Below are 576,716 nucleotides of genomic sequence, written 5' to 3' on the forward strand. Positions count from 1 at the left end.
TTAAGAGGGCTTTTACTGTGTTTTAACTTATTGAAGGTCATTGGTTGCAGTATGATTTGGTTTTATTACATATTTATTATTTGACTGATCAGCTGATTTGTGCACGTTTGTGTTTTTCTCAGACTGTTTTGCAGAAGTTTGAATTAATCTAGCAATAAAATGTACTTACTTACTGGTAATTTTGACAACTAATTTTGCTAATCATTTTTGAAGTATTGAGAAAGGTACAGAATTAAGCAGCAATATCCTGATTTATGCAGAGCTAGATGCAAGGATGGTTCGGTGGCTCTTGCCAGTTGGTGCAACAATGGCAATGGTGAAGCAGAGAATATGGCCGTTGAATGAATGAGACCCTTGGAGGTTCTGGATGAGATCTAGGGAGTGGATTCTTTGATGGGATTAATATACTCAGGGCTAAGGTGGAGGTGGTTGGCCACAATCCAGTCATACATGTTTGTAAGGCAGTCTGTGAACATTTTGGATTAACAACTAATTCATCACTTTGGTTTAGGAAAGCTAATAGTGGAATTCTTTATATAAAATATATTTCATTGTTTAGGGTTTATTAAAAAGATGTACATCACATTCTATTACAAAATCTGTCCTTAAATGGGATCATATTACGTCTCTTCATTCTATATAAAAATTACCGAGGTCTCTGATAAGAAAATGTCACCAGAAAGTTGTTTTTGCTATTTGTGCAAGGAATACAATCAAGGTTGACCAACAGTCTACATTTCTTTGAACCCCAAGGCAAACAATAGGCCATGATAAAAGGCTGCAATAGAAAGACTAAGCATGACCTCATAAAATAATAACACCCTGCCCTCCCTTTCAGTATGGGAGGTACATGCTGTGGTAACCGGCGAAAGTGTTCATATTGGAGTACAGAGGCAATAAAACTGTTAAATAAATAAAAAATAAAATAATTATGGAAAGAAGCTTTTTTTCTAATTTCCATTCAAAATATCGGATAATGGATGTAAAACTTTAGAAACCCCCCAAAAAACTTGGAAAAGCTATACAACAACTGAAGAAAAATAACAGCCATGAATACTTTGTGCTTCGGCCACTTAGGTAATACAACCTACACGGTCCAAAAAGTCCAGAACCAATATTTCTAAAACAGGTAAATACAAGCAAGGATGCGGAGAGGAAGGAATGCTAAATATTACACTGAGCACAATTGTTAGACAGCAAATGAAAATAAACCGTGAACACATGAACTATAAGTCAAAACCACACAAAATATAATAACACTGCAAATAATTTGGCCAAAAATAAAGGTCAGATTGAGATCTAGTGTCTAGGCAAATACTTTTGGAGAAGTACATGAAAGGTAAGCTCGCATCCACTTGAAACCTGGCAAGGAATGGACTGAAGAAAGACAGATACATTAATATTAAAATGGCATTTGGGGAAAACTTACAAATATTTGCACCCAATGTTTGAGAGACACATACTGAACTATTGATAGTACAGTAACATCATTACATAGTATTTTCGAATCTGTAGATACTAGTCTGATGTAATTTAGGTGCAAGAGGAAAGTGCTATTTTATCTACATTTAATATCTGATGGGATTTGCTTAACAGTAGAAACTAGTCTGAAGCGTGTTGGGTGTTCGATGAAGGTTGTATTTTATTTGCTATCTGATGCTTTCAGTTTGCAGTGATCACAGTATTTTGTATTGTTTCCCATCATTGGTTAAAGAGAACTGGTAATGAGTGCAGATCAGCTTTAGTTTTCTCTCATTTCTTTGGAAACAGCTAGCATGGGAGGGCTGCTACGGTGTTTATACAGGGCACTGGAATTTAGCAAACAAAGATTGCAGTCTAATGACTATCTTCAAATTTTTCAGACATCTTCCTTGTGAAGCCGGGGAGCTTTGGAAAAAACAGGTTGGAAGGAAAGAAAAGATTGTGGGGCAGAAGACAAATTACTTTCTAACAATCTTCTTATCTCAGAGGACTGCATGCTGCAAAACATGAAGCACCCCATAAGGTGCTCTTCTACACATCCAAAACCAAATGTTAACCTTTTCCTGAATGAAAACGTAGATGAAATCCTTAAAAACGAAAATGCTTCAGAAAGTAGATGTCTTCAAGACTGTAGAACTGAAATCAACTTGAAACGCTTAAAGATTACATAGAGTTCATCAGTGACTTTTGCTGGGGACTTGTGAAACTTTTACAATTGTTTTGTAACATAGGAATGAATCAAAACGAGGAGCTGGCAAAATACAAATCACTTCTGGTTATGGTAAACTCTCCCACACATTAATTTGTATACTATGTAGATAGAAGATAAAATAATTTGAGCAAATAGACACATGAAAGAGATAAAACATTTTCTTAAACTGAAAACCCTTTGATTATATAAATAGAACAGCAATAGTACTTTTGAGAATAAACTGATAGCCAAGCAGAACAGAAGAGAATGTTGCAGATTTGTTGGAACGCTCTTTCAATATAATAACATGTGTTACAATTGCAGTCATTACAGTTACTTTGAGGCACCCTGAAAAACAGGTGCGTACTGAAATGGGTCATGTCGTGAAACAGCACTTCTTCCAGTATTTTAACAAGGCATATCCCATGGCTACCCACAAAGAAATAGCAGCATCACTTTTAAATATAAATATATACAAATATAAAACACAATTTGTGGTTAAGCCAACATCTTATAATGCACAATTGTTCGCACATATGTATATGTGTGGGAGACAGACAAAAGAAATGCTGGCAGCACAGTTACAAAAACACATTCTTAGAAGCACTGTGGAGGACATTTATTGATAAAAGTAATAAAATATGGATGTGATTTATTGCATTTTTCACAGATCCTCTGTTTGAATATTAGAATTCCTTCCTACAGAAGGCAACACTAATTATCATATTAAATTTATGAGAACATTATTTTCATACCTTTTCGCACAGGGTTACTCAGCAACCTCAGCATAACCATTTACATTCTAAGTGTGCAAGCATGTTCCAAGCAGGTCTTCAGTGGTGGCCAATTATTCCAGCAGAGGAGTATCTTCATCAACACAATGGAACATAAAGGGATCTTAACCTCTGGCCCCAACATTCAAGAACAACCTTGAAATGATCAGAGGTTGCCAACTCTTTCTGATGCTGCAAACAACTTTTTCCTTCTAACCTTTTGGATGATTGCTGAAACAGATTCAGGCATTTCAATACAGTCTTTTATTATGTGGGTATACATATTTGGAAAATAAATCATTACTTTATTTGGTGCAAAGTGAAACTAGCCTTTTAAAACCTATATTCTTTACCAGTTGTCAGAAAGTTTTCAGTTGTACACCTTGTAAGACTAAAATCATTTGCTGCACCGGGCTAGGGATTTTTCCATTAGGTAGATTACGCACCATCTGAAATATTAAGTCCAGATTTTGACTAAGCAATAAAATAAAAAATACAAAATAAAATAAAAATGAATAAAAGCCGGGACAATGTTGATCTCTTCGAATAAATCATTAATGGGTACCCTATCCTCTGAGACATCCCGCACATCAAGAATCTAGTCTTGATGAAAATTTGTGTTCAAGCCACCTATGAAATAATTGCATTCTAGTGTTGTATTGATTTGCAACCGTTAATGCATTTTTATTTTCAAGCAAAACATTTTCATTTCTTTCTGAATTAAAATGTCTTTTCCAAAGCTTTGTCTTGTTGCAATCTGTTTAAAAAATGCAACCAATTCTCCAAAAGAAAAAACAACAAATACTCAAAAGCAATCTTAGTTTCTGGCCCCTGTTAATTTTTACCAAATTAAGTCAGGTTTATTCAAACGTGTTGGAGTACAAAAAGCAACCAGGATAGCAGCAGCAAATGTTATAGGTACAACTCTGCTTAGGAAGGGACAATTGAGGTTCTTCTGAATCTAATGAATGGTTCAAATAAACGTGAAAATAATACACAGGAACTTTGAGAGTGAAAATGGGCTAGGTGTGTGGAGAGAATTTCCCCCATTTTAAATAGATATTCTTTTCTCCTCTTTTTTTCATTAAACTATGTAAGGCAAACAAGATGACATGAGTCAAGAAACTAATTTACAAAACCAATGGGGTGAATTAAAAGTCAATGATTGCTTCAATGAGACATTATTTGGCAAAAATGAAATGGAAAAACAACCTCCTCTGAAATATATCTTCCAAAAAAACACAGACAATAAATCGAGAAACATTATAGAATTTAAAATCCCTGGTCCCACAATGATTAACTGTTTTATCTTCTGCCATACAGGGCAATGCAGCATAATCTTCGTAGAATGTATTACCAGTGGACACACAATTCCAAAAGTAACTGAAACAAAGTTTGGAAACCAAAGACATCAACCGCTGGGTACACATAATCTGGTACACAAAGCTAAGAGATAAGAAAAGTAGTAAGATTTGCAATAAATTATTAAAACACAATGTTAAGAACGACCAAAATAAAACCTTATCAGAAAAGGAATGTTACATTGTGGGGCCACCTGTTTCAGAAAAGCTGAACAAGGCACCTCCTCGTTCACAGCATCTGGAATAATGCACAAAAAATCATGCACAGGGAGCTCTGGAGGAAGGCGCACTAGGTGGTCACGCCGAACCATAAGTAGTCTGCCATGGCTGCATTGACATCTGGAGAAACCCAAATGAGATCATGGAAAGCCTTTTAACAGACAGTTGCAGGAGTTCAGTTTTAGGAACTGCAAGTGAGCTATCATACAAGCCTGTAACACCACATTCCTGAAGAGTGGCATGACGTTAGAAGCAGCCAGAGATGAATTCCACACCACATTGCTCCCTAATTCATTTCCCCTTTCCACCGATTAAAAAGTGAGTAGAGGGACCTAAACTAATTTTCTTGGTGATAGGGGAGCGAGTGGATTGGAAATAATGGCAGCAATTCGATCACAGAAGCAGCACTTTTGTTTTGTAATAGATTTAGGTTATCTTGCAGATTTCCAGAATCCAACTAAACCTCGGCTTTCCAAACCCCAAACATGGGATCTCTATCCAGAAAAAATGCAGCGTTAATATAAAAGTATTCCAGTGACGTAATCTGATTAGAACAGCTATTACTGACCTAACTGCTTTCATATACATTAACCTGTGGAAGAAATCCTGAATGGTCATCTTACTGACAAGTCTTTACATTTTGATGTGTTTGATATATTTCTTTGATTAAGTGCAAATAAATATTGTATTTTTCTCACCCTACTGGTTACTGAAGCCCAGAAGGCTAAACATCCATCCGTACCCAGGCAACTTTACACTAATTCAGAAGTGTCTAAGATTTGTTCCTCTGATATGCAATTAAAACCATCCGGCTCCACCTGGCTGATGTCTTCTGTATCATCGGCTTCCTCAGCTATGCTACTTGTGTCCTCTGCATATTTAGTATTTTTTCTGGACTGCTGGTCAACTGATGCACTCTCCAATGACTCCAAGTCCTCGATTCCGGCCTTATAATGGATCATGAGAAGTGTTAATGCCTGAAGCCTTTCACCAGACTTACTTAATGCAGCAGCTAAAAGGGACTTCTTCCTTGCATCAGTGGTCTCTTTTTCTTCCCGTACCAACGAGTTGTTGTGCTCTAGCTCTTGATCTATTTCATTCTGTAGTTTATCCAACATAAACTCAAGCTTTTGGAACCGTTCATCAGTAGGTAGCCCTCTGTACAGGTCCCGGCCAATCTCCTTCACTGCGATAAACACGCTATCATCCAGCCCACCTTCCTTCCTTGCCAATTTTGCTCCAGCAGCCCGTTTTGAGGGACTACTGGAACTACCAGTCTCTGTGTCACTGCTTTCATTATCAGAAGTGTTTGGAGTGTGCTTTGGTGAGGGCTCAACCAGATCGCTTCCTTGTTCTGCTGGACGGGTTTTGGAGACTTGCCGGAGATTCAATACACGGTAGCTGGTGTTGATGATATGCCTGGTTATACCAGTGGTTCTGTTCACAGACAACTTTGTTTCAGAATCAACCCTCCTTTCCACAGCAATGCAAAATGGGTTTTCAGCCAAACACTTTTCCTGGCATTTTTTATGGCAAACATACGCACAGATCAAGCACTGAGAGGCTGCTTTAGTCCACACTTTCTTTTTGCAGTGCTCACACCATGTAGGGTTCTGGAATTGAGTGTCTTGGAAATTATGTCTGCTTTCAGTGAAATTCTGGCTTAGGGTGGGCTCCTCCTTTAGGTATGTAGAAACTTCTTCCGGAGAACTGCATTCCCTTTCTCTTTCCGTGAGGACACTGGATGTTTCAGATTCACCCTCCATGAAGTATCTAAAGTTTAAAGTAACATCGCCATAGCAAAACTTCTCATTAAATCCTTTATGAACACTGAGACTTCGGAGGGCAGTTCTACTCACAGTAGCTTTGGGCTCAGGTGCATTTAGCCTGAAGGTAGTAAAGTACTCTAAAGACGACATGGCCAGGCACTCCAGGGCTATGTCTTCCAACTTGATACTGCAATGTCCTAGACAAATTAGCCCCCCTGTTTTGAATGCATCTCTACACCACACAGCCACATTCAAGTATTTATGAGAACTTTCAACTTCAAATACACAGGAAGCTCTTGACCATCGACCTAGTCGGTTTCGATAATATGCCTCAGATGACTCCCATATGTGATGGTCATCTGTGCTTTCTTTTGTGCTACAGGAGCTCTCTGAAATCTTGTCTTTTGATACATCTTGCTTCACAATGGTTGGCTTTGGTGCAAGGAGGTCGTCGCCTTGATCAGTACTTTTTGCTGGTTTATCTAGAGGTTTCTCACCATTACTAAATGGGGGAGGCGGCCTATCTGGCTTTTCATGGACAGGTTCCATTGTTTCTAATAAACAATGAGTTTCAGAAGAAGGCAATGTAAGTTTGATTTGAGGTCTAGGTGGTACTGGGGGCTTAACTGTAGGTCCTTGGGCTGGCCGGGCAGGCAGCTGCGATAGATCAGAAGTCTCAGTAGTTTTTGGTGCTAACTGTTTAACTCCCTCTTTCGGCTGTGACTTCAAAGTTGCTGGCAGATTCAATTTACGGTTTAGAATAGGAGAAATAGACCCCATGGGTTTAGAAGCCAATGTTACTACTGTGCGTTTGGGACTCTGATTTGAAGGTGGAATCAGTTCCTCTTTCAGGTCGCTGACTGGCTTGATCTCGCCTGCCAAATCTTCAAATTCAGAATCCAACTCCTTGTTATCACACTCTGCCAAAATAGCAGAGGGGTCTTCCTCATAACTGAGTGGGCATGATGGAGGAAGAAAAGCAGAATCTTCCAGCTGTCCAAAGTTTTCCTGCAGTGTTGCAGCTGGTTGATTCTGGCCCACAGGCCGTTCATAGAAGAGCTGCACTTTATCACCAGCCTGTTTGAAGAGCTTCGAAATTTGCACGGATGAAGTAACCTTGACTCCTATTGACAAAACAGGTACAAAGTTAGTATGAGAATGTGTTACTTCAGCAAAATAAAATTTGTAGTCAGTTACTTACATTTCGTCTATATCGAGACTTCCTTCACCATTGTATACATTTATTGGTGAATTGGTTCACCCATTATGTACATAAGTCACTTTTTAGATCTCTAGTTCAGAAGTAATCACGACTAAATATTAGCTAATCACATGGTGCCTTAGAGTTATCTGCATGAACCTTTTTTAAGCTAGAAGAACTCTTGATTTCTGTATAAAATGATTGAGGTTTTATCCAACTGTTAAGCATTTGTACACATGAAAATTATAATACATACATGTATACAAAGAGCAGAGACTGAAACATAGTAAGATTTTTTTTTGCACAGGCGTAAATTTGTTTCCTTACACTGTAGGCTGCTTCACCATGCAAGTTTGTTGAGATTCACCATACTAAGTAAAAGTACTGAAGAAGTCTGTAAGGAGGCTTGAAGCCCCTTCAATGTTTGTTCAAGGCTTGTGCAGCCCTCTCAATGTCTGTTTTCTGCAAGACTCTCTCAGTTTTGAGCATTTGAGCAAGCTGGGTGAAAATAATTTGATTTGCGTACTGGTAAAAAGAAAGAGAAAGGATATGGAGCTCCTGTTGAAAGTATGTCTTTTACAAACCTCTACCCACCTTATTCACATTCCTAACGTTTTGGAAATATGTTATAAAGTAGAAGAAAAGATATCCTCTGTATGCTACGCAGTCCCAAATCATATTCCAAAGTAGGTTAGCTAAGAGTTGCATGGACATATTTGTCATCTAGAATTAAATGTTTACAGATCTCTCTAACCCGGCAGTGACACAAAATAGGAGCTGGAAATTTTTTACAGTAGAAACCTTTCAGCAACATTTCGCCTATTCCCATTCAGTAAAAACTAACATCAACGAAGAAATAGACTATCTCCAGAACCATATTACGAATGCACTGGAACATTGTTCAATGCTTCGCTCCAATATCAAACCCAGGCGGACCACGTCAGAAAATTGGTATGAGCCAGAACTAAAGGCATTAAGAAGGAAATGCACATCGCTTGAACACAAATGGAGACTAATAAGAACTCAAGACGCCAGACTGGCATATAAGAAAGAACTCATACTATACAGCAAAGCCATCAGGAAAGCAAAGAAGGAATACTTTTCTTGCAGAATAACAGAAAATAAAAACTCTTCTAAAGAACTTTTCAAAATTGTTAGAGAACTATGCAGTCCCACCAGCCTCTCATCTAATTTGACCCCATCACAAGCAGGCTGTGATAAAATGAATGACTTTTTTCTGTGAGAAAATAAACACAATTTACTCGTCATTTTCCAACTCTAAACCGGATGGTTTAGAGGCCCATGAGTTATCCATCCCTCAGATCACTTGCTCCAGCTTTGGCCCATGATCGGAAGAAGTGGGTAAAGTTATGCTAGAAAGTAATTCAGGCTCCCCATTGGACCCATGTCCCCACCATATTTTGTCGCAAATCGCCCCTATAATCTGCCCAGCGGTAGCCCAAGTGCTGAACCACTCGCTAGAAGCTGCGGAATTCCCAACTAGTTGGAAAAACCCCATAGTCACCCCTCTTCTAAAAAAAGCAGGTTTAGATATTAATAATCCTGCCAATTACAGACCCATATCTCAGCTACCCTATCTATCTAAAGTTCTAGAAAAACTGGTTAACAGGCAATTATCCAGTTTTCTCGAAACCAATAACTTATTAGATATCTCACAAACGGGTTTAAGGGGTAACAATAGCACAGAGACTACACTCTTGTCCGTGCTGGATAATATCAGAATGCAGGTAGATCAGGGGAAAACAGTTGCCTTGATACTACTGGATCTCTCGGCGGCGTTTGATACCGTTCCACACAATCTGCTATTAAGAACCTTGGCAGCAAAAGGCATCCGAGACAGGGCACTTGGGTGGCTGCAATCATTCATGTCGGATAGAACGCAATCAGTGCGCATGGGCAACTTTTCATCCCCGCACCGAAACATCAAATATGGGGTCCCACAGGGGGCCTCATTGAGCCCAACGTTGTTTAACGCTATTGTGTCTTCCCTAGCAGCAATAGGAAGAAAGTGGGGTGTCGAAATCTATTCCTACGCAGACGACACCCAACTAACCGTAATCCTGGATGAGAAGAATGACCCTAAGGACAGGCTGATAAATTGTCTCACCGAACTGTCTCACTGGATGCACAGCCATTGCCTAAAACTGAACGCAGACAAATCAGAGATATTACTGTTCGGTAGACACACAACTGTGGAACAACAGCTGGTGGCCAGTATCCCTGGGTACCCCCCCAATTCCGACACTAACAGCAAGGAATTTGGGAGTAATGATTGACACCACACTATCTATGAAATCTCACGTAGCTACAATATGCGGCAAAGGTTTTGCCATGTTAAAGATGCTTAGAAGAGTCCTTCCCTGGATTCCCATGGAGTGTAGAAGGATCCTGGTTCAGTCCTTATTGATGAGCAGGCTGGACTACGGAAACTCCCTGTTTGTAGGCATGGCAGAATATCTCTTCACCAAATTACAATTAGTGCAGAACGCGGCGGCCAAGGCCATATGCAAGAAAAGAAAGTTTGACTCAGCCAAGAGCTGCCTACGAGAGCTTCACTGGCTGCCAATGAGGCAGAGAGCAACGTTCAAAATGATGTGTATAACACACAGAGCACTACACAACACAGGCCCACTTATCCTTAGAAATAGGATTCAGTTCTATGCACCAACTAGAAATCTCCGCTCTCAATTCACGGCCAGAGCAGAAACCACTCGAGTGAAGAGAGCCAGGATGGGAGAGCGAGCCTTCTCCCACATAGCTGCAACCAAATGGAACGAATTGCCCGTGGCTCTTAGACTTATGGACTGCCACCTGGCGTTCAGGAAACATCTGAAAACCTACCTGTTCCCTAAACCAGACTAAAATGACACTGCCCATGATAAACCATCACTCATTATAGCTGCTACAGCGCCGTGATATCCTACTCAGGATGATTGTTAGCGCTTTACAAGAAAACAATAACATAACATAACATCAACATGAGTTGTTTTTGTATGCTTTGTGAACTCAACAGTTGCTACTTTGGTACTTCTAGAATGTGCTCCAATTTGATGAAGGGTAGTCCAGTTACACAACAGCAATAATATAACCCAATGGCCAATATTTAGGATAGCTTGATGGTAGGTCTTACACAAACAAAAAGAGCTTGGAAGGTGGAAACTGAGGGCTATCTTTACATTGATTGGTAGCGCATCAGTGCCACACAATAGCTGCTTTTAAAAACGATCAATACAACAAGATGAACCAACTCTCATACTTATAGCGACAGGAAAAACTTCAGGATATATAAACATAAGATTTAATAGAGGCAGGCTAATCATGACCCCTGGAGAAATGGAAAAATAATGTTTCATACATCATTTCCAAGAGAGCACATATGCGAAGGATAAATCTAATGCAAATGGCCAATTAGCTGCTCTACTATTTCCGGCAGAGTAGTACTTTCAGATTTTGCTTGAAAGATCCAAACTTTTCTCGACTCCTGCGATCTGCTGGTAGGCCACTATGCCTAGAAAATTTACTGGGAGGGATTCACTAGTGATTGGATAAGTGATTATTATGATCCCACTGTAGATGGTGTTTAACAGAGTATAGAAGGTTATCTTGTCTAGTCTTCCAGAAGACTCAATTAAAGATACAGAGAATTTTGAAGGCAATTCTGTGTTTAACAGACAGCTAACAGAGAACTTACTGAAGAGAATGTGTTTCTAAATTGCAGATATCTAGAGGACTCTGGCGATCTGGTTAAGCACCAGCTATTGCCTGTGCATGTATTTTGGAACCAAAAGGATTACTAGTTTATTCTCGGTAGTGTGATGATGCCGGTTATGCTAAACAGCCTCGCTAAAAAGGGTCTGGTGATACAAAGTGAATTTATTTGTTTCAGATGAAAATTAAACTACGATGGGGGAGTTCCCCCATTATCCAGATGAAAGATTGTGCATTGATCTAAGGAGGGCATATACAACGCTTTCTAGGAAATTATCCTGGTTTATATTAAGCCAAAAGTTTGGAAAAACATTTCTTTCAGAACAGCGAGAAAAAAAAAGAAGAAAAGAAATCGGCAACCTAATAGGTCTGATTTTTGTGTAGTAAAAATGTTTTCCTCACACTTCCCTAGTACACGCAGAAAACGTACAGCATGGGCAGTCACAGTGCAAGTGTCTGCAGGAGCATTTCAGACTTTCAACACCAAACAGGAACAACACTGACAGCAGTGCAGAGTAATGAAGATACCTCATAAGGAGAACCATAAAGAAGAATGGTTGCAGCAAAACCTTCCTTTCCCTTTCAGGATAGGAGCACCACATGAAACAATGCAATATTTCTTGGTAGTGATTTGAAAGGAACCTAAAATATACATACACATACATACATATGCATATACAATACACATACATACATATATATATATATATATACACACACATATATATATATATATATATATATATACACACACACATATATATATATATATATATATATATATATATATATATATATATATATATATATATATTACCACAGACTCTTCCAATAAAGAAAAGTATGAAGCCTCTTGAGGGGAGTTCCATGAAAACCTTTATTTGACAAAATTGATCATGATGCATTTCGGCTAAAAAGCCTTCGTCGGATGCCGCTATACATCAGGATGCTGCTCCACCTACTCCTTTGTAAGTCCTGCTCCACTCCGATTGGTCGGAGTGCACCTTGCCCCCGATCACATAACCGTGTGCTGTCTGCAGAGCGATGTAGACTACAGTTCCCAGAAGGCATCTTATACGGGTAAGTACTGCGTGTGGGGAAGCAGGAATGATGTTACAGTCAAAGGTGCAAAGTGGCCGGTTTAAAAGCGCCTGGGATGTCCAAAGGCTCCCCTGGGCCCCGTATGACGTTCAAGCCCCACATGCAGGTGTCCACCGGGCTGAGAGCCACTGTGCAATGAGAGTGGCTCCATGTGAAGTCACGAGCTGCGCCTGGCTTGGCTAATATATATATTACCTACTGGCGGTCGCCAGTAGGTGTATATATAGTTAGGACCTAGTTTCCATAGGAAATCCGCAATATTCTATTGGGAATAACTTTGGCGCCGGTTGTTGAATGCTCCGCTTCTTCCCTGAAAGTCTCGGGTAGATTCGTCAAGCGGGGGCCGAGAAAAAAGGGGGGTCCCAAAACGTGTTTTCCCCATGTTAATTTCCATAGGACCTTTAGACACGGCTACAGCCCGAACCGCTGAACGGAATTACACCAAACTTGGCAAAATGGTAGAGTCTGGTATGCAGATCACGCTTTTGGTTAAATAGTGTAAATCCCTCCAGTAGTTCCTGAGAAAATTAAAAGAGAAAACATTTATATATCTATAAGCGCGCACCGTGCGAGCACCCCGCGATTTTTCGAAAAAAAATATTTTTGGCGGGGGCCTTGGGGGTCCTTGTGGGACCCCCTGAGCAGGCCTAGAGGGTCAGGGTGCTTCTACCCTGCCCCCTTTTTGAGTTCTACACGTTTGTTTTTCTGCTTTCCTGTGCCTCAGTCTACTGAGGCACAAGATGGCTGCGAACAATTTCTGTTTTGGAGTGTTGACAGACAGTGGCAGTCAATCAGCATGCCTTCCCGAGAAAGCTGCATGCTCATTGGCTGTCAACACTACAAACCAGGAAGTGTTGGCATCCATCTAGTGCTCGTTAGACCGAGGCACAAGAAAGCAGAAAAACAAACGTGTAGAACACAAAAAGGGGGCAGGGTAGACACACCCTGACCCCCTGGGCCTGCCCAGGTGGTCCCACAAGGACCCCCAAGACACAATTTTTTTTAAAATTTTTAAACCTGGTCTGTTTTTTTTCAAATTACCCCCCGGGGGGACTAAATCGCGGGGGCATAGTGATAAAGAAGTGTGGGGGGTCCCCAATTCCCCCCACACTACCCCGGGGACTGCCGCCCCCCGGGGCAAAGCAACGCAGCCCCCTGGCGCATACTAGAGGCTCCTGGTGGGCTAGTTGGCCCTCAGGGACCCCCAGTATGCAAGGGGAGCTGCATGCTGATTGGCTGCCACTGTCTGTCAACAATCCAAAACAGAAATTGATGGCAGCCATCTTGTGCCTTGGTAGACGGAGGCACAAGAAAGCAGAAACAAACGTGTAGAACTCAAAAAGGGGGCAGGGACGAGCACCCTGACCCCCTAGGCCTGCTCAGGGGGTCCCACAGGGACCCCCAAGGCAAATTCTATTTTTATTTTTTCAAAAATCCCGGGGTACGCGCACCCTGCTATTTTACAAAAAAACTAAAATTGGGGGCCTTGGGGGTCCTTGTGGGACCCCCTGAGCAGGCCTAGGGGGAAAGGGTGCTTCTACCCTGCCCCCTTTTTGAGTTCTAAAACTTTCCGAGCAGGAGCTGCATGCTCATTTGCTTTCAACACTTCAAACCAGGAAGTGTTGGCAGCCATGTTGTGCTCGGAAGACCGAGGCACAAGAAAGCAGAAAAACAAACGTGTAGAACAAAAAAAGGGGGCAGGGTAGAAACACCCTGACCCCCTAGGCCTGCCCAGGTGGTCCCACAAGGACCCCCAAGGCCCAACATTTTTTTTAAACCCGTTTTTTTTTCAAATTACCCCCCGTGGGGACAAAATCGCGGGGCATAGTGATAAAGAAGTGTGGGGGTGCCCCAATCCCCACCTACACTGCCCCGGGGACCGCCCCCCCCGGGGAAAAGCTACGCAGCCCCCTGGCGCATAATGGAGGCTCATGGTGGGCTAGTTGGCCCCCAGGGACCCCCAGTATGCAAGGGAACTTAATCCCCCAATTTAGAACACTCTACAGGGCGCGTTTGCACAGTTTAAGTTGGGGAATTAATTCCTGTTCATTCCAGAGGTCCCCTAGAGGGAACTAGTCCAACAGGTATCTCCAGTAAGCGCCATGGAGCTGCGCTGCAGAGTGTTGTAAAAAGGGGGCGTGCCCTCTGAGCACCTGCCTGCAAAAATGTAGTAAATCAGTATAAATAAAAATAACAATTAATATATTTAAAAATTGTCATTTAAAAAACCTTCGAAATTTAATGAAAAAACCATAGGTTTCAGGCCTGATATAGTTAGGAATTAGCATTTAAAAAATCTTGCAAATTCACTGAAAAAAAACATAGGTTTCAGGCCTTATATAGTTGGGAATTAGCATTTAAAAAACCTTTGAAATTCACTGAAAAAACCATAGGTTTCAGGCCTTATATAGTTAGGAATTAGAATTTAAAAAAACTTTAAAATTCACTCAAAAAACTATAAGTTTTAGGGGTGTTATAGTTAGCTGGACATTTCACTCATACAAAACCATTGAAATTGCTCCTATATAGTTAGTTGTACTAACTATATTTCGCGCACCCGCAATCCACTGCTGATGATGTCACATATTACATCATTCATGACATGGTCAGTGACATCACTGATGACATCTCAAATTACATCAATGATGACATCACTGATGACATCATCCACGTGACAGTCACATACACCTTTTCATACACTAGTAAAATCTTTCATCACTCTTTGTAAAATACAGAGTATCATATTTGAATCCATTGACACAGCAATACAAGTATCTAAAAACCCACTCATTGATTCCTAGATGTATACACACATCTAATGACATACCTGTAGATTCACTCATACATGCTGTCAATGAACAATAGAACACTATCAAAAATACTTATACACCTATATCGACATTACACACCAGCACACAACCTATTCACTGATGAAGTCATCCTACTCACCTATGCAAACAATGGATCATACTTATATACTTACTTAGCTACACACTTATACAAACACAACTTCATCTATTCATTTAGATAGTAAGTCACACTTAGTGTATTATAAAATCATTATTACAAGTTTACAGTTATCCATAGTCACTCACACAATCATTGAGTCTTATGTATACTTATTTATATACAACAACTGACATACACTGCCTTTTATTTTTCTAGTTTGTTGGACATGTACCATTGAGAAATATATTTGCTCATCGCCACACCCATAAAGATATTCACTCACCCAAACAACTGTTAGAACATATAGTTTTTACTTCATATATCTACTGACTCGACTATTCACACATCTTTGGGCAGTCACACACCCTCCACCGAACCACACACACATTCACTCTCCCAAACAAATACTCAGTTAACTAATCAATAACTAATATAGACTTTCACCTAGCTAGTAACCAACTGGAGAACCAGTTTACACAACAACTGACAAAGTGATACAGATATTCACACAGTTTAGTCACTATCCACTATTTTTAGTGAGACACTATAAATTGTTAAAGTCCTCCTTTCCAAATATTTATTTTTATATATCCACTCATACTTCAATGCAAATTGCTATATATATAATGCATATTTAAATAACGAAGCAAACCACATTCACTAGATGATGTCATCAGTGATGTCATCATTGATGTAATTTGAGATGTCATCAGTGATGTCACTGACCATGTCATGAATGATGTAATATGTGACATCATCGGCAGTGGATTGCGGGTGCGCGAAATATAGTTAGTACAACTAACTATCTAGGAGCAATTTCAATGGTTTTGTATGAGTGAAATGTCCAGCTAACTATAACACCCCTAAAACTTAGAGTTTATTGAGTGAATTTTAAAAAAAATTTAAATGCTAATTCCTAACTATATAAGGCCTGAAACCTATGTTTTTTTCAGTGAATATATATATATATATATATATATATATATATATATATATATATATATATATATATATATATATATATATATCACAAGTGTCTCCCACACCAGCTCCCAGGAATTCTCCAAATCACAATCCGATGGGGAAAGCTGGAACAACTGCACAGACTGGTACGTTATCAAGATGAATTTATTGTTTCTATATTTTCAGTTCCAAGTGCATAAATAAGGTGCAGGACAATAAACAAAGAAAAACATATTCGTTTCGGCCGAAGCTTTCAACTGGGCCATTATGTATGTGTGTATATATATTTTCAATTTACCAAGACAAGTCCTACATTTCGAATGGGTTTGTTAATTATTTTTTAAAAAGCTTGGCAAACGGAGTTATCAGCTGGGGAAGGAAAATAACTTCTAATGATACCAGAAACCACCACACCACAAACTGGCACCTTGGAGACAAGCTTCAACGATGGGTTAAATAGTCAAATTTGACAGAGATGAGTTCAGTCTGCATTATATTTGTTCAGAAGGACGCCTGACAGCATAATATGGAGTAAAGAATAGTGAGTAAGAGGAACAGGGCCATGATGGAAAATGGTAAAAGGTTCATAAAAAGAGAAAGAACATGCAACTTAAGATCAAAGCTACCAATAACACCGTGTAACTGGTTCAAAAGGAATATGAGCCAAAACAGATAAAACCAAATAAAGAATGTTATATTAGGTGAAGTCTGCACAAGGGGAAAAAAGGTTTGACAGACTGAAATACAGACTGAACAACAGTGTTCTTCAGAAAATGAAATGTGAAGTACAAATTTCAAGGCGGACTGTCCCTGTTCTATCTAGGAGGGAAATTAAAGGTGAAACGTCATTGAATAAGGAAAGATGAGACATTTTTAGAAAAGCCCAATGGCACAGTCTCCACAATTAAATATCACACTGGGTCCATGTAGATAACAACTACTTGATCTCAATACATAATTTGGCAGCCAGGTATTCCTGGCTGCCAAATGATGTCTTGAGAGCAGGTAGTTTTGTACAAGGCCCTTAGGGCCCAGGACCGTAAGACAAGATTTGAGGACAGGCATTAAGAGCAAGCCCTTCCACAGGTCTCTCAGGGCTGGTTGCAACAAAACGGCTGACACCAGAGTTAGAATTCTGAAAAGTGAAACGGATTCTCTCAGGAAACCATCCGTATTAATGAGCATTCAGAAGATCTTTTCAGCTCTAAGAGTACCTTCAATAGCTGGGAGATGGAAACTTGATAGATTAACCACCTTCTTAGTATATGTACTCATGGTCTTCAATAAACATCAATGGGGGTTTTGTTTACATCACAGAATCCAATTGTTCCCCAATTACACCTGATCCATATCATGATTTTAGAATACATGTGCATTCTATGCCACCAATCAGAATTTATTTTGCTATGTGAAAATCAAATTTGAACCTTACATTTTTAACCCTTTCGGTGCTCCTGTGCTCATGACGGAACCATTCTGTCATGAGTACAGGGGCACTAAATCCCTCTGCTGCAGACAGCAGAGGGATTTTCTTTTTTCTTCAACTACCAGACGCCATTTTTTTTTATATTTCCAATGCAATGACCATCGCGCATATAGCAAGGTATTGCATTGAAAATGAAACTGAAACTTAGTTTCAGTTTGATTGTTTCAGTGCTTGAGGGGATCTCATCCCCCTGAGCACCGAAATACTTGGGAGCGGTATCGTAGGAAAGGATTTTTATGGCCAAGAAATTTCACACTCATTTCAATGGTTACAACAGAAGCATACTATTCCAGCAACTGATCTTCTTAAATATTTTCAGGTGTTTACAAGTATTCACAACTGTATCCCCAGAATCAAACTAGATAGTATCTATTTTTTTTCAATTATTGGGAAGCGCTCCACTAGCATCGGTAATTTATATCAGATGTTGATGGAAAAAACTATGGATGACTTAGAGCGGGTTGAGAAAGTTTGGGTTGCAAGGTTAGGTAATCCAAATATCGATATCGACCTCTCCCTGGCCCTCTCATCAAAACTGTTCATTGCCTCTAAACTTAAAGCCCAATACTACAGAGTCATATACAACTTGTACTATACACCCGCAAAGCTCTTCTCTTGGGGTTTACGGGCTGATGACAACTGCCCAAGATGTACACAACCTCAAGCGAACTTAATTCACATGTTCGCCGAATGCCCCAAGTTGGACTTATTAAAGGCAATGATTAGGGGATTTTGGACTATAATATTTGGGAAAAATATACGAGATTCAGAAACCCTCTATTTGATGGGCCATGACGAATCCCTCGGTCATAGTATTGACGAACAAAGAACCATCTTTATAGGTACCGCAATTTTCCGTATTATTCTAGCTGCCCGTTGGAAGGACTCTGAGCCTCCTACATTTCAGATGTGGCTTAGTCGATTTCTAGCTACCTATAAACAAGAGATCTCAATTTACGGTACTAGAGGCAAAAAGCTAGGCTATTTGGAACACAGATCTGGGCCCCAATTTCTAGTTGGTATGATAATGTGAGGCCTGCTGGTATCCATCCCCCGACTTGATTGGCTTAAACCCAACCAACATCGGTTATATTTAGTTATTTTTTTTTCCTTTTTATGTTCTTTCTAGTATTTTATAGCATTTTCTTCTAGACTGTATACTCAGGAATATGTATGCCATTTGTTCCTTTCTGTTTTATTGTTATTGTAATATCTTCTTTTCTTTTCTGTACATCCAATGAACTTGTATTGTCGAATCTTTTTTTTTTTTTTTAATTTTGCTCAATAAAAAAAAAAAAGGAAAGGGGTGAATCTACCCTTTCCAATGGTACCCTTCCCTAGTGGATCCCTGCTTGGGGATCGCCCCAGGAGGGCGTTCCCAAAGCAGGCAGGGATCCACCATCTAGCCACCAGGGAGGGGGGAGCAGCTCCATAGGCAAGGGCCTTTGCTCCCCCCATTAAATATTGCTACAGACAGTCTTTCTGCCCCTCTGCCCCTCTGGGGGGCAGATGGGGACAGTAGCCCACAATCTGCCCCCATGGGGGTAGAAAGCACCCTAGACGCCAGAGATTCTTTTTTTATAGGCCAGGGATGCGGACTGCCCAGAAGAGGCATGCCAGTACCCCCACCCTACCTCCCCACAAAGAAGGCAAAATACTTTCTGCCCGCCCAGGGAGGCAGATGGGGCCCTGATTTGCCCGTAAGGAAAATGTGATTTGTCTTAGCAAAAATTTGAGATTTGCAGGGGACTCTGGGTAGGAAAACATTTGGCGATCCACGCAAACCATACCTTCTTGAACTCCTCCGAGTGTCTAGTTTTCAGAAATGTCTGGGGTTGGTAGGCATTCCCTGCCACGGGTACTTGGCCCGCCCACACAAGTAAGGTATCATTTTTATCGGGAGATGTGGGGGGAACCCTCGGTGGTAGGAAATTTGTCAGCCTAGTGATCCCACAACTTTCCCACACAGAAATGTGAGAAAAATGTGTCTTTTTCAGTTAAATTTGAGGTTTGCAGGGGATTCTGGGTAGGAAAACGTTTGGGGATCAATGATAGCCACACCTCCCTGAACTCCACTGGGTGTCTAGTTTTCAGAAATGTGTGGGTTTGGTAGGTTTCCCCAGAATGCCGTTGAGCACGGGACGAAAGATGCAAGTGCCCCCTTGCAAAGATGCAAGTGCCCCCTTGCAAAACCAGGTTGTTTTCTGATAGATAGGGGGCATCTGCGTTTTTGGTCCCGGGGCCTAAGTGCGAACTACCCCAAATAGCCAAAAAAAGGCTTAGCACCAGGCGGAAAAGGGGTTAACTTTTGATATGAAAGGTCTATCAGAATCAAATTTTCTGTGCAAAGTGTTCTTCGGTTAAAAAGATCAATGGTAAAATTACAATTTGCCTGAAACCCTGCGGCAGCTCCTACGTTATGGCAGAGAAGTGTCTCCCTTCCCCTTGCTGAAAAAATTGAAAAATAAAATGATAATAAAACCAATTTATTATCACTTTATTTTTATTTCCCCACTAGAGCCAGCCAAGTCTGGGCGGGCTGTGTTGCATAGAAACAGCGCAGACTCCCAGGCACTGTCTGAGCGGCAAACCGAGCCACTCAGGCTAATGCTGGCGCTACTCTCATGCTATTCAGAGAAGCGCTGCGATTGGGTGGGAGCCTGTGCTGGGGGTCCCAGAGAATGCGGTGACACAATCAGGAGAGAAGAGGAGCACTAAGGTGGATGGCAGCATCAGAGGCAGATCGAGTGGTTTTTTTTCTTCTCTTATTCTTATTAATTCCCTAATGCCCCGTCTCTTCCCCTTTCTCCTCAGCCTCTCCCATTTGAGTTTTGCCGCGGCCCCCCACTGCAAAACCCTTATACAACTATGGAATTATGAAATATATGATGCCTAAGCTTAGAAAGGTGTCTTCAAAAGGCATACATATATCGGTCTAGTTCTAGCATCACATTTACTGACAAGCCAAGTCTGACATCGGTTACTTTCTAAGACTGACCACACAGTGGCCCGGTATGGAAAATCCCACATGACTGCGAATTGGAGCATCTCAGGAGTAATTTTCCTTTCAGAACAGGGCTCCCTAGCCTCACGGGAACAAGGCACTATAGAATCCTTTGCTGAGTGGTAGCTCTAAGAAGTAAATTTTGTTCAAAGCTTAGCAGGCTAACAGGACATGTCTAACAAATTGGTTAAGGAGTCAGCACAAAGCTCCACTCAAACTAGGGCTTAGCCATTTTTACTTTCTAGTGCATGGAACGACAACATATAGTTTTATTGCCAAACAGCAAGTTCCTAAGAAAGAAAATGAATGATGCTGCTCAAAATCTGGAGGCGTGAAGTATGGGAATGTTACTAGGATTCGATAGGTTTCATTACAAATAGTTGATTGTTTTACCCTTTAAAGTAACCCTTTTAAGGACTCCAGAGATGTTTTATCCCTGGCATTGAGGAGAATGGATGAAAAGTAACCTGGAAAATACCAGGGAGTGAATAAAAAGTACTAGTATAGAGTAGATTTTATATATGTTGCAGAGGAAGGAGAAAATGTGAATTTTTCGTGATTTGTTGTAGAATGAGTGGGAAAATGAGACGTCTGAGTAAAATGTCACTCCCAATTTTTTGCTATTATAACATTAGGAGGTTCCAGTTCTGGTGGTCACTAAAAGAGAGTTCAGAATGATTTTTATTATTAAAGTTAGAACTTCTGTTTTGTCAATCAATCTTTATTCGAACCAAGCATTGCTTTATAAAAGATACAAAAGCAAGTTTAAGATAAAGCATGCTACATTAAAAACAATCATTACAATTTAAAAACATATCAAGATAAAAACGTTATAATACAGTTATGGTTTCTGAGGAGGAGAAGAAAAACTAAAAGTTCAATATGTGGATGGTCTTCCTTAGCCTCACCACTGAAGTTAAAAACTGTGCCGCAGTTATACTTATAAAGTACTTATGTAATTGCTGTAGGTATAAAAAAACAAGAGCTGGTCTGCACTGAACAAGATCCACAGTAAAACATACTTCTATCTTGGGTCATGATAAAAACTACAAAAAAGACAAGATGTTATTTGGAGGAGTGGTCACAGGTAGAAGGTTAAAGATAAAACAAATCCCGTCCCTCATCCCAAAAAGCAACATACATATGTATTGTGTTTGGTTGAAAACTGGTTAACAGAAAACGGTGAAACCTATTACCCACCCAGCTCAGATATGGATGAATACCAGTTTGAAACGATAAAATTACATATGCACGAACAGGTTATTTGCTAATATTAGTAGTGTGCTCATTATCTCTAAATTTCAGCATGGAGAGCCTCAGGTCTTTCCTACTTATCCTACTAAATCCTTGTGGAGTTCTAAAAAAAGTTGCCCAACTTCATTTAAGGCGAACAAACATGCTGAAACCAGGTAATTCTTTTAAACCCATCCAGAGATATGCAGTCTCTGAACAAGTTCCTAGTTAGCTTAGATTAAGGTTTTGCCCAGACTGCATGCAATAATAAAAGAGGGCAATTGGGATTGAATCCTAAATAAACAACATTCCTAGCTCCTTGTGACAGATATAGTTTGGACAATTAGGCGGGGCAGCTAAAAGCTCTTTAAATATTTATTTTCCAAAATCTGAAGCAGAGCTGTACATGCGTGACCCATAACAAACACCTGAAACTGCATTACTTTTAAAAAGTTGACATTTCCTCAACCGGGTTCCTTCCTAGTCTTGCAGCAAATCTATCCACAGCATTTAATGTTCTCTCAAAGTACAATTTTTTTTTAGTCACATGCCTAGACCAGGAATTAGAGGAACTAAAAGTGATACCCCAAATAGGAAAACATTTTTGTCACCGTAATTATTTCCCCCTGGGAAAAAAAGGTCTTGCATTTTTTTTTCCCAATGCCACTATCAAGACATACGATTTGCTTTAATTAACTTTTAGACCTTGACCCTCCATAAAAGACACAAAAATATACAAGACACTGTAATGCATTACCAGTGCTGGCCATTTTTACAGTGTTGTTCGCATATAATAGGGGTTGAGCTTGAACCAATACAAGGCCCAACTATTGCTTTAGCAGACAATGCCATTGATGTATAATGTAAAAAGAAAAGGCACTAATATGCATCCTAGTCTTACACCCCAACACACACTAAAATAATTAGTAGATTCGCTGTTATGAACATACAGTACCTCTCCTGTAGTATCAGTATAAACCTGACAAATAAAATTAATATTGCATGTGTCAACCCCCGGATCAGAAAAAAGGTCCCATTACAAAGAGTGGTTAACTAGTTCGAAAGTGGATGCGAGATCCATAAATGAAAGGTACAGAATCTCCTGTTTGGCAACTGTATATTTATCATAAAGGGTATCGGTACAACCAAACAATGCCTCAATTTGAGGCATTGTTTGGTTGTACCGATACCCTTTCTGAAACCATATTGAATAGCTGACATAGCTTTATGGCCCTGTAGTTTATTCAAAAGTATCCTCCCTGCCACCTTTATCTAGGAATCAAACAGCGGAATGCATATGTGGCAGTCTGAATCAGGATTATTACCCTTCTTGAAGATCAGGCCTAGAACAGATTTCCTTAATGAGAGAGGAGACCCTTCCTTGACTATAGCATTCAGGACTTTAAGCAAATCATCTTGCTGCTCAACTTGATAGCAATGGCCACCTTCTCCGAAGACTGGAAACCCTCAGAGATAAAACCGCTACTCAAAGGGCTGTCTGCTGACCCCATACACTCTACTACTGCTGTTCACCTCCAAATCCAAGTAAATTCTTTGGGGTGTCCCTCAGGACTCATCCCCCAGCCCCACCCTTTTCAACTCCTACATGACACTCCTGGCCAACATCATCATATCATACACAGATGATACTCAACTCATCCTCTCCCTTTCCAAGGACCCCCACCAGCGTGACTAGCATTGCCAACTGGATGAGAAACTTCCTGAAGCTCAAACACTGATAAAACAGGAGTACTAATCTTTGGCAACAGCAACAATCACTGGAACGCTTCCTGTTGGCTTGTGAAACTAGGACCAGCACTCTCGCGTTGCACCATATCAGAAAACTCAGCATCATAGTTGGTAGCAAGCTCATCATGACATCCCAGATCAACGCAGTCTCCTCTGTCTGCTTCTTCACTCTGCACATGCTACAAAAGATCTTCAAGTGGCTCCCCCAGATCAATACATGCACTATCACACAAGTCCACATCATCAGCAGACTGGAGTAGGGCAACACTATCTACTCAGGGGTCGCTGCACACCTCCAGAGACTACAGACCATTCAGAATGCCGCAGCCAGACTTGTCCTCAACCTTCACAGACTGACCACCATCACCCCTCATCTCAAGGAACTCCACTGTCACCCTGTACAAAAGATATGCCAGTTCAAGCTGATGCCCGATGCATACAAGGCCCTACACAACCTATGACTGACCTTAATTAACCACCTCCTCTACTTCCACTAACGATACAGACAGCTAGGTTCCGGTTCCCTTTCACTCACCTACTCTCCCAGCATCAACAGAAGCTCGAGTGGAGGATGCTCTTTCTCCTTGCAGCTACGAACCGCCTCTTCTCTAAGGAAATTTTCGAAAAGTGCTCAAGACCTGGCTATTCGATTGAGTCCCTTGCACCCAGCAAGTCTCTAGATGCCCTCCTGGGCGATTAGCAGTACTATATAAATCAACCAATTGATTAAATGGAGCTCACAACTCAATACACCCTATAAATAAATCCAATGGGACGTCGTCTGTACCTGGGGCCTTGCCCTCGCGATGTCATTTTAGCGTCGGTGTCATGTTAACACCAAAAACCAAGCCCTCCAGTTGTACTGGCACAATGTCCCTTATTGAGGTTAAAATAATCCTCTAGACATGGACGTGCCTACCCTAGGCACAGAGCTGAGAAATATGAAGTCCAATCATCTGGAGAGATATTAGACAATAAAATAAGTCCTTTGTCCTCCCAAAAATACTAATTGTTAATTATCACCTTGCCTATGTGCTGCCATAAGATCCTCCCATGCTTCCTTCTTAAGCTTTTGCTTTCATCCCGTTGGACAGTCTTTAGGCCCGACATCAGGCTCTTATGTGCCTTTCTACATTCATGATCAAACCAGCTCTGTTTTTAGGCCTCGCATAGCGTTGCAGAGCAACACGCTGCACGCTCTGCGAGACCTCTTGTGATCAAGGAGATTTCAGAAGGGGACTTGAAGCCCCGCCCATCATTTTTATTGGGTCGCGTCAGCGTTTATGCTAAACGCACCCTGGCTTCCCATTAAAAAGGATGCTTCTTAGTTACCGCCCTGTCTCCCTTTTGGACGGCCCATCCAGACTGGGTCGTCAGCTTCAGCATTTCAGGTATTTATCTGAAGGAGACGTGTTATAACAAATCATGTTTCCTCGTCGTTTGACTTACATCGAGGTTCAGGCAGAGTTCACGAAGCTCAGCGCTATCAGCGCCGTGCACTGAACCTTCGGAGCCCAGCTCTCGTATATGAAGAGGTTTTGTTTACTTTAGAGTGGGGAGAGGATTTAACCGCAATTTGCTGGTGGAAGTTAAAGTTGGCACATAAAAGGAGAATTTGATTTATTTCTCCATTTTTTTTATCACTTTGAGCACAAGCGATTTGGAGGAGGCGGCGAGGAGACTGGCAGCGTTTCTTTACACACAGGGTGGGTGGTTTCGGAAATACAGGCGACGCTGCGAAAGTCAGCAACAAAGGCTCATAGTGTAAACCAATTGAGCGATGGGGACACATTTTTGGAAAAGAAGTTTAAACAGGGGCACAGCCGCTCTTTAGACTGTGCGGCAAGGGCGATGGTTTTCGCGTCCTGGATGTAGCCTGTGGACGCGGCCAGCCAAGACCACAGTAATTTCTGCCTGGTGGTTTCCATCTAGGATAAACATTCCCCATGCTACGCAAATGAGTACCTTCCGCCCGGGGCGTAGCGTCGACAGCCATCCCATACAGGAATAATAAAGAACATGAGGAATAAAAATGTTCCTTCTTTCAGTGAGCACGAAACTTGCATAGTGCCTTAGCCAGACATCTTGGCGTTGTAGAGGATTTAATCGCAATTTGTTGGTGGAAGTTAAAGTTGGCACATCAAAATGGAAATTTGCTTTATTTCTCTATTTTTTTATTACTTTGAGCACAAGCGATTTGGAGGAGGAGGCAGGGTTTCTTTACACACAGGGTGGGTGGTTCCGTAAATACAGGCGACACTGCCAAAGTCAGCAGCAAAGGATCATAGTGTAAATCAATTTAAGAGGGAGTGGGACACATTTTTGGAAAAGAAGTTTAAACAGGGGCAGAGCCGCTCTTTAGACTATTTGGCGAGGGCGATGATTTTCACGTCCCAATTGTACCCTGTGGACGCTGCCAGCTGAGACTACAGCACTTTGTGTCTGGTGGTTTCCATCGAGGACAAAACTTCCCCACGCCACGCAAATGAGTGCCTTCCGCCGAGGGCATAGCATCGGCTGCCGTTCCCTACAGGAATAATAAAGAACATGAGGAATAAAATCGTTCCTTCTTTCAGTCAGAGCGAAACGTGCATAGTGCCTTAGGCAGAAATCTTGGCGCTGTACTCTCCAACAGTCTACTTGCCTGAATTGGTGCGTAATGCAGGGTGGTCCGTTCCATAGGGTGACCAGACGTCACAGATTTCAGAGGACTGTCCCGGCTGGGGGGTAGACAAAGCCATCTTGAGCAAGGGATCAAGATGGCTCTGTCTACCGCATTTTGACGCTCCTCATTCAAGGACCTTCCTGCCTGTTCTTGTTTTTGTCCCGTTTCTGGACCATGACTTCTCTACTACTGCTGACCATAGGGAACCATGTTTTCATTCGTCTTTTAGCACTCCGAGGGAGTCGATTGCTATTCTTTGCTCTCTGCCCCATATGCTCACTGCCCTATTGTCCCTGGTTCCCGTTCACACGTTGCCTTTTTTTAAACTTTTTTTTAAAGCTCACAATTGTTTCACAATTACTTTGCCAAGCAGCCAGCAGCTGCCCACTGTAACTAGGCTGCTTGGCGTCCAGTTCATCCTTTGGTCCCCTGTCCCTACCATTGCCCCACATCTATTAACATTATAAATGACAATACCTTTTATTTATGTTTGAAAAAACAAAACATAAATAAAATACATTGTCATTTACAATGCCAACAGGTCAAACTTGCATAAATGTGAGACCTATAGCATTGCAAATACTTGCATATCTGTGCATCTGGGATGGTTAGTCCCACACTGAATATCAGGGTCGAAATATTCGCCTGAAAGAAACTTCATTTTCACTTGATTTGAAAATGCGCGTGCCCAGCTAGAGTTTTTGGTTCCAGAAAATCATCACCGACTAAACTCACAACAGCAAGGGGAGCTAGAAACCGTGGTGCTACTTTTCTTCTGTCTGGTGCTCCAGTATGGGGAGTACCTCTGTTGTGTAATTGCGGTGCACATCTGTCCTAATGAGTGAGAAAATTTATGGCAGCTCCGGGCATTGTGAAATTGATCATAGGTGCAGTGTCACGTTCTATGCCAATTCCGGGCAGGAAACCTTAACTAACGCTCAGGAATCCGAAGGGCGATCATTTGAAGCACGCATCGCGCAGCTTGTCGTCACCTGGCTAGCGAATGCTGCGAGGGTATGATCAAACCTCACGGGAGTGGGAGCTTATTCCTCCCATAAAGTCACGCGGTGCAGAATAAAATACATTAATTAATCCTCAAGGATGAGTCACATGACGTGGGCTCGTTTTAGACATTTCTGGATTTAGGAGGAAGGTGTGGCAGTCCCGGTCGGGTATTCGTTGCAACTGTTAACCCCTTCCATGCGTTCGCCAGCCAACGGCAGTCGCGAGCACAACCTCCATAGTGCAGCACACGGCTGTTGGCCGACGCGGCTCCGCCCACTTCGCTAAACCGCTGCACCGGTTAAAAGTCTGATGCTCGTGTTTATTTGTGTTTTTTGGGTGTAAACACCATACTCTCATTTTAGAATGTATTTTTAGTTGTGCTACCTTATCTCCCCAGTCATTTTCGCAGACGAGACGTTTCAGACTAAATATGAAAGTGAAAGTGTCCGGTTGGAATTATTAGGAGGATAGAAAAAGAACAAGCATTTCCAATGCAATAGGTCTCGCATTTTCGAAACTTTGACCTATTGGTATTTTAAATGACAATGCCTTTTATAATTGCAGGTTTTTAAACATATACAACAGGCATTGTCATTTACAATGCCAATGGATCAAAATCTTGTAACAGCGAGATCTATTGCATTGCAAATGCTTGTTTAGATACTCTCGGAGAGTGTTAACTGGGATTTAAAATGCTAGGACAAACAGGCATATATTTTTACTATTACTTTCCTCTGGGTAGGTACATTTAAGCACAGCTCTATTTGTGCATTTGTTTTGTCAGTGTTCTGCAAGATGAAATTATTATTCATCAGGAATCTGGTGTCAAGAATCTGATGTCCCCTGCAGTTACACTGGCTTCCTGTCAAAAAGAGATCTGTTTTTAAGGTATGCTGCCTTGCCTTTAAAGCATTCAGAGGTGGGGGACCTGCATACCTCCATAACAAACTTTTTAAACAAGTACATGAACGAAACCTAAGATCCAATGACCTAGCCCTCCTGAAGACTCCACGGATTAGGCTAACCCGTACTGGTGGTAGAGCCTTTTCCTACATTGCCCCCAAATATTGGATTTCTTTACCGATCGCTTTACGGCAATCTAACACCTACATGATCTTCAGGAAACAATTAAAAACATTCTTATTTTAACCAGGCCATGGTATAATTCGTTCTGTTCTTGTTTGCCGGATTTCTATTGGTAAGCGCTGAGATGCCCCTGGGTGAGTCATGCGCTATAAAAGAGCCCAATAACATAACATAACATAACACAAGTCCAGTAGTTGAGGGGTCAGACCTGTCTTTATGAAGGTCTACTAAGACCTGGGTGTCGTTAGCATACATTTGGGCAGCTCTTCTGTGCATCTCTGCATGTTTTGCCATTGGGATCTATCTTATCAACCCAAAAAGACAAGCTGTTGCTGCTTTCAAACTGTTCTCACCATGTCACACAACTGCCTTCCATACTGTGACCAATTTTTTGCTGTCTCTGTCATGAGACAACGTTTTTGTAGGAGATGCATGTCTTTTCCTCAGTCATACTGGAGGAAGGCAGCATCTGGAATGTGATTTTTCTTTTTTTTAGCAGCATGGGAACTGCAACTGCTGTGGAGACTCTAGTCAAAGAGTTCAGCTGTGAGCTTAGAAAGAACAGGTTAAAATGAAGACCGCTCAGAGGGTAAATAGAGACAAAAATTTAGCAAAGGAAGATTCAAACCACTAAAATATTATAAAGTATAGAATGTTGAAATACCACAAGTGCATAAGGAGTAGGAGAACCAAACACTGAGTAATTCTAGAACTAATGGATATGAAAATAACTGGAGAGGCTTAGTTTTAATATAGAACTTCTTTGATAATGTAATAAATGCACAGAATGGTCTGCCAAAATGTGTTACCAAAGGAATATTAAGGATTGATGGATTTGGCAGTCGTCACTTGCCATCAACTTCATGTTTTACACATGTTATGCCATGTATGTTTGCAAAGTTCACTATCACCTGAGAGGGCATTTTGGTGTTAAGCAGGTGTGTGTGCCTAGTCCTGCCTATGGAAGGTTGGTGAATTGAAAAGCCAGTTCTTCGGCTTCTTACGGAATTTAAGAAGAGAAGAGGATGCTCTGATGTGGAGAGGGAGGTTGTTCCACACTTTAGTAACGTGGAAAGAATGCGTGTCTAATTCTGTGTATGAATGGGGTATGGGCGAGTAAGAGTCCTGTGGGGCACAGGTGAATAGGTGGTTGGTGGAAGGAGATGCGACTGTTAAGGTAGGTGGGGCCTATGTTGTGTAGTGTATTGAATGTGCGTATAGTTTGAAATGAGCACATTTATGTATCGGGCATCAGTGGAGGACCTTGAGGTGTGGTGTGATGAGAGTTCTGTGTGGAAGGCTGATGATGAGTCTGGCAGCCAAGCTCTGAATGGTTTGTAATTTCCAGCGCGTTGCTTTGTGATAGGAGGCGTCGCGATAGGCCAACTTGCTGGTAACTTCGGTATTAGTGATGGTTTTGTTGCTTGGGAGCCATCTGAAGATCTTTCTCAGCATCTTGAGGGTGTGGAAGTAGGAGGCAGTGACAGTGTTAATGTTGATTGTGTGCGGATGATGTTGGCCAAGGGGACCATGAATGTGTTGGGAGAGGGTGGAGCTAATCGATGAACCTTGAGACACTCCACAGATGAGTTTGTGGGCTTCCGAGTTAGGTGCCAGGCTGACAGCTTGTGTTCTATTCCTTAAGAAGGAGCAGATGCTGCAGACAGCGGGCCCTTGCATGCTAATCTAATGCAGGCGCCTGATGAGGATGGGGTGTGAAATTGTGTCATATGCTACAAAGAGGTCCAGGAGAATGACGGCTGGCATGCCTCCTCCTCTAAGATGATGCGGATGTCATCCTTGGCAGTGTTAAGCGCTGTTTCTGTGCGGTGGTTGTGCCTGAATCCAGACTGTGTGCTGTCGAGGAGATGATGGTTACTGAGGTGGTTGGTGAGACATCAGTTGATTAGTTTCTTGAATACTTTTGCTGGGTATAGTAGAAGGGAGATGGTTCTATAGTTGGAAAGAGTGTGGTTGCTTGAGCAGGCACGTTACTGAGGCATGTTCCCAGATGCCTGGGAATGTGGCTGAGTCAATGGGGGTGTGAAGGATGAGTGTTAGTGCTTTGCTGATCCTTAGGAGTCCTTTGGTTAAGGCATAAGTGGACAAGGGTCAAAGGGCCCCCTTTCACAACCCCTACACCAGTGGATGTTCATGGCAGCAACAGTTCTGACAAGGTCACGATTCATTCTTCAGCTGTAATGGGAAGTTCAGTTGTGATTGTGACATGGTCCGGTTGAATGTCAAAGTTGCAGTATATGAGGTGATCTTGGTACAAACTACTTTGTCTTGTCAGTCTAATTGCTGCACTAATAAAACCAGCATAGTGAATAGGAGGAGGCTGTATGTTGGTTCCTTGAGCTGCGTAGCTTGAGCTTGTAATTCGATGTTATTGTACCCAAAATTCAGCAATCCAAATTCTTTCAGAACCATTTCACCTGTACGTTTCTATGTCACTCTTGCATGAAAAGGTAACAAACAGTACAATTTACCATACCAAACATGCACATTAGACAACATGTACAGCTTACCTCCAATAGCGATCAGTCGATCTCCTCTTTGAAGATCTGTTGAGGCAGCCAGAGAATTTGGTGCTACAGTTTCAATACACACATGGCCAGCATCCCCCTCACTGGCTTGAACTTGCCGAAAAGTGAGCCCTATGCTCTGTGAGTTTCCTTTGATTAGCTCGGCCTGAGAAGACAAACCAACAGAAATGTTTTCAACAAGCTTATTATTTGGGTTAATTGTTTTTATCAATCAAATCTGCTAAGTAGAAGAATTAAGAACCTAATGGACAATACTCTTGAAATACTAACAATGAGACTGCATTTTCCTCAACTAACTTAAACTTGGTTTTGAGTTTACGTGACTGATTTCAACGCCAGCTTCAAAGACTCTAAAGTTTTCTCTTGTCTTATTGGAGTTGCGACTTGTAGGTTGCATAATGTGCAGATATATGTTTTTAAGTTATAAGCAAGAATTGGAATAGTTTAGGCTAATCAGGAGTTTGTGATGTGGTGTTAGGTGTTGAATTGTGTTAATCTGTTTTGTATGGATTATGGAATGTTATGAGTCAAGGTAACATTGGTTGTGGCCACATATGCTGTGGTATGTCTCATAACTACAAAGATACAAACAAGCCCTTCAAGTATAGGGATGATCCCGCAGAGGCAGCACGGATGAGAGTATTTTTGGTGACTGCTAAGATTGACAGGTCAGCACCAGAAATGATAGCCAGGTGCACGCCTTTTCATTGGCGATCAGTGTATGTAAGGCTCTACAATTAGGGCCTGTGAAAACGGTAGTGATACTGGAATGCCGGTTTCCCCATCATGAACATTTTTTGTAAACATTGGTTTCTTTTAGTCAGACAAGTTAATTCTTTTGCTGGCTAATGTCTTTCCAATAGTGAAACAGCATCTAGTTCAAGAGACATTACAATATAATAATAAGAATGGCTACTCGCTTTCATTCCTTTTTAGTGTATTATTGTAGACTTGTTAATAAATAGTGTTTGCAATGCTACACATAAAGAATCCTCTTTATTGGAAAGGTAAATCACACTTGTGATCTCACCTGTACTCTTGGTACCTCTTCACTGCTGCATATTAGTCAACTCCACACCACATGGCAGCGGAAGAAATCCGGATGGGAATGGATGAGGGAGGCAGGGTCACATTGATTTTATTGGATCTAACGGCGGCCTTTGACACTGTAAACCATGAGGTACTTATCCAACGGCTGCAGGATATCGGTGTCGAGAGACTAGCGTTAGATCTCCTCTCCTCCTTTCTGACGGACAGGGAGCAAGTTGTCTCCTGGAATGGCCATCAGTCAGACAACTTTACCCTACCGGGAGGAGTTCCTCAGGGCTCTGCGTCATCTCCTACCTTGTTTAATATTTATGTCTCCCCTCTGGCCAAGATAATAAAGAACCTGGGCTTTAAGCTGGTGTCATACGCTGATGACACTCAGCTGATGGTCTCCATGTCCCACTCTGTAGACGTCAAGCCCGCTGATTTCCACGGCTGTCATGCAGTGGATGAACTCTAATTTTTTTTAACTGAATTCAGAGAAGACAGAAGTCCTAGAATTTGGACAGAAAGCATCCATCTGGAACTACAACGGGTGGCCTACGACGGCGGGAGCCTGTCCGGTACCAGTGGTGAAAGCAAGGAACCTTGGGTTCATTTTTGACAAAGATCTGGCTTGGAAGTCCCAGGTGAACCAGGTAGTGTCTGTATGTTTCTTTGTGCTTAAAGGGCTGAGAAAGATCTTGCCGTTTATCCCTTACCATCTAAGGAAAACGGTTTTAATCGCCACTATCTCTTAAAGAATAGATTATGGCAATGCCCTTTATTTGGGAGCAGGGTGTGCACAACTGGCCAAATTGCAGTCTATTCAGAACGCCTCTGCCAGATTACTACTCAGTTTGCCCAAATACCATTCCACTTCACAGGCCATCAGGCAGCTACACTGGCTCCCAGTCAAGAGTAGGATTGACTTCAAAGCGCTGTGCCTAGTGCACAAAGCACTGGCGGCAGGGGGGCCTCCGATCTCCAACATCTATTTTCAAGGTACACGCCAACCCGTCCGCTGAGGTCTGCCTCTCACGGGCTGGTTTTGGTGTCTAAGATTAACAGACAACGTTGGGGAGGGAAGAGCTTCTCACATCTGGCCTCGAAGCTTTGGAATGCATTATCTCAACAGCTAAGGAAAATCCCCAATCATCTGCGGTTCAGGAAGGAAATTAAAACATGGCTCTTCACTAGATAAGAGAGTGGCAAGTACTTCAGCATGTTACCCTACACAGCGCCAAGACGCCTCGGCATTAGTGCGCTTTACAAATACCAGCACTCACTCACTCACATCATCCACACCACATCAGTTGACAAAGCCCTTACTTTACAAATATGTGTAACTTATTGCCGACATTAATGCAGGCTAACCAAAGGCATGGTCAATTGTTTTCACATCGGCCCAAAGGACTGCTGGAAAAGGATACCTCATTCTGATATAGTGGCTGTTTTCTCCACCTATTTTCAAGAAAAGCTAATCCTGTATGCGCATATGATAAACACTATTACTTTCACAAATGGGGCAATGTGGCAATGATCAAACAAGTTACTGACCAGATCTACAAATCTAATGTTTTTCCTTTTTTGAGTAAACTCAGAACTACTGGATAAAGAAGAACTGGAATACTTATTGATAAGTGAGAACGTGCTCTGTATCCATGGCAAGTGACATATTATTAACACCCATTCAAGAATTTTGATACTGAATGTCTGATATAAGGAACTTTGATGAAACAAGGTCAGCCTACCTTCAAATACAACTTTGTCAAAAGAAATGAACACTTCACAGTCAATGTTTGACTTTGCATTCCTTTTTTTCATTGCGCTTCTAACCAAGGATATAACAAGACCGGGATTAAGTATTTTCTAGTTATGATGGCCATGAGGTACATTCTGTAGTCCATATTGATAACCTAAAAGCTGATGTCCGCACATCATACAACAACCACAACACTGATGCAATACAAGACAAGCTGCCTCGACACAAAACATACTCCATATGTGATTCAACACTAAAAACACCAGGATGAGGTCTGGAAAATAGAATTTTAATCTTGTTTATGCTGGGCCCAACACCAAATACGATTCAGAAAAGGGGGTGGTGATGAACAGAGTGCCTGAATTAAGCAGACCACTCTTACCCAGTCCAAAGATCAGGGCTTGATCCATCACCGTTTTTTAGCTCACTGCACCATCCCAGCTCAGAACTTGGCTATATGCAAATTAGTCTGTTCCTGTCCCAGTGCATGATGGGAACAGGGCAAACCAAACTACCAAGCCAATTCTTATACTGGGAAGGAAACAAGCTTCCGGGGACCGGTTTCTGCCATTTTAGGCGTCGTCGGCCCGGTTTGCTTGAATCCTGATGGTGCAGTGAGCAAGGGACTCACATCTGAGTATACCCTTCCACGCTTATGGTGGACAAAATGATTCAGAAAAGGGGGTGGTGATGAACAGAGTGCCTGAATTAGGCAGACCACTCTTACCCAGTCCAAAGATCAGGGCTTGATCCAACACCAAATACAGCATAATCTGACAGACACGATTACTGCAAAGTGTCAAAAGCCAGCCTTTATTCAATTAATAAGGAATTCATAAAAACAGACAGATATTAACACACAAAAAGCATGAATCTGACAGGAAATTAAATCTGAAAGGAAAAATCAGTTGCTATTGTGTAGGAGCCATTGTTAATATATTGAATAATACTCATTGAAGACTGATGCCCATAACTTGGGTATTACGAAATACTGAAAACTGCCGAATGACTTTGTTGCATACAAGAAATATAGTTCAACAATAATGCACTTGTATGTCCAAAATTAATTTTGCAAGCCATTCCAGTTACAAAAAAAAAATAAAAAAATAAAAAATAAAAAAAACATTGACTGGTTATACACACCGGCTTGTCCATGTTACTGTTTAAAAACGTTTGGGTGCATCACGGTACTTACAGAAATCAACACCAGAAAAAAAGCCACTGAATTTATTAACAACATCTATAACTAGCGACATGCCGGACCCTAAACAAGTGTGAAGAAGGAAGTTGGATATAATTTTCTGGATAACTACCGCATGTTCATACAAAGCGCCTTGCAAAACTTCCACCTGCCATTTTTTATGTTAAAGCGTCATATTCGTAGCTGTCTATCCTCCCAAAGTAAGCCTCAGGAGTATGAAAAGTAGTAACAAATTCAAGCCCTCCCTCTTTAAATCCTGAGGAGCAGGACAAAACGTCCTATGCAATAACTGCATTATCACAACGAATCGTCATATATGTCAAACCAGTCTAAATTATGTTAATTCGAAAACGTAACTATTTTTGATTGATCATTTTGACATTACCGGGGCTCTGTAAATCAACGCTCTTCTCATTAAGATATTCAACATAACAGCAGCATAACAGGTATTGTGCAGGTTGTTTTGGGTCAAGGATAATGTCGGGGCTGATCTCACAGTTAGCACAATTCATTATATTTAACAACCTTTCAGATTTCCACAGCATTTTAGAGGTGTACATTTTGGTTGTCTATTCTTTTAAATTGTTTAAAAACTGAAGTGTAAAAGAATACACAAAAAAAGGGCCCATGTCCCTCCCATAGAAACATTCCTGACTGGTGTATAAAGGTAACAGCCGAAAAGAGAAATTGCAGAGGTATATAAAAGTTTTTAAAAAAAGAAAGGATGAGATCTGAAAGCTAAATCCTGTATTGGCCCTAAAAATCTGAGGTAATTGAAAATCGCATGGCTGATCGAGATTTGGCTGCAAGCACAAAAAAGTGGAGCATGAGTAAAGATTGTTTGAGGTGAGGATATCATAGGTGCAGTGACAGAGACTCACTACACCCAATTATGTTTCTACTTAACTATCTAACCAGGTAAAGAGAGCTCATTTACTTGCATGCATTAGGGCCCATGGCACCCGTATCTGCCACTGTGCTGGAAACAGTGAAGGCAGTCATTGGGGCATTCTCTGTGTAGCTAGGGATCAGACGGAATCCTTGCAGCCAGAGGATAAAGGTAGAAGAAAAACTGCCTTAGGTGCGAAATACAATAGAATCCCACCATGAAACGTACAATGGTTATGATAAGGCATGTGAATTAAATGCAACACACCATCTTTCAGCTAATTATAAAGACCTCTCCAACGAACACATAACTTTTTTGGGGTAACACTCTTTCTGGTGGATTCTCTGTCTGGCAGCAGATTCCTAACCTTAGAATACTCCACAGATGCCAGACTGGACCCAGAAACCTTTCTCCAGCAATGATCATGTGTACTACTGGGTGGCACTGTGCAGCTCCGCAATAGCTCCATAACGCCACGTTAGTGGAGGAGAGGAGCTGCATATAAACGCCGCCCCTGCACACTGTCAGTTCCCATCTCTATGTGTTTTCCGACACGGATCTGGAGTTCTGCTCCCAACAGTCGTTCATTCGACAACTTCCAAAATAAATCTATTGTTCTAGGGAACTATGTCGACTCCCAAAACAACAGGTTTCAAAACTATGCTGTGACTGTTGAAAGCAGATGTCAGTTATAGGCATCTCTGTTATTTGGTCTTGGGACACAACTCCAAGTTGTGTGATAAATGCACCCTCATGCACCCCAAGGTGATCGGGACCAAGATGCACAGCTGTGTGTTGCTATAACCCTAATGGTTCAGTAAGGATGTTTAGTAAGACAATCATGGCCACCAGGAACCTTGCTGTGATGCCTTGCCACCTGCCTATTCAGTGGTGGGCAGGAACAAGACTTTAACCACATGCCCATCAAGGATTCGGTAGGAATTTTGGTAAAGGGAAACATGGGCTCAGACGTGGCTGGTGCAGACTGCAGAATTTCCAGGAGGACGTTCGTTTTGGTCTCACCTGAAGGCAGCTGCAAATCCAGGACCGCAGCTGCAAATCCAGGACCTAAGCTGCCCTTCAGACCACTACTGAAATGATGCGCTCTCTTCAGGTGGTGGCCCAAGTGACAAGTCAAACCCGGTTTCAAGTGAAGTATAGAGCCCCCCAGCCTCTTGCACACCCAAAAGTTCTCATCTGTATAATGAGGGTGGAGGAATCCATCCTCCTTCCATCATCATCTCCATCTTGGGGTGTGCCTTGTTCAAAGTCAGGGCAAACAGATAATAGGGCCTCTGCTTGTGCCCCTGCTAGCGCATCCTCCCTTGTAGAAGCATTTGTTCAGAGGAATGCTAAATAAGGATTGGTGGGGTTTTATAATCTCAGAGTGTGACATCAGTTGAGATAGGGCTGAAGTCTGTTCCATGCCAAACATCAGAATCAGTACCTTCTGTTGCTGGTGGCTTTGGTACCAGCATCAATGTGGACAGGCCAGGCGCAGGTCTTGGACCAGAATGAAAGTCTTCTCCAAAGTCGGTATGGGGCCTGGAGAGTGTTTCAACAGGTCCAACAGTGATGAGGATATATCTGCCAATGGCAACCCGACTGGTGGTCCCTGCTGTTCTTTGGGGGCCAAAGGTGTGCCAGAGTAACCCGGAAGTACACCATAAATGTGCAGTATGTCCTCCTCGAAGGCTTAAATCTGCTGTGGCATTGCCGATGGCCCAGGAAATTCAAAGCACACCAGGATCAGTTGGGAAATCGGCTCCGGGACTGCAGACCTACAGGGAAACAGACTTGCATCATGGCATCCTCCGAGCCATCTCTTTGGAAAGAGAGTAGCGGTAAGCGGTCGAGTACTGCTTTTGTGTGTGTTTGCTGTAGGACTTTAATGTGACCTTATTGAAGGACTTAAACTGTGACGTTCCTCTTGCGGGAACAGCCTCAAGAACAGGATAGAGTGAGAGCCCACAAATTGGAGCGGAGGAAGAACTTGCGCAAGGGTCTTGACTTCTTCATATGTTCAGCGACACAGATACAGCTTCGCTTTTCAGTTCTGTATCGTCTTCAGATACATGAGGGCGCATTCATTTCACAACTTCAAATCATATACCCAGTCCAGCCACCAGAGACCCACCTAGTACAGGTCTGTCACAGACATCAGTTTTTTACCATCACACCATGGTATGAAAGCGGTTGTTTTGGGAGGGGACATTGTTCACCTTCAAAATGGTTCTTATTTGCTGCTGCTTGCGCTATTAAATCTGGAGTGGGAAAGAGCCAGCATGGAGCAATAGTGTCCACCTAGTGGCGAACTAGAGGATTGCTGGAGAAATGTTTCTGGATCCAGTCTGGCGTTTGGGGAGAATTTTAAGGGGCGGAATCTGCGTTTGGAGGTATCCATCAGAACAATCCTGCATAAGAGGTACCTAACCTTTGCAAACCTATCTCTTTAGTGGGCAAGTGTGTGGTTAAAACGAGCACCACTTTTATAAGCACTTGGACATGCACTCACGTGAATAAGAGCACTTGTGAGCCTTGCCTTAATGCTCATGGCCAAATGATGATTTCCCGGTTACTCTTGATTTAGTCATGGTGAGCCACTGAGAACATTGGTTTAATCTTCATTGATGCACACATTTTTTCACGAATATGTTAAACACCCTTCTTATTGACAAATGTCTAAAGCATTGCAAGTACTCACTTTTCATTCAAAGCGTTACTCAATTGGTCACTACTGATTTATAACGCTTTGAACTCTCTCATTGCTTCGCCAAGAAGCCTCTACAGATTCATCACCCCCTGCAATACGTTCATGTCCTATTGCAATGAAACCATAGCTCTGGGACTGTTGGTTACATTATGGTTTCGGACACATATCTGAAAATATCTTTTTTTACTTTGAATTCCTTTCCATTCTCAAACGTTTGCTGTATTTTCCTTGTAACCACCCTCAGGTGCAACGTACCCCACCACCCTGTGAAAAGGAGACGCTCACTGGAGCAAAGTGCACGCTCAACCACACTATAATAACAAAACAATACACATTAATCACAAACGCTGCCAACCACGACACAGGATGAAGATAGATTTCTAGGTAAGAGTAAATGTTGTTCATCTAAAGGCTTTCTTTTGCTTGATGACTAAGGTGCCTAATGACCTATTTAGCGCTCTGATTTTCCTACCATAGCTGGCACGTCCTTGTTGTTTAACAGAAACTGTTGCCTACAGCATGCATACACAATACAGTCACTAAAACATTAATGACACTTTGAAGTGAAAATCTCTCTTCTGGATCCTCCCAATTTAACATTTTAAAAGGACACCTGCTCAACATTTGCTGCTGAACAAAACAAGGATATAAAAGGACAACAGAAATCTGATGAGCGACAGGCACGTCTAAATTTCACCCACATGCTATGATCATTTAGAGGTGTTGTATGATGCGGAGCACCAGGAGTAAAACAGAGCGAGCAATGCAAGATCTGCATTCAACTCAAATAATACTGACATGACAATTTAAATCCACACGTCCTGCTTCTGCGGATCAGAGGAGTCAGTAGTAATTATGAGCAGCTTCTAGGCCACAACCTCAGTAACAGCTGGCAGGAAATGAGGATGGAGGGGCGGAAGGGTACAAAATAAAATAAATACCACTTATCTGCTCTGCCGGCTGTGTTTCTCCTCTACTTTTTGAGTCCCAGAACCAGGATGCACCCAAGCTCCCCATAGCCAATCACAACGCTGCAATGCAGTGTTGTGATTGGCTCCCCTAAGCCAATCACAAAGCTGCAATGCAACATTGTGATTGGTCTGAGCACCATGGATCGGTGCTCATATGGGGACTGGTAGCGTAGGCATGTTCCCACCAGGCTGTGTAATGGAGCCTGGTAGGGAACATGCAAAGTGTGCATGACTGTTTGGCTAGGCCAAGATGGCTGGCCAAGCAGTCATAGGCACTAGAAGTGTGCAAACTACTCCTTCCCCCTGTGCCTCCAGCCCCAACCTATCCCAACCCCGAACCTGAAAAAAATAAAATTATAATAACTATGTTATTATCATTTTATTTTTCCTGCTCAAAGAATAGTGGGGCGACGCTGAGGAGTCGCCGCTGCACAAAATGAAAGGCAATGCATTTCCCTACCAAACCATCAGTTTACGTATGAAGAAATGCTTGCTTACGAAATAAGATCTTTGTGTTTCGCAAAAAAAGGAGGAATGCAGGGTCCAATCATTGACCAAGGGGATTCAGCTGAGCTTTTTTTCTTTTAATATTGCTTTACAAAGGAGTAAGGGAACATACATCCAAAATATTGTACATCAGGGATGTCCAATGTTTGTCAAACGTTGTGTCATTTGCTGGACAGTAAACGATTATCTAACAGCAACACCTTTGAAAAAACATCTAACAATAGAGGCTATATAGCTGGCATAACTGTACTAGTCATAGTGCTTGCCTTTGTCCCTCCATACACAAATCAATTCTAGCGTCGACCCTTTTCCATGGACAATGAGTGTCCTAGCTCAAAAAACACAAACGACAAAAGCTTTTCCTCGGCGTAACAAAATATTACATTTTAAAATGTTTTGTATGCCTTCCTCTCCTCCAAAACAAAGAAATAAAAAGACAGAATTAACTGTTTGCATATTCAAAAAGTTCTGCCAGTTACATCAAAAGTCTTGGTCAGGAGAAGAATCCACTTCAGCGAGGGTCCCTGTTACGGTCCTATCCACATCTTAACTTGCACCTTTTTTATTATTATTATTTTTACACACTACACAAGGAGGACAGTATAAATCTCAATACAAATAAAAAGCAAATAATTCATAGAACAGTAATTAAGGGGTATCGGATTGGTACATTCATAAGAAAAATTCACAAACCGCTGTCAGATAATTCATTGAACGTACCAAACAAAATACATGCCTTGAGCTAACGTAAACAAGATACAAAGAAGTAGCAAGAACTAAGAAATGAATTTATTTCACAGAATATGGAACAAATGTAACTTATCGTAATGAATTAATAAAATTATACCAGTAACATTCCTGGGGTTATAACAATTTAACCTAATATAGAGTTAATTCTCAATCCATTACTAACACATTTATAAATAAAAACAATTTAATCCATGTCTACAAGGATCCATATAGTGTATGATCTGGAATCAGTAAAAAATGCAATGCGAAATGGAAATGCATTTTGACGTGCACTGATGGTGTCTAGATTGCAGATCATCGGAGCCATGAACAGCCACTAAAAAACAGAACATGTGTTAGAATGCAAATCTAAGGGTATAAACTATCTATGTAGTAAGCAGTTCGCTCCAAATGTTTGTGTGTCGCCAGCTTGCTTTGCATACTCCTCTTTTTGTTGCCGCACTCTGATAATGTTTTTGTATAATTCTGTGGAAGTAGGAATTGTAGTAGTTTTCTAAAATTAAAGAGCGTGCATTTACCATCGTGATATAAATACATTTTTGAAATCCCTGAGCTCGGTCTTGTAACAAAGTTACCAATCAAGAGACTTCTTGGTTTACGTTCGATTTGTATATCATACGATTTCTCATGATATTAAAAAATTTAGTCCCAGAAGATATTCAATTTATTGCAAGTCCAGATTACACAAGACCAATTTGCTTTGCTCGAATTGCAGCATCCAGAACACGTGGCTGAGTTGCTTTGGACCATTCTATATAGTAAATGGTAGAATTGCATCTTATGATAGTTTGCCCCTTTATGCATAGAGAAATTCAGCTTAACTTTTCTCCAGATGTTCGCCAAAATATTTATTTCCTCTTCTTTCAGCCATCAATCTGGGATGTTGACAAATATGTTAGAGGTTTGAGCGCCCATCAACAAGCTCTTTAACATATGACAGGTTTTGAAAATAATTATAAACTAAATCCTCTTGTATACCAAATAAGTGTGGAACATAGATCCCATTGTAGGACCACTGCATGATTTTTTTTAAATAAATGCTGGCTAGTTCATCCTATGATTTCCATGCATTATTATATTAAATATCCGAAAGCTCATGGTACACATTGATATTCAATCTGATTACTATTGCCTGATTTAACAGATTTAGTGTAGCCAAATCTGAGTCTAGTTGAAGCATTCAGCTGTGGTCTCCCAAGATTTTTAAAGAATTGCATTTGTCTATTTATAAACCATTTTAGCACTGTATATCGCACCTTTTTAGGTGATTTAATCAAATAAAGCCTGCCTTTATTATTATTCTTCCTTAATCATAATATATAATATTCACCAAATCAATAATGAATTGAGGTCCTTTTTTAAATCCATTAGCAAACTGAGAAAAAAAGGTAAAATAAAATATTTTAAAATTCCCCTTCATTAGAGCCATACACGAAGTGTCACTCTAGGAGTCAAGTCTTGTCACAGAAAGGAAGAGAGGATTAATCCAAACTTTTCAAAGAAGTATGTATATCGAACACAAGAGGCAGCTGAAAAATAAACGTTTAATATTGGCAAGATGGTCATTTTTATGAGAGTCAAAAGAACAATTGATGGACAGAATGCAGAACAATGTCATACAAGTTCCCCAGTACAGAGATCTGGGCCTAAATCCATCGTTTTTTGCTCACCATGCCACACCAGTTTTGACCCAGCCATATGCAAATCAGTCTTGACCCTGCCCCCAATAGGAACAGTCCAGCCCTAACTGTCAGGCCAGGTTCTCCCTGGACTGGAAACAAGCATCCTAGGACCGGTTTCGGGGTTTCAGTCCTCATCAGCCAGGATAGCTTGACTCCAGTGGCATGGAGAGCATGGGACTCGCGTCTGAGCATACCTGTCCCACTCGGGGTGACAAATGCTAAAAGAACCTTTTGGTTTTGCTTTGTTCGCCCTAAGTTGGCAAGGTATGCCCAGACGTGGGTCCCTTGCTCACTTTGCCACTGGATTCAAGCTAGCCTGGCTGATAACGACTGGTTAGCCAGAAACCGGTCCCAGGATGCTTGTTTCCGGTCCAGGGAAGACATGGCTTGGCAGTTCGGGCTGGACTGTTCCCATGAGGCACAGGGTCAGACTGATTTGCATATGGCCATGTCTGAACTGGGCTGGTGGAGTGAGCTAAAGAATGATGATGGATTAAACCCAGATCAGTTGACTGGGGGTGAGTGCTTGCAATGTTCCACACTCTGTCCATCATCCCCTTTGGTTTTGCTTTGTTCACCCTAAGTTGGCACGGTATGCCCAGACGTGGGTCTCTTGCTCACTTTGCCACTGGATTCAAGCTAGCCTGGCTGATGGCGGCTGATTAGTCAGATACCAGTCCCAGGATGCTTGTTTCCGGTCCAGGGAAGACATGGCTTGGCAGTTCGGGCTGGACTGTTCCCATGAGGCACAGGGTCAGACTGATTTGCATATGGCCATGTCTGAACTGGGGTGGTGGAGTGAGCTAAAGAATGATGATGGATTAAACCCAGATCAGTTGACTGGGGGTGAGTGCTTGCAATGTTCAACACTCCGTCCATCATCCCCTTTGGTTTTTCATTTTTATCAGAGCGAGTCGTCTGAGAATCGTAAGCAAAAGTGATTCCCATTTCCCATAACAGCACTCAACTGTACCCAAAATGTTGTTGAATCCACAAGATCATTAGGCATAATTCTGGACAACTACTTGAATATGCAAGATCACATCAGTGCAACCATCAGAGGAGTCAAATACCATTTTAACGCTCTAAGGAAAACCAAACAGTTCCTGCCTCCAGACAACTTATACAGTTAGCAGTCCAATCCCTATGTATCTCCCGTCTAGATTGTCGGAGTGTGATCCTGGCAGTGTTACCCAAAGCTAGGCAGGTCCTTTTAAGGGCACACTGAACTCAGCTGCACAACTCATCACGGGATCAAGAAACCATGATTACATCACACCAGATTTAATGCAACTCAATTGGTTCTCTCTCGCAGCAAGGATTCAGTGCAAAATAACCTGCTTGGCACACAAAGCTCTTCATCATAACACTCCTGTTTACCTGGCAACAAATCTGGAATTATCCTGTATGTCTTTGTCCCCAAGAAGTTATACTCTACTGCTGAATCCACAGAAATACAAAAATAAGAGAACCTATACCCGCTTGTTTTCCGGTCTTGGCCCTGGAATATGGAGTGCACTTCCTCCTGAAACCAGATCTAACCCATTGACCCACTCATTCAAAACAGAAGTAAAACGGTTGCTCCTTAATAAATAACTTCTACAATAGACCTGAAGCCACTCAAATTGAGTATTATTTCTTGTATACATCTCTGGAAGCCTATACCACTAAGCAATTTTGTTGTTCTATCACTCATTTTGTATATTTAACCTGTTGTGATATGTGCAGTATTTACTATTTTCATGTCTATTTGTTTAACTTGTCTGCTTTTTGTAGAGCGCTCTGATACCGTGACGGGTCATGCTCACACTATATAAAACTTTACAAATAAAAAATAAATTAATACATACATTTGACTAGCTTAGTCTTGTTCTTTGTTAATAATGGTTTATAACTCAGATCATAAAAGTCTTCAATTTTATTAGAAAATCTAACACCCAGATGTGTTTTAGGGCGATCATTTAGACAATACTGAAGATCTTGCAACAAATCGTCTGGGTATATTGCATTGAAGTATTTCTCTTTTAGATTTATTAAATCTATATCCCCCAAATGTTTGGAATAGTGAAAACATTTTAAAAATCCTAATTTAACAATCTTTAACTGGTTTAAGAATAACAATGTTGTCTGCATAGAGCTTTTTTTGGGCCATTTGTGGTATAGGAGGATGAATCCTGTCCAGATCGCTGTATGTAGCGGTTCTATAAAGTTGGAAATTAGAAGTGGGGAGATCCCTGGCCCACCCCTCTACATACTTTAAAACCTCCAGCTTCTAGAGAATTAACGATCAATGTGGCCATTGTTCTTTCATAAACTTGGATAATGACTTTTAGAATTGACACAAGAATCCGAATTTGCCTATAACAATAAAAAGGGTTCCCATGCCATTAAATCGAAAGCCTTTTCAAAGTTGAGTAAAAAATATTGCAGCTGGAATCTTTTGTGTGTTAAAAAGTTTAATGCTTCAGTAAGATAAATTGTATTTATAAGTAGCTGAAGCCCCAGAATAGATCTGTTATGTATGAATGAGCTTAGTAAATAAGATAGTAAATCTAGTCACAATTAATTTCTTTTTTTTTTCTCTTTTTTATTTTTTTTTATTTTCACCTGGTATAAGATTTACAAAGCATTCGACAAAGTTGCCATTCAACCAATAAATACAAAATTAAACATGAATTGATCAATCTTTTCACTTTGTCAGAAGTAACTTAACATAAGATCAAAACCATAAATGAACATATAATATAATTATCTTAAGTACATCAGTTCATTTCTAGGTTCCCCCATATTTTCTCAAATTTTTTGAGCGATCCGACACCCCTGAGTTCTGCCAGTGTACATTCCATAATTTTTATTTCATTAACCAGGTACCACCATTCCAAAGCGTTGGGTGGGTTGGGGTTGATCCAGGCCCTGGCTAAAGTTAATTTGGCACAGGAAAATAAAATTGATAGTAGTATATAGTGTGGTTGACTTGTCAGATATGGGCCTAATATTACCATGGATGCAGTTATTGGTGAGCTAAGAATTTTTTTTGTGGTTAGAATCTTTCCCACTTCTTCCCAGAATTTCCCTAATTTCGGACATGAAAACAGCATATGGACAAGATCTGCCGCATACTCGTCACATTTCGGGCATTTAGTTTTTTCTCTCGTGATGCTGTTCGAGGGCCATTTAGAAAATCTTTCTGGGGTATAATATAGCATATATATAGTTCTATATTGTTGTAGTCGTAAGCTGGATGATCTTACATAGTCATAAATGTTAGTGTAAGATGTACTTATTTGTTTTCCAGTTAAATTAGTTCCGAGTTTTAAATTCCATTTATTTGCTAATGTATCATTATCGTCGGAGCTTAGGCCTATAAAGAATTTATATGCCGAGCTAATTATTGATTTCTCTTTTTTAGAGTTTAATAGGTCCCATATACCCCCACTCGACAAAGTGTTGATTCTGTTCTTCCGTATTAAGAAGTCGTATATTTGCATATATTTAAATCTATGTGTATCAGATAGACCATATAATTGCTTTAAAGTTAGAAAATTCTGTATAGCTCGAGAGTTATATAGATCGCCCAAAACCCTAATTCCTTTCCGTTGCCATTCACGAGATATCCTGTCGCTAAATATACTAGGCAATCCGGGATTATCCCATAAGATTAATTGTGAGTGAAATATAGTGGTTTCACAATGTATAGATATGTCCTTCCATATCCTTACTATATCTCGTATAGTCTTAAATTTAACCCTTTTGTAAAAGTTTGGGTCTGTAATACGAAGAAAAAATTGTTTAGCATCTCCCTTTAATGATAAGTAATGATAGAAAAGTAGGTCCTCTTCATTTAGTAGTGATCGAATACGTCTTATAAAAGAAGCCCAGAAGTATAATCTCACGTCAGGAAAGTTAAGACCACCAAATCCTATTTGATTTTTCAGCATTTTTAACGATCTCCTAGCCTTCTTATACCCCCAGATAAAGTTGCAGAAGATCCTATCTAGTTGTTTAAAGAAAAGTCTATTCTGTGCCAAAGGAATTGATCTGAATAAATATAAGTATTTTGGTACTATTTTCATTTTTATCAGATTTATTCTACCGATTAAATTTAATGGAAGTCGGTGCCATTTTTTTAAATTTGAAGTGGTAGTTTTCATTAAATTTTTATAATTGATGTTATTAAGTTCTTTAATGTTTGAAGTAATTTTAATTCCGAGATATGTCGCGGTCTTGCATATTTCAGGTATTGGTTGAGGGGGAGCAAAGTTAGCTATTATTTGAGTTTTGTGAGCATTTAATTTATAACCTGATACATTGCCAAATTTTGATGCTTCAAGTTTGATAGCTTTTAGAGATTCAGTTGTTTCGATAGAGTATATAGCAATGTCGTCCGCATACGCAGTAATTTTTAAGTTTTGACTGCCAGTCTTGAAGGGTATTATTCCTGCCTGAGTATCCAAAGCCTTTAAAAACGGTTCTAATGAAAGGGCAAACAATAAAGGTGATAAGGGACACCCTTGACGTGTGCCCCTCTTGATTGGAAAGCATTGTGAAGTAAGACCGCCATAACTAGTATATGCTATTGGATTGTCATAGAGTTCCCGAATCCCATTTAAAAACTTTCCACCAAACCCCATTGATCCCATTACGTGCCATAGATAGTCCCACCCCACCCGATCGAACGCCTTTTCGGCATCAAGCATTATCATGGCCAGGGGGGTAGCCTCTATTTCTGCTATATCGAACGCAGTTATTGCTGTATTGACATGGGCTGATGTATCTCTCCCTGTTATGAACCCATGTTGTTGCGTGTTTACAATTTTAGGCATTAGTGGTACTAATCTTCTTGCCAAACATTTTGCAAAAATCTTTGCATCAACGTTGATCAGGGAAATTGGCCTATATGAGCCCATCTCCTCTTTAGGTTTACCCTTTTTATGAAAAAAGATGATTTTTGCTTTATTCCAAGAGCGGGGAGCTGACCCAGTTCTACCGATAGAAGTAATTACTTCTAAAAGAAAAGGTGTTAACTCGTCCAAACATGATTTGTAAATTTCTAAAGGGATGGTGTCCTCACCAGCAGATTTTCCTAATGGCAATGATTTTATGGCCTCTTTTAATTCTTCATTAGTTATTTCTGAGATCAATTCCTCTGTCTCGTTTCTTGTTAACTTATTTGTTAAATTTTCTTTTAAATAGTTTTCAATTATTTTATCGTTAGGCATATTCTCTGGTGTATATAAGGTTTCGTAATATTTGGCAAATTGTTGAATTATATCATTTGGCTGATTATATCTCTTGTTATCAACCCCCGTAATTTGGGAAATCATAGATTGTGCTCTATCCTCTGCTACTTTAAATGCTAAAATTTTTCCAATTTTATCGCCGCCTTCATATTGTGAAAATTTATATTTATGAACTTGTGCGCTTCTTTTTTTTTAAAAGAGTTTCTTTGGTTTTACATTTTAGCTGGCTAAGATTTGAACTAATATCCAGGGTTGGGAGATTATCTCTTAAAGCTTTTACAAGTTTTATCTCCTCAGCTACAATATCGGAGGTCAAAGTTAATTTATGATTACGTCTTTCATAATTTTGTTTTAAGACAAAGGTTTGTGTAAACCCACGAATGCTGGCTTTACACGTATCCCACACTGTTAAACATGAAGCTGTGTTTCTGTTGAAAGTCAAGAATTCTGTAATGTGTTGTTTTAATTGTGAGATAAAATTCGTATCTGATACTAAATTCCTGGGAAAGGTGAAAGCTCTTGGAGGTTTATGTTTCAGAGACAGAGCAAATTCAATCATAATAGGATTGTGGTCAGATGTAATACGTGGATATATTACCATATTTGTGGATCTCATCAGAGTGTCTGATATAAAGGCCATATCTAAGCGTGAGCATAGCCTGTGGGGAGCTGAGTAAAATGTATAGCCTGGAGAGTTTGGGTATAGTGAACTCCATACATCTTTAACATTATGTAATTTACATAGATCTAAAATGGATGCTCTATTTTTAGGCATTCGTTTATAATTGCCCGGGCGTGTTGTATCCGTCTGAAAGTTCAGAATACAATTAAAATCACCCATAATTATTACTTCTCCTTCCCAATCTAATAGCGCTATGCTTAGTTGTTCAAATATTCTAGGATCTTCTTTGTTCGGTCCATATATAACACATGCTACTAACTTCATATTATCGAAACAAAGTTGGACGATTGCCCATCTCCCCCATTTGTCACCCTGTGTTTTAATTATTTCTGCCTTGAACCTTTTGTCTTTTAATATAGCTACCCCTCTAATAGAGGACGTAGCTGCAGAGCTAGTTATCATCTCAAAACCCAATTGACTTAGCAGCTTCTTATCTTTGTCTATGATGTGAGTTTCTGACAGAAATACTAAATGAGGATTATATAGCTTTAATTCTTCAGCCACTAACTGTCTCTTGCGTTTGTTGTTCAGCCCTGAAACATTCCAAGCCAAACATCTAATGTTATGCATCTCTAATAAAAAAGATATTGTCAATATTCAGCATTATTATATGTAGTTCAAAATAAAGAATACATTTTAGTAACAAAAGACTCATCAAGCTTTTCTACCAGGTTGAAAATATTTTTTTTCTTTTCTTCCCCAACCCTCCCTCCACCTTCCCCCATCTCCCACACCCCCACCCACCCCAACCTGCGAAGACCCACCCGCTCCTCCCCCCACCCTACCTACTGCTGCCGCTAACAAGGCAGCGCCTGCGGCCGGAACCATGAACCCCCCCCCCCACACCTCCACCAGAGTGCCAGCTAATGTTATTGTTATGCTTCATCAAGATTGGTGACTAAATGTGTTATCAAAATAAAGAGCAAAAGTTAAGTATTTTAGTGCTAGAAATGTCCGTGTCCGTGCCCCAACCTATACCCCAGCCTATATCTTATAACCTATAACCTATATCTTAATATTCGATTGCTGTCTATAAAAGGTTTCTGAATCTCTTTGTATGAGGACAACTGAAGACAACTGAAGACGGCTGAGGTGTTCCTTGCTTCTTTTCAGTCTTGAACTCTTGTTAATTCTTATTGAGACTGGCCAAGTATTCCTGCGCCTCACAGACTTCGCTGAAAAAGTTTGTGCGCCCTTTCATGATTACTTTAAGTCGGGCAGGTTCTTGTAAATATGCTGAGCCTCCCAATTTATTGATTGGGTCTATCAGTTTGCGCATTTCCCATCTTTTGTCCATCGTGGTTTTACTGAGATCTGACCGAGCAAAGATGGTAAGATTATCAATAATTATTGGGGAATTAGGCTTAGCTTTTTGACAGACCGCTTGTCGGAGCAGGAAGTTACCGAAATACATCAAGATTGAGCGTGGGAATTTATTGCTCTGGCGCTTTTGAACAAGTGGAAGTCTATGTGCTCGCTGCACTTGGGAGTCCCAATCCCAGTCTGAGAGATCCGGGAATGCTCGAGGTAGTAATTTCACTAGAAAGGCCCTCGGGTCGGATCCCTCCAGTCCTTCCGGGATTCCATAAAGTTTGAGGTTGGATCTTCTTTGACGATTCTCCAGGTCGTCAACTTTCACCTGAAGTCGAGTTAGCTCAGCATCATGACGTTCCACAGTGGTATCTAGTCGTTGTGTTCCTTCTTCCACTAAGACTGTACGTTGCTGGAGCTCTATTATCTCCTGTGTGATACCCTTTAGTATAGAGGCTATATCAGTTATTGAGTTTTGCAGTCTTATATTATCATTTTTCAGCTGTTGATAGTGTAGCTCCGATTCTGCCCTTTGATTTATCAGGAGTTTTAGTATAGTGTCTAATTGGGAGTGATCAGTACCTCCTAACTTAGTAGCTTCAGTTGAGTTTGCCTTCATCCTTTCAACTGATAGTTTGTCTAGTTCAATGTCTGTATCCACGGATACCGGTAGAGGAGATAGAGCAGATGTCGTTACCTTTGCCGCTGATAGAAAATCTTTTTCTTCTTTTGTAGACTCTTCAATAAGAGCATGGCTACGAATTTGCAGTACCTCGTTATCTACAGGACTGTCTGTAGGACTCCCCCCAGAAAGCCTTAAAGTCATAGTCTTAACTAGCCCTTTGGCCTCAATCCATTTCCTTAGCGGACTTTTTTCACTGGCCATTCTTTTTGAGTTCAAAGAAGCTGTTCCTGTAGCCAGGCTAGACAGGGCTTTACCTTTCTTCTTGTAGGTTGTCTTAGCTTTACCTCTACGTCTCTTCGGGGGTAACTTACTCAGAGTCTTGTCCATGGCCTTATCCTGTTCCTCTTCTGTATCATAGTCACAGTCTTCAGAGGAGAAATGTTCATCAGCTAGCTCTACAGTATGGTCTGAGCCATGATTGTTCACTGAGTTTGTAGCGTGACCATCGCATGCTTCTAGAGTCTCCTTATCTTTAGCTTTATCAATTAAATCCTCCGTCCTCGAAAATATAACCAAGTCTGAGACTGAATTAAATGAATTTAATGATTGAGACCCCCCTTCTGTTGCCTCATTTGACTCCCTTTTCTCTACTGTTATCTCAGTGCATATTAGTGTCTCCCGAGTCTCACAATTTTCATTGGAAGTAGGAGGTACTGCCTGGTGAATAAATAGATCTGAGTCATCTTCATGATTTGTATTGGTCAAATCTGTGTTGTTCTCATAACTTATTACAGTTCCATGCTCCTCCAGAAGAGCCTTATCTTTGACAGTTTCATTAGCAATTTCATTAGTGTTTGCGCCTGTTTGTGTACATTTTTTTGAAACAGTTCCACAGTTAAATTGAGGAGGGCGCAGAATTGTCTTACCTCAAGTCAAGTCAAATGATCATTATTCGGATTGTCAATACATCCATAAAAGTACATAAAAATGCATTAAGAACAGTTTAAAACATATATAAATAAACAGATTTATCAAGATAGCATTTAAGCAGCATATATCATAAAGTGCGGTAAGCATAGTATAAAGTGCAAAGAAGATAATAAAGGGAGAAACATTATACTACTAGCAACATACACATAAAATTCAAGTTATGTACTCCCAAAAAATGATCCTTTACAACAGAATACATATACAACTAAATCAACGGGCAATTAAAATAAATAATTAGGTGCAAGAAGTGCAACAATACCATAGTGCTATTAGCAATTATCCAAACTCCATGCATGACCTCGATTTGACACAACTTTTTATAAAGCAGTTTACAGTGTATATAACTTCATCAGTATGTAGCATTTGGAGAAATTTTAAAGCAAGATTAAAATCTCTGAGGTTATATTTACAAAGGGTCGGCCTTAAGTATTGACAGGTATATAATTTATAGAAGCCGCAGAAGAAGAAATAGTGCAATAGACTTTGTTTCCCGCCCTGAGAACAGGGGCAGTCCAATTCTTCCAGTTTTTTGTTGTAGCCAAGAGGGAAGCTGAGCAAATTTACTATGCTTCCATCCCGAAACCTGAACAAAAGGCTCCTATTCCACTTTTCTATGGGTATTGACAAGTATCTATAAAAAATTTCCAAATTAATCAAATTATCACAACTTAGGTCAATAATGAGCTGATATCTAATGACACCAGATTTAATAGACTCAGACCTCAAGCGATCCTCTTTGTATAGGTCAAGTAAAGCCCGTTTAATACTGTGCTTATGGGCGGGGACAATAGAGTTCGGGGAACTAAACAAAGAACCCTGACCCACGCTCTGCAGGCTATCCTTGACTGCATTAAACCAAGGTATGTGATGAAAACTATCACTTAACAGTCAGATATTATACTGCGCGTTAAGGACGCTGCTGGATTTAACCATACCTTGATCCAAAAGAGAGCAGGCCTAGACCTAATGAAGTCATCAATATAGGACAATCTCAGTTCGTTATGACAGATAAGTGTAGAGGCGCAAGGGACTCCTCCCAGCACCCTCCTACAGAATCTATTTTCCTCTGACTGAAGACCCGTGCTTTTGCAGTATCCCCACACTTCAGCTCCATATGTCCCAGTTGGTCGACATTGGGTGCGGTATATATTAAGTAGGGGTGTTACCACATCTGCCAGTTTTGGTTGTCGGAGGGATAAGATTGATTTAATTGACTTGCCAATTTTATTTCTCGCATAAGCGGCATGCGGATGCCAAGAGCCAGAGTTGGAAAAAAGTAACCCTAAATAGGGAAAAGTGCTAGTGCATTTTAAAATATTGTTGCCGGATTTAATTGATGTAATATTGTACTTTTTAGGTCCGCAGTTCATGATAAAGGATTTTTTAAAATTGGTATTTAAACCAAGATCAGACATAAACGCAACAAACCCCGAAATTAAGATGCGTAGAGCATTCGGGGTTCGCCCCATTAGTACTGCGTCATCCGCATAAAGTAGAGTAGTAATGGGGACGCCATTTATAATTGGAACGTCCTTAGTAATTTTATTTAAACTGCTGCTCAACCCATTGATATATAAAATAAAAAGCAGGGGGGCGAGTACGCAGCCCTGTCTAACTCCTCTGCTAATAAGAACATCATTGGACAGATCGCCATCATTATTTATCCGTACTCTTGCTTTTAAGTCCCTATGTAACTCAGACAAAAAATACACCAGAGAGTCATCCAAACCATAATCAAGCAAAAGAGACCACAACCTAGAACGATTAACAAAATCGAATGCGGAACTCAGATCCATGAAACCTAAATAAAGGGGGGATTTTTTAACAATAATGTATTTAGCCATAATCAGGTTTAAATTTAGACACTGTTCAACTGTGCCTACGTGGCTTCTAAATCCCAGTTGACTACAATGAAGAACATTGTTGTCCTCAGCCCAGTTCCTTATCCGTTTAAAGATTACCCTACCAAGGACCTTTAACGTATTGTCGATCAGTGAGATCGGACGGTAGCAGGCAGGATCCGACCTGTCACCTTTTTTGAAGATTGGTACGATAACACTGTTCGACCAGGATTCAGGAATTGAGTTTTCGCACAGGTTATTAAATAGGTTGCATAGGAGAGGGGCCCAGAAATTAATTTCTGATTTAATCTGATCGATAGAGAGACCATCGGGGCCAGGTGCTTTGTTACTTGCACTATAAATTATAGCTTCCTCGACCTCTATTAATGAAAAGGTCAAAGGTTCAGCGCTATTGGATAGGGGGGCAATAACTAGAGAGGTGGCTGATATGGCATAAATTTGAGAAAAGTGCTCAACCCAAGCCTCACCGGTTATGTTGCAGTTAATTGGGTTGAGACTAGAGCCAAAGGATCTTAGGGACTTCACTTCTCTCCAGAAGCCGGCTGTATCCTTTAGCATGGCAGTGCGTGTGAGAGATTCCCAATGGTTAATTACCAGAGCCTCAGATCTGGTGTGTAGGGCAATTTTATATTTTGATCTTAAATCTCGTACCAATGGCACATCCCTAGGGTTAGTTTTTAGGGCAGCCCTCAATTCCCTATTGGCCTTGGAGCAGGCAGAGTCAAACCAGCGTGGACCTTGAGCTATATTCTGCCTAGCTGGTTTAGAAGATTCTTTTTTAATGGCTCTGCATAAATTGCCAAAGGCCTCAACCACAACAACACAGGGGCTCGAGTATGATAAGCAAGTCTCTACTACCACAAGATGTTTTCTAATTACTCTAGCTAAAATGTCTTTATTGTCTACCCCTTTCCACACTAGTCTTAATCTATCGGTCGATAAAGACAGATTTTTTGGCAATTTCATTAGTGTTTGCGCCTGTTTGTGTAAATTTTTTTGAAACAGTTCCACAGTTAAATTGAGGAGGGCGCAGAATTGTCTTACCTGCTGCCTTCCTGTCGCTCCCTTTTAAAGTAACTGCCGGAGCCGGTGCTGCCAATGTTGCTGTCTCAGTGCTCACTGTCCTATTCTCCGCCTCCCCCGTCTTTGTATCTTCCGTAGCTGCTATAGCCATTACGAGAATAGCGGAAGTTGGAGCGGGGGTTAGGGCTGAGACTGAGGCTGGAACGAGGGATATAGTTTCTGTATTACATTTATGTGCCGCAGCCGCTGCTGCAGCCGCAGATGCAGCGGTTTTAGTATTCCGTGTTGTGCGAGGAGGATGTTTAGGTGACATGGTCTCAGGAGCGAAAAAAGCGAACCTCGCCTTGGCCAGACCCAGACCCAGCAAATCGCTGCCAGATCGGGTGAGCCTGTTCTCCAGCCAGCCCCGCACTGCACGCCAGATACCTGAGGAAAGCCACAGCATCGACCAAAATATCCGTTAGGAGCAGTCAGAGAAAATGTGATGCTGCATATAAAGCAAAAGCGTCGCAGAGCTTAACCAGGTGAGCAAATCAGGAACGGATGCTGCTACTGCGCTTCCAGCTTCTCCGTTTGCTTGTTTGTTTCCGTTAGCCCAAGCCGTCTTTTTTTTTTCCCCTCACCAGCTCCACACTGAGTCGCGGCTCTCAGCCTGCCGCATTAGCAGTTTAGAAAATCACGGCACATTTCCTTACAGCTCCTGCAATCCTCATAAGGTGCCTGTGATTGCTGTCGGCATCGGAGTGGAGGGAGAGAGCTCTCGGTCCTGCCGCCAGCAGAGTCCTCACTCCGCCATCTTGGACTCCGCCTCCTAGTCACAATTAATTTCATAAGAATTTTGTAATCAATATTTAAAAGGGTAATTAACCCATACATATTAGGTTTCACTAAGTTTTTAATCCTTCTTTAAGTAGACAACAAATATGCCCTCATTAAAAAATAAAAGAGGGATCGCATTGCCCATAAGAATGACATTGGCTAATAATCAAAGATGTGGGCTTAATTCCTTAATAAAGATTTGAGTAAAGTCTGCAGGGTATCCATCTAGGCCACACGCCTTCACATTAGCTAAACTCTTTATAGTGTCCATTAATTATGCAAGGGTGAATGGTCTGACTATCCAGATTGTATCCTTTTTTTAAAAAAATGTGGAATGGGAAGGGTATATATTAATTTAAATATTTTATTCAGGTCCATCGTTTGTACATAACTGTAAATTTAAAATACTCTAGAAATATGCTGTTGATTGTTTCAGCGGAGGAGCAGCATTCTATGGTACTGGGGAATCTCACAGTATTTTTAGCATTGTTGGCCGTTTCTTCCCATGCCAGCCAAACCATTAACCGCCCTGAATAATTACTTTCTTTGTAAAGTTTCTATGAAGCGCACGATATAAATCTCCTGAGTGTTGTATAGGAGCAAGGAGTCATACGCCTTTCTGATTTGCTTTTCGAAACAGAGCCTTTCTACACTATAGTTCTTGTTCCGAGACATGTGTTTCGAAATTAAAACTGATTCAAATGTACACCTAAAAGCAGCCTAGATCAAGTGACATGATGCAGAGTTTGGGTTTATCTCGAAAAACTTTAAAATGTCTCCTTGTTTCTTCTCTACCCACCCTGGAGATTCCAGATATGGTTTGTTGAAAAGCCATCTTCTAGGAATATTGAAACTCCTGTATTGAGCGTACTAACGCCGCATGATCGGAGAAACCAGTAGGAAGAAACAAAGAATTAAATTTAATAGATTTAAATGTTAAACAATATCTATACAGGTGTCTGACTTCAACCTGGCAGAGAAACATGTATATTGTCTTGTACTAGGTAAGTGTTCTCTCAATGGATCAATAAGCATGAAATCTTTCTTGTATTGAGCTAAAACATTAAAAGTCTGACGCTTGGTTTGCTTTTTATGTGGGGGTGGGGAGGAGGTGTATGAATGGGCTTTGAAAAAATTTGAAATCCCCTCTTATTATTACTTGCCCTGGAACTTCGATTAGCAATTGGAATAGATAAGATTAAAGACTGGGGATTGCCCTCAACTGAAGCATAATAACTAGCCAGAGTGATCAGTGTGGAGGCAATAGTACTACTGACCCAGCACCAACGCCCTCCTTTATCGTTCTGCCAATCATGAAACTGTGGCGATACATTTTTGGCAATGAAAATAGCAGCACCCCTATGTACAGCTTCTGAGGATTGAAAACATTTAAAATCCATCCAGCTTTTCAAGATCCGGAAGTTATTAAGTTTAGTAACGAAGATATAGGTCTCTTGGAGAACAATCACGCTACACGTATATATTGTGACCCAATCTTCAATGGCCTTACTTTTTTCCTATTTTACCCACTGACAATTAGGGATAGAATTTTCACTTTACTCATCCAGTATATCCAAAAAATTATTGGGGTCCCTGACACAAATGAGAGCAAAAGTCGGACTACATGGTTTATAGAGTCACTGATTAGAACTCATGTTTTCCTCGACCACTCCTAGGATTTGTCTTTTGTACGGTTGCATCAGATTCCACAAACTTTCCAGCTTAATCTAAATATCCTCGGACAATTCTAGTTTATTTTTGTTGGGTTACAGAATTAAGGAACTACCCCTTCCCAAAGTTTTACAACAAAGGGAATTCTCTGATCAGAATTATTTCCCATTCAGGATCTACTCAGATATGAATATCGAAAGTGCATGCTCATTATTACAGGATCTTAAAGTGAGTCATTTGTAGGTGCCAGCTCTACACCATTGAAAATGTTTGTTAGCGCAATTAGATCACAAATTTGCTCATAGTTGGTTAAGTCTATTCGAAATTGATTTCATTTAAGATATTGGATTGAGAATGGTTTGATTGTGGAGTTTGTAGAATCATGAGATTGTTGATAGGCATTGAAAAACAAGCATTTACAATGCAATGGTCTCGGCATTTGTAAAGTTAGAGCTATTGGCATTGCTCATGACATTTTTTATTTATGTTTTTCTTTAAAAACATAAATAAATGGCATTGTCATTTACAATGCCAATAGCAGGGCAGGAGAGCAAGCACAAGCAACGAGGGGGCAGGACAGCAAGCACAAGCAACGAGGAGGGGGGGGGGGAGGACAGCAAGCACGAGCAACGGGGGGCAGGGGAGCAAGCACAAGCAACGGCAGGACAGCAAGGGGGCAGGACAGCGAGCACAAGCAACGGGGGGCAGGGGAGCAAGCACAAGCACTGAGGGGGAGGACAGCAAGCACGAACAACGGGGGGCAGGGGAGCAAGCACAAGCAACGGCAGGACAGCAAGGTGGGCAGGACAGCGAGCACAAGCAACGGGGGGGCAGGGGAGCAAGCACAAGCAACGAGGGAGGAGGACAGCAAGGGGGGCAGGACAGCGAGCACAAGCAACAGGGGGCAGGACAGCAAGCACAAGCAACGGGGGCAGGACAGCAAGCACAAGCAACGGGGGGCAGGACAGCAAGCACAAGCAACGGGGGGCAGGACAGCAAGCACAAGCAACGGGGGGCAGGGGAGCAAGCACAAGCAACGAGTGCACAAAATAATAATAAAATAGGAAACAGGACATAAAAATACAACCCAGCAGACTCCCTTTGTTAGATGTTTTCGTTCTGCTGGAATTTGACTTATCCAAAAGAGTCAATCCTAGACTTTCCACAAATTAAAAACGGCGATAAACATCCATTACTGGAATGACTCCTGCCGGGACCCGTGGCCTGAAATTAGAAGCCGGAGGAGCCTGGCAACAATATCCAGCATTAATCCCACAATGGACGGGCCATGACGTCAGCGCCTCCGCCTGATGCTCAAGCGCGAGGCACATCTGGAAAGAAGAATCTCAGGCCATCTGCAGCTCTAATGGAACATTTGGACCATGAATCTCCACTTAGCATTATGTACCCCAGACTGCTGCACGCGTGCTTCGAAATCACACACACCTTGCTCTGTCTGCTCATCTGCTCGCTTACAGATTTTAGTTTTTAATCATGACGTTCGTAGGGGTATTGAAGCAAACAGAATGGTGCACTATAGGCCACCCAGATCTTGTAAAGTGGATACTTACGTCTAAATGTAAGGAACAGTGGTACACATAACAGGGCCCTGTGATGATGGCGCAGAATGACCAACGAGGCCAGGGAGGGCAGCCCTGGTGAATAAGGACACAGAGGGGCCTAGGCAAGGTGCAGCGCCTGGTGAAAAAGGACACAAGGTCGGTGTGGCGGGGGGGAGGAAGGTGGAACCCACGGCAAGGGGGGGGCAGCGCCTGGTGAAAAGGGGCAAAAGGTGGGGACGGGAGCAGGGAAGGAAGGAGAAACGCAAGGGAGGGGCAGCCACTGGTGAAAAGGACAGAAGGTCGGGGGGAGATGGGGGGGGGGAGATGGTGAGACCCAAGGCAAGGGAGGGCAGCGCCTGGTAAAAAAGGATACAAGCTCGGGGGAGGGGGAAAGAAGGTGGAACCCAAGGCAAGGGGGGCAGCACCTGGTGAAAAAGGATACAAGCTCGGGGGTAGGGGGAAAGAAGGTGGAACCCAAGGCAAGGGGGGGCAGCGCCTGGTGAAAAGGGCACAAGGTGTGGGCGGGGAGGGCAGGGAAAGAAGGTGGGACCCACGGTGCATTGGGGCACAAGTGGGGGGAGCAGAGAAGAAAGGTGGAAGGCAGCGCTTGGTGAAAAGGGGCACACGGGATGGGAGGGGGGACATCAGCCAAGGATTTAACCTAAAGAAATGGGGAATCCGGAGGCAGGGATTGCTGAGGGGGTGAAAAGAAAGAAATAGAGGGTGAATCGCCGAGGCAAGTAGAATACTTGACGCAGTGCTCTTTGTAGAAGGTCCAAGGGGATGGGCTGTAATAATGCTGAAGGCTCAGTGCTTACCTCTCTGCGTAGGTGCTGCTGTGTGACAGTGAGTGTCTCACCTTCTGGCTGGCCTACAGGTACCCAGTTTCTTTGAAAACTACTGTTCCTACTACATTCGCAGCCTAGGCTTTCTGCCTTTTTTTAAAAAAAATAAACGCATGTCACGGGAGGTAAGCGGCTCCATAGAAGTTAACAAACAGCTCTGAGCTCTTGCTGCTGAGTGTCACTTTTCTCTTAACATGGTTGCTACCTCCTACATTTTGCTTGCTGTCACACTTGCACCAGACAGTGCCACCATTGCCTACGACGTAACGTTACGTTTGTTATTGTGTTTGAGTGGCTGCCATTTATTGCACTATTATAGGCTCTAGTGTACTTGTTACTAACTTTGCACGCTTTTATAACTTACTTGCACGCGTCGCATCATCATGCCACTTTCCTGTAATGCAGCGTTTGTGCTATCTCTTGTTTGCTCATGATTGTCACTTATGCCTCATGTAACACGTTTGCTTAAGCTTTTTGTGTAATTAATTTGCCTCATAACTAGTTTCTCCTCAGTACTACAGAGTTGTTGTCTCTGTCTGTTGTTGAATCGCTCTCTGACACCCGGGGTAAGTTGTCCGCGTGACGCAGTGCTGCAAAGTGTATAACATAAAAAATAAATAAAACAGTGACAGTCAGTGACTGATACACTTACTAAGTGACTTGCTCAGCTGCTGCTGTGCCCACCCAGCCACGATGTGGTTCAACACTGGCCACTCTGACGAGTCCTGCTGCCAGCTGTGCCTGCTGCTTCATCCCGACGGACACTGTCACTCCTCGGCCACCGCCGGGCCGCGGCCCCCGTCACCCCCGAGCTCGGGCCACGCTCCGCAGTCCTCCGACCTCGGGCCTGGGCGCAGCTTGGCCAGAGCAGCAGTGAGTGTCGCCGGGGCGCTCTGCTGACCTGAGGAGCTCAGCTGCCAGAGGTGGGCCTGGGGCAAGGTGCGAGCTGCAGTGTCAAAGCGCGCGGCCATGATGGCGCTCAGAGAGACATGAGTTTCTCGTGCCGTGCAGCCTGCTAATCCCCCGCCGGCCGGGCCGGCACATCCGGATGAATCTATCCCGGCCCCCTGGTGCGGTGATTGACAGCTGAGTATTACGACTCAGAGGGCAGCCCGGCCCCCCTGCAGCAGACTAGGACAGAGTCTGAGTAGCCGAGCTGGCGCCGCCTACACCATTTGTTTGCGCATGATGTTTACAGTTTCCGGGCAACAGGAACTTAGTCGGACAGCACAGGCAGCTGCTGGTACGCCAGACCCCCCCTCCCCCGAAAATGACGGGCATTTCTCTGAGCCATTTGTGAATGATCTCGGAGAAACATGGTTGTGTGGAGCGCTCCTCTCTTGTCTTGCTATTGGTAGTGGCGGTCTCTTTGATTTGAATGCATGGAGTGATTTTTCAATTTTTCTTGTTTAGCAGATATATAATCTCCCTTTCAACCATGGCAATTAGCTCGTATGTGTTAATAACCTTGTCCTCACAAATGGAAAATCCTTTGTGTAATCTATTCCAATCGATATAGTGGACACCTGAGATTTATTCCTTGAGGTGTTCTTTTAATAGTGAACTGCTGCCAACAGCAAGGTTTAGGTTTCCCCATTGTATAGTATTGTCTGCAGAGGGATCTGAAAACAATTGATCTTTTTGTACAGTCTCTGCGGAGGCAGGTGCCCTGACAGAGCGTTACACTGAAAGACAACTGTCTTATTGGATACTTTTGAATGGAATATTGATCTCGAAATTCTTTTGAATGGAATATTGATCTCAAGATCTTTAGCTCCTACTAGTTGTGAAACAGTGGGGACTGAACACAAGTCTTCCTCAGTTTGTGACTTAGGCCTTTATCGGAATATATAACATATTTTGCAGAGGAGCAGAAGCATTCTAAATTATAGAAATGGTAGAAGAGCATAGGCTGCACTAAGGTCCAATGAAACATTCTGGTTAACGACTGGGGGTGCTGGCTCTATTACATCTCAAATAGTTCATAATAGCTCAGCTGATCCAACCCTGCCTTCCATCCCTGTATCAAGAAGTGAAGTTGTTTCTTTTGATTTTTGAGATAGCTCTAGTGAATTTTGGGTGCTCATACTCTGAGTAGCTGTCTGAACTTGTTGTCTCTTCATTTTGGCCACCTGCTTAGGCAACATTCTTTGTATGTTGCATGTGGCAACGAGTCGTGAGAGCACCTCAAATAACTTTTGGTGAAGGTACTACAGTGGTCAACTAGCAACCCCACAATTATCACAGTTCCATGCATCACATTCTTTTAGGGAAGGGGGTTTTCTGAGGATTTTCTCTTCAGCCTAACTTCCACTTTGAGTGAATTAAACATAGAACTTTGCAAACAAGCTTTCCCCTCTGAACATCAGCCCCACTGTAGCTTCCAGGCCTGTATCACCATCAATTTGATCGCTTACAAAATCAAGTCAGCTCCTGTATCTTGTGTTGCTTTTATATTGGTACTTGCCTTTTTGCCTCTTCAGTTCCTTGTCCTGCGAGGCAAAGTTACACCTGGACAAATCTCGCACAGTAGGTGTCCGGTTATGGCTGATCACTTCTCAGCTAGAGCTTGCAGACTTTATCCCTCTCTCAGCTACTGCTGGGGCCACTTAATACGGCCAAATCATATCACAGAGTTTAGCTTGTTCGAGGGGGAGGATGGGTGCCGGGGGTGAGGGGAGGTTCAACGTCTAAGCCATCACAGGAAAAAAAAACTGTTTGTTACGTTTTCAAAGCTTAGCCTTGGCGTACAGCATTTTGTGTATCCACTTCTCACCACTGAGCTGGGGTAGAGCCTGGTGCAAGAGGCCAGAAACCCGAATGACGTTACCCCAAGCAGCATCCCCTATGACAACTTTCAGCTCTTTTGTGATCTATCCAGTTCAATAAGAATATCACTTCTCATGATTCCGAGGGTAATCTTTCTTCACCGGGCACAATGAAAACCATGTTGGGAAAGTCACTGAAGAAAGCAATAGAGATGGAGGATGAATTAAGAGTGAGATATGAAACTAAACTGATGATGTTCAGTAGGTCTTCCCACCACACTAGTAATGACAATAGATTAAAATATGAGCGTAGGTACCTACAGATTTGCCATACTTTTCTAACAGTTTGTTTCCAATATGCAATAAGCAAACCTTAAGCTGAGATGGTTTCCTGTCCATGTTGAGAAAGTTGTTCAGAATATCAGACAATCAACTACTTGTCCTTAGCAAGATTTTTAACCATATCTCACATCTCTAGGCATGATATTTTTCAAAGACTCTTGGGTCAGGTGTGAATATTTAGCTCAGGCTGAAGGCTCTTCATTCGCACTGGATTGATCAGTACTATGTTCCTTTCGCAGGTGCAGAAGTTCACTTACTCAGCTTTTTATCCTAAAACAAATCCTTATACTAATCTTCATAAGTGTAGATGGTTCCAAGTGTTCACCTAATTATCTTCATTAGCAACATCTAAGAGATCTGAGTTACTGACAAGCAAGAAATAAAGGATTAACATCCAACACCATACCTTGAGCCGTACGCTTTGAAAGGGCACCCCAAGAAACCTATTCAAATGATAGTGCGATATGGCCTGTCAAAAGTAAGAATCATACAAATTCAATGCCATGGTTCAACTAAGCCCTCCTAACTCTAGTGACTTCCCACTATGGTAATCGAGCAAATTATGATAAATAGATGAACCTCATCTATTTAGAGTACATTTAAGGAAGGAGGTTATCTTTTCTTAGTACAGTCTTTAGTTTGCTTGTGTCTTGTGAACACAAGGCTTTCCAACACACACATCAAGTTTCAGTTACAAGAGAATCTTTTAAGCACACACTCTAGTGTACATGCACTTAAACATGTTGGGAATCTCAAAAGCAATTAAGCTAGTGGTGCCATAAAGTTTGGAAAGAGGGTGTGCCTTGCTTTAAGGAAGATGAGGCTTTCATGGTTTTTAATCACCTAACTCACTTTAGAGATGTGCAGACAGCAGTTCTTGCAGATAAATTGTTGCTTTAATCACCCCACAGTAACAACTGAATTAGATTTTCAATATAGTTTCAAGGTCAACAAAATACTGAAAGTTACATTTTGTATGTAACTGGGGTGGGTTACTACCAACTGAAGGAATAATGACAACCCTTGACACGGCGAACCCTCAAAGTCACTAAATTAACCTGAGCTTAACCTGGTAGCTATGTCACAGCACACAGGCTTAACTTAGAGTAATGTATAAAATATTTGTACAGTACGAAAACAATACCAAGGTCAAAATGCAAAACAATAAACATCCCAAACTGAATCAGAAAAAGAAAGTAAAATGTAATGAACAAAATGACACACTAAATAGCAAAAATCCAATAAGGGGAACCTTATCAGGTTTGAATACACCAACCAGGTTTGTCCTGGTCAGGTCAAAAATATTACCTTGCAGTTTAGTCTTTTAAGTCCCAATTAACCATAGGAGGACACTAAGCCCCCAGGGCTTCGAGTGAGGCACATAGACACTCACAGGGTGACAAGCACATGCCAAACAGCAGGATGCAGTCCATATCTAGTTGCCACCGGTCTGCTCGGTACTTCCACAAAAAGGCCTGTTGAAGCTTATTGTCTCCTAGTAGCCACACAGAAGGTCAGCCAACTCACTCTTGGATTTGGTTTCTTTGTCCTGGTTACAAGAGTTGAAGTGGGTCCAGTCCTTCAGTAATCCTCTCAGGTTACAAACGGCAGGTCCAGTCCTCCTCATCTTCCCCAGGTCCAGAAAGTGTTCTGAAGAGGGTGCCTTGGATGCCACATTTATGCCTGGAAATATCTACTGGGTGGGGGTGACTTTGGGGCCCTCCCTAACCAATGGGGATGGGGTAAAAGTTCAAAGGCGCAGATCTACCTACTTTTGCAGGAGCACCCGTTTGCCTTACTGTAAGCAGGCCCAAAATGCAATGTGTCAGGGCAAATCCAAAATGGCGAAGGTCATCAGCCACACTAGACTTGCCCTCCAAGGCGAGGTGAGGTTGGGGAGTGGCAGTGGGGTGAGTGGAAAGTGTATGGTAATCCCTGTACCCTCTCTTATCTAACAACAAAATCCAGTTTGAAGCAGGCACTGTACCCACAACAAACCTAGAGACTTAAGTGCATATTCTATGGAGATCAGAGTAGTCATCTCTGCCCGTCCAGTTCTATTGTTTATTCTTGGGAAGCATTTCACACATTTTCAAGCTAAACACTTGCCGGGCTACTGCTGAAGAGCTAATGCATATTAACCTCAAGGAGCTTCAGGCAAGGAAAACGTAACTTTATAAAAGTTAGTTTTGCCGAATTTATTAAAAATCCAAATTCACGAATGAATTGGCTTTTTAATAACTGTTACGCATAGCTATTTAATTATTTTTCTAGTTGGTCCCTTTCCAGCATTAATATTTTAATCTGCACTCTGGTTTGCTCCATTGGACAGCTAGGCTTGCAACAGTGCAAATAGCTTTTTGGGCATTGTCACTGTAGAGGCATGGTAATATTAATTTTCTACATGTCTCACTTTTATATACTATGAACCCCACCTTGTGGGCTATAAGGTTTACATAGGGATGACTTACCAATATTCAAAAGTGAGAATTTTAGCTCTCAAAAAGGATAATTTTAACCAGTTGCACTGCAGGGTTACTACTGCTGCAGTCAGGTTACATAGCTACGCCTGAAGCCATGTTTGCTTTGCCACCGTTGTGGATGGCACAATAGGGGACGTTGTTCACTAATGGCACTTAACTTCAAGGCCCTTGGTATATTTTGTATACTATATATTAGAGACGGTTGTATGACTTTACAAAGCATGTTTTTACCATGAATGCCTTTACCCACACATTTTTTACTATGCATGCAGTTACCACACATATGCCTTTACCAAGCAGCATTTAGCCTCGGTGTACAGCACTTTGTGTATCCACTCCTCGCCAATGAGCCTGGGGCAGAGTCTGGCACAAGAGGACAGAAACCAGCGATGACACTACCCCAGGAGCATTCGCAGCATCCCCTGTGATGCTTTGGTAAGTATAACTAAGGGAAGTGAAATAAATGTCTATGTAGCTATGAATCTATCTATCCACCCAGTTATGCATCTATCAAATTTTTAATTTTGTACCGCCCCATCCCCTCTTTATTAATTATCCTTACCGCCCTAGGCACCTACCTGCCCATAAACCTTAAAAATACCTTTACCACCCTATGCCCCTTACAACCCAAAACCCTTACCTACACCATAACCCTAAAACAACCATTATCACCAAATGCCCGTACCCACTCCTAAACTCTATAAACAACCTTACAACCCAATACACTTATCCTCCCCTAAACCCAAAAAATACCTTTACCGCCCTATACCCTTACCCACCCCTAAAACCTAACACAATCTTACAACTCAATACTCTTACCTAACCCAAAACCCTAAAAGAACCTTCATCACCCAATACTGATACCCACCCCTAAACATACACACACACACACATATACTTACTTTAACTATACTTATCATGTCCATGTGTAGTAAAGACTTGCGTTGTAAAGACTGTGTGGTAAAGGCACTTAGTGGTTAAACATCGTTGTAAATGATGCTACCCATTAGAGACATATAAGCACAGGCACTTTACTACCGGTTAGCAGGTGTTCTAAAGCCAGCAAAACTGATCGGGCACAAATCTGGGGGACATCACAAAAAAGATGGTAATTTCCTAAATATTTGGTCAATTTTCATCTTTACACAACTCAGTTTCGAAGCTGAAGTTTAGAGGTTTCCACACGGGGATGATCCCAGACATGAACAATGTCAGCAAAGTTTTAAGACTCCCAGCATTTCCTCCAACTGTCTGCGTATATTAATCCACAAATGTTTACACTCTGATATGCTGTGAAGAGAGCTACAGTTGATGGTAATTTATTTGCATGCTTAGTTGATTTCCATACAGCATTTTACAAAGTAAATTAGTATTGCCTGTGGTGGAAGCTTCATACAATGGGGATATCACCAAATCTCTTGTCCCTGATCAGAAGCTTCCATCATTATAGGGGGACCCAGGAGCGCATTGGCAGCAACTGTCAATAAAGTAGTAAGAATTCCAGTTTTAATAGCTTGAAGCAAAGATGCAATTTAGCACCCCCGGTGTTCTCCTTATACATTGTTGACCTTGACAAACTAGAAGCAGAAGTATAAAGTGGCAGGTGGCTCAGGACTATAGGATCCTTGCCATACTCCACAAAAACCACCACAAGGAACTGACAATATCATTGACAATGGCTAGATTGAACTACTGTAAGGTGGAATAAACTAGCCCTCCCAAAATATTGATAGATAGTCAGCAATATTTTGAGATCAGGCAGCAAGGCTGTGCCTGAATCTCTTTGAGAAATAAAGTTTAAGGGGTTTGTGAGGAGCACTCCTGTTTAAACAAAATATTCTATCTAGTCAAGCGGTGCTGCAACTAATCAGGTGTGTCACGCCTGTAATGAAAAATACTGGTTGTGATGGGATGAATCTCATCAAGTTGCGCACAGTTCACCTGGTGTAATCCTACACCTTAAGCATTTAGCAGTATCAACTCAAAAATATCGTAGTCAATCAGTTATTTAATTTCATATGCTGATTTTCTTTTGATCAAAATTAAAGCATTCCATAATTTGATACAATCATCATTTAACAACTTTAACAAATAATGAGAGATCAGCCCCTGATGAAGGCACTATTTGGTGCCGAAATGCATTGGGCATGAATGCATAAAAAAGTGAAATGCTATGAATCATGAATGGCTATAAAATGACAATCAAATGTTGATTTAGAACATATTGTATAGAAAAATAATGAGATAAGTTGTTAAATGAGGATTGTATCACATTATGGAATGCTTTAATTTTGATCAAAAGAGAATCAGCATATGAAATTAAATAACTGATTGACTACGATATTTTTGAGTTGATACTGCTAAATGCTTAAGGTGTAGGATTACACCAGGTGAACTGTGCGCAACTTGATGAGATTCATCCCATCACAACCTGAATCTCTTTGAGGCATGAGCCTGTAAAGTCAGATGAAGAACTTCTCAACTAGCTGAGCTTTTAGCAGTCAGAGATTTGCCTCTGTGTTTTAATCTATTAAAGGTTAATTGGTTAAAAGATGCAGTGAACCTTAAACTGAATGTGTGCTTAACGCAGTAGCTAGTGGAATGATTTTGCCTTCGAGTGATCATGCTTCCGGGGGTCCAGGCACAGTCAATTTTTGGGTACCACAACTGTTACGGACCAAACTCATTATTTTATTGCGCTTAGATGTGCGAGTATCCCTAATACATCTTTTCTTTTCACCCAAGTGCAATTATTGTTATATTAATCACAATAGATACAACTCCATTAAGAGCGTATGGAGCTCCAAAAGAGAGGGTACACACGCACATGCCCTTCATTAAGAGTGATGCATGTGCTTTAATCCATGAACAGCGTCCACCAGCGCTGTTCAAATCGACTAAACGTAAGTACGTCTGGTATCCAAACTCAGATTATCTTCAAAATCTATCATTTAAACGAAGGAACAACAAACAAAAAAGTATACTCAAAAAGCGTGGTGTGTGTTATCTAAGCAATGTATTTAGAACATCAAGCAGCATAAAATCATTTTCCATTTTTTTAGATGGGGTGAACATATAAACTTTACAGCCTAGTGTATGCTAGAACAGTATTATCCATACGAGGCATACACGTACAGAGATTCAGTGCTACAGAAAGGTGCAGAAAGATACTAAATTGTAATTGCCAGCGAGATGAATTCACTAAAGGGCTGCTGAAGCCGGCCCAATCACAGGAAGCAATAACCATCGTCTGCCCTGAAGAGCGCACACAGACGCACACACACATACCAAGAGGCAATCATGGCTTTCATTTTAAAATTAGGCCTTAACAAGCAGTTGTTGCTGAAGCATTCGATACGACAGGCGACGAGAGGCACAATGATGGTGCTATTGTATACAGGATTTTCCATTTCCTTTTATGCTCTACGGATACAGAGGGCTGGGCTAGGTGGTCTGTACTGTAAAAAACCCAAACAGGAACTCGACATCTTAGTCATCATTTTTCACTATTTTTTATGTTATTGAATCCATCTACCGATTAAATTACTGTAGTTCTAGGTGGCACTCGGGTAAAGGTAAAACAAAGTAAAACGAGACAATAGATGTTTACATTTACTGTGACCGAAGGGGTGTGGTTTCTGCACAGATCTTTGGCATAATTCTTCAGACAACCAGCCAGTGAGGCTGAAGTGATGCCTATCTTTCATCTAAAAGAAACTATGGTCAAAACGGCCCGAGTAAAACAAAAAAAAAACACATTAGTTGCCCCTGGCGCAAAACTCCTCCAGAAAAATACAATCGATGCCACTCTCTTTTTGTACGTTGCTGAAAGTTCGGTAAGTGGGGCGTTTGTCAGTTATTCACCACACCTCAACGTTAATCAGCAACTGTCAGCGAGCTGGATGCATGCAAACCGAAGTTCACTCTCAGACGTCAGGGAAACTTCGTGGGTGATACAAAGTGTTTTATAAGTACAGTATGATTTATTGATGGTGAAATTGTCCCTTCCTTTCAAATGTTGGAATTCGTCATTTGAGTGCACCGGCAGCATTTTCCTTTTGTCTTTATTCACCCATCTTGATGTGGGGCTGAGTAATGCGGCCAGACCCTTGCTAATTGTTACACTTCTATTTTCTCCATTAAAAGTGCCTTCTTTCCAAGAAGCTCATCACGTATTTCAGGTAACTGTCTGCACTCAACATTTTGGGAAACAAAACACTTTGAGGCTATCATATGAACACATCACTTGGATTATAAATGCTACTTAGGGCTTTGTGTACTGCCAAGCATCACACTTTAAAGAATTTGGGTATATTTCCACTTCATAGGCACACAACCATAATTTGGATTGCGTATTGGACTAAAGAACGTCAATTGCCCCCTCACCGAGAATGGAGAAGTTGAAGTCATTGGAGAGGAGTAGTAGCAGCATGTGCAAATGTATTTCAGCTATTTGGGTAAGACATCCTTTAGTTATCCCTCGCAAAGACTTTTATTAGGTCATATTTAGATTAGGGCAAGCATGAGCCATGCTAGACTAGAGAACAAGCGCCTCGCAACTCCTTGCCAGCAGATCTGCCTTGACACAAGTGTATATGTTCTTGGGATTTCATGCTTGTCATTCCTCTCACACCAAGTCTAGTCTACCCCTGGCCTTCTCTGTTGCCCTCCACTGGAAGCGTATGGAGACCTCCGGATCCTGTTCAGAATGGCTACATGGTCTTGCTTTGAATGGAAATTACTTCGACCAACTAATGCATGCTCCTGACTCACCTTCGATTAGAAAGCGTGTTTAGATATGACTTGCTCTCTGGGCTTATGTCATTACTTTCTTATGAAGTACGTGGAAGCCAAAAGGTCTGTCCTTACCTTGACAGCTGAATCAATGGCCGGGAAGCCTGCAGAGCCAAACAAATCGCTCACAACCCTATAACATTGACATGAATCCGCTTTTCCTGGGTTGACCAGTGCAAATTGACTTGGCCTGGAGTCTGGAATTAAAGACTGAGCGAGATATTGCTATCTATCAACCAGAAGAGTGCAGATTTGAGTCCTGGTGTAACATTAACTTTGTCGCCAAAATCTCTCTTGACCTGTTTCTTCTGATCATCGAGTTGTTGCCAGCCTGGCTTCATCTGCAGATAGACAGCAGGATTCAACAAAACACGTGAAGGCATGGATCCTAATTATGTCCTATACTGTGAGGCCATATACAATGGTCTCTTACTAATAGAAGACTCCAGAGGATGACTTTGTGCCCCATATCTGGATGGGAATACTTTTCTTTTGCTTGTGTTGAAACATTCTTCTTGAAACACTCAGTCCTTGGTGGATGTCAAAGTGGATTTTGCCTTGTTAAAGCAGATGCATAATTATTGCATCAGTTCAGAGTCAAATGTTACCATGGGTGCCTCCGGAACTGATTGGCCTTTTAAAAGCCGTTTGACAGGAGGGTAAATATATTAAAGCAAATCACCATTTTGAACAACTGCTTCAAAGAAATGTGAGAAGCTGATGCGAAACCAAGACGTGTCAACATCCTTTCGGACTTAGTAACTAGAAATGACTGGAGGAAAAGCCCTTGCCTCCTTGGTATTCTGGTATCTTACCCTACAAGTCACAAACAAGCCTTCTTTCATGCAACAGAGTTAGAATAAGGCATATGGCGCAGTCAGGAGTGTGTGTCTCTCATAAGTGCAAGTGTGCAACAGATACATAAGGGTCATTACATAAATGTTGAAGCCACTTCGCGCATTTGACCTGACAGTGCCTCATCTGAAGTAGTTGTAAAGATTTCCTCTTGTCCAAGGCCATCGTAATAGTCTTTCAGAAAGAGTCCCAGATGTGTAATTAGGTTTACAATAAGGCCCCCAAGAGGAGGAAAGAGGAGCAGAAATATAAGATGTAAGAGCTGACCTTCGAAAAATGGACTCTCGTGTGAAAGAGGTGGAAGGGATCACAGCAGACCTAAACAGGGACACCACCGTGCTGAAACAGCAAGTCACTCAACTGATGGACCAACAGGTCAAAATGGAGAAACAACGAGACGAGTACAAAGGTAAGGCACGCAGAAATAACATACAAATTCTTGGCAGCCCAGAGTGCATGGAAGGACCTGCTGTTGACTTGTTCACTGAAGTCTTGATTCTGAAGAAGCTGCAACCCAAGAGACTCTCAAACTCCTTTTCTATCGGACACGCCCACCGCGTTCCCAGAGGGAGGCCCAAACCCGGGGCCCCTCCGAGACCTATCATAGCTCGAGTCTTCAACTTTCGGGACCGAGGCATCATACTTCAAACCGCACGTGCCACCCCACCACTTAAGCTGGAAGACAGTGCAATCACTTTCTTCCCAGACTTCACCGCTAAAGTCCAGGACCAGCATCGCAGTTTCTTAGCAGTCAAATGGACGCTCAGAGACACGGAGGTGAAATATGCTATGTTCTTTCCTGTAAAACTCCGTGTGGAATCTGATGGTAAAGCCAGGCTTTTCTCCTCTCCTAGTGAGGTACGAGACTGTCTGGAGGGCCTGGCATCGCGTCGAGAAGCTTAACAGAAACTGCAGTGGAGGCCCTCCGACTGCCAGAACTGAACTTCGTGCTGAACAACGTGGAGACATCAACAGGCAAGAGAAAGACTCAGACTGAATGTCATGCTACTAGGTGGCAGGTTCCTTCAGATCTGGCATGGGCGTGTTTGCTGTACCTGTGGGTTTTCGGGGTGGGGGGGTGGGGTGGGAGTGAAATAAACAACCGAAGGGGAGCCTTTTCCCGGCACAGGGTTTCCTTATAAGGTACTCTACACAAATGCATGGGATTGTGAAGTTGATCCTGCAGTGGTCCTCGGTTGGTGGCAGTGAGAATTGGGGCCGGGGTTCACTTACTAAATGGTGATGTACTATGCTCTTTTCCTTACAACGTAGTGGGGGTGGGACGGCTGCAACCCTAGCACCTACCAATAGGGGGTGGGGCAATTGGCACTCTCCCTGGTTGGGGAGAGGGTAGTTTCAAATCCACTGGGAGTTTTGTAGTATGGTTTTGGTTTGGTTTCTATTTTCCAATCACACTCAGAGGACAGTTGCATCTATTGTGGGATTCTCCCACTTCGCACCTGAGGTACACAGTCAGGGTGCTTCTTGACCGCCTGCTGCCAATCGACATTCATCGACGCTCGCACTCAGTGAACAGAATACACAACACTGCATCTCCCATACCCATTAAATGGCGGGTGGCACAATAGAAACTTCACTGTCAGTTCTCACGTGGAACGTCCGTGGTCTTGGGGACAAAATTAAGCGATGTGCGATACTACAATATCTCAAGACACATGCCCCGGATTTAGTGGGTCCGAAGAGTCAGACCCCTACATGTGGGGCTACAAACTCCTGGTCCATGCTGGATTTACTTCTGGTTCCAGAGGTACCGGTATCTTCGTTCGGAGGAGCCTTGCACTCACTCTAACCCGTAAGGTGGGCAGACCCCCAGGGAGATTCGCAGTCCTACACGCTTGCTGGGAGGGGAAGCCACTCAATGTGATCTCTGCGCATCTACCACTGAATCTGAGTAAGGAGACGCTTGTAGACTTGGGAAAATCATTGTAGATCTACCGGTCGGGACTCTAATTCTGGGAGGGAATTTTAACATGACAATGGATGAACAACGAGACAGGTACCCTCGACGCCCTCCTACCAGTCACACAACGCAAATTATGGATTTCACCCAAGCCATGGGCCTGGCAGATGTGTGGCGCTCTCTACAACCAGACATGACTCACTTTACGTTCTATTCCAATGCACATAAGAGTATGTCCTGTAAAGATTACTTTCTCACTAACCTGGCAGATATTGTGCACTTCAGGCACCGCCGAGCCTTACTAAGGGGCATTTCCGACCACTCTCCAGTGTGGGTGGAGCTTACCTATTTTCAGTATAGACACCGTAATGCCATATCTATCCATGGTTGCTTAAGATCCCGGATACTAGACAGAGCCTGACTACCCAGACAGCTCACTATTTCACTGGAAACGTCGGCTCAGTAGAGTCGGCACAGATTTTGTGATAAGTATATAAAACAGTGGTGAAGGAGAAAGCGTTAGCATTGAAGGTGGGCTATATTCGCAAACAGAACCAACAACTGCTCGACCTAGAGACAGAGCTTCGACAGCTGGAAGACCAAAACGTGCGCTCACCTGGTGAAGCCACCACCCACCAATTAGTCATTAAACAGTTGGAATACAGATCTCTGCCAGGGAGAAAACTCAGGCCAAATTGTTACACACCCAACACATGATTTATGAGATGGGGGACAGGGTGGGAGAGATGCCGGCATGGCTTGAGAGACGGGAATGGGGAGAGCGCTGGGTACCCAAGCTGACCCTGCTTGCGATGGGGCCAGTTATGGATCCACAGGCCATTGCGGTAGCCTTTGCTGATCACTTGGAGAGGGTTTATACCTCCTCCACTACAAATACGATAGAAGATTCACGTCAACTGCTAGCTGACATGACATTACCTACCTTATCTGTTGCTGATAGGGAGAGGCTGGAGGAGGACTTCAACGAGGACGAAATTTGCAGAGCCATAAACCATATACAATCCAGGAAAGCAATGGGGCCCAATGGCGTTCTGATTGAATTCCTTAAGACTGTGACCACAAGGGTCGCCCGACCTTAAAAACATGTTTACTGAAAGCTTCGATAAGGGTATCCTTCCACACGATCAACGGGTTGCTTCGATTGTGGTCATCCGGAAGCCTGGGAAACCGGCAGATAGCTGCGGTTCCTATCGACCGATCTCTTTAATCAATGTCGAAGCCAAAGTCCTGGCCAAGCTCCTGGCTAACCGTCTTATCCCACTTCTTTAATCCCTAGTTCACGCCGATCAGCCTGGCTTCATGTCAGGGCGTAACACAGCTCTGAATACTCGCCATCTCTACAATGTTTTGGGTCGACAGCGATACATACAGGAAGATGCAGTGGTGCTCTCTTTGGATGTCTCTATGGCATTTGATTCCATAGAATGGTCCTACCTTTTTCAGGTGCTGGAGCGTTGGATTAAATTGCTATATACGGACCTGCGAGCCCAGGTCAACGTTAATAACCGACTATCTTGAATGTTTACACTGGGCAGAGGTACCCGACAGGGCTGCCCGCTATCTCCTCTGATCTTTTCTTTGATCCTGGAACGTTGGCCTCCTGGGTGCAAAGAGACGTGTCCCTTAGAAGACTGAAATGGAGTGAAGTTCATTAAGATAGAATATCGTTGTATGTCAATGATATACTGGTGTACCTGGCATCTCCCTGCGCATCCGTAAACAGCCTCCTGCATATTTTTACCAACTTCGGCAAGTACTCAGGCTACGCCATTATTTGGATGAAATCAGTAATATACGTTCTCTATTCCCAGACCCGTTGTTTCCCCCGGGTTGAGACCTGGAGGAGGCCGTTGGCGGCTTTCGTTATTTAGGGATTTTGATTACCCCCGACCCTCGCCTCTCCTATGACAAGAACTTAGCTGCCCCTTTAGACAGACTCAGAAAAGACGTTGCCCACTAGAAAACTTGACCTCTGTCCCTACTGGGCCGAGCAGCCCTCTTTAAGATGTTGGCCCTCCCCCAGTTTTTATACGTCCTTCAGAACTTCCCGTACACAATCTCTGATTCATATTTCAAAAGTATTGATAGTGAGTTGAGATCACTGTTATGGAGTGGAGGGACGCAGCGTATTGCATTACACAAATTATCTAAGGGGTGGTACGACAGAGGGATTGCCCTCCTGGACAGGCGACTATTATTGGGCATCGCAACTAGTCGTAGTAAACCACTGGTTGTACTGTGGAAGAGGTGTGGCGCAGCGGCCAGGGCGACTGACGCTGGATGCTGGAGATCATGGTTCGATCCCAGGCTCCGGCGGTAGGGGTCTGCCCAGCACCATGTGACTCTGGGCAATAGCTCGCTTAATCTTCCCGACGGCCCCAAGCGCCTTGACACCTTCGGGTAATTGTTCGCGCTTTACAAATACTGGACATTTACATTACTGCTCTCCGCTGGACCCCGGGTACATGCTAGACCGGTACGAAATGAGGCGGGAAGGGTATTTAGGTGCCCTATACACGAAGGTCTAGAAAGGGAGGTTTGTGGGTCCCATGGCATGCACGGTGCAAATCTGGCACCAGGCGACCAAACGCTTGGGCTGGACTGATGTACTGACGCAGTCTACTCCGTTGTGGTACACACAGAAGTTGGGACTCTTGTGCCATCACCAAGGGTTCAACAAATGGGACGCGATTGGACTCTCCAATATTGGTCACCTCGTGAAAAAGGGATGAGTCCTATTGTTCCCGTAACTGCAGGAGAAACACGAAATGGCCCAGGGGGAGGCGTTTCGATAACTACAGATTCTTCATGCCCTAACGACCGCTCTCCCAGACATGGGTAACCTCCCGGAATAGTCTCCTCTTGAGGATCGATTACTCTCTGAATCACTCCCTGACAAGGCCATTTCCCTAACGTACCGCAAGCTGTGTAAGAACCTACCCGACCCTTTCCTAGGTCTCCGCAGCTGGTGGCAAGCCGGCATTGGTGACATTGACGACGACGATTGGAAAACTGCATTAATGTCACAGAGAGAGGCAGCTATTTCACTTCGCTTCCGGCGGATTCAATTAAAAGTTCTGCATATAACTTACCTCACCGGGGTTAAACTAGCTAAAATTGGGACGCGACAGGACGCATCTTGTCTGCGGGGGTGTCACCAGGATGCAACCTACAATCATACTATCTGGGATTGTCCATCCCTGCGTTCCCTATGGGAAGGGGCTACCACATACCTGCAAGACACACTAGACAAACTGATTAACCTCACTCAATCATTGGGGCTCCTTAACAGTTGGGAACAGTCCGACCGTACTGAAGTGGAACAACAACTGGTTACCTTGGGTTATGTGTTGGTGAAGAGAGCCATTGCAATGAAGTGGAGGGTGGTGGGACAGCCTTCAATCAACGCATGGGCGGCTCTGCTAGACATATGTATAATGGCGGAAAAAGAAGTATTCAACATCAGAGGATGCCCCAAGAAATGGGACAGGAAGTGGAGTGGGTGGAATGCTTATCGTGGAAACCTATGCGTATCTTCGACTGTAGAATTGGAAATGGCTAAGAGGACGCATCTTACACTTGACACGATAGAATGAATGTATAATTATGCTCAGTAATCTGTAACTGATGTCCCAAGATCGGACTGTCTGCGATTTACACCTGTGACAATTGGAATTTTCTTATTAATAAAAAAAACAGATTTATAAAAAAAGAAATATAAGATGTATGAACAACAGCACTGCACAGAAAGTTCTCCCTTCAAACAGTGGTACTTTCCTATTGTGCTCTGAATCCGGATAGCTACTTATAACATTTGATAAATAATTCTTTAAAAAAAATGTTCTGGTCAGAAACAGTTGATTAGAGTGGAGTTCTTCACAGGTACTCCCTTACACATGGTGTAGCCTCTGGTGGAAGTGACGTTAAGAGCACTTGGTCTAGAATACACCCAAAGCAATTAGGTGGATGTGCTTCTTACAGTACTACATGAAATGATATGTTAGAACCACAATTTCATAATATATAAATCCAGATATGGAAGTGAGCATACACCAAGCTCCATGAAACAAACAAGAGTTCACATGTCCATTAAAAAGTTGTCCTTTATTTTATCAAATATTTGAGAATTTAAGAATAAGCAGCCAATGCGTTTCATTACTTGAAATAATGGAAGTTCTTCAGGGCAAAATCTTTGTATAATTTTCAAAGTACAGTCAGCTGTCTCAAAAATAATTGTTATTTTCAGGATGGTGGTGATGACCAGACACATAGTAATAACACCACATCTTACAGCATACTTGGCAGTTACATTTTAGTCAAAGGGGAACTTTGAGATGTAACTGACAGTATGCGGTAAGACACTGCCAATACTATGCAACAGGTCACCAACACTATTGTGAATTAACTATATAGGAGACAGCTAACTGTACTTTTAAATTCTACTATCTTTTATGCCCTGAAGAGGTCCCATTATTTCAAGAAACTACGGGCGCTGGCTGCTTTTGCTTGAATTGTCGCATATTTAATAAAATAAAGGAGGACTTTTAAATGGAGATTTGAACTCTTCCCTGTTTTTGGTACTCGCAGTGTGCTCACTTCCAAATTTTGATTTATGGATTTTTTTCTACACATGGTTGCAGTGGTACCCGTAGCAGGTGAGCACCAGGCAGAGAAGAACCTGTTAATGAAGTCATGGTCAAGACTAATCAGGGTTGTGCTGGGTCTCTGTTTTGTCTCAGCCGTTGCGAATGTGTATTCTATTTCGTAAATTATACTTGGTATTCCCAGAATATATGTAATAATTTATTGAGAAGTTTTATACAGCACGACCATGACCCAGCAGGGTATCAGAGCGCTTTACATACAGCAGTCAAGTTATGTATACAGGGAAAAATGCAAGAAGGGATAAGCAAGCAGCAATACAGATACAATATACCAATCGGCTAAGCAGATTCAGAGGTATCCACAGGAAAATAGCCACGCTGAGCGACTTAAGGAGTACTACTGTAGGAATCTAGTCTGTGAGTTTGTCCTGTTTCAGGAGGCAGTGTGTTCCATATTCTTGGGGCTAGGCCGGAGGAGGGGTTGTAAGTTTTCTTTTTGTTCAATTTCTATGGTTTCAACAATAGCGAGTTAGTGCTTTTGAGGGGCAACTACCACCAGATAGTGCATGTATTTTGGCTAAGTAAAAGACACACAATTGATGGACATAATGCAGAATTAATCAAAACATTCACACCTAGTCAAGAGGTCTGGGTTAAATCCATCATTCTTTTGCTCACCATGCCACCCCAGTTCAGACCTGGCCATATGTAAATCAGTCTGGACCCTGTGCCTCATGGGAACATTCCAGCCAGAACTGCCAAGCCAGGTCCTCCCTGGACCGGAAACGAGCTTCCTAGGATGGGTTTCGGGGGTTCACCCCTCATCAGCCAGGATAGCTTGATTCCAGTGGCACAGTGAGCTCGGGACCCATGGCTGGGCATACCCGGCGCACTTAAGGCGAGAAAGCAAAAGACACACAATTGATGGACCGAATGTAGAATAAATCAAAACATTCACCCCCATTCAAAAGATCTGGGTTAAATCCATCATTCTTTTGCTCACCATGCCACCCCGGTTCAGACCTGGCCATATGCAAATCAGTCTTGACCCTGTGCCTCATGGGACCATAGGTTAGCAGGAGTGTTATGGTGAAGGACCTTGTGTGTCATGCAAGCTATCTTCAACTGGATTCTTGATTTAAACAGGAGCCCTTTTAGTTTAAAGTCTGGTGTAATGTGGTTGAATATTCTGGGTCCGGTGATGAGCCTAGCAGCTGAGGTCAATGTAGCCCAAACTGAGACAGCTTTACTTTGGGTAAGCCTGCCTGCAAGATCAGCACTCCCGTAATCTAATCAGGAGAGGACTAGGGATTGGACTGCCAGCTAAAAATCATCAGGATGCAAGAACAGTTTGATTTTCCTTATTAATTTCAATTGGCTCCCATAGTGGTTGCACTGATCAGGCATCTTAACTAAGAAACACCCAACGCCTGAGTAAAATAAACGTGAAAGCAATCAGTCATTGAGCATATGTCCAAAAGTGACATTGTTTCAATTCGGTGCATTCACAGGCTTAGGCGATGGCACCCAGGACATCACTAGACTCCAACAGGTGTTGATCCCATTCCGCCTATTGCTAATCTTAAGAACAGGGGCCATGCAAAGGGCAAACATCAAATGGTGCGATGGATGGAGCCTGACAAGCAACCCCATTTCATACCTATCTAGGTCCGAAATAGCCTTAACCTTGGAGAATCCTTCCTTCACAGCTCATCCTTTACTGAGTGGGGACGCTTTCCTGAAAACACTAAAAATCAACCTACTAAGTAAAGACTGATCACGACAAACTACAAGGTTGTCCTATGAGCTCAACAGGGGGTTAAAGTATGAACATGATTTATGAACGGTACAGCCTACAGAGAAACCATCTAAAAATGCAAAGTCTCACAACCTTGATATATTGAACCTGCAAAACTGCCCTTTCTTTATCATTGTGGGGCAGCAGAGATACTGGATGGGTATGGCCTTCCTTGCATAGTAAGTGGATTTCTGTATGCCTCTGCAAGGAGCCAATAAAATCTTACGACATTCATATCCCTGCACAGTTGGGTCTTCAAAAGGAAAACAACTCTTCACTAAAAAAAGTATATGGAAAGAATCGAGGGGACTACAGAAAAAACAAGATTTGGAAATGCAATAGGTCTCACATTAGGAAAGTTTGAGCAATTGGTATTGTAAATGACACTTTTTTTATTTATGTGTTGGTTTTGAAAATAGCAAAAGTAATAGCTTTGTCAGTTACAATGTCAATAGTTTTAACTTTCGCAAATGGGACACCTATAGCATTTGTAATGCAATGTGTGTTGTATTTACGTGACTTAGATGTATTGATATTGCAAATAACAATGGCTTTTAATTTTGTAAATAATTAATACTTAAATAAAATTTATTGTACTTTATAATGGCAATAGCTTAAACGTTTGTAAATAACTTTTGTGAAGATTATGTTCAGTGTATTTTATTGTGACGAAAATCCAAGAACATTGCATTTGCACCTACACACACACAGCCACACACACACACACACACACACACACATAGATGTGGTGGTGGTGGATCTGGGGGATATGGTGGTGTTGGATGTGGTGGTGGTGGATGTGGTGGTGATGGTGCTGGTGGTGGATGTGGTGGTGGATGTGGTGGATGTGGGTGTGGTGGATGTGGTGGTGGATGTGGTGGTGGATGTGGTGGTGGTGGGTGTGGTGGATGTGGCGGTGGATGTGGCGGTGGATGTGGCGGTGGATGTGGCGGTGGATGTGGCGGTGGATGTCATGGTGGATGTGGAGGTGGTGGTGGATGTGGTGGTGGATGCGGTGGTGGATGCGGTGGTGGATGCGGTGGATGTGGTGATGGTGGATGCGGTGGGTGCGGTGGTGGTGGTGGGTGCGGTGGTGGTGGATGGGGTGGTGGATGTGGCGGTGGATGTCATGGTGGATGTGGTGGTGGATGTGGTGGTGGTGGTGGATGTGGTGGTGATGGTGGATGTGGTGGTGAATGCGGTGGTGCATGCGGTGGTGGATGCGGTGGTGGTGGATGCGGTGGATGTGGATGCGGTGGATGTGGTGGTGGATGTGGTGGTGGATGTGGCATGACATTTTTGGGGTACTTATTTTGTACCAATCACTGACTGATGTTAATGTAAGGGTTGTAGATGGTGGGTTGCGCATGCCTTGTTTTCATTTCCATTATAATGACAATAATCCTTTCTTTGACCCTGTGCTCAATCAACGTGGACTGTGTTATAGTGAATAGTGCAATGCAATAGGTCTCGCATTAGGAAATTTTGAGCTATTGGTATTGTAAATTGCATTTTTGTTTATTTCTGTGTTGGTTTTGAAAATAGCTAAATTAATAGCTTTGTCATTTACAATGCCAATAGTTATAACTTTCGCAAATGTGACACCTATAGCATTTGTACTGAATATGAGTTGTATTTACGTGACTTAGATGTATCGCTATTACAAATAACAATGGCTTTTAATTTTTTTTAAATAATTAATACTTCAATAAAAGTTATTGTAATTTATAATAGCAATAGCTTAAACTTTTGTAAATAACTTTTGTGAAGATGGTGTTAAGTGTATTTTATTGTGACAAAAATCCAAGAACAGAAGTGAAATATTAACATCTTTTTGTGACAATTGTAATAAAGTTTGAGACATTGAGAGAACATATTTGAACCAGTTGTTGAATGGTTGCACAGATTAATGCTGTGGTGCCCCTGAGTGGTGGTGCTGAGTGAGTGCGATAGATAGAGTGAGTGCGATAGATAGATAGATAGAGTGAGGGCGATAGATAGATAGAGTGAGGGCGATAGATAGATAGAGTGAGGGCGATAGATAGAGTGAGGGCGATAGATAGATAGAGTGAGGGCGATAGATAGAGTGAGGGCGATAGATAGAGTGAGGGCGATAGATAGAGTGAGGGCGATAGATAGAGTGAAAAGGAATAGACCAAGATATTAGATTTGTGCAAATACAATAAACAGAAGCAAGACCGTGAAGGGGCAGGAGAGAGTGAGACAGAAATAGAGGAAGAGTGGAGAGGCCAAGTCAGTGAAGGGGCAGGAGAGAGTGAGACAGAAAAAGAGGAAGAGTGGTGAAGCCAAGACAGTGAAGGGGCAGGAGAGAGCGAGACAGAAATAGAGGAAGAGTGGAGAGGCCAAGACAGTGAAGGGGCAGGAGAGACTGAAACGGAAATAGAGGAAGAGTGGAGAGGCCAAGACAGTGAAGAGGCAGTAGAGAGTGAGACAGAAATAGAGGAAGAGTGGAGAGGCCAAGACAGTGAAGGGGCAAGAGAGAGTGAGACAGAAATAGAAGAGTGGAGAGAGAGGAGAGATTGGGGAGAGTAAGGATAGTGAGGAGAGGGGAGATTGAAGGGAGAGGGAGGTGAGAGAGGTGAGAGACGGGGGAGAGTGGGGAGAGTGAGGAGAGGGGAGAAAGGAGAGAGGAGAAGAGATGAGAGAGGAGGGGAGAGGGGAGAGAGGAGAGTGGAGAGACTGAGGGGAGGGGAGAGTCAGGAGAGAGAGGAGAGGAGAGGGGAGAGTGAGGAGAGGGGAGAGTGAGGAGAGGGGAGAGTGAGGAGAGGGGAGAGTGAGGAGAGGGGATAGAGTGTTGAGAGAGGAGAGAGTGAGGGGAGTGAGGATAGTGAGGAGAAGGGGATAGTGAGGAGAGGGGAGAGCTAGAGAGGAGAAGAGAGGGGAGAGGGAGGGGAGTGAGGAGAAGAGAGGGGAGAGTGGTGAGAGGGGAGAGTGGGGAGAGTGAGGAGAGGGGAGAAAGGAGAGAGGAGAAAGGAGAGAGGAGAAGAAAGGAGAGAGGAGAAGAAAGGAGAGAGGAGAAGAGAGGAGAGAGGAGAAGAGAGGAGAGAGGAGAAGAGAGGAGAGAGGAGAAGAGAGGAGAGAGGATGGGAGAGGAGAGAGAGAGGAGTGGAGAGACTGAGGGTAGGGGAGAGTCAGGAGAGAGAGGAGAGGAGAGGGGAGAGTGAGGAGAAGGGATAGAGTGGTGAGAGAGGAGAGAGTGGGGGAGTGAGGATAGTGAGGAGAGGGGGGAGCTGGAGAGGAGAAGAGAGGGGAGAGGGAGGGGAGTGAGGAGGAGAAAGGGGATAGTGGTGAGAGGGGAGAGTGGTGGGAGGGGACAGAGTGGAGAGTGGTAAGAGTGGGGATGGAAGGGCATGTTCTTCACTTTGCCTAGAAAATACGTTGATAATCCGTTCCTAAAGTTGTCACAGTATCTGTTTTTTCTCTGCTGAAATGATTTAGCGGTCTCGTTTTTTCGTCTCTTACAAACGGAAAATATCAATGACAGCATCTGTAAAAAGCTAAAAAAGAAACTCGTTGTAGGCCAAAGATGATAGGCGCATACCCTGTTTATGTTGCAGCACAGAAATAACAGAATGGAAAGTCCAGGCAGGCTCTTCAATTCCATCTGAATTTAAAGACCGGCCAAAGTATGCCTGGGGATGCAGGACCTTTAGAAGTGTAATTACCAAGTACGGTTAGAGCATATATAAAGCTATTACTCCATGCCAGGCATAAAGAAGCCAGTAAAATGGCTAGATGGCATTTGAAAAGCACAGTCAAGTTACAACCGTTTCAACCAGCTTGTTGGCTTTGTAACCAGGCAGGGAGCATCGGAGGAGTACAATTTAATAATATCCACATCTGTTTACAGATACATTACATCTCCAGACCTTCGAACTCACACCATGCAACAGTGTGCCACACGATATCGACTGCCCTCACACGGTGGGAGGGAAACTGCTGGAGACCACTGCACAATAGTTTCTTTTCAGCTGTTTTGGGAGGCTCTGAGTAGCTGATGCCAACTAAGAAGTGTGAAAAGACCCCAGGACATCGTCTGCAGCTCAGCAAGCTTTTGTTACTTGTTTGTTGTTGTTTTTTTCCTCGAGGGGAGGCAATCAAGGGGGGCAGAGTGCCTCTTCCAGAAGCAGTTCTCGGCATGAAGCCCGCCCCTTTCAGGGCCACTTCTCCGCCACAAACGGTGAAATCTATTACGTTGGCAGGTCTGCAACTCACATTTTTATTAGTATAATTGAATAGAAATAAACTCAGTATAGCTAGAGAAATACACGAAGACTAAAAAATATAGCCACATTAAGTCTTTTTTACATATTAAGTGCTTGGTCATTGTACAGAAGCGTGGTGAGGCCCTACAAAGTGTGCTAGGGTAGTAATTAACGTTATTGATGCAGGAGAAGTGTATGTGTTTTTAAAATTCCATATTAAGGTGCACGCACACTTGTCCACCATTTTATGAGCCTTATTGTAAGTGTGATGTGCTTTTTTCTTTATTACTGGATGGATTGCTGAATAAATTGTTTTAATTAAACTGGGCTACAAAATCATTCAATGTACCCATTCCCTCTGTTTTACTTTTCTGGATTTCCTTTACAAAATGCAGTTCTTGGTACACCCGCTCGATAAGGTATCAACAAAAAAAGAGAACGAGAGAGAAAAGTTAGATTCAGATTTAGAGGGGGTGAAACGAGGACAAAGGCAGAGAGGAAAGGAGAAATACAGAGGGAGTGAAAGAGTGTATAAGGAAACGAGACCGGCGCAGACATCAGAAAATAATAAAAGACACAGAGGAAGAGAAAGAAAGGAAACGCTAAATTAGAAAGTTAAACAAGAAAAGGAAGGGGCTGCAGCCTCGGCTCCTGGGCTCCGGCCTGGAGCACTGGAGTGCCCTGTCTGCTGTTTTGCCCGTGGACTAAAGGATAGGACGGGGAGGGGGCAGGCGCTGGGGGAAGGTCCTGTAAACGAGCGGTGGAATAAGAATCCTATTGCTAAACTCAAACGTCAAAGGGACATCACTAGGAGAGGTTGCTGTATCTTACGGTGATTTCCAAACCCATATTAGTGAAAGATGTGGTATTCCTGCACTGTGCTGTTTTATGCTGAACGTCGGGATTCGCAAGCCTCTGAGAATGAAGCTTTGCAGGTTAGAAGCTTAAACAAGACAAGGAGAAACACGAGAGACGGCCTGTGGCCGTCAAAGTGAAAGTACGGCCGGTGGAGGGCATTGCTGTGGGGAGGGGGAGGAGAAATGCGACACGGCAGGCAGGGGAGGGGGCGGAGCGGGGAGAGCGGCATGAGGGTGTGAAGCAGCAGGGGCCTTTGAAGTGAAGCTAAGCTTCACTTCAAAGGTGTGGGAGGAGTGCTGCTGGTGATTGACTGGCGATTTGATGATGTGCACGCGCATTTTAGGTCAATGCGCTTGCGCATTGACCTAAAAGCGCACGGGCACAGCATCAAATCGCCAGTGGAATCGCCAGTTAGGTAAACTCTCGATAAGCCCCTATATATCTCGCTCCCGCTCAATGCGCATTGAGATAGGTCGCTCGACCTAAAAACGACAAAAAAAATGTATGAAGCCAAAAACAAAATGCACAAAACGTCTGCTAAAGTAACAGGTTTCATAGCACCAATAAGAGTCCATTTCAACATATTTTGCCCCAATAGCTAAAACTTGTGTTGGTCAAACGCTTTAGTAGACCACATACTAAGCCAGAGTAAACCACATCAAGGCATTTTGTATTTAGCACATTACATTATAACGGTAAAGTACTTAAAGATACTAAAATAATTGCTGTTTTACTCTGCGTTGTAACTGGTGTAAGCTGAGAAGCTACAATATCAGTACTCGTAGCTACTTTCCACACGTCAAAAATTATATGCTCTTAATTTGGCATGGTTCCCTTACCTTTCAAAACTAAAAGACTTTAGAAACCCTCCATTGAGCACTCCATTAACCCACCATCATCTGCCCCACCACACCCCAAGCCACATTCACCCCAAACCACTGGGATCACATGCTAGATCAAACAACAACTTGAAAAACCAATAGGTCTCGCCTTTGAGGTGTACAGGCTTTATTAATGCTTTAGAGCCATGCTGCACAGAATCCCTGTTGTTGTGCAGCAAAGCTACATTAGAAAAAAGCCTGTTATGTGTCCGGCTGTATCAATTTGTAGGCACATGCATGTGCTTACAAAACGACACGGAGTGCCGCGCACGCCTGCAAAATGACATGCCCACTTTTATTTCATTTTTATTTGCCAATCCTAGTTGGATCAGCAAATTAACAGGGGAAAAAATGGAAAATTGTTTTATTAAAGAGCGTTTGGGGGGGAACTGCATCGAAGAGTAGGGGGTAGAGCAACATGGAGGGGGTGGGTGGTTGTGTGCAACAATGAAAGCTAGGGATCGGGGAGCAATGTGGGTGAGAGGAAATTCACTGGGTAACAGAGGGCGCAGGGAAAGGGAACCAATACGGATGGCAGAGAAAGAAAGAAACATGGAGGATGGGGGGAAATGGTGAATCAACAGGTGAGAAAGCAACATGGAGGGGGTTGGTGAGAAGTACACCGGCAAGAGAGTTGGAGGAAATATATGAGGGAAGAGAAACAGAGGGGTATGGTATGAATGAGAAGCAACGGTCGAGAGAGCAATGTAGAGCAGGTGGGTGAGCAGCACACAGGCGAGATAACCTGAAGGTGTGGGGGGGGATTAACACAAAGGACCATGGAGGGGAAGAGAAGTAATGGGTAATAAAGCAACCCTAAGGGGGGAGAGAAAGCAAAGCAGGGAAAAGTAGGCCACACGAGCGATCACAACATGGAAGGAGGAAGGGAGAAGCACACTGGTGACAGGGAGCAATATGGACTGCTGGGTGAGAAAGTACGTGGTAGACAGCTGAAAAACACATGCACTCTCCTGGAGTGAATAACCATAAAGAAAACAAGTTGTGCCTAAAAAGCAAGCAGTAGAAGCACCGAAGGCAGATAATCAAAATAGATTTTTAAAGAGGCTATGCTCCCATGGGAAGGTCAAACACAGGACTGACATCCTTGGACACAAATAAGAAGCAGAAAATGAGACAGGAAAGCCAGCCAATGCCGAGCATTCTGTAGGCTCCAAACCACTGTATGTGGTTGGTAAGCCCACAATATGTCTCGCAACAGACAGCGTATGTGCCGTCTAGCATCCACAACCTAAAAAAAATGGACATTTATATCTACACTGCTTCTCCAAACTTCTGTCATAATTATCTGTTTCGCTAGACAGGCTTTGAGAACTAAAAAAATCAAGACTTCAGGCCCAGACGTCACACACCATTTACAACGTAGCACGCTTAATTTCTATTTCTAGTCTATTTTTTTTGCTAAAGAAAGATTTCCAATCAATGATGTGAGAGAAAACAAGTTGTATAGCAATTACAACGCATTGCTGAGACATTCTAACTTAACAGCAATTACAGGCGGGCAACATAAGCACCGAAAAGCAGCAGGCAGCCTGCATTTAAGTTTCCCAATAATGTCAGAGGCAGGTAAAAGGCCGAGCTCTGTTTTACTGACAGCAATTTAGCGCACACGACACTGACGCGCGCACTTAAGAGCCTCAAACCTCGACATCCATTTAAAGCGAATTATGCCCAACTGTGATATTTTTCCCTCCGTGCTGAGAAAATGCGAGGAATATCGATCTTTCTTTCAAGCGGATATTCTTGTTTATGCATTTGATAGAAACCCTGAATACTCCAGCACGCCCGGACAGCTTATTTTCAATATTTTGTAAAGGTGCTGGACAAACAGAGCATTGTAATACAGCAAAGAATCATTACACTTTCTTGCAAGCCTGTATCCACCCACGAGCTCTGCTGCTGCTGAAGGTTCAGAGCTTCATCAATCTAAATTGTAGACTGAACTCTGAGAACACCAGTTAACCCCAAAAAATGCCTGTAGTAGCTGGCTGTTCTCTCTACTTACACATATCACCTTTTGATGGGGCGAAAACAACAGAGCCACACACTCTATCAGGGTAGTCCATCCAACTGGTGGCAGAAGGAAGGCACATTCCCTCTGGTACACAGAGCTGTGCACGAGGTGACTCACTACTGACTGCCTGGCACACCACTGATGAGAAACTATCATTCGCGTCATACCCACGAGTCATGTACCAGTTACTTTCTAACTCTGGTGGCCAGCACTCACTTCTTTAAGGTAAGTGAAACCCATATCAAGCTATGCCTGATTTGAAGTTGGAGACTGAGATAGGAGTGATTTGGGATTTTTGATACCACAATGCTAATGAGATTTTCATTGATACCATAGTCATCTATCAACGTACGGTGCAGCAATGGGTTCACAATTTATTTTCGGTGGAAGACAGGGCTACCGTGGCAACATCCATTATTGGCTTGAAGACTGATCACGGTAACTCCATTGTGGCTGGAACATTTTTGAGTAATACTGATAAAACCAACAAGTCCTACAGTACACAGCAGACATAGTAGTTGTCAACATTAGGAACAGCCCACATTTCTCCCGTTCTCAGGCACCTTCACTGGCTTCCAGTGGCCTTGGGGGCCGAACATAAGAGCCTTACTAACATCCATAAAACAGTGACTGGTTTCCCTGTATGGCAAATGTTTGGTGGAATCTGCTACGAGAGGATCTAAGGCATTGGAATCAACTCCTCACATCTAAAAGGGTCCTTAAAACACATCTGTTTTCTTCTGTCTTCAAGTAGCTCCATTTTATGATGGTGCTTGGGAAACTATTTTAGCGCCTAAAGCCTTTGTTTTTTTTTGTTGCTATACAAGTCACCTGATTGATACAGTGAAACACAAACATTCCCACATCCCCAATACAATTGCCTTTCCTGTCTGTGACCTCTTGCAAAGACAGACAACTATGAGCTAAATGCAAACTCCGAGAGAAAAGGCTCTGCTTAGCAGACTCTGCGTCGTAGGGCTCTCTCAACGGGGGCGTTTCTGGTAATTTCTCCATCTGCCAGAACAATTTGCTTATGGTTATAGGGCACACGTCGCTGCTGGCCAGTCGAACAGCAAGGCACCGTCACTTCCAGTTACTGACGACAAAGCAGCTTGCCTTGGGTCAGAATTACATATTGTTAGATCACTTATTGGCTAAAGCTGCAGCAGCCTGATTGAAATGTAATATCTTAAAGGAATTAGTTTCATGCCAGAGAATTCATTGTGACACGATAAATGTCTCTGCTAATATTAAACATTACACTGCCTGGAACACGGGCTCTGCAAGGGCTGCAGTGGGTTTCATGATAAACGCTGTAATGCTTGATGTACCATAGTGGAGTAAGAAAGAGTGGCATTTTCATATTAACGGAAGCTTCCCAGATCTCAACAGTAAAAAAAAGTTAAAAAGTGCCTGGAAAAAACAGGAAAGCAGGGGAAAGATGCATGAATGGTTCCACGTTTTGGGCCTGTACTTCAGCATCCTTGAAACTTGAAAGATTATCAACGTTCATGTCTCAGAGGAGGGATATGGTGTTTCTTGCAGCGTGGTCCGTCTCAGAGTTCTACTCCACCAGCACCCAGCGTGCTCTGATGCTTTGACCAGTCTCCCTGTTCCATCACCTCACCCTGCCACCTCTGTGGCAATGACAGCCGTTTCTCCATCGCATGCCAACCTCTTTGGATCTATGAATGTTTCCGAGCCATGTTACCATCTATTGATAATGTGGCTGCATTATTGCCAAAGATGGTTCAACCAATGCAAATGTCGCAAATGAAACAAGGTCTATCTACCTAGCTGGGAACTCTGCACTTCATCCATTGAGCTCAGTGGTTCAACATAGCACTTTAAAATCAAGAGGCATTTATCTGCCACTGTCTAACACTCTATAAACACAATGTTTTTGCAACAGAGGAGAAGAAACTCGGTTTAGGTGTTAAGAAAATGCATTGAAATTAAGGGATGCAAGGATCTGTGTGAAAAAGATTTTTTGAAAATATTTAGGAGTGAAAGCTAAAACCACCAACAGTAAGGTTGAGTGAGAGTACCTGGGCCATAAAAGAAAAGTTGCACTCTGATTCTCCGCTCGAAACAATTTCTCAACTTTTATTTTAGTCTTTCCTGTATCGAATGTTTTTTCAGTCAATGCAGATCAATGGCGTTTGCCTACGTCTCCAAATATTTTATTTATAGCTTTCCGTTGGGTCTAATGGGGAGTCCTTTGTAACTGTGGCCTCCTAAATAACCATATTCTTGCATGTGGTTTCTTATGTGCCAGAAAACCTGTAATTTAATGTGTCTGCTCACGTGTAATGCTGTTGGGTTTTACAATTCCTGCTACACCCCAATAGCAAGCCTCTCATAAATCACCTCTCTAGATTGCCTGAAGATGGCGATACCCCACACATTTCACAAAATACTATTAAAACATTTCTAGAATTGTTCTCCTTGTAACCCCGCGCCAGACCTGTCAGTGGTCACGAACTGTGGGCGAAGGCTAAAGTGGGCGAAGCTGGCTCTTTCGGAGGAGAAAACCTCTGCGATTAGGCAGCTTCTGGTTTCATCCCTGGCCAATCCTGACTGCCAAGAGGAAGGGCTGATGGAGGTGGCACCTAGGTTTTGTGTCATAATTCAGACCATTGGCGACCTCTTTGTAGTCCCAGCCCACCCGAGCGGAAGGAAACCCAGCCTACGACCGGGTAAGGGCTGGTACAACCAAAAGTGTAGGGAGGCGAAATCACTTCTTATTGAGGCAGTCAAGTCCAAATTGCCGCTTAGGACTAGGGAGGCCAGGAGACACTACACACTCTGCCAGAAAAATGCAAGGATGGAATGGGAGGATAACTTCTGGCAGGACCTTCTGGCTGCCAGCCGAGGGAAAGATGCTAAAGGTTTTTGGGACATGGTGGGCAAAAGGAATCGTCCCGCCGATTCCCGGAGGACTTGTGCGATTAATGCCCAGACTTGGTTTTCCCATTTCCAAAATCTGTATTCTGCTGTTGAAGGCCCCCTTAATGATCCCTTTAACATCCCAGCCTTTACTCTAGACCGTGACCTGGATCTGTTTTCCCCCCTTGATGTAACAAAGCAGATCAAAACCTTGGTCCCCTTGAAAGCAGCTGGCCCGGATGGCCTACCGGGGGACATCCTCCGTGCCTACCCGGAAGAATGGGGGGCTCTAATCTCTGCACTCCTCAATGCAATCATGGGGGGAGGGCTTGTGCCTGACTCCTGGAGAGGTGCAGAGGTGGTCCCCATTTTTAAAAAGGGCAGTCGGGATTTACCCGGGAACTATAGGCCTATAAGCCTAATAGACTCCAGCCAGTAATTGGCCGGGAAAACCATCTTGGGGAGAATTACTCAATGGGTGGACGACAATCACATTCTGTCCGACATGCAGGCTGGGTTCCGTTCGGGTACAGGAACTATTGAACAGGCCTTTAGGCTTTTGTTGTTACACTGGAAGGTGGTGGTGCTGGGCAAAGGCAGTCTCTATCTGGCCTTTATTGACCTTAAGACTGCCTTTGACCTGGTACCAAGGGAGGAACTTTGGAGGGTGCTTCATGGTTTAGGGATGCCCCCGTACCTACTGAACCTCCTCATTAACCTGCACACCAACACCTATGCCCAGGTTAGATGGGGGCTGAATGGGGAAAAGACCGATAAAATCAGGGTCGAGAGGGGAGTAAGACAGGGCTGTGTTTTGGCCCCCACCTTATTCTCCCTCTATATTAACGGGGTGGTAGATCATCTACTGGGCGAACCATCAGATGCCCCCAGCCTGGGTGGAGTAAAAATTCCAACTCTGTTGTTCGCCGACGACACCCTCCTCATCTCCAAAACCCCCCAAGGTCTACAGTTTTTGCTGAACCGCTTCCAGGATTTCTGTACCACTAAAGGCCTCGTCATTAACATAGACAAGACCAAGTACCTAGTCATGCACCCACCCCGCAAACTTGGTCGCCCTCCAATCCTGAACTCCATACCCCTAGAAAGAGTGGCGGAATTTGATTATCTGGGGATCCGTCTGAATGATGCAATGAGCTGGACTGCCCACATCGATAAAATGACTCTGGCCCACAAAAGGGTGGGGGGCGCCCTTCTTAAGGAATACAATAACTCCTCAAAACATTGTGTTGCACCCATACTGGAGATTTATAAAGCTCGTGCAGTCCCTGCTTCTCTCTATGGATCGGAACTGTGGGGCTTGGGCAAAGTCGACTCATTGAGTAAGGCCGAAAATAAATTTATCAAGGATCTTCTTGCTATTCCATCGAGCAGCCCGACCATCCCAATGCTCTTGGACACTGGCTGTAAAGCCATAAGGGACCAGGCTCGGCTTCGTCCCCTTCTGCTCTGGGCACGTTTGTGGAGGGTCCCGGAGCTACAATCGTATGCCAATGGTCTAGCAGAAGTGATGCATGCTGACGGTTGGAGCAGCATCAAATGGCTGAAGGACATAAAACATCTTTTAGGGGAACTGGGTTTGGCTTCTTGCTGGCATAGTCACTCCGCTCCACCAAAGAAGATTCTAAAAAAACTTTTCTGGGAGTGGGTTGACGTGAAGCGCTCTAGTAGCCAGCAGCATTGCAAAACCACCGCAGCTTTCCTGTTGTTCAAAGACGTTGTCTTGTATGAGCCATATATGGATATTATAACAGTGGCTATGGATAGGTCCTTGTACATTAAATTTCGGCTAGGAACCTTGCCCTTGGCGGATCTCTGTTCAAGGTGGAATAAAGCCCAGCCCACATCACGCTTTTGTGCCTCTTGTCCGGACAAACCAGAGACGGTGCCACACTTCCTTTTCGAATGCCAGGACTATGGTCGCCCCAGATCGCGTTGGCTTGGCCCCATTTGCAGAGAACTGGGGACTCGTCAGCACTCTGTTGCCCTTCGGATTCTTTTAACTAATACAGCCCCTCCTATTGTTTGTGCTGTTGCAAAATTTTTAAAATGGGCTTGGTTGATAAGACTTAGAAGACTGTCCATAACAATTTAATTCTTTTTTATCTAATTTATGCTGACATACCGTGTTTTAACTATCATTCCACTTGTACAGTCTTACTTATTTCGACATGCTGTTTTTATCTTTTTGTACTGCTTTTATGATATGTGCATATCGAAATAAAGCATCAATCAATCAATCAAATCAATCAATCAGAATTGTTCACTTTTTGCTATCTCTTTGGAGAGGTTGGGCCTGGGCTCGTGGAAGCAGCTTTACTCTATAAATATACTAAGACTGGTTAAAAAACTTCCAGTTTATACATGTTGCATGTAAGGGTACATAGGCAGAGGATCACGAGCACTGCAGACGACATGGGTACAGCAGAGGACACAGGAACTGAGGGCATGGTTGAGGCAACATGTACAAAGCAATGCTACATGCCTTTAATTATAGGAGGCAGGGTGGCAAGCAGGACAGCAACGATAACAGTATCAAGAGAACATCTGGCACCTGACTAAAAACGAAGTGGTGCAGAAGACAGACTGGTTTTTCAGCACTCAAGTAGAAAATAAAGGACAGTGAGGGAAGATAAATCAAAGTCACAGCCCTCTAGCAAAAGCTCCTTCTGGACAGTGTTGTCATCGTGTAAGAGTTTTCAATCTCCAGGGAGTTTGGTGGTGTGGTCCTTTTTTGGGCAGGGTCAGCCCGCAAAAATTCTATCTAGGCATTGCTCTCTACTCTTCATCACTAATCTTTGACAGAAGCAGCTCACCTCGTAAACCAGAATCAGACTGCTCTAGTGGATCTCACCAGTGATCTACACAACAAAGGCAAGAAGCTCCGACCAGAGACATTACATCTTGTAGGGCTGGCAGAGACTATGTGTTCCATGGGTCACGGCTCCAAGACACAGAAAATCCATGCATCACCTTTTATAGGCATATTTTTGATGGATGTTTTCAACCTTCACTGTGTTATACTTTTAGGGACACGAAACCTACCTAATGAACTATATCAAGAGTGAGATGCATTGTAGCAGAACTTAAATATCGGTTTTCCTAGCAAAATGCAGTAACAATTCTTAGAGCAGAGTGTGGCTCATTTGTCAAAACCTATTCATGGTATTAGAAACCACCAATATGGAGTACCTCTCATTACATGTAGGAGAGGCTACTGTCAGGAACTGTAGCGTACTCTTGGATATACTTAGTAATGGTGTTCATTCCCTTAGAGGAAAGGCAGTACACAAGGCAAGAGCAGTTGATCGCTCAGGAGCCAATCAGGACGATAATAAGGTATGCAAGATAGAAGACAAGAGTAGACTGGTCACTGTAATTAAGAATAAACGATTCTGAGATGCCACCTATTTTTTTTTTTTTAAGCAGACTATCCAGGAGTTAGACATCCTCGGGAAAAAGGGCCGGAAAAAGGTGATTCGATAAGTAACACCTTCTGAAATAGGATCAGCATGACGTCTTTTCCTTCAACGCTTATTTCTCCGTCCCACCTCCCACCCGCCACCCCCTCCCTTGCCCCAGGTGGCCATGACAGCCTGGTGCTTGGAGTGTGTGGAGGAGGTGGAGCCGAGGCGTGAACAACCAGATTCAAGGCACCTCCGTGTTGGAAGACCAGATACACCTTTAAACTGCATTTACAGGAGAATTTGTAATGCCTCTGGTTACGGTTCCTGGCTCGAACTACGCACAGAGCTGGACACTAACATCTTCCCTAACCCAGTGCCAGTGGAAACAAAAGCTTTAATCTACAGACAAAAGGAAATAAAACATAAAAAAAAAGCATTAGAAATGCAATCGGGCTCGGATTTGTTTGAGCTAATGGCATTGTAAATGCCAATGTATTGTTGCTATGTGTTATGGAGTGTGTTCATGTGGTGTGTACTGCCAGTGATCTCCTTGTGAGTGTGAGAATATTGCACCGTTACTGCCTGTGATGTCCTTCTTGTGAGTGTGAGAAGCTTGCACCTCTGCTGCCTATGGTCTCCTTGTGAGTGTAAGAAGCTTGCACTGCTGCTGCCTGTGATGTCCTTCTTGTGACTGTAAGAAGCTTGCACTGCTGCTGCCTGTGATGTTGTTCTTGTGAGTGTGAGAAGCTTGCACCGCTGCTGCTTGTGATGTCCTTCTTGTGAGTGGGAGAAGCTTGCACCTCAGCTGCCTGTGGTCTCCTTGTGAGTGTAAGAAACTTGCACAGCTGCTGTCTGTGATGTCCTTCGTGTGAGTGTGAGAAGCTTGCACCTCAGCTGCCTGTGGTCTCCTTGTGAGTGTAAGAAGCTTGCACAGCTGCTGCCTGAGATGTCCTTCGTGTGAGAAGCTTGCACCGCTGCTGCTTGTGACGTCCTTCTTGTGAGTGGGAGAAGCTTGCACCTCAGCTGCCTGTGGTCTCCTTGTGAGTGTAAGAAGCTTGCACAGCTGCTGCCTGTGATGTCCTTCTTGTGAGTGTGAGAAGCTTGCACCGCTGCTGCCTGTGGTCTCCTTGTGAGTGTAAGAAGCTTGCACAGCTGCTGCCTGTGATGTCCTTCTTGTGAGTGTGAGAAGCTTGCACCGCTGCTGCCTGTGGTCTCCTTGTGAGTGTAAGAAGCTTGCACTGCTGCTGCCTGTGATGTCGTTCTCATGAGTGTGAGAAGCTTGCACCGCTGCTGCTTGTGACATCCTTCTTGTGAGTGGGAGAAGCTTGCACCTCAGCTGCCTGTGGTCTCCTTGTGAGTGTAAGAAGCTTGCACAGCTGCTGCCTGTGATGTCCTTCTTGTGAGTGTGAGAAGCTTGCACCGCTGCTGCCTGTGGTCTCCTTGTGAGTGTAAGAAGCTTGCACTGCTGCTGCCTGTGATGTCCTTCTTGTGAGTGTGAGAAGCTTGCACCGCTGCTGTTTGTGATGTCCTTCTTGTGAGTGTGAGAAGCTTGCAACTCAGCTGCCTGTGGTCTCCTTGTGAGTGTAAGAAGCTTGCACAGCTGCTGCCTGTGATGTCCTACTCACTACTCACAACACTACTCTATACTCACTCCTCTGCACTCACTCCTCTGCACTCACTCCTCTGCACTCACTCCTCTGCACTCACTCCTCTGCACTCACTCCTCTGCACTCACTCCTCTGCACTCACTCCTCTGCACTCACTCCTCTGCACTCACTCCTCTGCACTCACTCCTCTGCACTCACTCCTCTGCACTCACTCCTCTGCACTCACTCCTCTGCACTCACTCCTCTGCACTCACTCCTCTGCACTCACTCCTCTGCACTCACTCCTCTGCACTCACTCCTCTGCACTCACTACTCTGCACTCACTACTCTGCACTCACTACTCTGCACTCACTACTCTGCACTCACTACTCTGCACTCACTACTCTGCACTCACTACTCTGCACTCACTACTCTGCACTCACTACTCTGCACTCACTACTCTGCACTCACTACTCTGCACTCACTACTCTGCACTCACTACTCTGCACTCACTACTCTGCACTCACTACTCTGTCTGGGTTAAGGGAGACCCTCGAGGCCCTGGTGTCACTGCACCTGCTGCACCCTCAGAGCCACTGGTAGTAAAATACAGCACTGTCTGGATTAAGTGAGACCCTCGAGGCCCCGGTGTCACTGCACCTGCTGCACCCCTGGACATCTCTGTTAAACTCTAACATATTGAAGGGAGGAGAAAACAGCAACGGAAATCACTCCTCGCAGAGAAGAGGCAAATGCGCACTTTTATTTTAGAAGACACGCGGATTGGCGAGGCAAGGGTGCTTGTTTAATTAGGAGATCCCCAAAGTCTAGGTTCACTTCTTAAATAGTATCAATTCCATTTTCAGGTTTGTCACTTGAAGTCTAGCCTTGCATACTTGAGTTATGTTGCTGATAAACCATGTAGGGGCCTGATTCACAAACGTTAACTTGCACAATTGTTTATATTTACTCTTTTTTCGGTATCCCCAACTTCGAGTTAATAGTAAGTTAATGACTGCAGAGTGTAAGTCTACCTTTGCGGTCAAAGTTTGCAAATGAGGAATAAGATATTATGATTACAATCGCAAAAAATTGTGCTTTACTACATTGCATACATTTCTCTAAGGTTAGGTTTTACTATATATTTCAGAGGTGTTCACATGACATATGGTGGTGTAAAGCAGAAAATGTAGCAGTGGCAATTAAATTTCGCACACAAAATAAATTTTTTGCTGAAAGTTGGCTTAAGTATTCTATCAGAATTACTTTGCACCATAGCACAAAAGTCTTTCGATATTCTATGTAAGAAGAACAGAATAGGGTGGGAACAGCTGACTGTGACTGCCCTTGAAGCTACAGGAAACTTCTTTCAATTATCTCCGCCGTGAACGCGGCACTCTGACAGCTCCTAATTAAAATGAATGGACTGCCGTGCGCGAAAGGTACATCTTACACGCGTGCATGATACATCCAATGCAATGGAGAACGCGCTCTCACCATCTGGATTGCATTAAAGGGGCACTCTGACAGCTCCTAATTAAGATTAATAAGTCTGCCGTGCACGTAACCACACATAATATGCCATGCAACTGAAATAAATGACGGACGAAAAGTAAATATAGCCTATCACGTCCAGGCTACTAAATATACAGCACAGCGAAGACGAATCACTAGGCAGATGCCATAAAAAACGCGGCGCGCACTAAGGAATGTGGCAGCCGGGACCCTTAAAGATTTTTTTTTTTTTTCAAATGCATAAGAGCTCGGAAGCTCCGCCCCACTTCGTGGTGACGTAGGCCCGAGCCCTAAAAACCACTAAGACACACGTGTATTATTTTCTACAACGCTCTTAAAAAACACAAAAAAGAAAGAATTCCAGATGTAAAGCATATTTGTGTGATACATGAAGAACAACGTGGAGCATCCGAAATTGCTACAACATATACAGTAGCCTTGCTTAGGACAAACAAGGAAGATAATACAACTAGTCAACACGTATTTAACGTGAGATTTGTTTGTCTACGTTAATATTAATAATGTCGATATGTCTAGCACATAATACAAATTCAAAAGTTTTGGCAGTTGATAAAATTTGGTTTTACTGCTTTGCTCAACTGTACTTATTTTACTGATTTGAGAAAGACATATCGAATCGATGTTCATGCTATGTTTTGAGTCTGTCACCACATGATACAAGAATTACAAGATCTTGAATAACAGTCCTATATTTATTCATACCATACTCTTTGTCTCACAGAAAACACAGGCATGTAGGCCCGATATGTTCGTTAAGTTTTATATGTTTTTTGTGTTTACTGCAACTTTGACGAAATAGGAAAATGTTAGAGGATTTAAATTATGGGAAAACTACATATATGTCCTGACGAAAGCACCAGGCTTGGAGTCGCCTAACCACAAAGGGATGAAACATGTTGACTAGTTATTAGGGTGAGACAATACCTAATTCTTGATTAAAACACTCATATTACATGCTCTTAACCCCTCCGACGCTCATGACGAGCTCAGCTCGTCATGAGCTACGGTTCTCGTGTGCTCATGACGAGCTGAGCTCGTCATGACCGTTAAAACCCTGAGGTGCGGGGCTAATCACCCTGCTGTGCTGGGCGTTCTAAGTAACGGGCGTGGTCATGACGAGCTCAGCTCGTCATGAGCACACGAGAAACGTGGCTCAGCTCGAGCACACGAGAAACATGGCTCATGACGAGCTGAGCTCGTCATGAGCACCGGGGCGCTGTGCGCGCCCACCCCCCTTTCCCTATCACAGCAGGGGAATCGGCCCCGCAGCCAAGGGGTTAACATACCACAGGCACCATCAAAATGGGATACCTTAGTAACCTTTAGGTATTTTTATTATGGTAGACCCTGTTAGGATAAATATCAAAAGTGGTCTATGCTAGAGCCCATCCTGGTTTACAAGGGACCAGTATGAGACCTGATGATGAAAAATGACACCAACAGAGCAGGGGAAGGTCCAAAGAAAAACAAAACAGGGAAGCTATTATCAGGATAGGTAATCGGTCAGAAAATTGACTGAGCTGATACAGGTGTAGGATACCCTTATTGTGACAGTTTCAGATTATAAGTGCCCTATTCTCCCAAAAAACTCTCACCTGTCCCCTGAGTTATAAAGGATCTGGGTTTTGGTTTCACACCCTAAATAACACTATCACAAAATATAATGGTGCTCATTTTACCCATCAAAAGGATGGAAGCCTGGGTTAACCTTGAGACTTTCGGAATGCTGAAGGCTGAACGCAGCATGTTGCGCAACCCTGAGATTATTTCAGGATGCACATGAACCATGCACAAGGTTTTTCCATTTAAAAAACATTCTACAATCAGTGGGGTGAGAGATAGAGAAACAAGTAGTTATGATCTGCCTAAAGCAAAGTGATTGTCATGCAGTATACTTGTTTTTCATCTTGTTTTAAACCTACTGAATTCTCAATTTATGCTTTTGATTTCGGTCTGATTTAAATTTCAAGTGAGCCAGTTCCTGGCAACTGCAATAGTCAGTGAGCTGAGAAAGCAGTTGTTGTTATGGAGATAGCAGAAAAGAATGGCACCTGTGAGCACTTTTTTTCCAACTCACAAACATTCAGTATCACATCACAAGGAGCCCAACCATAGCATCAGCAACTATGCCCTACACAGGCGCAAAAGTGCCAACCTCTTTGAAAAGGATTGGAATGCGTGCACACAAGGCGCTGTGCAATCCCAGCCTTGACATGGCACCTGTTCAAAATGTTGATGAGTGCCACTACTGATCAGAATGATATATAAAAATGTTAACTGGTACACTACAGTCAGTCAATAAAAGAACTCACCATACCACAATGAGAATGACAAACAAAAAACATCAATCTTGCAAGCAAGGTTTGTAGTATAAAAGTTTAAAATACACGGTTAACCAAAAATAGATTGTGGAAACAATTTAAAAAAAAGATGATAGCACTGTATAAAAAACAATACAGGAAAACACAAACAAAACAGAATTACGGTTAATAGACAGGAAGGAGGGAAAGGGAGCCAAGTTTGCCTATGCAAGTATATTTAGTAAAGCAGTGAAGGAGAAGGTGGGGTAAACAGAGCAACAAAAAAAAGCAGGTGCTGCTGGGGTGCTCCCATGTGCACCAAGAAGACAGGAGACAAAACAGGACAGAAACCTTGCCGAGGGGAATGGAAAATAAAACATGAGGCCCATGAGTGCAGGAAATGTCAAAAACAGTGGCAGATCAAGGACACACAGTTTAAGAGAAGACAGGCAAAAACAGAGAAGGGGTGGGAGTAGGAGAAGAAAAGGAGTATTTTAATAGCAAAAAACAAAACCTTTGCAACAAACAAACGTTACCCTGAATATGCTTCCCACACTATAATTTCCACAACACTCGCACATAAATCTTATTTCAGTGCTTAATGACCTACAATTGCAATGACGCATGGGACAACAGGCGAGTTGGTGCCTTCCTCATAGTTAGTGAAATGGAGCTTTAGATTCTGGGCTGTGACAGATGGGTTGCTGACCATCATGGGGTGTAAAAGCCCGAGCAAGGCGTGCAGCTCATGTTCTGAAGATCTGGAGCTGTGGTTTTGAACAACATTAGAGCAATGGTGGGACTGAACATTACATAAGGCAGGAATGGCTCACAACAGTAATCTCAAATTATATCTGAAAACTTACCGTGGTAAACTGGCAAAGACCCGTGATCCATGACCGCAACAAGGTTCATTTCCCGATTAGCATTGCATGCTTAGCCAACCCAGAAACAACTTAGAAACATGGAAGATAATGTGTAGAGGAACTGAAAACCTCTACTGAGGGATCCCACCTCGGATTTTACTAAGTTTTCTTTAGCTTTTTTTTTAACATTATTAACTACCAGACTTCACAAAGTCAAACTGAAAAGGCTAAACACTCATTAGGGATTTGTTTAGATCTATAAATCAAAGAGTATATGTGGGCATCCACACTGGAGTCAGAGTATTATTTGTACAATTTCGTGCCCTCTGAGGATGGACATAAATGTTGTGAAATGCGTGAGGTCTTCAGCAACATAAAAGAGTCATCACTGAAGCGATCGATCGGCAATGTGTTCATGCGGCCTACAGGTACAATCAGGAACAGAAATGAGGGAGGCTGCATCGGGAGGGAAATCAATGCCACTTAAGAGTGCCTTCCGCCAGCGGCAGCAGTCATCAGGGCGATAACTGATGGGAGTCGACAAGGCTTGCTCAAGCATTTCAGATGCCAACCTTCCTTCCCTCCCTCAAGCACCACCTGGGAGAACTGTCCAGTTATGATTCCATCCAATCCTTGATGACTCCAATTGACAAATTTATTGGGATGTGCACAAGGTAAAACCAGAATCAGACTGACGTGAGCGTGATGTTATTAATGCTCGTTAGTAAAAACTTTGCACACAGAGAAGGCGGCCAAGGAATTCTTTTCACAGACACACGGGCTTGATACAATTTGCTTAAAAGTTGTACTTCTAGGAGCTAAACATTTCAATAGTATTGAAATCAGCAGTGCTACACGCGCAAACTGCAGCTACGTTCAGAATTCACGTACCCTTTTTTATTAAACAAGCACAGTGCTCACTCAGTAGGTCTAAAAACAGATTTGAGGCTATTGTTCTGTCTTTGTAAAACAATCTGCAGTTTCCTGAAGAAACGACCCATAGGATTATAGATGCAGAAAATAAACACACATGCTTACAGCTGCCACTGTCTATTTTTACATTTATAAACCATTACTTAGCAGTATCACTTAATAATTAACACACTAAATTAAGCCACGTAATGGGAACCAGCTGGCAGTTCAAAGTGGATTTGGACATCTCTTCCCATCAGCTCAAAAAATGCAAGTAAGCAATCGCTGACCTTTAAACAACACATTACCAAATATTTCCTTCTCAAGAGAAAACAGCAATGCCATGGATATGAATTTCATATCCAGTTAATTCATTTACAGGAGCTTGTATGTTAAGATTGGCCATATATAATGTGAATATGTGATTACATGTAAAATTCTTTATTTTCACAAAACAATACAGACTGCACCCTTAAAGCACTGTAGACCTAATTTAAAAATCCCCAGCTGCGGAGACCTATGGCTGTTTGCACAGTTCAAGAAGGTCCGAGGAGTACGTAGTCATCCACAACTGAAGGCCGTTGTGGTAAACACTTTGCATTTATATTACTACACAATGAATAACTTTTTGTTTCTTGTTCTGTAGTACTTTCTAATGTATGTATCTTTCGTTCCAAATCTTAAAATGAATGCTCAGCTGAGAAGTATTTTACTTGTATCTCCTATTGGTCAATCAGGTTTTTCAGGGCTTCAACACTTCATCAATAAGTCAGCTGTCTCAAACATCAACATCTATGCATCTTTACAAATGTTTTGGTTTGTTTATATCTCAGACCCCTGGGATTATGTACAGTTTTTGCCCAACACTGAAAGCATCCTAACCGAAAGGGTTTTGTTTTCCTTTATGAGTAAAGGGAGTGACAAACTAAATTAAATAGATACATTTCCTATTCTATAGTTTCCGTTTTTTTCAATATTTTTTTTCTATACATTTGATATGTAGAGGAGAAAACGTGCAATGCAAGAAGATAAATATAAGCTAAAAACGTTTTTTACAAAGCTTGAAAAAAGTGTATTTTTTTTTAAACGAAAAAGTTGGCACCATTACGTACTTGAAAACCTATCATAACTTAATGACAAATATAAAAAAAATCCTGATTTACGTTTAAGTAAGCTTAGGTGAATACTGAAACATTTAAAAAGATTATTCATTGCAACACAGTAGTCCAGAATTTTGAATGTTCAAAGTTTAAGCACACAGTAGAAAATCGTCAAATGACAAACTGCTTACAGAATTGGAGAGACTGTCCACTATGATGTAACATGAATTCCAGATGAGGTCTATTTGTTTAGGCTACTGAACGATAATCTGTTGACTGTATTGTTTGATATAACATTTTTAAGGATTCCTATTAATTGTGGAAAAATGGATAGCCGCCTTATAAACAGCATATAACATTTAAAGCCTACATATCCCCTGAGTCTTTGCAACAAAACCATAGATTCAGTCCTATATATCCAACATTAAGGAAACCCTTCTTCTTTCTTTGCTGCTCAGTAGCCAGATAAATGCTTTTCCTTCATATGGATATATATGTGAATGTTTGTTCTAGTTTACCAATTGTTTGCTTATGTTGTGCCAGTTTTAGGTCACCTAGTGAATACGCGGGGGAGACCTTTCCGCATCTCCCAATATCTCCCACCAAGGCGGGGCATGAGAAGGGGCTCCGAGGGCCTAGACAGCAAGGCTGGTGCTACTGGCAGCTCGTGTTCAGGTCTCTGCGGTTCCCAGGAGGAGCACTCAAAGCAGACCGGCCCGCACACAGTCGGAACTGGCCAAGTCACCGTCTCGTAGCAACGAGACTTGCAGTGACCTGGTGAGCTCGGCAGGGGGCATGAGGAGCGCGCCTTTGTAGAGGAAGCACCTTCCTTCGGAAGCATTCCTAGCATTCCTCTTCGTCAGTGTCTTCCAGGATGTGACATGAGTCAATTTCAATGGACGTATACACATCCTAGGTTTTTCTTGACTTGGGTATTACATACCTCAAGACCATAGATACACAGGTCACGACCTCGCTGGATGCCTTTGAAAGGCTCCACCAGGCCTTCTCAGAGAAGCGCCTGGTTAATCGGGACCTTCAAGACGATTCCCAACTTGGTTGTACCCCCGAAGATGAACAGGGAACAGATGATAATACAGCCGAGGACACAGATGGAGACTCGGACAAACCAGGTCAGAGTAGAACCAATGTGGCAAGTTATGTAGCTAGCCGCATGAGGAAGCTTATGGACCAAGAAGTCAGGGGTCGTCTGCAGGCTGAATGTCCCAGACTTTCCTTAGCCAATAAAGTGGCTCACACACTGGACATCGACATCGATCCTAGAATGCAACTTTTATTACCAAGTTTGTAAAGACCCTAAGAATGGTCTAGACTGGTCCTGGCGAATCTGCCAGGATAAGGTCCAGGATGTTTTAGGACCTCTCACCAAGATCCTGGATATGGCCGAAAGTGCTAAGACATTGGGCCATATGATCGATCCCTCGATCCTGTCTGGTTGGGCTCAACAAGCATTATGCTTCTTAGGCAACACCAACTGTGCCTTGTCTACGGAGCGTAGATGCTCCTTGCTGATTAAGACTGAACCCAGACTGGGTGAATTAGCCACTTCAGAAGCAGGCCCGGTAACCAATGGAGTTCTCTTCAGTGACCCCTTCATCAAAGAGCTCTCACAATTTGTCAACACCTTCTCATCTCTGGTTAAAGCTCAGCAATCAATCAACCAGCACATTTTGGGGGGGGGGGGGGGGGGGCTGCCTCTCAAGAGGCTGTGGCAGTGGACGCAGCAATAAGGGATCCTTCCAAGGAGCCAGCAACGCACCAGGTGGCACAAATGGCAAGCGTTACCCCTTCTTCCTACTTCCTGGTTGTAACCGTTGGCAGTCAATCAGATCGCAGACTTGACTTATTTTCTTTAGAAATGTTTACATTTCTCAGCAACTACTGAACGGATTTATACCACTTAACAAAAAGAGTGTTTTCTTGACCAAGAGGTACCTTTTTCCCAAATTTGGTGTAATTCAGTTAAGCAGTTCGGGCTGTAGCCATGTCTAGTTTCCTATGGAAATGAACATGGAGAGAACGCGTTTTGGGACCCTCCCCCTTTTACCCAGCCCCCGCTTGATGAATCACCCGAAACTTTTAACACAGGAGCTGACCTGACTTGCCCATTAGTCTTGAAAATTTGCGAAGACTCGTTAAACGGCATTAAAGATATTGGCAACAGAAAAAAACGCTTTTTGAATAGAAACAAGGTCCTAACTGGAACTACCAACTAGATAATATATATATGTTAATTTTTGTACACTTTGGGACTCACTACTGTATAGCTATGTTGGATTAGAGTTTACATAGGATGATAATTTTTTGTTTTCTTGCTAACTTTGGCACTGTTTGACCAATCTGCACGTAACCTTTAAGAAAGTTAATCCACCCTGATTCCATCATGTAAAGATTTGTGCTAAGAAAAGTAAGGACCAAAAAAAGGATGAAGGGAAAAAGTGTGATTTCCAATGTTAATTTCCATTGGAAAATTATCTCTCCGAGACAGAAATAAAGGCTGAGCGGAATAACACCAAACCTTGCAAAAATGTAGAACTTTACTCAGAAAGCATGCTTCTTTTGCGATTTGGTGTAAATCTGTTCAGCTTTGTTTGAGACATTATTGGTTAAAGAGGGGTTAGGGTTGGGATTGAAGAAGTCTACCCTCAGAAAAAGTTGGCTACAACTGGACGGTTAGTCCACCACGACTCGTATGGATGGTACAGGGAAAAATAAATAGTAGCTTGTGAGTGTTGAGGGTGCTTTTTCTCCTGTAGGCAATTCCATTCCAGGAGGAAAGAAACAATTTGATTGTCTGGCTGCAACAATTGACAAAACGATGCAGCTCCATTACAGGACTATGCAATGCTTATGAACTAACAATTTTTAAACCAATAAGTTCAGCAGCTAAAAGCATGCCATGAAGTTAATACATACTCAAACCCAATAAGGACCATATTCATAGTAGTCTTATTAACAGTGTTAATGATAATGTAATATGTAACCTCATTTGTAAGATTATGAATGACATTTGTAATTGCATCTGTCACACATCGAGGGTAAAGTCATTAGCGCTGCATTTGCTGAGTGAGTTAATAGACTGCATGGTTGCTGCGCGAGTTATTGAAGGTGGAGAAAACTGTAATTGGCAAGTTCCTTTTTAGTTCTTATCCATAATCACAACTGTATTTTAACTGTTTTTAAAGCGAATTTAAGAGGATTTGTAAAACACGCTCTTGTTACTTGTTACTGAACAGATGTAATCCCCCTTGCTGCACTATTTAGGTTAAACACTTTTTTTTTTCAACAAATACACATGAATACATGTCATGTAATAAACCATATATTCAGATGTACTGAGTACGATATTAACATTTGTGTACGCTCTGCATATGTACAGTGTGTGTGGATAAAATGGTAACTCTTCAATATGGTCGAATAGTGCAAAAGAGTGGTTCTAGTGACATCAAACTTTTGTACAGGTCACCAGAACCCGAAGATGGAAATACAGGATCAAACTGCATGAAACCCATTATGCATTTTTTGATTACATGTTTATTTTAGGGAATTAGCTTGAAAAACCTGTTTTCTTCAAATGGTTGCTTTTTTATATTTTAGAAATAAATTGTTGATTAAAAAATGGACAGTGGATTTTTGGCATTGAGTGGCTGCAGTGTTTACTCCATAATTATGGATTTACCACATTATCCACAAAATGAGCATGTACCCATAAAAATGCATTTCTAAGCTTAAATGAGAATGTGCCACATAATTTGCATTTTTGCTGGATAATTTAGATAACCAAGCCCCATAATTTGATCCTCCATGCCGCATACTCGTAAGTAGTCATGTTGATGGTAAACCTCCGCAGAGTAGACTGGGGTCTTCCACCAGAATGTTGAAAAATCGTATTTCATAAAGGACTGAAATATTTTCCAAATTTCAAGGCTGTCTGTAAAATATGGTTTTTTAGATCACTGCTCTTTGAGCAACAGAATATATATATATATATATATATATATATATATATATATATATATATATATATATATATATATATATATATACACACACATATACATATACATATACATATATACATAAAATCACCTTTCAGGCTTAGAGCGCCGGATAAATTATACAAAATCAAAGCAGAAAACTCTGGATAGTTCCCAAAACAAAAAAATAGTCACATAGTGCCTGTGAAGTAATAAAGAGTTTGCAAATGACATTTCAATACCATTGTATATTGAGATTAAATAAATGCGCATAAAATTATCCAACTGCATTCAATTGATCAAAGACTCAACAAGTGCGCTCTCCTCTCAAACCAACTCATGCATTTTCATATTCACTAAATTGGCCTAATTCGCAGATTTTAGATAATTCAGTTAATAATCTTTGTCCACAGCTTTTCTACTTCCATTACAACGGGTGTGAGACGGGGTTGAGTGAGCTCTGAATTGCACTCCAAAAGGTGCACTCAAGTTACAGGATGTAGAAGAAGAAAGCAAACAAGACCAATGAGCTAGCCAAGCGTATAATGCACTTCCAAAAACGATCGTTGCGGAGTATATGGGCACACAGGTTCAAATAGTGCCGGGGTGGAAACTGCTGTGTGCGGAAGGGGCGCTGACTGCTCGATCAGGCTAATTCAACTACTTAATGTAATAGCATGCATTCACCGGGCACAAGAATTACCTGAAAAGTTGAAGTAACTGAAAACAGAAGACAAAGATACCACACCTTTTGGTCGGCTGTATAAAGGGTCACATTTGAACATTTATTTTAAATAAAGTGAACGAAAATTCTTCAGGAGAGAGCACCCAATAATGTGCATGTGATTATGCCTACTAATCAATTAGCAAGTTGTGGCGAGCTTTAGCCTCTAGTAGCTCTATCATGACTGGTTGAACTAAACTGGTTCTGGAAACGCCTATTCACAAATGTGGTATCCTGCTCTTATTGCTATGCATTTCCTCCTTTGTATTATTTGCCCTGCTGTGCAGCCAGAGGTACGTAGCGTCATAGATTGTTTAAGTGTGCCTGGTTGAGTGAATGTCAGTGTGAGTGGGCTGGGCAGCTAAGATGCTGCTCCCGGTGGGGCTGCTACCTTACAACGTACAATATCTGTAACCTATGACTCCTACTTGAAACTAAGGAATACAATTTAATCTCGTTTCATGATCTACGCTGGCAACCCTCATTCGTACAGTTCTATAGCAAGCTATCGACATAATTTGGTCCCGTGCTCGCAGCCGCATCGTGAACCACACAGCAGCACAAAAGAACATTTTCTGCCTTTTAACTTTTGTTGATTATACTCCGCTCTCCCCTCTCTAAAGTTACCGGCCGAGCTGACTTTAATGACAAACCATAGTGGAAGAGTTCCCCTAGCTCCTGCAAGCATGGCCTGGTTACCCAACTGTAATTCTCAGTCACCATTGACCTCTCCATAGTCCTAACTATACAAGTGAAGCCCCCGTTACCAAAAGTAATCACCAAAGGACAAAAACACACCTTCATCTTTCGCATCCCTTCCTTTTATAGCCAACTTCCTTGCCATCAAATGTGAAGATGATGAAAAGGAAATTCGTCCACTTCTCTTATTGTAATACAATGCTATTCAGAGTTGAAGCAGAAAACAAGGGAGGGATTGGAAACCTTGACTGTGGAGAGGAAGACATGGACTAAGTAATGATGATAAACGGTAAGTAACCCTGCCATTACCTACTTTACCATCGTCCTCACCTCAGTTTGTTCTATATGACCTAACACGAAGGAAAAATCTGCTTCATAAATACCACAAGCAATTGGTTTGCCATGCCTTACAAATGTATTAATAAACATCAGTATATACTTGAAATCACACAATAGTAATCTCTATTAATTCATACATCCGTTACAGAGCTTGAAACTCATGACACAAAAGTTGCAGTCACATTTCCCCCAAACTGCATCCTGTAGTGTGTCAAATGTGCGAGGAGTCACTCATGTAGCAGTGTTACGGATATCTTTTACTGATTATACCGAAAAGGAGGCACGAAAACTGCTCTATCCCTGGTTGACATTCCCTTTAGCTTGTCGGATAATGACCTGCCCAAAAAATGTCATAAGCTGCCAGTTTTTTCATTATTTGTTTGTAGAACTCGCTGGCTTTGAATCTTGTCCTGCGAGCACAGTAGTAAGAGGTAGTTATCAACAAAGTTTGGGAGAGGTAAACGTGTATTGCTGTTTTCACATCTAGGCTATGTAAGAACAGGTCTTCCATCGTGAATGCATCTGGCAAAAAAAACACAGCGGAAACCAAAAAGTTTGAGAAAAAACTGGGGATTCTAATAAAACACATTATCCGTGAAAAATAAGAGAAAAGGTTCCATACTTACAGCTCCCAAATAAGCCAATTCTTCCATCCAAAGAAACAGCATCGAGAAACATAACCATAAAGTTGAAAACATTCAAATCCACTGTCATATAGTTATGCTTTCCCTATATGCTGTGTTAAGTTAGCATGAGCTTACTAGGAGTATAAACGCCATTTTACCTTTCTGTTGCTTCTGCACACGACACATAACTGTTATTGTAGCTTTGAGCCTAGTAGAGTGTTTTGATTCACACACGAATAATATGTTGTTACTCTGATATCAGCTTTGCTTAGTGAGCCGTGTCTGTACAGTGAGTGCTGAAGCCTTCAAGGATATCTCGAAACTGTTGTTGTGAGGTATGATCTTCGCACCTTCCTAGACATAACATACATGCAGCTGTGGCCAAATTCAGGCGCTAGACGCGTTTTATATTGCTTTGCACAGAGCATACACACACACTTGATGGTGCTTCGCATGCAGAGAGATGGTAGAGGATGAGATGTGATCCCTTACCACTAAGATCTGAGGTATGGGCCCGCCCTGCTAAAACCCAAAGAGACCTTCTTAGATATAATATAATATGCTAGCCAGGGAGGGTGAGAATTCGGTGTTGTTTAAACCTATTCATTTTAGCATTTTAATATGCTTTCACCTTTTGTTTTCTATGGACTAGTAACTATGCTGATTACTTTGTTTCTTATAATATGTTTGCTTGTATTAGCTAAGATACTGCGTTTGAGAACACTGCATTAGTAAATAAACATTTCAAATGTGCACGCGTCCTCTTTTACTCCTTGATCTGGATTGAACTGATTGTATAACGAAAGAGTGTTCATGTGTTCCACGTTACCTGAGGTATTCTAAGTCCATGTTCTGGTTTGTCTAAGCATTGGGAGTCTGTAATGACCAATAAGACACTGTAGCTAGTCTGGTAGGGGATTTTGGGTACTAAGGTGAGTTTTGGCACACCCTAACTCACTGAGGTTCCAAGTCTCTATGCACAGTTCTGTAGGAGAACGGAATCCCTGCGACACCACTTTCTGTAAGGGCTCAAGCAGGAATGCTGTAATGCCGGTCATACTCAGAGGATGGGTAATCTTACACTGATTTCTTAAATAAATGTTCTCAGCAACCTAGCAATCAAAGGCTTAACCTATTCATACTAGGGGTTCCTGAACGCTCGGACAGATGTACATTGAGCCCCAAGAGTTGATGTTGCTAAACGTATAAAAAAACACGTAAAAAAATCAAATCCCTATTGGTTCTAATAATACTCCAGACCATCGATCGGCTAGCTCTACACCACTTTTTAAATAACTGCCAATGGAAAGAGTATGCCTTCAGTATAAAAGAACGCCTGAATTGCTGTATTAAATGGCTACCTTAGGAGAAAAACCCTTATGCAAGAAACCTACCCTCTCAACACCCTTGCATGTAACCGAAGCAGTCGTAACACCTGTTGTGGAAGCTGAAGACCTCTGAGAGGATAAGGCACTAACTTAATCTTCCAAAGGGAAATCACTAATTGTCGTAACAGCGGCGGAAATAAAGGGTCTTACAAGCAACAAATCACCAATAGAAAAGTTGCCCGATTTTCGCTGACCTGCAACGTCCTCAAAATCATGAAAACTGAATGAAATGCATATTTCAGGGCTTTTGGCCAATTTAAAGACATTGCATACAGCTTTTAAATGTCTAGGCAAGGAGTAATCGTACAGATGTAAAGAAGCAGCATATCCTCCCTGATGCCAACTGATTTATCTGTGGTAACCCAAACTTTCTCACCAACCACTTGAATATCTCCAGGGTCAAAGACAAGGGATTAGTTGTATGAAAAATCCCACTCAGATGATCCACTGCCCAACTGTCTTTCCCTGGCAAATAAATCACTCTCTGGGACTGCAGACTGACCTCTGCCCAAGCTCCAATCTAACAAGACGCAGTACAACATGGCTAAATAAAACATGGACAGTACCAATATCTCTCTCGTCGGCGAAACCGAATAGCTTTGCCAAATGCTCGTTTTTTCAGCTGCAGAAGAAGAGTGAGAAGGGGGTAAGCAACAACATGGAAAGGAAAAAGCAACAACAGGGTAGGGTGAGAAGAGACACGCAACGACAGGGGAGTGAGGGGACATGCAACATCAGGGAGGGGACAAGCAACAACAGGGGAGGGGACAAGCAACAACAGGGGAGGGGACAAGCAACAACAAGGGAGGGTGAGAGGGGGACAAGCAACAACAGGGGAAGCTGGGAGGGGGATAAGCAACATCAGGGGAGGGTGGGAGGGGACAAGCACAAGCATTTGCAATGCAATATGTCTCGGCATTTACGCAAGTTTGAGCTATTGGCATTGTAAATGACAATGTGTTTTATTTATGCTTCAAAAACCCAAACATAAATAAAAGGCATTGTCATATACAAAGCCAATAGCTCCAACTCGCGTAAATGCGAGACCTGTTGCATTGCAAATGCTTGTTTATACCACTGCTGGCAAACGTGCCTGACAAACTGAAGTGATAACTGCTGATAATATTACATGGGGTGGTCACTTGTGCAATCTTGCTATATATGGTCACTATTATAACACTAAAAATATTAGTAGCGCAAGAATATTTATATTGGACATAAGTGGCTCTTATTATATTACAAAAATGGTTTAGCTATACTAAAAGAAGGTTAAGCAGCAAGACCTAAGATCTCATACTTCACAGCGATACACAAAGGAGCCGGGCAGATCCAGCACAGACGAAGGCCCTGTAATCCTGACAGCTAGTTATATCTGGGTCTTTAAAGACCATTTCTGAGAGCTTAGATGCTGAGGCAAAATTAGTCATTTATTTGTCCTGACTGCGAAGTGTGCCTGGTGGTACTTCAGGGCAGCTAGAGATAACTGCCCGTAAATGAGCACCTGGTGTTGATGCTGCCATCGTCATATGAGCTGTTTCTCTATGCTTGGTGGCTTGGCAGGTCAACCATAGCAGATGACAAAGCACCCGGTGTTGTTCAGTCAATGTGACCCAGGCCTTGATGTGTTTTGGGGAAGCTTTGAGGTTATGTAAATAGTGCAACTGATGGAACAGAGTGTTAACTTGGGGAATGCGGAGCCATTGATGCTGATAAGACTGAAGAGGGAGAAAGAGGCACTACATGTCAATGTCAAAATGATTCAGGCTTCCAGCAGCATTTAAAGAGAGCAACACCTTCGGGTAAAGTTTGCGCTATATACAATCGTATTAAATAAATAAACATGAAAAAAGCAATTGCTATTGTGAAAACAGCCATACCACATATGCGACGCCAGGGCGAGAGAGCGGAATGAGCGGAAGCAGGAATAACAATTAAATGCAGCACTCAATATAACTAACATGTAGGCAGACACAAACCCCGGTCTCAGTCAGATGTGCTTTTCAACCTTTTCATTCCGGTGAAATCACAGTGTGCCTCTCGCTACGAGCTATTTTCAACGCCTGCCTGCTTATCGGCGCAGCGCGCCCCTCTGCAGACTCCCCCTGCTCCCCTTCACACGCACGCTGACAAAAACCGAAACTTAAAGCCTATCATGGCAGAGGAAGATTCCGACGCGCGCCTTGGGATTGGGTCGCGCGCGTGAGCCGTCTACGTTACAAGCTCACGCGCGCGACCCAATCCGAAGGCGCGCGTCATAATCCGACGCTGCCATAGAGAACGCTGCGCGCACGCCCAGGTCTTGTAGCCACATTCCAGCTCGTTTCGGCTGAGACGACAGCTATAGTTCTCTGGCGAGAACGCGCTTCGCGCGTTACTAGCCGAGACCTAAAAAGGGGTCCCCAAAATTCATTGGGCCCAGGGCCCTCAAAATCCTTACGATGTCACTGTAAAAAACTTACTACAATAGTATATAAGGACAATGAAAAGTAATGAGCGTGTGCTCTCAACATCAGCAACTATCTCTAAACTAGAAAATATAGAGTTCTTGCTTGATTAAATGATGGTCAAAAGTAGGAAGTGGACGATTATCTCAGTCTCTCCTGGGGTTACTTAAATGCTATCCACCAATTTTAGAGAATTTACATGAACTGTGTTACTGAATATTACACAAATTAAGTTGAACCCCAATACATGCATACAGACAGGGCAGAGATGGCCAACTAAGTGCCAGATATACCGCATTTGCGTCGTCACAGTCAGTAATGACACTTCTAAACTGGACAAGCCTGGCACGCAAAAGACTGCATTACATCATTATTTATGGATCCCAGCCAGTAATGTTTCCGTTTGGAACAAAATAAATACTCCCCAGTCAAAGCTGTATCTTGTAGAACAACTGCAAGTACGAAATAATACACTCGCCGCAGGCAGTACAAAAGCATAAGCATTCTGAATGTTTAAGTGATACACTTCTTACGACACTAGATAAAATATAAAGCAACAGTCAAAATGCTAAGAGGCGAGGCATCTTTCAAGCAGCAGTTTGCTCCTTCATGGAAAGAAGAACAATTAAAAAGCCTAGCACATCGTCTCCCGAAGCACTTTAGTTGGGGGAAAAAATATTTTTCTCCAAAGCTTTAATGTCTGATAAAATTCCAATTTTTTTTATGAAAATGGGGAAGTAAATCTCCCATTTGTACAGCTCAAGAATGTTCAAATTGCATGCCTTCTATAATTTTCCTCAGTTTGTTATATTCAGCAACGGCGCTGGGGTGCCTGTCTCACCAAAAGGGTCGGTGGAAGGATGTCAGAGGGTCAGCTATTAGGACCAAATCAATAACAGGCCATAACCAACTTTGCAACGTTGAAATAGACTTAGCAGAGTTATGCTTGAGTTGCTAAAGTGAGAAATGAAAAATTACACTCAAGTCAGTAAAAACAGTCGATAGATATCCCATCGTAGGCGGACAGTCACAAACTGCCCCACTAGGAAACAGTTCAACCATTATGTGCAACTTTGGTGCAGGGCCTAAAATAAGGAGCATCCGTAACTTAGGATAGCTCATTCATACACTTCTTTGAGGAGAGAGCTGAAGAAATTTTAAACAAAACCCATCTCAATTGCTCTAGCAATGGCCTCACTTTGCGAAGTGGTATCCTTAACTTGCCTGTGTGATCTTCTAAAACCACTCGGCGAAACTCAAACCGGTGAGTCATACTGCGATCCTCCCAATGCCCTACATGAAGTTATCAGGCCATCCTGCTAAATTTTACACTGTAAAAGACAGTCTTCATTATCATTTCCTTACCTCCATTGCAAATATTACAATTACAACAAGCATCTTTTGGTCATTAGGAAGTAGTTCTCATCTTCCAGTAATTAGGCTTTAACAATATAAAAATAATCATCACCTTCACGTAACAATGTATGACAGCAATGTATTTAATTTGATCTTCATTTTGTAAAGCGCCTTAACGCTGGCAATGATTTGGAACGCACTATTTAAATCCACAAAATAAAATGCTATGGCCCACAATATTTGTAAGACTAAACAGGAAGTGAAAAATAATTAGTTAAAATAATAGAACTTGAGTGTTAAACGGTCCACCTTATGCCAAAAATAAAAGTCTTCCTCTGACTCAAAGTTCAATTTTGGGGGGGGGGGGGGGGGGGGGGGGGGGAGATACATTTTGTTAGTATATCCATATCCCTTCCATTAAAATTTGAGTCGTCGACATTTTTGAAAAGTAACAACATAGACTTATCTCCACGTTATCTCATTATTGTAAATGAGATCGTCCCATCAGTTGGTGGTTTACACGGTGCCTGATGAGCACTCAAATACAACACTAAAAGCACGCGCCGAAGGGGGCGGAATAAACTATTAAAAGATGAGTGATAGAAGAGTAAGAGAGAGCAACTTATAAAACCGGAGAACAGAACAAACAGTATCTTAACGAAACATGATGGTCCACCCCTGCAGAATGTTGCGAGCGCCCCGCCCCCCATATCCACAGCTACTCATACCCTTGAGTAGAAGGGGGGTTGTGGGCCCCCCTTCTACAGCTTGCTTAGGCCCCTGAGAAGAAAAAGACAGACGGTTCTCTGGACAGGAAGAGATGCATGCAACATCTTAAAGTAACACAGTGTGACCATCTAAGAGTTAACAAAATATCCAAATATCATTGTGTCGGTAAGACAAACATTAAACATTTTTAAATGTCCAGTATTTTGGTTTACAAATTGAGCCACCCCACAAGGAGCTGAGCGAAGACACCGACAACGGAAGAGGTGTAACGTGAAGATCAATGGAAAGGGATATAGAAGATGTACACAGCTGAGAAAGAAAGAGATGGATAAAGGTGACAGAACATGCACAGCAAAGGACTGCAGCATAGAGGGGTAGATAATGACATTAAGAGGTTAAAAGAATACAGGAGCTAGATTTGGGGATAGAAGAAGCCGAGAGAGAAAAACAAGCACCTACCTCTCAGTGCCCTCACTGCGTTGCGAAACTTCTGGATGCCGGCCAGGAAGAGAGCAGTGATCGGCGCGCGGCGGGGATGCTGGCGCGGTGAGCGTGTGCGCGACTGAATCCGCACGTGGCCAGCACTTGTCGCTCCCTCTCCCATTAGGATTGCTGGGCGCGTGCCCAGCTCTTGTCTCCTTTTGTCGGCTTTGGCAGCTGACATGATCACAATAGTTCTCTGCCGAGAACGCGCTTCGCGCGTCAATAGGCCGAGACCTAAAAACAGGGGAGGGGGGACAGGCAAAAACAGGGGAGGGGGACAAGCAACAACATAGAAAGCAACTACAGGGGAGGGTGGGAGGGGGAAAGCAACAGGGGAGGGTGGGAGGGGGAAAGCAACAGGGGAGGTTGGGAGGGGGAAAGCAACAACAGGGGAGAATGGGAGGGGGAAAGCAACAACAGGGGAGAATGGGAGGGAGGGGGGAAAGCAACAACAGGGGAGGGTGGGAGGGGGGAAAGCAACAACAGGGGAGGGTGGGAGGGGACAAGCAACATCAAGGGAGGGTGGGAGAGGAGAAGCAACATCAGGGGAGGGTGGAAGGGGAGAAGCAACTTCAGGGAAGACTGGGAGGAGATAAGCAACAACACTGAGAGGAACAAGAGATTGAAAAGGGACAAGAGAGTGAGAAGGGGCAAGTAACAACACAGAGCAGGATGTAGAATTGATCAACAACATGGACCGAGACGGCAGGGTGGAAGGGTCAAGTAATAACACAGAGTGTGAGAAGGATGGGAAGGAGACAGCCTCAAGCATACGCACACTTAGGGAGTGCTACAACTAAAACAAAAAAGTAGCCCAGGATGAAAGCGCGTACATCGGCAGGGCACTCAGTTGGCAAAGACTTAGTACTTGCTCTAGGAGAGGGACAAACAGATGAAGATGAAGTGAAGCCAGCACACGCTGACCAAAGAAAAGCAAGGAAACAAAAGTGATGAGGAAGCCAAATGATGGTGAGCCATTGGCGGGCCCTGAGCACCTTGTAAGCTAACAAAATGTCTAGCGAACGACAGCCTATGTGCTGTCTCAGCTGAGACTAAAGATATACATCTAAGACAAGGGTTTGAAGTACAGCTGTGTTCATCTTTGTCTTAGACCTGGCAGTAATAAAAATCTGACTTTGAAGCAGGTCCTTAGAGGGGCCCATTTTGATGCACCAGGGGAAAAATACTTATCAATTACTCAACAACAATGACTGCAAAAACAATTAAGTTAATCAATGTCAGTGAGGAAGCTCCCATTTACATTATAAATGTTTTACTTAATTTACGTCCCTAATAGCGGCTGCTTTTTCCAGGATGTTAGTCTTTTGTTTTATCATGCATCATGTTAATGTTGTACAGTGCTTTCTTTGAACTGGGTCGCCTGAAAGATATGGGGGTAGAGATTCCGATTATTAGCTTCTTGCGAAACCTATATACGTGGTGCAGAGCCAAGGTTAGGATTGGTGCCAAAGGAGAATGCACAGAAGCTTTCGGCGTAGAGAGAGGTATGAGGCAGGGATGCGTCGTAGCCCCTTTCTTGTTTTCATTATATATTAACAGTGTGGGGAGGCGTTGGTGGCAGTCGCAAAAGATCTTCCACAAATAGATAGACGCCCTGTCCTGGCCCTCCTTTACGCCGATGATGCAGTCCTAATGGCCCTCACCCCACTGGCCCTACAGTTATTGCTGACTGGTTTTGTCGACTATATGAAGGAATTGGGCCTCCAAGTGAACCAATCAAAAACATTATGAAGTGTGGGAAGAAAACCACGAAATGTATGGATATATCAATAACTGGAATAAAGATTGGGTTCACTGACTCTTTTTCTTATTTAGGGGTCCTATTCGACAAGGCCAGCTCATGGAATACCGCAATTGAAAATAGACAGAAACTATTCAGTTAGGCCTACTGGGCTCTCAGAAGCTTTGGAATACAACTGGGCTCAAACCCCCCTGAGATGATGCTGAAGATATATAAAGCAAAGTGTCTCAGCATAGCATTATATGGGGTGGGCATATGGGGATATAAGAAATGTGAAGAGGTGCAAATTATATAAAATATTTTCTTTAGATACCTTTTAGCAATCCCCAAAAGTACCTCAGTATCCCATACGGAACTTAGTGACCCCTTTGTCACAGACCTGATTAAGTTAGAACCAATTCTGGACTTCAGATCTCAACAAAGCAATAATTGTTGACTGCTTAACTCACCACTTTATTCACACATCCCATGGCTGGTGTACGTTGAGCAGTTCTTTAGTGACATGGCCCACTCTGAGTACTTTGAGAAACCCGATACACTAGGTATGATCAGCAGAAAAGCGCTAAAAAGGAAGGTATGGCGCACTTGGAAACACTAAAACGGACTACTGAACTTCTAAACCTAGTGTTTTTAAAAATCAACTGATATTAATTACTTTTAACATGCAGCCATATCTTAAATCCATCTTAAATGCTCGCCACAGGTTTGTTCTTAAGCTTCTAAGACTAGATATATTTCACAGATTAATTATCTTTCCCACTATGAATGACTGGTCTTCAAATCTTACAAACTGCCCTTGTAATGATAAGATGCCCTAGAATGCAATGCATGTGGTACTCTTTTGCAAATGTTATACTGTACATAGAAAGAGGTATGTTCTCCCCTTTATCAGACATGTGTCTTTTATACAATGTCACCTAGCTTACCTGTATTTACAATCTTTGCCAACATTGGAGATGTGCTGCAGAATGTCATCTTTTCTATGGGCAGTTTTTTACGCAAGAAAAAAACATGAGTTGTTACCATCTAGGTCATGATAAACAGAATATGCACAAAGGAGAAAGGTAATATAGTAGGAAGAAGAGTAACGTGGAACTGAATACGAAAACAAACTATAACCGTACTGGCAAAGGAAAAAATGTAAAAACCTATGGAATGTCTTTTTAAGGAAACGTGTAAAGTTAGTTTTATAATTATTACTTTTTAATGAGATGAGTCTACGTTTACACTATATAAAACTAATCTATTAATATAAAGCGAAATTCACTGGATGTAAGTTTTTAACAAGAGTGCACGTTTTTTTTTAAATCTTATTGTATATTATTGTGACTTATTACTAGAAATTGAAATGAATTAGATATACGTTTGGTCTTTCTCTTTTTTGTATAATTGCTTTTATGGATTCCGAATAAAGTTATATGACCACCTTTAAGTGTCTGTGTGAATTCAGGTTGTGTGTGGTTGTTTATAGTGGGCCACGATTGAGAGCTCGGAGGTTGAGACTGAATAGTTAGTGCCTGACAAGTTCAGACTCCAATACTTTGTCCCTCTGCAGAGCTCACAATACAATGATGACATGCCAATTGAACTTGTGATTATATGAAAACGAGTGTGAAGGAGGTACAAAGCTGATGAAATATTGACAAAATGAAAGTAAAAGAAAATGTACAGCTTACAGGTGAAAGGGTGAGGTGTGTGTGTATTGGGATGGTGTATTGCAGGAAATGCATGGAAGTATATTTTGAGGGACAGTGTGGGAAAATGTTGAGGTGTGAAATATACAGATGGAGGATTCCATAAAGTTGTGGAGGGAATAAGAGTGTAAGTTCTTACAGAGAGCCTGCAACGGAGTGATGTGCAGGGAAGAACAAGAGTGATAGTTACACTCTGGAGACCACCACCCTGTCCTCAGACCTCAGTAATGTTTAATTCACAGTCTTACATTTTCAGAATTGAAATATTTTCCATTCTAACTATTCACAATATCATCATTATTGATCATTTGTTCTCCTACTCCTGACAAATATTGGCAAAGTCAACAGGCCTGGCATGTTTTAAGCGTATGTTTTATTGTGCATGATGTCGTAACAGAAAGCTCAAAGAGAGTCATTCAAATACAAGTCAGATGGCACAGTGTGTGAAGGACAAGATTTTAGTTTAAATATAAAGTCACTCTTATTTGCGGAGGAGCACCAATAAGAGTCTTGGAAAGGATACACAGATGTGTTTCTTTGGGCAAGAACATTTTAAAGCACCCCCCCCACCCCCCACACCGTTTACATACCACTTAAAGCCATGTCTAAGAAATAATAAAAAGACTAACCTTTCATAGGTTGTACATTTTGTTCCATTTAAAGAAGATCTACATTAAGGCTACAGGTACCAGAGAGAAATAAAAAATATTTAAAAGTCTAGTTAAGCTTCAATGTGTTTCTATGAGGAGGAGCAAAAGATGGTGAAGTGATTGTGGTATCCGTGACCAAGGAAGATGAAGACGATAAGGTGAGACAACAGATGCTTATTTCTGTACAAGGGTGCCTCAAAACACGTCGTGTCAGCATAATCAGCTTCCTAGCAACTGCCACAGAACCCTCATATTCCACATTAGATACCTGACATTCCAATCTCAATGATTCTAAAAACCATACGTCAGATCTGAACGCTACATTGATATCCATGAACCTGTGAAAGAAATTATTAGCATGCTGCACTAGGGATCAAAAAGAACACATTATGGACTCTTTTTCCGACTGTCACACAAATAATTGCGCAAATATGTTTAAGGTGGCATTTGTCAGAAGAAAACACCCCTCTCTACTTTGATGAGTACAGGGGAAGGCTAGGGGTCCAGGGCATTGGATTCACTGACACGGATTCACTCCTTATTAAAACCTACTGAACTACATAAATGAGGGACAGCATCAGAGGAGCAGACTATGCAACAACGAAAAGATATTTCTGTCCATGATGTAATTAGAAGGCTCGTGGAAACTTCAGCACACAAACTATAATATATGAGCAAGTTCCAAAAACCAGGACATTAAAACGTGCGAGGAGAGCCCTTGAAAAATTGTGATTCTCTGGGCAAACCCAGGATATATGGTCACCTTACCAGAAGCATCTTTGCCCACAAAAAACTTTGAGAAAAAGACAGAGGAGGATTTCTCAATGTGATGAAAAGAAGATCATGTGTATGATCTGGGCTTAGCTCAAACATTTTGATGGACGCCTGCCGAAGAAAAACCTCTGAGACGCTAGATGGAGTGCACGAAGCACTTGAAATCTCAGTGTGGCACTTTATCTTAACCCATCGCCAGTACTGCTGAAGCCGCCTTGGCCCATCTCAGAATTGATGATCATAGGTGAAACACCAACATGACCCAGACATAAGATTGAGCATCCAGTGAATTTTAATTCCATGGTCTCCCAAATACTCATATTCGATGGCGAATAATGCAATCGGAGCTCTGCTGCCTTTCTGATTAGTTTTGAACAGGATTTTGAAATTCATGCATCCCTGCACCAAAGAAAGCTAACAAAGGTATATCCAAACAAAAGTGTTTTACGTAGATTCATGCACATGGTACCCTTGCCATCTCCGAAATCCACCAAAAGCTATTCTTGTCGGAGTTTAATACATTAAATGTATGACTTTAAGGGCACCAACTTCAGAGAAGTGTCTAAACCATGAATCTATTTTACAGCGCATTAAGACATTCAGATTGGAAATATTTTAATTTAGATGTCGGTCCGTGAGAGAGAGATATGATGAGTTTCAGGCACAGATTCAAATCCTAGCATAGTACATCCTGCATTTTAAACGCGATAAAATGAATACAGTTGTGTTGGAAAATAACCACCAATGACGCTCAACAGTGTAAGGGGCAGTGTATTGATCAATAGTGGATGAAACCCGGGCAGTCATGGAGACTCCCCTAGACACGAAATCTTTTTCACAGCAATGTTTTATTGAATATTCCAATGATCAGTTACACAGAAAAAGCACAACAAAAGGAGCACGTACAACTGAAACTCGAGTATCTAGCGCCACATTATTGTTCTGTTTGAGCGGTTATACAAACAAAATATATATGGGTAATATGAATCGTACAAACTATTATGCAACAAGCTGTAGTTCCCTCAGACATAAATTCTTTATCGGTAGGTCATAAAGGAACCATTTAAAACAAGTAAACGGAAAATCAACAATTCTCAGTGCCGGCGTACTGCTAGGAAAGTAGTATTTCCGAGCCAGGCAGTTTGCTGTGTCCGATTAAACACCGTTATCTCCCTTGCAAAAGGCCATACTGTTTATATAAAGCGCGGCTGCTTTTGATGCCGCCCGTACCTATTTATTCAAGGAGATTGAGTCACTGTAATGAATCAAGTGTTCGGAAAATGAGAAACCCAGCTGTCTGCAAATCCACTTCACACCCTCGCCACTGGTCCAATATATGCATGCGTATCAAAGCGGATTAGCATGAGAATAGGGCGCACATCTATGGATCCTGAAATAATGCCCCTCTTACGAGCGGCACGCCAGCTGCCGTTATTAGGGACAAAAACAAACAGCACAATTTTCACATCTGAAGATAAAAAGCAGCAGCACTATGAACGCATATCCGGGCAGCGCTTCCCTAACGAGATTAGGAAAATGCATCCTTTTGGGCAATGGAGAAAGTTCTAAACTACCTATGTCACCATGGCAATATGTATTAGTAATTTAACAGAGCGCACACACAAATGATATAGTGATAAACTAAAGTAAAAGGATCCTTTCGAGTAGAGTAAAAGCAGGTAGGTTCTGTCAGGGCTCCACCCTCCCTCCAACTGTTACTTCTATCCTATCTTCCACCTCCCACCTAACACCAACATGCTACATCATTCACTCTCCTCAATGGAGACACCAACTCAGACATGCAGGGAACGAGGGCACACAGGATAATATACACCTTCCTTTCTTAAAAACAATAACACAGAGAACAGCCATTCCCTTGCATATAAAGTACAGGAACAATAATTAATAATCACTCGATTTCCAAAATGTCAAACTTAAACATTCACCCAAAAACCACCGGCTAACTCACCAATACTAAAACACACACACAAAGAAAACAGCATTCACAGAACTTCTGCGACTGGGCAAGACATGAGGCTCCCCACGCCTCATGTCATGAAAAGAAATGTGCAATGGTACTCAACACAGTTGTTGCCTAAAAGTCAAAAACATGCAAATCATGCCACCACTGCAGACGTGAGGCCCTTCCAACACTTATGCACACTCATGCACACTCACAAATGACATCAAACATTGATAAACACAGGACATATAGACATGGATGCTCAGTCACAAGTACCTGGAACTCACTGGCTTCCTTCCAACGAAGGATTTCCCCATTATCGCTAGGTATTCACATTCAAAGTGCAAAGAAACAAAAAATGAAAAGTGTAACCATTCTTCACTTGAACTAAGACCACCTTTGAACGCGCTCCAATACAAAACCTGTCATCACAACTACAATCATTCACAAAGTTCCCAGGCATCCACCTCACATTACTAAACTAGACTGCACAGGAAACCCTTCTGCCTTCTCCATCGTAAACAATCAACACACACATCCACATTAAAATTCTTTTTGTCCCTTTGAAATTGATTCTCTTTCTGATTTATGGTATAATCCTTAAACTCTAAGATGTCTTTTGCAACTTTTTTGAAAAAGAATTTTAATCTGGAAAAGACATATCCATATTTGCAAACTGATTTCTATTCCAGACCGGACTCAAGGAAATATTTAGGAGAATACCAAGGAAGATCAACAAATAAATTCATCTCGTTCTCAGATACCTCATCTGCTTCAAGCAGCAGTGAGAGTGATAGTGACAACCAGAGGAGAGGAGCTAATAAAAGAGGAGCACAACAATCAGGTCCATCATCGGCGCCTTTTTTAGGAAGAGGCCAGCCACAAAATCGAACACGCCCACGTTACAACCAACCATGGGAAATATCGACCCGGAGGCAGAACTACAAAAACTGGTAGTGTCTCCTATCTTCAATTTGTCTAATAAAATCTTGACCCCAGCAGAAACTAGTATTTTGGAAAAAGGGCTCTCTTTTGTCCCTACGCGACACACTAATTTTGTGAAAATGAAAATGGAGGCACAGGAATTCTGCCGCAAAATCAAATTAAAATCATTCTTTGCCTTAACAACGTTTAATCCAACAGCAGAAGTTACAGGACTTAGAAAAAAGTCAACTTTTTGCCCACCAGGAAACAAAATTGCAAAGGAAGTCCTGACTTTTGAAAAAACAATCCTATCAGCTATAACTAAAATGGAAGGCAAACGCAGTTGGACTAGATTTAATATCTCACAAGCAGAAAAAAGTGCGTTGGAAGATCTAAAAAAAGATACGTCAGTTATAATAAAGCAGGCGGATAAAGGAGGATCAATCGTGGTATGGGACACTGAAAAATATATAACAGAGGTTATGAGCCAACTTAACAATCCAAGATGCTACAGAAAAATACAGAAAGACCCCACTATTGAATTACAGCAACAGCTGAACCCCATGTTGGAAAAGGGCCTAATAGATGGGATTATCGGCAAAAAAGAGTTCGAATACATGAGATGCACGTGTCCCCGAACACCTCTATTTTACGTCCTTCCTAAAATCCATAAGGACATAAATGCCCCACCCGGAAGACCAATTGTCTCCGGGTGCGAGTCGCTTTTTGAACCTATCTCTAAATTCGTGGATTTTTTCCTCAAACCCTGTATGTCCGAGGTTAAATCTTTTCTCCGTGATACATCTGACTTCATCAACAGACTCCCTACCATCTCTTTTGAACAAAACCAAGATTTGATGGTCACAATGGACGTTTGTTCATTGTATACCCAGATTCCCCAGAGTGATGGCCTGGACGCAATCCAATTCTATCTGGATCAAAGACCTAGACCCACTAGAGTCCCAACTGATTTCATAATACAATTAGCATCTATAGCTCTCAAAAAGAACTATTTTAACTTCAATGGAGTATACTTCTACCAGGTAAGCGGAGTAGCTATGGGTTGTCCCTTCGCTCCAGAACTAGCCGTACTTTATATGGCATTATATGAAGAAAAATTCGTATACCAGGATAATCCATTTGCCCATCATATAACGAGCTGGAGCCGTTATATTGATGACGTCTTCATCACCTGGAGAGGGAATGAAGAAGAGCTACAAAAATTCTACGAGTGGCTTAACTCAAGAACGGAAGAAATAAAATTCTGCATGAGCTTCTCGAAAGTAAAAATGGCATTCCTCGATGTCGAGGTTTATCCCACAGATAGTGGCTTGGTGACTACACTTTTTAAAAAACAGACAGACAGAAACAGGGCGCTACACTTCAAGAGCAACCACCCGCGCAATCTAAAAGAAAACCTCCCGTTCGGACAGTACCTCCGGATCAAAAGAAATTGTCATTTCAAGGACGAATACATGTTCCACGCCTCCAACCTGACGGATAACCTAGCCGAAAGAGGGTACCCCAAGAAATTGTTAAAACGAACAATGAAAAGGGTATGGTGGATTCCCCGAGAAACGTTACTAGTAAAAAAAGAAAAAACAATCCTCAACAGGATAGTATGCGTATCAACGTTCTGCCCTAACTCCAACCAGCTTAAAAAAACGATTCTACAAAACTGGCATTTGGTGGAAAACATCGATGAAACGTTAAAGGAGAAACCACTTTTCGCCTTCAAAAAAGACCAAAGCGTTGCCAACCATCTAGTTCGAGCAGGCATGAAAAAGAAAATAGCTACAATTGGCACAATGCTAGGATTACCACCCATCCAAGGTGATCACAGATGTGGAGCTTGCATCTGTTGTGCAAGCACTGAGGAAGGACAGGTGTTTGAACACCAACATAAATTCTGGAGACATGACAAATTCACCAATTGCAAATCGAGGTATGTAATATATGGCATAAGATGCCCCTGTGAAAAACTATATATTGGAAAAACGAGCCAGGAGGTGCGATGTCGAATCACCCAACACAAGTCACGAATAAAGAAGAATGTTACGACTGCCCCACTAGTCAATCACTGGAAAAACCACGAACACACACTAGAAGAACTTAAGTGGACAGTGATTTCTAAAATCGAGAAAGACTCCAGAGGTGGAGATATTGAGGAGAAACTGTCACGCCACGAGGCCATGCTAATTGTCAAGTTTGATACGGCGACAAACGGGTTAAATGAACTTTCTGAAATATACCGTTTGTTAACCCACATTTGAAACACTTTTTTGCTGTCTGCAGAACTGCCTCCTCCACCAGAGGCATTGAGGTCGATTACACGAGGTCGGATACGACCGGTTTCCCTCTAAACTAATCGTCGTCATGACGACCAACATTGGATACTACAATTCCCAGAATCCCTGGAACCAGGAAGTAGGTAAAACGCAAAGACGCGAGGACTCCAACATTGTGCAGCCGACGCTGGTTCCCGCATTGACTGACAGAGGCGAGACAGCGCAGAAACCCTGATTGAGTCAGCGTTACCAGAATCTAAAGGTAAAACACCAGCGCGACCACAACTTAGACATAGAAGGCACACAAGGCGCTGACCGAGATCTTATCAAGGTCTCCGTTTGTATTTCAGTCTAACATCAGCGGACACCTTGGCCGCCCAGAGCCCGGACTACACCTCCGGTAAACGCCCACGCCGTTTAAGTAAGTCGGCCCACCCTCTGTCCAGAATTTAATGCTGACACCCGCCGTCCCGCACTCACAACCCCCTTTTTTACCTAATTTTCACAGATTTCCACTTCCAGAACCCGCAACCGACTTCGGTAGCTTAGATATGTAAGTATACACGTATGAATCGGCGAACCACTTAGTGTATAATTCCTATAGGAACTAGAGCCTAAATAGACGTTTTGCTTTTGTTTTCAGTTACATCTTCTTGAAAGGAAATCCGAGCACCCAAGAGGTAGGATTGTCTTTCCCACCCCCACTGTTGTGACAGACCCCGGGTTTCTCTCCCCCCCCCAGGCTGATTCATTTTTGTCCTTTACTTACAGGCACATGGTCCTGATGAGATTTCCCCACATTAAGGGGTTATCGAAACGCGTAGACCCCCTCATCAAGCATTAGGAATATCGGATTGAATTCAAATCATACAAACATCTGTATTTGTATTTTTCCAGTGCTAATTTTCACTTTGACCAGGAAATTGTAAATAATGTTGTAAAGTTGTATATATTGATGTGCTGTTATGTATGAGTGTTTTGAGTGAAAGTTGTTATGTCGGATGATTATGTCTATTTATATGTGATGTGGATTTGAAAAATAAGTATTGTGTTGCATAAAAAACAGAAAAATGTGTAACCATTGAATTGGTTATCTCAATGCAAAATTATTAAAACTCATTTGATTGATTCTGGAAAAAGAATTCCCCAAGAGTTACTGTTTTGCTTCAGTTATTCGAGTGATAAGTAAGGATCACAATAAAAATAGGTTGGCAATATTGGTGCTCGTGCTGGTTTGTAGTTATAGATTTGAGGCTTGTCCTTATTGCCGTTGAGCCCAGACCCTGTCTTGGTATTGGTACTAGTCTTTACTCCAACACACACACACAAGTGTACTACACTCCTTTCTCCGGCAACACTGTACTACTTTTCCCCACATCCGCAGCGCATGGACACGTACAACCAGCATGTATGTGCACAACCACACACAGGTGGATAGTACTTTCTCTTCCCCAAACTGCTAACTAGCCTCCATGTGAAATAAATGGTCACACTGTACTCAAAACGACCTATAGGTGGATACTTTACACTTCCCAACCTGTCTTGCAGTAGTAAGCATTCAGCGCACTACAACCATTAACAAACTGCAGTCCTCAAACAGAAGTCAACTACTTTGGTGGACCGCATCAATGCCAGCACCAGAAGAAGAAAAGGAATCTTCGCCTTTTTGAAGAACTTCAACTCACAAGCAACCTCCTCAAACTTGATCACCCCCTCGCACGCAGAATCTCTGCAACAATTTCTCTCATTCGTCAGCAACAAAATCATCACTGTTTATAGCAACTTCAAGCCATTACTGGACACGGGAGACCTTTCCAAATGTCTCCCAATCTTAACCAAGAAACCAATGATGTACAATGCTAACAAGGCCTGTCATCACCCCAGAAAAAACCTACACCACCATGCAGTCCATCCATTCTGAAGCCTCATCGGACAACTGCCCCCACTACGCTCTTCTTCAGAGGTCTGAAACCGATCAGCACCATGCTCACACTCATTCTGAATGCCTCCACTTCTTCTGCTTCCTTCCCAGATGCTTGGAGACAAGCAACTGTTGTCCCATTGCTGAAGAAACGCTACATGGACTCTTAAATGCTCGTCAACTACAGACTGATCTCCATGCTACCATTTCCGGCCAAGGTTTAGGAGAAAATCAGCAGACACCTCACTGAATACCTCAACTATCACCAACCCCTCAACACCACTCAGTCTGGTTTCAGAACCAACCACAGCACTCAAACTGCCTTCATCACACCATGGATGGAATCCACTTGATTTTGGATGGGGGAGACACAACGACCCTCATCCTCAAGGACTTCTCTGCAGGATTTGACAAGGTCTTTTACCCCTTTCTCATCCAACGCCCCAACGATATTGGAATCTCAGGACACACACTCCAATGGAGAGGGTTCTTTCAGACTGGAAGGGCCCAGTCAGCCTATTGACATGTACCTCAGACGCCCATGACCTTACCCGAGGAGTTCGGCAATGATCCTCCTGAGCCCAACCCTCTTAAGCACATACATGAGGGTGTTTACATAGTCAATTCTAGATATGACTAGTGCAATGAAAAGCTGGATAGTTGCTTTGATTGAGAAGAATTTCCTGATTTTCCTACTTTTTCTTAGTTGGAAGAAGCACAATGATGTTACAGTAATTATCTGGGGTTTCATGGACAGGTTCTAATCAACTTGAATACCTATGCTTTTTACAGCTGTCTTCGGAGTTGGGGGGGAGAGCCCATCACTGTTCGCCAATAAGAGGAGTTCCGATTACTTATCTTGTTGTTCGTTAAGACAATCTCTGTCTTATCAGAGTTGAGTTTAATCTGTATAACATGGTGTTCTGGAAGAACTCCTTTGAGTTAGGTGCATCATCGATGGTAAAGATCAACTGAATGTCATCAGCGTAATTATATATTTTCACCTTTTTCTGTTGGAGAGTTTTTATCAAGGGATGGATATAAAGATTGAAGAGATTGGGGGTCAGAGAAGATCTCTGTGGTACTTCGCAGTTCAGAAGAACTTTCACTGAACAGTAAGAAGAGAGGTGGACAGACTGGGAAACACTTCATCCAATCGAGGGCAGTCATGTTTAAGCCTGCTGCTTCAATTCAATCAATCAGAATGCCATGGTCCACCTTGTTAAATGGCATGGATAGGTAGAGTAGAACCAATGCCTGAGTACTATCTTCATCTGCTTTGCCTTTCATGTGATCCACCACAGAGAGGATGACAGATTTGGTTGAGTGGGAGAGGCAGAAGCCTGCATGGTGTGGGTTGGGATATTTAGTTGTCTCTAAAAACGAGCATAGGTTTTTTGCCACATGTGCCTCCAAGATTTTAGCTTAGTAGGGGAGAAGGGAAATAGGTCAGTAGTGTTTTTTAGCAGCTGCGGGTACTTTGTCAAGTTTTTTTTGTAGCGCTATTACCACAGCTTCTTTAAATGATTGAGGGACTCGGCCTTGCGTAAGGGATTGGTTCATGAATGATTAGACAATTTCTGAGAAGGAGTAAATTATGATTTTTTGAATTCTTGGGGGGCATAAATCTTTTGGGAAATCAGATTTCACTTTTGTTATTAGTTCCACTAGGTGATCTTGACTGATGTGAAAACGATGTAAACGCTCTTGGCTCTTCTGGGGGTCAAATCGATGGATTCTCTTTGCCCTTACTTCGAAGGGTGAGGTGCAGCACAAAATGTTGGGAGAGTGATGGATTGCCCAGCGTGAAAATCATTTCAACATTTGGAACACAGGCTGGCCTCATCCTCAACACCACTTTACCTGGAAAAAAATGTGCTGTAAGGTGGTTGAACCAAGATCATTTGGAGTTTACTCGTGTGACAAGCTGAAGTTACTGTGACCAAGAACAAAGAGTTCAGATTCAGAATACATAATGGAGAGATATGCATTGGTTCAAAAGAGTGAACATGAAAGTAAGGATCAAACTGGGGTCCTACTGTGGCATTGCAAAGGGTTGTCCGGGGGAGGGGTAGATTTGTGTCAAACCTCTGAGAAACCTCATCACATGTGTCTTGAATAGAGAAGTTTGGTCTAGCAAATGCAAAAAGACCGAAAGGGTTGACAAATAACCTTTAGGGTGCCCACTAAATGTTCTTTCTGGGCAAGAGATAAATCAAACAATGAGACATGAGACAGCTGGCATAAACAGACTTTATGGAAGGACACCTGGCAGCAAGGATGACATCTGCAAGCTGGGCAGAAATGTAAAACGCAGTCAGCTGCCGCCACTTAATCTCCAAACATGGAGGTGCAGATTGTTCAGGTTCGGGTGCTAGACCCTGTCCAACTGCTGCGAAAGGAGATCCTCCTGAAGTATACCCTTATCAGAAGACAGATACTCAGAAGTAATGGGTACCACTTTATCCATGCCCAATCCAGAGCCACTAAGATCACTTGGGCCCAATCGTTCCTGATCTTCGAGAGAACTTAGGACGGAGGGCAGAAGTGACAAGGGGTACAGGACTCCTCTCCTCCAACCTATCTAGAATGCATCACTGAGAGAGAACCTTCTTAGAAACTCGAGAGTGCAAAAATGTTAACATTGCGGTCTCACTAGAGACCGCTTTACAGTGGAGAAAAGATATAGCCAAGGTTCTCCCCATGGCTGTAAGATTCCCTGTGCCACCTAGGGATGTAAGGCCCACTCATGATCCTCCAGGCACCGACTGCTGAGTTTGTCCACCCTGGCATTCAAAAATCAATCCGAGTGGATCACAACCAGGGAATTGCCTTGTCGCTCCAGCCAAGTCCAGAGGCGAAGAACCGCCGCAGACAGGACCCAGGATTCCACCTTCCTTTGCTTGTTGCAGCACCACATGGTGATGGTGTTGGGTATGAAAACCTGAACCAGCATCCTCTTGGACAATAGGAAGGTTTTCAGTGCCAGGTTGATATGGAGTCCGGTCTGCTTCAGAGACCAGAGTCCTCTGATCTCAACCTCTCCCAGATGAACTCCCTAAACCAGCAGCAATTTATTTGTCACCTCCAGGTGGGATGGGGGAAGGGGTCTGCCACTGACCCAACTGTAGTTTAACTACCACCACTCCAGGTATTTAGGAGTCTCCTATGAAACCTGGATGGAATCCAAGAGGTTCCGCTGGTGCTGGGAACACTTGAGAATTCAGATTCTACTGCAGAGCCCCAACTTGCCAACTTGCATAGTAAATAGGCAGTATGCAAGATTCCAAAAGACACAGAAACCTCAGGCCCACTCTCACAGAGACCAAGATCTGAGGCTGAAACACTGGGATCATAGCTGAATGTCCTACACTCAATATGGTGGAGTCTCCAGGATGGCACCAATGAAAGGAGCCCCTGTGAAGGAGTCAGGTGTAACTTCGGCACGTTGATAGTGATTCCCAATAGTGTTAAAAAATTTGCTCTTGCCTGGGGGAGGTCTACAATTGGCTAGGGAAAGCTTACCTTCAGTAGCCAGTTATCAAGGTATGGGAAGACTGGTACACCTAACCTCTGAAAATGCACTGCGACAGCGGCCATCACTTATGTGAACACTTAAGAGGCACTGGTGAAGGCAAAAAGGAGCACCGCAAACTGAAAATGCTCCTGGCCCATTGTGAACCATACAGAATATCTGTGGGCATTCAAGACGGGAATATGGAAATATGCATTCTGCAGGTCCAATGCCACCATCCAGTATCTAGGATCCCAGGCCAGCGTGAGCATCCTGAATTTGTTTTTCATTAAGAAGACATTCAGTGGGCAGAGACCTAAACTAGGACAAAGGCCCTAGCATTGACCTTGCTCTGGCTAGGAAGTCATAATCGAGGCCTACATAAGCACCACCCGTGTGTGTCAACGTCAGTTCAGTACTTTCTGCCCCTTTTTGCATGCGTATCCAGAGCTCACTCCCAGCTTCTTCCTTCTGAATTGCCAGGATTTTTTCTTACAAAATGTGAGTTTTATTCTAGTGTGTAAGGGGACTATAGCCCCTCATAAGACTACAGAGTGTAAGACTTGCCTGGACTGTCTCAAGCAAACAACTGAGACAGATGCCAACGAGATGTGCTTCTGGTGTTTAGTTCGACTTCAAGTCCTGTGAGGAGTGTGTCCTTATGAATCAAATAGTAACCCGGGAATGCAAAGTGAAGCTGCACGGCGGCGAACACCAAAGTAAGTCTCAGAAGTCCCGCTCCTGCTCAAATGTCAAGGGTGTGGACCAGTTTCCACTCCTCGTGCCTTTTTTCGTTACAAGTCCTCGTCGCCACCATTCGGAGTCATACCCAACTTAATGGCCATTGTGTACAATCCTAAAATGATCAGCTTTTACAGCTTTGCCAGTGCAATTGAACAAGCAATGGCAACGCTCACAGTGGCAGTAGGAAGGAAGAGAGAGAAGTGGGGTTGAGAATACACTGGACCACAGCAGTGCATGCTGTTGACAGGAGAAAGCAATAGCGGCCCTGGAGGGAAATATGGTGGGGGGGGGGGGGGGGGGGAGAAAGCTATGGCTGGGGGGAGAAAGCTAGAGGGAGAGAAAGGAACAGGACATAAGTCTGCCTTGATGGGAAAGTCTCAAACTGCACAGCAAAAATGCCCCACAAGTATTTTCCGATGTTTGTAGTGGAAGGATACAAAAAGCAGACTAAAACCTAAATGTTCCAGGGCTTCACAGACACTAGCAAATTGAAGAAAACCACTGAACTAGAAGCATGGAAACTGAATAGACAAGAAGGCCACCCGGTCATGAGCAGGAGGCAGACCCAAAGCCCACCCTTTCTGGAACAGACAGCAAAAACGGTTCTGTAGGTAGACAGAAAAGAAGGGTCAATGCGCAAATCACAAACCGAACTTCACTTTAACAGAACGCAGATACCCAAGAAGAGACAGGCTTGAAATGGAAATAAATAAAGGCGAAAAATCAAGTTATACCTTACATAAATGTTCTCCCATGGCCGCTGTGTAAAGGGTGGCTGATGTTATTAAAAGAAAACAGTGTGCTGTCTGGGAAGCGTACAGTACATCTAAATTGTTAAGTATTATGAAACGCACGTGGACTCTATTCTTGCAGAACATTTCAATCTCTTTTATAAGAATATGCAGAGGAACATAATTGCCTACAATTAGCCACATGCGGGAAACTGAAGGCCCGGTCTGTAAGCAATGCGCAAAATTATGCTGCCATGGTTTACCCTGTATACTAAAAGTGCATCATCTCTGCATTCAGGCAGGGCCAGGACTCAGGAGGACTCTAGCCGCAGGCCGAGCGGCGGGTAACCACCCTGTCAGGATTCATTTCCGTGTGCGCCACGATAGAGGTCTTTGAAGTGCAAAGCTAGAAGTGAACAGACTCTGAGCCGGAGAACTACTGCACCGTGTCCAAAGAGAACAAACCGATGCACAACGGTTCGTGTTCAGGTGCAGGGAAACGAAATTGTAAGAGCCAGGACCAGAATGGGACGGGCCGCCATTATGGCGGTCGACCTAGCCCCGGGATCCACAAGGAGGGAGGGAGTGAGGGGGAGGGGGGAGGACGCGTCAAAGGTGATGCTGCCCCCGCCCCCCCCCCCGTGGGGCGGCAGCCAATCGGCGCCGCGCACAGACCAGCGACCCGGAAGCACTTCAATGCTTCCGGTTCAAGATCCATCCCCCGAAGTACCCCCTGGCTCCCCATCCCTTAAATGGGGGAGCCTGCGAGGGAGACAGCCTCTTGGTTCCGCTGCTGCCTCCCCTTTTGCATCCACGCGCCGGCTGGCCCACACCCGTCCTTAATAATCGTTTGGTGTTTAATTTTGCAGGTTTTCGACATCGGAGCGTGGAGTGCGGGAGAGCGGCATCAGGAGAGCAGCGTCGCGAGTTGGTTTACGAGCAGAGCATCGCGGGACAACAGAGCAGCGGCGCTTTTGTTTTTCTTGCAGGTCGACTCCGGTGGCTTGGTGGGAGCCCGGGGGTAGTACCGGCGAGCAGGGGCAGCGGGGGGCGCGAAGGCAAAGGAGCAGGCACCCGTTTAGCACAGCCAGTTGATTCCTCCTGGGGGGGGAGTGAAGGGGACATAGGCCGGCACTGCGCTCATTAGCGCGACTAAAGGAATAAGGAGACTTCCCCCTTTTTTGTGTGGAGAGCTGGCCCTTTCCCCTCAGCCTCGTATACCTCTTGAATGGACTAGGTGTTGCACGCAGGCAGAGGGTTTAAACCACAGGTACAGCATTATAGCCTGGGGGTTTTAAGATAGTGGCGACCTGAGCAAGTTTCCCCGGGTACAACCACGGGTGAGCCTTTTTGCGCCAATTGCGATTTGGGATCCCCGGCCTGGGTGATTTGCGAGGCATCTGTTTTTCCCCTTTTTTAAGAGGGGCGAAGGTTGAAGCAGGGGAGCTATAATTAGAGGAGCTCATTGACAGCATTAGCAGGCGCAGCGCGGCGAAAATCAAATTTTTCAATTTTTTTCCACAGCACCAGCTCGCATCTCAGGGAGGACGTCACGCATCTGCGGGGCGACAGTCGGTTGGCGAGCACTGGAGTAAGGGGAGGCGGCATCAGCTAACCAGCAGTACATCGCTTCTGGGAGCCATAGAGGGCTTGAGCGGGCGGCTCATCTGAGCTTACTGGGCTAGTCAGTAGGTCTTGGCACTGGTTGCGTGACTGCACAGGTTGGCTGGTGTTGCTACAACGCACGGTAAGAGGGGACACGGTCTCCTGGTGGGGAACTGTCACGTGGTATAGTTTCCCGCGGGCGGTCACACGTAGGAAAGGCGCGCTATCGGCAAGGCCCCTAAGGCACGGCGGCCCGAGAAGCGTTCCCACACGGAGGTCATGCTGGAAGCATTGGTTCAGCAAGTACAAGCCATGGGTCAGACCCTCAATAGACTGCAGGACAAGGTGGAAGGCCCAGAAGCAGTAGTGGGGGGGAAGGCCTAGGCGGCCTATTGTGCCCCCAAGGAATTACTCCCCCTCCCCCCCCCCCTCCACCAAAGCGGAATAGGGGCAAGCAAGGTGGTAAAAGTAGAGGGGAGGGCTCACGGGATCCCAATAGTCCGATGGCAGCGCCGGAGCCAGAGCTCCCCGTGGGGGATGGGGTACGGGGCCGCCCGAAGTACAGTTGGCCGCGCCAAGGCCCCATCAGAATGTAGGAGCAGTCATAGAAGTACCTGGGCAGCCCGCTATGACAGCCAGTTTAGCGGCGGTTCTGCCATGGCTGGATTCAATTGGAAACTGGTCACATGCCTGAGGGGCGGCAGCTGTCGGGAGTGATGCAATGGAATGATCAAAAAAGTTGCTCTCGGAACTCGGAGTTGGCAAAGCAAAGGAGGGCCGGCATTACCGGCAGGGAGCCCACAGCAGGTACCTGCTGGCCCAATCCCTAATGAGGCATCCGTGGGGTCACGTGACCAGGTGTCAGGCACCAGTAGCAACAGTCTGCCAGGAACAAGCAACTGCGGGAAGGAGCCGGACGCACCAAAGGAGGCTGATGTATCAGCATCAGCAGGTATAAAGCATTTCACGCCTCTGGGAGTAGGGGAAATGCGCTCTGAGAGGGAGTGTTTGGGTCGGCATCTGTCTAAAGAGATGAAAGAAAAGATATGGAGGGGGAATACGTGAACATGTTTTTCCTATTAATTGATTAAGCGGACAGGGAAGAGAATAGGAAAAATAAGGAATGGACCCATCCTAGAGAATGGTCTACCATTTTACTGAAGTACAGGGTGGAGGAGAACTTGGCAAATTGGATACAGGGTTTCTCCACATACATGTCTGTAATGCTCGAACGATTCCCAGAGGTGGGGTCAGAAAAAGATCCGTCCGATAAGCTGGACCCCTTGCGCAACCTTGCTCCAGGAGTAATAGTGGCAGTACCCTTGGGGCTGAAGGAGGGAGGGGAGAGAAGCTTGCTAGACGTTGACTTTGCCGTCAGGCTCAAAAGGGACACGCAGAAAGTCATATCGTCCATTGTTAGATTTACGGTAGGAGTGCCAGCTGTATTAGAATGTGTTAAGGTTAGCTCTTGCAACAGCATGTGTCTATCAATGTAAACTGTACTTTCTGCGTTAAATTTTTTCTGTAACTGAAAATGTTTTTTGAATATTGTTTTGTACTGTTAATAAATACGGCCGGGGGGGTCACTCCCCCCTAATCCAAATGACTTACAAACTCTTAGTCTGGTTGTCCAATCCCTGGGGCATTGGGGAAAACCGGGGCGGGACTAACCTTGCGCCAGGGGTTTAAATTGTTGAGAGGGGTCCTAGGGAGTACCCGACCATATGTGATTTAAATTGTTGAGGGGTCCTAGGGAGTACCTGACCATATGTGCTATCATTTATGGTAAGGATGCCGTTAACCCCAATCCCAAAGGAAGAACAAAGCAACTCTCCTTCAGACATGCTCCAATTTAGTATAATTTCTGGCCCCTCGTTTGCTCTGCTCGGCATCAGTTTTGTGATGGCGCATGCTGAGCCGACACCGGGCGATGCTTAATGGACCACATCTTGTGCGACTGCGGGATTTCTCAGTAACGCGGAAACGCCACAGCGGGTACACTGAGATACACGCCCCCAAGGCCTAGAGAATAACGGAGAAAACAGTCCTGGGAAAGAAAACCGAACTAGAGGTCAAAGCCAATAAGGAGCAAGCCGAGATGACCTGGAGAGACTCAAAGGTTATCGAGAGGGCCACGAGAGAAAGCAAGGGAATCCATCGTGACCAGAGGGAAACCAGTTCACCTGGAGAACTTAGGCTACACAAGGACAGCCTTATTCTTTAATTACTCAAACTGTTTTACCCAACTACGTAGCCTCAAGAGTGCGGGAGAAAATGAATCCACGCTTACTAGATCTGCCATGCTCCATTACGATACCTCATAAACCCGTACAGGGGCACAGTGCACTTTTATAGCATATGGCAGCTTTGTGCAGGCTGCTTTGGCTACTCCTTGGTTCCATGCTCAGATGCGGTCTTGTTATTGTATGTTTTTAGGACTGACTTGGCAGCGTAGATAGCTGCAAGAAGCACATCTTAAAATTCCAATTCTTAACAATATGTATACAGAGTGGGCTTTGGCTCTGCCCAGAGCAGATTTTCTTTCTCACCTTTTTCAACTGACTGTTTGATGCATCATTCTGCTCCCAAATTTGGTTTCATTAAAATGAATTATTAACTATTTTACATTATAAAATGCCACTGCATTATTGCACATTATAATTTCGACCTCAGAGGCGGTCTCTTAAGCCATATTCCTTGCTTTGCCTAAAAAAAAAAAAAAGATGAACCTAGCAACAACTAAACTCAGTAATACGACACTGAAAAAAGCAGTATCGCATTAAGCATGATTATGCAAAACTAAGCATCGGTCATAGATGCTTAGCAGTTTTAAACAAGTTTTGCTCCATTTGCAAGTTGCCAGAAACGTATGCAAAATAATTGGACCAGCATCTGTTTCTCTATGGCATCTTTGGGACAACTCTTCATGTGTATATACGATTATTATTCGGATCAGTGTTACTACTAATACAAATAATCAATCAATCAATAAAATATGCATTTGTAAAGCAAAACACTGTTACCCCTAAAGGAATTTGGGTGCGGTCTCTTAGTTAAAAAGCCAGGTCTTGAGTCTCTTTCTGAAGTTTGCCAGCGAGGGGGCTGTATGGAGTTGGGGGGAAGGTTGTTCTAGGTATTTGCAGCGATGTAGGAGGAGCGGCCACCGCTGGGATGGATGCGGGGGTGTGTGCGAGGGCAAGTGAAGAGAAGCACAGGTGTCTAGAGGGTTGGTGGAAGTCCACTCAATGGGTGATGTAGGCAGGTCCTAGGTCGTGGAGGGCTTTGTAGGAGTACATGAAGATCTTCAGCTGGCATCTCTTCTGGAAGGGGCGCCAGTGGAGGTCTCTCATGTGGGGGACGATGTGTGTTCATTTGGGGAGGCCCACGATGAGTCTGGCTGTAGCATTCTGTATGGTCTGGAGTCTCCTGAAGAGCTGGGTGGAGATGCCAGTGTAGAGGGTGTCGCTGTAGTCGGGGTGACTGGTGACGAGGGGCTGAGTGACGGTCTTTCTGGTGTTGGTTGGGATCCATCTGAAGATTCTGCAGAGCATGCAGTGTGTGATACTAGAAGGAGGCAACTGCACTGACTTGTCCTTTCAGGGTCAGTTGGCTGTCGAGGATGATGCCGAAGTTGTGTGCATGGTCAGTATGTGTGGGTTTAGGGATGAGTTATTTAGGTCACCAGCTGTGGTCCCATGCGAAGATCAGTACTTCCGTTTTGTCGGAGTGGAGTTGGAGGCAGTTGTCTCTCATCCATTTGGCTATGTTGGTCATGGAGTCACAGAAGTTGGTTTTGGCGTTGGAGGGGTCCTCAGTGAGCAAGAGGATCACTTGAGTGTAGTCTGCGTAGGAGATTATGTTGAGCCCATGGGATCCGACGACGTCTGTGAGAGGGGTGTGGGGGGGGGGGGGGAGGGTGTCATGTAGATGTTGTATAGGGTGGGGCTGAGGGATGATCCTTGTGGTTTGTTGCACATGATGTCTTTGGTGTGGAAGTGAACAGAGGCAATCCAGTTGTCTTGTGAGCATCCTGTAAGGAAGGAGGTGATGCACTTAAGAACGTCTTGTTGGATGCCTAGTTTGTAGAGTCTGTTGATGAGGGTGTGGTGAGAAATGGTGTTGAACGCCATGGAGAGGTCGCGGAGGATCAGGGCCACAGCTTCTCCACGGTCGAGGAGTGTTCTGATGTCTGCTGTGGCAGCGAAAAACGTGGTCTTAGTGCTATGGTTGGTACGGAACCCTGATTGTGAGGGATCCGGTAGATGGTTTTGTTACAGGAATTTGGTGAGCTGCTGGTTGATGGTTTTCTTGAGTACTTTGGCTGGGTGTGGAAGCAGGGAGATTAGACGATAATTTTTTTACATCTCTGGGGTCGGTGAAGGCTTTATTTAGGAGAGGTCTGACATCTGCATGTTTCCATCTGGCAGGAAAGGTTGCTGTAAAGATGGAGGTCATGAGCATACTGGTGAGTTGTGCGCTAATTGGGTTCATTGCGAGATTGTAGAGGTGATGGGGCAGGGATCGGTGGGTGTCCCGGAGCGGATGGAAGACATGATGGCTGAGGCGATCAGGGCAGTGACTGGAGATCATGTGGTAGTTATTTGGCTGATGTTCGCTGGTTGGTTGAGGTCATTGGGGTTCAGGGTGGAGGGTTGGAAGTTGAAATTGTTGTAGATATTGGTGATCCTGCTGTGGAAGTAGCCTGATAGGGTGTTGCAGCGTTCTTGGGAGGGGTGTATGTTTTTTTCTATGGCCGTCGGGATTGAGAATTCCTTGACTATTTTGAAGAGTTCCTTTGTGTGGTTGGCTACAGAGTCGATGCAAGAGGTGATGGCTGCTTTCTTGGTTTCTTTGATGTGCCGGTGATAGTTGCTGAGGGCTGTTTTGTGAGCTGCTCTGTCGGATCTTGGTGGCGTGCCATTATTTCTCCAATTGGTGGCAGTTGCGCCTGGTGGTCCTGATTTCTGGGGTGTACCAGCTGACATGTTTAGAGGCCCGGTTTAATTTTGTAGGTTTCAGTGGGGTGCCTATGTTGGAGCAGTCAGTGACTCAAACAGCAACGTTCTGGACAGCCTGGTCAAGGTCTGTTGGGCCTCAGGTTGGGAGGTGGTGAGGGCCTGTGGCCGCTGAATTTCGTTTATCTTGCTCCAGCTGCGGTGAGAGGAGATCTGATGCCTGGCGGTGGTGTGCTGGGTGTCGGTGATGGTGAAGTGCACAGTGGTCTGGTCAGTTCTGGTCAGTTCAGGTGAGTTCTGTGGTGTGGCTGAATTTGATTCCGTCACTGGAGGTGAAAATGAGGTAGTGTGTGTGTCTGGCTATGTGCGTGGGTTCGGTAACCAGCTGCGTGAGGCCGATGTTGTTGAGATTCTGCAGGAGGGCAATGGAATTGGCGCCTGTGGGGTTGTCGATGTGGAAGTTGAATTTGCAGAGAAGGACGTAGTGGGGAGTCAATTGCTAGGGGGACAATGAGGTTGGGGACGGTGTTGCAGAATGTTTTTCGGGCCCCAGGAGTCTGAAGATTAGGGTGACTCATCGTGTATTTGCGTCAGTTTGTAGTAGGAAGTTGAGGTGCTCCATGGGAGGCGTGAGGTTCTCATTGGTGAAGGTGCATCTGATGTTTTCCGATGCCTCTGCCTTATTTGTTGGTAGGGTCTCAGTAAATCATCTTGTAGCATGTGGGAGTGGCAGTGGTGAAGTCGGGGTTCTATGAGGGGCTAGGCCATGTTTCGTGTTGAAGGCAATGTCCTTGGAGAAGGTGGTGATGGGGTCCCCGATTTCTGTGGAGTGAGCTGGTATTGAGCAGGATACAATGGAGCAAATGCTAGGTGTTCTTGGTCTTGTGGGCAGGAGTGGTGCGGGACCGTACGTAGGTTGTCGTAGGAAAAGTGTCAGTGTCAGCAGGTGAAGAGTCCTTTGGTGGATCGTGGGGAGGAGGAGACAAAGCTGTTTTGGCATCCAGGTCTAGGAGTTCCTTGGCAGTGTATCCTCGGGTGGTGGGAGAGCCAGGGGTCCTGGCGCTGGGCATTGTCCAACAGGCGGTGCGATGGCAAGGCACCTGTTGCGGGCGTCCGATATGTGGCCATACGGCGACCTCTATTAGTGATCCTGGTGGTGGTGGTCCAAGTAGACCTGGGCACGGGCAAGGACTTTGAGTGGGCAGCGCAGGTACAGCAGGCAGCTCGGGGACCAAGGTAGCAGGTAGCGTGGGGACAGCAGGGGCAGGAACAGTTCATTAAGCAGGGGGGATGGGCATGGACGGGCCAGGGCTTCGCCCTTGCATGTATCGAGATGTGGTAGCCGCAGGAGAGTTTTTTTGGGCGCCGAGAGGTAAAACAAAGCTAAAGACCAGCTGCCCCGCCTTTGGTCATGTTGAGAAATGGAATCTGGTCTAGTGAGTCTGAGGGAGTCAAGAGGCACCCGCAGAGCAGCAGGCAGCAACAGGAGGGGAGCGCATCATGGAGGGAAGGGTGGAAGACGGCTTCCTTCAATGTGTGAGCCGCAGAGGAGCTTTATTAGGCGCCAGGAGGAAGGGGGTCCAATGCGCTCTCAGCGTGTAGCAGAAGGCAGGCAGCAACAGGAGGGAGTCACTCTTTCTTTGCTGGTGGGGCATATACCAGGCAGCACCTGTAACAACACTCTCAGCCAGCTGTAGTCAATCGGCTGCCTCCTATCCTCACCCCTGCCCTGAAGTTGTCCCTATCCTCAAAACGCTGCACGGCAATAGCATGAGTTGGTCGGGTCTATACCCATGTATAGTTTCGAAAAGTAGTCCACAGCACATAGGTGAGTCTGTGCCCAAGATTTTGTTTTTCTGTTCGTGAAAACACATTGTGTAAATTCTTTTACTTGCTCTTTCCCAGGCACCCCATTGGCGGCTTTGGCCCTCGTCACTGCCTAAATCTAGGCCAACCTGCCTTGCTTCCAATAGGGAGAAAATCTCAACAAATATCTCCTCTCCTTTACCGCAAGGGTACCAAACTTGCCAGCAGAGTTTTGAGTTTAATTTATGGGCGAATCACCAGGTGACATCTAGTGTAGTCATTGGCCAGCCTGCTTTTTGCTGTGTTCAGGGTGGAGCCCTATTGCCATGCTGCTGTATGATTGGCTGTCTCTGACTGAAGGCCCTGACTGACCCTTTTGGCCAGATCCAGAGGCAGCTCGGGGTGTGTGAAGTTCTGACCGCTGCCCAAGCCTCCCTGTGCTGCCTGGGCTGGGTGAGGTGGATGCTGACCTTGCTGTGCTGGTACCGTGACCCTTCGTGCTTGCGCCAAACCTGCTCTCTTGCTCCTGATCCAGCACTCCCTGCAGAGTCTGAAACCCTGGCCAGGCATACGGAGGGCAGAAGTCCCCAATCCCCAGCCACAGCTACCATGACTGGCTCACTACTTGGGGAAGAGGTTGGGCAATAGTGTTGACCATGCCTACCTGCATACCGCAATTGGTTTTCCTGTACCCAGTGCCCTCATGTGATCCTGCTCCCCTGAGTACTGCAGGCCTGACCCCAGCAACTCACCTTGCGATGCGCTGCCCCAGAGATGCATCTCATCTTTGGGTGGCAGGGAGCAGTCATCCTGCATTGCATCCCTTTCTCTGGAATCCACTGAGTTGGCTTCAAGTGCCTTGCAAACACTGGGGACCCCTGGCTCGGGCCTCCCTCTCTTTCACTCCCTAAGGCTGTCAGGCAAGCTGAAAAACACCCTTCTCGTCTTGTGATGGATCGCTGTTAAAGCTGCAATGTCAAGTTCTTGCCTGCTCCTGTCAGTTGAAATACTTGCTATGGCTCAAAGGGGCCTGACGCTTGGAGAGCCTCCTGGTTCCCCTGACCTTTTCTTTCGAGCTCCAGTCACTGTTCAGGCTTGAAAGCTTTTTGCTCCTGAAATCTGGTGACTTTCGGGCACTAGGCTAACTGTCCATCTCCATTTAACTGCTGCTGCTGCTGCGGTCACTCCATTGGCACCTTCCTCTGGTTTTGTCCCTTGACACCTGGACTGCTCTAGGCCCCAGGCGTGTGGCCCAGCATTTGCTCCAATATCCACATTTTGGTCATGTTACACCACCACCTCTCTCACTTGACTGAATAAGTCCTCCATTTCAATCGCCGGGCCTCCGTCTTTTGCCGTTGTGCTAGTAGCTTCCTTTTTGCTTTGTGCATGCGGCTCCTTGCAGGCCTGGGAGGGGCATAGGGTGGAGCCATTGCCTCATAGTCCTCTGAAGTGGGCGGGCTCGCTATGTGTGCTCTCCACCTGGCCTGCCAGCCTGCGCTGGCCTCTAATGCCTGCCCAGGAGGAAGTTGGAAATGTTCCCAAAATGAGCAGTTCTGGCCACAACAGCCTCACTCGTTGACATGAACTGTTGCACCCTGTGACTCTCCATGTACACCTTCGTCAGGGGTTCAGCAGGCTTCCACAGGTGATTCTCCAATGGCTTTCCTGATGATTGTGGCAAACAATGATGCTGGTGCTACCTCTGCCGATGATGCTGGTGCTACCTCTGCCGCTTTTGGCTGTGCCGCAGTCCTGCCCCTTTCACCCCCAGTGGGCATTTTGAAATGAGCCGGCCAATTGCCAGGATGCCATTTTGTGGGCTTCGGGCTTTCAGTCCTGGGTGATGTTAGTCCTTGTCCCCTCTAGGGTTGGCAGTACCTGTCGGGTCCAGGATTCTTCTCTGTAGCACTCCATGGGACCGCAATGCCATTCGTTGTCCTCGTGCAGTCTCACTTCCTCTGCTTTACATTTTATATGTTAGTTTTATTTTTCACTTTGCAAGGGCCCATAAGCTGCACACTGCTATCAGACCTCTCACTTTTTAGCATTTGCTCTTGCACAGTCAACTTGCACTCCGCTCAGTAAAGTGGCCCCCCAATTGCTCCATTTGCTGCATACTTCTCCCTCCGCCATCCACTCCCCCTTCCTACTCCCAACACCATCAACTACCCCTTCCTAGTGCTCTTTGTTTTTACTTTTTTTAAATTAATTTACGAGGGATTATTCCAATTTTTATTCTGCCATTTTGAGGTAGATCAATTAAACAAAAAAGAAACACAGGCAGCCATCTTGGAATGCTTTATGATAAAATTCATATCACTAAGGCAGAATGATGACTATCAAACAATGAACAAGTATTTCAAATGACCGCTAATTAGTGACCATCTGGTGCGGTATACAACCTTTACCACGCAACTTTTACAACGACCTACCATTACCACGCAACTTTTACAACGCAGGATCCATTACAACGCATACCATTACAACGCATGTATTTACAACGCAGGTACCTTTACAACGCATACCATTACAACGTAAGTATTGGTAAGTATATCATTTTATTAAAAATATTATAAGTTTGGGTTTTTGGGTAAAGGGGTATTTTTAGGGTTCAGGGTCAGTTTGGGGTTTTTGGGTAAAGGGGTATTTTTAAGGTTCAGGGTCAGTTTTGGGTTTTTGGGTAAAGGGGTATTTTTAGGGTCAGTTTTCAGTTTTTGGGTAAAGGGGTATTTTTAGGGTTCAGGGTCAGTTTTCAGTTTTTTGGGTAAAGGGGTATTTTTAGGGTTCAGGGTCAGTTTTCAGTTTTTGGGTAAAGGGGTATTTTTAGGGTTCAGGGTCAGTTTTCAGTTTTTGGGTAAAGGGGTATTTTTAGGGTTCAGGGTCAGTTTTCAGATAAAGGGGTATTTTTAGGGTTCAGGGTTAGTTTTGGGTTTTTGGGGTACAGAGATTTTTAGGGTTCAGGGTCAGTTTTGGGTTTTTGGGTAAAGGGGTATTTTTAGGGTTTAGGGTCAGTTTTGGGTTTTTGGGTAAAGGGGTACAGGGTAAAAATTAAATATAATTACATTTAAATTACATTAAATTAAATTAATTAAATTAAATTACATTAATTAAATTAAATTAAATTAAATTAAATTACATTATATTAATTTTAATTAAATTACATTAAAAAAATATTATATACTTACCAATACTTACGTTGTAATGGTATGCGTTGTAAAGGTACCTGCGTTGTAAATACATGCATTGTAATGGTATGCGTTGTAATGGATCCTGCGTTGTAAAAAAAGCGTGGTAATGGTAGGCGTGGTAAAAGTATGCGTTGTAACGTCATATATCCTCTGGTGCTCATTTTGGATTTTTGGGGTATTTACTTTTTATAATAAACGTATACATTGTCAATAAGCACTCACAATACTATGTATTCTTGAAGGCCACCCATGGTTTACCATTGGTTGACTTTCCTTGTCACTCATTTGCCTCCTTCTTACTCGTGCCTCAGCTTCTCAACCTTGTGTTCGTTTCGTAATGGAGAACTGTCTATTTACCAAGTGTGTTTGATGTCTGTGCTCGAGGGATTTTTTTTTCTTTTTGTGGCAAGCACTCAGACAGTGCTTGTGTTTTTGAGCTATCTCGCTCGTGCTGCTTCCTGCCGCCGTGTGGTTCTCCACGCCCTCTCCCTCTTGCATCAGTCACATGTCGTCACCCTGTGGTGCTTCGTGTCCACCCCAGCCCCCTTGCTACTTCCATGTTACTTTGTCTTTCTAGTGTTGCTTGTGTCCCCCTTGCATTCCCATGTTACTTTGTCTTTCTAGTGTTGCTTGTGTCCCCCTTGCATTCCCAAGTGTTGTTTTCAATCCCCCTTTTGCTTTACTCCCATTGCTTTCGCTCCTTGCCCACTTAAAAATAAAAAGACGCTTTAGCGCATTTTGTTTTTTGTTTGCAATTAAAACAAAAAAAGCGACTGCACCTTTTTGGTGCACACGCCGAGAGATTGATGCAGAAAGTGGAGTAAGAGTTTTGTTTGGTTTTACTATAGTCATGCTGCACACCATCATATATGCTGTGCAGTGTGGCTAAAAACCATTGGCAAAGCCAATACGTTACAAAGGCGAGATCTATTGTCTTTGCCAAAGTTTGTTTTCCATAATGGCTATAGTTACTGCTGTCGTCACTAAAAGGATTACCTTTATCCTACCCTGTTTGTTCGTGGTCAACCATCTACTAATCTGTTAACTTCTGACCATTATTGGGGCACTTCTACATTAAAAGGCTCAAACAGATGTCATTGCTTCTTTTAAAGTAGGACAACTATCTTGCTCAAAGGGGCAATGAAATTCAGGATTTAAAAACCACATATATTGGCCTGTGAATCTTTTCTTTTTTCCTGAGACTACATAAATTGTACTCAAAGTTTTTATTGTATAAGTACCAAATTCGTTACTTATTTCTAATCCATCTATGCACTTTTTAAAAAAATCTATGAATGGTGTTTTTCTTTATTATTGTCTGTGGATATGCTTCTGGTTGAGGGCTGTAGCCCGAGTTCAATACTTACCGGCTGAATTGTGTTCTAAGTGATCCTTTGAACCCTGAAAGCTTTAATCTCCAAAGCACTCATTGTAGCTATCTTTGCGGAAAGCTAGCGATCTGTGGTATAGTGCAAGTGACAGGCCTTGAGCACATAATTTAAGGTGTGTAAGTGGAGGTGTAGGGATTGCACGGGCAATCAGACCCATGCTTTGCTTTAAAGCTTTGAGGACAGGCCTGTGTAAAGTATAGATCTGCATTTTGAATGGTGTCAAAGTGCAAATTCTTGTGGTAAAGGCAAGAAAGTCCTTGCACAGTGTCAAACCCATGCAAAACACAGGTAACCTAGTTCAGCCAGCATACCTACCATAGAAATATGCGTGCATTCAGAAAATCCAAGATTAGAGTCTTGACAGGCAAGTTTCAGCTTTGCTAAACTGATAAAATAAGTACTGAATTGTATAAACAGTTCTACTGCAACTTAGTCTCAAAATTATGTCACTAAGAACTATAAAAAAATGTATATTATATAGAGTCCCTGTTTTCAGATGCAGTCACAAAATCATTAAGATAAACAAAAGAGCAAAAAGGCTTCTCCTAAATGGGATTTCAATTGACAAATGAATAACACGTTCTAATTTCACTGCACATTGAAGGTGAAAAAGTGGTTTGTGCTCAGAAACAAGATAGCGTTTATGTTTAATTGGAAAACAGATTACGGCTACTGTGCAAGCAGAAGTTCTGAACTATTTCTCAGTAGGATGCTCTTCTGTTATCAAACTTTACAAGGACCCAAATCCTCATAAAAAAAGACATTTTCAAAAAAGAGTCCAGTTCGCCTTAATCCTACTCTTTTTCCTTTTCACGGGATTAAATTCCTAAATGGCAAACTATAAAACAAGCTAACTGTGAGGCATTTGGGTTTGCGTGGATAAATAAGCAGCACACCAAAGCCAGCTGTGAGGCATTTGGCCAAAACGGATCTGCAAATTAGCCTTTATAGCAGCCTTGGATCTGACATTACAGAAGTACATCTTGCAGCGTTTCATTTTAATAAGATGGAATTGGTGTTTAAATTCCGACTTTTCCCAGCATGCACACGAGCTGCATAAACCAAGATGCCTAAGGGCTTTTGCAAATAGTAATAAGTACGACCAGAATAAACTACATTGAATTAGAAAAAAGAAAATAGAACTCATTTAATTTTGGTTTTAAAAACACCAAGCTTATTTCAAAATTAACTACACACCATAAATTTATTTTGCTCATTACATGTAAAACTAATAGCATGGTTACATAAATCCATATGTTCATTACGCTCAAATGACCATTTAAACAAATTACTTAGGGCCTGATTGCGAGGGCGAGGTTGGAGGTCTTTGGACCACCGTAACGTCGGCATCTAATTCACTCTTTGCTGGGTAGGTGGTCCGCTCACCGTGTCACGATGCTGTCAGTTTTCAGAATGAAAGACTGCCGGAGACCCGCCGACATTGCCAGCCATTCGCAGACTGCTGCGGCATCGTTAGGGGGAAAGCAGCTTTCAGAGGGCAGTACAGAGAAGTTCCCAGCTGCCCGAATTATTAGTAGGCTTCCAAACATGCTGACCGTGGCGGGAAGACCGCCTGCCTCAAGTCGATGGAATTGAAGGATTTGGTGTGCATACTCACCCATTTCGGTTTCTTCCCTTCAGTTTCTGATGTGGAACCCTTCCTCCAGGTCCCCCATTCACAACAGCATCTTGACCCTGAAGAAAACAACCCTGGTGGCGCAGAAATCCAGGTAAGTACATTTTGTACTATTTACCCAGACTGGACTGGGCACATATGGTCCAGACTCCAGCCACGGGAAAGTACTCGACCAAATCACATCTAGTTCACTTGGGAGGCGGGCAGGAAACAAATCTTGCAATTTTCTTAGGCGTACAATACAGCTTATTAACAACATAAACATTATCTTTTTAAGAGAAGCAGGTTTAACAAACTTATATAGTGTTTGAAGAGATAGAGCATAAAGATTAACAGATGTATCTCCCAAAACGGATAAATTCCAAACTAGGTGAGATGGGGGAAGCTCTACATCCTCAGCGTCTAATAGGCTCCTGTATCAGAATCCAACCTCCTTTTTTATTGGATTTGCGTTCTGAAGTCTACACTTGATCTCCCAATTTCCACCCATATGCTCCTTCTCTGCTGAAAACCAGGAGCATAATTGCAAATATTTAAATCTAGAGAAGGAGTCGCCAATTTTAGAACTTAAAACCTCCCAAGGGAGGACTCTGTCAGATGATATTAGGTCGGACCAGATCGTAATTCCTGCCTTCTTAATAGGGGAGGCTAAATTGTCTTCTAGACACACAGGTAGTCCCGGGGAATCCCAGATTGGAGCAAAGTTATGTTATGTTATGTTATGAGAATTTGTATAGCGCGCGGCTGCCCCAGCCAAGTCTGAATAGTATCCTAGCGCCCATCTCGCCTTAACTTTGTGCCACACATTTATTGCTGATTTTAATACCTTTAGGCGAACCTTCTTGAAAAACCTTGGTGCCCCGAACTGATAAAGAATTCCGATACCCCCTCCCTCGAAGCTGGCCATGACCCTCAGAATCCTCCCCCAGTTAGTTTCAACGGGACTAGAGAGTAAACAGAGTATATTTTTTAACTGGAAGGCAAGAGAGTACCAGAGCACATCTGGAAGGGCTAAACCGCCCTTTAAAATTCTTCGTTTTAGCTTCTTCCAGGATAGCCTGGAGTTTTTTATTAGACCATATGAAGCTGCCTATTTTACTTTGGATTTTACCCAAGAGCTTACCTGGGAAATCAAGGGGAATAGTGCTAAATAGATACGTCAATTTAGGCAGAATAACCATCTTGACAAGATTTACTCAGCCATAGATGGTAAGTGGTAAATTCTGCCATCTAGAAAAAATATGGTCAATTTCCTTAGCCACTTTCCTCAAATTGATCAGGGGAATATTAATTAAATCCTGTACTATGGTTATCCCCAAGTACCTGAGCTCCTTACTGCAGCTTCCGGACCAGCTATCGACGCCCCAGCACATTACCTCAGTCTTGGAGGAGTTAACTAAGTACCCAGAGTACAGACCAAATTTCTTCAGGGTAGTTTCCACCTTAGGGAGCACCTCCGCTGGGTTGTTAGTATAGACCAGCAAGTCATCCGCATATAGGGCTAACTTGCACCTATCTCTGAGACTTGGAAGGGAGTGATTTGTTCATCCAGTCTCAGAGCTTGGGGAAGAGGTTCGATATAAATGTCGAGCAATAAGGGCGAGATAGGGCACCCCTGTCGTGTTCCCCTTTTTATACTAAAGCTCGATGTCAGTGAGCCATTCCAGAGGATGGCTGCAGAGGCGCCCTCGTAACATCTAATGAGGATTTGTATGAATGTTAAGCCTAATCCCATTATTTTTAGAGTTTCCCAGAGGAAGACCCAGTCGACGCGATCAAACGCCTTGGCTGCATCATATGCAGCCACTGCCAAGGGTTCCGACCGTGCCAACGCCAAATCGATGCTAAATATTAGCTGTAAAGTTTGTTCCTGGATGAACCTTCCCGGGATTAAACCCTTTTGCTCAACATTGATCAACTGTGGAACTATCTTGACCAACCTCCCTGCCAAAATACTGGCAAAGATCTTATAATCCGCAGTTAACTGGGAGATTGGTCTATAGGAGTCTGCTATGAGAGGGTCCTTTCCTGGCTTCAAAATAAGCACTATTGTTGCCTCCTTCCATGACGGGGGGATCCTACCTTCAGGGCTGTAAATGTAGTTAAAAAGTTCACACGATCTAGGAACTATCACATCCCGAAGAGCCTTATACACTTCACCCGGAAGAGCATCCAGCCCTGCAGCTTTGTTGTTCTTGATCTTCTTTATGTGGAGCTTAATTTTCTCTTCCGTGATGGGACCATCCAGCATGTTCCTACCATATTCTGTCAATGTTGGTAAGGATTTATTTTTCAGCAACTCCTGAATACTATCGGAGCTTGGAATTATCTCCTCTTTATATAACTTAGAAAACATAGAAAGGAGGCACCTTTGCATATCCTCTTGATTACAAGAGGTCACACCAGTCTGGTCTATGATCAATTTGTTGATATTATTCTTTACTCAATCCGCTTTTACCTTCCATGCCAGAAGGGCTCCTGCTTTTTCACCATATTCGTAGCTTTTCATATTATGGGCTAACCATTGTGCTTTTACTTTTTGGTCTAACTTTCCCCTGTACTCCAGGTGCTCCAAGTCGCTAAGAATTTGTGTCAAATTGTCAGGTTGACAGCTCAGCCTAACTCCTTCCAACCTAGATACCTCTTTCCAATTTTTGGAATTCTAGCGCCTCTTCCTTGTTCTTAGAGCATATCAGGCTGTGCAGCAGGCCGCGAATATGGGCCTTAAATGCGTCCCATACGTAATCTAGTGATGTAGAACCGATATTTTCGGAGAAATACTCGGTAGCAGACGTTTTAATAGCACTGATTATTTCTTGGTTAGATAACATTGCCCTTTTTAGTGTCCACCTAGGGGTGGAGTTAGACTTAGAATTGTTCCCTAAATATGAAAAGGTGGGGAGGAGCCAAGCTGGCGACCGAGATGGCTGCGTAGACGCTCGGCTCCGTGAGCCTTCTCACCCCGCGCATACATCCTGGCAATTATACTGAGCCATAACGGCATATTTAAGTAGGCGAAGGACACCTTTCACTGACCGTTTGCTCCTGAGGCTTTTCCGTGCGGCAGGCCCGTGGAAATGTCCCAGACTGTTTTGCGGCCTTCACGGAGCTGAGCCCGGGGTGTCGAGTGTGGAAGGTGGCCGACCGGGACTGCGACAACAGCGGCCTCTGGTGGGGGCGAGGAGCCGGCCGGAGGGCGCCGGAGATCTGATGGGCCAATGACGACAGTGCCGACCCAGTCCATCTTGTGGAGTGCCTTGTGGGATGTGCGGTGAAGCAGGGTCGAAGGGACTGCATGATACTTGGCCCCCCTTCCAGTGTTGTATCCGGGCAGGACCAATGGCTTTTCCCGTAATCGGCGGGCGGCTCCCAGGGAGCGGCGGAGATTTTGTTTAGCCTTTTGGTGACCCTTCGCTGGGACGCCTGCCTTTACTTTCGAGATCCTCGTGGTGACTCCTGTTGCGCCCTGGTGTGGGGCCCGGTCCCGAGGTGAAGTGGAGAAAGACGAGGCCGGATCAGCTAAGATGGCGGACGGCGCCCTCCTCCGCAGACCACATCCAGGCAGAGAAGCCGCTGTGAGGGAGAGTCCTGGGGTCTGGAGATACGAGAAAGAACCCACGTTCAGAGATATATTGGCTGCGTTAACAACCCTGCATACGACCCTGATCCGGGACACTCGGGATCTGGGAAGGAGGATGGCCGCCATTGTTGTCCCACCGTTCCACACGGGCATAGTTCGATCTCAAGGAGGCGCCGATGGGCCCGACTCTGCGTCAGTGATGAGTGCTCCAGCTACGCCTAAGATCGTGGAGCCGCTGCGAGACCCGGTTCATGAGATTCCTTTGGACAGATCTGTTGTACATGTGAGTGCCTCGTCGGGGCACTTCTCTGCTCGGCGGCAGGGGAAACAACGTCGGTCTATGGTTTGGGCTGCCCTGGTGGCGTTTCTGCGCTTGCCGGATGGTGTGCCTCTTTTTCCCTGGCTGGTGAGACTGTGTTCGGACTGGAGGATGCTTCCAGAGTCGATACTGACATTGACGGATTTCCGCCATTCATACCCGGCTGGGTTCAGGTGGCTGAAGTCCCATGGAATAACAGCGCTGCCCGATCTGCCCGGATTGTTTGGACCCTCCACTCAATTCTGTATGCTGGCTGATCAGTGGACGTATGTTGGCACTACTGATAGGAAGGGCCTGGGTTAAGACCGTCTAGTTCATAGTGACACTTATTGTTGGCTGACTGTGATTTGGGGAACACTCGGCGGGTATGTTTTTGCTTGTGCTATCGGTGATTAATGTCTTCCGTGTCTATTCTGATCTTGCTGTTGGGACGTTTATTGTGCGCGGTGGTGGTTTCCTCTTTTTCTTCTTTTTCCCTTTTTCTATATTTCGGGTCTCTCATTTAGGGCGACAGGCACGCTGCTGGGGGTGGGTAGGCCGTGGCCTTCTGCAGGGGTGCTGGGTGGGGGGTAGGGGGATGGGGTCTGCTAATTTGTCTTTTCTTTGTTTCTATGGCCCTTTGTCTTTCTTTCTTTTTGGTGTCGTCGTTTTTCGTGTCTCCTACAGTATGTCTCGTCTTGAGGGGTGGGGTACAGCTGCTCCGTAATGTGTTTGTTTTTACATCTATCCTGACTCGGGTGCCTTACCCCCAATGTTTCAGACGTATTAGTACTATTTGCGGACTTCCTGTTTCATGGTTGCTACTGTAGGACCATGTATGACCGTATGGCATTGATTCTGAGTTTTTCTTTATTGTAAAATGAACCTTCTCACATCCTGATTCTCGTACAGTGCGTTTGAATACAAGTTCTCTCCTGGACACTATTTCGACCCTCATTTTCGGGCTGCTGTATTTTTCTACATTGATTTGCTGTACTTATGACTTTACTAGCGGCCAGCCGAGGTGGTTGTAGGCCCATATTTGTATTTACTTGAAGTGACAATAAAGGTTCTCAAAAAGAAAAAGATATATATATATATGAAAAGGTGATAGGAGCAGGCCCGGACTGGCCGTTGTGGGCACCGGGCAATCCCCCGGTCGGCCGCAAGGGTGGGGGCCAGTTTTGGGCCCTGGGGGCCGTTTTTGTTGAAGAGCCGTTTTTGCAGCATAGCTGCAAAAACGGCCCTGTAACAAAATCGGCTGAAAAGCGGCCCTGGCAAAGCGCTCGCCCCCCTCCCCCCTGGGGGGGTGTGGGGGGGCTGGCCGAGCACTTTGCCAGGGCCGGTTTTGGTTCCCAGTCCGGCCCTGGATAGGAGCGTGGTCAGAAAGAATACTTGGGAGAATAGAAATATCTTCTAGATTCTCCAGGCTCAATCTATCCGTAAAGATATATTTACATAATCACCAATTAAATATTTAAAATATAAATTAATTGAGAGTACACAATGTAGAAATTAAATAACTTCCCAACCCGTTCCCATACAAACCCAACAACCTGCAACTAAATTATAAATTACTAATCAAATGTACAAATGTAATGACACATTACAGATTACAAACTATACTTAAAAAAGTTAAAACTAATTTCATTAATGATATTAACACCGCCAAAAATATATTGACTTATACATATTACTTTTAAAAATATTTTTTAATTATTCTAAATTAGACACTATATACAACAATATTTTAAAAATAGTATTACATACATAATTTATACATCACTACAAAAATACTGAGAAATAGAACATAAAAGTATTCTGTTACTCAATATATTTTATTTGATATTTGTGTCCTTCAACTATTACTGTACTTGTGACCCCAGACATCATCCCCTTACGTTACAGACCCAAACTGACCACAACACCATCTATCACCGAGCAGCACTTCTATCATTGCCAAAGGGCAAGTCATTTAACAAAGTACCTCTGCAGATTTCAAGCAGAGTGTATCTGATCTTTGCAATTCACCTCAGCACAACATTTGGATTTAACAGCAAGCTCTCCCATTATTGGCTTGTGTAAAATAATTATTTCCTAACTTCGTTTCAGTGGTGCCCACTGATGGGTAGGGAATGCGGCAAGTGGTTAATTTGTGCCAGCAGGGTCCCCCAGCTCTCGCTTTGGGGACCAGGACTTTCAGTGATTAACTGCACGGTACATGTTCGCATAGAGGAGACCAACTAATATGATTTCTTTGGGTTTCTGTTCCACACACTCAAGCAGTGAGCCCCACACAAATGCTTTTTGCAAGATGAAGACCTTATACAAGTAACAGTGTAACATTTCCTGGCTTCAGTTCGAGACAGTCCGTTAAACTACATGATAGCCTCTCACAAACTCTGCCATCCCTCGCCTTCATTTAAACCTTTTAATTACTGCTTGCAGAAAAGCAGCCCTCTAAACTGTGACCCTCAACACCTGCAGTGGTTGTACATTTCCTATGGATATCTGCAGAGAGAAAGCTGAAGTAACAAATGACGAGGAATACTCGAACTACTAGACAGACTTTTACTTGGGTGCCAGCTCCAAAGAAGGGATGAGCACACAACTGCAGATGACACCTTTCACAATATTAGTCTGGGCTTGAAGTTGATAACAATAACTTCTTTTCTTCCAATAACTTCCTACAGTGACGTAGCAAGGGGGGGGGTCCACCCCGGGCAAGACGAGTTTTAGGGGTGGCGGCCTCCACCCCCCACTTTTACCTGTGGCCGTTGAAGGGCAGCGGCCACAACAATCGCCAGCACCCCCCTTTCCAGGCGGCAAACGCTGGCGCCACTACGGGTAGCATAAGGCCTAGCTATGCCACTGACTTCCTATAAGTATCTGGCATATCAATTATACAAGCTGTAGCACTGAATTCACAAGTAAGCACAGAAAGTTGTGTCTCTTGTCCCAGTTCAATCAGCCGTCTGTAAACTGCAACCTAGGGCACAAAAGCGGTTCTTAACTTTGGGTCTGTGACTCCTACTCAGGGGGTCTGCAACTATTAAAAAAATGAAATACTATTCACAGATTAAAAAAAAGTATAGTTGCATAAAAAAGATAAATGTAAAACTGAAATTTTTTAGAAAGTTCTGTAAATAAGGAATTTGAAATTGGAAGCTAAAATTAAGGTGGGACCCTTAGCGTGATTTGTGGGAGCAGCTTAAGTACAGCAAACAGTAGTATGAATAACTTGTGAACTGAATTATAGCACTAGTATGCACCAACAATAAAAAGAGAATATATTAGAAGCAAACACACAGAGCAATATGCTAGAGCTTGTCATATTGCTTTGCCTTTTCAAAATAAATCCAAATTTTGAAACGCTCCAACCTTACCATTAAAATTATAATGACGATTTTGGCATACCTTTAGTCTGTTTTGAGGTTCAAATCGTAGACATGGCTTAGGCTGGGGTCCCTAGTAATCAGTAGTCATTCATTAGAGGGGTACCCAGAGGTCAAAAGATAAAGAACAATTGTGGTAATATAACACAAGCACTCCGGCCACTCTGCCAGAAATCTAAAACCTACTCCCTTAACAAATAAACATTACAGCAGCCCCTTGTTAGAGTTCAAACAATTGCAGTTTATTTACATTATAAGAAGTATATGGACTACTCACAAGCGGGGCAAAGTACTTTAATTATTCATGACATATTAAATCAAACTTGACAATAATCCACAATTAATGATCAGGCGAAGTTTAAGTCAGTCTTTGAGTACTTCTGTCTTAGGAGAACTCACAGTATCAGATGGTAGGCTTAACTCACTGCCTTTGTTATTTCTGTAGAAATGTTTGAGCATTCACTCTTTTTGTGCATTGGCAACATAAAGAACATGGCTGTACTCTCACAATTACATATAAACACCGACATGGTGTTATTGCATGTGAAAAAAATGTGCTATGTCTTGTTAAAGGATGTTTTTCTGTTATATCTTCACTAAGTCTCAATTTAGGGCTAGACGCCATCCTATTCATAACCGATACCTCTTCTTACATATTCACTGTTCATCCTTTCTGCAGAACCCAGTTAAGAAGCATCAAGTGTGTTTATTTCCATTGACGACGTTCCTGCTGTCCTTGGAGAAATGTTTCCAACATGGACATAATAATGTTGCATTTCCAAGGCCTTCCGCTAGCTCACTAAACTTCATTAATTCACAAACATTTGCTGTTGGCGGTAGGTTTCTATTAGAGACCAGAATCCGCTGATCTCCACCTCTCCCAAGCTGGCCTCACCAGCCTAGTAGTGATGCATCCATCACTACTGTCAGCCCTTGTTGAGTTAAGGAGAAGCGTATGCCACTGGTCCAATCACAGTCTAGCAGCCATCACTGCAAATCTTATAGAGTCTCCTCTGAAATCAGAATGGCATCATATAGGTTCCATTGGTGCTTGCACACTGGGAATACAGATCCCACTGCAGAGCTTGCATGTGCCAGCTGGTGTGGTTGACCAGCAGGGTGCAGAAGGTCAATAGTCTCAGCATCCTCAGTGCAATCATAACTGAAAACCTCAATGGAGGATTAAACATTGGGATCATAGTCCGAATGTCCTGAACTCTCTGCTCTGGATGGGAGGCAGAAAACTGCAAAGTCTCCAAGATGGCTCTGTTGAAAGGGAGCATCTGAAGTCAAATGAGATTTCAGAAAGTTGGGTGAACCCCAACGATGTAAGGTAGTTCACTGTCATCTGGAGGTGGATTATGACTCCCAAGGGGAACTCGCAGTAAACAGGCAGTCGTCAAAGTAGGGAATGACTGCACATCAAACCTCCGAAGGTGCATGGCGATCACCACCATCATTTTCATGAACACAGTGCTCCTGAACCACTGTGAACAGAGATAAGCCTGTTGGCTACAGGACGGGTACATGGGAATAAGTGCACTGCAGGTCCAGCGCTCCCATCCAGTCACAAGGATTCGAGGCAGGCAAAACCTCGGCTAACTTGAACATCTTGAATTTGTCCGATCGTAGAAAGGCATTGAGAGGGCAGAGATCTAAAACAGGGCAAATGCCTCCATCTTTCTTCGGCAAAAAGAAGTAGCAGGAGTAACACCCAGTTCCTGCATCTGAGGCTGGAACCTTCTCTATGGCCCCTTTGGTAACAAAGGCATGCACTACCTGCTGCATAACTGGTAAGTGGTCCTCCGTCAGCTGCACTGATGGCTTTGGAAATTGCAGTAGGATATAAAGAAATGGGAGAGACTATCCCCTTTAAAAAGTTTGAAGGACCCATGCATTCTAAGTGATGTCTTGTCACCCTTGTAGGATATATGTCAGTTCCTACCTTCCATTAGGTGGGTGTGTATCAAGAAGGACACACTAAACTGGTTTGCGGTTGTTGTTACAAAGAGGGGGGTTACTGAGCTGCACGTTGTCCCTTTTGCCCTCAGAGTGGTCTCTGGGAGCTATGGCCCATGCTACAAAAGGGCTGAGAAAATGTGTTGCGCTGACAGCATGGTGGGGCCTTGGTGCTACGAAAAGCCCTTATCCCTGGAAGTGGCACAGCTGCTGAGAAAAATGAATAGGAGGGTGTAGACAAGCCCAAGAAACATGCTGTGGCATGATAGTCTTTAAACTGTTCCAGGGTCGAGCCCACTTCCTCATCAAAGAGGCGAGAGACACATATTGAATGTGCATCAAATGAGGCCTGGACATCCCATGACAAGATTTCGGATCTCATTCAAGTGTGCCACAGGAGCATCAATCTTGTGCAGATTGCCCCACCCAAGGAATCTGTTGTTTCAAGGCCAGATGGAATAACAACATTTGCTGAATCCCAAGTGTCCTGGCTGGGTTCAGCTAAAGTCATTTATAGGTTATCATGAACTCTCTGTTGGATTTGGTCCCCCAAAAAGCACTGGGGGTAGCGCCCACGGATGCAGCTGCCAGTGACAGAACGTAGGGCAAAGCTGGCAGAGGAGAACATGCACTTGTCAAGGGTCTCCATTGGTTTAGACTCGTGGTCAGAAGGAGGCAGAGGGAAGGCGTTAGGGTTTACTCTGCTGGTGTGCGCCAATACAACTAAACTTCCCTGCGCTTGGTGCTGAGTTAGGAAGTCAGGATTGACCGGCGCAGGTCTGTGGCGATGAGCTACCTGCCTAATGACTGGAGGCTCAGAACATGGCTTTGCCCAGATGCCCAAACGAGTATCTGTAGGGGCTTTGTTAAATGGCAGGAGAGGTTCAGTAGGAGCCTGGCCAGGCTGGAGGACCTCAATAAGTATGTTGGTTTTCACTTCCATTGTAGTAAGTTTTAGGACAAGGACCTCAACAGCCCTTCACATGACCATGGCAAATGAACCACTCATCTATGGTAGGACAAGGGAGAGACAAGACCACTGTCTGGGAAGTTGTCCAAACCACTGACATGAATATTCTCATTCCTACTGTCCTCATACCGATGAACAAATTAATCAACTTCATCACAGTTATTGTTGTTTTCTGATTTAGAGTCAAAAAGCTAGTGTAATGTGTGAGCTTTGCAGCGTAGTAACGGCAGAGTGTCAAAAGAAGGAGAATTGGCTGTGCTCCAGTGGGATCAGAATGCAGCTTTGGTCGAGGTGAGGCAGGCTATAAGTCGCAAACTGCTATGGATGGCGGTTCCTCCTCCAGTGCAAGCAGCGTGTTTTTCGATGTCAAGGGAACAGGCTCAGGGAGTGAGCTGGAATCCCAGTTGGCACCGAAGTCATTGAGGACCTGAAGCAGTTCAAGAAACACAAAAGGGCAGAGTGTGAACCCGCCACCAGAAACCAGACTGAGAGCTTCAGTGGAACATTGGGATTAAAGAGCGCACCAGAATGAGCTGGTAGTGTGCCAAATATGCACAGCAAATTCTCCCTAAAGGTTTCTATCTGCGGCAATGTCACCAGCAGACCAGATTCAGAATCGTCTCTTAACGAGTGAGACCAAGTGGTATACTGCCACCCTTGCACCCTCTATGGAGTTCGAGTGTAAGAGGAAGGGGCAGATTTCACATTGTACTTTTTGCATTTTTTCCTTGACTCACCCAAGGACTTTGAAGGTGCCAAGGATGATTGGTCACATTGCGGAGTTTTTCCATGTTTGGTCGTGTAGAGTTTTGATTTGTGGTCTCATATGACCTTCGGGTTCATCTGAGGGCAGTCACTAGAGTCCTGTTACAACCCCAGGTACCACAGAAATACCCTGTGGAGATCTTTCACAGATATTTATTTGCAACAGTCCCCATAAGATTTAAAACCTGCCGATTTGAGAAAATACGTGTTTTCCTTACAAAGTGGTAAAAAAAAAAAAGTTTGTGAGAAGTTAATTAAAGTAGAGCAAAATGGAGTTCTGGATCTGCATCTGAAGGCGTGGAAAGAAAGGAACTTATGCGGCCCGCTCATCACTTCCATGGCAGAACATCATCAGTGCAAAGCCACACAATACCATACATTGGCAGGAGTAGGAGTGCTGCTTTTGATTTTTTAGGCCCAGGTGGATACCCGTGGGAATTCACATAGTGAGAAATCTGCAGTTAGAAGTAGCCTTCAAAACAGATTATATCTAGCATTAAGTCAAATACCTCCACCATCTTTTGGTCCTCTTCCAACACTGAGTCGCCAAGATATTTTTTTGTAATTGTCTCCGCCACTCTCCTGCACCATTATTAGAAATACCTCACCTACCCAAATGCATAATAAAATCTGCGGTCTCATTACCCTTCTCTATCACCATGAACATGACCTACCAAGAGCTCCATCCCACTATTCAGGAAAATAAATAAAAATACCGAGTGTCCTTCCACCCTCACGTTCCACCTGCAGCTCCTTCTCAATATAAAAAATAACAATCCATAAGTGGTGTATTCTAATGCAGTCTGCAGCAATTAAATCAACTTCCAGACACCCCATGTAATGTTGACTACTCTAGACTCCACTGACAGCAGAGAGGTGGCACTGTGCGGGCAGTAGGTCCTCGACAGCCATTCATCAGCAAGGCCTGCAGTGTCCTACGTATGCACAGACCAGTCCTGGCACAGAAGCGGACATTCCCCTGCCTCTCTTGGGTCTGCGGAGCCTCCTTAGGGTCTCTGCCTGGGCAGGTGGTAGATGAGCACCCGCTAGTCCACATGCTTCAGAGCTCAGTTTGTACTGCAATGAAGTCATAGTAGAGAGACATGGAAAACATTACTTGCATGTACCAATCAGTTTGCAGCTTCTAGAGCTGTAGATCACAAGCTGCGACACATGCCTGCCATCTGGTGTTGGGTTCGTGCATTGCAGCTTAGTTTTCTTTGAAAGTAATAATTCTTCGATGCACAAATCTTGTAGCTCACTGACTCTGCATAAAGATACAACTGCTGCTAAGAAAATCACCTTCCATTAAAGCAACTGCAGTGGGTACGAATGCAGGGGCTCCAAAGAGGGGCCCATAAGATGGGCGAGGACAATGTTTAGATCCATTAAAGGTTTTGTCAGTAAAGTATGAGTTATTACCTCCTGCATCAATCCTACCATGAAGGTTTGGACACCTGCCATTTTAAAAACAGACTGAAGTTGCCTGTTTTGCAATTAAGCCTCTATAGCCGTTAAATGTAAACATATAAATGTATAGGCAAGAAGTGGCTTTTGGAAAGGTTGCAGATAGTAGTTTGTCCAAGGACATTGATTGGCTGTTTAAAATGAGAAAATAATGAATGACATGTTTCCATTTACTGCATAATGCAGACTCGTGGGTGGTTTTGAAACTTAACATTTCCACACACTCCACAGGAAGTTCCAAGTACACAAAATCTAGGATGCCAAATAGCAGGATTGAGCTCCCTGGGACTGGGATGCCACAGGTGAATCTTATGGTGTGAATATATATGGACGATAAAAGAAGATTCTCACATGGGTGGAGAAACATTCCTAGATGCACTGTGAGCCAGGTCTGGTGACCTAGATGGAAGCTATGAGGATTAGATCAATTGAAGTCTGTTGCATCTTCCTGATGACATAAAGAATCAGTGGTACCCTGGGAAATGTGATGTAAATATACCTGAGCAGTATATCAATAGGTCCTTGCCGGCAGCTGCGGGTGAAGGTACTTGGAGACGTATCTGATGTTGCATTCTTCTATGATGCGAACAGGTTTATTGTTGGGGAAACATCCGGAACAACGAGGTCAGAGCCACGAGTTCTGGAAGCCAGCAAACCTAACAACAACTTGCCCGAACAACGACTTTGCCTTACCCACCAAAGTGCGTGGTTAAGGCAAAGTTGTTTTAGTGGTCAGGATGGACAGGGAGAGAGGAACGTTGGAAGGCGGACAGGTAAGTGGGGATTCAGGGTAGTTTTCAGGGGGTGGAGGTTCGGGGTAGTTTTGAAGGGTGGAGAGGATCAGGGTAATTCAGGGGTAGTTTTTAGGGGTAGGGGGTTCAAGGTAGATTTTAGGGGGTGGGGGAGTATGGGGTAGTTTTTAGAGGGTGGGTGTGTGCAGGGTAGTTTTTAGTGGGTTTTGGGGATCGGGGTAGTTTTTAGAGGGTGGAGGGGGTCGTGAACACTTTCAGAGGGGTTCAGGGTATTTTTTAAAGGGGTTGTTTTTAGGGCGGAGGGAGATGGGGTAATTTATAGGGATTAGGGGAGCGCGGGGTTGTATTTAGGGCTCAGGGGGAGAGGGGTGGGAACCTTAGCCACGCATAGCCGTTTACCATGCATGCCTTTACCACGAAAATTCGTGGTTAAGACGCAGTAGTTAGAGACCTAAGGTATGCGGGGTAGAGGAACTCCGTGTTCGGAAATACAATCTTATTATTGATGTGGTCGAACATTGGCAGTAACAGCTTAGTACTCAACTGTAGATTTCTCATTCAATGGTTGCTGAGAATCTACTGAAGAGATCTTCCAAGTCACTGTCCACACAGGAATATGCTCTGCTAACAGATGTTTTTAGTGGTGAATGGACTGGTACCAAATGTTTTGTGCCAGGTGCAATAATTTTATGGAGTGTGCACTATCATGCTGCCCATTTGCTTGTGTAAAGCACCAACGGCTAGTTGCATCACCATTAACTCAGGCACAGAGATGTGCAGAAACTGCTCCTGTGGTAACCACTTGAATCGAATTGTAAAGTTCTTCATGTGTGTACCACAACTGGTGAATGATGCGTCTGTTTAGGAAGCCACCTGCAGGTCGAGGGAAGGCCTGCCCAGTAACATGTTCTTTTAATTCCATCATTTGAGTCTGTGCTGCACACTGGGCTTCACCAACACTAGATATTCCCATTCCCAAGACACTTGTGATCAATGTCTTGCACGACCGTCGTGAAGAGGATGTATGTGCAACCTTTGGGCTTGGTACTCATTAGGAGTATTGCTTCCAGTTTTCCGTTTTTACTGATTTTTACAGATAAATACCGACAGAAAACAAAGTATTTACTGCCTGTATTTATTTTTAAAAGGGGAAAAATACAGAAAAAGGACTTTTGCGAGAGAATTATTTATGAGCCTCACTGTCTTATAAGGTCTGGATTGGTTATGCAGACATTGAAATGCCATCTCTATTGTTGTTTGGTTAATATTTACCCCTTCTTGCATTCAGTGTCGATCACTTGAATCCCCTAGTTTTATTTGGACGAAGACAGGATTTTTTCCATTTATCATGAAATCCAATTTGAGAAGGAGGTGAATATGTTGTGGCATGTGTACACAGCTTCTCCCTTTCACCTGGCAGTCGTCTAGATAAAAACAAATGTGACTGCACCACCACTATAGCAAGATATTTGGTGCACATTATAGGGGCTGTTGTCACCTTAAATGGTTGCACTTTGAATAGGTAATGAACACCACTTACCACAAAAAAGGAGCAGGATAAACAGGCTTATTTGAGGTCAAGAGTCACAATGGAATTTCCAAACTTGGAGCAGAGAGATTACATCCTGGGGAGTAGTCTATGGTGTAAAGAACCCAAAGGTCAGACGTTATTTGCTGCCACTGAAGAAGGTATAACCTCAGTTGTTCTGCAACAGGTGTTGGATCGACATAGAGAAAAGCTAGGAGGTCACTATTTGGTGGCAGAACTGGCTCGCCTTTGTGCACCTCTACCTTTGACACGCTCATTCCCTCTGAAGCCACCTCTTGGATTCTGATCACACCAAGATGGCCTTTCCATAAAAGTTGCATGAAAATGTGCCAAAGTTAAATGGAACACAACAAGCCCAATTTCAACTTGCAGTTACAAATCCAATCGGTTTGGCTTTTGCGTTGTCAACATTTTTAAAAAGAGCTTTACTAACAAGCACTGGCATGACAAGCGCAGCAGAAGGGCAAGGATTCCTATCAGGCAAAGAAAGCTATTACACAGATAGCAGCATAAGTGCAAGCTACACCCACAATCACACACAAATCAACAACTACTCTGCATTGAGAGTTTCATCAGCAAAGGACACAGGCTTTGCTTACCTGTCCCCCACGGAGGGGATTGGCCAACCCTTCAAGAAAAATCTACTCAATTTCCCATAAAAAGGGTCTGTGAAATCTCCTGGCAGTATATTGTGGGCTTGTGCGATACACTTTGGGAGTCCTTGTGCAATGCAAAGGGTGTCATATTTAAGGGGAAAGAGCGTGCACCACATGGAGGGTTCCCTTCAGGCTGCCCTTGTCCTGGTGTAAGAGAGAGCCTTGGAGGGCTGAGGCAATTCACATTTTGCCAGGTTAGGTATTTGCCCTGAAACAGCACCTCACTCACACTCTCACTCATTCTCACTGTTGCACACAAATGTACGCACATTCATGGATTCTCACTTTTACTGACAAGCACATTTGCACAAGCACACAAACTCTCTCACTTACAACTGCTGATGTACGGGGGTCTGCTTTGAACTGCTGGTTAATGGGTGTTCTGCTTGGGAGGAGGAGGAGCTAGTTAGTTACTTGCCTGCTAAAGCCCAATAGATGCGCCAGATCCCTGTTGTGTCATGGCGTCCTGAGAGCTCCTTTTAGACCAGAGTTTGGTGCGCAGGATCGCCACTTCCTGCCACACCAAGTAGCACTTTCATTGACCACCCCAGGGAGACTATTGAGCAAGAGCCAGCTCAAGACAAATGCGAGGGAACTGAATTGCTCTTTCAGAGGAGTTCTGGTATCACTGGCTTGAACCCCAATGGCAGGGAGTGTACGAGTGTGACGGCCACCCTGTAAAGGTATGCGGGATCTGATGTTGCCCAGGCTGAATTTCAAGCACCATTGGAACTGGATGCCCGGCTTCATATTTTATCTTGCCCCACCCCTCAGTCAAGCAGAAGATTATGGGGATGACTTAACTTAGGCCGTTCTTGGCTTATCGACTTGCCTCTAGATGGGGCCCGATACGAAGAAGATACAACTGGGTTTCTGGCACAAAAAGGCACTGGTGGAAACTGCTCGATTACTATGGTACATTTAAGACCAGAAAGTCAGCGACTGGTAGATGTAGCTGGTCTTTTGGATGCAACACTGAAACTTATGTCCTAGTTCGGTCTTTGTCAAGCATAAGGGCAAGCCCGCACTAATGCCAGCATGCATGGCTAAGACATGAAGAGGGTATCTGAAGGACTTCACTACCTAGGTGTCTGCCTTAATGGAGGCCTCACACGTATGATGAAAAATAACCTATCAAGCCAAATGTGTTGCACCAAACAAGAATACGCGAAGTGGAAACACTTGGACTGATCACTGTGGGGAAGGGTACAGACAATTAAAATGACGATCATGCCCATGCTTAATTACCTCTTTGGCATGTTACCCTTGCAAGTCCCCAGACAATCACTCAGATTGATGCAAATAATAGATCACATATCTGAAGTGGTCACAAGACAAAGCCTGAGGGCCACTATGTTATGGGCTGATACTACAGTGAGAGGGCTTTGCTTGATTCACATTTTGTCATGCAGACTGGATTTTCACCTATGACAGTAGTCTAATTACATGCAAGACCCGAGAGAGGCCACAACGTGGCTATCCTTAGTAAGCCATCTATTTGGATGCCCAAATTTGTCATTACCAATTTATTTGGCCATTGTCAAACAGCCTGCGGTCAGGAACGCAATTCTGGAAGCGAACATAACAGCGTAGTGACTGGCCTTTAGCTAATGAGGGCCTCTGACCGTCTCCTCTAAATAGAACCGATTCTGCATAACGCTGCAATAAAGATCGCAGGCAAACCAATATTTTGGGAATCCTGACACAACCATGCCCTAGTACCAATTGCCTCTTTATATGGAGAGTGGCAAAACGTCACTCTCCATATAAAGTTCAGCCTGATCAATGGAGGTATCACCAATTGGTACATTGTCTCCATGCCATGGGAGTCCAAACAGTCAAATTAATGGTCTCATTTGTGATGCACTATCTGTGGACAAGCGGTCAGTTCAGATTAGTCGTTTCTGGACTATATGAATTATCATCAAAATTCTCCATTCTAGGCCTAAAGTCTGCTCAGTGAGGCTCAACTGGGAGGTACTCTTGGGTAGAGACTTTACACCTGAAAATAGGATGACTATAATGAAAAGATATTTAGAGAGTCTAAATTACAATTCTTATACTTGAAGGTCACAATCACTACTGGATCACACAGAAACAGAAGAGAGACACAATGCTGGCTCATGACCCATGTTGGAAATGTAAAGACAATAATTGCGACTTATTTTATGGACCTGCCTGGCCTTAACATCCTACTGGAGGGAAATATGATTCCACATAAAACATTTTAGTTCCATCACTATCCTTCTCCTCATCTGGTTATCTTGGATGACGTGTCCAATACCAGGGAGAGATATATATATATATATATATATATATATATATATACATATATATATATATATACATATACATATACACACACACACACACACACACACACACACACACACACACACACACACACACACCCCCCCCCTAAGAATTGAAACTGACAGAGTGGTTGATAGAAATACACACAATAGCGCACTGCGAAATGAAGACGTACAAACTAAGTAATACATTTGAAATGCTGGATAGGATTTTGGGTGCTTTGCTAACACTAGAAGGGAGAAACGCTTGAACATTCCACTTCTGGGACACATGCTACACTGTAATCATTTCCTGGGGGATTGGAGAGACATGTGAGTTTTAGAAGAATGCAAGGCCAAAATCACTAGGAGACTGGTTTCTTCGGCCTCCTAAACCCCCACTACCACCCCTATCCCTACTCTTCTTCCTTTATATCAACCCATAGTACTATACAATTTTCTGCTTCTACGCGACGACAGAAGAACTCCTCGGGAAGAACTTGATGTATACTGATCTACAGCAGCCTTGCCAATATGCCCCTACAGTTCCAGAGGAAGTCACAATTCCTACAGTACTAAAGGACTTATTACACTATAGTCTGAGCCTTCAAACCTACACTAGTTATTACCTACCAAATTCCTATCCTATGGTATCAATACTTGCATCTTCAATGTACTATGGAATTCACATACAATTGGGTTATTACAGAGTCACAGCCTTTTAGATATGCAGCCAAAAAATGTAGTTGATCATGTCCAATATGCTGTTAGTTACCTAGGTAATATCTTATAAGAGCAAAAAGTGAAGCGATGTGTTTGTTAGAGGTGTCTCCACCTGTAAATGGTCACTGATATTTTCTGGCCCATGTACGCCTCTCTCTCTCCCTAGTACCCTCTTCTCCTTCCCAGTTTCTCCCCTTTCATAAAACGTAGTTTATTGGAACCCAGGAATGACTTGCTGGGACCCTGCAGTCTGTGAACAGACTTGGAGCTTTTGATGGAGCATGGAGCCTTTTTCTTCCAGTATTTGTATCTTTGCTGTGCATGTTGGACTCAGATATATGTCTATGTATACTTGAAACTCATAATAAATCAAACGTTGAAAAACAAAATTACGATTAAGTAGGCCCCTCAGGCATCTGGCCCTTGGTGCAACAGCCCCTCACTGATAGCTGCAAACATGTCTCACTAACTATCTCTCACAATCTTCCCTGCAGGTACTCTTGACTCACTCAGTCGTTCCCTCACACACACGTTCATGTACTCGTACTCATTCTCCTTAACTCTCTGATACTCAAACACACTAACACACACTTAGCCTCGCTTGGTCTCACTGACTCTCAATCACAAAACACACTCAAAGCCACAAACTGACGCTTGCATTGAAAAACAACGCTACATGTTTTCTTTCCTTCCCTTGCTTCAGTTGCTGGAATCTTGGAGGCACCATGGCAGCAGCAGGACTTGGACATTGGAAGCAGCGAGGCATGGTTACCAAACAGGAGCCAGACAGAGCAATAGGGCCAGGATTAAAAGGGGAAGACCCACCTCAACCCCTCTCTCAGCTTCCTGATTGGACTGGAAGCACAGTCATATCAGAAGTTGGAACAGTGCTTGACATCCATTCCCAGCTGCTGTGTGTGTGGTTCCTCACTGGCCTCCGGAATGCATCATTGAGCATCCTGACTTGTGCACCCTGACAGCCCCATTTGAGCAGATATGTGACGCTTGAAGAATGCGCAGTAAGGCTGCTAAATAACATAGATTTTGCCTGTGTGAGGGGATCATAGTTGAATTGCTCCCTCAGACACGCACAATCCAGACATTCACCTGCAGTGTGTGTTTTTAACCACCAATCTGTAGAAAGACTGTCCGTCAACCACCCTCCTCCACTCACCATCAGGAGCCTGCAGTATTAATGAAAACACAAAAGCTGTGTTTTCATGCACACTATTAAGTTAAATAATTAATAAGTATGGGCTAAGGCAAGAGGCAGTAAGTGGCGGCTTGAAGGAGGTAGGGCTGCACCCGTCACCCATATTAAGGAGCTGCCATTGAGGCAAGTACGTCTTGGACCAGAACAATATGGCAGGAAGCAGCATGATGCTCGTCCTCTTGGCAACCAGAGTTTTAGTGGAGGCTAAGACGGTCCGTGGGCTACATCACTCAGACGTCTAAATGCTCGCTTCAGAAAATTGGTATGTCTCTTGTAAGACCCATGATCTGGGAGAACGAAACGCCTGCTTCAACACCCTCCGCAAGACCTTCAAATGGATCCCCCGAATCCCGAAAGACTGTCAACCACGCACTCATTACCAGCAGACTGAATTATGGAAACGCCTTCTATGCAGGAATCAACAAACCCCTGCTCTGCAAGCTCCAGACCATACAGAACACCGCAGTCAGACATGTCCTCGGATTCCCTCAACATGAACACATCACCCAACATCTGCAAGACCTCCAATGGCTCCCCATCAAGATTAAACTCAGCTAAAATCAGCTTTATGCCTTGCAAAGAGTTTTTGTGGCTGAGCAGGATACTTCTGGGAAGACTATTTGATGTATTGCTAGAGAACTAATTGGGAGCGTGAGATGGGAGTGGCAGAGTGAAGAAGACTCAGTGATTAAGCCTTGGAATATGCATCTAAAATCCAGTTATTGAAAAGTGTATGAAAATTCTATTTTCTAGACAAAATCAATACCAGTAATGTAATTTCCTTCATCCTCTCAAAGTTGATCTTGGTTTCTCGGAGACAGGTGCTAATATGTAAAGCAACAAAGACCGAGGGGAACCCTTGCTGGCAAGCAGTCGGCATGCTCAGCCATTGTTGTGCTCCTCTCACAGTCAGTCCGTGAATGAACTACAAAATTTAGGGAAATAGGAGTGATAGAACTGGGAACTGTTTTTCACCCTTCACCGTTTAAAAATCTTTGTATATGAAAGACTGCCTCCAGCTATATCATGGGTCTTTCTCAAACCTGTTAAAACTTACGGGGAACAACAACGTGGTTGCATCTTGAGGTTTTTGGACAAGGTGATGGGTCGAGGTTTAGGCTTCAATGTTTGCGGTGTAAATTCTTCCATTAATTCCAAGAGTTAAAACGCTGAACACCTGCATACCAGTGGCAGATGCCATAAACAAAAGGTGGTGAGACCCGGTGGGATTGGGGGGGGTTGGTTTACAAATACAATGTTAAAAAAAAGTAACTTTTGTGACAAGTCTCGTCCCGCTGCCTCTCCTCTTCCTGCCTGCTCCCAGAAACCCCTGGGACAGACTCCCTGTCCAATTCCCGCACTGATTGGTCAGAGCAGGCAGGAAAGACGCCCTGCTCAAACCAGGGAGTCTGTGGGCTTTCTCCAGCCCCGGTGCTCAATGCAGCCCGGCTGGAGAAAACCTAAGTAAGCATTTTTGTTTTGGTCAGCCTGAGACTGCCGGCCAAACACACATGAGCACTTAGGGAGTGGAGTGCACTAGCACTCCTCCTACCCCCTCCCATGCCTCGGCCTGCCCCTCCCAACAGTGCTGGCTAAGAGACACAAATGCACAATTTTATTTTCTATTTGCTGGTTCTCAACCAGACAGAGAGGCGACGCTACTCCGCCATTGCGGAGGAGCCACCACTGCTGCATACAAGGCGCTGCGCAAATATCGGAATACAAATATGCGAGCTTCTTGTTTAAGCAAAATCTTTAAAACCTACAATAAAGCAAAAGGGGGGGGGGATTTGGTTTACAAAAACAATGTTAAAAAAAAGTAACTTTTGTGACACGTATTGTCCCCCCTCTCCTCTTCCTGCCTGTTCCCAGAAACCCCTGGGACAGACTACCTGTCCAATTCCCGCACTGATTGGTCTGAGCAGGCAGGAAAGACGCCCTGCTCAAACCAGGGAGTCTGTGGGCTTTCTCCAGCCCCGGTGCTCAATGCAGCCAGGCTGGAGAAAACCTAAGTAAGCATTTGTGTTTTGGTCAGCCTGAGACTGCCGGCCAAACACACATGAGCACTTAGGGAGTGGAGTGCACTAGCACTCCTCCTACCCCTTCCCATGCCTCGGCCTGCCCCTCCCAACAGTGCTGGCTAAGAGACACAAATGCAAAATAAAACGATGCAAGAGCATCATTTTATTTCATATTTGCTGGCTCTCAGCCAGACAGATAGGCGACGTTCCTCCGCCATTGCGGAGGAGCCACCACTGCTGCATACAAGGCGCTGCGCAAATATCGGAATACAAATATGCGAGTTTCTTGTTTAAGCAAAACTCTTTAAAACCTACAATAAAGCAAAAGTCGAGGAGAGAAAAAAGACAACACGTGTTACAAGTATGTTCCTTGTGATTTCTAAGGCTGAAATAGACTTGCATTGCCATTCTCGAATGCAGGAGTCAATTTATTAAAATTACTAAACTTTTATTTTTTACAACTCCATCTCCCCTCATTAGCATTACCATTTTAAATAACCTATTCATTTTTTAAGGCAACAAATTGACTTACACTGTGTTTTCCCACGTTACAATGTAAAAACGTTGCTTTTAATGTTGAAAATATGCAATACAAAATGTATGTTAAAGTAGACCGTTCTGGTGATGACCACACGTGAAGGACGAACCACCATTGTGAAAAAGCTCAATGTACTGCGTTGGGATTGATTGGGAAATTGCCTTTCCCTCATAACTTAGACCATACTGCCATCATCAGACAGAAATAGATCTCTGCAGCAGCCTGTGAACTGCTGTGTTATAATGTATGCTGGATGGAGGCTTGGGCTGGAATGCCAACAACCCCAGAGTGTTGATATTACAAGTAATGTATTGAACTATTACATACTCGGAGCGTCGTTTTTCTGGCAATATAAATAATAAACCTAGAAATATAAATTAAGAGGGCATTCAAGATATTCAAATTCAGCCGTAAGGAACCTGAAAAATGCCGAGACAAGTATCAAGGTCTTTTTACTTTATATTATGAAAATAATACGGATAGAGAGCAAGCGAATTATCTTAAACCTGTCAAAGGTATTACTTCTAGGCAGTTTACTGTAAGGTGCGCTCTTCAAAATTATTAAATCAGAATTACAAATGGAGCTGGTCAACAAAATGTGCCAGGTGGAGAATGACAAAAAAGCTTTGTAATACGAAAGGCGACAAGGAAACACTGAGTAAGGTATTTAAACATGACGGAAAGCAAATAGAGGCAGAGACCAGACTCAATTTTACATCAGAACTAGAGGTCGGCGAGCTAAAAAAATTAACAGACAGAGCCGAGCCACGGGGCGGCTTGGCTATTAGAGACCGTATACGAGCTGAGCCCTAAAAAAATTTCCAATGTAATTAATAAGAAACATCACTTAAAATATGATGCAGTCTCTTCAAAATTGAATAAAGTGTATTTCTTTAACATGTATAAGCTTTGATATTTTTATGTCACAGTACTGCACTAAGAAGTACTTATTAAAAGTGATAGTTTTTAAACATGAACTTAGAACCATTCCTGCCGGATGTATGATGGTACTACGCAGTATAAAACACCGCAGACCATCACAACGCAGGTTTTACAACGCAAGTCGTTACAACGACTTGCGTTGGAGGGCGCTGGACTTAGGAGTAGTGTAATTTACTATTCCAACTCCAGACTACTTACAGTAGGGAAGGTGTTGGATAGTAAATTACACTATTCCTTGTCCTAGAGCGCCCTCCAGCGCAAGTCGTGGTAACGACTTGCGTTGTGAGACCCGCGTTGTAATGGCACTGCGGTGTCATTACTGCGTCATAAAGGATGTTTCCCTTCCTGCCCCCATCCTACATTGGCGACAGTACAATTAGAGAACCAAGAGGCAAGCAGTTGTAATGTGAACCCTGTAGGTAGCCCAGATTATTGTAAAGCAACATTTTTAGTATACTATAACAAACATCATTGATTTTTGTAAAGTTAAGTTCTCACTAGAGTACAAAAGTGCTATTGACGGCCAATCTGAAGAAAAAGGAGTTTTGTAAGACAACAAATTTACCTAGAATTAAACAATTTAAGCAGGGAAGTTGCAATTTACTCAGATTTTCTGATTTTGCTTTGTAAAAATCAGTCACTAAACGGGTATCTATTTGTCGCTCCTTTTTAAGTTAATGCTTTGATTATATCTCATTGTCCCTTTCCTGCACTTTGTGCATAGGGCAAATTCGACCCAAAGATACTGGAGCATTTTACATGAGCACCAGTTACATTTCGCAAGGTCAGATTCGTTTTTGTAAGCATGGGGAGATTGCGTGTTTTGCAAAAAATCACATAATGTTTAGCAGACGTCGAGACATGAACCTGGTTCCCAGTACCAAAGCACCTCTGGCCGGAATGCCACACCCTGGGTACAGCGAGGGTGGCGGGCAGAACCCACATCAAAGCTCAGCTTGTTGTGGGCATGAAGCCCCAACAGGGCCTCGACCTGAGCTACAGTCAGGCTTCAGGTAGAGCTACCAGTCTACCAGATTATCTTCCACAGCTCCCATCACCTCAAAACTGATCCCCATAATAATCGGTGTTGCACCCAAACTCAACACAAAACTGAATGAAATCACCTCACTATGAAAAGATTCAAACATTTGCTCCAACTCACTTCCTAACCTCACGACAACAAACACTAGGCCTGCTGCTAGCATGCACCTAGACTCCTCACATCCTACCCCTTGGCCAACTATGCCCTATGTTCACTACCACTTCAAACCTAGATGCACCACTTCTGGAATGTCTCAGCTAGGAGCTGAAATACTGAGTAACGCATATGATAATGCTCCTATCCAATCGTGGTACCTTAAGACCCCGGTCATCCTTGGCACCAGTAGAATCCCCTCTTCCAATTGCCCTCTCAGGCCACCTGTCCAACTGACTACTATCCAGCTTAATCAATCTCGGCAAAGAACATCTCCAATGTTAAACCGCATGCTAATAAACTGTCGGTCCGCAGTCAAGCATGCCACCGAAATAGCGGAATCCATCCTTCTACACAATATTGACATTTGTTTTCTCACTGAAGCCTGGCTAAATGACCACTCATCCCCCAATATCTATCTCTTCATCCCACCAGTCTCCTCAATCATTCACTACAACCGTAAGGATCGGATTGGTGGCAGATTAGCTATCCTACACAAAACTGTAATAGGCTTAAAACCTTTCCACACAGCTGAATATTCTATCTTCGAATATCTAGGAGTTGATCTCTCCTATGAGGACTCCAACCCTATCAAATTCCACGTCATTTTTCACATTCAAGGCGAAAAAACACAATTCTTTGAGGATCTAACAGACTTAACACAAAACTCCCTGAATGACATCACAGATATTATAATTGAAGATTTAAACCTGCACTTGAAAAATACCAAAGACAAAATAGTACAAGCCCTATTCACCGTCTTTGAAATGAAAGACCTCAGTCAACACTACAAAATACAAACTTTCATCAAAGGCTCCACCTTCGACGCAATCAACCCTAATACTGTATCCCTCCAGTCTATCCTTCCCACAGGCTGGAGAGACCACCACGTAATTCTATTAGATCTCAATGCCAACCAACCTAAGCTCCACACCAAAACTAATCATCCTAAGCACTGGGCGAGGATTATGCACTAAATCCCTCAATCAAAGTTAGAATCCTTAATCAGTTTCCAAATTCTACCCTTTTCTGACCTTACTTTGGTCGACAACCTCACCTCACACCTTAACACAAAAATGACAGAACCCCTTGGCACGATGGCCCCTTTAAAACAAAAAAAACAAGAAGCATACCAGACAGATCTTGGTTCAATAAGGGTATTAACACCGAGAGACAATTCTGGCTGGCTGAAAGAACCTGGAGACAACAACCCTCGTTGACCGATCTCTCCCTCGCCTCTGAGCTGAATGCCTAAAACACAAAAAACATATCTACAGAGAGAAATAATCTTTTTTTCGAGCCCAACTTGACCTCCCCAGAAACAGACCTAAAGACCTCTTCAGCATCATAAACCAGCAAACCGCCTCCTTCCTGCAACCTCCAAGTATTAACTCTGCGAAGCGCTGAAAAAATAACAAGCATCAAACTCTCTCTGGACCGCCCTCAGCCCCCCATCCTCACACAAAAGATACCCCTATACCAAAGACAGTTCCCCCACTACCTGAGTTTCAATCAGTGGTGCCCCCCCCCCTAAACTCGCCCCCTCAATGAGATTAAATACCAACCACAATCACATACAGTTGAAAAGGAAAATGCTACTTCAACAGTATGCATATGTGCTTGGCATGTAGAGCTGTAGATTCACATGCTTTGCATAGCCTGCCATCTAGTGTTGGGTCCAGATGTTTGCATTTTGTTTTTCATTGAAGAAGTCTTTTCCAGTCACCAGGTAGGTGGCTCCTCCTTTCGGTAATAGTGTGCATGGGCATCAACTATATTGTTCGATTGTTTTCCCGCAGAGGGTGATAATGGAGTTAGTAAGAGCAGTAGAAAGAGATGTCCATGATTTGTACAGACAACATTACAGCAATGTACTACATACAAAAACAGGGGGGGGGGGAGACACACTCTCTCCAGCTGTCACAACTTGTATCTATGTAAGATGTCACTGCAACAGGTATAGATACCTGGGGAGGAGAGAGGGGGCATGTGAATCTACAGCTCTACATGCCAAGAACAGATGCATACTGGGTAAGTAGCATTTTCCGTTTGAGGCATGTGAGCTGTAGAGCACATGCTTTGCATAGACTATATAGCAGTTATCTCCTAAGCGGTGGCTAACCTGTAGCTGTTGCAGTCGTTTGGAATAGTGTACGTAAAACTGCTTGGCCGACACTAGCTTGCTGTCTTGCTAACACAACTACACAATGGTGTTTTGTGAATATGCGAGGTGTAGACCATGTTGCAGCTTTGCAGATGTCATCTATGGGTTTATTCCCTAAGAATGCCATAGAAGCCCCTAGTTTGCGCGTGGAGTGCGCTCTAAGGGGAATTGTCAATGTTCGTTTTGCTTTTGCATAGCATGTTTAAATGCACTTGACTATCCACCGTGCAATACCTGATTTTGATATGGGATTGCCTTTATGTGGTGGAGCAAAAGCCACAAAATGGTTTTTTTGTCTTACGGAAAGGTTTTGTCCTTTCTATGTAGTAGAGTAATGCTCTTTTCATATCTAAGGTGTGCAAAGCACGTCCTGCCACAGAATCTGGTTGAGGGAAGAACTCCGGCAATTCAACAGATGGTTGATATGAAAAGCAGAAATGACCTTGGGTAGAAATTTAGGGTTGGTCCGAAGAACCACCTTGTTTTGGTGTACTTGTAAAAATGGTTCTTCTATGGTTAGTGCCTGAAGCTCATCTACTCTCCGCAGTGAAGTGATAGCTATGAGGAAAGCTACCTTCCAAGTGAGAAAGTGCAGCTCACATCTGTGCAATGGCTCAAAAAGTGGACACATGAGTCTGGTGAGGACAATGTTGAGATTCCACACTGGAGCAGGTGGAAGTCTTGGGGAAATGACTCTTAAGTCCCTCCATGAATGCTTTAATGACAGGCACTCTGAAGAGAGACAAATGTGGTCTATTGTGGAGGTATGCAGCTATTGCAGCAAGAAATAAGCGTATGGATGTGTACGCTAAATTTGAATGCTGCAGATGTAATAAATAGCATATAATGTTTTGAAATGAAGTATCAATCGGCTTGATTTGATTGTTATTACAGTATATCACAAACCGCTTCCACTTTGCTGCATAACAGGCTCTTGTGGTAGGACGTCTAGCCTTTCTGATGATGTTCATGCAGTCTGGCAGGAGATTAAGGTAGCCAAACTCTAAACTTCAGGTGCCAGATCGCAAGGTTGAGATTACTGGGATCTGGATGTCTTATCTCTTCACGACTCTGCGTGAGGAGATTGGGTGTGAGATGTAGTTTTTGGTGAGGAACTACTGAGAGCTCCAACAGGGTTGTGAACCAGGGTTGATGGGCCCATGTGGGAGCAACTAGGATTAGTGTCAGGGACGCTTGTCTGAGTTTCCGAACCACTAATGGAATGAGTGGGAGAGGCAAAAAAGCGTAGGCAAATATCCCTGACCAATTGATAGTACCATGCATCTGGACAATGGGTGTGGATACCTAGATGCAAAGCTTGGGCATTTTGTGTTTAGGTTTGTGGCGAACAGATCTATGTCTGGAAAGCCCCACATCTGAAAGAACGGGAGGAGAACATGAGGGTGGAGTTCCCATTCGTGGATCTGTTATCTTTGATGACTGAGCAGATCTGCAATCTGCTTGTTTACTCCTGCAAGGGGTCCTGCGAGGAGATACATTTAGTGATGTATGGCCCATCTCCAGATGGTCTGTGCTAGTTGTGACAGCTGGAGAGAGTGTGTCCCCCCCTTGTTTTTGTATGTAGTACATTGCACAGGTTTGCCTACTAGATGAACTTTAAATGCGTTGAGCGCTAGAAAAATCGCTAGTAGCTCTAGATGATTTATGTGAAGCTGCTTGCCCTGAATTGTGTGCATCCGGGGATGAGCTCCCCAACCAGTGAGCGATGAGTCTACTGTTAGCACCATCTGTGGAGCTGGGTCGATTAAAGGTTTTGTATATTTCACCACTGCAGAGAGTGATAGGTGCGGCCGTCCACCAACACTAGATCTGATAAAACACAATAAGCTTGGTTCCACTGACGTGCTAAGCATTCCTGCAGGGGAAGCATTTGAAGTCTTGGGTAAGGGACTATTAAGATGCAAGACGCCATCATCCATAGTAACTGCATGAACACTCGAGCTGGCAATGAGTGTTGAGGCTGAAACTGAGAGAGTCTGCATATTGCGGACTCTGGCCGGATTGGAGTAAGCCAGAGCCTTTCGTGTATCTATAGTGGCTCCCAAATACACGTGTGTTGGATGGTTGGAGATAGGACTTGAACAGATTAACTATGAATCCAAGATCGTGGAGCAACTGCACTGTTTTGTGAGTGTGACGTAGACAGCTTTGCTGCGAGCTGGCTTTTATGAGCCATTCGTCTAAGTAAGGGAAGACGTGAATGTGTTGTCTTCGTAGATGAGCTGCGACTACTGCCAGGTATTTGGTGAAAACCCTGGAAGGGGTAGTTACTCCGAATGGGAGCACCTTGAATTGATAATGCTAGCCTGCTACCATGAGCCGGGTGTATTGGGATATGGAAATAGGCATCCTTTAAGTCCAGAGTGGAAGTCGCCTTGCTCTTCAGCGGGAGCGGGAGCACTTGTTGAAGTGTCACCATATGAAAGTGGTCGGACTAAATGTGTAGATTTAGTTCTTGGAGGTCTAGTATAGGCCTGAGAGGGACGTCCTTTTTGGGAATTAAGAAGTACAGGGAGTATACACCAGCCCCTTGATATTGTAGCAGGACTGGTTCTACAGCTCCTTTTTCCAACAAAGAGAGAACTTCTTGCTTGAGAAGGGTGAGATGTATTTGTGACACTGCATGTGATCTTGGAAGAACGTTTGGGGAGTGTCTGTAAGTTCCAGGCAGTAACCATATTGGATAATTTGTAGAGCCAATTTGTCTGAGGTGATTGTAATCCAAAGGAAATCAAAAGGGGGGAGTGAAGAGGTGGTGCCGGTGGGCACCGAGGTGGGCACGTCCTCCTCTTATCAGGGTTATAGGTTAATCAGAAAAGGCCACCTCACATTGGGTGGATGTGTATCCAGATGTCATTGGAATACAGCATCTTTGTTAAAATACCCCTCACACACCAAAAGGGCCCTTGGTGTCATGCTTCATCATCGGGGTCTTCCCGTCCCGCTGCGGGGCGGGGCAGTGCTGCGACAAGCGGATACGCTGGAGCACCTTTTAGATGGAGGTGCTATGTGTTAGGAGTGAGTGTCAGTGGGGTCAGGGGTGATATAAGGTGTGAGTTAAAAAATACCTGGCCTAGTGGAAAAAAGAATTTTATTAAACACTGGCTGGTATTATTAAAAGAAAAAAGTGAAGCGGAGAGATGGAGCAGGTTAATGGGCTCTCTCTCCTAAGTGGGTCAACATGTTTCGAGGCGCAAGGCCTCTTCGTCAGGACCTAGGGGAGATCCCCCTGTCACTCACTAATGTTTCTCCACACAGGTAGAAAAAGGTGTATGTACAAAAAGTGAACAAAAAAGGACTATGTGAGTAACTACAATTTAATAATTACAACACATATATGCTACCACACTAATAATGTAGTTTGCTTATCAATAGGGGGTCAATGCCTCATGAGCCAGCATAAGACTGAAGGGTATGGTGGGGTCTCAATGTGCCCCTAGCACGCTTGTGCTTCCTCCTTCGTCCGCGGCTTCCGTGGATAGCCGCGGACGAAGGATACCCTTCAGTCTTATGCTGGCTCATGAGGCATTGACCCCCCTATTGATAAGCAAACTACATTATTAGTGTGGTAGCATATATGTGTTGTAATTATTAAAGTGTAGTTACTCACATAGTCCTTTTTTGTTCACTTTTTGTACATACACCTTTTTCTACCTGTGTGGAGAAACATTAGTGAGTGACAGGGGGATCTCCCCTAGGTCCTGACGAAGAGGCCTTGCGCCTCGAAACATGTTGACCCACTTAGGAGAGAGAGCCCATTAACCTGCTCCATCTCTCCGCTTCACTTTTTTCTTTTAATAATACCAGCCAGTGTTTAATAAAATTCTTTTTTCCACTAGGCCAGGTATTTTTTAACTCACACCTTATATCACCCCTGACCCCACTGACACTCACTCCTAACACATAGCACCTCCATCTAAAAGGTGCTCCAGCGTATCCGCTTGTCGCAGCACTGCCCCGCCCCGCAGCGGGACGGGAAGACCCCAATGATGAAGCATGACACCAAGGGCCCTTTTGGTGTGTGAGGGGTATTTTAACAAAGATGCTGTATTCCAATGACATCTGGATACACATCCACCCAATGTGAGGTGATTGTAATCCAGACAGGTAGAAATTGGGAGAGACGTCCCCCAACAGAAGTGGAATGCCTGGGGTTAGCGGAAAGAAGTCACTGCTTGTTATTTGCAGGGGAAGTGCGTGTTGAGTTCCCTCTGCCTTTTCCCTTACCATTGTTTACTCTAAACCCACCTCTAAAATAGCCTCTTGATGAAGGCGATTGTTTGTTGCCCTTGTAAGAGCAGGAAGAATTATCTGTGGATATATTCTTGGAGCCAGCCCTGTAAAAGGAGCGACGAAAGGATCCCCTATTTGAAGGCAACTGCAACAACCCCATGGACTTGCTGACCTCAGTGTCTTTTTTCAGCGAAGTGTCAACTGCTGGGCCAAAGAAGTGTTCCTTGTCAAATGGTTGATTGAGAATAGAGGCTTGCAACTCAGGTTTGAATCCCGACATTCTCAACCAAGCATTCCTGCGTAGCGGTACGCTGGTGATTACTGCGCGGGCTACTGTGTCTGCTGCGTCTAAGGCGCACCTGATGGAGGTATTTGTGATTAATTTACCCTCCTGAATAAGGTCGTTAGCCTTTGTTTTATGCTCATCAGGCAGAAATTGCATTACCTTCTCTAACTCATCATAATGAGCCCTATCATAGTGAGCTAACAAAGCTTGAGCATTAGTAATGTGCCAATGATTGGCTGCTTACGATGCTACCCTTTTGCCAGAGGCATCAATTAATTTGACTCCTTATCAGGAGCAGGGGCCACACCTGTGGTCTGTGAGTTAGCTCTCTTGCGAGCGTTGGAAACCAAAAGTGAGTCTAAAGGCAGCTGACCCTTGATGTAGGGTGGGTCATTAGGTGCAGGTTTATATTTCTTTTCTCCACCCTGGGTGTAATGATTCTTGCCCTCAAAGGACCTTTAAAGATCTCATCTGTATGCTTAAGCATTCCTTTAAGCATTGGCAGTGTATGAGTAGCTTTCTGAAATGAATTTAGGGTTTTGAATAAGAAATACTCTTCTAAAGCCTCCTTATACAGCTCCACTTCATGATAATGAGCTGCCCTGTTAAAGTAGCTCAATGTACCCTATGTTGTCGTTGGGTGGTGAGGGTCTGGACGGATATAAAATCGGGGTCATTATCCGCGTTTGGGTCAGTGTCAATCTTCCCATGGGTCAGTATCCTGTGGCCTATCCTCATCCCCATCATCCTGTGGGTTAGGTGATAGTGGTGGTGGTGAATTTATGGGCGTTATGAGTATATTTGGTTCAGGGGGCAAAGGAGGTGGAATGTAAGGTGGAGAAGGGTTAGTACCCACATATTTTCTCTTCAGAGGAATGTGGTAATCCTCCTGCAGGCCTATTTTCCTTTTCTCAGGTAGTTTGGCATGTATATGTCCAGTGTCTGGATGTATTACCAGTTCTTTCTGTTTCGGATTCGAAGGTGGAACATCAAACTGAGGCTCTTTTGGTGGAGTCTTTATTGTCTTTGGTTGCCGTTTTCAGCGTTGAAAGTTTCGGCTCCGAACCCTACGGCGCCGAAGATTTACTCTTCTGTAACGGTGGAAGGGTTACCAAGACATACTTTGGTTTCGACGGCGAAGGTTTCGGCTCGGCACCGGTATGGGGCCGGCCTGAGCCGGAAGGCTTTTCCTTGTGTTTCGGCACTGGACCTGAGGATGAGGCAACCAAAACTTTGTCTTGGTGCTGACCTTGGCCCAAAGGCAGAGGAAAGATCGGAGCCTTTTTGGTCTTGTGTTGCTGGGGCAAGGAGGTTTCTGTACTCGCGGCACGCTGACCCGGTGTAACTTGCTCCTCTTCTTCCATGTTGAAGTCGGCCTCGGACACGGAGATGTGATCTGCTTCTTCGGCTCTTTGAAAGTGTAGTTCTTCTCTATCGGAATCTTCGCCGAAGATGTCCGGTGCAGAGCTGCCCTGAGGTTGCATTTCGTGACGCTGAGCCCTACAGTCACGGAGCGTCTTCTTCGATCGAAACGATTGCCACGCGTCGCAGTTTTTTGTCGTGTTCCGGGGATAGGCAGAGGTTGCATACTTTGTGCAAGTCTGTGTGTGGAAACTTAGCGCGACACCCGGGACAGAGCTTGAATGGAGTCTGTTTCATCGACTGCTAGCGAGCCCGGTGTGGGTAAGCCCAAAAGCCCTCCACAAGTTTTCTGATCGAAGGTCATTGAGTCGAAACGATACACGGAGAATGGGAAACGCGATCGAGAAACAATACCGTTGAGGGTAGTGGATTGCACTACAAAGGGCACCCGAGAAACGGTGCCGAACCGGAGCGCAGCAATTCACATCCGAACCCGATAGCGGAAAAAAAACAATCTAACAATGGAGTAGATACCAATGCGCACTATCACCGAAAGGAGGAGTCATCTACCTCGTGACTGGAAAAGACTTCTTCGAAGAAAGAGTAAGTGCAAACATCCGGATCCAAAACTAGATGGCAGGCTACGCAAAGCATGTGATCTATAGCTCACATGCCTCTAACACAATGTTTTCTGAGACAAATTTGAAAACACCACTGAAGAAGTCATCAAAATACTTGCATGCATGAGGTAGACATTCCATCTCTCTTACCCTCTTCCCTCCTCTCTCGTCAAAAATCTCAGACACATCATCTCCCCAACATGGACTAAAATCATTAACTCCTCCTTATGCCAACCTCCCTTATGCTCGGGCAAGACACCCCCTCATCAAAAAGACTGCGACCCGAACAATCTTAATAATTACAGAACCATAACCAAAGTCCCCCTCCTTGCCAAAACTATTGAAAAATATGTGCTCTCACAACTTAACCATATAGAAAAATATGTCCCTTTCAATCTGGGTTCAGGAAAGACTGCAGTACCGAGCCTGCAATCCTGAACAACACAGATGACCTAAACAGATCTCTATACGATGATCAGGCCTGCCTCCTGGACCTCTCCGCGGCCATTGGTACAGTCAACCAAAAAATTCTGCTAAACATACTTTCACAACGTGCAGGCATTAACACTACTGTCCTGCAGTGGTTCGCCTCATACCTGATCCCACTTAACCAAACTTAACAATTTCACCTTTACAGGAGCATCAGTCACACAAGGAGTTACCTAAGGATCAATCTTATCCCCTGCCTTGTTCAATCTCTATATGGAACCCCTGGCAGTGATCATGAAACAAGCCAAAATTGCCTACCATCTCTACGCAGAAGACACCCAACTCTACATTAAAATCCTGTCTGACCAAAATTTACTTACAGCTTAACCCCAACAAAAGCTAACTCCTCCTCATCCAACCAAAAGGAAAATCCTATCCTGTCCACAACTGGCTCCACAACCTAAGTGCACTGAACTGTAAACTATTTATATCCAACTCTCTGAAGTCATTAGGGATTACACTGGACAAACACCTGGACATGAAGGACCATAACAATGTCTCGACAACAAGTGCCTTCTACACATTGAAATACCTAAAAAAAAGAAATCAAACCTTCATCCCCATTGAAGGCTTAAAGACTACAATCCCTAGTTCTCTCCAAGCTGGACTACAATAACGCAACAATTACTGATACCCCAAAAACCTACCTTATCTCTATGAAATCCATACTCAATGCAGCAGCTAGATCTCTCTATTTGTAACACAACTAATAGTGAGCTAGTTTAATAAGCCAAAAACACCCTAGGAAACTAATCTGACATGTGACTAAATTCAATCATACATAAACAGAAAGGATAACTATTTTTTGTTTATAAGTCAAAATATTTTTGTTTTATTTAGATCATTTTCTTCTTTTTTGATACACATTTCATATATATCTGTACATATTACTTTAAAATGACAAACTTATGTAAATATAACAAATGTGCAAAAACAAGCTAAATAATAAAGACACATAACTGGAAGAAATTTTTGAAAAAAAGCAGTTGGAGCAGCTAGATCTCTCTCCAGGGAAAGCCACTATAACCACATTTCTCCCACGCAAACTCAACTGACTACCTATTGAAGCGAGAATTATTTTCAAAATGACCTGCATAAACCACAAAGCGCTCTACACTAAAAACCCTATCTACCTTGCAAAACAAACTGTCAAAAGCTGGCCAAATGAGGCCTTTGCAAAGCTCAATCGTCTCCCAATTCCGCCCAAATTTAAGGGGGAAAAAAAACTTCACTCACCTGCTTATTCTTCCTGAATGCGCATAGAATTTGGAATGCTTTGCCACGGGATCTAAGCACCACTCCTTCATTCCTACGCTTCAGAAAATACTTCAAACTACTTCTCAACAAATACCTGAACCCAACCTCATAAAATAATCTGTGTCCCTGGATACTCTTCCCCACTCAACCTCAAACAGCCTAAATATCTCTACCCCTTAAAATAACTGTTCATCTACTCCTACTTACCACACACCAACCTACCATCACTAACGCCAAACTATTTCGCCCATCTACTATGCCAACTACTGTATATTTTTACTCTGTATTTTTTTCCCAATATATCCATTGTATATGTTGCTGTGCACATAATTCCGAGTAAAGCTTGTTACCCAAAATGTTGTTACAACACCACATTGCATAATTACATTCATTTCATGGCCAAAATGTATCACAAGTGCACGGGGACAACACGAACGACCAGAACAAAACTGGCTACTGTTTGATTTATTTTTTTCAGTGCAAAATGAGCCCATTTCATTCTAACAAAAACAGCTCAAAATGCCAGTTTTGCATTTTGCATAATTCTTTCCAATTTTGTATTAGTTACGCAAAAGCAAATTAAGTGAAGTTCACACTCCTAATTTGGAATATTTAGTTGTGCTGTGATAAATTAAATATCAGCTTTCAGTATATAGTATAATGATTACATTTGTCAGAAACTAAGGCAGGCATCAGCAACATAACTGTTACAAAACATACAAATACCCAAGTTGATACCTTCCTGTATGTAAACTTCACGCACAAACATTACGCATTTAGGGAATTTGTATAGTTTTGAGACACATCAATTTAGGAATTGAACAGATAAAAAGGAAAGGTCTATGAGGGATGCACAAAGAAGGACGGGCAGAAAAGCTGCGCAAGGTATACTACAATAGATAATAACTTTAGAAGTCCATTCAAAGCCAATGATCCTAATTGAACAAGCACTGACAAAGACAATAGGTCTTGCTTTACTAAGGTGAGAGCCAAGCTGTTGGCTTTGCCATTGTTTGTAAGGTAACGATTAAAAAAAGTGAAAGGAAAGAAAATTCAAAATACTGGGGGTAAAGCAAATATCTTTTGTTATCTCAAAACTGTAAATCGAGTTAAATTTGTTTTTTCTTCATCAATTGCTCTTTTCACTCAGGACAGTAGTAAAAAAAAAGAAAGAAAAAAGAATAAGGAAGTGTCCGAATCGAATGGGAAGGACTTTCCAAAGCCTAATTTACTTTCCACAGGATTCAGCAATATTGTTCTCTGTAGTAGCTGAGGGTGCAAGTGCATAGGCCTCCAAGAGAACTATCAAACTAAATACACCTTCTGCCTCAGATACCAGCTGAGTGAGTGCAGCAGATGGCCATTCCACTAGTGCTATAAAAGCCTTTGTCGGCTGAAGGTTTTCATGGAATGTGTGGAATGGCAGGGATAAATTACAAGCATTTGCCTTTGGGACCTTATAAGAATTTAGCTATGCACCAAATGATTGTGGGTACAGCAACATTTACTGTTCTACTGTGCCGGACATAAGGGAGTCTTGGACTACCAGCAGTAGTATAGCGATAAGCAATAAAAGAAAATGCACGAAACCGGGAAAGGGTGCAGTACCACTGGCTGTCACTAGGTGTCCCTTGGGACCTCTTTTAGCCACATAAGTAACTGCACCTTTAAATCTTGAAGATTCCAACACACATCCAATGACCCTTAGCTCACCCAGGTCCAGGAGCCATGAAAATGCTTAATAATACCATTGACACAGACAGTCTCCCATACAGAAGAATGCTCCAGTTTTAAAAAATATCGCACAGAGGAAAAGAGCGAAGGTGTTTCCATATGTTTTGATGTATTTACATTTTGAACGGAAATGCGGATCTGTGAAGTTACAGTTCGAACTTTACTTTGTAGTTTTACTGCTTGGCCATTTAAACAGATTAAGGAGCAGAGGGGGTGGAGTGTAGAGGGACTACAAAATAATTAGTCATCTGGGTGCACCTTGACAAAGTGATGTCTATTGTGAAAGGAATGCCTCAATGCCATTTGCTTTTAAAAACCAGGCTTCATGCTTGGGAGAGGCAGAGTACAGACCTACTAACAAAGGAAGTGAGCAGCTGGAGCCAGCACTAGGCTGAAGCGCATGCCCACTCGCCGCCTTCTATCTCCGGTGACAGCTGGCTGACTGTCTCCTGTGGTGCGCTGACGTCCGGTAAAGGGGGCCTGTGAAAGACAGTGAGTGAGACCCTCGGAGCGACCTTTGTTACCAGAAACAATGATTTGCTTTCACTCTTTCAATAGCAGTAAGTATCTGAAAACATAGCGCTGACACCACCACGAGCTTGATGTATGAGCAGTGATTGTTTGCAAATGGTAGTTGCTGTATAAACAATGTGGTTTTGAAGCCAGCCTGCTAAAAATGTTTAAGGGAACGAGCTGGCTCATGGCTACAAGTGTTATGCATCCTTTAGTTTGCAACTCATCCGTATGGGGTTATAAAGGAGGACGTTTCCCAGGTCATGTTAAGTTCAATTGTATTTCATCCATTGGAGTGTGCAGGATTTCTGGCTGGGCCTCAGCGGGAGTGGTATCTATGGTACAAGAGACCACTCGGAGTCCTTTCTCCACATTCCACGTTTGTGGCTGCTGCCGCTATAAGGGGCATCTCCTGATTCGTCCCCGTTGTTAAAGATAAAGCGCGGGATGGCGCATTGCCAAAAAATAAAAGCTAATGTTATATAAGTTGAGCAGGACACGCAGAAGAAAAGAAAGCACTGCAGAAATAAAACATATAATGTTTTAATGCAGGCACTCTTAAAGAGCAGTGCACGCTAAGCAGCTGAAAAAATAAAATCACAACACAAATTGCAAGAACAACTTGTCGGGGAAGTGCGAAGCTGTCGTGCCTGCAACGCCAGCTACGACAAAGAAGTCATTAACAAAACAGTGCTCAGAATATGTAAATAAAACGTACCGAGTAAGTTCACATGAAACAGGAGCAGTCCTCATAGGGTGGTTACAATAGTAGAAAAGGAAGGACTACTAAAGAAATTAACCGAAGAAAAATAAGCATTTCAAAAAGACCTAAAATAACAAGCCTTCAAGTCTGCTCTTCAGCCTTATGCCAGCAAAAAGAGTTCTGTTAGTGTGCTTTTACAGGGAAGCTGGGAGGTATGAAGGCAACAGACAGCAGGTGGCTTTGAAAGGGGAAGCAGCACTTGAGGGAGAAAACATTTGCTTCTTAAATATGCATAGTGGATGGAAACAAGTCAGACGAAATAAATAGTGCAAAGAGGCTATGCCCCATGGGAAGGACAAGCATAAGAAGGGGAGGGAACAAATTTAAGAAGAGGAAGGTAAGCCACTGAATGAAAAGCAAGAAATTTAGAGTGATAATAAAGCCAACTAATGGTAAGGAGCATGACAGCTGCAAACCCACTGCAAGTTCACAATAGGTATAATGATCTGTCTGGTAGGCGAAGCCTAGAAACAGTAAAGCAGCATTACAGAATAACATGAAAAACGGATGAAAACAATGTTGCCTTTTGGTATGGTGTTAAGCAATACTATTTTAACCTTATTCAAATATGTCTTTAGCGTTGGTCTCAAAGACATATGTAAATATTTTTACCTTTCTCCACAAGCTTTTTGGCAGGAGAAAGCAAATTACGACAAAATCTTTGCTCCATTTCGAACAATTATACATAAGGTCATCTATTGTACAAACTTCAAGGATTTTCTGTCCCAAAATCACAGGTATTAAAATGGAGATATTTTGATACTTCTGAAAAACAACACTAGTATAAAATATTCAGTTTTTAAGGAGACTGAACACCTCTAAATTTAAATCTCATACTTGATATAGTGTGTACCCAGTGATAGTGTTAAGCGCTTTTAATTCACAGGGTAATCAATGCAGAGAAGTAAAAACGTAGGTAAAATAAATCATTAAGCAATTGTCAAAGACATATTCGACGCCTCACTTAAGTAACACACCCTCAGAAATCTCAATAGAAATATTTGTGCAAATCTGAATTAGAGAACCGCCCCTCCTCCGAAAAAGCTCACAGTAAAGATCACAGTGGTATTGCACAAGTCTAAAACTAATTTTACAGTTCTTATAATAACCCCTTTTGACCAAGACAACTGTGTACCGGTGTTTCAGGTGCCTAGAAACAGGATACATTTTAGAGTACCAGAAGCTGTATTACAGAACGTGCCCTGGGGGAGCACCGGGCGTTTGTGCCCTCTCTGCATGCCCCTGGGGAACTTTGGTAAAACAGAAGGGGCAGCAGACGCTTGTGCAGCCCCTACTGTAATACACATAGTGCTGGTGCACATGTAGAGTCTGTTATTGAGAGAGGGTGTTCCATCATTTGCATGGGGGCATGGCCCCACACAAATGAGAGAATATCGTTGCCACTGCACCCACACTGTATTACCAAAGTTGACACAGACGCAAACATGCCTTCAGGAGGCACACTGAAAGCGCACCACAAAAAGCAGGGCACTTCCAGTCCGTCCCGAGGCCAGCCCTCTTTAAGGGATCAAGGGGGGTCCCATGGACATCCAGACATCCCCTTCAGGCGGGGGCAGTCACTCACTGCGCCCGAATGCAAGGGGATCTCTAATCTCCTTTTAACGTGCAGGTGGAGTGCAGACTGCACACAGAAACAAACAGCTTTTAAACAGCTGCTCTGTATTTCTCTTAAATGGGCTGCTCTGGGAGCAGAGCGAGTTTGTGGCTGCCCTGAAGGCTGAGCATTCTTCAAAATAGGGGGCCCCTGCTTAAAGGTGCGCCATGGCGTAAACAGGCAAAGTGTGCTCTTCCAGAAATACAAGCCCAAGACTTTGTGTTGGTGTGCTGCATCTCGCAGATAAGGCAATTTTTAACTCATTTTATTTCAAATGTAGCAAGCGAACTACAGTAGCATGATATTACAGAATCACGAAAGAGACAGATGCTGCCTCAGTGATGCTGGCACACCCAAATCTGCCTAATGGCTGCTATTGTCAGCTGGGTGGGATTAGAAGGGGCTTGGCAGGTGTGCTTTTGTCACTGTCAGTTTCTGATTATGCCGGGTTACTCTCCAAGCCCCTGTAGCCAAGGCTCAGTCAGCTCTGGTGCTGCCTGTGCCCCCTCACGTGACAGAGGTGTCAAGTACCTCAGTGTGCAGATCTTCCCCGCACCCAGCACCAACATGAAGAATGTGCATTGTATGGTGGACAGTGTCCTGGCCACTGGCGTACGCCAGCAGCACAAACTTACAGTCACATTCCACACAGTCTAACCACTCAGTTGTGCCGGTCCAGCACAATAATTTCCCCTTTTCAATCTGCACTTTATGTCACCAGAGGAGACCGAGACAGACATGCAATGTGTATGTGGGCATCTTTCACTTCTTTTTAGAGCCTGACCCACTGAACCAGTGGGGGTCATCGAATTTGTCAAGCTCCTCTGTGAGAGCTCTACCCTATCAATACGCCAACCCACTTACGCACCTTTGTGGGGATCCCATCTGGCACCCAGTTACATAGATAATGCAATTGGAGTGTGAAATATACACCATGCCAGCAGAAAAGTAGCAATTTAGCCACTCTAGACAACCAAGGCATTAAGCCCATCGTTGGTCTAGTACTGGTCCATGCATCAAGGTAGCAATGCTAGGCATATTGCAAGCATCTATGGCATGACGATGCAGACCCCCGGTAAAATAATGGCATTTCCTGGTTTATTATGGATAGCCATAGCACAATGACGGCCATCCTTGGAAAGCTGCCTGCCCGAGCATACAAGTGGTGCATGGCAAGAAAGGCAGAATCTATCCATGTGCTGCAATCGTACATATAAATACTACACTACACCTGGTATTTTGGGATAAAACATACTTCTTAATAGTGAAAAGTTTGCATCTCAGGAACAGTTCTGTACATAAATAGGGCAAACATTTGTTGGGTGAAATCAGTTTATACTTCCAAAACAAAACGCATATTTGATGGCCAAATGTGCAATTTTTATTATATGCTAACAAGCTTAGGTTTGGGGACAAAAGAATTGCATTTCTAAATATATATTTAAATACTTATTTGAGTGATGATCTCTACTGCTGTGTAAAACCCTAATATGTAACTGATCTGCTGTCTGAATCTGTAAAGTCTCCTGCACCTGAGCAACAGCACTATTGAATTAGCCTGTAAAATAAGTCCAGCTAGGCTGTAGTGGCTGAGATTGAAAGGCTTGCCTACATTTTTTAAACTGTCCAACCCTCACCTTCACAAGGATATTCTCATAACATGACTGAGAATCCAGCGCTAGAAGGGGCCGGCTGGAAAAATGAAAATAATAAAAATAGGTGAGCGTAGATTGCAGTACTTGAGAAATTGCATTTTCTTAACTGCTTGAGTCTTTGGCTTCACAAACATTTTGTTGGGAAATTGTGTGAAAACTGAATAATTTTGCCATCTTTTTCACACTGGGGCAGGGTTAGGCTTGGTTGGCACACCATGAAGTACTGAAATATTTCAAGAGTGCCTTCAGAGCTCATGGCTTTCTAGCAAATATGTGAAGGGGAGTTGTAGAATTCAATAGTTGACCCAATTTTGGCCAAATCTATCGGAGGGTGGGAGCTAACTTACTTCATGTAATCCTTGCAGCTAAGATCAGGTATTAGGCCACATCCCTTTCAAACGTCAACTGCTTCCACTTACTTAGCAGGTTAAGTTTGCTCAATGTACTTAACTGAAGGCTGTCTGCAGTCTTTTGATTCACTTTGTCAGATGTTGTTTGTCATCTGCTATGTGAAATGGCATCACAATATTCAAGATTTAAAACTAAAAATTAAATCACCCCATCTCAAGTCCCCTGGATCCTGCGCTAATTGAAAGACGTGTTGATGTAGCTAGTGAGAGTACAGAAGGCTTTAAGAGACTTCATTCAGGTAGTGGCAGACGTGGGCGATGTCATGTCCTGTAAGGATAAGCTTTAGGACAGGGCACTTTTTGTTTTTAGTTAAGCACAATTTGCCACCCCTAATTGCTTGTATAGCAGACCGATTTAATGGAATGGAGTCCTGCTCTCCCATTTTCAAAGCATAACACAGTCAGTTTTTTTTTGTGTTTTTTTTTTTAATTCTGCTGCCCAAAAAAAGAAAAGAAAATCAATATCTAATTAAAATGGTGTAAACACCATTGCAATTCATAGAGCGGAAGCTGGTTTATCATTAGTAAAGTTTGACTTTGTGTGTGAAGTGGTTTTCCACACGTCTTCAATATATAAGCAACAAATAGATGAGAAAAGCACTAGGTTCTCACACACTCTAGTGTAGCAAAGTCAAGCGATTAAATGAAATTAAAGGCAACAAACTGGAATCGCTCTGATCTGAGAGAGTCAGAACTGCCAGGCCTTGAATGGGGCCTGCGTGCTACTGCTAGAGGGGCTACAGAGCGAGGTTCTAAAAAACGGAGAGTGTTTCTTACCACTCTGATGGAGCTCCTCGACTTCTCTTTCCAGGGGCTGCTGCCGAGTTCCATGGTGCAATGTACATTCAGCTCCTGGTCGTAGGACCCGTTGATCAGCAATCTGAAAAAACAGTTATTAGGAATCAAAACATCAGCAGAGCAAATATTTACGGAGTTTATAATCTGGGAATAATTAACTAAAAAAAAGACCGTGAACTACTTATATATCACATGACACAACTTAACTTTATAGGTCGCTGGACGTTTCAAGGAGTTATAAATACCACGTCAGATTGCGTTAATAAAACTCCTCTGCAAAGGAGGCCTTTAAAGCTATGTAAACAGATGTACGTGGTTAATTGAAACAATAGTAATGTGGTGCTGCAACTGACCAGCAATAAAGGTTTTGCATTAGTTTCTCTACATTTCCACCTTTGGTTTAACCGCCACCTTCGGGTTCATCATTTTACTTTTGTTATTCCTTCGGTCGACAGCACTGTAGAAAGTCAATTATTTAGTGACTGGAAACCGTTATCATAGCAGACAAATGTTAGTTTAATGGGTGTAATAAGAGAATAGCATGGCAGTGAGGTGTACTCTTTGCGCTCGTAGATTAGAGCAGTGCGTGGTCTTTGCTGTTAAGAAATGGGGTCTACTCTAATGCTGGGTTTCTACTCTTCTCCAAGTTCACGTTTGTATCTGCCGCCATCTTGTGGAAGGCAGCATAACACTAAAACTCTGGTAAAGCAAATTGGTCTGGCAGCTGCCAGCATTTTGGATGTTGGCAGTGCTTGCTCTTATTTTGTCATGCTTTTTGTAAAACTTTACTGTTTAAAAAGCAATGTCGAAAGGCAAAAACCTTTGAGGTCTTAAAAAGAACACCTTGCCATAACAAACCATGGCAACGAGCTACTTTGTGTGTACATCTGTTCCTCACAGTGACGTTAGCTCGTGGCTGAAATGGGCTGACACTGTCCTATGCTGTACTGGGCGGAAGAAAATGTGGGAAACACAAAAACAGACCAATGAATTTAGACGGCTGAATGAAAACCACTATAAGCAAGTATATTATGCATACAATCTTTGAAAAATCTAAAGCTTTTGGCTAATGTCAGGCCTAAAAATCACATTTCTATATCTCTTAAAGAGGAAAGCACCAATATTTCTCTTTCACCATCTCATCAAAAAAGCAAACGAGTTCGATGATAAAAGAGAGAAGTCTATTCATTGACAGACTGCCCCACTTGCCTTCTGAATACAAATAATCTGCCAGATGAATAACAATAAAAATCCAGACATTGTTGTGCCAACTTAAGGCATACCAGAGATGGGTTATCAGTAGTATTGAAGACCATCTGTCTGCAAAAACAATCAATGTTGAAGCACCCTCTGTTACCTCAGGGAAAATGGAACATGTTAAACACGTTCTAGTGTTTGGTACATTAACACTGTGTTATAGGTTTGAATAACGACCTTTTCATTTCAAAATTGTACCAAAGGAAATAAGTGTCAGGTGACCGGCAAATCAGGTAAAGATACAATTGGTTAGTGAATAGGAGCAGAGACTTGGCAGAGGATATGTTCATCGACTCGTCAGGGAAGCCACTGAGCTCCCCCGTCGCACGACTCCTCTCAAACTGTCAACACTTTCACACCAAAGGTGCACACATGGTTATGCCCGTTAGTGAGTAATAGAGGTATTACATTCAATACATGAGCGAACATCCAGCAGACACAGTACCCTTCAAAAGCCCAGTCTCTCGTACCATTCTTGGAAGGGACCCATCAGTAGACGCAGCAGGGTCCTTGAATGCCCCTCATCAAATAGGAGCATGCACCAAAGAATGGAACCATTTTTTTCGAAGGGCAAGGCTTTGAAAACATATTAGTCAACCACTGAGATCTAGTGGGGAGGATCCTTTTGAGAGATGTCACGCTTCCTTCTCTTTCAAATACAAGCCTGGCCACAATTGGAGTTTTTGCTCATGTAGGAGGACCTGAAATATTGTTTAGACAGACACTGTTGAAATAGAACATTGCAGGATTGGATGTGAAGTCGAGGTAATGGGCTTCGAATTTAAAGCTGTCAGAGCCCCTGCACTCGAAATGCACATTTTGGCAGAGGGTACATGGACTTAACATTTGAGGAGGCAACAAGTCTGGTGAAGCGTATCAGTATTTGAATCCCTCGGTCATGATCTTTTTACTTTTACTTTTACATGTACATTTAATTTCCATTTTAACTTTTGATCTTACACTGTAAATTCTGGAAATAGTGTTATGTGCACTTTTTTATTGGTTGTTTAAGGTTGACAGGAGGAACTATTAATTAGTATTTGTTTGCATTCGCCAATCCACGGCATTATAAGTGTCATCTTGTAAAGTCATACGAGTGTGATATCACATTGCACCAATGGTCAATTAAGGACCGAGGGGGGAGGTGTGAGGGGTGAGACAGTGCCGATAAACGGCCAGATTTCTTTTTTTTATGTTTTATTGGTATTTAAAACATTACATACATTACAAAAAACATCCAATTGTTGTTCTTTGGAGGATTGTCGCTTAGGGCACTAGTAATGTGCTTCGACGGTTTGGCTTTGTTTGCCCTGGTAGTCTGGCTAACAAGTAACATGTAACACATATGTTTGCCATTGTCTGGTGTCTAGTTAGAAACATAAAACATAAAGTGTTGGTGTTTGTTTGTGACAGAAAAACAGGACTGAGACTTGAATTTAGGTAGACCCTTGTTCTTTGTCTATTGTGGTTTGTAGGAGTCTATGAATTTGTCTAATTTCGACCACATCACCCTGTTGGGGTGTCTTCCGGGTGTGTTTCTGAGAGTAGTGTAGTCTGTCCCTCTAAGGAAGATCACCCAGTGCAGCCACCCTTTGAATGTGGCCTTGGAGGTGTTCTTCCAGTTGGTTAGTACTAACTTTGATGCAGATGTGAGGAGGAAGTCAAGTAGGTATCTTTCCTCTTGAGTGGTGATGTCTGGTGATATATGTGCTGTGACGATTGTGGCGAGTCTGAAGGTTCTTTTTTTTCCCCCATCAATTAATAGTGAGACGCCTGCGAGTGCCCTGGCATAAAGGTGTAACCGGTAGCGTGATATATATATATATATATCAAATACGGTGCAAAGGATGGTTCAGTCTTTGTACAATACTGTAGAGCCCCGTAGTATGAATACTAAAGACACCAGACAACCCCAGGAAACAGGTTCTGCAACATAACTGGGATGCCACAAAGAACTACCTCACCTGGCCAACTATCCCCAAGGGGGCTTATCGGACTGCATAGAGACTGAATGATCACTACCTACGGCCGTAACAGGGAGGAGCAAATCCGGTATATATTAGCCACGGGAGAAGATGACAGACGGCTGACCGGTTGGCCCCCTCTCCTCGTCCTTCTGTGGAGGATTGCAGAGGCTCTGAACATGCACTTTTGTCAGGGCCGGACACCAGAAGATGATTGAAAAGCACACCACATCATCTCAAACAAAGGTGGACTCCCCAATGTCACTTTAAGGTGACCCACTCAACCCTTGAATACGTAGGGAGTCCTAGGAAATGATTAGCAAACAATCTAATCTACTCGGAAGATTCATGAAGACAAAATAGGAGGGGTAGGCATAGAAGTGACATTGTTGTGGCAAGCGGTCAGATATCTCACTGACTGAACCAAAGAAGCGGTGTCATACCTCCATGACAAAAGACAAACTTGGTACAATCACAAAAGAATGTAAACGTCTTAAAGAAGTAACTTAACAACTAGAACACAAGGTTGGAGAAGCTGAAGACTGATCCAAAAGGAATAATCTGCAGTTGATTGGCATCTCGGAGGGCCAGAAACCGCTACAGTTTCAGACTAACTGGCTCAAATCTTGAGCCCTCGATACGACACTGTCTTCTTGATTCTTTTTGGAGAAGCCCCACATGGAACCAATAACCAGACCCACGCCTTTCCCCGCAAATCATCCATCTGTCCGTCCAATTATAGTCAAGGTTCTGAATTATGCAGACTGATTCACAATTCTTTGAGTGCCAAGGGAACATAAAGAAACGTGGTGCGACAGCCCAAAAATCGAATATTCCCATATTATAACAGTGTGCAGCAACAGTGTAGATCCTTCCATGAGATGAAACAAAAATTGCATGCTATGCGACTGCAATACATGCTATTGTATCCTGCCAATGTTGAAGTGCTGAAAGTCACACCTTTTGAAGTCTCTCGAAATCTCTTGGAGCTGTGTGGAGAGGCAACTTGACACCAGTGTGAGGACCGATACTTTGGTCCCCCCAGGACACAATCCTGCTCCTGGATCTAGTCCTTCCCATCCGAAGAAGAAACAAATGTGGGGTAGGTGTAGACAACGCAGTGGCTCACATCAAAAATGAACTAAGGGCCATCCTCTTCAGATTCAAGGACGACGAGGCCCAGCAGATGGTGACAGACTAAATCCTCTCCGGACTTGAAACTGGGTCGCTCACCCTATAGAAGTGCCTAAGACTTAAGGGGGGGAGGGAGTAAATCTGCATAACAGGGAGCAGAACCCAACCCTTTTCCCGGAAGGCAAGTGACTGTGTGACTAGACTATGATTGGTATGTACAATTCAGCGGCTGGATAGACATTCTACGCAAATGGAAGTCTCTAAGCTGTTAGTTAAGGGTGACAGATACTCCACACTGGGAAGTATGGGGTCAATTGGACGTTGGGAGTGGGATTTGGTTATTTAAACCTTTTGTGCACATACGGCTCTACGCAGGGAATAGGAGCATGCATTAATACTTGACAATTTGGGAAATATAGGGTGACATAACGGGATCAAACTCATCTTGTGGAATGGTAATGGTCAGCACAATAAAATAAAGAGGGGGGCTATACTGCAATTTGCAGTGTCACAAGCTCCCAACATGCTTTTCTTTTTTAGGAAACACATTTATTAGGCATAACGTGTAATTTCTTGCCCCGGTATGGTTTTACCATAGAATAACATTTGGGATTCCCAATGGGGTCCCATGGGTTGACAATACTATATAGAAATCCTTCTGATTAGCTGTGAGAAAAGTCCAACATGATGCCCTGGGGTGGTATGTGCCAGTATACGGTCGATTAGATGGCATTTTTTGGACATTTTTGAGTATACATCTCCCAACATCTCTGGTGAATACTACATTACAAACCCTACAGGAACCGTTCTTGTCAGCAGCCTCAGGCAAATAGTTATTTGGGGTGATTTGACTTCGGTATTGGACGCCAGGGCTGACACTATTAGTTCAAGTTCTTCACTGTGACATGCCATCCTTTCCTACTGGACCACCTTACTGGGACAGAGTGATGTTTAGCAGGTATAACACCCGTCAGCTCGAGAACATACATTTTACCCTAGAGCTCACCAGTCGCATTTCAAATTCTTTGTGGCTGCCTTAGATGTAACTGGGATCAAAAACACTGCAAAGATTTAGGAAAGTACAGTCCGTGATTGAGTTGACTTTTGGGGCCCCTTGGCCTACCCACAGCCAATGGCGCCTAAGCGCTTGGTGGATCCTACACCCGCAATTCTTCGGCAAGTTCTGGTAAAACATAGTAAAATTCTTGCAACTCAACTCCCCCTCCGTGGTCTCTTCCATAACCATATGGTAAGTAATGAAGGTAACACTACGGGACACAAGGATCCCATACGTAGCAGGGCAGCACAGAGACAGGGATAAAGTGATCAATGACCTGGAAGCAGAATTCAATCTTGACAGTTAGCAATCCTTAAACCACGACTGACAACTCGAGGCATTTATAAAGGGCACACAGCCATCAAAGAAAAGTTTGAAGAACGTGCTAGAAGTACATGGGCCACCTCACAACATAGGATTTATGATCTGGGGTGGGTGGGGGTGGTTAACTTACTGTACTGGTTGACAAATATCGAGGTAGAACTTACAATAGTGCTCGAAATCAATTACCCCTGATAAGTGAATTGTCACCAGAGAAGAAAATATCACCAAATGCTTCGTCAAACATTATAAGTCTCTATATGATCAACCCCACCCTTTTACAACGGACAGACTGATGTAGTGTTCCCCAATTTCTGAAGAGGAAATTCTGGAGACGATAGCGGCAATACCCACGGGTAAGATCCCTGGTCCCGATGAGCTTCGACTGGAATATTTTAAAAGATACATCAGTCACCTAGTAACCCTCCTGCGGACCCTGTTTCAGGAAGTGGTACAAGCTTCTTTCTCAAAATGTGACTTAAGTGGGACCAACACATTGTGGTACTCACTAAACCGTGGAAACCCTTGCTGGACTGCGCCTGCCTATAGGTCCATATCTTTATTTAATGTTGTGGCAAAAATCATGGCCAACTGATTAACGTTATTCACTCAATAATCAAGCGGGATCATAATGGTTTCTTACCACATAGAGGAACCAGACACTAATGGGAGACTTCATGTCGCTCTCACTAACCTAGCCAAGATCCCTGAGCCTTCTGCTCAGGTACTAGCCTATTTTCAAAAACGGTCTCTTGGTCATTCCTCTACTAAGTACTGGAAAAAATGAACTGTGGCCCTAGATTCCAGTCCTATGTGCATTTACTCTACTCCTCTCCATGGGCAAGAGTCTGCATCAATGTTGTACTATCACAGTAATTCCTGATAGAGAGAGGGGCCCATCAGGGTCGTCTCCTGTCTCCCGTCCTGTTCACACTGCTAATGGACCCGCTGGAAAATTGGGTTAGGAAAGATGCCAGGCCAGGGGGATAGACCGTTGTGGGCAGTGGCCTGGAAGACTGCATAGCATTATATGTTGACAACCTGCTACTCTATTTGCAAAAAACCCCAGCTCTCTGTCCATAGAATTGTGTGTATGCTGAACGTCTACGGCAACACCTCCAGACTCCTAGTCAACTGGTATAAATATATAGTAGCGCAATTAACTGAGGTAGACAATAAGTGGTCTCTTAACATTCCTTCCCGTAGCATCTATCAGGGTCACTTTAAATCCCCCAGGATACACATTTCACAGACCTCGGAAGAAAACTGGCAACTTAACATTGCCCCTTTACTTCAAAAGCTGAAAAGCCAGATCCAGGCCTGGGGCAAGAATCAACTTACCATAATGGGCAAAGGAGCTCTGTACAAAATAATCACATTGCCACAAATTCTACATATTTTACAAAATGATCTCTACAAATTGTCCCTCTTATTCTTTAAGACACTGCACTGAGACATCCTTCCATTGGGTCGGGGGCCCTCCATGTGGTCACCCTATGATGCGGTTTGGGTTTCCAGGACATCAAGCTTTATTACTGAGCATCCCAAATGATTGCAACCCATGACCAGTGGCAGCTGTCATAGATTGAGGGTGGCGAGGCGGGGGAGAAAGTGAAAAAAAATATTACACATACCTCTTTACAACAGCCGTCTCTCCTCCGCTTCTCTACCTGACGAGCCCCGGAAGCAGGAAGCACACAGGCTCCCCTAAGCCAATCATGACGCTGCTGTCGTAATCAGTCTGAACACAGTGCTTCGGCGCTCAGACAGGAAGTGGGAGCATGTGCACGTTCCCCACCCAGGCTGTGCAATGCAGCCAGGTGGAGAACATGCTAAAAGCGCATGACTGTTTGACCGGCCCAAGACGGCTAGCCAAACCATCATGTGCGCTTAAGAGAGTGACCACCACTCCTCCCCCTGCTCTTGGCTGCCCAGCCCCGCCCCGCCCCGCCCTGCACATAGAACTGAGCTACTACCGAAAAATAAAAATGATAACATTGCGTTATCACTTTATTTTCCTTTTTTGCACCGCTGAAAAGCAGTGGGGCGACGCTCATCTGCCTTAGCGGAGGAGCCAATGCAATCAATGACAGGATATATGGAGACAGGGATGATCAAACAATTAGACTACAACTGCAGCTCGTCTTCGGTAGAAAGCTGTTGGCTTCCCTGACCCGAATTAGAACGAACACCTAGAAGAGCTGGTACTAGGCACTCAAATGGACAGGGTGGGAGAGGAAATTAACCAGGCAAACACCATTCGTGTGGGGAACTGGATGCAAAGGGTGGCAAACCTGAGTTCAGGGCTGGAAGAGAGCAGGCATTTCTAAACTGGAGGATATTTGGCCTTCATAATACATGAAATGATATGCGTACCTCTGCTCCGAACGCTACTTGCATCGGTCATTATTTTTTCACTTCCTACAACCACGCCATGCACTTGGGACTCACAAATGTGGCCTTTGCCCCATTCCGAAATTTAATCCAATAAAGCCTGCTCTTACTATGGACAAAATAGAAAAGAAATGTATCACTATTTTTTGTATTTATTTTTTTACTTCTGATGAGAAATAATCGAACCTCGAAAAAGTGTAACGCGGACTGCCTCTAACTCGAGAATCAGTGTGACCTCCTCATACATAAATGAGCATAGTCACAGAGAGGAGAGCTTCAAGTCACAAAATGTTTCAATATGCCTTCATAAAAACATGAGGCCTGGCACGGTCACTGTTTGCTGTCACTAAGCTTTTATGACTGGGTTTAGACATGAGTACAAGGCAAACAAGCGTGCAGATACAGAAATAACTGATCCCACAGAGATACTAGTGTTTGATTGTATACTGAAACTCTGGTTAGTGAACAAACAAAGATACAGGCACGGCTCATGCAGAGTAAATATTTCTGACTGCCAGCACACAGAAGAATACCAAGTGAATGACAGTGGACGGCTGCCCGGATATACCAGTGAAGAATGAGGAACAAGAGGCGTGGGGAACTTCGAGGAGAGAAAAGCACTAACATCCAGATGTACTCGTACAGAGAAACCATCAGGAAAGTATGGGTGAAAGTGGAGAGCATGGAAGTCCTACCCATCTGCAGCTGGGTTAAAGAAACTTGCAAGGCACCTGGGGTTGGCTCTCTGCCCCTCAAGACAATTGTTGTACCCACCCCAATCTCCGGTGTCGAGTAAAAGAAATCGATGCATGGAGTCATTTTTTTCAACCATTAAATAACACTGTGCATGTGAGGTTTGGTTGCTAGACCATCAGCAAACAATGGGACGCTGAAGTCCTGACACCTTGCCTTGAATTGCTAGTAGGCCATGGAATTTTTACAGATTGTGATGCAAAGACCAGTGAGATACGGATATATATCACCATTTGCAATGCAGATCGAGGGCAAGGCATTTGGACTACAATGCCATTCGACAATCTACAGTGCTCCTAGAAACACTTGGAATTAGTCCACTGAAAAGAAAGCAATTGTGCCATCTAGGGGTACAAAACGGGATCCGCTTTCTATTACAAAAAGCGTAAAACCTGCAATGGCTGTATACGATGTAATTACTCTTTTAGATAAGTTTAGCTGAGATCTTGGACCTTTCTTTACAATACGATACGAAGGAAAGAAAGGTTACTCACTGGAAACAGGGCCCTTAAACCATTGTAATGTGACATTAAGTGCATCTAAAAATTAATGTGTGTAAAAACCTTCGCCTAATAAATAGCAAGTGCTTTACAGACCTCAAACAAGCATTTACAATGCAATGGTCTTGGCATTATTAAAGGTAGAGCTATTGGCATTGCTCATGACATTTTTTTTTAAATCTTAAATAAATGGCATTGTCATTTACATTGACAATAGCTTAATCGCTCACAAATGCATGACCTATTGCATTTACACACACACACAAAGCCACACACACAGAGCCCCACACACACACAGAGCCCCACACACACACACACAGAGCCCCCCACACACACAGCCCCACACACACACATAGCCCCCCACACACACAGAGCCCCCCCACACACAGCCCCCCACACACACACAGCCCCCCACACACACACAGATCCCCACACACACACAGATCCCCACACACACAGAGCCCCCCCACACACACAGAGCCCCCACACACACAGAAACCCCCCACACACACACAGAAACCCCCCCACACACAGAGCCCCCCACACACACACAGAGCCCCCCCACACACACAGAGCCCCCCCACACACACAGAGCCCCCCACACACACAGAGCCCCCCACACACACACACCCCACCCCCCCACACACAGAACCCCCCCACACACACACAGCCCCCCCCACACACATACAGCCACACACACACACACACACACAGCCACACAGAGCCCCACACACACACAGAGCCCCACACACACACAGAGCCCCACACACACACAGAGCCCCACACACACACAGAGCCCCACACACACACAGAGCCCCACACACACACACAGAGCCCCACACACACACACAGAGCCCCCCACACACACAGAGCCCCCCACACACACAGAGCCCCCCACACACACACACAGAGTCCCCCCCACACACAGAGCCCCACACACACACAGAGCCCCACACACACACAGAGCCCCACACACACACAGAGCCCCACACACACACAGAGCCACACACACACAGAGCCCCACACACACACAGAGCCCCACACACACACAGAGCCACACACACACACAGAGCCACACACACACACAGAGCCACACACACACACAGCCCCACACACACACACAGCCCCACACACACACACAGCCCCACACACACACAGCCCCACACACACACACAGCCCCACACACACACACAGCCCCACACACACACACAGCCCCACACACACACACAGCCCCACACACACACACACAGCCCCACACACACACACAGCCCCACACACACACACAGCCCCACACACACACACAGCCCCACACACACACACAGCCCCACACACACACACAGCCCCACACACACAGAGCCCCACACACACACACAGAGCCCCACACACACACACAGAGCCCCACACACACACACAGAGCCCCACACACACACACAGAGCCCCACACACACACACAGAGCCCCACACACACACACAGAGCCCCACACACACAGAGCCCCACACACACAGAGCCCCCCCCCACACACAGAGCCCCCCCACACACACAGAGCCCCCCCACACACAGAGCCCCCCACACACACAGAGCCCCCCACACACACAGAGCCCCCCCACACACAGAGCCCCACACACACAGAGCCCCCCCACACACACAGAGCCCCCCCACACACACAGAGCCCCCCCACACACACAGAGCCCCCCCACACACACAGAGCCCCCCCACACACACAGAGCCCCCCCACACACACAGAGCCCCCCCACACACACAGAGCCCCCCCACACACACAGAGCCCCCCCACACACACAGAGCCCCCCCACACACACAGAGCCCCCCCACACACACAGAGCCCCCCCACACACACAGAGCCCCCCCACACACACAGAGCCCCCCCACACACACAGAGCCCCCCCACACACACAGAGCCCCCCCACACACACAGAGCCCCCCACACACACACACCCCACACACACACACACACACCCACACCCCCCACACACAGAGCCCCACACACACACACACACAGAGCCCCACACACACACACACAGAGCCCCACACACACACAGAGCCCCACACACACACAGAGCCCCACACACACACAGAGCCCCACACACACACAGAGCCCCACACACACACAGAGCCCCACACACACACAGAGCCCCACACACACACAGAGCCCCACACACACACAGAGCCCCACACACACACAGAGCCCCACACACACACAGAGCCCCACACACACACAGAGCCCCACACACAGAGCCCCACACACAAACAGAGCCCCACACACACACAGAGCCCCCCACACACACACAGCCCCACACACACACAGAGCCCCCCACACACAGAGCCCCACACACACAGAGCCCCACACACACAGAGCCCCACACACACAGAGCCCCACACACAGAGCCCCACACACAGAGCCCCACACACACAGAGCCCCACACACAGAGCCCCCCACACACAGAGCCCCCCACACACAGAGCCCCACACACACAGAGCCCCACACACAGAACCCCCCCACACACAGAACCCCCCCCACACACACACACAGCCCCCCCACACACACAGAGCCCCCCACACACACACAGAGCCCCCCACACACACACAGAGCCCCCCACACACACACAGAGCCCCCCACACACAGAGCCCCCCACACACAGAGCCCCACACACACAGAGCCCCACACACACAGAGCCCCACACACACAGAGCCCCACACACACAGAGCCCCACACACACAGAGCCCCACACACACCCAGAGCCCCACACACACCCAGAGCCCCACACACACCCAGAGCCCCACACACACCCAGAGCCCCACACACACCCAGAGCCCCACACACACCCAGAGCCCCACACACACCCAGAGCCCCACACACACCCAGAGCCCCACACACACCCAGAGCCCCACACACACCCAGAGCCCCACACACACCCAGAGCCCCACACACACCCAGAGCCCCACACACACCCAGAGCCCCACACACACCCAGAGCCCCACACACACCCAGAGCCCCACACACACCCAGAGCCCCACACACACCCAGAGCCCCACACACACTCAGAGCCACACACACACTCAGAGCCACACACACACTCAGAGCCACACACACACACGCCAAAAATGTTTTACCTACGTGAGATCTATTGGCTTTATCAATTTTTTAAAAAACATTCTTGACAGCAGCCCGTGCTGCTGTGCAAAATGGCTTAATGTTAAAAAAATTTAAAGTGACAACTAGCATTGACCACGTCATAGCACAATTTTTTTCTCTTAAGTAATGGGTTATCAGGCAATGTGTGTAAAGACAGCGTGATGAACAAGCAGCACAGGGGAAATGCAGGGAGGAAGAAGGGAGCTACAAGCACAGACTGTGGGAGAAGCTTGGGGTAGGAAAGTAAACACGAACAGCAGGTGGAGGACAGGAGGGTGGGAAATCAAGTACAGACAGTGAGAGGAGGGCAGGGGAAGCGAGCACAGGCAGCGGGAAGATGGCGGAGGAAGCAAGAACAGGCAGCGGGAAGATGGCTGTGGAAGCATGCACAGGCACCGGGAAGATGGCTGTGGAATCAAGCACAAGCAGCGGGAAGAGGGAGGAAGAAGCTAGCACAGGCAGCGGAATGATAAAGGAAGCACAGAGAGCGGGAGGAGGGCTGAGTAAAGGAGAGGGACTCCAGACACATGCACTCTATAACAGTGCATGGCAAAAAATAAAAACATAAAAACTACCTCCACATCACGGTGAAAAGCACGCAGGAACCACATCTCTTCTCAACCTCATGATGATGCATAGAGACTCGAGTCTGAGTCTCCTGCCTGCTGCACTCAGATTACCCGCCGCTTCTGCCTACTTCCTCCGGACGTGACGGCACTCTCTACCGCCGGCACATCCGGATTCTAAAACCAGCCCCCATGGTGCCACGGTGATTGAAAGCAGTATCGACTGCTGAGAGGACAGCCCCTCCGCCCCTTACAGTGTGTGTGTGTGATGAGTCTGAGTAAGCCCCGAGCCGTGCCGGGCGGCGCCGCATTCCTGTTTCCAGGGCAACACAGCAGACAGCCGACCCTGGGCAGAGTGCAGAGATATATTTATAGCGTTCCCAGCCACTCGAGCTGAGAGCAGATCGGTTAGGAACTCGGGCTCAGCAAGCACCTTGTCTCGAACGGCAGAGAGCCGGGCACAGGCGCCGCTGGTGGCGCCTGGCAGAGTGAACAAATTACAAAAGCAAATGTTAAGTTATATGAGACAAAAGTGACAAGTGTGGATGGGCGGTGGTACCTGGCACAGGGCGCGGGTGTCTGCGCGGGGCTTTATAAGGGTCTCTCCGGGGCGCATGGAGATACTGACACTGTCCGCAGTCTGCGAAGTGGAGACCGCTCTCGCAGGAAGACTCGAAGCGAGCAGAGAGAGAGCTGTCCTGGGGCAGAGCAGAGCACAGTCATGGGGCCCGAGAGCTCGGTGCCGCGCGTGTATGTGGACTCCGGGTGCTACGCAAATGTGCACCTACTTGTGGGGCGACAGACTGGCCATAGACGGGAGGTTTATAAGGAACGGCCGGGACGTTTGCAAGTGCTTGCTTCAGCCTTGCTTGCCCAGAGTGCCTGCAATAGGTCACGAAAGCACGGTTTCTTTCCGATAGTGTGATCGTGTTTATCCACCATGTCCTTGTCAGAAAGCATTCTTCGCAACTTGTTTAACTACGAGCTGGATTTATTCAAATTGAACTCTATGCGTTGGGAGGGGGAGACAAGGAAGTACCCCCCTATAAGTAGTAGCCCAGACACTGAAAAGCAGATCCAACTTCTACTTTCATACTGGTTCGTGTTACAGAAAAAATGCTGACAGTTTCATTTAAAAGTGTGTGAATGTAAAACATATTGCTTAAGAGGGCAGTTTAAGTTGTGTAACGTAATATAAGAGAAAAAGTATGCCACTTAAAACGCTTTTCTGTTATTAACTTTAAAACGCTGACATACAAAAATAGCTCCTGGAGCGCTCCTCTCTTGCCTTACGATCTCGGAAGGCAAGAGAGGAGCGCTCCACACCACCATGTTTCTCCGAGGTCATTCACAAATGGCTCGGAGAAACGCCCATCATTTTTTGGATGGAGGGGCGTGTTTAGGTCAGACTGGGACCTCGGCGAGAGGGAGGGTGTAACGCCTACCACTAGAAAAGGGGCGGGGCTTAAAAAAAAGAGGAAAAACGCCCCCGAATCTGCTCAAGCTGGGGCTAGAACCGAGTGACGCTCCTCTCCTCCAATGGCTGGCCAGCATTTACGAGGCCAGCCAATGGAGAAGAGGGGCGGGTTCAAGCCCCCATACTACACAGCATAAAATCTTCGGCTCCGCCCACTGCTTACGCAATGCGACGGTAGCCTCCACCTAAAAACGGATTTCAATGAGCTTGTCTTTTCTGTGCGATACGAGCACACGAAACCGAAAAACTAAGGGTGTTGCATAAACTTGTCCCCTTTCTCCGTCGGTTTCCAATACAATATCTGCTTTTCTCGCCAGATGATTCTGCTACTGCACCCCTCCACTTACCTGTCAGTCAAAAGGAGCATAGCTGCCAAGGTTTCAGATTGATTAGGTGTGACATTTTCAATGTAATTATGAGTCACATTCAACTTTCTCGCAAGAAAAATCAAGCAGTGTAGACAATGGAAATTTCAGAAATTACAACAAGACTCTCTAAGAAGATCTTAAACATGCTGCAGAGCACCAGAAATGGAAGGGCACTGTGGCACCAGACTGTACCAAACGGGTTGTGAGAGACCCTAGCTCGCATGATCTCAGTCTTGCTTTCAATCTGCAGCTGCCTGGTGTTCTGGACGGCACCTCAATATTCTGCATATGGAAGACTCTTGCACTCAACTCTCGAAGAAAATCTCCTGATTAAATGCATTCCCAGGAGCCCTTGTTAAATGCACCCCCAGCAGCCCTGATTGAATGCACCCCAAGGAGCCCTGATTGAATGCACCCCAAGGAGCCCTGATGGACTGAACACACAGGAGCCCTGATTGAATGCACCCCCAGGAGCCCAGATTGAATGCACACCCCGGAGCGCTGATTGAATGCACCCCCAGCAGCCCTGATTGAATGCACCCGCAGCAGCCCCGATTGAATGCACACACAGCAGCACTGATTGAATGCACCCTAGCAGCCCTGATAGAATGCACCCCCAACAGCCCTGATTGAATGCACCCCCAGCAGCCCTGATTGAGTGCACCCCCAGCAGCCCTGATTGAGTGCACCCCCAGCAGCCCTGATTGAATGCACCCCCAGGAGCCCTGATTGAATGCACCCCCAGCAGCCCTGATTGAATGCACCCCCAGCAGCCCTGATTGAGTGCACCCCCAGCAGCCCTGATTGAGTGCACCCCCAGCAGCCCTGATTGGGTGCACCCCCAGCAGCCGATTGAATGCACCCCCAGCAGCCCTGATTGAATGCACCCCCAGCAGCCCTGATTGAATGCACCCCCAGGAGCGCTGATTGAATGCACCCCCAGGAGCCCTGATTGAATGCACCCGCAGCAGCCCCGATTGAATGCACCCGCAGCAGCCCCGATTGAATGCACCCGCAGCAGCCCCGATTGAATGCACCCCCAGCAGCCCTGATTGAATGCACCCCCAGCAGCCCTGATTGAGTGCACCTCCAGCCGCCCTGATTGAGTGCACCTCCAGCCGCCCTGATTGAGTGCACCTCCAGCCGTCCTGATTGAGGCACCTCCAGCCGCCCTGATTGAGTGCACCCCCAGCAGCCCTGATTGAGTGCACCCCCAGCAGCCCTGATTGAGTGCACCCCCAGTGTTGGACCCGGCCTCGTGGCGTGGTCCTACCCCTCCCGCATGGCGGGCCCTGGACGACACCAGCTCTCCATCGACCCGCTGTCGCCCCCCCTGACACTACCCTCCACGAACTCTCGACGAGAACAGCCCCCCCCTGGCAACCAACGGCTCTCCCCCCTAGACCCCGGCGAACCATGCTCGCCCCAACTCTGCAGGTCCGGCTACCACTCCGGGCCGCCATTTCAGGCCCGACTCCATCTTGGGCCCATCAGGTCCCGAGCACGTGGCTCGGCCCGACCCCGGCCGTGGCCCCAGCGAAGCCCAGACATCGAGGCACCAAGATCCGCCCAGGTGGTAGAGTGGCCACTTGACGGATCCGGGAGGAGGGGAGTTTCGATGGCCCTCCAGCCGTCCCCGGACGCCTGGTATCGATCGCCCTCCGGCCTCCCTGGGCGCCGACTCCACCCCCCTGCTGGGTGTCTGGACACCTTCATCCCGGCCCCTCTGACCCCCAGGCGCGAGGGTCCGGACATCAAAGGACTCCAGTCCTATATCTGGGCCAGCCCTGGATTAGGACTCCAGTTGTATCTTGGAGTCGAAGCCCTGCTGACCTCGTCGCGGCTGATCCTGATAAGAACTCTTGTGCCTGGAACCTGGAACCTCGGAGCCCTGCTGACGCCGTTGCGGCCCGACATCGCTAACCATCCTCGGAGCCCTGCTGACACTGTCACGGCCCGACCAAACTGAACCATCTTCGGAGCCCTGCTGTCACGGCCCGACCAAGCTGAACCATCTTCGGAGCCCTGCTGACGCTGTCGCGGCCCGACATTGCTGAACCAACCTCAGAGCCCTGCTGACGCTGTCGCGGCTCCTTGCACCCCCCAGCTCGAGGATTGAGAGCTCTGCGCAGGGTATCCTAGTACCAGTTGGTACCAAGACTGTCCCGCTACCCCCTTCCCCCTGATACCGAGACTTTAAGGATCTCTCGATCCCTTTGTACATATTGCTGCGAGAACCTGCCTTTATTCCTGATAAAGACTCTTAAGAATCTACTCTTGTGTGGTGTCCCTTTGTAGCGGTGTGATTGCTCGGCTGTTACGATTATAGGAGAGGAGCCTCGCCCAGGAGGCCTCTCGACGGCGCTCGGCCAATTCCATAAGGAAAGGTGGGTCTCGGGGTGGTCAGTCAGACATCTTCTGTCTCCCCTGGGATCGCCCCTCTAACATTGGTGGCAGGCGACGGGATCCGAGCCGACGCAAATCGTACAGCGAGTAACTCGCCCACTAGTAACAGAGACACACAGCAACCATGAGTGCTAAGGAAGCCGGAACGACCGCAGAGTTCCAGAAGGAACTATTGGAGGAGTACACCCATAAAGAACTCAAACAATTTTGCAAAGACTTAGGTATCGCTACCACCGGACTAAGTACCAAAGAGGATTTTAAAGAAGCGCTGCAAACATGGGTGGAGGCCAGAGCGCCACCACCCCAAACCGAAGGTGACACGGCCCCATACGTACACCAGGAAACCTTAGCAGCCCCCGCAGAAGAAAGAACCGCCAACAGAGACACGGGCCTCTCCCACGAAGACGCCCGAGAACGAGAGAGAAGCCGGCTCCACGAGTTGGAGCTCGCCAGACTCCGGCTGGACGGAGAACTCCAGCTAGCGGAAAAGAAAATGTCCATTGAGCAACTACGGCTGCAAGGAGACCTGGAGGAGAGACGGATGCAGAGAGAATTGGAAGAAAAGAAAATCACGTTCGAGCACGAGCGTGGCCTCAAAGAACTGGAGATCAAGGCCAAGAGCGAAGAGGCTGGCGCCACTGTGAACCGAAGCCCCCCGCCTCCTGCCGACACGAAGGTCCACATTCCCAAGGACGTCGTCAAGGAATACTATAAAAATGACGACATCCAGCAGTGGTTTAAGGCCTACGAAGTCGCCATGACCGCGCACCCCGAAAAGATTGGGGTGCCGGCTTACGGGGGAAATTCGTCAGCAAAGGAAGAGACACCCTGCTGGAGCTGGCCGACGACGTGATGTCCTCCTATAATCACATGAAGGACGCCCTGCTCACCCGTTATGGCCTCACCCCTGAGATGTACCGGCAGAGATTCAGAGACTGCAAAAAGATCCCTGATACTACATGGGTGGAGTACGTGAACTTTTATAGCAGGGCGCTGGAAGGGTGGATCAAGGGCAGCAAAGTGACCACCTATGAGCAACTGTTCGACCTCATCGTATGGGAGCACCTCTCCAACAACTGCTTTGTCGAGCTCAGACAGCATCTATTCGACAGCAAACTGACCGAGCCACGGAAACTCGCAGTCGAGGCCGATCGATGGGTGAGCACCCGGGTCCCCCGGACCCAGATAGGAGAATCAGGACGGAACACCCAGGGGCACCCCCGCCAGCAAGGCGGCGGAGGAGGCCAGAACCGGAACCGAGACTTCCCGTCTGCGCCGCCCCGGAGTCTGCCCCGGGGGTCGCCCCAGAACAACACTTCGCCATCCCTGACGAGAAGAGGGCCCCCCCCAGCACGGCCGGGGCCCCGCCCGAACATTACCTGCCACAGATGCCAGTGGCCAGGTCACTTTGCCAGTGACCCCCACTGCCCCATGAACCAACGTCCCGGCACCACCGGGCCTCCAACCCGCCAGATCGCTGCCGCAGCCCTGGGAAAAGGAGAAGAAGAAGAAGAGGTCTACAACGAGGACCAGACCGAGTGGGAGCCAGCCGCCATGGCCCTAGTCTGTCTGGGCGAGAGAGACATGATCCCCCGGGCTGCCCTCCCGAGCAACACCCAAAAATACCGTCAGTGGGTCAACATTAATTGGCGCCGGGCCGAAGCACTCCGTGACACTGGAGCCAGTGTGACGGCCGTCCGCTGCCACTTGGTGACTCCCGAACAGATCCTATCAAATGTGCTGTGCCCCGTGCTGGCCGCCGACAATTCCGAGACCCTGTGCCAGATGGCCCGAATCCCCTTCGAGTGGGGAGGGGTGTCGAGCATGCTCAAGGTGACCGTCCGGGACGACGCCCCCGTGGACTGCCTCCTCGGAAACGACCTCAAGAGTTCCCCCTGGGCCCAAGTCGAGAGGAGAGAACATCTGGGGATGCTGGGCCTACCCGAGTGGGTCTGCGAGACCACCCGATCCATGGCAGCCCGGGCCCCGGCACCGACCGAGGCCGCCCCGACCGAAGAACCGGAGTGGCCCACGCCGCCACCGGCCGCCGTCGATGAAGAAACCGACCCTGAGTCCAGGCCACCGGAGCCCAACCGCGAAGACATCGCCGAGCTCTGCGACATCCCTGAACTAGGCCAATGGCGCCAGGAAGGTGGTCCCACCTGAGAACAATTCCGGCAGGAACAGAAGGCCTGTCCCTCCCTCGAGGGAACCCGGCAGCAAGCCGCAGCTCAAGCCGCCGGGGACACATTGGGGTCCCACTGGGTCTACTGGGACCACGACCTCCTATACAGCGAACAGAAAATTGCCGAACTGGGGGCCAGCCGAGTGTTGGTGGTCCCCCTACGATTCAGAGACTTCCTCTTGAACCTGGCACACGACGTGCCCCTCGCAGGACACCTGGAGCAGGACAAAACCTACAGCCGCCTGGTGACCCATTTTTACTGGCCAAAAATGCGCAACGATGTGAACAATCACTGCAGGACCTGTCCGACCTGTCCAGCCAGCGGAAAGAGCGGGGGAAAAGTCAAGGCCCTGCTCCAACCCTTTCCCGTGGTGACCACCCCCTTCGATGGAGTGGGGATTGATATCGTGGGGCCCCTGGACCCCCGCACCTCTCAGGGGCACCGCTTCATCCTCGTCCTGGTGGACCATGCCACCCGCTACCCAGAAGCCATCCCCCTCCGGACCATAACGGCCCCCGTGGTGGGCCGAGCGCTAATGGGGATCTTCTCCCGAGTAGGGTTACCCCGAGAGGTCGTGAGTGATCGGGGCACAAACTTTATATCAAAATATATGCGGTCCCTGTGGCAACAATGCGGGGTCACATATAAGTTCACCACCCCGTATCACCCCCAAGGGAATGGACTTGTGGAGCGGTTTAACCGAACACTCAAGGGGATGATCAAGGGCCTGGAAGAGCCTCTCCGCCGCAAATGGGACGTCCTGCTGCCCTGCCTCCTGTTTGCCTATCGGGAGGTGCCACAGAAGTCCCTGGGGTTCAGCCCCTTTGAACTATTGTACGGACACCCTGTCCGGGGTCCCCTCAGCCTGGTCAAGGAAGGCTGGGAGACTACGGTCCGAGATGCTCTGCCTGATGTCTACCGGTACCTCCTGACCCTCCGAAACCAGATTTGGAGGTTCCGGGAACTTGCCGAGGCCAACCTTGAGGCCAGTCAGGAGGAGATGAAACGCTGGTATGACCAGAACGCCTCGTCCATCGAGTTCGAGCCGGGCCAGCAGGTCTGGGTCATGCCCCCGGTCGAACCTTGTGCCCTCCAGGACAAATGGACGGGCCCTTCCAAGTGGTGGAGCGCAAGAGCCCCGTCACCTATCTGGTGGACATGGAGTCCCCCAGGAACCCCCTTTGGGTTCTGCACGCCAACCGGCTCAAGCCTCACTTTGCCCGCACGGAGCTGAGCCTGCTGCTAGCTACAGATGACAGAGCTGAAGACGACTCCGAGCCCCTGCCCGACCTCCTGAGGTGCTCTGAAAAGGACGGCTCCGTCGAGGGAGTCCCCATCTCCTCCGCCCTGACACCCAAACAGCGCCAGGACTGCCAAGAGCTGTTGGGGCAGTTTGCGGACCTGTTTTCACTCACTCCCGGGGTCACACAGTGGTGTGTCCACGATGTCGACACCGGGGACAGCCCGCCCGTGAGACACCGGGCCTACCGAGTTCCCGACCGAGTTCGGGCCTGCATCCAGTCCGAAGTTGCCAAGATACTAGCCCTGGGAGTGGTCGAGCCCTCAGACAGTCCCTGGGCCAGTCCAGTTGTCCTGGTCCCTAAAGCCGCCGCCCCTGGCGCCCCTCCGGAACTCCGGTTTTGTGTCGACTACCGGGGACTGAACGCCGTCACCAGGACCGACGCCCATCCCATCCCCCGGGCCGATGAACTGATCGATCGCCTGGGGGCAGCCAGGTACCTCAGCACCTTCGACCTCACGGCCGGGTATTGGCAGATCTGCCTCACCCCTGGTGCCCAAGAGCGATCTGCCTTCTCAACCCCCGATGGCCACTTCCATTTCAAGGTGAGGCCCTTCGGCATGAAAAACACCCCGGCTACCTTCCAGAGACTGGTGAACAAAGTGCTAGCGGGGCTACAAGAGTTCAGTGCCGCCTATCTGGACGATATTGCGCTGTACAGCCCCCACTGGGACGAGCACGTGAGGCACCTCTGGGAGGTCCTGACGGCCCTCCGACGGGCCGGATTAACTGTGAAAGCAAGCAAGTGCCAAATAGGCCAAGGGTCTGTGACCTATCTGGGGCACCAAGTGGGGAGCGGCCATGTGGCTCCCCTCCAACCCAAGATTGACGCCATCGTGGCCTGGGAGCCCCCGGTCACCCAGACAGCAGTCCAAGCCTTCCTGGGGCTCACTGGATATTACCGGCGCTTCATAAAAGACTATGGAAGCATTGTGGGGCCCCTCACTGAACTGACCTCCAAAAGGCAACCACAGAAAGTACACTGGACCCCCGAGTGTCAGACGGCCTTCGAGACTCTGAAGGCTGCCATGTGCACCGCCCCTGTGCTCCAAGCCCCCGACTACAGCCGAGAGTTTGTGGTCCAAACCGACGCCTCGGAGCACGGCATCGGGGCGGTCCTATCACAAGTTAACCCCGAGGGGGTTGACCATCCTGTGGTCTTCATCAGCCGGCGGCTGCTGGCTCGAGAACGACGATGGAGCACCATCGAGAGAGAAGCCTTCGCCGTCGTGTGGGCCCTAAAGAAACTCCGGCCCTATCTCTTCGGCACCCACTTCCGGGTCCAGACCGACCACCGGCCCCTGCGGTGGCAGATGCAGATGCGTGGCGAAAACCCAAAGCTGCTGCGATGGTCCATCTCCCTGCAAGGGATGGACTTCACTGTGGAGCATCGCCCTGGCAACGACCACGCCAATGCTGACGGCCTGTCCCACTTCTTCCGCCTCGGCGAGGAGAACCCCCAAGAAGATGGGTGACTCTCCCTGCCTTCAGCTGGAGGGGACGTGTGTTGGACCCGGCCTCGTGGCGTGGTCCTACCCCTCCCGCATGGCGGGCCCTGGACGACACCAGCCTTCCATCGACCCGCTGTCGCCCCCCCTGACACTACCCTCCACGAACTCTCGACGAGAACAGCCCCCCCTGGCAACCAACGGCTCTCCCCCCTGGACCCCGGCGAACCATGCTCGCCCCAACTCTGCAGGTCCGGCTACCACTCCGGGCCGCCATTTCAGGCCCGACTCCATCTTGGGCCCATCAAGTCCCGAGCACGTGGCCTCGGCCCGGCCGCGGCCCCAGCGAAGCCCCGACATCGAGGCACCAAGATCCGCCCAGGTGGTAGAGTGGCCACTTGACGGATCCGGGAGGAGGGGAGTTTCGATGGCCCTCCAGCCGTCCCCGGACGCCTGGTATCGATCGCCCTCCGGCCTCCCTGGGCGCTGACTCCACCCCCCTGCTGGGTGTCTGGACACCTTCATCCCGGCCCCTCTGACCCCCAGGCGCGAGGGTCCGGACATCAAAGGACTCCAGTCCTATATCTGGGCCAGCCCTGGATTAGGACTCCAGTTGTATCTTGGAGTCGAAGCCCTGCTGACCTCGTCGCGGCTGATCCTGATAAGAACTCTTGTGCCTGGAACCTGGAACCTCGGAGCCCTGCTGACGCCGTCGCGGCCCGACATCGCTGAACCATCCTCGGAGCCCTGCTGACGCCGTCGCGGCCCGACCAAACTGAACCATCCTCGGAGCCCTGCTGACACTGTCGCGGCCCGACCAAGCTGAGCCATCTTCCGAGCCCTGCTGACGCTGTCGCGGCTCCTTGCACCCCCCAGCTCGAGGATTGAGAGCTGTGCGCAGGGTATCCTAGTGCCAGTTGGTACCAAGACTGTCCCGCTACCCCCTTCCCCCTGATACCGAGACTTTAAGGATCTCTCGATCCCTTTGTACATATTGCTGCGAGAACCTGCCTTTATTCCTGATAAAGACTCTTAAGAATCTACTCTTGTGTGGTGTCCCTTTGTAGCGGTGTGATTGCTCGGCTGTTACAATTGTAGGAGAGGAGCCTCGCCCAGGAGGCCTCTCGACGGCGCTCGGCCAATTCCATAAGGAAAGGTGGGTCTCGGGGTGATCAGTCAGACATCTTCTGTCTCCCCTGGGATCGCCCTTCTAACACCCAGCAGCCCTGATAGAGTGCACTCTCCCATCTCCCCCCCTAGCCCTGATTGAATGCACCCCCAGCAGTTCTGAATGAGTGCACCCTCAGCAGTGTCAGCATCCAGTGCTGGGCTGTCAACATGGTCATGTCAGAGCGAGGGATCTGATTAAATGCATCCTCAGCAGTGCCAGCATTCAGAGCTGTGCTGTCAACGTAGTGACGTCAGCGCGAAGGCTCTGATTAACTGCACCCCAAGGTAGCGAGGCCAAAGCGCGGTGTCTGTCCCTTTAATAAGGCACAGTTGTGACCTTGAACCACAAACAAACCCTCATCCGAGTAAACACCAGGAACGTTTGTCTGACGTGAGCTGAACAAAAAAACAGCAGTGTTATGTGTTGTGAATAAACAATACCTGCAATAACACTATTCTCTGTTCAGTGCTTCGTGCCCCAGGCCCGCGCTGCATCAAATATACCACGTAAACAATTAATATATGTTTAACCTTTTCTCGTAGAGACCACATGTGGCAGTAATGAACTTCGAAAATAGCAAATTAAGTAAAGGAATTCAAATGTCTCTGAAGCATCTGGACGACTCGACGTGGAGCAACATAAATGTGAATAAAATCAAAAGGACAGAAATAAAAGTCAGCACAGAAGGGTAGAACCGTGCCTTTATTTAAGGAGGCAGTTGCTTTGAGCAGGCGGCATCCGGCTGGCACAGGTTCCTCCCACCACCACCACTGCGCCAAGTTACGAGCCCAAAGAGGTATGGTGAAGGGCTTATACCTAGGGACCAGGTGCCTAGTTGGTGCACTGCATACAGTTACAACAGGGAATAGAAAGCTAAGTAGTGAGCGCTGTAACATGCAAACAGTCACCACAATGATGATTGATGCTCTAAAATTAATGTATTACTATTTAAATTACCTGTTTGATACTATTAATAGCCTGTCTTTGGCAGAGCGAGCCACGGGGTACGGGCAGGGCCACAGCATCATGAGAGGGTGCAAGTACCAAACTCTCATGTGTTCTGCACTCGAGAAGCATCCAGGCACACCAAATACTGCCAGCACTGTCGAGCAGCCTCACTCCAGCCAGAAAACATTTAGGACAATTCTACTGGTGCCCAAATTATAAGTAGTGTCCTGGGCCGGCCTTGGGCAAATTAAAACATTGGGCACATTGCTGAAATGAGTCTCCTGTGAAGTCATGCTGTCACATGACTGAAGCTGGAGCCAACAAAAGTGTCTGAGCCAGCCCCCAAACCCTGCAGCAATCAGTGTGTGAGAAAAGCGTGTTTTGTGTGGTGTGTTGCCCACTTACAGCACTCCGGCTTGACAGCTTTAGGGGGCGCTATAAATGCGTGACTTAGTATTTTAGTGTGAGGATGTGGACCACCACATTAAAATGCGGGAGTCTAACCCCCGATGAGTGGTACTTGGCAGGGGTGAAGGAGTGGCTGCGATCTTGGAGCTATCTGGTGGCAGTGGCGTAGCAACGGGGTGAGGGGGAGCGGTCTGCCAAGGATGGCAGGCTCCACCCCAACTCCCCCCCTTACCTTTGGCGGTCGGGGGCTGGCAAATGAAGGAATCGCCAGCACCCTGCATCCCTCCATCACCACATGCGGCCCCCGCAAGCCGGAAAACTCTGGGGCCGCCATGGGCAACATAAGGTCTAGCTACGCCACTGGGTACTGGCTATTCGGCCAGTTACTCCTGAGTTTAAAGCGTCTCTCCACTGCCAGCTGCAGTGCATCCTAGCAGCACTGACTCATCCATCCGGGTCAGCAAAGAGATAGCCATTTAAAAGTGTAACAGTAATATCGATTACCTCCTCGTTAGTCTTCCTCGCCACATGACTAACATAGTGAGCTTCAGCTCCACGACAGAACCCTCCAAAGTAAAAAAAAAAAGCCTCCCATCCCCTCCCAACATGGCCGACCAGTCACCCCTGACCTCTATAAGAGGCGGGCCGGCCCAACGAACAGCCTGTTTTTTTGTTCTGCGCGATTCTCTCCAGAGGCGCTGTGCAGGTAAGTTGGACCTGCTCTAGCTGGTTCATGGGCTTTGGGTTGGAGGTCCTGCCTTAGCGGACCCTAGGACCTGGGACTTCAATTCCCCCCCCTCTTCCTTCCCCCGGTCCTGTGGGGCCGGTTAGGTGCTGCTTTTGCGTTGCCATGGGTGTACAGGGGGGGGGGGGAGGGGATGTGGGGTTTTTGTTTCCCTTGGCTGTTTCCGGTCGTTTTTTGTGGACCTTCGCCCTTTCGGGCTCTGGTGTCCGGCGCTGGGGGTGCCCCTGTTGTTGCTGGGGCTCCTGTTGCTTGCAGGCCCCTGGCGTAGGGCGGCCGCCGTTTCTTTTTTTTATTGTCGATGGTCGCGGGACCGGCCTCTTTGGTCTGTGTGCCGCTTCACCGTCTTTGCGGCGCGTCCCTGTCTGCCGCGTTTGTTAAACTTGCGCGGTCTTTCTGCGGCTGACCTCTGGGGCGCTGTTACATGCTCCCCTCGGTCACTCGTTTTTCCCGGTGCGGGAGCGGGGCTTAATGGGTGTTCCGGTCTCGAGCTGGCCCCAGGTGTGGGAGCGCTTACCTTCTGCCGGTCCTGGTGTCCGTTTCACGGCGCTGGACGCTGCCGCCTGTATCGGGGTTTTCTAGTCTTCGGCCCGCGGCTCTGTGCCGCGCTGGGATTGGCCCTGGGCGCTTCCCGCCCCTTGTGGACGGGGTCTCGCGTCAGGTGCTGCTTGTTGTTTTCAATGCCTTAGGCTGGTTTATGTGTCACGTCTCCCCTGCTGGCTATTTAATTTCCGGCGTCCTGGGTGCCCCTGAGTCTCTCCATTTTCTTCTACGTGGTGGTGCTTTGCTCTGGGGTGATGGATCAGGATTCTGTCGCGGCAGGGTCGGTGACTGACTCCTTGTCTGCGATGCCTTTTTCTGCGCAGTCCCTGCAGTTGATGATCCAGTCTGCTGTGGCTGATGCCCTGGCGCAGCGTGATGCCCAGGGCCCTCCCTCGCCGAAGCGTCCTCGCAGGGACCCCACTCCTGTGTCTGATGCGGAGGGGGAGGAGGAGGATCTCCATGGCCGTTACATCCAGGGTCAGGAGCTTCGTGAGGTTCTTTCTCACATCAGGGATAACTTGGCTTTCCCTCCTCCTGCGGCGGAGGATGTTTCCGATGATTTCTTTGTCCAGTATCAGCGCAAGGCTCCGGATTCCGTTCCTCTGCATGCGTCCATCAAGAAGGTCATTGAGGGGGAGTGGTTGGATGTGGATAAGCAGTCCTTCCCACGGTATCCGTCTAAGCGTTACGCTGTTGATGAGTTCACTAAAGATTTTCCTCCGGCGGTGAAGGTGGACTCTCTGGTGGTGGGACTGTCTTCCCAGGGTTCGTTCATATCGGAGGACGCCTCCCCCTCTGACCCTGTGGACAAGCGCGTGGAGGCTGCTGCTAAACGTTCTTATGCTGCGGCTAATTTCACCATCAGGGCCTCGGCCTATTTGTCTTGCACGGTGCAGTCTTTGTTGAAGGACTTCCAGTCCCTGGGTGAGCTCCTGGAGCAGGGGGCTGATGTTGTCCCGACCCTTGCCTTGATGGAACAGCAGACGCGTTTTTTGTCGGACATCTCCTTTGACACTCTGGGTGCGGCGGCTGCCGGTGGGGGTGCTGCAATACAGGCGAGGCGTCAGATCTGGCTGCGGCATTGTAAGTCGGAGGCTGCCCAGAAGGCTTTGCTCATGAAGATACCGTTTTCTGGGGCTAAGTTGTTTGGCCCTCCTCTGGAGGTGATGATTAAAAAGTCTGCTGAGGACCGCAAGTTACTGGCTCCCATCAAGTCATCTGGGGCCCGCTTCCCTGGGCGCGGACGGATTTTCTCATCGTCATCCAGGGGTAAGGCCAGCACGCCCTTTCGAGGGAGGGGTCGCGGCCGGGGCACCCCGTTCTTCAACAAATCCCGGTCTCAGCCGGCTGCTGCCGCTTCATCTTCCACCCCTAAATCCTGACTTTCGGCCGTCTCCTCCGGGGTGTTCCCTGTGATGGGCCGTCTCCGCCATTTCGTCCCGGCCTGGGAGGAATCAGTCTCGGATCTTTGGGCTCTTCGGATTGTGAAAGAGGGATTTTCCATCACCTTCTCCTCCCCTCCTCCGGATTTTTTCCTCGCTACGCCCCTGCCTTCCTCCCTGGTCAAGAGACGGGCCTTGCTGGCCGGCGTCCAGGACTTGCTTGCCAAGCGGGCCATCCACCTGGTCCCGCCTTCTCAGAGGGGTTTGGGCGTCTACTCTATCCTTTTTCTGGTAAGGAAGGTTTCTGGGGATTTCCGGCCAGTTTTGGATTTGAAGTGGTTGAATTCTTACATTCCACATACTAAATTCAAGATGATCTCCCTGCAGGAAATTCTGCCTCTTCTGGTTCAGGGAGAGGTGGTGGCTTCGCTGGATCTCCTCGACGCCTACCTCCATGTCCCGGTCCATCCGGTTTCTCAGTCCTTCCTCCGGTTCTGCGTTGGGGGTTCCCACTATCAGTTCCAGGTACTTCCGTTTGGCTTGTCATCTGCCCCGAGGGTGTTTACTAAAATCCTGGCTCCCCTGGTGGGTATTCTTCACCGGGAGGGGATCAGGGTTTTTCCTTACCTGGACGATTGGTTAATCTCTGCCTCTTCTTTTTCCAAGGGGATGCTGCACGTCGGACGGGTCTGCGAAGTACTCTCCACCCACGGCTTCCTGATCAACGAGCGGAAGTCCCATCTGTCACCCACTCAGGACTTGACCTTCATTAGGGGTCGGCTGGTCATGGTGCTGGGGAAAGTGTTCTTGCCTCTTGGTCGCCGGGACACTTTGTGGCGGGATCTGGGGTCCCTTCTGGCTCAGGGTTCCGCTCCTGTTCGCCTTTGGCTGAGGGTTCAGGGGCTGATGTCGGCGTCCATCAATGTTCTCCCCTGGGCTCGCCTCCACCTTTATCCCTTGGTCAACCATCTGCTTTCCCTCTGGGATCCCCTCTGGGAGGATTACGAATTCCTGGTCCCGGTCTCCCCTCAGCTTCGTTCGGAGTTGGGTTGGTGGAGTCTCACCTCTCCGAGGGTCTTTCCTTCTTGGTTTTCCCATCCCGGGTGGTCACGACCGATGCCAGTCTCCTCGGCTGGGGGGCGACCTTGGGCTCGGGGTCGGTTCAGGGTCGTTGGGATCTCCTCCAGTCACGCTGCTCCTCGAACTATCGGGAGTTGAAGGCGGTCCTCCTGGCCTGCCTTCATTTTGCTCCTTCTCTCCGGGGTCACCATGTCTTGGTCAGGACGGACAACCAGGTTGTGAGGAGCTATGTCAACCACCAGGGGGGGTGCAGGGTTCGCTCCCTTTGGTTGCTGACTCAGGAGTTGTTGTCTTGGGCGGAGTCGTCGGTCCTGTCTCTTCGGGCTGTCTATCTCCCGGGGTCCGGATCGTCTGAGTCGGATCTTTCCTTCTTTGTCCGGTCTCTCCCTGACTCCGGTGGTATTTCACCGCCTGGTGTCTCGCTTCGGTCTGCCTCTGGTGGATCTGTTCGCGGATGGGGAGTCGGCCCTCCTGCCCAGGTTCTGCTCTCTCCTCCCGGTTCCGGGGGTGTGGCGTGTGGATGCCCTGTCGTTCCCTTGGCCCTCCGGTCTCCTGTACGCGTTTCCCCCCATCCCCCTGATCCCTCGGGTCCTCTGCAAGATTCGCTTGGACAGGGCCAGGGTGCTTCTGGTGGTTCCCGGCTGGGTTCGCCGCCCCGGGTACCCTCTCCTTTGCGAGCTGGCGGATCAGGCCTACTGGCCGATCCCGGATATTCCTTTTCCATTGATGGGCCCCCCGCTCCCAGAGTCGGTGTTGCGCCGACTCCATCTACAGGCCTGGCTCTTGAGCGGGTGATGTTGCTTTCCCGTGGTTGCTCTTCGGGGGTGGTGGATTTGCTGCAGGGCTCCTGCAGGTCTTCCACCTTGTCTTCCTATGCCCGGCACTGGTCTTCCTTCTCTCGTTGGTGCGGTCTGCAGGGTGCTGAGCCCGCCTCCGTGGCTCCCTTGCTGGTCTTGGATTTTCTTGTTGAGGGGTTTTCCTTGGGTTTGGCCCCTTCTTCCCTGAGGGCCCAGTGGGCAGCCTTGCAGGCCTTCCGCAGTCCGGATTTCGACGGGCTGGATTCCCTGGTGGCTCGTTTGCTCCGGAGTTGTTTTCTCCGTCGCCCTCGGACGCTCTGCCTGTCTCCCCCTTGGGATCTTCCCCTCGTTCTGCGGGCCCTTCAGGGTCCCCCCTTTGAACCCCTGGCCTCGGTGGCTCTAAGGTTTCTCACTTTTAAGGTGATTTTCCCGGTGGCCATTGTGTCTGCCGGTCGGATGGGCGAGCTGGGTTCATTCCTCCGCTCTCCTCCCTTCTTGCGGGTTTTGCTTGACCGGCTGGTTCTCCGTCATGACCCCCGTTTTCTTCCCAAGGTTCCTTCCTTGGTGAACCGGTCTCGGGAGGTGTCGTTGCCTTCTTTCCCTCCCGACGCGGATCCTTCCCTGTCCTTGCTGGAAGTCCGGCGTGCGGTTTTGGTTTACCTTGAACGCACGTCTTCCCTTTCCCGGTGTGATAGCCTGTTCGTGACATTCGGTCCCGTTCATTCTGGCCACAAGCCCTCTCTTTCCACCTTGAGTCGCTGGCTTAAGCAGGCTATCCTCCTTGCCTATGATTCGCTGGGTTTGATTGTTCCGGTGGGGGTCCAGGGTCGTTCCACTAGGAGTGTGTGTGTGTCCTGGGCCTCCTTCAAGGGTGTCTCCACTGAGATTTGTCGGGCGGCGACGTGGTCGTCCCCCCACATGTTCATGGAACATTATCGGGTTGTCCTGGGTGGTTCTGTTCCTGGGGAATTTGCTGGGGCCGTCCTGAGTGCTGGAGCGGTGGCTCCTTGATGGCCTTTTGTTTCTTGATTCAGGTTTGCTGTAATTCCTGTTTTCTTTCTTTTGTACTCAATAAACCTTGTGTTGGGTTTTTCTACTTCACCGTGTGGTGTTGTTTTTCTTGTGGTCAATGAAGCCTTTTGGCTTGGGTATTTGCTCACTATGTTAGTCATGTGGCGAGGAAGACTAACGAGGAGGTAATGCCCCGGTTACTTACCGGTAATCTTCATTACTCCGAGTATAGTCTTCCTCGCCTCATGAGTTCCCTCCCCCCCTCCCTGTCTGGCTATCGGCTTCATTGTTTGCCAGGTGGTTCAGGCTGTTGGTTGGGCCGGCCCGCCTCTTATAGAGGTCAGGGGTGACTGGTCGGCCATGTTGGGAGGGGATGGGAGGCTTTTTTTACTTTGGAGGGTTCTGTCGTGGAGCTGAAGCTCACTATGTTAGTCATGTGGCGAGGAAGACTATACTCGGAGTAATGAAGATTACCGGTAAGTAACCGGGGCATTAATTATAGTAACAACCGCAGTACATTCTTAAGTGGTGTTATCAAGAAAAATTTATTAAAATTATTTCCCACCCCCTACAAGGTGCTTCTCAGTGAGGTACTTATAATAGGAAAAGAAATTGAGGACTATAAACTCTTACATTCCTTTATTAATTCATATATGTTTCTCTTTCCATTTGGGACTCGATATGCATAATTAAATAATTGCACGTAGGGGTGACTTTTATAACTGAGCTTTCACTCATTTTGCTTAAACTTCACATAGCTCTAAAAACAACTCTGACCTATAGCTCAATTCACATTTTTGTAGTAAGTCTTACACTCAGTGTTTGTAGGGGGGTAAGTGGAACTTGTGTTACTCAATTATAAAGCACTTGAGCTGTAATATGAAGATCATAGATTAGAGCGAGGAGCTTAGGCACCCTGCCGCAGCCATACTAGCTTTAATGTCTATTTTTAAAGCTGCTCTTTCGTGCTTCATCTCAGAGCAACCCAGCTACAGCAAACAGAGGACTACAGAATTCCCAATACGCGACACAATGTTTTCAAGTTAAAAATGCGAAATTCTCATTTACATGTAGATTGTGGAAACTTGAGAAATTGGCTTTAGTCTTTGAAAATTGCAAGACTTTTTCATTAGCTGTACTTTTTGGGTGGGTGTGGGTCAGTAGAGAGAACTAGGGATGAGTTTTTTCTGCTCAGACCTGGTAGGGTATCAGGTTCTAACCTGCATTTGAATTTGTCAGTTCTATAGATCTTCATAAAGTATCTGGCAGGTTTCACTGTCCACATTCTATAACGTTTCCTCATATTCAGCAACGAGGCACCCAATAAAACCGTTGCTCTCCTTACACTTTTCAGGTCTATCGATGTAACCATCATCATACCTACTTTTTAATGCCAGCCAAACCAGGGCTTATTGTGAATGCTTCTGTGCAAGTCTGTAATAGGATTTGGCCGTTATTTACTATCAGGCAACGTCTCATCACTTAGTTTGAATATGTGCAAATCGCAGTTGTATCAATCTGCCAGCTTGAGCTCAAATTGTGCTGACTGTTTACTCACCTTAGAATACTCCACAGGTGCCAAACTGGATCCGGAAACCTGTCTCCAGCACCGCTTCTGTGCGCCACAAGGTGGCGTTGTGAGAGTCCATGTTGACCCCATACTGACCCAGAAGCGACAGAGCAGAGGTGCATATAAGCACCACACCTGAAAGCTGAAGTCCGCTCCATTCTTTCTACACCTTCAGACAAAGATACGGAGCTCTGGGTTCAATTTGATCAGACTTCGGAGGAATCCTGAAAATAGAATGAAATACAGTGTACTAGGGAATGATGTTCCCTCCTAAGACTATAGGTTTCAAATCATCCTGCGACTATAGTAAGGGGACGTCGGTCATGAACCCATAAGAGATATGTCTCTGGTACTTAGACTATGAACACAAGTTAAAGTCGTGAGACAAGTAACCTGGGCCCAAGAAGTGAAGCTGTATGTCGACTAAAACATTAGTAGCCGTGGCCTTTGTGCATGTCCTGCTCCAAGACGAGGGGTGGACTCGCTCTCAAGGTTGCTCCTGTGAGAGGTCAACTTTACAGTCGAAGTCCTCCAAAACACCAGCACAAGAAACAAAGCAGGTCTTGACCCCATTCCGTTGTTCTCTACCCTAAACAAAAGGCACAAAGACGTTACAGTGGTAGTCGGTCTCCTTCCAGTTCTCCTGCTGCAGAGGTCCTTGCAGGTCTCCTGCTGCAGAGGTCCTGGCAGGTCTCCTGCTGCAGAGGTCCTGGCAGGTCTCCTGCTGCAGAGGTCCTGGCAGGTCTCCTGCTGCAGAGGTCCTGGCAGGTCTCCTGCTGCAGAGGTCCTGGCAGGTCTCCTGCTGCTGAGGTGATTAAACAGTTGGCCCTGGTGTGCCCCCAAACTCCCTAGGCATCGCTGCAGCAAAAACACCTATAAGGAAGCCATTCTGATTACATTTGGCGTTCTTCGGCACCCTTTAAAATGCCTTTGGAACAGGTACAGGCTCTGTAACGATTCTAGTACAGACTTCCACTCCTGTTCCATAACGTATGCCAGTTATTCCATTGTTGTCGTCGGTACCAAAGCTGCAAAGTTGGATCCAGTACTGGTTTCGATGCCAGACACCAAATAGACTTTAATCCGATCCTGACCAATGTCATGCCATATTACTAAAGCACAACTGATCACCGCACAGCCAGACAACCATCATATGCCTCTACTAAGGAGCATGCAACATTGTTTTTTGGCTCAATTTCTGACAAAAGCTTAACCCCACCCAGAGATGATGATGGTGAGGATGAAGTTGATCTACTCCTGTATAATGATGATGACAATATTTACGAAGACATACAAGACGCCAGGGGTTGATAATTCCCCTGAAACATATTTGAACTCATAATTTGGAGCTCGAACGGAAGAGAGTGTGCGATTTGCAGTGGTAATTTGACAAGCACCTGGGGTTTTTGACCTACAACTGCTCTCTACTGGAGTTAAAACAAATGCCCTCATGGAGGTCATGCCGGGCTAGCCAGGCAAGATGGCGGAGGCACTCTAAAGAGGCTCCTTCTCATGGCCCGAAAATGTATCAATTATCCTGCACAAAATGATGACATTGGTATGCCGAAACCAACCTGATGAGACCCAGACATCAGGGAGAGCAGACACAGCAAGTTTGGAGGCACTGGACGGCGCTCTGACCGAGAGGGAGCCTTCCACGCAGCAGAAGGGAGAGCCGAGGCCGGGCGGCAGCGCATAGGCTGCCCGCTGAGACGAGACCCTCATCACCGCAATCACGCAGCGTCACGAACTGCAGAGGCGCAGTGACCCACCACAGTGCGGAACGACCTGAAGACGCTGGTGCGGTGACAGAGGCGAACTGGAGCAACAAGATAGGAAGCGCCACCGACCCAAGTAAGCAGCGGCGCGTGCAGGAGGCTGATCGCAGGGTGGCCCCAGGTAGCGAAACAGAACCGGGCTGAATCGAGCGTCACTGTAGGAGACGCCCAGACAAGACTGACGAAGGGCCTGCGGTCAGTCGCGTAAGCTAGAGGGAAGAGACTGGACCGCTTTGCCCAAGGCCAGGGGTACGCTGCAGGCACCTACTACCCATTGAAGTGGCCGGGGAGCCCAAAGCCCGGCCCCCGTTGCCGCTAGCCGTGAACCAGAGCAGTAGGGGATATCGCAGTCCAACTCTAGGGCCGCTCCGCATCGAAGCTTAAAGCTGTGCCGGAAAGGTGGCACTCTGCGTCTTGCGGCCCATGGAGGCATGAACAGCCATCAACGCAGCCCTAGAGGAGCCCGTAGTAGAGGAATTGGCAAGCGAGCACGGCGGACACGCATGAACAGCGAGGCCGGTAAAGAAGGCTTGCAGCCAGGGTTCGATTGGGTTTGAAAATCGGCCTGGGCACGCAAAAAATTAAAAAAAAAAAATTAAAAAAAATAAAATCGCTCCACATTTGCATAAACACTCAAATAACAGTTTTGGTGTGAGGAAGGGGGGGGGGATGGGGAGTTAAAAAAAATGCCGCGTTAGTTTACACTGGTGAAACAAGCGAGGCCACTTCTACTCAGGCCCCCTTCCCTCGCTCAGTATGTGCACACATTAATGGGCCGGCCCGCGAGACAAAGGGAGTGATACCTCTGCTAAAAGGAGGTAATGAGCGCCCATCTGCCTCTAGAAAGGCCACTCAGACACCCACTGGGCCGCTGGCTGTATTCAAACAATAGAGACAGTGCCCAAATAGCTCCCCAGATTGCTCAAAAAAGCAGCCCACAGCAGCACTCGGACACCGGCCCCTTGGGCATTGCCCGAATGCCCGCGTTACCAATCCGACGCTGCCTGCAGCCCAAAGTAGATAACGGGCTCCACGCACGGGCACAGTTAAAACTCGAGCAGGACCAAAGATCACAAGCGGGAGACCCGGTTGGACACAGACTGCGAAAATCCTGATACACACTCGCAGGTACCCGGGGTGAAAATCAGTGAGGCGTGAAACACACATGAAGGCAATCCAGCGCTGCAACTTACGCCAGTGACAGGGGAGAGAAGAGGCGCGAAAACATTTGTAGAGTCGCCATTAGTGAACAGCAGGGAGCCATAAGAGATTGAACTGGTGCTGAAAGCGCCGCACCCCATGAACAGACCGCCGAGGCCCCAGTCTCAGACAACAATCTAAGATCTGGTGCACAAACACTTACTGGGCAACACGTGGGGAACCTCTTTGAAGCACTAGCAAGAACTGAGAGGCGCGACCTCCAGCAGCTAAAGCACCGTGTGACCCTGTAAACAAGGGATCTCACATCCAAACTGAACTTGCTGGAGCGCAGAGTGGACAATGCTGAAGGCCGGTCCCGCAGGAACAACATGAAAATAAACAAAGCATTGGCAAGCCAATAGGTCTGGTGCTGGTTGTCAGCCTTTTGGTTTTGTCAATGTGGGTTTTATTTAGACATGGTTTGTAATATAACACAAACATTGACTAAAAGCAAAAACATTTTTGGGGCTCAAAATAGCAAACATTGTCATAGAAGTCACTGGTGCTTAAAGAAACTACTTTGTGTGCCCATATGATCCTTGTGATAGAGTAGGATGCTGTTGGTCACAATGAAGTCAGCCAAATATAAGAAAGATATAATTTTAATAAAACCGAAATGGTTAACATAAGACCTAATTAGGGGCCCAATCTTAAAGAATATCACAAAAGTGAGCATGTATTTATGATACTGCAGATTTTCGACTTGCATTAATTCCTAAGAATTTTCATAAGTAGGCCTGGAAAACATCCTCCTGGAAAACGTTTGTGAATTACATTTTACCATTAGGAAATATGCATGTGTAGATTTGCTCATGTGAAAATCTGATGAGAGTTTGCAAGCCTTCTTCCCCATCAACACCTTTTTTCCCCACCCTGTGAAAAGTACTACTTCCGCTCTAGTCAGGAGTACATTTACAACCTTTCTCAGTGTGGGAAGAGATATGAAAAGAGCTGGTAAAAACCCATCAACATGCAAGTATGTAAGTTTGCACAGAAAGGGATTAATTCTCTGAAACTGCCTCTACTTGCTACTCCCAGCCCAGTAAGTAGATTTGTAGAAAGGTGGAAAAATCTGGGGTTTGCCAGTATCCAAACTCTGCTATAATATGAGTCCTGTATAATCAGAGAGGTTATTATCATAGCTCTGATATAATGAGAATGCTGCTATAATTTCTCACCTCTGTGAATAGCACCAAAGGGACATGTGGATTTTGTTTTACAGGACAAGTAGATTTATAAAGCATTCTATTCCATTGGCAAGTAGAAATTGTATTAAATTCCAGACCCCCTAGTTGGCATCAATGACCCCTCCCCCGAGGGGATGGAGAAAGCAGACCTGCAGGCCCACCAGGGATAGAGAGGGTAGAGAAATAGAAAGACTGTAGAGTCTGTTTTGCGGTGGGAGCAAGGCTCAATGCCATGGTGAGCCACATCCATGCCCTTTTCTTTTGACAATTTTTCCCCTGGTGTCGAATGGGCCTACTTACCCCTTGCCCCCCACCCCTGCAGACAGGAGTAAATGACCAGGCAAATTGCTCACCCACCAAGAAAATATCCCTAGTGTCTAGCAGAAATGCAGTCCTTAAGCAAGGATCCATAATGGGAAGAGAGCGCTGGAAAAGGGACACTGTTCCCTTTCCAGGTCTGCCTCTCCAACACACATCTGTGCACGAAGCAGAGTAATGCTCCCCAGCACTAATCAAAAGTAAAGCAGACCGTCCTTTATCTCAGACTGCTGTCACATTTGGCTGTTTTTGTTTTGCTGTGAGGTCAGTGCACAGAGAGAAGCAGGAGAAACCAAAGAAATTAAACTCAGGATGCAAGGAGAGCACTTCCCTCTTGTCCAGACTTTGATTTCACAAAAGAAAATTGTTCTGGTGTTCTCACCAAGAGTATGTGGCGTTATGACAAGAGTTGTCGACTTTGGAATAAATGAGCCATGTTCATATCTCTGCATTGGCTCAACATCCTGTGATTCTGGACAAATCACTTAATCTCCCCTTGCCTAAAAAATTGTCTGCCCTTGTGTAATGTAACTGGTGCTCAAGTAATGTGATCCAATACTTTTGGATTGAATTTGTGTTATATAGACCTGGAGAATAAAAAAAGACGTTAGCAGGTCATCCTGCACACTGAAGGAGTTAAATACTTTATCACCCTAACTAAGTTTGTGAGACACTCAGATGTTTATTGCGACTGAAGTCGATGGAGCTCAATTTAATCAACCTAATAAAAATGACAAGCTTGTTGGGAGGGCAAGATTGGAACCAGTGTCCAATAATTAACAAGCATTGGCGCACGGCCTGTCCACTTCACACATTGGCTTACCAATCCTGCTCTTGTACAATGTGCACATCTGTACAATAAATGGTTTTTTGACAGCTCGGCAAGGACTGCACTGTACTAGTCCTATGCTTAAAGACTTTGCTGTTTAAATGGCGAAAGACTTTGTCATTTTCTATCTCGGCATGGATAGCACTGTCTAATCCTATGCTTAAAAACTTTGATAGAAAAACAGACATTTGAGGTGAGCAGATCTAGAGTGTCGCTGGTGTTGAGAGTGCTCTAACAGGAGCTGCTTTCCACCTAAACTGAGACCTACCCAGAGTTCTCTCCTTCTTTTTTGCATAATTTATGCGTCACTCTATGCCTGAAAGGGTTTTGTTTTGACTTAATACTGGGTGCTCCCTTGTGTCTGGACAAAGCTATACCTCTCTGAAGAGCTCTAATTAGAGCGAAACACTGTGTCAGGGGTTGCTTTTATTCATTTCAGGTTGGCTTGAGTTGGTATTTTACCAATTCAAAGCTGTAATATTGTGCCTGGAGTGATAAATGGCTTTTGTTTTTTGACAGCTCGGCAAGGACTGCACTGTACTAGTCCTATGCTTAAAGACTTTGCTGTTTAAATGGCGAAAGACTTTGTCATTTTCTATCTCGGCATGGATAGCACTGTCTAATCCTATGCTTAAAAACTTTGATAGAAAAACAGACATTTGAGGTGAGCAGATCTAGAGTGTCGCTGGTGTTGAGAGTGCTCTAACAGGAGCTGCTTTCCACCTAAACTGAGACCTACCCAGAGTTCTATCCTTTTTTGCATAATTTATGCGTCACTCTATGCCTGAAAGGGTTTTGTTTTGATATAGATATAGATATATATATATAGATATATATATATATATATATATATATATATATATATATATATATATATATTACATCGGTTTCTGCAAAGCAGAGATTCTCCCGCACTCAAGGTATTAAAGTACGACTGCCACACAATTTAGTCGTTTAAATTTTCATTTTTATCAACAGCTCGCAATCAGCATACTCCTCGACGCGTTTCGCGGCACCACGCCGCTTTCTCACGAGGTAATCTTGCCTCGTGAGAAAGCGGCGTGGTGCCGCGAAACGCGTCGAGGAGTATGCTGATTGCGAGCTGTTGATAAAAATGAAAATTTAAACGACTAAATTGTGTGGCAGTCGTACTTTAATACCGGGAGTGCGGTAGAATCTCTGCTTTGCAGAAACCGATGTAATTTTGAGCAGCGGGGCCCTGCTGCAATCTCCACCGCACCGCCGAGAGAAGCGCTCGGAAGCCTCTGCCCGGGCCAATCGAGTGGATATATATATATATATATATATATATATATACTTACTTATAGGCGATGCTTGTTTTATAAATAAAAGCATTCACAACCAAAGTAAGCATTAACAAAGCCAAAAAGTCATCCCTCAATGTCAGACCTGTTGGGTTTGTCTATGCTTGACTGACAGGATAATATAGTGAGGCACTTCAAAAAAGACATTTTGGCTGAGTCGAACAATGCCTTCAGCTGTACTGAAAAGCAGAAAAAGTGACTGTGGAATGCATGAATTAATCTCAGCCATAGGTAATTACTCTGGGACACATTCCAGTCCACGGTTGTTTTCCACTGTAACACGCAACTCTCTCGCTAAACAGGCTTAGTTAGCCCTGCTATAATAAGAACAGGCGGACATGAAGTGTTATGCCAAGTGCCCTCTTAAAGGGAAAAAAATCAACACAAGACAGGTTTTGAACTAGTTGTGCCTCATCAGTGAGTTGCACCTCGAGTCAATTGTCACAGTTAACAAGGGGCCCATACTATTATGTTTAAACAGATATCTGCTTACAGTTCTAGTGCCTTGGGTACAGTACTAGACATACCTGGAACATTCGATTAAGGTGACCTTCAACCGACCTTCTGTGAGCCCCACATCGTTGAGGGAGAGTTCTGTATCTTCGGGTGGAGGTAAAACTTGGAATGGGAAAAATGGTTTGTACCTAGAGAAAAAAGAGACAGCTATTTCATTTTCAGAAATTAGGTCAAGCAGTGTTAGCATCTGAAGGTGTGATGTATAAATAAATCTAAGTACTGAAAACGAATTGACAATTTTGAGTGGAAAAGGTTTTAAAAAGATTAGATACATCAGATAGGAAACCACACTCCACTTTGCTTTGTACTTGAAGCCACGAATAATGCATCAGCTGTCTACATAACTCACTGGACCAATCACAAATGTTTACTCAAACAAAAATTCCGAAAAATGTGTTTTGCCAAACAGTTCAGGAGGCAATCTCTCTCACGCCATCTCCCAAAGACTGACAGTGCCTGTTTGAAGTCCCATATCGTAGGTAAAGAATGCATTGTTGTGGTTTCTGCCAATAATTACAGTATTGGATGAGCAGAGTGGCCAGAGCCAATGGATTTGGTTGAAGCACACTGCGCGAAGCTGAGAGCCGTTACCAGTGAATAATAGAGAGTTCATGTCCTTGTTCTTCCGCACCACAGATTGTTTTAGTGGGGAACAACATTTGTACAACAAATTGAACACAAACCTTTAATAAATGTGTTCCTTCCAGGAAGTAAGTCACCACCGACTGCCAGACTTGCACAGTTTGCCAAGAAGCAAGCTTTTCAATTATCTATAAAATATGTTCTAGCGAAAAACAACTTACATGCGGACTGCATTTCTTATCTAGCATACAAGATAATGAAATGATGGATGCAGAGTTTGCATTTTAAGTGGATTAGACTTTTCAAGACGCTGAGAAAGGGATGAGCTGTTTACTTTCGAAAGAGCCCAGTGGAGAACCCATCAGAAATGATGCAGCACCGCCCATGCAGAGGCAGCTTTCGGAGTTCAGCTCTCACTGAGGACACCTGGGGTGCCTGGAGGTCACCAGTATGAATCCGGTAAACCAGCTGCACCCTTTCATTCATTTGAGCATACATTGGCAATTAGATAAGGATACAAACTAATGAATAAATAATCGCTGGTCACTCACAAACTGCACTGCCTCTCCCTCCAACTATACACGGGGACTCATCTTGTACCCACCTCTCTCCACCCTTCTAACATCTTGCTCACCATTTATAGCACAAAGAAAAGACACATTCAAATTCCCACACTAAAAGTTCTAATGTAAAAAAAGAAGATTCCGAATATCATATATAGAAAAATTTAGCATAAACAGATCAATACCCTGAATACCAACATTCATAGGACGACCGTGGATCAACAAACTCAAAGAACACAGAAGAACATATGTTTCAATAATATGCAGGCAAGTTAATCAAAATAAAGTTAGAGACATCAAAGTCAAGATCAAAGAACAGAAACAAGAAACTCGACATTGGAAATAAACAATTTAAATATAATTAAGACATAGTATGATATTTGAAAAATACAGCGAAAGTGCAGGCTTCCAAAATGTGTAGCAATATTGAGTGCATCAAAGAAAAATTCCTTTCTTATTGCTAGTGAAATGTTTCATGACACTAAACAATCTCGAGATATCCACACAATTTCAAAATATCCACAAGTGAACACAAGCTGAGGCGATATGAAATAAAATATTGATGTACACAAAGGGCAACCTCAAATAGGACCCAAAAGGGTTCTACAGGAATCACACAAAAAATTCAGATGTATTCACGCCAAACGGAACAAAGAAAATTGAATTTGGGAACACATTCTATATACACAAAACGTATGGTAAGCCTATGCATTAAAATAGATGATCTACAACAGGAAACGCCCTTTAAGGAGAAAATGGCAGAAAACCTATAATGGATATCAAACAAGAAGAAGCTAAGCATTCAAGCTGTGTTCAATTTCTGAAATAACAATATGGTAAATACTATTTTTTCTGGACCCATGGATTTTATAACTTCTACTGACTGAAGGTAGAACAGAGACAAAGTACATGAGCACATTGGGCTATAATCACTCTTCTTTGTCGTAAGACACTACCCTATGGTCAACAGCTGATACTTGGGCGTGGAGGTAAAGTGGAGGGAGCGGGCAGGCACTGGGGGATGGCCCCCCCAGAGATCACAGGTTTGTAGGCAAGCTGAGCATGTGCACATGGAAGTGACAGGAAGTCGGACTTCGTGTCCCTGGGTTAACTACAGCCGCCATCAATATATATTTAACGCTTAAAGACTTCAGCTTGCAACAGGTCGAGGAAGAGACTAAGGGACTTATGGCCCAGCTCTTCACCCTGGACCTGAAACTTCAAACAGAGGTAGGTGCGGTGGGTCAACTCCACTGGCCTGGGCCCAATAGGGCGGGCCTAAGATTGCTCCTATGCTCAGTGCAAGAAACAGGACGAGCAGCAAAGCCGAGATTGACACAAACATCAAATATCTATTTCAGCAGCAAATCCAAAAGAATAGAAGTAAGCAGACCCCCCAGACAGAACGCTAAAAAGATCAGTTAATAGGGAACTACAGGACATGCAGACCGAACGACAGAAGAAAAAGGGAGGCACCTATGGGCACAGAAGGAAAAGATAACTCTGTAAAATAAAATAAGTTAAATAAATTAAGCAATATGTCCAGAACCTACCTAAGGCCATTTTGTAACATAAATGAAAACCCAGTCCCTCTGGATTCGGCACACAGAATTGCAACGTTTACGGTCAACAAATTTCTAGTTCCAGACATACTGCCATAATTGATTTACTCTGAAGATGAAGAATGCATAATCGTCCAACTTAGGAACAATAGTGAAATCTCCTTCAATAGTGTGAAGTGGCAACTGTTTAAAAATCTAGCTCTCGTAACTCTACAGAAGAGCAAAGAGCTTACATTCATAACTACACTTTGTGGTAGGAGGTGGGTGGGTAGCAGGGGGGGGGGTGTCACTAAACTTGTGGCGTGTTCCCGTCCATCTGATGTTTTAATGTAGAAGAAACCAATATTGCTTGATGAAGCATGCTCAATCCTAGGTGTGAAGAATAGGAGATATCCAAAACGGAGGAGTCAACTGGATTCAAGGAGAGACCTACCATGGTGGACGATTTCCAGAAGGAGATTGACTGGTACAGGGTAAGAAGAGAGAAAGGAAGAAAGGAGAGAAACCATGTTTCAATTGAAGAAATTCTACGAAATAAAGGAGACACAGAGGGGAAGCATATAGGCGTAGCATAAAAAAGATGCCCACTAATATAAAGATTGGGAGTTGTCCCTTCCATCAAACATGACATTTGGTCACCTAGAAAGTGAAGGATGGAGAGAACCATGTTCTAGTGTAACTTGTAGGAGATGTGCATGTTGGATGCTAGAGATGAAAGGTCCAAACCAGGCTAGCACTGTCTGTCCATGTTCAAAACTATTATACATGTAAAATGATATAAAAGCAAAGGATGTGTGATATTTTGGCAAATACTTCGAAAACAGTTTTCTGCATTTTTGCTTAATCCGGTCGCTGTTATGGCTCCAGTAACTTACACAGGCGCAAAAATTAGGTAAAAAAGTTATAAAAATCATATGTTGCATTTTTTGGCAACAGTACAAATATTATGTAATGCAGTGTCTTGTCTTTCATTTACCAAATCAGTGAATTATTTACACTTTGTCCCATATTGATTCCTTAGAGCCAAATGTACTCTGTATAAAGGCAGACCTGCAAAGTACCACCCATCAGGCGTTAGACTAAAGCATTTCAGTGTGGTCCCCATACTGAAATGCAGTGTCACGCATTATAGTGCATAAGCTGTCAATCGCCAGAGGCTGCTATAATTCACCATAGTGGAGCTGCAGTGGCAGCGCTCCCAGCAGGCTTGGGAGAGGTGGCTCAGCTGCTAGAGCTCAAGCCTGCTCAGTGTTGCAATGTAACACCACTCTCTACATCGGACACGAGTGCGGCATTAGCAATGCCAATCACGGTCGTCAGAGTATCAGTGCCCCATGGCAACACAGAATTATTTCGAGACATGATTAATAAGAGGAGGGTCCATCCGCTCCTGCTGCGGTACGAGCATTCGGGCCACGTGAGCAGTTTTTGAAGTTTTGGCTGCAGATGTAGCATGCAGCTGCTGGGCATATGGCAGCGCAGTTCGCCACTTTCATGGCGGGTGGAAGAATCATATCCCGGTGATTCCCGCAATACCGAAATACCCGACCTGCCACTGTGAATGGCGGCTCCTTGCCACTCGTCACAACCCCATGCAGCGCCAACGGCCGATGCAGCGTGTGTGCAGCTGAGAGCTTAGAGATGGGCCAAAGTTGCCGAGGGAGTCAGTTACTTCACAGAGTCAATGCAGCCACGGGGGCCCACCAATTGCAGTGGCTCCCGCTCGCTGGCGGTCGAAAGAATTAAGTGTGCCCGACTCAGAGTCCTGCATATAGTAGTTACTAACTTGCTATGGCTGCTAAAATGTGCTTCATTCTGAGCTGCCTGTCGTGCCCCTATATGTTTCTCTTCCCTTAATTACTTGATTTTGATTGTAAGAAAGTGTCACTCATAGTCATTAATCCCTTGTGCTCAGGCTACGTCACGCCGGGCGTGTGCTCAGGACGGTCGGGGGCCGTCCGAACGCCACCGATTCTGCAGCGCGGCGCAAATTCCCCACCAGTGTGGAAGAATTAATTAGTGGCCGGAGTTCGGACAGCCCCCGGCCGTCCTGAGCACACACCTAGCGTGACGTAGGACGGCCGGGGACCGTCCTGAGCACACAAGGGGTTACGCCCCCTAATTAAATCCCTGCACCGCTGCATAATTCACGCCGCAGGGGAGGGGTTAAAATGTCACTCATAATTTCTCTGAAATTATGAAAATGTCACACATAGTAATCTGAAACCTTGGCATCTATGTAAAGGTAATTTGTAAAAGGAAATCCCTAAAGAACCAGTGTTTGGAGTACATGGAAAGCGATTCGGAATCCCAGTGTATTAACATACGTTTGTACATGGGAGAAGCAGATACCAAATTACAATGCTAAGTGGGAATGATTACACCAAAGAAGGAAAGGGTGTGGTAGGCTTCTAGACTTCACTGCTGCCTAAAGGTGATCACTGAAGGTGATCACTAGAAAATGACTGAGAATGGGGCTGGTATGGAACTGAGATAATCCACACCTGGTAGATGTGATATCTCCAAAAATGGGTAGGGCCAAATAACAAATCGGTCTTGGTCCTCTGTTTTTTTCACCTCCACTGGTACTTATTCCACAGTGAGAATGAAGATTTGCAGTAAGGCCTTTCTCTGTCTGGTCAGCAGGATGGAATCCAAGGGACCAAAGGAAAGGACAAGAATCAACAAAATGGCGGAGCCGGGTCGTGGGCATCGATGGAAACCATCTCAACATGGCAAGTGTTGGGTTGTGGTGCGCCAGCTGCAGGAGAAAAACAGGAGGGGGTTAGTAACAGAAACGTCGGACTATTGTGCTAGGTGCCGGGGACTCCCCGGACAGAAGTCAATACTCCATACGCAGCTGGAAGCAGGGGCGGGCGCATGCGCACTGCGCGAACCTCCCATGTTTAAAAGAGGGCGGAATACTCAGGCTTGGAGACAAGTTCAGAGCAGCGCACGGAGTGAGCTCACAAGGCACCAGCGCACGACGGATTGAGCGAGGCTTGCACCGCAGGCGCAAGGACCGTGGGTTACATTGAGAGACATCGCTTGCCTTTGGAGCACCAAGACAAGCGTGAGATCCCGTCCGAGGATTCATCATGAATAACGTGGAGGTACATGGAGCTGCTCAACTATATCGACTATGCCCCTTGGCTTGAGGTGGACCCTAGTGTATTGAGTGCTACATTTGTATATCGCATCCCTACCCTTGATCGGGACTCGATGCGCATGTAATGCAGGGACGCAGCCTGCAAGGAGGGCATTTTACTTAGCCCACTTCTAGTGTTGCTGTTTTGTGTTTTGTTTAGCACGTGGGCGTGTTGTTATTTCCCGCATGTATATGTAAGTTATTCTAGTGCGAGTTTAGAGTTGTGTGTTTTTGTCTTCATGCTGCATTTCTGTTGTGGCCCCGGAGTCCGCCAAGTTTAGTGGTAGCTCCTGTTGTACCGGACTGTCAAGAGCCAGGAGATGGGATCTGGGGTGGGGGCAAACCCATAACTCCTCAGTGTATCGTTAATAGATGATTGGGATTTTTTAACCGCTGCCTTTTCAGGCAACGCGGTGAGAATCTAGAACTCACTTCCGCCTCAGCTCAGGACCACCACCTCCTCCCAGGCCTTCAAAACTGACCTCAAAGTTCCCCTCCTTCAAAGACACTTCCAAATGTAATTCACGCCCTATTATCTGAAGGAAGACCTTCCATTATAGAAAATTCTATTCTCCATGACTATGGAAGTGCCTTCCCAGTGTGTTCTTGTGGTTTGAGTGTCTGACATTTACTGCAGTATTATCCTTCTACCTGTGTTTGGTACTCTTTTGTAATATGCACACGTCACTTTTCTCTTGTAACACACTGTTTGTTACCTCTTACATTTTGTTTGCTTTAGACACTTGCACAAGTGCCACCATTGCCTACGTAGCGTTTGTTCTTGTGGTTGAGAGTCTGCCATTTATTGCAGTACTATACCTCTACTTGTACTTTGTACGCTTTTGGAACCTGTACACATCACTTTTTCCCTCATGCAATGTACCGTTTGCTACCTCTTGTATTTTGTTTGCTCACAACTGTCACTTTTGCCTCATGTAACTTAACGTTTGCTTTTGTAATTTGTTCACTTGTAATCTTCTCATGTATCAGTACTGTTCCTATTGTGAAGCGCTCTGACACCTTCGGGTAAAGTCTGCGCTATATAAAAACGCATTAAATAAATAAATAAAAATCTAGCCAGCACTAATTATCCACCAGTATATGTGAATTATGAGTGTATGTGTGTCCACTTGAATCTGTATTGCCATGGGTGCGTGCATTGGTGCTTACGTGTCCATCTGTTTTTTTATATTTTCTTGTGTGTTTGTTAAGTAACTGTTGGTCTGGCTGCAGCTCTGTTGGACTGTGAGAACCAGAACCTGTATGTCAATAGGTAATGCGTACAATGGTTTCTAAGCACGTGGTGACGTGACGTGCGATTTTTTTGTGAAAGTGTTCAATTATTCAAACCTCAATTCTTGTTGTTTCTAAAGCGGTTTTAGAAACCTTAGGTTACAAAACCTTTACTGTCGGTGAAAGTTTGTAAAACTATTTCAGAGTAGTGGGACTATACAACATGTCGGAAAGTGTGCCTTTTCGAGGTTATTAAAAAAACCAAATTAACTCAGCATCACGTAGGAACTTAAAAGCAAAGCGATACCAAGTCTTTGACTGTCACTCAAAAAGAAGTTGCAGTACTTACATCTGCCTGTGGCAGATCCAGCATGGATCCCAGAGCGTTGCGGGATTAAGCTGCACAACCCCAAAAGAGTAAAAGAAAATATAGGAAATTCAGGTTCAGTAAAAGGACAGTGGAGCAAAGGGCGACACATTTTTTTAATGCGGATTTTGCACTTGTCCGATCTTTGGGTCTCTTTTGTTAAGGAAAAAAATGTAGTAACATACTTAACGTAACTGCTGCAGAGCAGGCAAAGATTTTAGGTCGATAAAAACGTATTTTCGAATAATACTGTCAGTTCCACAAAGTGCATTTCCCGCCTAATTGTAGTCCACAGCGGTAACCTTATTCTATCAAACTTTGACCTGCACCAGACTAGCGTGGCCACTTAACTCTACCTGAATATATTCTTTAACCGTGGAACATCAGAGCCTGCTATCACAGCTTTAGACATTATTTTTAACTCAACTGCAATCGCTGATGTAATCTCCATGGTGAACCGCGAAGGAATAAAATAGGAAGAGGAGCCACACAGTTCTTGCAAAAGACAATTCCAGAACCCACTTTGAAGTAAACAAGTACCGACTGCGTATCAGTCGACTCAGTCCTCTTCCAGTCCAGTTTTTGGCGTGTTCCACGGGGCTCAATATTATAGTCTCTAGCAGGACTTTAAGTGGGCCGAGTCTCTATCGGGCTCTGTTTTGTGTCCTGGCACAGGCGGTCCGTTTTTTTGTGGACTGCAGGCACATCGATGTGCGCTGCTCACAAGGCGCACTTCTCACTAGTGGAGAACTTCCGGCATAACGTCATGGGAAATCCTTTAAAGAAAGTCATTTTCTCTCTGGATTTCCCTTCTCTTTTTGAAACTCAGGAGCAGCAACATCGTTGTGGTGTCACCAGAGCATTAAGTGGAAGCTTTTTCAATATTATGTACAAACCATAGTTGCTGCTTATTTATCTTATGCAACTAACGACCATAGACAAAGCCAATAGTCCTGACTTGTTGTAGGTATGATGTTACCTGTTGTATCATAAATCTGGATGCAATGACAGAAACAGCATAATACATTATACCCTCAACAAAGCAGGACTATTGGCTTTCTCAATGGTTGTTAGCTGCATAGGAAAAAAAGTTAACAACTATGGTTTCATTGCATAGAATATTGAAAATGCTTCAGTGCTGAAATGATGAGACTGTGAAATAACTATATTAAGTCTCTTTGAACTTACATCAAAGGCAGTGGAGAGTTGTACTGCTGCTGAGTTGAGAGTTTTTTTCATCGTGAGGTTGAGGACTAAAATGGATAGGGTCCCGTCTCTGCAGTTGCTTTTAAGAACTGCCAGGGCCAGCACTGGCAGGACCCAGCCCACTTAAAACCCAGGATTTTTATTGCGAAAATGAGACTTCAATTTTATATGTATGCTTACAACACACAAATTTCAATATATCTATTACCAACAATCTGTGATGATTCTAGTGTCCTTTTCAGCACATAGGAAAAATTTTATCAGGTTTTCAATTGGATGGCTGAAAAAGTATTAAAATGTAATCCTGTAAAGAGAAGGTTAACAGTCAAACACAATACTGAATCCATCTTTGTGGCCCGACTTACAGGGCACACCTCCTATTCCTGTAAATTTAGTAGCCCCTTCTTTGGGATGCCATAGGTCTTTCAATTAGGAGAGCTTGAGCTATTGGCATTGTAAAATGACAATAGCTTAAACTCTTGCAAATACGACAACTATTACTTTACAAATAATTTTTGGGTGAGTTGTTTCCAAGCACCCCATGCCGCGTTTGCACCTAATAGAGGCCACGCCCCTTTCTTCAGACGCGGCTCCACTAAAGAAAGGGGCATGGCCTCTATTAGGTGCAAGAGCGTCATGGGGCGCTTGGAAATAAATATTTGCAATTCAAAAGGTCAAAGTCTCGTAAATGCGAGACCTATTGCAATACAAATGGTTGTTGGTACCTGAAACTAACAGATTCTCCCTTTCGTTCCGTCTGTGCTTCACAAAATGGTCAGGTCTGTCCAGTCTCAGTGGTTTATGCAAATGCTTACTATTTAGCTCTTTCAGAGGAACAGTTAAGTAGTGTGCAAATGATCTAAAATGCAGCAGCAGTCTTATAACTAACCTTTCTATTAAAGGTCACATTACCCCTGTTCTCTATCAGCTGCACCGGCTTCCCGTAACTCAGAGAATCCAATTTAACACCTTGTCTACAATTCCGATGGTGGTTTATGACCAGGCACCATCCTTTTTTTTTCTTTTTAAAGAGGAAATTGTAAGATAGACGAGCCCAACCGTTATTTATGCTCAGGTGAAAAGTTCTTTCTTGAAGTTCCTAAAATATGCCTTTTCTTACACTGCTTCCAGGAAGTGGAATTATTTTCCATTTTACTTGCAGTCCCAAACTTCTTTTGGCAAGTTTAAAAGAAATCTGGACATTTCTTTTTTATTTAAAATTGTCTATAGGCTCATGCAATAGAGTCTTAAGTCTTATGTTATTTTACATTCGTTCAGTGACAAGAACCTTTGGTGATTAAGCGCTTTGGAAATAATTTTACCATAGGAAAGCTAAAAGGTATTGCTTTTCAAAGGCTTTAGCCGACCTGTCGGCTTTGCTAATGCTGAGGTGCTTTGGAAGAAAAGCTGTTGGACTATGCTGAACCTTTACAAAATCAGGCGGGACCCGGTTTAGAAGAATGTGGGTCTCATAGCCAGCAACAAAGAAAACCCTCACTCACCATCAATTATAGACGAAGTTTTCAACACAGACATGTGCCCATTTGTTTTTTTTACCCATGTCTACTAATTCATTGCAGTGAAAATTCATTTTCAGTATATTAGACTTTATCATCCATTTCCTGGGGGAGAGTGTGGGGGCTTGGCCGAGATGGCAACCAGAGCGGATGTTTATCCATGACTCCGACTCAGGCCCAACCTTAATTCTGATACATCCTGGGTGTATGGATCCTCCAGTGCCCACTGTGGGGCAATTATGTACCCCCTCTCCCAGGCGCCATGGAGGAGTCGGCTGTGCATGAGAGCACTAGTGGAGTACGGCTGACGGCGGTGCTGCCAACGTGGGACGGCGGTGCTGCGGCTAACAGCGACTACCAATGTGCCCGAAGGGCAGTTTTGGATTACCAAATAGGCAAAGTAGGCACCGGTCTATGGTCTCCACTTCTTTTAGAGGACCGTGACAACAGATCAAATTAATATTGTTTGACCTTAAAAGAAAATTACAATCAAGCTTTATTAAATATTGTTTCAAAAAGAAGAATATAAATGAATCAACTCAAAATACCGTATTAATGTAATGTACCCATTAACAACAAAGTACATAAACCAGAAATATCAGATTCACATATGTTTGTCTCTTAAAAGCTCATCTTCTGGCAGCTGTCAAGTCAGTTTGTAAAAACATCCGGTGCACTGGGTATTAGGAGATAATTTGCGAAGGGGGCCCTAAAATTTAAACTGCCTGGGAGCTCCACAGGGTATACCTTTATTATTATGTGTATAGTGTAGTTTGTTATATTGAGCAAGTATTATACATGCAATGTATCTTTTGGGATTTATTTTTGTGTTTCCATTTCACTTTACATTATGTTTTAAGATGGTGCTTGTTGATTAGCACTTTTTCACTCGGACCGCTTTTAAAAAAAATAAATATTTTTATTGATAAATTGCATGACAGACAAATAGGCAATAATTACATACAATATCAGCAAGTTACATGTAGCACCGCACTTCGGACAAAGGCCGGAAAGACATATGCATTAAACAGTCGCTTCCCTGTCTCTACTTCTCTGCATTTCCAATTCCACCACAGGTGATATACATATCTCTCCCCTATAGGAATTCCATTTTGACCATTTCCTATCCCACTTCTTCGGGCACCCCCTGGCTATAAACACTTCTTTCTCAGCTACCATACATCTGTCAAATTCTTTCAGCCATATTGCCACTGCTGGCGGCGCCACTCCACCCCACCCTCTCGCTATCTCCCTCTTGATTAGCGTGAAGCCCAGCGTTGCGAACTGCTGCTCCGTCTGTTAGGTCCGTATCATCCCATATATTAAGCATGCCCAAGCGGGGCGTCTGGCTAAGCGTCTTCCCCAATGCAGATTGCCCATAAGTTATGGCCCTGTCCCATAATTTCCGCACTAACGGGCAGTCCCACACCATATGATAAAAGGTGGCCGGCTGTCGGCAACCCTTCAAACACAGGTCATCTTATCGAGACCCAATTTTCGCTAGTGTTATTCCCGTCATCTAGGAGCGGTGTAGGATACGAAGCTGGATTAGCCTAAATCTGAGCGTGATAGCAGACTCTCTAGCCGACATCAGCGCCTGTCGCCAATCTTCCTCATCAATCGGCGCAAGGTCTCCCTCCCAGCGCTCCTTAAGCTTTACAAATGAATCAGGCCTATTATTACTACTTTTTTTTATAGGTCAAGGAGATCGCCTTGGATTGCAACAGCCCATCTAACAGGCGATCCTCAAGGGGTGACGATTCCGGTATATCCTCGCAACTAGGGAAGGCCGCTTGCAAAACAGGTCTAATTTGCAGATACCTAAAAACCTCTCCCGGGGCCAACTGGTAGGTCTTTTGTAACTCCCCAAATCTGAGAATCGCTCCTCTTTTAACCAGGTCTTTAAATGTTGAGATACCAATGACATCCCACCTGTCAAACCCTGGGTGATAGCAAATCATAAAGAGTTTCTGTGAAGACCACAATGGCGTTGCCTTAGTGAGCACCCCTGCCCAGCCCAGACGTGAGTTAGCTAACCGCCAGATCTGTACCGTATGTAGAGTGGGGCCAATATATCGTTGCTTCTTAGTGTGGGAATACAGAGCCCCGAGATAGCCCGACCGATCCATCTGATACCTTTCCAGGGCACATGCCGGGTCATCCGGCGGGGCGTATCGCCATCTATTCACTGCCACCAATTGTGAGGCCCAGTAATACAACCTTACATCGGGAAGCACACTCGGACCGCTTTTAGTCCTCTTTCACTTACGGCTTTTCACCTTTAAACCCAGAGCTTTCAGCATGGGTTGCACCTTTGACATCACACGTAACGCGAAGTGACGAGACTCATGTAAGTACACCGTCTCCAGCTGGCTCATCCTTGCCGTTATTCTAGATAATTTCACTCTCAAACTCTTGGTGGTGTATACACGGGGATTTTTGCGTTTTTATAGCTTCACGGCGTTCCTACCCATCAATGTGGCTAACCCGGTCTATTCCAACATACCACGGCTCCACACAGTGTCTTCACACAAGCATGCGGTTCACCCGGATCTCAAACCTCTTTCACGTTTCTTTTTAATATATATTGTTACTATGCTGAAGTTCACTTTTCTTTTTACCACTTTTAAGCGTTGTCACATGCATGCATTCAAGACCATTCTGTTTTACCATTAGCATCAGAAGGCACCAGCTCTTTATTGTGCCGCACATCATGGTGATATAAGCACCCTTTTTTTTAGGTCTCGGCTAGCGTCGGCTGCACACATGCGCAGTCTCGCTAGCGAGATTTTATGTTTTTTGGGTAGCTTTCACTAACGGGGTTTAAGCCCCGCCCCTCTTTTCCATTGGCTGTCGTCACCGTTCATGCTAAACGGTGGCCAGCCATTGAAAAAGAGCTTACAGTGGCGTATTCTTTTCTCTTTTAGAACCGTCCCACTTGGACTGGCTGCCCTAACTTCCTGCTGGCATAAAAGGTTTGTTGTCTTCTTTATGGGTCCAAACAGATGGCCCCATAAAGAAGATAATAAACCTTTTACGCCAGCAGGATGTCAGGCCGAGTCCCTCCAAGTGGGACGGCAGAAAAAGAGAAAATGAAGACGTCACCAAAGCTAGCGCTTGTTTTAACTATACAGTCGTGCTACACGGCATGGGTGAGTGCACGTGTGTTTTTAAGACAATACAGGACTGGTAGCTGTTTGCGGCTAACACAGAACACTCGGTCAGGATTGCGCACATAATGCCATGTTTAATGGAAGGGGATGGGGACTGCATGGCATTATTGCCTGAAGCACGGGGGAGGGGCCCGCTCCGGTTCACTCAACGTGCACTTAAAGCCTTGCCGGTTGACTAGAACCGTTTTTGTTAACGTGTACACAACTCGCCAGTTTTGCACCCAGCCCCCAACAAGTAAGTGATCCCGAGGGGGCACAGCTGCACTATTTACAACAGATTCTTCATGGTTCGGGACACGTGCGCACCTGCCAATGCCCTCGTGGAGCAGGCAGTGGCACAGGCCCGGACTGGCAGTTGCTGGCACCGGGCAATCCCCTGGTGTGCAGCAATGGTGGGGGGCCGGTTTTGGGTCCCTGGGGGCCGTTTTTGTTACAGGGACGTTTATGCAGCATAGCTGCAAAATCGGCCCTGCAACAAAATCGGACGAAAACCGGCCCCGCCAAAGAGCTCAGACCTCCCCTCGGGGGCCGGCCGAGCACTTTGCCGGGGCCGGTTTTGGTTCCCTGCAGTGGCATACAGAAATTGTGCAGATCTGACGGTGGCAAACACCTGGTGCAGAGATCTGACGGTGCCACACCTGGTGCGGAGATCTGACGATGGCACACAGTGCGGGTGCAGCGATTTGACGGTGGCACACACATGTTGCGGAGATCTGACGGTGGCACACAGAGTGGGTGCAGCATTCTGACAGCGGCACACACATGGTGTGGAGATCTGGAGGTGGCACACAGTGCGGGTGCAGCGATCTGACGGCGCCACACACCGGGTGCAGCGATCTGACGGCGCCACACACCTGGTGCGGAGATCTGATGGTGCCACGCACCTGGTGCGGAGATCTGACGATGGCACACAGTGCGGGTGCAGCGATCTGACGGCGGCACACACCTGGTGCGGAAATCGGACAGTGGCACAGAGCGGGTGCAGCGATCTGACGGCGGCACACACCTGTTGTGGAGATCTGGAGGTGGCACACAGAGCGGGTGCAGCGATCTGATGGCGGCACAGAGCGGGTGCAGCGATCTGATGGCGGCACACACCTGGTGCGGAGATCTGACGGTGGCACACAGAACGGGTGCAGCGATCTGACGGCGGCACACACCTGGTGCAGAGATCTGATGGTGGTACACAGAGCGTGTGCAGCGATCTGATGACAGTGGCATACAGGGTCTGCAGCAAATTGCAGCGGCACACAGGGCCAGTGCAGGGATCTGACGGTGGCACACCGAGATACTGGAAAGGTCTGCTGGTGCACGCGCAGGCTTTTAATAAGTTAAAGCCATTTGCTTTGCTATGGCAAAGCAAATGGCTTTAACTTAACCAAAGGAGAGACCTGTTGCATTTTCAATTCTTGTTCTTCTCATATGTTTGGATGCCGAGAGTTGACGGCACTCTGCGCCACCTGGAGGCCACTCTGGACAAACACTTGAACCAATTTACAAAGATCCTACCGGCCATCCAAGACACCATGACATTTGGAATCTAAGATCGACACAGTATTCCTGGTTGTCAGCCTACTCCGTGTAGATCACCAGAAACTGGTGGAAAAGGTGAAGGAATCGATGCGAACCTTGCTGCGCCCGACGGTGCAGGAATTACAATCACAGATACCCAGCACGCAGTCTGACATTACTACCCTACAACAGGAGGCAGAGGATCCATGGGGGCGCTCACACCAGAACAACATCCATTAACTGTGCTTTTCAGAGTGTCAGGAAGGCCAGAGCAAGGAACTGTTCCTTGAACAATGGCTGGTGGCAACAGTACTGTCTGACAAGGTGCTGACATTTTTCTCCATTAAAAGAGCACACTGAATATCGGGCCACCACCCTCCGCTGGGGCTCTCTCCGCGCCCATTGATTGCACGCTTCCAGAATTTAAGGGACATGGATCTGATACTCTAGCTTTTCAGGCCAAAGGGACATTTGAAGGTGCTCCCATCACTGCTTATCCGGACTTCACTGCAGAGGTGCAGAGACACTGTGGTTCTTATACCACAGTAAAACAGCATCTACAAAGACTGGGATTGAAATATGCCCTCCTCTTCCCTCACAAAACTCAGGGTCATCCATGGGGACAACACCTGCTTCTTCTCGTTTCCGGAGGATGAGTGGACTTGGCTGCAACCAAGGGGAATGGCATCACTGTCTGAAACGGTCCAGCGCTCAACAGAATGGCTAATTCCTATGTCACAACACCACCGCTCCAGGAGGCCAACACACCATCCTACCACCAACCAGATGGCCAGGGAACGAACAGAAGCAGTGGCATAGGTGCTGCAGCAGAGCCGTAACCCCTTTCCAGTCTTTCAGCTGGACCACGTGTCCTTCACTGACTTTGACACTAATAACACAATGGATTCTCTTGAGGTGGGGGGGCAGCATGGGTCCAGAACTGACGCTGCATGGCTGATACACCCAGTAACTAGATCAACAAGCATGGAACTTAGGGCTGTGGGCTGTCCATGAGTGGGCAGCTGGTGGGAGGGTGCACAGTACACTGGGATGGGCCCAAAAGGTTGGTCACCAGGTAGCATCGATCATCACGCGCCCCAATTTACCATATTGGACTGTACTGTTTATTTTATGATGGAGTGGACAGGTTTTCGGGGCAACAATGTCGGATTATGCAAGACGGAAGCTGGTGTGGATAGCACCCAAGGTCCCATTTGTGGTTGCCATACATAGGGCAGATTCAGAGGGATGCTATGTGGTTGTGGAGTGCCACTTAGATAGCATGCCCCTCACATTACTAGCTATATGTGCATCGAACGGTGGATGGCCTCACCCCGCCCTCCTCAGTGACTCACGCGCCCCTGTTATTTGGGGCGGAGACTTCAACTGCATCCCAGACATCGCCATGGATAGATCCACCACACCACTATCTCAGGCTGGGTGTCACCAGGTAACCCAACCCTTCAGGTACCAAATACAACACCCGGTGGGCCAAGAGTTGTCTTTTTGCTCGCCGGTCCACCGATTGCACACCAGACTAGATGTATTTCTACGCGGGTCGGCGCTCACCTCCGCGATCCATCAGAGCATTTGGCACATATATTTGCCGACCATTGTCTGCAACAACTTACACAGTGATGGGGAAGGGTCCATTGCTGCATCCCCACATGGACACTTCAGAAGGAAGTGCTCCAAGACGTACCCATTCGTGACACGCTAGCAACGAACATTGCCCAATATTTTGCTGACAATGCGGATTCCACCGCCGATATGGCGGTAGAATTGGAAGCACATAAGGTGGTCATGAGATGTCTAAACATTACCATGACATGGGGGACTCAGCAGATATTGCAGTGGGAACTCATGGTACGGGAGAATGAGTTAAGGTAGCTGTGAATGTACTGCGGTGCAGAACCGAGGCAATGGACCAACTTGGTCAGCTCCGGAAAGAATACCGGGATTCTGAGGGGAGACAGGTGAAGCTTGGCTACAAACAATACACTGCCTGCCTTCATGGGGAAGGGGACAGGGTTGGCCATCTGCAGGTGTGAATGGTTCCCGAGGACCGGACACATTCACCGATAGTTGCGCTGGAGCTGGAAGGGGGGGGCGCGTCATTAATTTGTAGGCAGCCATCAATGATGCTTTTGTGGATTATCAAACCCTACATACTGAAGGAGAAAGGCCATCCAGGGAGAGGCTGAATGAGTTTCTGCAGGGGTTGTCCCTCCCCCACTTGAACCCACTCCAGAAAGCAGAGCTTGATGCCCCTGTTTAGGTGGAGGAGATCTGCCTGGAAATAACTCAGATAGCTCATAATAAGGCCCCAGGCACGGATGGCCTTCCTATTGAATGCGATGCTGCTTTCAGTGCTTCATAGACTCTCAGGCTCCTTGATGTGTAAAAAGAGGTGTGGGTGAGAGTTTGGCTACCGGATTCCCTCCTCAAGGCTCTGACTCCCTAAGATAGGTCATGACCCGTTGGATATACTATCATATCACCTACTTTCGCTACTGAACCTAGACTGTAAAAAAGTGGGATAGGTCCTAGCAGATCGGTTGCTACTGGTGATGGGTACTCTTGTACACCAGGATCAAAATGAGTTACTTTCCGACCGCAACACCTTTCCAGCGCCTCCTCGGGTTGATGAAAGTCCCCCTCATCGAATCCTGGGCCCCTGGAGGAGGCCTTTAATACCCTTAGTAGTGAGTATCTCTGAGACCTTGAAGGTGAGGTGCTTTGGCCCAGGGTATCTTTGATGGCTTCACGCCCTATGTGGAAATCCGGTAGCTTGAGGCCAATGGGGTGTCTGATCTCGGATACGTTCGCTATCCAATGGTATTCCTTTGATTTTTGCCTTAGCCATGGAATTCGCTGGCCTGTAAATTTCTGCTGTGGGTTCACCAATGGGGAACTCCAATACGCAATAGTCAACAAATGATCTTCCTATATTCAGACAAAGCCCTTGTCTATTTGCAGGACATTGGAGCCTCACTCCTGGGCTTAATGGCCTTGCTGGATGATTTTGGGCGGTGCAGGTCTTAGAGTAAATAAGCCCAAATCCTTCCTATCCCCTCCTACAAGGGGGGGGGGGGGAATTAGGAAGATTTTGGAACAGGACAGAGGAAGCCTGCCCCCCTTGTGACTTACGTGGAAATTTGACCCTTTCAAATATCTGGGAGTACAAATTTACCACACTGACATTGATCTCATTGTGGGAACCATAGGCGAAGCACTGAACTCACTCTGGGTCTCCACACCATTATGGGTATCCCTACCGCATTCACCCACGGGCAGGGTAGCGATCTCGAAGATGCTCATACTCCTGCGACTGCTATAATTTTTTGCAGCTCTGCCCGTGGTGCTCTCTGTACGTTTCATTGCAGATCTAAATAAGGTGCTCAAAGATCTGATCTGGGGCACAGGCAGATGCCAAGTGGCACTTGCCAAACTTTGCTGACCATTGCCAGAGGGTGGACTCGGAGCCCCTAACTGTGAGCTCTATTATGCGGATGCCCAATTGCAGTGGCCAGTGAGATGGCTGGGAACGTCCCCAACCCTGAAGAGGCTTACTGATCTGACATTTGTGTTCAAGTGCCAAACTGCAATGTCATTGAAATCACAGCTGGTCCAAAAGATACTGTGCTGGCTTAGCACCTTACTGAAGTGGAGACGCTCTGAGGTGGATGTGGTTACAGAGGCCTGGAGGGGCTGATGGGACAGGGGGATGATATGTGAAGCATACCTTGCAAAGCTTGAGGCAAAAGATGACTTGCAACCACCATGAATCACCCAGTGTTCCCTCCCATTGTTAGCCTTGGTCCCCGCAGTGGGGGTCCTGCTGAGGATGGAACGTCGAGCCCTGATCTGGGCCCAGGCTGGGGACTTAAGCGTTCTCACGTTGCACAGGGATGGGGTGACATGACATTGGCCCTAACCCAATTGGCTCTGCATAGGGGAAGGGGCTCCTGCCATCCTGTGCGCTATACCGGCTGACACTAGTGTGTGGGAACCCATAGGCTTACATCGGGACACAAGGTATCCTAGGCATGCACCATTGGCTGTCAGGTGCTGATTTGACAAGTGGAATGAGTAAATGTGAGTCTATCCCCCCACCATAGACTCCCAAAAAGGAGTGTGTGCCACTGATATGCACATTGTTCCTGGGCCTTCTGTTATATATTGACTGTTAATTTTCCCTCCAAAAGTAGGAATTTGTCCTGTATAAAGTAGCTTCAATGTGATTAATAATTAGATAATGCCCTGGTTTCAAATTCTGGACATATCGCATTATTCTGACCTTAAAAGAAGCCCTTCTTCTCTGCTAAAGGAAAGGAAGAGGAAGGACTAATAGTGTGTGTTAGAGGCAGGTGAAAATTATTCATTTTAACTATTTTATCTCAAAAGGAAATTTGATGTACTTCAGAAAATGTTCTCTTTAGAGAGAGAAACTATTCCAGTGGAAAGTGTTTTGTTTTGTTTCTTTTCCCTTGAAAAGTCCAATTTCAATTTTCTTACAAGTCCTAGAAAACGTTTTAAAAGTTTAACTTGCTTTTACAACTTACAAAACAGTTTCACCTGTTTCTTAATAAGTGGAATATTTCCAGTTCCTGAATCATACACACCACAGTAAACTACTATTAATAGCTGAATCAAATGCTGCTTCCATGACCAACATCAGAAAATGTAGAATATTGCCACCAAGTGTTAAAATTAAGGTAAAAATCTCCATGCTGCTGTGTCATCTCAGCTGTGGTCATTTAGGTTTAGAATCCAACTTTAATTACTGATCCAAGCACTAAATGAACCATCTCATGGAATGATCATCACTGACATTTATGAACATTTGCAGCTTACAACGACTATTTAGAAGAATTGTGTATGGCTCACATCTACAGTTAAGCAGGTTTTGTGGAGTCACCACAGCTTCACAACAAGTGGCAATGTCAATAGGTCTGGCTTTAAAGGAATGTTGAATGGTAATGTGACACACTACAAGTAGATAGCATTCAAATGAATATGTGTGGAAGCTAAGAACTATAGAATAATATTGGTGTGGGTTTAAAGGTCAGATGACAGTTGTTAGGCCAGACCTAAAAATCCATGTAGGTTAATGACTTTCTCTTTGTATCTGTGCTATTGAAAGAGAAAAACACTTTAAATGATCTAGTTATCTAAGACACTTCAATAGCATTACAAGGTCGTGCGTGGGACCATGAAAGTTCAAATGCAGGCAGCTGGATAAATAAACAAAACAACACAATGACTCCTACTCACTAATTCTGGACATTTTAGTTCCCCCCGATTATGGCATCATCAGACTGGATAAGCCGGTTACAGTTGAGGGCGGCATAGCATGCATCTTTACCTCCACTCTTACCCTGAGACACAAACAAACTGCTCTGATGTCCTCTTGTGAACACCTGAGCACTGAAATCTATAAGAAGGACAAAATAGTCTGTACGTTCCAAGCGATCTATCACCCCACAAGTGAAAATCTTCTCTTTGTCGAACAATTAATGGAGACTATTTCCTCTAACTCTGAGCAACACCATAACCACATCTTCCGAGGTGATTTTAATTTACACTGGAACAATGTAAATGATTCCATATTCTGCACTTTTAAGGCTTTCCTCTCAGACCTACAGTTCACCCAATCCTGTAACAGACCTACCCACAAAAAAGGCGGCACCCTTGATTTAATCATTGCCAAAGACAAAGTTATACAACTGGATGACATATCACCTTGTGACTGGTCAGACCACTACCACATCTCTTTTCTCATCATGGAAAAGGTGATGATCAGACAGGGACAACCTCGTAAGACCAAACAGTGGGCAAGAGGTCTGAGGACCATCAACGCTAATGATCTCACCTACATCAGCAATAACCTTCTTCCTCCGCCTCCTAATATGACAAATCTGGTTGACCTCACTGATCTTTACACCTCTTCCATGACGAATTTGCTTGACGCAATTGCTCCAAAACAGCTCGAAAGGATTCCAACAAGCACTCCAATCCCTGGTTCAAATGTTCCCTTAACGAGGAAAAATGCAAACTAAGGGTGGACACACTCCTTCCACAACTAACCTCAAGCAGTTGAGGAAGACGAAAAGTGTGTACAACAAACACATCCGTTGCACTAAAACCAATCAATTTAAATCACAGCTAGACCATGCTAATAACAGACCAAAAAAACCTCTTCTAATTGTCAAACAACAAGCAAACCACTCAACTAACCTTCACTCTACAGTTAAGGACTCGTACCCTAGCAATGTGAAGTTCTCTACACACTTAAGAGAAAAGACCAGAAATATTGAACTAGAACTGCAACTCACCTTACCAACTCCACATCTTCAGACCCAGCCCACTCTCTCTCCATTGGTACCCATGATAAGTTCCCCTCCCCTTGGCTATAGGGAATATACTACAAAAAACAATGCGTCGTGGAACTCCTTCTCACTACCAGATGATAATGAACTATTCAAAACGATAACTTCACTTAAACCTTCAAATAATTTCAATGACTCTCACCCTGCGAAGTGCTCCAAAGAACTTAGGGCCAGATGTATCAAGGCTTTTTGCAATGTATCAAACTCTTGGCATTCGCAATATGAGTAATCAAATTTTATTTGCGATTACTTAAATTGCGAATGCAGTTAGGGAATCGCAATTTGCGATTACCTAAATGCAATTCATGTAGCAATCGCAAAATGTGAATTTGCATTTAGGAATTGCAAATTACCACCAACTTAAAGTTGGTGGTAATTTGCGATTCATAGAAAATACACATTTTTTCTAAGTGCCATGTGGCGCACACACATGCCCTTAGGGCATGTATGTGCGCCACATGTGCACACTTACCTTTTTTGGGGGTGCATCAGGGTGGCCTTTTGACCCCCTATAACCCATGTAATTGCATTCTAATTTGGTAATCACAAATGTCTTCCCATTCATTCCAAAAGGCCTCTAGGGAAGGCATTCCTTAATGCAATTCGCTATAAAGGAATATGTAGGAATGGCATTTTTTGTGCAAATCCTACATCCATTGCATTTTGCGATTCTTAAATAGGGAATCGGTAAAATTTGCTATTTAAGAATCGCAAAAGCAATTCTTGATACATCTGGCCCCCTGATCTTCTCTGCTCTCTCGCTGGTCTAAGATAGCCCATGAACCACTCATGCAAGGCTCGATACCTGACCGCCTTAAAGTAGGTCAAGTTACCCCCATCCATGAGAAACCTAATGCAATCGTATCTGATCCTAACAACTTCCGCCCTATTTCTAATAGCATAACTTTAACCAAACTGCTAGAAAATTGCGTTCAACCATATAGAACAGTTCCAATTCCTGGACCAATTCCAATCGGATTGTAGTTCTGGTCATAGTACTGAAACCGCTTACCACACATTGTCGATGACACCTTGAGGTTACTTGACCAGAATGAGCCCTGCTTACTAATACTTCTTGATCTCTCCTCTGCATTCTGCGCAGTCAAACATGACAACTTAATCTATCTCCTCAAAAAAAGGATGGGGTTATCTGGCCCAGTTTTAGCTTGGTTTGCCTCATTCCTACATAAAATAATGCAAAGAATCAAAGTCAATCATTCCATGTTTAACATTACACCGGTATCAATTGGTGTGCCTCAAGGATCTGCATTCTCACCCACGCTTTTCAACGTATTCATGGAACCCCTTACTGAAATTCTGAACTGCTCTAACATACAATATCAAATGTACACTGATGATACTCAACTACACACGAAAATCTCTTCACCTGAAGAGATCAAAACTCTTAACTCTGCTCTATTAAAAACAACACTGGGTAGCTCACAATCAACTGATGCTAAATATGCTCAAGACTGAATTCCTCCTGATTGTTCCCTAAAATCACTCTGCCCCTGTTCAAGACTGGCTGAAACAACTAGCCGCACTCAACTGCGCTCCTCTCATTGTGGATTCCGCCAAATCTTTAGGCCGGACTGTGGACAAACACTTAAATATGCTAGACCACAATAGTGCAACCACCAGAGAAGCCAATCACCAACTCAACACATTAAGGAAACTCAAACCTTTACTTCCGCCTGATGTCATGCAGCTAGTAGTCCAATCCCTAGTCATTTCCCGCCTGGACTACGGAATTGTGACCCTGGCTGGGGTACCTAAAGTCAATCTAGCCCCCCTAAGAGCTATGCTGAACTCAGCCGCCAGACTCATAATGGGTTCAAGAAAACACAATCGCATCACACCAGATCTAACTAGACTAAATTGGCTCTCTCTAGAAGCTAGGAACCGGTTCAAGATGGCCTGCTTGACGCACAAAGCGCTTCATTACAACACTGCAACTTACTTGGCAAAAAAACTTGAACTATCTGGTCGGATTTGGACTCTAAGAAGCTGTAACACTCTATTATTGAAACCACAAACATTCGGAACGACGAAAAGTTACGGCGCCTTCTCTAATCTTGCTCCAAAAAGTTGGAACGCTCTTCCACCAGAAATGAGAGCTAACCCTTCGACCGCTACACTCAAAAAACAAGTCCAAGGTCTATTCTTGAAAAACTTCCTGCAACTAGACCTAAAGTCACCTAACTAACCTTTGCTTCTTCTACACACACAGATCTACCTCTCAACAATGTAATGCTTTGACTCTTTATACCTAGTATGATCACCCTATGTTTGTCTAAATTCCTTAATGATTTTGCTTTTATTTACAGCACTTGGATATCCTATAGGGTCTTGTTCGCGCTCTATAAAACATTTAAAATAAAATTAAATACAATGATCACAGCTTTGCCAGGTGAGGACTCCTTCAGAAAGCTTTAGATAGCTTTAAAGCCTCACTACAATGACTATGTGTTCAAGCAAACCACCTTAATGTCTCTCAAAGAATGGACAGAAAAGAAAAGAAACTACAAAAAATATCAGAAGGATACTCTTAACAAGCATTTGCAATGCAATAGGTCTCGCAGCATTAAAGTTTGAGTTACTGGCATTGTAAATGACAATGCTTTGCATTATTTTTTTTTCTTGAATTTGCAATTGGTATATAAACATTGTTTGTGAATGGTTAGCTGTTGCTTATGCTAAGCAAAGTTGGCAGTAATATAGAGTGCTAGTCTTGCTTGTTATAAGCATGCTGATTTAAAAGCACTCTGATACATGCGGGTAAAGTTTGCGCCATATAAAAGTGAAAACTAATATATAAATTAAAAAAAACGTACCTGTACCACGTCCACCAGACCATAAATAACGTGCTAAAAGAAAAGACCATTCACCCTCTCCTTCTAGGAATGGGGCTGCCAGGCCATAGACAATAAAATCCATTAACACCCAGGCACAAACGCAATTAACTGTAATTGTTTTATTCAAAACGGACATGGCCTCTAGAGATATAGCAAACCAACTATCTACATATCAATCAGTACCCAAACACAAAACCATATACTGAATGTTTCACCTCCAACCATTGCCACAAACACCAATCAAGCCACAATGTCAGCCATCTCCAACTAAGGGCGCAGCCGATAGCAAGGACACATTATTATTTAAGACAAAGTCTAGACAGATTGCGGTTTTATGAAAACGTGGTTTTATCAACGAGTATAGCCGCATGAATAACAAGAGATACCAGGCAGGTGTGCTACTTAAGGGGGATGAGGGCCGCCTTTTAAAATCGGTTATTCTCATCCCTGTGTCCAGCCCGTGTTTTGACTAATGGTGGATGGCAGCTGATTATGCCATCATGAGAGTGCGTTGCTCTTTTTTTACTTGTAGCCCAAGTGGAAGAGGATGCCAACTGGCTGCCATGATCGGAATCCCTTGCTTCCCCCAGACCGTACAATAACTCTTGTTACATCTGTTGGATGATACAAATTCAATGTAACATACAACCCAGCTTGGCGTGGGTGTTCTCATCAATAAGTGGCATTTACACACTTGACTTAGTACTAATCAGCCATAGAAAATTTCTTGAACACAGCTGCAGATACGATTTCAACTCTTATGCACACCATCATTGTCCCAGTGCCACTGGCGATGCCCCTAAGATATGTTGCATATCTTCCAGTCACACACACACACTACTGATTCTTACTGCCCAATGCTGAGTGAAGGTGTCATGGCTGAAGGTCCCACGTCGAGAGCAGTGGTCTGGCCAAGGGATGCAGCACTAGGCAAGGACTGTGAGGTGTATGTCTATTGCATTGTAAATGCTTGTTTTAAACGGCACTCGCTGTAGACTTGTGTGAAGCACTCCATATGCTATGCAATCACCAGACTGCTTTGTGTATGGCCCTCGTGCCTATTTCTTCAGGGTTTTTACTGACACTTCTGCACTACGGCAGTAAGTCTTAAGAACTAACTGTACAGTCAATGGCCGAGTCGTTTGGATTTATATTTCTCGGCAGGAAATGTGCCTAAAACTGGCTGCAGATTACTCCCGAGTAGGCTAATGATGTTTTATGACCTCAGTGACACCAAATTTGCATATTATGTGGCACTTGGCGTTCCGGACATTTTTAAACGCGCTTGCAGCATGTATAGGTTACATAGTGCAATGTAAGTTATATACCCACATTTTTCCTTTTGTGAATTGCAGAAACTGTGCGCATATTCACCAAATGTGAAAGAATAACCAGAACTCAGATGTGTTATTTAAACACTGCAATCGTAACCATGGCAAATGCAACCACTCCTTAATCAAAGATAAAAAGACAGAACCAATGAAATGCAGTTTGAAAACAGACCTTCGCCCAGAGAGGGAGTGAAATCTCCGGTCAACAGCTGAGACGGATATTGGCTAATTAACAATATGATCGACCAACTCCGGCGCCGTCCACCCCCCAAATGTACCTCAGGAAAGTATTTCAAGTCGACAAATATGTTATTGTTCACAGTGTGCCAATACTGACCCTGGTAACATCTAACCCTTACATGCTTACCCTCTACCATGAGACCCCTTAGATCTGTACACCAGTTGAGGAGCGTGTGAGAGTCTGCAGCTAACGGGGATCCCTCGCCCATCCCAAAGCGTTTGTTCCCTGGTGGGCAGTGTGCGACTTGTGACCCTGGGCACTCTCCAACACTTGCAGACTTACATATTACCCTGAACTCCACATATATATATATGTGTAGCAATTCAGGAATTTGTGCCAGTGTGGAACTAATGGTCCCCCCTTCACCCATTGCAAAGTGTTTGTTCCCTTGTAGACAGTGTGCCCGTGTGACACTGGGCACACTACACCCCGTGCACACTTGCACACTACCCTGAGCTCCACAGATCCTACATATCTATATACCAGGCCAAGAACTTGCGAGAGTCTGCTGCTAACGGGATCCCTCACCCATTCAAGGCCGTTTACTCTCTTCTATACAATGTGACACGTGTGATCGTGAGCACTTCCGAGTCCTTACATCTTCACACACACGGTTATATGTTGTTACCACGAATTCCGTTGCAACGCATGCCTTTTCCACGCATGCGTTACCACGGAATTCGTTTTCCCCTCATCTTCTTTGCCACGTCGTTCTTACGTCATAAAGAGGAAGCGGAAGTTTATTCCGCTTCCTCTCTTATGACACTGTTTTTTTCGGCACGGCGGGATCGTTTTTTTATGGGGGGGGAGACCCCCCCCAACCCCCCTTTTTAATCCTTCGTTTTTTTTTTTCGTGGTAAATACGATCGTTGAAGGCATACGCGTTGGAAAGACGTTTACGTGGTAAGTGCCTCGTTGTAAACGTTACGCGTAGTACTGCCTTCGTTGTTAATGATGTTTCCCCACACACACACCAGCCTGAGACCACTAGATGCCAGATGTCTGGGTACCAGCTTAGAAACTCTTGCCTGTGAACCCCCAGTCCTTCCAAAGTATGCGGTCTGTGCAGCTACTTATTCTGTACCACTGGTACCTAAAGCTTCCACCAAGCTCTCTACCAACTTCTGAACTTGTAAGCACGTCTGCCCTGACCGGCAGAGCCCCCTGTCCTTAGTCATAGTCTTACGAAGGGCCTGCCACTACTTAAGCAAGGGACACGCCATGCTTTACATACCCACTCATCTGAGATCTCCGGTGTGCATAGGGACTCGAGAGCTTGATGCTTCTACTGCGGTGACTCGCCGGCCTTTTAATGCATGCCTGAAGCGCATGTTCTGTATGCATAGTGTGCCACTGCTGACCCTGGGCGCATAGCAGTCTGTCCACCATATGAAACACTCTCCTGGGAGCATGAGGTCACATGTGTCTACAGCACATCTGTATCTGGGGAGCACTTTTGTCTTTGATTGTCACGGGGCCCTCACTCCTTCTAAAGCTTGTATTCTCTTTTTGACCCTGGGTGCATACATCTCAGCTCTTACAAGCACACACACTTCCCTGAGACCTTGACATGCCAGTACCTTGCACCGGCCCAGAAAGGAGTGAACATTACTGATACATGGCATGGGCCAGCCAGCAGGACAGCTTCCATGCGACACTCATTAGTGTTTCTGTGCCAGCTGGGACCCCGCGAGTGCTTCTGCAGCCGCCTGTACCCTGGCACGTCAGCCCGCCTCCTGGTGGCATTGCTGCTGTGTGCCACCTGTCACTCTACGGACCACCTCCCCTCCCAGTGCACCCCATTAATGAAGAAACCTGCCAGCCTGTGGCCCTCGGCCTGCCGTGGGTCCCAGGAAGCACGGAGACAGGGCCCGGGGTCACTCCTCACACCGGACGGTTCTCCCCTCCCAGAGGCCGGGTACTGGTGACATCTGAGAGCACACGCAGAACTTTTCATTGGCCTCCGTGCCCTACAAGTGCACTCCCGGGAACACTGAGGCACTTTAAAGAAAACCTTGCAGGTAATTCAATGCGCACCTCAAGCATAGGTCGACCCTTCCTGGAGACCCACTTGTACAATCCGCCTTCTCCCCTACACGTTTAACATTTGGTTCCATCCATCTTACCAACGACTCTCGTGTTCACCTCGTGTGCAGCCGCACAACTCACCTGACTAGAATCGCGTCTCTATCCGACTCCAATCCATCAGCAGGGCCTTTAGTCTTGAAATATTTCACCTTTTTTTAAATGTAGATTTTTTTTAAGTTTAGAAGAAATATTTCACCTTTACCGCTGCACACACAGACTAGTCAGTCACAGGGCTGCGTTCCTGTACCGTACCGCCACCTCCCCGGTGGTAGGAAGGCCCTGCGTCCTCCACGCTACGTTCTGCTTTCTCCTCTCTAGATCCAAACGCTTTCAGTTCAGATCCCCGATCTTGCACTGATTTAATAAATGTAAACACGATAGTTTGTATATACTTTCTAAGTTACGGAGATCTTATGATGCCCCAGGGCAGGAATCTGATGGACTCGGCGTTTTTTGAAGTATTATAATAGGAAAGTAACATTAATGGTTGCACTTTCTCTCGGCTTCTTACACCAACATTAGTCAATTAGTCGCCAGGGAGGCCTAATAATCTCTACCTTGTGCCGATTACACGACCCGGGCCAGAGCCCCCTTCTCCAGCCCGGAAGCCAGCGCTGCTAATACCCAGGAGGGTGATACATTCATTCTCCGAGGGGGAAAACCACGTGCATTAGAATTTCTTGTGAACCCCCCTCTCCTTGTGTGTACACGTGTAATTAAGTGTTGAACGTGCAGGAGAAACCGAGGTATGTTTACACTTCTGTCGGCGTCTCAGGGATTCTGCAAACAAACTGGACCCGGCCCAGGCTTAAGTTTGATGTCACCGCATAAATACAATCTTTGATGTTACCGCATAAATGCAATATTTGATGTTACCGCATGAATGCAAACTGTGACTCAATGGCGCGTGACTCGTTTTAAAAAACCGCTAATACATGGAACTTTTAGAGAGCTTTTATTAGACGAAACCGAAACTTACAAGGCGCGCGTTGCGTTGTAATCGGTCTACAGTACAAGCTCACGCGCGCGACCAAATCCCAAGGCGTGCGTCGACGCGCGCGACCTAATCCCAAGGCGCGCGTCGGAATCCGACTCTGCCATGCTTCTGAATCTGCGCGAGGCCATCTGTTGTCTCCAGTCCTTGTTGGCTGAGCCGACGACTATAGTTCTCTTCACGCGCTTCTAGCCGAGACCTAAAAAGGAAGCACCTGGGACATTATTTCCTTTGTCACCTGCTTAGGTCAGTCAGCAATAATTTACATTGCCATCAGCAAACGCATAGTTACAAAGCACTAAAGCCAAATGAAGGACTCGAGAGCTAGGGTAATTGAACACCGCTCATTCAATGAGTCTCATGCTATTGTGTACATCATTCCAAAGGATACAAGCTAGGGTTGAAAAGAACAGATCCAAAATATGCTTCCTCCTGAATTTACGTAGTAGCAAAGACTTATCGTTCTGGATTCAAACCTGGTCAAGTTGGAAAATATGACCTATGATTCAAGTAGCTCTATGCATTACATTACCATGCTCAATCTGTTTCAAACTTGTAGGAACTGCAACCCTCAGTTCAGAACATGAGACCTGTTTAGAAAAATTGCACATCTTTTTCCAAGTATGCCATCTATAAGCCATCCACCTGGACTTTAAGTGCGAAGATAAAACATATAAAGAAGATTAAAAGTGAGATAAGTCTCCACAACAAACGAGTATTTCCAAAGAAGACAAGAGATGGCCCTGCAAAAGGGCAATATTCAGCTGTCGCATCTCCACAGCAAACTATAGCATTTCAATACACATCAGAGCCTATCTTTCATTAAAAGCTGTAACATTTGAAGGGAGCCTTAAACCAGAATAAGCAAAACCTAATTATGATTTCCTGTGCACCACAGTCAATAGGGCATATTCCAACCTCATTTAAAAAGAGCCTAGCAAAAAACCGAGATCAAAACCCTCAGAAGGAAGGAATCATTAAAACAAGCATGAAATGCTCAAAACAAATAAAAGAATATTCGCTATTGCAGGGTCCAGAACACACCCTTACTAGACATGGACATGCTGCCGAAGTGTAGTACATTTCAGGAGTCACTTTATTATTTCATGGTCCTATTTTACACACTTCTTCCTAAATGAAGTGGAGAGGCGTAATAAGTTTCACGATTGCTCCATCCTATAATCTGGAACATTCACACACGAGAATAAGTAAAATATCCATACTGGAGAACTATTGCTTCCAAAGCCTAATAGAACTAGAAAATGGCAATACAAATTTTGCACATCAATTTTCACCTAAATCATACTTCTTTATTAAGGACCGAGGGCTACATGTACTTCAAACGCAATTGGAAAAAGTGGTTGTAATTTGCACACAGACTTTTAACAAACACATTTGTATTTTGCGAACTGACCTATGTATTAAATAGGTCAATTAATAAAATACGGAATAGTAGGTCACACTTGGAACTACCTCTAAAATATAAATCAGGTAGGTCGTAAATTGCGACCCACTTTGATTGGCTATAATTACAGGCACAGTCTCTTAGAATCATCTTCAATGATAAACTGTCTTGCTCCTTACACATCCTGTAGTTTTCCTGAATCTGTCACTTAAAGGTTCCAAGTATGCATAACATACATTCTCTTTTCGACTATTAGAGCCCTTCTAACTCATCCTATCACCGTGCAAGCGTCCCCGCTCTATTCCTTGGTATCCCCAGATATTTGCTCACCCCTCTTCAGTCAAATCTGCTTTCCTAGGAAGCAGTTTTCCACATGTCAATCATCATTGATAAAAGTAGTTTGCATAATCGACAGTCACTCCAACTAAACTGAGTCTACCATCAACAATGCTTTGGCTAGTTGGTAATCAGAAAAGATTCTGCCTGTCGAAACATCAGGCCCAGTAGCTCAAGCATTTGCACAGAAACATGATGAAGCAAGCATCTTATGCAAAAATCAGTTATCATAGCTAGTTCCAGGTTGACAGATTTAAATGGAATAGTGTTACATGAATAACAATCTGGTCCTTCTTGCATGGTCTACAAAAGATGAAAACTTAAACCTGTATTACCCAGACTAATACAATTGGCCATGGTGTTGTGTTATCCCCAAATTATTTAGGCCACAAGTCAATTTCTAGAGTACAGAAAAGAAACTGCAATCGCTTCCGAAATAAGAAAATGACAACTCTTGCACTCTTCCCCTCCAAGTTATGCTCATAACCTAAGAGTTTTGGATGTCAGACAATACCTGTCGTAGACTCTTGTAACACAACGTACAAGTTACTTACCTTCGGTAACGATATATCTGTAAGAAACAGTAGTTAGTGTTAGATTCCTTACCTTAGAATATCCCCAGGCGTCAGACTGGATCCGGAAAGTTTTCATCAGCAGTACCCCTGCGTGTCGCTAGGCGTCGTCTGCGGCTCCGCGTCCGTCGTCGGCGTCGTGATCGCCGGGATGACATCGGAGTACTTAGACGCCGCCCAGGCGCGCGGACGTCAGTTCTGTACATAGCTTTCCACACCAGGAACGCAAAGCCATGCAAGAAACCAACACTGGTGCCATGACACTAGGGCCCTCAAAGGGAGATACCTTAACCCTAGATATTGGTTCGCAGAACGGGGAGGATGGATGGGGCGGTAAGGAATCTAACACTAACTACTGTTTCTTACAGATATATCGTTACCGAAGGTAAGTAACTTGTGCATCTGAAAGAAACAGGTTAGTGTTCGATTCCTTACCTTAGAATAGATACCCCAGCAATTCCAACCCCGGTGGTGGGCCTGCGAACCAAGATCACTCCAGAAAGTCCTGGAGAAAGGAACAGCCGAAAAAGCCATCTCTCCGGACTTGGCTGTCCAGGCAGCAGTGCTTAGCAAACGTGAGCAGCGAGGGCCACGTAGCTTCCTGACAGATGTCCTGCAAGGGGACTCCCCGACCCAGGGCAGTAGTAGCCGCCGTGGCCCGAGTGGAATGGGCGCTCACTCTACTGGCAGAGGTGATGGCAACCAGGAATGCAGTTTTAAGAGTGAGAAGACGAAGAGGACAGTTATGAAGTGGCTCGAAGGGAGCGCACATCAGATAAGTCAGTACAAGGTTCAAGTCCCACTGAGGCATCACAAAGGGAACAGGTGGGAACATGTGCGTGATGCCTTTCAAGAATCTATTTACAACAGGGGACTTGAAAAGAGAAGGCTGATCAGGAAGCCTTAAGAAGGCTGGCCGAGAGATAGCCTTTGATAGTGTACAGAGCAGAGCCCTGCTGGGCAAGAGAAAGAAGGAAGAGGAGAACCTCTGAAAGGGGGGCAGAAAGAGGATCCACAGCCTTTGCTGTGCACCATGCCACAAATTTGTTCCACCTGCAGGTGTATACCGATTTAGTGGAGGGACGCCTGGCTGCCAGAATCACAACACCGACTTCAGCAGGCAAGTCAAATGGTCTCAACTGTCGCCGCTCAATCTCCACGCATGTAGGTGGAGACTGGACAGGTTCGCGTGGAGGACCGTCCCCTGCTGCTGCGACAGAAGGTCCTCCTGAAGAGGCAGACAAATTGGGGGATCGACTGACATGTTGAGTAGCTCGGGATACCAGTATCTTCGTGCCCAGTCCAGAGCCACAAGGATGACTTGGGCCCGGTCGCGCCTGATCTTCTTCAGCACTCTGGGCAGAAGTGGTACAGGCGTAAAGACGTACAACAAACCGCATCACCACTTGGAAATTCCAACGCGCAGAACTGATTACATTGTGCGTTCTCTTCGGTGGTGAATAGATCTAACCAAGGCTCTCCCCACTGCTGAAAGAGACCTTGCGCCACGTCCGGGTTCAGACGCCATTCGTGATACATCATGCACCAATGGCAGAGTTCGTCCGCACTGGCATTCAGTGAACCTACCAGGTGTTCAACCACCAGGGCAATGCCCTGGCGTTCTGTCCAGAGGCGCAGAGCCTACTGACAAAGGGTCCACAACCCCACCCCGCCCTGTTTGTTGCAGTATCACATGGCAGTGGTGTTGTCCGTGAACACCTGCACTACACTTGCCCGGACAGAGGGAAGGAATGCCATCAGTGCAAGCCGGATCGCCCGCAGCTCCAGAAGGTTGATATGGAGCCAGGACTCCGCCGGAGACCAGAGGCCTCTGATCTCCGCCTCTCCCATGTGGCCCCCCATCCCAGGAAGGACGCATCCGTCACTACCACGTGCTCCGGTTGGGGAAGGGAAAGGGATCTGCTGCTGACCCAATCACAGTCCGTGAGCCACCACTACAACTGTCTCGCAGTGCCCTCCGAGATCAGGACGTGGTCGGACAGGTTGCCCTGATACTGTGCCCACTGAAACTTCAGGTCCCACTGCAGAGCCCGCATCCACCATCTGGCGTGATGCTCCAGCAGGATGCAGGAGGCCATCAGCCCCAGGAGCCGCAGCGTCAACCTGACCGAGACCCAATGTAAAGGCAGTAAGATCGTTATCAGAGCCTGAATATCCAGAACCCGCTGCTCGGGAGGATAAACCCGAAACTGCGCCGAGTCCAGAGCCGCTCCGATGAAGAGGAGCTTCTGAGAGGGGCACAGGTGTGACTTCGGCACGTTGATGGAGAAACCCAGCAGGTGCGGGAGGTCGGCCGTAGTCTGAGGTGGGAGACGACTGTCTGGGGCGAGCCCGCCTTCAACAACCAGGCGTCGAGATAGGGGAAGACTGGAACTCCTTATCAGTGCAGATGAGCTGCGACCACCGCCATCACTTTCGTGAACACCCGAGGGGCACTGGTGAGGCCGAAGGGGAGCATGGTAAACTGAAAGTGCTCGAGGCCTACCGTAAACCGCAGGTAGTGCCGGTGGGCCGGCAGGACGGGGATGTGGAAATATGCGTGCTGCAAGTCCAACGCCACCATCCAGAGTCTAGGGCAGCTAGGACCTGAGCTAAAGTCAGCATCTTGAACTTCTCCTTCCGGAGGAAGCCGTTGATGCTCCAGAGGTCCAAGATAGGGCGTAGGCCTCCCTTGCCCTTCTTGGGTACCAGAAAGTAGTGAGAATAGCAACCACGTCCTACTTCTGGCCCAGGAATGCTCTCAGAGGGCCGTAACTTCCTAAAGCAGAAGTTGCAAGTGATACCCTGACATACGGTGGTACTGCGGTGGCATGGGTGGAGGGGTCGCCTCGAAGGGGAGGGAGTAGCCCCTTCGGACGATTTGCAGAACCGACCTGTCCTACGTGATGGTACGCCAGTGAAGATGATGGCAGACCCTGCCCCCCACTGTCATCGAATGGGCCTGAAAGGTCGCACTAGGAAGGCTTTGAGGCAGATGCTGTGGGAGTGGATGTGGACTGACCTTGCCATTGTCCCCCGGCACAGCCACGGCAGTTATCACGTCCTCGGCCACGTTGAAGCTGGTTCTGCGGCCTGGGGCTGGCAGGACGTGTGGGGGCACCCCTTCCTTGCCCAAGAAAGGGGCGAAAAGCAGAAGTCTGCTGGCGCTGGCCCGACAGGCCCAAGGACTTGGCCGTAGCCCTGGAGTCCTTGAAACGCTAAAGCGCGCAGTCTGCTTTGTCGCCAAAGAGGCGACGGCCATCGAAGGGCATGTCCATGAGCGTGGCCTGGACATTCCCCGAGAAATTGGCAGACCTCAGCCAGGCGTGGCAGCGAACCGCCACCGTCGTGGAAATCGCCCTTCCCAGCGAGTCTGTAGTATCCAGTCCACACCTGATCAAGTAACGTGCTGCATCCCGTCCCTAGGCAAGGGCTTGGGCGACCAGTGCCCGGGCCTCCTCCGGACACTGGGGCAGCACGTCCGCAATCGTGACCCACAGAGAATGGGTATAACGGCCCAAAAGGCAAGCGGTGTTGCTAGACCACAACCCCAAACTTAATGAGGAGAACAGTTTCTTCCCAAACTGATCAAACCTTTTGGTTTCCCGATCCGGGGGAGCGGTCGGGAATGCAGTCTGGGACATAGAGGCCTGGATCACTAGGCTCTCGAGGAGGGGTGCACGGACAGAAAGCTAGGGTCGCCCGGAGCGGGGCGGTGGCATCGGGCCACGTTCCGATCCACAGCGGGGGCACTGTGGAGGGCTTGGACCAGGTGCCCATCAGAACGTCAGTGAGGGCCTCATTGAACGTCAGTAGAGGCTCCGAGGAGCTTACTGGCGGCTGAAGCCCTCAGTGAGGAGGTTAGTCCTCACGGTCGCAGCAGGGAGCTCAAGATCCAAGGCCTTGGCAGCCTTGCGCAACACCACACCATAAGTAGCACCCTCCTCCGTAGCCAAGGAGAGAGGAGAGATGAATCCAGTGTCAGGCGAAGTATCCAATCCACTGGCCTCCCCTAGCTCATCCGCCCAGTCCTGGCTCAACCGGCACTGCTGTGCCAGAGGGTCCTCAGACTCCTCCCAGTCCTCCCCCTCATCCGTTTCTTGGTAAACAGGCTGAAATGAAGGAGCCGGGTCGAAGGTGAAGGCCTCACCCATCAACGCCGGGGACGGCGGACCCAACCCGGGGCAGAAACTGGTGGCCGACATCGTCCGAGGACGGCACCGGGAGCAACACCATCGGGGTCGGCTCCAGCGGAGGAGTCGTGAGGTCAACTGGCGTCGACCGGGATCCAGGCCTGGATCCCACGGGGCCCTGCAGTGTCGGGACTGAAGTAGACGACGGCGCCGGGGCCGAAGCACCCGATGACGCCGGGGCCGAAGCCGCCGGCCCGCCAGGGTCCCTAGTCAGGTATGCGGGGGCCGAAGGCCCACTGACAGGCCTCGACAGAAGGAAGTGAGTCCTCATGGCCACGAGGAAATCACGTATCTCCTCGGGCGTCGCTCGCAGCCCGGGGGCTGGTAGTGATGCCTGTGGCCACGTGGCCAGGTGTCGCCCTGACCCTCAGCCGCGTTGTGCGAGGGGAGCCTGAAGAGCGATGTCGCCTCTTCGACTTCTTTTTCGAGTGCCTCGACTTACCGGAGGAATTTGAGCCTGACTAGTGGCGGTGATGACTCAACGAGCGACGACTGCGGCTCCGCGACCCGTCCCTCGACTTCCTCCTCGACCGGGACCTTGAGCGGCGTGCAGCCTACTGCCAGATCTCGAGTAGCTTACGGGACCGCTCCCGTCTAGCTTTCGAGGTCAAGGCCCGGCAGTCGGGGCACGACTTGTCATCGTGGTCGGCCCTGAGGCAGTAGAGACACTGGCGGTGGGGGGTCGGTCATCGTGACAGGCATCGCACGGCTTGAAGCCAGGCATCCCTACGGCACCAGGAGTCTAAGTCGACTCGAAAAAAGAGATCCAAAATAGATCAAAAAGAGTACTGCTGTTCCAGGTCCTGCGCTAGCTGGCGCGGAAAAAAGAATAACTGACGTCAGCGCGCGAGGGCAGCGTCTAAGTACTCAGACGACGTCATCCCGGCGATCATGACGACGGACGCAGAGCCGCAGACAACGCCTAGCGACGCGCAGGGGTACTGCTGACGAAAACTTTCCGGATCCAGTCTGACGCCTGGGGATATTCTAAGGTAAGGAATCTAACACTACCCTGTTTCTTTCAGATATAACATAACAGGTGTATTTGTAAAGCACACGATTGCCCAAAGGTGTCCTGGCGCTGAACAACAGATGTTTATTGTTACCCAACTCAATGGTACTCATTTTATCGACCTCGTTTGGATGAAAGGCTGAGTGGACCCGCCGGGATTTGAACCTGTGACCATGAGGCCGCAGAACTGCTTTAGTCCACTGAGTCACCAGACCCGGCATCGTAGCCCAACCTATATCCCCAAAGTCAGAGCGCACAGACAGACACACAGACACACACACAGAAACACACACACACACACACACACACATATATACAGGTATTTGATAAGATATCATTATACGGCATGAGTGAATAATAAGAAGTATAAATTCATAAGTTATGTTCTGTAACGCCTTATCTAGTAGAGACTAACTGCAGATCCCTTACCTTAGAACACTCACCAGGCATCAGACTCGCTCCAGGAGGTGTTGTCATTCAGTTCTGCGTAGGCTGGGTTGTCCGCGTTTCAAATGACGTTAGAAGTGACTGTATAGGCATTTCTCCGGAGAGCGGACCTCAGTTACTTTTGCGACTTTCCACGCCAAGAGCCCAAAGCCACAATGAACTAGTGTGGAATTCTAAGGCCCTTAGAAAGGTGACCCTTACACAGTAATACATTCATAGCACAGGGCCAGTAAGGACACTAGAGAGAGTCTATGACCGATAAGGTGTTACCAAAGGTAAGCAACTTGTTTATCTGAAAGACTTTAAGCCCCAGACGTCTTACTGTAGAACAGATACCCAAGCAATGATCCCCAGAAGTGAGTATGCAAAGTTGATTTAAACAATAAGTACTGCAGGACCTAAAGGAAGAAGCATCAGTCACGACGGACCAGACTTTTCAGGCTGTAGAGCTTGAAGAACATGTTCAGAGATGCCCACGTTGTTCATGATAGATGTCCAAGACAAGGACTCAGTGGCTTAATCCAGTGGTCACAGTCTTGGCTCTGGTGAAATCAGCACCCAAGCCCTCAGGGGGTTGCTTCTTTGCCACTGCATAGCAGATCCTGATGGAGTGCACCAGCCATCTTGAGACTGTCAGTTTCTGTACAGTCTTCCCTTTCTTGGACTTTACCTACCCCACTAAGAGCTGATCAGGAACTCTTTTGTGATCAAGGTAGAACAAAAATAATTTTTTGTCCAGACAGTGAAGCCTCTCCTCCTCTTTGGAAGGATGCAGCACAGCAAAGAAGGTAGGCAGTGTGATGTTATGGCCTACATGGAAAGAAGTCACGAACTTCGGAAGGAAGGAAGCAACCGAAGATCCTCTTGAAGAGGCAGCCTGATCGGGGGCCACTGCGTATGCTCAACAGGAAATATCACGGGGTAGGGTGTTCCGGAAGCAAGGCCAGCACCGCAAATTTGCTGCCGCCTAGCCGCTTCAAATTATAAGACGGTGTGAGCAGGAGGTTCATGTGGGTTGAGCGCAAATTGCGGATGGGTTTGTGTCTCTGAATAAGATAAAGAGACACATTTCGGGCATGTGCCATGCAAAGATTTAAAAATGAGGCACCCGATTTTGAAGGCACAGCATTTTGATATAGGGAGCCAATGTAGCTTCCTCATAAGAGGGGAACCATGTTGTCATCTGGGCTGATTGAAAATCAGTCTTGTGGCCTGATTCTGCACAAGCTGCAGTCTTGACAAAATATAGCAGCAGACCGAAGTAAAGTCTGTTACTGAAGTCCATGTGGGAAATGACCAAAGCTAGAACAGCCTGCACCAATCCTTCCCTGGTGAGGAGTCTGCTGATTTTCCTTATCTTACGCAGCTGGAAACAAGCATTTACAATGCAACGGTTTCGCCTTTGAAAAAGTTAGAGCTATTGGCATTGTAAATGACAACATTTTTATGTATGTGTTGGTTTTGAAAACAGATAAATAAATGGCACTGTCATTTACAATGCCAAAAGCTTAATCTCTCGCAAATGCTACACACAAACACACAGACCCACACAGAGTCCCACACACACACATACCTACAGAGCCACACACAGAGCCACACACACACACACACACACACACAGAGCAACACACACACATACACAGAATACACATACACAGACACACACACAGGCCCCCCCCCCCCGTCGGGACGCACCCTCCAGGGCCAGGTGCTGGTGACGAGCGGTGCTGACACATCTCCTTCAGAGTGGGATAGAGGGAGCGCTGGTGGCCAGTGGTGGAGACTAACCCTCTGGTATCAGGCGTGTGGATGGCTGGTGGAGCGTGGCGGGGACCAATCCCTCTAGTGGGGGTCAGAGTGAACTCTGAGGGTTAAGGATGGAGAACGTACTGGACAGAGGGAACAATGTAACCAGACTGATGGACACAGCCTCCTCAAGGAGTTTTGGGGATGGAAGGCATGGGAAAGGTGAGGTGGGTCACTAACTAGTTAATTGGTCGATGAACAGATCGATGTGTCTAACCTAAACTAACCTCCCCGAACAAGTGGGCAACACCGGAAGGTTTGTGTCGGAGGGCACCTTTGGGCTAACTCTGCTGAGAGTTGGCCAGGGGCCGTGCTTGATTTGAATCGGCTCAACTAATAATGCTGGGGGTGATTCCAGACCGCCATTACGGTTAATTACCTTTGTACAGACCCTGCTCCTTCTGTGATACCCGTCTCCATCGAGCTAGAAATGGAAAGGGACTACTAATACACGCTCCTTTACCCTCTTTGCTTTCCCCTTGAATACGAGTGACATAATTCATACATGTGAACAGTCCAGATTTAGGAGTGAGACCCCCCCGCCCCCCTCTTTTTTATCTGTATAAAATAGTTTTATTTTAGCTATCTCTCTCCAATATTTCCTCCACTACAATGTAGGTTAATAGGGAAAATAAGTCCCCCGGAATTCTTTTCAAAATCCCTCTCGTTTCAGTTCAGAATCTTGGCATGGGTGGAGATGGTGTTTTGCTGCACAAACAACCCACACAATGGACCTCATCATTCACCACAGAGGCGAGGGAGCACCCTCCCGCCCCGGCCCGGGATAATGAGCACAGAGACGCCGGTTCGGGGCCTAGCAGCCAGAGCTAAATTAGTGAACAAGGCCATTGAAAGCAGGCTGACTCCACGCTAAACTGCCTTAAGTGTGTTTATTAAATCAGGGCATCAGAGTGCTGCGTGGAGATGTGGCGGCCACCGCAGCGCTGGGCAGACTGACCCCGAGCGGCCCCGGAGGGACGGGGCCCGCCAGGTAATGCTAATGAACGACAGCAAAGCAGGAACCGCGTCATCTCTTTCTTCTGTGGCGCTCGCGCCGCTGAGTGCGTTTGAAGGTTACAGGCGGCTCACGCGCCCCCTTCGACTGTCTGCTGTGTGTGTGTGTGTGTGTGTGTGTGTGTGGGGGTTAGGTATAGGGGGTGGAGGGAGCACCTCACCAGAACCTGAGAGCCCTGCTGCCTGCCAGCCATGCATTCACCGTGTGCCCAGTTTGTGTGGACTGCGGCTCACCCACTCCGATTCCTACGTATTCATGTAATAACCTCCTCAAATAGGTCAGTGTTTCCTGGATTACAGTTTCATCCGCAGCACTTGATGCTACTCCGATACTGGCACCCACACACACGACTGTCACAGTGCACTATACTTTTGCTGTGCAGCACCTCCTGTCAGTACTGTACTGGGGGGCCCACTCACTGCTCTTATTCTGCCAAGTTATCACTAACAGCACCTCTAGTCAGTTGGGTAATAGTACTCAGACTCGGTTCCTTAGGGCGGGTCTGACTTCTGTAGCACGGCCTGTTTGCTCAATACCAGGACCAACCTTTGACTCGGTTCCTTAGGGCGGGTCTGACTTCTGTAGCACGGCCTGTTTGCTCAGTACCAGGACCAACCTTTGTGTTGACCTAAAATATATTAACTACATGCCGTTGTGTCCCACGTGCTTCTTCACTTTGGAAAAAACATAGACGCTTTGGCACCCAGAATAAACAAGAAGTACGGGCACACGGAGAGCGGGGGGGGGGCGGGAACGGACAGCGGGAGGGGGGGCGGGAAGGCAAGGAAAAACAGCACGGGCACACGGACAGAGGGGGGGGGCCCGGGAACGGACAGCGGGAGGCAAGGATAAACAAGCACTCACCTGGACTTCCTCCGGCGGCGGTCGGCCGCGGAGTGGCCCAAACAAACCTCGACGAGCCAAAAAAATAAACCCCGCCCACCGCCGCACTGACGTGACAAAAGGGGCAGGATGAGTAAAAATGGCCGGAACGCCCCCGAATCTGCTCCGCAATTGACGGACAGATCTCTGTTCCAATGGCTAGCCTCCATTTATGGAGCTAGCCAATGGGACAGAGGGGCGGTGACCAAGCCACATACTGTTGACATCAGATTTCGCCTGCGCCGAAAAGCTGCGCGGTGCGCAGCTTTCGACAGACGAAACCTAAAAATAGGTTGAAACTACCGTTTCAATCTGGGACTTCATGGACAGGTCGCAGTTAATTGTGACCCCGAGGCGCTTAGCTAAGAAGAATGGGGTTGCGGAGAACCCAGCTCAGCTGGCCAGAAGTGTGAGCTCCAAGGGTTTCGAGCCCCACCCATGAGGATTAGCTCGGTTTTATCCAGGTTTAACTTCAGATGGTTGCTGTTCATCCAGTTGCAGATGTGCAGCATGGTGGCTTGGAATTCAGACATGGAATCGGGCGTGTTGTCGATGGTAAATATTAGTTGTAGGTCATCTGCATAATTGAATGTGCTCACATTTCTTTCTCTTAAGGGCAGAATCAGAGGGAATAGATATCGATTGAACAGATGCAGGGATAATGTATATGCCTGTGGCACTCCGCAGGTTGACTTCATGTTAGGCGCAGTAAAGTGGGAGAAACAGACTGGTAGCGGTCCTTCAAGAAGGACGTAATCCAGCTGAGAGCCGAACCCTGAAGTCATGCGACCCGACAAGGTCCACTAAAATGCCAGGGTTGACCGTGTTAAATGCCACAGATTTGTCCACTAACACCAGAGCCTGAGGGGTGCCCTGGTCAGCTTCCTTCCTTAGTTCGTCAAGTCAAGTAAATTTATATAGCGCGCTACATACCCAGAGGGTCTCAGGGCGCTTGGGGAAGGGGGGGGAGGGTTACTTATCGAATATCCAGGTTTTCAGCTGTTTTCTGAAGGCTAGGTGGTTTTGAGTAAGTCGGAGGTGGATGGGGAGGGAATTCCAGGTTTTGGCCGCTAAGTAGGAGAAGGATCTTCCCCCCATGGTGGCTTTGTGGATGCGCGGAACAGCGGCGAGGGCTTGGTTGGATGAACGCAGCTGGCGGGTGGGGGTGTAAAAGGAAAGGCGCGTGTTGAGACAATCAGGTCCAATTCCGTATAGGGCTTTGTGTGCGTGGGTGAGGAGACGGAACGTTATTCTCTTGTTGACGGGGAGCCAGTGAAGGTCTTTCAGGTGAACGGAAATGTGGTCTGTGCGGGGGATGTCTAGTATGAGTCTGGCTGAAGCATTTTGGATGCGTTGGAGTTTTTTCTGCAGTTTTGCGGTGGTACCGGCGTAAAGGGTGTTTCCGTAGTCCAGACGGCTTGTAACCAGTGCGTGGGTGACTGTTTTCCTTGTTTCAGTGGGGATCCAGCGGAATGTTTTTTTGAGCATGCGCAGGATGTTGAAACATGATGATGAGACGGCGTTGACTTGTCTGGTCATCGAGAGTGAGGAGTCCAGGATGATGCCCAGGTTCCGTGCGTGGTCCGTCGGTATGGGGGCTTTTCCTAGGGCTGTTGGCCACCAAGAGTCGTCCCAGGCGGAAGGGGATGAACCTAAGATGAGGACTTCCGTTTTGTCCGAGTTCAATTTCAGACGGCTGTGCTTCATCCACTCGGCTACTTCTTTCATCCCTTCATGTAGGTTGGTTTTGGCGGTGGTTGGGTCTTTTGTGAGTGATAGGATCAGTTGAGTGTCATCCGCGTAGGAGATGATGTTGAGGTTGTGTTGACGTGCCATGGTTGCGAGGGGGCTCATGTAGACGTTGAAGAGGGTGGGGCTGAGTGATGATCCTTGCGGGACGCCGCAGATGACTTCGGTGGCCTCTGATTTAAAAGGGGGGAGGCGGACTCTCTGAGTTCTTCCAGCGAGGAACGAGATGATCCAGTCCAATGCTTTTCCTTGAATTCCGATGTTTCTGAGGCGTTGTATCAGGGTGCTATGGCAGACTGTGTCGAAGGCTGCGGAGAGGTCAAGGAGGATGAGGGCAACTGTGTCACCGTTGTCCAGTAGTGTTCGAATGTCGTCTGTTGCTGCGATGAGGGCGGTCTCGGTGCTGTGTTTGGCTCGGAAGCCAGACTGGGAGGAGTCGAGTGATTTGTTGGTTTCGAGGAAGGCGGCGAGCTGATTGTTGATGGCTTTCTCGATGACTTTGGCAGGGAATGGGAGGAGCGAGATGGAGCGGTAGTTTTTGAGTTCGGTGGGGTCAGCTGTGGGTTTCTTCAGAAGGGCGCTGAGTTCGGCGTGTTTCCAGCTTTCTGGGAATGTGGCGGAGTTGAGGGAGCAGTTGATGACGTCTCGGAGATGGGGTGCGATAATGGATTCTGCTTTGTTGAAGATGTGATGGGGGCATGGGTCTGTAGGGGATCCTGAGTGGATGGAGTTCATCAGGCGAATGGTGTCTTCTGTGGTGATTGTGTTCCAGTCGAAAAGGTTATTCGGAGGAGGTACAGGTTCGGAGGTGAGTGGGGTGGACTGGTTTACGGGTTGGTTGTCAAAGCTGTTATGAATGTCGGCGATTTTGTCATGGAAGAATGAGGCGAGGGAGTCGCAGAGGACTTGAGAGGGGGTGATGTCGTTAGAGCTGGCGGTGGGGTTGGTGAATTCTTTGATTATGTTGGAAAGTTCCTTGCTGTTGTGGGCGTTGTTGTCTAGTCGGTCTTTGAGTGCTGATTTCTTGGCTGTCCGGATTAGTTGGTGGTGTTTGCGGGTGGCGTTTTTGAAGGCGGCTTGGGTGATAGTATTTGGGTCTTTTTTCCAGGTTTTCTCAAGGGAACGACAGAGCTTCTTGGATTTCTTAAGGTCATCGTTGAACCAGGGGGCGTTCTTGCTTCCTTGTTTGATTTGATGTTTTTTCAGGGGTGCTAGTTTGTCGGCGGTTTGGGTTAGCCATTGTGTGAGGTTGATGGTGGCTTGGTTAGGGTCCGTTGAATAGGCAGGGGGTTTTTGAAGAAGCGATGTGGAGATCTGGTCGATGGAGATTTTGTTCCAATTTCTTCGCAGAGTTGGTTGAGGGTGGTTGTGGATCGTGGTCTTGTTGTAAATGAAGTGGATGCAGCTGTGGTCCGTCCATTGGAGGGGTGTGGTGTGAGTAAAGGAGATATGTTTGCTGGAAGTGAAGATAGGGTCGAGTGTGTGTCCTGCATAGTGTGTGGGGGTGTTAACAAGTTGTTTGAGTCCGAGATTGGCGAGATTGTCCAGAAGGGTGGAAGTGTTACTGTCGTTGCTCTTTTCCAGATGGAAATTAAGGTCTCCCAGTAGAATGTATTCTTTCGAGGGGAGGGCGTGTGGGGTGATGAAGTCAGTGATGTCTTCGCTGAATTTTGTACGGGGTCCTGGTGGCCTGTAGAGGAGGGTGCCTCTGAGTGTGGTATTGGGGTCGGTGTGGATCTGGAAGTGAAGGTGTTCGGCAATAGCGAGATTGTCTTCTGAGCTAGTTGAGAACAACACAGTCAGTATTTCTGCCTCAGTTGAATGAGAGGGACGAAACTCTGCTTGGTGGGCATCATGGTATTGAGACTGTTCAATGAATGAGCAAAGGCAATTTGCTACGTGGGATTCCAATACCTTGGCCAGAAAGGGAAGTAAAGATATGGGGTGGTAGTTAATCGGGATCAGGGGGTCAGCCCTCGGTTTTATTAAAAGGGGAACTATGATAGCTTTTTTGAAAGCTCTAGCGTCACAGCCCTGTGTTGTTGACTCGTTCAGGTGAGAGAAGGCGGGGTCAGGGTTTGCAGTGAAAACTTCTTTTAAAATGTAAGGTGGACAGCTAGGGATCCTGATTTGACTTTGATCAGTAGTTCCAGAAGGGCTTCTCAACTGATTGCCGGGAATTGATGAAGGGAGCAGGGGTTTCTAAGCACCATTGGTAAAACCTCATAAGCACAACTGGCAGGAATGCTGGCTTTAATAGTAGTGATTTTATCAATAATAAAAGTATTCAAGGATCGACTGAGAAGGGGTAGAGTTTATTGCAATTATATCAGGGTTGGACAGCTCATTGACAATTGCAAATATTTCTTTTGATTTATTGGTGGAGATCAGGTTCTTTTAAGTGGCCTTAGTAGATTGGATTGATGTTTTATATTCCTTAGGTTGAGCTAAGTAAATGTCTCTTCATCAGGGGAGTAGTTCCGTTTCCACTCCCTTTCAGTTTGCCGTAGGGCTAGTTTTTGAGTATTTAAAACTTCTGAGAACCATCTCTGGGCCTCATAAGGCCTGGCTATTTTTATTATCCTGATGGGGGCATCTTCGGTACTAGCTGCTGTTAACCAAGCTGTGATGTTTTTCTTGCTTAGGTTAACGGATGGCTAATTAGTGGGAACTGTGTTCACCATTGAACTACAGAAGGCATTAATGTCAATGTTGCTCCATTTCCCTGCCATGAGCCCTCCCTTAACTGGGGGTTTGACTGTAATTATATTGTTAAGCACAAACTTTATTAGAAAGTGATCAGACCATGTGCAGAGGGTCACTGGCAATGCTGACACTGTAAGGTTAGATGTCCAAATTTTATTTAGTATGTGTCTTTTGATGTGAGTGGGGGATGTCACATGTTAAGTACAGTTCAATCCACCAAGTAGATCGGTCAATTCTGTAGAGTGTGGTTCACCCGTCACATCATTGGCCCAATAGTGAACGTCACCGATCAGCAACATTTTAGCATGGTTGATTATTAGCTGGGCCATCTGCTCACCTAATGTTCATGGGAAAAGGGGCATGTTCTAAGGGGGCCTATACAGCAGTACACAAATTAAGGGTACCATAGCCGAGTCCAGTTTAATAACTAGATTGTCCACCGAAGTGATGTCAACCATAGTAAGTGGGGTGAATTTCAGTTCCTTACTTATTATGGCGGCAAGCCCTCCTGATTTGAGAGCCTGCCAGGTGTTGAACCACCAGGGAAATGCCCTGGCGGTCCAGCTATGTCCAGAAACCCAGGGCCTCCTGGCAAGGGGTCCATGACCCTACCCTACCATGTTTGTTGCAGTACCACTTGATTGTGGTATTGCCCATGAGCACCGGCACCAGCCTTGCCTTGATGGAACGAAGAAAGGCTGTCAGTGCCAAGCGAATCTCATGAAGCTACAACAGGTTGATGTGAAGCCCGGACTCTACCAGAGACAAGAGTCCACTGATCTCTGGGTGCCTCATTCTAGAAGTGACACATCTGTAAGCTGCAACCATCGCCATCACCTTGGTGTGCACTCGAAGGGCGCTGGTAAGGCTGAAGAGGAGCATGGCACTGAAAGTGCTTGTGACCCACCATGAACTTTAGGTAGCATCTGTGGGTAGGCAGGACGGGAATGTGCAAATATGTATCCTGTGTCTAGTCTTCCAGGTCAATGACACAGTGCTTGGGGAGCATGAGCATTTTTAATTTCTCCATCTTCAGGAACAAATACGAAAGGCGCAAGATCTAGGATAAGACAAAGGCCTCTTCCTTTTTTTACACCAGAAAGTAGCGGAAATAGCAATTATGACCTACTTCTGAGGCAGGCACCCTCTGAATGGCTCCCTTGGTCAAGAGAGCCAGCACTTCCTGACTGAGAAATGAGATGTGTTCTTCCGTCAGCCGTTCTTAAGTGGGTGGAATCAGTGGAGGGGTGGTCACCAAGGGGATGGAGTGACCCCTTTGGTAACATTTAATACCCAAAGGTCGGATGTTACAGACATCCAGTGGTGCGGGTTATGGGTGACTCTGCCCCCCCACCCTGACACTGGATACCCATAATGGTTGAAGGGCAAACCAAAGGGGTCTGGAGGGTGCAGCTGCCGGCGAGGCTGGCCCGGCTTGGACTACCTGTCCCACGTGGTTAATGAAACTTATACCCTCAGCCATGAAAAGGCTGGGAAGCCTGTTAACTGTGGTGGCTGGGTGGGTATGGGCGGTGTTGGAAACCCCGTCCATACGCACAAAAGGGGCAGAAGACAGGCTGTGGTTGCAAAGGGCCATTGGGAAGTCCAATGACCTTGCAGTAGCTCTCCTGTCCTTAAAACACGCCAGTGGAGAGTCCATCTTCTCTCCAAAAAGACGAAAGCCAAAGGGCATGTCCATAAGCAAGGTTTGGACGTCCCCTGAAAAGCCAATGACCAGACAAGGAGCTGAGTGGCTGCTGCCAAAGAAAATCACTCTACCCAGAGAGTCTGTTCTGTCCAGTCCACATTGTCTGGTGAACTTTACTGAGACTCTCCCGTCAGCAATAACCTGGGCAGCCAAATCCCAGACCATATGGAAATGTCCTCCCAAAAGCCACAAAGTGATCACCAACTGCAGTTTAAGGCTGGTGGGATATAACATACTTTTCCTAAAGGGATCTAGCCTCTTGGATTCCCTACCCAGTGGAGTGGTAGGGAATATGCCAGGGTTGATATTGCAAAAAAACGATGGATTTAGGCCCAGATCCTTGTACTGGGGTGAATGTATGACATTGTTCTACATTCTGTCCATCAACAGTGTTTTTTGCAGGGTTGAGATTGAGGCATGGACCAAAAAGCTATCTGAGTTGGGGTACTGGGTAATCAAACTGGGGTCCCCAGGAGCAGGACAATGGTGGTGGACAACTGGCCTATGCAGAGGAGCCCCTATTCAAGACTTAGACCAGTTGCAGAGTAGGAGGTTCATTAAAAGTTTGTAAGGGTTCTGATGAGGCGACTCATGCCTAACTTACCTCCATCAAGACGTTGGGCTTGACGACCACTGAGGATAACTAAAGGTCCAAGACCTCACCTATGCACCACCATAGAGGAGGTTCCACCTCCCTACCCATGGTAGGTAGAACAAACAAAGCGGGTATCTAAACCATTGGCCTCGGCCAGCTCCTCTCACCAGTTGTCCTCAGTATCGTCTTGGGGATGCTGGTATCCATAAGGATCTTCATACCCCCTCCAATTCGTCTCCCTCTCCAGGCCTCACGATTGAAAAAGCACTGGCTCCGATTCGGTGGTGGGCATTGTCCCTGCCATCGCTAGAACTGGCTTTGGACGATGGCTCGCCAGCTCTGTGTAAGAGTCGAAATGGTGATGGGGAAGGCACTGCCGTGGGATGTTGGCGGCGCCAAGGGCATCAGCAATAGAGCAGGTGCAGAGGTAGTTCTCAGTCTTGTAGGCTGTCCACTCCGGATCCAAAATAGGATCCATGGAGCCAAACTCACACCTAGGGTGAACTCACTGGTAAAGATCAAGTGGGGGCCCAAAGGCTTTTTGCAGTGGGACTTACAGTATGACGACCACTGGGTGCGGCTCCGTAAGCGATCCCGGGACCTTCTGCATGACCAGGACCTTGAGCAATATGGGGTTGTTGGTTGGCAAGGAGCTTGAGGGAACACTCCCTCAGCACCTTCGGGTGAATGGCACGGAAGTCCTTGTAGGTCTCAAAATTGTGTTCCCGTCCAAGCACTACAAACAAAGTGTGGGTATGTCACAGAAATCTGCCTAAAAGGCACCCTATGTTTGAAACAAGCAGGTTTCTTTTGTGGATATCCTTCACACCAGGAGAAATGAATCTCCCGAAAAATGGTTGCCAAAAAGTCAAGGGAAACAAACTGTCAAAAAGCAACTGAGGGTAGCTCTTCACAAATTAGCACCAGCTGCCAAGGAAGGGAAAGAATTAACGTCAGCATGCCGAGATGGAGTCTAAATAGGCAACGCACACATCATTTCTGGTGCAGCCAACACCAAACTGGGCTCTCTGAATGCCAGGGCGCACAAACTCAGATGACGATGCCTAACATCTCACAAATGGCGTCTCCGTCCGGAGGTGGTGCAAGGTCTCTCAAGAGTGGAGAGAGCCATGGTTAGATATGTTTGCCACCACTGCGAACGCACAATGTATGCAATTCTGCGAGCTGCAGTTACCAAGGTGGGTATCGCAGGAGATGCTTTTGTTCTCGCCTATTGCTCCAGCCTCCTGTACGCCTTTTTGCAAATACCACTCCTGCCCTGAGATCTCAGAAGATCAGGAACGAGTGAGCTCAAGGTATTCTTGTGGTTTCGGATTGGACACGGAGAGTCTGATATCTCAAGCTGTTAGCATGAGCATCGGTCCCCGATCAGGCTGCCTCTTCTAGAGGATCTTTTGCCACAGCAACAGGAAGAGTCCTGCGCCTGAACCTGCACACTCTTCACCTTCATGCATGGGGATTGAGTGGCGACAGTTGACAGCTTGAGACCTTCCTCCTGAAGTATGTAATGTTCTTTTGGCAGCCAAGCATCACTCCAATAAGTGGGCATCTCGGGAAAGGTTTGCCAAGCACTACTGTAGTGTAGTTCCTATTATCCCAATAGGCGCTGCGCATTGGAATAATACCTTCAATAGTATAGGCCTAGACCAGACGTAAACTAGGTCTTCTATTGTCGATATTAGACTTAAAGTTTTGGGTTTGCCAGCTAGCTCAGAGTTCACTAGAAACTTTCTCGAATAGGCAAGGAGGAGTTGAACCTCCCTGGATAGACAAGAAGGGATTTAGTTTCTGACAACCATAGAACATGACAACTTTGCTCTCCCCTAATCAAGAGTGTATCTCTAGAGTCGTGTGAAAACAAAAGACGACTTATTTTACTCAGTCAGTACGTGCATTCTTAGTCTCACCAGATTGTAGAGAAAAGGAAGAGACGGGCGTGTTCAATAAAAGATGTTATTTATTGATCAGTCTCTTCTCATACAAGAGAAATGGATTGATATTATTGCAATACTTATGGTTAAGTAAAGTGCATACATTAAAAGCAGAAGTATAAAATAATACTGTAAAAACATTGATATGGTTTCTAAGCCATATGATGGTTTAAAATGGATAAAATAGATACATACACATATACATTTGACTAATCGTACTCATCTGGTGTTTCTAACTACGCCTACCCCAGATGTACCTGACCTAAGCCTAATACGTGGGCGGGAGTAGAAAGTAGCAGTTTAAGTTAAGTTTGTTTTGCCAAGTGACTGACTCAAGAATTCTCTGTGAGGGGTTATTCAGTTCTGTACCTGGAGTCTAGGATGAATGAGGGATGGTATCTCTCGTCTCTGGTCTCGATATTCCAGGCTGCCTGCGAGGGCTACCCGGAAGCGCCGGAGCTGGATTTCTCGGCAGGAGAAAGCAGCGTCTCGTTCTCAGCGCGTCAGGAAGGCGGGGCTGCGCCAGCGGGGTCTGCTCTGGGCTTCGGCAAGTCTGGCTGCTCCGATCTCGTCACCACCGCGTGTGTTTGCATAGGGCAATATCGGTAATATTTATACCTTTAAGGTGCCGAGATTGACGTAAGGATGGACATAGATACGTCAATAAGGATGTCATACGACCTGGTCGTTAGCACATTCTTTTGCTGAAGTTCTCGGTGAAATCAAAACAATGGCCGCAGGGTTTTTCCCAGGTCTGTCATAGGTTTGATTTGTTTTGAGAACTCCGTATGCCTTATCAGGGGCTGGAGGAATATCGCTTGTCTAATTAGATGGCAAGCGTTATGACCTAATCAGATAACACGTTCCTGTGCCGTAGTGTGGCTTAATCAGATAACGGTTCCTGCATCATGGGGGCTTTCTGCATCACGGGATGGCTGCTAGTTAACTTGTTAACCAGAATAGGGTCAGGAATAGGGGGATCGATACAGAACCTATAGGAATACATCACACTACTGTCTGGACAGTCACGTTCATTGTGATGGAACCTCCTCCATTCGGTCCTGCAGTACTTTCTTGTTTAAATTGGCTTTGAAGACCCAACTCGGGGAGGCACTGCTTGGGAATCAGGGGGGAAGTGGGGAGGTCAGCTCGATTTTAGCTCCTGCTTTGGTAAACAGGATAGTTGTAACATACTGAATTATCATTCAGTGTGGGTGACTACTACCACCACAAGTAATATTTACAATACTTGTCAGGGTGAATCCCAAAGTCAATTTAGTTCAACTATGGCACATAGCAGACAGGTTAAACTTAGGGCATTATGTAAAGTATTTCTGCATTACTAAAACAGTCAAAATGTAAAACAATAAAAATGCAATACCAAAAAAGCCAAATTGTGTACAGTTTAATAAATGAAAGGACACCAAAATCCAGGAAGGGGAACCAATTTATAAATGTTAAAAATGTTATGCAGAAATACCTCCAAGAAGCATAAAGTTTTAAAGACAGGTAATGGCCATGCTAGACCGGAACCTAGGTGCTACCGTGATGGGAAGAGTGTTTGATACACCAACCAGGTTTATCCTGGTCAAAGATTTTACCTTTTGACTTTAGTCCTTAAAGTTCTAGTCCACAACAGAAGTACACTTCCAAAGCACTCCAGGACGTAAGGCAAAGATCAAACAGCAGAGTCCAGTCCAGGTACAGTTGTCACTGGTAAAGCTAGCTAGTTGCAGGAAAAGGCCTCCTGTAGCTTGTTGTGTTCCTGAAGGTTCAACAGGAGCTAAGCCAATTGACCCATGGAGTGCACATACAACTCCTTCAAGGCTCTTCTCAGGTCGCAGACAGCAGTTTTGGTCCTCTACTGATCATTCCCATGTTGAGGAATTTTCTGAAATAGATGTCTGCAAGTGTCATATTTATGCCTGGCATGAGTTGGAATGACTCCTATGCATGTCATAACCAATTGAGTAAAAGTTCCCTATCCTACTCGGGGCATTTTCAAGATATTGGAAAACTATGGCCACACAAAACTTGGGCTCAGAAGGCTGGTGTGTGTGTTTGTGGGGAATGTACTATGGCAATCCTAATATCCTCACACATCTAACGCTAACATTTAGTTTAGTGCAGCCACTTTACCCCCAATAAACCAACAGACAGAAGTCTGGTAGAACTTTCTAGCAACCAGACAGTGGATATGCAAGAGATATTTTGGTATCCTGGTTCCCTTCCTTTCACGTGCACCTCCAGTGTTATATCTAAACCCAGATGCCCACCCCGCGCTCTGTTGTCGCACTTGCGGGTACTACCCCTTATTTCAGCCCCTGTGTGCGCTTGCTGCCCAGCGGGTGCCCACCCTGCGCTCTGTTGTCGCACTCACGGGTGCCTACCCCGCATTTCTGCCCCTGAGTGCGCATGTTGCCCAAACGGGTGCGCACCCCCACTTTGAGCACTTTTTGAGCCCGAGCCCCGCTGGAACAACGCAACGCGAAAGTCAGGCGCCGGTTGCCTGACTAGGGGCGGGACTACCCTCAGAGGCCAATCGTGGCCCAGTGTCACAGGAAGACAAGCCCCTTTCATCCGGAAGTTGGAGGGGCTGCCCAATCGCAGCGCGACTGCTGCGGAGGTCGGGCAGGTCCGTGGTGGGAGCCCCGTGTGCTGAGCCTGTCTCCAGGGGAATCCTCGCTGCACGGAACCTACAGGAGGAAGCCGAGCCTCGCGGCCTCCCAGCAGCAGGAGGGGGCCAGCCGAGTCCAAAAAAGTGGGGAAGCGGAGACATCGCTCCATGCCTTGCTGCATGGGAGACCGCCTGACAAGGTGAGATGGGGTCCGGGGGTGAAGGGAGAGGCTCCCCAGCCCTGTTGTGCTGCCAGCTATTCCCCCCGCAATCAGTTTGTGGGTGCCAGTGAGGGCACAGTGCCTGAGCTGCCCACAAAGGAAGCGGGCCGCTCCAACGTTGCCATTTGTTTCTAGAAGTGCTAGTGAAGGGGCCTCCGTTGTTTTAGGAGCCCAGGCGCTTCATTGGGGGCAAAGCTACTTACAAGCCACGCGTGGCACCCCATGTGCCTAGGTATTTAAAGCGCCTGTTCCCTCGTTGTGCTTGCTTTCCTGCCCCCTGTTCCCTCGTTGTGCTTGCTTTCCTGCCCCCTGTTCCCTCGTTGTGCTTGCTTTCCTGACCCCTGTTCCCTCGTTGTGATTGTTTTTTCGGGTCTCTGTTCCCTCGTTGTGATCTTTTTTTCTGGCCTCTGTTTCGTGTGTGTGGCTGTGTGTGTGTGTGGCTGTGTGTGTGTGTGGCTGTGTGTGTGTGTGGCTGTGTGTGTGTGTGGCTGTGTGTGTGTGTGGCTGTGTGTGTGTGTGGCTGTGTGTGTGGGTGGCTGTGTGTGTGGGTGGCTGTGTGTGTGGGTGGCTGTGTGTGTGGGTGGCTGTGTGTGGGTGGCTCGCTGTTTCTGTGTGGCTCGCTGTGTGGCTCGCTGTGTGGCTCGCTGTGTGGCTCGCTGTGTGGCTCGCTGTGTGGCTCGCTGTGTGGCTCGCTGTGTGGCTCTCTGTGTGGCTCTCTGTGTGGCTCTCTGTGTGGCTCTCTGTGTGGCTCTCTGTGTGGCTCTCTGTGTGGCTCTCTGTGTGGCTCTCTGTGTGGCTCTCTGTGTGGCTCTCTGTGTGGCTCTCTGTGTGGCTCTCTGTGTGGCTCTCTGTGTGGCTCTCTGTGTGGCTCTCTGTGTGGCTCTCTGTGTGGCTCTCTGTGTGGCTCTCTGTGTGGCTCTCTGTGTGGCTCTCTGTGTGGCTCTCTGTGTGGCTCTCTGTGTGGCTCTCTGTGTGGCTCTCTGTGTGGCTCTCTGTGTGGCTCTCTGTGTGGCTCTCTGTGTGGCTCTCTGTGTGGCTCTCTGTGTGGCTCTCTGTGTGGCTCTCTGTGTGTGTGTGTGGCTCTCTGTGGGTGGCTCGCGGTTTGTGTGTGGTTCGCTGTGTGGCTGTGTGTGTGTGTGGCTCGCTGTGTGGCTCTGTGTGTGTGTGGCTCGCTGTGTGGCTCTGTGTGTGTGTGGCTCGCTGTGTGGCTCTGTGTGTGTGTGGCTCGCTGTGTGGCTCTGTGTGTGTGTGGCTCGCTGTGTGGCTCTGTGTGTGTGTGGCTCGCTGTGTGGCTCTGTGTGTGTGTGGCTCGCTGTGTGGCTCTGTGTGTGTGTGGCTCGCTGTGTGTCGCTGTGTGTGTGTGGCTCGCTGTGTGTGTGTGGCTCGCTGTGTGTGTGTGGCTCGCTGTGTGTGTCTGTGTATGTGTGTGTCTCTGTGTATGTGTGTGGCTCTGTGTATGTGTGTGGCTCTGTGTATGTGTGTGGCTCTGTGTATGTGTGTGTCTCTGTGTATGTGTGTGTCTCTGTGTATGTGTGTGTCTCTGTGTATGTGTGTGTCTCTGTGTATGTGTGTGTCTCTGTGTATGTGTGTGTCTCTGTGTATGTGTGTGTCTCTGTGTATGTGTGTGTCTCTGTGTGTGTGTGTGTCTCTGTGTGTGTGTGTGGCTCTGTGTGTGTGTGTGGCTCTGTGTGTGTGTGTGGCTCTGTGTGTGTGTGTGGCTCTGTGTGTGTGTGTGGCTCTGTGTGTGTGTGTGTCTCTGTGTGTGTGTGTGTGTGGCTCTGTGTGTGTGTGTGTGGCTCTGTGTGTGTGTGTGTGGCTCTGTGTATGTGTGTGGCTCTGTGTGGCTCTGTGTATGTGTGTGGCTCTGTGTATGTGTGTGGCTCTGTGTATGTGTGTGGCTCTGTGTATGTGTGTGGCTCTGTGTATGTGTGTGGCTCTGTGTATGTGTGTGGCTCTGTGTATGTGTGTGGCTCTGTGTATGTGTGTGGCTCTGTGTATGTGTGTGGCTCTGTGTATGTGTGTGGCTCTGTGTATGTGTGTGGCTCTGTGTATGTGTGTGGCTCTGTGTATGTGTGTGGCTCTGTGTATGTGTGTGGCGCTGTGTGTGTGGGGCGCTGTGTATGTGTGTGGCTCTGTGTATGTGTGTGGCGCTGTGTATGTGTGTGGCGCTGTGTGTGTGGGGCGCTGTGTGTGTGGGGCGCTGTGTGTGTGGGGCGCTGTGTGTGTGGGGCGCTGTGTGTGTGGGGTGCTGTGTGTGTGGGGCGCTGTGTGTGTGGGGCGCTGTGTGTGTGTGGGGCGCTGTGTGTGTGTGGGGTGGCGTATGTGTGGGGCGCTGTGTGTGTGTGTGTGGGGCGCTGTGTGTGTGGGGCACTGTGTGTGTGTGTGTGGGGCGCTGTGTGTGTGTGGGGGGCACTGTGTGTGTGTGGGGGGCACTGTGTGTGTGTGGGGGGCACTGTGTGTGTGGGGGGGCGCTGTGTGGGGCGCTGTGTGTGTGTGGGGCACTGTGTGTGTGTGGGGCGCTGTGTGTGTTGGGGGGTGCTGTGTGTGTGTTGGGGGTGCTGTGTGTGTGGGGGGGCGCTGTGTGTGTGTGTGGGGCGCTGTGTGTGTGTGTGGGGCGCTGTGTGTGTGGGGGGGGCACTGTGTGTGTGGGGGGGGCACTGTGTGTGGGGGGGGCACTGTGTGTGTGGGGGGGCGCTGTGTGGGGCGCTGTGTGTGTGGGGCGCTGTGTGTGTGTGGGGGGGCGCTGTGTGTGTGTGGGGGGGCGCTGTGTGTGTGGGGGGGGGCGCTGTGTGTGTGTGTGTGGGGTTCTGTGTGTGTTTGTGTGGGGTTCTGTGTGTGTTTGTGTGGGGTTCTGTGTGTGTTTGTGTGGGGTTCTGTGTGTGTTTGTGAGGGGTTCTGTGTGTGTATGTGAGGCTCTGTGTGTGTGAGGCTCTGTGTGTGTGAGGCTCTGTGTGTGTGAGGCTCTGTGTGTGTGTGTGCGGCTCTGTGTGTGGGGCTCGGTGTGTGTGTGTGTGGGGCTCGGTGTGTGTGTGTGTGGGGCTCGGTGTGTGTGTGTGTGTGTGGGGCTCGGTGTGTGTGTGTGGGGCTCGGTGTGTGTGGGGCTCGGTGTGTGTGGGGCTCGGTGTGTGTGTATGGGGCTCGGTGTGTGTGTGTGTGTGTTGGGCTCGGTGTGTGTGGGGGGGCTTGGTGTGTGTGTGTGTGGGGGGGCTCTGTGTGTGGGGGGCTCTGTGTGTGTGGGGGGGGCTCTGTGTGTGGGGGGGGCTCTGTGTGTGTGGGGGGGGCTCTGTGTGTGTGGTGGGGGTCTCTGTGTGTGTGTGGTGGGGGGCTCTGTGTGTGTATGGTTGTGGGCTCTGTGTGTGTGTGGTGGGGGCTCTGTGTGTGGGGGGCTCTGTGTGTGGGGGGCTCTGTGTGTGGGGGGCTCTGTGTGTGGGGGGCGGTGTGTGTGTGGAGGGGCTCTGTGTGTGGGGGGGCTCGGTGTGTGTGTGGAGGGGCTCTGTGTGTGTGGGGGGGCTCTGTGTGTGTGGGGGGGCTCTGTGTGTGTGGGGGGGGCTCTGTGTGTGTGGGGGGGGCTCTGTGTGTGTGGGGGGGCTCTGTGTGTGTGGGGGGCTGTGTGTGTGTGGGGGGCTCTGTGTGTGTGGGGGGCTGTGTGTGTGTGGGGGGCTGTGTGTGTGTGGGGGGCTGTGTGCGTGGGGGGCTCTGTGTGTGTGGGGGCTCTGTGTGTGTGTGGGGGGGCTCTGTGTGTGTGTGGGGGGGCTCTGTGTGTGTGGGGCTCTGTCTGTTTGTGGGGCTCTGTATCTGTGTGTCGGGGGCTCTGTGTGTGGGGGGCTCTGTGTCTGTGTGTGTGGGGGGCTCTGTGTCTGTGTGTGTGGGGGGCTCTGTGTCTGTGTGTGTGGGGGGCTCTGTGTCTGTGTGTGTGGGGGGCTCTGTGTCTGTGTGTGTGTGGGGGGCTCTGTGTCTGTGTGTGTGTGGGGGGCTCTGTGTCTGTGTGTGTGTGGGGGGCTCTGTGTCTGTGTGTGTGGGGCTCTGTGTCTGTGTGTGTGGGGCTCTGTGTCTGTGTGTGTGGGGCTCTGTGTGTGTGGGGCTCTGTGTCTGTGTGTGTGGGGCTCTGTGTGTGTGGGGCTCTGTGTCTGTGTGTGTGGGGCTCTGTGTCTGTGTGTGTGGGGCTCTGTGTCTGTGTGTGTGGGGCTCTGTGTCTGTGTGTGTGGGGCTCTGTGTCTGTGTGTGTGGGGCTCTGTGTCTGTGTGTGTGGGGCTCTGTGTCTGTGTGTGTGGGGCTCTGTGTCTGTGTGTGTGGGGCTCTGTGTCTGTGTGTCTGTGGGGCTCTGTGTGTGGGGGGGCTCTGTGTCTGTGTGTGTGGGGGGCTCTGTGTCTGTGTGTGTGGGGGGCTCTGTGTCTGTGTGTGTGGGGGGCTCTGTGTCTGTGTGTGTGGGGGGCTCTGTGTCTGTGTGTGTGGGGCTCTGTGTCTGTGTGTGTGGGGCTCTGTGTCTGTGTGTGTGGGGCTCTGTGTCTGTGTGTGTGGGGCTCTGTGTCTGTGTGTGTGGGGCTCTGTGTCTGTGTGTGTGGGGCTCTGTGTCTGTGTGTGTGGGGCTCTGTGTCTGTGTGTGTGGGGCTCTGTGTCTGTGTGTGTGGGGCTCTGTGTCTGTGTGTGTGGGGCTCTGTGTCTGTGTGTGTGGGGCTCTGTGTCTGTGTGTGTGGGGCTCTGTGTCTGTGTGTGTGGGGCTCTGTGTCTGTGTGTGTGGGGCTCTGTGTCTGTGTGTGTGGGGCTCTGTGTCTGTGGGTGGCTCTGTGTCTGTGTGTGTGTGGCTCTGTGTGTGTGGCTCTGTGTGTGTGTGTGGCATTTGCGAGAGATTAAGCTATTGGCATTGTAAATGACAATGTCATTTATTTATCTGTTTTCAAAACCAACAAATAAATAAAAATGTTGTCATTTACAATGCCAATAGCTCTAACTTTTGCAAAGGCGAGACCGTTGCATTGTAAATGCTTTTTCTGTCAGGTTCAGAGGAGTAATCACTGCCCATTCCGGTAAGCCTATTGATTGCACCTGGGAGGCTCTTTGAACCTTTTTCACACCTATTGAAATGCTAATTACTGGCTGGCAGAAGCCGGACAGCAAATTCAAATTTAGCCTGCAGGAACTTCAAGCAGTGAAGCCACTTTTGTTTAATATTTAGTAAAAATCCAACATCACTGTTGTATTGGAATTTTAACAAATATTATTAATAGTTGTTTAAATTGTTTTCAAACTAGTCCTATGCCCGAGATACGGTATCAGGATTTTTAATCTGTACTTTGGTTTTCTACAGAGGGCAGCTAAAGCTGTCACAGTGAAAAATTGCTTTTTGGGTGATAGTCACTATTAGGACAAGTTAACATTACATTCTACATATCCTACTTTTAAATACCATTTTCACAAGTTGAATTTCACTTTTAAAACTGCTACAGTCAAGCGACATAGGGTTGCATTGAAGCCATATTTTACACTGTCACTAGTGGAAGGAACAATAGTTGCTGCAGTCCACTAGTGACATTTAACTTACAGGCCCTGTGTATATTTTGAGCTATAAAATTGGCCTTACAGGTAAGATAAATAAACCAATATGCCAACTGGACCATTGTTCAAGGTGGAGCACAGGCAGTTTATCACTGGCTCCCAGGGCTAAAATATATTGAAGTCAAACACCAGCAGAAATGTAAGGTCCAGCAAAAGGCAAAAAAAGAAGAGGTGACCATTCAGAGAAGGCGGATTACCTACAACAGTGAACAATACTTTTGCCCCAGATATAAGAAGTACACTGAAGCCAACTCCTAGGATAGCTCCTTTCCTTCAAGACGAAATAGCAAGGTCATTTCTCCTCGTGGCTACATTGCAGTTGCTGTGTTTCTTAACCCGTTGGGTGCTGGTGACGGAACCACTCCGTCACCAGCCACGGGCGGGCTGTGCTAATGACGGAGTGGTTCCCTCATGGCCCCGCCGCCACGCCTGCGCGGCAGCAATTTCGCACCTGCGCTGAGCGTTCTATTGAGCGGGCGGGCCGTGACGGAACCACTTCGTCACAAGCACAGCGCGCTTGAGGCTCGGGACAGAGTGGTTCCGTCACGAGCATGGCGGCGCCGCGCGGCCCTCCCTCCCCCCTAGCGCTGCGGGGGAATTACCGCCGCAGCCAAGGGGTTAAAAGACTACAGTGAAGGAACTCTTCCCCTTATCCAGTCCGTCATTATGAACGTTAGAAAACATGACAATCAAGCATATACTTGCTATGCCTTATGCTACTTCAAGTAACTCAATGCACAAAAAGTGGCCATGCGGACATACAGCAAGGCTTGCGTTGTAGTTAACATTTTAGGTACCCTAAAAAAGCCATGCTGCATGTCACTTTACTTAAATACGAACAAACTTTAATAGTTGTTGCTTTGAATAACCTCTTTATCTCTGCAATATTCATACAACAAATTGTGCATCTGATGCACCTACTTAGATGAACAACAAAACGTTCAAGTTTTCAGCTCCCACACACTTCATAAGGTTCTTATTCCAGCTTTGCACAATTCCCAGCTTAACCTTTTCATTCGACTTATGCTGATCTTCCTAACTGGGCCAGCAAGCACCACAATCTGTTAATCTCTGGCTGCCGCTGTGACCTTGCGCATTACGGTCACACTTTACCCCTCATATTCAACTGAAAGCTCTGTAAAATATGTTGCACAGTATCCCAGGGAGCTCAGTAATTCCAACAGTCAATGCTCACCACTGCATAGCGAACTCAATATCTGCCCACTAGATGCGGCACTAACAGGCTCAATGGCAGTTCAGGGTACAGACAAACATCGAACACAAGAACTAGGACACGTAAGTAATTTAGCAAAAAGCCCCTGAAAAATATTCTAAAGTGCCCCACTTAAGTCGAGCAGTTGTAAGGATATTTTACAAACTCAGATCACAACAGCCATCATTTATGGTATTCTAGAGGTATCAGCTACTATCCTGGCTTGTCACCTCCCTTGCGACCTCTGGCATCAGAGGTTGCAAAGGCATTGGCAGTAAGATATAGAGGACTCAGCCAGCCGCTTTACTTTCTGCAGCTTTCACCCTCTCTTCGACCCTTCAGCAGCAAATATTAGACTATTAAAGGCCTATTGATGGACAAGCGCTGGGAACGTTTCCCCTTGTCCCACTTCGAACTCCTCAGCAGGCTGGTGATGGGGTTATTTGAGGTGCACTGAATGGGAGCTTCTCTCCTCACACAAGAAGAAGTAAAAGAAAATAAGCAACGGCAAAACCGACAGGTCTCACCTTTGAGATCTATTGACTGTGTCAATGGTGTTTAGCCAAGCTATACAGCATCCCATCCTGCAGGACTAAATAAGACAAAAAAAACCTATGATGCGCTTGGTGCATCATTTTGAAAGCATGTGCCCCAGATTGTATTGGCAAATAAAAAGAGGGGGAGCCATGCAAAGAGGTAGGGATGAGAAGCAACTGCGACAGGAGGGCGCTGATGGGGAGGAAATAACGGATGGTGGGGCAGGAAAAAGAAAGACAACAGGCGAGATAGCAATGTGGAGTGGGTGGGGGAGAAGCACACAGCTTAGCAAGCAACAGAGGGAGGACATGACATTAAGCACTTCAAGGTGCATACAGAGGACAGTGAGCAACAGAGTGCAGATAAAGAGAAGTACACTGGGAGACATCTGGAGAAAACAACTCTTTTGGTAAGCCTAACGAAAATGAAACAAGGAGTGGAAATGCAATAGGTCTTGCATTTATTTGAGTTAAAGCTATTGGCATTGTAAACGTGCAAGACTACCTACAATGCATGCAGCACTTTGTTTGTAATCATATGTATGTAGCGTTTACTACCCATGATGAGCTGAACCATATTTCCCCCTTTGTGGGTTTTTTTTATTGGACACTGCAGTGTTCCTCATTTTGAGTGGCAAAATAACCGCATAAAATACAAGTACAACACCAGCAAACTCAGGAATAAACAAAGCACGTTGTGTTGAAAATAAATGTGATTGCGTCGTGACGGAGGAAAGAGCCACCTCCAGATACAACAAACATGCAAGAGAACCTATTATGCATGCAGCACTTTGTACTTGTATTTATATAGCGCTTACTACCTATGATGAGGCATTGAAGCGCGAGCAGCATGCTTTACATATAGCTTTAATCAGAGTGTAACTACAAATAACACAGTAACTGTAAAAGAGTAATTTGATTCAAAAGCATTCATGGCTATACCTTAGAAAAGGACATGTACTTGAGTTACCTTCGCCGAGCTCTGAACAAATGGTGGGGAGAGGGGGATGCAGACTCCATGGCGGACCCATGTGCTTCAAGTTACAGCTCTACAGCTTCAAACACAATCACCCTCTTGACACCCAACAGAAGTTGCGGTGGGACAGACAGCGCAAGTAAAAAGCATTTTCAATGCCATAGGTCTCGCATTTGGGAGATTTTAAGCTATTGCAATTGTAAGTTACTGTAATGCCAGAAACCGGTCCTAGGAAGCTTGAGTCCGGTCCAGGGAGGGCATGGCTTGGCAGTTCGGGCTGGACTGTTTCCATGAGGCACAGGGTCAGACTGATTTGCATATGGCTGTGTCTGAACTGGGGTGGCAGAGTGGGCTAAAGAACGGTGATGGATTAAACCCAGATCTGTTGACTGGGTGTGAGTGTTTGATTGGTTCAGATGCTCCGTCCATCACCACCCCCTTTTGTACCGCTTTGTTTGCCATAAGTTGGCAGTGTATGCTCAGACATGAGTCCCTTGCTCACTTTGCCACTGGATTCAAGCAAGCCTGGCTGAAGATGGCTGTAATGCCAGAAACCGGTCCTAGGAAGCTTGAGTCCGGTCCAGGGAGGGCATGGCTTGGCAGTTCGGGCTGGACTGTTCCCATGAGGCACAGGGTCAGACTGATTTGCATATGGCTATGTCTGAACTGGGGTGGCAGAGTGGGCTAAAGAACGGTGATGGATTAAACCCAGATCTGTTGACTGGGTGTGAGTGTTTGATTGGTTCAAATGCTCCGTCCATCACCACCCCCTTTTGTACCGCATTGTAAGTGACAAAGTCTTTTATTTATGCGTTTCTAAAAACAGCACATATATAAATGAAAACAGCACATATATAAATGGCAGTGACATTTCAGGGCTCGAAAAATCCCAAAAATGGTACTAGTCCTGCAGGACTAGTACCTTAAAAAATGTCCTCGACCTAACTGCAACCTACTTGACCTCCGTCTCTGAAAGCGGAGCAAATGTGACAAGATAAGATTTAAAAAAACACAGTTGATGGACAGAATGTAGAACAATGTCATACATTCACCCCAGTACAAGGATCTGGGCCTAAATGCTTGATTCCGGTCTGGGAAAGACATGGCTTGGTAGTTCGGACTGGACTGTTCCCATGAGGCACAGGGTCAGAGCTGATTTGCATATAGCCAGTGTCTAACCCAGGGTGGTGTGGAGTGCAAAAAAACGATGGATTTAGGCCCAGATCCTTGTACTGGGGTGAATGTATGACATTGTTCCACATTCTGTCCATCAACTGTGTTTTTTGCAAGATAAGATTTAAAGGCATCTTTATTGCTCATTAACTTTGTGAGCAATAAAAATGCCTTTAAATCCTGTTATCTTGTCACATTTGCTCCGTTTTCACAGACAGGACAAAAGTTGGTTTGTTTTCCTACTCACCAGAAAGGGCAAGTAGGACCTAAAAACAGCTCGACCTTGTTAAATTTAGCTCGACTATGCAAGCGGAATTTTCGAGCCCTGCATTTCTAATGCTAATAGCTCAAACTCTCGCAAATGCTGGGTGTTGAGCGTCCCTGTTGAGACTCGATCCCGATTCCCAGCTTCGCCATCGACCACTCTAGCCGTAAGACTACATCCTCTCTCTAGCCTTGCCAGGTATAGATTACTTGAAACAACTCCTAGAGGAACAACATTTATTACGCTAGGTAGCTAAACAATAGTTGTTCATCAGACTATTCTTCTATTGAGTGGCGGACAATTAATTCTGCAGGGACAGTACTAAAACAATTTGTGAGACCAATTAAACTGGGCTGAGAAAGAGTTTGTTAACAACGGAGAGTAAAACACAAACAGTAACTAATGCAGAGGCCCAGCCTGAGTTACACATACAAAAAGTTTTATCGTCTTTAACTACATTAACCCCATGAAACTAAACGGAGATGTAAACCACAGCTCTGACTAGCACATAAAATGTGGTGTTTTACAAAGTGGATTCTGTCTCTCCACCGCCCTAAAGTCTATGGCAACCAGTCCGGGGTCATCCGTGGAGAACAAAGCAAAAACGTTGTTGTGTAAAAACAACCATCTTATCACACATTTCCATTGCATTTCTCGCGAATGCTGTCCATCGACACTCACTGGATTAGTTTGGACACAAAGCGCATTCTGCACACTGGTTGTGTGTGTTCATTCACACGCCCCTTAATGGGGTGGGGCGAGACCTGCCGGTGCCTGTCACAACATCACCCGGATCATTTATTCCTCCGAACGTCTTTTATCAGATCTTGGGCACTTGATAAAATGCAGGCCTCAAACTATCAGATAAAAATATGAAATCCTGTCTGCCTCAAGCATGGGGTCTACAAACACACGTACAGCTTATAAACATAATTGCACACAGGAGTAAACCACTTGCAAGCTCGACTGCACAAACTCCTTGTAACCGCTTCCCGAACAGAACGTCAAACACAGCTCTCAGGAAATGTATTCATTAACTTAAGGAAAAGTTTATCTTCGCTGTGCCTGACAACAATTTTCGCTTCAGGTTTCAAGATCACATTTTAAGGTAATAAGAATAACAAACCGGTCAATTGACCACAAATGACAGTCACACATTTACTATCTGTTGGACACGGCCTCGTGGCGTGGTCCGACCCCTTCCGCATGGAGGGCCCAGGACGACATCGGCCCTCCATTTACCTACTATCGACCCCCCTGACACGCACATTCACAAACCATCAGCGAGAGCAGCCTCCCCGGCCACCTACAACCCCTCCCGGGTACCCCGGCGGAACCTGCTCGCCAACGCTGCCAGCCTGGCAACCTGACCAGGCCACCCTTTCCGGCCGGCTCCCTCTCGGGGCCATCACGACCCGAACACGTGGCAGCAGCCATCCCGGGCCCCGGCCCCAGCAAAGCCCCGACATTGAGGCACCAAGATCCTCCTAGGTGGTAAAGTGGCCACTCGACAAGATCCCGGAGGAGGAGAGTTTCGATGGGCCTCCAGCCGCCCCCGGACGCCTGGTATCAATCGCCCTCCAGCCTCCCTGGGCGCTGGCTCCACCCCCCTGCTGGGTGTCTGGACACCTTCATCCCAGCCCCTCTGACCCCCAGGCGCGAGGGTCCGGACATCAAAGCCCTCCAGTCCTATATCTGGGCCAGCCCTGGATTAGGACGGCAGTTGTATCTGGAGTCGAAGCCCTGCTGACCTCGTAGCGGCTGATCCTGATCCGAACTCTTGCACCTGGAACCTTCGAGGCCCTGCTGACGCTGTCGCGGCCTGACCAAACTGAACCACCTTCGAGGCCCTGCTGACGCTGTCGCGGCCTGACCAAACTGAACCACCTTCGAGGCCCTGCGGACGCTGTCGCGGCCTGACCAAGCTGAACTACCTTCGAGGCCCTGCTGACGCTGTCGCGGCCTGACCAAGCTGAACTACCTTCGAGGCCCTGCTGACGCTGTCGCGGCCTGACCAAGCGGAACTACCTTCGAGGCCCTGCTGACGCTGTCGCGGCCTGACCAAGCTGAACTATCTTCGAGGCCCTGCTGACGCTGTCGCGGCCTGACCCCTTGAACTATCCACGCACCAGTGGGTGCCAAGACTGTCCCGCTACCCCCTTTCCCCGAGACCACGACTTTACGGATCCCTCGATCCTTGCCTGCTATCCTGCCAAGACCTTGCTTTGATTACTTATATAAAGATTCTTGTGAATATCCTTCCTGTGTGACGTCTATCTGTAAGTAGTGTGATTGCTCTGCTGTTACGATTGTAGGAGAGAAGCCTCGCCAAGGAGGCCTCCCTACGGCGCTCGGCCTGTTCCAAAAAGAGAGGTGGGTCTCGGGGCGAACAGTCAGACACCTTCTGTCTCCCCTCGGGTCGCCTTTCCAACACTATCACTGTCGGTTCTTACAGATTCTACTAACGACACACAGTATCGAAAATATACTGAACAAGCATTTGCAATGCAATAGGTCCGACTGCATTGCAAATGCTGAAGTTTAAAACTGAGCGTGGGGCCGCTTAAAGGACACAGTTTATGTTGTTGTTTTCTTAAACTTTAACACTGAGTGCAGTGTCCTTGAAGCGGACGCTTTGCTCAGTGTTAAAGTTAAGAAATATATAAATAAATCGAGCGCCGTGACCCTGATGTGGACACCGCGAAAGTATAAATAAAGTAAGCGCCGCGCTCATTAAAGAAATAAAAAATTAAAATTAGAGGGCATAGCGCTGCAGCATCACGCTTCTTGGACGAAAGACAAAAAGAAAGTGCCTACCAACTAATTAAAGGAGACAGTCTAACGCCGCAAGTAAAAGATCCAGTCCGGGTGGGCAGGGCCAAAAGGAGAACGGGTGGTAACAAAAAAGCCTCATTTTCAATCGGAGGCCAGCGTTTAGCATAAATGATGACGCCAGCCAATGGTAATGATGGGCGGGGCTTCAAGTCCCCTTCTGAAAGTTTATCGATGACAATAAGCCTCGCAGAGCGAGACCTAAAAATAAGTGTCTGAAAAGCAAGCAGTAGAAGCAGAGAAGTCAGACAATCAAAAGAGATACTAAAGAGATTACGCAGCATGGGTTGGATGAACACGTGATTGATAAGGTGGGACACGAATAGGAGCAGACAAATAAGAGTGACAGGAAAGTCAATCGATGTGAAGTAATGGACAGGCTCCAAGTCCCTGTATGTTTTTGGCAAGCCCACAATGCCTTTGGCAACCATACAAATGTATTGTCTGGTATGACTCTCCTAAAAACCTGCATGGTGGGCCTGTCTGACAAGAATTATATGGCACTAAAGATGGTCTCTGTGAGCAAGGTGTGTTAGGCAGCGCTCACAAATGGCATGCCCGTCCAACCGTGGAGTTTACTCTTGCTCCTAAGAAGGTTTTTTCTTGTTCTGGCTGTCTTAATGATTTCTTGCAGTGTTGTGATCACCCGATGGACGTGTTTGTAACATCTTTGTTTCGAAATTGCCTTCACCAGCCAGTATTCTAGGTAGGGATAGACGGGTATCCCTCTCCTTCTTAGTAACGCAGCCACCGCTGCTAGGCACTTTGTGAAGACTCTTTGTGCCGATTTTATCCCGAAAGGCAGAACCTTGAATTGGTAGTGAGTCTTCTCGTGGAAGAACCAGAGGTATTTCTTGTGAGCTTGGTTCATGGGGATGTGCAGATAGGCGTCCTTTAGATCTATTGTTGAAATGAAATCTCCCCTTTGCAGCTGCGGGTTTACTTCCTGCAGTGTTGCCATCTTGAAGTGCTGTGTGCGAATGAATTTGTTAATGATCTGAGGTCTAAGATGGGTCTTAGCGTGAGATCTTGCTTTGGTACCAAGTAATGTGAATAGGTTCCTTTGAAATGTTGCCTCCTTGGTGCTTTCTCTATTGCTTGTTTTTGCAGCATTCTTTCATTTCTTGTCTTAACTGTAAGAGTTCTGTTTCTTGGAACCTCTACTTTTTTGGTGGGTTTGGTGGGGGTTTTGCTGGTTTGTTTGTGTGTTAGTTCTGTACAATAGCCATGGCGTACCACGTTTAAAATCCAACTATCTGTGGCGATGTCTTTCCATTGCAGTAGGCGGTGCACTATTCTGCCTCCCAATGGTGTTGTGTGGGGGTCTTTTGTTGTGGGAAAGTCATTTGAAGTTTGCTCCTCCTCCTCCTCCTCTCCAGGGTTGTCCCCGCCTCTTCCTCTGACCCGAAAGGGCTGCCTTGGTTGCTGTTACCAGGCTTGTTATCCGGAGTGCTGGTTTGATTGCTGTCCGCCACCTTGAGTTTGTTGTTGATAGCTTGTTGAGAAGACTCACCTACCTGTGGGTCTTCTGGTGTTAAAACCTCTTCTTTTGAAGGCGCCTCTCTGTTGTAAGGCTCCCATAGTCCAGGCTGTTTCATTGTCCTTTTTTATTTGCTGAAGTGATTCATCAACTTCACTTCCAAGCAGGACGTCTCCTGTGAAGGGCCTGTTGATTATTGAGGTTTGTACCTCTTGTTTGAAGCCAGGTGTGCCTTCTCAATACGGTGCCTGTGCACATTTGTCTTCAGGCTGTATCTAGGGCTGATTTCAGGCAGGTGTTACCTATGTTCTTTCACTCCTGTATGATGGATTTTGCCCTCTTTTGATCTTTTTCTGCGAGCTTGTTCATCAGTTCCTCGATGTCATCCCATTGTTGGTGGCCTAACTCTTGAGGAGACTATTTGAGTTTGCAATGCACCATTGTGTTGCTGCTTCTTTCTCCATCTTTCTCCCAACCATGTCCATTCTTTTGCTTTCTCTCTCTGGATGTGGACCAGTGGATGAGTGGGCTTTGCCCCTTGTTCTTGCCTTGGTGACGATGACGGAATCAGCACTGTTTTCACACAAATGTATTTAGGGTCCTTAGTGGAAGGCTTATATTTTTTCTCGACCCTTGTGGTTACCCCCTTTTCTGAGGAAGGCTCCTTGAATGCCTTCTTGCCCAGATTCAGGATGCTTGGTAGCTTTGGGAGATATGCATCCCTTTAGTGGGTGGTGCCAAAGTCTCTAGGAGGAAACAGGAGTCTCCTTTAAGGGGATCCCAAAGGTATCAGCTGCTCTCTTGATGAGGCTGTTGTAAACGGCTATGTCGTCTGGTGGCAAAGCCTTCGAGGGACAGCTACAGACTTCTGGGCTTTCTGTGTCGAGGTCATTCCATTCTTCCTTGAAAGTCCCTGAGGCTTCCTCTTCTTCTGGAGCGTCGAGTTTCTCTTCAATGTTATCCTGGTGCGGGGTATGTTCTATGGCCCCCTACTTCGTCCTCTGTTGATCCATTTCTGCTCTGTCGGTGTCCTCGAACGGAAAAAAGGGTGTCTGGAGGTCCTTCTCCGGTGTCTTCGTAGTCGATTGATTGTTTTTTCACTCGAATTCTGTGATTCCTTCTGTGATTTTGTCCAAAACTTCGGAGGGTCTCCCTTTCCTTCCAGACCCAGCGGCGGAGAAAAGAATCTGAAGATGGCTACCACACACAGGAACTTCCGGGGCGCCGTCTGACGTCACACAAGAGATGAACCTAGCACCAAATGGTGGTCAATGATGCCCCAAGCGAGAAAAAAACAAAAATGACGACTATTCCGGACCCAACCACTAGATGGCAGAATAATGCACAGAATGTGAATCCAGAAAAGGATTTATGCTGCAAAACAATGGTACAATAGGAACTATACCATTCCAAGATGACTACCCAGTTCATCAGCAGTGGTCATGCGAATGAGGAGCCTTGTGTCAGGACTCACTGTGTTGCCGCAGGAACGTCATGGACATGAAGAACTTCCAAATAACCTATTGCACCCAACAATGTCAAAGTGACAATGGCAACCTGGGGAAGAAGGGAAACAAAACAAGGAGAAATAAGGGTCCCACATCGAACCCCCAGGCTGCAACAGGACCAGGCAAGGACAAGGCACAAAACTGTAGGCAAGAAAGAACAGAAAACTGGTATGTATGTAGTAGGGTTCGATTTCTAGCGCTAGGTCTCTCTAATGCGCCATTCCATACCTTAGGGTTTCCCTTCTTCTGGTTAATTCGTGTAGGGGTCTGGAGGGAAAAAATAAGGAACTACTAATTAAAGGGAAACTTTGATAGAAAGGAACAAAAAATTGAATAAAAGATCCTATGTTGGAACCCACCTCTGTTAGATGATTAATGTGTTGCTTAATGTGATTCACAAACATAAATGTTTCTTAAATCTACATAAAAATGTAACCTTATATTCAGATATAATATTTAATGTCCTTTTTTCTTTCTTGTACATACAGGGGCAAGGAAAATTGAAATAAATGTCAGCGCAAAGCACAGTTACAGTCTATGCCAGTAATGCAGCCTTTTTTCTGTTTTCTTTGCTAGGGGACAGCGGTAGTCGAAGAGGACGGAATTCAGCTGGCGCACTGAACAGTAACACCGAGAGAGGAGGTCCGGGAAGAAGAACAACACCGCGACGAAGCAGGTTCCCGGCAGTGCTCAGGAAGACCCAGAAGGAAAGCCACACAATCCTGGAACTGGAACGTGAAGCGCTGCCACTCGGGATGGCTGTGCTTTGACCTGTCTGGTCTGCTGCTGCGCATGCGTGTCTCCATGTGGCAGCCATTTTAGTAGTTCATGCGCCTCCTAATCCGGCAACTGCGACACCTTGCACATTAAATGAGCTGCAAGGAAGGGGCTCAGTAGGACTGTCTGGGAAAATGCGGTACGAAATTTTTAAGAAGAAAAGAAATCAAAGGAGACCAAAAGATATAACATACACAAAACTAAAAGGATTGGTCCACCAGCTTAGGCAATAAAGCATATACATTTTTAGGCACATGTAACCAGTGATAAAGAAAAATGGCGCAACTCACAGGGCAATCGAGCCTATTGATGAATTATTATTAAATTACTAGACTTATGAATGGATGACGAGAATGAATGAATGACTAGGCTTATAGAGCACATGGCCACTCTCGGTGTAACAGCGTCGAGGCTAAACAGGTTATTAACACTCGCATTACAGGCTAAAAATAGAGGCTTTTTAGCAGTTTCAAAAAGCAGTGTCTCTCAATCATATTTCGAAGTTGAAAGGGGAGATGGTTCCACATTGTGGCAACACAGATTGATCAAGTGGGCTAACTGACTGCTCAAACTCACCAGAGGAAGAAGAGGGCTGACCGAAAGCCCATCTATGCATGTATATACATTTGTCACTGGCATGTACAAGATGGGCAAGAGCAATGAAGGCTCTTCGGACACTGAAACGCACTGAAAATGTGAATGTTACTTTTTATGGACTAAGCCACTGGCAACCCACAGCTATTTGTCTCATTGTTATTTCTTTATTTGATTTGGGGTGCCTAGTGGTTGAATCAGTCGGTATTGACTTGTTATGATGTATATTCGTGACTGTGGCAGTTGTACTATTACGTAAATCAATAAACTAGGTTTTTAAAACAAAATGCATGTATATATATGATCAAGTACCACTTTTGGGATGAAACGCGTAATGGCTGCCCCATCTAGTTGTACTATGGAGTAAACTTCAAAGGAATAAAATTGAAGGATTTGCACTTTCGTGGTCCGTGCTCTTTGTTTGTGCCCTATGGAAAAGGGATTTGCGAAGTTGAAGAGTTCTACTTCATATATATTCTCATATGTATGTATTTTATATTGATTTGTTTCTATTACAAGAGGCTGGCAGACAACTAAACCTTTCAGGTTTCTCTAAAAGGTTCTAGCAAAGATTACAAAAGTACAAATCATCTAGCCCAAGGGTTTGTCAAAGAGGGAGCCAACATCAATGGCCTCCCTAATAAGCTGAACCATGAGCTCCCTTGTAACACAATACTTGTCTACAGTCTTTAATTTAACATAGTAAAATACCAATATACCTTCAAAGGAATATTAGGGGTCTTTAAAAAAAATGCTTTTAACAATAAATAATTCATGCTTACTATATTAGTCTTAACTTTTCATCATAAATAGATCAGACCTATGGTATCTAACAATGTTACCCAGAGAACCAATGAGGCCTCTAGACTTTAGTGTTGGCTTGTCAACAAATCAACTAATGCTTACTGCATTAAGATTAAACTTTCCCACAAGGCAACCATCAGACATACAGTCATACAATTACAAAAATATACAAAATTACAGTCTGCAAAATAAAATACAATCCTTCTAAGAAGGCCTTACAAGGATTAGCACAGTGAAAGCATTCTACCTCTAGAGTTTGTGAAAGTGGGCAACCAATACCAAAATATTTCCCTACTATGGTAATCTTTGGGAATCCATGAAAATAGCCTGTGCAGGCTTTAACACTCTGTCATAACAACCCACCCTTAACCCCCTGGCTGCGGCCAGAATTCTGCGTCTGTGCGGCACATTCCCATCGCGGGCTTGGTCATGACGGCTCCCAGCCGTCATCAGCACACGCCCACCGTAACTGATGACGACCGGGAGCAGTCATCAGCACCGAAGGGGTTAATGGCCCGTTGTCTTTTACATATGCTTTTTTATAGTAAATACGTCAAGCCAACTCTCTTTGCCATAACTTTTTGTTATAAACAGATCAGATCAATGGCTTGAACATAACTTTCCCCATTGAACCAATCAGACCTATGGTGTTCATCACTGGTTGGTCACCATAACCAACGTAGGTGTACTGTACTGAGCGTTAGTTTTTTCCCAAAGCAGCCATCACGACTACAGTAATAAAAAACAAATATATACAAAACTACACTTAGTAATAAAAAAAGTACAGTCGTCAAAAATAAAATTCTTACTTACTATGTTAATCTGTCACATTTCATGTAACAAAATACCTCCCTACAGGTTTTAAAACAGTGTCCTTACAAACCGCCATTAAACGGCTACTGGTGTTAACACATGCTTTATACAATATATGCGTCTGCCACCTTTGTCATAACTTTAACTTACGATGTCAAGCCACATCTAACAATGTAGATTTCTCAAGAGCCAACACACCCAAGATTGAGCTAAGCATAATACCTTTCAGAAAATCCTCCCCACAACAATTCTCGTCTTTTACAAGTCAGCTCGGCAAAAATCCATCACCCATCACTCGGTTTCTAATCTACCATGAAATAACACAGGAGATGAAATGTAATTATCATTTTAGTGATCATTTCATTATCCAAGTCTATGGAGGAACACCATGTCAATCAATTATATAGAAAGCCTCTAATTTATTTACATTTTCACCTTAGAAACAGTGCTAAAGCTACATACTACTTCCAGTGCAACGTGAACTTCACCTCATAGATAATCTACTGCTCAACGAGTCTTTAGTTTCTCTTTCACTGTCAAAGTGCTTTAACAAAACATAATTAACGGAAAATGCATTAAAACATATTTTAAAACCCGATAGTGTATTGCAAGAGATATATCTAATAAGTATAAGATAGGTAGACTGAAATCCAATTGGAATTAATATTATAGAAAGTTTCTATATCCCAGCATTGTCAAACTGACCAGTTCCCAAATAAGTTTCACATTCTGAAATAACAAGCAACAGCAAACCAATAGGTATGGTTTGGGAAGTTTTATTTTTTTAAGTTTTTAAATTAAACTATATTTCACAAAGAAAAACTCCCCCCTACCTCCCCCACTGGCTAAAACATGGTGCCATTTTCTTTCGCTTGGAATCAAAACATTTAAAAAATAACCATCACATATCATTTTAAAAGAACAATATGTCTGTTTCCTAGCAGCCCGGTGTACTTAAAAGATTTAGAAACCTTTTTAGTGTTAATAGACAGCAAGCGAAAATAAGCTACTTGTACGCACAAAGAAAGCTTTGAATTACTGTTTTCTGAAACCTTACTTTAAACGCACAGCACTAAATGTATGATAAAGACTGCAAAGAAGAAAAGTACTGGCAAAGTAAAGTACTGACCCACGAGCTTTGACACTGAAGACAGATGTGCCATGATAACTGGCTAAATGCTCACAGTGCATAAAAGCCAAAAGCTAAAGAGGTCCGACTCACTGCACCTGCTTGCTGTATGCTGTGGATGGCAGAAGCAAATGTGAATGACATTTCAACAGAAGAGGCTAATCTAAAGACCTTTTAAGTATGAATAATGTCTCAATTATTTTGTTATGACATAAGACTAGCAGACCTTTAAGACTGTCTCTAGGCCAGACCTAGAAAATAGTCTACCCCAACAGATACCAAGATCAATAATTTCACAAGCCATCTTTTTCATTGTCATTTGACCCTTTGAAATACCATTTGTGAAGGAGTCTCAAAACACTTTTGGTATTTCCACTTTTAGAATTCTGCCTAACATTTTGCTCTTCTGTCATGATGAATTATACCATCTAGTACAATACCAGGCTCCCCAACGCTGAAACGATATGTTATGTTAGATTTAATTTATAGAGCGCACAGCTACTCGGAAGTGTCCCGGCGCTGACTTCAGAAAGGAGAAAAATGTACACTTATCCAGTTAAAAGAGCAGCGTTTTTAATTTTTACTTGAACAGCAGAGGATCTTGGATGCCTCGCAAGGCAAGAGGCAACATATTCCAAGTCAGACCTGCTCTGCGCACAAAAGAATTTCCAACAAGTCGCAGGCGCTCAAACTTCGGAATTGCATCAGCAACTGAGCAGAAGAGCGCAACTGTCTCCCTGGTATGTAAAAGGCAAATCTCTAATGCAAATAAATAGGGCCTAGACCATAAAGGGCCCGATGAGCGATTGACCGCATTTTAAATTTTAGGCGAGATTCAACTGGAAGCCAGTGTAGACAACGCAGATGAGTCCGAACACTATGCCTGGATGACAAACCCACAAGAAGTCTGGACACAGAGTTTTGCACCACTTGCAATTTCTTCACAAGGAAACCCGGGCTGCCAACCAGGAGGGTGTTGGCATAATCCAAACGGGACAGAATCAAAGCACGGACCACAGTTTCTCTGGCCGAGCTAGGCAGAAAGGGAAGAAACTTCCTCAAGCTTTTCAACATGCCAAAACAGGTGCCGGACAGTTTCTTTACTTGCGTCACAAAGTTCAGATTTTCATCGAACCAGACGCCAAGATTTTTGGCGGCACCATTCCTCTCAGAAGGGCTAGGAAAACCAGAAGGCCAGAGCCTCTCTCTAAAATCCGTCGCAAATGAGCCATACAACAGCACTTCGGACTTTCCTTTGTTGCATTTCAGCTGTGCATTTGCCAGCCAATGAAAGACTGATGACAGACAATGTTGGGCTATCCCAACCGAGTCGTCCTCCTTGTTCCAAGTAAACAACAGCTGGGTGTCGTCAGCATAGGCCATCACTTTAGCCCCCAGTGACTCCGCAAGGTAAACCAGCGGAGTCACGTAGATGTTAAAAAGGAGAGGGCTAAGCGATGACCCCTTGCGGTACCCCCCTGTGGTCACACGCATGGACGCAGAGGCACTTGGGTGGGGTGGGGGGGAGCCAAGCCTGCTGCAGCCGACCTTCCAAGAAGGAACTAATCGATTGCAAAGCCGTGCCAGAAATGCCTATTTCAGATAGGCAATCGAGGAGCATGGCATGAGGCGCAGTGTCGAATGCCGCAGAGAGATCTAGCATAACCAACGCTGCTCTCCCGCCAGCATCCAAACACTCCTGAATTGACTCTGTGACCTCTAACAATGCAGACTCCGTGCTATAAATAGCACGGAAGCCAGATTGAGCCGGGTGAAGCAAACCTGCCCCCTAAACAAAGTTGGTAAGTTGGAACGTAACCACCTTCTCGCATACTTTAGCCAAACTTGGCAGAAGCGAGATAGGGCGGTAGTTCCCCGGCACCAAAGGGTCAAGTGACGGCTTCTTAAGGAGTGGGAGAATCAACGCATGTTTCCATGCCTTTGGAACACACGCTTCACACAGTGACTTGTTGACCATAAAGTTCATTTCTATATTAATGATGTCTGCCACATCAGACAGTAGCCTGGCTGCACAAGGGTCGTTGGGTGAGCCGGACTTAAGGGCCTTAAGGATTCTGAGAGAACTGGCAGAATCAACAGTTCTAAATTCAGAGAAGGTGGATTCTGGTTCTACCCTAGGCATAGGCAGCGCCGAAATTCCTAGGAGAAAGTGAGAGCGTCTCTTGGATACTAGTTATTTTATCCCTAAAGAATGATGCCAAGGTGTTGCACCAGGTATCTGAGGCAGGTACAGTCGCCACCTGGGCACTAGGGGACAAAAAACTCTGCACAATTGCAAATATTTCTTTGGAGTTGTTGTTGGCCCGCTCAATACGAGAGGCGTAGTGCTGTCCTTTGGCCTCTCCTATCGCCACATAATAAAGTTTTTGTTTAGCTCTGAGAGTGTTTTTATCAGTTGGGCAGTAGCCGCAGGCACGCCAAGCTCTCTCTGCTATTTTGCAGGCATGTTTCAGAGTCCTCAGCTCAGAAGTAAACCACAGCTTAGAAGGAGCCTCTCTCTTCAGCCTAGGCTGACATGGGGCCGACAAATTAGCCACCGAGCATGCAATCCAATCAGCAAACTGGGATACATTATCCTCCTGACCCCCCAATAGGGAAGGTCGGGAAGCGGCCAGGGCAGCACTCAGCAGACCTGGGTCCATTTTCCTGGAGGCTGGGGGGCGAAGGCAGTTAGCTGGTCGTGGAGAATTCTTCAAGATCCATGAGAAGAATATAGGAAAGTGATCCGACCATATATTATTATAGTGTTCTGCAAAGGGGAGGGCGAAGAGCTACTGTGATCTTGTCCATTGTAGACCAGAAGAAAAAACATAAGTTGCCACTAACAGAACTGCCAACTTTTGAAACTCCTACACCGTGGGATGAAGGGGCATGGCTTCGAAGGGGCTGGGGCTTACTGCCAAGCACAACACAAGGCACTTTCAAATCACTTCCTCAAATACCCCCTCCGACAATCTTCCTCTCCATATGCCCTGCAAAAAACAAAGCTTTTGAGGCTGCCACCGATGTCCTGGGAGGTTTCACACCTAGTCATGGGCAACAGCTGAGCAGAACCTCCAAACAAGTAGCTGGAAACCTGCTCTCTTCAGGTGTTTCCGGCTAGTTGTGCACATTGTGCGATATCGGCTCCTCACAGAGTAACCATGTGATGGGAGCCAATATTGCGTGGCACATGGTGGCATTGTGTGAGACAAAGAATGCATTCCTGCCAACTCACACGGTACCACCATGTGACACACGATATCAGCTCCCATCACACGGTCTCCCGGAGAGGAGCCGATTTCGCATGGTGGCAATGAAAAGAGACGAAAACCACTGTAAATAGTAGTATTCCAGCTCGGTCTCTGAGGCTTTGAACTGCTGACGTCCATTAAGGGGTGTGAAAACACCCCCAGGACATCGGCACCAGCCTCATCAAATTGTTTTTGGGGTGGGGGCCTGTGGGCAGTGTGGGGGTTCAAAAGTGCCTTATAGGTACTGCTCGAGGCTCCACACCCTCCTCCCACAGCGAGATTGCTCTTTATGTTGACAAGGCAATATAGAGTACACCTTAAATTGGTGATCATGTTCTATAATAGTGATTAAGAAAGGAAACTAAGTTGAAAAATAATGTTTCCATGAGACTGCAAAAACATCGGCAGTTGTCCTTTCCCTAAGGTCAATACAAATTATACATGCCTGCAGTAAGCATTCCCACACTTGTTATTCCTGGTGACAGAAATAACCACTAATCTGAATCAAATAGGGGAACACCAACAACACTGCATTTTGCAGATAAAACTAATAAGGAAGAAAAAATAAGCATGTCAGAGTCAATTTCGCTGTGGTACATTTTAAGTATCCTGCGTTCATAAATAAGTCAATACAGATGCTCAAGTAAAAATACACCTGTTGAAGCAGGACCTGTAAAATGATCTTCATTTCCGCCCTACTACAGACAGGTATAAAAGGCTGGCATAACCTGAACCTTGGCTATCATTAGCATCAAAAGCCCTGCTTCAGCAATCACCAAAGAAGTCTGGTGCTGAAAAGGAACAAATTATTCATCAGGGTTAACACATTTCATTTAAAAATGTATGGCTAGTGTGAGAGAATTAATTTCTGGCGTGTGTCACACCCCACTCCCCCCTCCCCCCAACCGCTTTCATGCTTTTACAAGTACACATTACAAAGATGAATTAAACGTTCATTAGAAATACACATAAATGCAAATCATTAAGTCAGAAATCAGGTCTTGCTGTCGAGGGTGTGAACGAAGTGGTGTCCGAATCCATGCCAAACCATGAATTGCGAGCTGCACGAGCCGACCTACGTTCAGAATGAAGAGAGGGAGTACGAGACAGATGCGGCTGTGTTGCTCCCAGTTATTTTCTGTCAAGCGGACACAGAGTCAGGGGTCATTCCACGCATCTAGTAATACTTGGTCTATGTTGGGTCTTGATGAGCGAATCATGTGGTGTGATGTCACTTGTAGAGATTCTTCTGTTGTCGTGCGGGTAGACTACAGAAACTGGAAAGTGTGGATTTGATTTGAGCTCTGTAGCCATTTTGTCTTTGACCAATTAGCTGTGTACTGCGAAGTTGGAATAAAAGTGCTTACCTGCTCCTCTGTTTCTGAAGCTTGCGTTCAATGGTGAAGATTTTTAGACAATGGATTCTCCTCAAATTAATAAGAATAAAGGATAAACCTGCCTGTGTCTGTCTGTAGGAGTGGAGGTCAAGATCTGCTGTTTTAGTGCCAAGTTCCTTGCGACTTCAAAACCAACTTTTTTCCTGCAGACTAATGGTGGAAGAGGTGTGGCGCCGCGGCCAGGGCGACTGACGCTGAAATCTGGGGATCAGGGTTCGATCCCCGGCTCCGGCGGCAGGTTAGCCCAGCACCATGTGACTCTGGGCAATAGCTTGCTTAATCTTCCCGACGGCCCCCAGCGCCTAGAGACCCTAAAGGGTGATTGTGCGCTTTACAAATGTGGATTATTATTACTTCCAAAGCAAAAAAAAAAAAAAAGAAATATTGGGTGTGCGTCTCAGAAAGGACTTTGCTGAGACAGCATGCGTTGGTTCTGACAGTATGTGGTGGAACATTATTTAATGTTTCATTGTGCACTGGAGAATTCTTTTGGAACTGTGTACTTGGTGATGTCTCTTAAAAATATCACCAAATTATCATCTTGGACTCGTGTGTTACTGGGACTGACATATGCAGCAATGCTGCGTTATCATGTTTACTTGAAGTCGTCTTGAATTTCTACTTCAGTCCAATGCTGGACACTGAGAACGAATGCATCACGACATCTTAGTTTGGGATGTGTGCATCTACAGTGAACACCCATATATGGGTAGAAGCCATTTAAAATATTGATATATTCTATTACTGTGCAAATATAAACAGTGACACACACAGCTTGGTCAAACAGATGTCAATTGTCTTAGCTTCAAACATATTTTATCAGTCATGCTGCAAAAATCGCAATTCTAAGTCTTCTCATTATGTATTTTTTAATTATTATGGTTCACATGGGTTTTCTCCTTACGTATTGCAGCAAAATTATATGACTTCTAGTCAGTATTTATTTAACTGGGCAGTATACGCCAGTGCGTGTGACAGAACTAACTCTCTAACTATCCTTCCTTCTGCACTACTCCTGGACAATTGGTAATAGGAGCATAGGGACGTATGGATTGATGTTTCGTGAGTGCAACTGATGGAGACACTTTTTACCCATAAAATACATAAGCGCTCCTGCATCATTTTATGGGGAGGAAGGAAAAAAAGGTCCACAAGCAATTACCATAGGACACAGTCTTCCTTTGTCAGGAAGACATGGTGGATGAATATGCTTCTGCTCTTCCAATGTTACATATGCATTTTTAACCATGGAAGAATGCTGTCTTAGAGAGGCACAGTTTCTTGAAAACACATCAACTGCCAGATGAGCTTGTTGAAAGTTTTGTGGGGACTCCTAAAGCATGAGCCACAACGAACTAAGTACAAAACATTTTGAGGAAAAACTGGTGAGACCAGTTTGTGAAAAAGATTAATACCAAAAAGGTCCAAAGACTATTTTTGGCAACTCCTAATCTATCTCTACACCAAGCAAAAGACTATTGAAGAAGTTGTGAGAGCAAAACTGTTTACAGAGAAGAAATATTGCTCGTTTCAGAACCTCAAAGTGTGCACAGTGCACTAGCTGGTGGCAATTCTGGCAAGGTGGACAACCAGGGCTTTGCAGGGAAGAAAGCAAAAGGTTTTGAATTTTATAGGTGCAGTAGTGAGAATTACCTGGGTAATGCACAGGCGTGTCCTGCTTTAGGTCAGACTTGCAGTAGGTGCAAGAAAAAAAGCCACTTTTCAAGAAAGTATGTGAACACTGTGGACGTCCAGGACAAATGCAATAGAGAATTTGAAAAGGGCATTTTCCTTTCAGTTGAAGATGCTATAAAGAATAACAAGCATTTGCAATGCAATAGGTCTCGCATTTACGAGAGCTTGAGCTATTGGCATTGTAAATGACAATGCCTTTTATTTATGTTTTGGTTTTTAAAACATAAATAAAACGCATTGTCATTTACAATGCCAATAGCTCAAAGTTCCGTAAGTGCGAGACCTATTGCTTTGCAAATGCTTGTTCTTTAACCGCATGCGAGCTATCGGTTTTCCCACTGCGCGCTGCGTTTTTGAAAAAGCCGCGTTACATGACGAGCTGAGCTCGTCAAGAGCGTGCGAGCGGCGCAACTCATAACGAGCTCAGCTCGTCATGAGCGCGGAAGGGGTTAAGGCAATATAACTGACCATGCAGGGATGTGTAGTCTCTCATTCCTATTATAAGTACAGCCTACAAGCCCCAGCACTCAATGTGCTATTAGTTGAACCACCAGGGCTGTTTAGAAGTTACTCTTGTAATATTGTATTGGATGAGAGATATGAGGTAGGTTTGAAAAGTACGCACTTGGGCCCAGGTGTACTAAAAGCAAGCATGGGGATCATATATGTAAATTGGTGATGTGCCATGCAAAGTGGCGTCAGCAGCAGCGCCAATCAACCATTGTGAACAAAGGTGTGGGACTGTCCAAGCGCAGCTAGATTTCCAAGCAAACCCACTTCAGTTAACATAGCTGCCAACCTTCCCAGGTCCACGTGTGCTGAGTTGATCCAGGCCAGGTTTTTTTTTCTTTGAATTCTGGGAGTTGTAGTCCTGGTTTTAGAATGGAGCAAAATAAGCTGCAAGTCACAGAATTCAAAGAAAAAACTGGACTAGAGCAGCTCGGCATGCATGGTCCTGGGAACCTTGCCAGGGCTGGTTAATGTAACTTGACCAAGCTTTGAGAGGAATTCTACCAGTAAACGAAACCAGGAACAAACAAGGGGCAATCTGAATATTGTACGATATATTACCACATAAGACGTGGAATGACTTAATCAGCCTTACTAAATAAAGCGCTTCTACTATTTTCTTCGGCTTCCATAAGGCAGCGCTGTGTATTTAATTGTTAACAAATGTGATCCTCGGTGGGGTCTGTGACGAAACTAAAACAGAAATGTACATTAAAGTTTTTGGCAAAAAGCTTGAGCATTCGTGATGTCATAGGGTACTCAGCTTTTAGCACCGTACACTGTAAACCTCGTTTGCTAATCAGTTCCGGGTCAGTGGGACGTTCAGGTGATTTACCAACCAGTTTTTCATTTAACTCAACATACATTGCACTCTAACACAACCATCAGAAAAACAAGAACGGCGTTAAAATTATTGCTGCTTTAACGGCAGGAAACTGTCGCTAAAGAGGCGATAATGGGCTTGATAATATGCCCTTGAGAATTCCCATAGAAGCCCAGGTTAACACCAGAACATGGGCTTCAATGGGAATTCATAAGGGCATATTATCAAGCCCATTATCGCCGCTTTAGCAGCGGTTTCCTGCGCTAAAGCGGCGATAATTCTTTACGCGGTTTCTTGATAATATGCCCCAATGTCTGTTACCCCATGTTGACCCCCGCAAAGCTCATCACCAACCTAAAAAGCAGTAATCTACAAAAAACACAGATCTGTGATATGTTACGATTGTGCCTTAGAGCAGGCACACAACCCCTGTGTTAAATGTAAGTGGACTGTCAGGCTCTTCTTTTCAGGACTCCGCCCGTCGTGACACCAGACACCAGCTGTCACACCTTGGCCCCCATTTTATGGGATCCAGCAGTAATTTTGTTATGATTTTTATATATAATTGGCTAACGCCAAGCCTACACCTGAACATGGCTGAGAAGCTTAACTAGCAGCTTCAGGGGATGCCACTCGTCAACTACAAAAGATTTTGACAGGTCGACGTTGAATACTAAATAGTACATATGCGTATTGCCGTAGATACTAAGATTCACGTGCATGTCTCGGCGCTGACAGAACGGCAGGGATCTCTGCTCGGTTGAAGGGAATATTAAAATATTTGTCCATAAGCAATGCCCCGTCTTACTTGTTCTAGGGAAAACTCACATTTGAAATGTAAACTACATTTTAAGCAAAGGAACTAAAATATTAAATTAACTTGAGTGGATTCTAAGAGAACAGAGAGATAAACGGTTAAGGGGGGGTCCGAGGGGAAAAAAATTATTATAGACCTACTGGTACCTAGTCCCCCAACTAGACACTAAAACACACGGAAGGTACAGAAGGTCTCAGAAATACAGAGGGAGAGAAAAGAAAATAGCAAATCTCTCTATTGGGACCTAATAGTGTCCTCTTTACATGCCCAGAATACACAGTTAATCTGGAAACAACCAAGAAAACAAAAACAAGAGAAGATGCACAAGGAGAGGAAAAAGATACCCATCAGCCCACTCATAAGTGGAATCTCGTCATCTGGGTATATGTTGGTAAATGGTGTCCTCTAGGGTCTGCCTTGGAAACAATCCATAGGACTGCCTAGTGATGGACCCAGAACATTTCACCAACAGATGACAGAATATGAGCGGGAGGGGTTGAGGTTGCAGTGCTCAAAGAAAAAGAAGAAGAAAAGGAAAATAATCCAAGTGATTCTAAAAATACCTACGATGATGTCATGAAATACTTTATTAGGGCTGACCATCAAAGTGGTATGGTTAAAAACAGTATGCTGATAGCATGTAAGGAATTGCTACCCACCAATGTTGTTATTCGGTCAACATGTTTCAGCCTCAAGGGCTTTCGTCAGGACCTATGGTGCTACTGCAACACTTACTTAAGTGATGTGAAAGTGGGATCTACATCTGCTTTCCAAACTGAAAAGAGTGTATCTTCTCCCTTATTGTGGGGAGAGAAAACCTCACCTCACCTGGCCACTGCTCAGGAAGAAAGGGAGGCCACGCACTCTCCGTCGTTGCCTCGGATTCTAAGAGATCCTTGACAGAAACTTATATTCCTTCTATTCTTGCCTTTTATTTGTCACATTACCATTCTTAGCTGCATACTAACAGTGTAACACGTGTGGCACCTTCAGCGAGTCCTGTCTTTTTAAACTAATGCACTTTGCATGCTGATATTTTTTTATCTCATTCTTAATTGTTAAAGGTGAAACTACAAGCCCCAAAATGCAATGCTCTGTTGGCTAAAAACACAGGATTGGCTGACGGTGTTGCACAAGACATGGGGCAACATCGTAGGACTGAACTTATTTCCCATTCGAACATTGCAGTATTCAGTCATCTCTTTATAGACGCATACATATAAAACTACATATAAAAGACTGCCAACATGCTATTGGCCGCGTTGTGAGGAATGATACTTTGGGGCTAATTTAGAGCCTTCCTGATCCTTGACTCCTGAACATGACAGAAAAAAAGTCACCTAAATATAATGAAAGTGACCTAACCCTCAATCCAGAGTCGATGACGCTGTTTGACCTAACACACCTACATATAAGTAACAAACATGCTGTACTCTGTATTTTCAATTGCCTCGGTATCACTTAACCACATCGTGGCGGCACATTTTCCCCTGCTGTGCTGGAATATGCAAAAACCCATTATTCATGACGAGCTGGGCTCGTCATGAGCGTGCCAGGAGGCTACCTCATGACGAGCCCAGCTCGTCATGAGCGTCGAAGGGGTTAAGGAATAGTACTGAGAAATTGGTAAAGCAAATTTAAGTTAAAGCTCAGAGCCTGCCTCAGTGACCACATACGAAACCGCTTCAGAAAAGTAAGATTCAGACCAGACGACAAAGAAGAAACCTTTAGCGAATCATTAAATATTGTTAACACCTTCGCTGCGGCGGCTATTCCGCCGCAGCGCTAAGGGGGCGGGGCGGCCGCACGGCGCGCCCATGCTGGTGACGGAACTGCTCCGTCACCAGCCTCGGTTGAGCTGTGCTCATGACGGAGCGGTTCCGTCATGGCCCCGCCCGCTCAATGGAACGCCCAGTGCAGGCGCGGAATTTGCGCCGCGCAGGCGCGGCGAGTGGGCCATGACGGAACGGCTCCGTCATCAGCACAGCGCCACCGTAGCTGATGACGGAGCGGTTCCGTCATCAGCATCGAAGGAGTTAACTTTATATGCAGAATAGCCTTGCAGCTTTTTGGCGCGTATTTTATCAGCTTATTTAACTCTTTCCCTTCTCCTTTCAAACTTCCTCTATCGGTAAATATTAATGGAGAAATTAAACAGAATACGTACTGATTTAATGATTACTTTCGTTAGCATGCCATGCATGTTGTTTTGAACCAGAGCTCCAGAATTTCATACGATGCATTTTAGATTTATATTTTTTGCAGGTTTATATAGGGCGAACTCAACCCGAATGTATTGGAGTGCTTTACAAGAGTACCCGTTAAATTACACAATGACAGTGCACATTAATTTTTGGTAGGCTCGGGGAGATCGAGTGATTTACCCAGTATCACACGATGTTGAGCCGAGGCCCAGCCTCAAACCTGGTTTCCCAACGCCGAAGTCGGCAGCTTCGGCCATTAGGCCGCATCCTCGAAAGATTTCTGCCGGTGGTGAGAAACATGCAGATATTTCACAACAAAGAACGTCCCCTCACCCTTAGTGAAACGAGAAATATCCCAGTAAGATATGCCCCTTCTTCGTCTGGCTGCATTTCCATGCAGAAATAAACAGTTGTCTCGATGACTCCCCTCGCTCTCCCTGAGATAAGGTTGCTTTCAGAGAAATCTTTCTGCTCTCGCGGGGACACGGTATCCCCCACATATAGAAGGCATGCCTCCATTCTCCCAGGGCCGTCGAATGCATTTCCCGATCGATGTTCTTATTTGTTTCCTAGTGCAAACATCTTTCTGAAATATCCACTGGGGAAACAATTTGTTCTGCCTGCTATCACACATGAAATAAAATGGTGCAAAATTGAATTGCTTGCACTATTACCAAAGTGCACCCTTGCTCGGCCACTGCACGGGACTCTACCGAACATCCGACCCCAGACTTGGCACCAGCGGCAGTGTGTTAGTGCCCTGTGTGTATTAGTGCCCTATGACACGGTAGAATGTCTCCTGTGCCCTCGGGTCATGCCCCTCTGGCCGGGTGCCGTAAAGGGGGCCCGTTGATTTCTGATGCTCAATTGCTAAGAATACCCTCCCCTCCCCTATTCTCGCCCTGTGGAGTTGCAGTGTGTGCCACTATGCATTGCGATGTCCCCTGTGCCACATCTCTGCTCTGATTTCAACACAGTGCTACCAACTCTGGACAGGGCCCCTTTGTATGGGTAGTGCTTCTCCAGCACACTCGATATATCCGTTAGGGGATATCAATCACTCCCTTCTCTCTCTTCCTTGATGTGTAGCATTTCACTTTGCCTGGATTTCTAGCTAAAAAACAGAAAAGGGGTAATTTTTTTTTTGATGAAAAAAATATATATTCTCCAAATAACTTCTTTCGTCCTAAGAAATTCTATGGTTTTTTTTTCTCTTTGTTGCTGCTCGACACATCATTTATGAAGCCAAGCATATTTAAAATATTTTCGCAATGGCATTCTTCTGTCGGAGCAGCTGCGACTTGCTGTAGGTGGTGTGGGATGCCATGGGGAGAGGAGGTGATTTATGGCAACCATAAAGTGCAGCGCTGCCACTCTAGTTACATAGGCTACTCCCACAAAGGAGAGTCTCCAGTTAGCAGAAGCAGGGGGTTATCTCCAAAATAAATAAACAAACTCGGCACACTGCAGGCAATTAAAACAAGTGCCAGCAGAGTGGAGGAGAACTGTAGTTAGGTGCCGCTGCTTCAGGACTACAAGGATCAAGAGCCAACAGAATGCAAGATAAGGAAAGCAATGCCACAGGTAAACCAATCGCAAGAGGAAAAACAAATTACATGGAGGTTAAGCCAACATACAGATTATTTTAGGTCTCGCTGAGACAGCGCATGCGCTGCTTTACACGAGACCTAAAAAAGGACAGGAATAATGACCACGTTATGCGTGTTGGTGGAAATAGTATCACATGACTTTAATGTCCGATTGATGTGGTGTAAATGTCTCAATAATGGATGATTCAGGTCTACCATAAACATTGATTGCTGTGGATGAATGGAAAATATTCCCAACTGTTACATTAAGAGACAGTCATGTAGACCCCTTGCCTTTGGCAAGAAACACATTGATATGTTAATGGAACCTGATGCAGTCAAACGTTAAAGATAATTCCCTATCCAGAAAGTTTACTGCTGCTCAAGACAGTTCTAGTTCACTTCGATGAACAGAAGAGAGGATTTTAGAGCGTGTACTAAATCCAAACAACCGAAGGCTAGTGTTGCTTAAAACGCAGTACATCAGAGTGGAAACAAAAGTTTACAGAGGTATTCATTTACAGGCTGGATAAACTGAATGGTTTCTCCAACCAAGTACAGCTGAAATCGGGTGTGTAACTGCTAGTGAAAACAAATGTTTACAGTTCCCATCACACTAACAGGAGAACTGAAAGACGAACTACACATCCCATATACAAAGAATGGCATCAAATCCATAAAGGAAGAAGAGTGGTTGTCTCCTATTGTTCTGTCACCCAAGGCCAATGTATCCCTTAGAATGTGTGTCAACTTCACACAAATTCCAGGATTTGGATTGATCGGCATTCCTTAACAAACATTACAGAGATGAAGGCCTTACTTAAGGAAGAAAAACTGTTCACAACACTTGATACAGCTTCTGGAGTAGTAGCCGTTCAGGCTGGAATCAGCAATCATTTAACATGTTATAGAAACCCCTCATTTACAACTAATGGAGGGTAGTGTGTTTCAACGATGATATGCTAATATATAGTGTAGACAAGGGAACACATGACAAAAATGTTAGCCTGGTTTTGAGTATAAAAAAAAAATATATAAAAAAAAAGAATGGCTCATCTTTGAAAGTAGGAGTTTGATGTATCTCATGTGGACTACATAGTTTAGCACTTTTCTGCTCCAAGAACTGAACATTCAGACTTACTGAGCTTTGGAGGGACAGAGACTACCTACTCTGTAATTGAGGGTGAGGATTTAGCATGTTGGTTTGTTCACTATCAATGAAAGGTGCTGGTAAAGCTAAGCGGGTTGCAGGAGTTGTGTTATGAAGTAGAGCATATACCTAGCATCAGAAAGTTTGATGCTATTTCTTGACAGAGTTATCATTGTGGGACACTTTGGAATTACACTAAGATGCATATTGAAAAGTATGTAGAACAATGATACTCCGTTTGTATGGGGTACGTTTTCTGATTTTATTGAGGGCAAAAGCATCAAAGATAACACTATATCTCTATCACTCGCTGAGATATATAGCAGGGTGATAAAAGAGAATATATAACCCTCTGTGTCAAACCATCTTGATCAGGTGTGTGAGCTATTGTACCATGCCCAATTCTCATATTGGTGTTTTGCCTTTTATTATCCTCAAGGTCAGAGTCCCAGGTTCCAAGTTAAATAGGTCACAGATGGACAAAATGAAATTCGTAAAACGTTCTGGCATAGCAGTTCAATGTTAAAGAGGGCTGACTTGGTGAGAGTGAAATGACCTCGTACTGCGCGGAATGGTAGTTCCAGGTTCATAGGTCCTATAAGTTTGTTGATGATTAATTCTGGAACAAAGACTGTTTGTCAATTGTATGACAGTGTGTGTTTGGTGAAGTATTGAAGAGATTGAGATTTCAAACTTACGTTGGTTCTGATGTTGCTTATAACAATTTCCAAACAGCAAAATCTGGGATGTCAAGGAATATTGAACCATCAGATATGTATGGTGCTAGAATCAAATCTATTGCACGGTGCACGAGATCGAATTGGGAAAATTCCTCCTAGAAGATTAAGGCATTATGAATGTGCCTACTTCTAGAGCATGACGGGTTCAGTATTATAAGGTTTTGAGGTTTTTATCCTGTGATTTACTGTGTAAAGGGGAAGATGTGGAGAAAGAGAAAGACGGCAGATAGATAGATATGTAATTGTTAAGTAACTGGTAAGGATTCTTCTGTTGCAGGTAAAATATGTGGATTTAAATTCAGCTGCTGTTGTGCCCTCAAACTACGGGCTGTATACTGCAAAGCTGGAATAAAAGTACTTACAGCATACATATTTCTGATGTTTCTTGTAGTCTACAAATAGAGGCAAGTTGATTACCAGTCAGTTTGCATTCTGCATGGTCTCTTAAAATCATGAATTGGGACAAATCTAAAAATGTATCTGGAGGGAAAAAAGTGCTAAACAAAGAGGCAAATTTGGGCTTGGAAACTCTGTACTTACATGTACTGTGTTGAATATGAACAAATGCCGCCTGCCATAAGAACCAAACTGAATACGTGTGGTTGAAGGTCAGGGGTTTTTAACCTTTTGACTTCAGTGAACCCCCACTTATTCACTACTGGAACCCAGGGATCCCCACTGAATCATTATAGGAATGCAAGGACTCTTACGGAGTCATTAGTGGAAGCCAGTGTCTCAGTCTTACGCGTTTCGATCATTGGAACCACAAAAAAATATAGAAACTAGCATTACCAAACAAATACACAAATGATGAAGAATTTTATTTAATTTATAAATAAATATTTAATGGGAAGGGTGAAATCTTTCCAAACTCAATTGAGGCCACTAATCAGCTATACGATATCTTGTTTGATGCACTTGCACTGCTCTCACAAATCAATACTAACCTAATTTTTAGCCTCCATTTTTTCATCTTGCTTCTTTATGTACAATGTATTAATCTCTCAATATTATTTAATTTTCTAAGCTCTCATGGACCTCTGGAGGTACCCGGACAACAGATTAAGAACCACTGATGTGGTGGGTATAGAATTGGAAGAGGAAGTAGAGGCCACTGGTTTGAGGTTATGATCATCCATTTCCTTCTTTGTACCAGGGAATTTTCAATTAGGTTTATAAAATATTTCAACAGCAAGTTGCTGAGCTGCATAGCTCTTTAGCACCTAAGTAGCTCACACGAAAACGTTCCCCTAGAAGTTGTCAGTAATCATAGGTGTTTGCAAAATCATACACTAGGAACATACTCAGTGTTTTAAAAAGGCTTATAATGCATTTTCCATTTGCGCAGTTTTTATCTTCTCAGGGATACCACAAAACTGCTTTGTATAATGGAGCAAATACAGCTTTCAGATACCTGGCAGGTGAGCCACTGCCTTGTGTACATCAGATAGGTAGTGAGAACACGCATGCACAAAAGAAACCGCTTTCTAAACCAAAATTGCATGTTGGGTAAGTATCTCAGTCTTAACTGTATTTCATTTTAGCCATGTACTTCCTATATTAACTTTACTTAACGTTTTCTATAGGGCCACTGTGCTATAACAGTATTTGAGTACTTTATACAGAGCAGTTATGCATCACATGACAATAAATTGCAGAATCAAGATATCAAGTCAAAGCAAAAACAATATACCAACATTTTTATGTTGCAAAGGAGAGGTATGCGCATAGGTTATTACAGAGATTGGGAACTATATTAGTTTACGAATAACCTCCTGAAACCTTTGCCAAGAAGTTCCATACAGTTGCATTTACTTTAGGCTTCAACTTCTTAAAGAGATCTTTAGGATGAGGCAGCAACCAGGTCCCGTCTGGCTATCATCTGCACACACAAGTGAAATCAGTGAGCCTGGACAATGGCGGTAACATGACAAACAAAAACGTTGAACCAGATGGGCGATATTGACTGGCTCTGCAGTACACCACATCACAGACTTTGACAAAGTTAAGAAGTGAGAGCACCACTACAGAGCATATCATGTATATTCATGTGTGACTAACCCGCATTAGGATTTGCTGTAAGTGGATTAAAGACACTCGAGGAACTAATGAACAATAGTTCCCCTTTTCTAAAAAAGACAAAGATGTTGTACAAATTGGCATTCCACTATCATAATACAAAATCCTTTAAGAAAAGGAAGTTAATAAACCTCTAGAGTTTTGTTCCCCTCCAGAAGTAACAGGTGGTCATCTAAGTCTCTACTTGAGTGTTCCCTCCATGCGCTCACTTTAAAACAAAAAAGATGACAAGAAATACACAACATCACTTACAGGCCTCCACGGATCCACTCACCCGTACAACTCAACAACCTGAAACCCCATGGTCCACACTCTTTCTCCATCACTTACCCCCTCAACTGCTCAGCTAACGCCACCAAAATCTTCAGACAGACTACTCAAACAACACCCAGAAACACTCATCGCTGACCTTTACTACAAAACTTCGAAAGGACAATAAAAAATTATTTCATTTTCTACACTACCCGCCAAGATAAATGGAGAAATATGGCAAACCACTTACGGATAACAAATGCCACCAACATCTCTTACAGCCAAAAACTGATAATCTGCAACTCACCAGCCTTAAAAAGCAGCGCTATCATAACAATATACAGAAACAGCAATGTCATGATACAAGCCAATGACATCAACCTGCACATTTGAATACACATTTCCTACACTATGCAACTCCATCCTTCATCCCTCCAACAATATAACCACAACCCAACACGCTCTTAAGAGCGCACTGCAGGGAATAATACTCACAAAACTCACCAGAAGCTCATTCTAAATCTACACCTCTGACCTACACTCAACCCTTATGACATGCACCCCTACGCCTACTACACCTATCCCTTACAACTCCATCACAACTCCTCTCTCCCTCATAACTGACCACTGTATCAACATCACATCAGCCAGATCGGCGCCCAGCACCATTACCAGCTCCAGACCTCAGCTCTACACCTGCATCAACATCCCTCCCCCCAGGATACCCCTCCTGATCTCCCCTCCCTCCCACACCACAAAACACTAACCTAGAGATTCCTGTCCCTGGAAGCCCCAAACTACCTTTAACCCCCACCCAAACTTTAGGCAAGAAAACACAAAAATGCACTCTGAATGCACACCCTATAGTCCACACTAAGGAAGAAACATGTGGCAATACAATGCACACTGCCAATGACCAAAAAACCCCTAGCCCTGATCAATATGCACGGGCTAACTCACTGCTTAATACCCTCACACTCTACATTGAATTTGATATCTAGGCTCACACTAGTTGAACGTCTAACTCGTGCGCAAAGACAACTAGAGTCCCTCTCTCCACGGGACCCGATGCCCATGAATACCAAAACTGAAAGTCTAAACTGCCTTCAAAGACAACTCGACATAGTAACACAGGGCATTAATAAAATTCTTATCAACACCAAAGAAAACTCTGATCCACCCAAACACTTGCAAATTCCCTCTTGCAACATCATCAGTGAACTCCAACGGCTGTCCAAATCCCAACCCAACAGCTGGTGCACTACCCTTATCAACAACCTTTCTCCCAGGCCGAAAAGAACAAGCCCCAAGGAGAGGAGACGGATCTAGCAAAATCGTATGACCTTACAACACCCCTGAACACCCCCCAAAAGCCAGGTGATACCGGATCTGGCAAAGACTTCAACCCGCCTAGGGCTACCAGACCACTATCATAACGCACTGAAATACCTTTGGCATCCCTCTCCCAGAAATAAGTCCCACCTGTAAGGTGAACTGAATGCTCCTAAACTGTAGGTGAGCAAACAAACACATAAAATAGCTGGCTGAAACCATACTGCACCACAACATTGACATTGAGTTCATCACAGAAACTTGACTCAACGAATCATTCTATCCAATGCAGGTTTCTCCATCTTCAAAAAGGACAGGAAGGACCAGCACAGCAGTAGCATAGTATTCATACATAAGAAGAGCATCACAATAGCTGAAACAAACGCTTTCCCCTATGCAACATTCGAAAACTTCAGCACCACCCCAGAGCTAAAAGACAACAAAGTGATAAAATGTCATCTCATCTACCACCCACTAGAAAACATGTCTGCCTTCGGTGAACAACTCTGATTTGCTAATGACTGCACTCACTCTCTCTCTAACTCTGACAAAATGAAACTAGGTGACTTTAATCTCCACTGAAATAACGAGAAGGACACACTTATTCAGTCATTAAACAAACTTCTACTCAGCAAAGATTTTAACCGACACTGCAAGGGACAAACTCACAACAGAGGCTCAAATTTAGAAGCTATTATAGCCCAAACTGAATTGATAAGCATAAACAGCACCCTCCCAATCAACTGGTCAGCCCACCACATCATTTTGTTTTACATTAACCAAGCAGCAGAACCTCCCAACCAATCTCAGCAAACCCACCAATGGAGTAGGAACCTCAAGTTGATCCTTTTACCTGCCTTGGAAAACAAAATGTCATTCCTACTCCTGCCTACCACAGACAACCTCAGTACAGATGCGCTAGCAACCCTCTACAACTCGACAATTAAAACTGCCCTGGATCAACTAGCCCCCCTGAAATTAAAAAGGGTCACAGACAACCCCTCAAGATCCTGGTTCAACAAAGACCTCAACTCTGAAAGAAGACAAGTAAGAGCTGCTATAATACTCTGGGAGCTAACCCTTCCACAACCCACCTCCAATAGTTAAGAAGAGAATGCAGCAATTACAAAAGAAATATAATAAAATAGAAAGCCACCTTCTTCCGTAGTGCCCTAGACTAAGAAAGAGCTTTTTAGCATCATGAGACCACAAACCTCCAAAACCTACCAAAGAAACCCACTCCCCTGCCTCAAAACAACACTGCAACAACTTGGCCAAATTCTGTAATGATAAAATCACAACGACAGTGCTCTCCTTGGACTGTCACCCCTGGAATCACTCTATCAATTCTTTTCCCATAATGGAAGTAAACTCAACCCCAGATCACCCCTCGATTCCCAAAACAATGGCCCCTCCCACCAATTGGCAGAATCAACCAATGAAGGTCCACCTCAGCACCCAAGACCTGGAAGACTTTAAACCTATTCACAGAGGAGGACACACATCTCCTTGGTGATTGCCAAATCCAAGCTCTTTTCCCACTATGCAGACCCATCCCATGCATCCCTGGCAAAAAAACCTCAACCATGCCTTTACCCCTCTATGGACCAAAATTATAAACAGCTCCCTGAACAATAGGCTGATGCCCGTCTGCCTCAAACAGGGATACATCACCCCCTTTTAAACAAAACAGATGCAGACCCGAAAGTTCCCAAGAATTTCAGACACATCCCCAACCTTCCCTTATTGGCTAAAACTCTTGAAAAATGTGTTCTCTTTCAACTTAGCCAACACATGGATTCCAATAACCTACTTGACTCATACCAATTAGGTTTTTAGGAAGGGATGTAGCACTGATACAGCTATACTGATTATAGCAGAGGACATTTGTTATACTGTTTGGATGCGGCTCAGTTTGGCTTCAGACCAGCGCACGGGACTGAGGCAGCTTTGGTGACCGTCCTTGACGATCTGCGAACGCGGGCCGATCAGGGTCGAGCAACCTTTTTGGTGCTGCTCGACATGTCGGCCGCGTTCGACACGGTCAGCCATACAATATTGATCAGGAGATTGGCGGAGGCGGGCGTATCTGGCCTGGCCCTTGAATGGCTTAAGTCCTATCTCGATCATAGACATCAGCAAGTGGCCATCCCACCCTTTAAATCTAACATCAGAAGGGTTGGCCAGGGCGTACCTCAAGGGTCAGCCATAAGCCCTATCCTTTTCAATCTCTACCTCCGCCCCCTGATCAAGTTGATTAAATCCTTTGGCATCACGGTCACCAACTACGCTGATGACACCCAGCTCATCTTTTCCCTTGAGGGCAAGGATGGAGTGTCCCTGGAGGCATTTCATTGCTGTATGAACACCACGGCAGAGTGGCTGGGTAACAACTCCCTGCAGTTCAACTGTGCAAAAACGGAGGTGCTGCACTGCTCCCTGGACCGCGTCCCTAGACCTCTGCCGCCAGATTTTTGGCCTTTAGATTTTCAGGGGGCCACTGCGCCCGTAGAGTCAGTCCGCAATCTGGGAGTAGTGTTTAGTACTAATCTGCAGCTTGATGCCTCTGTAAATCGCACAGTGTCCACCTGTATGGCACTGCTCTGCTCGCTGCGCAAGATCTTGCTCCTACTTCCGCCCCAGGTAAGACCAGAGGTAGTGCGGAGCATAATATTAAGTCGAGTTGACTACTGCAACGCACTACTCCTGGGCGCGCCGGCCAATTTGGTCGGAAAATTACAGCGGCTGCAGAACTTTGCTGCTAAATTGTCACTTTCACGCCGCCGCGCGGACTCCTCTACCAAGGCTCTACGAGACCTTCATTGGTTGCCAGTCCCCCAGCGCATTGAGTTCAAGGCATTATGCCTGGTGTTTAGGGCCCTACATGGGCAGGGTCCGCCTCCTCTGCGTGACCTCTTCTCCTGGTACACTCCATCTAGACCGCTTCGGTCAGCTTCCTCCCACCTGGTGGTTGTGCCTAGGATTCTGAGGTCCCGGACGGGGGGTAGATCCTTTAGATTTGCGGCTGCAAAACTGTGAAACTCTCTCCCCTTGGGACTGAGAGGCTTGGAAAACCTTACTCTATTTAAAAAAACTTTGAAAACTCACCTGTTTCCCAGGGTAGTGTAACCATGTATTGTATGTGTACTGCATCAGGATAGTCTAAGCGCCAGGATGCCCGTCGGGTGACAGATACGCGCTATATAAGAATACCTATACATACATACATACATACATACATACATAAATGGGGGTCTCTACTTAGCAATGGTTTGCACCATTGTCCAAGAAGGGACCCTTCTTCCTAGTCAGGGTAAGGAGGATACACTTTCAAAATAACCCCTGCTCTCCCCCTTGGTAGCTTGGCACGAGCAGATAGGCTTATCTCAGAGGCAGTTTGTAAACCATGCGTGCACACATACAGTAATACAGTGAAAACACTACAAATGGACACCACACCACTTTGGAAAAATAAGTTATCTTTATCTAAACCAATCTAGACCTAAACACCAAAAATCCACAATAAATCTACATATGACTAAATAGTTCTGTTAATAGAAAAAGTTGGATGCAACACTTTCAGCACAAAGTTCCTTGGATGAATAAAAAACAAAAGCAAAACGGGTCGCAGGGAAGGCGATGCGTTGGCTCCTTATACGCATTGAAGGTGATGCATCGGTTCCTTGCTCCGTGGGAGGTGATGCGTCGGTTCCTTACTGCTGTGCAGGGAAGATGGTAAGGAACTGGCGCGTCGGTTTCTTACTGCGTCCTCCAGCGATGCGACAGACCTGGTGCATCGATGCAATGCGTGACGATCTGGGACAATGCGATGTGTGAAGATCTGGGATGCGGTGCGACTATTCCAGCTGCGTTCCTTCGATATATCGGTTCTTGCACAGCAGGGCCCACATCAGTCGGTGCAGTGATCTCGGACGTCGGTGATTGGTGCACAGGATCCGTCGCACAGCAGACACTTCAGCTGCAGGCAGGAGCTGCATCAATTCTTCGGCTGTGGCAATGCGTCAGAATTTTTTTTCGCACCACTGCGATGCGTCGGAACCAGACGATGCATTCATTTTCACAGTTCTTTAGTCATTTGCAGTTCTCAGCCCCAGAAACAACCTTCAGAGGCCCAGAACACTGGCAGGCACCTCTTGGCAGGCCAGAACTCCCAGCAAAGGAGTTCAGGAGGGACTGGGGGTGAAGTCTGTGTGACCCTGAAACTTCAGAACAGGAGGCAAGCTCTACTTCAAGCCCTTGGAGATCTACCTCAATTAGTGGACACATCTGAGTCCTTGTCCTTCTGTTGGCAGAAACAGCCACAAGCAGGCTAACCCTGGATGGCACACAGCAAAGGGGCAGTACTTCTCAGTTTCTCCAGCTCTTCTCCTTGGCAAAGGTTCCTCTTGAATCCCAGAATTAATGTAATAGTCTGGGGTCTGAGCCCCACATTATATAGCACAAATTCCTTTGTTCTCTGGTGGCAGAGAAGCGCTTTGCCCAACCCAAACTAGTTTTGCCCCCTCTGATGCAACTTTCTGGCAGGAGTTGGAGACAGCATTGTCTAAGGCACATCAGGCCCATTCAGGTGTGAAAGAAATCTCCCCCCTACTCTGAATGCAGCCCAGGTCTATTCAGCCCAGACCTCACTCACCCTGGAAAGGCAGGACACAACTCAACCCCCATTAATGTCTGAACAGAATGCACATCCCCAGCCCCCGTCACTCCAAAGCCAGACAGTCAATACACAAACCTAGAAGAGGAACACAGGATGGCTAAGCAAGAAAATACCTACTTTCTAAAAGTGGTATTTTTGAACAGAGAATGTAACAAGCATATACAATGCAACGGTCTCGCCTTTGAAAAAGTTAGAGCTATTGGTATTGTAAATGACAACATTTTTATTTATGTATTGGTTTTGAAAACAGATAAATAAATGGCATTGTCATTTACAATGCCAATAGCTTAATCCCTCACAAATGCCACACACAAACACACAGACCCAGAGTCCCACAAACATACATACCTACAGAGCCACACACAGAGCCACACACACACACACATACACAGAGCCGCATACACAGACACACACACACAGCTACTGACCCACCCAGCCACCACTCAACTCCATTCATCCACTGACTCCATCCACCCAACCACACCTTGTCAGGGGTAGTACGCACTATATAAATACAGTTACAAAACAATACATAAAACGAACTTGTGCAAGTACATGACACCTTAATGAATCACAATCACTTGCTCTGTCTTGATCCAGGCGTAAAAGCAACTTAAACATACCTAGTGACCTGCCTTGACCCTTAAATTTGTGAATTCAGAAATCTCACAAGGGAGAGAAATAAGATTGCAAAGAGAACCAATGGCTTAAATTGTTGCCTCAAAAGCCGGTGGGGAAGGGGATAAAGAGAGTTGAAAGTGCAGATAACAAAGAGGACATGTTTAGGATATGTGCAGAAGCGCCATGCAATGGGTTCCCTGAAAGCACACAAGTTAATAAAAAAAACACAATTTAAAAAACAGCTATGGCACAGGTTGTGGTTCCTCTACAAAATAGAGTATAAATATGGCAGGGGGAGCGCAGAAGTTAACACTTTGAGCTCATTAGAGCCACAGTCCAATCACAATTTCAGAGCCCCAAATTCCAAGCGTCCTTTTAAATATCTCCCTAACTTGTGGCCATGATGACAGAGTGAACAGGGAACTTACTCTGAGCTCTGTCCACATGGCGCAGCCCCAGAAGATGCCCTACCTTTCCAACGAGCTCGCTCCGGCAAGAGGGACTTCCAGGTCAGCTGCCACAGCTTCAGCTTCCAGTACATCATCTTCACCTGGAACTGAAGGCCCAAGACACTCATCGGTCCGGGGCTCGGGGGAAAACCCCGATAACTCTGAAAGAGGCAAGTGATATGGGAGCTTAATGCACCAACGCCAAGCACCTCAGCACAGGTGAACAATCCAGACTGCTTTAGCAACAATATATTCAAGAAATTAAGAACTGAGCATTTAGATAGCGATGCAACGAGCTCCAAGATGGGTCCAGTGGGTTGAACAGAAAACCTGGCCCTGCCCTTCCAGGCGCTGCATCTGACTGTCCTTTCCTGTGCGGGCAGCGCAGGCCTCTGAGTTATTCCGGGGCTAGATTGATCGGATCCTCTCCACAGAAGGCCCGTGAATGGGCCTAGACGCCGTGTAGTCTCTGAATCCACTCCGACTCCTGTGCCTCTGGCGTCGCAGCAGCGTAATGGGGGCTGAGCTCCGCCCGGCAAACGCCTCAAACTCATTCCCGAGCAGAGCGCGTCAGCTTCCTGCCAGCTCCGGCGGAGCCGGCTCACTTCACGCGGACAATGGGCCCTTTCATAGCGCGGGCATGGCAGCTGCAACCCTCTTCGAGGAAACCTAACCGTACCTCACCTCAGGGGCCAACCAACCTGGCTCGCTCTCCCCCTCCCTCAACGACCCATTGCACCAGCATGTTCAAAGAGAGCGCAGTGCCCTGTCCTGCTCTCGTCTCCACCCCGAAGAACCCCTTCCAAGAGAGAAGTCAGGCTCTCTCGCCCAGCCCACTCACAGTCCGTTCCACAAAAGCTTTCACACAGGACAGGTCCTAGCTAAAACGAGCAGCGTGTGGGATCATTTGCCAAGAATGGATTGGAAAAGCTTTGCGTTTACCAATAGACTGGGACCTCGGCGAGAGGGAGGGTGTCCCTGAACACCACCATGTTTCTCCGAGGCGATGCAGAAATGCCAGGGAGAAACGCAGCCTCATTTTGGGATTCAGGGGCGTGTTTTTCTTGCTCTCCTCTTCCCATTGGCTGGGAGGTAACATTCCAGCCAATGGGAAGAGGAGAGAAAGAAAGTAAAAAACACACCCCTGAATCCCAAAAAGGCGGGGCTTAAACGGAGTGACGCCCCTCTCCTCCAATGGCTGGCCTCCGTTTAGGAAGCCAGCCAATGGAGAAGAGGGGCGGGTTCAAGCCACAGTCTGGAAAACATAAGATCTCCCCAGCGAGACTGCGCAAGCGTAGCCTTCGCTAGGCGGAGACCTAAAAACTATCCTACTAAAAGATGCATCTTTATATTCTGAGTTCAAGCATACTAAATTTTATCTTCCTACCTTGTCCCAATGGGAAGTTATATTTATAAGATGTTATAAATAAACTCCCATTCGATCGTATGTGACAGATAGCTTTTCAATTGTGAAAAACGAAATTGGCAGTATTTCACTATCAAGACATGCCACACACATCAGGATATGTACTACCTTTCACATACATTGCACCCTGCCCACACGGGTACCTTGGGTCTACCTGAGGGGTGACTCACATGTAAGAAAAGGCAAGGTTAGTGCCCGGCAAGTGGGTGTCCTTGCGAGGTCGACATGGCAGTACCAGACTGCACACAGACACTCCAATGGCAGGCCTGGGAACCTTTTGCAAGAATGCTTGGGTTGGTTGCACAACCAGTGCTGCAGCCCGCTAGTAGCATTTGGTTTACAGGCCCTCGGGGCACACAGTACAATGTACTAGGGACTTAACAGTAAACCAAATAAGCCAATTATGGAAACACTAATCCATGACAACAGTTTACAGAGGGAGCACTTGCACTTTGGCATTGAACAGCTGTGGCAAAGGGCCCATAGCATCAAGACCAGCAAAAACGAAGTCCAAAACACAGTACCACAGAGGTCTTCAAACTTTTGTTGGCCGAGCCCCCCCATCTAAACCTTTTTACTTGTCGAGCCCCCCCACCGCCACCACCTGATAAAAAAGTTCTGGAAGCTGGTACTCTGCATCATTGATGGCCATCCCCTCCTGCAGAGCCTAGGTTGTATAGGGCAAATAATGTATTAAATAAATTAGGAGTGTTTTGTAAGTTGAACATTTTGTAGTGCATGTGCTTATTCTAAAGTACAAATGAAAAGAAAACAATTAGCACAAAAAATGTCATTGGTGCTTTATTTTTCACATAAAACACAACATTTAGGATAGATTAGCAAATACACTCCCAAAACACAGGTGTGGGAGTGCATGTTTTTCTCCACAGAGACAATGTGTGGATGGATTCTTGCTTCTGCCATCCTTCGGTTGTGCTCCACTTCCAGTCTTGAGCAGTGCTTGGAAACGGGAGTGCTCACAAAATGTTGTAATATATTTTTTTCAGCTGTATATAGCGTGAACATGACCCAAAGGTATTGGAGCGCTTTACAGGAGCATCTTTTACATTACACACTCTTCTGTGGGGTGCGTACACTGTTCAGTTTCATAGCAGGCAATGCCTTTCTCCTTGTAAAACCATCCAGCAGTACTGCCAAAAGTAGTCAATAAGAATTCATGGCCCCGACTCAGGCCTAGTCCATATGCATGCAGCATTTGCAGCATGCTGTGTCCTGGAATGTAGTCCCTCCCAATTTTACTGGCACTCAGCTCAGCCCTTGCTCCAAAGGTAATACAGAATATTGTACTTGTAAGGCTGGTTAGGCTTTATCAGTATTTGTGACCAATCAGCTTTCTTGCAGAATGGAATTCCTCCAACCAAATGTTCCATGGCCACTGGATGATTGGCTCTTGCCAGGGCATCGGCAATAACAGCCTCACCTGGACTGGTTTTTACAAGCCAAGATACAGACATTTGTTGGGCCCAGGCATCAGGCCACATTCCTTTGGATGTGCATATTAGACAGGAGGAGCTGGTGTTGTGAGCATTCTAGCAGAGGCAATGCAGCAAGCCTCCTGGGACTTACAGCCTTCTCTCATTATTACCCTGGACTGTACCACAATACATTGGGCAAGAATAGGGCTTTCAGAGCAACATGGAACTGGGCAGCTTCTTCTTGTTTTTTCTTTCCCCCTCTTTTTTTCATGTTATACTTCTACACATACGTGTTCTGTTGCCATCAGGACTCCTTGGTTTCCCTTAGGACACTGGGCATTATGTACACCCTAGCAAATTTATTGGCCCCATTATTTTGAACTACCTCATACCTGTTGTATAGTGGATATTATTTTCTAGCTTTCCAGTTAATAGTTTTGATTCAATGGGGGATTAAGCTTATTATGACTAACATCATCAACATCACTAACACAAGGGTATACATATTCATTTCTGCTGCACACCAGACATATGCTCGGATAGACCTCTTTCTGAACTACCCTTATCTCACCTTGGCAACTGTGTCAGCTGACATTGGGATAGCTGCTCTATCGGACAACTCACTTATCCCTCTCACATTGCGGCTCTCTGGGGGAGGGGGTGCCTCAACAAAGCACCTGGCATCTCAAACCCAAGCGACTCATATATGAAGCTTATATTTCCGAAATTGCAGGGGTAATCCAAGACTTCTTTGAAACCAATGACACGAATGATACACCAATTGCATTGGTGTGGCATATCTTAAAGGAGGACGTGAGGGGGAATTTCATTGACATGTCGTCTGGGCTTAATAAAGACAGATGGGACAAATGCGAGTAATTGAAAAGGGAAATTAGGGAACTGGAAGGAGTTCATTTATGCACTGGCTCTCACAAAGCAAGACTCCAACGTACGGCATCTCGTAAATAACAGAGCGTATGATATGGATGCAGCAGAATATGCACTCCTGCACACTGGACAGAAATGTTATGCTGGGTAAATAAATCAGGCCGGCTCCTCGCACAGAGGCTCCAACCCCAGACAATCAGCAACGGGTTTCCGAGATTGTGGGTTTGATGGGGGCCTGAGTGTATTCTGATGATCAGACTGCCAATGAATCTGAGCATTTTTTTCCACTTTGTATACTGAGAAGCACTTCACAGGTCTTTAAAAGACCATTTACGCGTTAATAAGGCTTTGTTTTTCACCCCTTCTTAGAGCCCCTGAATCTCCACTCTTCCTAGTGCTGGAAGAATTAGCCCCCCCCACTCCCCATCACCTCCAAAATCGTTGTGCCTCTGGCCTTTAAAGACCTGTGCCTCCAGACACTCTCAGCCCAGCCCCCAGCAGCTGGGGATGCAGCTTCTGGGCTGAGATACACGACTGGCGCCTGAAAGCAACAATAGAAGGTGACCATTTTCCGGTGGACAATCAAGGGTTCCTCAAGCGAGGGTGGGTGAGGGGCACGGGGGGGGGTGGGGTAAAAGGGTATAAAATGTCTCATCTCTGAGTTGTTAATCATCTTTATCATTTTTTAAAAATGGACGGCATGTAAACCTCGGATCTTTATCATGGGCAATAAGTTTGAAAGATTCTGCCTCAATAGATACACCGACTATGAGTGCAGTTAGGATACTCTCCTGGAATGTTAATGGCCTGCGCACCAAACTTAGATCTAATACAATATTACAATATCTGCGAGACTCTGATGCGCAGGTCATTATACTTCAGGAGACTCATTTGGTTGAGGCTGACGTTCATGATTTGGTAAAGAAAAACAACTGGATAGATTTAGCCGTTACCACAGCACAGACACTTAACATCAGAGGGATCACTATTTTTTTTTTAAAAACAATAAACACTAGACTTTTAGAGCAGAAAATAGATCCTGCAGGCAGGTGGGCCATTGCAACCGTAATGATAGGTGGCTCACGCCTTACGATAGTGGGATACTATGGACCTAATAGGGATGACCCATCTGCCTTAGAATCACTATTTTCTGAACTCCTACACTTTACAGAACCAGTTATAATAGCAGGAGATTTCAATATTGTACTCGATCCTTTTCTAGATAAGACCAGCTCTAGTCGACAACATATTTTGTCGAAATCCAGAGACTTTTTACTTAAAACCATGACACAATATGGCATTATAGACATTTGGAGGGTTAGGTCTGGGCGGAAAAAAAGTTTTTCTTTTCGAAATTATAAATATCGACATAGATCTAGGATAGACTTTTTCCTAATAAGTAGAGTGTTATTAAACTCAACAAAGAATGTTAGCTACCTGCCGTCTCATCTTTCGGATCACTCGGCGGTACTTTTAGATCTTGAAGTACTTACTCATCCTTCAATCAGGTTATGGTCTATTGATAAGTCTTTTCTTACATCACCTGAAGATTTAGAGTATATAAGGGGAGAATCAAAAGAATTCTTCCTAAGAAATATAGGTTCTGCTAGCCCAAGTACTGTGTGGGACACCTTCAAATGTTTTCTAAGGGGGATCATCAAAAATAAGACTACGTTCCGTAGGAGGCAATATACCAAGGAAGTAGCATCTATTGAGGCGAATTTATTATTGGCCCAAAATGAGCTAGATGCTTCTGAATCTGAATCTGTAACATCAGTAAAACTAGAAGAAGTGTTGAAACTTAAGGGGCAATTAGCCTCAACACTCAACCAACATGTACTACAAAGGTGGGAAGCAAGTAAACTTGCCCACTTTGAATTTGGAGAAGGGGCAAGTAAATTGCTTGCGTGGAAGTCCAGGACCGACCAAACCCGTAATAATATAGGGGAGATAAAAACTAGTTCGGGTATTAAAACATCCGACGTAGAAATAAGGTCTGCCTTTAAAAACTTCTTTCAAAACATATATCAGGAAGATAATAATATCACTTCTGATAGTATAAAGGAATGGTTGAGTAAGATCTCCTTGCCTCCTTCTCCCTGGAGCAAACGGCCTTTTTAGATCAGCCTATAACGGAAGAAGAGGTAGTGATGGCTATACACAACAGCAAAAATGGCAAGGCGGCCGGGCCAGATGGCTTGCCCGCAGAGATTTATAAACGCATTACGGAAGATATTTCTCCTTTTCTAACAATATTGTTTAATAAAATTTTGTTGGAAGGTGATTTACCACCAATATCTTGGAATAATGCAAGTATAACTCTTATTTTGAAACCAGGCAAGGCCTCCACCGATTGCGGCTCTTATCGCCCCATTTCAATACTTAATACTGAGTACAAGGTTTTTACTTCCTTCTTGGCTAAGAGACTAGGTCTGGTTGCTCCTTCAGTCCTGCATTTAAATCAAAAGGGCTTTGTCAGGGGTCGCCAGCTCTATGAGCTGACGTATGACTTGATTGGAGCAATTGATATGGCTTCTAGCTCTTCATCACCCCTGGCAGTTCTCACGTTGGACGCGACCAAGGCCTTCGACAGGGTTAATTGGTTGTACTTGTCGGAGGCCTTGGGAAAGTTTGGAGTGGGTCGGTCCTTTCGCAGAGCAGTGCAACTGTTGTACTATAAGCCATCAGCTTCTGTTATGGTTAATGGTGGTTTATCAGAACCTATTATAATAACTAGGGGAACTAGACAGGGTTGCCCCCTGTCGCCCCTTCTTTTCGATCTCTATATCGAGCCGTTCGCTCAAAAAAATTCGAGATGAGAGCAGCATTATACCTTTTAAATATAGAGATTGGGAAAAGAAGGTGTCCCTATATGCGGACGATATTATGATAATTACAAAAAACATCAGCTCCGCATTTCCATCAGCCATTAAACTAGCACTGGAATTTGGTAAGATCTCCGGCTATGAAGTAAATGCCTCCAAGACCGAGGTCATGGAATGGAACAGCGTAACAACAGGGCTTCCAGTGCAACTCTGTAGCAGTATGAGGTATTTAGGTATAAGAATTGTTAAAGATATAAACCTAATTGCTTCTACAAATTTTAATTTAGTTGCCAAGGAATGTAGGAAGTTAATGGGCTCTTGGAGTCATCTCCCTTTGACACTTTTGGGTCGTTCAAATCTAGTGAAAATTACCATTTTACCCAAGTTAACCTTTATTTTTAATAGTATCCCTCTATTTTTTGAAACCTCACTAATAGCGAAGATGCAGTCTGATAAATCTTCATTCGTTTGGAAGAAGAAAAGTGTAAGAATAGCATGGAAGAAATTAAGGCGGCGTAGGGAGAAGGGGGGATTGGCAGGCCCGGATCTTCAGATCCATGCCTGGGCTTTTCAGATGTCGCATGCCCGAATGCTCTTAAACACTATCAGATCATGGCATCGGATTAATGTTTAAAACACTACTACAGTGCGAAGGGATAGGGCAGAAGGGGTTTCTTTTTAAGTTTGGAGACCCCAAATTTTTCAAAAAAATCAAATTGAAGGTATTGTCAGGCCTAGCAAAAACTTGGTATAATCTCAGAGTTGCCACCAAAATAGGATATTATTCCAATCGTTCTCCCATATGGGATCTTCCTGTTTCTCTTGGTTGGGCAAACGATGTATTGATATATCCACTAAAAGATGCTAACATCTCAACCTGGGGTGACCTGTTTGTAGAAGGGGTTATGCTATCTTGGGAACATTTAGTAAGTAAAGTGGGCCCCAATCTTTCTAGACTGAAGTACTTACAAATTTCAAGCTGGGCACAAGCACTATCCTCTCGGACGTCTCGCCGCGTCCATTTGCCTATAGGTGGCAGCAGTTATTTGGAATCTTCCCTACTAGATAAAACATCAGGACCAAAGGAGGTTTCTTTCTTCTATAATTTAATCTTGGAGGAAATAGACGGTGAATTCCATCTCCCGGATCAACTTTGGGGTTCCCTGTTGCAGTCTGCTAATCTACACGAATTATGGTTAATATCCTGTAATGTTCTCTGGGACTTAGTGAAACCGGCTTGGCTTCGCAGAAACCATCTTTTTACTCTGCATAGGGCATATTACTCCCCCCAAAGATTGTCTAAATTCACAAGAGCGGAGCCGGTTACGTGTGCCCGATGTGGCCTAGTGGAGGCTTCAGACACACATATGTTCTATGAATGTCCAAAGTTAACATCATATTGCCAATCAATAGGTAACAAATTAACATCTCTTACAGGCTCCACCGTAGCATTAGATCTTCGGTTGGTAATATTCGGAGTAGTGGAGCAGAAACGTAGCCCAAACAATAACCTATTGTTCTATTCCATGCTGTTGGCCCGACGAGAAATATGCAAGCAGTGGAAAGAGGCTTCTCCCCTGACTTTCTACGATTGGTGCTCCTCAATGCTGCAAACATCAAAGATGGACATGTCCAGGTCTGGAACAACAAATAAAAGGGCATTTTGGCAGATACTAGTCCTATGAGTTTGAGCTGGGGTTTTTTTTTTTGTTTTTTTTTTCCCCCCAGTTCCAATGAGTACGAAGCCATGATACACTTCTTCTGCTAACACATCTTCGCTCCTTATTCAGCGATCTGGTGGCAAATGCAATGGTGGTAACTGGCTATTGGTAAATATCTGTCTAATGCAAACATAATCGGGTCTTAAGGTGAAATAGTTGGTAAGACATTGCTGAGGGGTGTTGACGGAATCGTACTTCGAATATGGCCAATTTCCAGCCTTCGGCTGAGGCAGCGTGTCAGTCATACTATGAGCCAGACTACCCTGTCCGAATATCTTGACACATTAGTGCCATGGTTGAGATGAGGAACAAAAGAAGGGAAAGGAAAGGAAGAGAAAAAAAGGGAAAAATAACAATAGAAGGTGAAGTGCGCGCCCCTCAGGGGTGCATGCCCCACAGTTTGAAGACCTATGCAGTACAAAACACAGGAGGCCGAGGCAAAAAATACAGTGGAAACCCACACCAAGGATGCCAGGTCGAACAATATTCATAAATCCCTAGACTCAAACAGATGCTGCCTTCTCATCCTCGTTGAACTATCAGAGGCATTCCACATGGTTGACAATATGCTACTTTTGGATGCCCTACGAATCAGAGCAGATGGCACTCTTCTGCAATGGTTCACCTCATTTCTGCATAACCGAACCCAACTAATAAAAATCAGCAACCCAATGTCCTATATTTCACCCATTGCTCGTGGTGTCCCACAAGGTTCAGTCCTCTCTCCAACACTCTTCAACATTTACATGGGAGCCCCTCACTACAATTCTGGGACAAGCTAATATTGCCCCATCACCTCTATGCTGACAACACCCAACTCTACATAAAAATATCCTCCCAGAACGACATCCACCATCTTAACACCACACTCTAAAAGTACAACACCGGCTATAACACAACCACCTCAAACTTAACTATGAGAAAAATTGAAATTCTTGTGTTCTCCAACCACAGCCACTCACCACAGATGCAAGAGTGGATTCATATCCTGGACGCCCTGAACTGCAAGCTTACCCTAGTGGACTCTACATAGTTTCTGGGGATCTCTCTGGACTCACGATTAAACATGAGCTCACAGATAAGCTCCACCGCAAAGGGTGCTTTTTATAGCTTAAAACTCACCAAATTCAAGCCCTTCCTCCCTATAAATGACCTAAATCCGCAACGCAAGCACTGGTTCTGTCCAGGCTGGACTATGGAAATGCCACATTCACAGGAGAAGCTAAAGCACATGTAGCCTCCATGAGAGCCACTTAAAATGCTGCAGCAGGAATTGTCACCGGAGCAAAAAAATAAGATCACATCTCCCATGCACTGCAAAATTTGTGGCTACCAATCAAAGCATGCTGCTGCTTCAAAACTGCCTGGCTCACCTACAAAGCCCTGCACACTGGTAAACCAGATTATCTCGCAGCCAAACTCACAAAAGCAGGTCAGTCGACAAACCTATAAAGTTCCAAAACACTTTCTCATCCTCCCCAAAAGACAAAAAAAAAAAAAAAACAGCTCACGCGGTTTCTCAGGAAACACCGCCAAAATCTGGAACTCTCTCCCAATATACATCAGAACTAACCCCTCCTTCATGAGCTTCAAGAGACAACTAAAATAATTTCTGCTAAACATGAACCTTTATCCCTCCAGGAAATAATCTAATCAACAGGACCAAGAAAACTCCTTGATAGACGTACCTCTACTGCAAGCTCTACACAATGACTTGACAACACACTATTCCCAAATAAGAATGACTAGGGTCACGAAACTGCATTTTTAATGCACTGTGACTGACAAGTGTCTTGACTCTCGAAATTGTATTCTTATTGACTGATAATTGTGGTAACGTTGCTGTAAAGTGCTCGGTTACCCCTCGGGTCTTAACAGAGCTATATAAAACTCCTAAAATTATTTTAAAAAATGCTCTAGAAACGCAGTCTCAAACAGGCCCCTGGAACAGTAAGAACATGTTCCATAAACTAAAACCAGTCTGGATCCCTCAACTACAACATTAAAAAGAACATTTCAAAGCAAAATGCAGTGCCAATCAAATTTCAAGATCTTGATTAGGGAGGACAGATTTTATGAGGCATCAACTTGGCATTGTTAATATCTTCCTCCATAAGGGTTGCACAGAACTGCAGAAACTTGAGTTCAAAAGACGTTCTGTTGTACCATGCTATCACTGCACTAGGATAAGGATCCACATACAATTTAATTTTTCGCTTCAAATTGTTAACTCTGCCAAATTTAACACTTCACCAAGCAGAAGAAAAATTCACACAACAGAGATATTGATTTCACCTCATTCTGTTACAGGTGCACTTGCATAAGAGATGCTAAAGGTTCCAAATACTTTTTTTTCCACATTTAAATGCTTATTTGTCAAAGATCCTCTTTCTGAATCTGGTCTTTTATTAAATGCAAAAGACCATCTATTTTTCGTTCCAACGTTTCATACTTTTTTTTTTATTTGTTAACATTCCCCATGTAGCTAACGTTGGTGAACCATTAGAAAACAGACAGTGCTCTTACTTCGAGCAATCTTCACCCGTTTCGAGACATAGGCAATGTGCCCGACAGGACTGCCCCTCAATATCACGGTCAGTAATATTTTTCAGTCATCAACCCGAATCATTGTTTATGCTGAACCTGTTTCAGTCATCATTTTGGAAGGCACATCATCCAACATCAATCGGGCAAGAAAGTCTATTAATATTTCCACCAATAGCATAACATTGTCAATAATTCGTTAACATTCCCTGTTGTGTAGATCTTTATTCAACAGTTGAAGTAAGGGACTGGAAACGTTAGTGCTTTTAGGGTTATGTGAGAATCAACAGGATAGGGCTTTGGCTCCGCCTACATGTTGGGAACCAAGAGTAGTAAGTAGAAAATACTTTGTTGCATTATTAGTTTAAACCTTTGCAACGTAAGTAAATGGCATCAAGTCCAAATGTACATGCTGCATAAAAGGTTGCCTATTTGTGAAATACATACTTAAAACAAATATAAGTTAAAAATCATTTGGAAATAAAAAAAAGTGGCCAGATTTACAGATTACTAAAACGGTGGTGCTATTATGTAAAATGCATGTATGAGTAAAATAAAGAAGCCACAGAATTCGAATTGTTGCACTAATGAAAGAGTGAGACAGATTTGAATAAAGAGGTTGTGAACTTGACTAGATGCCTGCACTTCTTGATGCAATAGTGTCAGCTGGGGCGTGTCTAATAGTCTTAAGTAAGAAGGAGGGATACCATTAGGGGGTGTAATCAAAGGCAGGGGATTACGGAGTCTGGTAATGGCCTATTTGTTTCTCAGCCCCTCGCCTACATGATCCTGGGCCTATATCTTTCTTGAGAAACGGTGAATGAATTTGACAAAAACACAGTTTAACATATTAGATGGGTCAAAACAGGCCAGTACTGCTTCCCTGCAGGATCTTTAGCAGCCCACCCACTTCGTAACAGAGTCCTCCTATCCACTAGCAGGGTGGGGCACAGGCACAATACATGTATTATGTCTTCTTTTTTCTGATTGCAGAGCCAGAACGTTGACTGTTCCTTGCCCCTTTTCCAATCTGGAAGATATTATATGGGATAGGGATCACCCCCATCCTCAGCTTCATGAACTGTGACTTTGTCCTTTCATTGTAGGGGTTGTTTAAACAGCACTGAGGTTTCAGGTATTTATTAGTACAAAGTGTCATCCCGTCATGTTTTCGTGCAGAGAGGCTGGCCTTATCTTCAATTAATGAAAGCCATTTTGTGCCAATTTTTGCCATCTTTTTAAATTCCTGATGACTAGCATGTAGGTCACAAGTGGTTACTAAACCAAGTGTGCCAAGGGCGCCAAGGGCTTGGGTCAAGTAATGGTTTTCTACTGACCTATTTTTGTGGCTAATTCGGTCCGTACATGGTGGGCCAGGGTACCTTTCTTTGAGGCCCTGACCTTGTGGCAGCTTATTGCAAAGGACTTACAAGCCAGCGACTGTCTGCATATTCCAAATTCAGTCTTATTTGAGCTGGTGATGTATGGGAGGGAAGCTGGAAGACTGTTCTGTAGATCTTTATGAGCGTTTTGCTGAGTGTCACAATTTCCAGTCCTTTAAGTGTCTCGTTCCCATATGCTAAGGTCGGAAAGAACTTTGGCCTGAGCTACTTGGAGGATAGGCGTGAGTGTGGGGACTTTTAGTTTTGCATATGCAGATCTAAGAGGGAACGATAGTGCAATGCCTTTCTTTTTTATTTCGTTCATCTGACTCCATTATCTACCATTTTCGTTAAAGAGGACTCCTAAGTGTTTGTGATGGTTGATTGCATCTAGTTTCTCCCGCTCAAAGACCATATTGGCTTTTGCGTTCTAGCCACTCGAATCGCGAGGATCTTGGTTTTCTTTTTATTGATCAACAGACCATTCCTAGAGGAAAATTTGATGGGTGCGTCCAGGAGATGTTGCAAACCAATCTTTGTTTTACTGAGGACGACCAGGTGGTCTGCATAACGTTGATTTGAGAGGCACAGGCCCCCCAGTTTTGGCAGGTGAGAATTTACTGAGCTAAGGACCAGGGACAAGTCAGATAGAAACAAGTTGAATAGGGTAGGCGAAAGAACACAACCTTGCTTGAGGCCTTGCATAGTGGTAATAGGCCGTGACTAGCGCAAAACGTCCCCAATTTTTATTCTGAACCATGTGTCGTGGTGCAGCAACTATGGGGCCATTAGCAAGGCATCCGGGATGTTAAGAAGCGCAAGTTTCTGCCAAAGCTTCCCCCATCGACCCTGTCAAAGGCAGATTTATAATCTATGAAGCCCATGTATACGGGATGATTGGTGGATTCTGACTGGTCAATCAATAAAGAGAGTGCAATGAGCCGAGAGTACACATTTTGAGTGGGCAGTAATTATGTGCTTATACAAAAAAGTTCTCATCCTTCACACATCTGGGACCATTTTTTTTTTATCCAGCTGCTCGATTGAGCTTGACCTTTCAGAGGCCTACACATGTCAGCATAATGCTATTAACGTGTCTTAGATAACTAGATAGATGATGGCGTTTTTCTCTGACCGGTGTACAGATGGGAGGAGGGCAGCCACTAACCTAGTTTCATGTTAAAGTATGGTTAGTGGTGGCAATGCCACTGTAAAGTTGAGCAAGGCTCAAGCCTGAAGCCTGGCTCTGACTCAGCTCAAGGTCCGGTTGGGACATCAAGACCATAACAAGCAGAGCTTTCATTTGGCTTCGGTCTACCTCTTTCCATGTGCCCTGAATGTGGCATTAGGGCCAGAGTGATCCGCTTTGGACGTGGGGAACCAGGTACCCGCCTCGGTGTCTGCTCAGTATCCTGTGATTCCGGGCAAATCACGTCATCACCCCATCCCCATCAATAATGCAAAGAATGTGTCCTTGTGTAATATAACAGTTGCTTATGTAAAGTGCTTCAATACCTTCAGGTTGAGTTTGCGCTAAATAATTACTACCAAAAGGACGACTAAGAGGTAAAAATCAGGCCTTAACATACAGTATATTGCGCTATAATAAACTGGACCACATAAAGGATTTACATGAAAATTATCTTGCCTATTAGTTCACTAATGGTTCATGTATTAATAAAGTTGTTCTCCCTGCAGTGCTTTAATGTCACATATTAATGTCAAACCTTTCATATGCTAAAAATTAACTATTTTGAAGAGACTTTATCATATTTTACATGATGTTTGGTCTATGATAGCAAACATTTGCAGGGCTGGGCTTGGGCACGGTCTCTGAGATCTGATCCACGACAGACCATTGGCTCAGTATCTGTCTTTTGATCTCCCTGCTAATTGGTTGGCTGGCCCATCTCTAGGTGTGGTTTGACAGAGCAACTGCCAGTTGAACTGTTAGCCTGCACCAATATTGTTCTACAGTTCTTTATTTCCACACAAATACATACCCATTTCCATGCCAATTACTTGTAATGCTTTGCATTACCATAGATAATGTATGTAATGCCTATTGGCACTGTGAATGCTTGTTTGGATCTTGCGACTTGTCAGGCAAAACCTCGTTTTAAGTATAGAGCTAATGCTTGGACAGTATGTATCATACATAGGGTTTTTAATAAACTGTTAATGCAAACAGTGTCTTGTGGATAAAGCAAAATACTAAGTATAAGGAAAAGCCAAGTATAGGCCAATAAAATCAAATGTTTTTGGCTTTAAAAAAAAAGGAAATGGAATAACAACCGTGATTTAGAATTACTGCTGCTCTGTCATTCTATAGGATTTAGAGATACAATATCGAATTCTAAACTGCAACTTCTTTATAATCCAAAAAATGCACCAACGCACACATGAATTTCTTCAGATGGATTGCAGGAGAAACCTGTCTTAACTTTTACTTTGAAAATCGGCCCTCTACCTTCAATACCATTATCGCTATACACTGACAGGCAGCAGTGTTAATGTCAGTAAGTGTGTGAGCTACGAGGGGCAGCTAGGACTTAAACCTATGGGAACAACATGACCAACAAAGTTAACTAAAATGCTCACGGTGTTCCGGCGGGAATACACACGTCACATATTGGGCAAGCATACGGAGAGAGATAAATTAGAGTGGCTGTCACACGAGAAATGCAGATAATCCCACCATTAACCTCTGGGGGAAAAAATGCGGATGACTTACATAACACCTACTAGTACGATAAGTCGTGCAAGAGCGCCAGCCATCTGTGACTGTTAACAGAAACAAATAAGGACGGATAAGGCAAAGACGGCACGCTGAGGTAACAGTCCACGCCTGCTGCTTTCTCACACAGCCTCACCTGGTCCGTGAGTTACTCGTTGCTATTCAATACCGATGCTAACCAGTTCCCGTTCTGTTCAGTGATTTAATTTTTCAACTACAGATTTCAAGGAGCACTTTACAAAAATATCTCAAACTAGTGAGTACCGCGAAACTTTGACAAGACATTTACACGACACCTTTTAAAGGTCACTCTCGCCCATACTTTTCAAAAAGCTTTTGTGCTGTTCGATCTGTGATATTGCCCAAAGAGTGAACACAAAGAGTTGGTATAGGTATGTAACCTTGTATAATTCCCGTACATATTTTGAACCTTTCATATGATAAATAATCATAAAAAGTTTGCAGGAGAAGTTCTTCTGGCGTCTTTTTCACTCGCAAAAGCTGTTAATGCAGGATTTTTCAGCTTTTTTGTTTTTAGATGACAATCTGGGCAGCTGGCAAAGCTTAACAAATTACAAAATTGGGGAAGTGGAACTATCCACATTCTACACCTCGGTACTCCAATATGCTTAAGTGAAAAACATTGGATTTGGAGGGTGCCTCTTGTCAGGTGATGCTGTTGCCACTGGACTCTGTATGGATTTTGATGCCAATGCATAACATAAATGAAGTTAATAACAAAAAAGTAAAATGTGTAGTCCAGCAATTTAACTTACTACAGCATTTTGGAACTTATTTTGTCAAGCAAATAACATGATTTTAATACATACCACATACTGAGCTACATCTTGAATTTTATTCAAGAAGCAGCCAAAGAACACAGAAGTCAAGGAGACTCTGTTCCACAGACCATACTGATCTTTCTGCACACAGGCGTGGCAGGTCTACATACTTGGAGGGGTGTATGCTTGCATGACAGATGGAACAAGACTAGCTTGTTGAGCAACAAATTCCTCAAATACACGCTGGGTCAATCTACTCCGCTACTCTCTGCCTTAAGGTACATTCCTTGTTTAGACAAGGGCTTTCATGCGGACTGTTTAAATGCTTGTATTCAATGTTATCCATCCAAATAGAGAGACAAAGAACAAGCTCCAACTACCAGCACGCACACTTGTGCAGTCAGAGAAAGTACACAGGTTTTAATACATTTGCTTTTGGAAAATTCTGATGATCATTGTAAATAACGTTAACTATTTATTTAGTTAGGAATTATAGAAAACACAACACACAGCACCTAGGCCAATGAAGAGCACTGGAAAGGAAAAGAGAAAAAAACATCGCAATAAGTGTTCATGAAACATGAGAATTGTAATCTAGCAAGATGATTATGACAGACCAAGATCATACATTGTTCAGGTCACCCCTACGATAATGGTCGACTTCACTCCAAGAGGGGTTAAGGCGTTTAGTGTTCACAAGTTTCCTGAAATGAAGGTAACAGCACTCTGGCTGCGGCCCGAAGTGGAAGAAATGGAGCACTATGATCAGTTCCAAAAGACCAAACTCGGGCTGCTAAAGGATCTTTCATCACACGTTAGTCTTTTGGATCGCTGGATAGATTGAGCCAACGATAATTACAGGTTCAGGGGTGGGACACAGGAATCTGCCTGCATCTCAGTATCTGGTTCCTTTGATACAGTACATTTTCGGCATAATGCAGTTTTCTTAATTATCTTCTGGACTCAACAGAGAACCAATGGAGAGATTTCAGGGAGGACTTAATATGGTTCAGTTTCCATAAGGTTCTTCTGGTTTTGCACTCTTTTCTGCATGGCGATGTGTTTCTTTGGGAGGCTAAAGTAGTCCAGTTAGGCTTGTTATCCTATATGGAGGGTGATGCAGTGAAGAGATGTTCTGTTGTATTTGCCTGTAAGAATTCTGCACCTCAAGAATGTTACAACGAAGTATGGTTATTATTCAGAATGAGGTTCTGCTCCACATACCCTTAAAATTGTTCAGAGAATTATCGTTGCAGTTTTTCACTTAGATATGGGAGGTTTGAACTGAAATCGTACAACAAAGTAATAACAGTCCCTACTACAAACATACAATGTCACTATTCCTACTCATGTGGTTATTAGTTAATAACACAATATGCAACAAAACTAAAAGGTAGCTCTAAGTACGTCAGTAGAGCACTGCACCATAAATCAACAGAACAGAAATTACGTAAAAACATCACATTTTAAGCCAATCGCATTGGATTGGTATGCTATATTGGAATTATACAAGGCTAGGACACAGACCAATGATCTATTATGGTTGAGGACACTCCGGGGGATGAAAATGCCTATATATGCAGGACATGGTCTATATTAGGCAAGATGTTATGGCTGGTAGGTGACTAGATCAATAAGTACACAAACATAGCATAGACAAGAAGGGGATAATGCAGGATCCCTGCGTCTGGACAATGTGGGGGATTCGGTTGAATAGCTATATCAAAGAATGTAGAAATTGAACAAGGAATGCTCCTCAATCAGTACCAGATCTCATATATGTCTGCCTTCAATAGGGGGAAGGGGGGGGGGGGGGCAGGTGTTTTAAATGCTATTATTATTGTGGAACAAACATGACAGTTCTCCTACGAGGATGTCACAAGTGAACTAATGCTTTCTAGGATGTATAAACTGTCTTCAATGATATCATAAGCACTAAACTTTGTGGGGGTTATTTTGGCACATGATTTATATACTGGCACACTATTCAATTGATGCTGTACCATGTCACATAAAAACTCAATAAAGTTTGCTATACAAAAAAAAAAAATATATATATATATATATATATATATATTATAAAAAAGAGGGATTAGCCTCCACATATTAAAAAAACAATGTACATTTCATATACAGAAAAACCAAACAGTCGACGCAGCGTTTCAGGGATTTCAAGATGTAACACCTTCTTCAGGACGGTTTTCTCTGTTTGAAGACCCTTAATTATAAAAAAAAGTGGTCCAGACACAGTGTGGCAAGTTCCAAGTAGGTGCAATCATTAGCACTACTAAGAAGATAAAAACCACAAATCCGGATAAAATTCTTCACAATATTACTGTGATGTGCGAGCCAGAGTTAATTAAATACGGTGGCCATTCCACGTACAGCACATATATTTCTCTTGACAGTCATGTAGCAGGTTATTGTATTTTACCCATACCAGGACCACATACACCACCCTCCCCAAAATAAAAATAAATAGCTTTGCCTTACCCGGGACAACGGCCCACCCAAGGAGGGTTTAAAAAGAACCACAGGGTACCGCACTTATTTTTTCTCAACATTTTGCCACAGGTGTGCAGATCCTTTACTCTATTTTTCGAAATGTACTACTGTTTGTGTGCTGCATAAATATTTTACACATGGCCTCTACGTTAAGCTTTGTGCTAAGCTATCAGAGCTAAGCCAAGGTTAACTTAGTGACTTTAAGTAGTTCACCCTGACAGGGAATGCGATTGAGTGGGCTTCCACCCCTCTCGACTAGTAACCCAATTTCTTACAATTTCACAAACAGTCTCTTTATCACTGCCCATTGGATGTCATCCATTAAGCTCAAGATGAATTGATCAGAGACTGAGATCATGGTTGTCTATATCTCTGACTCGCAATGGCAGTCAAGACTTTCAACTTTAGGTGGCTTGCCCTGTGAAATAGTACACAAATATACCTGGAAGTCCTGGTGTAAATTAGAGTTCAACCAACTAAGAGTAGACTCGTCTGGTTATGAGAAAGTCCTGTGCCATCAATGATCTTTCATTAAAAAGAAAAATACCTCAATTAGTGCATTCATAGAACTAAATAATGGGTAAGCATTTTTATACAGCAAAGTCCTCATCCACACAAGTAGAAATTGGTGTTGCCATTTGTAAGCTCACAACTTTGCTACTTTTGAATCTACTAAGAGGCCAATACCTGGCAATGGCAAAAAGGGACAAAAAAGGGCTATTAGTCCATTTTTTTCAATCTAACTTCTCTTTTTTTAACATAACCCTTACCAATATTAAATGCTGCCGTTGTCTCCCATCTACTAGTAACCCAATATTGCTGGTGGGTAGCAAAAAGCATTATGTAGGAAACTATCACTGGTGTAGACTTAAAATCCTGTTAGGATGAGCTAATACACATTTCTATTTGATGTACCACCGTCATCAAAGCTCCTCCAGCACAAAAGGTAAAAAAGGGTTACAATTTGCCCTTCAATAAACCGAATTTTTTTTCTGTGACTGCTGTGTAAATAATAGTAATGTAAGGACTACACATACTCATCACAGCATTCCATTGACTTGCTTTTGGAAATTTTCTCATTAGCATCATACAACAGAAGTAAGTCATTATCAACATTTGGGAAAGTGTTAAAAATCACTTTTACTGGTCAGCTGGAAAATGAAACAAGCATTTACAATGCAACGGTTTCGCCTTTGGAAATGTTTGAGCTATTGGCATTGTCAATGAGAAAATTTGTATTTATGTGTTGGTTTTGAAAACAGATAAATAAATGGCATTGTCCTTAACATTGCCAATAGCTCTAACTTTTCCAAAGGCGAAACCGTTGCATTGTAAATGCTTGTCTCTTTTTCTCTCCCCCCCTAAACACATCGCACTACAAAGTCACACGGGAAGAGAGAAGTGGGGATCTATTTGTCCAGCAGAAAGAGCACATCCATCCCCGTCCAGTTTTTAACCTAACCTAGAGGAGCCTCTAATAAATATATTGGGGTACCAACGGATTATTTTATTTTCACTCTCACTCACAGCCTTCACTTGGCCCACACACCCACATGCACAACTGCGGCAACTTCATGTAATCTTATACACAACAGCTTGATAGAACGCTGTTTGTAATGCTCAATGACCATTTTCAATTTAGATGGAAGCAGATAATATTAAAATATCTAATTCTCATCAGAAATTGTTTTTTTTCCTATAAAGACTTGTGTCTTGTTTCAATTGTTGCTTAGCTATTTCAGTATGTCATTTTATCAACTTCATGTTTATCTAAGGCCGCATAAGATCCAATACTGGGATACATACTGTGTCTGTGAAGATAATGGGAAAGGGTAACTTCAGATGCGAGACACGTGGTTTAGAGAGCACACGTTCTAGTCGCACATAATGTAGACAGTGAGCACTGCCCCTTGGTTCGGCCCCCCACTCCCCAGGGGGAGGGGGACAGTGGCTGGACCGGGGGTCTCAGTGGAGGCCGCCCCCGGGAGGCAGAGCCCGGGCACCAATGATTGGCGGGAGATAAGGGGTGCAAAGGCAGGGAAAGAGTAAGAGCAGGCCCACCAAGCATTAGGGCTGGGTCAGCTCAGCCATAAATTTAAGGTAGGAATGTGGTAGGGATGATAAGGGCTATTTAAGGATGGACACCGGGCACAAAGCCCTCTTTCTCCGGGGAATTTGGCAGGAGAAGAGGTGCGGCGTCGACAAAGTGCGAGGTGAGGTGGGGGAGGGGTGGGCTGGGGGGGTGATGCAGCATGGTGGGCATAGGAGAGAATGGGTGGTTGAAGGGCACGGGGCAGCAGGGGCGGTGAGTGGCTGGGGACTGGGAGTGCGGAGGAGAGGGGAAAGATGGTGCAATGCAAGGAAAGGCTAAGAGTGGGTGGGATAGCGAGTATTTATGGCGGAAGGTAGGGCACAGCGGTTAGACTGCCCGCAAATTAGCTGACCATTGACGGCGCATGGGGGCGGCAGAGGATGGGGGGGAACACCAGCAGGGTTTATGGGTTTGCTGACTTTACTGGCTCGGGTCGGAGGGGGGCAGGCTTGGGCTATTATGGGGATTGGTTTCTGGGCGGCTAAAGACATTCGTTCCTGGCGGCTGGAATACGATGCTGTCTGAGGGGCTCTGGCCGCGCGCGGGCAAGGGCATCGCAGAGTTTCCAAGTAATGGTGACAAAGGCATCGCGCATAGAGAAGGTCGAATAGGCGTCTTGCGGGACAGTGGCGTGCGTCGGAATGGGGCAGGGTTGCCATGGTGCGCAGGCAACAAAAAGGACAGCAGAAGGGGTGAGGCCGAGCACATGTGGGTAGGTGTGAAGTCGGGGATAGGCGAGTCCTCGGGACTTGTGCCAGGGAGGAGCGCTCGGGAAAGGGTGCCTGCATGTAAAGTGTAGGGGCGCAGGGGCGGGTCGTGGGTGCGTGGTGGGGGTCGGGAGCAGGAGGTGGCTTGGCCGGACAGTGGGCAAGGGTGTTCGGTGGGGGGTGAGGGGCGGGCGAGGGCTTGTGGGCGGAACTGCCGACACGGGGTGAGGTCGCGGGGTGCCGCGCAGACAGTGGCCTCAACAATAAGAAATAATTTTTACTACCTCATGTATTTTGTTTGATCACAAATGTCACTATTACCTTTTGTAACGTAACGTACGCTTTTGTAATGTTTCTCATTATGTTTCATTTCTGTTCCTTTTGTGAAGCGCTCTGACACCTTCGGGTGGGGTCTGCGCTATATAAAAATGCATAAATAAATTAGATAAATAAATAAGGGGAAGGAAATAATTAACGGCGCGGAGGGTTGGTGGTCAGGGGGGGTCAGGATTAGGGGTGTGCTCTGCCACGGGGCGGGTGCTTACGGTTGCGCCCTGGGCGGGGGCTCAAGGACAAGAAGGGGGTGTATGGAGATGCAGGCCAGGTGGGGGAAATGTAAATGCCGGTGGGGTATGCGAGACACGGAGGGTGTCAGGTTTGCAGGAGGTGTGATGAGAAGTACGCAGTCGGGGGGGGGGGCAGCTCTCGAAGCAGTAGGGGCTGCAGGAGGTGTGATGAGAAGTACGCAGTGGGGGGGGGGCAGCTCTCGAAGCAGTGGGGGCTCCGTTTCGAAGGGAGGTCTGGGGGGGGGGGGGAGACAAAAGGTGGATGGGCGCAGGGCGGGCGGCGGCAGGGACGGGACTGCGGGGGGTCAAAGGAAAGATATGCTGGAGGGCTGATTGGAATGACGGAGCGGTGGGCGAAAGTCAGGGGTGGGGGGGAAGGCTCTACGGCTAGACGGAGAGTGCAGTCTCAAGGGATGGGTGTGCAAGCGCTGCTGAAGGGATGGGTATGCAAGCACTGCTGGCAGAGGGCTTAGTTGCGGCTACACGGAGAGGTAGCGTCATTCGAATAAGAGGGCGATGTCGCCTCTCAAACATAATAATAGGAAGGTAGAGAAGGAAGGTGCGGGGTGATTATGGGATGAGCAGGAACGTGCAGTCAAGGATAGCGGAAAAAAGCGCCAACGAGATAGCCATAGAGGAGGCATAAGGGGGTCGGATTACAGGGTAAAGGAGGGAGGCATGGGGTGGATGGGAGGGGGCCGACCAGGAGAAGGAACGCGGGGAATAGGGTTATGGGCGAGGGTTAGGGAGGCACAGTTTAGTGCCATTCGGAGAATAGTCCTCCGATGCAAAGGGAACAGAAATAAGAAGGGATTTGTACATGCGTAACATGAGCATATAGTTTGGATGGCACTCGTGGTGAATAAGCACTAAAGGGATGCTGCAAGAAGTAGGCATAGAGTGTGTCGGATGGAACTTGCGGCCATTAGGCGGCTCCTGGCAGAGGCACAAGAACAAGTTTCACTTTTGCCAGGAAGGGGGGACAATAAATTGAACGATGGATGCTTAGAATGTCAGGCGCTGTCCGGTGAAATTCACGGGGGTTTGGGCTGGGGGGAAGGCAGGGCGTAAATAACGGAACAGGGGGGATGGGAGACGGTAAGGGCGCCAAAGGTAGGGGGCGTAGTGGGGCTGCCACTGGGGCACCAACGCAGGCAGCCAGGGAAGTAGGGGGTAGTGACAGGAGGGAGGGAATGGAGAAAGGAATTTGTAAGATGAGGAGAAGGGGGGGGGGGGCGCCGATGGTACTAAGGGCTGGCGAATTGGGGAGGCAGGGGCGGAGCCTGCCCCACCAGGCATGGCAGGGAGTGGCAGATAAGGGAGGCGGGGGGCGAAAGGTGGGAATTGCCCATCCCCCTCCCCCGGTAGTAAAATAAGAAGGCATGGGTCAGCGCAACAGGGAGATACGTATGGCTACAGAACAAGTGGGGAGTAGGAGGTTCAGGTGTGAATGGTTAGGGACAGACCTCGGCCTCTCAGTAGAGACACGATCCCACTCCTGGCATCTGCGGGGCGAGCGCAATAGACGAAAGTTGAACTCGGAAGCATTGTTGCCATGAAGAGGGTGTGAGGGCATTGAGGACAATGGCACGAGCAATATGCCCAGGGGGCGGGAAAGAGGGGGTAGAGAGAGGATAGGCAAGCATGGCACACCGCTGGCGGCCTTAACGCTTCATTGCTCCGTTAGGGTCCTGTGCCGCACACAAGTGAGGAATGGGCTGGAGCAGGCGGCTGTCAACTCGTGGGGTACAGGCCGGGGCTCCGGGCGTCCACGGAATAAAGAAGGGATAAGGTGTGAAAGACGGAGGACGGTGGGAATGGGGGCCTCGGAAAAGGGATGGGCCCAGGCAGAGTTCCGGAGGGTCTAGCTTATTTTGCAGTAATATACTTCTATTGGTACTTTGTTTTCTCTTGTAACGTGCACACTTGTCACTTTTTCATCATGGCACCTTTGCTATCTCGTGTATTTGTTTTGTCGCTTTTGCCTCGGGTAGCTTAGCGCCTGCTTTTGTAGTTGTTCGCGGTAGTGTTCTCACTTCATGTTTATCTAAGGCCGCATAAGATCCAATACTGGGATACATACTGTGTCTGTGAAGATAATGGGAAAGGGTAACTTCAGATGCGAGACACGTGGTTTAGAGAGTACACGTTCTAGTCGCACATAATGTAGACAGTGAGCACAGAGTTCACATGCTGCTTACAAGGATTCGACGTGTTTGATGTGCTGGAGCTTGAGCACCTCTTCCTTCTTCCTCCACTTCTCCCTGCGGTCTTGCTTCCGTCTGGGGGAGCTGGAGCACAGCTCATCCTGCTGCTGGGAGGAGGAGGATCGGCGTCGCCGACGACTGCTGGACTCAGCTTCTACTCCATGCTTCTCCCTTAGAGACATGACCAGCTCCTCCAACGTCCACCCAGGCACGGAGACGATAACGTAAAATTAGCTGGACGGCTGCTTCTTTGGCTGCTAACCAGGCACACAGAGAGCGCAGCCTGTACTGTAGCACTATGGAAACAGAAGACGGCATAGAATTTTCTTAGCATTCCTTTCGTCGCACCTAACAGTGGTGGCCATCTTGAAATGGTCTTATTTGTAATAAGATGCTCGAAATATTTCCCCTACCAGATTATTTTTTAGCAATATCTTAATAAAATACTTTTATAACGAATAGCGTTAAAAAATTGTATTGAGTGACTATGTTTAGAAGAATATTAAAATACCATCAGGTCAAGACAATTTCCTAAAAGCTTTGTCTACTCAAAACATCTTTTGGAACTTTTTGTCCTGTGGGGGAAATAAACAATAAAAGACAAGCATTGGCCGCGCGGCCGAAAAAGTAAAGCCATGCAGCCGCGAAATGAAACAAGTCAGGTCCCGGGCCGCGCTGTGATTGGCTGCCGGCCCGGGACACCCCCGTGACGTCAGCCAATCACAGAGCGGCCCGGGAATGACGTCACGGGGGTGTCCCGGGCCGGCAGCCAATCGCAGCGCGGCCCGGGACAAAGGGGCGGGGCTTAAAAAAAGCACCAGAAACGCCCCCGAATCGCGTTTTCGTGAGAAAGCGCGATTGACAGCCTCTGCCTCCCAATGGCTAGCCTCCATTTATGGAGCTAGCCAATGAGAGGCAGAGGCGGTTTTAACCTCACTACTAAAAACAAAAGATTTCGATTGGGAGGGGCTTCGCCCCTCGCCAAAGTCGAAACCTAAAAACACTCCGCCCTTTAAAACACCCTGTGCCAGCTTTGGATTGCCTTCAATAAGAATGTCCAATAACACCACTCAATGTGTACTATCTGTTAGAAAGCATAATAATTTGCAGTGGCTAATGTAAGAAACAGAAAAGTGTGACTTTGAGAACTTTCACTGAAGTTCACAGTAAGGGGTACAACGTCATCACGGATATATATTCAGATGAGGGGGTATATGTATTATAAGATATATATCAACCTAAATATGACAGCAGACCCCAAACAAGACACACCTTATCTGTATATCCCCTAGAATTCAACAGGAAAATAAATATATTGGTAATGGGCACACAATATCAACTCCTGCTGTCAAAGTGTAGTCCAAACAAGGACTATATAAACATGAACACACAATAAGGTGCACCATACAGCATTTCTAAATAGAATCCAAAGTCCAATGAAAGCAGATTTCCAGTTTCTATACCAATCTTCTTTTTATTTTGTTCCTGATTTCAAAAGCCCAGAATTATATGACACTCAAACAGCCAACAGTGCGACGTGCGGCATGATCAGGGTCAAGATCAGTAGTATCAATCCATACACCAGACCATAGTTCAAAACGTAAAGTGGATCTCAGCCTTTACTTCTACTGTATCCTATACAGAGAGCCCTCCCGTAACATGATTTATAAATATGGATATAGTATTCATATATCCACCAACCATCTATTCAGAGGAGTTCAAGTGTATTTCACATAGGGGTAACAATCAGACCCCACATGCGGCAACAAAAATTAGTACCCAAAGTGCCAGCAATGCAGTCAGAAATCAGCCAGCGAGCTGCAAGGATGAGAGAAAAAACACACACACACACACACCACCCACCCCACAGCTAACCACCCCTCCGCTCCCCATCCCACCTCACCCCATAAGTATCTCTTGTTTGTGAAACATAGAGCCAGAGGTTATGGGTTGCTTCAACAATTAGTAAACAAACTCCAACCAGTACATTCATTTATTCAGTCACATGTGCTTTAGGTCTGAATTCCAACATTTTCTTGATGGAGTAAGAGTGTGGTGACGTGGATATCATTCTAGGGACAGATTTTCTTAATAGTCCAGCTCATATCAGCTGTATGATCCTTCCAATGAAGTGGGACACAAATTTGGTTGTGAAGTCCACACAATGAATTGTGCTCCTTCATTCTTGGATCCTGATCTTGATATTCCTAGTGGGCACGCAGATATATTTCATGTAGCACCAGCATGTTAGCATGTAACACTTTAAATAACACTCTGAGTGTTACCATTTAAGTGGTGTTTTTGAACCAAATGCCTTTGCAATCCAAAATACATCTTTAGTTACATAGAACACATTGTCAGCCTGGAAAATACTCTTCTACACTGTAAAGGTTCCATAAAAAGGATGTTTTTAGCTATGACGTAAGCCAAGTCTGTTTGCACTTAAAAAGGTACATATAAAATGTGCGTATAAAGTGACCTTTGACTTCTTCAACCACAGGTTTGACCCAGCTTGACACACCCACAGTCAGACCCACTGAAGTTTTGCCAAATGGCACCAAAGATATAGACAAGTCAAAAACGCGTTTCCTATGGAAATTAGGACCTAACTAGAACTATCTACTGGCGACCTCTCTGAGCACTTTTACTTCATGTGCTTAATAACTCATGAAGAACGAGCCCTTCTAGAAGGTAGAGACACTGGATCAGAATCTGAAGGGTAGTAAAGAGGTTATTGCTCATAAAAAGAAGAGGGCAGCCTCGGTCGAGGTCAGTGCAGTGCAGTGCTGTCTCACCTGGCAGACAGCACTATGTGTTGCCAGTCATTGTCCGAAGACTACCGCGCCAGTGGATAGCGTTACGACGTGGGTTGTGGCACCAGCGAGGGAACCAGTACTGAAGTCGCTCCAGAGTTCTGGTCATTCAACTGGCGCCGATGGCTGGCCTGCCGACAGAAAACCAAGTGGCCGGCCTCTCAGCCGGGTAACGTGACTAAAAGATGCAGCATGGCTTCATTTGCTGCAGAATCGCGGACCACCCTAGAAATTCCATTTGGCATGGAACCAGAGTCGGAATGGGCTCTGAAGTAGAGCGACTTCAGGATCGTAACCGGAAGGCATGAATGTATGCTTGAGCTTTCCCGAGTGATCAAGAGTCGAAGAATGGCACCAACTTCTTCTTGGATTTGGCAGAGGACTTGGATCGTGAAGACAACCTGTCGCGGGAGTGACAGCAGTACCTATATTTTAGACCTCGATCAATCCCGGTGCAGGGTTTTGCGATGCTTCGCCACAAATTCCTTTGCCTCCCATCCTCGATTGGCTTTGGGGTGATTCAAGGCACAATCACTGCAGTCTTTGAAATCAAGGTCCGACCCCCAAGCACCACCCAAAGGCAAACCACATGTGGGTCAGTCAAAGACATTGGCTTGTGAAATTCTCCACAAGGCTTAAACCCTGGAGATTTGGGAAGCAACGTATTTCCCTTGTACACTGTTTTTGGTAGTAATTATTTTCTAGAGGTATTCATTGAGCTTTTATTCGATATGCAAGATATCTTGTAAGCGTACACGGAATACAGCCATTTACAAAACTAAAAAAACATTATTTAAAAAGCAATATTAAATGCACATTTAAAAAGATAAAAGGACATATAATGCCAGAATAAATTAGCTAAAAAGGGATTAAACTGCTATTGACAATCTCTTGCATCGAATCAACCAAAACTGTTTTAAAAATTTGGCAATACCACAAACAATAGGGGGGGAAGTGTCCGTCATTAAAATGCGCAGGGCTACTAAATAACTACGTGTGCCCATATTGCGGCAGAGGGGTTTAAGCCAAAAACTCCTGGGCTTTGCATAGTCCGGACATTCAAATAGGATATGCGTAATGGACTCTATCCTAGTGGGACAACATGCACTAAAAGGGGACGTGTGAGCACCTGATTTCCACTTTGACACCAGAGCCCCAACTGGAAGGGAGCCCACTCTAAATTTAAAATACAGAGCTCGATCAACTGGAAGAGTAATAAGGTCCAGATAAGGCTCGTAGACTACTGCATCTTTTACTGTTAAAAAGGCAGCTGTAGATTTACAATGTTCGGAATATGTAGCTAGCTGTTCCGCAACCCAGTTCAAGTATAGTCTCTTCAGAACCTCTTTTGGTGGGGCCGATCTTGATAACCAACAGTCCCCCAGTCCAATTTCCTCCAAAAGTTTTTTAGTATCTCTCAGCCACCTTATTTTTGCCCAACCACCCAAGCTCATTATCTCCGCCAACCCTTCAGCATATGATTTTAACTCTTCACCCCTCCAGATACGTGTCCATAAGAGGAGTGGGCGAAGCCGGGCTTGGTCTTTAATGTTCTTGCAACCTGTGTCCAGCAGCACAGGAACTGTTGGAGTGCTCGGAGGGATGGCAATTAAGGATTTCAAGAGTTTGCTCTCTGCTGATGCCAAGGAGTCCAGACAGCAATGCCCCCACAGTTCAGCCCCACACAAGGCTGATGTTACTACCTTAGCCTTGTAGATGTCAATTACTGGGGCGAGCGACCTCCTCGGTGATGCCCAGAATTCCCTCAAGAGGGCACCTCCGACTCTCTTATGATTCAGGGGCCATTTTAGCAATGTGGTGTGACCAGTTCATGCTGTCCGTGATCCAAATTCCGAGGTAGTCAAATTCGGATACTTTCTCCAAGGCGACAGAATTGAGAATAGGGGGGCGGCCCAGTTTCCTTGGAGGATTTAGGACTAGAAACTTAGTTTTGTCCACATTGATTACTAGGCCCTTTGCAACACAGAAGTTCTGGAAACGGGTTAACAGTTTCTGGAGGCCTTGCGGGGTCTTAGAAATCAAGAGCGTTTCGTCCGCAAAAAGCAGGGTGGGGATCCGCACTCCTCCGAGACAGGGGGCGTCGGCTGGTTCTTGCTGGAGATATTCCACCACCCCATTTACATATAATGAAAAAAGGGTGGGTGCCAGAACGCATCCCTGTCTCACACCCCTGGACACTGGTATTTTCTCTGTTAGCTCTCCATTTCTTCCCCAGCGGACCTGGGCAAAGGTGTGGGCGTGAAGGCTAATAAGGAGGGACAAAATGTAAGGAGGCAATCCCAACCCATAAAGCACCCTCCATAACTCCTCCCGGGGAACTAGGTCAAAGGCAGTCCTCAGGTCTATAAAGGCCAGATATAGACTGCCCTTGCCTAGCTCCACCACCTTCCACCCAAGAAGTGCCAACCTAAACACCTGCTCTATCGTCCCCATTCCTGCTCGAAAGCCTGCCTGGAAGTCTGATATTTTATTTTCCTCCACCCAATGGAGAATCCTACCAAGTATAGCTTTTCCTGCTATCTTTTGGGTGGAGTCTATCAGGCTTATGGGGCGGTAGTTCCCCGGAAGCAGAGCTGCAATAACCCTTCCCCACACCACTGGATGTGCCCGCATGAGGTCCCCCGGTAGACCATCTGGACCTGCTGCCTTGCGGGGGGCTACCCACCCAATTACCTTTTCGATCTCTAAAGGTGTAAAGAGATTATAGGTATGGGGTTCGGATACCAGTGGGGAGGTCACCCTGACATTTAGTTCCCCAACCGACGGGAGGTATAAAGCCCCAACCGACGGGAGGTATAAAGCCCCAAAGTGTTTTACCCAGCTTTGTGGGTGAATATTACAGGGTCTCATAGTTTCCTCGGGCCTGTTCCGGGAGCCTACAAGGTTCCAAAAGCCCCTTGAATCTTTACTTTTGCTAGCAAGGAGTAGGTCCTCCCAAAATTTCTCTTCCCACTCCATCCTCGCAATTTTAAGGGATCTATTGTAGGCCTTCCTTGCTTCCAGTATGTCGCTGTGGGATTTGTGCTTCACTGCCTCTACCAGACTTGTTTTGTGTACCCTACATGTTTGAGTGTACCAACCATTACCTTGCTTTTTACCTCTTTTATTACCTGACTTACTAGAGGGGATTGTAAACACCTTTGTCAAAGCCTCTATTAGGGAGACAAAGACCCCGCTCGCCCTACCCACCCCTTCCGGTAGAGATCCCAGGTTTGACACTGCTTGATTTAAGAGGGTTGAGATTTCTCCAACCCTTTCCGCTGAGAGGACCAATTTGGCCCATTTTAGGCGCCTGCCACAGAGAGAGACAACAGACTCATCGGGGGGAGGTACTACGGGATTAATGGGACCCTTTTTAGGAAGACACCACCACTGGGCCATGGTTAAGGAAAGTAGGTTGTGGTCACTCTCAATCGTCGGGACCACAACCATATCCCTCACTTGGGTCCAGAGACATACATCTAGTAAGATGTAGTCTATTCTAGAGGTGAGTCCTGGTCTATAATATGTATGGGCCCCCCCCTATCTGAAGTTGTCCTTCCATTCACTGCCCTTAGGTTTAATTCAAGGCTCAGGGAGTATAGCTGTAACGCCACCTCTGACCATCTCCTAATGGGTGGAATCTCTAAAACAGGGATCCCTATCCTAGTATCCTCCTCATCCTGGTCTAGGGCAACGTCCGAGCCCAAGGGCTCGAACGTACAATTCATGTCCCCCGCGACCAGGATACATGACTTGTGCGGAGTTATATTCAAAAGGGTCTCTAGGAGAGATAATACAGAGGACTTCCTCCCGCCCTTAGTCCCTCTGGCGTACACATTGTAGACCTTTAGTATTATTCGACCCCTTGGGTCTCTTAAAATGATATTTTGAATGTCCGGACAACCTGTCTGTGGCTCCTCTATTCTGCAGTCTAGGGAGGCTGCTACCCATATGAGCAAGCCACCCAAGGGGCGTCCTCTCCCTGATTCCGAGGTTAGCGCGGGCACAGAGTAGGAGGAGAATCCCACCCTATGTACCGACTCCAAACTCCAGGTCTCTTGGAAGATGCACAAAGAGTACTCATCGGCCAAGGCATTCCAATCTGGGAGGGCCAACTTTCTTGCGATCCCTGCGACATTCCAGCTGCAAACCTTAAAAACTCGGTCCGTCACAGCTGATGTGTCGCTGGTCGTGAGAACACTACTATCCGCAGACCTCACAGGCGGAACATGCAAATAACAATCTAAAGAAAGGGGCAGGGAGGCTACCAACCCACTGGCGCTTGCAGTTGGGGGTGAGACTGTTCGGGGTGGTGATGCTACCATTGGGCCTATTCTATTAACAGCTACCATATCTGCAGCTGTATTTTCCCTCATGTCGCCCTCCTCCAGTCAGCAACTCCCCGGCACCCACGAGGGGTTCAGCCCATTGCACCCAAGGTTCCCAACCCAGCGTGTGTCCCAGTTTTGACAAAAACCAAGGGTACTAGGACCCTCCCATGGTGACATAGTAGTTTGCCTAGGGTAGAAAAAGGTCAAGTCCACTACTTTAACCCTTACTGAATCCATGCTTTTTATAGGACTGCAGATGGCGCTCACTACTCTGGGATCTTGAAAGTTTATTATTATACAGTCCCCCTCCTGTGATTTTTTCCTTGCCCTACCCACCCTACTCTGCGAACACTTAGAATGAGCCCATCCACACCAGCCGGAATTGGCTTGTTTGACTTTAGCCAGTGGATGCACTTATTCTTGAGAGATTGGTGGTTTTCCAACTGGCCTTCCTTCAGAGGAGGGACATTTACTAATACAGCGACAAAAGGTTGGCAATCTGGTGGAAGGTTTACAGGGGGGATCCGCCGTGTGAAGTTTTGAGGGGCCACTGTGGTAACAGCTGGGGTTATAGATTGAGGAGCAGTTTTGGCGACCATTCCTGTCGCAGTTCCCTTGGCTTTATCTTGTATGCCCGGTGTTTGGCTAGCTTTAGCTTTCCCACTACTTGCCAGGGGCTGCACTTGCGGAAGTGGCTTAGATGTAGTCTTGGCAGCCTCTGTGGGTGTTGACATTCCCTTGGGTTGGGGCCCTACTTTAGGTGGGGAAGGAATTTTAGGTGCTGGAGCTTGCACTCTACTAGATTCAGCCTTATTTGTTCTGTTTGAAGGATTAGAATCTACCTGTGGTGGTAAGGAAGCTACTGGGGGCACACTCCCCTTTGGTCCCATGTCCTGATTGTCGCTCACTCTTTTTTGCTGTTTAAATATAGTTTTAAGTGAGTAAAACCCATCGAGGGTTGATTGCTCTAGTTTGTCTATTCTAGCCCCCAGGCCCTCAACCCGAGTCAGCAAGGGCATCCAGAGACTTTTTACCCTCTCCAAAATGGAATCAATAGTCATGGGATCAATCAATTTGGGGACATTATCAGTACTATTACTAGTGGGTGGGCAGTTATTTAAACCCATGTGTGAGACCACGGCGTCCCCCTCCTCCTCAGCCTTATCCTCTGGGATCAGGCCCTTTGCGTCTTTCCCGCCTTGGCCAAAAGGCTTACTTGTTCGTTTATAGAGCGCGGCCTGTCTCACCAGCCTGCCCTTATTATGGTTACCTGCCTTTTTGCTTTTAGCCCTTTTATTCTGCCTACTTACGTTAGTTACCGAAGGCACCCCATGTAGGTTTACTGTAATGGGGGTGGGCAATGTTGGCAATGGTGACTGGGTTTTAGCTTTATTTAGGGGCGTACATAATGCAGGTAGAGGTGGAGTGCTAGGGCCACCCTCTTCCTCAATGCCACTAGGTAGAAGCGCGGCCAGATGTTCCAACCTGTCTATGTTTTGCCCTACTTCTAACAGCTCGGGGGGGTCTATAGAGCAGCCAGGGACACCAACAACGGGGGCAGATCGGTCCCGCTCACAAGCCGGAGTCAAGGCCTGTGCAACGGCCCCCAAGGATGAGCGTCTGGAAGGGAGATAGACCTCGGATAGACGGCGTTCGGACATAGCAATCTCCTTTTCTATGACAGCCGTCACTCTGGTAATAAAACGGTCCATAGATCCGATCACTGGGTTCCCACCCGCAACTCCCCTTTCGCCCTCACTCCTGAGCAGTTTGCCAGAACGGGTAGACATGGTTAGGGGTAAAACCCTAGGGAGTCACACACGACCCACCTATGCTCGGTGCTGAATGTAAGAGACGTGGCCCAGCCCAGCCTCTGTCAGCCCCTGACTGCCACAGACTGCCCGCCCTTTGCTCGGGCTTCGCTCGGCGTCCCGCTGAGCGTCGTGCAGAACGTGAAGTAGGAGCGTTGCAGGCGGGGGGCGTGTCTGTTGGTGGGCGCGTCCGCGCGCACCTGAGGAAGCAGGGACTCCTGGACTTCCGAGTCCCTGCTGCAGCGCCGTTGGTGTTTTCCTGGACCTCCCACTGGCTAGCGCCTCAAGGCGGCGCTCCCTCGTTGAAGCCGCGAAGCGGCACCCGCGGAGCGGGTGCTGCGAGGTCCGAGGTCAGAGGGCAAGAAACAACGCAGCAACCTTCAGTAAGCACCCAGGTGTTTCTAGAAGTGTCTCAATGAGACAAGAGATAGCTCTGGATCCTCATCGGATGGCATTGAAAGAAAGGAAGGAACGTATGTCAGCAATCATGAGTAGCACCTATACAGGCCATTGCATCTCACATCTGGTGCGGAATGACATCGACGCTGAGCCGTCAGTTAGATTGGACAGTTAGAAATCTCTATCAGAGGTGTTATTATGAATTAAAATATAGCTCAACAAAACTAATTAAACAAATAAAAAACAAAAAATGAAAACCAAGAGATGCAAAAATCCATAAAGGAGGTTATTGCTAATACAGAAGTTAACTTTAGGGATTTTGAATCAGTCAAAAAGAACAAAGGACAGAAAAAACTTTTAAGAAGTCACGGATGAGAGCAGAGAAACGGAGAGCACGAGCCTCTCCCACAGGCTGCTGAACGTTTCTGCACATAAGCAAAGGTATGTCTTTCTGAAACCTCTCCAATCCACAACCAAGTTTGGTAAAATCCTGAATGGAGATGTTTAGGTTTGCTGGAAAGAGACATGTGAACACAGGGGTGATAAGCCACTTGAAGGCTAAAGCCGTATGCCTGGCTCTGGCTCAACTCGACTCCTCCTTGACCTTCAAGCCCAAAGCGAGTAGAGCTTTCATAAGACTTCTAATTGTTACCCATGCTTTAAACTCATAAAACAGGAATTAAATACAAAGCATTAACAGTGTTGTAAAATAGAAGGGAGAAAGAGATACCCATAAAGCGACTGAACTACACAACGTAAACCTAGAAAACATGGGACCAATCCCAGCCTCCGTAGTTGAGCAAAGTGTGTGATTCTAGGCAAATTCCTTATTTCACTGTGCCACCTTTATCTTCATTAATCACATATGAGAGCACCTTAAAATTCAGATATGCACCATACAAAAGCCTCTCTTGTATTTGAAAGATTAAAATGCTACCCAGTGTATAATAGGAATCTAAGTCCTGTGTAAGGAGCACATAATGGCTGACTTTTCTCTCAAGTAACTAACAGCATTGTTGTCATGGTGGGGCAGGCATGAATGCTTTGAGGTATGCCACTCAATGCAGTTATCTAATCTGATGTTCTAAGGAGAAAAGGATATGTATTTTAAAGAAATCCACTGTTTTATCTTGCTGAGTCTTTATCATATTTTCTCATGGTTATTGTTGCACGGTTTACATGACAAACATCTTCATGACTCAGCATATGCATAAGCTCTAAAAACCAAGCCATCAGCTCTAGCTCAACCCTGCCTGCTAATTTGTTGACTCGTCCACTTATAGAGCATATAGTTTATATCTGGAAATAGTACGGAGAGGCAAGAATGGATTCTGTAGGCAAACACAGATCTTCAGAGAAAAACAATATTTTTGAACATATTTCAGGAACAACAAATAGCGGAAAGCCAAATGAGTTTAGCAAAAAAACACAGCAGCAAGCATGTGGGCACTACCACGTGAAGGTGTACCAGACAATGAAATATTTAAATATGGAAAAACATGAGTTTTCTCCTACTTCTGAGTTTTAAAGCATATTCAAATTGCATATTCAAGACTACAGGCTGCTAAACCAGCTTGCAAACACAAAATGGGGCTGTCCCTAGTAATGGTTCCTACAGAGTCTCTAGAGATGCATATCCAATGGGGGTATCTCACAAAAAGTGAAGGACTGGCCTCACACACCACCTGGTGTCATGCTTCATCATAGGTCATCCTCTCCCTCTAAAAACTCAGTTTGATAGAGGGCGGGCATACACCTGGAGACAGGGATGCACTTCTAAAGCTAAGTGGTGGCCCGTGATTTGGTGAAAAGTGATCTAAAAACCATAAAATGTGTCTACAGGCAATTGTATTAAAGATCAAATGTATGGTAATAAAAGAAGTGGATGGAGATATGGGAAATCCTTATCCCCTCACCCTAAGTAAGGTCAACATGTTTCTGTTTTGTGTCCCTGAAGGGTACATAGCATTCGTCAGGACCGAATAAATGAAGGGCACTGCCTTTCTACACTATGTGTATGCAAGAACAATCCAGCTTGCCAACCTAGTCAAACAACATTTGCTTTGGGTTGATCCAAGATCCATTAAGGCTATTTCCCCTGGACCTCACAAGTGATGCATTTCAGTCTTCAAACTTCTTTCAGAAGAGAGTTGAAGGCACACCCTCTTCAATTCACAAACACATTTTAAGTCATAATAATTTTTCTTACCTTTCAATCCAGCAGTGATCTCCCCCTACCCTTATAATATCTCAGTGAAACTGGCAACCGATCAGCATATTCACTAGAGCACAAATACACATAAACAGATACCTCTCTCGATTATACATCTGTACAATTGCTAGCTTACTGTGGCAACAATCTATTTTGGAGTTTTGTGAATATGTATTTTCATTTATGACTATTTAAATAATTGAACAGCTAAAACCCAAAAGATCTAAAGAGTAATAATGTAGTAAGCACAATCATAATCCTGATGATATCATGGTCTTCGAGAAATTCAGGGTGCAGCAACATTGTAAACAAGCATAAGAACAGTTGATCAATCCTATCTAAACTTCATTGTACGGATATTTTAAGCAATAGGTCTGTTTGACAGCTGGATAGTCATATCCCAGACCTAAAATTGATGGTGTAAGTGATGTACATTAGTATAATCCAATCTAGAACTATGAAAGTGAATATCTATTTGCACCCAATCCTGAGGCTACAACCTCATAAGGACACACAAGTTGAACAGTTTCTAATCTATAGGTTACCCAGCACTTAGATTCAAGGCAGGGCACAGACTAATTATTCGTCACAATCAACATATTTCCTTTGGCTTGGAAGAGAACACAATCATTTTTAAAGCAGTGTTTTTCAGAAACCCAAACATTTTCTTTTTGGTTCAAGATCTTGCAACTGGCCTACCTACCCCTCACATCCACAGACAGCTAGATATTTTACCATATCACATAGATGGCAAATGCCAACAATGAGAGATTGGATGTTTATAGATTTTTCCAGGTGAAACAATGGCACATTGGGGAAAAAGATTGGTAAGGCTGCAGCTTCAACCATGACAGGTGTATTTATTGAACTTCTGGTCTAATTCCATGTTGATTAAATGGTTTGATTCCCGTTTGCCCTAACACTAAATGTGTGATCCTGTTTTCATTAGGAACCTGATAACTCGAGAGGCTTACAATCAATCACTTTCCAAATGGAATCAAACATTTTTAGGCACTATGTTCCAACTAACATATTAAAAGAAAGGCCATTTTAAGAAGAGCTGTCTGAATCATTTAGCAGGCATCTATTTAGTAGTTCTTGGTGGTCTACTGTTTTCCTAGAAAAAATTCACTTGAGATTTTACAGAACTGCAGTTTCTGCATGATGATATTGAAGTCTTGGTTACTTCCTTAATCCTTTTTTATTGATTGCAAATGATATGCACATGTGGGTAGAAACGTACACATCATTGTGGGTAGAAAGCGTCTTGAGTGAAATTCTTTACCAGAATTGAAAATGTGGCAATAGGTGTTGAACAGTAATCAAAGTTTGGTGCGTAAGCTCTGTGCACTAATCTACATAAAACGAACATGAATCTTCCAAACACAACTAAGTCCACGGCCAGCCATCAAGAGATGATTGGATGTAATCATTAGTCACACTGAACTCTCTCAGACTGAAACCTATTACAAATGCATATTACCAATGTTCCAAACTACCTGACAGAATCAAAGATGGCCCTTTACCTATCAGTCCATCAATTAATCTCACCACAAGAAAGGTGCACAAAACATATCACCATAAACAGGTAATCGCAGGAGCTTTCAGACTCCAGTTTGCAACCATGTGGCAGGAATGGCAAGAAAGTCACCCTAGATAAATACAGAGCTCTTACTCAGACTATGCTCTAAACAAATGCTGATGACAAACAATATCACTCTTCGGCATGGGTTGAACCTAATGTTCTTGTAAATTACTTACCGTGTAAGGAAAAGGCAAGTTAAATGATGCATTTGGTGTCGGAGAGGTTGAATGTATGTATGGAGCTACTATGGAAATTGTCACATCACTTCATTCCCTCCCCAGAAAGGTAAATATATACTGGGCCACCAGCAATCTTTCTTTACTCTACTTGAAAACATCAGTTGATACCAGTATGCTGCAGCTTGCTTTCCTGGTTTGATTGTGTAATGAGTCACGAGTAAAACTGAAGCTGCATACTGCAGCTTTCTTAGCACAAAACATTATGGCCGATTTGACCAACTAAACGTGTTATTTTTAAATTATTTTTTTATCTATTTACTTTTCTGAACTAGTCAGATGAAACCGCTGGGAGGAAGCAGGCAAGTCCTGATGGTGACAATAGATGACCACTGCATTTGCTATAGAATCCCTCCGCCAGTACATTCGATACTTGGTTAATCGATGTAACAAAACCTTCTGAACTTTAAGGTACAAACAGGCAACGGACCTGCGTATTAATGCTGTACTTCAAGACAGCAGAGGAGACGAGTGCAAGCAGGAGCACAGTAGGCACTTTCAATGGTCTGACACTTGAGACAAGGGACTTCAGATTCAAACGCTTTGTCCTTGCAGCTCACGTTTCTTCCAGAAAACCAGTAAACTAAGTCAGCTGGCTCGGTTAAACTGCTGATGAATTGCATGTCTGAGGTCATCTAGGGTAGGCCTTTTGTAGCAGAGCTCGTTTTGCAAACGTACATTTTTTGTTACAGTGTGGAGTGGGTATGAGATAGAAAATAACACTAAAGTAGTTTTTACGGACCAAGTTGGTAGAGGATGGCCAAGTAACAAGTAAGGTCATTTCCAGTCATTCTGACTGGTGGAACCTCTGCGGGAATAAGCTCCATAACGTAAAATAATAATACCTAGCTTTATACGGTTTCATACCACATTGTGGGGTTTCTAAGCGATATAAAATAACAGGTGTCTTATGGTTTCTTTTTATGGTACTCAATTTAATAAACTTAGAACATTGGATGGCTGAGTCTGCCTTGCCAGGATTGTATTAGGAGGAACAATGGTCCTTAGCAGACTGAAGAATGAAAAACGAAAATACAATATAGGCCACAATAGGTTACTATATGAATCCACTGTCCAGCCGGACGTGGAGTTTTATTCGTGCAAAACACAGAAAGGAGACCAGGTCAATTGATGGTGTGCTGTCCTAGATGGAGGGCAGGAATCACCAGGACACCCGTGTGAGTAGGTATGTTAGGTCACAGTGGGCTGAAAAAGTCCCATCAGACCACCCTCTTGGCGGTTTATCATCATCTGGGAAAGGCAGTAATACCGTTGCCCGCCTACGTGATAGTGCGGGAAAAGGACTCAGTGTGTTATGCCATAGTAGTGCCCAGAATAAAGTGTGAAAAAGAAAAAATGCAGTGCTATGAAAGAAGACTTAAAAATGACTACCTAAACTCAAGCAATGACTTGTCAACATAAGTGTAAGTGTCGTGATTAAAAACACGCCTGGTAGCGAATGAGTGGAGCTACGTTATGGCGCTGCGTAGAATGGTCAACTAGTTTCAGCTAGATGGAGTAGTGCTCCAGCTTTCATCAGGACCTTTGGAAATTGATACGCTACTGCAACATGAACTAAAGGGTGTACAAGTATAAGACAGCATAATTTTCATCAAAATACTTTATAAAAGAAGAAGTATCACCCAATACTTGGAACCTCTATGTCCTCTGAAGACAGGAAGGAATTGTTCTACCTGTCAAAGAAAAAGGTACCATATGTGTATTACCCCACAGGAATCCACGTGGCCCCATATACACCATCAAGACAACAGCACACCTGCATGAACATTTTGCGTCCTGCATTTCAAAAAAGCATATTAGCTTTATCACAAAGAGGCATTTCCTCACAGTGATACTTACCCAGCTTTGTGTGGGTGAAAACCTCACCTTTGCCCGGCAACCGCTCGGGAAATTGAGGCCCCGCTCTAATGTGTGAAAGAAAGGGGGAAAACACAAATAACTAAAGGATTGCTGGTCTCTCTAAGTAGAGCCTGCTCAATTTTTGAGAAGGAGGGCTGGAAACAGTAACGATGTGCTGTACGCGTCAATGGCACGATGGCTTGCTCAACGTTTTTGCCTGTATTTATGTTTATTTGTTTTGTTTGAGCAATCTTTATTGTTCTACACACTTCTTTCCCTATATAGGGTACAGGCTTGTGCCCTATCAGAGAAACCGTTGTTTCAGAAATTGTTGACTCTATTCTTAACTATTGTTGAATAAAACTCCACGTCCGGCTGGACAGTGGATTCATATAGTAACCTATTGTGGCCTATATTGTATTTTCGTTTTTCATTCTTCAGTCTGCTAAGGACCATTATTCCTCTTAATAGAATTGTTACCCGTGGTCCCTAGCCAATTATCGGGTCCCCTTGTCTTTTCTAAATAAATTGCCAGGATTGGAACTCATGATCTCCAGAATATTGTATTTGTCACTGGCGAAGTCGTATTTGACAAAGCAACTTCACAGAAATTATAATTCTATACTCTGGTAATACTGATGGTAAACTCGTGCAGGGAAGCCGACAGTTCTTACTTTAATGCACTAATACATGCAAACAAAGGCACACAAAAAATGCACACACACTATGAGTGCTATGTCTGTGTGCATCTCTGTAATTCTGTGTAAGCATCTGTTTGAATGCATTAGCACATTAAAGCCTTAGCTGCTGGTACTTTGCATGTGTTTGAGCGCTCTTGTTTTTACCTCTTCTTCTCATCTCAAGTTCAGCATGGGAGGGGAGCATTAGTTGGCGTCAGGATTATGAAAGGAATGAAGAAATAGTCTGACAAACCGAATTTTAGAGGGGTAGAGATTTGTATGTGGCTTTTTTTTAACGAAATCCAGCCTCAGTGTAGAGCCCTACTCGTAGGTAGGGTAAGTGCAAGGCTTATTAGGTTGTCAGATTTGAGGAGGAATTCGTATGCCTTTGTGTTTTTCCCCGATGGAGTTGAAATCTGCTGTAGGACCTGATGTGAAGGAGGGTAGTTGATCAGTGCTCGAGTAAAGGAAGCCATACATTATTTTTGCTGCTCTGGACCATAATATATGTTCAGACTCACTGGTTTATGTGTTGTAAATATATTTTCCAACGTGAGGCATTTGAATGAGCAGTTTTTGCCCTATTCTTTCATAAACCTACCACCCTCACCTCCCACCATTTATTCCTGTTGGATGCTGAAGCCCACTGGCAACAGTCTTATGAAAGATAAGCAGAGCCAGCTCCCGATGAGTGAAATAGCGACACAGTCTTGGACAGCAGCAGACATGGAAGTTGCATTAGAGACCCGAAAACCTACAGTTAAGGAGGGCAACCTTGATACGATGTGAAAGGACATGGGAGACTGGGTTGAGAGGGGCGAGTCTTCTGTGGTTATTTGGGTAGATTTATATTGGTGAGTAGAGCGTCTAGCTATGGATGCTGTAGTAAAAGGATGTCCTATGAGATTTGTGATCACATGGTACTTAGGTGTGTGGGGTGCAATAGAAGCAAAATGGGTATTGGAATACTCCAAAGCATTAGGGTTTGCGAGCATTTTGGGCTCTTCACATGGGATCAGTTCTAAGCGTGTGTTCTGTAGACTTTTTAACATGTCATACAGGTGAGGTGATCCAGCTTTGACACCAAGCAGTTCATTTTGGAAGTCTCTATAAGATCTGATCAGCAACAAGAAGCTATAATAAAGTGCAAGTCAAGTGTTTGCACCTCTCACATGGATTATGCCACAGGGTAGTACAGTCTTTCTGGGGCGGCTCTGGTGACTATCGAAGTATGCTGTGGGTTTGTTCCTCCACAGTCTTCCAAGTAGCTTTGTTTCAAGTTATAGTACAGCTTACCTTGATTATGTCAGCAATTATACAAGATTATGCATGTGTAACAGAAATTTCCGCCACGCCTACCATCAGCACATCTAGAACCAAAATCACAATTAAATGCACAAATACAATTAGGAGCAACATCACTATTGGTGCTAACTAAGCAAGGAAGTGGAATCACAAGACAGGAACTGTAGTAGTGAGTTGTCAAATTCGGTGTACATCAATGTTACAACACATATGGCCGACCGCACAATGAAGCATATCATCAACCTTGGTGCACCATCAGCATGAGTATGGAAAACCTTAACTGGAGTATTTCAAAAATGGGTGTAATAATAAAAGGAAAGTGGAAACGCTTTTAGGATCACTAATCACAATTGGAAATACAAATACACATAGGTGCAAAATCATATGTAGTTGCAAAATCACAGTGAGCACACTTGAATCTACAAACATTACATTTAGGTCATCATTGGTGCAATATCATAAGTTGTGAAACAGACGCAAAAACATCTTTAGTTGCACAGCTACACTTGGGACAACAACAAGAGAGCAGTGGAGACACTTTTGGGTGCACGAGCTTAGTTGAGTGAACAATCACCCTTTGTCTAATATAAGATGCAGTATGGTCTAACATGTTGGCACAAAATCACCAAGTACAGAGAAAGAGATGTAGTAAGATAACATCAGGTGTAAAAAATGTGAACTGGTTTTACATTGCATTTAGGTCGATAGCATGTCTAAGTTCATTTTTGGTGTAACCTCAGCATGAGTATGCAAAACATTTAGAAGCACAAAGAACATTTAGGTGCCACATCACTCTTGGTGCATAGCGAGGACACTGTGGTATCAGATTTAGTGGCAAAAAATTACTTTATGGTGCATATTTACTATTGGTGCAGTATCAATATGAGTGTAGAAACACCCTTGGAAGCATAATGTGAATCCACTACACAGCATGGAAGCCTAGGTTCACAGTCTAAGCACTGCAACGGAAGGCAGTCTTTAGGAAGGAGGACTAAGGACTGTAATAGCATAATAAATCTCATTAGGCATGATCCAAGGTGTGAATGAATGTCACTTTCTTTAAGCAATGGCTTAAGGAAGCTGTACCAAAAGGACCAATGGCTAAAAAACGGGCTGACCTGAAGCCCCTTTTCTTTATACATGTTTAAATAAATATCTAGCACAATGCTAAAGCTACCACACCAGACTTAAAAAGTGAATCACATGCATTTATGCATTTCTGTGATGGTATTCCAAGAGCTCTCCAGATTCTTTAAAGTCTATTGGACAAACCTGGCTTCAGACTACAATGTGCACATCTAAAAATTCGCATCTTCCTCGTTAGTATTTAAAAATGCTATGTGCTTATGTGAATCTATACCTATGATGGCTCAGTCTATTGCAGGTCCACTTTTCTTGCCCAGAAGAGAGTTTGCACCCATGAATATAAACTTTGTCATGGAAGCAAGGCAGGAGCGTTACGTTGGTCCCTGTAGCCCTGTGGAAGTGGAGGGTGGTGGGTGGGGCAGGCTTTGTCATCCAACATGTCACCTCTGCACGTGCAAAGGCTAGAAAAACAAAAGCTCACGGAAGCCGTTCCTACACAGAGCTGGAAGAAAGAAGACGTGCGAACCACCCCCCCAAAAGAAATTATTATTTGTGAGAAATTGGAGACTTCATCATATATTGCAGGGAGGGGTAATTTTGCTTTATACCACTAGGGCAGGGGCCTATTAGAGCAATGAACATGTGCTTATCACTTCCCCCACCCTTTTCCACCTGTGTGCCGTTTTCACACCTGGGTTCTTCTCCCCCCAACATCTCCCGCACCACACTGCACTCTCTCTCTCGTCCATTTGCTTATCACACGCATCTCAGTTTGCTTCCCTTCCCCACATGCTCACCATGTTGCTTCCACCTTTCCCTTCCCAACTCTGATCCAACTTGGATAACTAAACAAACAAGCATTTTCAATGCAATGGTTTCGCCTTTGGAAAAGTTTGAGCTATTGGCATTGTTAATGACAAATTTTTTATTTATGTGTTGGTTTAGAAAACAGATAAATAAATGGCATTGTCACTTGCATTGTTATTAGCTTAATCTCTGCAGTCTCTAGAACTCCATAGCACTCCCTAGTTACTCTACACTCCCTAGCACTGTGCACTTCCTAGCACTCCCTAGCTTCCCTAGTAACTCCGCCCCTCTTAGCACTGTGCACTTCCTAGCACTCCCTAGCTTCCCTAGTAACTCCGCCCCTCTTAGCACTGTGCACTTCCTAGCACTCCCTAGCTTCCCTAGTAACTCCGCACCTCTTAGCACTCTGCACTCCCTAGCTTCCCTAGTAACTCCGCACCTCTTAGCACTCTGCACTCCCTAGCTTCCCTAGTAACTTCGCACCTCTTAGCACTCTGCACTCCCTAGTCACTCCCTAGTCACTCTGCGCTCCCTAGTCACTCTGCGCTCCCTAGTCACTCTGCGCTCCCTAGTCACTCTGCGCTCCCTAGTCACTCTGCGCTCCCTAGTCACTCTGCGCTCCCTAGTCACTCTGCGCTCCCTAGTCACTCTGCACTCCCTAGTCACTCCCTAGTCACTCCCTAGTCACTCCCTAGTCACTCCCTAGTCACTCCCTAGTCACTCCCTAGTCACTCCCTAGTCACTCCCTAGTCACTCCCTAGTCACTCCCTAGTCACTCTGCACTCCCTAGTCACTCTGCACTCCCTAGTCACTCTGCACTCCCTAGTCACTCTGCACTCCCTAGTCACTCTGCACTCCCTAGTCACTCTGCACTCCCTAGTCACTCTGCACTCCCTAGTCACTCTGCACTCCCTAGTCACTCTGCACTCCCTAGTCACTCTGCACTCCCTAGTCACTCTGCACTCCCTAGTCACTCTGCACTCCCTAGTCACTCTGCACTCCCTAGTCACTCTGCACTCCCTAGTCACTCTGCACTCCCTAGTCACTCTGCACTCCCTAGTCACTCTGCACTCTCTAGTCACTCATACACACTTAGAGACACCCCCCCTCCAGAGCCACACACCCCCCCCAGAGCCACACACACACACCCCCCAGAGCCACACACACATACACACCTAGAGCTACACACATATATCCAGAGCCACACACATACACACTGATTACAAACACACACCGAGCCATACACACACCCAGATGCACACACACATACAGAGCTACACATACATACCCAGTCACACACACACACACACCTAGAGTTACATATACACCTTTCCACTCTCGCTTGCTTGAGTCTTCTCTCTCCTGTCCGTCTCACTGAGCAAGGTTCGGGTACAAAGTCCTTTTACGGAAGTCCAGAATCTATGCAGGAGTGGGAGGCAGGACTAATGGGGTCAGTGAGCTAATGGGTGCGAGGAAAGGATACCATATGTCAGGATGTCAGGCCAATCTAATTGCAATTAAAAGTAAAATTTAGAGGCTCACCGGGGGCTCATCGCAAACCGCACCCGGTCAGAACCGAGCCGTCTCTGCAGGCTACCCCCCTGTGCCCCACTGGTACAAGCGGTTCTGTCTCTCAGCTGCGCTTCCCCAAAGATCCACCGCTTGTTACCTCAACTGTGCCTCTTAGCTGTCCCCAGCTGTCTCCACCGGGTGCCAAAATCTCCACTCCCGGCCAGGACGGCGTCGGCGTCAAAAGGCTAAACTGCCGCGCTGCGGCAACAGCGGAAACATGGACTGGCGCTGTCAACGAGGAGAGGATGAGATGTGCTGAAAATCACCATGTGTTGCTCAGCTGAGCTGACACAGAACTGTACCTTTCCAATGCCATGTTTGCGCCGGTGCCGCCATCAGGAAACAAGCGGGAGGGGGCGGGAAAGGGGGAGGAGAGACGCAGCGCCATTGCGAGGCCAGCAATTGAAAGTTAGCCGTCTTAATAAATGTTGGCGAACGGGGGGAAACATGGCGGAAGCTAGTTGCTAAGCTACTGACTCACCGGTTGCTGTTGTGGGCGGAGGGGTCTCTCCCCCCAATATTTTGAGAAATTTGTTGTCGCCTTTTCGGTGGCGTTTATCGCTAGAGCGGTTGCGTTTGGCTGTGTGCGTGACGCCGCCTAAGAAAATATATATTTACCTGGGCGTGCTGGCCTCGTGTTTCTGGTTTTTCTTTCCCTTTGTCGCTTATGTGTTTTCGGACTGCAGCGATCCTCCCAGCACTTGGGCTGTTGCGGTGGAGTAAGGCCGCACTGGAGCTCCGAAGAGGACGTAGGTCTCGGAGCCTCCTCCGGGGTGCTTGGGGCAGCAGCAGCACCGGTGCTTCCGGGTCCTCTGAGGGCGGTCAAGTCACAGACGAAACGGAGGTGAATTCTACAAGCACCCGAGGGGGTAAGGAGGATAAAGGACAAAGAAGCCGACCTCAGGTGAGCGGAGAACTGTTAATAGACCTGGCGGCTCAGACACAGCTTGCAAAGCCTGCACAGGGGAAAGCAGCAGTATTGGGTCCCGCAGATAGAAACAAGCACCTACGAGGACACAGGGGGCGGGAGAGGACATGGACGGCGGGAGGGGGGGGGGGAGGGGGCGGGAGAGGACACGAACGGCGGGAGGGGGCGGGAGAGGACACGAACGGCGGGAGGGGGGCGGGAGAGGACACGGACGGCGGGAGGGGGCGGGAGAGGACACGGACGGCGGGAGGGGGCGGGAGAGGACACGGATGGCGGGAAACGTGCACAGGACAGCGAGGGGGGGGGCGGAAAGGCACACGGAGGGGGCGGGAATGGACAGACTTTCAGGGAAAGGGGAGGGAACGGGAAAAAACGTAACTCCGCCCTGGGAAAAAATCTCGGGAACGCCCCCGAATCTGGTCCGGCCTTGACGGACAGATCCGGCACTCAATGGCTAGCCTCCATTTATGGAGCTAGCCAATGAGAGCCGGGGGACGTTCCAGAAGTCCTTATTGTCAACAAAGGATTTCACCTGCGCCGAAAAGCTGCGCAGAGCGCAGCCTTCGGCAGGCGAAACCCAAAAAGGAAGAAAAAAAACATTGCATCATTTTGTAGGCACCACATGCGTGCCTAAAAATTTTTCTTTTTTATCCATGCTGCACTGCATTGATACAGAATGGCTAAAACCAATGGCAAAGCAAAAAGGTTCCAAAGACGTGACCTACTGGCTTTGCCAATGCTTGTTAGGACTGGACCTTCAATTGATAGTGGGGCACCCAGTAAAGAGCTATTCTTTGAGAATGGCTGTGTGAAAAATGCTTGTCAAGACTAGAGCTCTGATGGGCCGTGGGGCACCCAGTTGAGGCTTATTCTTGGAGGGTAATTATGAAGTATAAACTCAGTAACTACAACAAACACTTCAATAGTACTTAATAAATTAGAAGTGGCAAAGAGCAGAGGCTTCAGTGTATATTGTGTATTTGCAACAGTTTTTTTTAATCATAACATTATTGGCGAAGCTTAATATGGATTTAATTGAATACGAGTAACAAGTGGCTATTCCTGTCACAATACTGCCCCACAAGCAATGCCTTCACATTAACCCCTTCACTGCGGGGTTAATTCCCCCATGGTGCAGGGGAGGGGGGGGGGGGGGGGAGCACGCCGCTGCAGTGCTCGTGACGAGACCAGGCCGTCATGAGTCACGGTGGAGCTGTGCTCATGGCGGCCTGGTCTCGTCACGACCCCGCCCACTGATTAATTCGCCCGCACAGGCGTGGAATTAAGCGCACGTGGGTGGAGCGGCGCAGTTATGACGAGACCAGGCCGTCATGAGCACAGCTCAACTAGGACTCAGGACGGCCTGGTCTCATCCTGAGCACACAAAGGGTTAATAATACAAATTTGAGCCAGTCCCTACCAATAGTTTTGCTAATCTGGCTCCTATTACCCAATACTCTTATTTGCCCCAAAGGACTGGCCGATGTTCCTTCCAGGACATAATCCTCATACTAATTGCTTTTTCTGTAGGTGCAAAACAAAGGAATGCACACATACACATGTGACTTTCCAAACTTAAACACGTGTGTGTGCCTCTGGACACGACCACGTTTAAAGACTCACTACACGTTCAAAAAAACGCTCACTAGATCACGGACTCACCAACATGCAAATTTCATAAGTCAGTGGCTAGGTTGGGCACCGTTATTATAAAGGTTGGTACTTTATTTTGTAGTTATCAAGAGGGGTATTATGTACTTGCTAAGATTCAAATGCAGCAATGTGCATTTGACAAAAGAGACAATGGGCCAAAATACAAGAAAGTAGAAACAACTCCAATATGTATACAAGCATTACAGCGTTGCAGGTCAAATAGGTTGCTATGGAAAAATATATTTTTAAAAAATATATATATATTGTTAAGGAGACTGATGGAGAATGGTCTTAAGAGTGATGCCTCCAAGCTATTTTACAATTTTCAATCTATATGGTGCCAGAGAATATCTGCCTAACTAGCTAATCTAAAAGAGAAGTTCTCGGTGAATAATGTATTGAGAATCTTCTTACCACCAGCTGTAAGACAAATTATAATGATTGTTAAAAAGAAAGAAGCTCCAAGATTGTAATTGAGAGTTAAAAATATGCAATTAAAAATTGCAGATAGGCATTGTTATGTGGTACATCGGTCGACCAAAGATTTTAGTGGAACAAAAATAACAAAAGCTTGAATTAAACTGCCTAGCAAGTGCACATAGACTGACTCAATGTCAGAGTACATCGTAGAAGTTCCTTCATTTGCCTCAGTGTAAGCCTGTGAAATAGATTCCTTCGATGTTATTATAAGTTATGTTATTGACTTTTTTTAAAGCACAATCAGCCATTGGTATGATACTGCGGCACTTTCAGCAGTCTAGGGATGACTTTCTAAATGCTTCTGAAGTTTCCTTCTGTCACAAGCCGAAGTCATACAAGGGGGGGCCAATAGGCCCCCACGCAAGCATGGCGGGGCCCGGCCCCTCCCGCAACCCGTCCCCTTCGGGGCCGCGTTCCCCGCCCCCTCGCCCCGGAAGTACTGGTGTGCTTCCGGGGCGAGGGGGCGGGGTCGCGGCGGCGAAGGGGTTAAGAGCCTGGGGAGCGCGGGAAGCGGCCTCTTTGTGCCCGCGCTCCCCAGGCTCGCTCCTCGCCCCACCGTGGGGCCGTTTAATTTTCTTTTGTCTATTTTTCAGGTGACTCTTGCTTTCAGGCGCCGCTTGGAGCACAGGACGCGGTATTCCGGAGACTGCAGTGGGTGCATCGTCGTCGTTGACGCCTGCGGAGGGAGCCGACGGAGAACTGCGGTGTGTGTGCTGCCGGATTATCAGGGATAGCGGAGCGAGGTCACCCAGGCCGACGAGGTTGTTTCGGCTTCCACAGCGAAGGAGGGAGAGCTGCGGTCGGTCGTTAGCGATACGAGGTATTGTGCGGGGCGTAGGGGGGCCTTAGCGGACGTCCGTAAGAGCCGGCATTGAGGTATTGTGTGAGCGCGCTGCAGGCTGCGCATTGTGAGGGGTACATCTAAAAGCTGTTGCAGGTACGCGAGTGCCCCGTGTAAGCATTGTTTGCAGATTGTCGGGCGGGTTAAGGAGCCGGCATTGAGGTTTGTTGTGAGCGCGCTGCAGGCTGCGCGGTGTGGGGGGTACATGTAAGAAGCAGTCTTCAGGCACACGAGTGCCCCGGGAAAGCATTTTTGCAAATTGTCGGCCGGGTCCTATTGGAGACGCGTTCAGGGAAACTAAGTGAAGCAGGGACAGCTAGGGCAGAAGCCGGATGGGAGACCAAAAATCCCTTTGTTAACAAATCAATTTCGGCAAAGTGCTAGAGTTGACTGGGGTTACAATTAGCGGACTCCCTGTATTAGTGAAAACAAGGGCAGCAGAGTGCTAAACTGTACTGGTTTGATAATTTGTTGGGATTTACATGCCAAAGGTGCCCTGCCTGGTTTAAGTTGAGTTCTATTGCTGCATATCACTGCTGTTATATTTTCTCTGAAATTGCACGCTAGGTGCCCTGCTTGTTTATGCTGTGATTTAGCTTGGGTTCTATGTGCTCATACTACTGGTAGGGCTGAATTCGCACAGAAAAGGGGGCACTTTTATGTATGTGGGGTTTACTGTTCTCAGATCAAAGTGTCTCTAAGTAAAGCAATTAATTTTGGTTGTGCTGTTGTGAAGGGTGATCTGTTTGCTGGTACTGCTTGCTGGAATTGGAGATAACGTACTTTCTAATTTCAGGGGGACAAGCTTGGGACCTAAGTCTGTGTGATCCAGCTCGGGCACCTTCAACAGGGTCAGGTACGGAGCACGGTGTGCTCATAAATATGTCTCAAAGAAGGGGGCGTGTCAATCCAAATGTGGGTGTAATGTTACAAAAAATGATGCGCAGAATGTCTGCAATGGATAAGAGACTGGGGAAGGTTGATAAAATGGATAAGGCTTTAGCGGTTCTAGGGGCCAAAGTAGATGCCCAGGCCGGTCCATCTGGTAGACCCAAGCGGACGATAGTACCGCCCAAGCCAAGGGGCGTCTTTGTGTCACCACCCAGGCGAGCAAGAAATAAGAGAGTGGGGGGGCAGCCACAGAATATTACTCCCATCCTACCTCCTGCGGGACCAATTCTGCCACCACAGGTACCCCCAGCTGCCCCACTCCCGCCACTTCAGGTCCCGGTGCCCGTTCCAGGCCCGGTGCCCCAGTTGCCAGTGGCAGTACCAAATGTGCCAGTAATACCGGCGGCGGCACCAGTGCCACCCGCCGCGCCACCACAGCCGCCTGTGCCCCTAGGTGCGGGCCCTACTCCCACTCCCGCGCCAGGGCCCGTGCCAATAGACCTGGCAGCTCAGGTGGCGGCTATTCTACCTTGGTTAGGGGGGGGTGCGTTGCCGGTCAATACTGCTCTGACAGCGGAGCAGCAAACATTGGTGACGCAGATATTGTTGGCTAGTGGTAGGGGCGCAACGCCGCCTGCACCGGTTTCTCCCCAAACAGGTCCAGCCAATGACGGAGGCAGTGCCAAGACTGCGGAAGCAACGTTACCAAACGACAATGGGAATGGTAAGGAGATTGCCCTGCCTTTGCTGGGCGAAGGAACATTGCCCTCTAGGGGTGAGTGCTTAGCACAGCATGTGGCACAGAGTGTAAAGGAATTGATATGGGCCGACAAGTATGTGAACATGTTTTCATTGCTGATAGATAACAGGGAATGGGAATATGCAAAATCGCAGAAGGAAATGTTTTTGCCCAGTGAATGGAGAGCGAAGCTGTACAAGTTTAGGGTAGAAGAAAATCTCATCAACTGGCTGAGGGGTTTTGCAGTGTTCGGCGCAGTAATGGGCGAACGTTTTAAGGGGATGCAACCAGCCATGAACTGCTACCAAAGTAGGATAACAATGTTCCATGAGAATCATGCAGGGGATGTGTGGAAGGAATATGATGTCGCGTTCAGAAAGTCCAAAGAATTTGATAAAACTTTATCATGGGACAAGGTAGACTCTATCTCATGGCACAATCAATTCGAGAAGGGTCAGGGGGCAAGCACAAGCACAAATGCAGGTAGAGGTTATTTCCCCAGGCCGCAGCAGGCTTTTCAACAGCCCTTTCGATCAGCACCGGGAGGGGAGGCGGCCCAAAAGCAGAGAGCAAATGGAGGGGCAAAGGGGGTATGTTGGGACTTCAATAGGCGGACATGCAACAGGGCACCAGGTACCTGTAAGTTCAGGCACGCATGTAGCGTATGTGGCCACACGTCCCACCCCGAAACAACATGCAGAAATAAAACTGGGGGTGCAGGAAGCAGGGGTAGGAGGAAACCTGAATAGGAAGATCCACCCGCTAATAGCACATTCACCCATCCAGCTGTCAGCATTGATCCCCTGGTTGAATAGGTACCCGAATCACACATCTGCTAGACTATTACAAGAGGGTTTCACACATGGTTTTCGAATTCCTGCTGGGGGGTATGTCGGGAGACCACAGTGTAGGAATCAGCTATCAGTCCTTGCCAATCCAACAGTGGTGTCAACTAAAATAGCTAAAGAAGTGCGTTTGGGGAGGGTGGCAGGCCCATTTCACGTCATTCCCACGCAGAATTTTGTGTGCTCTCCTCTGGGGGTGGTGCCTAAGAAAGAACTAGGGGAATTTAGGCTCATCCACAACTTATCCGCGCCAAGGGGGGCATCATTGAATGATGCTATTGATGACACAATTTGCTCTGTGAAGTATGCGTCCTTCGATCAGGCAGCAGGCATGCTGAGGAGTTTGGGCGCGGGTACAATGATGGCTAAGTCAGACATTGAGTCAGCTTTTAGACTACTCCCGGTTCATCCAGAGGACCAGCACCTGCTGGGTTTCTCCTTTCAGGGAAAGTACTACGTGGATAAGTGTATGCCCATGGGTTGCTCAATTTCATGTGCTTATTTTGAACAGTTTAGCTCCTTTTTGGAATGGGCATTAAGACAACATACGGGTCACCAATGGGTGATGCACTACCTGGATGACTTTCTTTTTCTGGGCCCGGCGGGTTCACGGGAGTGTGCGTTGGCATTGCAGGAATTTTGCGTGCTCATGCGCTCTTTCGGGGTCCCGTTGGCGCAGGGGAAGACAGTTGGACCAGTGACATGCCTGGAATTTCTAGGCATCGAACTGGATTCTGTGGAGGGGTGTTTTAGATTACCAGCAGAAAAGATCCAAAAATTCAAACAGACTCTAGGACTGTGCTTACAAGCGAAGAAGGTGAATTTAGGGCTGTTGCAGCAGACAGTGGGACAGTTGAATTTTGCGTTGAGAGTAATTCCTATGGCTCGCCCATTTTCACGCTCAATTGCACAGGCCATGAGGGGTCTTCGTGAAAAACATCACCGGACACGGCTGTCTGCTGAGGTGCGCCAGGACATGCGGATATGGATAGCATTCCTGGCGGATTCCAATGGAAGAGTGCTGTGGGGTGCACCTACGGTGTCTTCGGCGGACATTGGTTTATGGACCGATGCGGCGGGCAGTGTGGGGTTTGGTGCCATCCTTGGCAAGAAATGGGTGGCGCAGAAGTGGCCCGCCTGGTGGGAGGAGAGCGGGCTGACGGTGAACATTGGTTTCCTCGAGCTCTTCCCAATCTGGGTGGCACTGAAAGTCTGGCCCGAGGAACTGGCCAACAGATCGGTAATATTCTGGTCAGACAATATGTCAGTGGTTGAATGCATCAACCAACAAGCTGCAAGGTGTCCACTCATTTTACGCCTGATAAAGGAGATTGTATTGTGTTGCATGACAAGGAATGTACTTTTCAGAGCAAAACATGTCCCAGGCGTGTTAAACAATGCAGCTGATGCCCTTTCTCGCTTTAAGATGCAGGTGTTCAGGGATCACTTGCCGGAGGCAGAGACAGCGCCAGCCCAATTCCCGGCGATTCTCTGGCAAATTGGTGCCCCCAACTACATGACCTCGTGGCAGCCAGCCTAGCACCCAAGACCAGGACGGCATACGAAGGGGCGTTCAGGTCTTACTGCCATTTTCTGGGACAAGGCTGGGAGAGTAGTTGGACTAGGGAGGCGAGCTTCAATGAGTATTTGGGCAGCTTACACAAGGAAGGGCGCACGGTGGCAACAGCCAACAGGCACAAGGCCGCTATCTCCTTTTTCGCACGGGCACGGGGGGGCAGGGACCCTACACACAGCTTTCAGGCCCACAGGGCATTAAAAGGATGGCGGCGCATGCAGCCCCCCTCCGTAGATTCCAGGAAACCCATAGGTTTTGAACGTCTGTCAGCTGTTCTCCGCGCGCTGCCAGACACATGTAGCTCTACGTCTGAGGTGGGCCTATTTAAAGCTGCTTTCTCGTTAGCCTTCTATGGGGCATTCAGGGTAGGTGAACTCGTGGCGGCCAACAAAGGTGATAAGATAGGCGGCCTTCAGCTGCAGGATATCAGCATAAGGGGCGACACTATGTGGATCAACATCAGGAAATCTAAAACTGATCAGAACGCTAGGGGCCAAAGTTTGGCGTTACATCGGGCAAGGAACAATCCCTGCTGCCCGGTGACGCATGTGGAGGATCTAATAAGACAGCGGGCGCAGGAGTGTGTGGGGTCACTGCTAATGCATGTGGATGGGACTCCTCTGACCAGGTTTCAGTTCCAGAGGGTACTGGCCATGGGCATGGCAAAAGCGGGTTATAATCACAAAGAGTTTGGGACACACTCTTTCCGGATAGGGGCAGCCACAGAAGCAACAGCTAGGGGTTTGACCACAAAGAGTGTGCAAAGAATTGGGAGATGGTCCTCAAACGCTTATAAACGCTACGTGCGGTTGCACATGTTGTGAGAGCTGCCGCCATGTGGAGTATTGCTAATACCTGCTGTTTTTCTGGTTATTTACAGTTTCACGGGCCTGTGACGCAGGACGGAAACTACCCATGGAGCATCAAGACAACTTTACTACAGCATGGAGGGACCAGGAGGACAGACAGAAGACCGTAGTCATTTGGGTAGTGGGGCATTCATATGTCAAACGTGCTAACAAAATTTTTCTTGCAGGTCCAGGCAAACAAAGGGTGGAAAGTAGGGGGTGCAGGGTCTCCTTCCATGGCAGGGGGGGGCTCCGCCTCAATCAGTTCAGGGACTATATGTCGGACTTACTAGCGCGACATACTACACCACCCTCGGCGGTAATACTTCACTTAGGGGGAAATGATTTGGCAGGTCTGGGCAGAAGGGTCCTCCTGGAAGAAATTATATCTACAGCGGGTTGGCTAGCAAAGCGGTTACCAGGTAGTGTTGTAGTATGGTCACAACTGATACCAAGGATGCAATGGAGGGGGGGAAACTCAGTCAGCGCGTTGAACAGCTCGTTAAAGAGGGTCAACAACAAGCTGGACAGGTTATTTAGGACTCCGGTCTTACAGACCATCCCTCACGGTTGCATTTGGGGGGAACACTTCTACCTGCGGGATGGGGTGCACTTAACGGAGGAGGGGAATGCCCTTTTTATAAGAAACATCCTGGCATGGGTGGAGGTTTTTGCAGGAAGGGTATGACCTTTCTAGAAGGGGGGAGTTCTGGGGGGGGGCCAGATAGTCGGTTAACTACCTGGCCTGTGGCGGTAAGGTCATTAATCGGTGAGCAGCATTTTAAGGTCCTTACGGGGGGGGCGGACCCATTCACGAAAGGGGCCGCCCGCGGGAGGGGCCATATGGTCTCTCTCAGAACTTCAGGGGCAGGAGATGGTCTCCATTAATTTAAAGGGTGCGGGGGAGGGAGTCTACGCTTTCCTCAGGCTGGTAGCCACCCCTCACAACACTATGACGTCATTAAGGTGCGCGAGTGTCTGGGCCCTCCTGTTATGGTTAAATGGAGTTCGGGGAGCGCACGTGGGTGTAACGTGCCCTGGGTTGCGCATGCGCATCTTCAACGCGAGAGCGCAGCTGTAAAAGGATCTGACACCGGTTGGCGACCTTGCCGTAGGCCTTTATTAAAGTTATTAAAAAGTTATTAAAAAGTATGGAAATATTAGAATGCAGTTTAATTTTCAGGATGATTAGATTACGTTAGGAGACACGCTGTATTAGCTATTTGTTAAGGTTAGCCCATCATACCATGTCGAAACGGATGTCAATCTAATATTCTGAAAAGTGTGCATTTTAATAATTATCAGAAATGTTTATTTGATTACAATTTTTGATTTGTTTTATATTTTAATAAATACGGCCAGGGGGGGGGGGGGCCCCGTACCCCCCCCCCTTGACTTCCAAAGACCCCCATGTGTTGACTGGTTGAGTTGGGTAAATTCGGTCAGTGTTCAAGGGGGGAGGTGGCCGGCAGTCCAAGACCATGATACAAGGGGGGGCCAATAGGCCCCCACGCAAGCATGGCGGGGCCCGGCCCCTCCCGCAACCCGTCCCCTTCGGGGCCGCGTTCCCCGCCCCCTCGCCCCGGAAGTACTGGTGTGCTTCCGGGGCGAGGGGGCGGGGTCGCGGCGGCGAAGGGGTTAAGAGCCTGGGGAGCGCGGGAAGCGGCCTCTTTGTGCCCGCGCTCCCCAGGCTCGCTCCTCGCCCCACCGTGGGGCCGTTTAATTTTCCCCACCCTCCATCCCTTTTTAGCAGACCTTGGGGCTTGGCAAATGGTGAGTATCAGGTTTTGTCAATGTGCCAGAACATAGTTCTAAGGGGGTCTTGACCCAGTGGGCCTGGAATTTCCTGTTTACTAGAAGGAAGTACAGAATTTAAACGTTGGTGCAGGGCCGTGATTTTAACCAATTCTTTCCTTAGGCCCCTTTTTTCCCGCTTACAGGAGTAATTGTATATGTAGATGTTATGCTTTGCTGTGTGTTAACAATTTTATCCTTAGGCCTTTTTTCCTTTAGAATAGCATTGTCGTATTTATTATGTGTGTCTGGCGGTAAGGTCATTAATCGGTGAGCAGCATTTTAAGGTCCTTACGGGGGGGGCGGACCCATTCACGAAAGGGGCCGCCCGCGGGAGGGGCCATATGGTCTCTCTCAGAACTTCAGGGGCAGGAGATGGTCTCCATTAATTTAAAGGGTGCGGGGGAGGGAGTCTACGCTTTCCTCAGGCTGGTAGCCACCCCTCACAACACTATGACGTCATTAAGGTGCGCGAGTGTCTGGGCCCTCCTGTTATGGTTAAATGGAGTTCGGGGAGCGCACGTGGGTGTAACGTGCCCTGGGTTGCGCATGCGCATCTTCAACGCGAGAGCGCAGCTGTAAAAGGATCTGACACCGGTTGGCGACCTTGCCGTAGGCCTTTATTAAAGTTATTAAAAAGTTATTAAAAAGTATGGAAATATTAGAATGCAGTTTAATTTTCAGGATGATTAGATTACGTTAGGAGACACGCTGTATTAGCTATTTGTTAAGGTTAGCCCATCATACCATGTCGAAACGGATGTCAATCTAATATTCTGAAAAGTGTGCATTTTAATAATTATCAGAAATGTTTATTTGATTACAATTTTTGATTTGTTTTATATTTTAATAAATACGGCCAGGGGGGGGGGGGGCCCCGTACCCCCCCCCCTTGACTTCCAAAGACCCCCATGTGTTGACTGGTTGAGTTGGGTAAATTCGGTCAGTGTTCAAGGGGGGAGGTGGCCGGCAGTCCAAGACCATGAGGTTCAGCGTGAGCAAGTCTGATGTCAGCAGTGTGCCTCACCTTACTCGAGTTTTTTTTACTTTATAGGGTTTTAAATAAGACACAAGGTCTCTGTCAAATTGTTTACATGCCTTCTTGGTGGACTAGACTGTGGTGGAACATCTACTCTATGTATTGTAAAAGTTTTGAAATACCTTTTAAACCTACAGCCCCGGCCCTGCTCGTAATTAACTAATATGCCACCAACAGTGAATGCGCAGGTTCAAACACTATTGACTATCTGAATTGTACGAGTCCAAAAGAGAATATTAATTAATTGAGCCTCGAAAAGGAGACACAAACATGAAAAAAATATTAGAGTAACTAGCTATTGTATGAGTCAAAAGTATTCACAACAACCTCTGCGAGTAACTTGGCAAACTCACGCCAGCATCGAAGCTTGCAAACTGGAACACACGATTGCAAGCAGGGCTTTCCAAAGGATAAAGAAGCAGCATAAACCCAGGATAAAGCATCTCAATTCTACAGTGGCGAGCTTAGGTCTAGGCCTCATAAAGCAGCCTCTTCACAATTGTATTCACATACATTTCTGCATCCTTTCTGAAAAGCATGCAGTCAATCTGCTAAATGTGAAAGCGAATGCCTCGTGAAGGGTGCATCAATTAATGTCAAACTGACCGCAGATCTCGCTGCACTGCCGGCTGTCATACCAAATGGCTTAATGAAGTGGATTCCTATCAAAGCCAGAAGAAAGCAAGAGTAGACGCTGTGCAAGCAGTTGCTACTGAAGGAGGGAAAGACGTGCAAGCAACCATATGCACTTTCTTAATGTAAATAAATGTCACTGTAACCAATTGGTGCAACCAAGCGCTTTACAAATGTTCGACTTATTGTAAAAAAACGACACAACGTTAATGTTTCCATTGATCTTTGTATTAATATCTTATGTAGAGTTTTAAAAAAATTACACATTTACGGTGAGGGGTGGGAGGGGCGATCCCTTCCTAATTGCATCCGCAATGATGTGTGTGAATGTTTTGTGGCCGCAATTGCGGTCGCAAAACACTATCAAATTACCACCATCTTCAAGAGGGCGGTAATGCAGTCGCTGTCTCTAAAAATGTTTTTAAGGGCAGGAAGTGGTCACAGGGACCACTGCCTGCCCTTAAAAAATAAAAATAAAATGTTTTAAAATTATTATTATTTTTTTTAAATGCATTCCGTTTTTCTTTAAGGAAAACAGGCAGCATTTAAAAAAAAAAAAAAGCTGCTTTATTAAAATGTAGTCTCAGACATGGTGGTCTGCTGCATGGTGGTCTGCTGAGCCCAGCAGGCCACCATCCCTGGGAGTGCTGGCATTCCCAATTGGCTCGCAAATTGCGAGAGGCGCATTAATATTAATAAGCCTCGCAATTTGCGACCCCTTTGGGAATCACAAAACAGTGTAATAAACACCACTGTATATTTCATTTAGCGCCTTGCAATTTGCGACTTGCAATGAGGCGCAAATTTCGAGGCGCTAAATGAAAGAGTCGTACATCCTAGCCCGCACTTCCACATGCTTTTAGCCAGACCTCTTCATCCACTGGGCTGTTAAAGTGTCATTAACATTTTCTTCCACCCACACCAGCATACTTTAAACTACTGGTTTAACTACTCGCTTAATTTACTGCGAGTGACGGCATTCTACCCTTTCACAAAGGGAACATTCTCCCACAAAGCAGTCTCCTAAGTACCAGGGACTACTACAGCAATGTGTGCTTTCTGAAACAAAATACATTTTTGCTTTAATCCATTTTTTTTTTTTTAACCCGGTGAGGGCCCAGCGGCTTCCCAACAAGGTTTTGCAAAAATCAAGATAAAACAAGCACTGGCTAAGCCAGACTGGCGACCAAAGTCATAACTACTGGCTATGTCAAAGCTTGTTTACAAAGTAAGGATGGCTTCTAGGTTGGACCATTGCTCAACCTGGATCACAAGTCCTGGTCCAAAGAGCTTATCAAATATGGTAAGAAAGAAAGGAGGCACTTGCAATGAATTATTTATTTTAATTGCAAGGGTGATACCGTGGGAGCAGGATTAACTGGAATTAATCCTAGCAATGCCCTATTTAATGCACTACTGGTGTACAGCAGAAGGGCACAGCCAAAGTCATAAAGTTCGCTTTGCAGGCATCAATCCGTCACGAAAAGAAAAGGTAGAGAGAGGCATGCAGCAAGTGTCTTGGTAGCAAAACAATTCTTGTAGCCTAGGCCAAGAGTATCCGGCGAGTGGCAAGCAACATGGATGGCCCAGAGAAGGACACGAGTAGATGGCAGGGGAAAGTACATCAAGCAACACAAGTACAGACAAAGAGGCTTTCAGGCGGAAGATCATTGAACAGAAGCTGTGATGTATTTTACAGATAAAGCTACTTATTGTCTGTGCACATCAGAGTCCCTGTTTGAGCAACTGATCAATTATTGGTGAATATCACGCAAAAGGAAACCTTGCACCTTTTCTCACTGTTCCGACATGGTCAGCACACTTCATCCGATGGCAAAAGAAGATGCATACAAGAATGGGTTCGCTTAAGTGCCACTGCGCCAAAACATAAGTATAAAAGCAGAAGATTACAGAGAAGTTAACTCTCCTATTGGTTGTGTTTATTCTTACTTTGGCACCCGATTCAAACATGAAATAGCTTTAATGGATGTGGACAAATACGGGAAAAAAGACAATCCGGTATATAGTTGTCCCATTTCTCTCTCTTTGGGGGCAGGTGGGAAGAGTGGAAGGTAGCGAGGACTTTGAAAGAAACTGGCACTATAATTTTTAGAAGGGTCTGGGCTGGTATCTTTATGTTAAGTGATGCCTTGCATGTAGCCGGTTACAAAAGTAGCCAGTTATAAAAGTAGCCAGTAAAAGCTAACACAATGGAAAAAAATGAAAATAAAGCTAGCAAAAAAAATAATAATAGAAGTTTAGACAGCCTTGGGACTCTTCCTCTGCATTTTATCCCTCGGTTTAATTTTGAGCCATCATACAAAACTTCATACTACACGTCTGGTTTGTCAAAGTGCAGTAAGTAACAAATTAGAATAATAGTTAATTTTATGTTATTGAATTTTCGGACTTTGGCAGCATGGTAGGTAAAGTTTACCATAACAAGATACAATTTTGAGACCTTCAGATCACTGCAGATGTAAACAATAAGTTGCCAATACATCTTGGTGTCTTCTGAAGCAGAATCTCAATTTATCTTGTATTTGTCAAATGCTATGTTATGTTAAAACTTTGGTCAGACAACGAGGTTCCAGAATAAGCTGCAGATCCTTATGTATTGTAGGGAGCAGAGAAGCTGGCTTAATATATGGTGCACACGTATGTAAATGAGTACCCTGCACTAATCCAGACAACCCTTATGGTGATTTTAGTGGTCTTAGACAACCGTAGAAAGCTCTCTAAGTGGTAGCTGGGGAGAGCAGCCTTCAGGCTTAGTCCAGAAGTGTAGAACAGCTTGTTTTACCAGTACATCATCTTATTGGTATAGATTAAGTGAAATAGAACCACACATTGTATTTATAAGAAATATGTAATTATTATAAGACACTCACTAACAAATACAGATATCTCCTACCTGGAGATATACAAAATGCACACAATAATACTGTGCCATAAAAACAGGTAAGTAGCATGAATACACAGTGGTCGCTAGGGGGAGACCGAACCACATACTAAAATAGTGGTATGCGACCCACAACTCAAGTCAAGACAAATACCCAGAAGACATAGAAGTGCCAAGGACCCAAGGAAGCACCCGAGGTAAGTAACCAGGAATCCCACAGAGGCCACGTGCAGAGTGGGAAAATGACCGCTGGGTCAATACAAGTCGATAGGTAAGTCGCGGTTGCACTTTTAGAGAAGAAGGTCCCTTCCCAGCGGACCCTGAAGAAACCCAGTGGAAGACAAAGTTAAAGAGCCGAGCCACCCCACCCGTGGATACCCTAGCAACCAGGATACCTACACAGGGAAGCTAGGTGCATAGATGTGAAGTGGCGTCGGAAACCATTATCAAACTCAGTGGAGACTTCAGGAAGATGCCGCTGCTAGAGAAGGTAACAGTGTCAGGTGGAACCCAAAGGGAGATTCCAGATGAGAAGTACCTGGAAGCAGAGGGGACAGAGTCTAGGCGACTCAGGAGTGACCAGGAGACACGGAAGACAAATGCCCACCGATGTTAAGCATTGCAGGAGAGCCGACGGTGACCTTGGAGCTGCAGCTGTGCGGACCATACGACCCCGTGGAAGACCAGGAGTCGCTCACGAGCTGTTCCACATCCGAGGTCGGGAGATGAGGGGGTGTGGGAGGGGGTCGATGTCCATCGGGAGCACCAGCAAGCCTTGGCAACTGCAAACAACTTGGGAAGCGAAGAAGCTGCAGTGTCGGGACCAGCAAGGTGCAAGTGACTCACCACAAGCAGCGGAGTCATGGCAGGCCCGAGCAATCAGGGGAGGCCATAAAAATCAAAGAAGACCCTCAAGAGGACCCACAGGCCAAAGGCACTGGAGTCGCAAGAGGACCTTGAGCAGCTCACCAAAGATGCACACCCACAGTGCAAGTGATGCGGTAAGGACAAAGATATTGGTCACAGGAGATGCTTGAGGTTAGGTCTACTTGGAGCCCAAAGATCATGCAGGAAGGAAGACAACAAGCCTTTGCAACAGCAAGTCGATGCGTTGCACAGGGGTTCGGTTCCTGCGGCGCTGACAAGGCATACTGGCCTCAAACTTGGTGAGAGGACAGGGCAGGGCTTGAGGGATGTGAAGAACCATCGCCTGTGCTGATGAGCTTTCGAGTCCGTGGGAGCTTGGGATCAGCAGACCAGTCAACTTTGTTGCAGTGCCTGCAGATGCAGGAAAGTGACTGCTTTACTTCAAGGGAGATTCCTTCATGTATCTTGGATATCCACAGGCCATGGAAGGTTCCTGATGGAGCATAGGCAGAAACGTTGCAGCAGACTTGCAGGATGATGAGACCAGGAGCTGTAGGAGTCTTCCCAGTTGCAGTCTCAGAGCAAGGTCCTGTGAAGTCCAAATTGCCCAGACGGTCAAAGAAAAAGTAGTGTCTTAAATTAATCTTGTTCCACAACTAATCTAGGAACCCACCTACAGGTAAACCCTTAAGTACCCTAACGAAAAGGTTGGGACGATTCAGGGTTCCCTCCCACAAGAGAGGTCAGACAGTGAGGAGGATACTCCCATGTCCTTTGTCCAGTTTTGCGCCAGGGCGGGGGCCAACGGCTCCTTGAGTTGGTTTGAATTGGATTAAGAAAGGAGGGCACCAAATGTGCCCCTCAAGCAAACTGAGTGGAGCTGGCAAGCGCTCCCACCCAGCCCCAATAAACTAAACCCGGTCTCAGAGGTGGTCACACCTCCCTGTGACAGGATACCTATTGTTTTGCCGTTCCCTGCTCGAGCTTGTCTCCGCAGCAGGAGGGTGGAATCGGGTCTCTGGTCGACAGTAGCCACGTTGTGCTGTCCAGGTCTAGAAGACTGGTACCGGGAGCACTGTGGGCCTCCTGAAGGAGCTTTACAGTACATGGAATTATACCTTTCACACTGTTTACGCTGTTGGAGTATGATTCCACCATGTTTGATACAAAACATGACAGGGTTCATTACAGCCAGTTTAGAGATGGTCATCACGTAGTGACACATGGCCAATATATGTATCATAATGGCTGATGCACTTACGACCCGGAAAAATGGACTCCAAAGGTTGTAGGGGTGTCCTGCTCATGGAGGGGCACGTTCACACTTAGAACAGAGCACCCTGGCTTCAGGATTGAAAGGCCTGCCTTAGGGGTGACTTATAGGTTTTAAGTGCAGTGACCTCAGATATAGGGCATCCTACAACTGTTGTAAGTGGTGGTAGCACCAGTTTACACAGGCTGCAATGGCAGGCCTGTAGTTACAGTATGAGTGATATCCCATGGGTGGCATAATACATGCTTCAGCCCATGGGGGACCCCTGGTGGACCTATGCCATGGGTACCTCAGTACTATATACTAGGGACTATTAAGAGTACACCAGTATCCAATCTGGGATGTACCCAAGTAAGTACTTACAATAACCAATTTAGGGGAAAAGCACAGAGACAGGGGTCCTGATTAGCAGGATCCCACGCAGACTAGTAAGAAACAGCATAGCACCAGGCAAAAAGTGGGGGGAACCATAAAAGGAGATCCTACTTTCCTACAGATGCTACCTGACAGCTGTTTGGAGGGAGTGGGGGGAGCTTTAAACCAGCATCCATGTGGGCATGATAATATCCTCGGGGGGGCGGATCACTCCTACACCCATTTCCAATTAAAGAGACTATCAATGACATGGAGTCACACTATGATCCAAAAATGCCACAAAATAAGAAATATTTGCCAGAAACCATGTGTAATTGACCAGTTCATGATCCACACTGATGTACACCATCCGGGTGATATATCCCAAAATAATTCTCTTTTCTGTGCTTTCTCAATGTTCACTACTTTGACTTTTTCTTAATTACTTCCAATAATTGGAATCCCAGCTAGGCTGCTGTAAGTACATGTTTAAGAAAATATATTGAGACCAATATTTTGATCAATTACTTATAACACATTTCTATACTTAGATATGTTCCTTCACGGGTCTCAACACGTCTCCTGCGTGCACCAGCCAAAGTGAAGCACTTTCTATTGCAACCTGCGGAATCACAAATATGGGCTCTTCAGCATAACAATGTAAGACTATCACATTTTATAACTGAATTAAAATGTATAGGATTTAGATCCCCGGTCTTCATTTAAAGCTGGCAAATAATTTGTACATTTTTACCACAAATAATTGAAGATTGATTCACCTTCGTTATGCACATTACAGGATATTTAAATGTGCACTATATTGGAGGCTGTAATGTTCAACAACCTTCAACAAACATCAGCTACACAACACAGATGGCCTCTTAGAGGACAAATTAAGGGGAAGATTTCTTTGCCTGCATGCACACTAACATGACCCTGCAGAACAAAGTGTATATGGCTTCTCCCAGGACAACGCATCCAGAGGAAATCCAGATTGACATTTTAGTGTAACCAGACTAGAAGACCAGAGAAAGTATACTTTAGTCAGGCATGATTTAGTAAGATCATATTTGCACTTGATTCCCTCCAAAATTCCAAATACAAATGTTCCCAACATCTAGGTTGATCTAATTATGTAAATGGACTTTGTTACACAACCATACTGCTTTACTGTGTTTTGTTATCAGTGTGGCTTTACCATTCCAGAGTGTATGTTTATTTCATGGCTTTCATTTTTTTTTAGATCTTGCCTAGGCAGCGCTTACGCTGTCTCTTCGAGAAATGCTGTATTCAGCATATGGGCATAAAGCCCGCCCACTTTCCGTGAATCTTTTTTATTGGCTCCTGTCCTTTGTAAATGTTGGCTTTTCATTGGTTAATAGGCTTAGTAGTCCCTCCTTAGTACTGCCTTGTCTCTTCTTGTAACAACCCATGAGGACACTCCCTGTTACACGTGTTGTTACTCACAAGGTTTTAATTACAGTCCCAGAGCACTATTTTCTTAAAGGGCTTCAGGCAGGACACACGCTTGGTCCTAATAAGGCTGGCAGTGGTTATTTTCCTCACTAGCACAGCTCACATTTATATGAGACATTCTATAAATGTCCCTTCATCAGTTCCACACAGAGTACAACCTAATTAATATAATTCTGTGGTCACATTTTTTAAGCTACTAATTGTATAAATGGACAGAGCTATTTGAATGTTCTCGTGGTACTGTCTTGCATGCCATGTATTATAGGTAGGGTGGATTTACCATATCTTCGGCCGGGTGCAGTACCATATGTGACAAAAAGAAGTCCCATGGGATCACTTTTAGCCACATATGGTACTGCACCCTGGCTAGGTAAAACATTACAGGGTAGAAGGACTCGCACAGTTCTACCAGGACGAGTAGCGGACGCACGCGTGTTCCAAGTGCGCTTTTGGAACCCTGTTTCCTCTTTACCGGTCTACACGGACTCGTGTACAGGCATCAAAGAAAAAAGAATATTCAAACAAGCACACTCGCTGGTCGGAGTGACTTATATAAAGCACACTGAGCATTATTTGCTTTTAATTGGATTTTTATTCATTTACACACATCGCTGTGATCTACCAGTAGTGTTTTACGCCTCACTTTACTTGGAGGACCACTGCAACGGATTCCTTTCTGTCAGCTCCCCTCACTGGGTGCCCAGCTGGGTCCCATGTGAGTAATCCCTCCATTCTATCACTTTCCTGTGGTGCACCCTTGTCACGCTGACATTTTACCTCTCAGATGTTCCTACATCAATAGGTCCTGAAGAGACCCCTTATTGTCACAGGGGTCGAAACGCCGTCGACAATCGTTCAAAGTGAACCATTTAACAGCCCCTATAATGGTTTAGGAGGCTGCTTCTACCACTTATCGTTTCATTGTTATCTTTACCTTATTTTGGAAACCCTTTTCTGTTCATGTCACAATAGGTCACTATTGCTGTAGTTTCCATTTTATACAGGGGACACTTTCACTGTGGATGAATTATTGTTTTTGTAATTGTTTATTGCATTATATACATAAATATTGATTGCGAGTACTAAACATTGAGTAGTGTATGGTTACTTCTCCCTTGGATATCAACTTAACCCTGGTCTATTGCGATTGTGCTTATAACTATCAATATTACTATATTAGTCCACAAGAACCACGGTTTCTGTTTATAAACTACGAACCCTGATTCCAAGTGAGTAGGGTTTCCCTGGTCTCCTCCTGTCGATAGGTGAAAACATTGGCATAAATGCCAATAACTCCAACTCAAACAAATGTGAGACTGACTGCATTTCCAATGCAATAGGTCTCACATTTGTTAAAGTTAGAGCTGTAGGCGTTGAACATGACAATGTTTTTTACTTTTTTTTATTACTATTGGCAATAGCGCCACGCAAATATAATAACTCTACTGCAAATGACAAAACAAAATGCAAATGCTTGTTGTTTTGAGCACTTTAGAAGGGGATATTATCTGGGAATTTAGTGGTCGTAAAGGTTAGGGAACAAACCTATACAAAATCCACTCATATGATCACAAACTAAAAAATATGAAAAGCATTCTCTGTATGTTGGCAAATTTCATTAAGTATGCAGGGCCAAAATGTTATATTGCATTCACAAGGTTTTCTTCCAGGAGTTCCAATTCAGTTGTGCCTTGGAATAAGCTTCTCTGAAGCCAGATGTTCTACTCCATACAAGAATTATTTTCTTCCAGAGAAAATGTTTAAACTCCTTTGCCACACACTCAATCCTTAACCAGTGTTGATTTGAAGCTGTCAATGGTTCGTTCTGCTAAAATCGCCGAGATTTCCCCTCTTGCACAACTCTAAATGACAACCTCAGCACAATTTAGCACTGTGGGACTACATTCCGGGGTTGTTAAGGTTACTGCCCTGAATGGAACAAGCACATTTGTTTCATCTTAACTCCTGGCTATAGCTTGACTCATCTTGTGGCAGGTATATTGTGGATCTGTCCTGCACCACAAAGCACTAATTCTGGAAGAAGTTTATTTTTAGGTTTAAATCTAATTATTGGTTTAAAAAGACAAGAAGGACAAAGCAAGATGCATCAAGCAATAATGCCCAGCTCGCGGGCCTTAGGCAATTAAAACGCTGCAGAGTGCATTAAGAACAATCAGGGAAAACAACCCGATTACCCCCTTTGTCCCACCCAAGAAGTTTATTTTTGTCGGCACCATGCATATACTTCCCTTGACTTTCACGACTTATTTTCAAGTACTGCACGCTCCTAGTTCCAATAATTTTCATGCTATCTCGAAATTCTGCACTATATTGTTATTTTCAGTAGCTCAATTTCTTTCAGGTTTAACATGAGCATTAGCTCCTTCCCAGACCTGCATTATTACAGACTCCTCCATGGACTGCTCTGAGCTTGACAATATTTCCATGAAGCAAGAACGAGATTCACAGGTTCTCTCACATTATTTACACGTACCCACTTTTTATTTCCCTATTGTTATTAAAGAAGAAAACAAATACTGCAGGGATTATTGTCATATCACATTTAATAACTGTATCCCCAAAGATGGCTGGAGCTTCCTTTTTAGGTCTCGCACCTGCGAACCGGATCGCAAAGCGATCCGTCGCTGCGAGACTTATTGTGATCATTCTGCCTTTCAAGGACTGAAAGGGAGAGGACAAGAGACTGGCACGCGCACGCATGAAGCAGCCTGCCGGGATCAGGTCGCGCGCGTCAACACGCGCTCCGATTCCGGCAGGCTCTTCAGTCACCATGGATCACTCTCACGCACGCGCACACATGTAGACACACTCCCGACCCCCCCTCACCAACTCACCGTGCTCTACACACAGACACATGTACACAGACACATGTACACAGACACACGCACACACATCTCCCCACTCACCGGTCTCTTTCTCCGGGTTCCGTGTCTCTCTCTCCCGCACTGGTATCTGCTGGTCTTCACCCGGGCCCCCTCGTCTCTTTCTCCGGGTTCCGTGTCTCTCTCTCCCGCACTGGTATCTGCTGGTCTTCACCCGGGCCCCCTCCTGGGACCCGGGACTTCAGCTGCCACTTCGTTTTCGCTCCGGGGCTCGCTCCTAAAAACGAAACTTTGGAATGACGCGCATGCGCAGGCAGCCCCCGCCCTCAGTTACAACCCAGTACTGAGCTGCTTTTACTTTCGTAGTCTTCCGTGTTCGCTGCGGTGGCTGCTGTTGTTTGTACTTGTTGGGACAGCGTTGGACTTTTAAATTTGCATTATATCTGAGTATCCTGCGAAGGGCTGTTAAGTTGAGTTCTGCGGCTTTTGAAACGTTTGGCAGCGTGGTTGGTAAGTTTATTTTTGGTAACTTTGGGCTTTTCTCTCTTCCGCTCACACATGGTTCATCTCCCTTCCCTTCTCTCCCACTTTCTCACACATGGCTCACATTTCTTTCCTTCGCTTCCACTGTCTCACACATTGCTCACCTCCCTTTTCTCTTTGTTCTATGGTCTCACACACCCACACTCGCAGTGTTCTTTTTTCCCCACCCTTATTAACGGCCGGTACTTATCTGGCAGAGTGGGCAAAGCAGAGGGCGGCCATCACAGGTGTTTCTTTTTTATTCCCTGTCATGTAAATTTACAAAGAGCTGACTCAGGCTCAAGGGGGTAAAAAAAGGCTGTTTGGCATTCATGAAACGGCAACTCTCCTCTACCGCCGTAAAAGCAATTACCTAGAAGCCCCCAAAACACAACATTACTAAAGTTAATCTTTAAATACAACTTCAAAGAACATTGCTTCAGAGGCAGCAAAAGTCTCTTTCCCCGACTTGTTTCCACGTCAGTGCACAAATGCCTACACGGGCACGGGGAAAGGTATAACATACCCTCCCTCCATGAAACGAATGTAATCAGAGAGAAAGGCTAACATACACTGTGAGAGAAAAGGCAGCTACCTATTCTAATAATATTATATGAACCACTGACAAGAGAAAATAAGAAATGTTATTTAGATCTCATTAGAAATTATTTCATTCACAGCATTACCTGTGTTCTATGGTACTTTACATTCTCGAATCTTCTAGTAAGTGCAACCTTCCTGGCTTTGCAAAGTGCTAATGAGGCACATTTGCTAAAGGACAATCACGTGATCAAATATCTATCTTAACTGACAAATCAGCATTTGACTGACTATTATATTTGGTTAACCGCTAGCCACTCCCAACGGATGCCCCATTAACCGAGGTTGTATTACATGCAAACTTGAGTATTTAAGTGTGCCAAAGACATTACTTTATTGTTATTTTAATTTGCTCTACACACATTAGAACAGAATATACAATACCCACACTCCGCCGGAAGATGGCTCCCTCACTGCCACTGGTTGCCATCACCGCAGAACACACAGAGAGGGAACACCTGTTCACAAACACTTTTAACTAATGCTATGTGATGTCCTTGTTGTACGTTAAGTGCTTGGTGCACACCATCCTTTACTACAATATTATGATAACAAGTTTGCGGAGGTGGTAATGTGACAAAGTGAGTATTTTTTGTGTGGCATTGTGCTATAGGTGTGATGTATTCTGTTGTTTTTTGTGCTGGAATATTGCAATGTGATGAGCTGTCCTTTGGCTATGATGCATTCTGTTTTTGTTGGCGTCTGTTACGTTTTAATTGTGCTATGCTGTTTTTGGTATGTTATGGTATCGCCATGGTACTGTACTGTGTTCAGTTGTTCACTTGAGATATGCCAACAAAAGATGCAACGTTTCCAATCAAAAGCAGCAGCACATTTGTGTGTCAATCAACCATTTACCACAGTCTAAGTTGGTACAATACTGCTCAAGCCCTTCAACCTACTGTAGCCCAGTTTATATGATATGGCCCCAACTAGTTTTACTTCCTACTCTGCACATCACCACATACCCACTTTCAAATAACTCTCTTCATTTATCTACTTCTCCCCCCTCCATTTGCCCCCCTCCAGTCGCCCCTCCTTTGCTTGCGGTCATGTTGCCCTGCAACCAACCTTCCCTTCTTTGTCCATGTTGCCCTCCCACACCCATCGTACCTCCATTGTCTGTGCTCCCCCCCCCAGACCCCCGTCCCTTTGGTGTCCATGTTGCCCCCCCCACTGCTCTCTATCCATTGTCCATGTTGCCCTTGACACGTGCCCTCCCTTCATTGTTCGTGTTGCCCTTGCCACCAGCCCTAACTCTGCTGCTCACCATAGCAAAACAAACAGGCATTGGTATAGCCAATAGGTCTCGCCTTTCGGACCTTATAAGTGTTTAGCCATGCAACAGTTGATGTTGTTGCACCAAGGATATTGTGCTGGATAACTAAACACTTATAAGGTCCCAAAGGCGAGACCTATTGGCTATGCCAATGCTTGTTTTAAACAGTTACACTTGTTGACAAAAACAAGCCAGTAAAAAACAGGATCAAGCAGGAACTTCTCAAATAGCAATGTACTTTATAAAATTCTCCACTTCATGAAAATATTTTAAGTAAAGCACCTTAAGAACCAGAAACTGAAATATCACGTCAAAAAGCTTTAGGAGGGAGATGTAGTCATCCTAGTAGAAACTTCATCTAAAAGCAAAATATAGATAAAAAAAGATGGAAGGACCAGTCTTATGTGGAAGGTGAAACTTTTCCTCCAAGATGCAAGCCGTCACAATTTTTTCACTGTAACAAAAACATTCTTGCATTAATGCAAGATGCATCAAGTCGAATGTAAAGGTTTTAATTCGAATGTGCCCTTCCTGGACCTCTAGGCGAAAAGCTATTAGGAATACTCGGCAGAACTAAAATAGCAAGGGCATACTGTGGCCCAGTAAGTAGCAGGGGCTTGCGAATTCCAAGTAAATCAGATCAATGCCCTTTACATCTGTCGCATGCTGCAATGTAAATGGATATAGTCGTAAAATAGCGATTGGGACTGAACTGACTTCAGCGCTAATCACTCACATTAAAATTCAGACAAGCAACATTTTTTTTTTTTAAACAAAAGATGAGTAATACTCTGAGAAATAGGGTATACAAACATCACTAATCAAGGTCGCTTAAATACGATCCTCTAAGCCATGCAACTATATTTAGAAAATACGTTGATAGTTTTGACTTTCAAAACACAATACAGGCACTGAAATAAGATCTCGTACTTTATCGGTGTCTCTCAGGGAACAAAGGGGTCTCCATTCTTGCACACGTAAGAACAAGGAAACAACTATTTCCATCATGCTCGGAATTAGTTTACTTACATGGAGAAAAGCAAATATGTTTTGTGAAGGAATAAAATTAACATGTAAATATATTGGACAGCACAAAAACAATTTTATAAGTATGACATTCTCTTAAGGAATTAAAACTTGGCAAGCATAATGAATAAGCGGAGGAAAGGCCTGCCTCAATGGCCCGGCTGATCTTTTTCTGACACTGACTTCCTTACATTGATGACAATCAGACGCACAAAGAAGGGCCTTGTTATGGGTGAGGCAGATTAAGTTCCTGCCAACTTATAAGATAGGGCATGGTGGCTGTGACTGCATGGTCTGAATCTCGTTTCTATTTTAGAAATCTTTTTATGACTTGTGTTGATTAAAAAAGCTCTTTAGTGTCCAAAAAAGTGAGATGCCAGTGCTATCTAGAGCGGCTCAATAAGTAAAGAAGCAAAATTGCAGAACAGCATGCTTCCACTTTAGATATGTTCACCCCTTTCCTACCCATTGAAGTAACTAGTTGGGTTAGAAGAAACTCACAGACTTGATACTTTCACAATAAAAACTCATTTAACATCTCACCAGCACAACCCTCTTTCGATCTGGAAATAAAGTACTGTATAGAACGAAGCAGCCTACAGTTATATAAAATATTATCAAATTTAGTCATAGGCAAAACATGTTGGGGTATCTCCAATCAAGCCATTTACCAGCTTTGCTTTTGAAAAGAGCCTAACTCGTAATTGTCTAACTATTTCATTGCCAAAAGTGACATGCGCATGATAGCATACTGAGGGTGCGGCACTCGGCCATTTGAAATTGTTTATCTTCTGAGAAAACATCTAACTTTCTGAAGGCAAGCTCACCAGTGTTAGGATTAATGGAACAGGACTTAGACTATTCATAATGCTAGGTCACACACTGCAGCACAAAGGCAACAAAGGCAGGTCGCTTACTGCTCTATAGGTTCTACATCACTTGTATATTAGTAAGAATTATTTGGAATTGATTTAAAGACATAAGATTAAAAAACTTCAAGCTCGAAGTATGTGGTCAAAATGGATTCCCTACAGCAACTGCAGGTTTTGACCCATATCAGGCTTCAAAGTCATCTTTCGAAAAACGATGCACATTTCTTACTGTTGCTCATACGAACGTTACAATTTATCCGCGCACTGCACTGTCTTACTTTGTGACTGAATTGCCTACAGAATAGAACCAATACTTGTGTATGATTTTCCAGATAAGTAAAACTGCCACGAACCAAGAACTTCATGGTTTACTTCAGGGTCCACCATTTGCCCGCAATTTACACATTAATAAATGATTATTTAGCATTACTGGGTTTCTCAAAAAATAAAATCCTGGTCCTATGATATTCCAGACATCCACAATCAGTAGCACTACTACAGCTCTACTGAACTATGAGAACACCTTCTACTCGGGACTTCCATTAAGGGCTGGAAAAAACCCACAATGCCAAAGTCGGATTACATTGACTGTTAGTCACAACTAAAATAAAATGTAAACCGCATTTCTATACTACAAATACCTTGGTGGCACAGCAAGATAAACCAATGCATAGGAAACCATCAAACCCCAAAGTAATGTTTTGTATCCACTCCCTTAATCAGCCGAGCTCTACGCAGCAGTATGATATATATTTCAACGGAAGTTTACTTTTGAGTAAATGTTCTTGCATCCATTGAGGGATAAAATTCTTAGAGGAATAAGCCTGCATTCATTACATAATATGCTCGAACGATCTACACACCTTGTGAGTTAACAAATTCATTGAAGAACAAAATTCACTAGCACAGATGATGAATCAGGCCGTCTAACTAAACTAACCCCTCCAATTAAATTTACTTTCACAGAATACCGTAAGTCTTAAACTGCGAGATTCTTACTTGTACTTAAACCTAGATCTGTGATTATGACATAGAAAGCAAGATACTTGAATTGACTTTTAAGGGTAAAATATTAATACATTATTTTTCTAACAACTGAATGTAGTGCCTTTGAAACAGAGCACCCAAGGTAGAGAAAGTGGTATATCAAGAACTGAAATTGATAAATAGATTCACCCAACACCCTTGTAAAGAATGAACAAAAACAGCAACCGTCAATTCTAGACAACTACAAACATAACTTTCTGGATTCTCCTGCCAAAAAAATATTCAAGAAAAACATACTAAAATGTATCATTTAAAGCAATTGCAATAATTCAAAACAATTTCTGAAAGTGAAAGTCTTAGCACATTCCTGATAACTGTTAAATAGAACACCTATGCATGCTCCATTTTCTGCCACTCACTTGCAGCCATGCCGCAGACATCAGTTGCATGTGTTCCATTTCAAGGTGGATTTTCCACCTGGTAAGGGGCAATACTGATAACATATGCTTACTTTAGTTTCTCATATAGTGTGATTAAGACCCCACGTAGAGAGGTCTTTATACCATAATACAGTGAGGGGCAGTAGATATGGATATACAAAATGATTGTCACCTGGAATTAATAGTATGGCAAGTACACATGAGTGAAACATCCTGTATTAGGAAACAAGTTGACATTGTTTGATTCATGCAATGGGTGTACATTACAGACTGATGATGGCGCAGATATGCAGAAGCATAGAGGTTCGTATAATGAAAATCTCGATTCTAATTCACCATCCATTTCTGTTGCGCTGTTGAAGCCTATTTAATCTGCCAGGATTCGAAACTGTAAACCTCACTTACAAATAAATCTGCGCTTCTGGTATAGTAACCTGAGTATTTTGTGAGTTGTTCATTTAACACTGAATGCAGCGATTTGGCACTGGAAACAGAGAATCCCACAATTCAGCCTGGGCCCTTATAGAAACTGAAGAGATATAGAAGAAAATACATTTTTAAATCATGTTTCTTTCACAAAGAGCTCAAACTCTCAAATCGCACTCAACATCGAGCTACCAATATTATTGCACAGAAACTCATACCTAAAGAATTCAAACAGATATTAGATAGGATATTTTTGGCCACCACAATTCAAATCACATAAGGCAGGTATCAACGAATGAATGCCTTGTAAGAGATCAAGCACATACTCATGGAACCCTAATGGAAAACAATTAACTGCATACTCCAGTTCCTCCTCTCGAACATATGGCTCGGTAAAAAAGCACAAGGGTGCACAAAAAGGGAGTGATTGGGGGAAATCACTGGGCATCTCCAAATTATAACTAGGCATGGCACAACCATCACTGTTTGTAAAAAGCCATTTACAGAAGCATGTAAACAATTATCCATGGTACTTAGGGAAGTTTGCATCTGATCATTCCAATGGTCTAAGATTACAGGGAATAGCAGCATGCTGATAACATGTTTAGCTTGTCAAAACATCATGATCTAATCTTGCAGTTGTTCATACTCAAGTTTTAAACTTCTTATTGGTTATACTCAGGGCCACTGGAAGTGTGATTGTGCAGCTGTGGCGATTTTCACATAATTATATGTTTGCCACATAATCCATCATCTGCCACATATTCTGCAGATTTGAACAAAACATGTATTTTCTAAAGGTTCAAAAGTTACTAAGAACGCAACAACATCTGTTACTGTGCAGTGAAAGGCCCTTTAAAAAGATGGACTGGTCACCTTTCTGTTGCTTATTGCTATATTTGGGTGTTAAACTGGTACTAAAGAGATGCAACCAATGCCCAGACAATGTTTTTAAGTTTAAAAATGACGAAATAATTAAGTAATACTATTACAAAATGTGCGGCATAGGTTGTCATTTCTTGCCACATAATTTACTCAACACTGCAGTATAATGTGTCCCTCTGCTGCTGCAAAATTCCAGTGGCCCTGGTTATACTGATGCAAGTTTGTAGTAATTCTTGACACACTGATCTCAGGTAGTAACTGATCAAGCCATTCTTACCCAAACATGCTATTTATCACACATGCTGACCTGAACCTGCAGCTCAGATTAGTAGGCAAGCTCGCTTAGCCATGTGGTGGGCTTGGCTTGCCTCATCTACTAAATCGCTATGACATATTTGTCTAGGTATGTAGCAAGTTGCAGCACTGTCCAGTGCAATCCATATATATTTGTACAGGGTCAAAACCTTCAGAGAGGCCCAGGCCCTTACAAAGTAATTATGGCTTGCCCATCTATCCACCCAGCTGCGTCCCGCATCTATCGACCCGGCCACGCAAACGCGCCCGCATCTATCCTCCAGGCCGCAGACGCGACCTGCACCTATCCACCCAGCCGCGCCCCACATCTATCCACCCTGTTGCGCCATATCCATCCACCTGGCCACACAGAGGCGCCCCACATCTATCCTCCCAGCCACGGAGAGGCGACCTGCATCTATCCACCCGGCAGAGCATCTATCCACCCGGTCGTGCAGACGCGCCCGCTTCCATCCACTATCCACCGGGTCGCGCAGACGCGCCCTGCATCTATCCACCGGGTCGCGCAGGCGCGCCCTGCATCTATCCACCGGGTCGCGCAAGCGCGCCCTGCATCTATCCACCGGGTCGCGCAAGCGCGCCCTGCATCTATCCACCGGGTCGCGCAAGCGCGCCCCGCATCTATCCACCGGGTCGCGCAGGCGCGCCCCGCATCTATCCACCCGGTCGCGCAGACGCGCCCCGCATCTATCCACCCGGTCGCGCACACGCGCCCCGCATCTATCCACCTGCCAAGGCAGATGTGCCCCACATCTATCCCCCCTGCAAGGCAGACTCGCCCCGCATCCATCCTCCCGGCAAGGCAGACGCCTGCCGCGCCTATCCACCCAGTCAAACAGACGCCGGTCGCATCCATCCACCCGGCCAAGCAGATGCCTGCAGCATCCTTCCATCCACCCGGTCGGCCGAGCAGACACCTGCCGCATCCATCCAGCCACCCGAGCAGACACTTAGCCTCCACACCGGCCCCAACAGCACTAAGGATGCCTGGCTTCACCCTGGGGGTGCCCAGGAGTGGACACTTCACAGGGAAAGCCAGGAGGGGTTCCACAGCGGTATGAGTATCAGCACCAGGAAGCCGCATAGGCGACACCGCAAGGTGACCGTCTGGTGACAGTGCGCTCTATAAGTACCATGACATTTACATTTGCATCCATCCACCCAGCCGAGCAGACACCTGCCGCATCCATCCACCCACCTGGCTGAGCAGATGTCTGCCGCATCCACCCACCCACCCGGCCGAGCAGACGCCTGCCGTATCCATCCACCCGGCCGAGCAGACGCCCGTCGCATCCATCTACCCACCTGAGCAGACGCCTGCTGTATCCATCCACCTGGCCAAGCAGACGCCCGTCGCATCTATCCAACCGAGCAGATGCCTGTCGCATCTATCCAACCAGCTGAGCAGACGCCTGTCCCATCTATCCAACCAGCTGAGCAGACGCCTGTCCCATCTATCCAACCAGCTGAGCAGACGCCTGTCGCATCTATCCACCCGGCCGAGCAGACTCCTACAGCATCTATCCACCCGGCGGAGTAGACGCCTGGCCCGTCTATCCACCCGGCCGAGCAGACACCTGGCCCGTCTATCCACCGGCCAAACAAACGCCTGCCCCATCTATCCACTGGCCAAAGAGACGCCTGCCACATCTATCCACCGGCCAAACAGACGCCTGCCACATCTATCCACCGGCCAAACAGACGCCTGCCACATCTATCCACCGGCCAAACAGACGCCTGCCACATCTATCCACCGGCCAAACAGACGCCTGCCACATCTATCCACCGGCCAAACAGACGCCTGCCACATCTATCCACCGGCCAAACAGACGCCTGCCACATCTATCCACCGGCCAAACAGACGCCTGCCACATCTATCCACCGGCCAAACAGACGCCTGCCACATCTATCCACCGGCCAAACAGACGCCTGCCACATCTATCCACCGGCCAAACAGACGCCTGCCACATCTATCCACCGGCCAAACAGACGCCTGCCACATCTATCCACCGGACAAACAGACGCCTGCCACATCTATCCACCGGCCAAACAGACGCCTGCCACATCTATCCACCGGCCAAACAGACACCTGCTGCATCTATCCACCGGCCAAAGAGACGCCTGCCCCATCTATACACCGGCCAAAGAGACGCCTGCCGCATCTATCCACCGGCCAAGCAGACGTGTGCCGCATCCATCTATCCGGACGTTTAGAAGCCTGCCACATCCATCCACCCCGCAGAGCAGATGCCTGCCGCATCTATCCACGGGCCAAACGGACACCTGCCCCATCTATCCACCGGCCACACGGATGCCTACCCCATCTATCCACCGGCCAAGCAGACGCCTGGCGCATCTATCCAAAGGCCAAGCAGGCGGCTGCCACATCTATCCTCCCTGCAAGGCAGACGAGCCCCACATCTATCCTCCCTGCAAGGCAGACGCCTGCCGCGCCTATCCACCCAGTCAAACAGACGCCGGTCGCATCCATCCACCCGGCCAAGCAGACGCCTGCCGCATCCATCCACCCGTTCGAGCAGACGCCTGCCGCATCCATCCACCCGTTCGAGCAGACGCCTGCCGCATCCATCCACCCGTTCGAGCAGACGCCTGCCGCATCCATCCACCCGTTCGAGCAGACGCATGCCGCATCCATCCACCCGTTCGAGCAGACGCATGCCGCATCCATCCACCCGTTCGAGCAGACGCATGCCGCATCCATCCACCCGTTCGAGCAGACGCATGCCGCATCCATCCACCCGTTCGAGCAGACGCATGCCGCATCCATCCACCCGTTCGAGCAGACGCATGCCGCATCCATCCACCCGTTCGAGCAGACGCATGCCGCATCCATCCACCCGTTCGAGCAGACGCCTGCCGCATCCATCCACCCGTTCGAGCAGACGCCTGCCGCATCCATCCACCCGTTCGAGCAGACGCCTGCCGCATCCATCCACCAGTTCGAGCAGACGCCTGCCGCATCCATCCACCAGTTCGAGCAGACGCCTGCCTCATCCATCCACCCGTTCGAGCAGACGCCTGCCGCATCCATCCACCCGTTCTAGCAGACGCCTGCCGCATCCATCCACCCGTTCTAGCAGACGCCTGCCGCATCCATTCACCCGTTCGAGCAGACGCCTGACGCATCCATCCACCCGTTCGAGCAGACGCCTGCCGCATCCATCCACCCGTTCGAGCAGACGCCTGCCGCATCCATCCACCCGTTCGAGCAGACGCATGCCGCATCCATCCACCCGTTCGAGCAGACGCATGCCGCATCCATCCACCCGTTCGAGCAGACGCCTGCTGCATCCATCCACCCGTTCGAGCAGACGCCTGCCGCATCCATCCACCCGTTCGAGCAGACGCCTGCCGCATCCATTCACCCGTTCGAGCAGACGCCTGCCGCATCCATCCACCCGTTCGAGCAGACGCCTGCCGCATCCATCCACCCGTTCGAGCAGACGCCTGCCGCATCCATCCACCCGTTCGAGCAGGCGCCTGTCGCATCCATCTACCCGTTCGAGCAGACGCCTGTCGCATCCATCTACCCGTTCGAGCAGACGCCTGTCGCATCCATCTACCCATTTGAGCAGAAGCCTGCTGCATCCATCCACCGGCCAAACGGACGACTGCCCCATCTATCCAACGGCAAAACGGACGCCTGCCCCATCTATCCACCAGCCAAACAGACGCCTGCCCCATCTATCCACCGGCAAAACAGACGCCTGCCCCATCTATCCACTGGCAAAACAGACGCCTGCCACATCTATCCACCGGCCAAACAGACGCCTGCCACATCTATCCACCGGCCAAACAGACGCCTGCCACATCTATCCACCGGCCAAACAGACGCCTACCACATCTATCCACCGGCAAAACAGACGCCTGCCACATCTATCCACCGGCCAAACAGACGCCTGCCACATCTATCCACCGGCCGAGCAGACGCCTGCTGCATCCATCCATTCACCCAGCCGAGCAGACGTCTGCCACATCTATCCACCGGCCGAGCAGACGCCTGCTGCATCCATCCATTCACCCAGCTGAGCAGACACCTGCTGCATCCATGCATCCACCTGGCCAAGCAGACGCCTGCCGCATCCATCAATCCAGTCAAACAGACGCATCCATCCATCCACCCGGCCGATCAGACGCCTGCCGCATCCATCCACCCACCCGGCTGAGCAGACGCCTGCCGCATCCATCCACCCGTTCGAGCAGACGCCTGCCGCATCCATCCATCCACCCGAGCAGACACCTGCCACATCCATCCATCCACCCAGCCTTGCAGACACCTGCCGCATCCAACGATCAACCCGGCCGAGCCGACGCCGGCCGCATCCACCCATCCACCCGGCCGACTGCCGCATCCATCCACCGGCCGAGCAGACGCCTGCCACATCCATCCATCCGAGCAGACGCCTGCCGCAGCCATCCATCCACCCAGTCGAGCAGACGCCAGCCGCATCCATCCACCCGGCAGAGCAGACGCCTGCCTCATCCATCCACCCGGCAGAGCAGACGCCTGCCTCATCCATCCACCCGGCAAAGCAGACACCTACCTCGTCCATCCACCCGGCAGTGCAGACGCCTGCCTCGTCCATCCACCCGGCAGAGCAGACGCCTGCCTCGTCCATCCACCCGGCAGAGCAGACGCCTGCCTCGTCCATCCACCCGGCAGAGCAGACGCCTGCCTCGTCCATCCACCCGGCAGAGCAGACGCCTGCCTCGTCCATCCACCCGGCAGAGCAGACGCCTGCCTCGGCCATCCACCCGGCAGAGCAGACGCCTGCCTCGGCCATCCACCCGGCAGGAGCAGACACTTGCCGCATCCATCCACCCGGCAGGAGCAGACACCTGCCGCATCCATCCACCCGGCAGGAGCAGACACCTGCCGCATCTATCCACCCGTCAGGAGCAGACACCTGCCGCATCCATCCACCCGGCAGGAGCAGACACCTGCTGCATCCATCCACCCGGCAGGAGCAGACACCTGCCGCATCCATCCACCCGGCAGGAGCAGACACCTGCCGCATCCATCCACCCGGCAGGAGCAGACACCTGCCGCATCCATCCACCCGGCAGGAGCAGACACCTGCCGCATCCATCCACCTGGCAGGAGCAGACACATGCCGCATCCATCCACCTGGCAGAGCAGACACATGCCGCATCCATCCACCCGGCAGAGCAGACACATGCCGCATCCATCCACCCGGCAGAGCAGACACCTGCCGCATCCATCCACCTGTCGCACCCAACCACCCGGCAGAGTAGACGCCTGTCACATCCATCCACCGGCCACATCTATCCATTGGCCAAGCAGGCGCCTGCCACATCTATCCATTGGCCAAGCAGGCGCCTGTCACATCTATCCATTGGCCAAGCAGGCGCCTGTCACATCTATCCATTGGCCAAGCAGGCGCCTGTCACATCTATCCATCGGCCAAGTAGGCGCTTGCCACATCCATCCATCAGCCAAGAAGACACCTACCACATCAATCTACCGGCCATGAAAGCGCCTGTCACTGCTATCCACTGGCCAAGCAGACTCCTGCCGCATCCATCCACCCGGCAGAGCAGACGCCTGCCGCGTCCATCCACCAGTTCGAGCAGACGCCTGCCTCATCCATCCACCAGTTCGAGCAGACGCCTGCCTCATCCATCCACCCGTTCTAGCAGACGCCTGCCGCATCCATTCACCCATTCGAGCAGACGCCTGCCGCATCCATCCACCCGTTCGAGCAGACGCCTGCCGCATCCATCTACCCGTTCGAGCAGACGCCTGTCGCATCCATCTACCCGTTCGAGCAGACGCCTGTCGCATCCATCTACCCATTTGAGCAGAAGCCTGCTGCATCCATCCACCGGCCAAACGGACGACTGCCCCATCTATCCAACGGCAAAACGGACGCCTGCCCCATCTATCCACCAGCCAAACAGACGCCTGCCCCATCTATCCACCGGCAAAACAGACGCCTGCCCCATCTATCCACTGGCAAAACAGACGCCTGCCACATCTATCCACCGGCCAAACAGACGCCTGCCACATCTATCCACCGGCCAAACAGACGCCTACCACATCTATCCACCGGCAAAACAGACGCCTGCCACATCTATCCACCGGCCAAACAGACGCCTGCCACATCTATCCACCGGCCGAGCAGACGCCTGCCACATCTATCCACCGGCCGAGCAGACGCCTGCTGCATCCATCCATTCACCCAGCCGAGCAGACACCTGCTGCATCCATGCATCCACCTGGCCAAGCAGACGCCTGCCGCATCCATCAATCCAGTCAAACAGACGTCTGCCTCATCCATCCATCCACCCGGCCGAGCAGACGCCTGCCGCATCCTTCCATCCAGCCAAACAGACGCATCCATCCATCCACCCGGCCGATCAGACGCCTGCCGCATCCATCCACCCACCCGGCTGAGCAGACGCCTGCCGCATCCATCCATCCACCCGAGCAGACACCTGCCACATCCATCCATCCACCCAGCCTTGCAGACACCTGCCGCATCCAACGATCAACCCGGCCGAGCAGACGCCGGCCGCATCCACCCATCCACCCGGCCGACTGCCGCATCCATCCACCGGCCGAGCAGACGCCTGCCACATCCATCCATCCGAGCAGACGCCTGCCGCAGCCATCCATCCACCCAGTCGAGCAGACGCCAGCCGCATCCATCCACCCGGCAGAGCAGACGCCTGCCTCATCCATCCACCCGGCAGAGCAGACGCCTGCCTCATCCATCCACCCGGCAAAGCAGACACCTGCCTCGTCCATCCACCCGGCAGAGCAGACGCCTGCCTCGTCCATCCACCCGGCAGAGCAGACGCCTGCCTCGTCCATCCACCCGGCAGGAGCAGACACCTGACTCGTCCATCCACCCGGCAGGAGCAGACACCTGCCGCATCCATCCACCCGGCAGGAGCAGACACCTGCCGCATCCATCCACCCGGCAGGAGCAGACACCTGCCGCATCCATCCACCCGGCAGGAGCAGACACCTGCCGCATCCATCCACCCGGCAGGAGCAGACACCTGCCGCATCCATCCACCCGGCAGGAGCAGACACCTGCCGCATCCATCCACCCGGCAGGAGCAGACACCTGCCGCATCCATCCACCCGGCAGGAGCAGACACCTGCCGCATCCATCCACCCGGCAGGAGCAGACACATGCCGCATCCATCCACCCGGCAGGAGCAGACACATGCCGCATCCATCCACCCGTCGCACCCAACCACCCGGCAGAGTAGACGCCTGTCACATCCATCCACCGGCCACATCTATCCATTGGCCAAGCAGGCGCCTGCCACATCTATCCATTGGCCAAGCAGGCGCCTGCCACATCTATCCATTGGCCAAGCAGGCGCCTGTCACATCTATCCATTGGCCAAGCAGGCGCCTGTCACATCTATCCATTGGCCAAGCAGGCGCCTGTCACATCTATCCATCGGCCAAGCAGGCGCCTGTCACATCTATCCATCGGCCAAGTAGGCGCTTGCCACATCCATCCATCAGCCAAGAAGACACCTACCACATCAATCTACCGGCCATGAAAGCGCCTGTCACTGCTATCCACTGGACAAGCAGACTCCTGCCGCATCCATCCACCCGGCAGAGCAGACGCCTGCCGCGTCCATCCACCCGGCAGAGCAGACGCCTGCCGCGTCCATCCACCCGGCAGAGCAGACGCCTGCCGCGTCCATCCACCCGGCAGAGCAGACGCCTGCCGCGTCCATCCACCCGGCAGAGCAGACGCCTGCCGCGTCCATCCATCCGGCAGAGCAGACGCCTGCCGCGTCCATCCACCCGGCAGAGCAGACGCCTGCCGCGTCCAGCCACCCGGCAGAGCAGACGCCTGCCGCATCCATCCACCCGGCAAAGCAGACGCCTGCCGCATCCATCCACCCGGCAGAGCAGACGCCTGCCACATCCATCCACCCGGCAGAGCAGACGCCTGCCACATCCATCCACCCGGCAGAGCAGACGCCTGCCACATCCATCCACCCGGCAGAGCAGACGCCTGCCACATCCATCCACCCGGCAGAGCAGACGCCTGCCACATCCATCCACCCGGCAGAGCAGACGCCTGCCACATCCATCCACCCGGCAGAGCAGACGCCTGCCACATCCATCCCCCCGGCAGAGCAGAAGCCTGCCACATCCATCCACCCAGCAGAGCAGATGCCTGCTGCATCTATCCACCGCCAAACAGACGCCTGCCCCATCTATACACCGGCCAAGCAGGTGCCTGCCACATCTATCCACCAGCCAAGCAGGTGCCTGCCACATCTATCCATCAGCCAAGAAGGCGTCTGCCACATCTGTCCACCAGCTAAGAAGACACCTGCCACATCTATCTACTGGCCATGAAGGTACCTGTAACTGCTATCCACTGGCCAAGCAGACGCCTGTCTCATCTACCAAAGTAGATTACCACAGTCTCTATCCATGGGCAAAGCAGGCACCTACCATGTCTAACCAAGTGTCAAGGAGACGCCCACCATGTCCAGCCACTAGCCAAGCAGAAGACAGCCATGTCTAGCCACTGCCCAAGCAGAAGACAGCCATGTCTAGCCACTGCCCAAGCAGAAGACAGCCATGTCTAGCCACTGCCCAAGCAGAAGACAGCCATGTCTAGCCACTGGCCAAGCAGAAGACAGCCATGTCTAGCCACTGGCCAAGCAGAAGACAGCCATGTCTAGCCACTGGCCAAGCAGAAGCCAGCCATGTCTTGCCACTGGCCAAGCAGAAGCCAGCCATGTCTTGCCACTGGCCAAGCAGAAGCCCACCATGTCTAGCCACTAGCCAAGCAGGCCTCCATCACATGGCAATCAGACACTCACCTCATGTTACAGTTGGGTACAGGAATTTATAAAACTGGGACAATTATGCACTTCTAGATTTGCTGTCAAGCAGTCCTAGTCTGCAGTTGTGCACAGAGCATTCATATTGTTTTGTCACTGGACGGGGGGGGGGCATACCAAGCCCATCAGTTGGGCACGGAGTACATATGTGATATATATCACATATCTCCTATCTCGCCATTTTGGCAGAGGGGCACACCCAGTACTGTAAAAAGTGCTCACCTAGCTTCTGAGTCGCACAGGACATAAACATGACGATTTGTGTAAGTATAATGCACTAACCACATCTTATGTATAAGATATGGGCTCTCTGTTTTGGAAGTTGCATGTGGGACTCTCATATGGTCTTGTGGTGGTTGAGCTATGTTTTCCTGGTCTACCGTTTAGAAAAACAGACTCATATGGACTTGCCATTGGCCAAGACCCACTATTCATATGAAGGGTGTGGTCTCCTGACTGTACATTTAAGAGAGCTCACCTGATCTTATAGTTGGGTAGCGTATGCTTTCTCTTAATAACCTTCTTTAGCTGGTTGACAATGATGGAGGTGAGCTGGGGCATAGGTCTTCCTTCAAACTGTGATTTGACCTCAAAGTCAATGAGAGGGTCTTCCAGGAAACAAAAGCTCCAGTGGGTGAAAGGCAGACGGGTGAAGGCCAACCGCAGCCTCCCCAGCACGCGGGAGATCTTGACAAAAAGGTATGCCGATTTGCCAAAGACTAGGTCCACATCGATGGCCAGGTGGAAGCCACCGTTGTACTCCAGCTGCACCTCAAAGGCTAACTCCTCAGGTGCAACAGCCGACTCATCCCCCCCAGGTGGGACAGCAGGACCAAGCAATCGTACTCCAGTGAAAACAGGTAAGGCTTCCCCCAGGCATACATCCCTGAGACTCAGTCCTTCAAGTAAGCGCCCAGCAGTCCGAGTCAACAGGAGCTCTTCTAACTCGACCTTGATCTTCTTGGCCACCCATCGTCTCAGTAGTGCTGTATCTCTCAGCTCACGAAACAGGAAAAGGAAGATCGCGTTGAGGAAGTGGCATGTTTCTGGTTTGGGGATTCGCGTGGCTCCCCCAGCATGGGAGGTAGAAGATTGCTTTGGGACCTGAGTATCAACTCCCTCTGCCGCCTCCTTGTGATTAGCTTGGCCGTCCTCTTCCTGCTTGCCTACTTCAGGCTCCCCTGGGGCTTGCAGATAACCCCTGAGCTGGGGCCCGGGCACCCCGGCCCTACCGGGGGCACCCCCTAACCGTGGCCTGGGCTCTGGCTTCCTGCGATAGAGCAGCAGGCACTGGAGTAACAGGGTTAGAAGTGTCCCGGCAAGGGCCGACAGCAGCATCAGCAAAGCAGGGTACATGGTGCCAAGGCTCAACCTTGCTTAGCAAAGTCAAGGCGTGTCTCCCTCCATGGCCCAGCTCTCCCCGCTGCTGCGAAAATGCCCAAAGCAGGGTGGTGCTGTGTTCTTCGCCCCCGGAGCGTCTCGCTCTCTACCTCTCTCGCTCTTGACTCGGACTGACGCGAGCACTTCCGGGAAGACTAACCTCCCCACTCTCAGCTTGTTGACGTCAAGACGTCAGAGAACTCCATACGCCGCCCCGCCTCCTCCAATCCCGGAATGCGTTTTGGCTACTGAACTGGCAAATACGCAGCCAACGACCTAAGCGCGCACGAGGATTGGTGAACGTGGTTGGGGGATGACAGGGAAGTGTTACGATGTCGCCTGTGTAACCATGTACCACCTTTCCAAATAGGTTCTGCAGTTTGGGACGGGATGATCCTAGGCGGCTTTAAGCAGACTCTAACGGCTGAGTAACAGACGGGCGGGCAGGTGCATAGCTGCCAAGGTTTCAGATTGCTAAATGTGATATTTTCGTAAATTAATTTTAATTATGAGTGACATTTCAATGACCATGAGTGACACTTTCTTGCGAGCAACATCAGGGAATGAAAGAAGAGGCGAACATGTACATATCAAAAATGACACCCATGTGAGCAACAAGAAACTCTAAGAAGAACGCTGCAAAGCACCAGAAACGATAGGACACTAACTGGAGACAGACTTAGGGTGACCAACTGGCATTGGTGCAAATTCAGGACGGTGAATGTAAAAATTCAGGACAAAGGGTCAAAATTCAGGACAAAACTTCGGTACAAAAGTTACGTTTTACTGACACGTCAGAGTTGGTCGCGCAATAGTATATAAGTAAGTAAATAGACAACCACCTAAGTACAAGTCAAAATAAGTTTATATTAGGTTGAGACAATCATGCACGTCACGTTTTTTCAGTATGGCCTCAGCCTGCTATCTTAGACGATTCAAAATGTGCATCTCGCTCCAGCAGGTACATTAGTCACCAGGCAATGGTGAACCACACCTGAATATAAGTGAGGCCGCTTTTATTGTTGATTGAAAACTACTGGATATACAAGGAGCTGTGCAGTGCCAGCCCCCAGTAACAAAACCGCTCTCCCCCCCTTTCCGCCTCCCAGTGAAACACCCAATGCCCGGTCAGTCCGGTCTTGCTACCACCCTCCATTGGTGCCCCTCATCTTCACTTAGACCGTCTCTCATGTGTATTTAATTTCTTTTATAGTGTTACTTGTGGTATTCCATGACACTATGTCATTTAGAATTAACTTATGTCATATAGATTGTGACCATGTCATCTAGAATGTTTATGAATGATTTTACTGTAACGTTACTTAGAGGTGGTGACTTGAAGGACTTCGCCTCCTACTAGTGGTTGTTAAGCTGTCTCTATAATAAATCTACTTGGAACCTAAAATCTTGTGTAGCGGAATTACTACACATTTATTGGCGACGAGGATGGTAGAAGTCCTTTTATGTACAATGCCACATTTACTAAGAAAATCTTCAAATTCCCTACTGATGAACTGTGGACCATTGTCTGAAATAAGTTCTTCCGGTAAACCTTCCCTTGCAAATATTTCATCAAGGAATTCAATCACATATTCAGAAGAAATTTTCTCAACAATTTTTAATTCGGGCCATTTTGAGAAGTAGTCAATTAAAACTAAAGCGAATAACTCTTTACCAGATTGGTAGATGACATGGTCACAATCTATATGACATAAGTTAATTCTAAATGACATAGTGTCATGGAATACCACATTACTCATCCCAAGTATGTAGGGCAGGGTGTCGGAGTACGTTACATCACACGAACATTATATAGAGACAATGACTCATATTAACATGAAAGTCATTGTATAGGAAATGCTACTTAAGATAATGGGTGCTACAGGTGTAATCATTCTTTCATCCATCATTCAGTCTTTCACCATTCATTCTGTCCTTCCATCTGTGTGCCCATCTATATCCAAACATATTAAACAATTTGCAAACCTATCCACCATTTATCCTTCCATCCATCATTTCACTCACCCATCCCTTCATCCACCCTTTCACTCATCCATCATTCATCTACCCACCCTTTCACCCATCCATCTGTACAGTCATCGATCCACTCTTCCACCCATCCATCTATTTACCCACCCATCCAGCCATTTACCCTTTCACCCATCCATTCACTTACTCATCCATACACCCATTTTTTTGCCCATCATCTACCCTTCCACCCATACATCCATCTATTTACCTTTTTCGCTCATCCATACTTCCACTCATTCACTCATCCATCCATCCTTTCTTTCATTATCTATCCATTCACACTTTCATTCATCCATTCATCCTTTGCTTTCAGTAATCCAACCAGCCATTCACACATTCTTTTTCTTATTTACATTCCCACCTTTTCACATTATGAGCTGAGCCTTTGTCTGCAGAGTCGCAGACAGAACAGGCCTATCAAGAACGTCACCTCGCTGTCGTTCCTAAAGCAAGGGGTGGGGGAGGGTTCACTATGCCCCTGCACATAGGCAATCTGAAAACGTAGAAGTCATGAGTCATGCATGATGCACAGTGCCAGGATGTGAGGTGACTGTGACATGGTGTTGTTTCCACGGCTTTAAGTGGTGTAAAAAAGCTTGGGGGTCTCTTCAAAGTGTGTGTTCGATCTAATTAAGGGCGTGGTTTAAAACACCTAGGCAGAAAATCTGCACTTAGCATAGTCTTCCGCCCGACTGGTATTAAGTTGTTTCTGTCATTGCATCCAGATGTATAATACAGCAAGTATCATTACACCAACAAGAAGCCAGGACTATTGGCTTTGTCAATGGGTGTTAGTTGCTTAAAATGAAAAAGCAGTAACCAGGGCTTTGTTGAATATAATATTGAAAATACCTCACTCTAAAATGATGGGACAGTAAAAGAACGATAACCCCTTCTTTTTAACTTGTTTTTCAGGCTTCTTTAAATAAACAGTTTTTTTCACGTTGCAGCATGGGCGTTTTACCTTTTTTCTAACAGATTGCCCTGCTGTACACTAAGGTAGGAGGAGGCCGCCATATGCTTTAACACCCCCAGACTGCCACATTGTCATTCTGTATGTGGCAATCAGCCGCATACAGAATTTCAATGTGCGGGAGGGGCTGCTCTTGCGCTCCAGGAGGAGCGCGAGGCGGCCCCATCAGGGGGGGGGGGGTGAGGCCTCTCCCAGGGGAGCAGTGCTGCTCCCTGTGATAGCCAAAATTACAGACAAAAGGTGTCCGTAAAAGGGATCCTCACGGACAACGGGCGTGAGGTCCCAATTACGGACGGTCCGTGAAATTTACGGACGGTTGGTCACCCTAGACAGACTGTGTGGCTGCAATTCTCGGTAACATAGGACAGGCAGGCACTGCAGCCGCTCAGAAGATGATCTAATTAATGTAATCATTCATGACCGCGCTCTAGCCTAAAGTGCACATTTTATAGCATGACATAGCAAGTGCAACTAGGAAATTCAGTCTCAGGCATTTCTTTGCGAGCCGGCGCTGCAGCAGCAGGCGGGCCCTGTCACACTAAGCAACCTGTGTATGTATGTGTGACATTTCAATGCTTTATGTGTGACCCTTTATCATGAGTCGAGTAACACATCTGAAGAGCTCTTCACTGTCACAACCCTACCCCCTTTTTAACATGATCATCATTCTGGAATTATTTCCCCTGGGATAGATAAGGAAAGGGACTAAATATATGTTGGATCTTCCTAGGCAATAGTGCTACCCTCCTATTGCAGAAGAACACTTGTAGCACTCCTATTGATACTGAACTGTCAGATGTAGTTGGGCGGTAACCTATGGGCTCCAGAGCTAACAGGACAACACCATTGTTCTTGTCATGCAAGCATTCCCACTATACCTTGCCTACAGATCACTGCTCTGCCACTTTTGACAGGTCTGCAAGGGCAAGAGTGCTTTACATCTGGAGCAACTTCATACCCACACCTCAACCTGAGAATAGAGAAATGTGCGAATTTCAGGACTGCAGGGAATGAAGAATGCAAATAGAACAGCAAGCCAACATCTATTGTCACACAGACACCTCCAATCTAATCTGAACATGCAAACACCCTCCAGTGCACATATATTTACAAAAAAAAGAACTTATTCAAAGAACTTTAATCTGTTAGTGACTAATCTCCGCTCCACACAGCAATACCTTGCACCAGTGAGCACTCGTTGCTCTCTGCCTATCCCATACTGGTGACCCTGGCAGAGATAAAAGCTGGAGGAATATAGTATACTGTCAGCAGGTAATAATAATATACTGCTCCTCATTCAGCAAGCATCTATCATGCGCATCGCAATGTACAGACATGATTCAGAAAACGTTTCCCAAAATCTAGTTCAAATGTGTTTAAAGTAATTTAATAGAGCACATTAGACTATTTGTTTACCTTTTAAAAATATTTGTGTATCAGTTCTGTCAATAGAGTATTTCATTTAATTTCTTATCATTGCAATGTTGTAATTTGGCAGACATTGGGTTAGCATTAGCAGAAGCCATCCTGTGTTTAGAGGCTATCTTATCCATTTTGTGGAATCCATTTTGTATTTCTGGCAGCCATCTTGTTTGCCATGTGCTACCACGTGCGTGCCATGTGCTCTGTCCTACCTTGCTGTTGTCTGCTCTTGGAATCTGCCTAGAGACAGGTTATATTTAGCGTCTTCTGCTTTGCACATGCTCAGTTGAGCTTGCAGCTGTCCATGCAGCTGCTGTTAGTCTGTAACTGTCAGGATGTGTTCACCAGAATTAGCAACTGTTAGCTCCTCCCACATATTGACTGTACATTTTCTATATGACCTTAAATGTACCTAAAACCTTCTTGTTGTACTTGTACCGCCTTCTTTTGAGCCCCTGTGTGGGTATGAAAGGACCAAGCTCCTTCCATTCAGTGTGCTACTTCATACACTACCAAAGGGTGTTGTGTGAATGTAGTTCCACCTCATGAGGTTGATAAATACTTTTTTTCTATTCCCGTTTCTGTGCCAACTTCTATCCTATTGGTCTGAGGACTTGTGCAAAGAAGGGCGAACCCCTAGCACTGGTAGGCTTTGCTGAGGCCCACCACTACAAATTGGCACCCGACAGGTGGGGCTCATCGACGACTCGGATGTCCGAAGGAGTGGTCGAAACGGAGGAGTGGAATCTCGCTTTGGACGATCACTGCCCGAGGAGACCCGCATCTTGGCAACCACTGCGTTTTTCCTCTCTTTCTGATCTGACCCTCCAGGTGGTGCCGGTCCGCGACTAATATCTCCTCTGTTGATTCGCCGTGCAGTGACCATTTGGTCGATTTTGAGAACTTGACAGTTGGAACCTGGACACCAAGTGATTGGTAAGAGTCGTTATGCGGCACTTGCTGTTGGTTTTTGATGCCTGGGATTGGTAAAGTAGTTTAGTAACGCTTACTGTGGCTTTGGAATTTTGGAATTTGTGTTGGCCAACTTGGATTTGTATGGGATTAATATATGAATTGCAATTTATATAGGCAGGTAATGAGGAGAATTTTCTCTATTTGAATTGATTTGAATGGCACATTGTACTAAAGGTACCTGTTGCGGGATATAAGAACTCGCTGGGACTCTATGTGCAGGTAAGGCTGGTTTTATTGGTTTCAATAACCGCTGCCGGCAGGTCACACTACGATATTAGGGTAAAGGGGGTTCAGAGTCTCTTTTTGTTGGAGATGTCCTCTCCTTCCAATACTCCGGCCCGGCTCTTCTCCTTTCCCGGGTGTCTCTGGGTGATGTAGTCTCCCTTGACTCCGTTCTTGCCGCCGGTGTCAACCAAAATAAATAGAAAAGGTAGACTTGCTTCAGTCAGGTGCTCTCTTTATACAGTGGAAAGGGGGAAACTAGTGAGGTTCCACACACGTGCAGTATGTTTTAACTCAATCAGTGGTGAGAAACGTTGTACCGATGGTGTGGGGAATAGGGAAGTGCAGGGAATTGTCGAGTGAGGTTCAGGGTGGTTTAAAACCCTTTTTACCCGCCCAGCCTACGATACGGGAACGTACCTGGGTGAGTCACGCTTCCCTTGAAGCGTGGCTGGGCGATGCGCCTTGTCGGTGGCCTCCTGGCTCCTCGGGTTGTTGACTCGCCTCCGCTTTCGGGTTTCCACCTCTCGACTCCCTCCTAACGCCGTCCTCTCCTCCTCCGCCTCCAGTCGGTTCTTCAAATCCTCCGTCTCCACTCCTCACGCCTTCACTTCCTCCTCCGGGTGATGAACACACTTGCGTAGGGTCGAACCCCGTATTTACTTACATGGTCGCGTCATAGCTGGGGGAGTGTCGTAGCTCAAACTCCGCCCAATTAAAGAAACAGTGTTCCTCGTCGCTTCCCAGTTCGGGTAAAGGGATGTCGGCCATTTTTCTCCAGTTCTCCGTCTGCTGCGTGAATAAAGGAGACAAGTTGTTGTTGCCATGTCTAGAGGATGCATCGGGATATAAGGGCTATAAGGGCTGCATCACCCTGTCACACACCACCCCCCTGGAATCTCCCGATTAGGGAGAGAAAAACGCAAAATGTAGTCGGCACTCCTATTGTCCTTGCCCTTCCGATGGTGTATTTGGAATGCGAAAGGCTGGAGGGTTAAGAACCACCATAGAACCCTAGGATTGTGGGAGATGTTGCGGCTCATCCATGTTAGGGGAGCATGGTGGGGGCGTGGCTTGGCACGCCATGGCGACGGAAGCTAAAGGGTAGAGCTCCGGCCGGAGCTCCCCTTCCACGGGCCAATACTCCGTACAAATTCCTAGCAGCCAGCACAAGATCACGGGCGGGACGTCCCGACACCGCCCTCTGCCCACCTGCAAACTTTGAAGACGATCGGTCGCCCCTTGCCGCTCCGGACCTTCTCTGGGCGGTAGTGGCCGCGCTCCGGGCCGCGAAGTCGGCGGCCGGAGTAACGCGAGGCCGGGGATCTCGCAACGAGGCTGGGCCTGGAGGCGGGGCCTGCGCCGGGAGACACTGGAGGGCCCCGACGGCTACATCGCCTAGACCAACACGCCCGCGGCACTGCCTGCGGAGGTCCGGCATAACTGATTTTGCTCCTTTTATACCCTGCAAGCAGCGAACAGAGAGCAGCTTTGACAACCGAGCCTGAGGGGAAAAACGACGAAGAGCTGGGGAGCGGCCCGGCGAGGAAAGCAGACTCACCCTGCTGCACGTTGGACTCGGGGCACACCACAGAGGCACCTCCCAGGACTTGTACCACTCGGGGCAGCCGCGGGGAAGCCACGCATGCTGAGCGGAGGGTAAGGAGAACACACACCTCCTTTGCCCTTACAACCCCCTGGGCCCCCCGAAAACGCCGCCCCCGCGCCACGCGCCACGAGCGAGCTCACAAGAGGAGGAGGCTCCCATTGGCACACGAGGCCAGGGGGGACCCCCGACCACCCGGGTCAGACCCCTGGAGACGGCGCCCGGCCACAAGACACTCTGGCGTCTGCAGTTGGGCATCGGTGCACTGGCACGACACACCATGAACCGCCTGACACCCAGGGGGCTCTGGGATTGGATTCAGGCCTAGCACAAGTGGAGCGCTGCGACGGAGGGGGACAAGGCTGGGGGTGAATGAGGCCCCAAGTGATAGACTGCGAAAGACCGGCATACTAGCGGAGACGGAGCGCGGAGCCTTCCCACACCGGGGAGACCGGTGACCGCCTGAGACACTCAGGTGGACTGCTGATTGTCTTCCCCCCCCCTCCCGCCCCGACGATCTCGACCTCCAGGGAGACCCCCTATGCTACATGCGGCAGGCGGCCCCGTGGTGCCCATGTACCCAGAGCGGAAGAGGCCAAAGGCTAGAGGACATTGTGCGCAGATGCACAGGAGGACACCGCGACCACTACGAACTCATGTACAAGTGGTTTACTGGCGCTAAGGAGTGACCCCTGCCATACAGCCACCACGCGGACGCTACCAATAGCGGCCGGTGCACTGATCCACAGTAACTATATTCACCGGGAGCTGTGAACAGCGTGAAGTGGTAGTGACGAAAACACTGCACGCCCCGGACATTTCCTGAGATTGCCCCGCTCCTGACAAGGCGCTTGTTGAGCCGTCCACCGGAAAGGCCCCTGCCATCGGGGATCCCGGCCAGCACCGGCCACCCCACTCGCCGACTTGCACATGTCTGGGGGAGTGAAGACACAAACTGGCCTTGGGGGTGTACCTTCCAAGGGGAAAATGGACAGGCTGTCGAAGCAGACGGAAACAGACCAGGTGGAGACGAAACTGGATACCATGCTGGCCGCCATGGAACGGCTGGAGGAATCGCTCCAACTCACCCGCACCTCGCTGGAGACCAAAATAGACAGTGTGGCAATTGATCTCAACCATCTCAAAGCTGACCACAAGAAACTTGCGGAGCGCACCACAACCCTGGAGGGCACACTGACTGACCTGGGGCCCCGGGTAAGCCAGGCGGACAAACATGTACGTGATCTCCTAAACAGGGTAGAATTTCTGGAGGATCGTGCCGAGGACGCAGAAGGAAGGGCACGAAGGAACAACATCCGACTAGTGGGTGTGCCGGAAAAATGGGAGGGGAGAGACCCCGCGCAGCATGTGGAAGACTGGATGAGAGCACTACTGCCGGAGGGTTCCCTATCGCCGCATTTCGTGGTTGAACGAGCACACCGAGTGCCGACGCGGCCTCTCCCCACGGGATCGAATCCTAGACCACTGCTCTTCCGGGTTCTGAATTACCGTGATCGGGACGCAATCCTGCGCGAAACCAGGAAACTTGGAGATGTCCGGATCGACAACACCAAAGTGATGTTTTTCCCCGACTATACAATACAGGTGCAACGCCAGAGACATTCCTTCTTGGCCGTGAAAAAAGACTGCGCCAAATTGGACTTAAGTACTCGCTCCTCTTCCCCGCCAAACTAAGGGTCGTAGCACAAGACAAAACGCACTTCTTCACTGACCCAGAGGAAACTGAGGCTTGGCTAGATAGCGGTATCAACGCCCAGACGTGCGCAGGGATCCACGACCACTGGACGCACCCAGGGACCACGGCGCCACCATAGGCGCAGAACACCCTCCACCCATCACTCGCAAAGGTCAGAGACGCATTCCCCACCTGTGGAACTTGTCCTACAGGAGCAGCAAGATGCCCTCCGCAAAGTAACGGAAATCAGCGGCTCGCCGCCATTGGATTCTGCAATGGTCACCAGCCCCCAGGCCTTCCCGAGCGATGTTGAAGCCATATACGGCCTACCAGATTCTCAGCAATCCATAGAGCAACCGGATGTCACACCACAGACAGCGGATTTGTTTAATTAACGGACATCATTGGCCCTCAGCAGGGAACACCTGAACGATAATGTCACACAAGCAGCCGGTCCAGCAGCTGGCCCCGACGGGATTGTGGTCGGTTAGATGCCCAGGGCGGGGCCCCCGATGCGTCCTCCAACTTCAGATGAGAGACACAGTGAGTACTACTCCTGGCGCCTGTCTGGGGGGGTCGATGCTCCACTGGGGTTGATCCCCGGCTGCTAACACCTGTTGGGCTTTGACACTTGGCGTTCTGACTGTGGGCGCGTGACACAAGCCTACGCCCTTCATTTCACCATGGCTGGCTCTACAGGACCATATTCATGGGAAACAATGGGCCAGAACAGACCGCCGTGTTTCTTAGCTGGACATTACCAGCCTCACAGGGCCCGTGGAGGGGCGACATCCTCTCCACTGATCGCTTTGCTCTGAAGCCATGACTGTGCCTTTTGTATAGCACCCCCCTGAACTGAAAAGTTATTTAATCTCACTAGAGAGTTTGGACGGCGGCATGTTTGGCAACCGACCTTTTGGAATTTTCTATTGGTTTAGCCCTTTGTGGTTTGTTGTGTTTTTTGCCCTCCAATCCCCCTGTGTTATGGATAATTTCAGCGAGTATCCACGAGGATGTCTTTGTGGGAGATTAGTGGAAATGTATGGAGATCCTAGAGGCGGGCTCTTGGGGCGGAGGGGTGGGGGGAGACAAATGTGGGGGATACCTATAATGGCTGAATGGTTGCGATAAATATATGTACATGGAATGTTAGGGGCATGCACACGCCATCGCGTAGGTATCAAATTCACTCCTACCTTAAGCGCCACCAAGTCCACATCGCCCTTCTCCAAGAGACACATTTGAATAAGGCAGAAGTGCTAGCACTGCGCCGCAGATGGCGCGGACAACTTTAAGCTACCGAACATTCCTCCTATGCCCGCGGCGCGCTGTTATGGGTGAGACCCGGGACCCCCTTCACGGCCTCACACACACACATAGATCCTGGGGGCAGATTCGTTATAATAAGGGGTAAACTTGATGGACGGCCGGTGGTCGTGGCCTCCATATACTCCCCTAACACAGAACAGGGAGTTTTTTTAACGCAACTGTCCACAATACTGGCGCCTTGGCACGGCGTACCTTGGATACTGGGGGGCGATTACAATTGTATACTTGATGCCTCGCTAGACCGCTCCTCCCCGCCCGCTGTAGGCACGGCCACACACGGAGCTATGAAAGTACTCAACAGTTGGGCACTACAGTGGGGATTACATGAAGCCTGGCGCACTCACAACCCAACCTCCAGAACCTACTCCTATTACTCAGGGGCACACAATTTACACGTATGACTGGACAGATATATGATATCCGCAGAACTTCTCCCCCTAGTGACGGACACGTACTACATGGGTCGAACCCATTCCGACCACAACCCGTACATTCTGACCATAACATGGACGTGCCCGCACCCACCTGTGCCCACATGGAGATTGCAACCGGCGCTGCTTCTGGACGCACCCTTCCGCGACTCCCTTTCCACGCAAACGGCACAGTACTTTGAGGAGAATACAGGCACGGCGTCCTCCCCCCAGATTGAGTGGGACGCCTTCAAGGTGGTGCTCAGGGGACACTGTCTGGGTACACAGGGGCACATACAGAAGCAACTAGAAAGAGACCTGACACACATAGAATCTGATCTACTTCAGCGGGAGCAGGAGGCGATGGGTGGAGTGGTTGAAGCACTGCAAGCAGCACACGCTGAGCACGAGAGGCTATTGGAACGGCTGCGTCATGTCAATTACGCAGCCCATTCGGCACGCACGCACCACATTGGTGATAAGCCCGGCAAACTATTGGCCTGGCTCATCAGACAGGAAGACCGCTCGGCGCCAGTATCCGCAATATATACGGATGAGGGCGAGGTGGTATATACACAAAGCAAAATACATGAGGCCTTCACGAGCCACTACCGAGCTCTGTACTGCTCCCAGCTCCGAGTCCCCACCGAGGATATAGCGAACTATCTCTCGGGCATACAACTTCTGAAAGCTACTGCTGCGCAGCGAGACGATCTGAGCGCACCGATCACGGCCGACGAATTGCGCGCCACCATTTTTGCTTTGTCGAATGGCAAATCCCCGGGTCCGGACGGGCTGCCAGCCGAATATTATAAGGCTTGTTCAGATATTCTGATCTCAGAATTGCTGAAGATGTATGCGGCGGCCACTGACGATTCTGCTCTCCCTCCCACACTTAACGAGGCCACGCTTATCTCCCTCCTAAAACCAGGCACAGACGGCATGCGTCTGGGATCTTATCGGCCACTGGCCTTGCTAAACACCGACTATAAAATCCTTGCTTCCACCCTAGCTCAGCGTCTGGCCCCCCTAGTCCCAACCCTTGTGCACCATGATCAGAATGGCTTTGTACCCACACGCAGTACCTCCCGCAACATTCGCAGGTTATTCAAAATACAAACATATGCTACCAACAACTGGCCCCGATCGGGATGCCTCGTCTTAGGCCTTGAGAAAGCCTTCGATTCTGTTGAGTGGCCCTACATCAGAGCGACGCTGGAAAAATATGAACTCGGGGACGACTACATTGGCATGGTGGAGCTCCTCTACCAGAGACCGACTGTGCGTGTGCGCACGGGCGGGCTGCTGTCTGACGCAATTCGGGTGCAGAGAGGGACCAGACAGGGATGCCCTCTGTCCCCATTGCTTTTTTCGATGGCAATGGAACCTCTCGCAGAATTGCTACGAACACAGGGAGAGGAGAGGGGGATCCCACTGGCGGACGGCCTACACGCGGTCTCGCTTTACGCAGACGATTTGCTCCTGTATGTTAGAGACCTGACCTGTCTCCCGCCGTCCTTGTCGGATACCTTTCGGACCTTTGAAGCCATGTCGGGACTTAGGGTCAACTGGGCGAAGTCAGGGGCGTACTCCTTCAATCCAGAGACACAGGAATGTGACATCTGCATAAATAATGGGAGACTCACCTGGCTCCCCACGACATTCAGGTATCTCGGCATTCATATCTACAGAGCCCCGCCTGACATTCTAGAGGGGAACCTGATCAGAGCTATTTCCTCCTTGCGAGCACAGGTGGCATTCTGGAAGACCCTACCCTTAAACGTGCCCAGCCGAGTCACACTAACTAAAATGATAGTCTTGCCAAGACTGTTGTACTACTTTGCCAACATCCCACTATATGTTCCGACCCGGATATTTCGGGAACTGGAGACATTGATTCGGAACCTCATCTGGAACTTGGGGAGGCCCCGTGTGGCATTGACAAAACTCTATGTACCTACGGAGGCTGGGGGCCTTGTGGTTCCCAATTTGGAACTGTATTACCTGGCGGCTCAGATGCAATGGGCAACAGGATGGTTAAGTGGCAGGAACTTAGACGAAACCGCCACAGATGCCGTGATCTACACACACACGCAGGTGTGCACACTGTTCCACCCTTTGACCAAGGCCCCACTTCCAGCACAAGTTCACGTGGCTGTGGCTCGCAGATGCTTCTTACGCTGCTTGAAATTGACACGTGGGGTGAGGCCCTATGCCCCGGCGCTTCCGCTCCTGGGCACACCCAGGGATGGAGGGCTAATAACAGAAGCGATGCTGGACGGATGGGTAGAGGCGGGAGTGGAGACGCTGAGAGATCTGTATGCCGAGGGCGCCCTGCTTCCCTTTGGGACTCTGGCTGGGGACACCGGGCTGCCGGCCGGACAGTTCCTCCTTCACGCGTCCATCATACGCACGCTGGCACGCCCTTGGGGAGACTTGACCGACGAGCCACAGACGAACTACTTTCTACAGTACCTCCATGTCATGGGCAACGGCTCCCACGTGATCCACTGGCTGACCCAAGCCCTCTTAACGCATACACAGCGATCCACACAACAACTCCGGGATAAGTGGGCGGAAGATAGAGGAAGGGTGTGGACGGACAAGGAGTGGGCCATGGTACTGGCCGGCCCGGTCAACGTCCCCGCAATTAACGTTTTAAAATTATACAATTTTACATATTACATCGCGCATATCTGTCGCCAGACAAGATCAATAAATACGTCTTGACCACCACCTCCGCGTGCCCCAGATGCTCCCTGGTTGGTGCGGATCTCCTGCACATGCTTTGGGCTTGCCCCGTTATATCACCATATTGGACTATGGTGACTACCCTACTGAAGAAGAGCACCGGCGATGACCTGCCACACACGTGGGAGGCGTGTATCTTGGGCTTATACAAAAGGGCTAGAGTCAACAGGGTACCGGCCAGGTTCTGAGACCTGGGCCTCATCACGGCCAAGCGCTTACTCACTAAACGGTGAAAAAAAGATAGACCCCCCACAGGCCAAACACCGGTACACCTCCTTCGACAACTGGGCGAGAGCAGAGAGTGTCACACTGCGCTGGGAGGAGACGGCGGGACTAAGAAAATTCCCCATTGCACAACTCTGGGACGACACCTTACAATCCTTCCAACAGGCGAGCCTGGATCAGGGAGTCACATAGTGGTGCCCTCCCACTGGGTTGACACTTGACGTTGACTAGGAAGAAACACATTGTGCTCCCGCCACCACCTTCTTGCCAGAGTCGACGGGGAGCCCCAACACATGCCTGAGACACGAGCTGCTGCTGCGTACCTATGCCGCGGGGGCGACCTGGGAACTCCCGCTGCACCGGCACAAACGCTCTGACACCTATTGGGCTTTGTCAGGCCTTTTCCCCCCCACCTTCCCACTGCCTCCACGAGGGGAACTAGCCCTCCCCATGACCACAACCACCCGAGTCACTGTCATACCACCGACTCAATACCTCCATAGACATGCATTGACACTCCTCCCACTACACTGACCTGTCCTCCCCATCCTTCTCCTTTGAGACTTCTCCCCCCTCCCTCTTTTCCCCATCCTTCCCTCACTGGTTCAGTCCGGGGGACATGTCAGTTTCCCCCCCCCCGACGCCTTTTGTTAAAATGTTGAGAATATGGTATTGGATCCATACAATTGTTTACTCTGAACCAAATGCACGGCGTTCCCGTAAGGGGGTAAATCACACATATCATCCGATGGAACAGACCAGAGATAGACACATGGGCGCAATAACATGCCGCCCTATGCTTGCTCCTATATACTTTGGCTTAAGATACACCCACAAGTCATACAGCAACACACTCGCCACAGAGTTCAACACCTCTCGTGTAATTCACAATTGTCTCGAAGCCCTGTGGTGTGGCGGGAACTATTTATCTACTCGCAGATTAGCATTGTTGTTTTGGTATGAGATGATTTATGTGTAACATTTTCCTTTACTCAATGCCTTTGAAGTGTATTGTATTGATGATAATTGCTTGAAAACCAATAAAACATATTCAAACAAAAAAATGTTAGGGGAGCATGGTCAGTATATAGGGTGAATGGGTGACCCTCCAAATATTAACGTAGCTTATCCACAGCCCACTTGATGGCAAGGCACTCTTTCTCTATCGTGGGATACTTCACCTCCCGGGGGAATAGCTTCCTACTTATATAGAGGATGGGGTGTTTGGTTCTGTCTTTTGAGATCTGGGACAACACCGCACCCACCCCGTAGTCAGAAGCAACTGTGTGGAGGATGAACGGTCGTGTGAAATCAGGTGAGGACAGTACAGGTCTGGTGGTGATGATACGTTTGAGGGCATTAAATGCCCTCCACATCTCCGGGTTTGGTTCTTGAAAGCCTAGGGGTTTGTAATCCTTTTTGAGGGTGTCTGTGAGGGGGGCTGCTATTTCCGAGAAGGAGGGTATACACCTACGGTAATACCAGATTAATCCAGGAAACGCCCTCATCTCTTTCTTATTCCTGTGAAAGGGAGTATCAGCATATCGGCTTCACGTAGTTGTTCCAGAATCGTTTGTAGATGTTGTAGATGGTCTTCCCAGGACGGGCTGAAGATTATAATATCGTCCAGGTAGGCTGAGCTGAAGGCTTGATGGTCTTTTAGGATCTCGTTCATTAACCGTTGGAACGTCGCAGGCGCTCCAAGTAACCCGAAGGGTAGAACGTTAAATTCATACAGACCATCCGGAGTTGCAAAGGCGGTTTTCTTTCTGTCCTCCTCCCTTAAGGGCACCTGCGAATCCCCTTTGGTCAGGTCGAGTGTGCTAATATACTTAGCATCTCCCAATTAATTCATCGATACGTGGTATCGGATAGGCATCGAAGGAGGACACAGAATTCAGGGCGCGGAAGTCCATGCAAAATCTTGTGCTGCCGTCAGGTTTAGGAACCATTACTATTGGCGAAGACCACTCACTCCTGGATGGTCGGATTACATCTAGCCGTAACATTTCTTGTACCTCCTTTCGGATGGCGGATCTTTTCACGGCTGGAATGCGATAAGGTTGTTGTTTGATAATTATTCCTGCGGGTGTCTCTATGCGATGCTCTATGTGGTTGGTTTTCCCGGGTAGATCTGAAAATAAGGAGGAAAAAGGTCGGAGGGTTTTCTGTAAACCCTCTTGCTCTAAGCGTTGCAACTCTTCGTTGATGACAAGGTCCTCTAAAGTGGACGTGTGGCTGGAGCCCGTGGGTATGGTGAGGTGGTGAATCTTAGGTGGGGGCCCAATCCATTTTTTTAACACATTGATGTGAAAAATTTGAGTCTTTCTCGTCGTCAACTGTAGTTTATAGGTTGTCCTGCCAATGGTGTCAATCACCTGGAAGGGCCCTTGCCATTCTGTTTGGAACTTCTTGGTAGTAGAGGGCAATAGTACGAGGGCCCAGTCGTTCACTTCAAGCCGTCTCCATTTCTTTCCTTTGTCATAACACAGTTTTTGTTTTTTCTGACTCGTCTCGAGATTGGAGTAGGCGAGGTCTCGTATCTTCTCTAGGTTGTTTTTCAGGGCCTGGCTATACTCTAGCAGGGTCTTGGTTTCTCCTTGTTGTTCTTGTGAGAAGTTGGCCTGGTATATGATGTTCACTATTCTAGTGAGCACCTTGCACTAGTCCAAACAACCCTTACAGTTATGGTTGTAAAGTCAACCTTATAGACCAGCTATCCTAGGGGTAGCATGGACAAAAGCAGTCTTAGGCTAAACTCAAGAAGGCATGTGAAGCCAGCTGTTTTACCATATGCAATCCTTTTAATACCAAATGAAAGGACACCACACAGGTTATATATTCAAAATATATATGTATTTATTTCTAAATCAATCCTCTGAACTCTTTATGAGAACAGAAGCACAAGCGCATAACAAGTAACTCAATATAACATACAATAAGTTGCACAATATGGATAGACCCTGGTGGCCCGCTAAACCATATACTAAAATAGTGGTATAAGAACCACGTCACGAACAATGGAAAGGCCTAGGGCCTGGGGAATCGCTGGGACTACACAGGACTAACAGTAGTTAGGAAGCAGGAGGCCCACGGGATGCGGGTGCAGTGTCTAAATGCACACGCGTGCACACATAGAAGTCAATGGGTGCGTAAAGTTAGAAAGTTAAAGGTTTGGGAGTCTTCCGACTGGACTAGAAGCTAACCACTTGAAACTAGGACACTAGGAGAGTTAATCTTCACAGGAGCATCGTAGTACTCGCGTTATCTCACCCACAGGAAGCGGGTGCATAGGTCCCAAAGTGTGTCGGCTTTCGTCGTGGAGTTCTATGGAGCCTTGGAGAAAAGATGCTGCAGGCGACCAGGAGAGAAGAGTCCGGTTGGATCCAAGGGCGGATCGAGGATGAAGAGTACCTGAAAGCAGAGGTGACAGAGTCTGGGTCACTAGCCAGTGACCAGGATGGAACCAGGAAGGAACCAGGCGATGTCGGGAAGCAATCAGGTGATGTCGTGAAGCTTGTCTCTGCTGCCACGTAGACCAGGAGGTGTCGACGATGACCAGGAGCTGGGCACAGACTGTTCCACGAAGGCTCTCGCTGTCGGCGGTGTCGGCTTCCGGATTGGAGTCAACAAGCCTTGGCAAAGGCAACCCATGCAGGATTTGAAGAGGGCTTCTTACTCAGGCCAGCAAGGACTGAGGGGCTTCTCCTTCGCAGGGAAGCAAGGGCCAGTCTGGAGCAACCAGACCAGCGGTGTAGATTTTGGGTTTCATCGTCACAGAGGCCACTAGCCAACGGGCAAGTGACCGGACAGACGCGTCGAGCTGGAAAATGCAAAAGGGCCCCACGCAGCACTCGGTGAGTGTGGAGAGGTGATCTTTGGTGGAGTGGATGCTCGGGGCTGGGGCTTCTCAATCCCCAATGCACATTTTCGTGGGTGCCTCAGAAGCTGCACGGAAAGCGTTTCGCTGGCTTTCCAAGATGGCCAGTCCCACGTCTCGGCTCGCCTCCACGGGTCTCAGCTTTGCTGTGGCTGTGGATCGGGCTGAAGGAAGTCTGGAAGTCTGGGTCTTGTCAGGCTCTGTGTTCGGGCTCCGGCGGGAGCAACGACAAAGCAAACCGTTGAGCGCTTGATGGTGCCTGCTTGCACAGGGTGGTCACTCCTTGACCACAAGGGAGATTCTTCAGTATTCTACGTCGAGTAGGATGTCGAAGGTCCAGAGTTTTGTATCAGAGTTTCAGTCAGGATAAATCTAAAGTCTTGGGACTCAGCTCCTACCTATATACCAAATCTAGGGGCTGGATTACCTGCTAGGTTCCTCCTATGGGAGGGACCCAGGAAGGGGGTGGTTACACCCCTTTTCCTTTGTCCAGTTACGCGCCAGAGCTGGGGCTGGAGTGCCCCAGCACCGGTTTGAACTGGACTATGCATGGGAGACCTTGTGTGCCCCAGGCAGTGTCTCATTTCATTCAGCCCTCCCTGCCCCAATACACGATAGCCTGTCTGGGGTGGTGCTAGCACCTTCCAGTGACAGGAAACCTATTGTCCAAGCCTCCCTCGCTGGAAGGACTCCCAGCAGCAGGAGGTCAGACTTGTGTCTGTGGCAGCAGCATCCATTTTGTGATGCTGAGGCTCTGGTTAACTTTAACCGGGATTAATGGAAGTAACATGTCTTCTCCCTCTAGAAGGGTGGAATGCTACCCCCGTCGCCAGGACTGGCGAGGGGGTAGTATTCCAAAGTTTATGACACCTTACACGACATGTTTTGATAAAGCCAAACCAGAGTTAGCATTTAACCGCGAGGTTCATAATGCACTTAAGAGTATATGGTATGGCAATATCCTAGAACAGCTATAAGGACATGGTTCTGAAAGCTGCAGACAGGCTCAGCTCATGCTAGAGCACCATCTCACATAAAACCACGCACTCTGCCTTCAGGATTGTTAAGGCCTGCCATAGGAGTGACTTATAGGCGTATATGTGTCTAGATATAAGGTTAGACATAGGAATACTATATCTAAGCAAGGGGTGATTGCACGACCCTGCCTCAGCTGAGTGATCAGCCAGTTGTGTCAGTTTGGATGGCCAGCCAGGGGTGGCAAAAGATATGCTGCAGCCCCTGGTAGGCCTTGGGTGCACCTATGCCCTGTGTACCTATAGTACACTGTACAAGGACTTATAAGAGAGGCCCAAATCCCAATTGGTGATGTACCTAAAGTACATGGTGTGAATTTAGAGAGAGAAGAGCAGGGCTGTGGGTCTGATTAGCAGGCCCACAGCAACATTAAGTCGAAAACCAGTGAAGCAAAAAGCAAAAAATGGGGTGACCATAGGAAAGCAGACCCTACTCTCCTACATAACCCCCACCCCCCTCCAAACGCAGGGACATTAGACTAACCTTGACCAGTTGTGTCTTCGTGTTCTAAGGGAAAGTACCTGGAGAGACCATCTGCATTGCCATGGTCATTACCTGATCTGTGCTCCACTGTAAAGTCCATTCCCTGTAGGGAAATTGACCACCTGAGCAGTTTGGGATTCTCACCCTTCATCTGATTTAGCCACAAGAGGGGCTTATGGTCTGTCTAAATTTTGAAGTGAGTGCAAAACAAGTATCGTCTCAACTTCTTCAGGGCCCAAACCACAGCAAAGGCCTCCTTCTCAATAGCTGACCAACATTTCTCTCTAGGGGTCAGCCTTCTGCTAATGAAAGCAATGGGCTGGTCTTGACCATCTACATTAAGTTGTGAAAGCACAGCTCCCACCCCCAACTCAGAAGCATCTGTTTGGACAATAAACTCTTTGGAGTAGTCAGGACTCTTTAAGATAGGTACAGAGCACATAGCCTCCTTCAGGTCATCAAATGCCATTTGACAGCTAACTGTCCATTGAACCTTTTTTGGCATCTTCTTAGAAGTCAAGTCATTAAGTGGTGTCACAATGGACCCATAGTTCTTAACAAACTTTCTGTAGTAACCAGACAGGCCCAAGAAAGCTCTGACCTGTGTCTGGGTGGTTGGAGGAGCCCAGTCCTTGATGGTCTGGATCTTACTCTCCAGTGGTTGAACCTGACCCCAACCTACCAGGTGGCCCAGGTACACAACCTCACTCTGCCCTATCTGGCACTTTGTGGCCTTGATAGTTAGGCCTGCCTTCGGCAGGGCCTCCAAAACCTTCTTCAGGTGGATCAGGTGATCCTCCCAGGTGGAGCTGAAGACAGCAATATCATCAAGATAAGCTGCACAAAAGTCACCCAACCCAGTGAGGTCTTGGTTCACCAACCTTTGGAAAGTGGCAGGTGCATTCTTCAAGCCAAAGGGCATTACCACAAATTGATAATGACCTCCTGGGGTTGAGAAAGCAGTTTTGGCCTTGGCATTCTCAGCTAACCTGATTTGCCAATAGCCAGCTGTCAAATCAAATGTGCTCAGAAACTTGGCAGAAGCCAATCTATCAATGAGCTCATCTGCTCTTGGAATTGGGTGAGCATCTGTCCTAGTGACAGCATTGAGACCTCTATAGTCCACACAGAACCTCATCTCTCTCTTACCATCTTGGGTGTGAGGTTTTGGTACAAGGACTACTGGGCTGGCCCAGGGGCTCTCTGATGGCTCAATTACTCCCAACACAAGCATGTTCTGTACCTCAGTCTTTATACAGTCCCTGACATGGTCAGGTTGCCTGTAGATCTTACTCTTCACAGGCAGACTGTCACCAGTGTCCACCTCATGGGTGCACCAGTTAGTCTGACTAGGTGTTAATGAAAACATATGTCTAAAGGCCTGTAGAACTTGTCTGCAGTCCTGTTGCTGCTGGCCAGTGAGGCTGCCAGCTAAGGCCACACCATCAACTGAACCATCATCAGGGTTCTGAGTCAACAGGTCTGGGAGAGGGTCACTCTCGTCCTCCTGTCCCTCATCTGTAGCCATGAGCAAGCCCATGTCTGCCCTGTCAACATATGCTTTGAGTCTGTTGACATGGAGCACCCTGTGGGAGCTCCTAGGGGTGCCAAGGTACACCAAGTAGGTGACCTCTCCCTTTTTCTCATCAATGGTGTTGGGTCCAGACCATTTGTCCTGGAGTGCTGCTGGGGCCACTAGCTCCAACACCCACACCTTCGGTCCTGGCTGGTACTCAGTCAGCACAGCCTTTTGGTCATGCCAAGCTTTTTGAAGTTCTTGGCTAGCTTCAAGGTTTTTAGAAGGCCTCTTCATATATTCAGCCATTCTGGAACAGAGACCAAGTACATAGTCCAGTATGTCTTGTTTAGGCTTTTTGAGAGGTAACTCCCATCCTTCCTTCACCAGACATAGGGGTCCCCTTACAGGATGCCCAAACAAAAGCTCAAAAGGGCTATAGCCATCCCCCTTTTGTGGGACCTCTCTGTAAGCAAACAGAAGGCAGGGTAGAAGGATGTCCCATCTTCACCTAAGCTTTTCAGGTAAACCCTTGATCATACCCTTGAGGGTCTTGTTGAATCTTTCAACAAGCCCATTGCACTGTGGACGGTAGGGTGTAGTGAATTTGTAATTAACACCACACTCTTTCCACATAGCAGTCAAGTACCCAGACATGAAGTTTGCACCTCTGTCTGAGACAACCTCCTTTGGAAAGCCCACTCTTGAGAAAACTCCCAGGAGGGCTCTTGCCACAACAGGTGCTGTTGTGGTCCTTAGGGGAATAGCTTCTGGATACCTGGATACAAACAAAGAAGTAGGTGGTAGTGTTTCCCTAAACAAAGGGAAAGCGTCTGCACATAAAGCAATATTCCTCACAGTGTAATTTAATGGGACGTATAATTAAGAGCACAATGTTTATTTAGGCTGTCGGAAAAAAGGGTGCTTTTTGTGGCCTGATACACACCCACCACCAAGGATGTCAATAAGGCACAAGTGCCTAAATCACATGAAGAAAAGATAGCAAGCCTACTTCAGCACTCCTATCTGTATTAAGTTAGTATATATCATAGATACTCATATGTCTGTATTGTCAGTCCAAACTCGTTGACATATCAATTATTAGTCCATGATCACAGTTTATACGATATCCAATGTTCGTAATCAGACACCTCCAAATTCAGAGATCCAACTCAAGTATATATTCTTCCAAACTTCTTTTATTAGGTATCAAAAAATATAATGACTTCACAGCTCACACCGCCGACACGTGTTTCGTCTCACAGAGACTTTTTCAAGGCTGGAAGTATTAAATAAAAACAGCAATGAATCCTAAGTAAACTATACAAATCCTCTTATATACATCTAAAATACAATTCATGTTTAATACATTAAAAGACGGAAAAACCACATACCAACATTATTATAGACAAGTAAAAAACAACACACAAGCATAATCATAAGTTCATTTCAATCTTTTGGTATCTCTTATGTATTCCCATCAGCTCGTAGCGTCTTAGAGTCACAACACTTTTTATGCTATCATTTGTATTGCCACCTAAAGTCCGCACCCCACATACTAGACAGTAACAGAATTGATATAGTTCATGATGCTGGGAGATGCACCCTGTAGTAAACAGAAAATGAAAGGATAGGAATCGATCCCTATCGTACTCTCACAATAGATGGTATAGTTTGTAGAAGTGCACTGGTACCTACCAACGAAAAAAGGTGTGCGGACGAGTGTTGTACAGAGACCACAGTGTATTGACAGGAATATTCATCCAGCAATGTCTCCTCACAGTAGACAGGGGATACGTTGACAGAAACCTCCCCTCCTACAAATAAATGTAGCAGAAACTGATCACAGCCATATACTGCATACGTGCTTTTAGTTCTGATGTGAAATGGTTACAACATCTAATAAATGGACTAAGGGATATTATTGAGGATAGGTTCTCAAGTATGTTACGGTTTAACTCATGATATCCCCGGGTAGTGATCTGCCGGGTCCGGGATCCGGGTAGTGATAACTATTACAGGAGTAAACGGATACATATAATTAAAGAACTCACCTAGCAATATAAGTCTAGCTGTATATGTCAGTTCAGTTGAGATGCCGTGGACGCAAGGATTCTAAAGGTAGACAACACAGCACAATACAATTTTAACTTCAGAATATCTATAAATATATGGAATGATACTGCTGCACTGCCAGTCTAAGGGCCCCTTAAGTCCTCTGATGAAGGTTGTATAGATTCATGTTAAATAGCGTCAATCATGTTAGTAGGATATAAGATATTATTACTGTGATCTATATATACTATGCTAAGATCAATGCAACGGATATCCAATAAATTTATAGTAAACTCGTTCATTGGTCAAAATCAGTAATTATTGATATAATAGGCAAGTGGTGTAACCTATATCCAAAGGAAGGAGAAAAATATTAAGTATACGGAAGTTGTTGTTCCTGGAAAGACATACTACCCACAGTCGTTTGCGTTAATAATAGCTGTCTATATTAGAACTCCAGTATTGAATCCACATTATGATATTTAGTACTGTGATAGACCATCCCATTTGATTATCAACATAATATGGACTCACCAAGGTTCAGAGTGTAGAATATATTCTGAACCTATCGTCCAGTCTTGCTCATACAGTGCTTGCTCGTATCTAAAAATAAAATAAAGAGCACCCGTTTGAAATATTAATTTAACATATCCTATCAACACATCCTCACCACTACTTGGACCAAGAAAAATAAAGTGACATTGTTTCAAAACACTCACTTGGAGTATAGTGTGCGTACTTAATAAGTACTCACTCCTGGTCGTCAAAACGAATTTGTGTCAAATAAGACCATGATAAGTCTACATAATAACCCTGCAAGTAAAAAGGTTTGTTTAGTGACACCCGTAATATTAGAGAGAGACAGCAATAACATACGAAAATGTCGAGATCACAAACAATACGTTCGTAGCTTATAGATTAATCTGCTCTGAATACATTCGACTAATCATGTGTTTAATTTTATAAATAAAGATTGTCCCTAACTTTATCTGGCTTATTAGTGCACAATCCGGTATACGGCTCCCTTGCCTTTAGCGAGTCGAATATTAGCCGGCTCCGTAACCGTAATGAAACGCCAACGCCCAGCCTTAGTTTCCCGCGAGTTTATAAAGTAGTTAGTAATTAACGTGTGAAGTTACCGCCCACGCTAAACGCAGAGTATTTACAACGATATATAGTGGCCATCTCATGATGGCAAGATAACTCAACAGGATACAAAAAAGCTACTTGCATATTAAAAAGCACACTAACGTCTTGGTATCGAATTAGAGCCACATACGTCTGTATAAAAAGTGTTGTGACTCTAAGACGCTACAAGCTGATGGGAATACATAAGAGATACCAAAAGATTGAAATGAACTTATGATTATGCTTGTGTGTTGTTTTTTACTTGTCTATAATAATGTTGGTATGTGGTTTTTCCGTCTTTTAATGTATTAAACATGAATTGTATTTTAGATGTATATAAGAGGATTTGTATAGTTTACTTAGGATTCATTGCTGTTTTTATTTAATACTTCCAGTCTTGAAAAAGTCTCTGTGAGACGAAACACGTGTCGGCGGTGTGAGCTGTGAAGTCTTATATTTTTTGATACCTAATAAAAGAAGTTTGGATGAATATATACTTGAGTTGGATCTCTGAATTTGGAGGTGTCTGATTACGAACATTGGATATCGTATAAACTGTGATCATGGACTAATAATTGATATTTCAACGAGTTTGGACTGACAATACAGACATATGAGTATCTATGATATATACTAACTTAATACAGATAGGAGTGCTGAAGTAGGCTTGTTATCTTTTCTTCAAGCTTCTGGATACCTGGTGGCATGATCCACTACCACCAGTATACATCTGTGCCCAGAGGCTGTTTGGGAATCCATTGGTCCAACAATGTCAATCCCAACTCTTTCAAAGGGTACCCCCACCACAGGAAGGGTTATGAGGGGGGCCTTTGTTGTGCCACCTGATTTGCCACTAGCTTGGCAGGTCACACAGGAGCGACAAAACTCCTTAGTATCCTCTGACATATGGGGCCAGTGAAAGTGTGGGATACGCCTGTCCCAAGTCTTGTTCTGGCCTAGATGTCCTGCTAGGGGAATATCATGGGCCAAGGTAAGAAGGAAACCCCTAAAGGTCTGAGGTATGACCAACCTCCTGGAAGCACCAGGCTTGGGGTCTCTACCCTCAGAATAAAGAAGTCCTTCATCCTAATAAACTTTATGGGTACCTGTAGCATTCCCAGCAGCCTCAGAAGCAGCTTGCTGTCTGAGGGGTTCAAGGGAAGGGCAGTCTAACTGAGCCTGCCTCAAGTCTGCCCTTGAAGGTCCCCCTGTCCCCAGAAACTCAACCTGTTCAGGTTCTAGTTCTTCCAGGACAGTTCCTTCAGGAGTCTCAGAATCAGCTTCCTGGGAAGGCTGATCCTCAATTGAGGTCAGGGGGAAGGCACTGCCTTAACCCTACTGCTCTTTCTCTTGGATGGCACTTGGTCCATAGTTTCAGGATCCAAGGCCTGTTCAGTTTGGTCACTGTTTGGCCTGTGACCTGGCCACAGCAAGGACATGAGCTGATATGCCTAACATCTCTGCATGAGTCCTATACTCCGCTTCTGACCATACTGAGTTTTCAAGATCATTGCCCAAAAGACATTCAGCTGGGAGGTCTGCACTTACCACAACTCTTTTGAGGCCAGTTACCTCTCCCCAGGAGAAATTAGCAACTGCCACACTATGTGTAGTAGTGACATTGCTAGAATTGGTCACCAGGTAATTATCACCCAGTACAATCTGTCCAGGGTCCACAAAGTTAGGTGTCACCATAGTGACACTGGCACATGTGTCCCTGTAGGCTTGAGCCACTTTATCATTGATCAAAGGTGTCTGTCTGTACTTGCCCAAAGTATTGGGACTCACAGTAGTGGACATAGCCATGTCCACATCACAGATCAGAACAGCCTGAGTTGGAATCCTGACTAGGCCAGAATCCACCCCAGTACCCATGGTTAACCCCACTATAGCCTTGGGTTGGGAACTACCACTGCTGACTGTACTAAGGGGTGCAGTTGCCTTAGGGGCTGCAGTGGTAGGGGCTGTACCTTTCTTGGTGCACTCACTAAACCAGTGAGAGGCAGTTTTACAATAATTACACCAAGGTTTCTTTGGACCTTCTTTCTTCTTTTTCTTGGAATTTTGGGACCCCCTCATTAGAAGTATTTTGGGGGCCTGAAGAAGACTTCTGGTCTTTTTGTTTCTGATCCCCACGCTTTTGGCCTGCCTTTTTCTGATCACCACCTTGGTTCTGGGGCTTCTGCTTTACCCTGGTTCTGACCCATTTGTCTGCCTTCTTTCCCAATTCTTGGGGAGAGGCCAGATCTGAGTCAATCAGGTGTTGGTACAACAACTGGTTCTGACAATTATTAAGGATTTGTTCTCTCATGATCAAATGATATAATCCTGTATAGTCCTTAACTTTACTTCCCAGTAACCAACCTTCCGGAGCCTTAGTGGCACAATCAACACAATCAGTCCAGTCCTGAGTCTGTGTCTTCTGGGTATCTCTGAACATCAACCTGTACTGTTCAGTGGTTAGGCCAAACCCATCAATTAGAGCACTCTTCAGGACAGGGTAGTTATTAGCATCCGCATCACTAACTGTGAGGAGCTTATCTCTGCCTTTTTCTTCAAAGGAGAGCCACAAGATAGCTGCCCACTGACTCTGGGGGACCTGCTGGACTTTGCAGGCCCTTTCCAAAGCAGTTATCCACTTGTGGATGTCATCCCCAACTTTGTAGGGGGGCACTATCTTACTCAGGTGCCTACTATTCTCATGGGACCTGTTTTATCCTTAGGGATATTGCTGCCACCAGTGGGTTGTAACCCACCCACTTCTGCTCTTTAGCTAGGGAAAGCTTCTCTTTGGCAAGGGCAACTTCTAGTTCTTGCTTCTCAATCCTTAGATTAGCTTCCCTCATACTAGCCTGATGTTCGCTCCTTTCAGGAGAGGCCATCCTTCTCTGAGCAAGGTATTGGATCCCCTAGAGGCATTAGAGTGGTGGGAGTCACCTGAGTGGGACCTCCTCCTCTCACACCCCTGGTTAAGTCTACTAATAGGTCTGTATGGGGCTAGCCCATTGTCAGCCCCATGTAGGCTTAGGTTAGCCTGGCTAAGCCTCCCAACTTGGACCTGGCTATCTTGGAAAACGTCTTCTTCAGATTCTTCCTCTTGTTCATCTCCTTCTTCACCTACTATAGTGGGGTCTGATGCATCATCTGTAGAGGGTAAAACCTCTTCTGCATGCACTGAGGGACCCTGTCTAGAGGCCTTCTCAGCATCAGCCCTCTCTAGGAGTTCTATTAAGTGGGGATGGTAGGGTTGGAACCCTGTTTCAATCTCCTTGAGGTACACAAGTGTCTCATCTCTTGGAAATTGAGCATTTCATATCTAGAGGGTGCCCTGGGAGGGTCACCTCCCACAGGAAGAGTCATACTTGGCTCCCCTGTGGTAGACATGATTCTAGTGAGGTGTGGTGTGTGCACCTACCTACACTATGTGTTTTCCTTCTAGAACCTCTCTAGGAGTTGTAGTCAGGGTGGGCTAGGCCCTTTGGTCTACAACAACTAAGCTCAGTAGAACTTATGTATTCTAAGTCTTGTTATATGTACCTATGGTACCTAATGTGATCTTTCAAATGATATATCAAATATTACAATTGGTTAAACAACAGCAAGCTCAAATCCCAACCGCTGCACACCAATGTGAGAAGTTGGCCTGGTATATGATGTTCACTATTCTAGTGAGCACCTTGCACCAGTCCAAACAACCCTTATGGTGATGGTTGTAAAGTCAACCTTATAGACCAGCTATCCTAGGGGTAGCATGGACAAAAGCAGTCTTAGGCTAAACACAAGAGGGCATGTGAAGCCAGCAGTTTTACCATATGCAATTCTTTTAATACCAAATGAAAGGACACCACACAGGTTAAATATTCAAAATATATATGTATTTATTTCTAAATCAATCCTCTGAACTCTTTATGAGAACAGAAGCACAAGCGCATAACAAGTAACTCAATATAACATACAATAAGTTGCACAATATGGATAGGCCCTGGTGGCCCGGTAAACCATATACTAAAATAGTGGTATAAGAACCACGTCACGAACAATGGAAAGGCCTAGGGCCTGGGGAATCGCTGGGACTACACTGGACTAACAGTAGTTAGGAAGGAGGAGGCCCACGGGATGCGGGTGCAGTGTCTAAATGCACATGAGTGCACACATAGAAGTCAATGGGTGCGTAAAGTTAGAAAGTTAAAGGTTCGGAAGTCTTCTGACTGGACTAGAAGCTAACCACTTGAAACTAGGACACTAGGAGAGTTAATCTTCACAACAGCACCGCAGTACTCGCGTTACCTCACCCACAGGAAGTGGGTGCATAGGTCCCAAAGTGTGTCGGGTTTCGTCGTGGAGTTCTATGGAGCCTTGGAGAAAAGATGCTGCAGGCGACCAGGAGAGAAGAGGCCGGTTGGATCCAAGGGCGGATCGATGATGAAGAGTACCTGAAAGCAGAAGGGACAGAGTCCGGGTCACTAGCTAGTGACCAGGATGGAACCAGGAAGGAACCAGGCGATGTCGGGAAGCAATCAGGTGATGTCGTGAAGCTTGTCTCTGCTGCCACGTGGACCAGGAGGTGTCGACGATGAGCAGGAGCTGGGCACGGACTGTCCCACGAAGGCTCTCGCTGTCGGCAGTGTCGGCTTCCGGATTGGAGTCAACAAGCCTTGTCAAAGGCAACCCACGCAGGATTCAAAGAGGGCTTCTTACTCAGGCCAGCAAGGACTGAGGGGCTTCTCCTTCGCAGGGAAGCAAGGGCCAGTCTGGAGCAACCAGACCATCGGTGTAGATTTCGGGTTTCGTCGTCACAGAGTCCACTAGCCAACGGGCAAGTGACCGGACAGACGCGCCGAGCAGGAAAATGCAAAAGGGCCCGACGCAGCACTCGGTGAGTGTAGAGAGGTGATCTTTGGTGCAGTTGATACTCGGGGCTGGGGCTTCTCAATCCCCAATGCACAACTTCGAGGGTGCCTGAGAAGCTGCACGGAAAGCGTTTCGCTGGTCCCACGTCTCGCGTCGCCTCCACGGGTCTCAGCTTTGCTGTGGCTGTGGATCGGGCTGAAGGAAGTCTGGAAGTCCGGGTCTTGTCAGGCTCTGTGTTCGGGCTCCGGCGGGAGCAACGACAAAGCAAACCGTTGAGCGCTTGATGGTGCCTGCTTGCACAGGATGGTCACTCCTTGACCACAAGGGAGATTCTTCAGTCTTCTACGTCGAGTTGGATGTCGAAGGTCCAGAGTTTCGTATCAGAGTTTCAGTCAGGATAAATCTAAAGTCTTGGGACTCAGCTCCTACCTGTATACCAAATCTAGGGGCTGGATTACCTGCTAGGTCCCTCCTATGGGTGGGACCCAGGAAGGGGGTGGTCTAGATATAAGGTTAGACATAGGAATACTATATCTAAGCCAGGGGTGATTACACGACCTTGCCCCAGCTGAGTGATCAGCCAGTTGTGTCAGTTTGGATGGCCAGCCAGGGGTGGCAAAAGATATGCTGCAGCCCCTGGTAGGCCTTGGGTGCACCTATGCCCTGGGTACCTATAGTACACTGTACAAGGACTTGTAAGAGTGGCCCAAATCCCAATTGGTGATGTACCTAAAGTACATGGTGTGAATTTAGAGAGAGAACAGCAGGGCTCTGGGTCTGATTAGCAGGCCCACAGCCACATTAAGTCGAAAACCAGTGAAGCAAAAAGCAAAAAATGGGGTGACCATAGGAAAGCAGACCCTGACGTTCGGATCTGGTGAAGGTTAAGGAGCTGACAGACTTCCCGCATTAGTCTGGACATGAAGGGGGTGCCTTGGTCCTTTGGAAATCCCACTCGTGAAAACAATTCTAGGAACTTCTCCGCTGTGGCTTTGGTTGTTGGGGCTCAGAGTGGAAAGGCCTCTGGGAATCTCGTGGCGTAGTCCACTATGACCAACGCATACTGGTTTCCCCGACTGGATTTCAGCAGGGGTCCAATCAGGTCCATGGCTACCCTTTCAAATGGCACTCCTATAATCGGTAGGGGTTGCAGAGGGACAGCTGATGTTCTATGGGTGTTCTTTCATTGGCAGACATCACAAGCCTGGCAGTGTATTTTGATATCCTTATATACCCCCGGCCAGTAAAAATAACGAAGGACGTTCTGGGTAGTTTTTTCAGTCCCAGTATGCCCTGCTAAGAGATGTGTGTGGGAGTAGAACATTATTTGTTCTCTAAAGGTGGAGGGTATCAGTAGCTGGAGTGGATCCTCGGGGTGTCCTTGCCTGTACAGTAAGTCGTCTTTAATTAGAAATCTCGAGTATTTGGGTTCGGGGTTATCTTGGGTATAGTGTGCCTGTTCCCATGCATTGAACAGGGTAGCGTTGTTGGACTGTGCAAACTTGAAGCTACGGTCAGAGGTCCATGGGTCGGAAGTGATCATAGCAGGGGTAGGAGAGATGACAGTAGGGGTTGCTTGCCGTAGAGTCTGTGTAAAAACGTCCAGGAAATGTGGATTGTCTGTCCCTATAATAATCTCCTCAGGGAGAGTCTCTAGGACCCCTACCTTAACCACTAGTGTTCTTCCCTCTGTTAGTTCCAATGGAATATACGCTACTGGATAACCCATAACGTCTCCATGAACGCATTTGATATGTACGACCATGTCTGGCACTATCTGATGGGGCTGTACAAAAACCCCTTGCACTTCCGACTGCTTGCATCCAGAGTCTAGAAGGGCCCTTATTTTCACCCCATTCACCAATACACTTACACGATAGGCTCCGCCTAATTCTGCTGTGTACATGATTGCCTTGGGTAGGTATCCTAATTCCATGGGTTCTTCTGTGTTTATTTTCTGGGGACATGGTCGTGCTATATGTCCCCAGGAACCGCACTCAAAACATTGTGGACCTTTGAAGCTTGGAATTTCGGGCCTCATAATACGAGGGCCATAGGAGTCGGGGGTAGGCGAGGTCGCTTTTCTAACCGGGGTGATTGTCTGGGATGTTTGTCTTGCTCCCCAGGATTTAACCGGGGCTGAGCTCGGGCAAAGGTGGATGCCATCTCCATGGCTTGGACAGTGGTTAGATTTGAGTGTTGTCGTAACCACTTCTGCGTTCCATAGGGCAGGGCTTCTAGATATTGTTCTAGGTAGATCTTATCCATAATTTCTTCTTTGGTGCTTGTGTGAGGGGTTAACCACTTATCCGCGGCCATCTTCAGGCGGAAAAAGAGAGTCTTTGGGTTCTCTCTCCGTGGGTACCTCTCTCCTTCCTAAAACGTACCCTGTATGCTTCGGTGTCTAAGCCCAGGTGGTCCAAAATTATAGTCCTAATCTGGTTATGGGAGTCTGACCAGAAGCATTGGCCACCTGATAGGCCACTTGGACCTCGCTGGTTAGAAGAGGCGCCAAAAAGAAAGGCCACTTGTCCACACGCCAACCACAAGCTAGAGCAACCCTCTCAAAATTAGTCAAAAATGCATCAGGATCCTCCCCTGGTATATACTTTTGAAGGGAGATCCCGGATGGGGTCGGGTGTGGAGGTCGGGGTTCTCTAGTGACAGGGTTACCGGGGTCCACAATCAGCTTCTGTAACCCCTCTATTTGGACGGAAATAGTGTTCCTGAAAGTTTCCCGGTCAGCCTGGGCAGAGGTTAATTGCTACCCAACCGAGTTGTTCCTGGCCTTTAACCAGGTTTTGTTGGAGTTCTTCCATCTTTGGATCACAGATGGTTATTCCTGTGCCCGCATTCTCCACCACTTGTTGCGGGATATAAGAACTCACTGGGACTCTATGTGCAGGTAAGGCTGGTTTTATTGGTTTCAAAAACCGCCGCCGGCGGGTCACACTATGATAGTAGGATAAAGGGGGTTCAGAGTCTCTTTTTGTTGGAGATGTCCTCTCCTTCCAATACTCTGGCCCGGCTCTTCTCCTTTCCCGGGTGTCTCTGGGTGATGTAGTCTCACTTGACTCCGTCCTTGCCGCCGGTGTCAACCAAAATAAAAAGAAAAGGTAGACTTGCTTCAGTCAGGTGCTCTCTTTATACAGTGGAAAGGGGGAAAGGAGTGTGGTTCCACACACGTGCACTGTGTTTTAACTCAATCAGTGGTGAGAAACGTTGTGCCGATGGTGCGGGGAATAGGGAAGTGCAGGGAATTGACGAGTGAGGTTCAGGGTGGTTTAAAACCCTTTTTACCTGCCCAGCCTATGATTCGGGAAAGTACCTGGGTGAGCCACGCTTCCCTTGAAGCGTGGCTGGGCGATGCGCCTTGTCGGTGGCCTCCTGGCTCCTCGGGTTGTTGACTCTCCTCCTCTTTCGGGTCTCCACCTCTCGACTCCCTCTTAACGCCGTCCTCTCGTCCTCCGCCCACAGTCGGTTCTTCGAATCCTCCGTCTCCACTCCTCACACCTTCACTTCCTCCTCTGGGTGATGAACACACTTGCGTAGGGTCGATCCCCGTATTTACTTTCGTGGCTCGTCATAGCTGGAGGAGTGTCGTGGCTCAAACTCCGCCCAATTAAAGAAACAGTGTTCCTCGTCGCTTCCCAGTTCGGGTAAAGGGATGTCGGCCGTTTTTCTCTAGTTCTCCGTCTGCTGCATGAGTAAAGGAGACAAGTTGTTGTTGCCATGTCTAGGGGATGCATCGGGATATAAGGGCTTGTCCTGCAGCACCCGTCACAGTACCTTAAGTGCTACTTTGGTTATAATACTGCATATTTTGCACTATTTTTGGCATTCCTGTTTCTAGCACACTTCGTAGGATGTGTTGGTTTTGTAGTGGTACCAGTTTGGAGACTTGATGAAGCACAACCGGCCCCCACGGAGGGGCGCCTAATAGGGATAAGTATATTAAATATGGTATTTCTTCTATAATGTACAGCACGTTATGGAATAAATAAACTCGTAAGGATCCTGAAATGCGTTGGCCTATGCATGGGTCATTTGATTTACGAAAGATTCAGTATTAGGAACAATGTATGCTTGAGCGAAAGACTAGGCACGATAAGTTTGACTGTGTACGAATGTGGAAGAAAGAAGTGCGTGAACGGATGAAGCGTGAACAAGCCTTGATTGAAAAAGAACAACGAAAGAACATCCATGCGAAAGCATTAGAAATGAAAAATAAAGAAATAAAAGAACTAAAAGAGAGAGAAGATAGGGAGCGCCATTTACATGTAACTGGCCAATACGCTGTTCGGCGACCACTCTATCCTATTCTGAATAAAACCCAATATGATTTTTTGTTATTAGATCGTTCTCCGCCTCCATATATTTTTTCTTCTGCTCCTTATGATTCAGATTAGGATTCTCCTACAGATCAGGATAAAGCACGAGCAACTCATTCTATGTTGACCACTGCGCGTTCTGCTGAGCTTAGATCTGCTGCTCGCAAAGCCGCCCGTAGTACTGCTTCTGCTTCTCAACTTTTAGATGACATAAAGGATTGTCAGGAAAGGGAGCAAGTATATTTTACAGAGGTGTTTGCCGCAGAAGTTGTTGAACGGTTTAGGAAACATTCTGAGGAATTGGAGCCTGTTGATATAGCAAATGATTGTAAGCAAATGCGTGATGGTCTTTTTGTCTTTTCTCAGGTGGCTGACTCAATCAGGCGTTTGGTTAAATTATGTGTTGAGACAGTCCGTTTGCAAGAGGAGAAAAAGGCAGCAGATGCAGCTGCACAAACACCTGAGACCGGCGTGGCTCAAGCTTCTATCTTCGGAACAGATAAGACTATGATAGTTCATGCGAAGCGTATGCGGGAAGCCACACCTTTGTATGTTCCTCCTAAAGGAGCGGGTACGAGTGATGATAAGGCTTCCTCAAATGCAAAGGCTTATTTTATTTATAATTAGATTTACACTCCTTGGAATAGAGCGGATGTTATGGCTCTTAAATCTGCATTGCCCGATCCGCGGAAAAATCCAGCGGCTTTTTATGGGGAAGTTGAGGGTGCAATTAGTTCTTGTACTATGACTCTGCCTGATATTGACCTGTTTTTCGGATTGATATTACCCCCTCATATGTGGAGAACTGTACGTAAGGTTGATGATCATGCGACTTTTGGGGCATTATTGAAAGATTTAGAACGACTGAATGTAGAGAGGGAACCTGCACAGAAACCATGTCAGTTAATTTTAGATCTTCCCGCAGCCATATTAGTTAAGTTAAAAACGATTATTCCCCCTAAAAAGATAGATTGGACTGTATTAGCGTCTTGTAAGCAAAAGGCAGATGATTCGGTTTCTGACTTCTTTACACGCTTTGAGGAGGCATTCCATGATTTTAGTGGCCAGTCATTGACAGATGAAACAGACAGACATCTGTTCGTTGATAAATATGTCGAAAACCTGTTGCCAGGAATAGCTAGTCGCCTTAAGGCTAGTGAAAGCTCATGGACTACCTCTTCTCCAGTTTCTCTTTTGACTATGGCTCAGTATTATGAATGGCAGGAATTAGAAGCAAAGGGTAATGAGGATAAAAAGACTAAGGAATTGAAGACGAAGGTTATGCTAGCTCAGGCCTATGGTCTGCACTCTAGAGGAAATGATAGAAGTAATGATAGCGGTGGACGTGGATCTTATGGCTCGTCTTTTTCTTCTTCTACTCCTTCGAATTTGTCAATTGATCAGTGTGCATACTGCAGGAAATTTGGACATTTGTTTCTGATTGTCCAGCATTGCATGCTCAGCAGTATCCACGTGGTCGGGGACAAATGAGAACTCGTTCAGGATATTCAGGGTCTAATGGAAGCACGGACGATCGTGCTAGGTTTGATTCTAATACACGTGGACAGGATGGGTTTAACACTTTTGATACACGGAACCAATATCAAATGTCCGACTATGTGCCGTCTGATTTTAAAGATTCTGCTTATGCATAGGATTGCCTAGGATGGGGTAAGGAATCAGTTGAAGTTCCAGTAGATCAGAAGGGTCCCTATGTTACAGCACATGTTTTGGGTTCTACTGATCAGTTTCTGGTTGATACAGGAGCTACTCGTAGCGCCTTATTTAAACAATTGGTTCCAAGGGCTCCCCTGTCTGGCTTAACCATTACATCGATGGAACACCTTCCCTTAGCCCACTATCACAGCCACTTCCATTCCATGTTGATAAATTTACTGCTCCATGTCAGTTTTTGCTCTCTCCAAACACACCAGAAAATACTGTGGGACTTGATATGCTCAAATATTTCAGGGCTACGATACGATGTTCTCCTGAAGGTGTACGTGTTATTTTAAATGACAACTACACCGTGATTGAGAGATCTTGTCTTGTTAAAGAGGATATTGCATTAGCTTCACTTCCCAATACTTTGTGGGCTACTTCAGACACGGATGTAGGGCAAATGGTTATCCAACCAGTGCATATTAGGGTCAAGGAGGGTGCTTCATTGCCACAATTGCCGCAATGCAAAATTTCTCAAGAAGGAGAAGAAGCACTTATACGCATTGTCCATGATTTGATTAAAGTGGGGGTTGTGAAAGAAGTTCCCTATGATGTTTGCAACAGTCCTATTCTTCCCATTTTGAAAAAAGACACTGATACTATGATTTACAGAATCATTATTGATTTGCGAGAAGTTAACAAGATTGTAGTACCCCAATACCCTGTGGTTTCTGACATAACGACACTTCTTACTTTGGTTCCCCCGACAGCGACTACATTTTCTGTGATTGACCTGAAGAATGCTTTCTTTTTGATTCCTGTTCATCCTGATAACCGATATTTGTTCGGCTTCACTTTGAATAATCAATGGTATAGATTTTGTAGAATTCCTTAAGGGTACACTGAGAGTCCTAGCATTTACAGTCAAGCATTGAAGAGACAACTTGATTCTTTCGTTTTGCCTGAAGGAGTAGCTCTCATACAATATGTCAATGACATCTTGTTGGCAACCGATACGCCAGAACAGTGTGAAGAATGTACTTTGTCTTTGCTTTCTTTTCTTGCTACACACCATCATAAAGTGTCACGGAAGAAATTGCAATATTGTAGACCGAAGGTAACCTATTTAGGTCACCTTCTGTCTAAGGAGGGCCGTGCATTGACACCAGATTGCATTCAAGCAATTTTAGACACACCAGTGCCTTCCACTCAGAAAGATGTTCGTGCATTCATCGGTTTGACTTCCTTTTGTAGGCAATGGATATTTGGGTTTTCACACATTATTAAATCCCTACTAGAGCTTTTGACTAAAGACACTCCAATGCCCCTTCCGTGGAAAGATGAATGTGAGAATGCTTTTCGACAGTTACGACAAGCTCTTTGTTCTGCATCAGTGTTAGGTACTCCAGATTACACAAAGGCTTTCACACTCTGTGTACACGAGAAAGATGGGTGTGCATTGTCGGTTTTTAGTACAGACACACGGTGACAAGCAGCGTCCCTGTGCATACTTTTCAGCAGTTCTTGATCCTGTTGCTCGTGCGTTGCCTGGATGCTTCAGTTCAGTTGCAGCAACAGCTGTGTCCATACGTCAGAGTGAAGGGATAGTTTTGTCACATAAACTGTTGGTGCTAGTACCCCATGCAGTTGATGCGCTTTTGAATCAGACTAAAATGCAGCACTTAACTAGTGCTCGCCTGACAGGATATGAATTGACACTTTTGGCCCCTCACATTACCCTAAAGAGGTGTGTGACTCTAAACCCAGCTACTTTGTTGCCATATCCTGTGACTCAGCCTCAATCAAAAAAAACTCATGATTGTATATTCCTTACCGAGGAACAGACAAAGGGTCGCATCGATTTGCAAGATACGCCCCTTTCAGATGTAGATGTGGAACTGTGGGTTGATGGGTCCTGTTTGAAGTTACCAGATGGCACGACCTCAGCTGCATATGCAATTACGACACTTAAGACAGTAGTGGAGACAGCTCGCATACCACAGAAGTCGGCTTAAGCAGCGGAGCTAATAGCTTTAACACAAGCGTGTGAACATCTATACAGACAGCCGCTATGCTTTTGGAGTGGTCCATGATTTTGGCCTACTCTGGAAGGAAAGAGGCTTTCTTACATCCCAAGGGATGCAGATAATGCACGGAGAACTAGTGCATAATCTTTTGACTGCAATTACATGTCCAAAGAAAATTGCTATTATTAAGTGTAGCGCGCACCAGAAAGTCATTGATAAGATAGGACAGGGCAACGCCTTTGCAGATTGCGTAGCTCGTGAGACTGCGATACAACGAAGCACCACATCCATGTACATAGTGAAATCACAAGCTGAACGTTAGCATGATGCTAGAGAAGAAGTATTAGATATACAGAGATCTGCCTCTGTGAAAGAGCTGGAGCAATGGTCTAAAGAAGGATTGTTAGATGATGAGGGCTGTTGGCGTAGCAAAGAAATGGATAAGTGGAAATTGCCTGCTGCTTATTTACAACCTATGGTTCAAATGGCACATGGGATGGGAAATGTTGGAGCTATAGCAATAACGAAATTGCTTACGCGAGTTTGGGAGCATTCTGAAATTGCCAGCACAGCCAAGAGAGTAGTACAGTCCTGTTTGATCTGTTGGTAGTATAATCCATGTAAAGGGACACAAACTCCCACAGGAGGGTTTGCTACACCGACTGCACCTTTTGAGGTTTGGCAGATGGATTACATCTAACTTGAACGCTGCAATAACTTAAAGTGTGTCCTAATGGTGGTATGTGCCTTCAGTAAATGGATAGAGGCATACCCTGCAAAGGATAATACAGCTCTCACTACAACAAAGGTGCTTCTAAAGGAGTTTTTCCCTAGATATAGTGTTTGTAAACATTTATGGAGTGACAACGGACCTCATTTTATTGGGCAAGTTGTTGAGCATGTCCTGAAAGGATTAGGGATCAAACAGATATTCCATGCAGTCTTCCACTCGCAATCAGCAGGATTAGTGGAGAGGTACAACGCTACACTAAAGCTGAAATTAGCGAAAAGGCTGGCTTTCAAGTCTTTGAAGTGGCCAGATGCACTACCTTTGGCATTCTTGTCCATAAGATCGGTGACACATTCACGATATGGCCTTACACCCTATGAGGTGGTATTTGGAAGACCGATGAATATTTGGGGAGTTCCAAAAGCACGCCCTGTACATGATGTACCATGTGTTCTGATGAATGATTATTTGGCACAGTTAACCGACAGTTTGATCTCTATTTATCAACAGGTTCGAGAAGCTCTTCCTGACAGATCTACAGGTGAGGCCCTCGATCTCCGGCCTGGAAACCAGGTTATGGTCAGAATATTTGAGAGGTCGAACAACTTGGAGCCGAGGTGGCGAGGACCAGAGCAAGTGCTTTTGGCTACGAGGACAGCAGTTTGAGTGACGAACAGAAAGAATTGGATCCATAGCACACCATGCAAACATTTGTCGCCTACCTTGCTGGAACCTGCTGTGCTGACCGACCATCGAGAGATCCTGGATACAGATAAAAACCAAGCCATCTCACCTGACGAATCTGAGGAAGTCTTCCCGGACCACACGATTTCTGGAGTAACGCAATAACAATTGAGACCACGGAAAGAGCCTGCATTGTCGAAAAGGACTGGTTGAGCTACCGCCCTGGGTTGGTGAAGCGGAGTGCCGATGTGGCAAGGGGGGGATCAGTATGGCGAAGTGACACCCGTCTTGACCCTCGGTGAAGAAATCAACGACTGCCCAGGGATAAGAGCTCCAACAGTTGTTTTTATTTTACGACAAAGTGATCATGTCTGCCGAGAGATCAAAAGTTGCTAAGATCTGCACTAAGAAAATAATTTGTGCTGTAGGGTTTGTTGGTGCTATGGTGGTTATGGCAGCAATTACCTGGTATGTTGAGAAAGTGGCTCCTGTTCGAGAGCTTTTGATTGCCACTACTCCAATACCAGTTGAGCACCACTACTTTACTTCCCTACCATGAGCAAAAGCATCGACATTCCTACCTGAATAATACATTCTTCCAGATGTTGCATCATACACATAATGCCACGAATACTACCAACTGTTGGGTGTGTGGGATGATACCTGCGCACCAAAAGAAAGGAGGTACACCTTTCATTCCTCTTCCATTCTCTCATAATAGTTCTTGTCAAGCATGGTTTGCGCTCTTGTTTGCCTCTGAAAGGGCCAACATTACAGAAATGACAGTAGGACAGATTAATTATCACCTTAATAAAGAATGTTATCCTGATGAGAATGGGTACCCTCAAGCTAGAGGAACAAAATGGGAATGGGAGGAGTACCAACCTGACAATATTTTTCTATGCCACATGTGTTCACAAATACAAGGACTATGAAGATCAATGTAACTTGTAATTTCAGTGACAAGAGATAAAGCAGACTTCTGTGTTAGTAGTGTTGGGAGAATTCCAGTGGGGAGAAGTGAACATACTGTAATTCTGACAATTGAAGGTACCAATAGTAGCAGCTTTATTTCATCGCATAATACATACTTTGTTTGCGGTAATAAGGGATACTACCAACTACCTGTGGGGTGTTCTGGGGTCTGCTACGTGTCCTTTCTGTTGCCCCCTGTGTTTCTGGTACCTACATCGTATCATAAAGACTATAGACTGTACAATGACATTTCCAAGAACAGAAATAAGAGGACAATAAGTATGGATGAAGTTGACCAAACTGACACTGCTTTGCAACAATATGTCAACTTTAACTTGGGTTTATTCTTTTTTGTGGGTGCTGCATTGAACAGCAGAAAGATAAGGCGATTGACTCATGTTGTGGAAGCTGTTACCAATCAGACAGCAATGGCACTTGGGAACATTACGCAAGAGCTACAAGTTGCAAGGATTGTAGCACTCCAGAATCACATGGTACTTGATGTGATTTTGGCTGATCAAGGTGGTGCATGTCGCATCATCGGTAGCAGTTGTTGTGTCTTTATACCGGATCACTCACCTTCAGTATATGATGCAATCTCTAAACTACATAAGATTGCTGCAGAGATTCACCCAGAGACTGGTACATGGACTTTTTCGAACTGGATGTGGATACTCTTTATTACTTGGGGCTGGAAGCTACTGACTGTTCTATGTATACTACTGGTGATACTATTTACATGCTGTGTATGTATACAATATGGTCCCATGCTGTGCTCCATTTGCATCACTGCTTGTACACCTGCCAAAAGAAATGTTGTACAAATGAAAGCCCAACAAATGCTAAATAAAGAGGTTACTGAACTGATGAACATCGATGTACAGGATGCATATCTAGATTACCCCAGATGAACGAATGTCTTCAGCTAGTGCTAAAAGGGTTGTCTGTTGTAATTTTGCAGCGATTGGGTTAGCATTAGCAGAAGCCATCCTGTATTTAGAGGCTATCTTATCCGTTTTGTGGAATCCATTTTGTGTTTCTGACAGCCATCTTCTTTGCCATGTGCTACCAAGTGCGTGCTTTGTGCTCTGTCCTACCTTGCTATTGTCTGCTCTTGGAATCTGCCTAGAGACAGGTTATATTTAGCTTCTTCTGCTTCGCACATGCTCAGTTGAGCTTGCAGCTGTCTATGCAGCTGCTGTTAGTCTGTTGTTGTAAATGAATCTAGGACTCTAGTGTAATTTTTCCCGATTCATGACCTTATATAGATATAGATTGTTCGATCCTTATATAGGCATAGAAATCATTACCATATTTAGAGTGAGCCTATGCAGCTCAAATACGGCATGGCTACTTCCACTAAATTCCAATAATCAACAACGATTTCTTAGAGAAACCCGACTTCAGCAGCTAGGGACTTCCCCTTGCCTGAATACTAATTTATCCAGGAAATCATGGACTTTTCGAAGAACTGAGTCTTTGATGGCGTTATTAAGTCCAATCAAACGTCAAACACGGCACCTTCAAAGTATAAATATGCCCAGATTTGCCCAGACAAACACACGGTGGTTTGAAGCAGATCGACTTACTACTTGCCCGACGCCCTGCAGCAGCAAGTGCCGAAGGAAGCCGACCCTCCAGCTGACGCACTGAAGACGCTGTCTTTTCTCCTGCCGAGAAAACCAGCTCCAGTGTTTCCAGGCTACCCTTGCGGGTTGCTGGGAAATCGAGTCCTGAGAGAGAGATACAAGACCTCCTTTATTGTAAACCAAGGTACGGAGCTGATTAGACCCATAGAGAATTCTTGGACAGATTCTTGGCAGAGAAATACGAAACTTAAGCTAGTCCTCACTTACTTCTTCCCTTGTACTAGACTTAGGTTAGGTACACCAGCTAGGCATATTTTAGAAGCACTAGTTGAGTACTTTTAGTCATTATTTTATCACTGTATGTATTTTATATGTTTTATGCAATTTATGGCTTAGAAACCATATCATGCTTTTACAGTACTACTTTATAATACTTTTCGTTTTATATGCCTTGTACTTTATGACCGGTATTACGATTGTAGCAGTACATTTCTTATGCTTGAGAAAGAAGACTGTTCAATAAATACTTTTTATTGAAAATGCCCGTCTCTCTATTTTCTCAGCACCTCTGGTGAAACGAAGCATGCACGATTGACTGAGTAAAATAGCTATCTATTGTTTCCGCGACTCTCGAGATTGAACAAAGATAGAACAAAGTTGTCATGTTTATGCGGTTGTCAGAAACTATAGGGACAATATGAATATTGCTGCCGTGAGATGTTTGTTCGGCTGCCACCTGAATGATTGAAAGGTTAAATGGCGTTGCTGTGTGGTGCCTCAATTTTTGGGTTCTGGCATATGGAATATATAGCGGCCCACCCGGGTCGTGAGGCAACCTCACCGTGGATGTGCGGACCTGGCGTGCTGCTGCAATTACATCGGTGGCATGCAAGGGAGCAACGTAACCGTTCTTCAGGATAACACGGGCAGAGGACTCAGTAACTTACCTGACAGCGAAACCTACTACAGGACAATTCAATTCAAGGAGGTATGGGGCAGCTACTTTAGCGTTGACTACAAAGACCAAGATGCAACCAAGCCACGCCCACCACGGCGGTAATTGATGTTTAAGCGCTGGGACGACGGCGCGAAACTGAGCCTCCCTCCTGAACAACCCAGTGAACAAGGGCGATGTTAGCCTGAAACGCGTATGGACAATATGAATATTGCTGCAGTGAAATGCTTGTTCCGCTGCCACCTGAATGATTAAAAGGTTAAACGGCGTTGCTGTGTGGTGCCTCAATTTTTGGGTTCTGGTATATGGAATTTATAGCGGCCCACCCGGGTTGCGAGGCAACCCCACCGCGGATGTGCGGACCTGGCGTGCTGCTGCAATTACATCGTTGGCATGCATGGGAGCAATGTAACCGTTCTTCAGGATAACACGGGCAGAGGAATCAGTAACTTACCTGACAGCGAAACCTACTACAGGACAATTCAATTCAAGGAGGTATGGGGCAGCTACTTTAGCGTTGACTACAAAGACCAAGATGCAACCAAGCCACGCCCACCACGACGGTAATTGATGTTTAAGCGCTGGGAGGATGGTGCGAAACTGAGCCTCCCTCCTGAACAACCCAGTGAACAAGGGCGATGTTAGCCTGAAACGCGTATGGACAATATGAACATTGCAGCCGTGAGATGCTTGTTCCGCTGCCACCTGAATGATTAAAAGGTTAAACGGCGTTGCTGTGTGGTCCCTCAATTTTTGGGTTCTGGCATATGGAATATATATACATATATATATATATATATATATATATATATATATATATATATATATATATATCCCAGCTCATAAATCCTTTACGCAGTAAAGAACGGACCGCAATCAGTTGTTTTTCAGAAATTGATAATCGACGATTTTATTTCATCGTCAGTTTAAGAAACAGGACGCGTTTCGGCATCTCGCCTTTGTCAGCTATATATATATATATATATATATATATATATATACATATATATATATATATATATATATATATATATGCCTACTGCCGATAGCCAGTAGGTATATATAGTTAGGATTGTTTTCCATAGGGAAATCGCAACATTCTATTGGGAATAACTTTGGCGCCAGTTGAGGGATCTGCCTGTAATTTTCCTTAACTTTGTCTCGCTGCGCTCCGCTCCTTCCCTGAAAGTTTATGGGGGATTCGTCAAGCGGGGGCCGAGATAAAAGGGGGGTCCCAAAACGTGTTTTCCCCATGTTAATTTCCATAGGGCGGTTGGACTCACTTTTAGCCCGAACGGCTGAATGGTTTTCCACCAAACTTGGCAAAATTGTAGGGACCGGTAGCCCGATGTGCCTTTGCTATGTCTCAAGATATGTGCTCCAGTGAATTTTGAGTAATTTAGGTTCAAAAAAATATATATATCTGTAGCAGCTTACCCGTACGCTTACGGTACGCGTACCGTACGCGTACCTCTAGTGCGCGAGCTGCATTCTGATTGGGTGCCAATGTCTGTCAACACTCCAAAACAGAAACTGTTGGCAGCCATCTTGTGCCTCGGTAGACTGAGGTACAGGAAAGCAGAAAAAAAAACGTGTAGAACTCAAAAAGGGGGCAGGGTAGAAGCACCCTGACCCCCTAGGCCTGCTCAGGGGGTCCCACAAGGACCCCCAAGGCAAAAAAAATATATATACATTTTTTAAACTTCATATATCTACTGAATCAACTATTCACACATCTTTGGACAGTCACACACCCCTCACCGAACCACACACACTGGACAATTCACACTCCCATACAAATACTCAGTTAACTAATCAATAACTAATATAGACTTTCACATAGCTAGTAACCAACTGTAGAATCAGTTTACACAACAACTGACAAAGTGATACAGATATTCACACAGTTTAGTCACTATCCACTATATTTAGTGAGACATTATAAATTGGTCAAGTAAACAGTCAATTACACTGCTACTAAATCCTCCATCCAAATACTTATTTATATATATCCACTCATTCTTCAATGCAAATTGCTATATATATAATGCATATTTAAATGACGAAGCAAACCACATTCACTGGATGATGTCATCAGTGATGTCATTTGAGATGTCATCAGTGATGTCACTGACCATGTCATGAATGATCTAATATGTGACATCATCAGCAGTGAATTGCGGGTACGCGAAATATAGTTAGTACAACTAACTATATAGGAGCAATTTCAATGGTTTTGTATGAGTAAAATGTCCAGCTAACTATAACACCACTAAAACTTATAATTTTTTGAGTGAATTTCAAAGGTTTTGTAAAAGCTAATTCCTAACTATATAACTCCTGAAACCTATGTTTTTTTCAGTGAATATATATATATATGTATATATATATATATATATATATATATATATATATATATATATATATATATATATATATATTCAAGCTCCAAGTTTGCCCCCCTAGGCAAAGACGCACTCTACTTCAGGTACGAAAGCCCTTTATTGGTAAAGGACAGACTCGGCATGCCGATGCGAGATTACAGATTCGTGTTGAAATATCGCCTGACGCGTTTCAGTGCCTTTTGCGCCTTTCTCAGAGGCTCGACAGTCTTGAGGAACAAACGAACCACACCCCTTAAGTACACGGTTCTTGCCCTCCAATGGGCCGCCCTGATGGGCAGCGTGGCCTTATGGGTCAGGTAGTTAGTAACATTCAATCCCAAATGGGTGCCTTATTTTGCATACTGTTAAAAGTTTTTAAGCCCTCAGATGGACCTCAGCAAACCGACCTGTCCAATAATCCATTCCTGATGTCCCACGAAGCAGCTTCCGAACATCCCGAAGCTCGTACCCCCCATCTTAGCAGGGCGGTGCGTCTTTCGCGGCACACAATGTACTCACACACTGATAAACACAGTATTTCCTTTTACTTTTACTTACTGTCAGTGTTTCAAGATTTTTCATTTATTTGCATAGAATCACTTTTGCAACTTAAATACGTGATCATTGTTCTATTTGCTCTACAGAGAGGCTGGGGATTGGATGACCATGTGTTCTGAACACCTTTCTGACCTACTAATAGTCAGTGTGAGGAACTCACACTTCCTATAGTCTCAACTCCAGAGTCTTCAATCATTTTCTGTTATAAACACCTGGAGATTACTCAATTCAAAGTATGCCTTATAGAAATGTAATATGGTACACAAACAAAATATAGAAACACAACGTTGTGGAAACAGCTAACTCTCTTAGGGAATAAAAGATTAAGTAAAACGTGAAATGTAAACATGAACTAAATCAGTGACGTTGATTACCGTAACTTTTTTTTACATCATTGCTCATAAATCAATTAGTGTTATTTGCCAGTAAAGTTAAGGGCATAAATATAGTGCTTGTTACATTTTTTTAATTATTTCTACGTCTTAGACCCAAAGTGACCCGACCGACTTAAAGCCCTAGAGGAGACCAAATACCAGCATGCATTGCAGATTTCACAGCAATAGCCCTCTGCTTACGGCTCTCACCATCTCTATTACTTATGTCGGCTTGTAGTGCCTGAAAGCATTCTGGAATAATCAATCCGCCAGATATCGCCTATTAACCAAGTGACATTCAACTTCAGAAGATTTAAATACCAAATACAAAATAATGGACTTTGTTTTCCACCAATAGCCTTATTGGTGCCTTAACACTTTTGAAACACATATTTCTACAGGCTCCCTTGTGAGGAGCACTCTGCCCATATGGTCTTGCAGAACAAAGTTGAACTGTGTTCCCATTGCTATGAACCCTATGTTAAGATATAATGGTACATTGCTTTATTTATGCAGTCAAAGCTCTTTTTAAAACAGACATTCCAATTTGAAGTTTGGACCGAGGTAAGGTGTTGAAAAATCCAGACTGGGGTTGTTTTCTAATAGGTAAGAGGGCATTGATAGGTAACAGTGCGTATGCCTATTGAATAGACAGCATTCAACTCATGTTGCTCACCTCCCCCACGTTTTGCTCTTTGTCTATCTAAATTCCCAATTTTCTATCTAGTGTTTCACATACTTTTTAAGTTTGCTCACGGTATTGGGACAGTAATGTCCCCTGGGTGATGTACAGTCCTGTCCCCTGCCCTGTGTACCCGAATTGCATAGCTCTGATCCAGTTTTTAAAAATGTTGGTCATGCCACACACTAATTCCAATTGCGCGCATTGACCTAAGCCGCTCTGATGACAATCCTACGTTTTGGTGCCAGGCCTAGACCGCGAGGGATTCTCCAAGCTCACCCTCACTGTGAGAGAATACTGCCGTCAGTGTCTCACATTTCATGCGTGGAGCCCAATGGTGGCAGCTTATCATGTTAGTGCATTAAAATTACAGGCTTTTTACCAATGAGATATGAATCTGTGCCCTCTGGCTCATTCATCTGAGGTTCTACTGTTCATGATGAACTCGGAAAGGTAAAAGGGACATGCTGTGCGTTGTGTGTGTGCATGGATGCTGAAAGCAGTAGTGTGCTATGCAGTACATTGTGTATGTATGCCATAAGCTGTAATGTGCCATGCAGAAGTGTTGCAGGTCTGCGGTTTCTAACTTGAAACCCACAGCCTGGACCATACTATTAGGTGAAGGACAGTTTGGTTTCTCCAGACAGTATATATGTATTTCTGGCATCTCCTGATTGTGTGTGTGGGAGGGGGGGCACCAGACACTATGGTGAGGAAACACAAGATAGGCTTTTCTTATGAGTACCAGGGCCCTTCCTCATACATACATGGGGTTGGAAATTACTCTAATTACAGTTGCCATTAAGTGGATGGCCAGGGATATGGGATGAGGCCTGCAGTATCTGTTGATAGGGCAAGAAGTCCTTTGATGGGGCACATATTCCTGCCTCTCTTCCATATATCTGTGAGGAAGTGTCATAAATAACTGGGGAGGCGATTTTTACTGACCGGTTTGTTGCACACGGCCGGGCTTGGCTCCGCTGTGTGTTCCTGGCCGGGCTTGGCTCCGCTGTGTGTTCCTGGCCGGGCTTGGCTCCGCCGACCTCTGCCCCTCGCTGTGGTGTCTGAGGGTCGGGCGAAGCTCCGCTGTGTGTTCCTGGCCGGGCTTGGCTCCGCCGGGGCCGCTCGAAACTACAACCCCCAGCAGCCTCATCGCGGCAGGGACGCCGCTCTCGCAAACAGGAAGCGCCTGGAGGCGCATAAAGGACCCCTTGCCACAGAGCCCAGGGGGAGGCGATTTTTACTGACCGGTTTGTTGCACACGGCCGGGCTTGGCTCCGCTGTGTATTCCTGGCCGGGCTGGGCTCCGCTGTGTGTTCCTGGCCGGGCTTGGCTCCGCCAACCTCTGTCCCTCGCTGTGGTGTCTGAGGGTCGGGCGAAGCACCGCTGTGTGTTCCTGGCCGGGCTTGGCTCCGCCGGGGCCGCTCGAAACTACAACCCCCAGCAGCCTCATTGCGGCAGGGACGCCGCTCTCGCAAACAGGAAGCGCCTGGAGGCGCATAAAGGACCCCTTGCCACAGAGCCCAGGGGGAGGCGATTTTCACTGACCGGTTTGTTGCACACGGCCGGGCTTGGCTCCGCTGTGTGTTCCTGGCCGGGCTTGGCTCCGCTGTGTGTTCCTGGCCGGGCTTGGCTCCGCCGACCTCTGTCCCTCGCTGTGGTGTCTGAGGGTCGGGCGAAGATCCGCTGTGTGTTCCTGGCCGGGCTTGGCTCCGCCGGGGCCACTCGAAACTACAACCCCCAGCAGCCTCATCGCGGCAGGGAGTCCGCTCTCGCAAACAGGAAGCGCCTGGAGGCGCATAAGGGACCCCTTGCCTCCTCGTCCCGCGGTTTGCGCGCGGGAGAAGCCCGGGACAAGGGCGGGACAGTCTATGACAGTCATAGACAGGAAGAGCCAGGGCTGGGCCATATACCCTGGCCAAAACAGTATCTGGACCTTTGGAGCCTGGGACATTTGTAACCGGTAAAGTGCCGACCTACATTATTGCCATAGACCTGTTCGTACTGTTTTGGATACATATTTGGCTGTATTGTCTCCCCAGTTTGTTAATCTTAGGTTTTAGGTTAAACCATGCCAAGTGGCACAAAGGAAAAATTTATTTCAGGGGTTGGCCCCATCGATAATTACCTCGTGAAGATGGTAAATAAAATAAACAGCGATAGGAGGGCCTCCTTGGGGAGGGGTAGTCCCCCCAATCTTAACCAAGACCCCCGATCCTTCTGGAGAACCCCACAGGGTCTGTTACTTCCGATTAGGATCCTACTGGGGTAACTACGGTGGTAGCCCAGGTTCACACCGAGCCCCCAGAAGTTGATCTACATATTGTAAGCGATGAAAATGAAGAAGCATTGCCTATCACTAGACCTGTTAGAAATTGCAGGAAACAACTAACCAAAAGGGGGGGAAGCATTCTAAAAGAAGGGTTGATACCCCCGTAGCAGTTCAGAATAACACTGATGAGCCAACTAAAGCACAGGACGATAGTAACGTGGTCAGTAACACATTAAGTCCAGATCAATTTGCTGAATTACTTCGCACTTTGGAAGCTAAGTTTGAAGCTAAATTAGAACAGCTTGTCCAACCACTTGTACGTAAACTCGACAGTGTTGCTGCCGAAGTAAAAAGGCTAGGAGGGTTGCTGTCTAAACATATGTCAATGGCTGACAGCACCAAACAGGCGGATAAAGGCTTAGGAGGGCCTGAGCAGGGAGATAGAGGTGGGACAGAGCAGGTAGTGAGAGTGGATAACCAGCAGTCTTCTACCCAGCATCCAATTAGAACTGACCCAGTTACATCAGCCCCTACTACTGTAGTGAACATAGCCACACGACCAACTACAGGGCCTGACGTCACACCTAGCATTAATCCAGCTAGGAGATGTAAATCTATAAACCTTCCGCCGCAGTGCATCCCATACGTAACCGTCCTAACTAATGTTCCTGTCCATGATACACAATTTGCCCAAACACCTGAGGAAACGCACGACTCCCTTAAAAATAAGACTGTGTCGTGGTTGAACATGAAGTGTGGTTTCCCTATAAAATTTGCCCCTGACATTATTACAACTAGAAGGGCAAATTGGATAGGGCCCTCCAGAAAGACGTGCAACGGGGACTGTGTAATTGTAAACTTCAGACACCCACAACACGTGGCCACTGTTCTGTTAAGGGCCGCCTCCCTGATGTATGATGCCAATAGTATCTGTGTGCGACCTCTTGTTTTTTTTTATAAGCAGCCCATTAGAGTGCCCCACATAGTGCGAGAATTAGACCACATACTCCTGCCATGGCCCAGACGCCGGGCTCATTCCAAAGACCTGGGGGAGAGAACTATTTTAACTATGGGCTTAACATTGCTACACACAACAGATTTGACGCACTTTCTGGCCTAGAATCGTGCGATTGACGAGAAGTTAGCGAGGGACCAAGAAAGGAGTCCTCCACAGGCTTGGTCTCCTCGGCTCCTGATCACCTCATATGCTGTCAGCCATTGATATATGTTTAGACAGCAACCCTCCTAGCCTTTTTACTTCGGCAGCAACACTGTCGAGTTTACGTACAAGTGGTTGGACAAGCTGTTCTAATTTAGCTTCAAACTTAGCTTCCAAAGTGCGAAGTAATTCAGCAAATTGATCTGGACTTAATGTGTTACTGACCACGTTACTATCGTCCTGTGCTTTAGTTGGCTCATCAGTGTTATTCTGAACTGCTACGGGGGTATCAACCCTTCTTTTAGAATGCTTCCCCCCCTTTTGGTTAGTTGTTTCCTGCAATTTCTAACAGGTCTAGTGATAGGCAATGCTTCTTCATTTTCATCGCTTACAATATGTAGATCAACTTCTGGGGGCTCGGTGTGAACCTGGGCTACCACCGTAGTTACCCCAGTAGGATCCTAATCGGAAGTAACAGACCCTGTGGGGTTCTCCAGAAGGATCGGGGGTCTTGGTTAAGATTGGGGGGACTACCCCTCCCCAAGGAGGCCCTCCTATCGCTGTTTATTTTATTTACCATCTTCACGAGGTAATTATCGATGGGGCCAACCCCTGAAATAAATTTTTCCTTTGTGCCACTTGGCATGGTTTAACCTAAAACCTAAGATTAACAAACTGGGGAGACAATACAGCCAAATATGTATCCAAAACAGTACGAACAGGTCTATGGCAATAATGTAGGTCGGCACTTTACCGGTTACAAATGTCCCAGGCTCTTTGATACCTCCCACTAACCACTGTAACCCCGTAACTACGTATAACTCTGAGGGGGAAACGGTTAAGTTGTTAAGCTGGAACGTTGCTGGCTTGCGGAAGAGAGAGGACTGTAACTGGTTGAATCTTGTTAAGCAACATGATATCGTGGCTCTTCAAGAGACATGGGATAAGAATTGTGATTTCTGGTTGGACGGTTTTACCTCGTACTTCGTCCCTGCACTAAGATCTTCAGCCGGGAGAGATAGAGGGGGGCTGGTGTTACTGATATCTGTGAACGTAAGGGGGAAAATTAAAAGAGTAGACTGTGCCTCACATAATTTTCTTATTTTGGAGTTAAATCCCACAAATAACACTAAACTAATTCTAGTGAATTGCTATAATTCGCAGCAAGGGGATTCCCCAAATGAACATTTGGTATGGTTGACTGAATTTTTAAAAGTTTATAACGCAAAGCAAACCACTTTTTGCCAATATATTTTGTTGGGTGATTTTAATGTGCATTTATGTAGTCAGAATTGTTTATTAATTGATAATGATGGGCCAGACTTCACATCCCCGCAACATTTTGAGCACCCCAGTAAGGGCGAAGCTCTGGAGAACCTTCTGTCTAATAACGATCTTTTTGAAGCAGGGTTTCCCGACAAAAGTACTCGTGTTGCCACCTATATAGGCAGGGATTGCGAAACAATAATTGACTACATATTTCTTTCTTCAGGACTTTTAAAATACGTTATTTCTTATAATGCTATACCGTCTTCTTTTAGTGACCACAATCCAGTGGTAATTGAGTTGATTAATGGTTTTTTCTTTTAAACAAAACAGTTTCGACACTGGCTGCAGTGGAAGTTAAAGCCAAAGACCAGGGGATGTGGTTAAAGTGGAGTAAGGTGGTGCCTGAGGACTTTTTTAATACCATCATTGTTAAGGCCGCTTACGATTTAAACATCTGCGGAGACCCCCTTTTTACTGGGGAGGAGGTAATAACCTCTTATGAAGCTATTTGCTCCCAAGTAGCCAAAGAACTTACGTCCAAAAGCAGACCTACCAAAAATAAACCGGTAAAAGGTTGGTTTGACCATAACTGCACTAAATCCCATAATCTGCTCAAAAAAGCTCTTCAGGAGCTACCAAGGAACAAAGCTTTGGTTGCTCAGCATAGAAGTGAGTACGCAAGAGCAGTTCACGAAAGGAAAAAGGAAATCAAACAAGAAGTGTGGGAGGAGCTTATGGACAAATCAACTTTAAAAGACAGTGCAAAATTCTGGTCTATCATTAATACGCCCCTGTTTTCAAATACTCAGAATAACGTTCTAGAAGTAAATATAGCAGAGGAGGACTGGTTAAGCCACTTTGAACAAATCTATGGAAGCCATCTTGAGCTAGATATCTTCGTGGCCCCAGCCTCAGAACCTCCTGTCAAGCCAGTAAGATTTTATCTAGTGGAAGTTGTTAAGGCAATTGAAGGCTCAGCTGGACGAAAGGCACCGGGCCCTGATGGGGTTCCCACAGATATGTACAAGGCAAACCCGTTGTACTGGGAAAACATCTTGACTAATGTCTTTAATACCTCGGCCTCTGTAGGATTTCCTAAATCTTGGTTTCGATCGACAATAATCCCAGTATTTAAGAAGGGCCAAAGGGGAGACCCCAGATGTTATAGGCCCATATCCTTGTTGGACTCTTCCATAAAAATCTTGGGGAAGGTCATTTTAGAAAGGATAACTGGGTGGGCTACTGACAATAACATACTGTCAGATGCCCAGTATGGCTTTGGAGCGGGGAGGAGCACGGAGGACCAATGTTTGAACCTACATTTAATATTAGCGAAATACACTAAGGCGGCTAGGGGCTCTATTTTTTTGGGTTTTATGGACCTGTCCACGGCCTTTGACCTAGTCAATAGGTCAAAGCTGTGGACAATGCTCCTGGAGCTGGGCCTTGATCGGCCTCTTGTGTATGTTTTGGCCGAGTTGCACAAAGACTTAAATGCCTCAATTAGGATGACAAATGAGGGGAAATGTACTTCAAGTTTTAAGTCCGGTAGAGGGGTGCGACAGGGATGCATCTTGGCCCCCATGTTGTTTACACTGTATATAAACTCGTTGGAGGTAAACCTGTTAACAGCGACCCCTGACATTCCACGCATGGGAGGAACACCGGTTCCGGTGCTTCTATATGCGGATGACGCTGTTTTATTAGCTAGGACCCCTCTGGGCCTGCAAAGATTGCTGGACTCATTCGGGGACTTTATGAAAAGCCTGGATCTGGTAGTTAACTATGGCAAATCTCATGTCATGTCTTTGGGCGCCTCAAAGAACAAAGTGAAGTCCTTTTACTGTGGCGGAGAAGTAATCACCAGAGTGAAGGTATTTACCTACTTGGGAGTAGTTTTCGACGATAGGGGCTCATGGTTCCCACAGCTCTCAATAAAGGTAAATGCTGTGAGAAGTTCTTCAGCCGCAGTGTTAGGTTTTGCCAAAAGGTTGGGGGGGAAACCTTTTGAGGCGATCTTGGCAATCTATAAAGCCAAGACCATTTCTATAGCAAGGTATGGGGCATCAATATGGGGTTTTACCAAATCCGACCTAATATAATTAGAGGAAAATAAATTTTTACGGTCCCTTCTAGGCCTCCCTCAATCCACAGCTACCCACTCTGCCGATCTTGAATTGGGGATAGGTTACATAGCAGACATAATCAAAATAGCCCCCATACTGCTTTGGATCAAAACCTGGCTGAATCCGAACCTTGCCCTAAATCATAAGATTCTATTGGACTGCATCAACCTTGACAATAGGAAAGAAATCCAGTGGTTGTCCTATATAAAAATGTTAGCGATGTATATGGGGCGACCTGAGATCTTTTCTAATCCAGAATCTTTATGCAAGGCTGACCTGGAGTGGGTAAAAACTAACTTTTTTAAGTTAAGGGAGGCTGAGCGGGAAGCGGCAGAACTAGGTAAAATATTGGTTACTTTGTCTTTAGCGATGCCATCTTATCTGTCTATAGTGACTAATTCTTTTCATAGATGGCTACTGACAAAATTCCGGTTTAACCAAATTCATTATGTACTCTGGGATCTGGATGGTTGGAGAACACCGGAAGATGCCGCCCGTGTAAATGTGACGATTTTTCGCCCCAAGACACCATGCACTTTATGTTATTCTGCCCTTTGTACCATGAGGCAAGGAAAAGGTTTATCCTTCCATTACTAAAGAAAATGAATTTTATCCAGTGCAAACCTGCCTTATTGTTTTTACAATTGTTGGAATCCCCTGTATCTATGTTTTGTGTTGCTAGCTTTCTTGCTGCGTCAGTAAGAAACAAGAGGGATAGACAGAAAGCCGCACAAGCAATCTAACCTTTTTAAAACAATGACTTTTGAGTTCGATCAATTGCCTTAATTTTAAAAATGATTGTTAATTTTGCTCTAATGAACTTGTACTGTACTTTTATCTTGTATAATACAATTTTTATTAATTTTTAAAAAAATGTACATGTATAGCATACTTTTATGATTTTAAGTAATCGAATAAAGTGGTTTTGATGATGATGAACTGGGTGCATCCTGCTCTCATACCTTTGTACTTTGTGGTGGATTCTCCACCTGGAGACTGTCCTGCTGCGCAAAGCATCTTTGCAGACAGCGGTCAGGCATGGAAAGTGGGCTGGCCAGGACACAAGAGAGGGGAACTGCTGCAATTCATTTCCAAGGATTAGACCTCGAATACACATTCTCTACCTGCAAAAGCAATATAAAGATAGGAGCTCAAGACCATTCGATATTTGTTGTTGTAGTTTCTTCTAGCAAGTTTGGGTACTCCGTAGAGCAGAGGTCTTCAAACCTTTTTGCTCTGAGCCCACCCACCCAAAATGTTTTGAAGTCGAGCCCCCTCCAAAACTTTATGAAAAGTCTTGGGTAAATGGGGGAGTTAGGGCTGAGTGTAGGGGGTGGGCTTATTAGATAATATCAGGGCACTTTTTCAGTAGATGATACTCCACAATACACGTGAGAATTATAAAGGAGCAAACACATAAAAAACAGAAGTAGACAAAAAATGCTACTCCCAGTCATTGAGATCCTTATGCTCTTGGGTCCCAATGCAACTGCACCTTCAGCACTAACAATAGCTCTAGGCCCTGAATAGCAGCCTGTCTCCTTTGCCTCTTTATTTTATTTATTTATTTTATTTTTATTTCTTATATCGCGCTGGAATCAATCCCGTAAGGGTATCTCCGCGCTTTGGCAGCCATAGAGTCATCAGGTTGTGTGAGACAAAATATTAAAGGGGCCGAAAAGCTTCTTGGAAGAGGAGGGTTTTTAGTGCCTTTCTGAAAGACAGGTGGTTAGTAGTCATTCTGACATCAGTAGGGAGTTTATTCCATAGGGCAGGACCAACCGAAGAGAATGCACGGTCTCCATGTCTGGATTTTTTTGTTACAGGTGGTTTTAAGAGGGCTTGGTTACTTGAGCGGAGTGACCGGCCAGGTTGGTACAGCTCCAGAGATTGTGATAGGTATTTAGGGCTAGCCCCATACAAGCACTTGTGGACCGTACAGCATATCTTTAAATTGATACGCTGCCGCATCGGGAGCCAGTGCAGCTCTTCCAACAAGGGCTTAGAGGGAGTCCTGGCCGGTACACTCATGACCAGTCTCGCCGCTGTGTTCTGGACTACCTGCAAACGACCCACTGCATCTGCATTCGCTAGAGTCAGCAGGCCGTTGCAGTAGTCCAGGCGGCTAGTAACCAAGGCCTGTACAAGTGTCTTCCTATAGGTGGCAGGAAGATACGGGAAGACACGTCTGAGAAGGCCGATGGTGTGGAAACACAGCCCTGCGATGTAGTTGGTATGTTCCTTTAAAGTCAGTTTTTGGTCCAACTTCACCCCTAGGTTTTTAACATGAGGTTTTAAGGAAGGTGCTGGGCCCAGATCTGATGGCCACCAGTCTGGGGACCAGAGGAGACTTGCCTTGCCAAAGAGCATAACCTCTGTTTTTCCCACATTACATTGGAGGCAATTTACAGCCATCCAATGTGACACTGCCCTCATACCCTCAGCAAAATTCTCCTTGACTTTAGGGCCAAGGGAGCTGAAAGGGTAGAGGAGCTGGGTGTCGTCAGCATAGGAAACTGGAGTGAACCCATACTTCCGCACAATCTCAGCAAGGGGGGCCACGTATACATTGAACAATGTAGGGCTAAGACATGAGCCTTGTGGCACCCCCTTCGTGAGCACCCTCGAGGTGGAACGATAGGGGCCCAAGCTGATAGATTGTGACCTCCCGGTGAGAAAGCTCTCCAACCAAGATAGTACTAAGCCTCCAATTCCTACTCCCTGCAAACGGCTGAGAAGGATGTTATGGGACACGGTATCAAAGGCCGCAGACAGGTCCAACAGCACTAGAATCATGGAGCCTCCACTATCCTGTGACATTTTGATCTTATCAGTCACAGAGAGAAGGGCCGACTCAGTGCTGTGGTTGGGGCTGAACCCAGATTGAGATTGGTCCAGGCCCCCTGTCGCCTCGATAAAGCTGGAAATGGTGGTGTTAACGTGTTTCTCTGCCAGTTTGCTAATGAAAGGGAGGAGAGAAATAGGGCGAAGGTTGGAGAGCTCTGACCAGGGCAAGGTGGAATTTTTGCATATAGGGTTCACTACCGCTTCTTTCCAGGATTGTGGGAGTTGTCCCTCGGCAAAGGAGAGGTTCAACAGTTTTTGAATTGAGGGACCTAATATCTCATTCAAGGGGGAGACCAATTTAGCGGGAATCAGGTCAGTAGGAGAGCCGGTCTTCATTTTGTTGATAAGTGCAGTCAGATCTTTGATAGTTATTTCAGGGATTGCATGTAGGGTTTTCCCAGGAGTCACCATAGGAGAGATTTCAAAGACCTCAACATCCAAGGGACCTGAGACTGAGATGATTTTCTTATATATCCCTTCTATTTTATCCTCGAAAAACTGAGATATTTCATTACAGAGGTCTTGAGTGAAAATATCTGGACTCTCACATATCACAGGGTTGGTGAAGGCCTGTATGATTTTAAATAGCTCTCTAGTAGAATTGCCCGCCTCTACAATTTGAGAGGTGAGGCTTATTTTCCTCGCTTTTTTGATGTTTTTATAATAGGCGGTCATAGCCATCAGATATCGGTCTTTGTCTTCTCCATTGCGTGTTCGTCTCCAAAGTTTCTCCAACTTCCTACACCCCTGCTTTTCTACTTTGAGGGCCTCCGTATACCATATTTCCCTTTTGGCTATGGTAGGTTTCTTGACAATTTTCTGAGGAGCCAGAGTGTCAATGGCTATCATCAGTGTGGAGTTAAACTTGGAGAGAGCAGTGTTGATGTTATCCGAGTTTAACAGTGCTGGCTCTTTCCAGATCTGTGTAAGCTTGGCAGGAGTGACTTTATGCCATGGTCTACGCGTAATGGGCTGCGTAGTAGCACGATTTGTTAATTTGGGTAAATGGAGCAGGGAAAAATCTAACATTTTATGATCGGACCAATGGATATGTTTAGGGGGATGACAATAAACATTAGGATGGGTAGTGAAAATCAAATCCAGAGTGTGACCCCCGAGTGAGTAGGTCCACTATTTCGAAGATGTAGGCCTAGTAGAGCAAGATCTGTCAAAAACGCTTTCGTATCGGGGTGATCAGCAACATCAATATGAAAATTAAAATCTCCAAGTAAAATAAAATTTTCATTTGCTTTCATGTAGGGGGCTAAAAGTTCGGTTAAAGCGAGAGAAACCCCAGTATTGGGACCAGGTGGGCGATAGACTAATGCCCCTTTCCAGTGTACCTTAGGGCTAATTTTTAAGTGAAAGATCAGTACTTCCATGGTGGGTAACATTACTTGTTCTATGGCCCTAATATTCAGGGTGTCTTTATATATTATGGCGATCCCGCCTCCTACTTTCTCAGGGCGATCTTGATGCAGGATTTTATACCCCATAGGTATCCCTAAGATGATAGTGGGGATAGTATGGGTTTAAGCCAGGTTTCAGTTAAGAAACAGATCTTTCACCCCTATCCCCACCACATCTGGCCATCACTCCATTCTTGAAACAGATTGTCTGTTCCTTTCAGTAAAATTGAGTTCCCACCTGTGGTCCACCCCTTCCCTAATGCTTTCCGCATGCCCAATTGTAAAGTATAAGACAGTCATAATTGTGATGCAGTGGGCCCTTCACAATCCAGGGACCCAGTTTTACTCTGTTTGCTTCACTAATGAGACCTACTGCCTTGTGAAGTGAGAAGTCTTCTCTGTCCCTTGTTAAAGTCCTCCTCCCATCCTCCTTTCTACCATCTCCCTGAAGCCTGATGCTAAGGTGTTTCCTCTTCTCCAATTATCCCTTCTTTTGGACCGTGTTCTGATGCTGAAAACAACACTGGCACAGCAAGGGTGCACTGAGCATTAATGCAAGAAAGGAATGAGTAAAGCAGCTATAATAGGGTTTTAGTTGGGCCCTCACACACCTGGGTACTGGTGCCACGGCTCCTGCAACACAAATGATGCCTACTCCTCGCCCATTCCACTGCCCATTATTTCTAAGCCATCCAAAGCAGACTGTCTGCCTCTTTGTTTCGAAAAAAAGGGGGAAAATATTCACATCCTGCCGCCGGTTTCTTGTAATCTGGGCCCCAATGCTAACAAGGACAATTACTTCCCACCCCTTTGTGCTATTACCACACCCATTATTGGGTTGCAGTGGCCCCTCACACCACTGTCCCAGTGCCAGTGCACCTGCTGCAGTAATGGTAGCGATTGCCTTTTAAAAAAAAGTAATAAGTTCATATTTCTCGACACCTTTTTCCGGGTATCTATCTTAGGAAGAGGAGGAAACGGTCTTATTTTAAAGGAAAACATTTAATTCCACAAAGCGCACCCTCATGTGAGCCATCTCTTTGACTCTATGCATGGATTTCACTCCTTTACGCTTTCTCTTGGGCCATTACCCAGAAACCACAGAGGTCCGGACAATCAGGCCTCTGAATATGACCCTTTTGTCCTCCTCCTTTCTACCCTCTCAACTCACCTGAAAGGACATCTGCATGTAAACAAAGGTCAAAGTTGGCAGCGTGTATGAAGACAAAGGTACCCATGTGTTTTTAATTTTATAAAAACTGTTCTCATACTTTTTGTTAAAAAGTGATTTCATTTACGGAGTCACTTGAAGCATCATGATGACAACTATGAATTCTCTTTTAGAGGTAATGTAAGGATGCTGAGTTTTGGAAAGTGTCCTTTAAATGGAGTTATAAAAAAAATGCCTGCACTAGGTACTGTCTGGTTAGCTATTAATAATATGCATTCTTTGAAAGCACTTGTTGTATCTTATACAGGGCCACTGGAGTTATGCAATTCTGTAGCCGTGTCATTTTTCCCATTATTACGGTTTTGCCACATAAACCACCACCTGCAGTATAATATGCAGATTTAACAAAAACTATTTTGTTTCTATCTCAAACAGATCAAAAGTTACTAAAAATGTGGTGACGTGTTTGCCCGCTGGGAAGCTCTTTGCAGAGGTAACTAATTGGTAATCTTTCAGTTCCTTATTTCTGTGTTTGGCTGTTAAATTGGTACTAATGAGGTGGAATCTTTGCCCAGACAATACTACAATGTAAAAAAAAATCAAAATAATTAAGTAATCCTAGCAAAACATGTGCTACAGTATAATGCATAATTTGTCTTTTCTTGTTGCATAATTTTGCAACCCCTGCCGCATAATTCCAGTGCACTCATCACATACACAAAATCATTGTGTGGCAGCCTATCTTACACAGTGTTTAATACATTTTTAGAATACTGGCTTACTTATTTACATTACTTTCTGTCACATGCTGGGACCTTATAACACTATAAATACCCAAGTCACTATTATGCACTGAACCAATCAGGATTCAGTTCTGTGACAGTTGGTCTCACCTACAGACATCTAGGGATCACATTAACCAAGTTTCATAATGCAAAGGAGTGCATTTTCCATCAATTTTTTTAATGTGCATTTAGTTTACAACTCATTTTACAATTTTAAGTGTGTGCATTATTTTAATGCAGTTGCTATGAATGTGTAAATACAACAAAATACTTATAGAATATTTGGATGTTTTAGCCAACCCTGCCTCCTCAGGGCTCAGGATCACAGCTGCCTCACTTTTGTCTTACACTTCAACCTTCATGTAAATGAAGATGACCTGGAAACGCGAAAAATAAACAAAGTCACTCTTCCAGGGCATCTTCATTCACAAGTATTGAATTGTATTAACTGTTCGATTCATTAAAATCATTAGAGTAAAAGCAAAAAGCTGTTAAAAAAGAATAATAATTGAACTAAGGAGTTTCTTCCTCCTGCACCCAGCACTGTCCCCTACTCATCCTTTTCCTGGCTTTGTGCTCCGCCATTTACCCTTAGGCACATTGTACAGTCTGCAGTGTTACTTGAAATTAATTTTTGATTAAAAACAAATAGATACAACATTTTTAAAATATTCGGACTTGATAGTTCTGATTAAAAGGGCGGCACTCCTCAGTGCCTGTCGGGACCAGCCTGCTTGCTTCAGGAACAGGATTGCATTCCTGGGAGTCCTCTAAGGAAATCCTGATCATGTCTGTGAATTTCCCCGATCTTGCTAAATTCATTGTCTTTGATCTGGAAAAGCATAAGGCTGAGGCTTCTCTGCAGGTTCTTGCTCCATTTACAGTACAGATTAGCTGAAAGAGGCGCCGATGTTCATTATTCAGTTTGGGGCACATTCTTAAGCAGGGCACAAGTCCTAAAAAAAGAAGTGGGGGGACGCTCCAAGTTAGGTGGTGTCACCGGAAGTGCCGTCACTCAGTGGCGTCACTAGAGGGGTGGGGGGGGAGGGGGTGCGGACCGCACCGGGTGTCACCCCATCAGGGGGTGACACCAATCTGGTTACGCTGCTGGCTCGCTGTGTAACACAAACACAGCTCTGCACTGCAGTGCAGCCTCAAGTCTGCTCTGCTGCTTTATTATAGTGCAAGCGCACGGTGCGCAGCGCACGCACCTGTGACCCACCGTCCATGTTCCCAAGTGCTAATGTTTCAGCCTCGACCCACGCTATTCGGTCCTCTGCCACTTACAGGGCAAGGAGATGAGGGTGCCTCCTCACTGTTATCCGTACACCTATCTGATCAGGGTCTCACTCCGCTCATGCATGTGATGTAATATTTACGAAATGGAGTCTAGATGTCATTTCCTGCAGGCGGGCTGAGTCCTTGTAATGTAACTTCTGGAAGGTGCTTGTATGCAAAGAGCGTGTATGACTGTTATCGAAGTGTCTGTCATAACTTGCCTATCTAAAAATGTGTTAAACACTCTGGCACCCTTGCCTAGGGTCACGAGAGTGCCAAAAACAAATGAGAAAAAAAGAGCTTTCAGAAGGTTTGTCTCCAAAGACCAATGTAATTTTCCTCTGACTAGCCCGGGAGACAATCACAGTTTTTAACAGTGGAACACTACGAAAAAAGTATGTTTGTACATTAAGGGGAAATATAGAAATACATGACTTCCGAATTCAGAACGTGAATCCGCGCCTCCGTTTCTCAACTCTCTGGGTCATACAGTAATTCTGGAATTTCAGCAGAGCGCGTGGCACCTTGAACCACAAGACATGTCTCACTGTATGAGTTTATCCGTCAGTGGGAAAAAAAAAACGGCTTATGCAGTAAAATTCATCAACAGCAGTGCGCTGAGAAAGTGAAAATGGCTCGTGTACAAAAACACCAAAATCTTTTTTCTCTCAAAGGTATTCCTAATTCCACGCTAAAGGAAATGATGCGGAGTAGAAAAAAAAGTTTGTGGGTTTATACCTGCCACGTACAATTCTCTGGCTTGTGCAGAATAGTGATATAACTTGCAAAAGGTAATACACAAGTATTCTTTATGGCCCTTGCTGCGAAGGAACGGAGAGGGGCTCAGACCTTTTTCTGCTGGTGCAGCAGTTCAGGGAATGAAAGAATAAAGGAGTGAATAAAAGACGAATCAGGCACAGCACTGAAAACCGAATGTCTTGGCAGAGTGAGTGAGGGCATCCTTGTGGGTGTAATAAGCGTTTCCTTGGAAGGCAACAGAGAATTTTGACTGAAGTAAGTCAGACCCTCGGCATTTCTTCCTGCGCAGGTGAGAAAAGAGGCCGTTAATGGGGCAGAGAATGAATGTCATCTCCTTACAAGTTTGTAAAACCCCATTGTTCATGGTGCTGTTATTGTGCTGAAGACAGTGCAGGGGCTGATGTCTGAATTTTTTTTACATCCTTTGAACATTTTGAACTTCAGTGGTGCAGGGTATATTATTTATGTCAACGTTAAAAAGCGAGGTCACCTTAAAAAGTGGTATTACTGATGGTACCGGTCTGCTACAGCACGTGACACTGCTGGGTTAAAACCAAGGTACTGAGTAGTATGATTTCATATACCCACAGCCCTCTGAGTGACCTGCTGGTACCTGTACTTTAGGCCCCTTATGGAGTTCAGTTTATACTATTTTACCTGCTGCCATATTTCTCCTTCTGTGGGCTAAAAGATTTAGTGGTGCAACTCTGTCAAACAAGAGAGAGGGGGGTGATTCTACAATCAGTAACCAGCAGCGAGTAGTGCTTTACATAGCACCAGTTGCATTACATGAAGACACATTCATTTTTTGTTAGGCACGGGGCGATTAAGTTATTTGCGTAGAAGCACAGGGTGTTCAGCGTCCTTGCCGAGACTCGAGCCCATGCGGTAAGTCGTGAGGGGGTGTCACCATCAGTTACCCGCACCGGGTGACACCAACCCTAGTGACGCCACTGCCGTCACTCAGCTTAGGAGGTCGAATACCGACTCACCTTGGTGATGAATGGCTGGAGGAGAGAGAGGTGACGTTGCTTCGAGAGGTGAGACTTCCTCCAATCGGTCGTAAATATGTTAACAGATCCAGAATAAACACGGCGGCTTGGCTTGTGATTCTGTAACAGAGTCTAGGCCAGACTTCGGTAGCTGCAGGACTCATGTTCCCGCCATGTGTTCTGGGACCCAAGCGATCGGCATTGCTGCACCACTGAAGGGTGGAAGGCATTCCCGACAACCCGCCAGTATCTCAAAGCACAGTTCAGCTTTTGGGCAGGGGGAACAGCGTCCACCCGGCAAAAACCTGGTAAAATAAGTGGGGGGACGCCGTCCATTCGCGTGGTACCCCGACTCGAGCCCTGTTCTTAAGTACTTAATGAGGCATTTGCGCCCCCTGGGAAGGCAACCACGGACGGACCCAGAGGGAGGCACGCCCCCCTAGTTTGAAGCCCTCTACCATAGAGTACTCAGGGACTGCACTAACTACCAACTCCCCAGAGGCAGGGAAGATTGCCTGGAGTATGAGCTGAAGTAGTATTACTGGCCTTGGTGCTGAGAGAGCGCAAACTGACCTAAATGTATGAGTACATCACACTTACCTGTAGTAAGCACAAATCATGAGGAGAAATGCCATGAGTGCTAATAGTATCTGTAATTATCTTCTGAATGTATAGCTAATGTAGAGATTTAAGTAGAAGTGGAACTAATACAGAAATGTGTGACACTATATGATTTTAGTAGATGTGATTATTTCTGAATTCATGTCGTGTAGCTGTTAAAATGTAAGATGGTATGTGGTTAAACGCAGAATGTGGTAGGCCTCAGGGCCAGAGCTAAAAGGGAAGGTGTTTCTTTTCACGACACAGATTGTATTAATGTTTTGGTCATTGCATTAAATGGGCCATGATTTTTAGAGATGTTTACTGAATAATAGAATAAGAGTATTAACATGCTTTAATTAATGAAGAAGTTGAATGCTATAATCATGATGAGAAATATTGTAGGCCTGAAATGTTTTAACATTGATTTACACGTACATGTCTGGGCTGAGAAATGTTGCAAGCCTTTTTTGGAAGTCTATGAGAGTTGGGTTCTTGGCTGCAGATATCTGTCTGCAAAGGAAAAGGGGGGATCCAATTATAAATGAATGAATAGAGGTCTGTTCAGTAGACGGCCCAGACATGGAGGAGGGTTCCGGAATGTTTAAGGGGTATCAGCGGGCCGGAGAAGAGTCTGAGAAGCAAGGTCAACTCTAACGTATGAGGCCCAATACAAAGCATCATGGAAAAAGCCAGAAGCTACACCACGTGAGGGGCGTCTCGCAAGGGGCGTCTCAAATGTTGTTGACTGTTTTGTATTAGGGACAGCACCCCTGGGTGGAGTTAGAGCAGATACCTGAGGACCCTTTAGAGAGCGGATGGGTAGGCAGAGAGGGGTCATGACTGGAGAACTATAGGTTTTCACCAAGAGACTTAGAGTGAGTGACTTCCCTTGGGGGTCATTCACTGCTGACACCTTTGTTAGGTTGGGACTTGGTTAAGTAGGGATACCATCTAGAGCAGGGTAGGGACAGCCTAACCTGTGTGTTTTCCTCCAACTTAAATGAAGGAGAGATATGCGTCAATGCTGATAGCTTTATTATTCTTAGAACTTGTGTTAGTGATTTCCGTTGCTCGTCTGAGGGCTTTCCGAGAGCACATGTATGTAATTGGACCTGTGTATCTCGTGAATCTCATTCTGAGATGCCTGTATTTGCAGCTTGTCATATCCTTACAATAAACTTTTGAAAGCTAGAAGTTGTTTGTGATCTTTGGGAGCAGAGTCCTTTATTGGGTGAACTAACTTGCAGAGAGGGGCACTTTTTTTTCCTCCAAGACAGGCAACAAAGATTCAGTCGACCAGATCGAGGTTTGGATCAATAGTGATGAGGTATCGATCAAAATCTCGCCCTTCCAGTTGGTAGCTATAGAGGATGGTTGCCTTCTTGAGGACGGTGACCTAGGCCAGGTTAGCTTACCCCAAGGCCCCTAGAGATCGATGATCGGAAGAACAGCCCGCTGAAGAAGATCCGGATGACGTGAGACAGAAAAGGCAGCAGTATCGGTCGAGAGTGAGTATAAAGGGTTATGCGTGTTAGATTGCGGTGTTTTGTATTGTATCTATGTTGTAATGTCTGGCGGAGTTGAATGCCTGTAGAGTGACTGTGGAACAGGTTGTGAGCGCGCGCAACCGGTGGAAATCTTAAGTTCAAGGAGAGCTTAAGTGGTTCGGGTGTATCGGACACCCAGAGTAATCGTCAACTAGTGTGAAGGGGGTCATGAGGTACCATTGATCACCCGAAAGACCGAGATAGGGGGACCGTAAGAGTGAGTGCGTGAGTAACGGACGCTGGTCGGAAGTTACTGTGTGTGTAAGCAACCTATCAGAGAGACGATAGACATTTCGTCAGTTGTGTTGACAATTACATATAGACTGTGGACGTACAGTCGAGAGAAGTGACCGCTTGGTCGGAAGTAGTCATTTTTCGGTGTATGAATGGGACGCATGCATAACCGGGAAACGAGTTGAGAAAGGAGGGGTGCTGCTGCGAAGCGGAGAAAAGTGACGTCAGAAAGTGTCGCGACGTGATTGGCCGACCGAAGAAAGACCGCGCCGTGATAGGCCAGCTAGAAAAGACGTCAGAAAGGGTCGCGACGTGATTGGCCGACCGGAGAAAGACCGCGCTGCGATAGGCCAAGCTAGCAAAGCCGCGACAGGATTGGTGGATTGTCATCAGGAAGTAAACAGAGTAGCGAGGCTGGATATTGTGCGCATAATTATGAAGTGTTTTAAATGGCTGAGAGCGGTGTTTAAAAAAGAGAAGCGGGGATCGTATGAAGGGGAAGAAGCCCCGCCGGAGGGTACGCCAGCTCGTTACATGGCAGTGAATGTTGGGCTGCATACGATCCTTTGGATATCAGAGTGGAGTAAGATTACTGAAGGAAATGAGGAACTGACGTTCCCGAAGTACGGGACGTTCAGATTAGAGGTGTTACATCGATTAAAATCAGTCATGACCTCAATGAGACCCTTGCCTAGACCGACCCAGTTTGAAGCTCTTGATGCATGGATTAGGGCAGCGCATGAAAAGAATATGAACAGACGACAAGAAAGGGTGAAACGATCGGTAAGGGCAGTACAGGATGCCAGGTGGGATGCGGATGCTAAAAGATGGAGAGTGCATAACATGGAAGTAAATAAACTGTACCCAGTGTTAGAGGTGCCCGTAAATAAAAGCCCCCTAGAAGAAGATGATGAGAGCGAAACAGAGGACAGCCTGATAAACAGATTACTGACAGACAGGCCACCCCCGTATAATAGAGCAGGGGGAGAGGTCGAGCATACAGAAGGAGAAAAGGGGGGCAATGCAGGAGAGCATAGACCGCTTCCCAGTTCAGAGTGGGATCCTGAGGCAAAGAAAGAGCTGTCCCAGCCTAGTCAGGTGCAACAGGTAGTCGGGAGGTTTGTGGTACAAAGAGCGCCGGAAACGGAAAGCGCCACATCCTACGCATTACCAGATGCACTACAGGTACCTGTTACCATAGGTCCTATAATATCGATATATGACCAAGAGAGAGCAAGAGGGGAAGAACGGGTACGGAAGGACAGAGAAAGAGCAGAGAAGGCAAGAAGGAACGATACGATCAATTCCCCAAGTCAGATGCCGATACCGAGAGAGTGGAGCACCCCGATGCACACAGCAGGGGACCCAGGAGGAGATCCTGGGGGCCCTAGATGGCCAGTGGATCTGAGGGGATCTGGACGAAAATCCTTTCAAGAGCTAAATGAGTACATGAAGCAGTGGGATGAGGCAGTGAAGGCTCAAAAGAGCATCATAGCTGCGGAAGCTGAAAGGGAAAGTCAGGACAGCCGAGCTCGGACTCACTGCGGGGCTGGGGAGAGCAGCCCGGAGTGGGACTGTAGAGAGAGAGATAGTAGGGGAATCACCCATTGGGCCCGGAGTGGGAATAGAATAGATTTGGAAAACGGGGGCCCCGGAAGTGGAGGGGTGGCGCGCCCAATACTCAGTGAAGGGGAGAGGAGAGCGCAAGAGTACAGAAACAGCTTTAAGTGTCCACACTGTGTGCCCGGCACCAGAGAACTGAATGGGAGTTGTGAGAGGTCGCACCATAGTCCCTGTGATGACGGAAATGAGCGCAGCCCAGGGAATATGGGGAACCAGGAAGGATCGTATCAGATACTGAGCGATACTAGGCAAAGAGAGAGTAGAGACCAGAGGGAAAATAACAGAGAGGTGTGCGGTGAGAGGAGAGAAGAGGAAGAGAGTGGGCAGAGCAAGAGTAGGGGTAACAGGCCCGTGTTCCATCACCTTCCAAGATCGGATGGCCGAGCATGGGACCTGGAGAGATGGGAGCAAGGGAGGGCACCCATTAACTCTCCCGAGCCCAAACGTAGAGCTCGAAGTTGGGATGGTAGGGAGACCAGTGAGCCCCCTTCGAAAGACATATTGCGAGCTGAGATAAAAGCCAAGAGACTCGATGTCGCCAGTTTAAGGTCAGACCTGGATGATATGGTAGATGGTACCCTGCCTTTAGAAAGAATGGAAATGTATGAACAGGATGAAATACTGTATATGGCAAAGGACATTACTCGAAAAGCGAGAGCAGTCCATGAGAAGTTAGTCGAACTAGCAGGCAAATATATGGTGGACTTGTCAAGAACCAAAGCATTACAGGGTAACCACAGGCTACATTATACAGATCGAGACCTAGATGAGAGGAGAACGATTGGGCTGAAAACGCACATAAGGGAACTGATCGCTGGAATAAGGACATGGAGGGCACTAGATAAGTGGGAAGAGAGGTGGTCCAAGAAAGGGACCGGCAGGAGAAGCACGCTTGGTATGACACCAGGAGGACAGCAGGGAATAGAAGCTTACCCTTTGCGTGAAGTCGCAAATGGGAACTATGTACATGTCCCTTGGAGTAGGGGAGATTTAGCTGCTTTTACCACCTCCTTCCCCAAATTACGGGAAAACCCAGTGGAGTGGTACAAGCAAGTGGAGAGATTTGTAAAAATCTCAAAGGTCCTATGGATAGATCTGAACACGCTGTTTGACATTGTAGTACCAGGAGATCTGTGGACAGCATGCAAGGTTAGCGCTGAGTGGCCCACAACGGAGCCAGAGAGAGATGCTAAGACTAATGGGCCGTCCGAGATTGTGATGGCAAAATTCGAGAGAGTGATGACTTGGCTGAAAGAGAAAGTGCCAATGCAAGACATAGATTGGGTCAGAATAGACCGAACAAGACAGGAACCCAAAGAGACAGTCCACGAATATTACGAGAGATTGCTGAAGGCGTTTAAACAGTATAGCGGCTTGGATGTAATGGATCCAAAAGACATAGGGCAATTTGTGTCCAAGTTCGTCCTGGGACTGAGACCGGATATTAGTTTAATGATTCAGCAACACTCGATTTGTTGGCAAAGTAAACCCCTAGACGAAATACTGAGATATGCCAGGTACTGCTGTGATGAGATAGACTCCAAGGCTAAGAAACTAAAAGAAAAGTTGATGGTGGTACAGATGCAGGCAGCAGGAAAGGGGGGACAGCAGCAACAGCAGCAAGGGACAGGTACAGGAGGAAAGAAGCAGTACAGTCAGAACAAGGGTAATGAGGAGAGTTCCACCTTTAGACCCAGAACAGACATAGCTGCCTTGAAGAAAACGACTAGGTGCCACCAGTGTAACGAGGTGGGGCATTGGAAACGCGAGTGCCCCTACAATGTAGAGATAGGAGAGCAAGAGATAGAGGAGGAAGAGGTCCAGAGCGCGCCTACAAAAGGGGTGACGCCATACCAAGGAAAGGTGCTCAAAGGGGGGGCTCCTCCCCGAGCCCAGTTCCCGCAACCTCCTCGAGTAGGGACTATGGGTAAGACCTATAGACAAATGCCCCTGTTTGTAGAAGGGGAAGAGTGCTATTATGTGGACCCATTAACCGGACAGAGAGTGGAAAGAGAAGACTGCACCCTCGGGGCAGCCTTGGAGGTGGACCAGAGGGGACCCTATGTGGAAGCAGAAGTAGCAGGGTGCCCTACGACATTTCTGGTGGACACAGGAGCCACTAGATCCACGATCAGATCAGCTGCAGTTCCAGACCTGCCCATGTCTGGAGAGACCATACAGGTGGTGGGGGTCGCAAACAGGAGAATAACCAGCCAATTGACAGAACCGGTACAGGTGAAAATAGGGAAGTACAGCGATGAGCACCAGTTTGTGGTTTGCGATTCAAGTCCTGTGTGTCTGCTAGGAAGAGACCTGTTGTGTAAATTGAATTGTACTATATATTGTACACCTCAGGGAGTGGAGGTATTGACCAATGATGATGATGCAGACTTCAAAGTTGCAAACTCAAGAATATGCGTGGAGCTGTACCCTACTTTAACAGTAGATGAGCTCCCCTGGGACTTGAGAGAGACAGTGGCACCAGAAGTATGGGATTTCACTGGGGAAGAGATAGGATTGGTCAAAGGGGTGGACCCAGTGAAAATTGTAGTGAAACCGCATGCTGAGTTCCCAAGAACACCCCAATATAAATTGACTCCAGAAACGATTGCAGGCATAAAACCCGTGATCGAGTCCATGATTAAACAGGGAATACTGAAAGAAATCGTGGGTAGTCCATGCAACTCCCCGATTATGGGTCTGCAGAAACCAAATGGGAAATTTCGGATAGTACAGGACCTTCGAAAGATTAATAACATAGTCGTTTCGTGTTGTCCAGTGGTACCGAATCCATCAGTGATACTGTTTCAGATTCCATTCCAAGCTGAGTGGTTCACTGTGATCGATCTTTGTCAGGCTTTCTTTTCGATCCCTCTGGACGAAGAAAGCCATTTTCTTTTCGCATTTAAGCTGGAAAATCGCGTCCTAACATGGTGTCGTATCCCTCAGGGGTATACAGAGAGCCCATCGATCTTTAACCAGCTTTTGAAGAAAAATCTTGAAAGTCTAGTGCTGCCCCAGAAGTCAGTTCTGGTCCAATACATAGACGACCTCCTCGTGGCGTCAGAAACAGAAGAAGCTTGCAGGGAGGACTCCATTGCTTTGTTAAATCACCTAGCTGCCAATGGGCACAAGGTGTCCCCGGGAAAATTGCAGTACTGCCTGACAGAAGTGCAGTACTTGGGACACAGAATAGAGAAAGGCAAACGAAAGGTGTCACCAGACAGGATAGAGGCGATCATGAAAATGAATGCGCCTAAGACACAGAGAGAGGTCAGGATGTTCCTAGGGATGGTGGGTTATTGCCGACAGTGGATCGTGAACTTTTCACTGAAAGCAAAGCCCTTGCAAAAACTGACGCACAAGGAGGTGAGCGATCCGGTACCATGGGACAAAGACTGTTTGATGGCATTCCTACAGCTGCGAGAGGACCTGTGTCGTGCTCCGGCATTGGGAATGCCTGATTACAATAAACCATTTTTTCTTTACTGTTGTGAGAGAGAAGGTTGCGCGTTGTCTGTGTTAGTCCAAATCCATGGGAATGCCCGTAGACCAGTTGCTTATTTCTCGGCTACTTTAGACCCAGTAGCCGCAGCGTTGCCCGGATGTCTCAAATCCGTTGCTGCAACGGGTGTCAGCATTGAGAGATGTGAAAATATCGTCATGGGGCACCCGTTAGAGGTGTGCGTGCCCCATTCTGTTGAACTGTTGATGACCAGGACCAAAACACAGCATCTGACCAACAGCAGGCTCACGCGATATGAGCAAGTTATTCTTGCTGCAGAGAATGTGACCCTCAAGAGATGCTCTGTTTTGAACCCTGCTACCTTGATGCCACTCCCAAATGATATAGAGGATGATGATGAATGTACAGACCATGACTGCCTCGATGTGACTGAACTATGCACCAAACCCAGACCCGACATCGTAGATGAGCCACTGACCGACCCAGACGAAATTTTCTTTGTCGATGGCTCATGTGTAAGAGACGAAGTTGGGCAGTTGAGGGCAGCTTATGCTGTTTGTACAATTGCTGGAGTTGTGGAAGCTGGGTGCCTGGAAGGAGTACACTCCGCTCAGGTAGCCGAGATTGTTGCCTTGACACGTGCGTGCTTGGCCAGCAATCAAATTCGAGTCACCATATACACCGACAGCCAATATGGTTATGGGGTAGTTCATGATTACGGGCAGTTATGGTCTCAAAGAGGCTTCATGACCTCTTCAGGCTCTCCCATTCGCAATGGAGAGTTTGTGCGCCTGTTGTTAGAGGCGTTGCAATGCCCAGCAGGTATCGCAGTTGTAAAGTGCACCGCACATACCAGAAATGAGGACTTCGTTTCGAAAGGCAATAGATATGCTGATGAAGTTGCGCGGTATTGCGCGGAACAAGGGTACTCTTTCACAGAGGTGGAAGTGGGTGGAATAAATGTAAGGACTGAATTAGCCATGATACTGGAAACTGTTGATACTTGGGATGAACTGTCAAACATGCAAGAAAATGCTCCTGATATTGAAAAAGAAACATGGGAAAAGGCAGGATGTGTAATGGGTGAGTCCCATTTTTGGGTCTCAGCAGACGGCAGAGCAGTGTTGCCCAATGAGATGGTGAGTCCAATGGCTAGACTCATACATGGTCCCGTACACTTAGGGAGAGATGCTATGCTGAGAGTGTTTAGACAGACTTGGTACAATCCTAAGTTTAGAATAGCAGCAGAAGCAGTGTGCCAGCGTTGTGTGACCTGCCAGCAGCTGAACGTAGGAAAAAGAACACCAGTTGCACTGAGCCACATAGGAAGGTCTGGAGGTCCATTCAATAGAATGCAGATAGATTTCATTGAAATGCCAAGGTGCAACCGCCTCCGCTATGTCCTGGTGGTTGTTTGTGTGTTCTCCAGATGGGTTGAGGCATACCCTACACGTAGGTGCGACACCCTCACAGTGGCCAAGTTACTGCTTAGGGAACTCATTCCGCGCTTCGGGGTGCCGGCCTTTTTGGAATCAGATAGGGGAACACATTTTAACAGCGAGCTTGTGAAAATGATTTGTGCAGCTCTGAATATCGATCAGAAGTTGCATTGCAGTTACCGACCAGAAGCCTCAGGAATTGTGGAGCAGATCAATGGCACGATCAAGGCCAGAATAGCCAAAGTTTGTTCCTCAACGACCCTGAGTTGGCCTGACGCCCTGCCATTGGTTCTCATGAGCCTTCGTAGTACCCCAGACAGAAGAACGGGGTTATCACCACATGAGGTGTTAATGGGGAGAGCAATGAGGCTGCCATCTGTCCCAACTACTGCACTGTTAAATATCACAGATGATATGATCCTGGACTATTGTAAGGGGCTGTCTGACGCCATTCGTTCTGTGTCCCTTCAGGTGCAGGCTGCCGAGGTTCCATCGTGCCAGGGCCCGTGCCATGACCTGTACCCTGGGGACTGGGTCCTGGTGAAAAAACATGTGAGAAGAAGCTGCTTGGATATTCGTTGGCGTGGGCCCTTCCAGATCATCCTGATCACGAACACAGCTGTGAAGGTGGGAGGCCTGCCCAATTGGATCCACGCGTCACATACGCGAAGGGTTCCAGAACCTCGGGAAGAAACAGCTTCTCTCTCGGATAGACGTCCAGAAGAGGACCGAGAAGCCATAGAGGGGGCTAGCCAAGCTGTAGAGGTGCCAGCGGAAGCAGGGAACGAGTCTGACCAAGCTGAGGACGGTCAGTACAACAGCGAAACGGAAGACGCTACAGAAGGAGAAAGTAGCTGGGAGTACGAGTCAGACACTGACAGGTCTGACAGAGAGCGAGAACAGACAAGAAGGAGAAGGAGTAGAAGGGCACGTGGAGAAGCTAATTGGCCGCAAAGAAGGAGCTCTAGCCTGAGGTCAACTCCAGAGGTAACCCTTCCTCCGATATCAGAAGACTCAGACCCGGAAGAAGGTGCTCAGGGCGCTGAAGCACCCGACCGAAGAAGGTCAAGAAGAGTGCGTGTGCCTAACAGAAGATACTCCACACCTGAGTGGACATATCTGGCGACAAATGTCTGTGAAACCGGAGACAGGGAGGATCCGAGCGGTGGTGGTGTCCAGTTCTGAGCCCATTGTCACCGTGGAAATACGACTGTTGGTACCCGGAGTCGAACAAGAAGGGTCACTAACATTCATGCTCCCCAGACCTCCCCGCCTCAGCAAGTTAAAACACATGTTTCTTTCAGAATTGCAATTCCCCGACTTTGGTACAACGATAACAGCACATGAAGAGCACAATCTTCGTTTGGAAATACTGAACTATGCTATTGAAGCTACAGGCACAAACCTGATAGTAGACTGTTAAAGGACTTTGTAAATAAAGCAAGCAGAAAAAGAAGATTACCTAGCGCCCAGGAAGCAGAGAATTTTAGGGAACTTCCCTTGAGTTGATGGAGAAGGGCTAGGGTTGTCTTTATTGAACTGTTAAAGGACTTTTGCGAAGAAGGTTGTCAGCTTCCAGTTGTGTGGATTCTAAAGACAAAAGGATTAAAAAGAGACTGTAAAGGAACGAGAGGAAAAGAACTTTTTGCTAAGATAAGAGAGAGCCATATTGTCTGACGAAATGGAGGCCGGCACCCAGAACCGCAGAGCTAAATGTATAATAGGTACACTAATAGTAGGAGTGATAATATTAATAGCTTTAGTGGTAACAATTTCTTATGTAAAGGGACATGAGGAAGAGGCAAAGGTAACTGATGTGAATTCTGAAGAAACGCTTACACCTACTGTTGCTGGTGAGAAAAGGGAAAACACTCAAGAGAAAGCGTTATTAGCTGCAGAAGCCCGCAGGTTACACGTAGATGAGTCCCAAGGAGACTTTAGGTCAAATGCTTATGCTAAACTTTTATATGAATACGTGGATGCCATGGAGGTTAAGGATTGTTACGTCTGCATGCAGTTGCCGGCGTCTGTAGATGAAGGCATTAGATACCATCACCTCCCGCTGACATATGGCATTACATGTAGCTTATTGCTTAGTATATTTTATGAGAGAGATAGTTTCGAATACTATTTCTCCAATTATGATTCAGTGTTGCCAGAAGTCCCAAATTATAAGCAGATGAACAAATGGGACTACTGGAAGAGTGAAGACAGATTGGCCAAGTTCTTCATTCCTTGGATTACCTTAGATACTTCACATGCCCGTAGAAATAACCTGACATGCAAGGTGTCAGAAGTCGAGAAGAAGTTCATAGGGCAGGTGGATGATCGTTACAGGAGACAAAAGATTTTGAAAAAATCAGGACAATGGAAAACAGATTGGACCGAGGAAGAGAAGGCACACAAGAGAAAGGGTAGTAGTGGTCCAATAGCTTTAGATAAGACGCAGAGAGGAAAGCTATGTCTTCACCGAGCCAAAACGTATTATGAAAATGTATACGTGGGAGAAGTCGACTGTGAACATGCTTTCAATATAGAGTACTATACTAAAGATTTCCTGAAGGGAATGCAAGTAATTCCAAATGTGTATTTTGTATGTGGAAGAAATGCCTACGTGAGACTACCTGACAACTGGTATGGATCATGTTACTTAGCAATTGTCTTCCCCAAAATATATCATGCACAAGACTTAGTGATCATTGAGGGCAAGACATCTTCGAGGGGAAGGAGAGATGTAGGAGATGCAGAAATGGTTGGAGATGTCTTTGGAGCTATGTTCCCTCTTTTGGGAGTAATCCTTAATGATGTTAAAATTAGACGACTGGCAACAGTTGTCGACAGGTTGTCTGCCAGCACTGCTCAGTCCTTAATGCTGGTAGAAGGAGAGATGCAATCGATAAGGGCTATGGTTCTTCAGAACCGTCTTGCGTTAGATGTCCTACTAGCAAAAGAGGGCGGAGTCTGTAAGGCTTTGAAGGTCCAGGAATGTTGTACTTACATTCCAGACAATTCGAAGCCCCTTGAGAAAGTTATTAGGAACATAACTAATATTCACAAGGAGATCGAAGACTTGAGTAGAGAAAATGTCTGGGAAAAGGTGGGCCATGGAATGAGTGAAGTTGGAGGGTGGATTTCCACCTTAGGCAAAAGCTTTGTGTGGTATATACTAAAACCTATCATCATAATATTGATCTGTGGGATTATATTGTGGGGATTGGTGAGGGTATTCAAATGGTACAGAGCAAGAAGGTCAGAAAGGGCCCAAAGAGAACAGCTGCAGAGATTGGCTGCCATACAAGATAATCAGTACAGGAGCCTGAGGGCTCTGGAAGCGCAGAGACAAATCATGCCAGCAATAACTGCAGTTTAAATGTTAGTGATGACCCCGAGAGGTCATCAAAGGGGGGAACTGAGAGAGCGCAAACTGACCTAAATGTATGAGTACATCACACTTACCTGTAGTAAGCACAAATCATGAGGAGAAATGCCATGAGTGCTAATAGTATCTGTAATTATCTTCTGAATGTATAGCTAATGTAGAGATTTAAGTAGAAGTGGAACTAATACAGAAATGTGTGACACTATATGATTTTAGTAGATGTGATTATTTCTGAATTCATGTCGTGTAGCTGTTAAAATGTAAGATGGTATGTGGTTAAACGCAGAATGTGGTAGGCCTCAGGGCCAGAGCTAAAAGGGAAGGTGTTTCTTTTCACGACACAGATTGTATTAATGTTTTGGTCATTGCATTAAATGGGCCATGATTTTTAGAGATGTTTACTGAATAATAGAATAAGAGTATTAACATGCTTTAATTAATGAAGAAGTTGAATGCTATAATCATGATGAGAAATATTGTAGGCCTGAAATGTTTTAACATTGATTTACACGTACATGTCTGGGCTGAGAAATGTTGCAAGCCTTTTTTGGAAGTCTATGAGAGTTGGGTTCTTGGCTGCAGATATCTGTCTGCAAAGGAAAAGGGGGGATCCAATTATAAATGAATGAATAGAGGTCTGTTCAGTAGACGGCCCAGACATGGAGGAGGGTTCCGGAATGTTTAAGGGGTATCAGCGGGCCGGAGAAGAGTCTGAGAAGCAAGGTCAACTCTAACGTATGAGGCCCAATACAAAGCATCATGGAAAAAGCCAGAAGCTACACCACGTGAGGGGCGTCTCGCAAGGGGCGTCTCAAATGTTGTTGACTGTTTTGTATTAGGGACAGCACCCCTGGGTGGAGTTAGAGCAGATACCTGAGGACCCTTTAGAGAGCGGATGGGTAGGCAGAGAGGGGTCATGACTGGAGAACTATAGGTTTTCACCAAGAGACTTAGAGTGAGTGACTTCCCTTGGGGGTCATTCACTGCTGACACCTTTGTTAGGTTGGGACTTGGTTAAGTAGGGATACCATCTAGAGCAGGGTAGGGACAGCCTAACCTGTGTGTTTTCCTCCAACTTAAATGAAGGAGAGATATGCGTCAATGCTGATAGCTTTATTATTCTTAGAACTTGTGTTAGTGATTTCCGTTGCTCGTCTGAGGGCTTTCCGAGAGCACATGTATGTAATTGGACCTGTGTATCTCGTGAATCTCATTCTGAGATGCCTGTATTTGCAGCTTGTCATATCCTTACAATAAACTTTTGAAAGCTAGAAGTTGTTTGTGATCTTTGGGAGCAGAGTCCTTTATTGGGTGAACTAACTTGCAGAGAGGGGCACTTTTTTTTCCTCCAAGACAGGCAACAAAGATTCAGTCGACCAGATCGAGGTTTGGATCAATAGTGATGAGGTATCGATCAAAATCTCGCCCTTCCAGTGCCAAGACAGCCTGAGTGTGAATGAGGGAAGAGAGCACCGAGCAGATCGTGGAAGCGACAGCTGTAACTGATCCTGGCATAGGGTCTGTCTGGTGGAGATTTGGGAACCAAGAGCACAGATGGAATCTTGGTGCGGCCATATTGGGCAGTGAGTTTGCCAATACATTTCATTGTGGGAGCCACTAGGGCCCCGGAGTGGTAAGCCCTACTGAAGCTTGGGTAGGCTCCTGCAGGAGGCCCTTGTGCCCTGTGAGCAGAATGTGTGACTGCAACCCTTCAAAGTGTGTCATTGAGTTGAGACCAGCCCTGAAGTAAGTGAAATGTGTGGCTGCAACCCTACCAAGTGTGTCGTTTGGTGCATGACCAGTCCTGCAGACTAAGTTAATTTACAGGTACCCTGGGGGTGCCTTGTGAAGATTAAAGGTCGCTGCCTTAGGTCAATGTGTACCGACGATGACACCTAGCGCCTCGTGCGCAAAAGAAATGTAATCTGCAGGCAAGTAGCTAGAGCGTGCAAAAAGAATCAAAAACACACCAGTGAGCCCAAGTAAGCAGAGACCTGTGGCCTCCACCGGGAAGAGTGCCTTTATGTGAAGCCTCCATTCCTTCCAAGTGACAGCGCCACACGAAGAGAACTCCCACGTGCTGCCAGGAGGGTGCTTGCTGCTTCCCGTGAGATCCCGCTGCTGAGGGAAGAGTGAACGCGGCCTCGCACCTCTCCTGTGTGGTACAGCCGCAGCCTCCTGTCACTGCTAATGGCCATTTTGGTCAGACTCGTAGTGCAGTCATTGACTAGTAAGAGGCTGATAGGGCCAAGTTCGTCCGAGAGCTTCTAACCTGAACTATGGCAGGAGACTGATCAGGCGGGTGCGGGCCACCCCAGGGGTTATCACTAAGGGGGGGGGGGGGGGGGTGGGGGGGGGATTGACAAAATTGCACTGAGAGGGGTGACAAACTGGAAAAAATATATGTAACTATCTTTTTTTTCCTCGTGTTAATAATTTCAATGTGGGCGGGGGTTGACAAGAAATTTGCTGCATCAGTTACCACCTGATCTTAAAATGTTGCAAATGATCAAGGCTTTTGCTGCTCGCAGCCACAACTGCCTATTAATTAAAATAGTTAATTTTTCCCCTGGTGTGTAGGGTTAAATGAGACTTCAGAATATTAATATTTAGACTGCCTTTAGAGTAGGCTGTTTTATGTAACACAATTTTTGAAAAGTTTATTGGTTTATGTCATGTAACTTTAATATTTCAGCCCTATGATACAACCTTCACGTTATGTAGAGAGTATTATTTTTCACTCCCCTGAAATTATAAAAATAGCTAATTCTGGGATGATTGGCAGACCTTCTTGCCTTTTCAATTGAGCAGTCCCTATGTCGGATTGCTGTTATGTTTCTTCCGTAGAATATTTTTGATTGCATACCTGTTGGGAAATGGCCCTCTCTGAAGGCTTATTCCAAACCTTGTGCCTTCCTCCTCCTCTTTTTCTGACCTAGTTTTTGTTGGCGTTAGTACTCTAAGCACTTTACCACTGTTAACTAGTGCTAAAGTACATGTTCTTCTCCCCTAAACATTGTTTCATTGACTTATCCACAGCTAGTATATTTCATTTATCTGTAGGTCCCTAGTTGAGTGCACTACCTGTGCCCAGGGCCTGTAAATGAAATGCTACCAGTGGTCTAGCAGCACCGATTAAACCACCCACTCAAGTAGCCCTTTAAACATGTTTCAGACCTGCCAGTGCAGAGCCAGTGTATACAGTTTACATTGCCTTTTTCGACTTGGCATTTAAACCCCCTTGCCAAACCTAAACTCTTCTTTTATTACTCATAAGCTACCCCTAAGGTAGGCCCTAAGTAGCCCATATGCCAAGGTTCTGTGTAAGTAAAAGGTAGGACATGTACTTTTAAGTTTTATATGGCCTGGTAGTGAAAAAAAACAATTCATTTGCCACTACTGTGAGGTATACCCCTCTCATAGGCTAACATAAGGAATTCCTTAACGCCTTAACCGCGACGGCAATTCCGCAGCGGTGCGGGCATTCTAAATGGTGGGCGGGGCTGCGACGGCTGTTGGCCGTTCGCAGCACCAGGGAGGGAGTGCACGGAATGGGTTAAAATACCTTCAAGCTGTAATTCCTGATTAGAAATGAATAGATTCATCATGTTTCATATTTTTGGAATGGTAGTGATGAATCCTCTTTACTGGTAAAGTCAGATTTAACATTACTATTTTAGAAATGCCACTTTTAGAATGTGGGCATTTCTCTGCTCTTACTACTCTGTGTGCTTTGCAGCCTGTCTCCAATAAACGTCTGGGCTGGGTGACAGTTATTCTTTATACATTCCCTCCAGGCAGCCACAAACACAGGAAGTCTAGGTGTGGATTAGTACTCATCTACATACATCTGCATTCTGATGGCCCTTACTGGCCAGGAAGGGGGGAAGGGGCTCACACTTACACTTCAAAGGGTAGTGCCCTAACCCCACAAAAATGAGTGATAATCCCCGACAGATAGGCTGGCAGACAGGACTGGGTTTAAAGGGATAATGGTGCACTTCAAAGCAATTCTTTGAAATTTCCCCCACTTTAAAGGCATATTTGAGTATATGTACTGGGTCTCTGACCCCAGCAAATCAGACTCTTCTGGACCTACACCCGAACCTCCGTCAGAAGAACTGCTGTGCTGCGCAAAGGACTAAACTGGAGTGCTGATCTGGAAGGCATGCTTTTCTGTGTGTTGCCCTGCTGCTCTCTGACTCTGCTGAAGGAAAGTTGTACTCTGCCTTCTTCTAAGTGATCTCCAACGGCTTGTTAGCTTGCCTCCCGTTGCTTGAGGCTCATTGATATCAAAGTCTCTACCATTGGTCCTGTGCCTGACTGTGTCAGTAAAAGTAGGACATGTACTTTTTAAGTTGTACATTTCCTGGTAGTGAAAAACTCCTACATTTGTTTTTCACTTGTGTGAGACCTACCCCCTCGTAGGTTAACATTGGGAATTCCTTACTAGATCTTTAAGCTGTAATTCCTGATTGAGAAGGAGTAGCACTATCATGTTTAATATAATTGGAACGGTAATGATAAATCCTCTTTGCGGGTAAAGCTGGATTTAACATTACTATTTTAAAATCGCAACATTTAGAAAGATGACATTTCTCTGCTCTTTAAGGTCTGTGAGCCTGCAGCCTGTCTCCAACAAACCTCTGGGGTGGGTAACAGCGGTACTTTGTGCATTCTCTGTAGACAGCCATACACAAAGGAAAGGTAGCAGTAACTATATGCCCATATTCACCCTGATGGCTCCTCCTGGGCAGGATGGGAGGGAGTAACTGACACTTACTCCTGAATGCAAAAATAACAGTTGATGGACAGAATGCAGAACAATGTCATACATTCACCCCAGTACAGAGATCTGGGCCTAAATCCATTGTTTTTTTGCGCTCCACACCACCCCAGTTCAGACATGGCCATATGCAAATCAGCCTTGACCCTGTGCCTCATGGGAACAGTCCAGCCCGAACTGCCAAGCCATGTCTTTCCTGGACCGGAATCAAGCATCCTAGGACCGGTTTCTGGCTATCAGTCGTCTTCAGTCAGGATAGCTTGACTCCAGTGGTGTGGAGAGCATGGGACTCACGTCTGAGCATACTCATCCCACTCGGGGTGACAAATGCAAAAATAACAGTTAATGGACAGAATGCAGAACAATGTCATACATTCACCCCAGTACAGAGATCTGGGCCTAAATCCATCGTTTTTTGCACTCCACACCATACCACCCCTGGGATGGGTAGGCTCAGACAATGTCCTGCCCCACACAAAGGGTTGTTTACCCCCCTGTAGTGAGTCTGGAGGAGCCAGAGCTGTGCTGGGGGTCCTCTGTGCACTTTGAATCCCCTCCTTGAAGTCACCTCCACTTCAAAGGTACAACTAGGTATACGTACTGGGTCTCTGACCCCACCAAATGAGTCCCAGAAGGGTCTCATTTGGTCCTTCTTCCTGGCAGAGTTTATTTACAGGTCCAGCCTGGAAGAAGTACTGCTGTGCTGCTACAAGGATTTTCACTCTGCTGGACTGCTGCTCTAGAAAAACTGCTTTTCTGCTGTGCTGCCCTGCTGCCTGCTACCCTTTGCCCCTGCTGAGAAAAAACTGGACTCTTGCTTGTGATGGGATATAAATACAATAAATACATGTTGTTGGCCTAGTATATACAATATAACTTTATAATTGCACGTTAGCATTATATTATTCACATTGTATTATTGTAGTTAGAAACGATTCACTCCCTGCTCGCTCAAGCCTATTGGTGTGACCAGAGCCATGTTCTTTCGTTTCTCCGTGTCTAGTACTGTTTCCCTAAAATCACGTGATTAGGCTTTCTGCACGAAACCATGATGGCAGACTTAGCTGTCCGCTTCACTCGTTAGTTTGTAGCTCAGGGAAACTCAAGGTCACACCTGCCCTTTTAGTGGGATGCGCAAATTCTAGTAGAGTCTGTTCTTGTCCGGCCCGAGCTTCAGATAGAAAGGGAGGCACCTTACTGACCTGCTCCCGGAATAGCTTAGGCCGAGCTACTAGCAATCAATTAGGCTTTCTGCACGAAACCATGATGGCAGACTTAGCTGTCCGCTTCACTCGTTAGTTTGTAGCTCAGGGAAACTCAAGGTCACACCTGCCCTTTTAGTGCGATGCGCACATTCTAGTAGAGTCTGTTCTTGTCCTCCCCGAGCTTCAGATAGAAAGGGAGGCACCTTACTGACCTGCCCCCGGAATAGCTTAGGCCGAGCTACTAGCAATCAATTGTGCCTTATATGGGTCTTCCTGTTGGCTCCTCGACAAGTTGTATCTTTCCTTCTAGGGTGACATTGTGCTATGTGTGAAACGTATATATGCTTTGTACTACTTGTGTGAAGTTAGTCTCCTCTGTGCACCTCTGAGGGTCGTGCAGACTGAGGCTCCCCTGTCAGGGTTTGTATTATGGAATAAACGATTGAACCTTCTCCATTGCCGACTGACTTATTATATATGGATAAGATATATGGGCTATTGGTGAGTATAGTCCATTAGTATAATATTTGGTTCCTTCAGTTGGCGACTCCGCCGGGACTTCGCGATAGGGTCGTCCCCTCCTGTAAACAGGAGTAAGAGGGACAGGGAGGAGTTCTGGCCGAGTGGGTGGAGAGAAAGAGGATCCTGATTTGAGATTTGTGGTACGAAAACAAGTATTTCCACTCTCGAGCCCAGTATCCCTCCCAGCTGCTGAAGACCCTACGCCGGAGTCCTACGGGCTTAACCCGAGAGACAAACAGACTGTGCCAGTCTGTTTAGGATTTGGCAGTGGAGAACTCGCAATCGACCTGAGTGCACCAGGTGAGTGAATTTTTGATTGTATTGGATATGAAATACTTGGAAGAAGTGTTTCCTTGGTAGCGGTTAACTGCTTTTGAAGGTGGCCGGGGAAGCCAGACCACAAGGGAATCTGGGGGTCTGCCGTTGCGGCAAAGAGGCTTCGCGGGGGGATACCTCATGGACTTGTTTGGTGAAAATTTGAGACCACACCTGGTGCCTTAGCGGAGTACGGAGTTACTGGCTCGGCCGAATCCTCTTCGGGAAAGCCCTGGGAGCAACTGGGTAAGCTAGGGTTCTGGAGCTACGGGCCCAGATGCCCAGCCCAACCAGAACAGGACCATGGGATGGCCTGTAAGAGGGTTCGTGGTTCGCCTATCAGGTGATCTCAGAACAGTCTGGTGACTGTTCCTTTTTGGTTGAACTTCGTTGGTCTGGAATTCTTTTGAATCGATTCCCCGAACAGGAGTCGACGGGCTCTGTTCGTATTTTGAAGACGTCATTTGCATAGAACTAGTAACGGCCTTGCGACACTTTACAGCACTTTATTGTGGAAGAATGAGAAAGTGTGAGTGGAGAGAAGGACGCATCCGATTGTGAATGGTTTTGGAGTATGTGAGTAGAATTGAGTAAATACCATTGAAATGCCTTGTTTTAATAAAATATGTTTTGGGTGCTGCTGTCGGCGAAGTGAAAGGTTGGAAGAAAGACAGCCTGCCCCTCCCGAAGGCAGCCCCAGTTTCGATATGTATGTAAAACACGGTCTCCAACCGATTTTATTTAACACGCTCTGGCACAAATACACTAAGGACAATTCTGATTTGCAATGGCCTCTAACGGGGTCGTTTGATGAGAAAAAGATCAATTATATCCAGAATAAGCTTTTTATGAAGAAAAGCCGCCAGTCGATGTTTGACTCTTTGAACCTGTGGTTGAAGGAGGCAAAACGACGACGGATAAGGGAAGAGAAATTAGGAAAGCTTAAATCAGGACAGACAGTTACACAGAAGGCTGTGGCTTATGACAAAGCAAAGGTGGAGGAAAACATCGTACAAATGGATAGGCAGTTCAGTTTAGAAACGGACAAAAGTTATGTAGCCCGACCTGATACTGGAGACGAATTAGAGGATCTATTAGAAGCCAGACCACCTCCTCCTTATGCCCCTCAGGGCTTATATCCCGCCGTACCTTTGGTACGGGCAGATCACCCTGGAACAGCATCGGCTGTTAGAGCACCGGCAGGAACGGTTGCCACAGCCCCTGCTGACGGTTCAGTATGGAGTGCGTTACTTCCCCCTCCCACTCTCCGACAGACTACCTCACCCTTGATATCCTTACAGCCGGACGCGGCTGTTCCTTCCCCTTCGCACCCTGTATTTCTTTCCCCTCCAATTCAGACCGTTAGAGATCCCCGACATACGGCTTGCTTGTATACCACGCCCAAGCGCCTCAGGTCTGATCTAAGCGATCAGCGAGTATATACGAGGTCGCTGTTAGGTGCGGAAGAAAGAAGGGCTATAATAATTCAGGCATCCCAGTGGATGCGAAATGCCATTTATACATTGGAAGACATTTGGAGTACCATGAAAGATTTCGAACCGGTTGCACAGCAACTGGCTTTGGAGAACATGGCGATTCGATTGATTTCACTATGGGAACAGTGTTTTGAGGAAGGATTTCCTCCTCAGATACTGCGTGATATAAGAGATCGAGCACATAAATTCCAATTACAGGCTGATGAGGTATTACAGAATGTGGAAACTTTAGTACATTATTGTGAATGAATGCACCGAAAGTGTGCCGATTGGGGAGCACAACACCCCATGACAGAGGTGCACCCCCTCTTTTATCCTGAATTGCCAGAACTAAAAGATGCCAATAACGTGGTAACCAGGGCTCGTGTGGATGCTAGGCTTCAGGAACAATGGGTTTATACCCCTTGGAAACGAAGCGAGGTCCTCACTTTAAAAGCTCAGCTCCCTGATCCCCGTAAAAACCCCACCGCCTATTATAAGGAACTAACTGAGGCTGCCAATTCTGCTATCATGACAATACCTGATATTAAACTATTTTTTGGTCTCTTGATTACGGTTGACATCTGGATTCGGAGGGACATGGGAGCAATTAAAAGCATGGGACAAGGAGCACAAACCTGGGGAAAAACCTAGAGATGAGGTATTGGCAGTGCCAGCAAAAAATGTTACCTATATGCAAACCCTCCTGCCTCCTAGGAAAGTTGATTGGGATAAATTAACGGCTTGCAAGCAGAAGAAGGATGAAAGTGTATCGGATTTCTTTACTAGGTTTGAGAAAGTCTTTATAGATTTTAGTGGGCAAGATTTGTCTACTGAAGGCGGAATACGATTGTTTGTCAATAGTTTCGTTACAAATTTACTCCCCGAAGTAATGTCTCGCCTCCAAGCAGCTGAAAGCACGTGAACTACGGCTGCTCCATCCGTGATTCTCATATGGCCCAATATTATGAGCATCGGGAGAATGAAAGTAAAGAAAAGTGAGAGAAAAAGACTAAGGACTTAAAAACTAGAGTCTTGTTGCAACAAGGGATTAGAGGACAGAATGCTGGACGAGGAGTTTGTGGTTCATTTCAGAGGGGTACCACGATGGGAAGAGGTAGGAGAGGTCCCCCGAACATTGGCATAAATCAATGTTCCTATTGCAAACAGGAAGGACACTGGAGGGCAGATTGCCCTCTGTTGTTAGCCAGGAATGGTCCTGTTAGAGGACGTGGAAGAGGTCGAGGAAATTTAGATCGAAATAGTATGCGACGGGAAGAAATACAATATGAGGACTCCCGGAAGAATTATTTTGATAAACCTCAGAATCGACAGTATTACAATGAGACTTACGGGGATGGTGGGTATGATGGACAGGATTATGCATGAGATAGCCAAGGACAGAGCGGGGGCCACATTACAGTACCAGTCGTCCAAGAGGGACCTTATGTCAAAGGAGAACTGTTGGGAGCGTCAGGAAAATTTCTATTGGATACTGGGGGAATGAATAGTTTGGTTGCCCATACGTTGGTCCCAGGGGCTGCTCTGTCTGGCCAAAATAATGTCTCTGTGGGATTCTCTGGAATACCTGTGGTAAGCCCCGTATCTAAGCCTCTGTCTTTCACTGTGGGTCCCATTTCAATACAATCGCCTTTTCTTTTGACCTCCAATTGTGGAGAGAACCTTTTGGGACTGGATATCCTGAAAAGGTTACATGCACAAATGTATTGTTCCCCTGATGGTGTCTACTTGACAATGCAAAAAACCCCTCTAAATGCAACTCAGTACTTTACTAAAAATGAGAAACACATCTCCACTGTGCCTCATGACGAGCTGAGCTCGTCATAAGCGACGAAGGGGTTAAGCATCATGTTTACTTTTAAACTTTAAAAATTCAAATTCCAAATTCTACTTATTGGATTTTTGTCATTTTGGTCTTGATTTATTTATAAATCATAATCTGTTTTTCCAAACTGATGTGGAGTCTTTTTGTGGTGTTTTCACTGTGTTACTGTTTGAAGTGTTGCACAAATACTTTACACTTTGCCTCTTGAGTTAAGCCCACCTACTCTGTGCCAAGCGACCAGAGGGCAAGCACAGGTTAATTTATAGTATGTATCTGACCCTGACTAGGATTGTGGTTCCTGTTTTGATAGGGTGCATACATTTTCCAACCAGAAACCCAATTTCTAACAGTACTTTTTCTTTGCTTTCATACTTGTAGCGGTTTCATGGTCGAGGCGGCGGGTGCCGTTTCATCTCAGGCAGCCCCGTCACTTGTGTGTTCCGTGTGGTGTGAATGTGACTGGCCGGAGACACTACAACTACCAGCATGCTAGGGGGCTGGCAAGCGGAGTTACAGGGCGGTTCTTATATAAACACCTCCCTCCCGAAAGGAAGGTGCTTGTCAAATAACCCGGATTGTTTGGGAATGGCGGACGGTGATCCCCGCCGGAATTCAGCTGGAAGATAGAAGCCCGCCGGGTATGGAACCCGTTCCGAACTTTGTGTCCTGGATCCTGTGAATCGCTCATTGCGATAAGTACTGTATCAGCCGGAGTGCGGGCTCGCCTCCGTTGTATATGACGTATTATATTTTTGTGAGCTGTTAGTGAGGGACCGCGGTGTCTGTTTAAATGCGCTTTGGCGTTTATCTGGCATACTCGAGAAAACGAAGGTATTTGTTTGAGAACGCGTCTGCAGTTAAAGACGCGCTCTCCGACATTTCTTTCGCATCTAGCAAGAGACTCGTTTTGTGAGAGTTGAGTCCCTCTTTCTTCCCGGACTGGGTTGCGAACTTACGGGGGACATTGACTCTAAATATATTATTTGTTTTTGACTCGTAAATAAAGGAGCATCCGAACAGTTACAGCGACTGGCTTGTGCAAACAAACAACCGAAGCTGCTTTCTGAGGACCTTACGCTCCTGTGACTCTGTTTCTAGCGGCATTGAAGTCTTGTTTTAGGTGGGATTAAGACATAAGCATTCCTCCCAAAGACTGAGTACATTCGCAGTGCTGGTCTTGTCTGGAAAAGTGCCCTATGCCGCTATTCCCGGTTTGGGTGGTGTGAAGCTTTGGTGAGTTGCAGAAGAGGGTTATGGGCTTTACTATGGCTATCACTCTAAAGGATTGTTGTAAACCTTCTGTTTGTCCTTCCTGTACATAGGGTGGACGCTCCTTCTGATCTATTAAAGTCCGCTGGCCAGACAAAAGGGACCCCCAGAGAACAATCACCGCCTGTTTATTGTTTTATCCACTTCCCCTTTTCCCGCCTGGGTACGTATTTTCACAGAGAGTTTGTAATTTCGCTGTTGGAGTCGTGTCAGGGTGGGACTGGGGGGCTTATCATCAGATGTCGTTTCTGCCGGTCATCTGAGCAAAGGTTAGTGGCGTACTTTATACTTGCGCTGCGGCCAGTCCTGACAGATTGACAAGCCCAAGTATACACGCCGGCCTAGACGATGGACATAGAGGTTGTGTTGGCCTCTGTGGTGGAAAGCCTGGCAGCTTTGCAGCAGGAGGTACACACATCTAGAAAAGAGAACCAGACACTATATAAGGAAGTAGGCACTTTGCGGAGAGAGGTAGCAGGACTGTCACGTAAGGGTACTGGTGGGAATCCCTATATTAAACCCGCTACGTTGCCTCCTCCTATTTCTACAACACACACTCCCTCGGGGGGAGCAGAAGGGGGTGGGTTTTTTGTCCCTCCTCCAGTAGACCCCCCTTCTATGACACCCCAGATAGATCCCGTCCATACAGTACATGTTGTGCAAAACGTGGGAATTCCATTGGCCCCACCTGAACGTTTTTACGGGGACCCCAGGAAGTTCGAGACTTTTTTGAACCAGTGTAGGTTACACTTCCTATGTAAACCTGGGGTGTTTCAAGATGATCCTGCTAAGACAGCTTTTATGATGTCCTATATGGGTGGCAATGCCGCGAGCTGGACCATTCCTTTGTTGGAGAAAAACGACCCAGTGTTGCACAGCTTTCCTGCTTTTTGTCTGGAACTACGTAAGCTTTTTGATAGAAAGTCTCACATGATGACCCTTGACAGGGAACTATTAACTTTACGTCAAGTCTCTCAAGACCTGTTATCCTATATTACGTCGTTTAATAGGCTAGTGGTCGAAACCGACTGGCCTCCTGCAAATCGAATCACACTGTTCTACCAAGGTTTAAGAGGGCAGCTCAAGGATGTCCTGGCTCAAGTAGTACAGCTACCTGACACATGTGAAGAACTTATAGATCTAACGGTCCAGTTGGATCATAGACTCCTTGAGCGTAAAGGGGACAGAACCAAAGGTGAAAATCGTCCTTTCTATCCTCGCATCAAAAGCCCAGCGGAAGAACGCTCCAAGGCATCGGAAAGTATAGAACCCATGCAGATAGGCGGCATACGTGGTCCCCTGTCACAGGAGGAGAAAGAGAAAAGACGCCGCTTAAAACAATGTTTGTACTGTGGCAAAGGAGGACATTTCATTAAGGAATGCAGAGCAAGGAATGCAGTATCCGGAAGACCCTTTGTGCCTCGGGCTCAAGCCCTTGTACAGTCCAAAAAGCCGACAGAAAACTGATGAACCCAAATCAGGAAGAGGTCTCTGCCTTGGGTTATCAACCTCTAACGACCTCCCCTTCACTTGCTAACACGTTACATCCGGCGGTGGCACACATGAACCTTAGAGTCATTTTATGGGTCACTCCTCAAAACGCCTTGGATATTGATGCTTTGTTAGATTCCGGGGCCACCGGGAATTATATCGACCAGGAGTACGCCATGAAGATCGGAATCGCCTGTAAAAAGAAAGAAAAGCCTGAGTTGGTGAAAGCCGTTGATGGAACCGTTCTGTCTTCCGGTCCTGTGGCTTATCACACTTGTTCCATGTTAATACAGACCAGCCAAAACCATCAGGAACATATCCAGTTTGATATTATTGACGTCCCACAATTTCGTCTGATTCTAGGAATGCCATGGTTGACTCTTCATGATCCAAAAGTCAGTTGGGCGGCACGTACAATTACACTGTCATCTGAATATTGCAAGGAGCACTGTACTCAGAATACCCCTGTAGCTCACATCCCTGAAATATCACCTTCTGTGTGTTTGGCAACAGCATGTTCTCAAGAACGGTATTGTTGTGCTACCATTCTTCCTGCGGAGTATAATGAATACCTTCCTGTGTTCGATAAGCAACAGGCTACCAGCCTGCCCCCACACCGGATATATGACTGCCGAATAGAACTGATTCCCGGAGCAGACATCCCATGCAGTCGAGTCTATGCCATGACCGAGAAAGAAACACAACATCTAAAAACATACATTGAGGAGAACCTTGCATCAGGTTTTATCAGGCACGTGACTCGACATCACCTGCTTCATCCCCTATGTTTTTCATTCCCAAGAAGGATTGTGCTGAATTAAGACCTTGCATCGATTACAGAGCTATAAATCGTGTAACCATCAAAAACCGGTATCCTCTCCCCTTGATACCAGCACTCATGGACCAGCTGAAAGGTGCCCGTTTTTTTACCAAACTCGACCTTCGTGGATCGTATCATTTGGTTCGTGTCCAAAAAGGGGATGAATGGAAAGCAGCGTTTCGAACAAAGTTTGGTTTGTTAGAATATAGGGTGATGCCTTTTGGGTTTTACATCGCCCCTGCCGAGTTTCAGTTCTTTATGGACGAAGTGCTACGTGGATGTCTGGAAACCTATTGCGTCGTATATATCGACGACATTCTGGTTTACTCTTCTACCCTCTCGGAGCATGTCACTCACGTGAAAACCGTGCTTGGCAAACTACAGCAGAATTCGCTTTATGCAAAACTCGAGAAATGTCTGTTTCATGTTCAGGAGTTCTCCTTCCTTGGGTACGTGATTAATGCACAGGGCTTTCAAATGGACATGAGTAAAGTCGAAGCGATCACGAATTGGAACACCCCTCGGAATGTTAAAGCGGTGCAGAGTTTTCTCGGCTTCGCAAATTACTATCGAAGGTTTATCAAGGATTTCTCTAGAAAAATACATCCTATCTCCAGTCTTTTGAGGAAGAATACCCCCTTTGTTTGGAGTTTGGAGGCAGCTACGTCATTTCAGTTCCTAAAAAGACAGTTCACCCAGGCTCCCATCCTTCGTCATCCAGATCCGCAACTACCTTACATTCTTGAAACGGATGCATCTCAATATGCTGTGGGAGGTGTGCTATCCCAACGACATCCTGTTACTGGCCAAATACATCCTGTTGCCTTCTTTTCGAAAAAGCTTACGCCTTGTGAGATCAATTATACCATCTCAGACAAAGAGCTCCTTGCTATTAAGAGAGCATGTGAGGAATGGCGTCACTATCTCCTGGGTGCGGTGCATACAGTGGAGATCTACACGGATCACAGGAATCTACTGTTTCTAAAGACCGCCAAGGCACTTACCCCGCGGCAACTACGATGGTCACTGTTCTTTTCTGACTTTGACTTTATCATCAAGTATAAACCTGGACCACAAAACGGAAAGGCGGATGCACTTTCACGTCTTGGAGAAGTAGAAGAACATGAAGGATCCGAAGAGATCGAACCCCCCTTGATTCTAACGGACGTGGACGAGCCCACCTCATCAGTAGCCCTACTGTCTTCACAAGACTTCTTGGAGGAAGTGAGGAGTGCTCTCGCGGGTATGAACTTGCAGGAATGGGTCCAGGAAGATCCAGAACATCGATGCACGTCTTTCCACCAGTTACCATCCCCAAACAGATGGTAAAACAGAACGTCTGAATCAGAGGCTGGAACAGTATCTCCGATGTTTCACGCTGCAAAACAATATGGACTGGACTACGTTGCTATGGATGGCAGAATTCGCCTATAACAACGCTGTGCACACTACACTGGGTTGTTCTCCTTTTTTTTGTCTCCATGGTCATCACCCCAACATCCTCCCGTTCGACTGGCCTGTTCGCTCTCCTGTACCCAGCATTCATGAACATCATGCACATCTCAGAGCGGTGCTGATTGCCGCAAGACATAGTCTAGCCAATGCTCAGTCCGCGCAGAAGCGTTTTGCTGATAAGAGAAGAACTGTAGAACCAGCCTACAAGGTAGGGGACAGAGTTTGGCTTTCTACAAAACATCTCCACATCAAAGGGGTCTCCAGACTTAAGCCAAAATATGTGGGTCCGTATAGCATAGTGGAAGTCATTAATCCTGTGGCGGTAAAACTCTCACTCCCTGTGTCATGGAGGCTCCATCCTGTGTTCCATGTTTCCCTCCTTCTCCCCTGTCCTCCTAGTATGAGACTACCCGAGAAACCCCTTCCTGTTGAGGTAGATGGTCAGGAGGAGTATGAAGTGCAGTCCATTCTTGATTCCAGGTTGGACAGGGGTAGGATACAGTATTTGGTGGAATGGAAGGGATATGGCCCTGAGGATAGGACCTGGGAGCCTGTGGGTAACATGATCTGTCCCGAGTTGGTTGAGCAATTCCATGCCATGCATCCGCGTAAACCGGGTCGACCGCCGGGTCGGCAGTCCTCGAGAGGGGGTTCTGTAGCGGTTTCATGGTCGAGGCGGCGGGTGCCGTTTCATCTCAGGGAGCCCCGTCCCTTGTGTGTTCCGTGTGGTGTGAGCGTGACTGGCCGGAGACACTACAACTACCAGCATGCTAGGGGGCTGGCAAGCGGAGTTACAGGGCGGTTCTTATATAAGCACCTCCCTCCCAAAAGGAAGGTGCTTGTATAAGAACCGCCCTGTAACGCCGCTTGCCAGCCCCCTAGCATGCTGGTAGTTGTAGTGTCTCCGGCCAGTCACGCTCACACCACACCACACGGAACACACAAGTGACGGGGCTCCCTGAGATGAAACGGCACCCGCCGCCTCGACCATGAAACCGCTACAATACTTAACAGTTGGGCTGTTATTTAATTTTGTACTTAGTTCATTTCCGAGCCAGAGCATTATGCCTATTCTCCAGAGGCAGATTTTATGTCAGTCCTCTTGCTGGCTTTGTGCTTAGAGAATTTATAGACATTTTGCTTAAAGTTTGACTAAACCTTCATGGTTTTGACTTTGACTAATGTCTTGCATGGTTTCATTTATTTGCATTGGACCTTCATTCTTTGGGACTAGCACAACCTGATCCTGCTTATCAGCCCTTTCATAATTTATTGGTGCAAAGTGCTCACCAATTTGTGGTGCAGAATGCAACTGGGGAAAATTTGGTGCAAAATTTCAATTAGATTAGATTTGCACCACCAAAATTAGGGAATCTTGAAATTGTCTGAATAATGCTGATGGACCTGACCTGTTCAAGTTGTCAGAAATTGCATTATGTGAGTATAAATAGGCCACATTGTGAAGTGAGTTGTTTTGAGTGGTGAGTTGCATTATGCATGTTGGTATGGGGATTGTGACCGTGTACACATGTTTTCTTGCGGCATATGGTTTAGAATGATTCAATTGTTCTGCAGTGAGTGCAAATAAGTCAGTTTGGCACATGCATCAAAGTCAAAATCTGCATTGCACTTTAATGTTTTGTACAAGTTTCTGAAGCTGTTTAAATTGTTCTCATAGTGAAGAAATATTGTGATTTGATGTGATTTCACTTTCACTTTCCAATAACTGTATTCAAGCCATAAAAGTGAGCACAAAAAATAAATAAATAGCACATAATTCTTGAGCACATAAAATTATTAAAGTTATCAAAAAATTAATATTATGCAATAAAAACCCAAAATATGCAATTTGTTAAAAATCGGATAAAAATAAATTCATGAAACATCCCTAGATCTCTTGGCAGTGAAGGACTGGACTTTTAACAGTACCAGCGGTGCCAGGGAACAACACCTATAACCTTCATGGGATACCTGTTTCGGCGCACAAACTACAGAGACACGGGACACTTCCTTCGGCGTCAAAGATCAGCTTTTATTACTGCAGGGAAACAAGAGTCATAAGAAGTACATGGAGTAGTTCTGCGAGTCTGCTTCAATTTGTTTTTGTAGGTCGCTCTCTTTTATACATAATGTTGCCATTGCATAACATGTGGACAAAAGATTACAATCCAGTTCCCACAGTAAACTTCAAAAAGGTCACTTTCATGTGTTCAGAATCCCGGAACATGATTACAATAGCCATACCGGTTCCCAACTGTAAAAGTACATCTTCCCACCATTAGGCACACCCATTAGAGTTGTAAATGACAAAGAAGAAGAGACAAGAGCAGCTGCAAGGAAGTCAGACACGTGTAGAGAAAAGAGTGTGGGGGTAATATCGGAAGCATGATCGTAGGATCAAAGAGTTGGATCCATCGCCTGCAAGGCTGTCACAATAAGCCGGCACGACCAGATTACCCTCAAGCTGAGCCATTTGCCTTTGCTGTGTCATTCCTCCGGCCATAAAGACGCATGAAAGGAATATGCGTCTTCCGCAAGGCTTGGGAACTAGAGGGTCAAGGGGCGAACAGTTACCTGCTCGCTGACTACGTGAGGGCAAGAAACAAAATGGATGCCGTATCTAAAATGGAACCCGAGGGTTCAGATGAAGAACGCGTAATATTAGACGAACCCTGGCAGGTAGCGTAGCGAAAATACACACACCTGCTGAACTCGTCATTTACGGTTCGTAGATACCAAACTTATCCATATTCGGCAATGCCCAGAACATCGTAATAATTTTTACGGAACCTCAGACGGTCCTTTTGCCCTCATGTAGGCAAGCACTAGTCGGAATCATAATCGATTTCGATACTCATCAGATCATTCAGATGTTGCTGATACATTATTCTATCTTTCAATGCCTCTTTGGTGACAACGGGCTGTCTTATACACGTCGTAGCACAAAGGCCACATAAGGCAGGACCACATTGCACACAAAGACAACATGAAAACAGAAATGTCACAATAACCCCTATGATCATCAGAATCTTCCAACCCCAAGTTGATATCAGACCCCAAAACCATCCCAGAAGCGTCCAATTTCCTTCGTCCACGTGTATGGACTCCGAAATTTTGTGCAATTTAGAGATGGCTTGATAAACCGTTGGGGCGTTATCAGGTATGAATACGCAGCAGCTCGAATGGATGACTTTACAAACCCCACCTCTATCTGCTAGAACGATATCTAGAACCATACGGTTCTGCAACGTCATCAGTCTATCCGCTTGGAGCTCGGCTGTCAAATTACCAAGGGCATTTGCAGTTATGTTGGCAGTTGATTCTACTACACGAGTTAACTGCCTCAAGTTCCTGCTATTAACCATCGGTCCCCAGAACGGTAGGAAACCCTTAAAGAAGTCTCCCGCTTCTTGTCCGGAAGTATCTTCTTTGCTAACCACACCTCTCACAATTCTATTTCTGTGATAATCAGAGGCCACAGTGAAAGTGGGAGGCAAAAGATTCGCAATATAGCAGGTACCCGAGAAGTCATGAGGTAACCACGTATAGGCTCGATCATAACATACAAAGTAGGTACCCTTGGCAGGCAGGAAAACAGGGGAAGAGAGCGTCGGTAAGACATACGTCTCGGTACAAGCACTCTCCCCAAACTGAGCTCTCGGATTTCGACCAAGACCCTTCAAGCAGAAATTACCAAGGTGAGGTACAATCCATATCGGTGGCGAGCTTTTAAGCTGCCTCTCACCCACTGATAAGCTGTACTCAGCCTCACTTAGTTCCTTATATGCTCGCATCTCTTCCTCTGGGATGAGCGATGCGTCAAAAATATCTCTATCTAAGTCTGCAATAGCTCTCGCCAGAGTCTTGTGGTACGGGCCAGGACCAGAGTTTGCTGAGCGTGGTTCTCGATGGGGGTAGGAATCTAGTGCGCTACGGAACATAGTTTGTAATGCTCGAGCTGACCCTTGTGCACTATAAGGTAGAACTAAGTACGGAATACCCTTATCCATGGTATGTGGCATTAACCCACACACCCAACAGTTGGTAATGTTTACCACCAACTGATGCTGATGCAGGAGTTGGATAAAAGAGTTGTTTCTGAATTCCGCACGTCTGACTTGTTCGTGTTGAGGCAGAGGATATAAGGAATGTGGAGAGACAGTAGAAACGAAATATAGATCACGAGATGGGAGAGTAGATGTAGCAGAAGACAATAGGAATTGGGACCCATAATATACTCCCCCCACCAGCAACATAGATATAGTCAGGAACAGTATGACCACCTGTAAGAAAACCCATTTCGTATGAAATATTTTATGCACTGCAGATTTTTGCGCCAAAATTTCCTCCCTTTTCGACAGCTCAGACAATGATGTTTCCATCCCCTAATGACCGTCCGCGACGTTCTTGACGCACTTCGTTCTGAGTAGCGGTTATCAATTTCCAGGAGTTCCCAGAAATCGATAATAGAAACCAACCTTGTGTCGATAGCTGCTAAACAGAAGGAAGTACCCGCACGGCCTTACGGTCAACCTGGATGGTAGGTTCTAGCTAAATAATGTTCTTGGCTGTACGAAAAAAAAAAAAAATACACAATATATAATGTCCACTGTTTTCAGAGCAATGTAGAACCTAGAAACAAAAAAAATCTTTTTATTTGTGGCTTGTTCGTGGACGAAGAAAATATCGGCTACTTCCAGGGCGAGTCTGATCTTCAAACAGTGGATTGGACGGCAAAGGAGTGTTCAATTGTTCAGGCGATTGTTCAACAGTCAAATTTTCCAAGGTTGACGTGGAGGAAATTGTTTGAGGGGAATCAACAACGGTGTCAGATACAAGCCGAGCTTCGCTGAATGGAACGAAACGTGGTGCAGTGTCGGTCTCAGATGAAGAAAGACCTCTTCTCATCCAGGTGTCCGATGGCAAAGGAAGCGGGACTCTCTTCGTGTGGGTAGCATGTACCCAGTTCCGACGTCCGTGTAGTCGAACCGCTGTCCTCGTAGCCAGCTGTACCTGAAACGGGCCCACAAATCTTGGTTCAAGGTTTCGTTTTCGTCCGTAGTTTCTGACGAGGACCCAGTCCCCTGGTTGAAGTCGATGACCAGGACCCTCTGTTTGTGATGGCAGAGCCTCAAAGACCTGTTGTGAATCAAACTCAATTTAGCAGTCAGATCATAGAGATAATCAATCAACATAGGGTATTCAATTCTGTCAACTTCCTTAGGTCTTGGGACTCCCCATATATTAGCAGGACGACCGAACACAATCTCATATGGGCTGAGCCCTACTCGAGAGTGTACAGTTGCCCTGGTCGACAGGAGAGCCAGAGGCAAAGCGTCGGGCCAAGATAAACCAGTTGTTGCCTGAATTTTAGCCAATTTCAGTTTTAGAGTGCCATTATATCCCTCCACCAAGCCTGCTGATTGTGGATGGTTTGCACTATGAAATTTTTGTACTATCCCTAAACCGCGACACACACTCTTCATCACACTCCCAACAAACTCACTTCCGTTGTCCGACCATACGACCCGAGGCATTCCGTAGCGGGGAAAATACTCTTTGAGCAAGATTTTTGCCGTGGATAAAGCCGTATTATCCTTAAGGGGGTAGGCCTCAATCCACCTAGAGAATGCACACACCACAACCAACACATACTTCAAGTTATTACATCGGTCCATGTGGATAAAGTCCAACTGGATGACTTCGAAAGGGTATGTAGGAGGGGCAAAATGGCCAGGTGGAGTGGGAGTGCCCTTACCAGGATTGTGCATCAAACACACCATACAATTCTTGACCACTCTCTCGGCACACTTAGTAATCCCATCATTCTTCCATACATGAGACAACAGCTTGCATATGCCTTTTGTGTTGATGTGTGCCATACCGTGAGCCATTGTAACAACAGCGAGCACATACGCATCCGGTAACATCCATCTCTGCTTCTCTGATAGATCAACCCAACATCCATTCTCATCCAATCTTCCCGTGCTCTCTCTCCATTTAGTCCTTTCCGTCTCAGTGGCTTCATTCTGTATTCCTTTCACACTTTCAAATGTGTCTTCACACATACCAGTCTCTGTTGGCCATCTCACTGAGCTCGTAACATACATTCTGTTCGTCAAATCTTTAGCCGTTTCTTTAGCCGTTTCATCTGCAAACGCATTTCCACGACCCACATCATCTATTACTTTCTGATGTGCACTACATTTGACTATGGCCACTTGTTTAGGCAATGTGAGTGCATCTAAAAGATCATTTACAAGCTGACCATGTTGAATCTTCGTGCCATGTGACGTAAGGAATCCTCTCTCTCTCCACAATCGTCCAAAACTATGTGCCACACCAAACGCATACTGACTATCTGTAAACACATTCACCCGTTTATCTTCAGACAACACACACGCTCTCGTCAAAGCGATTAACTCGGCAGCCTGAGCCGAATTCTGACTTAGTCTTTTGCTTTCCACAATCGTTCTCAATGTTACTACAGCATACGCAGTCGTCACATCACCGTTCGGCAACTTAAAACAGGAACCGTCCACATACAAAGTACCATCGGGATCTGTCAATGGAGTATCTTTTAGGTCAATACGACCCTTAGTTTCCTCCTCAGTTTTGAGATAGCAGTCATGTACTGCTTCACCACTTGATTCTGTGTCGATCGGCAGCAGTGTTGCCGGATTTAACACATTACATCGTTTTATCCGTATGTGACTGGCCAGCAACGTCAACTCATACCCAGACAATCTTGCGCTCGTCAGATGTTGAGTTTTCGTTCGATTCAATAGAGTGTCAACTGCATGCGGAACCATTACCGTGAGCATATTATTCATGACTAGACCTGCGGACTGTCGAATGGACGCCGCAGCTGCCGCTGTTGCTCTTAAACAACTTGGCAAGGCTCTTGCTACTGGGTCTAAAGTCGAAGAAAAATAGGCACATGGGCGTTGCTTACCACCAAAAGGTTGTGTCAGAACACTCAACGCGCAACCATCCCTCTCGTGAACGTATAGTGTAAACGGCTTACTGTAGTCAGGAGTGCCCAACACAGGAGCCGAACACAACGCATCACGCAATTCCGAAAAACTTTTCCGACACTCTTCAGACCAAGGCAATGGGGATGAAACATCCTTGCACGTAAGGGCTATCAATGGTTTCGCCAACAATGAAAAATTTGGAATCCATTGTCTACAATAGGACGTAATACCTAAAAAGGCGCAAACATCTCTCTGGGTTTTTGGCACAGTCATTCGGGAAATTGCTGCAATTCTCTCTGGGGTCAACCTTCTCCCTTCTCTTGACAATAAGTGACCTAAATAGGTTACTTCTTGACAACAATACTGTAGCTTTGAAGGCGATACCTTGTGATGTAAGTCATGTAGATAATGCAATAATGATACTGTAGCCGTTTTGCAAATAGTTTCTGTATCAGCTGCCACTAAAAGATCATCAACGTATTGAATCAAAGCTGCACCTTTAGGTAATACAAAGGCATCAAGTTGGCCTTTAAGTGCTTGGCTGTAGATTGACGGACTCTCACAGTAGCCCTGTGGAGCGCGTTTTAACCTAAAACTGCGACCACCTAATGAGAATCCAAATAGGTCTCTGCTTTCCTCGGCAATCGGAATACTAAAGAAGGCATTCTTTAGATCGATCACCGTGAACCAGGAGGCAGATGCCGGAATCATTGTTAGTAGGGCCGTAATGTCAGGAACCACAGGAAATTGTGGAACCACTATTTTGTTCACCTCTCTTAAATCTATTACGAAACGATACACAGGAGGTTTAGTTGGATCAGTTCGTTTCAGAATTGGTAATACAGGGCTATTACACACATTTCCACGAGTTTCTTCAACAACACCTTTTCCAATGAGATCATGAACGATTGCTAAAAGCGCTCGTTCGCCCTCAAGAGAAATACGATATTGAGGTAAACGTGGTAATCGCGCATTTGGTTTTAATTGAATCACATAGGGTGGAATGTCTAACAGGCCCACATCGTTGGGACCTGTGGCCCATAGGGACGCAGGGAGAGAACTCAATTCCGGTGGGAATTTATCGACCGACAAATACATGGGAGAGATCACTTTCCGTCCCAATGTAAGCTCCACTCCTTCGGGGGAACAATACAATGTTGCATATAATCGTTTCAACAAATCCAGGCCCAAAAGATTTTCACCACAACCTGTAGATAGAATCAGTGGAGCCGTTAGCTCACGAGGACCAATCATAAGAGGCAAAGGACTAGAGACTGGGTTACTAACAGGGGCGCCAGAGAATCCAACGGAAACGTTCGTTAAGCCAGACAAAGGTGCGCCAGGGAGTTTCGAATGCATGATGGAACTTTTCGTCGCACCAGTGTCTAACAGAAAAGGCTCAACTACACCCGATGTAGCCACTGCAACGTAAGGCCCACTCTGATCGACCGGAACTGACACTACTCCCTCTCTTTGTCGTTGGCTGTCCTAGTAGTGGTCATTTACAACAGTCTCATGTTCTACGTAATAATCATCCACATTATACTGTGCAGATCGGACTGACCCCATATTTCGCTGGTCAAAACAATTATTCGCATCCGATTGATTTTGATGACGATCAATCTGATTGTGGGATGAACCACGACCTCTACCACGTGATGCCTGTTGGGGGCCACCACCACGGTTTCCACGTGTTGACACACCATTCAGGCGGTCCCGTAAGGCAAGACAATCGTATTTTAGGTGTCCCTCTTTCCTACAATATGCGCACTGATTATACCCAAGTGAAGATCTATAATCAAAGTTATCAGAACGCGGCTGCATCCTATCAGGCTGTGCTCGTGGTCGATACTGCTGTTGTGAATCATTTTGGTTTGATCGTGGAGGGTATGCTTGCTGCAACAAAACCTTCGTTTTGAGCTCCTTCGTTTTCTTCTCTACACGATCACTTTCTTCCTTTTCCCTATTCTCATAATACTGGGCTGTTGCTAGTATTTGCGCAGGGGTTGAAACTGCCCACGCACTCTCTGAATTCTTCAATTTGTTGCTTAGTTCAGGCAACAGATTTGATACAAACTTGTCAACAAATAACCGCTGGCCTCCCTCAGCGCCCATGTCCTGGCCGCTGTGGTCGACAAACGCTTCCTCAAACCTTGTAAAGAAATCCGAGACACTCTCGTCTTTCTTTTGCTTACAAGCTGATAACTTATCCCAGTTCACCTTCATCGCTGGCATAATAGTTTTCATGAGCGTAATGATTTTCTGCGGCAAGTCTAAGATTAGCTGGTCGGGCTTAGCCCCACCAACTTGTAATACATCAGCCGCTAGCAGTGCAGCCCAATCACCCCCTAATTCAACTGCGTGATTGGCTTGACGAATTTTAGCCCAAACTGGTTGCGGTACAACATTGCCAAACAACATGTCGATGTCGGCAAGGTTCATAATAGAAGCTTCTACCAGTTGTGATAACTCCTTATAATAACCAGCCGGATTTTTACGCGGATCGGGTAAGGACTGCTTCACTTGCAAAACTTCCGATCGTTTCCATGGAAGATGTATCCATACCCTTCGAAAATGCGGTAGAATTGGAGGGTTAGCAGCAGGGTCACCAGGCACCCAAAGTGGCGGAACCTCTCTCATAGGATACTGACCAGGAACCGCTTTCCAATTCTCAGTGGTATCATCTGAGGACACCCGAGAATGTGCTGTGGATCTAAACGCTAATAAGCGTTCCACGGCACGTCGTACATCGTCTCCTATAATCATACCGTTCGAAAAGTGACTCTGAAGTTCAATTATGTCAGACGGTACATTATCTACATCATCATTATACCATTCTTCCCTCAAAAAGTTACACATCTCCTCAAACACGAATCTCTGCGTAGGCTCATTAAACTGAGAAAACGTGTCAAAGACCACACGAGGAGTGTAGTTGGCAGGATGTCTTATCCACCTATGTGCCATGGTTACTAACGTTTCTTTCTCCCTACCACTAGGGATCTGACTCCGTCTCTGAGGAGTTTCAGATAAATTAGACGAAAATAATGGACCAGAAAGAGGTGAATAAAGGGTAGCAACAGAGTTAGGAACACGCTTACGAACAGAAGGGGAAAGAAAAACAGGGGCAACAACACTGGAGGTGAAAGGAGACATAGTAGGAACTGACAAGATAGTCGGAGTAGCAGAAACAACAGTCTGCGAAGATACAGATACAGGAGCAGTAGGAACAAGGACAGGTGGTGGAACAAACGTAGGGTTTACAACGGGCTGACCCGCAGCCGCTGGAGCAACAAGGGGTACAACAGGAGGTACTACAGGAGCAGCTACAGGGGCAGTAGCACCCTGTATATAAGGAGGTGGTGATTTCATCAAATATGACAACAAGGAATCCTCCTTCAAATCTTCTTCTTTCTTTTCTAGATTATTCGGTAAAACCGGATAACATTTATCTATTTTCATGTGATGCAATCTAGTAGAGATTTCCATTTCCTTTTCTTCTTTGTCCTGTTTACATTCTCGTATAGTTTGAATTATAGGAACGAACCCTTGCTTTTGATCCTTTTTAAGTTGTTTGATTTCTTTCTGCTTGGCCTCTTTACGCCATATCCGAAAGGAATCAAACATAGCTGGCCTAGCTTTCTTCAAAAATAATTTAGCCTCAAGATTGTCTAAAATCGAAAGTTCAAAAGTTCCATGTGGTGGCCATCTAAGGTCACCGTCTTTCTTTGTATAGCGGACCCAGTAATCATTATATATTATAGGACCCACCCCATGTCGACTATAAAGATCATGTATCGGAGTTCCAACTGGAGGTATCGGACACGAGTCCTCCAACCGGGAATCCATTGCGCAACATTGGAAAATACGAAACAAACCACTATGGCTAGGCATCGTGCACACTAACCTAGTATCAAACTTCAAGGATTACCGAAGCAATAAAACCTCGTGTAAGTCAAAACCCTCGGTTTTTGGCAATTGCAACTGTCAAATAATACTAAGAACCAATACTAAGAACCACAAATGCAATGGAACCATGCAATACAACAAAGCCTTAAGGCTACCACAAAGCTCGGAGAGCTAACCACAAAGCCTGAGGAGGCTATTACAAAGCTCAGTGAGCTATTACAACAAAGCCTTAAAGGCTAACAACAAAGCTTTCAAAAAGCTAGAACAACCACTAAGGACTGGGAGCGACCCTCAAAATACTTAACTCAGAACTTCAATGGCGTCACCAGGAAGGCCCGTCTATCGTCTCGCTTGTACGTAAGGTCTGCGCCGGGCGTCGAAGACAGGTCGACAGTCAGGGCATCGGTCCGTCGCAGCCGTCAGGAGGCGAGAATCTTCGCAGGGAAAAACTTCGGGCCACTTATTTCGACAACAGGATCGATGAAGCGGGGTGCACCTTCCCTCGGAGATTTCACACGAAGTTCCTCACGATCATCAGGCTTTGGACCGGTACCGCTGAAGTCGCCCCACGTTGGGCGCCAACTGAAGGACTGGACTTTTAACAGTACCAGCGGTGCCAGGGAACAACACCTATAACCTTCATGGGATACCTGTTTCGGCGCACAAACTACAGAGACACGGGACACTTCCTTCGGCGTCAAAGATCAGCTTTTATTACTGCAGGGAAACAAGAGTCATAAGAAGTACATGGAGTAGTTCTGCGAGTCTGCTTCAATTTGTTTTTGTAGGTCGCTCTCTTTTATACATAATGTTGCCATTGCATAACATGTGGACAAAAGATTACAATCCAGTTCCCACAGTAAACTTCAAAAAGGTCGCTTTCATGTGTTCAGAATCCCGGAACATGATTACAATAGCCATACCGGTTCCCAACTGTAAAAGTACATCTTCCCACCATTAGGCACACCCATTAGAGTTGTAAATGACAAAGAAGAAGAGACAAGAGCAGCTGCAAGGAAGTCAGACACGTGTAGAGAAAAGAGTGTGGGGGTAATATCGGAAGCATGATCGTAGGATCAAAGAGTTGGATCCATCGCCTGCAAGGCTGTCACAATAAGCCGGCACGACCAGATTACCCTCAAGCTGAGCCATTTGCCTTTGCTGTGTCATTCCTCCGGCCATAAAGACGCATGAAAGGAATATGCGTCTTCCGCAAGGCTTGGGAACTAGAGGGTCAAGGGGCGAACAGTTACCTGCTCGCTGACTACGTGAGGGCAAGAAACAAAATGGATGCCGTATCTAAAATGGAACCCGAGGGTTCAGATGAAGAACGCGTAATATTAGACGAACCCTGGCAGGTAGCGTAGCGAAAATACACACACCTGCTGAACTCGTCATTTACGGTTCGTAGATACCAAACTTATCCATATTCGGCAATGCCCAGAACATCGTAATAATTTTTACGGAACCTCAGCAGCAATAATGGCCCTCCTTTTGCCCACATCAACCCCAGACATTTTTCAATAGCACATGTGTACAATGAAGATGGAAAGAGTGTAATATTCTTAGAGCAATTGTATGACTTCGGGTGCCCAGCGTCCTGCACACTGGTGTAATCCAAAAGGAGTGGGACCTAGTGCATACTGGACATGCAAACAGCACATGCAGGGCAGCTTCCTTATGTCCTTCACAACATGGGCACTCTTCGCAAGATAGGCTTTTCCATTTGGCCGTGAATGCTTTGACAGGAAGTGTGCCCACTCTAAACAGGTGGTAGAGCTTTCTATCAAAAGGAACAGTGATTACGTCCCAGTACGGCTCTAGAGCAGGTGTGGACTTAGAATTTAGAAAGTCGCGCATCAGTGTTACACCCCCCCATCACCCGCTGTTCCTGCTGAAAAACATTGGACCAATAATACTTTTTCAGCATATCTTTTGAAGGAAGCTTGTCCACCGCGGGGCACAGGCCTAGATCACCGAGACCGATTTCCTTCGAAAGTCGCCTCAGCGAGGTCAGCCAAGGGACTTTGTTGGCTTTATCCAACTTTATTAATTCCACTAGGGCGGCTGCATAATGGCTCAGTTCTGGTGGGGTCCAGAGCCTATGCCAGAACAAAAGGTGTTACAAAAGTGATTTCTGAGATACCTTTTTAATGCCCAGATCTAAGAATAAGGGATTCAAGGGGGGTACTAGTTGGAAGCTAGACCAGTTATCTCACAAACTTAATCTCAGATTTTGTAAGGTCTCTGATATCGCCTGACCCCCATAACTCAACACAATTATTGCCAGCTCCCAGGGCTTTTGCTTCATCGCTTCTCGGGGCAGGTGCAACTGTCCTAGTATGTGAAGCTCGGTGTTCTTTTAAAATAACTCCAGTTCTCTGCTTATGTTTTATAGTTGCCATATCAATGTGCTGACCCCAGGATAGGTTAGGTATAAATTTGATGCCCAATTATGTAAACAAATCCACCTGCTCTAATACATCACAACCCAGGGATAACTTTCCTTTGAATTTCTTGGAGCGATTGAATGCCATAAACTTTGTTTTGTTAGCATTTATCTCCAGGCTGCCCTGCATGCAAAAATCTTCAAACTAAACATAATATATTTCTGTTTGAAACTACACTACACAGACAAGAAACTGGAACAGCAATGGGCACCTGCTTCCCCCCCTGCTTCACAAATGTATTCCTTGGCTGGTGGATGGAGCAGCTGGTGTGGGGTGAGGAGAATGACAGATACACCCAACACATACCATTGTTACATTGACAATTTATAGCTAATATGGGATGGGGACACATTACTAGCGATGGAATGTATTACCCAACTGGGGTACAATAATTTGAACCCACAGTTTACATATACAATCAGTAATAAATATGCAGAATACCTAGATATTGCAGTACATGTAGATAATAAAAACTAAATACTACTCTACATAGAACAACTACAGCTGGCAATACAGTGCTACATGCACGAAGTCACCCTCCTAGCCCCTTTAAATGGAGCATTCCCGATGGGGAGCTACTTAGGGCCCCCAGTATGTGTAGCCAAGATAAGGATTACATAAAAGAACAGGACATGAACTTAGAGGAATTTAAAAAATAGGATATCCTAATATAATCTTGCAATGAGCACAAAGAAGAGCCTAGGGACTAAAGCATTAGGAGGTTCTGTTATGAAATAAACAGAAAAATTTAAACAAAGAAGGCATTAATTACTCGATTCCCAGGTTCATCACAACCTTTAACAGAAAATCAGGAAAGATAAGGGAGATAATAACTAGACATTAGGATCTACTTAAAACAGATGCCATAATAGGCAAGGAAATAGCAGAACGTCCAACCATCATATACAGGAAAGCACAAGCTATTAGAAATAGAACTGTACCTAGCTACATGCAGTCTAGCAAACCCACCTTGGTAGTGCCTAAAGGTTTTTAAAAAAAGTGTGAAGCTTGCAAGACCTGTAAAACTAGTAAAAATAAAGAAGAGTTTAAACTTCCAAGAGGAAGAAAGAATAAGATCAGAAAGCTCGTCATATGTACTACGGAGTATGTAGTCTATGTACTTGAGTGCCCTTGTGGCCTCGGATACATAGGCAGTACCAAATCGGCCATGAAAAAGAGGGTCCTCGAAAATCTGAGGGCGACGGTAAACAATGTTCAGGTTTCTCCAGTTGCCGGTCACTTCTATGTGAAACATGAAAGCTATCATTGATTGCTTACATACAATTGAATAGATAGAATTGAAAAAAAAATCACTGGAGGAGACCGGGAAAAACAAATCTTAGAATCCAGATACATCATGCAACGGAACAGTAAACACCCCTATGGACTGAATAGGGATGAGGAGTTATTGGTTCATAAAGGATAAATAGAACAGATGGGTCTCATTTTTTGTTCAGGGTTGGTGGAAGATTCACGATCCTCCCATGTAGGTTGCTCTTCTTATGTAAGTTGCTTTTTGCGTCAGGCTTCTATATAGGTGGTTTTAATGCACAATTTTCTTTCACATTTATTTGAAAAGCACTCCTCATAGGTACAGGAACAGATTTACATTTCCACCATTGAGGCCTTCAGTGCTTGTATATGAAGATCAATAAGCAAGATACCCCTAGGCACGTGCGGATAATATATAGGGCTTGACTTATATTAACATTGAATATGTTACGTGTCTTATTTGACCATTATGGACCCATCTAGTCAATGGGGCGTTGCATTGATTCATTTCAGGTCTATATGGGGTATATATACAATTACATACAGTAAACTGATACCAACACTAATGGGGTGCTTTCTTTTATATTTATGATTTATTCATCACATTATGGCCAGCACAGCACTTGTCACTGCTTCTGAGGTAAACATTATGGAAGGGTTGTTTATACATACGCTAGTTTAAACTGATAGGGTGCAGTAATATTTATAAAGGTTGATGAAACACATATATGCGATATCGAACCAGGGAAAAGCGGACCTTTGGCTGTCTATTATTGGGCCGGTTTAATATTTCCATGTATTCGTACTTTTATATGATGTAATAACTATCATGATTTTTCTGAACAAGAAATTAACTTATACTTACCATTGGTATGATATAGGAATCACATATATTGAGAAAATCTTCATGGTGGGAGATGAATACATTTAATTTGTTGTTTATTTCTATGATTTAGGCAAGAATACATGTCCATCATTGATGTTCATATTTATTTGTATATTTACTTATTTTTTCGTTTGCATGCTAAAATCATGGAATAATTTGCTGATGAATTTTGTGTTGTAAACATATGAATTTGTAGGACTGAATTTTTGTAATATATATATATATTCCCACACGTGACCTTTTCTTCCTGGTCACAGATCGAGGCTCACACTGGAGAAGTAAGTTTTAAAGATTTATTTTACCACATGATCACTCTTGGAAAGAAGTGTTTCGGCTGCACGCCTTCCTCAAACAAAAATTATATTTATATACCTCCATCGATGCTCCTTCAAGACTGCAAACCTGGGGAAGGTGGCGCACACGCAAGCGGAGTGCGCTGGAAAATCAATCCTATCCCAACCTCTACAAGTCCATGCGCCCTCAGGAAGTCGACACACAAAGAATACATGTCCATCATTGATGTTCATATTTATTTGTATATTTGCTTATTTTTTCATTTGCATGCTAAAATCATGGTATAATTTTCTGATGAATTTTGTTTTGTAAACATGAATTTGCTGGACCAAATTTTTTTTATCACGTTTATTATACTACATATGGAGTTAAATATATATCAGATCGAGGCGCACACTGGAGAAGTAAGTTTTAAAGATTTATTTTACTACACGATCACTCAGGGCCAGACGCGTTTCAACTGCAAGCCTTCCTCAAAAAAAAAAAAATATATATATATATATATATATATATATATATATATATATATATATATATATATACACAGATACACACATATATATCTGCATTCCTGGTGTCCTGTGCAAAGCCGGCTGCATCCACCAAGCGAGGTCAGTGCAGGGCAACGGGGTACAGCTTCCCCGTATAAATACAAGCAGCACCAGCGCAGCAGCGCAAGCAGACACCCGCACTAGGGACACATTTTCTAATTAGATTTATTAAGCTAACACATTCCGACTTATTTGGTCTTTTTCAAAGCCAACGAAAAGACTGCTTATATATATATATAGATAGATAGATAGATAGATAGATAGATAGATAGATAGATAGATATAGATAGATAGATATAACTACATATGCAGTCTAATAAAAGTGATACATTTATCTATAGAGCATGAGCTACAGTTACTTGAGAAAACTATAACTGGCGGACTTCAGTTTTTTTGTTAGCTTAAAACATTATGTCAACTCACGCTCTCTCTCTGCATTGCTAATTACCTCTCATATTACATTACTCATGACATGTTCTATGCTTTACTGATAAAATCACTGCAACAACTGAAATGACATCATTAATGACAACACTGTGCATTGGGGGCACAAGTTATAGTTACTTTAGAGCACAGGTTATATTTTGTTGAGATAATTATAATTAGAGAATTTCAGAGGCTTACTTTGTTTGAAATGGTATGTTTAACTGACATTTTCACCTAACTAAACCATCTCTCTAACCTTAGTTTTTTCATTGACTACATATATATTTCCTGAAAAACCAGTTAAAGTGAAGTTATAGTTAGGAATTGTAATTATATCTAATTTTTCTTTTTTTAAACCTGAGAAATGCAATAGATTTTTCAATTAATAGATTAGACAGACAGACAGGTAGGCAAATAGATAGATAGATAGATAGATAGATAGATAGATAGATAGATAGATAGATAGATAGATAGATAGATAGATAGATAGATAGATGATGGATAGATAGATAGACAGACAGACAGACAGACAGACAGACAGACAGATAGACAGACAGTCTTTGGGACATTATCGTTATAAATAAGAACTTGAACCCAGACCCACAAACTCAAAAGCACATATTTATTTTATTCTACAAATTACTTCTTATCTCTAGCTATATATTATATACGTTTGTTGGACAGCTAAGTTATAACTATTGTATAAAGTTATTCTGTGAACCCTAAAAATAGATTTGTGAAATGGAACTCTGCTAACCAGGACCCAGTGCATCTGCTGTGACTCCTGAATCATGATGAAGTTAGTTATATACCAAATTTGAATAGTTAACTCGCCTATATGTCCCTAGTACATGGTGCAAAGTGTTCACAGGGACTGTAAGCTAAATGTCACTATTGGACTACAGCACCTGCTGTGCCATCAATTACAGACACAGGGTTGCCATGGCGTCAGGTGTGCCATAGTAGTCTGACTGTCGCAATTTAAAACAAACTGCAACTGACCTGTCAAAATAAACTCTTTTGACAGGTCTAATCATATATATTAATAAGTATACAGGCCCTGGTATTTCAAAAGTCGGACATGTAGAAAGTTAATATTAAACATGTATCTTACAGTGACCAGCACCTAAAAGCTATTTTCACTGTAGCGCGGCTAGCTGTTCCAGAGAGAAATACTGGGATGCACAAATACATTTTTACAAATTCTATTTACAGCTAGAAATCAACTAGCAATGTCATTTTTGAACTTTTTGTAAAATGTATTGTGCTTAGTGCAATTGTTTAGTAGAATTTTTAATAAATATTAAGGAAGAGCTGCTTTTAGAAAATTACTTTTTTCCTGCCTATAACCCCTGGAGGCTAATTTGCATTCGTCTCCAGCTGCAGCCCTCTGAATGCTCAAACCCTGAATAAAGAATTAATGTGTGCCTCCAGGGCAGAGATAAAGACCTGGGTGTGTGGAAGTGTTTCTGTTCCTCTGCCAGAATAATCATTTGGCACAGTACCCAAGAAGTTAATTACCTTCAAAGGGTCTTCCTTTATCACAGGCAAATGACAGATGACACCTGGACAGGCTCCTTTCTTTATTCACCTAGTCATACATGCTTCAATCCCATGGGGAAGTTAGCGGCTCCCAGAATTGGTTTTAAGTGACAACAGAGGAGTGCTTGCTCATTTCTTCTGGCCACACCTCCTGGGTGGACGTAAAGGCTTTGCACAAGGGGAGAATGGTTTCACCATCTTGGGTTTAGTCCGAGAGGGATACTATGTGATAGTTTGTAATTGAGCACACAGGAAATGCTGCAAAAGTGAGCAACCATGCCATTAGTTGGGGGGAGCCAAGAATCACCACGCCCACAAGTTGGTGCCAGGCATAAATGTGACATCCCCAGTACCCTCTTATCAACATGCTTGACCCGTGGAAACACAGAAGAAGGAGTGCACTTGCTGTTTGAGACCTGTGAGGAGACCTGAAGGGCTAGACTTGTTCCCACTAAGAAGTGGACTCCTTTTAAGCTAAGGGCTACAGGAAGCTGCAACAAACTGTTTCCTGAAGAGTCCAGCTGACCAGTGGCAACAGGAACTTGTCCTGAACCCTGATAGCAACTTCTGTTGGAGTCTTGACCCTCAAGCGGTGTTCCTGAGGTCCTGGAACCCTTGGCTGTGTCAAACTGTACTTATTCTAACATCCTGAAAAACCTGGGAATGTAAAACGTTCTGGCTCCAGAGACCTCCAGAAGACCAGGTCAAACATGCCAAGTTGATCCGACCAAGGTACATTGTTGCTTGGTTTAAGATTCAGGTTTCTCCCACGCACAGTTTTTCCATATCTGCAAATCTTTTTCAGCGGGACCTCGCTGAGAACGTACCCAGCCTTGTGGAGCCCTCTTTGGCTACAGCCTAGAGACCTACCTGGGTGAAGGAATCTGAGCTTAAAAAATGTGCCTAATTCTGAACATAGAAAGTTAATTGGGACGAAGGTGCACAAAAGTATCTGAAAGTTGAGAGGGCTTCCCTCGTAACAAATGTAGAATTTTCCTGCTCTGAGCTTTCCCCGCCTAAACCAACATCTTTACCAGGACCTCATTCAATGCCTACCTGACATTGTGGAGCCCTTCTCAGATACAGCCTGTTGCCTTGCCCCACTGAACTTTGACTTCCATTTTAAAGACTAAGGGGCTGACTTGTAGGTTTGTGGAGAGGGAACTTCATTGAAATGGTGACGGAATTCCCTCTCTGCTAACACAGTGGTCGGTCTGCCCAAAATAGATGCAGCTGGATCTTAAGTTTGGCCGCAACGGAGACGACTCTGCTATGTCGTGGTCAAACCTCTCCGATGGACCGAAGGAGTAAGGGCCGTCAGAGGATTGGTTACATGTCTGTCCACCTAAACAGGATGGGCAGACATATAGCCGTTATTTTTACTGTCTGTCGTTGACAGGCAAACTCTGGTGGTGAGAGACAGCAAAAAATAAATAATTCTCCACTCGCCATGGGAGATTACATCAATGGCGAGGGGAGCATTATCTTTTTTATCTTTAGAAAGAAAATCCAGTTTTACCGATTTTTATTTGAAATATAAACAGAAAACTGGTTACTGTAAGATTCCGTCATTATGTCGGAGCCCTGCACCAAACAGTGAAATGCATTGACAGGACACGGCATGACAGCGGTTCCTGCTTATGCTTTCTAAATGACCTCCAAGGCAATGGCGGAACAAGGGCCCATAGCCATATTATAAATCGTGTCCTAAGTCTAACGGTAAATTCGCCTTGTTGATGTATTTGACACATAATCAATCACAGTCAACCTCAAATTGCACCTGGGTCCTTGTCTACCAAATCCAGTCGACCCGCATTTGAGCTTAAAGCTTTCTGGCACTATTTTTGTTGAACATTTTAAAAATTCATATCACTGTTGCCCCTTTTGATTTTGTTGTTATTTTTTCATTAAATTATTCGCTATTTTTATATATTAGAGATGGGTATTTTATTGTGCTGCATTTTTCTAATATGCCACATACAAAATTCAGTTCTCAATAACAATCCCACCAGATCTCCACGTCATTCAAGCATGCTGCATTTTGTCACCTCCACACTTCCTTGCGCTCCTGGAGTAACCATTTGAGGCCAGAGTCAGGGAATATGAAAAGATTGAAATTTGCAGTGTATTCATTAAATAATATATGAGTGCAGAGGTGAGAGCTCAATGCTTTTGTTGTTTTTTTTGGAAATATTAGATACATATAGGAATCAGGGGTGTTTGTGAAACTCTAAAGTAATGATATTAATGTATACATTATTTGCTCCTAATTCTGTTTCTTAAGTCATCTGGATAATTGTGAAAATCAAGCAACATGCTTCATTGAAGTCTTTTCCGAGAATGAAATCTTGACCTATGAAAACATATATTTTTGAAATTTTCTATATTGCATTTAAATCGAAGTACAGTGTGGTGTTTATTTCTGCAATTTGAACAAAAATGTAGTCCTCACAACAATAAAATTAACAAAATCATCGGAAAAAATTGGCCCTTACTACGCTCACATGAACAATTCAAAGAAGACCCTCTGTTCTCCTACCAATGTGGCAACAACCTGGCCAACCATCTAGTACACGCCATTACCTGGCCGCAGACCAATCTGGAAAGAAACACCATCACAGCAGCGTGGTGCCTTGATCCAGTCGTGGGACACTACAGATGTCAAAACTGCAGTGTGTGCATCCTGACCACGAACACCAAAGAATTTACAGTCAATGACGGCTCGTACAAACTGACTAAACATACAAATTGTAGATCCCAAAATGTGATCTATGCGATCCAGTGCCCCTGCAGTCTTATCTACATTGGACAGACAACCCAAATGATTAAGCAAAGGATCATTCAGCACAAAAGCCGAATTAATTGCAAAATATTGACTGCACCCTTGGTAACACACTATCTACAACATGGGCATCGAGACACTGACATCCTTTGGCAAGTGATAGAGAAACCCACGTTACCCATTCGAGGAGGTGATATCAGAATCCTCCTTAACAAAGCCGAATGCAAGTGGATGACAATTTGCGATTCAATTAAACAGGGCCTTAACACAATTGACAAATGGAACAGTACTGTCACTACGTGACACCCCTAACTGTCCTCAGTTCATTCAACTGTGTCAATAATGAATCACTCCTCAGAACTTACGAGTTGGCTTCCCATACATACTATACCCCACTACCTCTCAATTGCTGATAATAAGTTACAAGTGAGGTATATTCAATGGTTCTACTACAAATATTGAACTGTACTCGTTTTTTAACTGTTTCCATTCTAAAAGGTTTTGAAGAACTGTATTGTAGGAAGGTGGCTACCTGACTATGGTTACCCCAGATTTTTTGCCTGTGTTTAGCTGTTTTTTTGACTTAGTTGACCTGGTTCCCTGCTAATCAGGGCCCCAGGCCATCTGCTCTCTCTGTAAAATGGATTCCATGTACCCTAGGTACATACCACAATTGGAAATGGACTCCTTGTCAGCCCCTGTATAATGCACCATAGGTGCCCAGGGCATAGGGGCCACCAAGGCCTACCAGGGGCTGCAGCATATCTTTTGCCACCCCTGGCTGGTTCTTAAATTGACACAACTGGCTGATCCCTCAGCTGGGGTAAGGTGGTGTAATCACCCCTTACTTAGATATGGTATACCTATATCTAAACCTATATCTGGACACATATTAACCTGTGAGCCACTCCTATGGAAGGCCTCATCAATCCTGGAGGCAGAGTGCGTGGTTTCATGTGAGATGGAGCTCTAGCATGAGCTGAGCCTGTCTGCAGCTGTCGGGAACAACTCCCTAAGCTGTTTCAGGATAATGCCATACCATATACTCTTAAGTGCCTTATAATCCTCGCGGTTATATAGCAACTCTGGTTTGGCTTTATCAAAACATGTCGTGTAAGGTGTCATACGATTTGGAATACTATCCCCTCGCCAGTTCTGGCGACGGGGATAGCATTCCACCCCTCTAGAGGGGTACGACATGTTACTTTACTTAAATGCGGTTAATTTCTAAAAGGACCTTAGATCCACAAAATGGATGCCTCTGCCACAGACAAGAGTCTGACCCCCTGAAGCTGACCGAAACTCAGCCAAATGGGGCCTGGACAAAGGGTTTCCTGTCGCAGGGGGGTGTTACCACCCTCCAGACAGGAGATAGTGGATTGTAGCAGGGAGGTTTGAAAGAAACCAGACACTGCTTGGGGCGCACAAGGCTGCCCCTTGCATAATCCGGCCAAACCGGTTCTGGGGCACTCCAGCCCTCGTGCCAGGGCGGCCTGGATCAAAGGAAGGGGGTGTATCCACCCACTTCCTGGGTCCCACCCATAGGAGGGGACCTAGCAGGTAATCCAGCCCCCAAAATTAGTATAAGACTGGGAGCAGGGCCAATGCACTTCAGATTATCCTGATGAAACATAAGAAATGAAACTCTGGACCCTTCGACATCCTACTCAACGTAGAAGACTGAAGAATCTCCCTTGTGGTCAAGGAGTGACCACCCTGTGCAAACAGGCACCATCCAGCCTTCAACGTCTGCTTTGTTGCAGTTCCCGCCGGAACTCGAGCGACAGAGATCGACGAGATCAAGCTTGCCTGCCTTCCTACAGCCCGATCCACAGTCCCTGCAGAGCTGAGACCCGTGGAGGCGACCGGAAGCGTGGGGCACGCCATCTTGAATTGACCACGAGACGCTGACCGTGCAGCCCACGAGTGACCCTCAAAGCTGTACACTGGGGTTTGAGAAGCCCCAACCCTGAGCCACACTTGCACCGAAGTTCAGCCCTCCACACTCGACGAGTGCTGCGTGGGGCCCTTCTGCTTCTTTTGGCTCAACGCGTTGGCCCGGTCACTTGCCAGCCGGCTAGTGGCCCCTGTGCCGACGAACTTTGAAATTCGACCTGCGAATCTGGTTGCTCCAGATCTGCACCAGCTCCCCTGAAAAGGAGCCCCCACTCTGACCCTCCTGGTTCGAGTGAGAAGCAATCTCCCGGTTCCGCGTGGATTGCTCTTGCCAAGTGTTGTTTGCTCCAAACTTGAAGCCGACTGCGCCGACGGTGAGAGCCCTCGTGGGACAGATCGTGACCCGCTCCTGGACGTCGCAGATGCCCCAGAGCCCATGTGACAGCGGAGAGAAGCTCCTCGACGACCACCTGATTGCGCCCGACATTGCCTGGTTCCGTCCAGGTTCCACCCTGGTCACTGCTGAGTGACCCAGACTCTGTCCCCTCTGCTTTCAGGTACTTTTCGACTCGAGTCCACCCTTGGACTCCACCGGACACTTCTCTTTCACCCCGCCTGCAGCCCTTTCAGCTTCAAGCACCAAGAGCCTGCGTGACGAAACCCGACTCAACTTCGACCCTGTGCACCCGCTTCCTGTGGGTGAGGTAACTTTGCTCCGCCGGTGTTCCCACACTGGTACACATCTCTAGGGTCTGTGTCTTAAGTTTTGTTCCTCTAGGTTCAGCGGAAGTGTCCTTAAACTTTAACTTTACAACTTTTACGCACCATTGGTTAACATTGGTGCATGCGTGCGCTTTCCGCACTGCTCCCGAATCCCGTGGGCCTCTCCCGACTTCAGCATTGCTTGTCCCGACTGCTCCCAGCGATTCCCTAGGCCCTAGGCCTAACCACTGTTCGATTGGTATCTCTCATACCACTTGTTTAGTATATGGTTTGAGTGGCCCCCCGCCCTCATCCATAATTGTGCAACTTTGTATGTTTAAACTGTGCTTTTGATTTAACGCTTGTGCCCCTTTATTCATAAAGAATACTGGGGATTGTTTTTAGTAATAAATACATATATTTTTATAATATATACTTGTGTGGTGTCCTTTCATTTGATATTACAGGATTGTATGTGGTAAAACAGCTCGCTTAACACGACCTCTTAAGTTAAGCCTTTAGGCTGCTTAGTCCATGCTACCCCTAGGATAGCTTGTCTAACAAGGTTGACTTACAACCAGACACCATAAGGGATTGTTTGGTCTGATAACCGGTGGTTCCAGAATTGGAAACATCACCTATCAGGCCAACTTCTCACATTGGTGAGCAGCGGTGTGGATTTGAGCTTGCTGTTGTTTTACCATTGCAATCTTTTATCAAATTGAAAGATCACATCAAGTACCTTTAGGTACATATAAATCAAAAGCTTAGCATATTTAAGTTCTACTGAACTTAGTAGTTGTAGATTAAAGGGATTAGCACACCCTGACTACAACTCACTAGCAAGGTACAGTAGGGAAACACTTAGTGTAGGTAGGTGCATCACTTACACCACACTAGAGTCATGTCTGACACAGGAAAAGCCTCAGGGTCTGCTCCTGTGACAGTTGACCTTACCAAGGCAACTTCCAGCTATGACAAATTAACCCGAAAGGACTTGATTGCCTTGTGCATATCAAGAGGGTTAAAAAGGGGCAGAAGTCCCACCTGTCCTATCCTGATAGCCATTCTAGAGCAGGATGACTTAGAGAAGGGAAATGAAGCTCCCTTAGAATCAGGAGATGGAGGGAACCCCCCTGTGACTGATACCCCTCCAGAGGAAGAAGAAGAGGAGGAAGAGGAGGAGGAGGACTCAGATGTAGAGGGTCCAGAAGATCAGGATCAGAGGGGTAGCCAGGTCCTAGTTGCCAGGCTTAACCAGGCCAACTTAGACCTACTGGGAAATGGAGAGGGCCAGCACCTCCCCAGATCCCACCATATCATTCTCCCAGGCAACAGAAGAGTGAGATCTCCCTCAGGGGACTCTCATATTTCTAGTGCCTCAAGAGAATCTCAGAGAGGTATGACTGCCTCTCAGAAGATAGAGCATAGGGCCAGAATGAGGGCTGTCAAACTCCAAATAGAGAGGGAGGAGGTAGCCTTGGCTCAAGCTAGACTTGCCTTGGCAAGAGAGCAAAAATTGTGTGGCTTAGATGCCACTGGTGGCAGCAATATTCCTAAAGAGAAACCCAGGTCCTATGATAGTAGAAACCTGACAAAGATTGTGCCCCCCTACAAGGAAGGGGATGACATCCACAAGTGGATAACTGCTCTTGAGAGAGCCTGCATGGTACAGCAGGTTCCTGAGGAACAGTGGGCAGCAATCTTATGGTACTCCTTTTCAGAGAAAGGGAGAGATAAGCTCCTCACTGTCAGACATGAGGATGCAAACAATTACAAAGTCCTGAAGAGTGTCCTAATAGATGGGTTTGGCTTAACCACTGAACAGTACAGGTTGAAGTTCAGAGACACCCAGAAGACACAGACTCAGGACTGGACTGATTTTGTTGATTGTGCAACTAAGGCTCTGGAGGGTTGGCTACATGGCAGCAAAGTACATGACTTTACAGGATTGTATAATTTGATTATGAGGGAGCAGATCCTAAGTAATTGTCAGAACCAGCTCTTACACCAGCACCTGGTGGACTCTGATCTGACCTCTCCCCAAGAATTGGGAAAGAAGGCAGACAAGTGGGTCAGAACCAGGATTAGGCCTAAGAATCAGGACAGTAACCAGAAGAAGGAGTCTACCAAGCCTCAAGATAAGGGTGGGGATAAAAATAAAGAAAAGACTTCCCCAGGGCCCCAAAACTCCAAGAATGGGGGTGGGTCCCAAGACACTTCTTCAACAGAGAAAAAACCCTATTGCCATGTCTGTAAGCAGGTTGGGCATTACAAAACAGACAACTGTTGTCCCAAGAATGGCAATAAAGAGAATATACCTCCAAAGCCAGCTCCAACACCTCCTGTTACTGTCAGCAGTAATGCCCCAGGAAGTGGGAGCACACCCAGGAATCTGGGTGGGTTTACTTTTGGAGCTCAGGTGGACCCTGGCCTATCCAGGTCCCCATCACCAAATGATCTTGTTTATGAGACTGGCATGGGGTTTGCCAACTTCCCTGATTGCCCAAATACTTTGAGCAAATATAGACAAGAACCCATCATCAATGGTTTGAAAGTTGAAGCTTTTAGAGACACAGGGGCTAGCATCACCATGGTGGCTGATGGTATAGTCCCCTCTAAACAACTTTTACCTGGTGCCACATACCAGGTGACAAACATTGATGGCATCAAAACAAATCATCCCATGGCAGTAGTAAGTCTCAGCTGGGGAGGTGTCATTGGCCCAAAGAGAGTGGCAGTGTCATCAAACTTGCCTGTAGACTGCCTACTTGGTAATGATTTGGAAATCTCAGCCTGGGCTGAGGTTGAACAGGAAACCCATTCTAGAATGGTATATTCCAATGGAAAGGTTAGTGAGGCTGTAATGGCTACAGCCCCAATTCAAGATGTCCCTCCTGAAAAGGTTGGTAGGGCTGAGAAACTCTCTGCCCCATCTTTAGCAAAAGCTCTTCCTGAACAGAATAGCAAAGCTGTTATGATAACAGCAGAAACCCAAACTGAGTCTCCTCCTGAAAAGGTTGGTGGGGCTGTGATGGCCACAGCCCAAACTCAAACTGATGTGTGTGTTGTGAAGCCTGAAATGATGGATAACTCCACACAAACTGAGAGCATGGAGGAGGAAGAGAAATCTCCCCCTCACCAGACTTTAGGACAGGATCAGCCTCCTCAGGGAACTGATCTTACCCCTGATGAAGGAACTGCCCCAGAGGTTGTTAGGCCTGGCCTGACAGAGCCTCTGATGGCGGTGGACCCTTCTCAGGTGGGACCTAGTCTGGAGCAGGTAACCTGCCCCTCTCTACCTTGCCTTAGCCAGCCCAGGGCTGCAGAGGACAAAAAGGACAGTGAGACCCAGAGGGCCCCCTGTCAAATAAAGCACCCCCATCAACAGATTAGGGGCACCAAAACTAGTAGCCCTAGTGAGGTGAAAACTTTAAAAACTCCTGAGGGAGCCCCCTTAAAAACAGTTAGGGACCTCCCACAGAGGGATTCTGTTGGGCACAGCCAAACCTGGGACCCAAAGGGCCCAAACCTGAACTGTCCCTCCAGCAAGCCAAACAGAGGGACCCAGCCTCCAGCTTTAGGTAGCCAGAGGTTGACCCTGAGAGCACAGTGCAACTCAGTTAAAGAAAGAAAGGCACACATGGTGGAAGATAATTGGAGGAAGCTAAGCCCTAAATTAGTAGAGCCTCACTTCAATACTCCATATCCAAACCAGCCTTTAACTTTGCATAAACACACCCAAGGTAGTGATTCCCTATGGTGGAGACCCTCTAATACCCCAAGGGTGAGGGACTGCTTAGTGGACCACGAGACAGGGGGTACCCATGCTAGTGCAGGTACTTCCTTATATGGCCACTCAGGCAATATAGGCTTACCTGGCCAAGGATAGCCTTATCTCCTTTCGTTTGGGGGGGGTTGTGTAGGAAGGTGGCTACCTGACTATGGTTACCCCAGATTTTTTGCCTGTGTTTAGCTGGTTTTTTGACTTAGTTGACCTGGTTCCCTGCTAATCAGGGCCCCAGGCCATCTGCTCTCTCTGTAAAATGGATTCCATGTACCCTAGGTACATACCACAATTGGAAATGGACTCCTTGTCAGCCCCTGTATAATGCACCATAGGTGCCCAGGGCATAGGGGCCACCAAGGCCTACTAGGGGCTGCAGCATATCTTTGGCCACCCCTGGCTGGTTCTTAAATTGACACAACTGGCTGATCCCTCAGCTGGGGTAAGGTGGTGTAATCACCCCTTACTTAGATATGGTATACCTATATCTAAACCTATATCTGGACACATATTAACCTGTGAGCCACTCCTATGGAAGGCCTCATCAATCCTGGAGGCAGAGTGCGTGGTTTCATGTGAGATGGAGCTCTAGCATGAGCTGAGCCTGTCTGCAGCTGTCGGGAACAACTCCTTAAGCTGTTTCAGGATAATGCCATACCATATACTCTTAAGTGCCTTATAATCCTCGCGGTTATATAGCAACTCTGGTTTGGCTTTATCAAAACATGTCGTGTAAGGTGTCATACGATTTGGAATAATATCCCCTCGCCAGTTCTGGCGATGGGGATAGCATTCCACCCCTCTAGAGGGGTAAGACATGTTACTTTACTTAAATGCGGTTAATTTCTAAAAGGACCTTAGATCCACAAAATGGATGCCTCTGCCACAGACAAGAGTCTGACCCCCTGAAGCTGACCGAAACTCAGCCAAATGGGGCCTGGACAAAGGGTTTCCTGTTGCAGGGGGGTGTTACCACCCTCCAGACAGGAGATAGTGGATTGTAGCAGGGAGGTTTGAAAGAAACCAGACACTTCTTGGGGCGCACAAGGCTGCCCCTTGCATAATCCGGCCAAACCGGTTCTGGGGCACTCCAGCCCTCGTGCCAGGGCAGCCTGGATCAAAGGAAGGGGGTGTATCCACCCACTTCCTGGGTCCCACCCATAGGAGGGGACCTAGCAAGTAATCCAGCCCCCAAAATTAGTATAAGACTGGGAGCAGGGCCAATGCACTTCAGATTATCCTGATGAAACATAAGAAACGAAACTCTGGACCCTTCGACATCCTACTCAACGTAGAAGACTGAAGAATCTCCCTTGTGGTCAAGGAGTGACCACCCTGTGCAAACAGGCACCATCCAGCCTTCGACGTCTGCTTTGTTGCAGTTCCCGCCGGAACTCGAGCGACACAGATCGACGAGATCAAGCTTGCCTGCCTTCCTACAGCCCGATCCACAGTCCCTGCAGAGCTGAGACCCGTGGAGGCGACCGGAAGCGTGGGGCACGCCATCTTGAATTGACCACGAGACGCTGACCGTGCAGCCCACGAGTGACCCTTGAAGCTGTACACCGGGGTTTGAGAAGCCCCAACCCTGAGCCACACTTACACCGAAGTTCAGCCCTCCACACTCGACGAGTGCTGCGTGGGGCCCTTCTGCTTCTTTTGGCTCAACGTGTTGGCCCGGTCACTTGCCAGCCGGCTAGTGGCCCCTGTGCCGACGAACTTTGAAATTCGACCTGCGAATCTGGTTGCTCCAGATCTGCACCAGCTCCCCTGAAAAGGAGCCCCCACTCTGACCCTCCTGGTTCGAGTGAGAAGCAATCTCCCGGTTCCGCGTGGATTGCTCTTGCCAAGTGTTGTTTGCTCCAAACTTGAAGCCGACTGCGCCGACGGTGAGAGCCCTCGTGGGACAGATCGTGACCCGCTCCTGGACATCGCAGATGCCCCAGAGCCCACGTGACAGCGGAGAGAAGCTCCTCGACGACCACCTGATTGCGCCCGACATTGCCTGGTTCCGTCCTGGTTCCACCCTGGTCACTGCTGAGTGACCCAGACTCTGTCCCCTCTGCTTTCAGGTACTTTTCGACTCGAGTCCACCCTTGGACTCCACCGGACACTTCTCTTTCACCCCGCCTGCAGCCCTTTCAGCTTCAAGCACCAAGAGCCTGCGTGACGAAACCCGACTCAACTTCGACCCTGTGCACCCGCTTCCTGTGGGTGAGGTAACTTTGCTCCGCCGGTGTTCCCACACTGGTACACATCTCTAGGGTCTGTGTCTTAAGTTTTGTTCCTCTAGGTTCAGCGGAAGTGTCCTTAAACTTTAACTTTACAACTTTTACGCACCATTGGTTAACATTGGTGCATGCGTGCGCTTTCCGCACTGCTCCCGAATCCCGTGGGCCTCTCCCGACTTCAGCATTGCTTGTCCCGACTGCTCCCAGCGATTCCCTAGGCCTTAGGCCTAACCACTGTTCGATTGGTATCTCTTATACCACTTGTTTAGTATATGGTTTGAGTGGCCCCCCGCCCTCATCCATAATTGTGCAACTTTGTATGTTTAAACTGTGCTTTTGATTTAACGCTTGTGCCCCTTTATTCATAAAGAATACTGGGGATTGTTTTTAGTAATAAATACATATATTTTTATAATATATACTTGTGTGGTGTCCTTTCATTTGATATTACAGGATTGTATGTGGTAAAACAGCTCGCTTAACACGACCTCTTAAGTTAAGCCTTTAGGCTGCTTAGTCCATGCTACCCCTAGGATAGCTTGTCTAACAAGGTTGACTTACTACCAGAAACCATAAGGGATTGTTTGGTCTGATAACCGGTGGTTCCAGAATTGGAAACATCACCTATCAGGCCAACTTCTCACATGTATGATATATCTGTGTACTGTTCCAAACATTTTTTCAAGTTATGCTTTATGATTAGTGCAATTCTGCACACAAATGTCTGTCACTACTTGGTAAATTAAACCTCAGTTCGAGTTCCTGCCCCCGTGTCACGTCAGAAGCGGTACCATGGTTACGCTCGACGATACTTTCCCCGCCGATATGTCATCAGGGACACGTCCCCCCGCCTTGCCACTCATTGGCTCCCCTTCTCTGACGTCCCGTGCATGTCATCAGTGACGTGCCCCTCCCGCCCTGCCACGCATTGGCCCCCCGTATCTGACGTCTCCCCGGGCACGCCTACAGGAATGCCCACACCTCGCCCTCCCCTGGCGACCCCGCCCACACAGGGAAGTAACACAAACACCCGGACTCCGCCGGCATTCAAACGCGGAGATTGATTCCACACGCGGAGATTTATTCTTGCCCTGACACGCCAAATTATTCAGGTAAATGGCCGCTCCCCCGTTTTTCCACCCCCCATATCGCATTAACACTGTGTCTCGACCAGATCTATAACCGTTCCTCCTTCATTTACCAACAGAGTACGTGCTACACCTCGGCCCGATCACGGACGGCCTTACGAGCACATTTTCATTTGAGGTATGTGGCGATCACACCCTGCAGCTGCCGCGCTTACCTCCCACCCAAATTGATCGTATAACTACAGAACCACGCTCACCTCCACCCTAATTGATCGTATAACACCAGAGGCCGTGCATATTAAAAAAGCCCCATGGTCCCTGCCGGGCACTATGTAACACATAGCCAGACATATCCTTAATTTCAGCAATCACACTCCCCAGCCGCTGCGCTCCCCTCCCCCCATACTTAATCGTATAACTACTGAGCCCATGCAGAATTAAAGCCCCACAGCCCCTGCCGGGTTCTAGTCCAACGCACAGACGCATCCTCAGTTGCAGTGTGCTTAGTCAGCAGTGCCATAGAGTTTCATTGACCCTTCCTCCCTTCTTCCTCCAACAGTGCCTACAGCAGGTCCCAGATACTTCTTGATCGGACTGGCCCCATGTATGACAGGGGCCCAACACAATTATGATGCTTTGCTAACTAGCAACCCACCATTCGGGTTACCGGACCACTACCAAGGTACCTCCACGTCCTGCGCTGCCTTCCACCCAACCCTCTTCCCCATCCTTACCCCACTCTAAAATTGCCCATTACCTCTCTCCTTCCCTTACAGCACGGTCCAAATCAGACAACCTAGTCCTGATGACGATCCTAATTAATGAGGATCGAAACTCCGTCGACCTAACAGCCCATCAATAGGCGCACCTCTTCTCTGTGGCTCAACATTGAATTGAAAGATCTACGGATTACTGTGATATCACACTGTCACATTTGTCTTGAGCCACTCACTGTAAAATATATGCACTTTTGCTCACAGTGCGCCGCCCGCGCTGTTCACTTCTTCACTTGCGTCGCCACCTTCGCTTTGAACACCTTGTGCACCAAGTATTATATGGTTGTCACGAATTCATTTTTATGCAGTGCTGTCTCTAACTGTATACAAGTCCGACCATGAAATTAATGCCATACTATAAAGATGATTGACTATCTTCTCTCATACATATGAGTGTTCTCCTTCTTTCCTTACAAGTAATGCTGTATGCATGCATGTTTAATTGTCTACATATCCTTACCTCTCAGGACACTGTTTCTTTATTGCACCTTGATTAAATAGGAGCACCCTTGGTGAGGTAAATGGCAGGCTTGTATGCACATGGTGCTCTGTAGTGCAGCATCATGTCCGGCAGCATTTAATGACTTCCTACCCAAAAGCAAAAACTCTTGGGTTTTTATACACTCTTTTAGTTAAATATTTTTTATTTAAGATTAAAAGTAGAAAACAATACAAATGTCAAGCAAAATATATTGGTGAGATAAACTACAAAATTGGCAAACTTATTTATTCAAGAAATCCCATTAAAGAATCAGAAGTTATAAAATACAAATCGAATATTGGGAAATAACAAAATGAACCAGTAATATCAATCTATATTTATATATTTTTTAGAAAAAAGAAAGAGAGAAAGAAGGAAGGAAAAGAAAGAAAAGAAAAGAAAGAGAAGAAATGGAGAAATATCTCAAAGTTTAGGAAGAAGATGAGTGTGAAGACAAAAAAGTAGTCAAAGGTAGCCAGAATACATCAGATTTAATTGTTTGCGATATCGAAGAGGATGAGACAGTAGATAGTCTATGTTCATCACAAATAAGATTCCACCAAGCTAGTGTACATATTTTAGAATTATCTTTCCAACACGTTAGTATAACTTTAAAAGCACGTGCAAAACAAAGATCAAATAATTTAGGTTTTGAAGAAAGAATATTAAAATCGGCAGATAGAGTCCCTAGAAAGACATTTTGAATAGATGATGGAACATTACATGAAAATATCATTAAATATTTTGACCACTTAGATTTCTAAAATTCAGTCACTTTAGGACATTAGTATATTAGATGGGTCAAAGTACCTTTAGAGGAAAGACATGACCAACATAAGGGAGAGGCAGAGGGATCAAATTGATGAAGAAGGGGAGGAGTAATAACAGGTCTATTATATACAAAGAATAGAGACTGGGTAATGTTGGCAGCTGTAGAGGTACTGAAGATTTTGTTGCCATAGTTGATCCCATTGACGTATTGATAATGATTGAGCTAAGATTCCCATATTAGCTCAATAGGAGATTTAGTTGTCATAGGAATAGGAGAAGATAGAAATTTGTATATAAGGGATTACTTGGGGATGGAATCATAAGTGAGATTGTATAATGGTGACAGAGGAGTAAGTGGGGTAGAGTCAGGAGGAAATATTTTGGTTGATAGAAAAGATTGGTGCACAGGTAGCAATTGGTTATATTGTTGTAAGCAGAAATCTGGTAGAATATATTGTTCTTGTTGAGCAAAAGACAGAATGGAATTATGAGAAACCAAATAATGGACATAAAAAATACCCTTTTCCTTACAATATTTGAAATAAAATGATTTATGGTGAAACTTTATACATGTATTGTATCAACTGGAGAATACAAGAAAGGATTGAAAGAAATCAAATCCCTGGGTAAATATTGTATGCAACAAATATTGAGAGTATTTTAAGATTGAGTTTTTAGATATGAATGTACAATTGGGCATAAAAACAACTTCGTAAAATAAAAAATCATGTAGTAAAGAGCGTTCAAAAGGAATCCATTGTGGTATGGGAAAAACATAATATTCATTGGTCAGAGCATAAAATTGTTGAAGTAAAAAGGCAGTATGACATAACTTAAAGTTAAGAAAACGTACACAACCTTCAGTCTTTGGTCGAGTTAATTTGGATAAAGCTATATGGGCATGTTTGTTATTCCAATGGAATTTATTAAAAATGGATGTCATTTGGGAGAAATAATAATTAGAAATGTTAAAGGGTAACATAGAGAGCATGAAAAGAACATGAGGGACAATCATCATTTTAATGGTATCTAATCTACTCCACCAAGATAAATAAAGAGGGGACCAGGTAGAGAATAGATTCTGAAGTTTAATTTTGAGAGCTTAAAATTATGAGCGAGTGCATTAGGAATAGTAGCAGAAAATCAGACACCAAAGTACTTAGGACAGGCATGTTCAAGCACTTTAATGTGAAGGAGAGTTGAGAGATATTTGGAATCCAACATCTTTTTCTTTTTGGCAGTATAGGCAATAGTAAAGGCCCTAACGGAAGCCTTAAAAGTATCCCAGTTATTGTGAACAGAAGTGTCCTTAGATTGATTACATCTAAAGTACTCAGTAATAAACGAGGATGTTACCAAGATAAAGGTTTGGTCTGATAATAAGGAATTATTAAAACACCATCATCCTTGTTTACAGGTATAAATAGTCAAATCAGAAGAAGACAAAACAGGGGCTTGGTAAGAAATAAAAATAGAACCAATGTCTGACCAGTGAATAGAAGGGAATAAGGATTTAGAGACTAAGGGGTCCATTATGATTGCGGGCGGATCGCCACCGCCCGTATGGCGGTGGCGATCCGCCCGCAGAAAACCTCCACCCACACTGAATTCTACCCCTGCCACATTACCATGGCGGGTGGGAGCCCGGCGGACGGAGAGACCGTCCGCCGGTTTTCCGCCCGGTCGAAGAGTCGACCGGGTGGAAAAGCTGCTAACATGGTGGCGGTGTCTGGGAGACACCGCTATCCATATTACCATAATGGCGGGGACATGCCTTTCCGTGGCGGAAGGCAGGTGGAAATCACTTGCGGGGCCTGTTGCGGGCCCCCAGGGATTCTGGGGGTGCACATGGGGGGTACCTATGGTACCCTCCTACATTTCAATATACAACGTGGCAGGCACTGCACGGTGCCTGTCACGTTGTGCATTGAACTGCATGACGTGCATTTTTAGCATTTAAGCACCACCCGCCGCAATGCTAAACATGCGGGATGCACTCGCCACTGTGGCGGGCGCCTCCTAATGTCCCCCACAGGACCCCCGCCCTTATGGCGGGTGGTCCCTTTTTGTGTGCCCCCTAAGATATAATCAATTCGAGACATAGGGCCCCATTAGGATGGTGGGCGGATCGCTCCCGCCAGGCCCACGGTAGCCACCGCTGGCCTGGCAGGGGCGATCCGCTCACCATCCGTGCCGGAGTGCCGGACTGACCCCCGCCATAATATTATTATTATTATTCCGCCGCTTTTCCGACCCGGTCGCCTTGCGACCGGACGGAAAAGGGTTCCATATGGGCATGCTTTGGGGGCCTGCTGCGGACCCCAGGGACTCCAGGGGGTTGGGGGGTGCACATGGGGGGTAGCAGTTCCATGCACAACATGGCAGGCACCACGCGGTGCCTGCCATGAAGTGCACAGCATGCCTTCCTGGCATTTTGGCAGGCGGTGCTGAGTGCACCGCCCGCCACAATGTCAGGAATGCTGGATGCCCCCACCACTGTGGCAGGCGCATCCTAATTGCAGGCACGGGACCCCCGCCCTTATGGCGGGCGGTCACTATATACGATGGGATGGCGGGCGGACAAAGTACGCCCGTCATCTTAATGGGCCCCATAGTGTGATGTGCATTGGAAAAGAACGTGAATTCACAAATATCCGGGTTACAAGTTTTCCATGTATCAAAGAGCAGACAAGAGGCGAAGGCAGATTGAACAAGCTTTAAGGGCTTGTTAGGTTTAAATTTATGTTTAGATTTTCTATCGGTAAATGGGCGTAACCAGTTATTAAAATAACCAGCAATAATAATATTGGAGTTAGAAATAGAAGATAATTTTAGTTTAACAGTTTGACATAATTCAGGATCAGAATTAACAGGGCCATAAATATTAAAGAAAGTAGCTTGTTTTTTAAATATAACAGCATCGACCAAAACCCATCAGCCATTCGTGTCACATTCAGTAGATAAAATATGAATATTCCATTATTTGTGGCATAGAATGGCTACACAACCTTTACGATTAACAGCAGGAGAAAAAAGAACCTGACCCACCCATTGACTTTTAAGTTTAAGTGGTTCAATATCATTACAGTTTATTTCCTGTAAAAAAGCAACATGTGCGTTAATTCTGATAAGGGAGAAAGTACCTTTTGATGCTAGACAGTATGACCTAAACCATGAACATTCCACTAGACAACATTAAAAATGCTGTGGGGTGGGGGTAATGATACAGGAACTGGTACAATGAACTGCAAAACCAATAGGAAAAACAAAAAGACACAATTTGTCTACAATTAAGAAACATTTAGAAGCTGTTATTGGAAACAAAAAAAGAAGGACAAAGTAAGCGCTCATACAAATACAAAAGGAATATGAAGAGGAAATAAGGAGAAAGTCAAGAAAAGATGAATAAAAGAGAAAGAAAAGAGGAAAAGAAAATAATATTAAGGAACATACAAGACAGATCTAGGATAGAAATCCATATTTTAAGCCAAGAGTCTGAAGGATGAGTAGAGGGCATACTGGTGCCAAAAGCAAGAACGAAAGTAGAGAAGGAGAACAGGAGAGTATATTTTAAAGAAACAACAAGAAGCCAAATATTCAAAGGGACGTAGAGTTAAAGAGTATTTTAAGAAAAAACATGTGTAGAGTTAAGAATATTTAGAGGTATCAGGCAGTAATTTCCATAATCTGACTGGTAATATTTAGAAAAAAAGTTTTAAGCTTAGCTGATTCATCGAAAGAATGTGAGACACCTTCATGTGTAATTTTACATAGGCAGAGATGTAAAATGTCATAACGAATGTTCAATTGTCTTGTCCGAGGTCGAAGGGCTAGGACTTCTTTTCCCCGAGCATTTGTTGCATTGGAGATATCTTACCTTAGCAGCCTTCAAGACACGCATCAAGTCAGTAAATTCCAGAAAGAGCTTTATGATACCACGTGGTTGAGTGGAGTGAGGTTGAAGACGGCCCAAGAGATTTGCTCTTTTAATATTCAGAGTTGATGCAGATTGAAGATTGAGAAGATCAGGTAAAAACTTCTTCAGGAAGGTCAAAAGGTCAGGACCCTCAAGATTCTCAGGAAGACCATAAAGACGAAGATTATTCCTTCTGTTTTGATTTTTAAGGTCTTTGGTGTGTAGTTTAAGTTTCTGAATTTCTTTTTCCAACATGGGTATTTTGGAAGCAATGTCTTGAAGGTCACCAACACTCTGTTCCAAGTCAGTCATCTTACACTCCATAATGATCTTCGATTTGTTGCAATTTTTCATTAGTTGCACACATGAATGGTTGAAGGCCACACACCTCATCTACAATAGTGTCTAAGACAGGATTATGAGATGACAAAATTGGTGATGGAGGGTCATTTTTTCTCTCTTTGGTCTTGTACCTGAGGATATCGGCTTGGAAGCTAAATGCGAGTCACTGGCCATCTTGATGCAATGGAATGAACACTGCGCAAGCTTTTGAGAAGACCGAATCCTACCCATCCACTAAAAAAAGAGTATGGTTTCAGTAGGTTTAGGAGGCAAAATAATTTTTGAATATCAAAGGATATATGAAAAATTATCCAGAAAAAGTTATGATTGTATCATATTTTCATTGTTGTTTGTATATGAAGTTAGCTGGTAGCATGCATTAGAACCATATTGTTGATCTATCAATAGTTTAGAAGGAAGAAAATAATATTTTGGCCAAACTAGGATAAAAATGTCATTTTCTGAAGATGAGAGCCGGCTGATAAATAAGCCTAATGATGCTTGAAATCTCCCGTGTGAGCAATGCGCTAGTAAAAGGTGAACGCTCACATGAATGAAATGGATAATCACTGCTGCGGCACCCAGAGTTCAAGAATACATATCCAGGTGATTCTTTTCTGCTCTTCTCTTTACTCTGTGGGGATTTGTATTTGCAAATAAACCCTAGGGAGGCTGGCGATGTAGAAACACAAGCGAGCGATGCACTATAAAATGCCAGTCGCTCGCACAAGGAAAATCACAGCCGCAGCACCAGGAGTTGATCAACTTACCTTAGACCATTCTTTCGGTACGCACTGTTACCGCCACTTCAAGTATCCGAGTGCTTCATGTGAAGAGGTTAAGCATGGTGCAAGTGGGTTGAAAAAAGTAAATAAGCTCCACAGTCTTAAAGGAGCTCAGCAGTCTGCTGCCATCTTGTTTCGCCCCGGAAGCCACGTCCCCTTTTTATACACTCTTGTGTATGGCAAAACTGTAGTATTTTTTCACTTGATCACACCATCTTCATGAAGTAATAAGGGAGAATAGTGAGAAATGATATGACAAACTTCCATAGTTGACTATAATGCGTGCTTGTGATAATGGGAAACCCGTATATGCATTTTGTATGTTTCCATGAAGAATAGAAACCTATGCACATCATTGATTAATGAAGATAAGTGCTGACAGAAACGTATCCCTTTTGTGAATGTTGACAAAAACATTTTTAGGTGAAGGATCACTGCCATGTCTTAAGAAAAGGTTCCATTTGTTTAATTCCTTTAGGGAAATTGGGCCACATTGGAAAAAAAGTGTTTATTTTAAAGTAATCACAGACATGGGGGTGTGCTGACACGAGGAGGCCACCACTGCTTTGATGGAAGCAAATGGTAGTGGGTCACAGTGACCTATTTCATTAATATGCATGAGGTAGATCGAATTGCGACCCACTATGGTTCCGTATTTTGTGACCCAGCTAATTAGTAAATACGGCAAAAAATACCATTGGATTCACTACAAGTTGCTGCACAAATTGTGGGGCAGATTTACAAGCCCCTTGCGACACTTTTACGCCGCTGTGGCGTCACTTTTGTGATGCATCGGCATCGTAAACGATGCGACACATTGCAACACATTTACAATGTCACGCATCTAGGGAGATGCGTCACGTTGTAAAGCCATGCGCTACATCATACCTGCGTCAGGTATAATGTATGCAGGGTGGGCGTTCCAACGCAAGTAAGCCTCATAAAAGTGAAGCAGTAAAATCTACAAGATTTCACTGAGTCACTTTTACGATGCCACTGCGTCAAAACCTTATGCCTGCTTGAGGCAGGCGTAAGGAGTGACGCAGCATAATAGAAATAGGCATTCCGAAGCATTGCTGGAGTTGCGTTGTGCTTGCAACACAACTCCAGAAATGCATTGCCTTTATGCCAATAGATGCGTCACCCATCTATCATTCCTTGCCCCATGGTGCACCACATTGTAAATGCGACGCATCCATGGTGAAACAAGGGTTTTTTGCGTGACGCAAATTAACTGGCGCATCTCTGCTGATATGCAGAAATGTGTCATTTCTTGTAAATCTGCCCCTGTGACTTTTAGTGGATAAAATGTTCATAAATCTCGCCCCTAGATCTCCTTTGAATGACCTTTCCTTAATTTCAACCCTGTTTTCGAAGCTTTTCAAGGGATCTGAATTGTTGAGACCAAGGATTAAATACTTTTTTCCTTCTTGAGATTTGCCTCTGGTTCTAGTCATTCTACAAACATTTCCCTTGAAATCCTTCGAAGAGGTTTCTGAAAAATGTCTTACTCTAAAGTTCCTTTCTCCGGTTGCCCTTAGCATGGCAAGAAGACTGATGAGCTATTGTGTGCCACAATCCCTATCTGAAATTTTTTGAGGATCGTATTGTACTTTCTTTGGATCTAAACTTTTTGCCTTAAATTAATCATTCCATAGCGATTAGGAAGTAATTATTTCTTCCTTAGAGACAAGTTCTCCTCAGATTTGGATCACTTGAATTAATACTTTGACTTTGTAAGAGCTGTGAGGATTTACCTTAAGAAGACAGCTGACTTTAGAAAATCCAAGAGCCTCTTTAATAATATTGGCCTAGCTAATAGAGGTGAGAATACTGCTGATTCCACTTTGGCAGTCTTATTTCTTTGGCATATCAGGCTTCTGGTAGAGACCTTCCAGGTGTGGTAAAGCCCATCCAGAGGAATTGTGTATTCAAGGGCAGAATGGGTGGGTATATCCAGTGGGGGCAGCTGCATAGCTGCCATCTGGGCTTTCCTATTGACTTTCATTATGCACATTAGGTTGGATTTAGCTCAGAATTTTGCATTATCTTTTGGGTCTCAGATTCTTGTTAAACCTATGACCTTTGAACAACTTTCTCTCTGTTATTGTTTTATGCTTTTTTACGGAACTTTATAGCACATATCCTGTATTGCTCTGATATCTAATTCTTCGTCCCAGTATTTATAGTCATCCTTCATTGGCTTGTTTTCCTTCATTGCCCTTTTTCATAGAAGGGCTTTGGCAACATCAGGAAGAGGTATTGAGGATAGAGGAGGTTTATAGAAAGTAATTCCTCTCCTTTTATTAGAACGAGGGAAAGGGTGTTCGGAAGGGTAAATGGAGCACTGGGACAAGGATATAGGAATCAAAGTAATGAAGATTACCAGTAAGTAATCCGAACTTTATTAAAACATAAGGTAGCGTACTCACCTGGCATTCCCCAAAACTGAACTTCTGCTCCCCTTCCCCATGCCCCACAGCACTCCGACCTAAGACTGAAGGATGCACATAATTGGTTGTGCTTTGAATAGGAGCAGACCTGGCAACTGGAGGAGCAATATTGAATTACTAAAGTGACAATTATAGTGGTAGAGGGGATGACGGGACCCAACACAACCAGGCTGCTTGGGGAGGGAATGTTGAAGCAGGAGAGGGGTGTGCCTTTGTTTAAACACCTTTTCAAGGCCCAATCAGATGTCAGATAGCCTCTTTGTGCTTGGGCACCACACCCACTCCCGCTGCTTTGCCTGATGTCAGATCATTTGTTTTCACTTTGTCCCCCTCGGCAGGCCCTACCTTTAGCCAGGTTTACAAAGGAAGGGAGGTACCCTACTAATTCCAATAGGGACTGGGTAAGATCAACAACAACAACAAAATGTCCCAGGGTTCTATGTATGGTTATGTAAGCACAGTTTAGCAAAAAACATATATATAGACAAAAGCATTCTATATCATCAAAGGAATAAACTAAAACTTCATTGTGTCAGCCAACACTTGAATAATACACATAAATACAAGAAAAAACTGTCAGCAACACGGGTATTGAATAATAATACACATATTTTCTACTGTTTAGAAAACTGTCCTGAGGAAGGTGAAACAGCAATCGAATATCACCGAAACGCTGCGTCGACTTTAGTTTTCTGTAATAAAATGTATATTAAATGTGTATGATTTTTATGCTTTTAACGATATCTTTTTTTTTTTTAATATCTGTATAAATAAACAATACAAATGTATTTTTGATATATCAATTTTCTTGTATTCATGTGTATTATTCAAGTGTTGGCTGACACAATGAAGTTTTAGTTTATTCCTTTGATGATATAGAATGCTTTTGTCTATATATATGTTTTTTGCTAAACTGTGCTTACATAACCATACATAGAACCCTGGGACATTTTGTTGTTGTTGCCTACCTTTAGCCAGCCATGATCCACCTCACCACTGCTGCCCATCCGTTGCTGCTCATTTGCCTCTGGTCATGGGAGAGAAAGCTACAACTTTCCTGCTTGAGTGGTATAGAGGCTGTTGCTTTTGTTTGGTTGTTCCTTGATTCAGCAGTAACTTTGAGGAGTAGATCCCGTTATCTGGACCAGATAGGGGATGGCGGTGAACAGAATGGGGCATATTTTGTTTTATGCTCTGGAAAGAGGAGTGGAGGATTTCATGGAATCCAAACGTGAGCCAGCGAGTGTGTGCAGTTATTTAAAAGTCCCTCCCTCCACTCACTCACTGCTATTGACCATGTCCTCCATGTGCTTCATGGATTTGGCCAGTGCTGTTTGGGGATTTGTTATAAAAACAAGAAGGTTTATTGTGTTTTTCCTTTCCCTCTATCCCTGGCGCATGGATGATGCACAGAATGCTGCCTTGGGATCTTTGTCAAAAAAACAAAGGTTCTTATTTAGAGTGTGGCGGGCAAGGCACTCTGTCAAAACGTAACAGATATCCCGTCTGACTTACTAAAAAAGCAATAGAATATATTGTGGTGGACAGGACATCGGGCAAACTCCAAATCAGGCCCAAAGTATCTCTTTTAGAAATTTAGAAATTGAAGAATGGGGTTAACTTGCAATTATTCATCTGCTGGTTAATTTGTTCTTTTTTCCTAACCCGTTCCCGGGGCTGTTCGGCTAATTCTGGGGCGGCTAATTAGTTTGAAGGGTTCTTTGTAAGCAATGTGGTGTCAAAGCAGATTAAATGAACACATGCATATGGTGAGTCAGACATTTCCTGAGTGATGGTAAGGCTTTATTCCATTGAGGTCTATGTGTCTTTATTGCGGCCGGGGCAAGGTGCTAGTGCAGCAAGTACCACACCCACAGGAGGATGATAGTGAACGTACCAGTGGGAGAGAACATCCAGTAGGGTAGGGTTCCCCCAGAGAGCTGCATTTTCCACTGTTGTTAAGAGTCCTAGAAAGAACACCCCAGTGACAAAAGCAGGGTGAGGCTGTAGGAGGAACAACAGCAATCGCCACCACCCCTTGAAGCCTTTTCTTATGACCATTTTTGCTCCTTAAATACCAGCCATAAATTATACCTTTAGTAAGGGTTGAGCCTATGAGGATCCAGTTCAACCAGTCATACCTAGTCTCCAGCCTACTGCAGGTATTAAAGTTAGGGGGGCTAGCTAATGTCCCAATGCTGGAAATTGGCTGTAGGGCAGATGAGAACAGCCTCTCCACATGTAGAAAGCTAGTGGATCTATGGGCAGGAGAAGGGCAGTGGTCTGGAGTGCCTGCTACCCAAGCAACAACTATAACCTTTAGTGAAGATCGGGCACGAGATACTAGCTGGTCACATTGACAGACTCATCAAGGTCTGCGGGCTCCAAGCAGTCACAACCTGTAGTATCCAGTCCACTAGAGCAGGAGAAGGTGCGTGACATGGATGCTGAAAAGAAATATGACAATGAAGAGATTATGGTGCCAGGGACTGATTCAGTCCATTATCCTTGGAACAGACTGGGGCTCCATTTGTCCGAGAGCATAAAAGAAACTATTTGTAAAACTGCTTTTCCACATCTGTTTGATGCGGTATCCAAAAAAGCCTTTCGCAGACTATAATAAATAATCTAAGGATTGCTCCCACAAACTCTGGAAACCTAAGGATCAGACAACACTGTCCATGAGACACAGTATTAAGGGTTACACAATGTATCTTTCTCTTGTGTTAGATGAGTGCCTGGCATGAGTTCCACAAGTGCCATTTTACCAGAATAAGAATGTCAGTGCACAGCAGTAGTTTGGTGGGAACTGCTGGAAGACTATGACCATACTTTCTGGATGAAGAAGTCCTTTAACCAACATATGTTATGGGTTCAAACTGAGGTTAACACAGAGTTGAAATGCATGTTGGGAAAAGCAATGGTGTGTGGAGCCAGTCCTTTCTGTCATCACAGCAGGGAAAATAAAGGAGATTGTTGGGCATATAACATGAAGGCCTGCACATGACCATACAAACACGTGCAAGTTCCAGCATAATTGCTCATTCTCTGGGCTCCCTTTCCACCTGAAATTAAATACTTCAAGAAATCTAAAGACAAATGAGGGCAGAAGTGAGGTACAGGCTCCACATTATACTAAGGTTCTCTCACCAGTTGATGAACAGGCATTGACCCCATGACTGAACATTTATCCAAACACAAAAGCTGGTCAACCGTTGTATCTTGGATTTTGCCATGGCTTTAGAATCCCAGCAATGGGGGCTGAGGGGCTCAAGATGCACAAGCAGTCGGTAATGGCCAATAAAGAGGTGGTAACAATCACGACTGAAAAATAAATGTTCTTAGATAAAGTAGGTGGTTCAATTGACACAGAACCCTTTGAGGAGTTTGTCTGCTTCCTATTGGCTATCATTCAAAGAAAGAACCAGGTGAATTCAGGTTGGTTCACAAATTATTGGCTCTAAAAGGAGAGTCAGTGAATTATGCCCTTGACCCATCAGCTTGCTTACTCACATATCCATTTCTAAACCAGGCTATAAGTATACTTGATAGAAAAGGGAAATGGGCTCTTTTGGCAAAGGCAGATCTTGAGTCAGCATTTTGGACTGCTGCCTGTGCAGCCTGGCACCTTATATTTCCATTAAAGGGCTCCTTCTCCTTTGATAAATGCATGTCCATGGGCCTGGCATTGTCCTGTGTGTACTTTGAGTGCGTTAGCACTTCCCTGGAGTCGGGATTCTCAAAGTAGACATGCACAGAACTGGTTATGCCTTACCTAGATGACTTCCTATTCTTGAGCTGGGTGGGCTCCCCAAAGTGTCAGTGCTTCCTTTTAAAAGCCATGGACCTAATAAAAAAAAAAAAAAAAGTGTCCCCTTGGTGCAGGCCCAACATGGGCCCCTCCACCACGTTTGCTTTTTGGGCATTGAAATCGGCACAGTATAGGGAGTGCACTGTCATCTATAAGTATATAATAAGTGAGTTTTCAGTGCCACAATCAGACACTGTCTTCATGCCAGCAATGTGACCTTACACCAGCTTTAGGTTTGGATTAGGCAAAAGAACTTTACTTTTCAGTGAGGCTGCCTTTTCTCACATCCCTTTGCCCGGGCAGTGCCAGGCTTGAAGGCCAACCACCATAGAATCAGGTTGTCTGCAGAGGTAAAGTAGGACCTGTTGATCTGGAAGTTCCTTCTTAATAACTTTAATGGTAGCACAGTCTGTCCTGCAGATGGCTTTGTTCACTTATATGGCAGGGATTGTTGCTATTGGGTTCATTTTGGGGGCCAAATTGTGTGCTCCACCTTGGCCCACTAAATGTGTTGACTCTGGTCTGGTTGGTAATGTTCCTGTAGTATCTAGGGTAAGAATATGCCATCTTATCATGCATGCAATTACAACGCATGAAATTGCAACGCGGTCTTTACAACGACGCGTTGTAACAACGCATACTATTACTCCACAAGTCGGAACAACGACTTGCTCTAGGTGGGTCACTGGATGTTGGAAAAGTATAATTGATTACCGAATTTGTGGCGCCCACCCTTCAGTCCATTTGGAATGGGTCCATCACCTCGGGATTATTCCCGGATGTATGGAAGCATGCCACTCTCCTTCCACTGAAAAAAAAAGCAAATGGAGACCCGCTGGATTTGAGCAACCTGCGGCCAATCTCTCTCCTGGCGGCCCCGGGAAAAATGTTTGAGAAGTTAATTCAGCGTCAGCTGAACAATTTCATAGAGGACAATGATGTCCTACATGAGACTCAATCGGGCTTTAGACCGGGCTTCAGCACGGGGACTGCACTAATTGAAGTAGCGGAATCAGTGAGGTGGTCGTTGGATGCCGGGGAATCAGCTATGCTGGTTCTCCTGGATCTGTCGGCCGCTTTTGATACGGTGGATCATGATAGGCTCATACAACGGCTGGCTGAGATAGGGCTAAAAGATCAAGCATTGAGCTGGGTTCAGTCATACCTATCTTTGAGAACACAGAAGGTGGCATTGGGTCATATTGTTTCGAAACCTTCCAAGATAAAATGCGGTGTTCCCCAGGGGTCGGCACTGAGCCCGCTACTATCTAATGTTTATTTGGCACCTCTGTTTACACTTATTTCAAACTGGGGGGTCAAAGCAATATCGTATGCTGACGACACCCAGCTGGTGTTTCCATACGCGGAGGTGTCGGAAGAGGCTTTTGCAACTTTCAAGGGGTGCCTCCGAGATGTGGCCAGATGGATGAATGCCAATAAACTTAAATTGAACGCTGAGAAGACTGAGGTTATCTTCTTTGGCAAAGGGTTGCCCCCCCCCTGCAGAACTATGGTGGCCGGTGGAAATGGGTACGCCTCCGTCGCCAAGCCAGAGCGCAAAAAATTTGGGAGTTCGCTGGGATAGCAGTCTCTCCTTCGCCTCCCATATTCGGCAGGTTGCTGGATGTTGCTTAACCAAACTGAGGAACCTGCGCAAGATCCTGAGACTTCTGCCAGAAGAGTGTCGTAAAACTGTAGTCCACGCCATAGTAACATCGAGGCTGGACTACGCTAACGGACTCTATCTGGGCCTCCCCCGTTATTTAATCCAGCGCCTTCAGACGGTGCAGAATGCGGCTGCGAGACTGCTGAGGTGCATTCCTTTCAAACACCCAGTCTCTCAGCATCTTCGGGCTCTGCACTGGCTTCCAGTGGCCAGTCGGATCAAGTTTAAAACCCTGACGCTGGCCTTTAGGTCCCTGTTTGGCATCTGCCCTAACTATTTGAAAGCTAGACTCCCCAGGTATCATCAATCAAGGACCCTCCGCTCCAACGGGCGGGTGAAGATCGTGGTCCCTCGAGTGCGAAGGGTACGGATGGGGGGAAGAACCTTCTCGGCCAATGTGGCGGGGTTATGGAACTCTCTCCCTCCTGCTCTACAACAGGCCCCTTCCGAAACCTGTTTTAAACGATTGTTAAAAACCTGGCTTTTCACTTCACAACGCTAAGTTCTGCCACACAACTTTTGGCCATTCTGTTCTCACAGCGCCGGGACACCTCCTTGTGAGGCAGCTGATCGCGCTCTATAAAACGCATTATTATTATTATTATTATTATTATAATTTACTATTCCAACTCCAGTCTGTGCAACAGAAGGGAAGGTGTTGGATTTTAAATCCAACACCTTTTGACCCCTCACCAAGTCGCTGTTCCGACTTGCGGAGTGATGGTATGCGTTGTTACAACATAGTCGTTGTAACGACCACGTTGTAATTGCTTGCGGTGTTCCGGATTAGTGGTAAACGATGGTTACCCTAGGAGAATATGCCATCTTATCACGCTTGCAATTACAATGCATGCAATTACAACCCGGTCATTACAACAACGCACACCATTACTCCGCAAGTCGGAACAACAACTTGCACTGGGGGGGTGGCGCTGGATGTTGGAATAGTATAATTTACTATTCCAACTCCAGTCTGGGCAACAGTAAGGAAGGTATTGGATTTTAAATCCAACACCTTCTGACCCATCCGCAAGTCTTTGTTCCAACTTGTGGAGTAATGGTATGCGTTGTTACAACGCGGTCGTTGTAATAACCGTCTTGTAGTTGCTTGCAGTGTTCCGGATTAGTGGTAAACAATGTTTACCCTGGGGTATATAGTGGAATGTGGAATGTGGAGTCCAGGTGGAATTCAAAGGTTCTAAGAGAGGCAGTACCAGCCAGTCTCATTACACTTTTTTCTGGTATAAAAATGCCTCCTCTTGTCTCCCATACTCCCCTGAACCCCTCCCTTACCCTCTAACACACCACCAGGACCGCACATACCTTTACCACTTGCTTAGAGCAGATGGTAAACGCATGCAATAAATCCTTGTGGGGTTTTATTCGTAATTTCACTGCACTGGTGGAAAATTACCGGTTGGTAACAATAACATGACATGCCATTCTATCCATACCACAGTAGCGTGCAACTTATGTCTACAATAACACAAAAGCTAGAGATAATGTTACATGCATATAACAGTAAAACTAATAGTAATATTTATTGCACAATATTAGACATGCATCGTATGTGGTAATCACAGAGGGCATTAAATATAAATGTTATGATCCATATTAAATGTCCATTTACGGCGTCAAAATGTGGCAATGACTAAGTCACAACAGAGTTAGAGCTGCAAACCTTTTAGTCTTTGCATTTTATAGTCACGCCTGATTGGCAGGCCACAAAATAATGTTTTCAAATTGTTTTTAAAATGGCATGCGCCACAAACATAAGGCATACTATGTTACATGCCAAGCTCGGCTACTACCCTTTCTCTCCTAAGAAAGTTGGGCGAATGGAGCAGTTATTGGAAAAAATGACTGTCTGACACACTATACGAATTTTCAGGAGACGGTCAGCTCTACGAACCGCCTTGTGTAGAGCTCTGTCTGACCTGACGTTGTCCCAAAACAGGGACATGTTTTCAATTTGGTGAAAGCTATCGGGACACTGGGACATACTGTCCAAAAACCGTGAAGTGTTCCGCCAACTCTGGGCTGTCTGGTCTCCCTACTATGACGGGCAGATTCATGGTCGGACTGACCTATAGGGCAATCAGGCAGGGCTTGATGCGCTGGCCTTGCAGGTCAGTCTGTGGCACGTTTATTTGGCGGTTTGCGGCCATATTTTATAGTCCGCTGCACCAGTTTTTGCTGTTGATTTCTCTGATATTAAGGCAAACATTGCCTGCAGCAAGTTCAAATCCATGCAGCCTTTCATACCTTGCAAAACACTGATACATGGTTACATTTTCAAAACTGCCTCAGTTAGCAAATGTGGGCTGGTTTTGTTACTTTCCAATTCACTAACGAGGGCCACTTTTATTTTCGTGCCCAGCTCCTGCAGGGATTTCAACAGTCCAGTGTTATGTATTTTGTCTTAGGGGAGCCTTGGGATCGGAGTTATTTACACTGGAATTATGTTTTAATTTTCTAACCTAGCTGTGGAGCCAGGGCGGTCTGCAACCTATGCGAGAAGGCAGTTTACAGTTTAGTTATATTTGGTGAAGCAGCTAGGGGCAGGACTGCAATAAATAACTGATTCCACATTCGGAGAGCACTAAAGGACTGGAAGAAGTTAGAGACTGCAATAAATAACTGATTCCACATCCGGAGAGCACTAAAGGACTGGAAGATGTTAGAGAGGCCCAAATGTAAGGGCCAATTGGTCAGATTTGAAGAATGTCTCCAAATGTTTTGTGTTTGTTCATTTGAAACAACATTGTCCCAAGCAGCCTTAAACCCAGTCTTTTGCAGCACCTTCAGGGTGGGCAACCTGAAGGCAACTTCTTAATCTGATTAGTAGTCAATTCTTTGTCCGGCGGACAGGAAACACATACAAGGGTGGGTCATTTAAAACAAGAGCATTGGAACCAGCCTTCAAAGTCCTGTCTTTGGGTGTTGGAGGACTTCGTGTGAACAAGATCAGGTCGTTTCTGGACAATGATAGTCATCACTTTGGTGAAAATGACTCGGCTCAGTGTGGTAGGAGGGAACCTATTGAACTCTTGATGGTAACACAAATAATTTGATCTGCACACATTAAAGGTAAATAATTAGTTCCACCAAGTCTTGTGATTCACACATTCCTTTATTCTTTAAATTATGTTCTCCTTTCTTCACAGTAGTCAACGCATTTCGTCCTATTTAAGGACTTCTTCAGGGCTCATCAGTTGTCCATTAAATTGTATGCATATTCCTTCTTCTCAGATATAATGCACCTTACAATGCCTTTTATGTATCTCTAAGATATTGAAATCCCCAGTAGAAAAAACGGATGTCCTAATGTCTCCTATGTTTCTTTTTCAGACAAGTGGCAGCATCAGTGGCTGTGCCTCTTTGTTCGGAATCCGAAGTCAGGGTGATATTTATACAATATGGCTCCTTAAGAAATATATGGTCACTGTTGATTCGTAAATCATTAGATGTGTTCTGGACAAAGTATCCCTCTATCGGCGTCCAACACTACCAAAAGATTTGGCCACTGAGTCTGCCACTTCTCAGAAAAAGAAACATAGAAGGAGACAGCTGATGAGCCTTGAAGAAGTCCTTAAATCGGACGAAACGCGTTGGCTACTGTGGAGAAAGGAGAACATAATTTAAAGAATAAAGGAATATGTGAATCACAAGACTTGGTGGAACTAATTCTTTACCTGTAATGTGTGCAGATTACATTATTTGTGTAATTGTTTGTTGTGAAAGTTTCTTTTCAGGCATTAGGAAACTATGGGGTCTTGTTTCCTTTGATCATCGCACCATATGCCAACAATATTCCCGAATTTCAAATAAGTGCGGTGTCATATCCTAGACTTCCTTTGTGAATCATTTAACTCTTGATGGTAGACTGTTTGTTGTTGGCTCATAAGGTCCTGGGTGCAATTATCTCCTGGTTACATATTCCTGAGAAGGTTTGGAGGCAGGACTCTTCCACAAAAGCTCTGAATTACTCTGAAAAAAGCTGGAACAGTTATGTTGACAGGCTACTTATCACAAGACTCCTGGAATCCACGCCCAATGGGTGCGTTAGGGTAGGTTTTTTTGTTAAGGGCGACGTACACTTGTCTCTGCACAGTAATGAGTCACTTGTTGACACTTTGGTTTCCTTTGCAGCTGAACACCTGTCTTTAGAAGGGGGTGGGGGAATGAATGATAGGTGTACCATGCTTGACCTGTTGTGGCGTAGGCTCATGGTTTGCATGGGTATAGGTAGACGCCTTTAGCATACTTCTGCATCAAAATTCTAAACAAAAGGGATGGCTTCACTTCCGGTATGCTGTTGGAGGGTCGTGATGCCAGGGGCATGGGGTAGGAGTGGAGGGTGCTTCTGCAGCTATTCTAGTCCTTTGCTAGGAACTTCACCCTGTTGACCACAGGAACGTGGGGGATAGGTTTTCTCTAGGGGACCAAGTTATGGCTTGGATGCCCAGGTATATCTCTGTGAAGGGTGTGAGAAGATTTAAACAGGGACACCTCTGGCATGATTTTCAGGTCAGGATAAGTGCTTGCTTTGCTCTCATGTAGCACAGCTGAGTGTCTCTAAATTCTGGATTGTGGCCCCTTGGTTCTTGGCTACATACTAGACCAGGTCTAGCGGTGCAAAAGAGGAAGACCCATTGATTGGCCAACCATGATTCTACAAAATTATTTTGGTTAACTACTCCAGGATGAAATTGTAATGCTGTTTTGAATGCCCACTGTACATATAATTTTGCACAACTTGTTTATGTAAACATTCCGTTTAAGTGTAACGTTTCTTGAGATGTTTTATGTGTAAATAAAAAAAATAAAAAATCTTCTGTCTCAAAACCTCAACTTCAATTTGCTGGTAGCCTTCTTCTTGATGTTCTACCCTCGACAGATCCCCCTATTATCAATCTTGGCGCAGTTCTCCCTCCTCAATGACATATCTGCCCCTGTCCAACAGGCCCAGTTCTCTCCATCTCTTTGGGCACTTAAGGCCAAAAGAATCTTGATTGAGGCAGGCGAGTACCAGATAACACCGTTTTCTGAATGTTTGCTCCTTATGTAATATGCAATGTGTTGGCTTTTGGTAGCTCAACAGCCCCCATCCTCTGCAGCCACAGGCCTGCCCTTGCTAGGTTGTTACCCTAAGAAGTCTGGATTGCCTGTTTTGTTGTAATGAGGAGATGTGAGACCGTGAACCCCCTAACTGAGTAGATTGGATGGATATCTTGGTGGCTGACCCAAGATTATCATTTCAGGACACTGTTCTATCAATCAATCAATCAACCCATCAGGGTTTTATAAAGCACGCTACTCACCAGTGAGGGACTCAAAGAGCTGGGGGTGGGGGGTGCAGCTTCGGATCAGTCGCAGAGCCAGGTCTTGAGGCACTTCCTGAAGGTGTGCAGAGTGGGGGAGCGTCTGCGTCTTGTGTCTTCTTACTTGTGCAATACTGTCTAGAATCCCCGCCAAAAACTTTGAACTTTTCGAGTACAAGGAGGCTCCACAGGATACATTGTATAACCCCTGTTCATTTACAATTCCTCCAACATTGAGGTGAGTAGCCACCGTTGGTGCAGCAGGTGCAGTGGCACTGGGGTCCATTGAACCTGACAATGTTGCATTCTTCTACTACCCCAACAGCCGGCAAAGAGGACATTTTCCTTGCTAGCAGCAGGTCTCAGGGCATTTTAGCTACGCTGCTACCAACATTTATTTTATTTTGGAGTGTCAATGGCATACATGAGTAATACCATCTATAGTATTTTTTATTCTTCCTCACAGAATTGTATCTCGCCGGAGGATTTCCACCCAATGCTTGAAATCTAGGGTGGCGGTTCCCATTGCAGTTGGTAGGGGATCTTTGTCTCGGCACCCCATTTCCAGATCTGCAGGACCCAGTGCTTAATTTGAGACGGTGGTTTCCGGTGCTGGGCACCTGCACCTAATTGCCAACACCGGCAGTTATGACAGCCTGCCACGTGGTGACACACTTTGATTTATTAAGAGATTAGCACAACAACAGATGTTTATTGATTTAATATACCTTAAAAAGGAAATATAACTGCCACCCGAGCCACTTATAGCTTTGGGGGCCTGGAATAGACTAAAGTGCCCCCTCGGCGGAGTGTGATTTTACCTGGTGTGTTTGTACTGTCGCTAGTAGCGCTGACCAGGGCAATGGGTGCTGCAAGCTGCAGTGGCCTCCTGACCAGGGCCTCGACACTTGTGTCTTTTTTTTTTTTTTACAAATTAAGCACTGGCAGGACCCAACGTATGCCCTGAGCAGAGATCTTTTCACTGTTTAACAGATGCTTCTCGCGCTGTGTCATCAGGTGCTACGTTCTTCACTCCTCCCACACCTCCCTGGGGCACGCACTGCCCTCGCCGCTCCACAGCTGAGCACCCCTCCATGCATGTATGTGTCTGCCGCAAAGAGACTCCGAGGCAGGGACGCCTCGACAGCACAGGCCCATCTGGGGTTTTCCCATGATAAACTGTAATCGTTCTGCCAATCAGCCTGTTTTTGTTCTGTAAACGTCCCTAACTGGATAATTGAGATGTAATTATGGCCCGGCCTGGAAAGAGAGCTTTTCCCTAAATCTCTGCAGCTTTGCATGGGCCTGCTGACATCAATATTAAATTACTGCTCATTGTATGCTTGTCAAGCATTTGATGCAGCAAATAAAACAAATTAGCCTCAGGGAATGGAGGCGGCGCCCACGGAGCAACAAGAGGGACCGAGGTGGAATCAGGGGCCGCTCTGTGGAGGCAGGGGGTTTGCACAGGTGATTATGTGCCTTTCCTTCGCTTTCACTTGATGCATTCGACTGTTGCTTGTCAGGACAACATCATGTTCGTGTCCCATATGCTAATACGTTTACGACATTTCCTGTACAGCTTCATAGACGAAGTGTTTCTTACTAGAGAGGTCAGATACACTCTCCACGCGTGCACCCAAGCTACTCATCTCGTTGTACCTGCCACCTTCCTCCCCCATCACTGTTTTCACACAGACAACGCCAGACTCCTGAAGGGGATCGCTCCCGCCAAACATGGCCTATACAGACCACCCTATTTTACCCTGCGTCAGACACTGGGTGGGCCTGGGCTGCGGCCATCCAGAAATCCTGTGCGTCCGGCTCTGGCCCCAGTAGCCTGGGCCACTGCCTGGAAGGCCAACCCCACTCCTAGACTGAAGGGAGGGGGTATTGAGGACAAGCACTCAACAGCATTACAACGGTGACTCACCTTGATTGTTTTCCTCTCTCTCCGAATGTCTAAAGTTCATCAGCGCTTCCGCTGCTACACAGCACCACAGTCTAGACCCTCTGCATGACCAGAAAAACAAGCTTTGGCAAGGCCAGACTTTTTGGCCATCATCCTTTTTTTTTCGTCAATGCTGGTTTTTGTTTAGTAATGCTTTTTGGAAATCTTTTTAGTTGGGGAAACCGCTCGGCCCTCATCAATGTTATTATTTTTTTTTTTCTTATCTCAAAATATTTTTATTGAAGTAAATTTGACATATACAAAGATAAAAAACATTTCTCACAATTCTTGGCTGTTACGACGAAGTATACTGTCTGGCTTGTGGTGGAGCACGGGAGAGAAGGAAAAGAGAGAGAGAGAAGAGGAAAAAGAGGGGGGGAGAGGTTTATCGTTCCAAATGGGCATCCAGGGCCGCCCACATATCACCTCTGGCCGTGTGATTCGCGACCTGGTGATTGGCGGTGATGTTGTCTGCCCCTCGTAGAAATGTTATCCAGTTGAACCAACGTTTGAATGTGGCTTTGCTCGTGTTCTTCCAGTTCCCTAGAATTGTTTTGGCGGCTGCCGTTAGCAGAACGTCAACTAGTTTGCGGTTCTCCTTGGAGTCGAGCTCTGTGGCCAGGAAGGCCATGGTTATGCCTGCTAGGCTCGTTGTATGTGGCAGCCTGTAAGCGTGTCTATGAAGTCGTATACTTTATGCCAGAAAACCTTGACCTTGGGGCAGTCGTATAGGACGTGAGGCAGGTCCCCCCTAGCTTTATGGCAGTTCCAGCAGGTGTCGCTCTCATCAATGTTATTTTTTATGTGCAAAAATGAAAAATAGTTTTTGTCTCAAAAAGCACAAATTGCCATAGTAGTCCCTAACTGAACTACCTTGTGTGTGTAAATTAAGCCTGAGAAAGACAGAATGTGATCACTCCAGTAAAGTTAGTCAATGGCTGTAGTGGGCTGAACCACTGCTCCATGCTTTACGCTGCAGTGGGTAGAAAAAACATGAATGACACAATAACAGACCAATGAATGAAGAGGGCTCTCTGAACTTCCTTGTAAGTAGATTACACATATAATGTAAAATCAAAAGTTCTTGGCTAATGCCAGACCTAAAAGTGCCCGAGTGCAAAGGACTAGTAATTCTGGACTAGAAGTCCACTTTGAAATTTGGCCATCTCTCCATCTCTTCTCCCTCACACCCAAATAATCCCATTTCAGTTCTCAGGAGCGCCAGTTCCTTGAAACCTCTCTCTTGCTGTTTTAGTTCACAAAATATCAAACGTCTGCGTCTCTCCTTGATTACTGCCCTACCTCACGACCTTATTCACCCACTCTCTTTGCTCTGACACCATTTTTCAAAACGCCAGATTGTATTTACAACTCCCATTCTTTCCAAAACACATACAGAACTAGATAATGGAATATAGGAATGAATGGGAAGACATACTCAATTTGCGATTCGCAATTAGAGAATCGCAAATTGAGATTGCAATTTCAAGGGTTCCAGGGTGTCAAAAGGACACCCTGTTGCACCCCTGAAATCTGCATATGGGTACATCTTGCACACACACATGCCGTAGGGGCATGTTTGTGTGTAAAATGGAACTTTGAAAAATGCACTTTAGTGCATTTTTCAAAGTTTTTGCAAATTACCATGAAGTTCAACTTCATGGTAATTTGCGCCCCCTATTAGCGAAATCGCTAATTTCTTTTAACTTTAATGCATTGCATTTAAGGAATCTCAATTTGAGATTCCTTAAATGCAATAGCAATTTAAGTAATCGCAATTTTGCAATTTCTTAAATTGCGAGTTTTGCATTTTCGATGATGCATCCCAAATGCAAAAATACTGGTCGCAAAGGGGCAGATTCTGAGAATCTGCCCCTTTGTGAGCGGATTTTAGCTTGATGCATCTGGGCCTTACCCCCAGATGCCTCAAGCACCCATTCTGCGAATTCCAATTTGCGAAAAATACTGAATCGCAAATTGGAATTCGCAGAATGGGATGCATCAAAAAATGCACCCAAAAAATGCGATTCGCAATCGGCCGCAATCGCCGATTGCTATTTTACAAAAATCGCTAAAAACTCGCAGAATCGCCAGTTTTCCCAACCCGAAATTGCGATTTCGCAATTAGCGAAATCGCAAATAGGGATCTCACAAATTGCGAGATCGCAAAAACGTGAAGTCGCATTTTGAGCACAATGATGACATCACAACCAGAAAGTAGGCAGTTCCCTTACTCATTTGGAACACAGAACTGGAGAGAGGAGGAGGCACAGCACTGAGCTCTAGGAGACACACCCTGCAGCCTCACAACACAACATACATTTAACCTACAATGTCCCAGGATGCAGCAGGATCCAGTGAAATTGGCAGGAAAAGAAAAATCAAGTTCTCCGACCAGGAGCTGGAGTACCTGATTGAGGGAGTCAGCAGGGACCATGACAAGCTTTTTGGGAAGCTATCAAGGAAGGTGCCCGAGGCTCACAAAAGGCGCATTTGGCTGCGCATCAGGGTGAAGGTAAACGCCGTAAGAGTGACCCAGCGGTCAATCGATGACCTTAAGAAGAGGTGGTATGATCTCAGAGGCCGTTGCAAGGAGCGCATAGCAGAGAGGCTGGGGGAGAGACTGGCCACGGGAGGAGGAGAACCCACAGTTGCCGCCAACACACCACTCGAGGACTTGGTTGAGGACACCATCAACCCTGCAGCCTGCGTGGGGGTCACTCAGCTGGAAACCTCCCGACCCACACAACAATCACAAGGTAAGAGCCATGCAACTGCGACCCCGTCCCCTAACAATGCCCATGTCCCAAGAGCTAGCCATTTGATAACCCCAGTAATGCAGCCCCTGTACATCAGAAACACCCTATTGCATTGTGGGACCTGTAGTGTGACAATGTTCCCTGATAGCCACACACAGCCAGAACTGTCAAGTGAAACATATCCCTAAAGCCAGTCAGGGAATGCAAGCCTGCATGCATGTTGCAACATCCCTTGTGCAAGATTCATATCATTAATTATGCACCCATTCACATCACAGGTGTTGCAGATGCAGAGACCTCAGATAGCGAGGCACTCCATATAGAGGAGACTCCAGAGGAGACGGAGGGAGAGAGCCATCCAGCCCCACAACCTGGACCATCACATACACCTGCACCTGCACCAGTACCACCACCTTCCCAAACGGACAGGGCCACCCCTGCAACGTGGCCGCACGAGCAGACAGGGAGCAACAGGCCCAAGATCTAGGGCTAGGAATTGAAGCCCGGATGCTAGCTGTGCACCGCAAGCAGGCACAGCACATAGCAGCCATGCAGCTGCAGCTGTACAAGACTGCACACAATGTAAATCAGCTTACCGAAAGTGTGCAGGAGTTAACGGCTGCAGTGAAGGAGAAGAGCCAACTGATGGTGGCGCAGAAGGACATCACCCGCCGACGCCACCGCCAGCTGCTGACCCGGCTATTGGCATATACCTGGTCGAACCACCTGATAGAGAACGCAACATCCCAACTGTCGCGCCGGTCACTGGCAATGCAAATACAAATGGTGCAATGCTGCCAAGATGTAGCAAGGGCCCTGGAGCAGGTCACCACCGCAGTTCAAAACCAACAGGTGTGTGGCCATGGCCATGCAAGGGGGGGTGATGATGCCAGTGAGGGCACATCGAGCCTGAGCAGCCTGTCTGTGCCGGTGGTACCAGAAAGGCACCGCAGTACCAGGCCCATTGCAGCATCATGGCCGGAGACTCCCAACGTGGAGTTGGAGAGGCGACAGGGGGAACATCGTTTACAACGAAACTTTTACCACGCACTACCATTACAGCGAAAGTCGTTACAACGACTTTCGCTGGAGGGCGCTGTTGGACAGGGAATAGTTTAATTTTCTATCCAACACCTTCCCTACTATCCACGGGGACTGGAGTTGGAATAGAAAATTAAACTATTCCACTATCCAGCGCCCCACAACGCAAGTCATTGTAACAACTTGAGTTGCAATACCTGTGTTGTAAAGGCATGCGTAGTAAAAGCATGCATTGAAACGTCATACAACCGGCGACAGGGTGCGTCCGGCAGGAGGCACCAGTGATTGACTGAACATTACCAGCAGTGCCATGCTGATGGACCAAGCACGCCTGCTCTGCATACAAGAGGCTGTATGACGCAATACAGTAGTTATGTTGTATGAAAAATCAAAAAAGTTATAGATCTTGTTCAACATAAGAATAAGAATTTATTTTGAACAGAAATCTTCCTCATGTCATTATTTCATGTGGCATGCATGTGCATGAGTGCAGTGTTGTGTGAGGGGTATGGGTGCACTAGAAATAGTTCAGTGTGATGTTTTTGCGGCGCCTGTGTCCTTCTGCAGGATTCTCCCCGCGTGCATGATGCACATGTGCAGGTGGCCGGTTGTCCCCCTCCGACTCACTACCAGAGATCTCCACAGGTATCCTCCGCTTGGTGGCAATAATGTGGAGTATGGCACACAAGGCCACAATGCGGCAGCAGACCTCAGGCTGGTATTTGAGGGCCCCACCAGTCTTGTGTAGGATGCGGAATCGGCTCTTTAACATCCCAAATGTCCGCTCAATGACATTTCTTGTGTGAATGTGCGCAGCATTGTAACGCCGTTCCTGTGGTGTAGCAGGGCTGAGGTATGGGGTGAGGAGGTACTCACGGAGGCCATAGGCGCTGTCACCTGAAGGATATGAGCAGAGGGTCAGTGCCTGTTATGCACAGCTACATGGTCTTGACATACTGTATGTGGGCATGTGTACTTACCTAGGAGATGTCCTTCGCCAAAGTCACCCCATGCCAAGCGGGTGTGTATGCTGCTGTGCCTGAAGATGAAAGAATCATGCGTGCTCCCCGGGTATAGGGCCACAATATCGGTGATGATGATCTTCACATTGCAGACCATCTGGATGTTGAGTGAGTGGTATGACTTGCGGTTCCGGTACATGTATTCTGTCTCAGCGGGTGGACAGATGTGGATGTGGGTACAGTCAATGCAGCCAATTACATGGGGGAATTGTGCAGTGTTATAGAAGTCCAGTTTTGTTTGGATCAAGTCCTGTTGGGTTGTTGGGAAGGTTATGTAGTGGTGTATCCGGCTCAGCATGGCGTCCAGGAAACTCCGTAGGCAGTGTGACAGTGTGCTCTGGGACATCCCCCCTGCATATGCAACTATCCCCTGGAAGCTTCCGGAGGCCAGGAGGTGCAGGCAGCACAGGACCTGGACAGACATGGGTGGGCACGGCATTGGTCCTCCTTGTTGGGTGCTGCATCAGGGGGTCAAGGTCTCTGATGAGCTTAGTTATCATTGCCCCATTCAGCCTGTATTTGGAGTAGATCTCCTCTTCAGTCTGGCCCAGGAGTGTGACCCGCAGCCGGAAGATGCGCTCCTGCATCCTGCGTCGGTTCCGAGCTGCAGCCTGGAGCCTCAGCAGCCTTACCACGATGTAGAGACCTGGCATTATGAATGTCCTCATGCTCCTACTGTGTCTCCTTAAGTGTGTTTGATTTACCCCGCACCTGTTTCTTGTTTGAGTTTTTTTTTTCACAATTGTACTTCAAGGTTACCACCTGGTTTGACTTCTCCTTAAATTGCGACTCGCAATTTGCGATTTTGGTGTTTTTCGCAATTTGGGATTTTTGATGCTTTGCATTTGCAAATTATTTGCGAATTCGCAAAATATTTCGCAGAAAATGTGGATATTCGCTGTTACAGATTTGCAAGGGGGGTTCCACCTTGATTCTGCGAATTCATGTTTGCGAATTCGCAATTTGATGGTTTTTGGGTTCATGAATTGGGGGAGCTGAAATTGCGATCGCAATAGCTGTGTCGCAGCTATTGCGATTGCAATTTCGGTTGATGAATCTATGCAATAGTCTCCTTTGTCACGAGTATGAGTGTAGGGTTGCATAAAGTTATATATACAAATCATGTGACTCTTACTTGTTATGAAAATAAACAACAGACTCCCGCTAGTTCAATGCATGGGAGCTAGTAGACAGATTCATGGCTGGTTTACAACCGAAATGAAATTAGGAACAAGTGCATCAAAAATCAAATCAATATGACGACATTCTGAGCATATACATGTTACGCATTGTAGCAACAAATTACATTGAAATATGAACAGGTGAAACCTGGTTAATTTCTGGCAGTGTGGCCTTCATATCTGTAGTGAAATTAGAGTCATTCCACAAACATTACAATTACGCCCCAGTGGGCAATCAGAATTAAAATTAAAAAACTTAAAAAACCACAAAATGCATCGATGGTCAATGCCTGCAATTTTACTGACTTAAACGTTCAGTCATCTCATCTCTTATTCTGTACTCATTCGCCATGAAAGCGTATTCACTCCTTTACTTGGGACTGGGACAGTTAGACGTCCTGAAGAAGACCAATGTGACCTACTGATTGGGGGCACGCCCAGGTCGAAACATGTTGACTCCAGTAGTTTAGGAGGGGTGTTATAGGTTCTTAATTTTCCTTCCTTAACACCATCATCCTTTATTCATTTTTAATCCTGACCTTGGAACCTACGAATAAAGATACATCAGGTATCCATGAGCCAGTTTTAAACTCACCATTTTGACTGCACTCTTTGTTCTATCACTGTTCCCAGTCTTAGACTGACACATTCTATTGTGAACACTGTTTGTCACCTTCATTTTGTGATTTGTCTATGTGTTTTATGTTACCCCTCCCTATGCTCCATCCTGTGCGTGGCTACGCCAGGGCGTCGTAGCAGACCCGATGATGAAGCATGTCACACACATTTGTGTGTGAGTGAGGGCAGTATTTTCAAACTAATAACTGTGTCACCGCTCATCCTTGGATGTTTAATGTGGTTTTGCCTCTCCATACCTTTATGTGTGTATCATGTGGACTTCAGGGGGTTCGGGGTGGTAGAGTAGCGGATTGATCCCCTCCCCTCTTGTGTGAGATAGAGTTAAATTATTTTTGCCATGTTTAGCTTTTTGTGACAGTTTTTTTAACTCATTGTCAACACCTTTTTCAAAAACATCAATTGCATCGTTGGTTATTTGTGGGAGAAAGATGGATTTGGGTCTGTACCCACTTTTACAGTTAAGGTCCAGTCTTAAGTTCTGATTCATGAGATTCAAGGTGGGGTTTTCAATGAGATTAGGATCCCCTCCAAGATCATGTAAAAGGTGCAGCATTTCTGTATCACCTATCTCAATGGTGCTAGGTTCTCCTTGATCTCTGTTTGGCTCTTGACTCTTTCTGGGTGCAAACCATTTTCTAAGTCTTAATTTACGTGTAAAGTGGAAAAGGTCTATTCTGCATTGTGTATTGTCAAAGTTAGCAGATGGGCAGAAAGACAAACCAAATGATAGTACCTCCATCTCTGCTTGTGTTCTGTTGGAGAGGTTGACCATAGTCTTGTTGTCCTTCATTTTGTTTTTTTCTTTCTGGCCCCTTGTTCTGGTTCCCACTGGGCTCGACATTTCCTCTCTTGATATTGTGTTTGTTCTGTCGTCTCCTTTGCCTCCTCTTCCACGTACTCTGTGACCTCCTGTGCTGGGTTTGCTCTGGGCAGCTAGCCTTCCTTTGGTCATCAGGGAAAACTCGTTTAAAGTTTGCGCTTTTGGGCTTAAGAATCCCACATTAGGGGGGGCGTGGCCAGCAGCATGGCTGAGTAGACGTGCCTTGCCGGAGTTCCGGCCGAGCGGCACCTTTATCCGACTTTTAATATCCCCCACGATCCCAAAGAGGCACTGCATGGACGATAAATACACCCTGGTACCTGGTTGGAGTACCTGCGTAGTGGTGTGAAGCCGCCTTCGCTGACAACCAGACTGTGCGGTGTCCCCGGCGGCTCTCCGGCGGCCATGACGGCAACTGCGGCGCTTGGCGGGGCGCGGCGCTCCTAGTGCCCCACATCCGGTCTTGTCACACACTGCCCAGCTGACGGTGGCTCCGCGACCCGCCTGACCGCCAAGAGTGGCCAACATCTCGCCGCCAGAGGAGGGGAGGTGAGCCGAGACAGCCGCGGACCACCGGCTGCCTACACCAAGATGGCGGCCGGCGGTGTGTGAAGACGAAATCCCCCACCTGCTGCACTCCCCGGGTCGCGGTTTGCCCGGGAGTGCTCGTCGAGGCGGAGCGGAGGTGAGCCCGGAACAGAGGAACCGAGGGCCGTACTCCCGGCCCGCTGAGAGCAGAGACCGGCTCAAGCGCGGCTCCCGCCTTTACCAACATGGCGGCGGAGCTGCGGAGGCGCCCGACCTGAAGGGCACTGGAGGAGGAAAAGTGGCTGAGAGCCTGAGACCTGCAAGGAAAGTGACTACCCAGGCTCCACCATTGGAGACATAGTCTGCTGGACGGCAGACTCACGAACCCCTGCCATCGGACCACACTGTGACACCTGGGGGAGCTCAGGACTGCGGCGAGAGGTGCGCCGGGGAGACCGCTGGCGCGGTACAGCGGACAGAGACATCCGGAGAATCTAGCGTCATTCGAGCTACGCGACTGGGCCCCTCCGCGCCTCTGAGACAGGACGCCTGCATAGGGAGCCTCCGGCCTGCTGACTTCATCACCATGGGGAAGGGTGACCCGGCGAACAGGTCTGCGAGGCGGGGACCCATGGACGACTTCACGGCAACGCGTTCTGGGGCGGCGCAACACTCTCTGCAGCCTGACACGCGCAATGACACGGCCATGTTAATGGAGGCCATCCAAGCGTCCAGGATCGACATACAAGCGTCCCGGACGGCCCTAGAAACGAAAATTGGAGAGGTGGGGTCCGAGGTGACGCTACTGCGGCAGGACTTCCGAAACCTGACGGAACGGGTAACGGCAACCGAATCTAGATTGACGGACAATGAAGACTCGATTTCTACACTCAAGAAGGACATGGCGGAACTACAGGCCTCTCACCGTCAACTGCTGTGGAAGGTGGACGACGCGGAAAATAGGTCAAGGCGCAATAACCTTCGCTTTGTAGGCTTTAGAGAAGGGATTGAGGGAAAGAACATGTCCGCCTTCCTCCTCGCATGGCTGAAAGATACCTTCCCAACAGCGCAATTCTCCCAGTGCTTCATCATCGAAAGGGCACACAGGGCGCTTCTAGCCAAACCTCCGGAGGGAGCGCGATCGAGACCAGTGATAGCGCGCTTCTTGAACTATGCGGACAGGGACCTGATCTTACGGGAGGCCAGGAAAATGGGGAGATCCGTTTGGAGAATGCCACCATAATGATCTTTCCGGACTACAGTCAGGAGGTCTCGAAGCAACGCCGCTCGTTTGACTCGGTGAAGGCAAAGCTGAGGTCTTTGAACATTACTTACATGCTCCTTTTCCCCGCCAAACTCAAGGTAATCTATAAAGACAAATCCATCTTTTTTGCTCACCCGGAGGATGTGTGGCAATGGCTCGAAGAGCGACCTATTCTAAATAGTAGAGAGGCGGCAGGTCGAGCTGCGCTGGACAAATCGGTCCGGGAGAGGCCGCCCTGGGAGATGCCGAAACCACTGCGACGGGGAACACGGAGGACGCAGAAGAAAACACCGGCGACACCATACAGGCCACGAGACAAGGAGGGTGGGAGAGGAAGCAGATCCACATCCCCGGGCACAGACTCCGTGACGGGCTCGAGATTCCACTGCCTGCGGAATGGAACCCGTTCAGAAGGTGAAGAGGTAGAGGACTTGGAGGACCGCATATCCGGAAGAGAAGACGAGGAAGCAGTGAACGACTCAGTACACCCACTGGTCACAGAAATCCAGCATTTGGAACAAGACTCCTCGGGCCAAGGGATGAATATGGACACTCAGGACTCACATTCGTGATCATTGCTGTATAGGGATCGGGGAAGATAGCGGCTCGGCGCAACGGAGCACGCAAGTTGACACACCCCCTACTGTTCTTTAAGTTTTCAGTACTGGTTACTGTTTAGCGTGGGGAGGGATGTGTGGGAGGGCGACAGGCCTTCTCCCTCGGATAGTTACGGCCCAGGTTGGGAGGCAACTGGACGGGGAGGGAGGTGGGGAGGGGGGTGCGGGGGAGAGTTGGTTCTTGTTTTGTTTCCTGTTGGGGTTTACAAGGGTTGTGGGGGAGGGAGGGGAATCCGTTGAGGAACAGCAGAGACACGCCATCCCACAGATGGTGACATCCCTACTTCGAGGTCCCCCCCGGGGAAGACAAGGGGCAACGCAATGGCAAGTGCATTAGACACCCCACACATGGGTGACACAGGGGTCATGGTGTTAACATGGAATGTAAATGGTATGGGGTCAAAAATTAAGAGAGGTTTGGTTAGTGAGTACCTCAAACGATTGGCACCTGACATCGTCCTTCTCCAGGAAACACACCTTAGAGGGAATCAGTGCGCATTTATTGCGCGTGGCAGGTATGCTGTCCTAGCACATGCAGGCTACACGACTGACTCCAGGGGGGTTGCAATCCTTATGAAAAAAGCGACGCCGTTCACAGTTACACGTAATTGGCTGGACCCACAGGGCACATACGCGGGAGTCCAGGGGATGTGGAGGAGACGTAGGTTCACGATACTCTCGGTATACGCCCCACCCAAGCTACAATCTCGCACACTGAGGGAAGTTGCTGCTATTCTTCTGGACACGGCCGACACGACCCAAGTAGTGGGGGGGGATTTTAACGATGTCATGTGCACCTCACAGGACAGGTCGGGGACACCCCAAATGGTAGGGTCCACAACAGCCCTAGCGCGGCAGGAAATTGCTAGACACACAGAGACACTACAGGGAACTGGTCACGGGCGAGGCGCGTACCCAGGCACTGGCGACATTACACCGGTTATACGATGTGGGTGACAAGTCGGGCAAACTTTTAGCTTGGTTGAGCAGGAGAGAGACAGCGGCGCGATGGGTGGACCAGATCGCGTTAGAAGGGAACAGACGGGTTAAAACAGATGAAGCCATAGCGGAAGCCTTCGCGGCCTATTATGAGGACTTCTATAGGGCCAGGGACCTGGGAGACAGTGAGGACGCCCAACGTTACCTATGTGATTATGTGATGCGGAGGTGCCGACATTGTCCGCAGAGGCTAATGCAGCCCTAGAGGCGGATTTGACGTTAGAGGAAATCTCTGAGGCAGTAACAGCGCTGAAACCGGGGAAGACTCCGGGGCCCAATGGTTTCCCGGCGGAATTCTTTAAACGGACGGCGGATTTGTTGCAGGGGCACATGAAGACCTTATTCACAGACTCATACCAACTGGGGAGTCTCCCGCCGGATTTAGCTTTGGCAACTATTGTTCCGATATACAAAGAGGGAAAACCCAGGGACGACTGTTCCTCATACCGTCCAATCTCCCTCCTTAATACGGAGACGAAAATTCTGGCCACAGTCCTGGCGCGGCGGCTAAGGCAAGTTATTACAGAGTTAGTACATCTGGACCAATCCGGCTTTCTTCCGGATAGGGCGACCAAATTAAATCTCCGTCGTACCCACAATTGGCTGCAAGAGGTCCGAGAGAGAAGTGAACCCCACTGGTTTCTCTCCCTGGATGCGGAAAAGGCGTTCGACGCAGTCCACTGGCCTTTCCTGATGGAGACCCTCCGGCGATTTGGGGTTGGGCCCAAGTACTTGCAATGGGTTTGGCTCCTGTACTCTGACCCGAGAGCGCGAGTGTGGGTCAATGGGCGGTTATCCCGTGAATTCCCAATTGGTAGGGGTACGCGTCAGGGCTGCCCGTTATCCCCCCTCCTCTTTACCCTTACGATTGAAATCTTGGCGGTCCGGATCAGGTTGAATCAGGATATCAGAGGCTTCAGGTGGGGCGTCTCGGACGCAACGCAGGAAAAGATATCTCTCTACGCCGACGACGTGTTGTTGTTCATGACTGATCCAGACAGGACAATCCCAGCACTGTTCAGGGAGCTGGGCGAGTTTGGGGCGAGGGCAGGACACACGATCAATTGGCATAAATCGGTCCTTTACGATCCGCAAGGCATGGAGCGGAGGGAGTGCCTTCCAGAGCAGCTTATCCACTCTATGGACGGATTCCAATATCTCGGCGTATTCATAACACTAGATAAGGAACGCTCATTCACTGCGAACATAGCCCGAATAATGGTCGAAGCTACGACAGAGATGGACAGGTGGAGACAGCTCCCGCTCACCCTGTTGGGTCGCGCCGCGCTATATAAAATGGTCCTACTGCCTAAGCTTCTCTATGCACTCCAGAACGAATATTATCCCCTGCCGACTGCGACTTTAAATAAAATGCATGCGGACCTGCGCTCCTTCCTGTGGCTGGGGAAACAGCCAAGAGTGGCCCTTTCCACATTGCAAAGACACCAATATAGTGGGGGAATCTCGCTTCCCAACCTAGAGGCGTACTACTGGGCGGAACACCTAGCCCCGATTAACGAGTGGCTACATGCGGCAGCCGATCACCCCACCTATGCCTTGGAGAGATCTAAATGGTCACGCAAGTCCATAATACACTACCTATATGGGGAGGCGATGGGTCAGCAGTTCCTTCCCGCCACAAAGATTACATTAACAGCATGGCATAGAGCGACAAAAAGAATGGGTTGGGACAAGAAGATCACCCGGCAAACACCACTGTGGTGCTGCAAGTGGCTAGGAGAGCTTAATAAGCTGAAAGACTTTAGGAGATGGGATGACATAGGCATCTCCACTGTAGGAGATGTGATAGCAAAGGGGGAATTAAAAACCTTTCAGGCGCTCAGGGACGAATTTGGCCTACACACCTCCCAACACTACAAATACTTTCAACTGAAACACGCGTGGAGGGCACAAAAGATATCCCAGAGTATACACCACTGGAGGGTAGATTGCTACAGGAACAGACACAGGGAGGGGCGGTATCCCTAACATATAAAACTTTGACCAACAATATGCTAGGTAACCTACAGGCCCTACGAGACAGGTGGGAGGCAGACGTGGGAGACATGGAGGATCTGGACTGGGATCTCGCCCTCATGCACCCACGTGAGGTGGCGATTAAGTCACGGCTCCGCCTCATACAATTCAAAATACTTCATAGATCCTACTTTGACAGGGTAAGACACTTTAAGATGGGTAAGATAACGGATACAGCTTGCCTTAGATGTCGTCGGCACACTGGCGACTTCTTCCATACAATCTGGGGCTGTGAAATAATTCAAGAATACTGGGAGGATGTATTTCTGGAACTGGGGAACGTCCTGGGGGTGGACCTGCCACGGGACCCTAGATTGGCATTGCTGGGTTTGTGCACAGAAGTGGACCTTCCCCGCCCCTTGCTCATCTTTCTGTTATTGGCCCTAGTGGTGGCGAAAAGAGATATCGCACGACGGTGGGGGGTGCCCGAAAAGCTGGATATGGAGGAATGGAGGAGAGGATTAGATTTGTATATGGCGGCAGAGAGAGTCACTTATCGAGCGCGGGGCTGCCCCCAAAAATTCAGGAGAGTCTGGGCTAAGTGGAGACAATACCATGGACTAGAATGAATCCTTGCGGACTAGTATGAGAAGGTCGAGACGACCCTGGGTGGGAGGGTCTTTACGATGGAGACCCATGAGTGATGTGCGAGTACATTACTGCCCGTCCTTATGCGAGGGAGGGGTGGGTGTGCCACGCAGGAGAAGGGAGGGGACCAGGAGGAGGAGGAGGGAAAGGGGGGTTGGTGGGCTGCTGTTTCGGGGATTCTGTTTGTTACTTCTATTTTTCTTTCTATTGCTGGTTTTACATGCACAGTCTTCTACTGATGGGTGTGATACATAGCACTTAAACGGAAAAGTTGCAGGAATGACGATTAGGGCAGAATGTTGACGCCCTACCGTCTGCTTGTTTATTGTAGTGGTGATACTTCTGATGCAACAATAAAAAGAAATTTATAAAAAAAAAAAAAGAATCCCACATTAGGTCGGCCTTCATCATCATTTGTGTTTTTTCCTGCTCCTCTTTCTCTTTCCTCGTGTCTCCCTGAGGTTGATGCTATGGCATTTCCCGTTTCTGGCTTCGCAGCATCACTCTGAGGTATGGTGGCTGATGATTGTACACTTTCATAATCGATCCGATCACGAGTAAATTTACTCTGTTTTTACTCTCTGATTTCTTTTTCAATTCTCTCCTGCTTAGTGTCCATTTTGGCCATGTCAGCGTCAAATTCTTCTTTGTCACAGACCGATTTGAGGTATTCAAGTGTTTCTTTGATTTCCGCCGCCAATCTGTCGCATTCTTTCTTGGCGAATTTGACTAGCAGTTTAAGCATGACCAAAGAACACTCACAACTGTTAGTAGCCCATTCCTCCACGAGGTCTGGGTCCGGCTCACTGAATGTGGGAGTAGTATAAATGCGCAATCCCCTTGGTATGCGGCCAACTTCAACATATTTTTCCAACGTGGTGACCTCCCACCACTTATTTTGTTTGTTTTTTAACAATTTCCATAATTTGTTCCATCCATCTTGTTTATTACGTGTTGTTCCGGTACTTCCCGTGACTGCTGGTGCATCAGTGTTAGACCCTGCGGCTTGTGGTGTAAACATCTTACTCGCCGCATTGTATCTTTTTTGTGTTTCTTGTGGATGCCATTGCTGCAATGTAATAGTTCGATTAAATGCTCACAAATGGTAATGTGCTCACGCTGTGCAAGGTCGGGGGCGGAGCAGAAAATCCCTGTCCGCTTATCCGTATCCGCCTTCCCCTTAGTGATAAATGGTCTAAGGCTACGTAAAAAGGTCGTCGCTCACTCACCCCTGCCGTCAGCCGGACATTACTCCGTAACCTGATCTCCAGGCATCAGGGAAAAGTCCTGTGCGATCTTCACAGGTGAGGGCTTCCGAACTGCACCGTTTGCCTTCCGTATGATTGAATGCTCCTTTCCTGAGAGCGGGGCAGGCTGGGGCTTATTCAAAATGTTCCACCTCAATTTTCAGCGAGATTTCCCCAGCCTCTCGCAGCGGCGGCCGGGACGGGCTCGCAACGCCCTATAATCCAACAATCCTCGTTTCACGATATATGAAAGAAAACGAAGTCCAGGCCACAATCCTTAGTTTAAACGTGCATTTATTTTGCAGCAAACTCAACGTGTTTCAGAGATCTAGTCTCCTCCGTCACGGGTGCGAGTGTAGGGTTGCATAAAGTTATATATACAAATCATGTGAGCTAGAAGACAGATTCATGGCTGGTTTACAACCGAAATGAAATTTCCACACCGATATCTTTCTTCTGCTAACCGCTGAAAACCCAGATATTTTGCTGCTCACCGAGACTTGGCTGTCTGATCTTTCCCTCCCTGACATCCTGGCTGCCTTACCCCCTAATTACTACCTGCTGAACGCCAACCGGCCTCATGGCCGCAGTGGCGGCGGGGTTGCAGTAATCATCCGCAAAGACCTACCTCTTATTAAGTCTTCATCATTATGCCTCCCTGATGTCGAAAATCTTGTAATCAGTCTGCCCACTGAAGCTGGTGCCCTGACCCTCATTGTCTTATACCGCCCCCCCACTCCCATGCCTCTGTTCCCTGCCGCTCTTTGTGACCAGCTTTCTGCCTTAATGATTTCCTCAGCCCGTGTTGCCATATATGGCGACTTCAATTATTGGTTCAACCATGCTGATGCCGGTCCCCATGCTACCGAATTGTTTGAGGCACTCTCCAGCCTCAACCTGACGCAGCATGTTACCTCTCCCACCCACATCGGGGGTAACATCTTAGATCACATCTGGACACAGGGGGTGTCGCTTTCTGGCCCGACTATTTCCCCTTGCGTCTGGTCAGACCACTCACTGATTGAGTCATCTATTCTTATAAAGGGCCTGGTCAGGCCCCCCCTCCGGCACGGAGGGACCGCTCGGAATTGGAAGACTCTCGACTCACCTGTCTTCTTCTCCTTACTCGCCAAGACTCAGCCTCCACTCCTTGACACCTTAGATGTCAACACTATGGATGCCAACATTTCACATTGGCTAACGACGGCTAGCGACGTATGCGCACCTCTATCCCGCTTCTCTCGCACACACCCCAATAAGTCCCACAAATGGTATAACTCCACCTTAAAACAACAACATCTGGAGCTGCGCCGACTGGAGCGTAGATGGCGGCGCAATTATCTCAGCTCCGACAGGGAAGCATACGTGTCCGCGCGTAAAGCCTATAAAACTGCAATCATCTCTACCAAGACCACTTTCATCTCTAACAGAATCTTAACAGCTCCTAACAGATCGAAGGAGATCTTCAAAGTCCTTGGCGAATTGACATCGGACGCCAGGACACTCCCGAACCTGCCTCCTTCCTCAGAATCATGCACCGCTCTAAACTCCTTCTTTATTGATAAAATCATCACCATTAAAAAATCCATTCCCCACTCTCTTCCCCCTATCACAGCTGTTCCATTTCTTGCCAACACCTCCACTCTTTCTCAGTTCCCCACGCTTGACCCGGAATCCCTTGCTAAACTGTCCACTCGCGTGAAATCTGGATCCCCCAAGCGCTGTTGCCCCCCCTCTGTGCTTCGCGATATCTGTCACACCCTTCCACACTGCATCCTTCCTTTACTCAACTCTTCTCTTAATTCGGGCATAGTCCCCAGCTCATTCAAAGAGGCCGTACTGGTGCCCCTCTTAAAAAAAGCCAGGTGCCGATCCAGCAGCCCTGGCCAACTACCGCCCCATCTCCCTCCTGCCCTTCCTATCCAAAATCCTGGAGGCTCATGTTACGACCTGCCTCTCGCATTTTATCGAGGAGTCCAACTTCCTGGCATCCAACCAGGCCGGGTTCAGACCAGCCCATTCCACCGAGGCCGTGATCCTCGCCGTGTTGGACAACCTCAGACGCAACGACGACAGAGGACAACCCCAGGCATTAGTTCTACTCGATCTTTCGGCGGCATTCGACACGGTGGACCATGACATCTTAATCCACCGTGTCGAGTCCGCCGGAGTCTGTGGGGTTGCTCTGTCCTGGATTAAATCCTTCCTAGAGGAGAGATCTCAGGCAGTCAGCTTGGGCCCTTTTCGCGCCACCAGCGTTTCGTCATCCTGTGGGGTCCCTCAAGGATCTTCCCTGTCTCCCCTTCTTTTTAATTTGTACCTTCAACCTCCCCTTCACTCCTTAGGTAAGTGGGATATCACCATGTTTAACTACGCGGATGATTTACAAATTATTTTCCCCCTCACTTCCCCTGACGCTGTCACTAACTTTCAGACAGCCTTGACACACATCCAGCATTGGATGAATCAAAACCAACTCAAGCTCAATCCAGGCAAGACTGAGCTCCTTCTCCCTGGGAGAAGTGCCCCTTTTTGGGGCCCTCAGTACTGGCCTATTGAGCTCGGAACACCCCCTTCTCCTGCTGGATGTGTAAAGAGCCTCGGGGTCCTGATCGATTCCGGGCTCACTCTCAAGGCACAAGTGAGCGCAGTAACATCTTCCTGTATGTTCCAGCTTTACAGGATAAGGAAAGTCGCTCACCTCCTGTCGCCTGAAGCCTTGTTGCAAGTCTTAATAGCCCTGGTGATGTCCCAGCTGGACTTCTCCAACTCAATCTATTACGGTCTCCCTAAATCTCAGCTGTCCAGGTTACAGATCGTCCAAAACCAGGCTGCTCGGCTGCTCAAATTCCCTAAATGGCAGTCGGCTCAACCCCTACTACGTCACCTCCACTGGCTACCAGTCAGTGAAAGAATCATTTTCAAGGTTCACTGCCTGGTCTTCAAAGCCCTCACTGGTCCTTCCCCTGCTTTTCTCAAGTCCCTAATCACCCCCTACTGTCCTTACCGTACTTTGAGGTCCATCCACCTCCAGCTCCTAGTCGTCCCTCGCTTCAAACTCTCTAGATCGGGCGGCCGCAGCTTCTCTTGTCTGGCCCCCAAGCTGTGGAACTCCCTCCCTCTCTCACTCAAGTCTTCCTGCTCCCTCTCTTCTTTTAGGAAATCCCTAAAAACACTACTCTTCCCTCTCCGTCACTAAATTTTCCTCCCTGCTTTTTTTTCCTTTTCCTCCAAATCCGACTAGCGCCAGGAAACCCATGGTGACAGTGCGCTCAAGAAATTCGTCATAACATCATAACAGGAACAAGTGCATAAAAAATCAAATCAATATGATGACATTCTGAGCATATACATGTTACGCATTGTAGCAACAAATTACATTGAAATATGAACAGGTGAAACCTGGTTAATTTCTGGCAGTGTGGCCTTCATATCTGTAGTGAAATTAGAGTAAATCCACAAACATTACAATTACGCCCCAGTGGGTAATCAGAATTAAAATTAAAAAAAACTTTAAAAACCACAAAATGCATCGATGGTCAATGCCTGCAATTTTACTGACTTAAACGTTCAGTCATCTCATCACTTATTCTGTGCTCATTCGCCATGAAAGCGTGTTCAGGCCCAAGTGGGTTTTAGTCAAATTAAAGTTGCGAAGGCCCGCACACATCACATCTCATCTCTGCGGGCTATCAGATTGTGCTCTTTGTGGGGGGCTACAGAGGTACTCACCGCTGCCAGCCAAGGGATCAGTCCAAAGACGACTCGCCCCATGGCCTGGGGGTTCCCCCACTGTAGCCTCTCAGTCTTTCCGGGTATGCAGGGGAAGGTGCTTCAGAACTGGGTGGGGCTCCAAATTCGATGCTTGGAGTCTATCTGGCACAGGGCCCGAGACCACCCTTCTCAACTAGCTCCTTCTTTGCTTGCCCTTCTTGTCACCCCTACCTTCCCCTTAATTCCAAAAACACCCATAGCACCCAATAGCCATTCCTAAGCCCTAAAGCCTAAAATAAACGTTCCCACTTAATAGCCCTACCTGCCCCAAAACTCCACAAAACATCCTTTCTACCCAATACCCGCCCCACCCCTAAACTCTAAAAACACCCTTACCACCCAATACCTATACCCACAATTGATGCCTAAAAACAGCTGTACAACTCAATACCTCTAGCCACCAGTAAACCATAAAAACACCCTACTACTCAATACCTTGACGCACCCATAAAGCCTAAAAAATCCTGCATCACCCAATAACCCTACCCACCCCAAAACCCCTAAAACACCCTTTCCACCCTATATCCCTACCCACCCCTAAACTATAACAACAACCTCACCATCCAATACATCTACCCACCCCTAAAGCTCAAAAGCACAATTACAACCCAATACCCCCACCCACCCCTAAAGCCTAAAAACACCCTTACCACCCACTTCCCCTCCTCACCCCAAAAGCCTAAACACTCCCTTAACACCTCCTACCTTTATCCACCCTATAACCCTAAAACACCCTTATCACCCAATACTGTCACCACCCCTAAACTCTAAAAACACCCTTACCACCCAATACCATTACCCTCCCCTTATCCATAAAAATGCCCTTACCACCCTATTAGCCTTCCCATCCCTAACCCCCAAATGTTGTACTCAGGGGTGGTAATATGCCAAACCGAGTGGCACCACAGTGGGTTGGATAAATGTAAACCGTGCATGGAGTTTTCTGAGGCCCAATGGAGGGCTGAAATCAACAATAATTAAACACTGAAACCTTGCAGAACCCACTGAAGAGTAAGAATTGTTTTTAGAAGACACTACAGATTCCATTATGCTCAGTGAAAGAAACTCACCTGTGAAACCCATTAGAGGGTAATTGAATTTAAAAGCATGCAAATGAAAATGTTTCTTGAAGTCCATCTGCGCGGTTCCAGTCTGCAAATGATTAAGGAGCTGGGGGCTCTGATACGCGTCAAGCAGGATACAATTTATTGGAAAAGAACATGCCAGTTTCCCCTAAAATAAATATTTTGATAAATAAAACTGCAGTGAGTGTGTCCTCGCCTTTTGGACAAACATGAAAACATATATATCTATATATAAAATCCGCGCCGTATACACTTCCTGATGGAAAGAAATGATTACGGACCACAGTATCTGTGCATAACTTTTCTTCTTTATTGGAGTTAGTCCACCGTAATGCGTTTCGACTGTTGCCGGCCTCGATCACATGACAACGCCCTACTATTGCATCGCTCTTTTTAAACTGACATGTACTAAAACATTCATGGACCTAAATGAAAGACTTTAAAATGTAACCAATAGGTCAAAATAACTGTATAAATACTAAATAAATTTTTCAGATGACCCAAACATAAGCCCGACATTTATGAAATATAAATATTCAGACAGTTGTTAAATTTACTGCACATATAAAGTGCAATAGCATGCTTGTCTCACATCTCCATGTTTTAACTGACATTATAGTGCATAAAGTGCATAAAGTGACTGTGTGCAAACAAATCCAACCCCAACCTGGCATTACTAATAAAGTGCAGATGTGCAAATAAAGTGCTTGTTATCAATAAATATATCCATAGCAACAATAGATTGTAATATTTTGCCTTCGCAAATCATCAATTATCCAAAATATTAGAGTGTAACTGGCAGATCATAGTAACTGTATAAATACAGTAAGTATTGCATTGTGCACATACCTCGAACATGTCTGATATTTATCAAATATTAATATGCCCTTAGTTTGTTAGAATTGCTACCATTTGATTGAAATTATACAATACCATTCTTGTCTTGTTTAACCATATTCTACTGATGTTTAATGCAGTTTGTATATAGTGAATACAGTGACTTAATGCAAGCAAATCCACCCCAAACCTGGGTTTGCTAAAAGTGCCTAATGTCAATAAAGTGCTTTTTTTTAATCTAAATATAGTTCCATTGCAGTGGTAAAATGTGACATGATACTCTCTCAAATCATAAATGACTAAAGATACTAACTTGTTTTCAAAACTTGTATCTCTAGGATTTTACATAAAGTGCATATAGTTTATAAAGTGCGTTGATGTTCAAGTTTTTCCATAATAAACAAAGTGCAACAATCCTAGATGAAATTGGGTACATTTAAAAGTCACTACATTTTTTCGCATGTTACAGAACCTGCAATGTAAATTCTCTAACAATGCTCTCCCCTATTGTAATTCTCATCCAAATTACGATTCTCAAGCAAGATTACAGATAACTATAAAGATCTTCACTCTTATTGAGTCCTCCTGGAATTTTTGTATTCAATTCTAAAATAAATCTTGTTTCCAGTCTTCTCAATTTCTCCTCTCGATTACCTCCCCTTCTGTGTATTAAGACAGCATCTATTAAATAATATATAAAATGGTTTAAATCACTATTGTGGATTTCTTTAAAATGCATTGCCACAGGGTAGCTTGGGGTTTGATTTGTGATAGCTCATGTGTGCTGGAGTTGGTGTTTGGTGCTACTTACATATTGTAACCCACACATGCATTCCAATATGTAAACAACATGATCTGTTTTGCACGTTAGATGCTTCTCTATGGTCTGCTCTTTATTGCTAAATTGGAAAACAGCACAAGCTCCTATGCTGAGAACACTTATTAACAAACAGGAGTGAATCTGGCCGGTGTTTAGAATAAAGCATAAACTACCTGCATTTTCATTTAGCAGCTGGGAATTTATTCCTCATTTCAACAATTATTTCAATTCAACAATTACACAGTATTTATAGTGCATGGAACAAGCAACAATTTTGTAAATCTGTATATACCGTGAAAATATTTACATGTGAAGAAAATTATTTACACACTCTCAACATTCGTGGCCTTCCAATCATACAAAAAACGTGCAAACACAAAAGTCAGTGGAACAATACAAAACCAAAATACAATTCAATACACAAATACAAAAAATACAAAAAATACATGAAACCACGTATTGGTCATGAATTAATAGGATGAATCCCTAGAGCTTTTGTAGTGAATTTTTAAATGGCTTTGTAACTGAATTTCTGAGTAGAAATATTCTTTTTAAAGAGTTTGATAGATCTGCTGATTCGTAACGCAAAAATTGTAGACCAGATACGTGGGAAGGTGGTCGACGCGTTTCGAACCCGTGTGAATTATGGGGTTCTCCTCAGGACCTGTATTGGTTCTGTGGAAATAATCAAAAGGGGGTACTTAGTCTGACGAACTAATTTAGAAAGAGAGAGACACTCACCCTGAGTCCAACCCAAGCCTACCTTTAGCAATTGAACCAAGTTTGTAATGAAAAGTCGGAAATTCAAAGTTTTTCACCAAGGTGCGCATTCAGAGGCTGTGAAAAAAGAAGAAATAAAACACGCGCGCTTAGTTTCAGAACCTACAGAGTCTGGATTTGGCTGCGGAGCGCGATGGTGGTTGTTTACCTGCACTGCCGTCAGAAGCTGTGTGGGCGCGTTTGATCCATGCTGCGCGGAGCGGGTTTGATTTCCGCCTCAGTTTCACTGTGAATGAAGCGTGGGAAAGGTGGAATTCTGTGATTAGTTTTGCGGAATGGCTTATCTGGTCGAGGCAAAGCGATCAGCCTAAGAGCTACATACCGGGTTACACAGCGAGTCCTTTGTCCTCAGAGTCCAAGTGCAGAGTGAATCGGGGCTGCAGGGCTGTTTGGACTGATACTTCCTGGTTGTTCGAGCCCTCAGAGAATTCTGGGACTTGTAGTTCACATCTAGGCGAGTCTGCGAGTTTTGGTGATTCATGTGTTAGATTTATATATCTCAGACATTTCGTTCAGTCCTTGTATCGATGTGTTGAATTTCATTATAAGTAATGCTTCTCGTTGGGCTAATTTGGCATCCAAGTCTCCGCCCCTAGGGTCTTTTTCAATTTTTGACAGTACTGTCCATCTTAGGTCCGATTGTTTGTGTTGCATATTGGTCCAATGATTCACTAGTGGCGCGTTTTCGACGCTTCTCCTTATTCGGGACTTATGCTGAGTAATCCTGCTCCTTACTTCTTGTGTGGTCTTGCCTATGTAAACCAAAGGGCACGGGCAAATAATGGCGTACACAACATTTTTGGTTTTGCAATTTGTAAATGTTTCGTGCTTCCAATGAATGTTTTCAAATGTAAAGACAGAGTCCTCAATCGTTTCATCGCAGCATGTGCATGTGCCGCATTTGTGGTGGCCTTTGTCGGGTGGTAGTCCAAAAAGACTTTGGAGGGTGGGTGATTTCGCCAGCGGCAAGGCAGCTCTTATGACGTGGTTAGCTATGCTTTTTTCTTTCTTAAATGCAAACAACGGCGGTGTGGACAGATCTTCATGCAGATTCTTGAGTAGATGCCAATTGGACAAAATCAGTTTTTTATATTGATTGGCTGCTGGGCAAAAGGTGGTAACGCATACCATTCTTCTAAGGTCTTGTTTCACTTTCTTTTCAAGCAGGGTTTCCCTAGGGGTCCACCATGCTCTTTTGAGTGAATTTTTAAGAAGTTTTTTGGGGTAACCTCTGAGTGTCAGGCGTTCTTTTAAGTGGCCTGCGTGTTTAAAGTATTCTTCTTTGGTTGAACAATTCCGTCGGATTCTGAGGAATTGTCCATAGGGCAAATTCTCTTTTAAATTTCGCGGATGGTTGCTGGTGAAATGTAGCGCTTTATTTCTATCCGATGGTTTGCGAAATAAAGTGGTACTGAGTCCTTGGGCTTGTGGTTGGATTTCCACATCTAGAAATGTAATGGATTCCGCGAAATCAATATAAAAAACTGATTACCACCCGCCAAAGGCCACCACAAATGCGGCACATGCACATGCTGCGATGAAACGATTGAGGACTCTGTCTTTACATTTGAAAACATTCATTGGAAGCACGAAACATTTACAAATTGCAAAACCAAAAATGTTGTGTACGCCATTATTTGCCCGTGCCCTTTGGTTTACATAGGCAAGACCACACAAGAAGTAAGGAGCAGGATTACTCAGCATAAGTCCCGAATAAGGAGAAGCGTCGAAAACGCGCCACTAGTGAATCATTGGACCAATATGCAACACAAACAATCGGACCTAAGATGGACAGTACTGTCAAAAATTGAAAAAGACCCTAGGGGCGGAGACTTGGATGCCAAATTAGCCCAACGAGAAGCATTACTTATAATGAAATTCAACACATCGATACAAGGACTGAACGAAATGTCTGAGATATATAAATCTAACACATGAATCACCAAAACTCGCAGACTCGCCTAGATGTGAACTACAAGTCCCAGAATTCTCTGAGGGCTCGAACAACCAGGAAGTATCAGTCCAAACAGCCCTGCAGCCCCGATTCACTCTGCACTTGGACTCTGAGGACAAAGGACTCGCTGTGTAACCCGGTATGTAGCTCTTAGGCTGATCGCTTTGCCTCGACCAGATAAGCCATTCCGCAAAACTAATCACAGAATTCCACCTTTCCCACGCTTCATTCACAGTGAAACTGAGGCGGAAATCAAACCCGCTCCGCGCAGCATGGATCAAACGCGCCCACACAGCTTCTGACGGCAGTGCAGGTAAACAACCACCATCGCGCTCCGCAGCCAAATCCAGACTCTGTAGGTTCTGAAACTAAGCGCGCGTGTTTTATTTCTTCTTTTTTCACAGCCTCTGAATGCGCACCTTGGTGAAAAACTTTGAATTTCCGACTTTTCATTACAAACTTGGTTCAATTGCTAAAGGTAGGCTTGGGTTGGACTCAGGGTGAGTGTCTCTCTCTTTCTAAATTAGTTCGTCAGACTAAGTACCCCCTTTTGATTATTTCCACAGAACCAATACAGGTCCTGAGGAGAACCCCATAATTCACACGGGTTCGAAACGCGTCGACCACCTTCCCACGTATCTGGTCTACAATTTTTGCGTTACGAATCAGCAGATCTATCAAACTCTTTAAAAAGAATATTTCTACTCAGAAATTCAGTTACAAAGCCATTTAAAAATTCACTACAAAAGCTCTAGGGATTCATCCTATTAATTCATGACCAATACGTGGTTTCATGTATTTTTTGTATTTTTTGTATTTGTGTATTGAATTGTATTTTGGTTTTGTATTGTTCCACTGACTTTTGTGTTTGCAAGTTTTTTGTATGATTGGAAGGCCACGAATGTTGAGAGTGTGTAAATAATTTTCTTCACATGTAAATATTTTCACGGTATATACAGATTTACAAAATTGTTGCTTGTTCCATGCACTATAAATACTGTGTAATTGTTGAATTGAAATAATTGTTGAAATGAGGAATAAATTCCCAGCTGCTAAATGAAAATGCAGGTAGTTTATGCTTTATTCTAAACACCGGCCAGATTCACTCCTGTTTGTTAATAAGTGTTCTCAGCATAGGAGCTTGTGCTGTTTTCCAGTTCAGTTTGGCTCAGCCGTGCTGAGTAAAGAGCCAAGACCCTTGTGTGTTTTTTGGTTCTTTATTGCTAAATGGCGTATGATATGTATCTGCATGATTTGCACGTTGCACACTTATAGAAGCCTTTCCTTGCCACTAACCAATTGCCTACATGTGTTTCTTCTGGACTACATTTTACCAGATCATTAGACATAGATGCTGTCTTTCTATCGGAGATAGATGGAGATTTTGGCACTGGATCATCTAAAATGATAGGCCAATTGCGTTTTATTATGCCTCATAACTGTTTCTCTTGTTTGGTGTATGTTAAGATCAATCTGGTAGGCTCATTTTCCTGATTATCCTGTGTGTCTTGATCCAAGCTCATCTCTTCCGTGTTTTTAGCTCTTAGTAATTCCGACCTTGGCCGTAATCTAGATTTTGCAATGGCTGCATCTATAGTTTTAGATTGATAACCTCTTTCAATGAATCTTTCTTTGCTTTCTCAGTGTTTAATGGACAGATTTGCCTCATCACTGCATATCCTCCTTATCCTTAACATTTGCCAATATGGGATACTTGGTATTAGATGTGCAGGATGTGAGCTAATTGCATGCAAAACCGAGTTACCTGCGGTTTCTTTCAGATGCAAAGTAGTTATGATCTTATTGTTACAAATGCGAACTTGGACATCTAGGAAGGTAATCTCTACAGGGCTAATAGTAGCTGTGAAGTTCAAATTGATGTTAACATTAAAGTGTGACACAAAATCCAATGCACTTTGCTCAGATCCATGCCGGATTAAAAAAAGATAATCAATAAACCTAAGACAATTTATCCCATTGTTTTGAAATTCGTGGCCATATAGCTGTTTGAGGACCAGATCCTACCACCAGCCCATATGTAAGCAGGCATAGCTGGGAGAGAGGCTGGCCCCCATTGCCACCCCTTGAACCTGTTGATAAACCTGGATTTTAAACATGTACAGATTCTTCTCCAAACAAAATAAAAGCATGTTAACTAACATTTTGCTGTGTCGTGCGAATGTAGGTGTTCGTTTGTTAAGAAAGTATTCCACTGCTGTAATACCATCCTTGTGCCTGATGCTCATGTACAAGGATGTAACATCAAGAGCCATCAAGAAATACCCCGTATGCCATACTATATTTTGGATTTTACATACAAAATCACTGGTATCTTGCACATATGACTCTATATTTTTGACATAGCCCTGTAAGAAATAATCTAAATACGGTACATGTTCTCAAAAGGTCCATCACGAGCCGATATTATATGCCTGCCTGGTGGTTTTTGCAAGTTCTTATTGATTTTAGGAATACAATACATGATGGCATAGCTGGGTGTTCTTTCTTTAAAAACCTGAATTCTTCTAAATTAATCAAACCAGCACTCTCCCACGCTAGAAACTTGACACACAGTTCATCATTGCCACTTCTCCCTTTTTGGAATGAACTTTTCCTGTAGCACTCAAGGTCGTTTAATTGAAATAAAACCTCTTCCATATAGTCTTGGAGTGGCCAAAGGACAATATTTCCTCCTTTACCAGAGTTCCTGACTACTACTTGTTTTTCGTTTTGGAGTTTCTTAATTAATTGATGATGTCTCCTTTCCTGTTTGGTATACCTTCTTTTGGTTTTGAGAAGATTAACATTAAACTTTTTGATTTGAGCTACCACCTGTACATTAAAAACATTCACATCGTCTCAGGCATGACTGGATTGAATTTGGATTTTATTTTAAATGGTGTTTCCAGTTTTAAAAACATTGCAGATAGGGGTGCACCTGAGCTACTTGTTTGTGACTGTTGTATCCCGTCTTGACCTCCGCCAGATAACATTGCATTTTCTTCTTGTAGCTCTTGGAGATCTTGAAGCAGAACAAAATCTCTCGTTATTAAGTCCATCATATTTGTCTAAGTGTTTCTTGCTATCTTGCAACTGTATTTTGTGATGTATTTTGGAGTAAGTGATAACTTTAATTTCTGTATAAACTTGTACACATCAGTTCTAGTTTGCATGTAATTAGAATTGCGCTCAGGGCAAAAAGACAATCCTAGTGCAAGTATTTGATGCTCTGCTGCATTTAAATCAACTTGTGCCAGATTGATTATGGGGTTAGCTCTGTGATCAGCACTTTGATGTAGGTGACTTACTGTTGTTTGCGATTCCAATGTCCGCTCACTGGTTTCTTGTTTCCTCCTCTTACGGCTGGCTTTTCTTCTCTCCCGTCTTCTTTTGTCTTCTTTTGTTGTCACATTCTTTCCTTGTTTGTTGATTCTCGGACGGAGGGTTTCTCTTCCGCTTGGCCATAAAAAATCTATTTCCTCAACTAAGGATAGTTTGACTTTACTTTTGCTGGATCTGTTCGCACTTGTTTCAGGTTCAGACTCGCTATCAAGCGCCAAACTTACATCTGATGCTGAGGTGATTGCATCATGTTCTTGAGTCTGATGTAACATTCCCGTGCGCTTGATACATTTTTCATCCCTTAGTGAGTCATAGTCCCATGAAAACGTGAATATCTGGCCGTTTTCATAATCCGCTTTATCGCGTTGGAATATATATATATATATTTTTTAAGACCTTTATTGCAAACGATACAAGTACACAGCAGCATGCCTACAACCCGTTGATAGGGCCGGCCGCTAGTGATTGGTAGCAGTAATAACGAAGCACACAATTAATGACATTAGACAGCACCTACTGATATACATCAAAGCAGACACCAATCTGTGCTCCAAGCTTCACTTGTATCTTACAGTAGCGTCGTACACAGTAAATACGGTCTCATTTTGTGATTTTATACAACTAACTATTCAATACCCCAACAACCCTCCACCCCATACCCCAGGAGTCAGGTCTTGGCAGCATTACGCGGTGCATAAGGCCGTAGATCAAGCAGCAACCTTTACTCTGCTGTACAGTATATCAGGGAAACACATCTCAGAGCCCTTGATCGTCCAGATCTCCGTGTAGAACACGGCATTGGCGCACACACAACTCAAACACATGCCCATGTATGCAGGCGTCAGAAGAGAATCTGTGGACGGGAGAAATCGCAGCACGCATCCAACACTCCCCTGC

General features: G+C 45.8%; 1 protein-coding gene across 1 annotated transcript; it reads right to left on the bottom strand.

Annotated features, from left to right (window-relative positions):
• Positions 1-2,771: 2,771 nt before the first annotated feature.
• Positions 2,772-406,524, bottom strand: PDZD8 (PDZ domain containing 8). The gene is made up of 5 exons (XM_078643903.1): positions 405,437-406,524; positions 227,015-227,131; positions 187,895-187,997; positions 30,998-31,160; positions 2,772-7,419 (listed from the first exon to the last, which is right to left on the bottom strand). Exons 1-5 carry the CDS (start codon positions 406,312-406,314, stop codon positions 5,279-5,281), a joined length of 3,402 nt encoding a protein of 1,133 aa, XP_078500029.1. The 5' UTR covers positions 406,315-406,524; the 3' UTR covers positions 2,772-5,278.
• Between the last annotated feature and the right edge of the window lie 170,192 nt (positions 406,525-576,716).

The sequence above is a fragment of the Lissotriton helveticus genome, chromosome 5_1 (assembly GCF_964261635.1).
Source record: "Lissotriton helveticus chromosome 5_1, aLisHel1.1, whole genome shotgun sequence".
Taxonomy (NCBI): Eukaryota; Metazoa; Chordata; class Amphibia; order Caudata; family Salamandridae; genus Lissotriton; species Lissotriton helveticus.

Coding starts and splice junctions, on each gene's coding strand:
- PDZD8 (XM_078643903.1), bottom strand. CDS start 406,314: ATGTACCCTGCTTTGCTGATGCTGCTGTCGGCCCTTGCCGGGACACTT. Junction 227,132..405,436: donor CTACCCAACTATAAGATCAG/GTGAGCTCTCTT, acceptor TTTTTTCTCTAG/GTACAAACCATTTTTCCCAT. Junction 7,420..30,997: donor TCGACTGATCGCTATTGGAG/GTAAGCTGTACA, acceptor TTTTGTCAATAG/GAGTCAAGGTTACTTCATCC.